Source organism: Heloderma suspectum, chromosome 1 (genome assembly GCF_057233095.1).
Source record: "Heloderma suspectum isolate Gila_16-S chromosome 1, 16-S_ref, whole genome shotgun sequence".
In the NCBI taxonomy this organism is placed as follows: domain Eukaryota; kingdom Metazoa; phylum Chordata; class Lepidosauria; order Squamata; family Helodermatidae; genus Heloderma; species Heloderma suspectum.
In genome coordinates, this window is record NC_139458.1 from 117,474,686 (window position 1) to 118,051,401 (window position 576,716).

At 44.2% G+C, this 576,716-nt stretch overlaps 3 protein-coding genes and 1 pseudogene across 4 annotated transcripts; 2 read left to right on the plus strand and 2 right to left on the minus strand.

The window, feature by feature from the left end:
- Window positions 1-18,837: 18,837 nt before the first annotated feature.
- CYP2R1 (cytochrome P450 family 2 subfamily R member 1) lies at window positions 18,838-35,754 on the minus strand. Of its 2 annotated transcripts, none has more exons than XM_084828448.1 (5): window positions 35,535-35,754; window positions 32,254-32,395; window positions 24,657-25,289; window positions 21,998-22,327; window positions 18,838-20,597 (listed from the first exon to the last, which is right to left on the minus strand). In XM_084828448.1, exons 1-5 carry the CDS (start codon window positions 35,733-35,735, stop codon window positions 20,419-20,421), a joined length of 1,485 nt encoding a protein of 494 aa, XP_084684574.1. In that variant the 5' UTR covers window positions 35,736-35,754; the 3' UTR covers window positions 18,838-20,418. The 2 variants fall into 2 exon arrangements, with proteins under 2 accessions (XP_084684574.1, XP_084684565.1); XM_084828439.1 differs by having other exon boundaries at window positions 32,236-32,395.
- A 19,909-nt stretch (window positions 35,755-55,663) lies between these two features.
- Window positions 55,664-58,407, plus strand: LOC146357745 (calcitonin-like). The gene is made up of 3 exons (XM_084828461.1): window positions 55,664-55,755; window positions 56,628-56,759; window positions 57,713-58,407. Exons 1-3 carry the CDS (start codon window positions 55,670-55,672, stop codon window positions 57,909-57,911), a joined length of 417 nt encoding a protein of 138 aa, XP_084684587.1. The 5' UTR covers window positions 55,664-55,669; the 3' UTR covers window positions 57,912-58,407.
- Window positions 58,408-86,050: 27,643 nt separating this feature from the next.
- INSC (INSC spindle orientation adaptor protein) lies at window positions 86,051-341,574 on the plus strand. Its single transcript, XM_084828484.1, has 13 exons — window positions 86,051-86,139; window positions 169,420-169,490; window positions 221,404-221,749; window positions 223,891-223,943; window positions 224,476-224,599; window positions 224,862-224,975; window positions 239,845-239,970; window positions 297,930-298,101; window positions 309,542-309,720; window positions 333,243-333,309; window positions 336,056-336,211; window positions 336,605-336,681; window positions 341,446-341,574. The coding sequence occupies exons 2-13, from the start codon at window positions 169,462-169,464 to the stop codon at window positions 341,572-341,574; spliced, it is 1,572 nt and encodes a 523-aa protein (XP_084684610.1). The 5' UTR covers window positions 86,051-86,139; window positions 169,420-169,461.
- LOC146357747 (rho GDP-dissociation inhibitor 1 pseudogene) lies at window positions 290,172-290,690 on the minus strand (annotated as a pseudogene).
- Window positions 341,575-576,716: the final 235,142 nt, after the last annotated feature.

Genomic DNA, 576,716 nt, shown 5'->3' on the forward strand with positions numbered 1-576,716 from the left:
AAACATGCATAGGATTGTGCCCATAGTTTATCTCATCTGCGGACCAAAAGTAGATAGGACACCATTTATTCAATTAGCTAGTTTTTTTTGGTATTGCATTTATTGAATTTTATTGTTCTGTATTTTTTTTTAATCTTGTATTTCTTAAAATCTTGTACACCATTTTTTTCCAGCTATGGTCCCAATCCAAATTGGGGGGCCCATATCTGCTATTTCCATTTGAAGGAAAGCTCCTATTGAGATGAATGATAGTTTCCTTTCCAGTGTAAATAGCAAGTGTGGGGCTTTTGACAGATCCTACAGGAGGATAGAATGTGTCTGAGTTCTTAATGCACATAGAATACAATGCATATCTGAAGTGTTAACCCTTTTTATAGCTGAGGGGTTGGATCTACTCTAGCTATGACGGAGAGAGCAATCCTATGTCCGCTAGACAGCAGCTAGATGGCCATAGGATACCGTTTTTCCAGGAACCGACCTCCCCCTACTTCCACGCGGAACAGCCCCATCCTCCACGCTCACAAGAGGAGCACAGAGCAGCCAAAAGGGGGCATGTCTAGGGGCGGGGAGGGCGGAAATGCCTGTACAACACATCCTGTGTGTCGTACAGCAGCCTCCTTCCCCGCTCAGCCATCCCGTGGCTAGACAGCCTCAATCAGCTGTCTAGCCAAAAATGCAGGGCAGGAGAAACGCGGAGGGAATTATCTACTCTGTGCTTCTCCTGCCCTTCATTGGATAGGCGGTCACCTCTGAGTTCGGAGGCTGCCGCCTATCGGGATAGGATTGCGCCCTAAGTTGACTACACTTCTAATTTGAAAGTTTGTGTAAGGTAGTGCTATTTTTAATGCTAGAATTGATATGGAAGCTACTTATGGGCACAATGTAAAGAAGAAAATAAAGCATTTATCTTTGTTTTCTCTGTGCCAAGCAAATCACCTGGAAAGATAGAGTGCAGCAAACAACAGCTCTGTCATAACTTTTGATGTTGTGTTGATATTATGAGCCTAGCCAATATACTGCATCAATTCAGCCACCACACAACTTTAGAACTCAAATCCCAGAAATTAGGGCTGCACTGTTTTTGCCAATTAGTCATTTAGATTAATCAACTAAATCACTGCTGATTGATTAAAAAGTGCCTTCAATTAAAAAGGTAGCAGGGGGTTTTTTTAATCAAACATTTTGTAGACAAGAATTAAGAGATGCTCCCAATATTCATAATTCCCAAGTTTAGATTACAAAATGTGGTTCACAATGCTGGCCTCAAGTACAAGATAAGCATTATACATGCAAACTTCTCAAGCTTGGATTTTAATCTGAGCTGGAGAAAGTTTCAGTTTCTTCCTTCCATCTAGCCGCTTGCCTCTAACGCCTGTCACTGTTTCTGCTAATTTTGCTACTGCTGCTCTACCTGGTATGCTGCTGTAACAGTGCCAGGCATTGCAAAGAAAAGAGGCAGAAAAAGAAGTTTTCCTATTACCACCGCAGGAACAGGAGCAGCAAGGTAAGCAGAAGGTTAAGGGTTGGAAAACTCGTAAGAAGGAGGTTCAATGTTGAGTGGGGTAGAGGGATGGAGTTTAGGGACTCATGAGGGATTGCCTCTTGTTGTGCTCCACTTGAAGGCAAGACAGAGTCTGCTTTAACTGGAATTAGCTTAGAATAAGCTGAGCTGTTTCCTAATTTTGGAGGGAATTGCTCAGTTTATGCTGAACCACTTTGTGCTAAACCAGGGGGTGATGGAAACATCACTAATCACCACCGAAGAAGGCACCATCTTGGAAGAGGCATTCTCCATTCTCTTTTATACAGGAGGAAATTCCTCTTCTAAAATGATGGGAAGGGGTCATACCTCAGTTGTAAAGCACATGCTTTGTATACAGAAGGACCCAGATTCAATCCTTGGCATCTCAACGTAGAAAGAATCAGGTAGGTGATGGGAAAGACCCATCTGAAAAGCCACTACTAGTCAGAGTAGATAATACTGGGCTAGATAGTCTGATATGGTAGAAGGCAGCTTCCTAAGTTCCTATGCCTGCTATGAAACAAATGTGTGTCCCCTAGAAACAAAGGACATACAGTATCTACCTCAAAATGATTGGTTTTACTCATATGCAAATGTATGCAGATTTAGTTGAATAAACAACTGTTCAGCTACAACTTATGTGATTAATTAACTACACTTGCTTTTAATTGGGGATAGCCCTATCAGATATCTTACATTTCTTATCCACATGTATAAAAGTCTGCTTCTACTGAAGTCATTAGCAAACCCTCTCTGATTTTAGCAGCCCTGGATTTCCTGACTTTATTTTTTTTTAGATGTTTATATCTAAGGGGCTAGCCCCATTACATTATTTTCAAAAGGGTAAATAGGTTGGATTCAGATTTAGACATGTGCAACTGGGCTGGCGAAAGCAGATTTCCATGCCTCCTCCCCACAGCAGCCCCTCCAGCCCCCTGAAAATATTGTACAGAGGATCAGGGGATTCTGCTGAATGGAGTGAGCTGTGCTAGAAGGGGGATCCTTGAATGGTGGCACCTTCCGTGAATGGAGCCCTTCTGTCCATGGAAGGTGAATCCTGGATCCAACCCAATATGTTTCTCTAATGGTAATTTTGGTGGCGCATGTCCAATCATGCAAGACTGTAATGCAAACATAACTATTGATATTTGAAGTAAAAAAATAGCCAGAACACTTACATTACATGGTTTCCAGTCATGTCAACTACTAAGACTCATGCAGCCCTACTTTGGCGAAAGGGTCTACACAAGTGTAAGTGGTTACTGAATTGCTCTCTCTTGACAGAAATGCCATCATGTAGGTTTTGTTCAGTCTTTCCAAATTACTAAAACATATTGCCAGTTCACTTCTAATACCATTCAATGTGGCTCAAGCTACATCTATAATCATATCTGTATTTCAGAGCTGAACTCAGCCAGAATGAAAGCCATGTTTTAAAGAGTGCACTCTATTATGGGATGAATTCCTAGAGCACTGGGTTGGAAATGAACAGATTTAAAAACACCATGAAAGATCTGAGAAAACCAATGTTCAAAAAGTGACAGCTAGGCCTCTGCTATGAAGTGGGGTGGGGAGAGTCATGAGAGCCATTTGGGTCTTCATCTTTTTCTTCTTTTTTAAAGAAGCAAATCAGCACTGTCAGTATTTTGAAAAGTATGGAAGCAGAGGCATTCGTTAGTTACCCTTGGACCTGCACATGGATTACAGAGTGAATTCCAGATATAAGTACCAAAAGCTCTAAGTACAAAACTAAGATAATAAATGGATTATGGAATGGAGATACAGTTACAGGAGGTACAGTTAAGTGAAGTTTCACCATCAGTGTTCAGCTAGTAAAAGGGAAAAGAATGCAGGAGCAGCCTTTAAGAAAAAATCTTTAAGCTGAAGAACATTGAATGCAGTGGGAAAAAGGAGGGTAAGGGGAGACATGTTAGAGGTGTCCAAATTTTGCATGGTGTGGAGAATGTGGATAGAGAAACATTTTTCTCCCTCTCTCAAAATACTAGAACCTGGGGTCATCCCATGAAGCTGATTGGTGGGAGATTCAGGACAGATGAAAGGAAGCACTTGTTTATACAGCGCTTAGTTAAACTATGGAATTTGCTACTCCAGGATTTAGTGATGGCCACCAATTTGGATGTCTTTAAAAGGAGGTTAGAGAGATTCCTGGAGGAAAAGGCTATCAGTGGCTACTAGTCCTGATGGCTATGTGCTACCTCCAGTACCAGAGGCAGTAAGCCTATGTACACCAGTTGCTGGGGAACATGGGTGGGAGGGTGCTGTTGTGCATATGCCCTGCTTGTGGGTTCCTGGTTGACAGCTGGTTCACGCAGTTCACACTGTGTGAACATAATGCTGGACTAGATGGACCCTTGGTCTGATCCAGCATGACTGCTCTTATGTTCACTGGGACTTATTTCTGAGTAAATATACATAGGATCATACTTTTAATTCACTAAGCCAGGGCTTTTGGACCCATGGCCACATTTGGGAATTTGAGAAACGTCTGTGGGGACCACCTCAAAATGGCTCCCATGAAGAATGTGGCCAGTCACATAATGGCTGTCGTGGGGGGCTTGCTAGTCAAAAGTGAGCTAATGAGGTGTGGGGGAGAGAATAGTGAGGCTAGAGGCTGGAAGGGAGGGGGAAACAGCAAGACAAAGGGATAGAGGGGAAAGAAAGCAAGGCTAGAAGCTGGGAGCAGGGGAGAAACAGTGAGCTAAAGAGGAGGGAATAGGGAGGCTAGAAGCTGGGAGAGAGAAATAGAGGGAGAAGGGGTAGAGGGGGGAAAAGGAACAAGGCTAGAGGCTACAAAGGCAGAGAAAGAAGACTGCCCTAACATTTCCCCAGATTTTTCTTAAAACAATTTTTTTTGAACAGGTCAGAGAGGAGAGAGCTTTGTTGGTGCTGTTGCAAATCCCTGCACTAAGTAGTTGCAGTGATTACTTGACAAATTGTTGGCTGAATAAATGCGAACTATGTGCTAACATTGGAAATTTGTAATAGTTTGGGAGTCAAGGGCATTAATGTTGGGTCCCATGCAATGTCACATGAGTGGACAAACAGGCCTCTGTAAGCAGAGGTATCCTCAAAAGGGCCTCTCCTACAGATCTTAATAACCGGACAGCTTCATAAGATTCATAAGATAAGTTTAAAATTCTTAACAGGATTGTGTCATTTTCAAGGAATCATTCTTTAGGAATCAGTGTACCAGTGTAATACCTAGTGGGTTCATAGTACTTTATTTCATCAAGAAATTTTAGGACAGGGTTAAGCATTCTCACAGGAATTGTGCAATATTTATACTACAATTAAATCCATACGTTATATACAGATTTCCACAGTTCCGCTCATCATGTTGAGTGTGGGACCACCCTTTGATGAGTGTGATGAACCACACCTTTCCTTGGAAGAGAGAAGAGGACCCCAGCCAGGAACAACTGCAAGGTGGAAAGAGAGGGAATCTGCTGCTTGCTGCTACCTCTGCTTCTGCCTCTGGGACTCCTGATCCACCACATCACTGTCAGTGCTGCCTCTTCACAGGATTAAGGCCCTGACTCAGCAGCTTCTCCCAGGACTGCCACCCCCTCCCAGCCCAATTGTGTCATCTTCCTGGGCTGGGGGCATAAAAGCTAGGCTCCTGCGGGGGCAGGATGGCCACCGAAGGGGCAGCACCAAAAGGGTTCGACCCTTTCGGGGAGCCTCTTCGGGGGAACACGAGGGCAAAGGCCTGCCCCTTGTCAACGGAGGGGTGGGGGGAGGTGTTGGGAGGGATGTGCTTAGGACACAGGGAACAGCCATCACAACTATACAGGGCAGAGAGAGATATGGTGGGTGGAGACAGTTGCGTGTTCAGGGGAGTGGGGACCATAACAGGGTCCTGATTGTCCCCAAGCAGTCCCCCAATACAAATAACCTGGATAGTCTTGGCAGCAGCCCCCCTGGGTTGAAGATACTGTTGGTGAACGCCAGGTCAGTGAACGGTAAGACAGCTGCCATCCAGGACTTGATCCTGGAGGAGCATGCCGACCTGGCATGTATTACAGAGACCTGGTTGGATGAAGCTGGGGTTATTAATCTATCTCAGCTTTGTCCCCCAGGGTTTTCTGTAGTACAGCAGGCTAGACCTGGGGGGGGGGGGCAGAGTTGCAGTGGTCTATCGTGATACTGTCCCCCTCACCAGGTGCCCTGGCCCAGTCTACTGGGTTTGAGTGTGTATACTTAAAAGTGGGTGCTCAGGACAGAATAGGGATTTTGTTGCCCACCCTGCTGCTCAACAGTCTCCCTTCCTGAACTAGCTGGGGTGATCTCGGTGGCAGTGATGGAGTCCCCTTGGCATGTTCTGCTGGGAGACTTCAACATCCATGCTGAGGCTGCCCTGTTGGGAGTAGCTCAGGACTTCATGCCCTCCATGATGACCATGGGTCTGTCCCAAGTGGTTTCTGGCCCACTTCATACAGCAGGTCACACTCTAGACCTAGTTTTCTATTCTGAGCAGAATGATGGTGATCTGGGTGTGGAGGAACTTTCTGTTGTTCCATTGTCATGGTCAGATCACTACCTGGTGGGGTTTAGACTCACTGGAACTCAGTGCCTCTGCAGGGGTGGGGGACTGATTAAGCTGGTCCGCCCCAGGAGGTTGATGGATCCAGATGGTTTCCTGATGGCTCTTGGGGATTTTCCTGCTGCCTCGGCAGGCGATTCTGTCGAAGCCCTGGCTGATCTCTGGAATAGGGAAATGGCTAGGGCGGTGGACACAATCGCTCCTGAGCGTCCCCTCTCACAGAGTGGAGCCAAAGCAGCACCCTGGTTCTCTAGGGAACTGGTGGCGATGAAGCGAATGAGACGGAGACTATAGTGACATTGGTGGAAAACTCGGAACGAGTCCGATCGAACACGGGCTAGAGCTTATTTGAAAGCCTACTCCATGGCAGTGAGGGCAGCAAAGAAGTCTTTCTTTTCTGCCACCATTGTATCTGCAGGGAGCCAGCCAGCGGAGCTGTTCGAGTGGCTAGGGGCCTTCTACATCCTGGCCCATGTGATAAAGATTCTGACCACTCGACAGCCCACTGTAAACAATTTGCTCAGCACTTTGCTGATAAAATCGCTCAGATCCATTCTGACTTGGATGCTGTAGTTGATGCAGATCCTGTGGATGCCACTTTGGTTCCTTCTTGTTCAGTGTTGATGGATTCTTTTCAATTTGTGCAGCCTGAGGATGTGGACAGGATCCTTGGAGTGATGAGAGCCACCACATGTATGCTGGATCTTTGCCCCTCCTGGCTTATTAAAGAGGCCAGAGGAGGACTGGCTGAGTGGATAAGGGAAGTGGTTAATGCCTCTTTGGAACAAGGTATTGTTCCATTATGCTTAAAAGAGGCAGTTGTGAGACCTCTGTTGAAGAAGCCTTCCCTGAATTCCACCATACTAGATAACTATCATCCAGTCTCTAACGTACCATTTTGGGGCAAAGTATTAGAGCACGTGGTGACTTCCCAGCTCCAGGGGTTCCTGGATGAAATGGATTATCTTGATCCATTTCAATCTGGTTTCAGGCCTGGGTGTGGGACGGAGACCGCTTTGGTCGCCTTAGTGGATGACCTATGCCAGGAACTGGACAGGGGGAGTGTGTCCCTGTTAGTTCTGCTGGACCTCTCAGCAGCATTCGATACCATGGACCATCGTATTCTTCTGGGACGCCCTGCTGGGATGGGACTTGGGGGTACTGTTTTACAGTGGCCCCATTCCTTCCTAGCGGGGTGAACTCAGAAGGTGGTGTTGGGGGATGCCTGTTCGACTCTGTGGCCGTTAGTTTGCGGGGTCCCTCAGGGTTCCGTTCTGTCCCCCATGCTATTTAATATCTACATGAAACCAGTGGGAGAGGTTGTCTGGAGTTTTGGAGTTCGGTGCCACCAATATGCTGATGACACCCAGCTCTATTACTCCTTTCCACCAGATTCCAAGGAAGCGGTTTCTGTCCTTAACCAGTGTTTGGCATCAGTAATGGACTGGATGAGGGAAAACAAATTGAAACTTAATCCGGACAAGACAGAGGTGCTCCTGGTCAGTCAAAAGGAAGATCAGGGAATAGGGATTCAGCCTGTGTTGGATGGGGTTACACTCTGCTTGAAGACTCAGGTTTGCAGTTTGGGGGTACTCCTGGATTCAGCCCTAAGCCTGGATGCTTAGGTTTCAGCGGTGGCTAGGAGTGCTTTTGCACAGTTAAAACTAGTGCACCAACTGCACCCATTCCTGGAGATGTCCAATCTGGCCATGGTGACACATGCCTTAGTTACATCCCGTTTGGATTACTGCAACGTGCTGTACGTGGGGCTGCCTGTGAAGAGTGTTCGAAAACTGCAGTTGGTTCAAAGAGCTGCTGCCAGACTGTTGACTGGGGCTGGTTACAGGGAGCATACAACTCCCTTGTTAAAACAGCTTCACTGGCTTCCAGTCTGTTTCTGGGCACAATTCAAAGTGCTGGCTATGACCTATAATGCCCTATACGGTTCCAGTCCAGGTTATCTGAAAGACTGTATCCTCCCTTATGAACCTGCCCATGTCCTGAGATCTTCTGGGGAGGCCCTTCTCTCAGTCCCACCACTGTCACTGGCACATCTGGTAGGAACCCAGGAGAAGGGCTTCTCAGTGGCTGCCCCAAATCTGTGGAACACCCTTCCCATGGAGGCTAGGATGGCTCCCTCCTTGATGTGTTTCCAGAGGCAGATGAAAACATTCTTGTTCCAGCAAGCCTTTAGGACATAGTTAGCACCTGGGTGTAAGCTGCTAAAATGTGGTTTTTAAAAGGTGTTTCAATGTTTTAATATAATTTTAATTGTATGGTTGTTTAATTTCTATTTTAACTTTTGTATATTTTCATATGTTTTAATTGTATATGTTTTAATTTTTGTAAGCTGCCTTGTGCCCCAGTACTGGGAAAAAGGCGGGGTATAAATGTAGTAGTAGTAGTAGTAGTAGTAATGAGTGGCCAGCTTCCTCCCAAGTTTGAAACTGCAGAGGCAGGCAGAGATGTTGATAATCGTGACTAATGGTTGTTTGGCAGCTGCATGGTCAAGGTGCCTGGACCACAAAGTACACAAAGCATGTGTATGCATGCACACATGTGCACACACATGCAGTTGCTCTGGAACAGGAAAGGCCAGACACCCAGCTGTCTACTCTCTCTGCCACTCCTTCCCTTGGGAAGCCTCCCAGCAGCAGCCCAACCTGGTATGCTCCCCAGTGGCCCAACCCCTGTGAAGGGCCAGTGGGAGTGGGTGCTGGATGCCAGTGCTGGAAGGCACATGTGATGTGAACCTTCAACGAGCAGCACCCAACTGGCCACTCTGCCCCATTCCCTTCCCTCCAGACAGGCTAATGGGGAAGCTTGTGACTACAATTTTTGTAGAGGTGGGCCTGGTCACTACAGTTTTTGTCTTGGCTAGCCAGACCAGCCAAACATTGTAAATCCCTAAATTTGGAATTCATACTAATTGTGATATTTTTTTAGAGATTCTTATAGTGTAATTAGTTGTAATAAGATAAAATTAGTGATTCCATTCATTAACCAATTGATTATTTCCAGAGAAATCAAGATGAAGATGGATTAGATACAAAGACTGCAAGATACAGAAAAAGAAAAACACCAATGAGAATGACAAATGCAATACTTACATTGGAAAGCATGAGGGAAGTGTTTCTGGCAGAATGTACAGTGTCCGTGGCAGTATGGACTTGATGGACCCTTCCTTTGATCCAGCATGGCTCTTCTTATGTTCTTAGGAGAGGGGTTTTGATATTCCTCAGTAGTGAAAAAGCTTTTGACCATCTTGAATGGGAATTTTTATTTACCTTTTTTAAAAAAATGTAGTACTAGTCATCATGGCTAGTTATCATGGCTACATGCTACCTCCAGTATCAATGGCAACGTGCTTCTGAATACCATTTTCTGAAGTAAAATAGCAGGAGAGGGTCATTGCCTTCATCTCCTGCTTGTGGGCTTCCCAGAGGCATATAGTTGTCCACAGGAAGGGGACAACTAGAACAGTGTCAGTTCAAGAGAGTCTTAAGAGTAAGGCAGCATTTGGGAGCGAGTCTGGGCACAATGTACTGAAGACTTATTTGATTTTGTTTACCTTGAATTAATAGAATCTTAGTGATTTGAAGAATGACATCATCCTTACAAAATTCTTCAGTAGATAGTTTCAAAGATGAATGTCTTGCCCAGAATTCTGTTTATACTGGAAAACATGTTAATTGCTCTTCTCATAGTATAAGAGAGAACAAGTAGGTGTTAGAGAAATCTTGATTTCTTGATGACTTAGATGTTTGGATACAATTGTTATGTAAAAACTGGTGCGCTAGAGGAAAAGTTTATAAGTTTAGGTTGCTTATGCATCTCAATTATTTCCTTTTTAAAGGCTGCAATCCTATGGTCCCTGGAAGAGTGTCTCAGGAGCCATAGCATTTTTCAGATCTCCCTCTCCAAGGGCAGAGAGAAGGGTCTTCCTACAGAAAAAGATATCCAACCTCATGAGCCACAGGCAATGCTGCTCTGTCTGAACAATGATACAAGGGGGCACAAAAAGCAGATGTTCTGGGAGAGGCTGTGGATCCACAGGATCCCAAACCTTCTGGTGTCCCTGACTCACACTGATAATGGGGGAAGAATGACCCCAGCTGTGGAGCTGGCATAGTTCATTCCCTCCCATTGGAATCAATGGGAGGGGGAAGGAAGAGAGGGAGGGAGGGAGGGAGGAAGGAGCCACATAAAAAAGGAAAAAAGCTGCACCACCAACAAGTTCCACCCTGCAGGGCATTGGAAAGGCATCCACCTTGGTTCCTCCTTCTCCCTCCCAAATAGGATTGCTTGGTAAAGGATATTAGAATTTACATTTTAGTGAATATCAAATTTTAGTATTTCATGGACTTTTCCCAAACTTTCAGTTCAACTCTTAACTGTGGACATGTCAGCAAGATACCTACAAAATGTTGGGGCTGTATATGGAACTGTGGCATAGGGAATGATGAGTCCTTCCACGATCAGCAGTGTTCGTTTTTGTCCCCAATGGTCAAAAATGTGTCCCAGCCTCCCTAAGTATAACTCTGCCACTCAGTTGTGCTTCTAGTAGTGTTGATTGCTGTCCACATTCATTCTTGAGCATTTGCTTCCAGACCTGTTAAATATGACAGTCTTATTGTGAGGTCCCTTGTTGTACAAATACATCCAATTCTATGTTAGCAAATGAAATGTTTTTACTTGACTCTTTTCATTATCAGTAAGAACACACACACACACACACACACACTTGAATGAATAAGAGGAATATTCCCATGTATTTTGAAAAAAATCTTTACGAAATTCAAGCATGCAGTGTGCTTTGTTAACAGGATAAATCAGAAATCACACTTCTGATTCAAATATTCGAAAGGCAAAGTCTGCCTCTGCCTAATCTTTCTCATAGAAACCCACTAGGGGGAAGAATGTTAGCACTTATAAAAGAGTAAATGTAAGAGCCATCTAGACTGATAGGTTTCCAAAAAACAGTGTCGTGGCACAGTGTATAATATTCTAGAAAGCCCCCCTACCACTCACCTTATGATTTCCCTGTGTTCCAGGGATTCTGCCAAAAGACAAAATGACTCAGACTCTTGACTCATCCCCTCTGATCAGTATTATCCTCAAAATCATTCACTATGCTAGATGAGATCAGGAAGTACATTTACTCTGCTTCATTATCATCAGAAATGAGGTGGAGTCCAAGGTTTGCTTTGAAATAGATAAATCAACATGGATTGTACAATGATGTCAGGCTGGAATCACCAGGTTGCTTCACCTTTTACTTTGAGGACTGGGGAAACAAGTGTTTCAGTTTGAAGAAAACACAACTTCATTTGTCTACTGATCAACCAAGATTTTGCCATCTTCTGATCGTCTTAATATAAAATGATGATGGGCACACTATATCTTGGTTGATTAACTGGCTGAGGAAGTAAATAGAAATGGAATTCAATAGTAGTCATGGGATTTTGCTGAAAGGATTTTTTATGCATACATGTGCACACACACACCATTCAGAGAAAAGCCCTTTTTCAGACACCATTTTTAACTAATTCTAGTAGTGTCCATAAACATAATGGATGGTCACAGACAACTAAGAGTAGCTGGATCCTTTACAGGGTGGATTTTTTAAGTTCTTTATGGGGTTGAGACTTAAATCTTACTATTATTCAGTTGTTGCTTGACTATTCTCAAATTTTGACATTGACTTCCTATCCATTTGCTTTCCTGATTGACATCACCTCTGTGAAATGCTTGGTCACTCTACAACTTCTGGTGCCCATTCTACAACTCTACTTATTTTGATAATAATTTTATCAAAAATTATTTTTTTATCAAAAATTGCAACTCTACTTATTTTGATAATGGCCTTTAATTTGTTTGTAAATGGTAAATTTACTTTTCTCCAGGTTGAACATTTTGCAGATATGGAATGCTGACTTCAAAATAAGTTTGTTTCTCTCACGCTGGTCATGACTCATTCTTAGGTACAGGGTAGATAAATTACTAATATGACTCAGTCTCATCACCAAAATGCTGCCGGGGCATAATCAGTCTTGCTGAAGTGAATAAGGCTTGCCCAGGAAAAGTACCTGGAGGATAAGCAGTTTACAGCACATTCCTGTGCGTCTGTTCCATTCAGTGCAATACGGGTTACTCCCAGGTAAGTGTGCATAAGATTGCAGCCTCAGCGTGAGTACTTGTCCCTTTTGGTGCTGGAACTGCTGTGTTCTTTGTGATAGTTCTTTGTTATAGTTCTTTGGGGAAACTTCCACAAAGTATGATGACAATACTTTTGCTAAACCAGTGATGTATTGTAATAATTAGCATTATTTCTCAGTTAATTAAATACCCATGGTGTGTGTGTAAACTGAGAAGTCCTGTGTATTGCAATGTGTAATGCAATGACACCTAGAGGGATGCAACATGGCACCACACATTATGTACACAGACATACGCTGCGTGTCCCATCCCGAACCCTGCCAAGAAATCCATCTCACTGGGGACCGGGCTACTCATTGTGAAGTGAAAGACAAGTTTTCCCTTCAAGGCAGCAATGTCCCCAAATGCAGTGCTTTATTTTTTCCCATAGGTGTCAACAGTAGCCATTCACTTATATGGAACTAAATATAAATACTTGGAGTCCCACTGGGGTAGGTGCTAAATCTGAGCCTTGACCCTGGTGACACCCAAGTCTACAGTGAGGGGCAGGCTTTTCCCTGGTCAACTATGTCCCAGATTGTAGCCTGTTAATTTTGTCCGTTCAGAATCACAGAGAACAGGGTCAGACGCAATCTACATAGCTCTGCCTCAGGTTCTATTTCTTGGTCACACGCAAGTGTGATGGCGCCCCGGGGCTGCCTTTCATACATATAGCACAATGGCTGGTGATATAAAAGCAAGATCTGTTCTTGTGAATATATGTTCTTCTGTAAACCTCTCGGAGAGCTTCGGCTTTTGGGCTGTATAGAAATGTAATAAATAAATAAATACATAAGAACAAACAAATAATATGAATAATTTTATTCAGTCTAATGCAGTTTTTGAGTTTTTGCTTTGGTGTGTGGATTCACATATAGCAACACAGAAATGCAAGCTTGTGTTTGGATCCAGTGGTGCCATTATGCCAGAGGAAAGGAAACCACTGGTGGAATGGATTTTTCCTCCTTACTGCAGCTCTTGTGCAACCCCAGGTTTGCTCCAGAGGGTTGAGGGACCCTGTAGAGCAGATTGGGGGGGGGGTACAGGGTCCCTCAACCCTCTGCACAAAGAGCTGTTCTCTGCACAAAGAGCTGTTCCTTTCCTGCTTTTCCACTACATAACCTCTAGGTGGTGCTATGGTATAGTGGAGTAGCACAATTACACAAGTAGGAAAATACCCTTTCTTTCGCTTTCAGAAATAATACTCAATTTTCCCCACTCTAAAAAAAAAAATACAAAGATGGGGAAATGCTCTGGAAAAACAGAAGCAAAACTGGAAGAGCACAATGTCATCTAAAGAACCCGTAAACAACCATTAGTAAGGAATGACGAATGCACAATACATGTCTCATGTAGAAAAGCTCTAAGAGAGGAGCTTTTCCCTTTGTCTAGGCAGGGATGGTGGAAGTGGGGGAGAGAATGAACCAATCCCAGTACAGTCTACAACCTGAGATTTGGGCACTTATAACTATAACTCCAGTTCTGCCCCCACACTCTGCTTTCCTAATTTTACAGGTAGCATTCTACAAAAAATGGCAGCATTCTACTGAGGGACATAAAAGACCAGGGCTTCCCTTCAAGAGAGTTCCTTCAAGAACTGTTCTCCCCATTTGCAGTGACTCTGATAAAAATACAAATGGGGACAAAATTATGAAGCATTATGCCCCATCTTGAGACTCTCTTTAGTCAGAGAGGGAAGCTACAAAATGACATATAGAAACATGAATGATAGGCATCCCCAGTTTTGGCACAATACTGGACATTTGATGGTTCATGGGACAGACATGGTGTCTGGCTGCTGCAGGATCATAATTTAAGAAGATCCTGATTTTCATGTCAAGGTGATATACAGGCTTTATTACCCACAATTACTATAATACTTGGCATAGGGGAGGGGTGAGGGGAAATGGTTTGTCATAGATGCAAAGCACAGTGAATTGGGTAAGATATGTATGGTCAGATCCTTACCCCTTGTATTTTAAGGAGAGACCAATATTTCTTCCCTGGCACAAATCTAGTAGCCAGCTAATTATGTGTTACCCTTCTTGGTCCATGGGGCAATAAATGAGCTTTATTTATATCAGCATGTGAAACTGACTGTGAACATAGCAACTTTTATTTCTATTATCTTTTATAAACTATCCTACAGCCAGGGCGTGGAGTGGGAGAAAATCATAGCTAGAGATGCTTCACATTGTTTCTGGAAATAGTTATCTATGCATTCATGTTTGTTCTATTAATGTGATCCATTATTTTAATGGGTCCAGCTTGCTCAGGGAAAATTGTTGGCACAGTGATATTATAGCCTGGCTGTTAGCCAAAAGGTTTCTTCTCTCTCATCACAAGAACTGCCATTTTTTTAATGTTATCATGAGAGAGGGCAAGCCTTTTAAAAGCTGAATGTGTATTACAGAACTCCAGGAAGCTGGTACTTCTGAAATTCTGCTTGCAATATAACAGAGATATAATTCCAAGTATAGGTTATTATAACAAGTAAAATCTCCATTAACCTACACTGACCAGTCTTGAATTTTCCCCAAGATTCCTCATAAAGCTCATGAAACTATATTTATTTCCTCCCATAGAGCTTGTGTAGTTGAAGTGCTGTGGAATTTCATTTCTATCCATTCTAGTTCCCCAGATGTTCTGTTTTACCTTCAATTCTATGTCTCTTTTTGTAAAGGCTACTTCTTGGATCCACCATAGTGCCGTGGCCCGTTTCAGATCTGTACTATCACAATGAACATAATGCCTTTGCTTTTGTACTTGTGAGGAAACAGTGTAGCAACAGTGTGAACCACCCAGAGAGTTTCGGCTAATGGGCGGTAGAGAAATGAAACAAACGTTTGTGTCTCTGCCAGGGCTACATTTCCCCCCGCCCCCAACCCCCGTTAAGTGGGACATATGGAATCCTTCAGATATATTTAATAGTTATTGGTCTGAAAGAACTAAACCTGGAGGCTTTCTTGGAAGCAAGGACATTTTACTGATTAATAGAGGCATGCACATAAAAATGTCTGTTCCTTCTGTTCTTTCTCAGTCTCCCCCCCCCTTTTTTTTTTTTTGAGTGCAAGATGATGATTGTGAGGGAATGGAGTAAGAACAAACATGCACACGGGGCATATGGAAGTTTTCTCCCTACCTCTGTCCTTGGATCACCTCCAGGCAGGTTACAAGTGACACTCTTAAAAAGAAAAGAGAAAAGCAGTGTGTGTGTGTGTGTGGGGGGGGGGACCTATCTACACTACCCAGCTGCTTGAAATAACTTAAAATTTAATAGACAAAGCAAAAGCTACCATAGTCAGAAAGCAAGCCTATCTTCAATATTTTTTTTTGCTTATTACATTAGCACTCCAAAACATAATTTCTGTGTGTGTGTGTGTGTGTGCGCGCGTGCACACACAGCTCATTCTCATCCCACTAATTACATTTTATCCTCATTTATTAACAATAAGTCATACCAATCAACTAAAGCTTTAGTGGATTAATCCACCAATCCAATTACAGTTTGCAGCCTTAATTAGAAGGGAAGCTTGGTCACAAGTGTACCATCATCTGCTTATTATGTATCCATCAGTCATGCAGTTTACTTTATTTTTTGCCTATGCAGGTTGATTTGCAATGGCTTTCTGCCTGAAAGCTATCCAAAGAGATATACAATTTAAAGGAATTCATCAAACAAAACTGTGCAACAAAGCCACTTGGTTGGGGAGGGGCATGGTTGAGTGTTAAAGCAGATGCTTTGATGCAGATGGTCCCAGGTTCAATGCCTTGCATCTTGTGGTAGGGCTGGCAGAGTCCTAGCAAACTACTTCCACTCAATGAGTTAGGTCCAGACTTTCAAAAAGTAGCATTGTACTTGCACTGGAGGAAGGGAGCAGAGGAGGTGATTTTCTCCCATTTCTCCTTTACCCTCCTGGGAGGGCATTCTACAGATAGGGCCTTTCCATTGGTGGTGTCCTCTTTTTAGCCACCTGCCTTGCGTCATTTAACAGGGACACTAGGGGAAGAGCCTCACACAGTCTCAGCAGTCTCAGAAGAACTGGTTTTTTGGCACAAAACTCCAGAGTGGCTGTGAGATGGCCACAACGTCATGTGCCCCGAACAACCTCCACATGCAGCCCAAACTCCATTGTTACCAATTTATAGTAGGAAGCATGTCTGTTCTGAAGCAAGCATGAGCAGCATGTCTACTCTGAAGTAAATAGGACAAGGCTCAGAAGGGAGCAGGAAAGAATCACTCATCAGCTTCCTCCACTGGCCCCACCATCCCCACTCTGCCCTATCAGCTGCTGATTGGAAATAAGAACTTTTTCCTCCAGGGTTGAGGGGGTGGGCAGGGGAAGAAGCTGCTGGGCAGGATGGGAACCCCCACAGGCTTTATTAGGCCTGTAGGCTGGAGGTTTCCCACCCCTACTTTAGGGAGAGGGCAAGTCCTCCTTCCAGAACAGAGTCACCATTTCATCGGACACAAACTACCCACCAGTAGTTACCTTCATCTGGTATGGATTGAGTCTCGGTTTATTGGCTCTTCCAGTCCGTTACCTTACCCAAACACTGGTTCAGATCAATTCCTTCACCTCTGTTAGATGAAAAGGAGAGAGAGATGGGTGTCACTGCATATTAGTGACACCACAGTGCCCATCCCCAGATAATCTCTCCTGCTAGTTTCATGTTGATGTCAAAAGAGCATGGAAGATTAAAAAAAAAAAAAAAAGCCCCAAGGAACTGTGTAGTACAACTGCCAGGGGACAGAGTAATAATCCCAACTCTACCACCTGGAATGGCCATCCAAGTAGGAATGGAGCTCCTGAAGCACAGTGAGCCTGGATAGCCCAACTTAGCCTATCCAGAAAGATACCATGGTTGATGCAATGGTATTGAAAGCTGCTGAGAGGACCAACAGAGTTAGCACTTCCCCATCCCTCTCCTGGCACAGGTTATCTCGTAGGGTGACCAAGGCAGTTTGTTGTAAAACCACGCCTGAAGCTGGTCCTTAAAATGGCACTGTGCCTGAACGTGCCCATAAAAGAGATACTGGCAACCAGCCTATAGTTTTTATCTTCTGAGCTCAGGTTGGGTTTCTTCAGGAAGGTCCTTTTAACGTACTGACTTCTCTCTCAAAGAGCAATGTATAACTTAGACCTAGCCAAATATCCCTATTATATGTAATATTCCAGGAGGAGCAAGGACACAAGCAGTTGGCCAAAATCATTCAACGCAAATGGACCTGGACACTCCCATTACTGGAACTGAACTAATTGGGGTTGAAGCTGATACAACTTCTATCACTCCCTACCTTCACAGTGTCTTGCTAAGCTATCACAGTGTGCCACTAACAATATAACCCACATTCTCTCTCTGGGCTTGACTGCAACAAGCCTCTCAATCCACCTCTGCAGAACAGCTCTTCTGGACAGCACTGTAATGATGCAATGGTGTTGGAAAAGAAATCTTTGTCATCTTTACTCCTGCAGAATAGGCTCAATAATGGGCTCTGAGCTGTGTTTGATCAAATATGGCACAAATTTTCATCCACCTGCATTCTAGCTGTCATCCTACTTGCTTCATAGCTATCAGGTGTATACCAAAGAGCCTCATAGCTCTGCAAAGAGAGAGAACATGCAGGTGCTTCTGTACAATTGTGTCAAATGCCTGAGACATCTCTGTGTTCCAGTGTGACTAGGGCATCTGCAGGAGTACCAGCCATACCAACAGAAAACCCCCCGGGAGCCCTCTGGAATCGATTCGTCCCTGGGGGAGACCATTTTAATGCAGCCTAAGTTTTGCAGAGGGGAAAAGCCTTAGCAGGAAGCAATCTGACCATGACAAGGGAATAGATGTTAAATCCCCCCCCTTCAGATCACCATCCTCTTCCCTGAGAAAATCACAGCCAGAGGAGCATGTCTTACCACATATGTTCTGCTGATATGTTGGATTAGCTTCATGATTGTCATGGCAGCCATGAAGACCTGAGTGAATGGCCTCAGCATATATATCGAGGTCTTCCAAAATAATTATCCTGAGGCTCCTCAACACCAAATCCAAGCCTGTATCCATCAGTTCAGGCAAGGAGACTGATGAGTCTGCTAATCAAAGCTATGGTTTTCCCAGTAGTAATGTATGGCTGTGAGAGCTGGACTATAAGGAAGGCTGAGCACCGAAGAATTGATGCTTTCGAACTGTGGTGCTGGAGAAGACTCTTACGAGTCCCCTGGACTGCAAGGAGGTCAAATCAGTCAATCCTAAAGGAAATCAACCCTGAGTGCTCATTGGAAGGACAGATACTGAAGCTGAAGCTCCAATATTTTGGCCACCTAATGCGAAGAGAAAACTCCCTGGAAAAGACCCTGATGCTGGGAAAGACTGAAGGCAAAAGGAGAAGGGGACGGCAGAGGATGAGATGGCTAGATAGCATCACCAATGCAATGAATATGAACTTGAGCATGCTCTGGGAGAGAGCGCAGGACAGGAAGGCCTGGCGTGCTATGGTCCATGGGGTCATGAAGAGTCGGACACGACTGAACGACTGAACAACAACGAACAACATATTAAATGAAACCTCAAATACTGTTTTTTTTTAATGGATAACAGACACCTCCTGAACCACTTTACGAACAAATATAAACCTTTGCGGGGATCTTACCAAAGGGCATATCTATATTTTCTGTGAGTTCTGTGCAGTTCTGGGGTTCTAAAACGCATAGGTGGCGGGGAAGAAAAAATGTTTTAAAAATACTCTAATTTTAAGAAGGGGCCCAACACAAAAGCCTCTGGACCTATTTGTCTGATATTTGGCAAGTTTCATCCCCTCCAAAGGCACTACCAGCCTGGCAAATTTCATCAAATTGTGTTAAATTTTAGAAGTTATAGGTTCATTGTAATTTTCCTGTTTAAATCAGCGGTCAATACAAGCAATGCTTTGGGCAGTATCCAATGAGGTGCATATGGCCGCACTGATTCTCTTGCACCCCACCAATTCCTGTCCGCAAGTGGCACCTATGCTTAAATACCTTATACCCATTAGTTTCACCCATGTGGGATCTTTATTATTTATTATTAACATTTATATATAACCTTAACTGCTAAAAAGAATAGTTTAAAAATAATAAAACTATAAAACAATAGTTTTATATTATTTTAACAAGATTAAAAACAGTTAACATCAAAACAACACATTTTAAAAGACTACATTGAAAAGATGCACCCTTTATAAAAGTGAAGAAGGTGGAGACCATTCCATAGTTTGAGGGCAACACAGGAGAAAGTTCTTTCACATGGGCCCCTCAAATGGACCCCTGTGGGTAATGGTACCCTCAAGAAGTCCTCTCCTGCAGATCTTAATATTTGGGCAGGTTCATAGCAGGATGGGTGGTCCCTTAGATAGCCAGGTCTTAAGCCGTTTAGGGCTTTAAAGTTTAAAAACAACACCCTAAATTGCACCCAGAAAGCAAATGGCGACCAGTGGAGGTCTTTTAGGACAGGTGTAATATGGTCTCGATACTGTTATCAGTCACTCAGTTCAGGTCCTTAACCAAAGGTAGTTCCAGACATATCAGTGGAGAAGTGTACAGACACCCAGATATTGTAAATGTATGTCTGAGATGCCTGAAGCATCGCAATGTTTTCCGGTGAGTACCTTGAAAACTGCCTATCCAAACTGGTATAGCTTGAATTGGCTGAAAGAGGGAGGAGTCACTCTGATACGTGATAAGACAGATGGTCCTTGACTAGGAGGCAGCAACAGAACAAATGCTAGAGCAGTTTTATCAGCTTCTTGATAGCCGTTTGGAGCTTTTCTAGGAGGATGAGCTTGAGAAATGCAGAAGCTTCTTGCCTGGCCATAACTGGCCCCCATATCCCAGTAGCTCCATGCAACTCAAGTGTAGTATCTGTTAGGTCACTCTCCATTCCCTGCCCTCAGAAATCAACTCCTTCCCTTCCCCTGTGCAACTTGGAAATCCTTCTATGGTATACAATGTATTTTGGCCCTTTTTTTCTTTTTCTTCTACCTGGGACAGGATTTAGTCCATTTGATCAAGGAAGCAATGCTTATATGTATCATCTCACCATTATTCCCATGTCCCTGGTCCCTAGAGCCTCACACTTTGAACTATTGCCACCATATTTGTGTTCAGTATCGTCTCGCTGCACAGATAAGGTATGGATGAGGTTGCAGTGTCATGCCTAACTTTGGCTTAAGATTTGGAGTCAAAGCACTTGGAAAATGCAGATGAAATCGCTGAAGCAATGAAGTAAAAAATAAAAACATTTCCATTCTGGCCAGTTGTTCTCCTAAGCAGTGTCTTCGTCCTGAAGAGAGGGGGAAATGAAGAAATTGTATTTCAACAATTTTTTTCTATTATTAAAGAGTGCATGTGACATATCTATAATAAAAGCAGAATAGCTCCACATTTTAAAAATCAAAGCATCGTTTCATAAGCCATCATTTGATCTATGCCAAACCCAGTATGTTTTTCTGTTTAAGTTCATACATTTCATTTGATAATGTACTGTAAATACTGTAAAAGGGCCATTTTGGAAAAACATGTTTTTCTATTTTATTGCCAATTTGTTAAATAAACAAACAAACCAACCAACCCCTGTACATGTCACAAAAGAATCCAAGTTTTTGAATATAACAGACTAGTTTTGGAAAAGCTTTTCATTTACAAGAGTGAGAAAACTAATGAACTTATCAAGATATTTGACACTCAAATTGGGCTTTTTCAGAGAAGGGTTTTCTCCTGTTAGGAACATACAACGGATAAATCTAAAATTGTGCTAGCGGATGTTGGCTAGAGCAACGAGAGTCTCTCCCTCTCTCCTTCCCCCCCCCCACAGACCTCCACCCTAAAATCTGCTCTGCTCTGGAGGGTTTCCCAGCCCTCCAGAGCAGATTCTGAAGATGGGGGTGGGGAGAAGGAATTACCCCCCTCCCAGTTCTGGTGATATACCTGCTTCGATCAGCTGAATGGTAGCATTGGATCTAACCCTATGCTTACATAGTCAGTAGGATCCAGAGGTCATTTTCAAAATTAATGCATCTGTTTCAGGAAGATACAAGTGTTTTCCCCTAGGAAGAATAGTGAAGTCTACAAACAAAGCCAGCAAAGGCTGCAGTTGCCAAGACTGTGCTGTTTCTCAAGGGGTAAAAGCAGCCCCTGGCAAGCAGTGAAACAGGGCTGAGGAGGAAAGTGAACTGCTCTCAGGGGGGAACAGACTAATTCTCCTAATCCACTGTCCCTTTGATCAATACGTGTGCACTCCAGTCCTGGAGAAGCAGAACACACAAACATTACCTCACCATTTTCAAGCAGTGAAGATAGTATTTTGATATGATGCACGAGAACGGTAAGGAGAGATAAGAAACAGATGAGTAAGCAGATGAGTTTTGAGAAAACCCACTAACTGGGGGCCAATTTTTCTGTCTTTATAAATTAGTTTGTGTCATATTACTATGATACTCAGATAAGTAGGTTACTAAGTTTACTGCAGAAAGTCACTGAGTAGTTCAGTCTTGTTTCACAATACCTTTGTATTGAACTGGTGTTTTGTTTATGATAAACAACTAAAATTGTCCACAATTTTAAATGAAGTAGTTGAGGAAAACAAGATATTTAGAATATTTGGTTAAAACATTACATCATGCTGATCACTATTGCTTTATTCACAGATTTGTCACTTCTAGTTTTATGGGTATGTACTCTTACCTAGTGAAAAAGGAATAAATGCTTCCTTCTTGACAAACTGTCCAGAACTGTCCAAAAACCTCTCAGGACAAAACATTTCTGGGTTAGTCCAGTACTTTTCATCAAAATGTACGGAATAGAGATTTGTAATTACTGTAGTGCCTTGAGGGATAGAATAACCTCGCACAACTGCATCCTTAGAAGTTGCATGGAAAATACCTAGTGGAGCTATATTACAGAATCTTAAAATTTCATGTAGTACTGCCTCTGTGTATGGCATTTTACATTTATCTTCTAGGCAGGGTGTTTTGTTGGGCCCAATGATTAAATCAATTTCTTTATGAACTTGCCCTGTCAAGAAAAAAGAGGGTTTCAGTTTATTAAGCATTGATCAATGGTTTGGTTAAAAGATGTAGATATAATATTTATTCTTAACAACTTAAATTAGTACACTATTTGCAGAGCTGCTCTCCAATTTCATCTCAACATTTGTGGTCTGCATAGAACAGCAACATGTCTACTGCTGTCTCTAGCACTTGTGAATCCCCCACCCCCACCCCAGATCTAGGTATATATACACACCATTAACTTAAGAGATCACAGTTCATGCATCTGGGAAAAGGAGCTCAAACTCACAGAAGCATATTGTAGCATGGTGTCAGGGAACGCTATGCTACTGACTCACACAACTACCCCTCTGGAATTAGACTGATGAATCAATGAAGGCATCCAACACCAAGCCACTTAGCGTGGGAGAAATAACTTATGGACAATAAATCTAAGCAGACCTCCTGTTATTTTGACAAGCTCCTACTTCCTGTCTGTATCTTGGTCCATAGAGATGTGGTTTTTCTGATCCTGAGAAGAACTCAGTCATTTTACATTCAACACAGTTACTTTATAAATAGATGCTCATAGACTATATTTTAAAAATTTATTAAAACAAGCAAGTGTACTTAAGACAATTATAGGAAGAAATTGATATTATGGTATTTGTTGAAAAAGGTTACACCAGGAAAAGAAAACAAGACAAAGCACAGTGCATACATTGCCAATACAGATTTCTGCTAGCAGAGATTACTCCCTGCCAGGAGCCCCCCACCCAGTATCTTCCCTTTACTTTTATAGTTTACGCTTGAACATAATATGTGATGTGATTGGCTACTGTATTCTTTTAATCACACTTCTTCATATTTATTCATATTTGATATTTTGCTTATTTCTACAATTCAATAGAAAATTCCTAACTTGTTCTTTGTGGTTTTGATCTGCCTGGGGCAAGAACCTTATTCCCCAGGTCAAGCTTCCTGCCAGTGACAGGTCAAAAACAAACTTTGTTCAGACAGCCATTTTAGCTAGGCCGCCTTGATAAGCCTGATATGACTATTGCCGTAAAATCGGCTACACTAGAAGTTATTCCTGGGTCTTTCTTGCATGTCAGTCACATCCGCTGCTCGCTTCCTTTGGCCCAACCCTGATATTAGGTGACCATGCCACCACATCTGCTGTTGGAGCTGTCCCTGCAACCACAGTGTCCCGCCTGTGTTTCTTTGCTATTGTTCTTGAGGAAAAATAAAAGCTGCAATATTTGGCACAACATTTTCTTGGTATTCTGCAAATGTGAGCCTGTTTTGTCTATCGCCTTGACTTGACTTGTTCTTTTTTTTGTAAACCTGCTGCTTCAAGCATCACCTACAGCAGGGATGGGCAACACATGGCCCACAGTCCAAGTGCAGCCCCCCAATGCCAAAATTCTCCCAATGCAGCCCCACCCCCAAACTGCAGTTTGCTTCTGAATTTCAGCAGCAAACTGACACAGAGGATTAGAAGTGACAAATGGAGCTTAAAAGCAGCTACATTTGTCACTTCTAACCCTCCAGAGTTGATTGCTGCTGAAATATGACAGTAAATTGCTGAATGTTGACACTGCAGTGGCAGAAGTGTGGCCCATGGCGAGTGACTGGAGGGAAGTGGCCTAGATCCCCCCTCAAGTTGCCCAACCTGGACCTACAGTCTTCTTGTCCGTAGATCCGATTATGGTGCCTAGTAATACAAAAATTTTACATAGTCTTCAGCATAGATGGCATCTTCAGATACATCCCCCACCACTAACCCCAAAGAAGCCTGGTACCTACACTTCCAAAATAGATTTCCAGTTCTTCCAGCAGTGCCTAACAGTGTACAGAGTAACCACACCCATGTAACAGACATCACAATTAAGCTGTGATTTGAATGTATATATGTAGATAGATTTTTTAACCAAATTAGGTGCAAGTAGGGCAAGAAATACACTAATAAGCTATATTCAGACATTTCAAACAAGTCCAGTCCCACATACAAGACCAAAAAAGGCTCACTATCAAGTAATTATGATGTGAATTATAATTCCTTCATTGATAGTTTCTTGAGCATAAAAGCCCAACCCTCAGTATGCCCTCCCTGCCAAATATACCACTACTACCACATAACAGACGCTTTAGAAGAAAGAAAACATCCAAGATCTTTAAAGAGTAACTAGAATTTGGATATAGTATGGGTATAAATTGTACCCACTGATGCAACAGAAAAATCATTTCATCAGTATTGATCAAGTTTAGAATGGATACCATAGAGTCCCTGCTTAGAAAACACATCCTTAATCGTAAAGGCAAACATTTCACAGCAATGGCATAACACCTACCTTGGATATTAGGATAAAGAGCCATGAACAACACGGCCCATCTTAGAACATTTGTTGTAGTTTCTGTTCCAGCGATTATGAGTTCTCCAACGGAGAAAATTAAGTTTTCCATTGAAAATGTAGATTCTGGTTCATTTTTATTTCTGTCCATCTCATCTAAGTATGCATCTATGAAATGTCGTGGTGACTGAGGCTTCCTATTCTGGGAGAAACGCTGAATAAGGCACAGCAGAAAAGTATAGACTTCAGCTGCATTTTTAAAGAGTTGTTGATGTTTTCCAAAGGGCAAGACACCAATCCATGGAAAAGCATTATACAAAAATGCAGAACCACTAGCAGCCAATTCAATGTTTTCACTAAATATTTCAATCATATGCTGAAATTCAGTATCTTCATATGTAAATCGGTCTCCAAAAATAATCAAGTTAGTAATATTTGAAACTGCATTTGTTATCAAATATTTCAGATCAAAAGGCTTGCCTTTATAGGTATCAATAGCCTCAAGGAAAATCATTGATTCTTCTGATATTTTGCTTTCAAAGGACTTTTGACCAGATCCAAAAATCCGAAAGCTGGTTACAGCTAATTTACGATGCTCTGTCCAACCTCTGCCATACCTTGAGTTCAATAAACCTGAAATACACAAATATCAACATGTTTAACCCAGGATTTTACTGTCTTTGTTTCATTTTCTCTTTCATCTATGTGATTTATCTATGCTTAGCAGGTATATACACACATATAAAGACATGGGGTTGGATCCGATACTGGTCAACCCTTAGTGGAATGGATCTCCCCTCTCCCCTGTAGCACCCCCATACACTCCCCAAATCAGCTCCAGAAAGTTGGGTGACCCTCTGTAGCAGATTTGGGGCACACACAGGAGGCTGCAGGGAGGATGGGGAAGTCCTGTTGCATGAGCAAAAGTCCATCCACGTGATGTTGGATCCAACCCATAGCTCAGCAAACTGTTAGTAAAATTCTAGAGATAATAACTTCAAAATTATGTCCTAGGTTTTTAAATGCATATGCACTATTCCTGTTTAAAATATAATTCAGATACTGTGTTTGCAGCACTTTGAGAACTGCATGTGTATAAATGTTACTTTTACTAGTACTATTTTGCCTTCTCTACTTCTCTGAAGTTTCAGGGCAGCTTTTCACTGGGTCAGTTTCCTCATAAAGAGAGACAATACTTAAAATTTACAGTATTTTTGTAGTTTGTTTATTTACAGATATAGAAAGTCAAGTAGAGGGGAAAGGCAGGCAGTGCTAGGCTATCATACCAAGAACACCACGACTAGTTCTGCAAATCCAAGGTGTGGTTGGTTTTGTTTGCTTGTTTGTTTTTGCTTGTGTTTGTTGTACTGGAACCCATCCCAACCTGGAGCCTACCCGCCACAAGACAAGCTGCTTTTAAAACAGAGTGGACTTGCAAACGCGGCTTATGATAGGCACGGGAGTCTGCTATTCAAAGAAAAAAAGTCGAAGCCCCAATAGGCATGCCTAAAGTACCTCTTTGGATCTTTGCCCTTGCCTTTAAAGCAGCATCAACCCCCAAGGGAAACAGCAAACTCTTGCAGCTCCCCCAACAAGCTGGCTTCTTGTCACCTAGTGCCAAAAGCTGTTTCTCTTGTTGGGCAAGATTAAAACTTGTTTCATTAAGCTCCAACTCACTGAAATGGGATGTGACAAAATCTAGTAACTCCAAGTAACCGCCAACCTCAAAAGTCATTATCCAGGATTTTATTGTCCATTAAGAAGTACCACGCTATACAAATTCTTAGACAAGGCCATTTTGCAACAAAGTACATACCTATAATAGTACTGCAGCTGTTAAGCAGAAAAAGACAAAAGTTACGAAAATAGTGGAATAAAGCAAAAAAAGAAAAATAATAATTCTTCAAGTATTATTTATTAATTAAACTTATATGCCACCTTTTTTCTTCCTTAAGGAACCCAAGATGGTGTACATAATCCTCCTCTCCATTTTATCCTCACAACAACAACCCTGTGAGGTAGGCTGAACTGAGAGTCTGTGACTGGCCCAAAGTCACCCAGTGAGCTTCCATGGCCAAGTGGGGACTAGAAGCCGGCTCTCCTGGCTCCCAGTCCGTCACTCTAGCCACTACAGAAATTAGTATTCGGTGTGGAGGATTATATTTAAGTGTATCCATGTGCCAGCAGAATGGATCCCTCTTCCCCCCTGCAGCCCTCCCCCCAAATCTGCTCCTGAGGGCTAGTGGACCCTCCGGACCAGATTTGGGAGAGCATGGGGATGTAGGGAGGAAAGAAAGAAGTCCCATTGTGTAAGTGGAAGGCGAGCAAAGGGCTGGATGCGCCTGATCTCAGAAGCTAATCAGGGTCAGCCCTGGTTAGTACTTGGATGGGAGACCACCTGGGAATCAGGCGTCCTGCACTGACCAAGGGGATGGACTTGATGGTCTTGTAGGCCCCTTCCAACCCTATGATTCTATGTCATCTATGTCCATATTGCACTGTTTGATGCAACTCAGGAAATGGGTATGGAGATATGCTGCTCGGGGAGGAATTTAAGAGAGGCTTTAGTCATATGTATTAGAAATGCAAAAGAGCGTAGACTTTTTAGAAGATGGTCATTAAACAGTTTAGGTAATCTGACTCACTTGTCTATCTTCAAAAGTTTATATAGGTTGATGTACAAAGACATGCCAGAGAAATATGGAGTCCAGTTAGATATATTGCAGTTGGAAGTTCTGTTGAGCAGCCTCTCCCAACCTGGTGCCCTCCAGATGATTTGGACTACAACTCCCCAGCAGTGCCGGCCAACATGACCAATGGTCAGGAAGGATGGGAACTGTAGTCCAACACATCTGGAGGGCATCGAGTTGGGGAAAGCTGCTGTTGAAGATAAGATGTCTTGGATTGATGTTGTTAAATTCTCTTGTTAAATTCTAAATTAATTGTTTTGAGTATCTTCATGCTCTTTTATTTATATTGATATCTGCTGTTGTATAGTCTATTGGTAAAATTGTCTGAAGCTGGTTAAAACAAATGCACCCCCAGGGTGGACTTGCTATCTGAAAGCATGATGCGGGACTAGTGGCTATACAATATAAGGAGCATGCTTACTCCCAATATGCTGCTATTATTTATAAATAAGAAAAAACAAGGATACCACAAGTCTCCAGTACTTTTGCCCAAAGGCCTGCACAATTCTATATATGTTTACTCATAAGTAAGTCCCACCAAGTTTAATGGTGTTTACTCCATAGTAAGTGCGTTTAGGATTTCAGCCTAAATCATGAAGTGCCATCTCGGCACTTTTTGCCAACCGCTGATTTGACAAGCACTTAGCAATATGGGCTCTGTTCTATTCTGATGACCAAGACACATTTCAGAATTCTAGGAAGTCCTTTATTTTAAAGGGTATATTTTCAGCTCTTAACATTGTGCTAAAAGGAGTACGACAAGGCTGCATATTGTCACCCTGCTTATTTAACTTATATGCAGAGTACATCATGAGAAATGCCGGGTTGGATGAATCAGAGATCGGAATTAAGATTGCCGGGAGAATTATCAACAACCTCCGATATGCAGACGATACCACCCTAATGGCAGAAAGCGAAGAGGATCTCAAGAGCCTCTTGTTGAGGGTGAAAGCGGAGAGTGCAAAAGCTGGTTTGAAACTCAACATTAAAAAAACGAAGATCATGGCATCTGGCCCTATCACTTCCTGGCATATAGAAAGGGAAGAAATGGAAGCAGTGACAGATTTTACTTTCTTGGGCTCCAAGATCACCGCAGACGGTGACTGTAGCCATGAAATTAAAAGACGCTTGCTCCTTGGGACGAAAGCTATGGCAAACCTAGACAGCATAGTAAGAAGCAGAGACATCACCTTGCCGACAAAGGTCTGTCTAATCAAAGCTATGGTTTTCCCAGTAGTAATGTATGGCTGTGAGAGCTGGACTATAAGGAAGGCTGAGCGCCGAAGAACTGATGCTTTCGAACTGTGGTGCTGGAGAAGACTCTTACGAGTCCCCTGGACTGCAAGGAGGTCAAATCAGTCCATCCTAAAGGAAATCAACCCTGACTGCTCTTTGGAAGGACAGATAATGAAGCTGAAGCTCCAATATTTTGGCCACCTAATGCGAAGAGAAAACTCCCTGGAAAAGACCCTGATGCTGGGAAAGACTGAAGGCAAAAGGAGAAGGGGACGGCAGAGGATGAGATGGCTAGATAGCATCACGGATGCAATGAATATGAACTTGAGCACGCTCCGGGAGAGAGCGCAGGACAGGAAGGCCTGGCGTGCTATGGTCCATGGGGTCACGAAGAGTCGGACACGACTGAACGACTGAACAACAACAACATGTTGATAATGTACAACTAAGTCATGATTTTCAAACACAACTGCCATAGCTGCATATTACCACCAGAAGGCGCTCCTCTGGCACAAGAGCATTCTTTAGCTGCTTCTGGTCAACCAGCTTAGGCTGCAAGGCAAACTGCACATATGCATTTGTGTCTAATAACTAAATCCCAATCAGCTGGGGGTTTGCTTTTTAAATTGATAAGCCATCCATAGGCTGCATTTTGTTAGGCAGAAAACAGAACAAGTGGTTTAATTATTTCCTTCCCAATTGTTTCTGTTTAATGTCCCCTCCATTTCCCACATGGGGTTCCAGATGCCTATTTACAAGGGTGCCACACAAACTTGATAACACCAGTTTTGATAGGACAAGCTTGTCAACTGCAATAACTACTAAGTAAAGATTTATAAAATAGATTCATTTTTAAGCTGAATTATGAAAGTTAAAGGCTGGATGATGAGCAAACGGCTGGATACGTCTGATCTCGTAAGCTAAGCAGGGTCAGCCCTGGTTAGTACTTGGATGGGAGACCAGACCACCTGGGAATCAGGCTTCCTGCATTGAGCAGGGGGTTGGACTCGGTGGTCTTGTAGGCCCCTTCCCACCCTACTATTCTATGATTCTAAATGGAATTCCTCTACAATCTAAAGAAATGTAAAATGAACATGAGGTATCAGTGTGCCACAGGTTCTACACCCCAAACTTCGAGAAAAGAAGTCTCAGGCACTTTAAATTCCAATCAACTGGAGAGTTTAGTGCACCCTTACATTTCTTCTATTGAAAAGAATGAGACTAAAAGTATTTAAGTTCTGTTTAATCATAGCCCACTTAGTCTTCAGCTATTGTGAGCAAATGACAATGAAACTGCTGGTGAACTATTGAAGTGAGGATTTCTAAGCAATGACAATCTTCTCATTCTTAGCTGATTCTTTTGCAACAATTAATAACAATGAAGGTAGCAAGGAGCAGTTACCTAGAAGAGTAGAATGTAAAGCAGGAGTCCCCAGCACAACACCCATGGGCATAAAATAATTTTCCCCCATTGTTTAAATATACATACATGGATTTGTATGAAATGCATACAACTCTCTAGCAATTCAACAAAAGCAGACCAAATATCCAAATAAGTACCCATTTGAAGGTGGCATCTGTGTGCCACCCATTCAAATAGTGAAAGCATTATAAGGTCCTCAATCCATTGCATTATATGAGGTGGGTGTTTATCCTTCCAGTTGTAATATCAGCCTTTTAGCTGTCAAAAGGGTGCAGAGAATCCATTTACACTGACCATTTGTTAATTTCCATAAAGCAGGTAAACAATTTAAAAGACTATGTACATCAGTGAATATTAAAGACTGTCCCAGTACAAAATTCATCTGTATAAAAATCTCCCCACAAAAAGAAGCAATGACTGGGCATTGCCAAAACATATGTTTAAAATAAGCATTCACTGTATTGCACTTCCAGCAATTAGCTGAATTAGACAATGCCTTATTAAAGAGACACACAGCTATGTACAAGAAACAAAGCTTTTTGCCGAATAAGATACAGCCTAAAATCCATAAGTGCAACAGGTAGATGCCAAAGCGGTGATTCACTGATTAGGCGTTTTGTGGTGGTGTCCACAGCAGTTTCTCAAATTCCCAAAGGTCCAAAAAGGTTGGGGACCCCTGGTGTAAAGCATTATCTACTTGGAATACAAGAATATACAAATGGTGACCTGCAACACATAGAGTCCTGCAACAAAGTGTTGCAGTACTTCCTTGTATGTTGCCTTTGCTTGTGGATGAGTGGAGTGCTACTTGAGTGTATCAGGCCACTCTGATCGCTCCTTGGTCCTCAGGTCCAGCCCCAGGTCCAGCTGTTCCTCCTAACACCTAGTTGGCAGGCAGCTGTAGAGGAGAACGGGACTGGGGCAGGGGTGTTGCTGCCCTTCTCCACACTGTTTGCTGCAGGACCCTATGAAGTGGGTAGTGCTTGAGGGGTCTACAAGGCAAGGAAGAGACAATGGCTGTGGCACCAAAGTCAAGAAGATGGGAGAGGGACATCCTGTGGGTGCCCTTGCCGAGCCTGCCTGGTTAGAAAACACAACGACTGTGACGGTCAGCAATTTGGATAGCTTTAAAAGGGACTAGACAATTTCATGGAGGGTAAGGCTGTCAGTGGCTACTAGTCCTGATGGCTATATGCTACCTCCAGTATCAGAGACAGTATGCCTAAGTACACCAGCTGCTGGGGAACATGGGCAGGAGGGTGTTGTTGCACTCATGTCCTGCTTGTGGGTTTCCCGTTGGCAGTTGGTTGGCCGCTGTGTGAACAGAATGCTGGACTAGATGGACCTTTGGTCTGATCCAGCAGGGCTCTTATGTTCTTACTTTCTCTTTGTCTCTCCCCCACCACTAGACTCCTTAGCAGCAGAATGGGGCTGTTGAAAGAAAAAAAGAAGGGAAGCAAGAGATTAACCCAATAGTGAGAGGGAGATCTGGGAAGGGGATAGACCCAAGAAGTAATGCACCCCTTGTTCTTATCTCCCTTACCCAAGTCCATACTAGAGTGACGGGTTGTTGAAAACTGGTTCTGTTCTCCATTTAGGAAGGAGAAGAAGGAGGAGAGAAGGATGCATTGAGTGTCAATTCCTGAGCCACATTTCCTCCATTGTGAGAAACCATTAAAAGCCTTTGTAGGCTTTGTGCAAGAACCCCCCCCCCCCAGGTTTAATTTTAGTCTTCTTTCTATTTTTGCCTCCTTTTACATTTTTTCTGCTTGTGCATACTTCAGGGTTTCCCTGAAACTGCAGATACTTCCCCCTGCTGTGGGTGGTGCCACTTCTGCTACATAAGCAATGGCACTCTACCCTCAAGATCAGAAATTTGGGGGGGGTGTGTGTGTGATCAGAAATATGTAATACACATGAACAGCATAGCAGTTTAAAAGTGGCAGCTGAGGAAGTTCAAATTCAGTATGAAGCTCTTACTGTCCTTGGCCAATAAGAAGGTTTCGGAAGATGATGTTTCCAATAATACACATCAAGGGCAGGTTCAGGTTTGAATTTGCCACCCCTGCCCTTTGTAACAGGGCATGAGGAATTTTGCAGAGCACATCCAAAAATACAGACCATGAATGAAAATAGTTTCAATATTATTGCTTTAAGAAATAAGTCAGATGAGTTACAGGCATAGTTAAAGCAAATATCAAATGCAATAAGCTGCAGTGTAAAACAAAACATCCATAACAGCACATACCTCCCATTTTTGTCAGCTTCTTGAACAAAGGAAGAGATGGCCTGTCTGAAAAAATGTCACTTTGCTGAACAAGGCATTCTTTCACAGCATCATAGCCATTCAGTACAATGGTGGATATACCTCCAAGATCAAGACTAAATATCTTTTAAAACAAGAAAAAAGATATTGCATGTCACTTTCAAGAATTCTAAAATAAAGGAAATATGATTCCAAGTTGTGGGTATATAGTACAATATAATATACATGCTAATTCTCCAGTTGCTAGGTAAGCAGCACACATTATAATTATGTAGATTGAGTTACTATTCTATAACAGTTACAGTTTGCCTTCATTCATAGTTCACAAGAATATGTATAAACATGTAGCACTATCATGGAGCTATATATCCATCCCAGTCCTGTGTGTTGGCCAGGTTTACTGCCACCATACATGGTGAGTTTCCTACTTGTCACTTCCCAGTAGGAACTGTGTATACTTGGAAATGTGACAGAAGATGCACAAATGTAATTGGCAGTACAGTTGTGGCCGGTGGGAAATTTATCCTGCATTCAGTATACCTGAGTAGAAGATGAAAGAAGCCTGGCAGTGGAAGGTATCTTTCCTACTATAAGGTTTCTTATCAGCAACCTGTCACTTTGGCAGATTGGTTTGAAAAACACTGCTATGAAGCCATGAGCAGCTACAACACAAAAACTATGTATTTGTTATGATTGGGAAACTATTAGAAAGCATTGTACTTACACTGAGGCTCAGTTCAGATGTAGCGGGGACGGGACCCTCAGGATCATGTGATGACCTCTCCTCCTCTTTCATGCGTCACACAACAGGACACTGAAAGCTTCTGCTTTCAAGTTGTAGTTAACCACAGTTCCCCAGCGTGTCTGAATGTGATTAGTTTAAACCATACTTAGCAGGAACAAGACAGGATCTAAAATCACAGTTTTATCCTAGCTTGCTCTCACTAACTAGGGTTTAAAACAAACCATAGTTCCCAGGGTTTGGACATTATGGGGAAGTGTGGTTAGTTTAAACCTGAAGGCAGAAGCTTTCAATCTCCTCCTGTGGTGCACAGAAGAGGAAGAGAAGAAAGCCTTGGGCTCATTCATGTAGAGGAAAATCATGGTTTATTGTACTTTATACAATGAGTATTTTATTTTATCTAAACTGAAAAAATAGAAATATGGCATTTCACTTACATTTCTACAATATCAAAATTTCACATTCAGAATATGAAGCTTTATGTGATTACCAGATTCTTCCAACAAGTGCCCCTACCCCACCCTTTTGTTCTTTATATGTTTATAATATGCAGGAGTACCAGAACAATCTGATGTTTCTAACACCTACAAAGTAAGATTCTACAGTAAAACTCAATCCTTCTACAACATACAGAAATTCTACAGTTTCAAACCTGTATGCCTTAACACAAACCTGGCACACATTTCCCAAAATTTACACAAGTTTATAACAAAGATATCCATAAGTAAAGACACATATTGTTACAAGAGTCCTTACATAAAATAAATGGGCTAAAAAAATTCAGTTTATCTTAAAAATGAGAAAGGAAGTAGACTTCTATCATACATATTACACCAACCTTCCCTAACTCAGTGCCCTCCTGATATACAACTCTCATAATCCCCAGCCGGCACTGGCCATGCTGCCTGGAGATGGAACTATAGTCCAACATATCTGTAGAGCACCAGGCTGGCGAAGGCTGGTGTAGGCACTGGCCCAAATGCATGAAGATTCATGTTCAACTACTTCTTGGTCAGATCTAGATCTAGCTCAGATGCAGTTTTCCAGGGCCAAGAGTTAAAGTACTTTCATAAGTGAAGGGACAAGGTTGTGATTTTTTTAAAGTTAGTTTATATGATTGAAGTGGTACCTAACAAAGAAAAACAGACAATTTTACTTCAAATGACAGTCCATGTAAGTGTGGCTACTAAAGTGGAATGGCCTATGAACACATTTTCCTGTTCCTACGAAGAGATACTATTTTAGAGATGTGCATTATGAATCATCAGTTGTTGCCTTTATTCCAAAGAAGACCACAGCAGCCTGACCATACTCCGTAATGTGGCTTCCCCTGCATTAGAAAACAGCCAAGATTCCTAGGCGAGCAAAATATTACACAGATACACAGCTTTTCTATAGAGCATTTAACAGGGGGCTTGTAGGATAATAGACATTTATCATCTCTTGATGTATTTTGATTTGTTTTACTGTTTTTAGTCAATGTTTGCTGGCTGCCTTGGGGGTCATTTTTGAAGACAAAAAGGTAGAATTCTAATGTTGAACTATCTAAGGTGCCAGGTTGGGAAAGATTCATCTAACAGAACTGTAAAATAACTTATTCTGAGTTAAGTCCCATTCATTTCAGTTGAATTTACTCCAAAGTAGGTATACTCAGGATTACATCCTAAGCCCACCTGCTTGTGGAAAAAGTTAGGGAAAAGGTAACAAGGATACTTCGTGGTCAGAATGTCTTGCTCTTTATCACCTACAGTGCAAATCTTACATGACACTTTTATCTGGAAAAAGTACTTCATCATTCATATCAAGTTTGCCCTCACATCAGCTCTGAGGCTTACAGTGCAATCCTATGCATATCTATTCAGAAGTAAGTCCTACTGAATCAATGGAGCTTACTTCCAGGCAAGTGGGCAAAGGTTTACACTAATTTATGGGACTTCTGAGATATGTATAGAATCGCTGAGAAGGACACACGGAACCTTGGACAGAAGCCATAGAAGTTGACCCCAGATCCGAGTACAAAATGAAGATGGTAAAGAATTAATTTCAAGCCTAAAGTTAACAACAGCCTTGCGATTTTATATCTGCAAAACCGTAAGGGCTGGCTGGCTGGCTGAAGGAGCCTCTTTTCCCCTGGGGTCTGGCAAGTATAGCCCGAACAGACTACATAGACCAGCTTCCCCCAACATGGTGCCCTCCATATGTGGTGGACTACAACGCCGCAACATTGGCCAGACTTTCTGAGCCCGATGGGAGTTGAAGTCCAACATATCTGTAGGGCACTAGCCTGGGGAAGGCTGGAGTACGCAGAGCAGCCTCCCCCAACCTGGCTCCGAGCAGATGTTCTAGACTCCAACTCCCAGCATCCCGCAGCCAGCGTGGCTGGCTGAGGGATGCTGGGAGTTGAAATCCAGCGCATCTGGAGAGCACCAGGTTGGGGAAGGCGGCCACGCAGCTGCGCTCCACCTCCGGCCCGGCCCGGCCCGGCCCTCCCCCGCCTCAGCGCCGCCCAGGCGCGCAATACCTGTCCGTAGAGCTGGCTCTGCCGCATCATGTAGACGTGAGGCTGCCCCGAGGCGAGGGAGTGAATGTTGCCGACGAGAGGCAGCCCCGCTGGGCCCGGCGGGAAACCGGCCGGCCGCCTCTGCTTCAGCAACTGCCTCACCACCAGCGACAGCAGCAGCAGCACGGCCGCCACGGCCGCCAGCTGGCCCTCCGCCCGCATCCCTCCGCCCGGCTCCGGCGGCCGATTCGCAGCCGCAACGACCCTTTCACAACAGCGCCCTATGCGTCGCTGCGGCTCCTTATAGGGCGCCGGCGGCGCTTGTCAAGCGGCGGCGAGCCTGATTGGACGATTCTCCGCTCCCGCTCTTGGCCTGCCTCCTCCTCCTCCGCCTCCGCCTCCCCCTCCCGCGCCGGAGTTCCAAGCTGTGCTGTGGGGCGCCCGGGAGCTGGGCGCAGTCGCCGGGCGTTCTAGGGATACTTCGGAGTGAGGCCTCGTCCGCGCCCAGGGACAGTTCTTGCCCTCGCTTCGCCCCGGGCCGTGTTTACTTCCCGACAAAGTTGCTCAATAAGCGATGAAGCTGCTTGCATAACAGAGGCAGTATTGCTGCACTACGCTAATTTGAATAGTGTAGTTTCGGCGCGGAAGGCTGACCAGAAAGCAGTGCCAAGTCAGAAGCAGAGATGCTGTTTGAAACTCTCAAGGGATTTGCTTACAATTATTTGTAGGCCGCCTTTAAGGGTAAAGCCCCCTCAAGGCTGCGTACAGGATAAAAAAAACCCTGTAAAAGTATTTTTTGTTGTTCAGTCGTTAAGTCGTGTCCGACTCTTCGCAACCCCATGGACCATAGCACGCCAGGCCTTCCTGTCTCCCGGAGTGTGCTCAAGTTCATATCCATTGCATCAGTGATGCTATCTAGCCATCTCATCCTCTGCTGTCCCCTTCTCCTTTTGCCTTCAATCTTTCCCAGCATCAGGGTCTTTTCCAGGGAGTTTTCTCTTCGCATTAGGTGGCCAAAATATTTGAGCTTCAGCTTCTGTATCTGTCCTTCCAATGAGCAGTCAGGCTTGATTTCCTTTAGGATGGGCTGATTTGACCTCCTTGCAGTCCAGGGGACTCGTAAGAGTCTTCTCCAGCACCACAGTTCGAAAGCATCAATTCTTCGGCACTCAGCCTTCCTTATAGTCCAGCTCTCACAGCCATACGTTACTACTGGGAAAACCATAGCTTTGATTATACGGACCTTTGTCAGCAAGGTGATGTCTCTGCTTCTTACTATGCTGTCTAGGTTTGCCATAGCTTTCCTCCCAAGGAGCAAGCGTCTTTTAATTTCATGGCTACAGTCACCATCTGCAGTGATCTTGGAGCCCAAGAAAATAAAGTCTGTCACTGCTTCCATTTCTTCCCCTTCTATATGCTAGGAAGTGATGAGGCCAGATGCCATGATCTTAGTTTTTTTAATGTTGAGTTTCAAACCAGCTTTTGCACTCTCCACTTTCACCCTCAAATAGACAATAAATATATAATAAAATACTATAAAAACAGATTGCACCAATAAAACCTGCAGCCCACAGATTATGGGAAGGCCACCAGGTTGCTGAAGTCTTGAAAGTTCCTTTCAAATGTCAATAATCTCATCTCAACTTTTGGTGTATCCCTAAGCTCTTTCAATTGTAGAAGAAAACTTAAAACACATTACTGTCCCATCTTTAAAGTAAGGCTTAAAGTACAATGGACTTAAAAAAAAATTGTTCCTTTAAAAAAAATAATGGGGCCAGCTCATGGTTTTGTAGTATTTCTTTTTGTCAAAGCTTCTTGTGCTTCCATTTCATTTTGTATGTGTTTTATTTATGTGTGTTTGTATGGTCATATAAAGAACTGAGGCCACAGGAATGTATGCCTTAAGAAAGCACTGGTATGCATTATGGCTATCACATGGGGACCATTTTAAACTACAGCATGTTGCTGTTGCAAATAGGTGGTAGACATTTGCCTGTAATGGCTCACCGCATGGATCATGGTTGCTGCTTCCCTGTGGCTGAGTCCACACCAATAACATGGCTTTGTCCAGAGCCTGGGACACTTGGAAATAAGAATCTGAATTCATACAAAGTGTAGAAGCTATAGAGCAGCCTTCCCCAACCTGATGCATTCCAGATGTTTTTGACTTCAACTCCAGTCAGCCCCAGCCAGCATGGTCAGGAATGCTGGGAGTTGTAATGCAAAACAGCTGGAGGGCACCAGGTTGGGGAAGGCTGATATAGAGCTTATTTCCACAACATTACAAACCTTTGACACAGGAATCCAAGGGCTAGTTCACACATGTATATGTCTCATTTATGTCTCACTTGTTTACCAGTATGTGCTTGGTCACTGGTAGCAGAAGGTATGAATGGACTCTACAGAAAAGCATTGCCTTGGATCCTAAGATAAGTGAAGGTGCCTGTGTCTGACTTTGGGTGATTGCCCCATTCACCAACATCACACACCCTATGTTGTTCAGGAGCCCCCTCCCCACCTCCTGGAGAGACTTTTCAGGGGGTTTAGGGGACTGGAGGGAGCAGGACACTTTCTTTCCATTAAGTTCCTTTCAAGCCATTGTGCTTGAGGAAATGTGAAAGTTCTGCCTATAGAGTTCTATCTGTGACGACCCACTCACATATGATGGTCATCACTTGATATTGTAGTCATCAAATGGCAAATGCGCATATGTGAGTCAACCACCCAGAGAGCTTCAGCTATTGGGAGGTATAGAACTGAAATAAATAAATAAATAAATAGCTATCTATCTATCTATTTCAGCTAGCTAGCTTCAAAGGTGGGCAAGTGGATGATGTGATTTCTTCCCATGCCAACAGTGCATCTCCTTGGGGCCCTGCAATGCTTGGGTAGCTCCTACTGTGTCCTCTTCACATTTCAAATGTTGCCAACATGGTGATGGTCTTGACCATGCAGAAGCAGCAATCACACCGCAACTAACATAAGAATTGGACCCTTTTGAGAAGTTGCAGTCTCATGTAGAAAATCATCCAATTCACACAAAACAGCTCACCCACTCTTTCTCCAAATGTGAAGTTTAGCTTTCATTTTGTAGGACATTATCTCCACAGTCTTGAGATATCTTGTGCTCAGCAGCCTTTCCCAACCTGGTGCCTTCCAGATGTGGGATGAAGTGTTATCAATATGCAAATGACACCCAGCTCTATCTCTCTTTTTCATCAAATTCAGGTGAGGCAGTGGCTCTTCTGAATCAGTGCCTGGGCACAGTAATGGACTGGATGAAGGCCAATAAACTGAGACTCAATCCAGACAAGATGGAGGTACTGTTAGTGGATGGTTCGTCTGCTCAGTAAAGTGATATGCAAGCTGTTCATACTTTGGGGTGCTCTTGGATCCAGAACAAGGCACAGGTGGACACAGAGCAGCTTTTATCAGCTTAGGATGATATACCAACTACGTACACCCTTATCTGGATGGAGATAGTCTAGCTACAGTTATCCATGCTCTGATAACCTTTCATCTGGATAATGGTAATGTGTTATATGTGTGGCTGCCTTTGAAAATGGTCCAGAAACTTTGGCTGGTCCAAAAGAGGGCAGCAAGATTGTTAACAGGGACTGGCCAATGCAATTATATTATATTTCCATCTGCACTGGTTGCCAGTCAATGTCTGGGAATGATTCAAAGTGCTGGTATTAACATTCAAAGCCCTAAATGGCTGAAGGATTGTCTCCTCCCATATGTACCTGCCCGGACCCTGGTTGTGTAGGGGCTCCCAGAGAAGGTGGGTGGGGAGCACCCTGGTTGTGGAATGAGCTTCCCAGAGAAGCTTGCCTGGTGCCTATATAGTGCTCTTTCCGGTGCCAGGTGAAGACCTTTTTATTTTCCCAGCTACTTTCATCTTTTAGTTCTGTTATTTGAATCTATTATTGTATTTTACATCTCTGCATGGCTACTAAGTTTTATTTTAGTTTGGTTTTTATTTTTATTTTATACTGTAGTTTTAAACTTTTAAAATGTATTATATGCTGTATTTTGTGGTTGTAATTGTTGTGAACTGCCCAGACAGCTTTGGCTATTGGGTGGTATAGAAATGTAATATATGAATGAATGAATGAATGTTTTAGATTAAACTCCCATTAGCCCCAGCCAACATGGCCAATGGTCAGGGATGATGGGAGTTGTAGTCCAAAACTTCTCACGGAGAGCAGGCTGGGGAAGGCTGGTGTACATGTATGGACTACAGGGATATTTTCACAAAATGTATTTTAGTGCATTAGTTCAGTGCAGTCATACAAATATGTTACATAAATCTACAAATGAAAAATGAATGTTACCTATTCAAATGGGTAAAGAGAAAGATATCATCTCCTTTTCCCCTTTAAGGGAAAAGCATGTTAAATAAGTATGCTAATTTTTCATTTAAAGTATGAGAAACTATTTCATAAGAGTTTCGGCAAATGAGGTTCCAAGTAGATTTTATCTGGAAGATTAAATAAGTCACGCGGATACTATCAGAAATATCTTAATTAAAAGTTCTTGGTAGCTATTACTGCCAAAACATCTGAAGTGTAGTTGCCAGAATCTTGGTATCATCTTTCTTTTTCATATACTTTGTTTTTATTACCTTTTGGCTTTGAGATGTTGTGATAAAATCAATTTAAACAGTATAAAACAATGAATAATTTAAACAGCTAAAACATATGAAATCATTAAACAAGCTAATACCAATTAAAATTGAAAACAATAAAATAGTTAAAACAGTGTGCTACTTTAGGGAATACATTTAGCCATGTTTTTACTTGGCACCAAAATGAAACCAATGTGCACGTCAATGGGGCCTCCAAGGGGAGGGCATTCCACGACTGGGGTGCTACAGCAGAGAAAGCCCTCTCCCACATCCCATCATAGTGTATGTCTCGCACTGGTGGGACGCAGGGGAGGGCTCCTCCAACAGATCTCAGTCCTCGGGCAGGCATATATAGAGAGAGGCGCTCCCTCCAATATCGAGGTCCAAAGCTGCTTAAGGCTTTAAATGTCATCACCAGAACCTTGAATTCCGACCGGAAGCATATTGGCAGCCAGTGCAATTCCTTTAAAACTGGTGTTATATGATCTTTACGAGATGTTCCAGTCAGCAGTCTAGCTGCTGCATTTTGCACTGGCTACAATTTCCGAGTCGTCTTCAAGGGTAGCCCCACAAAAAGTGCATTGCAGTCATCTAATTGGGAAGTTACCAGCACATGTAGGTTATCCCTGTCCAGGAAAAGCCATAGCTGGCGGATCAGCTGAAGCTGGCACCAAGTACTCCGAGCCACAGAGTCCACCTGGGGGCTCCAGTGACAGGGATGGATCTAGGAGTACTCCCAAGCTACGCACCTGCTCCTTCAGGGGGAGTGCAACCCTGTCCAGGACAGGTCGCTTACCCAATTCCCGGACTTGGGAACCACCAGTCCACTGAGCTTCTGTCTTGTCAGGATTCAGGTTCAGTTTATTGGCCCTCATCCAGCTCATTATAGCCTCCAGGCACTGCTCCAGCACCTTCACTACCTCAGCTGACTCGAATGACAAGGAGAAATAGAGCTGAGAATCATCAGCGTACTGGTGACACCCCACCCCAAAACTCCTAATGACCTCACCCAACGGCTTCATATAGATGTTGAACAGCATGGGGTATAGAATAGAACCCTGTGGCACCCTGCAGCTTAATAGCCATGGGGTAGAACACGAATCCCCCAATACCATTCTCTGGAATCGGTCCTGCAGGTAGGAGCGGAACCACTGTAGCACAGTGCCCCCAACTCCCATCCTGCAGAGCCAATCCAGTAAGACACCATGATCAATGATATCAAAAGCCACTGAGAGATCCAGGATGATCAACAGGGTAGCATTCCCCCTGTCTTTCACTTAGAGTAGATTGTCAGTCAGAGCAACCAAGGCTGTTTCAGTGCAGTACCTGGCCAGAAACCAGACTGAACTGGGTCCAGATAATCAGTTTCCTCCAAAAATGTCTGAAGCTGCCTAGCCACCACACACTCAAACACCTTGCCCCCAAAGGGGATCTTAGCAATGGGGCGATACATGCTTCATTCCAGGATGTAACTCACGGAAAACCAGTATTTGGGACAGAAGCTGCCTCTATGCAATGCACTCAGGGCTGGTCCTACTATTAGGCAGAGTGAGGCAGTGACCTCAGTTGGCAGATTCTGGGATGAGGAGCAACAGCAAGGTGTTCAAGGGCAGAGCTGTATGTGTAGCACACAGCCTTTCTTTGGCTCCCTAAGCTGCCTTCAGGTATAGAAGTAAGTTTCATTTGCCAATATACAGTGGTGGGAGGGGTGGCAGGGAAGATGCCATCTTGTCATTCATCTCAGGCAGCAAAATGTCTTTGGACAGGTCTGAATGCACTGCTTTGCTAGAATCTTGTGATGTCATGAGCTCCCTCCTACATCTGACTCCTAAAGCAGGGGTCAGGCCAAATTGGGCCATCCATCCATAAGTTTAAGGTCTGTGTGTGGGAGACAAATCAGGCCGTCCCAACTAAGTGTGGTGAATAAAAGACTAGCCAGAGGTACATTATGCAGTTTGGGGTGGATTATATGGTGCCCACTGTACAAAATGCTAGAGAAGTTCTTTTTATAATCTGGGCATGATATTTCACCTAGCTGATTTCAGGATGGTTCATGAGAGGCAGAGAGAATACAACTTCATTATGTAGAAATATTTACTGTTGTGATATATACACAAACTATGGCTATATGACAGTTGAGGGAGGAAGGGGAAGAGGATTCAGTAAATATTGCTCATCTGAATTGCTCAGCTTAAATTTCATCACTGGGAAAGGGGGACCCTTTTTCATGCGAAACTAAAACAAAGGAAGGAAAATGATGCTATGAGCTGACTCAGTTCACCCAAACACATTGCTTAGTTTACTATTACTGTTTCATAACAGATAATTACTACATTTTAGTTAGTTTTTCCAGCCTGATGAAGATTTTGGGGAGCCCGAAAACTTGTTCATTCATTGTTGGTTCTAATTCAAGTTATGGCAATATTGTTACTTTTAAATTTATTCTAAGGGGCCAATGTGGCTATCTTCAATTTTTGTACATTTATATATAGTTAGGGAGCAATCCTATCTGGGTCGACAGTTGCCTCCAAGACCAGGGGTGACGGCTTATCTAGTTCAGGGTAGGAGGAGAGGTGAGGAGCAGATCTCCTCCTTGCTCCCCCCGCCTGGCTTTCACAGCTAGACGGCAGATTTCGGCTGTCTAGCTGTGGGACTTGGGAGCGTGGGAAGTGGCAGCCAGATGACTCATAGGCATTTCCGACTTCCCTGCCCAAGCACGCCTCCAGGAATGCCCTGTTTTTGCCGCTCCAGGCTCCTCTTCCGAGCGCGGGGCCATTCCGTGCTGCCTATGAGGTGGCGCGGGAGGGGGTGGAGGTTAGTTCTCAGGGAACCGACCTCGGAGCATGGGCTCTGAGGTCAGTTCCCAGAAACCAACCTATCCTATGGCCGTCTGACTGCTGACTAGTGGCCATAGGATTGCGCCCTTAATGTGTTAAGAGAGAGCTTCAGCTAATGGGAGGTATAGAAATGAATGAAAGAAAGAATCCATTGCTTAACAGATACCATCATAGTTGACCTATTTTGCCAGAAAAACATTTTTGTATTCTTGTGAACCACAGGTTCCTAACATTAGAAAATGAATGTCACTAAGTACCCAGGGGCATTTGGGTCAGACCAGGGATGTACTGTCTGAGACATGTTTTGGGATGTAGACTATAAGGAATATTTTATTTCATTTTAATTAATTAATTAAAATAATTTTGGGGCACTTTTTAGGTCAGGAGCCTACTCAAGATAGTGTACAGAAATAAAACTCACATAATTAAAACTGATATGGTAATAAAAACAGCTCAACAATAAAACTCGCTTAAAAATCAATATGGTAATAAAAACACTAAAAACAGCAACACCAGCATCCTAAAGAATAACAAACACCAGCATAAAAAGAAAGCCTACCACATACAACTGCAGATACAACCCAGTTCGATAAAATACAATTAGGGGAAGGCCAGAGTAAATTAGTAGGTTTTCAGGGCCTTCCTAAAAGCCTGCAATGATGGGAGCTGATGGACCCCCAATGGCAAGTCATTCCAGAGCTGTGGGGCCACTGTGAAAAAGGCCCTCTCTTATGTAGGCCCTCTCACCTCACAAGTGGGCATATGAGAAGGGCCTCTCTTGCTGATCTTAAAGTGTAGGCAGGCTGATATGGGTGAAGGCAGTATTTCAAGTAATTTGGTCCCGAACCATTTGAGGCTTTCAAGGTCAAAACCAGCACTTTAAACTGGGGTCGGAAACACACTGGTAACCAGGGCAGCTGGTGCAGTATAGGTGTTCTATGACTGGATCACCTCACCACCACCCCAACACTCAGTGACCACATTCTGCACCAGCTGAAGTTTCTGGACCATCTTCAAAGGCAGCCCCATGCACAACGCGTTACAATAGTCCTGGTGCATGGATAACTGAGGCAACATCTGTCCTCTCCAGATATGGCTGCAGCTAGCGTACCAGCCTAAGCTGGTAAAATGCATGCCTGGAAACTGTAGCAGAGTTTAGGAGGACTTCCAGACTACATACTTAGTCTTTTAGGGGGAGTGCAACCCCATCTAAGACCATTTATAAACCCACATCCAGAGTAATTTGTTTCCCAACCCACAGTACCTCCATCTTGTCTGGATTAAGTTTCAGCTTGTTCACACTTATCCACCCCAAAACAGACTCCAGGCACTGGCTCAGGAGTTCAACTCCTTCCCTGGGATGTGCAGATGGAAATGAGAGGCAGAGCTGAGTATCATCCACATAATGATGACACTTCACCCCAAGCCTCATGATGACTTCCCCCAGTGGTTTCATATGGATGTTAAAAAGCATGGGGGATAGGATGGAAGCTTGTGGCACCCCACAAACTAGTGGCTAATGGCTATGGGGTGGAACAAATTCCCCCAGCACCACTCTCTGAAACTGCTTCTCCAGAAAGGACTGGAACCATTTTAAAACCATGTCTCTCAAGCCCAATCCAGACAAACGATCCAGAAGGATACTATGGTTGATGGTATTGAAAGCTGCTGACAGATCCAGAAGAACCAGCAGGGTTGCACTCCCCCCATCCATTCCCTGGTGGAAATCATCAACCAGGGGAACCAAGGCTGTTTACGACCCATAGCCAAGTTTGAAACCTGATTGGAATGGATCTAAGTAATCAGGATCATCCAACACTGCTTGGAGTTGTGAGGCCACCACATGCTTCAGCAGCTTGCCCATGGCAATTCTGGCAACTTTGACACAGGGCAGCAGTTATCCAAAACACATAGGATCTAGATTTGGTTTCTTCAATAAGGGCCTCATCACTGCTTCTTTCAAAGCTGCAGGAACCTCACCATCCCTCAAGGAGGCATTAATCACCACAGAGATCCAGGTACCCAGCCCAACTCTGCCTGATTTCACAAGCCAGATGGACAAGGATCTAGAGCAACTTATCAGTTGTTCGCCCAAAGGTTTTTCAAACTACAATAAGAGAAATTTACCACTATAGATGCAAAATAAACAAAAGATGATGATAACTGCATATGGAGTAGAGTTTTCAGTTAACAAAATGGTGGTTCACAGTATTGAGCAATCTGATAAACAAGGAAACATGCTTTCTTTAATTAATAAATAAATAAATAAAAAGTGACCAAACTTTTGCATTTAGAAAACATCAGTCTACATCCATCTTATAATGGTTGGGCTAGGCCAAGGAAAAAGATACTCTACACACACACACGCACACACACACACACAGACGAGGTGGGGAATATGTGGCTCTCCAGATTCTGGTGGACTGCAACTCCCATCAGCTCTAGACAGTATACCAGTGGTGAAGGATGGTGGGAGTTGCAGTCCAACAACATCAGGAAGGCCACACATTACCCATCCCCTGGTCTACAAGTATGCTGAAGCCTTTCTTGCAATATTTCTATGGTCTCCCTCCAGTGGTTCATAGAATCAGGACTACTTCACATAGTACATTTGTACTGTTTTAAGTGTACATCTAAAAACATAATGTATGAATGTGTCAAGCATATGTGTATCAACCAGGTGTACTCATCAAAAATTTGTCATTGGCTAAAGATTGTAGATGAGTCGAGTGTACTCTGGGTGACAAGTCTGAGAGCTGGCCTTGGTGTAAGATGTCAAACAGCTCTTGCACAGTCAAATCCTATTAGTTTCCTCAGAAGCAAGCTCTACTAGATGTAAGCTCTTACTTAGAGCAAGTCCCTTGACTTACTCTCAAGTAAGCATGCTTAGGTTGCAATCTTGTATACACACTTAACTTTGAGTGAGTCCCACTGAACTCATTAAAGGTTACTTCTCAGTAGACACATATAGGATTGCAGTTAGAGTTGCGAGAGACCAATTGATTGTTTTATTTATTTATTATGATGATGACGATGAGGAAGGACCAATATCCTAAAACAAGATATACCTAAAGTCCAGACTTAAAACAAAATGTTCATTGAAGAAGGAGCTGCAGTTTCCCCAGATATCTTGCCAATATTAGTGATGCTGCTTCTGATCTTTGCATAAGAGAGATGAAGAAAGACATGGAAGACATCACCTTGAAAACAGAAAGCCAGAGAAATATTTTGTTCTCATTCGTTCAGACTCTCTCGGAAAGGACCCTACAGAGTATATCTTTTAAGAAGGGGTTGTTATTCCTTGCTGCTATTAATCTGGTAAGAGGAACAAAACATCTCCCCAAAGATGATGCCTCACTCTCTTCCAGTTAGAATTGTTAAGCAGCAGTCATTTCTAGGAGCTCTGGTTATGCCTCAATTGCATCGTGCTTTGATGAGTGTTCCGCGGATCCTTTCACAACATTATTTCAACAACAAGCAGAAAAGTTATTCTAATCTATTCCCTCGACCACGCCTTCTTAAACTATTAATATAAAAAGCACAGACAACTTTTCCTGGGAGATTGCTTGCTTCACCTTTCTGTAAAATTCAACCATTCCATTTTTGACATGATCTTTTTGCTTTTTGACTTGATCTCACTTAAGAGATTCAGGCGGAAATCTTATACATACTTACCTGAGAGTAAGTCCCACTGAATTCAGTGGAATTTACTTCTGAGTAGACATATATAGGAGTGCATTGCCACTGGGGTCTTTGCCTTACATTCTGATCGCTCTGTTAGATTGGCTTAGTATACCCGATATTGAAGTTGGCATTTATTTGCAAGCCTTAATCGGGATTTCAGTGGCGGAAATTCCACATTTCGGCTGCAGTCCTAAATCCACCTACCTGGGAGTAAGTCCCATATCGTCTGAGCAGATATGCAAAGGATTGGGCTGCTAGATGCTGGACACTTTGGGGAATATTGCAAAAATAATAATAAAAAAATAGCAGGTATCTTGAGCGACATCAAACTACTGCACAGGAGGAACATGAAAAATCCAATATTTGAGAGGTAGAAGCCGCAATGGGTCATCATCCAACTAGATGTGTCTGGTGGAGGGAGTTTATTGGTTGCTCCAATAAGGTCGGTGGACATTTTGCCACGATTTTTAAAGGGCTAGGAATTTTAACCTGAGTCCTTGAACAGAAGACGTTTGTTGATCCAGACGAGGTAAATGTTGGAGAGGAAAAATTTCCTGGGATTTTACAATGGCTGTACGCCCTCGAACTATCAGTGCACTCGAAACTTTGAAAGCAGGGTGGCCAACTTTGGTGGTTGTTTTTCCTCACAGGGTTCCTGTGTCTTTAACAGCTGCGTGACCCCAAGAAACTTCGCAGATAAAACAGTGGAAAACCTCAATGTGCGGAATGTCTGTCACACAGGTGTTAAAGGCACTCTCCAGCTTCTCCAGGAAAAAAAAAAAGCTGTCAACCCTAACACTGAGCTTTGAAAGTATCGTCTGATCGGTTTGGAACTACGAAGTTACATAGTTCTTCCAACCCTATCACACAAATAGCAAATAGATTTGGGTGAGTGGGTGGGTGGCTTGGAGAAAAAACACACACAACAAAAACAGTCGGTCTCCAAAGGCAACAATGGTTGGGATTATAAACCTTAGGTTCTTTACTGTACAGATGCAGCCCAATCCTATGGATGTTTACTTAGAAGTAAATCTCTGTTTAATAACACTGTCAAGGAAAGTGTGCATAGGATTGTAGCGTTACGTAGTCATCTTAATGAGGTCCGATGGGGGTCCTATGACACTTATGCAGATATAACTAAAACAGAATTCAATAGGATTTACTCTCAAATAAGTGTATTTACTGTTGCAGCCCTAGACGATCAGAAGCACAATGCCAGAGAATTCCGGTTGCATCTGATGGGGCTCCTCCAGAGTAAATACAGGTTGTGAATTGGACCCTTACAATCCGATCCTACACATGACTACTCAAAAGTTACTCCACTGACTTCAACATGGCTTACTCCTAGGAAAGTGGGCACAAATTGCAGCCTTATTCTTCAAATAAGGAACATGAAGCGGTTCCTCTAGAAGCATGAAACCACTTAGGGCGCAATCCTATGCACGTTTACACAAAAATAAGTCTTAAAACTCCCCGCATTCGTCCAGGGAGCGTGGCTGGCTGGGGCACGCTGGGAGTTGTAGGACTTATTTCTGTCCAAACATGGATACGCTTGAGCCGTTAGTTAATTATTTCGGCTGACCTTAGTCTCACTTTAGGCTCCCATGAAGACGACTGGGTGCTCACTCCATTCGACACACTCCAGAGAAGGACATATTCAGAATCGTGCCAGGGTAGACGTAAGGAAAGTTTTATTTTCCAATACTCGTTCTAAACCAGCCTTCCCCAACCGGGTGGCCTCCAGATGTGTTGGACTCTAACGCCCACCATGTCAGGGAAGGATGGGACTTGCAGCAGGCCAACACATCTGGAGGGCACCAGGTTGAGGAAGGCTATTCTAAACATTAAAAGAACCATTTAAAATCCCATTCGAATTTTCGCCTGCTTTTTAACTGGTGACTTCAACCTGTGAGAGAATAAATAAATGAGAGGAGAATGAGAACCTCCCTAATCCTACAGTTTCACATATTTATTTATTATTGCATTTTATTACTTCGGAATAATTCTGGACAGACTATATAGGCGCATGTGCCCAGCCCTTTAGTTTACCTAGCTAGGCAGCATTTCAACGCAGTTCACTGACATTCTCTCCGGAAAGCTGCAGAGCTGGTGGCTGACTACACGTCGTGACCCCAGCAGCCGCAGCATTAACCGTCTCCTTTCGTCTTCTCCATCCGTTTATTGGCTCGGCTTCGTCAACCTCTGGGGACGAGCGGGGGCAAAAGGAGCTCCTTCGGCATTGCGCGGCTGGGTCTCGTCAACCTGCTCGGGTTTAGGAAGAGCAGGAGAAAGAGAGTGAATGTTCCCCCACTGTAATGATACCCCGGGACGATCCTTTCGCACCGCTATCATTCGCTGCCAGTCTATCTGCCTGCCAGCTTTTTCAGTGTGGAGGCTGGCGGCTCGGATTTCGGTGGAGCTGTGCATCCATTCTGGGCTTCAGTCGGAACCAGCCCGAATTCTAAAGGAGCTGCCCAAGGTGCCGGCCCTATTCTGAGAGATAAGGTTCAGCACCTTGGATAGCTTCTTTCGAGTTCTGGCTTCTAGAGTTCTGGCTTTTTCAGTGTGGAGGCTGGCGGCTCGGATTTCGGTGGAGCTGTGCATCCATTCTGGGCTTCAGTCGGAACCAGCCCGAATTCTAAAGGAGCTGCCCAAGGTGCCGACCCTATTCTGAGAGATAAGGTTCAGCACCTTGGATAGCTTCTTTAGAGTTCTGGCTTTTTCAGTGTGGAGGCTGGCGGCTCGGATTTCGGTGGAGCTGTGCATCCATTCTGGGCTTCAGTCGGAACCAGCCCGAATTCTAAAGGAGCTGCCCAAGGTGCCGGCCCTATTCTGAGAGATAAGGTTCAGCACCTTGGATAGCTCCTTTAGAGTTCTGGCTTTTTCAGTGTGGAGGCTGGCGGCTCGGATTTCGGTGGAGCTGTGCATCCATTCTGGGCTTCAGTCGGAACCAGCCCGAATTCTAAAGGAGCTGCCCAAGGTGCCGACCCTATTCTGAGAGATAAGGTTCAGCACCTTGGATAGCTCCTTTAGAGTTCCAACTGAAGCCCAGAATGGTTTTACAGCCCCACCGAAATCCGAGCCACCAGCCTCCGCTGGGCTGTCTTCCGCCAAACAAGTAGGAATGTTTATGGGAGGGCAGTGAAAGCTTTTCCGGAGAGATCAGGAGCCTCTCTGGGGAGTAATCGATACCGGCTCTTTCAGCTTCAGCAGAGGCAATCAACCTGATGCATATTCATTCTTGGCCCGCCGAGAGGGCATTTTCTCTAAGGCCACCTGCCCCCTCCCCATGCCCTCCCCTCCCCATTTCCTGCATATCGCCAGACGCACGCGGACAGAACGAGCTCAAAACCGACCACAGGGATAATGGGGAACCCTCTGCAAGACTTCCTCCAGCTTTTGTCTTCAAAGATGGGAGAATCTCTCTCTCTCTCTCTCTCTCTCTCTCTCTCTCTCTCTCTCTCTCAGTAGTAAAAAGCCGGGCTCTTGGAGAGGCAGCGACGAGCTGCTAGCCAGTTATCCTCTGGGCTTGTAACAGCAGCGCCATCATCTCCCCGTCGTCCCCATCACCGCCACGTGTCGCTAGCAACGTCAGTAGGAAGCCCAGCCTTCTCTTCCTGCCAGAGGAAGAAGGACAATCCAGGAATCCTCCTTATAGTGCAACAGAAGAGGGGACGAAGTTGGGGGTGGGGGTGAGGGTGGGGGCTTGGAAGCCCCGCGCTTAATTCGAGAGCGAAGATACATCATGAAACGTTTATTGGGATGGTGCAAATGGAAAATGACGGGTGCGTGTGACTGTGTGCGTGTGTACAGTGGCAGAACCTGTTGATAGCCCGTAACTGAGAGGTTCCCTAAATACCCCCCCCCCGAGAAATTGCACACCTTAACGAGGCTTGCCCAGCCCTTTCCCGCCTCGCTGTAGTCCCCCCCCCCCCCCGGCGAAGAGTCTGTGCGTGGCAGGTTATGCCTCGTCCAGCCAACAAATCCAAACATCCTGGATGGAGCAGGTGTCCGAGCGCCAGACACGACGCGGCAGCTGCGAGACAATGACTAAGGGTCCCTTGAAGAGTGATGGATTGGCCGCGTGTGCCGCTCTCCTCCGCCGCCGCCGGCTTCTCCACCTCCGCTGCGGACGCTGCTCTTTTCGCTCCAAGTGCCCGCCGGCCCGGCCAGCCAGCCAGCCGGGGGCTCAGCGAAGCAGCTGGAGATCTGCCGCGCGAACGTGACCACTTCAGCCCAGGAACAGAAGGGGGTGGCGGGCCGGGGAGGCGCGGGCGGGCGCAAGCCTGTGCGGAGCTCCTGCCGCGGGGGAGGCTGAGCGAGAGGGGGGGTTCCAGCGGGGCCCTCGCCGAGGCAATTTCCCATCAAGGCAATCGATCACGGCCGCTGGGGCTTGGCCTCGGGGGACTGAATCAGCCTGGAGAGCCGCCGCCAGCAGCCAGCAGCCAGCAGCCAGCGCCCCTCTCCAGTCCTCCTCGGGCCTGGCACTCGCGGCCCGGGGACCCCCCCCCCCCGTCCTGCGGGTAGTGGGACGACAGACACGCTGCCCTCGTGTGACTTCCCAGGCTGCACGGGCGGTTACCTCTCCGCTTCGCATCGCCTCTCTACGTCGGAGCTGCATTAAGCAAATCCGGCCGGGGAATGTGGTTGGCGGGGAATGAATAAGTGATTACAGTTATATCCCGCCTTTCTCTTCTTGCAAGGAACCCAAGGCGGCATATATGATCCTCCGCCTCCTCTACATTTTATCCTTACAACAACCCCGTGAAGTAGGTTAGGCTGAGGGTCAGTGACTGGCCCCCAAAGTCACCCAGTGGCTGAACTGGCTGGACCCGGGTCTTCCGCGTCCCTGCCGAGCGCTCTGACCACATGGGCGCTAACGCAGCTTGGACGATGATGTTGATGAAATGCCATTCAAAACGTCGGAGGATGATCGACATCTCCCCGCTAGAAACAAGTCACGCGTCGACGACAACGCATAGGCCAGAGCAAGAGCCCTTGTGGTGGAAGAAGCGCTCCCCCGGCATCCTTGCTGCGGGGGCCCCGTCGGAGCAAACGGATGAACGGGATGTGTCGCGAAACGCAGCACAGGCAGGCGGCTCCTATGTCAGTGGGGCAGTGCATCCGCGCTCTGGATCTTAGTGAGAACCATTTTGGGGATGGGGTTCAGCGCCGGATGGTTCCCTTAGAGTTCTAACTGGTTCTGATTGAAACCCAAAGCGAATTTACTGCCTCCACTGGAAACATGTCTGCAAGAAGGGACGGAAAACTCTTCTTGATACATCAGGTCTTATTGGGGGAAGGCAGGCGCTTAAGACCAGCCTTCCCGCCTCTGGTACCCTTCAGGTGTGTGGGACTACAGCCCCCATAAATCCCCAGCCAGCATATAGGGGGAAGTTGCGGCCCACACATCTGGAGTGCGCCAGGTTGGGGAAGGCAGGTCTTGAGCGCGAGTCGCCCGCTTTCCACCCTACCGGGCTGGCACCCTTCCTCGGAGGGCTTCAGGTCCGAGCCCCGCCTCGTGTCGCTTGCTTGCTTCCCTGTCTCTAGACAAGCAGGCGCACGGGCAGAAAATAAGGCGCGCACTCCTCCTTGCTCTCATTGCACGCGCTGGGGCATTCCATTCGCGACTTCCCTAGCGTCCCTCTCCCAGATTTTGCCAGGTGCAACAGGGGCGTCTTTTGCAGCTTGAGACATAACCCCTTGGGGCGAAGAAGTATCGGGCTTTGAACCCATCTCTCCCCATGGATTGAATCCCCATTGATCGAACTGATCGAATAGACGTATGTGGATCAGTCTCTCTCTCTCTCTCTCTCTCTCTCTCTCTGGTTTTCTGGGATTTGGACGCAAATAGGTTTGGTGAAGAGCCATCGGATGCTTTTTGGAACAGCTGAACAGCAGGGGGAAAGGCGTTGCGGTCTTTCCATGCCCATGCAAGGGTTAACCGTGACGCGGACTGAAGGCAACACAAGCAATCCCATGCACTGACCTGGAGTTGGTGTTTGGCTGGATTTCAGTTGATCCCTCCCTCTTACACGCCTGATTCACCAACAGCCCCCTCGATCTAACACCGAAGTCCACACTAAAGTTACCACACTTTTGCCCTGGAAAGGAAAACAAACAAGCCCAACGCCCCAAAACCACATCTTGCAAATGTGGTCGTGTCCGAGGAAAATGTACACGGGCAACACGGGCCAATAGATGCTTACTCGGAAGTAAGCACTTGCTGAGGTCTTACTCCCAAGTAAATGTGCATAGGATGGCGGCAGCCTTTCAAAAGGATTTGCGGGCTCTTGCCGGTGTTACGTGAAGCACCTTTAAGGATGGGGCAGACTACAGGTACAAGCTGCTGTAACCCTAAATACACATTCCCCAGTGAGTCTCATTGAGCCCCGAGAGTAAGAGATTGCACGATGAGGCTGCGGTCCTATGCACACTTAACTGGGAGTAAGCCCCATTGAATATAGCGGCGCTTACTTCCGAGTAAACACGCCTAGGGCTGGGCTGTGCGTCGAATTCAACGTACTGAATAATAAGGGACGTGGATTGTAATGTGCTCCCCCACCACAGAGAAACGCTAGGCTGGGTTGGGGGAAGGAAGGGGGCAACCCTCATCGCACTCATAGAAGCCAACTTCGTAATAAATGTAAAGAGCAGAATTCTGTACACATCCACTAACATCGTCTTGGCCATTGCTATATGCAAAGTTGAAAGAGGAACTCTGCCAACCGACGTCCCTTTTCTGCAATGCAGCATTTTTTGCAGTAGATGTCGCCTCTAATAAGTAAATAACCTGGCCTTTGAGTTTGTTCATTAAAAAAAGATACGGTGGATTTTGGAGGGGGTGAGGGGGTATGGGGTGGCCTAGATATTATTAATGACTCGGGACATTTCCCTTACATTTCATTAATCGTCTAATATGCCCTCCCCTCCCTTCTGGTTTTCTTCTCTCCCCCTCCCCCCATCCCGGCCAATGACCTCAATGCAAATAAGCTTATCAGATGAGCCTAAATGACTGGCAATTTTTTTGTGAATGGAATACTCAGTGACTGGAGGGTGACGTAATTCGGGAGTCGGGGTTTCGTGGTCAATCGTGGATTGGTTTTATAGTGATAAGCGACGTGCTGATTGGCTGGCCAGTGTTCATCGAACGCCTACACATTTTTATCCTGGCGGTAGATATAAAAGGGGGTCGTTGGGCACTGAAGACCATCACGATTTAGAAACGCACACTGAGGAAACCTCTACTACGTTTTACTCTTCCTTACGGAGCCTTACATTCGAAGGTAAGTGCTTTCGCCTTTTCTCAATTTATCAGACCGATCTAGCGAGTGTTGACCACCCTTCAGAGAAGGGTCGGAGAACTTGCGAGCCTGGCGGTGCAATCCTATGGAGATCTACTCTGAAGCAAGCCCTACTCTGAGTTTAATGGGACTTAGTCCCAGGTAAGCGTGTATAGGATGGTAGCCTTAAAACTGTGGGGCTCCTGAATCCTCCGGCTACAATTTAAGGATGTCGGGTTGATGCGGGTTCTTGTGGTATCTTTATCTTGACTTCTCTTCTCTTCTCTGGATTTTGTGTGTGTGAATGAATATTTCCGGATACTGGGGAAGAATACAATTTGACAGGGATCTGTCACGTACTTTGGGAAAAGGCATAAGTGACACAAGGATAGTGGAGATGCCGGAAGAATAGTTTAGCAAGCTTTGGCACACCTGCATCTTCTATTTTAGACAGGACACCTCCCTCCTCCATTCCCACAGACGAGAGGGTGATCGTCTAATTTTGATACACGCCTGATTTTCTGATCACGTCCATTAAACCAGAGTAACGCCAAATTTATGTACGGGTAGTTGTAATCGGGAAACGTATTTTCGTGTAATTGGAAATGCTTCTTAAAGCCAACAGTGTTTTTTTCCCCCCTAGAGACACAAGTTCTCTTGCAGAAAACAAGAGAGAGAAAAATCCTGTGACATTTTAAATAATAATTTATTGCAGCATGAGCTTCCATAGGAGTTACTTCGTCAGGAGCATGAGCTGAAGGGGTTGGACACACACACACACACACACACACAGAGGTTGGGGATGGGGAGGAAGTATTTTACAAACAGCCAGTCTTAGGGACAGTTCCTGATAGTAGAGAGGGAAGATTATGGTATATAATAAATTAGTTTTCTTGAAGACACTGCAGGGCTCTTTTTAAAGAAATGTCATGTATATGGAAATGCTTGGTCTGAAAAATCTGGTAAATCTGTGTGCGTGTGAAGGACAAAGTTTATTGTTTTATGTTTCTGGATTTTATTTTCCAGAAACAACATTTTATTTCTGTGTCCATAATAGACTATTTAAATGAAGGGGGGGCAATTATACATGTTTGCCTAACAACTTCACAGGTCATCATTTGTTTCAGCCTAATGTTCTAAATGATTGACCTTTTCAATTCAAAACGAAATGTACAGATTTTCTACCCATTGATCTTCAATTTTGCGGGAAAATAAATATCTAGCATTTTCGTTTTCCTTGGGACCTAACACGCTCGACGTGATACAGTTTGAAGTATTACTTGAATATTGTGATTTGATGATTCCGTTGGTCTCTATCTGTTGATTCAATTGATCTGAATGTCTCCAGTCCTACAGTTATACATGAACTCGGCAAAAGCCCTCAAGATTCCTATTTGGACATCGGAACGTCTTCCTAAGCATCTCTAAAGCAAGACCCACGAGCCTAACCAAATGAAAAGCGTTCCCTTTTTACACCCAGGAAATGGTAACATCCTGTGCAGCCTGATCCAATGCATCCTAATTCAGAAACCTATCCCGCTGCGTGCCAAGGGGCTTCTGTACAAGTAATACTCAGAAGTCCTAATTGAGTTCAGTGGGGCTTACTCTAGGGTAACTGTGCACAGGATCGCAGCGTCCGTAGTGGATCACGAACAGCCGCAGGTTCAATCATTAGGGAAATGGCCACTCTAACGGGAGCCTTTCTTGCAGAGCGAGTATACCATGGCCATGCTGAAGATCTCCTCTTTTCTTGCTGTCTATGCCTTGGTGATATGCCAGATGGAAAGCTACCAGGCAGTCCCCCTAAGGTAAGAGACAGAGAACCGCGGACGAGTCTGCAACAGTGTGGAGACATTCGGCTGTTCCTTGCCTGGCGAAGTGAATCAGGGCGCAATCTTATGGCTGTTTAGACAGAACAAGAGTCCTATAACTCCCAGTATTCCCCAGGCAGCATGGCTGGCTGGGGAATGCTGGGAGTTGTAGGACTCTCTTTTTTCTGTCTTAAACAGGCATAGGATTGCGCCCCTAATAAATAATTTATTAATGTGTTATCTGTTTTTGAAGAGAGGGACTATTTGAATGTTTTAGATAGCGAGTGCTTGGCGAGGATGGGACGATCAAGTTTGCCTATTTAGGCAAGATTACTTAACACAGATTAACTAACAATTCCGAGGGTGATTAAAAAATGGATTTTCTCTCTCCTCGCCTCCACGGCGTGGTGAAACAGGGATTCTAATCCGAGTTAGTGAGGGTGAATGCCGAAAGTGGGGTAGTAATTCTGCCAGCAGCATGTGTGCGTGAGAGAGCGAGAGAGAGCGAGAGAGCGAGCGAGAGAAGGGGCGGGGGGAAACATAGGAGCAAATCCCACGTGTGCAACGCCGTGACCTCTCCCAAATCCCCAGCAGATGAACTCCGTGGAGCTGATGGCTTCAGTGTCAGTGGGGTTGTGAATCCGCTCTGTGTTTCAGTCAGAACTCTAAAATAGTTCCAGCACCTTGGATAGCTCCTTCAGAGTCCTGCCGGAAACCCAGGGAAGATCCGTAGCCCCACCTACATCGGAGCCACCAGCCTCCTCTGGATGAACGAGGGCTTGACACTCTCCGCCCTTGCGCCTTCTACTGCCCCATCCTTCCCTGCCCTATAAGTGACGCTTTTCTTGCACGCCGCTGTCTCCGAACAGACCTGGCTTAGAGCCCGGCACAGATCGAGGGACCCTCAGCGACTATGAAGCTCGAAGGTTATTAAAGGCGCTAGTAAACGGGTACGCCCAGATGGCGGCGGAAGAGCTGGACCAGGCGAGCGAAGGGAACAGGTAAGCAGCCGTACAGGCCGAGAGGCGCAGACAGGAGGAAGAAGACGAGCCAGGCGCCGAGTTGGGCAGGGGGGCTCTCCTCTGTGTGCGGGCGCTTTCCCAGCAGAGCAGCAGCCCCGTGGGCGGGCGGGCATCTCTTTCCTCCCTCGGATGGCCTTGGCCAGCTTGGCCGATATATACACGGCGCCACCCGGTCCTGCGTTCTGACCGCTCTGCCTGATGGCCATCGAGGGCTGCTTCCGATTGTCTGGGGGCCTTTTTGTTTGTTTTGCTTCTGTTAACTTACTACTGAGTTACTTTTCTTTAAAAAAAAGAAAAAAGGCTTTGAAGTTGAGAGAGAGGGGGTTAGAGTGGGACTGCAAGAGGTACGTCCAGCTTTTATTCCCTTCCCGCCCTGAACATAGACCAACGTGCAGGGCCGTCGTTCAGGCCCCTCTTCTGTCGCGATACTGCATGACGATGCTGGGAGGAGGCGGCGGCGGCATGACGGAGGAGGCGCTGGGCCGAGCCGGCCCGCGCTCCCAGCTGCACGCAGCGCCCCCTTCCCTCCCAGGCCGAGGCTTGCGCCTGCACTTCCGCAGCGAGCGCCCTCTTCCGAAAGCATGGCGACGAATGCCGGGCTCAGCGGCGCTGCATGCCGGGCGAGGTCGCGCTGCCGCTCCCCGCCCGCCGGGCGGCTCCTGACCCGCATCCCCCAAACAACCCGACCCGCAACAACAACACACCCCCCCCGCCCAGTCCGTTTGCTTGGTCAGGCAGCTCCTCACTTGCGCCCCGTCCAGCCCGGCCCTCCCGATTGCCTTGCATGGATGACTTCCCTTCCGTCGAGGTTGTCTTGCTGCCCCGTTTGAATAACAGGCGCCGGGGCCGGGGCGGGGGCTCGGGTGGGAGAAGGCATGCGGGCGCATGGTTCGCTGTTACTTTCTGCGGCATGTTTTTTCCCCCCGCTGCAGCTTGGACAGACCCATTTCCAAACGCTGCGCCAACCTGAGCACTTGTGTGCTGGGCAAACTGTCTCAAGAATTGCACAAATTGCAAACTTACCCTCGTACTGACGTCGGGGCTGGAACGCCTGGCAAGAAAAGGAATGCGCTGAGTGACCTGGGAAATGAACGCTATGCAAACTACGAGGAAGCCCTCGGAAACAACTAGATTGGCCCAGATTTCCTATTCCCACTCTTATCCCCCCCCTTTTCTTTGCATGTTGATCTAACCTTGATTGCTAACTTTGCTATGTTCTGTTGAATCTATTTTTGAGCGAGAAGGTTTAACTGGATCAAGTTAGGAAATTAAGGGTGCAATCCTATGCATGTTTAGACGGAAAAAAGTCCTACAGCCCCCAGCATTCCCTAGCCAGCCATGTGTGTGTGTGTGGGGGGGGTTGTAGGACTCCCCCCCACATGCATAGGATCGCACCTTAAGGAACATAACACATATGGCGTTGCGGGGGTGGAAAATGGGAAAAGCATATACCAAATTAAAATAAGAATAAGTAGTATTGCCTTGAAAATTTAACTGATTTTCTTAGAAGTTTATTTTACAAATAATAATATTTTGATTTCTGGCAACTCATTGTAAAAATAAATAAATAAATGTTTCTTTCATGCCTGACCATGCAACTGTTCAATAAACCTATTTTTCTACAAGGATCAGGTCTATTTTCTAATTATGAATGACTTTAATCAGTTGTTTTAATATGGGTTTTCTAGGCATGGTTTCTCATCACAGAATAGAAGTAGTACATGTGAATTTGGAATTGTACTTAAATACAAGTTTTTGAAAACACCAAGTATCTGTTCAGTACAGATGAATATATAGGACAGCAAGTTTACTCTAATGAAGTCAGTGGGAAAGTTCACATTAACTTTAATAGTATAAACTTTCCAAGTCTATTCAATCACCCATCTTTGTAGAAAAACAGTATATAGTTTGCAAGTATTAGAAATGTTATCCAGTTGCAAAAGCAATATTCTGATTGAATTCATCCAGGTAAGAAATTAAATACTTTATATCCTTGTTCTTTGATTTTGCATGATGTGAAGGAGTAGTTTATAGCGGTTGAATTAATTACCCTGAATAGACTGGGGTCATCTTATATATCCATTGTGGCAACATTTTACCGACAATCTGGATGCGCAAGGTGTGTCTGTTTTGTAATTTAAATGCCCACTGAAGTATTTTTTTCTCTCATATTGGGTGCAATCCATATGAAGATAAGCATTGGGAGTTCTCTGTCACCCACTGACATCAATGGGACTAAAGTGCTTGATTTTTGTCAGATAAGAACATAAGAAAAGTCTTGCTGGATCAGATAATCTTGTCCAGCATCCTGTTTCCCATAGTGGCCAACCAGCTGCCTCTGGGAAGCCCAGAAGTAGGACATGAGGGCAATAGCCCCCTATCACTAGTAGCTGATATTCAGTGGCATGCTGCCTCTGATACGGAACGTAATATATAGCCATCATGACTATCCATCCAGTGATTAGTCTTTTGCCCACACTGCAGGGCATAGCTGGAACACTCCAGGCTAGTAGCCTTACTGTACTTGCTTCCTAGTAAACATAATTGAAATAATGGTTATACAGATTATCCTACTGTTTAAATGCACTTATCTGCTCATGGGACTGCCACCATTGCATTACCCTAGAACAACATCTTTTGGAACAGGACTACTGAATTTCAAAGCAAGTAGGTTGAGGATGACATACTCTGTTTATTTCTTAGAAATATGGGGGAAAGCCTAGAGCAAATTTCTTGAATTTCATTTTGCCATTAAAACAATAGAACTCCATTATTTGAAGCCCGAGCAAACAGAACATGGAAACCCTTTAATTACAGATATAAGCCAAGGTGCCACAATATTATTATCTTAGCCATTTTTCAGGGTTCTCTTGTAAATAATGTGGTGAAATCAGAACTCTCGATCTTAAGTATTCTTTTCTTTTTTGGGAAAAGCAGTGTATCAGCACAGAAGAGGTCATGTAACACAGCAACCTGTGTGACCCAACGTTTGGCAGATTTCCTGAGTCGGTCAGGAGGAGTGGGCAAGGATGACTTTGTACCAACTGACGTTGGATCAAAAGGTTTTGGCAGGCGAAGAAGAAATATTCAGATGTAATCTGCTGAATGACCCCTGGAATATGGTAAATGAACCATAGGTCTTCATTGGCAATATCAGTGTTACTAATGTATATACATTTCAGTCATTGGTTGGATGACACATGAATTCTGGACTTCACTGAAAGTGAAATACAAAATCTCCAATCCACTGAGTAGAATCAGGATTTTACCTGGTTCCTTTACGGAACTACCCTCTCCTATATATATATTGCATGTATTTTTTTAATTTTATTTTTACAAATTCAGGTGCTTTTTTAATGTTGCAACTTGAAGAAGGAACAGGGATAGTTATACTGAAACATTAATATTTACTGGCAGTGGCATAGCAGAACTAGATTCTTGCTGCACTTGATGTGTATACACAGGCTAACAGTGCAATCCTATGTATTCTTATTCAGAAGTAAGTTCCACCGTGTTCAATTGTGCTTACTCCCTATTAAGGGTTTTTAGAACTGGGAGTAAAAAATGGTCCACATACAAGAACTGAAATTCACTGGAAAAATAATGAATACTGCATTGAAACCTAACATACCAATCCTAAACCAGAATGAATTCTGTGTTGGTTTATGAATTTGTAACTTATACATCTTAACACGTAATGTAGGCATTCTGTGGTTTTCTTTATAATCCATGTGTTACTTGAAATAAGCTTGATCTATTCTCATCTTGATCTTTGTTGCCATTTCATAATTTGCAAATGGCTCGTAAGATTTCATGGGTAGGGTAAGGGTTTTGGAGAGGCCATAGGTGGTAGTACGCCATGCCCTTGTCTCATTTCCCTTTTTCTCCTACTTTCGTAGCCCAGGAGGAGGGGCTACAGGCTCACTTTCCATTCACCATATATTCTCCCACTGCCTCCTTGGGCCATCACCACGGTTTCTACCTGGCCTATGGTGCACTGGGGGGAAAATAAGATTGGAGATGGCACTGCTTCACAGAAGGGTGGCTTTGTTTTTACTAGGATGCTTCCAGCTTCTTCAATATGATGCCACCCAGGAGGAAATAAAGTGGCCATTCTAGACCCTAGGTGTCATCCTGAATACCCTTCTAGGCCAGAGTTCTTATCTCCACCAAAAAGCCATTTGAATCAAGTGGGCCTTGACTAGTTTTCCAGGCCTGACAGAGAACTCAGATGTGACAAACGTGAATCATCTTGCTTTCATATATGTATATCTAGGTTGTTTCTACTTTCCTCCCATTCTGAACATTTGAATTACAAGATAGAAAAATGCATTAGAATTTTTACCCATTTAAATGCTGAAAACTGAATCTAGCCATGCTTATCATAACTGCCCAATTACATTAATGACCTCGAGTAAAGGCTACTTAAAATGAATTGATTGTATGCAATAAAGTCAAACATCCATTATCTGAAGTGGGGGTTGGGGGGAGGCAGAAGGCAGATCTTCTGCCTCCCCCCGACTTCAACTCCCAGAAGCCCTTGCAACCATGGCCAGTGGTCAGGAATGCTAGGAGGTGAAGTCCCAAATCTGGAGATCTACTTTCTGCCCACTCCTGTTTTAGCCCCCATAAAGCCTGTGTCATCATTACCTAGTGGAAATAGCAATCTCACATATCCAGTGTCTTGATTTACCCAGCGGATTATCTCTGGGCCATATGGTTAAGTTGGTGAGTTTATCCTATTGATACTGATTTCAATCTAATGCCCAGGTAATTACAAATAAAACAAAGTTTTCATTGGCAAAGGGTTTATAACCACTGATTTGGTTTCTTTCAGATTGCCATGAAACGAAGCAGCAAACACCTTTTAATTTCTCTCAAAAGCAACTTTCTTCCATAAATCAAGATGGCTGAATAAAAGACTCATGTTTGCATCCTTCCAATATTGAAGATTTTTTCTTTTAAAAATAAAGCACTTCTGTTATATAATATATATATATATATCTCAAGATAATTATTCAAATGAAATTATTGTATATTCTTTTTATATGCAGTTCTATTTCAAATAAAATATAAAGCATCTATTTATTTATTTACTTATTTATCTTCTAGCATATCTGTGAAATATGACCCATGCTATTTATCTTGGCAATACTGCCAAATCTCGGGGATTACACTAAACTGCTGCCTGTCAAGGTATATGTATAAGATATGGTGTGCTGTGCCTTGATGTAAAACATTTAACTGACATGATTGTACAGTATGTTTAAAAACACTTACAATATTGTATCATTTGTGAATTTCTGCAAGATTAAAAAAAGTATTTTAGATACACATGGATTGAGAAATGGATCTTTCATTTAAACTTTTTTTTTTAACGGTTAGATTTATTATGAAGCTTTTTTTGAAACACTTGGCAGAAAGCCACTGCTGGATACTAATTTCAAGAGAGGTTTGACAAATTCCTATATGGAACTTTAATATTCTATGCAACTACTGGTGCTATAAAACAATAACTAATAACATTTTGAATGCACAAAACCAATTATCTATCTATCTGTTTTGCAGAGCATAAAGCCAGATTCTAATTACATATCTATTCCCAGCACAATGGACTCATAATCATGACAATGGCCATTATGTATTACAGCAAGACAAACTGTACATTGTGATAATATGGAGAAATCTGGAATCCACAATGCTTCCCTTTGGGTCCTGGCAGCAGCATAATATGTAGATGGAGAAAATGCAGACTTATCAAGGATTGCAGAGAAAATGCATTCTTCTGTAGTTTCAGGCTGCATTTATATACACACTTACTGAGGTGTACGTACCATTGAACTCAGTGGGGCTTATTTCTGTGCAGAAATATTTAGGACTGCACTGTGTGAGTGTGCTTGGGACTGAAGTCTGACAAGGGAGTTCCACTGAACTCCATAAAGCATATTTGTGAATAAACATGCTGCATCACAGGGAAAGCCAAAACAAGACTTTCATCTGAAGTGATAGGTGCATAAAACAACAACAACACACAGATTCAGAGTAACTATTTCAGATTGTAGGGCTCACCTCTTCAGGTAGCTCTGAAATTCTGTCTCCTTTGAAATCAGTTTGATCAGGATCTCACCCCGAGCCTTTTCTAGGAGCCTGGTTTCGATAACGCACGTGTGTGTGTGTGTGTGTGTGAGTGAGTGAGAGAGAGAGAGAGAATATATTACCTGCCTTTTAAATACCTACCTTCACATTTATGCCCACTCTAGTTCTGTAGTTTACAGCAAGTACATCCTGACTCTAAGATGAGTTCGATCACTCATTACATATCAGTCATTTTATAGTGAATGTGAAAAGATGGTTTAACAGCTTGATTGATTAGTCAGTTCTCCACTGGGTCACTTAGGATTGATTGGATTTAGGGGAAGGATCTGATGCTGCGCTCCTGCTACTGTTATTAGTGTTGTGCTGGCGGGAACCAGCACTTGTGCAATGGAAACCTGCCACGCTAGCAAGCACTATCAGTGTTATGAACATAGGAAGCTGCCTTATACTGAGTCAGGCCATTGTTGACACTGACTGACAAGAGGCTCTACGGAGCATGTGCTCTATCACTGAGCCACACTTTCCACTAGTACAATATTAATAGTGGTAGAAGCTGGACACCGTTGGATCCTTCCCATAGCCATGGGCTGTACAACATCAACCAGCTCTATTCATTCTAGACATTTTCAGTATGCACCATCCTAATCATTTATTTTAGCTTTTATGGATTCATAGAAAGAGGCCAGGTGGGAGCATTTCTCTGGTCAGGAGGTACAGCGTAATGACTCAGCCTTTCTTAGGCTGCAATACTAGACATACTAACCTGGGAGTAAGTCTCACTGAACCCAATGGCGCTTACTTTTGAAGTGACATATCCAGGGTTGCACTGTTAAGCATCTTAGGATGCTATTAAAGCTGGAGGGCAATTTGGCTAGGATTGAATTCAAAAGAACACAAAAAAGAACATTGTGGGATTCGACCAAAAGGTCCATCTTGTCCAGCATTCTGTTTTCCACAATGGCCAACCAGATGACTTTGGGAAGCCTACATGGAGGCAAGAGTCCTCCTCTCCTGCTGTTTTTCTAGCCACTAGAACTTGGAGGCCTACTGCCTCTGAAGCTGGAGATTACATATAGTCATCATGACTAGTAGTAGCCAGTGCCTCTTTTCCTAGGCATCTGGCAGAACATGATGAGGTTTAATCGGTCCTGGATGTGTCTTTAGTTATGACTGACTGTTCAATGTTGTTTTTAGTTATATGTTGTTTGTATATATTGTCTGTGTGCCTTTATGTAAGTGGCTTTTAAACGTTGTATGTTGTATTTTAATGTTTTAACTTCTGTAAACCACCCAGAGAGCTTCGGCTATGGGGCGGTATACTCATGTGATGATGATGACGATGACGACGACGACGATGATCGACTTTCCCTCTGTCAACTCTCCAGTCACCATCTACGCTCATGGCCATCACTGCATCTTGTGGCAGCAAGTTCTGTACATTAATTGTGCATTGTGGGAAGAAGCACTTTCTTTTCCTCTTCTGATTTTACTGACCGTTTCCCCAGAACAGTAGCACTACAGTCATCCAGACCGGCTAGTCAGCTTGCACTACTGTTCTCTTCTTTTCCCCAAAGTTGTGATTTCTGACGTCTGAGAAAAGATGGAAAAAACACTGTGGAAACACAGAAGGACAATAAGTTGGTGACTTCATACAGATCTCCCACATAAAGTGAGTGAATAAAGTGTGACTGTTCCACAGTAAATGCCTAGTGTGGAAACACTCTGAAAGAAAAAAACTCACTGTTTACCAGTTCCTTACTACATATGTAAACCATTCCTTACTGGCAAGTGTGTAGCCAGTATGGTGTAATGGCTAGAATGCTACGCAGTAACTGGGGAGCCCTGAGTTTAAATCTCTGCTCAGCCATGAAACAGGTTTCATCTGTTGAAATTATGTCAAGTCCTCTCAAGTCCTTAAAAAGACAAGAAACTACATTGTATATTGGAATAAACAGGCTACTGCCATTAGGTTTCATCTTTTGTCTACATTCCTTCTCCTTTATGTTGGAGTATTGATTGAACTTTCTCCCAGCCTTGTGATTTCAGTCAATAAACAAAAAGAGCAAGGTCAGCAAGGAGGAATAAAGAAATATAATAATTTAAAAAGAGCATTTTAGTAGAAATGACTGAAGAACTCCTTTTTTATTTGTTTTTCTAGCCAAATGGCATAGCTGAACAGTGAACATGAGAAGAGCCCTACTGGATCAGACCAAAGACCAGTTTAGCACCCAATCCTGTGCATGTGTAGACAGAAAAAGGCCTACAATTCTCAGCATGCTGGGAATTGTAGGCCTTTTTTTCTGTCTAAACATGCACAGGATCAGGCCCTTAGTCCTGTGTCTTGATGAAAGTTGTAGTCAAACACATCTGGAGGGCACCAGGTTGGCGAAGGCTAGCAGAGACGATAGATGGTCTCTTGACTTGGTATAAGACAATTTCATGTGTTCCTTAGTAGTGAAGGATGAAAGATGGTTGGTACCTCTTCCTGAAGGCACCTTGACCTCCACTTCTAGTTTAGTGCCCTAATCAACTTTAGGGGAAGTAGCATCTCTTATGCATCATGATGCTATTTACATAATAAACTGTAGGGCTCACCTTCATCTATTTTGTCCAATAATTTGCATTATTTCTCTCTCTTTGCCTGTCTCTTAGAAGAAGAATTGAAGTATCTTTGTGAAAGCTTCTGTAGCCTTCTGTGTAAGAACTGAGCAGGGCTAATGCTATCACTTCTGTCACAGAACCTTGCCAAAAGCAGAATTCAGCAGACAGCAGTACATTTTAGTATTAGTTACTGCATTCAGCCCTGTCATGTATAATTAACAGATGAAATGTCTGCATAAAGTGGATAATTTTGAAAACTAGTTAGATAATGTAAGGCTATGTATACTTTTATTCTTGCCTGCATGAGTATAGATAATTACCATGTTCATAAAGTGAAAAGTGCAGCCCACTGAAATGAATGGAAATGTTGCCTTAATGGGGTCAGGAATTCACTCATAGCATGGCAGGTTTTTGTTGAGGATACATCTAGTGGCCTGGATTTCAGTAGTAGCATTTCTGAAAACATGTCTTTTTCGACTTGTGCAGACGTTCACTGAACACATGCAGGGAAGAGGGACTGTGGCAGTGGTGGGCAACATGTGGCTGTCCAGATATTTTGGCCTACAACTCCCATCTTCCTTCACCATCGGCTAGGGCTGGTGGCAGTTGTAGGCAAAAACATCTAGAGGGCCACAAGTTGCCCACCTGTGATGTATGGGATGATGTGTCTCCTTTGAGGCTCATGGAACTAGACTCCAGTGCTGGTAGCCTTCAATCACACTGTCTATATGCCACAAAATGGTGGTGTGCAGATTGTACTACCCATGCCTATTCATGCTGAGTCTGTATGTCGGTCCCCCTGCATAGATGTTGGCCAGCGCTTGGATTGGGGATGCACAGAAGACTACCTGCTGTTGTCACAGTTCCTTCCTCCATACCTCTATGCAGATAATGTCTTTGTTTTGCAAGGTGCGTATAGTTATATTAGAAACCCACAACCAAAGAATTGGCTAGTTAGTTCAAATCAATATCCTCTTCCCTTCCCCTTGTTCACTACCCTTGGGTTCCTATTTCTCAATCTGTTGTCTACTTTTTACCTTTCTTTCAGGCACCTCCACATCCATCCTCTTCCTCCTCAGACTATTTTTCTCGTCCTCAGCTGCACCACAAAACTTTACCTGTCTCTAGGCCTGTGTGAGGTTTTAACCCCAAACTGATCATTTTTCCTTTCCTCACAAAAGTGAATAGCTTTCTTCCCTGACAGCTTAGAATGTTCATAAATCTTCTGTGCTATCCCATTTACTCAGCCTCTTGGTGTCGTAGGGTTCACTGCCACAAGCTCTTTATTTTAGGGATATTCAAAAGTTTCCTTCTTTTCATGCCTACATGCAACATGTGGAGGGGTTAGTGGACCTGTGCCTTCCAGCTCAGCCCCTGATGTGCAAGTGCTTCCTTGCTAGGCTTTGTTTCAAATGCCACATTGAGCATGATTTCTGAAAAGAGGAACCTGATGTCAGGGTGGACACTGAGCCCATAGAATCCCAGAGTAGTTCTGATTCTGAGGAAGAGCAGCCGCTCCTGGGAGAGGAGTGTGCTCCGCTTTCCCACGGCCCACAGCTGACGGAGATTCCTCCCACCAGCATTCCTAGTTTAGTTAGCAGTCCATGGAGTGACCAGGCACAGATAGCAGACTTGGTGGATGCGTGACGCAGATGCAGAGAGCGGCGCCAGATGGAGGGCGCAGAAAGGAGGCGAAGTGCCAGGTTGGCGCGCAAACAACGGCTGCGCCCAGAGGCTCCAAGGGAAAAGGGGAGGGACTCTCCCTAGTCCTTAAGTTCAGGGGTCTGCCAGTAATTCCCTTTCAAACGGGGACCAACTGTTTCAACTTAGGGCATAGGTACTCTGCTGCTCAGATCTAGTTGCTACCTGTAGAGTTGTTAAGTTATAAAAGAAGAATAAAGCTTTGAAAGGAATCCCTTTGTCTGTGTCTGGACTTGGCTACTGGATTAGACTGAGAGAGGCCTCCAAGGAGCCCTTGACACCTACAGAAATACAGTCATACGTGCCATATAGACTCTCCATGCAATCCCGAACCTTGATTGCCTTGTAATCATAAGAACACAAGAGAAGCCATGCTGGATCAGACCAAGGGTCCAGTCCAGCATTCTGTTCACACAGTGGCTGCCCATGGGAAACCCACAAGCAGGACATGAGTGCAACAGCATCTTCCTGCCCATTTTCCTCAGCAACTGGTGTACATAGGCATACTGCCTCTGATACTGGAAGTAGCATAGAATCCTCAGGACTAGTAGCCATTGATAGGCTTCTCTAATCCCCTTTCAAAGCCATCCAAATTGGTGGCCATCACTACGTCTTGTAGTAGCGCATTCCATAGTTTGACTACGTGCTGTGTGAAGAAGTCCTTCCTTTTATCTGTCCTGAATCTCCCACCAATCTGACTCATAGGATGATCCCAGATTCTATATTATGAGAGAGGGAGAGAAATGTCTCCCTATCCACATTCTCCACACCATGCATAGTTCTCCACACCTCCATCATGTCTCCCCTTACTCTCTCTTTTTCCAAGCTAAGCTATCCCAGCCGTTGTAACCTTCCCTCAGCGGGGAGATGCTCCAGCCCCTTGATCATTTTAGTTGCCCCTTTCTGCACTTTTTCCAGCTCTACAATACCTTTTTTATGGTATGGTGATGAGAACTGTACACAGCATTCTAAGTATGGTCACACCACAGATTTGTATAAGGGCAGTATGATATTGGCAGTTTTATTCTCAGTTCACCAAATCATGTGAGGGGTCAGGCACATACAGCTGTACATGCATAGGGTCCCCTTTTCAGATGAATATGTGGATGTCAGGATGGGGCCTGGAGGTGTGAGGATGTCAGAGGTTGGAGGTGTGGGGGAATGTGGGACTATGGCACATATCCCACTTCTCCCACCTGGCGTTGGATTTATGCATGGAGGGGGAAACTTCTGAAAATTATTACAGATATTCTGAACGCTTCTATGTGTTTTTTCTTTTCAATATTTCTATTAAATGATGGTCCAAGAAGCAAATTTATTCTGCTATGACCTTCCATTCATAGCATATTTGGATTCCTACTATATGATCAAAGAGAAACTGTTTTCACCAGTCAACGTATTGTTTGTAACCATTAAGCATTTTGAATCAAGGGCACTCCTAATAATGCTACACTCATTTAATCTTTTGTGCTTGGTTCATCCTTTGTGAAGATAATTCTGTGCTTATCTTTATCTTTTTAACCAAATCTACAAGCAAATTTTGTTGTTTATATCCCTTTCCAGATTGATTGTAACTGACATTTAATTGTTATCTCATCCTTTTAATGTCAAAGAGACGTTTGGTTCTTATCAGCCTTGAAACTTTTTGGAGCCGTTTGGATCCTAATAAAATTGGACAGAGTATTCTGATGTCATTATCGCTTCCCAAATGTTACAAAATGCAAATCCTTTTTAAATATATATGGACACATTCACTTTAAAAGAAGTGCAGCAATATTACTGTTCTTACTGTGGCTTACTGTTGATAGTGCAGGTATGATTAAAAACCAATGCTTACTTATATAAACTAGCATGGAAAAATTCCCCAGGGCTGGGAAGTGAGCATCGTTGTTCCTGTTCACAAGACAGAGAGGCTCTAAAGCAGACCCAAATCATTTTAGACCCATCAGTCTGCTTAATGTTGTTTCAAAATTATATATGAAATATCTTTTACGCAAATTAGCATCATCGGCAGCTGAAAACTTGATTTTAGCTGAAGAACCGGCTGGGTTTGCAAAGGGGAAATCTACAGTAGACCAGTGTTTTGTTCTCCATCACGTAATACAGAAACATTCTCAGCACGACAGAAAAGAGTTATTTGTTACTGTTGTGGATTTTCGTTCAGCCTTTGACCTTGTAGACAGAAATTGTGGCAAAAGCTATCTGTCACAAACATTGATAGAAGGCTGTTTCTTTTGGTCCAAATGCTCCACTCAGACACTACTCTTAGAGTTAGGCTTGGGGTGAATGGACTGTTATCAGAAAGCATCCCAACTGATAAAGGGATGTCTATTGGCCCCTTTTCTTTTTAACTTTTATATTAATAGCATTGTACAAGAACTGAGTGATTTGGAATGCTTCCCAGCTTCTATTCAGGATGTTAAACTCTCAGTCCTCCTATATGCGGATGACATTGCAAGGATCTCCACTACATTAATTGGAATGTGAAGGCTCTTGAGAAAGTTGAGTGCGTTTTGCACAAGAGAGCATTTGTCTATTAATTATGCTCAGACTAAAATGATAGTATTTGGGAAGAACAGGAAAACGCATATGTGGAAGTTGGACAAATTGAACAAATGAACAACTTTAGATACTTGGGCCTTAACTTCAACGCCCAACTTCCGTGGAGACAACATCTAGATGTAATTAAGCTGAAATCATCCCAGTCTACTCAATCTCTCCTTCAGTTCTCTAGATCACAAGGGGGAAGCTTGGTTGCCCCTGCAGTTGAGATATTTCAGAAGAAGGTAGTTTCACAACTGACGTATGGGGCAGAGGTATGGGGATAATGAATGCCTCTATTTTTGAGGTGGTTCAGAACTCTTTTATGAGATCCCTCTTAACTGTCCCCCGGAGTACACCTGGGGCACTTCTAAAAGTAGAAGTGGGATTGATTTAAGTTAAAACATCTATTCAGGCTGTTCTTGCTTTGTATTGGCTAAAATTGACCCATAGGAGTGATTTCCGCCTTCCAAAAAAATGCTTTCAAGAGCAACTTCAGGCCCCATCCCAAAAGTCTTGGGTAAACCTGACCAGACCTATATTGCAAGCTTATGGAATTGATACTGAGCCCTTTCCTTCTTTTGCTTCTGAAAGAGTAAAGGAGATGCTTAAAGAAAAAAAATTATCTTTATAATAATTGTATAATAATATTATAATAATTATATAATAATCTTTATAATAATTTATAATAATTAATCTTTATAATTTAATAATTATTATTATTATAATAAAGTGGATGGATTTGGTTACAATCTCACAAATGACTTATTCTTGCTGGTACCAATTATATAAGACGTCATTTGGTCTGGAGAGTTACTTTACAACTCTGACTGTGCCCCACTTATGGGAATTATTTACAGCATTGCGTCTACAATGCATGCCCTCTGCCTTCCTGGAGGGAAGATTTGACAATAACCCAGTCCATCAGAGACTGTGGGTCTGGGGAGGTTGAGGATGTCTCTCATTACTTACTAAGATGTCCTCTCTATGGCCATCCTAGGCATACATTTCTTGCCATCATTTTCCAGTGCCTCTCAAATAGAACGCCTTTAGAACAGATGTGTTCTTCTTTCTGGCACTGATGCTTTTACCACTACCCAGGTAGCAAAATTTGCCTTGGCAGCAAGGAGAATACGTGCCAAAGCCCAAACAGTCTAGAAGGGATGATTCTGCTGTATGTGTGAATTTATGTATATACAAATATGTGACTGTACTGTACTGTCCCCCCCCCTTCCCCCCTTTTTTATGTACATTGTGGTGGCCTATGGCTTTAAGCAATAAAGTGTCTGTCTGTCTGTCTGTCTATCTAAAAACCAATGCAGATCCAGTGAAGGCTTATTCATTAATTGGAAAAGAGGAGAAAAATGCCATATAGAGCCAAATATGTGTAAAACAACAACACACCATTTATTAAACCTTAGTAAGTGAAAAGACTGGAGATAGATACTTTAAATTAAATATATAAATCGATGAATAATATAAAAGTATAAAAGTATAAAAGTGTCATTCTGTTTGGGCATAGTATGCATCTGTAAAGTGTCTTCAATTTATGAAACACTCATTAAACAAATCACATGTAATCAGAAAGCCAATGTATCAAATGTTTGGTTATCATAGCATCCAAAAAGATAATTGTTTACATATGTATCACATACTTCTTTTCCTCCCATGTCACAATTTTAGTTTGTGGAAAGCTGGTCCATTCAGCTATGTCAGAATTATACCTTAATGGAGACAATCTATTCACTCAAACAGAAGCGAACCATTGCTCATTGATGATTTCAATGGTTTCAAAAAGATTCAAAGGACTACAATCCTATGCACATTTAACTGGGAGTAAACCCCACTGAACACAATGGGAGTTGTCCTGTGAATCAGTCTTCCTCTGACACTAGAAATATTAGCTTCATCTATTTTTCTTGGTCTAAATGAACTCGAGTTTTCTGCAAGACAGACAGTCAATGGTATTTCCCTGAAGAACACACTTGCACTGTAGTGCATTGGGTGCATGATATACTACTTGTGTATTTGGTGTATTTTACAGGTATCTTGCTATGTTTTACAGGTATATATTAGGGTTGTGCACCGCTTCAGTCCGAATCCCAAATAATGAAGTGAAGCGGGCTGCTTTGGAAGTGCCTTGGCATGATCCGAACAGCACTGAGGTGCCCAGGAGTGAAGCGGCTTATTGCTGAGGCACCTCAGTCTGCCTTGGAGCTTCGGAGCTACTGAAGCCATTCCCAGACAGCCTGTCTCTTGATGTATCAACTTGTGAAAGATCAGGGAGGGGGCAAGGAGGAGAACAGAGGGGGGAAGGGGATAGGAGGGGGAGGAGGGAGGGGGAAAATGGTGAGCCTTTGTAAATGGCAACTCTAGTTGCCAAATTAGGGCTGAACTTAACCCAGCAGTCTCCAATCAGTGACAGTGGTGGAGGAGGGTGGTGAGTGAGATACTGGATATATTGGAGAGATCAGTCTGTTTTTGTTTCATTGTGTGAGAGAGTGTGCTGGTTAGAGTTGGCCATTTACTTGTTGTTAGACAGAGTTGGCTATACCTGGGGTGGGGGTGGGGGTGCATGTGTGTCTTTCTACTGCAGCTTTGCCTTTCTTCTTCCTTCCCAATTCAAATATTCCTTTTCTTTCTTTTGTAGATGCTTTATTAAATTTTTTTTTAAAAAGTACTTAGTTTGAGTTTCCTCCTTTCTTTGCCTGGTTTTTGTCTACCTGACCCAACTCTACTCTAATAGGTTTTACCTTACATTCTTTTCTTGATTGTTTATTTTAGAAAACTTTTTTTTAAAGTACTTTAGTTTTCCTTGCCCTCCCTTGTTCTTTAGGTCCCCCTCCTTCTTAATTTTCGACCCTTAGTTTTCCCTTACTTTCTGTCTAGATTTTTTCACTTTCCTCATTCTTGGCTCCCCTCCCCCACCTGCCCATCTCAGTTCCGGTATTCCTTCCCTTCCCATTTTTGATCTCTTTTCCCTAAAAAAACCAAAACAAAAAAACCCCGTTTTCTCTTCTGTTAGGATTATAGATAGTCCCCCCTCCCCTTTGCTTGTAAGTAGTTCAGTATTTGCTTTTCTTTTGCTCTTGTGTGCATGTGTGCGCACATGCATGCATGAGTGCTTGTGTCGTGGACAAGTAAACAGGGTGTGGCAAAGCACTACACAGTCCAGAGTAAAAAAACCCCAAAACCAATGGGCAAAGCGCTACACACATTAGCATATATTATTTAAATTTTATGCTACACTGTGTGGCAAAGCAAGCCCAATATGAGGTGTCTTTGGGACCTTGGCAGGGGTAAAGGTTGGTGAGGTTCTGGTGGGACCAGCAGCACTTGTAGCCAAGCTGGGTCACCCCCAGTGTGGATAGGGCATCCTGGTGTAGGGCAGCAGAGTGCCGAGGCCAGTCGCAGTGCCCGGAGGTCACTGAGGAGGCTGGTGCAGGCAGCAGCAGCAGCAGCACTCTTACAAAAGTGTGGTGTAGTGGCTAGTGTGCTGGACTGGGAATCGGGAGATCCGGGTTCTAGTCCCCACTCGGCCATGGAAGCTCACTGGGTGACTTTGGGCCAGTCACAGACTCTCAGCCCAACCCACCTCACAGGGTTGTTGTTGTGAGGATAAAATGGAGGAAGGAGGAGGATCATGTACGCTGCCTTGAGTTCCTTGGAGGAAAAAAGGCGGGATATAAATGCAATAAATAATAAATAAATAAATAAATAAATAAAAGGAGCAGCATCTCCTTTTGTAGCGGAAGAGGGGAGCTCACCGTTGCTCTCAGTTCAAGTCACTGTGCCTGCCTGGCAGGGTTGCTGTGTCTTCCTGCCTCTGTCAGACAAGACAACTGTCACTGTTTTTAGTTCAAGTCAATGTGCCCGCCTGGCAGGGTTGCTGTGTTTGCTTCCTGCTTCTGTTTAGACAAGACAACTGAGAGCTGCAGTCATGGACTGTGATTCTGAATAGGAAAGTACTAGGGGAAAAGGGTTATTTGCACTTCAAAGAAACCTATAGCAGAGATTAGGGATAGTGACTTCCTCCTAATCACCGCTTAAACACCAAACTTATCTGATTATCCCTTTATGCCCTTTGGTTTGAATTTCTGAGAAAAGCACATTTTATCTGTGCCTAGCACAAACCCTGGGCCAAACTGTCTGAAATTTGGTAGGTGGGATCCCCTCTATGGGGGCTGAGAGGTGTACAAATTTCATGCACTTCTGTGGAAACAGTGAAAAGTCATAGCTCTTTGCTTTGAGAGTTTTTGTTGAAAAGGTCAAATTTTACCTGCACCTAGCACAACAACTACTGGGCCAAACTGCCTGAAATTTGGCAGATGGGGTCCCCGCCGTGTGGGCTGACAGGTTCCCCCATTTCATGTGTTTATCATGAAAACTGAAAATGTTATGGCCATTTCTGTTTTCCAATGCAAGTCAATGAGAAAATGTCAAATTCAAATGATTCAGATATCCGAATCTCACTTCAGATCCGAATCTGAAATAAAGCAGATGGGATCCGAATCAGTCTGATGGGAAGCAGGGGGTCCATGTTCAGCCCTAGTATATATATCATCCCTTAAAAGAATTATGCTTTTACTGGTCCCTTTAGCAGTACTCTCTATTGGTTTTTCAGTTTGCAGTATCCTCCTTTTCAGTTTTATTTATGATTAAAGCCAATATCAAAACTTCTTAAGACCTGTAAGCTATAAGAAAATATTGCAAATGTGAGATAGAGCTAATGATTTTTATTAGCTGACATGATCCAATCTGACATTGTTAGCTGCCTTGACTCTCTCTCCCCCACCCCTGTGTGTATGTGCGTGCGTGCGTGCACGTATGTGTATAGGAAGGTGGAGTATCTGTTTTTTAATCAATCAATATTTTTGCTCAGAGTGCTTACATATTACAGAAAAAGATTTCTCCCTAATGTAAGCATTCCCTATGGAGGAAGATCTTGAGAATGGGGCATATCCCAACAGATCATCCTCCATACACATTGTGAGGTGGTAACAATTTCCTGAATGGAAATTAATCAATTAATGTGTTTGAATTTTACTCCCATCCATCCATCCATCCACCCATCCTATTTTATTTATTACATTTATAGACTGCCTTTCCTCCGAGGAGCTCAAAGTGGCATACATTGCGCCCCCCTCACAGCAATCCTGTACGCTAGGAAAGGCTGAGAGATAGTGAGTGACCCAAGGTTGTTCAGTGAGTTTTGGGGCCCTTTGAAAGCAGGTATCCAAGGGGATCTGCCCTGGCAAAGAACTCTTCAATGGTAGGTAATCCACAGTGGGATATCTTGAGGGGGTCATTGGGGGCCACACTGGGAGAGGCTGGGGTCCATACGCAGCTGATGGGACGCAGATTGCCCACCTCTACTCTAACCATTACACTGCACGGACTCTCTCTTACATTACATGGAGGAAGAGTGAGGATATTGCCTTGCTCTGTATCTCTATAGACAATAATTACTTGGAACTGAAAAATATTTAGCAGCAGAGTGGATACTTTCATATTAAGGATGAGAAATGCAGCTTCTTGAAGCTAGAGGGCATAGGAGACATAGAATGTCTGAGTGCAGCATTTGGTTAAAAAAGGGATGGCTGTTTACAGTCATCTTTGGATCTTATACAACATGTCGTTCATGGTATAACAGAATAGTTCAGACTGCTTATATCCTTTTCCAGAAAAGAATGTGCTGAAATACTTTCCAAAATGCTTGTTTGGTTTTTACAGGCACAACATTTAACAACAGCAGCAGTTTCAGCAATAATGTTTTGATGCATTTGAATGCACTGGAGATTCTGAAATACAACTGGAAGCCAATAGTAGTTCATAATTTGGCGATTGAATGGGGACAAATGGAGGAAGGAGAGACAAATCCCTCCTTGTGCCTCTCTGCAGCCCCAACATTGACCCACCGGAGCTGAACGCACACCTGCAAAGCCCCTCCCGCTCTGCATGTATTGCTTCAGTGGGAGGAATTGGCATAGGGACCCAGTCTGGTCACCCTTGGTACCAACCTGTTCAGTCTGTTCTTTGTTGGGGTTGTTTCAGTAACAGAAGGACAAAAGTGGGGCTTGCAAGCCAGTGGACAGCAGCCAACAGTCCATCTACTTTATCATATAAAAGTTAGGAATTGTCAAATTTAAACTCATCTAAAATTTCAGGCTAGTCGTCTATTGCTAACAAATGTTGCTCCAGAAGTAACATGCACAGGACAGAGAGATACATTAGTTGAGCCAGGATGGATGTTATGATGTTGCTGGAGGAGCGCCTCCATGTTATGATGTTGCTGGAGGAGCGCCTCCAGCAACACCAGACAGGCCGCTTAATAAGATCAGCCTCGGATGGCCTTCTCTCTGTCCCATCAGCCAGGACAGCTAGACTGGTGGGGACAAGGGAGAGGGGCTTTTCTGTGGTGGCCCCCACTCTGTGGAACTCCCTTCCTGGGGAACTCCGCCATGCCCCCTCTTTAATGAGCTTCCACCGTGCATTAAAAACGTGGTTGTTCAGGCAGGCATTTGGGGTGGGTTAGGGTATTTTAGAAAATGTTTTTATTGTAGAATTTTCTTGTCTTAAACTGTTTTATTATATGCTGTACATCGCCCAGAGTGGCTGGGTGACCAGCCAGATGGGCGATTAATAACTTTAATAAATAAAATAAAAATAAAATAAAATAAATGATGACAGTACTTCAAATTTGTTATTTTGGTATCACACATACATGCTCACATGTTTTTCTCCTGTGGAGTTGACCGGGGGTTCATTTCCCTATATATCTTCCTTTCCCATATAAGATAGGGGTCTACTTCACATACATACTAACCTCGTGACATTTCATTTCATTTATTATATTTCTATACCACCCCGTAGCTGAAGCTCTCTGGGTGGTTCACAAAAATTAAAAACCATTAAAATACATTATATAAAATGTAAAAACCATTCGCATAATGACATAAAACAAATAACATATAAAACAACAACATATATCTAAAACAATTTAAAACAATCAGCCAGAGACAATCAGAGACTCATTATACGCTGCCAAATGCCTGAGTCAAGAGGGCAGTTTTAACCTGCTGCTGTAAAGATGACAATGTTGGCTCCAGGTGAGCCTTGTCAGAGAGATTATTCCATAAATGGGGAGTTTACCAGAGCATAGACTACTAAGGCTAGGTTATACCTGTCCAGATAGGGGCATAGCTGGGCCACCAACTGAAGCTGGTAGAAGGCACTCCATGCCACTGAGGCTACTTGAGCCTCAAGTTACCAAGATGGCTCCAGGAGGACCCCCAAGCTACAACCTGCTCCTTTAGGGGGAGTGCAACCCCATCCAGAACAGGATGAGCACCCTATATCCAGTCAGGAGAACCTCCCACTAACAGCATCTCAGTCTTGTCTGGATTGAGTTTCAGTTTATTAGCTCTCATCCAGCGCATTGTCGCAGCTAGGCACTGATTTAGCACATCCACAGCCTCACCTGAAGAAGATGAAAAGGAGAAATAGAGCTTTGTGTCATCAGCATACTGATGACAATGCACTCCAAAAGTCCGGATGACTGCATTCAACCCTTTCATGTAGATGTTGAACAGCATGCGGGACAAAACTGACCCCTGCGGAACCCCGTACTGGAGAACCCATGGGGCTGAGCAATGTTCCCCAAGCACCATCTTCTGGAGCTGACCCTCCAAGTAGGAGCAAAATCACTGCAATACAGTTTCTCCCACTCCCAACTCAGAGTCGTCCCAGAAGGATACCATGGTCAATGGTATCGAAAGCCACTGAGAGATCAAGGAGAATCTACAGGGTCACACTACCTCAGTCTCTCTCCAGACCTAGTTTATTAAACAGGGCGACCAAGACTGTTTCCATGCCAAAACCCAGCCTGAAGTCCGACTGAAATGGATCTGGATAATCAGTCTTATCCAAAAGTGCGTCGAGCTGGTTGGCAACCACCCGCTTAAGAACCTTGCCCAGGAAAGGAACATTTCCCACTGGCCTAAACTTATTAAGATTTTCCGGGTCCAAGGAGGGTTTATTTAGGAGTCGTCTCACTACTGCCTCTTCGAGGTGGCCCGGGCCGCTCCCTCTTGCAAGGAGGCATTTATCACCTCCCAGGCCCAGCCAGCTGTTCCTTCTCTGCCAGTTTTTATAAACCAAGAGGGGCAAGAATCCAATATGGAAGTGGCTGCATAAACCAGTCCAAGCACCAAGTGACAAATAAGATCCATTAAAATATTTCAAACATTAGATTGGATTGTTGTTGTTCAGTCGTTAAGTCATGTCCGACTCTTCGAGACCCTATGGACCATAGCACGCCAGGCCTTTCTGTCCTCCGCTCTCTCCCGGAGTGTGCTCAAGTTCATATTCATTGCATCGGTGATGCTATCTAGCCATCTCATCCTCTGCCGTCCCCTTCTCCTTTTGCCTACAATCCTTCCCAGCATCAGGATCTTTTCCAGGGAGTTTTCTCTTTGCATTAGGTGGCCAAAATATTTGAGCTTCAGCTTCTGTATCTGTCCTTCCAATGAGCAGTCAGGGTTATTTCCTTTAGGATGGGCTGATTTGACCGCTTTGCAGTCCAGGGGACTTATAAGAGTCTTCTCCAGCACTACAGTTCGAAAGCATCAATTCTTCGGCGCTAAGCCTTCCTTATAGTCCAGCTGTCACAGCCATACATTACTACTGGGAAAACCATAGCTTTGATTATATGGACCTTTGTTGGCAAGGTGATGTCACTGCTTCTTACTATGCTGTCTAGGTTTGCCATAGCTTTCCTCCCAACGAGCAAGCATTTTTTAATTTCATGGCTACAGTCAGCGTCTGCGGTGATCTTGGAGCCCAAGAAAGTAAAATCTTTCCCTGCTTCTATTTCTTCCCCTTCTATATGCCAGGAAGTGATGGGGCCAGATGCCATGATCTTCGTTTTCTTAATGTTGAGTTTCAAACCAGCTTTTGCACTCTCCACTTTCACCCTCAACAAGAGGCTCTTGAGATCCTCTTCGCTTTCTGCCATTAGGATGGTATTGTCTGCATATCTGAGGTTGTTGATAATTCTCCCGGCAATCGTATTTCCGACCTGTGATTCATCCAACCCACCATTCCTCATGATGTACTCTGCATATAAGTTAAATAAGCAGGGCGACAATATGCAGCCTTGTCGTACTCCTTTCCCAATTTTGAACCAATCGGTTGTTCCATGTCCGGTTCTTACCGTTGCTTCTTGGCCCTCGTACAGGTTTCTCAGGAGACAGGTAAGGTGGTCTGGTACTCCCATCTGTTTAAGAATTTGCCACAGTTTGTTGTGATCCACACAAACAAAGGCTTTAGCGTAGTCAATGAAGCAGAAATAGACGTTTTTCTTGAATTCTCTTGCTTTCTCCATGATCCGGTGAAAGTTGGCGATTTGATCTCTAGTTCCTCTGCCTCTTCGAAACCCAGCTTGTACTTCTGGTAGTTCTCGGTTCGCATACTGCTGAAGCCTAGCTTGTAGGATTTTGAGCATCACCTTGCTGGCATGTGAAATGAGCGCAATTGTGTGGTAGTTTGAACACTCTTTGCCATTGCCCTTCTTTGGAAATGGAATGTAAACTGACCTTTTCCAGTCTTGTGGCCACTGTTGAGTGTTCCAAATTTGTTGGCATATTGAGTGCAGCACTTTAACAGCATCATCTTTTAGGATTTTAAATAGCTCAGCTGGAATACTGTCATCTTCGCTAGCTTTGTTGTTAGTAATGCTTCCTAAGGCCCACTTGACTTCACTCTCTAGGATGTTCGGCTCAAGTTCGGTGACCGCACTATCATGGCTATCAGGGACATTCAGATCTTTCCTGTATAGTTCTTTCCACCTCTTCTGAATCTCATCTGCTTCTGTTAGGTCCTGCCTTCTTTGTCCTTTATCATGCCCGTCTTTGCACAAAACGTTCCCTTGAGATCTCCGATTTTCTTGAAGAGATCTCTAGTCTTTCCCATTCTGTTGTTTTCCTTGATTTCTTTGCATTGTTCATTTAAGAAGGCCTTCTTGTCTCTCCTTGCTATTCTCTGGAACTCTGCATTCAGTTGGATATATCTTCCCCTTTCTCCCTTGCTCAGCTACTTGTAAAGCCTCCTCAGACAGCTACTTTGCTTTCTTGCATTACTTTTTGTTTGGGATGGATTGATTTGCTGCCTCCTGAACAATGTTACGGACCTCCGTCCATAGTTCCTCAGGCACTCTGTCTATCAGGTCTAATCCCTTAAATCTATTCCTCACGTCCACTGTATATTCATAAGGCATATGATTTAGGTCATACCTGAACGGTTTAGTGGTTTTCCCGACGTTCTTCAATTTAAGCCGAAATTTTGCAAGAAGCAGCTCATGATCTGAGCCACAGTCAGCTCCAGGTCTTGTTTTTACTGACTGTATGGAGCTTCTCCATCTTTGGCTGCAAAGGACATAATCAATCTGATTTCGATATTGACCATCTGGTGACGTCCATGTGTAGAGTCGCCTCTTGTGCTGTTGGAAAAGAGTGTTTGCTATGATCAGCGTGTTCTCTTGGCAAAACTCTATTAGCTTTTGCCCTGCTTCATTTTGTACACCAAGGCCATGCCTGCCTGTTATCCCGGTGATTTCTTGACTTCCTACTTTAGCATTCCAATCCCCTATGATGAAGAGGACATCTTTTTTTGGTGTTAGTTCTAGAAGGTGTTGTAGGTCTTCATAGAACCGATCAACCTCAGCTTCTTCGGCCTCAGTGGTTGGGGCATAGACTTGAATTACTGTGATGTTGACTGGTTTGCCTTGGATTCGTAATGAGATCATTCTATCATTTTTAAGATTGTACCCCAGTACTGCTTTTCCCACCCTTTTGTTGACTATGAGTGCTACTCCATTTCTTCTAAGGGATTCTTGCCCACAATAGTAGATATGATGGTCACCTGAATTAAATTCGCCCATGCCTGTCCATTTTAGTTCGCTGATTCCCAAGATGTCGATGTTCAATCTTGCCATCTCATGTTTGACCACCTCCAGCTTACCTTGATTCATCGATCTTACATTCCAGGTTCCTAAACAATATTCTTTACAGCATCGGATTTTCTTTTCACCACCAGACACATCCACAGCTGAGTGTCCTTTCGGGTTTGGCCCAGCCGCTTCACTCTTTCTGGCGCTACTTGGAAATACCCTCTGCTCTTCCACAGTAGCGTATTGGACACCTTCCGACCTGAGGGGCTCATCTTCCAGTGTCATCTCTTTTAGCCTTGTGATACGTTCCATGGGGTTTTCTTGGCAAGAATACTGGAGTGGGTTGCCATTTCCTTCTCCAGTGGACCACATTTTCTCAGAACTCTCTGCCATGACCTGTCCGTCTTGGGTGGCCCTGCACGGCATAGCTTATGGCTTCACTGAGTTACGCAAGCCCCTTCACCACAACAAGGCAGTGATCCATGAAGGGGTTGATTGGATTATAAAATTATAATAACTTACATTTGAAATAAACCACGCAATATTGAATCCCATGTTATCCATAGATTTTTTCTGTTGGAAAGCTCTTGCATGGGTTTTGTTTTTTGGTCTGGTAGGGTTCCTGTGCCATCAAAACCTGAATGACTGGCAGAAATTCAACAGGTTAGTTTCTTCCTGGCATGGAGATACTGTGAGGAGGGGAGTGTCACCTGCTGAATTTCTATCTAGCCCACAGCTGTTAAAGGCACAGAACCTTGGATCTAATCTTACAAGCACTTGCTCATTTAACATTCCTTAGTTGCAGCAAAGAGAGAGATTTCAAATAGGGCTGTGCAGGGACCTCCCCCTCGATCTGACTTGGAAGCCGCTTTGCGGCTTCCAAGGCAGGCCCCATCTAGTTCGGGCAGATTTAGGCCCTGCCTGACCTGCCTCAGCCCCAAACCTGAAGCGGGCTTCGGTGGCAAACCCCAATTCGGGTCCCCCCCAATGCCCTCGCACAACCCCCCAGTTCCTTACCTGGGCCTCCCGCTCCTCTGCTGCTTCCACAGCCATCGCCTTCTCTGCTGCTGCGCCACTGCCTTCTCTGCCCCCGCTGTCTTTGGCGCCGCTACCACTGCTGCTGTCTTTGCTGCTGCCATCTCCCGAAGCCTGGATGCATGGCAACTTGTCTTCTTGCAGGGAGACACCATTTTTAAAATGGCGACTCCCTGAAAGAAGTTGAGTCGCCGTGCGTCCAGCCCTCGGGAGATGGTGGCAGTGGCGAAGACAGCAGCAGTGGCGACGGCATGGTGGCAGCGATAGATAAGGTGGCGGCGTGGCAGCGGAAAAGGTGGAGAAGGCAGCGGTGTGGTGGTGCAGAGGAGGAGGCAGCTGGAGGGGGGCTGGGCCAGGGGGGCTGGGCCAGGGGACAAACCTCTGAAGCACACCATGTGCTTCGGTGAGCCCCTGACCCACTCTGGGTTACTTTGTGCCCCCTCTGCTTTGCCTCAGAAGGGGCACAAAGTGACCCGAAGTGGCCCACTTCGCCTCGGGGTTTGGGCCTTGGGCAGAAGCAGTGCGCAGCCCGAATTTCAAAGCACTTGTTTATGTGAGAAAATGGATGAAGACTGAGGCTATCAGGTGAATTTAATGTGTGATGTTGACAGTAAATAATACCAGACTAAATAATGTATCATTTTAGTGAATAATTCATTTGTTTCTAAATGATGCAGTAGTGGCTATGAAATAAGTTCTGGTGAATGCACTTGAAGGCTATAGTAATACAACACAAAATATGCTGATTGCATTATGTAATCTGTACCTTTTCCCAAGCGCACTTACATACAGCAATTATTAGATTTATGCTGGCAGGGCTTGTCTTCCATTATATTTATTGGACAGTGCTTTGTTTGAAAATCACTGCAGAAATAATATATTATTATCAATACATAAATAGTAGGGCTGTCACTGATTAAAAGATACCATAGTTGACCAAACATATTGCTTTTAATTGATTGGCCAATTAATTAATCTATCAGTTCTACATACTTCCACAGGGAAAACGCACACATTTCCCTTGTTTGTAGATGAGGCACAAACTTATAAATGAAGGCACCATCTTAAAAGAGGCATTCCTCCTATGTGTGAGGGAAGGAGAAATGCCTCTTCTAAAATGATGCTGGCTACCTATGGTCTTTGCAAGTTCTTGAATTAAAAATAAGTATTTTTTTTTAAACCGGCACCTGATTAATTGGGGCACCTCTTTAGTCAATTAAAATTTTAACTGATTAGTTGATTACTTGGTTAAATGACACGTGCCTAATAAAAAGTCATGATGCAGTTTTAAGGGCAAGCCAGAAATGTAATAAGGTACAAAACACAATGGCTATATTTGGATACCATGGTTTATTGTGGACAGAAACAGCCTAGCCCTTACCTCGGCTTATGTGTTTCCCTTTCCTTCTGCTCCTCTAGCACAGCCTTAAGGAGGAGTCTGGAGACTTTGTTGTGAATTTCAGTTATCCACAATTTAGTGTTGTGTCTGAACCCTACACTGTAGTTAGTCTGAACTACATAGTTAACCATGGTTTGAGGTTGCCTTTTTTCCTCAAACAAATCATAATTAAGATTACCCATAGTTTGTCAGTTTTGGATGACATGACATGCTGCCTTTAATAAAAATGGAAGTAAAAGCTTATGAGTTCCTCTCTGTGGCTGAACTGAGGAAGAGGAGGTGTGTATGTCTGAAGGGAGGCTTCACTCATTCCCATAATATTTTATTTTGACAGGAATGAGCCACAGCAAGCCTCAGGCTTGCATGTTCCTCCTTCTCACTCCTCTTCTGGAGATTGGAAGTGGTTCCTTCAATTTTTGATACACTGCAGTTTAGTGTTATGTCTGAACCCTAAACTGTGGCTGACCATAACTATGGCTTGTTAAAACAAGCCAGGTTCATAAACCATGATTTGAAGTTGGCTTGTTTCAAATAAACCATAGTTAAGATTATCTTAAAACCCAGTTTTATTGGGTTCAGATGACATAATAATCTGTGGTTAATCCAAAATGGAAGTGAAGGCTTCTGAACTCTTCCTTGTGATGGACCAGAAGAGGGGTGGGGGAGCATGTGAGCTTGTAAGGAGGCTAGGCTTATTCCTGTTACGCTAAACAATATTTTATCATGGTGTCCAATCCATGCAATGGGTTCCCAGCTCGCCAAGGGTAGTAGCAGATTATGGACTTTGGTGGGGTTTGACATCCTCACATGTGTCAAAAGAGTGCTTTTGACACCCGAGTGCTCCCCCAAAAAAATTGGTTTGGTGATGGAGACTGACGCTTTGCAATAATTCTGAAAGGACTTTCATCCATTTGGTGAAACGTATGGCCTTGTAACCACTGATGTGAAAGTTGCCTAGCAGGCATTTGAAGCTATTTAAATTTTTCTCATGGGACAGGATTAAAAAAAAAGTGAAACTAGTTCTGTGAGTTCAATTTTATTGCAATATTTTTGCTGTTTTTGACTGATCGTAATTTCTATTGCAAAATATTGTATATTTTATCTTTTTCTTTGTATGCTGATTTCAGGGCCTTTTGGCATAGCACAGAAATAAACATTAACATAACATAACTGGTATTCCATACTTCTTGTCTGAATCTAAATAGCTCATTGAATCCCTGCAATTTGAATATATAATATTATATATGTTAGGGCTCGCCTCGCCGACCTTTTTTGAATTGGTGGGCACATTTGGAATTTTGAAAGAATGTCATGGGTACCCTCACAAAATGGCTGCCTTGGGGCTGGCTCAGTCACAAAACACTCATTTCCCAGATGGCAAAGTGATGACACTAAAAGAAAAGTAACTTGCCAAAGAACCTAAGTACAAAGCAGAGGTGGGGTCCAAGCTGTAAAACACAAAACCACTCCTTTGAACCCAAATAAAGATGGTGCTCGAAGGAAGCCCTTCACTTTGCAGCATGCCAACCTCCCAGTTAAAACATAAAATAAAATACTGCTAAAAATAAGAAATCAGAAGGGGCAGGGATCTTGGCAGGTGCCAAGAGAGTATGTATTCCAACCTATTCCTTCATAGACCCTTGGGTCTATGAACAATAGGAAACTGTTCCCCAGTGGATGCTCTTAAAATGAACCTGTTCACAGACTAAGGAGATAATCAAACCTTTTCTCACCAAGATGTATGACTGATGCCCTCAGAGTTATCCTGAGAATAATTACAGGGTCTGAGAAATGAAGAATTCATTCTTCCTTTGAGCAGGATGGATGGACCCCGGAACCTTAATATTCTATACAACATTTATACTGAGGCACATGTCTAGACTTATGAAAAGGCCTTGGAGGCATCATCAGTGTCTCAGACAAGTAAATATGAACAGGATCACTAGCAACATTGTCTTCTTTTTACATGTTGAAGGGAGAGACTGAAAGGATGTTCAGTTATGGTTTAGCTACTTTCAGTTCCTCTCCAATTATTGCAGTATAATACTTCAAACTGTACAATAGACATTGTACTAGCTGGAGGAAAAACTGAACAGTAGAATCGCTGTTAGTAGGATTCATCTTGGGGCGTGAAATGTCTCTATAGTGCTCATGAAACAGAGGGTGGCATAAAGCATATAAGTACAGAAGCACCTTTGGCAAGTATGGTAGAAGGATCCTGATAGGAGGCATAGGTACACAGGACAAGAGTCTAGTGCACAAACAAGCCATAACTTTAAAGCAGATTAGTTGCTTCTCATGGAGAGAAAGAAAGTCCGTGTGAATGCATGCAAAAAATTGGAAAAAAGAATCCTGCCTATTCAATGTTATTGAGAACAAGCTCAGAGAATGCCTGAGTGGTGGTCAAAGCATAGTCCAATCCTGTGCATGTTTACTCAGGAGTATGTCCTGAGATCAATGGGTGTACCCCCAAGTAAGTGAATCAGGACTGGAACCTTAATCTAATGATGTTCCTGACCTGCAATTCTCATTGTGGGGAGTATATATAGTATGACCAGCTGCAAAGGAAGAGTGAGCTCTTATATGTTTAGGCTGCAGTCCTACACCATGGATGAGGAAACTGTTGTGGCCTCCCCTCCCACACAGCAGTTGGGCTTTAAACTCCAGTAGAAGCTTTTAAAAATTAATTTCAGCATGGAAGGGCACATTTTCGGTCCGTTTGCACATTGAAAAAGACCCGGAGAAATCCCTGAAATATACCCTCCCATGCTGTTGCAATGAATCTGAGGAGTGCTAAATAGAAGTCCTTTATTTTCCATCTAGAGTTAGTGCTTCTTTAAATGAACTTCTGGGAAATGTTTTGATCCAGGAAAAGAACAGAAGTTTGCAGGAAAGCCAAGAAAGGGGAGGAGGAAGAGAATAATAATAAATCCAAGTGGTTGCAAAAGGGATTGCAATGGTGTTTTATTCAGCCAGGGTACTTGGAGAAAACATACCTGGACAGTTTGTTCTTCAGAAATATAACTAACTGCAAAACTGTAAGTACTGAGAGGTGTTTTTTTTTTTAAACAATGAAACTTTAAGCTGAGTAATATTTTCTGTTTTCGCTGAGTTCTTGTACTGAATTCTTGTGCTTCTGCAAAATAAAGTGACTTAAGCCAAAACCTGTAATTTACTAGACTAACATCCTGTAGAGAGATAGTTTAGTTTTTAAGGGATGATTACTAAGCCAAGAAAAGAAAATGCTGTTCAATGCATTTATATTGGCATGTCTAATTATATATAGCATTCGATTTTCCCCCTGAGACTGGGCTTTGTACTTCAAAAAAAATTACCATTGGGTGTGCCCCTGTCTGCATTTAATGTTGGAAGCAGAGAACTTTCACATGTGGTATCATTTACTTGTTTCAAAAGTAGCACAAACAAATGTATTTTGGAATGTGCTTGAAAAGAAATCGTGTTCCAGATAAAGAAACAGAGATATACCTTTGCACTGCTGAGTGCCTTTATTTGTTTTGAAGAGCTTCTTTGCATAAATATTTTTGGTGGTATTTTCTATGTGGTTTCCCATTATCTTATATCCTTGAACGTCAGGCAAAATATGGGCAGAGAAATAAGAGGGCAAAAAGAACGGGTTGAGTGTGTGAAAAACTGTTGATGAAAAAAGCTAGATATGATATAGCATTTTGTTAATGAGGATCCCCCCCCCCCCGCCACAAGCATCCATCCCTTCCAGAATGTTTTGCCCTCTGATACCCGTACCAAATTCTAATGTCTTTTGTCACTAGTCCTTGCCTAGTGAGATATATATGATGCAAACTATGGGATTATTCCAGCAAAAGTCTGCCTTTTCGTGTGGTGCATAATGAGGTTGTAGTAATGTGAGCAATGGGGACTAAGCTATGAGGATATGTACTAGTGGGGGACAAAGGAGCAGTGCAAGTACTTGCTGCATATAGCTTGCTGTGACAAGTGCTTTGGGCTGGTTGGCAGTGTAACCAAAGCATTTAATGAATATGGGGCAACGATGGTGTGTAGATTTGTGTTTAGAGAGTTCTCTCCTGGTCACCTCAGAGTACATTGGAACTGATCTGAGTTCTTCTGCCAAGAATCTGGAGGAGCTAGAATAATTTTCCAAGGCTCAGAAAAATGACCCCGTTCCCTTGCTGAAAATGACCCTCCTCTGCTTAGGGCAATCCATGTATCCCCTGTTTTTCAAGGGACAGCCCCATCCTGACCCCAGGCAAAGCAATGGCGATCTTCCCACATTGCTTTGCGTAAGCAGCTGATTTGAATAACTTCCCCCAGGAAAGCAGGTGCTGAGGTGGGGGTGGGGAGCCTATCCTCCTCCCTGCCCCCCGCAGCAGCAATTTTCCTGGAAGAAGGCAGCCGCCGGCGAGATCACATCACTCCAGTGCTGAAGGAGTTGCACTGGTTACCAGTTGTTTTCCGGGCCAAATTCAAGGTGTTGGTTTTGACCTTTAAAACCCTATATGGTTCCGGCCCAGCGTATCTTAAGGAGCGCCTCCAGCAACACCAGACAGGCCGCTTAACAAGATCAGCCTCAGATGGCCTTCTCTCTGTCCCATCAGCCAGGACAGCTAGACTGGTGGGGACGAGGGAGAGGGCCTTCTCTGTGGTGGCCCCCACTCTGTGGAACTTCCTCCCTAGGAACTCCGTCATGCCCCCTCTTTAATGAGCTTCCGTTGTGCATTAAAAACGTGGTTGTTCAGGCAGGCATTTGGGGTGGGTTAGGGTATTTTTTTTAAAAAAAAATTATGGTAAAATTTTATTGTTTTAAATTGTTTTATGGTGGGTTGTACATCGCCCAGAGTGGCTGGGTGACCAGTCAGATGGGCGATTAATAAATTTAATAAATAAATAAAATAAATAAAAAACACTTCAAAGCTAGGTTTAAGCTGGGAAATCGTCACCAGCCTTGAATCTGAGTTGGAGAAGATTTCAGGACATCTAATGCTCACCTCTCATTTGGGGTGAGGAAGGATTACGAAGCCCCAGAAGTTCACTTTGGGGCCTGAGCCCAGCACACTTTAGTGACATCTCTATTTGTCTTGGTTTGGAAACCGACACTGAGGCTAGATATAAACATTTCCTAAACATATTGCGTTTATTTGGTTTTCAGAAGTTCGTTCTCTTCCTCTGACACCACAAACATGAATCCATTAACATTGTATCAATAACTATCCATTTGGTTACTTGAACATATATTAGCAAGAAGGAAGAAAAAGAGTGTAAAGATGAGGATAAGCAGAAGAGACTGTAATATTTGTGGGTAGAGAGGCACGGTGATGAACACCCCATGACTTTTTGGTCTCTTCTAGTGTTAAGACTTGGGCTGGTTCACATTTTAGCCTCATAACGAGGCAATGGATGTACTCAGTCTTTTAGCAACTTCCAGAAGAACGGGGTCAGGCAGTCTAGGCTTAAGCATGCTTAGTACTCTCACCCGTGACCCGCTTTTTATGCCTGTGCTCCTGCAAAAAGGGAATTGCTACCACCCAACATGATGAGGGAAGTTTTGGCTGCTCCTCTGTTGGGGTGCTGCTGGAGAAAAGGGAGGGGGCATCTGATTCACACAAGGCTTTTGCCCTCAAAAAGTAGCGGGGGAGAGATCATGCAAACTGAACATCCTTGCATGCTATCTGCATCGCAGAGGACATCTACATGGATGGTGGACGGAGAGAGGATGCAGGAACTCCCCCGCCATGTGAAGGATCTCGCTGCCTAGTGGATGTTTGAATGGAACTTTCCATAGACAGTTTACACCAGGACTGAATTGGCCCCAGGCTGGGATGTTGGGGGCCACATGGCAGCAGTGGACAGGGCCAATGAGGGACAGGCCACTGCCCAATGTTGGTGGAGCCGCTGCTGCCATCCCGCCTCACATTTTCATAGACACACATTCATATAAACAGACACATACCCCGTTCATACACAGACAAACATATGCCATCCACACCCCATTCATTTTCTCTCTCTCTCTCTCTCTCTCACACACACACACACACACACACACACTTCCCAGCACCCTTCCATGCAGATCACCTGGGGGGGGGGAGATTTTCCCTGCCCAGCACTGATAGAGGCTCCCCTTCTCAGCACTGAGCAGGGAAAAGGGCTTATGTCCGATCTGCTGCTGGTCAAATTAAGCCTTTTCCCCTGCCCCGGAGCTGAGAGAGGAGCCAGGTGGAGACTCTTACTGGCCCATTTAATGTTTGAACTGAACTATTAATAGATAGGGTACATCAGGGATGGACATCCCAGTGCCCTCCAAATGTTTTGGGCTACAACTCCCACCATTTCGGACGATTGGCCATGCTGACTGTGACTTATGGGAATTGTAGTCCAAAGTTCCTGGAGGGCATCAGGTTGCCTACTCCTTGTGTACCTGCTCCTCCATCACTAACAGCTGAAGCGTGAGCTGGCCCAGTCAAACATTTCTCCGTTCCAGAAGGGTATATGATAAGACACCTGAGTACCTCTTAAGTCTCTGAACTGTATAATATCTTCCATGTCTCTCTGTTTTTACATAATGAATGAGTAAATAAGCACAACAGTAATGCTCTGACATTCTCCTTGTGTTAGAAATCTCTTCAAAGCTGGACTTTGGATTCTACTTTTAAAGTCTAGTGAAAGGACAGCTGTGTGCTAGACATGCTAAATAAGATTTGAGTTTCTTGCCTTGTTGACCTAAAGTTTGAATCTGGAAGGTATTGGTTCTTTTCACACATAGGTTAGGGGGACTATCTGGGGATGAGGGGGCATTCAATCCTGTGGAGACAATACTGCCCCTGTGCCAGAATGCCCTGGATCGGGCCATACTGCTGGCAGAAACAGTCCTGGTGGGTACTCCTACCTACACCCTTGGTCTCCACATTTCTCAAGTCCAAAAACAAAGTGCAAAAGTTGAATAGTGATGGCCAAACTACCTTGAGGCTGAGATTCTATGGCCCATTAGTTCTATTCAGAATGACCCCAAAGTCCTCCTCCTCCAAAAAGACAAGATATATAGGGAAAATATAGAAGGTTAAATCCAATGTCGTGCTTGTGGAAGTGATGGGATTATTTGGTAATGATGCCTCCTGTTAGAAAGGCAATTAGCAGAGAAAAAACTAAAAAGGCAAAACAGAATGAGTGTTTACCAGTCCCATGTGCACACTGGCTATCTTAGGGCAATAAAAGGAGACCACACCCTTCTTCAGTAGAAGAAAGAAAACAGCATTAGTCACAAATCTCCTTGCATATACAATGCAGGGACAGCATAGAGTTTCAAAAAGAAGTTGTTCAGTCTATTTTCCACTACAGAAGCAGGAGTGAGAGAGCAAGTGCACACAAGTGCTCCCAGCAATGGAGGAAGTAACAGAGAGGGGTTGGGGAGGAAGGGGAGGGGCAAAAGGAAGAAATCACAGGAAACCACACTGTAGGCTATAGAGATCCTAAGGCTAGCTGTGATCAAAATGCCCATGAACTAACTAACTGCAACACCGCCTCCTTCCAGTAACTTGCAGACAAGGTTGCAATATTCCCAATTGGAAGTCCATCAACATGGTGGGATTTTCTCCCTCTTACCTGCCCCTGCAGCCTCTCTGCTGCCCAAAAACCTGTCCCAGGCAGGTGGTGGGCTGGTGGTGGTGGGAGTCACCCCCTCTTCATTCTGTGGAGAAACTGCTTCCATCAGTGGAATGACAACACTGGGCACAAGCCACACTTTCTTTATTGAAGGAAAATACACAACTTTCTGATGGTTTCTAATTTTCTAAAGACAGAGATCATAAGAGATAAAGCAAAATGAGAAATCATTGTAGAAAACATACCTGTAGCAAGCAGGTGTGTACATGTGTGTGTACATACTTGCTCAAACATCATTTCAAAGTAATTGAACCCCACAGGTATGCTAAACAGTATTTCAACATTTGCTATTAAATTGCATTTACAGATTTTTCTAGTATATCACATCTGGGATTTTAACTTGGGTGTGAGCGTCTTCAGTTCTATCAGCCCTTGGAAATAAATGCGTCCTTAGTTATCTTGCTCTTTAAATGTGCTCAGCTCCTTCTCTCTGGGCTGGTTTAACCTTACCAGAGCCTTTAATTACATTTCTCCTCCTCTAACTGACCACCATAAAAATTCAAACCCATGCCACAAATCTGTAAAAATGTTTCCACTGCAATGGGAGACAAAAATAGAATAATTCCATGTCTTTTTTGGATGAATGCCTAGCTGAAACTATGCAGTGTTTGACTGACAGGAAGATGTAGTCTTTGCTGAAAGCAATTTTATTTAAATACACTGCATTCAGTCTTTAAGAATATTCATGCAAGTGGGCAAAGAAAGGATTTACACTGGTTAGCCTCTGTTTTTGCCTGTTGCTTCTGTCTGACACTGAGCGACTTATCATTTGATCACCATATCTTTTTGGCTTCCCCATATTCATGAAGCACACCATCATATAAACGGGTGAGTATTTACTTGCTTGGTTTTGAGTGGAGTGGCTACTTTGGCTCCTTAAAAGTTTTTTGTTTAATGGATAGCATTTTAAAACTTCACTAGCAGTCTTGGCAGTAAAACCACAATTTTAGAATATAATAGTTGCTTTAAAACTGTGTCTTTCTGTTGATTTTGGGCTATTTCAGCAACAACACTTCTTTGTATACAGCTTAGCAGCAGAAATCAGTAGAATGAGTTGTTATGAAAAGTTGTGAGCGTTTGTTCCCTACAGTCGTCCACTTTGCAGTTACTCTGTGTACTCTCAGCATCTGCCTAGGCTCTGGTGACAGCAGAAGATGTATCCATAAGAAGCCTAACAAAGCTAACTGGTAAACTGAGAGAATGAATTTGAGCACACTCCGGGAGAGAGCGGAGGACAGGAAGGCCTGGCGTGCTATGGTCCATGGGGTCATGAAGGGTCGGGCACGACTTAAGGACTGAACAACAACAAAACTGAGAGATCAAAGCAAACATAAAAACAAACACCTGTATTTGCTGGTGAGCTTTAAAATGAAAAGCCAAATAATATTACAGGAGCGCATCATCAAGAGTCATAGTTTTCTAACTTGTCTGTGAGACTACATTAATGTTCCCTAGGATTTAATATCAATATCTGGTAAATGTACTTAATTTTAATGAATAGGTTTAGTTAATTTTAACAATCTTTTCAAAATGATGTTGAGCACCATGTCCCTGCGTGTGTATGTGTGTGTGTATCTATATCTTAGTACTGGCATAGGAACTATACCAGTACTGATATATATACACATGCATATACATACTGTAACATGGTGTTTAATATACTATAGACTGTCAGAAGATTTCTTAAAGCTTTTGTAGTATGATTTCTCTATATTGTGCTTCTGATTGCCCAAATATTCAAAATCTGCTTATCTCTACATTTATTTCAGTGTAACTTTATCGGCAGGGGAAAAAAACCCCTTAAGGGCTCAATCCTATGCAGATAGGCGGCCACCTCCAAACTCGGACGTGACTGCCTATCCAGTGCAGGGCAGGAGAAGCACTGACAGGATCTTTCCCTCTGCACTCCTCCTGCCCTGCATTTGTGGCTAGACAGCTGCTGGACAGCGGAGCGGGGGAGGAGGCTGCCGGACGACACACTGGATGTGTTGTACCAGATTTCTGCCCTCCTCGCCCTGGAACATGCCCCACAACACCCTGTTTCGGCTGCTCCACACTCCCTCTTGTGAGCACAGAGCACAGGGCTTTTCCGTGCTGCCTTTGAGGCAGCGCAGAAGGGGAGGGGGAAGGTCAGTTCTCCAGGAACTGACCTTGGAGCGCGGGCTCCGAGGTTGGTTTTGGAAAACAAGATATCCTGTGCCATCTAGCCGCTGACTAGTGGCCATAGGATTGCTCCCTCCATTGTATATGTGGCATATTCTACATGTTGCCAACTAACATTTTATGACTTTTAAAGAAAAGATGGGGGCAATCTTCAAATGAACCAAAAGAATAGTATTGATTATTCTTGTGAAAATAGGAGGGAAAAAGTAGCAACAATAAGTGCAATCATATCCACATTAAAAGAGATTGCACCCCTTCTTTGCAGTATCGCTATTGCAAAACATGAGCATTAAGAAAATATAAACTATTGAGCTTTTCTACATGAGGCTGTTAATCACCATTATCTACTTTCAGTTTCATCACAGAATTGAGATCCGAGCTCTATGCAAAGAGCTTTTCCTTTTCTGCTTTTCCACTAGATAACATCTAGGTGGTGCTATAGTGGAATAGTGCAAATATACAAGCTACCTTTACTTTCACTTGCAGAAATAATACCCCATTTTCTCCGCTCTAAACCCCCCGAGAAAGTGCTTTTAAAAAACAGAAGTGAAACTGGAGGATCACAACATCATCTAAAGAACCTATAAACAACTGTGAGTAAGGAATCACGAGTGCACAATAAATGCTTCATGTAGAAAAGCTCAAGGTTTACCAATGCCCATAGCCCAAGCATCTCATAGACAACGCAGGTGGATCCAGTAGTGACAGCGCCAGACAACTGTGGCTGTACAGCACATTGAGATGACTTAACAGACTCCCCACTCCCCCCCCACCCCATGTCCCTGGAGTACAAAGAGGAGGGAACAGAAAAAAGAAAGCAAGCAGACAATAGGGCATGGCGTAGGGGTGCATAAGGCAGGCACCTTGCTGGAGTTAAGTAGGTCTGAGTCTGGTCAGTGTCTGAATGGGAGACTACCACTGAGCTTCATGTACACTCCCTAGAGTTCCATGATAGAAGAAAGCTGGGCTATAAATGTACTAAATAAATAAAGGATGCTGAACTGGGGCCCACACATCAAATACTATGCTAGTAGTACAGGATATCACTTTTAATTTTTTTAAAATAAAAACCAAACAACTGTCCAGGGCTGGCTCTAGAAAATGCCCCTGCCCCCAGCTGACAAGATCTTTGGTGCCCCCACTGCCGATTCAGCACACGATTTCAATGTTTCATTTTTTTAAATGGCATTTGTTGTCTATTTCATAGCTTTGATGCACTATTTGCATGTATGATTTGTCCTAGTCATATAAAATCTTAAATTTGCAGACACGGATCAGATTTCGGTCACTAACACGTGCCCCATTTGTTGAGTGGGCATTGATGTTGTAACTTTCCCCATAAATAAATGGTACTAACAACCCTGAATATTAATGGATCGCAGGCCACCCAGGTTTGTGTTGCCAGTTTTAAAAGTGAAGATGAGCTGTATATGCTGTCTGTTTCAGCTGTTGAATGGATAGCTGAGTAGTGAGCTACCACATGACAGGTGTCCATGGAAGGCCGGTGGTGGCTCCTGGGCCTGAAGCACTGCTCCCTCAGACTAGAGGCTGGTGAGGGCAGGACAATGTACTCCCCCTCTGCCAGTCATTGTAATAACCACGGACCCCTCTCTTCTTCTAAAGACGTAAAGGAGGAAACAAGGCAGGTGTCTGGATGGGATGTGTAGAGGTATGAATACAAGTATGTGAGAGTAGGGAATGTGACAAGTATGTGAATGGGAGGGGTGAGCAGTTTCTGTGTGTGTGTGTGTGAGAGAGAGAGAGAGAGAGAGAGAGAGAGAGAGAAAGGAAGGAAGGAAGGGGGGATGGTTGAATGGGTATGTGTGAAGAAAATGAGGAACGGGCATGGAGAAAAAACATATTCACCCACATCTGTAATTTTTTTTGTGGCGCTCTTTGTAATATCTACAGTGGTGCAGTATCTTTCCAATTCTTTATCCTTTAGCCAAGTTTAGCTGCAAACCAGATGGCCAGAGAAGCACGAGGAGTCATCTGAGTCTACATGTGGACCACATCTAACTACATTTCCCTAAGAATTCCTAGCAGAGAAGATGCTGGCTGGATAGTGACTTCAGCCGGCTTGCTAAATGAGTATCACCCTTTAAAAAAGCCTTTATCTCTCCCTTATCACAATTTATTACTGTAATAAATTGGGGGAGATTTTTGGCTGCTGGCAATTAGGTTTAGGGGGAAAGGTCTCATTCATGTGAATGGGACCTTTGTAAGCCGAAGTGCTGTATAGGGTCCGGGCCAAGGAGGGCAGGCTGTGGGCTGGACCACCCCAATCTGCACTCACTCAGTTCTCCACCCCTCCCCACTACCAGCAGCTACAGGTACCATGGCAACACAGAGAGGCCTCTCCAAGTCTCATGAGACTTGGGAGAAGTTTCGCCATGCCTGTGATGAGTTTTTCACAAGATGTTCCCTAAGACTCGTGACACTGAGACATCTCATGAGACTTGTGATAGGCCTGTATGACCCTCTCCCCAGGTGACATGGCCTTAGTCTGTGGTCAGCAGCTGCCCAGTCAGGTCCTCCAGCTGCCATGGAGGACCTGGCCAGGCAGCTGCCGCCACTTGCTTTCTCTTTTGTTTTAAGTCTGGTAGTGGCTGCACTTCAAACAAAAGAGAAAGCGAGTGAGCGGTGGCAGTCCAAGGCCTGGCCGGGCAGAGTGGCAGTGGCAGGAAGCTCCAGAGGTGTGGCAGCCTAGCCCTGGAGCACCTGGCCAGGTGGCTGCCAGAGGCAGGGGATGGGCAGAAGTGCCTGGGGGAAAGGGTTGTGCAGCAGCAGGGGCTTGGACAGGCAACGGTGTGTGCGCGCATGCTAGTTCCACCCTCCCAATCTGCCACCTAAGACAAGAGATTCAGTGTGCCTCATGCCGGAGCTGGCCTTCGGACTCCTGAGCTGCTTTGAGATGTGCCCCACTGACAAACTTCCATATGTGTACAACTTCCACCTGCAATGTGCAGCTAGCAGCCAGAAATGAGACATTTTGCCCATACCAGTGTGGTATAGTGGTCAGGGTGTTGGACTGGGACTTGGGACTCTCTGCCTAACCTACCTCACAGGGTTGTTGTGAAGGTAAAATGGAGAGCAGGGGGACCATGTAAGCCACCTTGGATCCATTTCAAGAGGGAAAAAGGTGGGATATACGTCAATCCATCCATCCATCAATCAATCAATCAAATAAATATTTTTAGTAAACCTTTAGACAGCCACCAACCTAGAGTCTTACAAAATGACTCATTGCAATGTAGAAATTAATTTTTTAAAACTAGAACTTTCTACCGTTCCTAACTCACAGCTGTGAAACATATCTCACTCATTTGTTATCTTGGCAAATCATAACAACAAAGAGAATTTGGGCTGTAGCTTTTTAGGGCTGGTGTATGGCTGTGGCTATTGTGGATATAATTTGAGAGCTAAACAAACAAACAAACAAACAAACAAAGCAAACAAACAGACAAAACAAACTCTAGAAGCTGTTCTCTTTAATGCACTTTTTAAAATACTACATTTTTAAAAATTATGCCAAAGGAGTGTGTGGCATTAATCTTGCCATTTTGGTTTATGTCTTTCCGCTTTTTACCAATCAATTAGGAATGAGTGGTACTAACCCACCCACTTAACTATAAAATTCAGATGCTGAAATAGATCCACATCGACTGTACTTGCCGTGTTTTGTGAACCATCATAGCTGTTGTTTGCATCTACCATGAGTGCTTAATTTGATTTGTTACTAGACAGCTCAAATTTTAGCGAGAAACAATTACTATATTGTTTTGGAGTATCTAGAAAATAGGTTGTTAATAGAAATGAATCATTATATAAAATCTTAATATGGCAGCCATACAATTTTTTTTAAACCCCCCACAATAGAGCCTTTTGGTGTTGAATTGTGCAGAAGGTTGGGGGCTGGGGGGTGGTAACAAAAGTGGGATTGTGATTTGAGCATATCTGAGATTGTATGAAAACATTCCATTGTATATTTCCATGGTTTCATATGGTAACCTGTACAATAACAGGCTATGTGCATGGATACAGTCTGTCCTCTGTTCAGAGAAACCCTTTTCCTCATAATTACAGGAAGAAACAAAGCGAAACACATAAATGAGAGAGGTCTCTGAGATCCTGACCCTACTTTCTGGCTTAGCAAAGAATTACTTAGACCATGGGTGAGGAATGTGTGCCCCCCCAAGGTGTTGTTGGACTCCAGTTCCCATCAGCCACCACCACCAATGTAAATGGTCAGGCATGATGGGAGTTAGAGTCCATCAATATCCAACACAATCCTATACATGCCTACTCAGAAGCAAGTCCCATTGACTTCAGTGGGGCTTACTCCCAGGTAAGTGGGTATAGGGCTGGGATTTGTGTGATGGAACAGCATCAATAATCCTCTTGTCCAGCACACCGATGATGTCATGTATGAGATGGGGCCTCCTGAATGGCCAGTCACATAGACACTCAATAAACCATTTCTTCCTTATCTCTAAGGGAAAGAAATCACACAAACTGGGCCTCTGCACCACCAGGCACTTGCATGAGGTGTCATATCACCTGTGTGGTGCAGGAGCTGAGTGGGATGCGCTGTTCCTCACCATGTGAAGGAGTCAGGTGACCTATGAACTGGGGCTAAGGTTTCTCTGCAGGTTGGTGCCACTGAACAGAGATCCTTGCCTGAGCCATTTTGGAGGTGGGTGGGCAGGAGGGTGTCCGACAAACAAAATGAAATAGAGGTGACAAACGATGAAGTTCTAGGGCAGCCTTCCTGAACCTGGTGCCCTCCAGATTTTTTGGACTACAACTTCCAGGATTCTTGAGCATTGGCCATGGAGGCTGGGGCTGCTGGTGCCCTCCAAAAGTCCAAAACATTTGGAGGGCACCAGGTTGGAGAAGGCTGTTCTGGCACTGACAAATTAACAGTTAACAAGTCAATAGACCCAGATGGCATATGCTAGAGCAGTGGTGGGCAGAAGGTAGATTGGGATCTACTAGTAGATCTCTGAGTGATTCGCGATAGATCAGCAAGGGTTTTTGATTCATAGCATCAAGTAAAAGGCTTGCCCCCTAAATTAGGTTGTGGAAAATGAACTCTTGGTGTGTGTGTGTGTGTGTGTGTGTGTGCGTGCGTGCGTGTGGGGGGGGGGACCAGAAGTGGATTTTTCTGTGAAAGAACTTGTTGGCTTGGTTCTAATCCTGATAACAAATTCCTGTTCTAAGAATATGTTCAGAGGCACCCTTGTGCTTTAATTCTTAGAGGATGTTGTTCCACCCCCCCCAACCCCAGGCCAATATTTTCACTTGATTGGTGAAACTTGGGGGTTCTAGTAAAAAACAATGTAGATCCCACAAGACTAAAGTCTGCCCATTCCTGCATTAGATAGTTCTTAAAACATTAAGGGTAAAATCCTGTGCATGTTTAGACAGCAAAAAATCCTACAGCTGCATGACTGGCTAGGGAATGCTTGGGGTTGTAGGACTTTTTTTTAATGTCTAAACAAGCATAGCATTGCACCCTAAGATGTGGACAGGGGTGTAGTGGTGGTGGGTCTCGCAGGGATGAAGACCTGGGACTTTTTTAAGAGCCAAGTCTCAGCCACATCCCTCCCACTCCCAGCCTACTGCTGTGGGCCAGGCTCTTCCAGCTGTCTCCTCCTCTTCCCTGCCACTGAGTGAGGGTGAAGTTTCCATAGAGTATCATATTTTGAAAACCTGAAATGTTTGCGTTTGAGTGAGTGAGTGAAAAAGATTAACACCCCTGCATTTTTTCCTTAGACATCCAATGGAAATGCCACTGCCTTTCCATTGCACTGTTTTTGGATCAGCTGCACTGTTTTTGGATCCCAGTTGAAGGCTGCATATCTTGCAAGGTTGTGTAATCTTAGAAGGGGGCGTGGCTGTGAGGGGGCGTGGCTGTGACTGTCATGAAGGGACCCTGTGCTTCTGGATTTGCCACTATGCTACTGGATGTGGAATATTTATTTACAGGGTGCATTGCAGTGGTCCAGATGGGATGTAACTAAGGCATGTGTGACCGTGGCCAGATCAGATGTCTCAAGGCATGGGCACAGTTGGTGCGCTAGCCTCAGTTGTACAAAATGCACTCTTGCCCACCGCTGAGGCCTTTTTTCAGGGCTTCACCCAGGGCTACAAGAGTACACCTGACCTGTGAGCCTGAGTCTTCAGGGGGAGTGTAACCCCATCCAGCGCAGGTTGAATCCCTATTCCCTGATCTGCCTTTCAGCTGACCAGGAGCACCTCTGTCTTTGTTTAGATTAAGCTTCTATTTGTTTGCCCTCATCCAACCCATTACTAACATCAGGCACCACTTTAGAACCAGAACAGCTTCCTTGGATTTGGATGGAAAGGAGAGACAGAGTTTGGAGTCATCAGCATACTAGTGGCACCGAATCCCAAAACTCTGGACAATCTGTCCCAGTGGTTTAATGTATCAGTTAAATAGCACAGAGGATCAGAAGGAAGCCTGCGGGAGGCTACAAGCAATGGCTACGGTGTTGAACAGGCATCCCTCAGCACCATCTTGTGAGCTCACCCTTCCAAGAAGCACCAACTGTATAACAGGGCCTCCCAGTCCCATGTCAGACAGACGCCTCAGAAGGAAGGATACCATGGTAGATGGTATCCAAAGCCACTGAAAGGTCCAGCAGAACCAACAGGGACACACTTCCCCTGTCCAAATAGCTGGTTGCCTAACAAAATAGCTGATTGCCTTGCCACTAAAGTAATCCTTACCAGAGAACTGGAAAGAAGCCGACATAATTTAGCATTTTAGCCTTCTAAATTTTTATCTTTGCTGTTTTAAATCTGTATTTTAAACTTCTGCACTGTTGCTAAGTTTTATTGTGGTTGTATTGTTATATTGTGGTTTTAATGTTCTATATATTTTAAATTGTTTTATTGTGTGTTGTTTGGATTTAATTTTTGTGAACCGCCCAGAGAGCTTCGGCTATTGGGTGGTATAGAAATGAAACAAACAAACAAACAAACAAATAAATAAATAATGCTAATTTACAAACAAACAAACAAGATCTAGAGCGAGCCAGGAAATCACATGGCAGTTTAACTTAATGACTTTTCCAGGTTAACTGGTGGAAAGCATTGTTAAAGGTCATCCTTACTGAGGAAGAGATAGCATGGCTTCTGCAAACAGTAGTCTCATCACACCAAACTTTTGTTATTTCTTTATTTGTTTTAGAAATACTGCCCCTCCATAGCAATTCCCGGAGTGGTTCACATAAAAATAAAATACAGATACTAGGGGTGATCTGGTGGACATTATATGCTTGGACTTCCAAAATGCTTTGGACAAAGTCCATTGCCTATGACTCCTGAGCCAATGTAGCTCTTTTGGATCACTAACTGGTCACAGAATAGGAATCAGAAAAGGCATAAACACATAGTTCTTGAAATGGAGAGAGTGAAGCAGTGACCCCCCACCCCAAAGATATGTATTGGGAGTGGTCTTGATTAGGAAAATGAAATAAATAAATAAATTCTGCAAATTTGTGGACTGATTAATTTACTTCCAGGAATTTTATGAAAATTTAGTCATAGAAAAATATGTAAAATTAAAAAAAACCTGGCCAAAAATGTGCATTTCCTTGATAGGCTAAAGTGTGAAAAAGTGCATGGGGGGATTTGTGCATTTTGAGGAGGATTTGTGCAAGTGTAAATGTGCACAACTTCAGGAAACTGGAAAAAATCCGATTCTGTCCATGAATGGATGATGGAATGAAAGGCACCTGACAATCTAGGAAATGCAGAAGGAACAGATTTTACAGACTCCGTACATCTCTAGTTGCAATCCTGTACCTGTTTACCTGAAAGCCCATAGGATGTACATGTATAGCTGTAAAGCATCTAAACTTTGCTGTTTTTGCACATGTCCTCATATTGGCTGGTTTAGCTCTTTACTTCCTGAAGGAAATGTAAACATCCCATCTGCAATGCTCATGCTTGTGGAATGATTTCATGTAAGCCTTTACAAACCAATTCTAAATCCTTCAACAAACCAACCATGTTTGAAGAAGCAGCCGTGCAGGTTACTATCCACCCCTTGCTCAATGTTCCTTTTCCACTTGTGGCTTCTTTTCCATTCTGTATACATCTACTCAACCAAGGGCGCAAGCCTATGCATGTTTAGAAAGGAAAAGGTCCTACAATTCCCAGCATGCCCCCGCCAACCATGCTGGTGGGGGCATTTTGGGATTTGTCTGACTTTTTTTTCTGTCTAAGCATGCATAAAATTGTGCCCTAAGGCCATTTGTCTCTAGTATCAGATTCTCCCTCCTCCTTGTTTGGTAAGTAAAAGTTTACTTTAGAACTGAGTGCTGGTGGGTGGCCCTGTGAGGTCTACTGGAAGAGGAATCCAAGGAGGAGGAGGTTGGGAAGGGAGCAATCCGGCCTGGGGTGGCTGGTGGGCAAGGCATAGATCTGGGTTGCAGCAGATGAAAGTACCTCTTCCACAGCTCCTACTCATACTGCTCATGCCAGAGCCACTCACGCTGGCTCCAGCAGCCCCCTACCAACTGTAGGGTAAACAGTGAATCATGTGAAAATGGGCAATCAGAGGGGTGAATACAACATAGTGATACATGATATCATGATGCATAGCAGGATGCCATACTACACTTTCCAAGATGCACTTTATTGACAGGCATGCACAACTGTCCATATATACACAAGATCTCAGAATAATGAAGAACTTTTGTCCGAGAAACTTATGTAACTCGACAAGCAAATCATAGTTTCCGTTGAGGTACGTTCACCCATCACTACTTAGTTAAACATGTTACTACTAAATCACCTTCAGAAATTAGGGAATGGCAAATCCACGATGTGTGATCTTACAGGAGCTATTTCTGGGGTCTCTAATGTGATGCCCATTAGTGACCCCAGTTACACCACCTCTCTTACTGCCCCCAGGCTCCCTTCCCCTCCTTATTTTTATTTTGTCTCTTAAGATTTTTGTAATGAATTGTTTTTTAAATTGGTAGGTTGGCATGCTGCAAAATGAAGGGCTTCCCTCCAGCCCTTCCCTTTGGGTTTGAAAGAGCAGTTTTGTGTTTTGGAACTCAGGCTCCACCTCTGTCTTGCACTTAAATTCTTGGGCAAGTTACTTTTCTTTTAGTCTCACCAGTTTGTGTTATGAGATATGAGTATTTTGTGGCTGGTCATGTCGACCATGGCAGCCATTTTATGAATGGGCAAGCCACACCCCCATGATAGCCATTTTGTGGAAGTGCACTGACACGGTCAAAATTTCAAAGGTGCCCACCAACCCAAAGGTGCCCACCAACCCTGACCTATACAGTTGGTGTTGAATGCATTCTGAAGAGCACATAATGAATCTGCACAAGCTTTAAACAGCTAAAGCACTGGGAAAATAATCAATACGAAATAACAGTATTTTCCTTGGCAAGGCTAGCAAACAAGAAGACTTTAAAAAGCACTATTTCTCTCTCTCTCTTTCCTGTCTGTCTTCATTTAATTCCTTAGTTTCTCTGACCTGCACCTTTTGTGACTTGCTTACTCGAATTCTCCAGGGAGGATCAGTATCAGGGTCTAATAAGCTTGCTGTTACTTTACACCAAGCAGAAAGTAAATGTTTCATCTGTTAAATTGACAAATACAAAATGTTTTTCTATCGTCCTCGTTATTCTTCTAGAGGAAAAATGTGTTTTTATATTTGCTTTGATGTGACCAAGAGCAGATAAAATGGATTCAAAGCCATGAACGTAAGTGTCTTGAATGAAGACTGTCTTTTTGTAACCCTTTCCCATTCTTTATTTAGCCATTTGTACTGAAATGTGATCAGATGAACACTGCATGGTCTAGCTGCAGTGTAGGTTGTAGGCTGTGGAATTCTTAAAGCTATAAAACCTTGGCTATAGCACGTAAGATGCTTGCTGTGAACTGGACTCCAGGGGGGAAAACAGAAGGTTGTGAACTGTGCAAGAAGATGTAACTACAGATAGTTTGTTAGGCTGGAGATCAATTCTTCTCTTAATGCTTTGTTTTTAATTGACTTCAGTGCCGGCGGACTTGTATCTAATGTTTAGTGGTTTCTGTTTTTTTCTTCATTTTTATTAACTTTCTCTTTCCACTGGAGAAATTTCATGAAATCGTCCCACCATTTTCTCTGCCCGTGAACAGGGTGGAAAATTTTGACAGGCCATTTGCACACAGATCTAACAAAAATGACTTTATGAGATGTACAAAATTTGAAAAATACCGCTCTGGTAATACCATCTATTAACTGCCCTAGGGGCATAATAGACACCAGAGAATGTACAGAATCGATGCAAAGCATTATGTTTGAGGTTCAGTCTTTCCAGCAGAGAAATCTCCAGTGTTCTTGAATGGTGGGTTATCTATTTGAACATCAACAATCATCTGGTTCTCTTCAGTTTTCCCCCTCTTACAAATATGTATTAAATAAAAATGGTCTCGAAGTCCTTACAGTATTTTTGTAACAGCCAGTCCCTCCTGAATGCTTTCGTTCTTCAACATGGCCAGTTTAAGAATCCTCTAGCCCAGGGGTGGGGAATTAAATTGTTGTGGTGGCCAGATGACCCCCACCAATCCCTCTGTGTGCTGAATGATGTCAGGAGGTGGGGCCATATCCTCTGATGTCATTTGGTTCTTGACCAATGTGCTGGATGGCACCTTCTCCCATTGGGGGAGGACACGGGGCAGACAAGGTGAACTGACCATGTGTCTCATTCTCAGTGGCCCAAGCCTCCGGAAGCTAGATGGGAGAGTTCCATGGGTGAGATTAAGTCCGCAGATGGAGGTTCCCCCCCCCGATCGAGTCCAACCCCCAAAAGTGCGCTATCCAGGATCCAGACCTCTTCTCTAATAATCTTTGCATCCCATATATTTGTATATAAATCCCACTGAATTTGATGGATTTATTTATGTATTGTTGTTGTTGTTGTTCAGTTGTTAAGTCATGTGCGACTCTTCGTGACCCCATCGACCATAGCACGCCAGGCCTTCCTGTCCTCCACTCTCTCCTGGAGCGTGCTCAAGTTCATATTCATTGCATCAGTGATGCTATCTAGCCATCTCATCCTTTGCTGTCCCCTTCTCCTTTTGCCTTCAATCCTTCCAGCATCAGGGTCTTTTCCAGGGAGTTTTCTCTTCGCATTAGGTGGCCAAAACATTGGAGCTTCAGCTTCAGTATCTGTCCTTCCAATGAGCAGTCAGGGTTGATTTCCTTTAGGACTGACTGATTTGACCTCCTTGCAGTCCAGGGGACTCGTAAGAGTCTTCTCCAGCACCACAGTTTGAAAGCAGCAATTCTTTGGCACTCAGCCTTCCTTATAGTCCAGCTCTCACAGCCATACATTACTACTGGGAAAACCATAGCTTTGATTAGACGAACCTTTGTCGTCAAGGTGATGTCACTGCTTCTTACTATGCTGTCTAGGTTTGCCATAGCTTTCCACCCAAGGAGCAAGCGTCTTTTAATTTCATGGCTACAGTCACCGTCTGTGGTGATCTTGGAGCCCAAGAAAGTAAAATCTTTCCCTGCTTCTATTTCTTCCCCTTCTATATGCCAGGAAGTGATGGGGCCAGATGCCATGATCTTCGTTTTTTTAATGTTGAGTTTCAAATCAGCTTTTACAGTCTCCACTTTCACCCTCAGCAAGATGCTGTTTAGATCCTCTTCACTTTCTGCCATTAGGGTGGTATCGTCTGCGTATCTGAGGTTGTTGATAATTCTCCCGGCAATCTTAATTCTGACCTGTGATTCATCCAACCCGCCGTTTCTCATGATGTCCTCTGCATATAAATTAAATAAGCAGGGCGACAATATGCAGCCTTGTCGTACTCCTTTCCCAATTTTGAACCAATCGGTTGTTCCATGTCCGGTTCTTACTGTTGCTTCTTGGCCCTCGTACAGGTTTCTCAGGAGACAGGTAAGGTGGTCTGGTACTCCCATCTCTTACAGAATTTGCCACAGTTTGTTGTGATCCACACAATCAAAGGCTTTAGCATAGTCAATGAAGCAGAAATAGACGTTTTTCTGGAATTCCCTTGCTTTCTCCATGATGCAGCGAATGTTGGCGATTTGATCTCTAGTTCCTCTGCCTCTTTGAAGCCCAGCTTGTACTTCCGGTAGTTCTCGGTTCACATGCTGCTGAAGCCTAGCTTGTAGGATTTTGAGCATCACCTTGCTGGCATGTGAAATGAGCGCAATTGTGCGGTAGTTTGAACACTCTTTGGCATTGCCCTTCTTTGGAATTGGACTGTAAACTGACCTTTTCCAGTCTTGTGGCCACTGTTGAGTGTTCCAAATTTGTTGGCATATTGAGTGCAGCGCTTTAACAGCATCATCTTTTAGGATTTTAAATAGCTCAGCTGGAATACTGTCATCTCCGCTAGCTCTGTTGTTACTAATACTTCCTAAGGCCCACTTGACTTCACTCTCTAGGATGTCTGGCTCAAGTTCAGTGACCGCACTATCATGGCTATCAGGGACATTAAGATCTTTCCTGTAGAGTTCTTCTGTGTATTCTTTCCACCTCTTCTTAATCTCATCTGCATCTGTTAGGTCCCTGCCTTCTTTGTCCTTTATCATGCCCGTCTTTGCACAAAAATTTCCCTTGAGATCTCCGATTTTCTTGAAAAGATCTCTAGTCTTTCCCATTCTGTTGTTTTCCTCGATTTCTTTGCATTGTTCATTTAAGAAGGCCTTCTTGTCTCTCCTTGCTATTCTCTGGAACTCTGCATTCAGTTGGATATATCTTCCCCTTTCTCCCTTGCTCAGCTACTTGTAAAGCCTCCTCAGACAGCCACTTTGCTTTCTTGCATTTTTTTTTCTTTGGGATGGATAGAGTTGCTGCCTCGTGTCCTGAACAATGTTACGGACCTCCATCCATAGTTCCTCAGGCACTCTGTCTATCAGGTCTAATCCCTTAAATCTATTCCTCACCTCCACTGTCAATTCATAAGGGATATGATTTAGGTCATACCTGAATGGTTTAGTGGTTTTCCCTGCGTTCTTCAATTTAAGCCAAACTTTTGCAACAAGAAGCTCATGATCTGAGCCACAGTCAGCTCCCGGTCTTGTTTTTACTGACTGTATGGAGCTTCTCCATCTTTGGCTGCAAAGGACATAATCAGTCTGACTTCGATATTGACCATCTGGTGATGTCCATGTGTAGAGTTGCCTCTTGTGCTGTTGGAAAAGAGTGTTTGCTATGATCAGCGTGTTCTCTTGGCAAAACTCTATTAGCCTTTGTCCTGCTTCATTTTGTACACCAAGGCCATGCTTGCCTGTTATCCTGGTTATTTCTTGACTTCCTACTTTAGCATTCCAATCCCCTATGATGAAGAGGACATCTTTTTTTGGTGTTAGTTCTAGAAGGTGTTGTGGGTCTTCATAGAACCAATCAACCCCAGCTTCTTCGGCCTCAGTGGTTGGGGCATAGACTTGCATTACTGTGATGTTGAATGGTTTGCCTTGGATTCGTACTGAGATCATTCTATCGTTTTTGAGATTGTACCCCAGTACTGCTTTTCCCACCCTTTTGTTGACTATGAGTGCTACTGCATTTCTTCTAAGGGATTCTTGCCCACAGTAGTAGATATAATGGTCACCTGCATTAAATTCACCCATGCTTGTCCATTTTAGTTCGCTGATTCCCAAGATGTCGATGTTCAATCTTGCCATCTCATGTTTGACCACCTCCAGCTTACCTTGATTCATCGATCTTACATTCCAGGTTCCTAAACAATATTGTTCTTTACAGCATCGGATTTTCTTTTCACCACCAGACACATCCACAGCTGAGTGTCCTTTCGGCTTTGGCCCAGCCGCTTCACTCTTTCTGGCGCTACTTGGAAATACCCTCTGCTCTTCCCCAGTAGCATATTGGACACCTTCCGACCTGAGGGGCTCATCTTCCGGCGTCATATCTTTTAGCCTTGTGATATGTTCCATGGGGTTTTCTTGGCAAGAATACTGGAGTGGGTTGCCATTTCCTTCTCCAGTGGACCACATTTTGTCAGAACTCTCCGCCATGACCTGTCCATCTTGGGTGGCCCTGCACAGCATAGCTTATGGCTTCACTGAGTTACGCAAGCCCCTTTGCCACAACAAGGCAGTGATCCATGAAGGGGTTATTTATGTATGTTGTTGTTCAGTCGTTCAGTCGTGTCCGACTCTTCGTGACCCCATGGACCATAGCACGCCAGGCCTTCCTGTCCTGCGCTCTCTCCCGGAGCGTGCTCAAGTTCATATTCATTGCATCGGTGATGCTATCTAGCCATCTCATCCTCTGCCGTCCCCTTCTCCTTTGGCCTTCAGTCTTTCCCAGCATCAGGGTCTTTTCCAGGGAGTTTTCTCTTCGCATTAGGTGGCCAAAATATTGGAGCTTCAGCTTCAGTATCTGTCCTTCCAATGAGCACTCAGGGTTGATTTCCTTTAGGATGGACTGATTTGACCTCCTTGCAGTCCACGGGACTCGTAAGAGTCTTCTCCAGCACCACAGTTCGAAAGCATCAATTCTTCGGCGCTCAGCCTTCCTTAGAGTCCAGCTCTCACAGCCATACATTACTACTGGGAAAACCATAGCTTTGATTAGACAGACCTTTGTCGGCCAGGTGATGTCTCTGCTTCTTACTATGCTGTCTAGGTTGGCCATAGCTTTCCTCCCAAGGAGCAAGCGTCTTTTAATTTCATGGCTACAGTCACCGTCTGCGGTGATCTTGGAGCCCAAGAAAGTAAAATCTGTCACTGCTTCCATTTCTTCCCCTTCTATATGCCAGGAAGTGATGGGGCCAGATGCCATGATCTTCGTTTTTTTAATGTTGAGTTTCAAACCAGCTTTTGCACTCTCCTCTTTCACCCTCAACAAGAGGCTCTTGAGATCCTCTTCGCTTTCTGCCATTAGGGTGGTATCGTCTGCATATCGGAGGTTGTTGATAATTCTCCCAGCAATCTTAATTCCGACCTCTGATTCATCCAACCCGGCATTTCTCATGATGTACTCTGCATATAAGTTAAATAAGCAGGGTGACAATATGCAGCCTTGTCGTACTCCTTTCCCAATTTTGAACCAATCGGTTGTTCCATGTCTGGTTCTTACTGTTGCTTCTTGACCCTCGTACAGGTTTCTCAGGAGACAGGTAAGGTGGTCTGGTACTCCCATCTGTTTAAGAATTTGCCACAGTTTGTTGTGATCCACACAATCAAAGGCTTTAGCATAGTCAATGAAGCAGAAATAGACATTTTTCTGGAATTCTCTTGCTTTCTCCATGATGCAGCGAATGTTGGCGATTTGATCTCTAGTTCCTCTGCCTCTTCGAAGCCCAGCTTGTACTTCCGGTAGTTCTCGGTTCGCATACTGCTGAAGCCTAGCTTGTAGGATTTTGAGCATCACCTTGCTGGCATGTGAAATGAGCGCAATTGTGCGGTAGTTTGAACACTCTTTGGCGTTGCCCTTCTTTGGAATTGGAATGTAAACTGACCTTTTCCAGTCTTGTGGCCACTGTTGAGTGTTCCAGATTTGTTGGCATATTGAATGCAGCACTTTAACAGCATCATCTTTTAGGATTTTAAATAGCTCGGCTGGAATACTGTCATCTCCGCTAGCTTTATTGTTACTAATGCTTCCTAAGGCCCACTTGACTTCACTCTCTAGGATGTCCGGCTCAAGTTCAGTGACCGCACTATCATGGCTATCAGGGACATTCAGATCTTTCCTGTATAGTTCTTCTGTGTATTCTTGCCACCTCTTCTTAATCTCATCTGCTTCTGTGAGGTCCCTGCTTTCCTATTAATATTATTATGATATCAATTCAGATACCACTTACCATATCAAAATATATTTTTTTAAGCAGTTTAGAGATAATTAACCATGTCCTCTGGGCAGTTAACAACAAATAAAAATATATGAAAATAAACAGAATAAAATAAGTCACAACACAAACAAACTAAATAAATAAAGCCAGCAATTGCAAAACATTAGTACAGCAAAGTTAAAACACTTAGAATCATAACATGTGTTTAAAACGATTTTAAAATGTCTGGGAAAATTAAAAAAAAATCTTTTCCTGTAACATATTTATGCATACTGAGAGACAGTGTTTGCATACCAAACTATGCAAATAGGTCTGATTTGGGACTCATTGTAGAGGTAGTAGGAGTATAGTCTAGCCCAGAGATGGGACATTTTTCCATTTATAAATGGAGTTGGGTGATTCTCTGAAGGCAGGAAATAGAAAGTTGCCTTGTATCAAGTCAGACCAATGCTGCATCTAGTACAGGATCATCTATACCAGTGGTGGGGAAACGTTTTTGACCTGAAGGCCACATTGCTTTTGTGGCAATGTTTCAGGAGGTACATGTATTCACAATGGATGAAGCCACTCAACTCTCTCTCTCTCTCTCTCTCTCTCTCACACACACGTATGCACGCACGTACACTGTACACACATATATCCACACACTCTCACACATAACACCCCCACACCCACCCACACACTGAATGGATTCAAATAAGTTTGGATTGTTATGAATCCTTGGCTGTGACTCTCCTCCTTGCCCCATCCCTGCAGCTATTAGAGGCATGGAGAAAGCATTGCATTAGCTTCATTAATGCCAAGGGAGGCTTTTAAAAGGCTTAATTGTAGTGTGGGAGGGGGCAACACAGTGGAGTAAGTGGACCAGATACAAAGGCCTTGTGGGCTGCATTTGGCCCATGGGTCGGAGGTTCCCCAACCCGGGTCTCCACTGACTGGCAGAAGATCTCCAGGGTTTGACAGGAGTCTTTCCCAGACCTTCTTGGAGATGCCAGGAATTGAACCTGGGATGTTTTGCCAGACAACAAAGCAGGTGATTCTATCACTGAGCTACGATCTCTGTTGAAATGAGTCCTTGGGATGCAAACTAGCTATCCTGTGTTTAGACAACCAGATATTGTGACTTGAGAATTAATGAATAAATGAATGAATGCATGAATGCATGAAAGCATTCCAGTGTTATGGGTTGAAATAATGTGGCATTTTCTGTACCCTTTGTTTCAACAATAACACCTTTTTTGGTTAAATATGTCATAATGTAAGGCAGTGCTGTACTGGATAAAGGCTAAATTTAGTTCTAACCAGAGGAATCCAAATTAATCTTGGCTACTTAGGAAGTCAAGATATCTGTGGAACACTTTAGTAAATTTGATTCAGTTATATTCTGTTGATTTGGCAATTAACTGTATCTAGATGGAAGGCTGTATGCAATGACTTCATTTCAGACAAAATGAGTCAGCATAATTCTAGTCCTCATGGATTCTGGAATAATTGCCAGTTAAGAAAGTGGACCATTTCATAACATGTATGTGAGCCTCTGCAAGATAATGAATGTAATAAATTCCATACTCTTCCAGTTCTTCCAGAAAATGTTTGCTTTTTGGCCATCTTTTAAGTGTAAAGAGCTACATTTCAGAAGCTTCCTCAAAAGGATACACATAATGTTTTCCATCATCATGTTTGCCCTTCGTGACACTGTGGCATCCTGCCAATAACTGCATGTTAGCTATTATCTTGCCTACCTGTTCAAGGAGCATAGGAAGATGTCTTATACAGAGTCAGTCCGTTGTTCCGTCTAGTCCAGTATTGTTGATACTGACTGGCAGCAGCTCGCCAGCGTTTTAGGCAGGATTCTTTCCTAGCCCTACCTGGAAATCCCAGGGATAAAACTGGGACCTCCTGCATGCAAAGCAGGTGCTCTACCGCTGAGCTACAGTCTGTTCTCATCACACTTGGGCAGCTTTTTCCAACCTGCCCCCCCCCATGGCTTTGGACTACAATGCTGGATGGGGAGTGCAACACATTTGGATGGCACAAGGCTGGAGAAGGCCATACTGGGAGCTAGAATCTGGAATGATTGCTGAGTCAAGAAACTGGCCATCATCATCATCATCATCATCATCATCATCATCACCTCTATACCGCCCAATAGCTGCATGCAACAAAGCTAAAAAACCCAGCTTAAGGGTGGCTTTGGCAGTTGCACAGAAGCACCAACAGAAGATTCATCGGTGACAGAGGTACATGCATTTCACATACGTATTTCTGCTTCCTATGTTATGACTGAAAGTGAAGGAATATGTGCATATTATCCCCTGTGGGGAGAGAGCCTCAAAATTCTTTCATGGTACTTGTTACAATGCTAAATCAAGGGTGCCATGTTATATTACATGTTTTTCATAAAAAGAAATTCCACAGCTACATCCCTGCTTACCACATGGTGAAGCGGGGTAAGGATCCAGAGCCATGGAAGACCTACATGGATTTTGTTACAGTCTGGTGAGATTTCCATACCTCCACTCAGCCATTTTTGGTCCATGAAAGAGACTGTAGACACCATGCAATCCAATGTATCCTTAGAATTTGGAAAAACCATTCAGCAATCCAGACAAGTGGCACGCAGTGCAGTTTGTAATGTATAGTGTTACATTTTAACATGGAGGCTTTACGGGAACAATAGTATATTTAGTAGGGCTGTGCACTGCTTCGGCCCAAGGCCCGAACCCCGAGTTGAAGTGGGCTGCTTCGGGTCACTTTGTGCCTCTTCTGAGGCGAAGCAGAGGGGGCACGAAATGACCCGGAGTGGGTCGGGGGCTCCCAGAAGCACTCGGTGCGCTTCAGAGCTTTGGCATCTCTGGCCCAGCTGCGCCAGGTCCTTACCCGAGCCGCATCTGCCACCATCGCTGCCCTCGCTGCCGGTGCCCTCTCTGTTACCTCTGCCGCCGTTGCCGCTGCCATTCTCACCTTCGCCGCAGCTGTCCTTGCCGCCGCCAACTCCTGAGGCCTGGACGCATGGTGACTCTTATTGCAGGGAGTTGCCATTTTTAAAATGGCAACTTCCAGGAACTTCCAGGAGGTTGCCTTTTTAAAAATGGCGACTCCTTGCAAGAAGAGTCGGCACGCGTCCAGGCCTCAGGAGTTGGCGACGGTGAGGATGGCGGTGGCAGTGGCAGCAGTAGAGGAGAAGGGGGCGGCAAGGTGAGGGGTTTTGTGTGGGGGCGTCAGGGGGGACCCAAAGTGGGGTTCGACATCCAAATCCCGCTTTGAGTTCAGGGCCGAGTCGGGTTGGGGGTGAAACTAGCATTTTGTGCAACAGGGGGCCTCCTGAATCTGCCTGAGCTGAATCGGGCCTACCTCTGAAGCCACACAGTGGCTTCCGAGTCGGATTGGGGGGACCCTGCAGAGCCCTTGTGTTTATCTGACAACTGAAGTGCACATAATACGTGGTCTTGAATAAGTATGAGTATACCTTATGTCTTTTTGTAGTCTGGGGGTAGAGCAAAATATCAGGAAGTGCCATCCATCCAATGTATTTTGTTGATTTCTTTATATATTTGTGTGTGCTTTTCAAACATGAACGATGACACTGTGGATTCATTGATCAATTTTTAAGAAAAAAGGCATATAGAAAGGCATATAGAAAGGCATATAGAAAGTCCTGCATTATATTTTATCTTTTTTCGTACCTCCTTATTCAGTCCCCCTGTAAGTACATGCTTGAAACCTGTATGTGTGTGTTTCTATGTCTATCTATATATCTCTATCTGCAGTGGTGTAGTGGTACATTCTGAAGTGCAGATGCTCATCATGACAGTCCCCATAGCCACACCCCCAAGGAGAATCCAAAAATGCGGCAGCTCTGTTGATCTATATCAACAAACCAATTTTACCAGTTTTCATCCCCACCAGGAGCAGATCTTTTGTGAAGCTAATGGGTTGTAATTAGGGCTGTGCATGCCCCCCCCCAATCCAACTCGAAGCTGCTTTGGGGCTTCCGAGGCAGGCCCGATTTGGCTCAGGCAGATTTGGGGGCCCGCCGACCCGCCTCGGCCTATGAAGCCAAAGCGGGATTCAAACATCTGAATCCCGCTTCACCCCCCCAACATGCCCCCCAACCCCCAGCTCCTTTTCTGGGCCCTTGTTCCAGGGGAGGGGGGTGCCACCACCAGGGGAGCCACCATTGCCACTGCTGCTGGTGCCACCGGGGAAGGCGCTGCTGGGAAAACGCTGCCCATCGCAGCCTACCAATGACTGACAGGCACAAGGGCAGGAGTTGCCCTCCAACTGCACTCTCTCCCTTTCTTGGAAGGAGGGGAGGGTGCCTGATTGAAGGCTGACTCCTGCTAATGAGGGCGGGCAGCCACCACCGCCGCCACCAGCTCCTAGGCCCTCTGGATGCATACCGGCAGCTCTCTTGTTCCAGGGAATGGGGGGAGCCATTTTTCCCTGTTTCTTGCACTGTGGCTGTGCCCATGAGTGGCAGATCCATGATTTTTCTGGTTCAGTCTGTGGAGGCAGATGAGCTCTGTGATATGTTGGTGGTTTAGGGGATTTGTTCTGCAAAAGCCATATGAAATCAAGAGGATCCCTACCAAGGATCCATGCTTTTGTGCCATGGCTGCACCATGAGTGGTGGATCCATTATTTTTCTGGTTCAGTCCATGGAGGCAGATGTGCTGTGTGACTGGATGGTGGTTTTCTGGGTCTCATGAGGATCCCTTTTTGATTTTATGGATCCTCGTTTTACTCAGTCCCCCATAGCACACACTTTCTTCTTGGCTTCATTCTTCCAAACGAGAGTGGGAAGGGTTAAGGCTTCCTCTGCCATGCCTAGCAGAGACTGGGGCAGTTGCTCCCAGTGGCTAGGACTGGAGCAGAGAGAGAAATGCCATGGAGCTTCCCTCTCAGCTCCCTCCCCATCCTGCTGCTGCCACAGCCGCCGCTGCTGCTACCACCATCATTGTACACAGTGGCAGCTTGTTAGGGCAGTGGGAGGCTGCTCAGTTATCAGGCGGCTTGTGCACCCCAATGGGTGCGTGCCCAGCCTTGGGTGCGTACACCCCACTTTGGAGACCACTGCTCTAGCCAAGTAACGTTCAGACACTCATCTCATCTTCAGTTATACCACCTTTCTCACAATGACAAAACAGGCTGACTCACAGCAAAGTTCGCTCTCTCCTCCTCCTCCTCCCTCTCCTCTCCCCTTTCCCAGTGGCTGGATCTCTCTCAGATTGATACATTTGGCACATCCATGTCCTCTCGCCTTTACCCCTCCCTCCCTCCCTCCCTCCTCCTACCCCTCCACATGATCTTTTAGAAGCTGATACATTTTGGAGACAGCCTGAAGAAGGCATAAGAAGAGCTCCGAATGCACGAGGTGGACGAAGCGGTTTGTGGAGGAGCCACTTCACTTCAGGGCGCCTCGGTGCTGGTCTGATCTGCTTCGTATCATGATGAGGCGCCTCCGAATCAGCCCGCTTTGCCTCGTTATTCGGGCTTTGTACCGAGGGGGTGCACCGCCCTAGTTGTACTCGCCCATTCAAGACCAAACCCCCACAGAATACTTCACTTTGCAAAAGGGAATGTGTTATTGTTGCTGGGAAAATTCATTTCCCCCCAGCTGCTGTGGGGATTGCAGCTTAGCTCAGAGGGGAATTCTGAGGGGGTTAGCAGATGACTTCAATGTCCCTGCTAATAGAAAGAGTGCTGGCACTATGTCCTGTGAGCCCTGGCTCCACCACTCCACCACCCCATCACAAATGGGGTAGATTGAGAGAATTAGCAAACAGGGAAAGGGTTTAGCACTCCTCCCTCACTATGGCTTCTCTCCAGATTACCTCTCTCTAGAAGATGCTTTTGACTTGGAGTTTCTCCTCCATGTGTGTAACATGTTTTTAGGCCCTTTAGGACCTAGTCCTTTAAATTGTTCATAACCTTGCATGGCTTTATGTCATGTATTCCTTGAACATGACTGGACCTGTCATTAGGCAGAGTGAGGCCATCACTTCAGGCAGCACATTTTGGGTGTCATGACATTGCTTCTTCTTGTTGTTGTTGTATTTTACTGCCAGGAGGAGAAGGTGTACTTGTGGGATTTTCTGCCTAAATTGCCAGAATAACTTAGACCAGCCTGGTCTATACAACAATGATTTGGGGAAGGAGGCATCATTTGCTGCTTTGTCTCAGGCAGCAAAATGACTTGGTCCAGCCCTATCCTTGAATGTTTAGAGAAGAACCAATTGGTAGTTGATTTTATCTGAAACCCATTCAGCTTGCACAAGGGTATTGTGCCCATGAGAGTACTTCTAGATCTTGTTTCTTCTAATCCAAAATTATTTCCCTTTAAACTTAAATCTCTTGTTAGCGATAGAGGTAGTGATAATAGTTTTGTTATTACCTTTGGGTACAATTTGAACTGGCCCTTAAAAGCCATGCTCATAAACCGTGTAGCAAAGTAATTGCATACAGAGTGAAAACAATGTAACTATTAGCCCGTTAATTGATGTAATATTTAGCAAAGGTAGATTTCAGCCAAGAGTGTGTTTGAAAATAGAAACGTTGGGTTCATTTTAATCTGTTTTGATGGGAAACAAATGAAGCTATTATTATGGTATGAATAAAATGATTTCCTTTGGAAATTGTTTTGCACCATGGTGGATCTGCACCCATTTATGTAATTGCATAATGAAAAAAGGCTCTGTGAGCAGCACCCAACACTCCCTAGTTTTAAATGCCTTGAAACTGGAGATACTATTGGCGTTTTTTCTCAGATCCATTTTATATTCATCTAGCACTAAAGGAGAATTGAAATAAGAGAGAAGAAGACATCCCACTCCTTTATTAAAAGCTAATATGATATTTGGGAAAGCGAATGTGATTTAGAAGTGTGTTCAGGGCTTAAAACAACCCACTATTCTTAACAATGCAAAATATGAATAGTGAAATCCTCAATCTAGAAAATTCTGTTAAAAAGTGACTTTACCCTGTCTCAACCTTTCCTGGTTAGATATACACCTACCCAGATAATCTGGTACATTTTTTTTCTTTCTCCCACTCTCCATCTCCACAAGTAGGGATTCTCCAAATGGAACTCAGAATCTCATTAACTGACTCCCATGTGGTAAGTGATCCTGCCCGTTGTCACCTGGACCAGGACGTGCAGGAGCAGAGCTGCATGCCCTGCCCACCCCCACCCCTGTCACAGCCTTTGGTAAGGGCTATTCCAAAGTGTGTGGGTGGAGGAAATGTCCCCCACCCCTTGGTGAGAATTCCCAAATCACTGGACTGGGCTGTGTAGCAGGGGCTGTGATCCTAAAAAAGGCCTGATGATCTCGGATACATAAAGACTGACAAGTCCCTATGCGTTGTATGTCAATAGCTGCTTGCTTACTGCTCTCCCACAGCCTCTGGCATGCAACTGGGACTCCTTACTGCCATTGAGGGCTATGGGACACCCTACCCTCAACAAGCATTTCTTCCCTCTGTCAGCTCCTCATACAATCATAGCCTTACCCTGGCAATGCCTTCACACAGATACACCCTTAAAGGCAGCCTAGAAATAATTTTATATAGATTGAGACAGATCACAAAATGGCTGCCATAGGGGGTGGAGGTTGCCCACGGTCCAAGTAGAAACTACCTGCATATAATGACCCTGGCTACTGGATGCCCAGATTTTTAGGAGCAGGGAGGCAGGTGGCCCACACTTATGCTAGGCCATGGATGCCATGGTATAGTCCTGGCCTGGTGGAGATACTCTGCATATCCACTGCCCTTGGAGACTGGATTGGAATGGATCAGGGTTTCCCAACCATTTGGAGTTGGTCAGCACATTTGGAATTTTGAGAGTGTCATGGGCACTCCCACAAAATGGCTGCCATGGGCAGTTGGATTGTCCATTCATAAAATGGCTGCCATGGTGAGCATGGCTGTCACAAAACACTCATTTCCCAGAAGGCAGACTGGGGAGACTAAAAGAAAAGTAACTTGCTGAAGATCCTAATACAAAGGGGAGATGCGGGCTGAACTTCAAAACACAAAGCCACTCTTTTGAACCCCAATAAAGATGGTGCTAGAGGGCAGCATGTTGGTATGCAGCTTGTTAGGTTCCCAGTTTTAAATATATACCTATATCTATATAAAGAAATAAAATAAAAATCAGGAGGGCAGGGAGCCTGACAGGTGCTAAGAGAAGTGGCTGTAGGCACATTGATTCCCACAGCCACCTCGTTGGAGATCCAGGGACAGATACAAATAGCTGCTTCTCCCAGTTCCTGGCAAGATCTGATGCATGCAAAGCCTGCACCACTCTCTCCAGGTCTGGATCGTGGCCATGTTTTTTACATGAGTCTGAAAGAAGACTGTATTCAAGTTCAACATATTTAAAATATTTTTAAAAACTGTTTCAAAGTTCACAAGTTTTGCCTCTCATGATTTGATTTCATCGCAAATTTAACTATTCTTGTGGGTTTTAAGATCAGAAGCCTCGGTTTAGAGCTGCTTGGAACATTAAGCAGGGCAAACCAGGTTTTTAGCTGCTGCTGTCTTTTTTTTAAATAACACACCTGGAAGCTAGACAAGAACATAAGAAAATAAAGTTGCAGCTGGCTGGGGAATGCGGAGTTGTTGGACTTTTTTCTGTCTAAACATGCATAGGATTGAGCCTTAAGAAGAGACCTGCTGGCTCAGACCAAGGGTCCATCTAGTCCAGCATTCACACAGTGGCCAACCAATTGAACTTAGAATAGAATGTGGGGCATGTTCACATGGCTGCTTGCAACATGATCCATTCAGTGCCCCAGGTGGAAATTTGAATGTGCGGGGTGGGTGGGTGGGTTCTGGAACAAGTAAAATGAGAATAAAAATAACATTTCCTTCACCACTGTTCAACCTTAAACATCTGGAGTTAGAGCAGGGTTGCAGCACCTCTGGCCCATGGGCAAATCCAGCCCTCTGGGAGATCCCGATTAGGCCCTCCGGAACTTCCTCAGAAAGCCACGCCCCTTCCCCTGGCTTCACCCCTTCCCACCAACCACCAATTATTTGATGTTTTCCCAGCTTTTGTGCAGTCCTTGCCCCCCCCCCCATGCCCGATGGAAAAGCTTCTCCTAAGGCTTTGTTGCTGGCAGGAAGAGCTGTATGGCCCAGTATCTGGAAGGAAAGTGACTTGCAGGAAAAGGGTTATTTATTTAATTGATATCCTGATATTAATTGATATTAATTGACACTAAAATCCAGTTTAAAACCAAAATCTTAATTAAAACATAACATATGCAATAAATTAAAAGCACAGTTAAAAAACAGCACTAAATAAATAAACAGGACCAACCAATAAACACCCCCTTCAGCAACAGACCAGCCTCTATGCCAAAGGACTGCCTGAATAAAAACGTTTTTCCTGCACGTGGATGGACGACAAAGAAGGGGCCAATCTAGCCTCCCTCAGCAGGTCATGCAGTAGAGGGATTATATTTTTCCACTGCCAATCCCTCCCTTCTTGCCCCCACTCCTGCCACCCCAAGGTTGTAATGCAGGAATAGCAGCTGCTGGACTAAGCGTTGGATGTGGGTGAAGCACAACATTTATGTGGCCCTCAAGAACCCAGTGCTCACTATGAGATACCAGCTAAGGAGGCTGCACCTGATACGCTGGTGCCTGTCAGCTATATAGACTACTGGTGATCCTCTGAATAAACGTCGTCTTCTGCCTCGTCTTTTGTCTCTAATCCCTCTTAAATTACTTGGACTGTGCTTTGGTCAATCTGGGCTTGCCTAGCATGTAGGGTGGTCACTAATGCATTGCTGAAAAAAGTGGAAATGTATCACCCCAAAAGGGGGCATAGATTTGCATAAAATGTGCATATGCTAATTTATCTGATAGATGCAAATTTAGAGATAATTTCAATAATTTCAATAGAAATGCAATACATCTAACCATAGCGTGAACGATTGTGGCTGGGTGTCTTCTATGGCTGCTTTGCCTACTGTCCAGGTGCTAAATCTTGGGGGGCAACTCCAGGGCCCCTCCTTAGTTTTTTGTATATTTAAACCAGACTTGGACTCCAAAGCATGCCTTCAAATAGAGGACTGTCCTCTGTAAAGTAGGACACATGGCCAATCCTAAAATGGAGGCTTATTTGAGGGAGAAAATCTTTGCCTCCCCTGTTTTAATTGTTGTTGTTGTTCAGTCGTTCAGTCGTGTCCGACTCTTCGTGACCCCATGGACCACAGCACGCCAGGCCTTCCTGTCCTCCGCTCTCTCCCGGAGTGTGCTCAAGTTCATATTCATTGCATCGGTGATGCTACAATACATTAAATTTCTGTGTATTTGTAGTAAGTTAATTTGTTATGGTTTTGGCAAGAGTACCTTTATATAAGATTGTGGTGTTCTACTCTTTTATGACTGCCCTTTCAATCTACAGTGTGACTTCATAGCATTTGTAAAGAATAAACTTTCAAACAGCTGGCACCTGAAAGCAGAAGGAGAATCAACCTTGCCTTTCCATTAGGTCATGAGTTTGCTCTTTAATTTCATAAGCTGTAAGAAAACTGCATGCGGTGCTTAGAATACCAAACAAGGTATTTCACCATCCTTTCGTTTTCGACATGCTATTTTCCGACTAATTTATGTACAGTGGAAAACTCGGAACATTTACAGATGGATTTGGATGTGGGAAACCTGGAACAAAAATGAAAAAGCACCGGGGGTTGCAAATGTTTGTGCCGTTTGCCAACACATCCAGAAAGGGATGTACAAAAGTCGCATCAATCTTTCTGAGAAGTGGCCTGGGAAAACCTATAATAGATTTATACATTTTCTTTATATGTAGGGATTTTAAGACAAATAGATTTTATAAGAGATAACAGAAAATGTCAGGTTGATTTTTCAGGCTGTGCAGAGTGTGTGTGTATGTGAATGTTGTGAAGGGTCTTTGACATCCTAACATCCGAGGGGTTCTCTGGATGGTAACTTCCCTCAAAGCTGGGTTTATGAAAAGACGTACTGTGGAGGGGAGAGGTACCAGGTGTTGTGGGATTTTGCAATGCCAGTCATAGTGAAAAGAGGCCACTGTAAAACAACACCACCACACACAAGACCAAATGGCATGAGACTATATAAGGGATAGGCAACTTTTTTAGATCATGGGCACATATGGCAAATTGAGAAACTGTCCTGGGCACTGCCACAAAATGGCTGCAATGGAAGGTGTGGCAAAGGACAAATAACCTGCCCCAAAGACTGAGTACAAGGCAGAGGTAGGATCTGCACCCAAACACACTAAACAACTCCTTTGAACACACATTCTGAAGAGGTTGTTGTTGTTCAGTCGTTAAGTCGTGTCTGACTCTTCGTGACCCCATGGACCATAGCATGCCAGGCCTTCCTGTCCTCCGCTGTCTCCCGGAGTGTGCTCAAGTTCATATTCATTGCATCGGTGATGCCATCTAGCCATCTCATCCTCTGCCGTCCCCTTCTCCTTTTTCCTTCAATCTTTTCCAGGGAGTTTTCTCTTCGCATTAGGTGGCCAAAATATTTGAGCTTCAGCTTCAGTATCTGTCCTTCCAATGAGCACTCAGGGTTGATTTCCTTTAGGACTGACTGATTTGACCTCCTTGCAGTCCAGGGGACTCGTAAGAGTCTTCTCCAGCACCACAGTTCGAAAGCATCAATTCTTCGGCACTCAGCCTTCCTTATAGTCCAGCTCTCACAGCCATACGTTACTACTGGGAAAACCATAGCTTTGATTATGCGGACCTTTGTTGGCAAGGTGATGTCTCTGCTTCTTACTATGCTGCCTAGGTTTGCCATAGCTTTCCTCCCAAGGAGCAAGCGTCTTTTAATTTCATGGCTACAGTCACCGTCTGCCGTGATCTTGGAGCCCAAGAAAGTAAAATCTGTCACTGCTTCCATTTCTTCCTCTTCTATGCACCTCTTTTATCTGTGGAGGCGTTGCATGTGATCCAGAATGCTGGAAAATCAGGGTTCTTAATAAATTTGTGAATTGCCTCCACAAATACAGGAGGCACTCTTCTGCAGACTGTCACCCTACATGAGTGCAAGGCGATGGAAACACATGAGGAGGGGCACAGGGCTAGCGTGCTCCCTGTCCTCATGTGTTTATTCTACACAGATTCTGAACACCTGAATAGGGCTAGTATTCAGCACCAACAGAAGCCCATTTCACAGCAATCCCAGCTCCAGGAAATGTGTCAAATATTTTACAAATTGGGAGGGGTAGGGCACCGTGGTGGGCACACCAAGGGGCACACTGGTGCTCATGGGGGCCACATTGCCCACACCTGGAGTATATTATGGATAGCAATACAAAAACAGCAGTTTGTATCTGGCACCACCAGGACTCTTTCTCAGCCACAGCTAAGGCCTGTTCTGCTCCCCCTTAATATTTTCCTGGCCCATCATGTCAAGCAGTGCCAGGCAGCTGGATGAAGCTGCCATTTTGATTTCCCACAATGCCCCGGATGTAGCACCACACCAAGGAAGTCACAATGATGGCTAAACCCAGCCACCCAGTGCTGCTCAGAGCGCTGCCACTGTTGCCTGCCATCGCCAGGTATGCAGGCCAGGGCCCCTAACAGAAAGGCGGGGACACATAAGAGAGCACTTTCCCAGGGGCCCCTCAAACTGGAGCAGGCCCTGCTTTTATTTTCTAGTATGAGAATCCAAAGTTATAATGTATGGACCTTTCCCCCAAATGTTCACTAGTCCTTCATAGGTTGGTACAATGCTTCAAGGGTCTGATCCAGCTCCATATGTGGAGCTGTACCAGCCCCACTTTTGTCATCCACGTGAGGGCAGTCAGTCCAGCCCTATGTGGACAGGCTAATATTATGTGGTCACTTCCTGGTTTGTACCTGGGGAATCAATCGCATAGTTTTAGCCTACGAGTGTTGGATTTGGCATACAAATGTGGGCTGTCCCCATATGGATGTTAGGGGCAGGAGCTGGCTCCATATGCAGGGCTGAGCTTAAGATCTGCATCCTATGTGCTCCAGCAGGATGCAGCTCTGTCATCCATTTCACCTTATACCTCATTCCTGAAGTCTGAGTAGGAATGAGAAATATGTGCAGACTAGGACCTGGAGTATGTAAGCCATGCCCAAAGCCTTGAACATGCACAGTGGGATATCTCATTCATTCATTCATTCATTCATTCATTCATTTCTATACCATCCAACAGCCAAAGCTCTCTTTTTGAGTTATTGCAGGCTTTTAAAAGTAACTAGGGAGGGGGATCTCTTTGGGAAACACAGGGCCAAAGTCCCCTTGAGTGCGCTGTACTAGCTGCACAGTTCTTTGGATCCTGACCACTCTCTCTATAGACCCATTATTATCATTATCTGTTTAAAAAAAATCCTCTTAGGTTCCTTTCTGGGTTGTGAACACTGGGCCTTCTGAATGAGTGCAACCCACATCTCAAACCCTCTTCATCTGGAAGGGCACTTAGATCCATGTTATACCTGCAAACACCAAAATATGGACTGATATACTCAAAAATTAATTAGGTATGCTTTCTATGGTCCATTTTATTGGTTGGTTGGGGGCTTATTTTTATAACCATGGCATGTTGCCTCTTTTGTAAAGATGGTGTTGAAGACAAGCCCTCCCTACCAAGTTCATATGAATCCGCTCGATGTGCAGAACCTAAGAGCCATGCTGGATCAGACCAAGGTTCCATCACATTCAGCGTTCTTTCGCACACTAGCCTGTGGGAAACCCCCAAATAGTGCAATAGCATGCTCCCTGTTGTGTTCCCCAGCAACTGGCATATATAGGGATATTGCCTCTGATACTGGTGGTAGCATGTAGCCATCAGGACTAGTAGCTGTTGACAGCTTTATCCTTCATGAATTTGTCCAATCCTATTTTAAAGCCATCCAAATTGGTGGCTGTGACATTCCTGCCTGGGGTCCACCTTTTCCCCAGCCTCCACTTCTGAAACTGAGAAACACACCCCTCAGGAAACACCTGCTTTCACCTGGGTCAGTTGTTCCCACTGACACCCAAGCTTCAGCCCTTTTACTTTCTCCGGGTTCCAGAGAAATTTAATATGCTCAGTTGGTTCTCTCAACCCATTAGGGGAGAAGTAACCATGAAATAGATACAATAAAGGTAGTGTAACAATTCAATCAACACATGGGAGTCTGTATTTAAAAACAAACAAATAAAACTTTATTTAACACAAGAAGACTTATATGTTATTATTATTCATTAATGCTTGCCCCTAACTTCCCTATTTACTCTGCCTCTTCTAAAATCCTATTTACACCCCCTTACTAACTAGATGTTCCTTCCACAATCCCTAAGGCCATCTGTCTGTCTGTCTGTCTGTCCGTCCGTCCGTCCGTCCATCCGTCCATCCATCCACCTACCCACCCACCCACCCACCCACCTATCATCTAATTAACTGTCAGTTCATTCCTTATATAACCTCAGAATCCTCACATATACACAAGCCCCTCCCACCTTTAACTCACTCGCTCACTACCAAACAGTTAACCCTCCCTTACCTGGGTTGCATAAAACGACATAAGCACATACATTACAGTAACACGCAGTGCACACAAGGGGACCTTGGCCCTGATTTAAATTATAGTCAAATTTTAATCTATACATATAGAACAGCAAATGCAGATTTTATACAAGTCTACATCCTCTTCTGTCCTCTTTTTGGGTGATGCATTTCCATTTGTTTGGCAATGTATATGTGGCCACCATGATGGGCAGTGCTTTGAAGTAGATCTGTCTTCCATTCTTGAATATAAAGTAAAACTTGGCTAAAACGTGGCCTGTTATACTCAATCTTTACTAGGAGTCAGTTTCCTAATTCTTACAGTCAGCGGCTGACATAGTATTTGTCTGTCAGCTCTTCTATCTGCATTTGTATTCTTGTTGGTTCCAGAGTCACAGAGCACAATCCTATGCACATTTAGACAGAAAAAAGTCCTACAACTCCCAGCATTCCCCAGCCAGCCATGTGAATACTGAGAGTTGTAGGATTTTTTCTGTCTACACATAAGAACATAAGAAGAGCCATGCTAGATGAGACCAAAGGTCCATCTAGTCTAGCATTCTGTTCACACAGTGGCCAACCAGCTGCTGACCAGAGGAACTCACAAGCAGGGCATAAGCGCAACAGCACCCTACATTCAGAGGATTGTGCCTTAAGTCCCTTAAAATCAGGAGATGTGCTTTTCAAACAACTGTGTTCTAATCTCAGTAACTGGAAGGCAAAAGCATTTGGTGGTATGCTGAAATATTTTTAGGCAGAAGTAGGTTGTTTTAAGATACCAAACATCAACTTCACCAGTCACTTTCCTTCTTAATGTTTACCATGGCTTTCTAGTAAATATGGCTTGTTTAAAAAGTGTTGATTAAAGAGATTTTCCAGCCTTGAACCAAGTGAGATTTATACTGATGTTTTGGAACTAGCATTTATAATATGGAAATAAATATTTCACAGGAAATTGGCGTTTGTGTAATTAAATATGTGGAACTCTGCCTTCCTTAATTTTGCTCGTTGTGGTGCAAAGGAATACATTCCAATTTTCAAATTGACCAAACTATGCTACAATACAAATTCATATATCTAACCTACGTATAGTGTTCTCAGCTGCTCTGTGCTATAATGTTTTGAGTCTTTAGCCCTGACCTCTTGTATACTCTGATTTAATATTCCAGCTTTTGATTTTTACCCTGCCTGATGAAGTGTGTACTATCAGTCTGTGTGGCAGAATAATTGCTTAGTTTTGTCTGGCTGGCTCCTTCCTTGAACTATGGACCTTGTTTAGACTGGACCTTGGTCTGGGACATAACTGGCTGTTTTCTGACACACACATGTTTTGTATTAGCACTACAGATTGTTTAAAATGGACAACTTAAAATGATTTCATGTCAATAGCTCAGCTATTTTTATATTAGATTCAATTATTACTGACTGCATGTGCATCTCATAATTAACATTGTGTTCCTGGTGTAGTAAGTCATAAAAATTCTACTTATGCTTGCACATTTATGATAACTTACCCATTATATAACAAGGGACCAGATTTTCATTTAATGCATGTCAGAGGGGTGGAGAAATGTTGATGTGTTCACTGGCCGATGAGCTTGACTATATGTGTTAGTCCTAATGAGGAAGATAAAGTGCATTATTTCCCACAGCTATTTTGTATAAATGTGGATTCTCATTGCAGAGTGGCGGGGGCAGGGGGGGGCAGGATTCTGTTCACTGGAAATGTAGTGCACTTTTAGGCTGGGATGCAGTGCTTCAACAATAGCGGCATGAGCTAATCTGCTGTTTGCACTGAATTTGATGTGCCACATCTGGATACTTCAATAGTTTCCAAATCCAAATTTTTCCTAATGATACACATTAAATAATGTTTTTATATTCATGATATACTAGTTGCTTAGGGGATTTTTTGTGCATGCACATACACTCACACTTAGAAGTCACCCATCTATTGATTCATCTGCTATGGCTTTCCCATCATCCATCCTTTGCCAGTGGAGACTGGTGGCTCTTATTTCAGTGGGACAGTGAATCTGCTCTAGGTTTCAGTCAGAATTCTAAAGGACCTAACCAAAGTGCTGTTCCTGATCCCCAGCATGGATTCAGAACCTTGGACAGCTCCTTTAGAGTCCTGACTGGTTCTGACTGACACCCACCGTGGATTCTCCACCCCACTGAAATAGGAGCCACCAGCCTCTACTGGCCTTTGCAGCCTGGCCACTCATTCACAAGACCTTATATTGCTCCTAGCCTCCCATGACTATGTCAGTGGCAGCTTTAACCCATCTTGGGACTCTACCATGTGGGCTGTCAGATTACAAGAGGATAGGCCTTTAAAATGTAACAGGCAGAGGTAAGCTTTGGAGTGATTTCTCTGTGCTTTCGCCAGCCGTCCCCAACTTGTGCTCTCCAGATGCTTTGGACAACAACTCCCACCAGCATGGCCAGTGGTCAGAGGTGGTCAGAACTGTGGCCGAAAACATTGGTTGGGGAAGACTGGCTTAAGCCATTTAGTCTCTCAGAGTCGTGAGATTTGTCAGTATTATTTTAAAGGCTAGTCTGGATGGTGGAATAACAAAGGCCCCAAAAAACAGGATAGATTGTAGAGACCTGTCAGCATCCTTGGGTTTATGGGACCCAGAGGGTTTATGCGACCTGGGCAAGATGTGATGTTGGAGACCCTACCATTGCCCCTTCAAGGACCCATGCATGTGTGGGGCTTGGGTGAGCTATGTGGCAGGACCTGGGCCAATGGTATGCATTAGGAACTAAGGCAAGGGGCTTGCTTTGTGGGTCCCCAAGGCAAATTGCCTTAGTTGCCTCCCCTCTGGATAGCCTTGCCTTTATATGTGCTAAATTGTTTTGTTTTTTGAGAGTGGCAAGGGTTAGGGAAACTATGTATGCAATGTGGTCTAACATCATGGATTTCAAAAAATAACTGTCCACTACCTTCATGGTCAGTGCCAGTGTCAAGCGTAGGCATGGTTGGGCCCACTGGGGCCCACTGACAAGAGCCCCCTGGAGGTGCTGCTCCGCATCCCATGGCAACCTGCTTGTTCACCTGCCTCTTGCCCTGGCCCAGACAGTGTGCTGCTGAGAAGGAAGAGGAGCAGCTGTCACTGCTGCTGGCTCCCTGGAACTGTCTGCCTGTCAAGCAAGCAAGCAGTAGCAATGATGAGAATGATGGCTAAACCCAGCCACCCAGTGCTGCTCAGAGCGCTGCCACTGTTGCCTGCCATCACCAGGTATGCAGGCCAGGTCCCCTAACAGAAGGGCGGGGACACATAAGAGAGCACTTTCCCAGGGGCCCCTCAAACTGGAGCAGGCCCTGCTTTTATTTTCTAGTATGAGAATCCAAAGTTATAACGTATGGACCTTTCCCCCAAATGTTCACTAAATGTTCACCCCAAATGTTCACTAAATGATGAGAATGGGGATGAGGAGCGAGAGCAGCTGGTGATAATGGCAGTGAGAAGGTCAACTCACTGAGGGAGGGGGCCCATTGAAGGCATCTTGCTCAAGGGCCCTCAACTCCTGAGCTGGCATTATTCACAGCTACTGCTTATTGTGGAGTAATCTAGAGACCTCTTCACCCTTAATAGTCTTCTTGATTTCACTGGGCCCTACACCTGAGTAAACAGGTCCAAAATGGTAACTTATCATCAGGATCCTAAGTGGCATTTGGGAAGGACTTGTAAGTTCTGTAGGAGTTTGGCAGAAGGCCGGCCCTACAATTAGGCAGAGTGACGTGGCTGCCCCAAGCAGCTGATGATGGAGGCCAGAGCTGAGTGTGCCACAGGTCCTGCTCTGCTAGGCTGCTGCCCTCAGGTGCAGTGGAAGACGCTGACGCATTGCCAGTGCTGAAGCAGGATTCAGCTGCTGGTCTGGTCCGTCTCTGTATATATCTTCTCTGTACATAGCTGACATATCTTCCTTTGCCTCAGACAAGCAGAAGGCAGCCCTCTGGCAGTCCTTCAAATAGGCCACATGGCCACTCTTGATGTGGAAGGAGTGCTTGAGTAAATTCACTGGATACCTGAGAACCTGGCCTGCACCTCTCAAAGTTCAGCCTTTCTTTACCAATGAGAATCCAAAAAATGAGCATGTAGCATTCAAACGGTTCCCCAATCCAAGGGACTTCTCAAACCTCAGTTGAGAGAGATGTTCTCAACAACTTAAAGGGAAATACACAGAGCAAAGCAAAACATCTAGTAAATTATTCATTGCTAATTGTTTTTGTCTTCTGTCCTAACACCACCAAAGCCTAATGTGAAAGATGGAATTAGCTCTGGTCAACTTTAAAAAAGAAAGTGCTAACATTCACAGCAGGGTGTCATTTTAAAAGGTTTCCTGTCTTGCTCAGTGGAGGGAGGAAGCAGCAAGCATCTCATTTAAAATGGACCCTTTTGGGTTCACAAAGAGCAAGAGGCTTTGTGGGAGCAGGGAAATTTTGGGGCTTTTCTATTTGTCCATGTGGCAGTGCTGTTGTTGTTCTAAACACTTCCCTCCTGGTTAGGTGGCATCTAGAATGTATGTGAAACTACTGGTTCCTTTCAGGTGTTTCTAGGGCCTATTGGCAAAACCATCTCAGTGCTTGGTTAGACTAAGCAAGGCCTGTACACATTTCCATCAGCATCTGCCCACTCTCATGTCAGACTGTAGGAAGCAATAAAGAGCAACTGGCATCTGAGGCAGGAGGAGGTAGGACGCGTGAGACAGACATGTCGGAACAGTCCATGGGTCAAGCCATGACTGAGTAGCATAGCCAAGCAGGAGCGTAGGTCAGAGTTGGTCCAAGGATAAAGCCAGGATCAGAGCGGGAGGGCAAATCTGCATTCCAGAAGGAATGAAGGAGAACTGCCAATGACCTGCCGATGTTCTCAGGTGTCTTGGGGCCTCTTAAGCAGAGTTTTGTAACAGCTGACCAAAGGGTTCGAGGTCTGGAGCCAGGGCTTGTAGGGTCCCATTTGTGAATCGCCAAAAAAGAGGACAGGCATAACCTAAAACAGGCCAAAGAGGCCTCTTATGCTAATTGATATATATAGACACAAATTTAGAAATAATTTTATAATTTAAATAGAATTACAGTACATCAAACCAAAGTGTGGAACAGGTGACCTGTGTTCCTTGCTCAGTCTGCTCTCCATATGCAACTTCAAGGCCCAGCTCTTCCTTCCTTAGCTTTAGACTTGGACTGGACAGGCCTTCAGGTAGTGGATGCCTTCAGAATAGAGGATGGTGCTCTGGCAGCCTTTCAAATACAGGACTGTCCTCTGCAAAAGAAGACACAAGCCTTTCCCTAAGGTTTGCTTGGAAAAGAAAAACCCAAAATGCTGTGTTTCAGGACTTTCCTGTGGCTCTCAAGCAGAGGGCCAGCATTCTAAGACCATATGGGTGGTCTGAAATCCTAAGGCCAGCAGTCCAAGACCACATGGGTGGCCATGTGTCCTACTTTGAAGAGGGCAGCTCTTATTGGAAGGCATCCTCTATTTAAGAGCTGTCTGTTCCAAATCTGGTTTAACAATAAAAAGCCGTAAGAAGAGAAAGCAGAGGCCTTGAAGTTGCCCATCAACAGTTGGTACCTAGTCAGCAGACTGAGCTGGCAGGCACACAGGTCACCTGGGCAGAGTCACCCCTACTATGGTAAGATGTATTTCATTTCAGTATAAATAATCATAATTATTTTAAAATTTAAATCTAAACATAGAAATTGGCATATGCAAAATTTATGCAAATTTATATCCTCTTGTGCTCTCTTTTGGTGATGCATTTCCATGTGGGTGATACATAAGTGGCCACAATATCTGACCCCCATTCCTAGTGTAGCTTATTCCTGAGGTACCTGTGTATTTTACAATGTAAGTGGTGCATGTCCTGCTGTGCGGGAACAGCAGTGCTGGGGTTTGAGACGGTGATCAGGAAACCAGCTTACTGGGAAAGGGTTACACTGGCCTCTGTGCTGTGCCTCTGTTAAAACTTTGAACCATCCTCATGGCTTCAGTAATGGTAAAAGCATTCACACAAGCACTGTAGTGTGGGAGGGAGGAACACTCCACGTGCATTTCTGCCATGTCTACTTTGGCCTTTGTTCCCAGGGCCAAGGTCCCTGGGAACATCGTCTGAAGGTCCCAGGGCATCGTCTGAAGGCACATGAGGCAGCCACCTTGCTGAAGCTAAGCAGGTCTGGGTCTGGTCAGTGCTTGGAGGGGAGACCACCTGGGAACCACATGTAGCCACCTTGAGTTCCAAGATGGAAGAAAGGTGGGATATAAATGAAATAAATAAATAAATAAATAAATATGAGGCCTTGGAGAAAGAGTTATTTTTGGCAGTAGCTCATTTTGCAAAACTACACTGCACTCAAAAAGTGTTTAGGCTCATTAACTGCTAGGATGGCCACTTATGCATTACAGAAAGAAAGAAAGAAAGAGAAAGAAAGAAAGAAAGAAAGAAAATGCATTACCAAGAAAGAGAACAAAAAGGAGCACAAAATTGGCATAACATTTACATATGCTAATGCATATGTGTAAATGCAAATTTAGAAGGAATTACTATAATTTAAATAGAAATCCAATACATCTCACGATAGTGGGGAAAATGTGACCAGGTGGGTCAGTATGCTGTCCAGGTGATAGCTGTTGATGAGCAACTTCAAGGCCCAGGAATTCCTTCTGATGGTTCTTTATCTTCAAACTAGACTTGGACTGGGCAGCCCTTCATATAAGCAGGGGTGGGCAACTTGTCCTCCAGATGTTTTGGCACAGAATTCCCATCAACTCCAGATGTTTTAACCTAGAACTCCCATTACCTCTATGGAAAAGGATGGTGGGAGTTGTAGGGTAAAACATCTGGAGGGCCACAAATTGCCCATACTAAAGCACACACTATTGGTAATGAATGGAAGTTTCCTTGCAGATATGCCATTCATGGAATTTTCTATTCCATCTCTTCCCAAAGTTCAAGAAAAAAGGAAATTGTATAATAAACAAATAAACAAATACAATTATAAATAATATTACATTATATCTTTATGTATGATTAAGAACATAAGAACATAAGAACATAAGAAAAGCCCTCCTGGATCAGATCAAAGTTCCATCCAGTCCAGCATTCTGTTCACACAGTGGCCAACCAGCTGTCAATGGGAGACCCACAAGCAAGACATTTCCCACCCATGTTCCCCAGCGACTGATGTACATAGGCATACTGCCTCTGATACTGGAGGTAGCATATAGCCATCAGGACTAGTTGCCACTGATAGCCTTCTCCTCCAAATTTGTCTAACCCCCTTTAAAGCCTTCCAAATTGGTGGCCATCACTGTGTCTTGTGGTAGTGAATTCCTTAGTTTAACTATGCTCTCTGTGAAGAAGTACTTCCTTTTATCTGTCCTCACTCTCCTACCAATCAGCTTCATGGGATGATGCCAGGTTCTAGTATTATGAGAGAGGAGGAATAAAGTCTCCCTACCACTTCCTCGATACCTTGCATAATTTTGTATTCCTCTATCATGTCTCCCAGTACTCATCTTTTTTCTAAGCAAAATAGTCCCAGATGTTTGCTTTGTTCTTGAGTTGTTGTTTTTACAGCGGCCACACACTGGGTTGACATCTTCATTGAGCTGTCCACCACAACCCAAGAACTCTTTCTTGGTTGGTCACTGCTAGCTCAGAACCCATCAGGTTATACTTGATGTTGGGATTTTTTGCCCCAACATGAATCACTTTACACTTGCTTACACTGAACCTCATTTACCACCTAGATGCCCATTCTCCCAGTTTGGAGAGATCCTTTTAGAACTGCTCACAATTTTATCATTTATTTATTTAAATAATTTATTGGCCGCCTTTCAGGGCAGACGCTCTCCCAAAGCAGCTCACAGCAATAAAATACATAAAACAGTTAGAATATTAAAAATGATAAAAACACAAACACAATAAAATAGCAATAAAAGCAATAATGAAAACCGACAATAAAACCACCAGCAACAACAACAGCAATAACAGCAACAACAGCAGTAAAACAATCCCTTTTTGTTTTAAATACCCTAAATAATTTGGTGTCATAGCCAAACTTGGCCACTTCACTGCACACTCCTAACTCCAGATCATTTATGAACAAGTTGAAAAGCATTGGTCTGAATACAGACTAATAAGTCCAGCAGTCATAACTATCACTCTCCCTGTTTCCCAAACTGCCTGTACATGGCAAGAAACTTTTTCAAAGAGAAGTCCAGCTCTTTGTTAAACTGAGCTGCAGTGTATATATCGGAAAGTGTCAATTGTGGTGTCACTTCCCCTTTTTCATACCATTGTGACACTTTCTTACATGTATTCTAGCATTTTCTCCTACAGTTAAACCCACTGCAGAAGCACTTCTTTGCTCTCATCTGTTTCCTGTTAGTAAGAAGTCCAAGGAATCTGTGGGTATCTTTATGCACCATGAGAAAATGACAGAAGTAGCAAAATAGAGCACACCCAAAGGAGTTGCAATTTCTTGTTCCAGGATTTTCTCTTCTCTGTGGGCTGGTCCTGTTGAGGCACTGAAAACTTCTTATGAGATACCAGATACACTCAATCCCCAATTATTTGACTGTCGTGGGAACTGCTTATCTCCTTCCACCTGAGTGTTGTCAGAGTTTTGTTTGGAGGTTTGTTCTTTGCCCTTTTTCTCCACAATATTTCTCTCTTTATTTCAGCAGTATCATTGTAAATTACCCCATGCATTGACTCCATGCAGATTGTTTGGCTTAAATGGCTTGTATAGAAAATGCATGTGTTATGCTTTCATGATTTTTTAAAAAGATTTTAAGTTTATGGACAATTTGAATGGGGAAAAAAAGCCAAAGTTTTACCATGGCTGTAAAACCCATTCTTCACTCTTTAGGAGTCCAAGGAAAGCGCAGTTAGCATTGCTAGGTAGTTTTTGATTCTCTCTCTCTTTTTTAAACAATAGGTGCTCAAATAGAGTTTTGTAACAGGCAACAGACCTTGATAAATGATGTATAATTGTGCCGGGAAAACTATGTGGCTGTGCTCTACCCTGTCAGTGTTTGTCTGTTATATTTGTCTAATCTATTTCCCCCCACCTTATTTCTATTGTAAACTTTTCTCACAGCATATATTATTGAAGAAGGAATCTACAGGTTGGATGCCAGATACCACATGAAATGAATTTTTCAAAAGGCCTTTGTTTTCAAAGCTTAAGCTGTGAGGATTAAATGTTAAAAACAGCTTCTGCGTGACTCTGGAATATAACCGAACATATGTTTGGCTTTGCGATGCTGGGAAGGAAAAGATACCGACATAAATGAACAGTGCAAGCTAGAGAGGAGTAGCAAATGATCTCTGTTCATGTGATTTGCTGCTTTCATTATAGTCTTTCAATTCAGCCCCCACCCCCATTATGTATCATGCAAAATGAACCGGAGCAATTTTTCAGAAAAGTGAGATACACAGGGCTTCTTCAGACATCACAGTTTTTTTTCCTACACAGCTGTGTACTTCAGTACAGGAAAAAGCATGCAGACAACATGTATGCAATTATTTTAGATGGCACTATAGAAGGATTGCATACGGCAGTCACCTACGTGTCTGTTTGCAACAAACAATAGGTTTGTATGCAATTGTCACATGATGAGCTACACTGAAGTACTGGTAGTGTAGAGAAATCACCGTGTTTGAGGCAGCCCACAGTAAATCCCTAATAACAGAGAGAAGGTATTGGATGTAAAGTTTTGGCACTGTGTAGATAACAAGCATCAGACCGAAGCTGGATGAACTTGCACAAATCATTCCCAGTTCAGATGGTTGCTTGGTGCCAAATGGGAAGAGATGTCAAATGCATCTTTGCATTTAACAGGCAGCAAAAACCCCACTTCTGAAGCGGCTATTTGCTTGGTGGTAGTGGTAGTGGTCAGGATCCCCATTGGTGCTAAAGGGAGGTTTCCTCACATTTCAGGTTGCTGCTTCACAGGAGTTTCCTCAGGACTACAGCAGGGGAGGAAAGGGTTAAAGTTCCTCTCCATGCCCGCTGCCATTCTGATAATTAACACCCCCCCTGAAGCACTGCTATTTACCTTTCCAAAACCTGCCCTTTAAAAGAGGCATTTAATGTCATGTGTAGTTTGGCCCAGTGAAGACTGCAAAGAAAAGGGCTCTGTGTGTGAAACAAGCATCAGTACTGCCCAGCTAGGGTGGCCACTTACGAATTGCCAAAAAAGAGGACATAGGTCACAAAAAAGAGGACAAAAGACACTAATTTGCATACAATTTGCCTATAGTAATTTATACGGATAGAATAGGGGACCTATCTGTTCAGTCTGCTGTTCAGGTGTTAACTGTTGATGGGCAACAGCTCTTACTGTTCTTTAACCTGGAATTATTTAGGGCAGCCTTTCAAATAAAGGACACCTTCAGAGGACACTTCTCTGGCAGCCCTTCCAATGGAGGACTGTCCTCTGTAAAAGCACATGGCAACCCTAGGCCAGGTGTACGTTCACAATATTTTACCTTACACAACAAATCAAAGTTCTGAATCAGTTTTTACTTACTTTAATCAGAAGTGGATTATTATGGGCATCTGACCTGAAAGCTGCTCTAAAAATAAAAGCCAAATGGTGATTTGAAAGGACACTTCCAAGTGGCGCGGTGGCTCTGAGTGCTAGCTAATAATTTGAGGACTAGGTGGCTCTATGCCTCTGCGGCGATTGTCTGCCTCCATTAAATGCTTGTTGGTTTTGCTTATTATTTCTCTAGCAAAACCTGTCACTTGGACGAATGCAACCAATTTGGTTGGATTTCCCTAGAGGTGGTATTAGGTATTTTTGCTGGATGTACATTCAGCCTTTGTTGCATCTTCAGCAGAACAATGCTTATCAGCAAGGCCAATTTATATTTTGGTCCTTTTGGTTTTGTATTGTGGCAGAGTGGAAACAAACAATGCTTAAGAATCTAACTCTTAATCCTATACCATTGAACTCAGTGGAATCACTTCTGTATGACTAGGATTGTGTGGTTAATAGATTGACAGTCCAATCCTATATGTGCCTACTCAGAAGTAAACCTTGAGTTCAATGGGGCTTACTCCCAGGTAAGTGAGTATAGGATTGCTGCCTAAGAAATTCCAAAACTGATTTGTGTGATCAAAGTAATGAGTCAAGCAGTATAAGCTCAAAGGAATGTTCATGCCACGTAGAGTTTTGCTTTGAAGGATAGCTCCCCTCTACCCTAGAATGAAAGCAGTTTTGCTCAGACAAGACTCTTGACGCTTGACCTCAGAATGCAGCGTGCAGGTCTGTCCTCATTTGTTGACTGTCTCTAGTGGCCACTTGTGCATCAACCAAAAAGAAAAAAACGCATCACCAAAACAGAGGACAAACAGGAGACATATCTGAATAACATCTGCTTATGCTAATCTAGATTGATAGCAATTACTATTACTTAAATCAGAGGTGGGGAACGCTTGCCCCTCCAGATATTGTTGGACTGCAACTGCCATCAGCTATAGCCAGTAGCAAGAGGTGATGGTATTGTAATCCAACAACATCTGGAAGGCCATACATCCCCCATCTCTGGTTTAAAAAGAAATTCAGTACACCCCACTGTAGTGGGGAAGACTATGGCCAGGTGACCTGTCTGCCTGCTTAGGCTGTTGTCCAGATGCTGTTGATGGGCAACTTCAGGGCCCCTGCTCTCTGTCCTAATGGTGCTTCATCTTTAAACCAGACCGGACTGGACAGGCCTTCACATAGAGGTCATCTTCAAATAGAGGACTGTCTGCTGTAAAGTAAGACACATGGCCACCCTAGTAGACAGTATTTCTCAGCTGTGCTCCTGCATTAATAAACTTTGTTTGGGGTATCCTTTACTCCCAATAGCCAAACCTATTGACTCATGATTATGGCCTAATACTCTTTTGGGATTATCGCATCCCATTTAATCATTTCCTGTTTGGTAACTCTTATTTGGAGAATTCCTGTTTTCATGACTGGCTTTCAAATGTTAAGTAACAACTGTGGTTAAGAAGTGTGTGCGTGTGTGCATATATGCACACACACGAACACATATCTTAAATGCTTTTCTTCTTAACTTTTTCTCCCCCCCCCCCCAAATTTTATGTCACATCAAAAGTTCTCCATTTTACCAGAAAATGTAATTGCTGTCAAAAACCTCCCTATACACACAAACTTGCTTTCCTCTTTTCTGGAGCGGACAGGATGTTCCTACTTTAATGGTTTCTTAAGGTCTGGAACAGCCTTGCCCAATCCATTATGGCGAACAAATGCTTCCCATCATGAAAAATTACATTAGTAAGAACTTTACTCATTCTGAATAAATTGATCAGTAGAATTATATCCTTTGGCTGTGAAGACTCCTTTTCAACAGCTGTCCTGGTGTGCTAGTGCGGTGCTAAGATCTTGTGCCAAAAATGCTTACATGCACAATTCTTTCCAGTAATAGCCTCTTAGCAGCTGGCTATGTGCTCTTTTACCCACTGGCTTTATTTCTTGCTACATATCAGCCAGGCATGCAAAAAATAAAAAAGGAAGCCTCTTAATTATAATATATTAGAATACATTATCCATTATATCAATAATTTATATTACATTGTATATTTTATATTAATATATTATAACTATAATATATTAATATAATAATATACATCTCAGGCTGGACCTTCCAGTGGCACTGGGAACCTTTTCCCTGTGACTCTAAACAGCAGCATAAGACATTTAGCAGGTAAAGGTTTTCCTAATAAGGATCTGAAGGAGCAGCAAGAGCATCACCTGCTAAATTTCTTCATAACGCATGTGTTAACAGACAAAGGAATAAATTGGCAACCCCCTTTTAGGCCTGAAATGAGAGATTTAAAATGTTACAAACAAACAACCCCCAAAAGTGAATATGAAAGTTTTGCTCCTGATCTGATATAATTTCCTTTCTGCCCAATAACCATTTCCTAAGCCTGATGCAAAATTAGACAAATACATGGAACACTTTAGTATAAGGAAGTGGTTTCCTTGGAAATGGTAACCACACGAAAGCTTTCATAACTTCCTTCCTTACTTCGTAATGATTGTTTGGACAATAACCACTGATACCAAAAAATTGTACTTGAATTCATGGATGTGGACACAAGATGGAGAGAGGATGTATTCTCCAGTGAAAGTGGGGAGGGAGCAAGTGGTTTCTAGGGTGTTGCCTGAAAAGTCTGAATCACTAAGATTGTGTCATGAGAGCTAAATCCCTTTGTATGTTTAAAAGGGAGTAACCAGCCTTCATGAAACTTAGTACAGAATTAGTTCCTAGGACTCTTTAATTTTTGCATTACTGGCTTTCAAATGTTAAGTAATGTTGGGTTAAAATATTTTTTAAACCCCTTTGTTTTACTCACTGTTTTTCTGGTGCACTGGTGACCAAAAACACTCAGGCTTGGTTCAGATCTAGTGCCAAATTATGGTTTATCCCAGGTGAACATGCCTGGAATGAACCACGGACTTGCATGCTTGCTTGCTACAGAACTACTTAGCAACTTAGAAAAGGAAGCTGGGAGAAACAGTTTATGCAACTCACAATCCCTCTTGCTAAGCACAGTGATTGGAAAGCCCCTGGTAAATGTGCTTTCAGATTAGAAGATGGACGCATCAGTCATTCAGCCTCACTCCATCCTTCCCACCTCTCCCACACACTCTGGCTGGGTTCACATAACATGCTACCCCACCCAGTGTGGGTTGTTGTTGAACTGTGCATTATTGTGTTGGCTGAAAGCAGAGTGCATTCCGTAGGGTGGGTTATCGTATTGTCTGAATGCAGAGCTTTTTCCTCAGGGTTGCTCATTAACCATGCAGTGTGGCTTGTTAACCACCCTGAACAACCCAACAACAAACCATAGGTGCTCAAGATGGCTTGTTAGAGAAAACTAAACCACACTGCATGGTTAAGAAATCACCTTGCGGAAAACGCACTGCAGTCAGACAACACAATAACCCACCCTGAGGAAAATGCGCTGTGTTCAGACAACACAATAGACCATTGTGGGTTAGCATGCTGGGTGAACAAAACCTAAGGATGCTCTTTTAAAAAATATATTTTTGCAAACAGACGAACAGACTGTTGGCCTTTCTGAAGCCTGGAGCACAGATGAAGCCTAATGCAGGGTCCAACCTTGGCTCTGGTCACTTTGGAGGGAAGCCTGCTTCACCTTCACCAGAAGCAGTCCAAAGGGACCTGATTTGGCTTCAGCCAAATCTGCTGCACATCCCTAATCTACAGCATCTTCCTAATTCATTTGATATACTTGATCAGCATTTTTTCCAACCTCCCCCAAATCCCTCCCTCCTTTAGACTTTTCCTGCTTCTTCACCCATCACCTTTGCATGTTCAGCTGAAGTGTAGGACAAAGGCTCCTCCTATCCTTCCTCATTTCATTTCATAGATTCACTCATTTATCAGCCCTTCCCTGACTGAAAGTTTTTTTGTAACCCCCTCCCCCCCTAAAAAAACCCCTGGCCAGTGCCCACTCTGAATATTCTGGTAAAAAAGTCTGTACAGAAACTGTTGGCAGCCTCCAGGTTGGGAGGTGATGTCTTTGAGTAGGTGACTGATGCTTTATGTTTTATGTATCAAGGAAGGGTCTTTGTCAGACACTCTGCAAGAAGAATAAAATGAGAAACAAAATGTGCCTAGTTGTACTAGGCAGTAGCTGCCTATGAAGAAGCCTCTGCTGGCATTTTGTAGGCTGAGCTCCAGTCTCGATATGTAGCTGAGGTACACGTGCAGAGGACAGTCAGCCTCTCTGAAGTACAATTTCTTCAGTAAGGAAGTGTGACTTTATTCTTCTGACTGTTTTTTATTGACTTCCCTGCTAAGGAACAATTTACTAAGATCTTATGAAAACCAAACTTTAAATGAAGCTCCTGCGGAGGTGAAAAAAGTGGTCAATATGGAGTTCCATTATTTTTTCTTTTCTGTCTCTTCATTTTCATTGTTATGCAAAGATGTGTCCTCTTCTGTCTTTTTTGGGGGGTGATGCACAAGTGCCACCTGACAGGGAAGTGGTGATTTTCAGCAGGAAACCCTGCTCCAGATCAGGAACACAATCTGGATCAAGCCCCTATGGCTCATTTTTCTTTAAAATAAAAATGGCCAGTTTAAAGACACTTTTTACCATATAGTTTGGCCCATGCACTTGGTTGTCCTGTGTAGTTGCAGTGCTACCGTATCCCAACTTGCAGTGTTATTGTGATGCAGCAGTTAATGTGTCTGACTGCACACCTATGTGCTTACTTACTGATTCTGAATTGTAGGCTATTTTAAAGATATTGGGTAGTAGCCAATGTTAGTCCTATGTAGAATAAACCCATTGAAATGAATGAGAATTGACTTATGTCTCGACTAATGTAAGTCCCATTCATTTCAGTAGGTGTACTCTATGTAGGACTAACATTGGATGCTACCCATTAAGTGATGAAGCAGGGCACCATTTTAGACAGAAAGATGCTGCTTTTTTGTTTTTGGAAAATGAACTGTAGAAAAGATAAATGACTGGAATAGGGCAGCAAATCCTGTCAGTGGCAAAGATGGGAGAGATTATAACATATATGACAACCAGAGAAAGGCAAAACAGCACATATAAAACATGACCAAGCAAAAGAGGCAACCACATGAATGGTAGCCTTTGGAGGATATTAAATTAACTCTGGTTAATTAAAAAAAAAATACATTGCACTAGCTAGACTTCTTGGGGATTCTTTACACAGTACGTTTGTACAGATACATGCAAAGGATTTTACATAGCCCTGTAAAATTGTACAAGACCAGGAAGTTTACACTTTCATTGTTGAAAATATTAGCAAACTCAATGGGGGCCTACACAGAATGCTACATGCATTCACAACTCTAATGCAACTGTCTGGGAATTGGCTTTCCATCCTTTTCTCATAATTCCACTTGATTTCTCTTAAAGGGGCAGTAACAATCAATAAAGGCACTACTTAAGGCAGACTTAAGACAGTATAAATTTTTCGCAGTGTCTGGGTTCACACAACACCCTAACTCACACTCAGTAGTTGAGTGTGGGTTGTTGTTGAACTGTGGGTTATCATGTTGTCTGAACACAGCGTGTTTTCCTTAGGGTGGCTTGTTAATCATTCAGTATGGCTTATTTTTCTTGAACAAGCCACCTTAAGAACCCATGGTTTGTTGTTGGGTTGTTGAGGGTGGTTAACAAGCCGCACTGCATGGTTAACAGGCCACCCCGAGGAAAACACACTGCGTTCAGACAACATGATAACCCACGGTTCAACAACAACCCATACTCAACCACTGACTGTGGGTTAGCATGTTGTGTGAACCCAGCCACATTTTATTTATTTATTTATTTATTTATTACATTTATATCCCACCTTTCTTCTGTCATGGAACTCAAGGCGGCTACATGTGGTTCCCAGGTGGTCTCCCCTCCAAGCACTGACCAGACCCAAACCTGACCAAGCAAATAAGGCAATTTTTATTCTGTTGTCCTCAGCCTCGCTCTCTTTTTACTAATATAAGCTAAATAAGCTGATAACTATTAAGAATTTTAAACTAATGAGATATGTGCTGGTCTGAATTTTATTTAGTCTCCCCACCACCTCCTCCCAGTTAGTTTTCCTTATACAGCACTCCAAACACAGTCATTGATGTGAAAATGCTACTAGACGAAGAGTGGTTTTCTAATTTGGTGCAAAGCCAATATCATTTTTCTGGCGGGTAGCTTGATGTAAAAATGTACACTGAAGGAAGTTTTAGAAGATCATCAAATATCAGAAAGCTAACAGTGAGCCACTTCCTATGGAACTAAAGAAAGGTCAGCAGATATTGGATATGTTTAGTCTGATGATGGTAAAGAGAACAAGGAAGATATTGTATGAGGAAGCTGAGAAGAAAATATATGTTAAAGTGGCTGGAGAAAAATAGTCCATTCCACAAAAGTCTAGTAAAGCAGCTCTTGAAACAAAAAAGTTTACTACTTAAACTTCTTTAAAAAGTGGTGTGTGTGTGTAGATCCCTAGCAAATGTAAATGGTAGATTTGCTTACATCAGCAAAGCAGGGGTGCCCTGTGCCCTTCAGATGTTTTGGACTACAAGCCCCACAAACCCCAGCCAGATGGCCAAGGATTATGGGAGTTGTAGTCCAAAACATCTGGAGGGCACCAGGTTGTTTACTCCTGGAGTGGAGCATCAAAATGGCTGCACCATTGAGAATGTGCTCCAAGACTGGAGGCTGAGCATGAAGGGGGGAAGGGATTTGCCCTAGCTCTCAGCAGAGTAGGCAGGGACAAACAATTACTGAGGTAGGCTGCCACCAACCCTTATGTCCACCTCAGCCTGACTAAGGAGACTCTCAGATCTTGTAGGACACCCTTGAAGCTTAGGGAGTAGGGTTTCAGTCCACCACACCCTATCCCTAAGCCACAAGCCTGAAATGTTAAACAGTATCAATTAATGAAGCAGAAAACTCTGGATTTAGTCCCAAGGCTAACTTGGAAGGAAGCACTCTTAAGGTAGGTGTTAAGTTTATTTACAAGTGAAAAGGAATAAAAAGGCATACAAGAACCAGAGTAACCTTTGGAACAATAGTTCAGGCAGGAAATACAAAAGTTAGCTACTCCTGTCAGTACATACCTAGATATAGGTCTTCACATCGAACAGGGACCCAAAGGGTGATGCTCAAAGTCACAAGCCAAAAGCAAGACACGGACAAAAGATGGCTTCAGCCCCCTTCTTTTTATGCTCAAGCCCCTGAGAGTTCCAGGAAGATCTCTGTTAGCCAATCACAGGCTGGCTGGAATAGCATTCCCAAGCCCTTGCGGGGCAACGTTTCCCACAGGAAGGCAGCTGAGACCTTTCAGTCCAGTTAACTAAATCTTGCTTTGACCTTGGAGCTAGAGACATCTTGAGATAACTAATGTGCAGGTGGGGGTATCTCTACAAGCAAATGTAACCCAGCCAAATGGAGTCTTACAGGCAGCTAGAGCCTAAAAAGAAAGTAGGGTTTCTTGATACTGAGCACTGGCTTTTTCAGAGTCATGTGGATGCTGCAGACTTGTGGACCATTTTTTCACTGGGGGGGGGGATTTGTACAAATTCACACTTGTGCTAATGTGCTTTAGGGCTAATGTGCATTAGCACAAGTAGAACGAAATTCTGGTAAAAAACAATCCAATTCTGTCAATGAGCGGATGATGGAATGAAAGTTGCCAGACAAAACACAGACAGAACAGAATTAACAAAATTTGTACATCCCTAGTGATCTCTAGTAGAATTCTCAGTGCCCTCTCCAAATCTACAAATTCCCAGGATTCTTTTTTTTTGGGGGGGAACCATGATCATTAAACTAATATAAAACAAATATAAATTGGCCTAAGAGTGACAATAGTAACATTGGTATTTATAATATCAGTTTATACTATAGATATACTCTGTAGGACTGGGTTGGCTCCAGACTTGTCATAGTAGACCTATTGAAATCAATGGGACTTTAGTAATAATAAACTTAGGTTCCATTGATTTCAGTGGATTAACTCTAAATATGACTAACTCTGGAGCCAACCCTATGTGTTGAATTATGAACTTTTATTTAAGCCAGTGGGATATTACCCACCAAGAAGGGTTGTAGGGTGCTCCATTGTGTCATCATTTCCCCCTGCTATCTTGATGTGTACTCTTGCAGACCTCCTGAAAGCATACTGTGACCCACTGGTCATCTGCAGGCCACAGTTTAAAGAACTGCTGTCCTAAATGAATGATGACCACATGCTCAATGCCTTCCCTATCTTGATCCAATGGCTTTGAAAGAACCATCTTTGATCTCTAATTCATGAGTCAAAGGAAACTGGTCATTTTCTCCAGGATACCTTGTTTTTTCATTTGACTTGCATTACACTGTTTTAAAATGTGTTTATGGTGAAATAATCACTGTAGTGAAAGTCTTTCTATTTTGCAAGCCATGTTGCGGAGTGGGTGGACACTGTGTGGTTAGAATTAAATTGCAAATAAACTGAACCTCTCACACTTCAGCATCTTGCACACTATTTGCTATGGTAATTGGATGCTGACAACCACATGTGGTAGCGTATTTATTTACTCTCTGGCTGTAGATTAAACAATTGATTCTGTAAGATTAAAATGCCCCACCTGCATACTTGCACACTTCTATTTTTTGCTATGTCAAACAATATAAAATGAACACAGCACTTCTCTCTCTATCTAATTGAATAATTTACTGTAAATAGCTGTCATTTACTTTCAGAGGAGTAGGGTATCATTAGCCAAATGGATGTGAGTAAGTCATGGCTTTAATGCGTTTGAGGGTCTAAAATGGAATCATCTTAATGGGACCATCAATACAGCAAGCTGAATAAAGCCCATAAGCACTTAAGGCTTCAAGTCCCCTTTCTTGTAAATTACATATTCAGTCTGCAGGGGGGGGAAAAGAATCAAGAATTCGCATAAAATATGGCATTTTCCCCCTCCCCAAGCTTTGTTTTTAATGAATATAATAATACAATTTATAGGTGTAGCTGTGTTTCGGATCCCCCTCATTTAATTATCTACCCCTCCCTGGAGTGCCTGCAAGCAATGCTTGTGCTGACTAATATTGGCTGAATTCTCTGGGGGAAAAGTAGAGATGAGCAGGTAATAAAATAGCCTGGACATCTGGCCTTGCTAATTGACCAATTTCAGCCTGCATTTGTATATGGCAGAGAGGCTGCCTTGTATTAGCTAAGCACTAGACAATTTACTTACCTTTCAAAACTGTAAGCTCCATTAGGGACCAATAAAACTTCTGCTTGAAAGTTTGCCTCAAGTTTTTTTTTTAAAAAGAAGCTTTCTATTTAGTTCCTTTAGAGGTACATGGGAGACATTTAAAGGGAAATGCAGTGTGAACTGGTCTCCAGTTGGGGACATACTATCCAAAGGCTTCCTTTTAGTCTTCGTAGAGCTGTGATGCTGCAGGGGAAACTCTTTATGAAGAAAGCTTTTGGACCTGCTTGAATTCAATGGACATGTCCCAGCAATCATAGCAACAACTAGGAACACAGAAAGCTGCCTTACACTGGGTCAGACCATTAGTATTGTCGGCAGTGGCTGGCAGTGGCCCTCCAGGGTTTCAGGCAGGGGTTTTCCCAGTGCTACCTGCCTGGAGATGCTGGGAATTGAACCTGTGACCTTCTGCATGCGAAACATGTGCTCTGTCTCACTGAGCTATGGACCTTCCAAACATGTCTGTGTTTCATGGATTGTCAGACATCTTTCGTTCCATCATCCACTCGTTGATGGAATCCGATTTTACGTACGAGAATTTTGTTTGTTTGCAAATATGCACTTGCACGAGTCTGCATTAGCGCAAAAAAAAAAAAGGTCTGGAAGTTTGCGCAACTCAGAAAAAGCTGGTCTGCTGAAGAATCTGCAGGTTGGATTCACAGTAATCCAATCTCATTTGAATCCATTGCAGATTTCTTGACATCCCTACCTCCAGGTGTGTCAGACTACAACTCGCATCATCCACACCCAGCACGACCATTTGAAGAAGGGCAAGTTTATACCTTCCACTTCATACAAGATGTGTTAATGCCCATGTGTCAGTTATAAGAGTAGTACTCCATATCAGCCTTACAAATAAAGTTTACAAATATTTTTATTACCCTGCCTGGCTGCCCATATGTACCTGTGCTAGTAATTTGTGGCTACCTCCACATCCTCATAGAAGTAACATGCATTCCTCTTCCAGTTTACGAAAACTTCCCTTTCCAGTCACCCAGAGATGATTCTTACTCACCAAGGTTCATCAGGTGAATGGCTGTTTAGAAGCCTGCACTGCACCATTCTTGATTCATCCCCATTTTTTAAAAAAAATATTTTGTCAAATTAATTACCATTGTCCATTTAATTCAATGACATTGAGAGGTAGAAATGTATCCTAAATATTTGAGTCACTGGACAAATAGCAGCTGAGTAACACACTGTTAGATACATGCTTATTTTTTAAAAATGAGTTAATGAGTAAATGGACCATATTCAAATAAGTCAATTTGAATCTAAGGTGAACCTTAATATCTGTCGGTGGATATTTGGAGTAGGATTGTGAGTCCACAGAAGTGAAATGAAATATGAGAATAATGCTGTTTGAGATATACCCAGAACATGACAATATTTATTTATTTATTTATTTCATTTCTATACCGCCCAATAGCCGAAGCTCTCTGGCCATCTCCTATCACCCAAGTTGCCAGGGCTGGCCCAAGTTATTTTGCTGCCTGAGGCAAAGGCAAGATGGTGCCCCCTTCCATTCCCGGTACAGAAACCAACTGGTCTGGCACTTGAAACTTACTTCAACACTGGCTACAGGATATGGTCCTGTTGTTGTTGTTGTTCAATCGTTAAGTCGTGTCCGACTCTTCGTGACCCCATGGACCATAGCACGCCAGGCCTTCCTGTCCTCTGCTCTCTCCCGGAGTGTGCTCAAGTTATATGGTCCTACATCACACCTAAGGGAAGCAGATTCGTTTAGGTGGTGCAGGACAGACACACACAACTTTGGGCATACTCCAAGAGAGTAGAATAGCTGGGGGACTGCCATTGCTGCCCCCTAGCATCTGCTGCCTGAGATGGTTGCCTCACTCTACCTAACAATAGGGCTGGCCCTGCAAGTTGCCATTGGACCAATGCTTCATAGATTTGTTTAAACCTTTTACAAATTCCCTTTTCTGCACATTGTCCAGAACAGTGCTGCAAGTTTACTAGCTGGTGGAACAGAAAATATGCTCTGTCTGTATTTTGTCATTTTGTTTTTAGAATGTATAAAACTGATTTGCTCTTGCAGGAGCAGAAGATTGCTACCCAGTAAGCACCATTTCAGTGGTGCTTGCCCAGGATAGCTTCCTGGCAGTTAGCATCTCTATGGCAGAATGGTAAAACGGATAGGAGTTGCAGGCTAAATATGACCATATTGTTAATAAAAATGTTACACAAGTGTTCGTTTATTATTTGGGATGGTGGTTAGAGGACTATGTCTAATACATCTAGGGTACTGGATAGTTTTGAAGGAAAGAAGGCTGTGTCTATTAATGTGTGCAGAACAGAGGAACATAATGGTATCCTTCCGGGCAGTCTTCCTGGGACAGGGGTAGGTGGCAACCATTTTGCAGTGGCTCCAGCCCTTCCTTGCAAATTGGTCTCAGATGTTGGAGCTAGGAGGCTCCTGCTCAATCTCTTAGCCTTTGGCAGAAATCTGATGCTAAAATCTTGACTGAGTTCACAGTGCTGGGATCATGTGAATCCTCTTCCTGTTTTTCTTTAATTTAAGTGGCTGTTTTGATATTTTATTAGTAGCTCTGAGCGACTCCTTTTTGGAAGGGAAAAGCAGGATACACACTTCCATATAAATAAATAATATGTGGTGGGACATCACGATGAAGTGAGTGATAGTTGTGGGAATGAGTTGCAGCAAGACTTGGACTTGAGCACTTGGTCCAGCTCAGCTGTGAGGAGGAGACTGGAAGTTTTCGCCTCCATTTTTTATTAACTGTAGCTTGTTTGTTTTGTCTGAACCCAACCCATGGCTAGTCTTAACAATGGTTGGTTTGAAAGAAGCCAGCCTCAAATCATGGGCTATAAAGCTAGCTTGGTTCAAGAAATCATAGCTAAGATTAACCATAGTTTAGGATTCAGATGTAATGCTAAACTGTAGTAAATAGAAAATGGAAGCAAAAGTTTCGGACCTCCTTGCATTGTTATGAGTGAGATTAGTTTCTCTAAAAGGGTTCCTTGCATACAGGAACGTTTGGCATGGTGTATCTTGGATTGTCTTGGCCTCTGTTTTTGTGAAGACTACCCCATACATCTCTGCATCCATGTGCTTTAGGATCTCTCCCAATGTTGCAGAAGATGCTTGGTCATCTAAGGTCACACAGGTGATTTGAGACATGCCCCCCAAACTCTGCATCACTGCAAGGAATTCTGGAGTGCACCTTCCATAAATGCATTGTTGCCCTAGAGTCTGCTTGTGGTGTTTGTGCTGTCAGGCTGGACCCATATATAGTTTAGTCTGTTGTTCTTGTTATTGACTTCATTTCTATGCTGCTCAATAGCTGAAGCCCTCTGGGCGGTTCACAACAATTCACAAACATTACAAACCACAACATTATACAACATTACATGATACAACATCCGCATAGTTAAAGCAATGGTATTCCCCGTAGTAACCTATGGCTGCGAGAGCTGGACCATAAGGAAAGCTGAGCGAAGGAAGATAGATGCTTTTGAACTGTGGTGCTGGAGGAAAATTCTGAGAGTGCCTTGGACTGCAAGAAGATCAAACCAGTCCATATGCCAGGAAATAAAGCCAGACTGCTCACTTGAGGGAAGGATATTAAAGGCAAAACTGAAGTACTTTGGCCACATAATGAGAAGACAGGATACCCTGGAGAAGGTGCTGATGCTAGGGAAAGTGGAAGGCAAAAGGAAGAGGGGCCGACCAAGGGCAAGGTGGATGGATGATATTCTGGAGGTGACGGACTCGACCTTGGGGGAGCTGGGGGTGGCAACGGCCGACAGGAAGCTCTGGCGTGGGCTGGTCCATGAAGTCACGAAGAGTCGGAAGCGACTGAACGAATAAACAACAACAATGTTTTTAATGCACAAAATTTAAAACAATTTAAACAACTGAAAACAATTCATGAAACAATTTCAGTCATAGAGCTGTTAAAGACATAAATGTCCCATCATATGCCCTTAAATGGCTAGGAGTACAGGGCAGTTAGACAAGAGTGGGAGATCTTCTCCATGTGTGGGAGACTAGACTGTGATCTCTAGGCCTTCCCAGCAATATGACTGAATGTCACAAAGTATCCAGGTACTCTTTGTTTACTGACTTTGGCCAATTTCCATGGTACCATCACATCAGGAACATGTAAACAAGTCCATTGTACAGTTGTCTGGATAATGCTGTTATTAACCACACCAGTGTTGCATTGCATGGGAGCTATTCATGCATCTATGAGCCAAATGAAAAGTTACTGTAATTGCCCAGCGTGTTGCTGAGTGTTTGCTTTTTCTTTACGCTAGTGTAAGCATGTGCAGACCTGATTTGAATTTGGTCTGCCATGCACCAGCAAGGAAGGATTAAACCTTCCCCTATATGCTGTCTGAAATCCCCCCCCCCACACACACACACAGACATACACAGGGTGGGTGGTATTAAAAGAAAGAAAGAGAGAGAGAGAGAAAGAAAGAAAAAGAAAGCCTTCATTGACAACAATGAAATCTTTTTTTCTTATGTTCATCCTTCCATTGCGGGGCGGGGGTGATTCCTCCTCTGCTGGTGCATGATAGTCCCAATCCAGATTGGGGCCACACATGCTTGCAGTAGAGCAAAGAAAAAGCTAACCCTTGGCTACACACAATGCGATTAGCATAAGGTGTAGTTTGGCTCTTAGTCATCCAGATGAACTCTACAATTTGCACTTTTAGATGGTATGCATACCACCTACAACCACAGCCCTAAGGGAGTGTTTAGTGGCAGTGACCAGTCCACTGAAGTAACATGTAAGTTTGAAAGTACGTTTTAAAACTTCCAGTCTTCCACTGTGTCACGTGAAGACATATTTTATAGCTGTATCATACATGGATAAATCAAAATTCCATGGTCCTGATGCCAATGTGCAGAAGCAGCTACATGTGAGGATCCCTTCCCAGAAGCACTGCATGTATCCCCCAATATTAAATTTCCCTTCCGCACAGTATGTCTTTGCACACACCCAGAAGGGTGATCTGTATGAATGCTACTCTTGGGTAGGGATGTATGAAAATCACTTACTTGTTTGCGGATTATGTTTATGGTGGGGGGGGAGGCATTCCGTCCCTCCCCCCGGAATCCTGGATGGGGGGAAGGCGCTCCGTTCCTCCCCCCCGGAATCCTCCGTGGCCGGCTGTGCTCCGCGGCAGCTCCGCAGAGCAGCCACCCAGGCCGGGCCAGCCCAGAGCTGCCCGCAGCTGGATTTCTGGCCGCGGAGGGCTCTGGGGAAAAAACAACCACCGCGTATGCAAATGGCAGTGGCTATGGTGGCCGCCGCCATTTGCGTTCCTTATTTTTGATGTCTTAATCTACGTAAATATTTACGTAGACTAAGACGGCGAAAATAATGGGAACGCAAGTAGCGTAGCAGATGCTATTTGCGTTCCCCTTATTTTCGCCGTCTTAGTCTACGTAATTATTTACGTAGACTAAGATGGCCCAAAATAAGGAACGCAAATGGGGGCAGCTGTAGCTGCCGCCATTTGCGTACGCCTTTTTTTTTTTTTTTACCCAGACATTTTAGGCTACGTAAAAACTTACGTAGCCTATCACGTGTGTGTAAAAAAACCCCAAAAAACTGCAAATGGCAGTGGTGGCAGCCGGTCGGAAGACCAGCCGCCACCGCCGCCGCTGGAGCTGCCACCGCCCGGAAGATCCGCCCCAGGTAAGTCTCGTCCCGGGGGGATCCGCGGGGGAGTGGCGGGGGGTGGCAGGCTGTTCCGCCACAGATTTCGAGATTCCTCCCCAAGATCCATGGCAGAATTCTCTGCCATCCCTACTCTTGGGTTAAGTATGGCTCTTGTTGAGTGTGGGGTAAGAGGCTAAGTAAGGCACTGAAGAGTGCTAAACAGAGGCTTTAGCTTCCGGGATTAACTCTAAGAACTGGGCAATGTGTCCTGTAGCGTACTGTCACCCGTTGCTTAAGGACTTGTCATTTAAATTCAACTCTCCAGCTGAATTTAATTTGTCCTTTAAAACTCTTGAGATTCTGCCTACGGACTCTTCCTGCGTTGATTGGATGAGTCATGAAACAAAACCTCCTGCCTTGAAGTTCTACCATGAGTAATGCTTACTATTTTCTTATGTTCTCTGGACATTTTAATTAAGGGAAGAATCCTTTGCATTTCTGCTCTCTTAATGGACAGTTAGGTGGCTGAGTATTTCAACTGATTTATATTTATCACTGCAATACAGACGCAATCTGCTTTCCTAGCAAGCCCTCATTTCCCCTCCCCCTGCACCTTGGAATCAATAAAATACTATGCAATTTCATTGCCCAGAGAACACCAGCAATTTGGGTTCCATTGATCTAATATTAAAACACAAAAGAATTAAACGCTAAATGTTAGTCATCCTTCTTCAGGCCAGGGGAAGAAAATGTCTGGTGATTGCTTTGATGTGACCAAGACATCAAACTGGAGCAGTTATTTCAGCTACCTGGAACAAAATGACGATTGCCATGGGATGGGTAACATGGCATGCAGTAACTAAGCAGGTACTTTAGATCAGGATTGTCCTTGTGAAACTGAGATGGCCCAAGTTCCTAAAGCTGCAATCTTGTCCACACTTACTTTGGATTAAGCCCTGCTGAACGCAGCAAAACTTGCTTCTGTGGAAATGCAAAGATTGAGCTGTTAAGGCAATAACCCTGAGCCGGCTGGACTGGAAGCAAGTTTTACTGAAATCGAAGGGAATTTCACATAGGCAAAAGTGTTTAGGAATTGGGTGTGATCTGGAGGGCACAATCCGAGAAGGACTTGGCTTTTGAGGACTGTAGCTGCTCCAGCAACTGTTCTGAGAAGGAAATGGGGCCAAACAAGTCTCTGATCTGGTATTCAAAGGGCTCTTGTTTGGTGTGCTTCTCACTCACTGTCCATTTTCTGCATCCTTTCATTTGTGGGCCAGAAAAAGATGAGGGAGTTGATGGACTAGGCTACGCCACATGCTGTTATGCTGCAGGGTCTATGTGGCTTAGCACTGCCATTTGTAAAAAGCCTTCTGTGAGTGCTGTTTTGTCATTGGTATGGATTTTTTTCAGTTATTAGCCAGGTTCTGGGGTTGCAATATTGCCCTAGTCTAGTGCATATGGAGTCTAGTCCTGCCAATCTGGGTGGGTTCACAGGGTCATCCTCTGTAGAAGACAATTTGGTGTACAATTAGGTGCATATGGGGTGGGATGGGGGAATTGCACTCTCTGCACTAGCCAACTGAGCTGTACATAGATCATGGAGAGAGACCCTGTGTATGTGCAACTTGTACGCATTTAAGTTATCTGCAGAAGAACCACTTGCTTGTGTCCTTTCCATTAGTTTCTCTAGCAGCTGCTTCACTCCTTAATACAGGCCCTTGCCAACCCTGTGGTAGCTAACTGCCTACAGTATTTATAAATATGGTGCTATCACTGGGTGCCTCACAGAGATGCTTTTCCTATCACAAGGGTGAATGACTCCTAAGATGGCAAAGGATCACCCATGCAAATGAAATTCTGAACGTCTTTAGGCAAGATCTTTTTCACATTAGATGTGTGGCGTTAGGATACATCAAGGCGAGTGTGGTACCATGATCTAGCTCTATTTCTTGACTTATGAACAGCAGGCAATCTTCCTAAGCAAGTGGTCTCATGAAACAATTATAAAGAAAATGGTCAAGATTATTTATTATTATTATTTATTAAATTTATTAATCGCCCATCTGACTGGTCACCCAGCCACTCTGGGCGATGTACAGCATAGAATAAAACAGTTTAAAACAATATAATTCTACAATAAAAACATTTTCTAAAATACCCTAACCCACCCCAAATGCCTGCCTGAACAACCACATTTTTAATGCACAGCGGAAGCTCATTAAAGAGGGGACATGGTGGAGTTCCCTAGGGAGGGAGTTCCACAGTGTGGGGGCCACCACAGAAAAGGCCCTCTCCCTCGTCCCCACCAGTCTAGCTGTCCTGGCTGATGGGACAGAGAGAAGGATATCCGAGGCTGATCTTATTAAGCGGCCTGTCTGGTGTTGCTGGAGGCGCTCCTTAAGATAGGCTGGGCCAGAACCATATAGGGTTTTAAAGGTCAAAACCAACACCTTGAATTTGGCCCACAAAACAACTGGTAACCAGTGCAACTCCTTCAGCACTGGAGTGATGTGATGTTGCCGGTGGCTGCCTTTAATCAGGCGAGCCGCCGCGTTCTGTACCAGCTGAAGCTTCCGAACTGTGTTCAAGGGTAACCCCACGTAGAGCGCATTACAGTAGTCTAAACGAGAGGAGACCAGGGCATGTACTACTGATGGGAGCAGATGGTCAGGAAGGAAGGGGTGCAGCCACCGTATCAGATGGAGTTGGTACAAGCGCTGTCCGGCTCACAGCTGACACCTGAGCCTCCATGGACAGCTGGGAGTCCAAAATGACCCCCAGGCTGCGGACCTGGTCTTTCAAGGGTAGCCATACCCCATTCAACACCAGGTCTACATCCCCCAGCCTCCCCTTGTCTCTCACCAAAAGTACCTCGGTCTTGTCAGGGTTCAGCTTCAGCTTATTCCTCCCCATCCAGCCACTCACCGTCTCCAGACATTTGGACAGGGATTCTATGGCCAACCTTGGTGAAGATTTGAACGAGAGGTAGAGCTGTGTGTCATCCACATATTGATGACACCGCACCCCAAACCTCCTGATGTTAGCCCCCAGCAGCTTCACATAGATGTTAAATAGCACTGGGGAGAGGATGGAACCCTGTGGCACCCCACAAGTGAGTGGCTACGGGTCCAAAACCTCCTCTCCCAGTGCTACCCTCTGGTACTTGCTGGAGAGGAAGGACCGGAACCACCGCAATACGGTGTCTCCAATGCCCAACCCCTCCTGGCGGTCAAGGAGGATACCGTTGTCAATGGTATCAAAAGCTGCTGAGAGGTTGAGGAGAACAAAGAAGGAGCATTCACCCCTCTCCAGAGCCCTCCTCATATCATCCACCAAGGCGACCAAGGCTGTTTCTGTCCCATGCCCAAGCCCGAAGCCCGACTGAAATGGGTCTAGATAATCAGTTTCTTCCAAGTGTGTCTTCAACTGCATCGCCACCACCTGCTCAATCACCTTGCCCAAAAATGTGGGGATGTACAAATCCCTTACCTTGCTCTGCTGAGGGGCATCCGCAGTGGGGGGGGGAGGCACTCCGTCCCTCCCCCCGGAATCCTTGACAGGGTGGGAGGCGCTCCGTCCCTCCCCCCGGAATCCTGCCCGGCCGGCTCCGCTCCACGGCCAAGCTGCGGAACTGCCGGCCGGCTCCAGCTGCCCGCAGCCGGACATCCAGCCGCTGGGCAGCCCTGCAGGGACGCAAATGGCGGATGTCGTAGCCACCGCCATTTGCATCCCTGTATTGAGCCGTGATAGGCTATGTAAATATTTACGTAGGCTATCACGGCAGGGGGGGGAACCCCAGTGTACGCAAATGGCAGTAACCGTTGCCATTTGCGTACGCTGGGTTCCCCCCCCCCCCCCGCCGTGATAGGCTACGTAAATACTTACATAGTCTATCACGGCCTCCGCAGGGACGCAAATGGCGTCCCTGCATTAGCCGTGATAGGCTACGTAAGTATTTACATAGCCTATCATGACTTGAAGAGGAGGAAGCGAATGGCGGCTGCAAGACGGCCGCCATTTGCAAACAAGTGCGGACGGGAGCAGGTAAGTGCTCCGTTTTGCACACCTTTCGTGGGGTGGGGGCAGCGGGGACTTCATCCCGCGTGCCTTTCGTGGGTTGGGGGGCAGGGGCTTCGTTCCGTGACAGATTTCAGGGGGCCGAATGCACTGGCATTTGGCCTCACTGAGATCAATTGCGGAATTCTCTGACATCCCTACAAAAATGGCAGATTCGAAACTGGGTGAAAGTTGTTCAGAACTTGGAGATCCAAGGAGGGCTTCTTTAAGAGTGGTCTTATCACTGCCTCCTTGAGGGTTGATGGCATCACTCCCTCCTCAAGGGAAGCATTCACCACCGCCCTGATCCCCTCACCCAGTCTCTCTCTGCAGCCCATAATGAGCCAAGATGGGCAAGGATCAAGTAAGCAGATGGTCGGCCTTACAGATGAAAGCACCTTGTCCACTTCATCAGAAGGAAAAAGCCGGAACCGATCCCACAAAACCGGTGTGCCACAGGCCGCCTCTTGCTCACTAACTGTATCCACAGCGCATGGAGTAACACTCCTAATCTGATCAATTTTATCTGCAAAGTGCCTTGCCAAGACCTCACAGGAGGCCTTAGAATGCTCCAGTGGTTCCAGAGCCACAGGACTGACCAGGCTCCGGACCACTTGGAACAGCCTCCTGGGACAGCACTCTGCAGACGTGATAGAGGCAGCATAATATTCCTTTTTTGCTGCCTTCACCGTCGCATGATAGGCTAAAGATACAGTTCTAGCCTGTGTCTGATGGTCTTTGGAGCGAGACTTCCGCCACCAGCGCTCTAGCCATCTCATCTCCTGTTTCAGAGCTCATAACTGCGGATTGAACCATGGTGCAGTCCGAGCCCTGTTCAGGGGGAGAGGGCGTTTCGGAGCCACCTGATCTAATGCCCCAGTGATTGCGGCATTCCAGCCACCCACCAGGGTCTCAACCGAGTGGCCATTGGCGTGCTCCAAAGAATCCCAAGCGCGTTCAGGAATCCATTCGGATCCATAAGACGCCTGGGGCGGACCATTTTAATGGGTCCTCCACCCCTGCAGAGGGGTTGTGAAACCGAGAAGTCTAACGTCACCAGATAGTGATCTGACCATGACAAGGGGGTGGTGGATATACCCCCGACTTCCAGATCATTCCCCGCTTCTCTAAGGATGGACGAAAGTCCCTTACCTGGTCTCGCAGCTGTTTTCGGTGTGGGGGGGAGGCGCTCCATTTCTCCCCCCGAAATTCTTGGTGGGAGGGAGGCGCCCCGCTCCTCCTGGCCGAAATTTAGGCTGGGGGGAGGTGCCCCATCCCTTGCCGCCGAAATTCAGGCCAGGGGGGAGCACCCCGTCTCCCCGGCCGCGAAATAAAAAAGTAAATTGAGGAAAAAAAAAGTGATAGGCTACTTAACGATTTACGTAGCCTATCACGGCTAGATTTTCAGTCAGCCGTGATAGGCTACGTAAATCTTTACGTAGCCTATCACGGCTGACTTTGAAAAAAAAAAACCACGCTATTTGCGTTGCCCTTATTTTCGCCGTAGTCTACGTAAATCTTTATGTAGACTACCCGTGTCCAAATAAAGAACACAAATGGTGGCGCCCATGGGCGCCGCCATTTGCGTACGTGCTTCCCCCCCCCCAAAGTCAGCCGTGATAGGCTACGTAAAGATTTACGTAGCCTATCACGGCTGACTTTGAAAATCTAGCCGTGATAGGCTATGTAAATCGTTAAGTAGCCTATCACGTTTTTTTTTTTTTACTTTACGGGGAAATGGTGGCGGTGGCAGCCGGTCGGAAGACTGGCCGCTGCCCCCGCCACTGTTGAAACGCCGCCGGGACCCGCCGCCGAGAGGGACATTCGACAGAGGTAAGTCCCATCTGGGGGGGGGTGGTGGAGAATTTCCCCACCAATTTCAGGGGGCCGAATGCGTTGGCATTCGGCCTCCCGGAGATTCGTGGAGAAATTCTCCGCCATCCCTACGCTTCTCCAGAAACAAACACAAGGTCTAGTGCATGACCGGCTACATGGGTGGGCCCAGGTAGAGTATGGTGCAGCTCCCAGGAAGCCATGGTCTCCATGAAGTCCTGAGGTGCTCCTGTGAGGATGGCCTCTGAATATACGCTGAAGTTCCCCAACACCAATAAGTTAGGGGACTGTACACGCACATCAGAGACCACCTCAAGCACCTCGGCCAGGGAGTCAGTTGTGCAGTGGGGTGGACGATACACGAGCAGAATCCCCAGACTGCCCTTCGGGCCCAACCTCCAGTACATGCACTCAGCAACCTTGGTCTCCCGGGGAGGGGGTCTGGTGAAGACCAAGGACTCTCTGTAGATAACAGCCACTCCCTCTCCCCGATCCCCAGCCCTCGGCTGCTGTGCATACGAAAATCCGGCTGGACACATGGCTGCAAGGGTTGGAGCAGCAGCCTCGGCCAGCCAGGTCTCCGTACTACATGCCAGGTCTGCACCCTCATCCAGGATCATGTCATGGATGAGGGAAGTTTTATGGGTAACAGACCTGGCATTGCAGAGCAGCAAACGAAGGCCAGAAGATGGAGTCCCGCCTCCCCCAGCCATCCTTTGGCTCTGGACAGGCCCGGAGCAGGGAACAGATACTACACATCTCTCCCTTGTTCCCCTTACCTGGCATGGCCTGCCCCTAGTGCTCTGCCAGCGCCTGCCGCCCAGCCTCGGTATGTTCTGGCCCCCAACACTCCCCCCACTGCCTCCATCAGGTGGACACATGCCCCCTCGCTCCCACCTATCAGGTAGGCTACCCACCCCTAAAAACACAACAGAATCCCCCAGAAATTAAAAACAACAACAAGAACGTCTAAAAAATCCCCTTTAAAATACTGCCAGGCAGGAGTCCACAGTAGTGGTGGTGGTGGTGGTGGTGGTAGTGGTGGCGATGATGATGATGATGGTGGTGGTGGTGGTGGTGGTGGTGGCGGCGGCGGCGGCAGCGGCAGCGGCAGCAGCAGCAGCAGGCACTCCTCTTCCCCAGTGGTGGCAGCTTCCCCTGCAGGCCTTGGCTCTCCCAGGCCACCTCAGCCAGCCAGATTTGTAGCCCCTCCAGGAAGGGGCAGGTGGAAGCAGCACAGCTGGCTCGGTACCTGGGGGCCTGGTCCTGCAGGGACTGGCGGTCTGCAGGCAGAAGTCCGCAGGGAAGGCCTGGTGTTGATGGCGGCAGCGGCTACAGCAGGCCCAGCAGCAGCAGGCACGCCTCTTCCCCGGTGGTGGCAGCTTCTCCTGCAGGCCCTGGCTATAAAACCATAATGCTATAGTCATAAGATATAAAACCATAATACTTTAGGATTTATCCCAATTCAGTAGTTCTGCTTTTTGTGCTCTGTCTGCTGCTGTGAATAACAAATGCGTTTTTCCCTAGAAGATTTTGCAGTCCAAAAGTAAGAACAGATGGACTAGTACAGGGGGGCAGAACCTCCTGCTTGGGGGCCAAATCTGTTCCTCCTGGAGTCCCAGACCAGTACTCTGGGTTCCCTAGACAGCCACACCTCCTTCGCTTTCCCCCACCCACTGATGGTTTGGTGATTTCCCAGCTTTGGTGGAGTTTTTCCTCCATTCTAAATGGTTGAAATGCCTCTCCTAAGGCTTAGTTACTGGCAGTAAGGGCTTTAGCCTACAATATGTTGGCATCTAAAAAAAAAAATTTGGCCTCTTCCCTTTGCCTTTGGCCCCACCTGTCCCTGGAATGTGGCCAGGGGAGGCTGGTGGATCCAATTCCAGTGGGGCAGAGATTCCATTCTGGGTTTTAGTTCAACCAGCCATAAGTCTAAAGAAGCTATCCAAGGTGCTTGACCCTATGCCCAAAATGGGCCCAGCAACTTGGATAGCTCCTTAAACTTCTGCCTGGTTGTAATTAAAACCTAGAATGGAATCTCCACCCCACTGAAATCAGATCCACCGGCCTCCCCTGAACGTGGCCCCCGAGAGCTTCTCCAAAATGGAATTCAGCCCTCGGACTGAAAGGGGTTCTGTACCCCTGGGCTAGTGTGGTATCATGGAGCCTTCCCCAACCTGGTGTCCTCCAGATATGTTCGACTACAGCTCCCAGCATCCTGCAGTGAGCATGGACCTTGGCCATGCTGGCTAGAGATGATGGGAGTTGAAGTCCAACATATCTGGAAGGTGCCAGGTTGAGGAAAGCTGGTGTAATAGATAGAGCATCAGGCTGGATGTGAAAAGAGTCATGTTGTTGAAATGACTCTCCAGCCATGAAGCTCCACTCAGCAGCCACTCCCTCAGCCTCGGCTGGTCACTGAGGCTGCAGTCCTGTATCTACTTACCTGGAAGCAAGCCCCATTGAATTCAGTGGGGTTTATTTTTGAGTAGATGGGTATAGGATTTTTGCTGTAAAACAAAAACCTAACAACAAAACCAAACCTAACAACAACAGAATGAAAGGAAATTTAATTTTATACTCTTTTCTCCAAATGGGGACTAGTGATAAATGCCAGTTTCAGGCAACTTTGCCATTCAGGCCAAAATATGGTATGCAGAGAAGTCTGTTACAACAAGAAGAAGAGAGAATGGGATGACTGGTTGTTTTTCACTGGTTCTGCTTTGTTTGTTTTTTCTCCTATACCCATCCATTTTCTGTTCTGGTACTTTATTACTGGAAATTCCTCCTGCCAATATCTGCACTGTTTCATCCCTGAAGATCTTCAAAACAGACTTAAAACTTACTTTTCCTCTCATGCTTTTTCTCCCTGGCTTCTTTCCCCACCCCTTTTGTCTCCATGCTTAAACATAGGGCCTCAGACTTTAATTGGGAGCTTAAAGCAGCCTTATCCAATGTGGTATTCTTCAGACGTTTTGGACTACAACCCCCATTATCCCCCTCACTGGCTATGCTGGCTGGGGATGATGGGAGCTGGTCCAAAACATCTAGAGGGCACTACATTGGGAAAGGCTGGGCTAAAACTTTATCCTGTAACCCTGTATGGAATCATGCACTTTTTTTTTCATCATCCGAGTTCATTTATATCTCTGACAATTATGAGGTATATATAAAAAATAGCCACATGTTCTTTAAATGGCAAAAAAAGCCCAGAGCGTTTCATCTTGAATATATCTTGCTTTGAATCTTGTGCCTCCTTTTCTCTCCTTCCTCCTTTTGAAACCTGAAATGACATTCTTGCCTTTGTGTGTGAGGTGGCATCTTATTTGCTTGATTGTTAATTTGGGGTGATTTTAGTTCAGATGGTTACTGTAATAGGGAATGAAAAAAAGGAAACATGAACGTTGGCCTTTCCTTCTAACAATGAATGGCAGCTTTCATTATCTCTGGTATCACAAGATGGCACTTATATCAAGATTTTTTGATAATGTGCAAATTTAAAAATGTAATTGGTTAAAAGGCAGATAGTTAATCAACTAAAAGTTTTTCAATCTGTTTGACAGCCTCCCTTGAAAGTGACAAAAGTATAGGCAGCTCCTAGGAGTACATATGTAAGAATAGGTGGGGAATCATTATCAAGAGATCAGAGGCTATACAGCACTGACTGCTTCCCATATGATATTTCAGATAAAACTAAAGGATGCAGAAAAGAGATTTCTTAATCATATGTAACCACAATTTCTTTTTTGTATCTCCTAAATATGTTTTGGATTAGGGAAACATGAGGCAGGTTTTATGAGGAAAACACACACACACTCCTCTATTGGTGAAGAGATTATGTCATTTTCACTTTCTAGTGGAACTGGAATAAGCTTTGAAACTGGGAGGCTCTCGGGGCTATCACCTCAGCTCCTCATTGAAGCCGCCCTGAACTTGTCATTAAATCTGGTTCCTTGCATGTAGCTCTTTTGTATTCAGCTCAGACGCTTCAACAGCTAGCGGAGGTCTGTGACATTTCACACCTATTGTATATGTCTTTTCCTTATTAATGTACGATGACTGTCATTTGGTTATGTTTTACTTTTTTCTTTCCTCCTTCACACTCAGGGGAAGAGCATGTGAAAATAAAAACAAAGACCCCTGGAAGATTATTAAGGAATATAAACATCCTGTTGATTCTCTTGTGAGAGATAATTGCTCTGAGACTTTTCCATGTGTCTGTCTTGCTTTGCTACGGTTTTCTAGGGCTTGGATGCCTTCCTGTCTGTCCAAAGCTGGCTCTGAAATGTTCAAGCTAATGTCAAAACAGTAATCCGGTTTAATCAACTGTGAGATGAGAAATACTAGTGACAGCTTGCAAATAATGTGAAATGCCACCATTGTTTACCAGGCTATACTTTGAGATGCTTCCAATACATGCAAGCTGTGCATTGAATTAAAGTAATATTTCTCACCTCTTTAGAAAAAGCCCTGAGTAAAATACCCTAAACATGAGATTTTTAGAGGATGCTGACTATGATATAGCTGTGATGGGTTTTTTTTTAGACTGTGTGTTTGTATCACTTCTAGATCTATCTCAGATGATGTCACCAATCACTGCAAACCTCATTTTAGTAAGAGGAGCAAGTGGACGAAAGGTTATTGCACATTTTCTCACCCATTGCTTTATACCAGATTTTGAATGGTAAGGCCTTACTGAAAATCTGCCAGTGCAAACATTACACCTCCATGTGGAGGTACTGAAAAACACTGATTAAAAATGGCACTTTGTTGGGTGGCCAGGGATGTGGGGAACAGGATACTTTCCACTTATCACACATGTGGTAAGTATCAATACTTATCACATTTATGGCCTTCAGTTATGTGGCCATCCTGCATATTAGTACCTATCCTGATTACATGGTAACTCCATGTCATCTTCAACCGTCACCAAGAACGTGTGGCATATTAGTACCACACGTTCTTGGTGACGGTTGAGGATGACATGGAATTACCATGTAATCAGGACAGTCCATGTGGCACATCAATTTCAAGTATTATGGCTGCCATGCAAAAGTGTTTTCAGCTTCTGGCATGTGGAAAACGTAATGATGCATTAGAAGAGTGATCTTTTCAAGGCATTCATAAAACGTAAGTTTCACTTTTTACTCAGTCATAATTTTTTGTTTACCTAATCTGAAATACTTAGTATAACTTTGCTCGCTTATTTATTTATTTATTACATTTATATCCCATCTTTTTTCCTCTTGCAAAGAACCCAAGGCAGCTTACCTTTTCCTTTTCCTCTCCATTTTATCCTCACAACATTTTTATCCTCCTGTGAAGTAGGTTAGGCTAAGTCACCCAGTGAGCTTCATGGTCGAGTGGGGACTGGAACTCGGATCTACTGAGTCCCACTCCAACGCTCTGACCACTATACCGCAACTTTACTGTAACTGAGGCTGCAGTCCTATACACACTTATCTGAAAGTAGATCTCATTGAACTCAATAGGACTTACTTCCAAATAGAAATGCATAAGATTGCTCTATAAGTCTGTAAATTTGGCAGAGAAGCATCAGTCAAGGTGAGGAGGAGAGTTGGGAGACAGGCACCCTCCCAGCTGTTACAAACTTTGTGCTTACAGGGACACCGAAAGAGTGGGTGTCCCTGTAAGCACAGGCCTGGCACCCAAAGAAAGAGACAGAGACAGAGAGAGAGAGAGGGAGAGGGAGAGAGAGAATAAATAAATAAATAAATAAATAAATAAATCTCTTTCCCAATTTAGGGAGCAACCCTATGGCCACTAGACATAGGGACATTGCATTGTTGAAATGGGGGCATGATCTAGGAAGCAAACACTTGAATGAAGCCTTCTGGTTTTCCCTCCCTGTGTCACAGTGCTACTCAAGCTCCCTATTTATTTATTTTTAAAATATTTTTATTCCTCCTGTCATGTAAAAACTTATCCAGGTGGTATGCAACAATAAAAACTATAATATACAAATCTACAATATAAATATACAAAAATAACTAAAATATAACTAATGGGCCATCCCTGTCCAGGAATGGCTGTAGCTGGCACACTTGCTGAAGCTGGCAAAATATGCTCCTAGTTATTATAGCCACTTGGGCTTCCAGAGACAGTGACTGTTCTATAAGCACCCCCAAACTATGTACCTGCTCCTTCAGAGGGAGTACAGCCCCATCCAAAACAGGCAAACAGTCTAATTCCCAGCCTGGGTACCACAGAGTAGGGCTGTGCACCGCTTTGGTTCTGGATCCAAATTCCAAACCGAAGCAGGGTGATTCAGACCGAATCCAAAGTGAATCGCTTTAGACCAATTTGGATGATTCTGAAGCCCAGACAGCCTGTCTAGGAGATGTAACAATTTGCTGAAGATTAGGGAGGGGGAGAGGAGGAGTTGGGGAAGGAGAACTGAGCCTTGGCAAGTGACATCTCTCTAGGGCTGAACTGTTAACCCCGCAGTCTGCAATCACATATAACTGGAGAATCTGCTTTCATTTCCCAATATGAGAGAGAGTTGGTAGGAGGAGAACGAGGAGAGTTCTTTATTATGGGATTGTGTTAGTGCAGCTTCTTCCCAGTATGTATGTGTAATGTGTGTGTGTGTCATCATCATCTATCATCTATCTCACCTTTCATCTATCTATCTATCTATCTATCTATCTATCTATCTATCTATCTATCTATCTCACCTTTCACCTTTCTTTTATCTCACCTTTCTTCTCACCTTTCTGTTCTAGTTGTTAGGCTCCTTGCTTTTCTGCTTGTTCTTTGGCTCCCCCCACCCCACTTCTCAATTACCATTCCTTCCCTTCCCATTTTCAACTCTTCATCCATATTCTTCTTTAAAAAATACCCCCCTTCTGTTAGGCTTTAGACAGATAGTATTAGTGTTATTTTCCTTCCCGCCATCCCTTAGCTTGTGTTGGTAGTTTTTTTCTTTCTGTGTCTGCTTTACTTTTGGTCTTGTGTGTGCGCGTGTGCATGCTGTGTGAATGCAGCATACACATTAATGTGCACAAGGAAAGAGTATGCAGCCAAAGCAGTACATACACAGTCCAATATATACTATGGGGCAAAGCACTACACACAATACACAAATGAAGCATCTTACTTACTCCCAGGTAATGTGTATCGCAGCCAAAGAGAGGATTAATTTTTTTATTCCCTTAATGAGAAGCCGCAGGTCATCCAGGAAGCTGAATAGTAGCAGATTCAGGACAGACAAAAGGAAAGTACTAGGGGAGAGGGAAAACAATAGAATGGGAAAGACTAGAGATCTTTTCAAGAAAATCGGAGATCTCAAGGGAACGTTTTGTGCAAGGATGAGCATGATAAAGGACAAAGAAGGCAGAGACCTAACAGAAGCAGATGAGATTAAGAAGAGGTGGAAAGAATACACAGAAGAACTATACAGGAAAGATCTGAATGTCCCTGATAGCCATGATAGTGCGGTCACTGAACTTGAGCCGGACATCCTAGAGAGTGAAATCAAGTGGGCTTTAGGAAGCATTACTAACAACAAAGCTAGCGGAGATGACAGTATTCCAGCTGAGCTATTTAAAATCCTAAATAATGCAAAGAGATCCTAAAGGAAATCAATCCTGACTGCTCATTGGAAGGACAGATACTGAAGCTGAAGCTCAAATATTTTGGCCACCTAATGCGAAGAGAAAGCTCTCTGGAAAAGACCCTGATGCTGGGAAAGACTGAAGGCAAAAGGAGAAGGGGACGGCAGAGGATGAGATGGCTAGATAGCATCACCGATGCAATGAATATGAACTTGAGCACGCTCGAGGAGAGAGCGCAGGACAGGAAGGCCTGGCGTGCTATGGTCCATGGGGTCACGAAGAGTCGGACACGACTGAACGACTGAACAACAACAACAAAAATGCGAAGAGAAAACTACCTGGAAAAGACCCTGATGCTGGGAAAAATTGAAGGCAAACGGAGAAGGGGACGGCAGAAGATGAGATGGCTAGATAGCATCACCGATGCATTGAATATGAATTTGAGCACACTCCGGGAGAGAGCGGAGGACAGGAAGGCCTGGCGTGCTATTGTCCATGGGGTCACGAAGAGCCGGACACAACTTAACGACTGAACAACAACAAGGGGAGAGGGGTTATTATGCACTTCAAAAAGACCTACACAAGAGATTAGGGACAGTGACCTCCTAATTGTCACCTTAAACACCTTCTGATTATGATCTCTAATCCCCTGTGTGGGGCTTGACAGGTTTTTTTTTTTTTTTTTTACCTTTTTAGTTTTTGAGAAAAGGAAAATTTATGCATGGCTAGCACAACAGTCACTGGATCTAACTGTCTGAAATTTGGCAAATTCAGTCACCTCCATAGGGGCTGCAAGGTCTCCAAATTTAATGTATTTATCTTAAAAACTAGAATGGTTATGGCTGTTTCTGTTTTCCAATGCAAGTCAATGGGAATATGTAAAATCCAAATAATTTGGATTTCTGAATCTTGCTTCAGATACGGAGTCCGAAGAGGGTCAGATTAGGTCCAAATCGGTCCGAAGCAGGTCAAGGCCAAATCCAAAACTCCAAATCTGCCTCTGAAGTGGGTTGAGGAGTCTATGCACAGCCCTACTGCATTCCCACAGATAACATCTTTATTATGCCAACTTAAAGGTCATCAAAATGTGCAAGCTTTCAAGCTCTCCAGGTCTCTTCATCAGGCAAGGTGTTACCAAAAAGTGTGTGTGTGCGTGTGTGTGTGTGTGACTTGATGTCAAAGTTATTGAACTCTGCTTGGTCAGAGTCTTAAGATAAAATGTAGGCGGTTGCAGACCTTCAGCTTAGGCACCCTGCTGTGGGATGTCAAATCATCATGATTAACAATTCTAACACTACATTAAAAAAAAGGGGTGGGGTTGACAACTTGTGCTGCAATGGATGAAGATACCATTAAAATGGTAAATAGACTGTTTGCAAATGTCAGAAGCAAAGATAAACATGCACTCATTGAAGAGCAGAAACATCTTTAAAGATAAGAAATTGTTATTTAGAAAAAAGTGCCCGTAATCTGAGGCATCATATTATTGAGTGAGTGCATGTGAAGCTTGAAAAGTCATTAGGCGGTTGAAGAATGAAGGCCTAGGCAGAAAAAAGTGTCATACTCCAGCATTTCCATATGACTGATTACATTAGCAGTTTATAGTAATTACTGAATATCCAATAAAAGGATGAAAAGCACCTTTAAAATGCAAGAGGGTTTCTTTCTGGGTTCCTGTACTTGAAAAGCAAGCTGTGTGTTGTGCATGCAATTTGCCACTCAGTGGATAATTACTAGAAAAACACCCAATGATATGTGTCTACTTCTGCTAGTAATTTAATGACATTTCTCTAGTGATTAAGCTTAGAAACCCAAACAGGATGTCAAGAGAAGATGGAGTCTTTGAAGCATTTAATTTAGAATGTGTAGGATTTCATGGGAAGTTTATTTTATGTACAAAATCCAGTTCTTCTGAACGACTGTTTATTTATTTATTTATTTATTTATTATTACATTTCTATACTGCCCCATAGCTGAAGCTCTCCGAGCGGTTTACAGAAGTTAAAACATTAAAATACAATATACGAAGTTTAAAAGCCATTTAGATAAAAACACACAGACAATATACACAAACAACATATAACTAAAAACATCTTTGAATAGTCATAATAGTTATAATAGTCATAATAGTTATAACCAAAGACACATCCAGGACTGATTAAAACTCATCACAAGCTGCCAAATGCCTGGGAAAAGAGATAGGTCTTAACCTGGTGGCGAAAAGATAACAATGTTGGCACCAGGCAGACCTCATTGGGGTGCTCGTTCTACAGATGGGGGGCCACCACTGAGAAGTCCCCTTCCTTTGGGGGACCCGGTGGAGGACCTTAGATGCTGAATGTAGAGTACAGGTAGGTTTATTTTGGGAGAGGTGCGCTGTCAGGTATTGCAGTCCCAAGCCATGTAGGGCTTCATAAGTTAAAACCTGCACCTTGAAATGAGCTCGGAAGGATATAGGCAGCTGGTGCAAGCGGGCTAGAGTCGGTCTTATATGTGCAGATGTTCTAGTCCCAGTTATCAATCTGGATGCTGCAACTAGGCCACCAACCAGTTGGTAGAAGGCACTCTGTGCCACTGAGGTTGCTGAGGGTGCTGTGTGTGACTTTTTTCCTATTATACATCTCTCCATTGCTCTGAGGCTTCTGAGGCTGCGTGTGCTTCCTGATCTGAAATAGTCCTATGGGAGGAATTACCTCATGATGTCTTCCCTTGGGCTAACTGAAGTGCAAGAAGCTGAGAAGGCAACAGGCTGCTGGAGAAATGATTATACAATAAAAAACAGGACACCTGCACACACTCCTCGACAACCTCCTAAGGAAGGTAAGGGCAAGAAACCCAACCCCAACCCCTGAGAATTTCTCTGAAATTTCTTCACCATTGAATTTCTTTTCGAAAGCAGTTTCTTTTCTATCAGATTGAATGAGAACAGTCAAAAGAAAATGTGGGAGAAAATTTCGGCACAGCACTACGATTAACAGTTGGCTACATGTATAACAGATTACCTTAACGTGTTTGTCTTGACCTGCCTTCTTAAAGAAAGCAGGGAGTGAGTTATCCTGGCCATGATAAGCCAAGCCATCCTCTCTCTCAACAGGCACCATAATGAGGGGAACCCTGGCCCTTTCAGTCAGCTAGCAAACCTCTGAAGGTGACAGAACATGGAGCCAGGGCCACAGAGAAGTAACCCGGGGAAAAACACAATACTGGGTCTCTCCTCTTGTATCCTCCCAAACGTTGTCAACAGATCGCATAGCATAGTTAACTTAGCTCATCTAAGTACACAGGATGTTGAATGTTCACACAATAAATGTGTTATATCATTTATTATGTAGAATTGCTGTGGGTGTTTGGGCCTAGTCCCCCTCCCCACCACACAGGGCTATTACCTGTCCCAGCTTGCAATCCTCCGCCAAAGAAGCACTGCAGCACTCCTGACTTGCAGGGAAGTCTGGGAATAGCCACTACCCAGTTGGCCAAAGCTGTGAAAGACCAGATGGGCATAAGGTGTCAAAGGTAGGCAGTCAGGCAGCTGCTGAGGGCCTACAGCCCAGCAAGGGCCCACGGACCAAAGTGCCATGAAGTTGCTCCACCTCTTCACCATTCCAACCTGCTTGTGTGCTTTGCTCTCTGATGCTTTCCCAGTTTATGCAACCCCACATCCCTCCGTCTCTTCCATACTGGATGATTTCTGGTTTGCCTTTTTGGAAGGTAATATCTTGGAGATATTACCAAGTATCTGTAGAGACTGCTTCCTAGTTCTTACTAAACTGACTGCAATTCTAAAAAAAAAAATTGTATTGAAAGATAATGGTTTCAAAAGGTTTTGCCAATATGTTTAGGTCTATTGTAAATACGTCTATTCTGGTGGTATCCTTTAAAAAGTTTTTTTTTTTTTTTACTGTGGATTGCTTTATTTTTAATATGTAATGCTGCATTTTAAAATCATCTCTTGTTTTAGCTGCTCATTTTTTTTAAAATGCTGAATTTTTGTTGCTTTTAAAATAATACTTTTCCATGTGTTTTATTATTGGTTTTATCATTGGTTTAATTGTTTTTGTTTTTAATATGTACATCACCCTGACAGCTTTGGCTATAGGGCAATCATGAATTGAATAAATAAACACATTGATGGAAGACAAGTTTTTATTTTTTACATCGGTTTATTAATATGTGGAAAGTTGACCTCGGAGGCTAAGATCTGAAAGGATTAAAAATAAATGTTCAATCCTTTTTGTTTTTGTTTTAATGTAAGAGCAATCCTTAGCTCCATGACAGAGTACATGCTTTGCATTCAAAAGGTCCTCAAATCATCCAGTGGAGGCTGGTGGCTCTAATGTCAGTGGGGCGGTGAATCCACTCTAGGTTTCAGTCAGAACCAGTCAGAGCTCTTAAGCAACTATCCAAAGTTGCTAAAGGATAGTTCCTTTAGAATTCTGATTGGTTCTGACTGAAACATGGAGTGGATTCACCGCCCCACTGACATCGGAGCCATCAGCTTCCACTGGATCAATCCCAGGCACCTCCAGGTAGAAAAGACTCCTGTCTGAAACCCTGGAGAGCTGCTGCTAGCCCTATTCCCTGGTCCAGAGATTCTGGACCAAATGTACATGCATGCAGCAGCTGCATCAGTATAGCCCCAGAATATTTACAATCTTACTGATCAGATCTTTGGCAAGGAGAAAGGAAGGGGGCGGGGGAAAGTAGATTAAGCCCCTCCTTCCCCTCCCAAGCAGTTGATTGATTACTGATTTTCTGAGCCCAGTTACACATGCACAGTCCCAGCATCTAGTCTGAGGAGGAAATGCATATGCATCTCCCATCTGTACGTAGGTTTCCTTATTCAGGAAGGGTTTTCTGTCTGATCTGCTTCTATGTATGAGTGGCCCTTAGCTGGAGGTGTGTGTGTTTCAGGTTACCTGGATCTTTTATACACTTGGGCAATAATTTCAAAGAAGGACTGGATCTCCAAGAACAGTGTGTGTGTGTGTGTGTGAGAGAGAGACCTTGTTTGAGAAGTGTTCTCTGCATGTGAGATACACGGTTTCTTGTTCTCAAAAAAAACAAAACCAAAGTATTAAGTTTTTTCTTTTTATGGTGGAAGGGGGGAAGCAAAGTTATCAATGTGAAAAATATTAGATATTTCTGTTTTCCAATTCAAAATATAACTCCAGAGAAATGATTTCAGAGAAAGGTAGCTGGAAGAACCAGGAACACACTTCACGAAATGTCAAGCCTTCTTATGAAATGGGAGACTTTCTCTGAGTGGCAAAATGTTCACTGTTAATTTAAACCACAAGAGCTGTTCAGATTGCACCATTACATTCAATTTTCAGTATTATTTCTTTGTTAGAGATGCATCTTTTATAAGTAAGCACATTTCTTCCAGGAAAAAAGAGAAAATTTCCAAACAAACCATGTTATTATACGAATTATTGGCTAAATGAGTAAGAATATTGGACACCATTTAGTATATTTTAGACAACATTTGTGGGTTCTCATATGTAGCTCTTGGAGTAAAGCAAGGAAAAAATTAGCAACAAAAGCACTTTTTGTAGGTCCACATTTGCGGCAACTTTACATACCAACTTTATCTAATATAAATCAGTCTAAACTAGTGACCAGTAACATGATGTCCAGGTAGTTGATATTTCACAGTGCCGGCTGCAGGTTTTTGAGGGCCCTTGGGCAAGGCCCCTTCAATGGCCGCCTCCCTCAGTGAGTTACCTTCTCACTAGTTGTCACCAGTTACTGTTGCTCCTCCTCCTCCTCTTTCTCATCATCACTACCATTTGCTTGCCTAACAGGCAGAGAGCAGGTAGGTGGTGGGATCTGCTGCTCCTCCTTCTCGCTACCACCGTGTCTGGGCCAGAGTGGGAGGCAGGTGAACAAGCAGGTTGCCATGGGGATGAGCAAGTCCAGGGAGCTCTTGTCAGTAGACCCCTCTTAGGGTGTGGGCTCCCTGCAGGCACACAACCATACCAACTCTTGATGCTGGCCCTGATGTTTCACATAGAAGTTCATGAGACATTTCTCTGGTAAAATAACTATGTTCCCTACTTGAAATTCCCCATTTCTACTCAACATTGCAAAATGTATCAGCCAGCCGTTGGGCTGGTTCTCATGTCGTGGCAGCTCATCAAAAGTTGATTTACCCTCGAGGAGCCACTGCATTTGCCAGCATCCATTTTGAATATTCAGCCCCAGGTTAGCATTGTTGTGACATCTGAACACAACCAGGGGCAGTTATTCCAGGGTTAAACAACCCTCACATAATCCAACAACAGACCATGGGTTATCAAATCTGTTCTAGCAACTGTCTTTTTTCATTTTCTACTCTACAGTAGATGCAGGGGCCCCAGTTTGGATAGGGACTCTAGTATGGGGGTGCAGTGGGTGCTTTTAAGATCTGGATTGGGCCCCCTGCACCTACTTTAGAGTAAAAGTGAGGGCCTGGGAAGATGTAGCTGCTAGATACAGGTTTAAAGTAATGTCTGTTTTGGCCCTTAGAATGCAACTAGATGTGACGGTGGTTGAACAAACTTGGGTTGTACTAATTTAATTTAAGATGGATGTATTTGTATGGTGAGAGATTTAAAATATAGGTCTGTCAGGTAGAATAGGAAGCTTAACCCTCCCTCCACCTTCACTTTTACCCCTGAGACAACTTATCCCCAACTGTTTACTTTCTGCCAGGAGGAACATCTGGGCTCAGAATCCTACTGGAAGAAAAACAGCTGGGGCAAAAAGATCAGGAGCTGAAGGCTCAGCTCCCCCATCAACCTGCTCATCCTGTGCTTTAAATCTCCATCCACCAACTCTTGCATTATATCAAATCAGCATCAACCTAGTTTATGGTGGTGTCTACAGACTCGATTTCCTATAGCACTGGAACTCTTTGGGGGACAGCATGCTGACTCTTGTGTAGCACGAGGAAATGCCCTTGGGAACGTCTTCCAACTTGTAACATTACACTGGAGCTCATGACTGTATCTTAAGATGTGTGGAAAATCTCCACAGTTTTAATTTGTTTTATTGTCATTTTAACTTTTTGTAAGCTGCCTTGGGGACTTGTTGAGGGGTGAGCTATACATCCTTAAAATAATAAATAAAATAAAGGCACCAGCAGTTTCTTGTGGAGAAAAGCAGCCTGCATTCTGAGCTCCTTAAAGTGTAATTTTAATTGTTTTCCTTCTCTTTTAGATTTTGGTCTGTGGAAAAGCATGCAAATGAGCTGAGATAGTCATGGCTTTCCTTGCTTTACCAGTTCAGCGGTAAGTGCTGCAGTTTTTTTAAAAAACAACTACTTATATAAAAATAGGCACAGACTATTAGTGCCAGTGAGATTACCAGGATTCATCCCAAATCGAAGATGCGGAAGGGGAAAAATCACTCCATGAAGCAGGGTTTCATCATTCAGTTCAATCGAGGGAGCTGATCTACAGGTACACATCATGTTCATCAGAACATATGGTATTGAATCCTTCTTGGGAATTGATGACATCTTCCATAGTTGCAGGAGTTCGTGTGTGCATCAAGAGTGTCTGCTGATCTCCATATAGGAGTATCAGTCCATAATTATATATACGTATTATATATGACAATATGATGGTAAAATCAGTGATAAATGGCACAGAATCATAGTCCCAGAGACAAAAGGAGGGCTCCTAGCATTACCAGTCAAAAAAACTTTGTGCAGCTATTCCATCCTTCCCTCTTGAATGTTTTTTTTTTTTTTTTGTAAGAAACAAGATGGAGGAAGTGGTGGAAAAACATGGGAGGGTTACAAATGAAGACATTATAATCTAGATCCCCTGTAAAATTCTGGGAAAGAGGAAAGGAGATTGCATGATGAAAACCTTGTCTGGAAGTACCCTGAGTCTGCAGTTGTAAACACAATTACCAGGAAGTTAGTGCCATCGTGCATGTGACTGCAGTGTAAACTAGCCACAAAATTTGTCTGCCAATGAACAAGATTCCAGAATTGATCTGATATTCCATGTTTCTAATATCTGTGAAAATGACACCTGCATGTTGTATGTCCTGATGCTTCCAGGTCTATGATTCTATGAAACACATGGCTTCTATAAATGCTTGCCATAGTCACTTCATATGGTGAGCTGATGGTATGCAGTTGTACTGAGACAGGGGTGTTGAAGCCAGTGGAGGTTGGTGGCTATAATGTCCGTGGGGCAATGAATCAGCTCTGGGTTTCAGTCAGAACCAGTCAAAATTCTAAAGGAAGCACCTTGAATAGCTCCTTTAGAGTTCTGTCTGGTTCTGACTGAAACCTGGAACAGATGCATCACCCCACTGACATCAGAGCCACCAGCCTCCACTGGTTGAAGCCAAGTCCATCCCACCTGGAGTCTCAGTCCAGTCCTCCAGGCTTCCCAGGTGGCTATGCCCCTCCCCCCCATTGTTTGGTCATTTCCCAGCTTTTGTGCAGTATTTCCCCCTTTCTAAAATGTTGAAACACCTCTCCTAAAGCTTAATGACTGGCCGGAAGAGCTTTAAACTACAATATGCTGGTATTTCTGAAAGTTCTGGCCCCATTCCTTTTTGCCTTTGGCTCCACCCATCACTGGGAATACAGAGCCTGAAGGCTTCTCCGAAATAGAATTTGGCCCTTGGGTTGAAATAGGTTCAGCACCTTGAAGGCATTCTGAAGTAGTAGTAAAATATGGTATCATAAAAGGTTGGGTTTGCAAGGTAGAACATGCATTTAATGCTCTGATGGCTGGCTGTTTTTCAGGAAGCCTCATTTGTTTTTCTGCTGTACTCTGCAATTTGTCATAGAGATCCTCAAAAAGGAGCAGGAGTTGGGGAGAGATAGGCCCCATTCATCTTTCTGCTTCAAATAGGTCAGATTCTTGTTATTTAGCATGTGATAGTCACAGCACACTACATGCTGTGAGTAGAAACAAACATGTGTTTTCAGCTTTTGCTTTTCGATAGCTGGTGACTCAGAGGTCACCAGTCTGTCAAACTGGCTTCAACAAAATTACCACCTTCTCTTCCCGACCATTTGAGGCTCACACAATCAGCACGTTATTTAGATCTCATGCAGGGACCAGTAGCAGAGAGGGTGTGTCTGGTCACCATTATGTCTCCAGTACAGTAAACCAGTAAAATAAGGCATGATTATTGCATTTAGCTCCCGCCCCACTCAGCATATTGACACCTTGCATAAAAAGAATGCCCAGATCAGTCTAGAACAAGACAGTGCCAAGTGCAGATTTCTGAGGTCCCTTGGGCAAGACACACTCCACAGGCCCCTTCCCTCAGTGAGTCTACCTTCTTACCACCATTGTTGCCAGCTGCTCCTCATCCTCTTTCTCATAATTGCTACCACTTGTTTGCTTGACAGACAGCCAGCCAGTGAGTAAGTAGGCAGTGGCATCTGCTGCTCATCCTTCTCACCACCACCATTGTCCTGGCCAGAGCAAGAGGCAGGTGAATGAGCAGGCTGTAATAGTGAAGAGGAGGTGCAACTCCAGGGGACTTTTGTCAGTGGGCCCCTGCCGGGGTGTGGGCCCTTGGCAGGTGCCTTTTCCAGCCCTTCTAAGAAATGCCAAGGATTGAACCTGTGACCTTTTACGTACAAAACTGGTCCTCGACCACTGTAATGGTCCTTCCCCCATGTATGATGGCCCTTTGTTGCAACTTAGCTGTAGTTTAGGGATATAGAAGAATGCTCAGTCGTTTTTATTAGCATGTATCCTGCTACTGTTTCCCCCTCCCTTTTATGCTTTTTTGCAGAGAGTGTAGATTTCAAAGTCCCTTGGGTATTACTGTGTCTAGTGGCTTTGTACTGTACTGCTAGACCTATGAACTGTAATTGACATCTGGCTAAAAGAACAAATAGAAAGAAGAAAACAAACTCATTATGGTAAAACCTCACTTAGCATTTTTGACCTGTAACAATGTAATAGTGATAAATTTGACAGGGCAATAAAGCATTTGGAGATGAAAGTGCACATGAATCCCTTCTTTCTTTTCTTTCTCCCCCTTTGTTTCTTCCTTTACTTTTTTTTTTAACACTAGATTAATTTGCAATATGGCTTCTGTCTAGTATGGAGAATCTATGAAATTTCCAGAAGGGGGAAAAATGCTGTGATGGGGTGTAGAGTAGTTGATGTTGTGCTGATATTGATCAGTATAGAAGAGACTTGCACAAGACTTCTTTGTAACAGCATAATTAGGAAATACATACTGTATATGAACACTACTTAAATTGTACTACATAATTAAGAACATAAGGAATTCTGAAATTTTGGGATTCTTAAATATGAATGTTTGAAAACAGGAGTTCCATTATGTATGCTGTTCAATTTACTGTATTTGTACCCATATAATTGTGTTATATTTGTAGTGTCTTGCTGTACAACCTGATCATATGGAAATCACAGAGCCCTCTTTTAAACTGATTCAATCTTGAAATACTTTTATGTGAACAAAGAAAAATGGATGGATGCCATTTTCAGCCCGATTATCTCTAGACTATGATGCAGTAATGTTAACGTGCAGTATAGACAAATGTTGTTTAGTTTGCTTTGGTTAATGCTCACTTTGTACACTAAAACTGAGTTCACATGACATGACAAGCTGTCGTGGGTTAGAGTGTTGTCTGAACCCAGTCAGCTTCCCGTGGGGTCGTTTAATTTTTTTTGAACAAGCCACAGCAACAACCCATGGCTTGTTCTTGGGGTTGTTCTACCTGCGATGGGTTGGCATGTTGACTGAACTTGGGACACCCAATCTATCATAGGTTGAGGGAAGGAGCCAGTGAGTTGCTGGGCAAGAGCGGCAAAAAGCCCTGCCACTCTTCCCTATCGTGGCCGCGATCGCTATTTTGTGATTGTGGCCAAGCTGCCTCAAGCCTCCCTCATCAGCCTCTCTAACAGTGCCCAAACTCTACTTGAAATAGTCTGGTAAGTTATCTACATAAGGAAGTGGTTTAAATGTATTGTCCCCAAAATTAACATCTAGTTGACCTCTGATGCTACACAAGCCATACATAAGATAGCTTTCATCTCTCTGGATTAATACTGCAAATTTCATGTTTGAAATTTGTTTGAAATAATTTTTTTTAATGGCAGGTACTTTTTCTTGTTCATCTGGGTTTTTATTGTTACCTCATATTTATATTGTAAACATGAGCAATGGTAAATCTAAGTGCATAAATGATTAGTGGCATGTTGTACTAGGGGAATGGGGTTCAATTTGACCAGATCTTTTGGAATAAAACATTTTGGAAGTTTGTGAGGAAACTTAGTATCAATAAGAAAAATATTACAAAATACATATTAATAGGTAGCATACTAATAGTGCAGCACCAGCAGGTGCTGCTGTGCATACGAGGCCCTGCTGAAGTGCTCGCCAAGCTCTTGAGGCTGCCTGAGTTTTTTTGCCTGTGCAAATGAATGGAACAATTTATGCACTGACTTGCAGGGGGACGAGGCGGGAGAAGCCGCACTGCTGGAAAAAAGGGGGAACCTTGGGGGCAACAGGGTTCTTGGGGGAGGAGTCTCCCCCCCATCTGTGTTTTTGGCAGTGCAGCTTTTTTCCCTATGCGAGTGAATGGATATGCTAATTATATGTTTAGATGCCAAATTGGAAATAATTGCTATAATTTAAACAGAAATACAGTGCATCTCACCGCTGTGGGGAAGACTGTGACCAGGTGCCTTGTGTGTCTGCTCAGTCTGTTGTCCTGGTGTTAATTGTTGATGGGCAACCTCAAGGCCCCAGGCCTCCCTTCTGATGAGTCTTTATCTTTAAACTGGACTTGGATCAGGCAGACCTTCAACCAGAGGATGCCTTCAAATAGAGGGCTGACCTCTGCAAAGTAGAATACATAGCCACCCTAGGCTGAGGAAAAAAAGTGGCTTGCCTAAAGGCCATCCAGCAAATTGCTCTGGCTACCAATGACATTTAAAGCCCTAGCAGCTTAGGCCCTCGATATTTGAGGGAGCGCCTCTCCCTATATATGCCTACCCGAGAACTGATAGCTGTTGGAGGGGCCCTCCTCTGCGTCCCATCAGTACGAGACATACACTATGGTGGGATGTGGGAGAGGGCCTTCTCTGTTGCGGCACCCCGGTTGTGGAATGCCCTCCCCTTGGAGGCCCGATTGGTGCAGACATTGGTCTCATTTCAGCACCAAGTAAAAACATGGCTCTCTTTTGAGGGCTAAATGCCTTGCCTAGCACATAGTTTTAACTGTTTTATTGTTTTAGATTTTAACTGGTATTACTTTGTTTAATAGTTTAATATGTTTTTAGGTGTTTAAATTATTTATTGTTTTATACTTTTTAAACTGATTTTATCTGTATGCCGCTCTGAGATCTTAATGATATAGGGTGGGTTAGAAATGTTTTAAATAAATAAATGAATGAATGAATGAATGAATGAATGGCTGAGGTGAGATTTCATTCCCTGATGATAGCTCACATGCTTAGCACTATATTACACCAACGTACCCACTGCAGTTCACCAGCTCAGACTTTAGCAGGACTTCTTAGTGAAACAAGTGGGGGGAAATAAACCTTTGATTTTCCTGAAAAGCCATCATGTTTCTATTGATTTAAACATAATGTACAGTCAGGGCCAGAAATATTGGAACAAGGATAACTGTTTTGGCAGTTGGCCTCTGTACACCACCACATTGAAGTTGAAAGGAAACACACCCAGATGGGAGTGAAGTCAGGACTTTCAGCTGTAATTCAAAGGGTTTGACAAAAGCGGGGCACTAACCAGTCAGGACTTCAGCAAAGGAGATCGTTACCTTGTCGTGGTGCTGGAGCTTGAGCACCTCAATGACGTCATGAGCTAAACTGTGAAGGGACACCCAAGACGGGAAGGTCATGGCAGAGAGGTCAGACTAAATACGATTCCTGGGGAAGGAAACAGCAACCCACCTCAGTATTCTTGCCATGAAAACTAAATGGATCAGTACAACCAGAGATATGTCAGTATACCATTGGGAGATGGGACTCCCAGGTCGGAAGACGGTCAAAATGCTACTGGGGAGGAACAGAGGATAAGTTCAACTAGCCCCAGATGTGATGACACAGCTAGCTCAAAGCCAAAAGGATGGCTAGCAGCCGACGGTGCTGGTGGTGAACGACGAATCTGATGTTCTAAAGATCAGCACACCATAGGAACCTGGAATGTACAATCTATGAGCCAGGGCAAATTGGATGTGGTTATTGGGGAGATGTCAAGATTAAATATAGACATTTTGGGTGTCAGTGAACTGAAATGGACTGGAATGGGCCACTTCACATCAAATGACCACCAGATCTACTACTGTGGACAAGAGGACCACAGAAGAAATGGAGTAGCCTTCATAATTAATAATAAAGTGGCTAAAGCAATGCTTAGATACAATCCAAAAAATGACAGAATGATCTCAATTCGAATTCAGGGTAAGCCATTTAACATCACAGTGATCCAAATATATGCCCCAACCACAGATGCTGAAGAAGCAGAAGTAGATCAGTTCTATGAGGATCTGCAGCACCTACTGGATAGTACGCCAAACAAAGATGTTATTTTCATTACAGGAGACTGGAATGCTAAGGTGGGTAGTCAAACGACACCTGGAATTACAGGCAAGCATGGTCTGGGAGAACAAAATGAGCAGGACATAGGCTGATAGAATTTTGTCAAGACAACTCACTGTGCATAACAAACACTCTCTTCCACAACCTAAGAGACGACTTTATACATGGACTTCACCAGACGGTCGACACCGAAATCAGATTGACTACATCCTTTGTAGCCAAAGGTGGCGGACATCTATGCAGTCGGTAAAAACAAGACCTGGAGCTGATAGTACTTCAGATCACGAACATCTTATTGCACAATTTAGAATCAGACGAAAGAGAATAGGGAAGACCCACAGATCAGTTAGATATGAGCTCACTAATATTCCTCATGAATATGCAGTGGAGGTGAAGAATAGATTTAAGGGACTAGATTTAGTAGATAGGGTCCTGGAAGAACTATGGACAGAAGTTCGCAACATTGTTCAGGAGGTGGCAACAAAAAACGTCCCAAAGAAAAAGAAAAGCAAGAAGGCAAGATGGCTGTCTGCTGAGACACTGGAAGCAGCCCAAGAAAGAAGGAAAGCAAAAGGCAACAGTGATAGGGGGAGATATGCCCAATTAAATGCCAAATTCCAGAGGTTAGCCAGGAGAGATAAGGAATTATTTTTAAACAAGCAATGCACGGAAGGAGAAGAAGATAACAGAATAGGAAGGACAAGAGACCTCTTCCAGAAAATTAGAAACTTCGGAGGTAAATTCCGGGCAAAAATGGGTATGATCAAAAACAAAGATGGCAAGGACCTAACAGAAGCAGAAGAGATGAAGAAAAGGTGTCAAGAATATACGGAAGATCTGTATAGGAAGGATAATAATATAGGAGATAGGTTTGACGGTGTGGTCAGTGAGCTAGAGCCAGACATCCTGAAGAGTGAGGTTGAATGGGCCTTAAGAAGCATTGCTAATAACAAGGCAGCAGGAGATGATGGTATCCCAGCTGAACTGTTTAAACTCTTGCAAGATGATGCTGTCAAGGTGATGCATGCCATATGCCAGCAAATTTGGAAAACACAAGAATGGCCAACAGATTGGAAAAATCAACCTATATCCCCATACCAAAAAAGGGAAGCACCAAAGAATGTTCAAACTATTGAACAGTGGCACTTATTTCACATGCCAGTAAGGTAATGCTCAAGATCTTGCAAGGTAGACTCCAGCAATTCATGGAACGAGAATTGGCAGATGTACAAGCTGGGTTTCGAAAAGGCAGAGGAACTAGAGACCAAATTTCCAATATCCGCTGGATAATGGAGAAAGCCAGGGAGTTTCAGAAAAACATCTATTTCTGTTTTATTGACTATTCTAAAGCCTTTGACTGTGTGGATCATAACAAATTGTGGCAAGTTCTTGGTGGTATGGGGATACCAAGTCATCTTGTCTGCCTCCTGAGGAATCTGTATAACGACCAAGTAGCAATGGTAAGAACAGCCCACGGAACAACAGACTGGTTTAAGATTGGGAAAGGAGTACAGCAGGGTTGTATACTCTCACCCTACCTATTCAAGCTGTACGCAGAACACATCATGCGATGTGCTGGGCTTGATGAAGCCAAGGCTGGAGTTAAAATCGCTGGAAGAAACATTAACAATCTCCGATATGCAGATGATACTACTTTGATAGCTGAAAGCGAGGAGGAGCTGAGGAACCTCATGACGAAGGTGAAAGAAGAAAGTGCAAAAGCTGGGTTGCAGTTAAACCTCAAAAAAACCAAGATTATGGCAACCAGCTTGATTGATAACTGGCAAATAGAGGGAGAAAACGTGGAGGCAGTGACAGACTTTGTCTTTCTAGGCGCAAAGATGACTGTAGACGCTGACTGCAGCCAGGAAATCAGAAGACGTTTACTTCTTGGAAGGACAGCAATGACAAATCTTGATAAAATAGTGAAGAGCAGAGACATCACACTGACAACAAAGGTCCGCATAGTTAAAGCAATGGTATTCCCTGTAGTAACCTATGGCTGTGAGAGCTGGACCATAAGGAAGGCTGAGCGAAGGAAGATAGATGCTTTTGAACTGTGGTGCTGGAGGAAAATTCTGAGAGTGCCTTGGACTGCAAGAAGATCAAACCAGTCCATACTCCAGGAAATAAAGCCAGACTGCTCACTTGAGGGAAGGATATTAAAGGCAAAACTGAAGTACTTTGGCCACATCATGAGAAGACAGGATACCCTGGAGAAGATGCTGATGCTAGAGAAAGTTGAAGGCAAAAGGAAGAGGGGCCAACCAAGGGCAAGGTGGATGGATGATATTCTGGAGGTGACGGACTCGACCTTGGGGGAGCTGGGGGTGGCGACAGCCGACAGGAAGCTCTGGCGTGGGCTGGTCCATGAAGTCACGAAGAGTTGGAAGTGACTGATCGAATAAACAACAAAGCCAGTCAGGAAGTACAGCCAGTGGCATACCCCCTCCATTGTTGGTGGCTCATAAGTAATGGAATGAATGGCTGACAAGCAGCTGCATGGACAGGTGTGACCTGTTTCCTGGGTACCCCATGACCAATCAAGCAGATAAAAGGCCTGGAGGTGGTTCTGAGTGTTACATTTGCACGTGGTAGCTGTTCATTGGAACTCCCAACATGAGGTCCAAAGAGGTGTCCATGTGAGTGAAGGAGGCCTTCATTAGGCTAAGGAAACAACATATACCCATCAGAGAGATAGCAAAAACAGTGGGAGTGGCCAATACAACAGTCTGGAACATCCTGAAAAAGAAGGAATTAACTGGCAAGCTCAGCAACAGCAAAAGGCCTTGAAGATCACGGAAGACAACTAAAGTGGATGACCGCAGAATTCTGCTCATGGTGAAGAGGAACCCTTTCACAACAGCTAGTCAGGTCAAGAACGCTCTTGCAGAGGTAGCCATGTCATTGTCAACATCTACAGTCAAGAGACGGCTTTATGAATGTAAATACAGAGGCTTTACAACAAGGTGCAAACCACTGGTAACGTTCAAGAACTGAAAGGCCAGATTGGCCTTTGCCAGCAAACACCTAAAAAAGCCTGCCCAGTTCTGGAATAAGATTCTTTGGACTGATGAAACCAATATTACCTTGTACCAGAATGATGGGAAGAGAAAAGTATGGAGAAGGAAAGGAACAGCTCATGATCCAAAGCATACCACATCATCTGTCAAACATGGTGGAGGCAGCGTTATGGCATGGGCATGTATGGCTGCCAATGGAACTGGGTCACTGGTGTTTATTGATGACCTGACTGCTGATAAAAGCAGCAGGAGGAATTCTGAAGTGTGTAGGCTTGTACTTTCTGCTCAGATTCAGCCGAATGCTGCCCAACTGATAGGACGCCGCTTCATATTGCAGATGGATAATGACCCAAAACATATAGCAAAAGCTACCCAAGAGTTTCTGAAGGCAAAGAAGTGGGATGTTCTTCACTGGCCAAGTCAGTCACCTGATCTCAACCCAACAGAGCATGCTTTTCACTTACTGAAGACAAGACTGAAGGCAGAAAGACCCACAAGCAAGCAGCAGCTGAAGGCAGGTGCAGTAAAGGCCTTGCAAAGCATCTCGAGGGAGGAAACTCAGCATTGGGTCTTGTCCGTGGCTTTCAGACTTCAGGCAGCCATTGACTGCAAAGGATTTTCATCCAGGTATTAAAGGCGATCCTTAAGTTTGAAATGATGTTGGTTTGTTCCATTACTTATGAGCCACCAACGATGGGTGTGTGTGTGTATGCCACTGGCTGTCCTTCCTGAATGGTTAGTGCCCCACTTTTGTCAAACCCCTTGACTTACAGTTGAACGTCCTGACTTCGCTCCTATCTGGGTGTGTTTCCTTTCAACTTCAATGTGGTGATGTACAGAGGCCAACTGCCAAAACAGTTATCCTTGTTCCAATATTTCTGGCCCTGACTGTATGTGGTTGGTGCTTGTAGGACAAATGCATCACCAGTGGTGTGTGTGTGTGTGTGTTGCGGGGGGACGGGAGACACTGTTTGGAACAATACCTCACTACAATGAAATAATTCACTGGTAACATAATTGTTTTAAATAAATGATTTTCGCTACAGAGCAGTGGGTCTGGATTTGTATCCTATTTTGTATATTCGTATTGTATTTGATTTTAAAGGCCCGTGAACTACGGACTTGAGTCTGATCTAAAGCCAGAAGAAGTTTCTAATCTTATTTGCTGGAAGACTTGCAAGATGCCATTGGTCATGCTGGCTGGGAATTATGGGAATTGTACTCCAACACATCTAGAAGCAGGTGCCCATGGCAGGTGTAACAAAAGGCAAGGTGAAAACTAACTTTGAACTTCTGCCTCTCTGGGTAATCTAATTTGGGCCAGTGGAGCTGCTGCTTTGTAATATGCTGTGTCTGCCTCTACTGTGCATGTATATATTTGCAAACAAACCCCAGTATTACAAAATGCCTTACATCTCCAGTGGCCTGTCGTTCAAAGGAAACGAAACCCGGGAAACTGCTGCCCCTGTAATTTCTCATCACGTGGGAAATGGTGAGTCCATAGCGGGAACTTTTAATATGTAACCAGAAAGCTGGCTTACGTACTCCAAACCAAGATATAAGTTCATGCAAAAATCACGGGAAAATTTGTGTTGTATTTCTCTGCAGTGTGACCTCTGAATAAGGGATCCAAGTGTTTGTTTCCTCCAAAGGGACTGTATGCATAGATGCCTGCCTGCCTTCCATAAGAAGGAAAAACTGTGCTGCGCTGTGAGTTGGGTAGCCTTAGGGAACAAAGGATTGTACTCCTATCATTTTCAGACTAGAGTTATGGTAGCCTTCATGAGATCTATCCTCCCCCCGCCCCCGCTCCCCTTTGGAAATTTGCAAAGCTCCTGCATAATCTGTTACAGGTATTTACAAACCATTAAGTGAACCTTCCCCAACCCGGTGCCCTTCAGATATGTCCGACTACAACATATCCACAGCCAATGTGGCCATCCACAGCCAATGGCCATAGTGACTGGGGATGATGGAAGTGGTACTCTGATGGATCTGGAGGGCACCAGACTGGGTAAGGCAACATTATGCTATGGTCACTGAATGAGATTGCACATCGAATCTGAGTTCTTTGCCCACCATACAGAAGTATGGAGCACTGCTTTTGACATATATCTGAAACTAGTGGGGATAGCCAATGTATAAAAAGAGTAAGGGATGTTGTTTTCCTGTAACCAAAGCTCTTCAGAAGGAACTCTTTCGATTTCCCACTCCTTGCACTGCTTCCTTTCATTCTTCAGAGTTCCCAATATAATTGGACCTTTTGAAAGAGAAAGGAACCAAGGCCATTGAATAGCTTTTCCCCACCCCCATATCACTCCCCTGCTGATGCAATGGCAATGCAGTTTTCTCTAATGAAATACTGCTACAAAGAAGGTTCTCAAAGCCTGGGCCACGGCTGTATTCAGTCTCATTAGTAAATGGACAGAACTTCTCATAAAAAACACAGACGTTTCTTGCAGGTAAGAAACCTTCTCTTGCAATTCTGTGCCTCCTCCTCATGTTGGCACATGCACATTTTTAGTGTTCAGTGGGGAAGATGGATGTTTTTTTTAACAGCATCTGTGCAGCTTCATGAACTAATAATTTACGTAATGCTCATTATTTAAAGGAAGCTATTTGCTTTGTAGCTGGGGCTGCCTCTCCCTCAAGAGTAATGTGTTCTGCACATGCCAGGCACTGGAGACAATCTATACTCCTTTGAAGACTTTTGAAGTTGATAGTATTGCCTAAATGTGCAAGATGTGAAAGCTGCACATTTGCAAATGTGAATGTTTGGCTTGTTGAAATCTGATTGATTGATTGATTGATTGCATTTATACCCCGCCTTTTTTCCTCTTGCAAGGAACTCAAGGCGGCTTACGTTATCCTCCTCCTCTCCATTTTATCCTCACAACAACCCTGTGAGGTGGGTTGGGCTGAGAGTCTGTGACTGGCCCAAAGTCACAAAATCTGTTGCTTCTACATGAGTGGATGCAGACTACGGATGGACAAATAGACACAAAGAGCAGACAGAACCAGAGGAGGGATGCACCTTGACCCAAACAACAGGTTATGTTGAAGACATACCTACATCTTTCTTTTTTACCCTAAAGCAGCCTTCCCCACTTGGATTCCCAAGATTCCTGACCATTGGCCATGCTGGCTGGGGCTGATGGACACTGAAGCGCAAAACATCTGGAGGGTGCCAGGTTGGGGAAGGGTGCTCTAAAGTAAATTCAGGGGATCTGATCCAAATTGGAACCCCAGCATGGGGGTTGGGGAGGGTTGGGGAGCTTTAACCCTTTTCTCCCCACTGTGGTCCTGATCCACATTGCCCCCTCCCATACCTTGCCACCTAAATGATCCATTAAAACAAATGGAAGTTGTTTGAATGGATCATTAAACAGAGCAACAGAGACAGAGTATGCAGACTGACACATGACGAACTGTTACAATGAACAGGCAGACAGACACAATGAGCAGACAGAGAGATTAACATATGCAGTAAGCAGGACAGACACAGGAGAGAGAGGCAGACAGATGGGCAGAGGCAGAGTGCCTTGACCTCGGTCAGAGAGATGCAGAACAGGCAGGCAGGCCCAGGAGAGGCCAGCAATCCAGAGCAGGACTCCAGCATGGGTGGTGGCGGTAGGGGGAACATTTTCGATCTGGATTGGCCCCCTGCACCCACCCTAGAGTAAAAATGGCAGGTGGGGCGGGGTGGGGGAGAGATATAGCTCTTGACGCAGATTCGAAGTAACGTATGTTTTGGCCCACAGTTAGCAGATAGGCAACTAGTATAGGCACAGTGAGCAGGCATGGAGGCAGGTGGAGCCAATCAGCCAGCAGGCAGCCCCACGAGGTGGACTGACAGGCAGAAGACGGAGCTAACAGAACTGAGGGAGCTTGGACGGATGGACAGACGGACAGACAGACAAAGGCGACGCATGCGACGCATGCAGGACAGGCACTGGCCAGACAGACAGACCTGCACAAAGCAAGTGAGCACGTATGGCAGGAGAGAGACAGGCACAGTGCAGGTGGACTGTGCAGAGTAGCAGAGGAGGATGCTACTCTGCGAACCCAGAGAACAGGCACATTTCCCCAGTGCAGCAAATAACAGCTTCTGGGAGGGTGGGATGGGGATAATATTTATAATGTAAATTGCATCGGGAGAAGGATTAGCCCCCATGCCACGGTCCCAGGCCAGATCCCCTCTTCTCTGGCTGCTTTTTACATAAGAAAAAGACATTGGGAGTTCCAGTTCCAGGACTCAGATGTCATTTATTTATTTTTATTATTTATTATTGCATTTATATCCCGCCTTTTTTCCTCTTGCAAGGAACCCAAGGTGGCTTACATTATCCTCCTCCTCTCCATTGTATCCTCACAACAACAACCCTGTGAGGTAGGTTGGGCTGAGAGTCTGTGACTGGCCCAAAGTCACCCAGTGAGCTTCCATGGCCAAGCAGGGACTAGAACCCGGATCTCCCGGCTCCCAGTCCGTCACTCTCGCCACTACACTACACTGGCTCTAGTCTAGTTTGACTCTCAGATACCATTAGGGACAAACAGACAGAGTGAGCTGACAGGCGTATGCTGAACAGGCGAACAGAATGTGCCGACAGATGTACTGGTGCAGGTAGACTGCGTAGGCAGGCAGGCAGAAGAGACCCAATGAGCAGGTGTTTAGACAGAAAGAATGAGGGGGTGGACAGGCAAACAGGATGCATGGACAACTGGAAAGAAGGCAGGCACAGGACACAATGAGTGGATGGATAGATCTGTGCAAAGAACTGACAGACACAGGCCAAAGAGATGCAAGACAGACACCCACATGCAGGGCGGGCAGGCAGGTGAACGCGATGGGCAAATAGACAAAAGAGCAGACAGAAAAGCACAAGCATGTTTATAGAACAGCCCAGAGAGTGAGCAGACAGGCAGATAGACACAACGAGAGGCTGGATAGGCAGATATCCACTTAATATGGATAGACACAGTGAGCAAGAAAGTAGAGGCAACATGAAGGCAGACATAGGACAGCCTGGGCGAAACAATGAAGACAGCGAGCAGACACAGAACAGACACACAGAGCAGGCAGATAGATAGACAGACAGACACAGAACAGACAGTCAGAGAGATTCACAGCAGGTGCCCCCAGCATATCTTATACCCCAAAGATGATGGAACACTTTTGTAGGATTTACTGTGTTTTTTTTAAAAATACAGCTTCATGAAGTTTGTAAGCAGTTCCATATTTCCTTCCTTCAGTTCTTCAAAGATGTGTTTTTGTTCCAAGTGCTCATCTTTCTTCAGAGAGTAATAAAATATACTGCAGCTGAGTCAAGAACTAAGTTACCCCCATATGTTTATTTCATTGCATTTCCAGCCACCCAGGGAATTTTACTGAAAGGCTGGCACATACATCCTAAAATTAATGAGCAAGTTGCATACTGATATGCCAGACAGCTAAACAGAATGTTTTAAAGGCAAACATTTGTGTAATAATATTGTTCTTTGGGAAAACTGCTTATTAGCTCTAAATGGCCCAGTGGCATATATGAAGGACTGTCTCCACTCATATAAAATTGCCTGTGCCTTAGATGTCCTGTCCAGGATTCACTCTACCATCTGAGGTGCAGCTGATTGGCACCAGAGATGGGACCTTTTCAGTTAATGACAGCACCTAAACTATGGAATTTGGGTTAGATCCAGATTTAGTCATGCTTAGAGTAGACCCATTGAAAGCAATAGGATGAACGAATTGCTATGCTAAATGAATGATAACCCCTTGTTCAGTGCCTTGATTCAGTCATGATGACTACTTTGAATCCCATTCAATTCAGTGGGTCTACTCAAAATATGATTGAGGTTGTAATCCCGTAGACACTTGGGAGTAAGTCCCGTTGACTCGACTGGGCTTACTCTTGAGTAGACATGACTAGGATCAGACTGTTTGGATCCAAACCATTGCCCTGGAAGAGGCACTCCTGGCCTCATCTATCCTTGCCTTCTGGTGAGCAGTGAAGAACAATCTGTTTTAATAGACATTTTGACTGTAATCTGAGGGATGATCATTTTATTGTGAGCCACTGGATAGAAATGTTTTGAAAGATGACAAGTATCTGAGTGAACAGGGCTCAACTTCCCACATCATTTTTATTTCTGAAATGCTTTTGCACTTTTTTTTTTTTTTTTAAATGGCTGATGGGGAATATTCTGCAAGTGACTGGAAAAGCAACAGGGGAAAAACTTCTTCTGTCTGATGTAAATTGCTCTTTGAGGGTCAGCTTTGTGGTGGAGACGTTAGAGTGTCAGACTAGGACCAGGGAGACTCGGGTTCAATTCCTCAGTAAGCCATGAAGCTCATTCGTTCATTGGCTGACCTTGGGCCAGTCACTATCTCCCAGCCTCACTTACCTCACAAGGTTGTTGTGAGGATAAAATGGAGGGAGGGAGAGAGAGAGAGAATCTCTATGTGCACTGCTTGCCCTCCTTGCAGGAAAGGTGGGATATAAATGTAGTAAAAATAAATACATAAATAAATAAATGCATTTGTTCTGCTCCAGTGTTCCCTAACCTGGTGCCCTCCTGATGTGTTAGGCAGTTGGACTACAATTCCTGCCTGGCTGGGGGATGTTGGGAATTGTAGTCCAACACATCTGTAGGGCAATAAGTTGGGGAAGGCTGCTCTACGTGTTTTACTGTTGACTGATATTACTGAGAGACAATGGGACATACCATTGTATTTTTATGGTCTTTGTGTTCTCCTGGTTCATTCCTTCATGGACCTTAGAGTAGCTCACTCAGGGCTTCTCCACATGGGGTTTTTATCCTGCAATTGAGATTGGTTACTCACAGAAGTTTCCGGGTCCTTTACATGATGTTGTCAACCTCCAGAGCCTCTCCTGTGGTTTCCAACTATTTCCGCGGCTTAATTTGAAACAGAAATAATGAGCTAACAAAAAGAAGGGCTTTGAATCAGGTTGAATTTGTCTGTGTAAAGAGGAAGTGGCGCTATAACAACAGTGCCATCTAGTGGCTGTATATTGAAACATATAGAACTTGCAGATAAAGGGGGGAAAAGGGCCGAACTTAATCCCGCAAAGAACCCAGGAGCAGAAGCCCCAGTAAAATTGCCGGATAAAAAGCCTCTGTATGGAGAAGCCCTCATTGTCTTGCCTTATTTATTTTAGCCTACATAACTCCCAATTTGAAATGAAAGTGAACACCTTTCCACTGTTCCCTGGTAGCTATTCATCTTGCCTGTAAAGGCTTTTTTGTTGTTGTTCAGTCGTTAAGTCATGTCCGACTCTTCGTGACCCCATGGACCATAGCACGCCAGGCCTTCCTGTCCTCCGCTCTCTCCCGGAGCATGCTCAAGTTCATATTCATTGCATCGGTGATGCTATCTAGCCATCTCATCCTCTGCCATCCCTTTCTCCTTTTGCCTTCAGTCTTTCCCAGCATCAGGGTCTTTTCCAGGGAGTTTTCTCTTCGCATTAGTTGGCCAAAATATTTGAGCTTCAGCTTCAGTATCTGTCCTTCCAATGAGCAGTCAGGTTTGATTTCCTTTAGGATGGACCGATCTGACCTCCTTGCAGTCCGGGGCACTCGTAAGAGTCTTCTCCAGCACCACAGTTCGAAAGCATCACTTCTTTGGCGCTCAGCCTTCCTTATAGTCGAGCTCTCGCAGCCATACATTACTACTGGGAAAACCATAGCTTTGATTATAAGTAAAGGCTTTACAATTAGTTAATTCTTTCTCTCCCCTCCCCCCGCCCATGAAGAATGTGTCCATTTATTTATTTATTTTTACTAAGCCTTTCCCAGTGGCCCAAGGGAGTTTTCAAATACAATAACAAAACAAAATAAATCACCCCAATGCACACAAGACAAGAATTCACTACTGAGAGACAGTACTCACCTAAAGAATCTCACAATATGTTTCAGATTGATCTTGGTCATTATTGTTTATAATACTTTATACTGCGTATGATTTTTGTGTGCTTCAGATTTCTTTTGGATTTGCTTTTGGCTGGCAGCATCTTTCCGGAAGCCTTTTGTTTGGGTGCCTAAACCTTATTGGTTTTCCTCCCCTCCATGCTATTTTTAGGACATTGTTTTTAACCATCAAGTTATTAACCTGTGTGCATGGGGTTATACCATGAGTGGGATTTCTCATTATTTGTTTTGTAGCTAATATTGACAATGACGCACTATCTGATACAGTGTGTTTCTGGTTTTGTTGTCTGTTAAATGTTTTCTTCTTTTTTTAAAGGATTTGGTTATTCGTGTGAAGTCTAGTAAAAAACAAAACAAAACTAGCAGCGAGCAAAGAGTGATCAGGATCAGGATTTCTGGGATGTGTGTGTGTGTGTCTATATCTATCTATCTATATCTATCTATCTATCTATCTATCTATCTATCTAATCTGTGTGTGTGTGTGTGTGTGTGTGTGTATGTGCATGGCCCCCAACCCCCGAGCCAGCATCACATGTGGCCTGGGGCCAAAAAGGTTGTGCACCCCACTGCTACAGGTAGCCTGCATGTAATTTTTGCTTGCCTATGAGTGCTGAGTACAAAAAACGGTTAGAGAGGTTTGGCAGAGCAAAGCCTAGATGCAAAAGAGCAACTTCTTGGCTGCACCCTGCTGGTCATCTACAGACTTCTGCATGGATGATATAGAATTTTGATGACTTTCATTTGGGATTTGAAATAATAGTGGTTTTGCGCCTGGATGGTTTTAGACAAGCCATCATCCCTCGCCACAGCATTGTCTATATGTCACTTTGAACAAGTTTCTGGATGTGATGTATTATCTATGTATTACATTATACTGAAATATTGTTAATATCCTGGAAGTACTTTTTTTTTTTTTTTTTAAATCAGAATTGGGAATGATGAATCCAACCAGAACTTGAGATGACTAAGTGTGAAAAATGTAATGAGCGGATCCTTTTTGTCCATCCGTGCTTTATTATTGGCTACATTTTTCTCTCCTATCAAGCTGAGCTTCTTTTCATCAGTGAATCTGACAGACTTGTGAACAGCTATTCAGATCGTAATTGTTCAATGTGTCCACTTTGTCTTTCTTTGTAAAAATAACTTCATCCCAGAAGATTATTCATTTTAAAGCTGCTTGTCATATCCCTCCCTCCCTCCCTCCCTCTTTCTCTGTCTCTGTCTCTGACTCTCTCACACACAAGTTTCTTATTTGTTGCCCTTGATTCCTGTTCATCACTTAGGACGCAATCCTATGCATGTTTAAGTAGAAAAAAGTTCAACAACACCTAGCATTCCCCAGCCAGCCATGCTGGCTGGGGAATGCTGGGAGTTGTAGGACATTTTTTATGTCTAAATATGCATAGGATTGTGCCCTTAGCTGCCTTACCATACAATCATATACATGTCTACTCAGAAGTCAGCCCCACTGAGTTAAATGGGACTTGTTCCATGTAAGGTAATACAGATTTGTAGCCTTAATTTGGTTGTCTGCTGTCTAGGGATGAAGGAGAAGGTTTTAAACCCAGTTGTGCAGTCACATCTAACAAGCAAGATAAAAAGAAAATTGGCAAAACAGCTTCAGAACGTTGGTCAGTGGTTTTGCTTTTAGCTTTTGACAAATAGGCTGGTGGCCTTGTGCTTTTTCTGACCCAGTTTCTCCTCCCAGTTTTTATCTGTTGTCTAGTGGGTAGTTTGTTTTCCTAGTTCATATTGGCCTATAGGAAAAGGAGTGATGCATTGAGAAACACTTAGGACCTTGTTATGTCAAAGAAATGTGATAACAAAATCAGGACATTGTCATTGATCTCATCCTATTTTTGTATAGCCTTGGAACATAACACACCTATAATCTGTGAAATGTTCAGTGGCGTACTTTTATTTACAAAATATATAATGAAGATACTGTTCTCCTAATGTAGAACTGATGGCCTCAGATGTCTATGGGTCGTTTCACACGTGCCAGTGATTTGCATGCTAGTTGAGAATGTGTGGGAGTACCCATTCTCAAAATGCACCTTCTGAGGCAGCTTTCCAGTGTTTTAAAAAACACTGCACAACACTTGTTATGTATATTTGAATATAATATTTAGTATGCCCCCAAAGTAAACATTAAGAAAGTACTGAAGAATAATAGAATCATAGCATAGTAGGGTTGGAAGGGGCCTATAAGTCCATCGAGTCCAACCCCCTGCTCAGTGCAGGAATCCAAGTCAAAGCATCCCTGACAGATGGCTGTCCAGCTTCGTCTTGAATGCCTCCAGTGTGGGAGAGCCCACCACCTCCCTAGGTAATTGGTTCCATTGTCGTATTGCTCTAACAGTCAGGAAGTTTTTCCTGATGTTCAGCTGGAATCTGGCTTCCTGTAACGTGAGCCCATTATTCCATATCCTGTACTCTGGGATGATCGAGATGAGATCCTGGCCTTCCTCTCTATGACAACCTTTCAAGTACTTGAAGAGCACTATCATATCTCCCCTCAGTCTTCTCTTCTCAAGGCTAAACATGCCCAGTTATTTCAGTTTCTCCTCATAGGGCTTTGTTTCCGGTCCCCTGATCATCTTTGTTGCCTTCCTCTGAACCCTCTCCAGTTTGTCTGCATCCTTCTTAAAGTGTAGAGCCCAGCACTGGACATGGTACTCCAGATAAGGCCTAACCAGTGCTGAGTAGAGGGGAACTAGTACTTCACATGATTTGGAAGCTATACTTCTATTAATGCAGCCCAAAATAGCATTTGCCTGTTTTGCAGCCACAGCACATGGTTGGCTCATATTCAGCTTGTGATCGACAACAATTCCAAGATCCTTCTCGCTTGTAGTGTTGTTGAGCCACGTATCTCCATCTTGTAACTGTGTATTTGGTTTCTTTTTCCTAGGTGCAGAACTTGGCATTTATCCCTATTAAATGTCATTCTGTTGTTTTCTGCCCAGCACTCCAGCCTATCAAGATCACTTTGAATTCTGTTTCTGTCTTCCAGGGTATTAGCTATCCCGCTCAATTTTGTGTCATTTGCAAATTTGATCAGCATTCCCTGCACCTCCTCCTCCAAGTCATTAATAAAAAAGTTGAAGAGCACTGGGCCCAGGACTGAGCCCTGCGGTACCCCACTCGTTACCTCTCCCCAGTTGGAGAAGATCCCATTGATAAGCACTCTTTGAGTCTGATCCTGTAGCCAACTGTGGATCCACCTGAGAGCTGTTCCATCTAGCCTACTTTTAGCTAGTTTGCTAATCTGGATATCAGAGACATAGGAGCCCAAGGTTTCAATCCTATACATAGTTACCTAGGATTAAGTGTCATGGAAAACAATGTACAGGCAGTCTCCAGGGCGACCTCACCCACAATCCCTCACTTTGAGGAAGGACCTCTCAAAGTGCAGCATTCAGGCTTGGGTGGCACTCTGGAGAGGCTGCCTGCCTGATCTTTTGTCCTGGGGTGGCTGGGCTGGGGGGTGAACAGCGAAGGTGATGACAATTGGGTGTGTGAACTGCAGTGGGACATCTTCTGACACCGCTGCTAGTATCCAATATTGTTGTTGTTGTTGTTCAGTCGTTCAGTCGTGTCCGACTCTTCGTGACCCCATGGACCATAGCACGCAAGGCCTTCCTGTCCTGCGCTCTCTCCCGGAGTGTGCTCAAGTTCATATTCATTGCATCGGTGATGCTACCTAGCCATCTCATCCTCTGCTGTCCCCTTCTCCTTTTGCCTTCAATCTTTCCCAGCATCAGGGTCTTTTCCAGGGAGTTTTCTCTTCGCATTAGGTGGCCAAAATATTTGAGCTTCAGCTTCAGTATCTGTCCTTCCAATGAGCACTCAGGGTGATTTCCTTTAGGATGGACTGATTTGACCTCCTTGCAGTCCACGGGACTCGTAAGAGTCTTCTCCAGCACCACAGTTCGAAAGCATCAATTCTTCGACGCTCAGCCTTCCTTAGAGTCCAGCTCTCACAGCCATACGTTGCCACTGGGAAAACCATAGCTTTGATTAGATGGACCTTTGTCGGCAAGGTGATGTCTCTGCTTCTTACTATGCTGTCTAGGTTTGCCATAGCTTTCCTCCCAAGGAGCAAGCGTCTTTTAATTTCATGGCTACAGTATTCTTACTTAAATACCATTTATTTCAAGGTGTCTACTTTAAGTAATACTAACACTGGATTCAACCCCTAATTTGCAAAACAAAATCCGCGGGGAGAGTCCCATCACAGATCTCCTGTCTAGTTTGGTTCTGAGAGGCCCATTTCAATTCTAAAGTGTCCCCCTTGGCAAGTAGTTTCACTGCTACTGACAGTAAAACTACTTTGTGAATTAAGGATGCCAAAGAGTGACAGATACTTGAAATCTTGTTTTTATTGGATTCTAGGTATTGTATTCCTCCGAAGTCTGCTTACATTTCAATAGGAGCTTCCCACGTTTGTTAAAAACAACAAAACTCCCCTTGCATGTCAGAAGTCTCTCAGGGGCACTGAAATCCAAGCAAAACCCAGTTATGTGTGTGTGGATAGCCTGTGTATTATATCCTGACATCAGGATGTGGTGAATGAATGGATATGTACTTCCGTTTCCCACCCACCCATTTTGGGTATTAACATTTGACCACACAATCATTTTCAACTAAGGTATAAGATAAATTGGAAGCAAATTTTGTTCCATGTGTCACTCAGTCAGGGGAAGCTGATTCGTCTAACAAGCTAGAGAACAGACATAATGACAGTTCAGGGATTTTCTTATCTAGAAGGTGGCTGGGTTAGTTCATTTTTCATTTTTTCAATTCAGTTTGTTAGCTTTGAAAAACAACTCTTCCAAGTTCTTTAAATAGCTAGATCCTTTTGTGTGTGTGTGTGAGTTTAACTTATAGGGCTCAGCACAGGAAGTGATATTTTAAAACTACTTCAAGTGGGGATGGATGACTCTATCAACGTTGATTTTTCTCAGTTGCTGATTTTTCCAATCTTAAATTCACCTTAAATGCTGAGAATGTTTTGTTAAAAAGCCTTTGCATGAAAATTCATAAGTATGTTTGTGCACATTTCTTCTAATACATGCATTTTTAATGCATTTTTGCCTAATATACACAGTTTTGGCCTGGAAGTTTTCTAATACAATGCATGTTTTGAATATCATTTCCCCTAAGATATCCATTTTTATATACATTTTTTCATTGGAGAACTCCACTGGAAAATTTGGAGAAGTGCAAATTTTGAAGGATAACTGAGTTTCAGTTCACATAGTGGTTTGAAAGCATGAAAGCGGGTAAATTTACACTAAAATGTGAACTGAATGAATTTCTCCCCATCCATAAAGCCAAGAGCATGCAGAGTTAAAGCCATTGGCTTGAGTCTAGAGACAGGAAGCTTTTTCCCAACACTTCCAAAAGCTGTGGGTCTCCAGAGGAATGGAAGCCCATAATTATGAGACAGCCACTGAGAAGACATCCCTATGGGTCGTTACAGATGACCATTTAATGTGTGAAAGAAATGTGGCTGGGAGGAGAAGAGTATAGCATCTCCTTCCATCTGTACTGCCAAGGGTGCAGAGAGGGTGCTGTCAGATTATCATTAGATGTGGCTTCTGCAGAGCCAGCCCTACCATTAGGCAGAGCAAGACAGCTGTCTCAAGCAACTGGTTTGGGGTGTCATGAAAGGGAAGCAAATTGTTGGTCATTTAATTTATTATTATTGGTGTTTGTTTTTACTGCCAGTGAAAGGCAGAGAGGTACTTATGGGACTTTCTGCCTCAGGTACCAAAATAACTTGACTGGCCTATGTATCTTGACTTGGGAAGGGGGGGTTGTGCATTTCCTGCTCTGCCTCAGGCAGCAAAATACCTTGGGCCAGCCCTGGGCTTCATTGTGATGTGTAGTTTGCCTCTAAATGAAGGGGAGCTCAGACATTGAGGAAACAGACTCAGGAAACTAATACAAGAGGAGAGAGGGAATTCTGAAGGAACTTTACAGGGACCATAGCAAGGGCATCATAATAGAAGGCCTACCTGGGCATGGGCCCCGGATCTTTGTTGAGCTGTGCACAAAAAATCTTTTTTTTAAAAAAAAAAATCTTTTGAGCTGTCCTAATTGCCATTTTTTTCATTTTCCTATTGACTTGCATTGGAAAACATAAACGGCCATAACTTTTTAATTTTGGATGATATTTACATGAATTTTGGAGGCTTGGTAGCCCCCATGGAGCTGATTGAATATGCAAAATTTCAAGCAGTTGGGTCCAGTGGCTTTTGTGCTAGTCATAGGTAAAGTTTGCAAGAAAATCTGCAAAGCAAAGAGCTATAATTTTTTTGTGCTTCCACATACTTGCATGGAATTTGGGGACCTGGCAGCCCCCATAGAGATGACTGACCCTGCCAAATTTCAGACAGTTAGGCCTAGTGGCTTTTGTGCTAGCCACAGGTGAAATTTGCTTTTTCCAAGAAAATCTGTCAAAGTAAAGAGCTATAATTTCTTTGTGCTTCCACATAAATTCATGGAATTTGGGGACCTAGCAGGACCTATGGAGCTGACTGAACCTACCAAATTTCAGACAGTTAGGTCCAGTGGCTTTTGCGTTAGCCATGCATAAAGTTTCCTTTTCTAAAAGTCTAAAACCAAAAGTAAAAACTGTCAAGTCACCCAGTGTCAGGAGTGCCCTAGCTGCCTCTTGCAGTCCCCACCAATAGCCAACTCAGGACACAGATGACGAGGAATTCTTTCTTAGACTTTATTCCTTTATGACTCTTTCAGATACTAATCACTAGCGACTAAGCAAGGAACAGCACTGGGGAAAGATAGCAGAGTAGCCTAAGCTCCGGATAAGGCAGTTGGTCCCTGTTTGAAGGAGAACCACGGGAAGACCCTGAACTTATGGGCTAGGGAGAGATCCTCCCTCTTTCACTTGGGTCCTCGGGATGCGACCGTTGCTTGCACGCCAAACGAGTGCTGCGCCTCCTTTCCACGCCCTCAAGCTGTCGTCGCTCCCGGCATCGGCGTCGAGCGTCCAGCAAGCCCCCCTCCAGCGCTCTCTCACCGCCAGGGTCACTATCTATCCCAGAAATGCTGGCAGGAGGAATCTCTGCTGGCTGCTGTGCTTGTGAGAGATGAGCGAGCTCCTCTCCCACGGATTGCTGTTCCTCCTCAGAAGGTGTTTAAGGTGACCATTATTTATTATTTATTTATTTATTACATTTATATCCTGCCTTTTTTCCTCCAAGGAACTCAAGGTGGCGTACATAATCCTCCTCCTCCTCCATTTTATCCTCACAACAACAACCCTGTGAGGTAGGTTGGGCTGAGAGTATGTGACTGGCCCAAAGTCACCCAGTGAGCTTCCATGGCCGAGTGGGGACTAGAACCCGGATCTCCCAACTCCCAGTCCAGCACTCTAGCCACTACACCATGCTGGCTCTCATTAGGAGGTCAGTATCCCTAATCTCTGGTGTAGGGTTTTTTTTTGGGGGGGGGGGGTTGAGGTGCAAAAAATCTCTCTTCCCCTACTTTTCTTTTCTGCTCTTACATGCCCACTGTTGGGAGCTTGCCTGCAATGAAATTTTGAAGAGTGAGAAGGAAGGGAAGAAAGAGCTCCATGTGAAATACTGGTATTTCACACAGCACCTGATCTTACTTCCCCAAAGTGGAACCTTTGGTTTCTGCAGAAGTTTAGTAGCTTCAGTACAGCAACAGATCCAATCAGCCTCCACAAACTTCTTTCTCCTCCTCCACTTTAATTTCTCCTAAATAACTGTAGAACTCAAATTATTTCAAAAGGAGGGTTAGGACTATGTGGCATCATGATCAAGGAACTGCTAAGGCTTTTAAACAGGTTCTACAGTTTTTAAAAAGCTAGTAAAAGCCCTCAGCCACCTCACCTCATAAAGTTAATTTAAGTACATGCAATCCTTGCAAACCCTGCACAGCCTCCTAAATTCCTCTGAAGTACTACCTCTCTGAAAGGAGCCACTTGGCTTAGGGAATTCTCTCTACCTAGGGGTGGACGAAAGTCACTTACCTGTCCTCGAAGGACGTTCACGGTGGGGGGGAGGGGCTTCGCTGGTCCCCCCGCGAAGTTCAGGCCGGGGGGGGAGGCTTCCCGCCTCGCCCGGCCGAAATTCAGGCCGGGAGGGAGGCTTCCCGCCTCGCCCGGCCGAAATTCAGGCCGGGGAGGAGGTGCCTCGCCCGGCCGCGAACGCGAAAGTAAAAAAAAATAAAAAAAAATGCCCCCTGATAGGCTACGTGACAATTCACGTAGCCTATCACGTCTAGATCTGCAAAGTCAGCCGTGATAGGCTACGTGAATCGTCATGTAGCCTATCACGGGTGACTTTAAAAAAAAAAAAAAAAGCACGTACGCGAATGGCGGCCCCCATAGGGAGCCGCCATTCGCGTTCCTTATTTAGTCGCTGTAGTCTACGTAAATGTTTACGTAGACTACGGCGAAAATAAGGGCAACGCAAATAGCCAGTCTAAAACAATAAAATTCTACAATAAAAACATTTTCTAAAATACTCTAACCCACCCCAAATGCCTGCCTGAACAACCACATTTTTAATGCATGGCGGAAGCTCATTAAAGAGGGGGCATGGCAGAGTTCCCTAGGGAGGGAGTTCCACAGAGTGGGGGCCACCACAGAAAAGGCCCTCTCCCTCGTCCCCACCAGTCTAGCTGTCCTGGCTGATGGGACAGAGAGAAGGCCATCCGAGGCTGATCTTGTTAAGCGGCCTGTCTGGTGTTGCTGGAGGCGCTCCTTAAGATAGGCTGGGCCGGAACCATATAGGGTTTTAAAGGTCAAAACTAACACCTTGAATTTGGCCCAGAAAACAACTGGTAACCAGTGCAACTCCTTCAGCACTGGAATGATGCGATCTCGCCGGTGGCTGCCTTTGATCAGGCGAGCCGCCACATTCTGTACCAGCTGCAGCATCTGAACTGTCTTCAGGGGTAACTCCACGTAGATCACATTACAGTAGTCTAAACGAGAGGAGACCAGGGCATGTACTACCGATGGGAGCAGATGGTCGGGTAGGAAGGGGCGCAGCCGCTGTATCAGATGGAGTTCATACAGTGCTGTCCGGCTCATAGCTGACACCTGAGCCTCCATGGACAGCTGGGAGTCCAAAATGACCCCCAGGCTGCAGACCTGGCCTTTCAAGGGTAGCCGTACCCCATTCAACACCAGGTCAACATCCCCCAGCCTCCTCTTGTCTCCCACCAAAAGTACCTCGTTCTTGTCAGGGTTCAGCTTCAGCTTATTCCTCCCCATCCAGCCACTCACCGTCTCCAGACATTTGGACAGGGATTCTACGGCCAACCTTGGTGAAGATTTGAATGAGAGGTAGAGCTGCGTGTCTTCCGCATATTGATGACACCGCACCCCAAACCTCCTGATGTTAGCCCCCAGCGGCTTCACATAGATGTTAAATAGCATCAGGGAGAGAATGGAACCCTGTGGCACCCCACAAGTGAGTGGCCACGGGTCCAAAACCTCCTCTCCCAGTGCTACCCTCTGGTACCTGCTGGAGAGGAAGGACCAGAACCATCGCAATACGGTATCTCCAATGCCCAACTCCTCCAGGCGGTCCAGGAGGATACCGTAGTCAACGGTATCAAAAGCCACTGAGATGTCGAGGAGAACAAGGAAGGAGCATTCACCCCTATCAAGAGCCCTCCTCATATCATCTACCAAGGCGACCAAGGCCGTTTCTGTCCCATGCCCAAGCCTGAAGCCCAACTGAAATGGGTCTAGATAATCAGTTTCTTCCAAGTGTGCCTTCAACTGCATCGCCACCACCCGCTCAGTCACCTTGCCCCAAAATGGCAGATTTGAGACTGGGCGAAAGTTGTTCAGAACTTGGGGATCCAAGGAGGGCTTCTTTAAGAGCGGTCTTATCACTGCCTCCTTGAGGGCTGATGGCATCACGCCCTCCTCAAGGGAGGCGTTCACCACCGCCCTTATCCCCTCACCCAGTCTCTCTCTGCAGCCCATAATGAGCCAAGATGAGCAAGGATCAAGTAAGCAGGTGGTCGGCCTTACAGATGAAAGCATTGGCTGAATCCTGGTGAAGTCTTGGCACTAATGACGTTATGGGGAGGAAGATACAATGAGAGCTTCTGCATAACAAGGAGGAGGTAGACAGCAGTTGCACAAAACATCTGTTTTTATGAAGAGTTGCTGGAGGATGGTAGGATGAGGAGGGATGGTTGCATGGAGGGGAATAGAATTGGTAGGGGGAGAATGCAAGTGCTCAGTGGTGAAAGAGAAGCATTCTGCACATGCTCAGAGGTACTCTCTATTTAAGAACATAAGAAGAGCTGTGCTGCATCAGACCAAGGTCCATCTAGTCCAGCATTCTGTTCACACAGTGGCCAACCAGATGCCCATAGGAAAACCACAAACAGGACATGAGTGCAATAGCATGTTCCCACCCATGTTCTCCTGGTGCTAATATTGGTGAAATAAATTCTAGTAATTCTAAATTAGAATGCATATATATTCTCCAGAAACTTTGCAGGTTTCTTGCCTGGGGGACACCTCTAATGACCTGTGCATTTTCATACAAATTTACCCAAAAACTATTGGGGAAGGAGTGAATGGAAGGGAAAGCAAGTCACTCCCTCCCCCAAATTGGAGAACTCCCGTTTCACATGAACTGCTGCACCTATCCTTCTGAAACTTTGCTGGTTTCTTACTTAGGGACAACTGTAGGCTGACTGTAATTTTCAGAACAATGGTCCACAAGGGACATAGGGAGATAAGTATGTCCTCTTTTGGAGACCTCAAAATGTCAAGGCCACCCTTGCACAAAAACCCTTGTGGCTATCATTCTGAAATTTGGCAGACATGATCTCCTCTGATGGGACAACGAATCCTGAAATTTTTATCTATTCTTCCAAGGAATTAAAACATTATTGGCAGTTCCCTTTAAAAGAAAATCAAAATGTAAACCCTGCACCTATTTTTCTGGCATTGGGCAGGTGTAATCCCCATCTAGGGGGCTGCTATGCCTGAAATGATCATCCAGTTCTGACCAAGAGAAAAAAGTTACATTTTTTTTTCTAATTTCCTATTGTAGTCAACAGGGAGCATAAAGACTCGTTTTTCCAAACAACATTGACTCAGGTTTGGTGCTGAGCTGAAGTGGTCCGACTACAAATTGGCCAGAGCAGAAGCGGGATGTTTTCCAAAATGCTGAATTGGGGTCTGAGTTGAAGTGGGGTGGGGGGTCAGTGCACACTTCTTATGTATGTATGTAATCTATGCACACATGCAAGCAGAATGCATGCACACACCACACACACACACACACACACACTAGACATGTGCTTATGCATACGTATACATATATGCAAATTTGTGTTATGGGCCTGTGCCCCGGATCTTTTAAGAACCTAGCAATGCCCCTGGACTGTAGTAAAACAATGCGGGGTGATGATGGGGTGGAAATATTCCAGAGAAGCCAAGGAGGAAGTAGGACCAGGGCAAAACATTACACTATAAGCAGGAAGAAAGTGTTTGGGCAGGGGAGAAGGTGGATTTGTCATAGGGTTGATAAGTGCAGAGTCTAGATCAGGGGTGTAGAACCTCCAGCCCAGGAGCCGAATCCAGCCCGCCTGCGGTTCCCTAGATGGCCACACCCCTTTTCACCTGACCCTTGATTGTTTGGTAGTTTCCTGACTTTGTGCAGTTTTTCCCCACTGTAAATGGTTGAAATGCTTCTCCTAATGCTTAGTTGCTGGCAGTAGGAGCTTGAAGTTAAAATATGCTGATATTTTTGATATTTTCAGACCTCCCTTTTGCCTTTCACCCTGCTGCTTTTGCCTTCAGCCTCACCCATCCCTGGAACAGCCTTCTAAGAGCTTCTCCATTTGGCCCTCAAGCTGAAAGAGGTTCAACACCCCTGGTCTAGAACCTGGTATGCATACTGGATACATTAGATTCTTTATTATTTTATTTATTTAATATAATTCTTAGCTGCTTTTCAGGACAGTGGTAAAATTCTGTATCAAATGATAAAAATACCTTAAATTTAAACAATTAAAAAATAAGTCAGTTGAAATACAATGGTCTTTCAAATATCTCACAGCAGCAAATACCTTGAAATGTTTATCAGCTAAAAGCCAGATAGTGGTTTATATGGAACCATCAAAGGCAGTGAAGTGATCGTTGCTGTCTGTTCATGTCCAGTCTTATGATGACAATGCCAACTGGGTTGAAATGGAGTATTCTTAGCAGTATGGGTTAAGTGGCCACATGGATAGATTTGGAACATGAATAGAGTGGGAGGGAGGATTGAGACAAGGATGCATAGGTTTTCCTGCTCTTGAATAGTACCGTTAAGGGTGCAATCCTATGGGGATAGTCAGCCGCCTCCAAACTCGGAGGCAGCCGACTATCCAATGCAGGATGGGCAGAGCATGGAGGGGATCCTGTCCTTCACACTCCAGTTACCCTGCATTTGCGGCTAGACAGCCAATTTCCGCTTTCTAGCTGGGCACATTGGGGGGTGGGGGGAGGCTGGAGAGCACATAGGAAGCATCATAACAGCACTTCCGTGGTCCCCTCCCCTCCCCCAGGAATGCCCCCTTTTCGCCCACTCTGCATTGCTCTTATGCGTGCAGAGCCAGGGACATACTGCACTGCCTACAAGGTCTAGACGCTGTCTAGTGGCTATAGAACTGCACCCTTAGTTGCATAGCGGGGGTGGGGTGGGGGTTTCTGTCAGTTGTGGCTTCTTCTGTCACTGCACGATTGTCATCTGTCAACCTGAAGGGGGCAAGGAGGTCCAAGGAGTTAGAGGGAAGTGTGTGTGGAGTTAGAGGGAATTGTGTGTCTTCCAATAAAACCATATGTTGATTTCTACCCAGCCAGTTTTTTGATTTACTACTTTACTAGGATAAAGAAGTCGCTTTCTTCATTTGCTTGTTTATGTCAAAAACAAATGTCTCAGGACAAGACAGAAAGTCGTATACTTTAAAAAAGAAAGAAAGAGGCATTTGTAATGTACATGTTTGCTGAGGGTAAAACCCTCAGTTAGAAATTGGAGCAATGTTTTATTTCTAATAATTTTGTTCTACTGAAAAATGGCTCCCTCAGAGAAAATACCAGTCTATTAATATTTAGTGTCAGAGGTTACATCCTTCAGCCTGAGAGTGTATTGTGGCAAAGACAATGGTGTCCACAGCTACTCCTGTTCTCCGATTTCAAATGTTCTTTTCATGTGCAATAATACAGACTTTTATTTTAGCTCACAGCACTAATTATCACAGGATAATTGGCTTATTTTTGTGTGGGTTATTGTTTTTCCGGAAAACATTGCTTTCTTTTCAGAATGCTACACAGTATTGAGTCTGCATATACTTATGAATAATGGAAGCTTGGTCCCTTATTGGTATTTAAAGTTCACTGGGAAGTGAATTAACTCTGGTCTCATTCAGTGAAGAGAAATGGATAAGTTGGCTTCAGCCTACCAACAACAACAACAACAAATTCTTTGGTGCCATTTTGAAATAACTTGTAATATATCCTTGAATCAATGAAAAATCTATCTGGTGCTGCTTGTTTTGGCATCTCCTCTCTTTCTCTATTGGCATGACAGCAGAACTTTCTTATTTCAGTTTTTAATGGATTTCTTTTGTTCAATTATTAACTTTCACTGTTGTTTTTTAAACTTCATTTTAAGGATGTTGTTTTGTTTTGTACCATTGGTTTCACTTTTGTTACACGCCTTGAACCTTGGGAGGAAGCATTCTACTAAATAATAAATAGATAGTCCTACGTGGCATCTAACAAAAACTATGAGATCTTGGGGTAAGCTTTGCTTCACCAAACTGGCTGGAAACTACAGATGACTGGATTCCTCATGTGATCACCCTCTGTGATGAGTTTACAACTGGTCACAGTCATCACTACCACCCATCCTAGGATATAAGACAGGAGAAAAGTCAGTTCTCGTCAGGCAGGGCATGCAGGAGCTTCGGGCCAGTAAATGCCTTGCTCCTAGCTGCTACCATATGTCACAAAGGCACTCAGATGTGGTAGCTCTCTGGACACATGTATTGTGTGCTATGTATTTAATTGGCACTGCCCTGACATCAAGGATCCATTGTGGTACTGGACGCTGCCAGGAGCATTGTTAAGGCTTTGGAAGGCCACAGAGGGGCAGGAGCTCCAGCGTGTATGTGCTTCCGCCATTGATTAGATTAAAGGGCATTGTTCCCAGTAACCACGGAAACATGCAAATGCCTGCATGATCGCTGTGCCACCACCCAGTTGACAAACTCATGAGGGAACTTTTGAATTGGACAGACCAGAGCACTGGCAGGAAATTTGGCCCAGTCCTGAAGTGTTTCCTCCCTTAGACAAGTCAACAGGTTCAGATACCACCTGGAAAACCATAACTGTACCTTTTGTTTTGAATATTGGTAGCTAATGTCTTCTTCTGTACTGCAGTGGCCCTGCAGAGCTAGCCAGATGTCAATCAATCAAGGAGTAAGGAGCTTCCCTGAGTTTTCTTTTCATTCCCCAGGGTCAAACTATTGTTCTCGTTGTTCTGACTGATCCTGGTTCCAGCCTCTAAGCCAGAATTCTTTGTACTCTTTGTTTTGAACCTTATAACTGCCCCAGAGTTTGGGCAACAGTTGTTCATTCTTTCTGCTTGGGCATCCCTCATGTTTGTGGGTCTCAGTTCTAAGCATAACCCAGGGTCCGATTGGCTTCTAATATCATTCCTTGTGACTCTTTCCTAGCACGATTCTCTCCTGTAGCCTGGCACTTACCTACATTTCCAAGGCCAGAATTCTTCTTGAACCACCTTGTTGCAGTGTTTGCCTTGCATATCCAGAGAGAAAGCCTTACACCCTGGCAAAGCACCCCATTGAGTCTAGAGCCAGGTTCCATAAGTTGCAAAAACAAGTTCAACTTGCAAGGCCACACAGGAAGCCTGCATTCTCTATGAGGTGCTGTCTTTGAGCCGAAGGGAGGTAGTCAAGCAGAGAGCCTAGAACAACCTTTCCCAACCTGGTGCACTCTGGGCATTTTGGACTTCAACTGTCATCAGCCCCAGCCAGCATCTTCTAAACATCTGAGGGTACCAGGTTAGGGAAAAAGTGACCTAGAGCACTGGAAAGCAGCTACTAAAAGTCTCAGACTGAGTGCAATCATTTTAAATCTTAATGTTTAAGGCTCTCTCTCTGAATTCTATTCTTACCAAATTGTGGTAGCTGTGAGGCCCTAATAATAGCTAAAACTGCATTTGATCTCAACATCACCTGTCTAAAAGGCCTTTGTCTCAAATGTTTATAGATAACATGGTGCAGCCTGTTATCTATAACTTGACTTGGAGTGTTCACCCTATTTTTGAATCCATAATTACAAGTTGAAGAAACCCAGGGGTGATCTCTGCCCACAGCATTTTTCTAACTATTTGTAACCAACCAGCAAATGGAGTCCTTTGGGTTTCCCTATTCTGAAGTGAAGTAGTTATAACCAATGATGGATGGGAGTTGTAGTCTGACACATCTGGAGGACACCAAGTTGAGGAAAGCTGGTATAAACAGTAGATCTAGTTGTTGTCATCTATGATTACTGGGACCTGCCCACTGAATTCAAGCAAGTCCAAAAACATTCTTAGTAGCATCACGGTTATATGAAGACCAAAAGGAAGTCTTTAGATATTATGCTCCCAATGGGAGACCATTTCACATTGTAGTTCAGCAACAGCTGGAGGGCCCTAGATTGTTCACTCCTGAGGGACATATGAGCCAGTGAAATTACTTCTTAATCTGGTATTAGTGAGTGCTGGGAAGGAATTGTTCGTCCTTGAATCTCTGGAGCATAATGGCATGGGGAGGGATGACATGAAAGAAGCCCTTAGGGCGAAATGTACCATCATAAGGTGGAAGACCAGGGTTCCCTTGGCAGAACTATGCAGACAAGCTGACCTACAGCATCAGTATCTCAGATATATTAGGACAAAGAAGCTTCTCAGGAAATCAGAAGGGTAATTGGGCCACCAGACTATAAGTGGCAAACTCTCAGATCAGGGTAATAGCGTAGAAAAGGTTAATAAGTTCTCCACATCTCTCTCTCTCTCCTCTTCGCAGAGAATACTGGAGAAATAGCCACCTTGAAATTATGCTTTGGTGGTAATATATCTGAAAAACTGTCAAACATTATCATTTCCATAGAAGAAAATTTTCAAAGTAGCTAATAGATTAAACAGCAATAAGTCACCAGGACTGCATGGCATTGATCCAAGAGTGCTGAAAGAATTCAAATGCGAACCTGCTGAACTGCTGACTCTGACTTGTAGCTTCTCTTTGACGTAAGCTTCTGCACAACAGGTCTGTAATATTGTTAATATACTGGCACTCGTTTAGAAAGAGGCATGGTGTGGGGGGAAGGGAATTCCTGCAAACTATGCTTCGGGGCTGAGCAAATTGGTAGAAATAATAGTTTGAAGAACAGATTGCTAAGCACAAGCAAACAGTGGTACCTGTAAATAAATAAAGAAGGACATTGATATAGTCCAGCAGTGGGAAACTGATTTTGGGGGCAAAGGACAAACTGCCCTACATGGCAACCCCACTGATGTCATTGGCATCATCTGACCTCACCCATCTTGCCTTTCTCCATGCTCCCTCAGCATGGAGAAAGGGACCCAGCTGGAACTTGGAGGAGCTGCTCCCAGTGCCAGCCAAGTCCCCAGCTTCACATGATGCTGGCCATCTCCTTGACATTCCTCCTGGCAGCAGCTACGAAGGCCCCTAGGGGTGCCTGGAAGTGTGGCAAGGCAGGTGGAAACAGCCAAGCCCTGATGGCAAACACAGTCTCTCTACCCTTCAATCAATTGAATAAGTGTTCTGCCAACAATGCACTAGAGCCCTATTCAGGTTTTATCAACCTGAGTAGGCTAATCATATGAGGGAAGGGAACTCCACTCCCTCCTCATGAGTTTCCATCACCTTGTACTCATGGAGGGCAACATTCTGAAGAGGAGAAACTCCTGTATCCATGGAGGCTCTCAATGTGATTCAGAATGCAAAAAGCAGAGTTCTGAATTGTGTGGAGAGGCTCTACTCTTCAGAATGTCGCCCTCCATGTGTACACGACAATGGAAATGTGTGAGGAGGGGGCAGGGCTAGTGCGCTTCCTCTCCTCCCATGTTTAGCCTACTCAGATTGATAATGCCTGAATAGGGCTTATGTGTTCTTGTAAATTATCAGGTACTTACAAGATTTGGTGCAACATTTCATTAACCTTGTAGGGATTCGGGTTTCATAACGTTAAGTGGACATTCAATACTGTTATACATCTGTCACTGCTGGCCGCAATGAAGATGATGTATTTAAGAAAAATGTAATCTGTACAGCCGCAACTAATTTGCATCCATACAAATGTAATGAGCAATGGGTTAACATCAATAGAGTGAAGTAAAGCACCAGTTCTATGAAAAACTTGCTCAATCACTTGCTATGCCAGATATAGGATGTTACATGGAGAGAGATCATTTTTGCTTATAACATTTGCAGACTTAACAATGTGGTTTGGGTGCAAATAAAGCTTTGCTTTGCAATTCCTTAGAAAGCACTGTGTCATCATGGTAGGAAGCATGATAGGAAAATCTGGATGTGAAGAATAATTGAATATTTGTGGAGGTTTCTCAAATAAATGAATGATAGCATATAAAGGACAACGTCATTTCTCTCTAATAGAAATTCCTGAAATAATTCATTGACACATTTAACCTATTGAAGAAAATCTTCAGTCATACATACTAGCAGTATACTTGGAAATAGAGGTGAGTTGCTAGGATCAAATATTACGTTTTTGATAAAACCATTTTTACCTGCCACAGAGCCATTTGTTACTCCAACCCCTAAACTGAAGACAAGAGACAATGAGTACATTAAGCTTTGAGCTACACATCTGTTAATTCACATGTCTATCTGCAATATTTTGAACTAGTTAAAACCAACCTCCCCAAACTCATTGCAGGTATGCTTGCCAGAAAGGTAAAAACTATGAGATGCCATCTCCTGCTGCTTGCCTGGTATTAGGGGTGGGCAGAACCCCTACCTTTTGTTCCAGGGGAGGGTGTCTGTGGGGGGGGGAGGCCATCCGTCCCTTCCCCCAGAATCCTGTTTGGCCTGCACCACTCCGCGGCAATTCCGCGGAGCCGACTGCCAGCTCTGTATCACCAGTGATATGGGTGGCCACCATTGCCGTGCTGTATCGGGCTGACTATGGACGCAAATGGCGGCCACTACACCATTTGTGGCCGTAAAGCCCTTAGTTTAGGCTAAATGCAGCCATTTATGGCTGCATTTAGCTTAATCTAAGAGCTTTACGGCTGCAAATGGTGTAGTGGATGCCATTTGCGTCCAGAGTCAGCCTCAGCCAGCGATATGGCATGGCAATGGAGGCTGTATCGCTGGTGCTCTGGAGCCGCTGGTGGGGAGGATACAACCAGGGAGGATTCCACAGGGAGGCGGAGGTAAGAGATCCTTTCTGCCATGGGCTCCAGAGGCCGGATTCTTTTGAATCCAGCCTCATTGGGGCCTGTGGTGGAATTCTCCAACATCCGTACCAGGTACGGGTGAGCCCACCTTGGCTCTGAGTTTGGCTGCTGCTTTGCATTGGCAGTCAGGGCTGAGTATGGCATGGCTGCCTTAAACGGCAGAGCTTGATTGGTCAAGCTGCCAAATTGGTCTTTGCTTTTCACTGGCCACATACAAGGAAGGTGTGCCAAGGAAGCTCTATCAGCATCATCAGCCCCTGAGATAGAAAGCTGTACCATCAATAAGTCTGTCAGAGATCCCTAGTCCAGCCTTCCCTAACCTGGTGCACTCCAGACAGAGTGGCCATGTGTCCTCCTTTGAAGAGGGCAGCCCTCTATTTGAAGGGTTGTCAGAGGACAGACCTTTATTTGAAGGCATCCTCTATTTGAATGGCTGCCCAGTCTAAGTCTGGTTTAAAGATACAGAACCACAAGAATGGACAGCAGGGCCTTAAGAACATAAGAACATAAGAAGAGCCCTGCTGGACCACACCCCAAGGGTCCATCTAGTCCAGCATTCTGGTCACACAGTGTCCAAGCAGCTGTCAACCAGGAACCTGCAAGCAGGGTATGAGTGCAAGAGCACCCTCCCGCCCATGTTCTCCAGCGACTGGTGTAAATAGGCATACTGCCTCTGGTACTGGAGGTAGCACATAGCCATCAAGCCTAGGAGCCACTGTTAGACATCTCCTCCAGGAATTTGTCTAACCCCCTTTTAAAGCCATCCAGGTTGGTGGCCATCACTACATCTTGTGGTAGCAAATTCCATAGTTTAACTGTGTACTGTGTGAAGAAGTATTTCCTCTCATCTGTCCTGAATCTCCCACCAATCAGCTTCATAGGATGACCCCGGGTTCTAGTATTTTGGGAGAGGGAGAAAAATGTCTCCCTATCCATATTCTCCACACCATGCATAATTTTGTACACTTCTATCATATCTCCCTTTACCCTCCTTTTTGTCCAACCTAAACAATCCCAGCTGTTGTAACCTTCCCTCATCGGGGAGATGCTCCAGGCCTTTGATCATTTTAGTTTCCCTTCTCTGCACTTTTTCCAGCTCTACAATATCTTTTTTTTAGGTGCGGTAACGAGAACTGTACACAGTATTCTAAGTGTGGTCACACCATAGATTTGTATAAAGGCAGTATGATATTGGCAGATTTATTCTCAGTTCCTTTCCTAATTATGCCTAACATGGAGTTCGTCTTTTTTACAGCAGCTGCACACTGGATTGACATTTTCATCGAACTGTCCACCACAACCCCAAGATCTCTTTCTTCGTCAGTTATTGCTAGCTCAGATCCCATCAGGTTATACTTGAAGTTAGATTTTTTTGCCCCAATGTGCATCACTTTACACTTGCTTACATTGAACTGCATTTGCCATTTAGATGCCCATTCTCCCAGTTTGGAGAGATCCTTTTGGAACTCCTCACAATCCCTTTTTGTTTAACCACTCTAAATTGGTGTCATCGGCAAACTTGGCCACATAACTGCCCACTCCTAATTCCAGTTCAATTATGAACAAGCTGAAAAGCATTGGTCCCAATGCAGATCCCTGTGTGGGACACCACTGTTTACATCCCCCCATTGGGATAATTTACCATTTATTCCTATTCTCTGCTTTCTGTTCTTTAACCAGTTACTGATCCTAAGAGGACCTTTCCTCTTATTCCATGACTGGTAAGTTTGCTCAGGAGTCTTTGGTGAAGGATTTTGTCAAAAGCCTTTTGGAAGTAGTTTCTGAGCAGGTGAAAAGGTAACCTGGGATGGATCTACACTTAACGCCTTTTTTCGCTTCCAATGAGGTTTCATTGCCTGCCTTTCACACTACGCAGTAGCTGCCTCGAATTGGAACCAGAATTTCCCACTTCCGTGCTCTGGCTTTCAATACCCTAATATCCCAGTATTTCCCCTTAATGTGCTCTGATTTTCTGCCTTCGCTACCATATCCGGTCGTAGTCCCCTCCGCCGCCTGTCCATATGTGGCAGTGTTTGTATTTCCCTCCTGTCCAATCACAGCTCTCGACGGCCCCATGTCTTCTTCCAGCTACTGATCTCATAGGTTCCTCAGCAGCCATCGTTTCCTCAGCAATAAGCAAAGGGCTGGGTGTGCGCGCGCTTGTCTGGTCTCAGAAGCTAAGCAGGGTTGGCCCCGGTCAGTAGTTGGATGGGTGACCGCCTGGGAATCAGGCTTTCTGTACTGAGCAGGGGGTTATTCTATCCCTTCAAAGGAGATTAAGTTTTACCCCCTCCTATCCCCCGCTCCGGATGTTTTTTTAAAAATTAAGGTGTTATACTCTCAGAATCGGGGCTTCTCTGTGATGTTTTTTTCTAATTCAGGCATGATCTTCGAAGCTGTGAAGCTTCACAACTTTGAAGCTTCAAAGATCATGCCTGAATTAGAAAAAAAAAAATCGCGGAGAAGCCCCAATTCTGCGAGGATAATACCTTAATTTAAAAAAAAGCATCTGGAGCGGGGGATAGGAGGGGGTAAAACTTAGTCTCATTAGAAGGGATAGAACAACCCCCTGCTCAGTACAGAAAGCCTGATTCCCAGGCAGTCACCCATCCAACTACTGACTGGGGCCGACCCCGCTTAGCATCCGAGATCAGACAAGCGCACGCAGGAAAACAGCAGGAAAACAGCACAGTGCTAGAGTGTGAACCGAGCTCGCGCATTCGATGAAGCACCGCAGCAGAGAAAGTGGATGTGAATAATCACGTTTTAATGTGAGAGCATTTACCCCAATGGGACACCGAATTCATTGCGATGGCAGGTGCAATGTAGATCGGCCCCTGATCACTGTTTTTCCCGCTATGGTGAAATGTATTGGATTTCTATTTAAATTATAGTCGTTATTTCTAAATGTGAATCTATGCAGATAAATTAACATGTGCAAATTTATGCAGACGTGTGTCTTCTTTTGTCCTCTTTTTGGATGATGCATTTCCTCTTTTTTGAAGATGTGTAAGTGTCCATTGGGTATTTTGGACTACAACTCCCAGCAGTCACTGACCACTGACCATCCTGACTGGGCCTATGAGAGTTGAAGTCCAAGTATCTGAAGGGCACCAGGTTGGGGAAGGCTGCCCTAGTCCACTCCCTTCAGGCCAGTAAGGTGTGAGAAGGTTAGTTTGGGTAATTCTCCCTTCACCATTCCAGTGCCTCAAGAAGCTCACTAATGTTCTTTAGAGCTGTTCTTCTCTGAACCTGCCATTTGTGACCTATTTATATTGGGAAAGGGAAGACCCTCAGGTTACATGAAGCCAATCTTGAAGTCATCTCATGCAACAGTTCAGAAGAGGTGAAAAAAAAGAAATAAACCCAGCCATTCTTTGGCCCACTTAGTAAAGGGAACCAAAAATTCCTACTTGTCTCCATTGGCAACAAGCTAATCCTACATTATCCCAAACTGGGTGGACGGGGGAGCATGGGCCAGGTGCCCCAGTGGTCATATACATCAAGTAGACATGGCTGTCTTAAATGGGAACAGCCATACCTGCCCAGTTGGCAGAATTACTGAAACGGTGCAATCAATGTAGTTTAAAAAAATTAAATTATTGTTAGCATTAATCCAAGGACATTATTTGGTGCTCCTAATATTTACTTGTAATTTTAATAGCAGGATTTCAGCAGACAAGCACACAGAACAAGGCAGACCTATTCTGCTTGCTATATGCAGTTGTGGCTACATCAGTGTGAATTATTCTCTGTGTGGTCCCAGCTATTCCGATGTAAGGAAGAGATGTTTTTATTGCCTAGGTTGAAATAAAATTATGCCTTTGGGAGGGGCAAGGGAAAGAACATGCATTTCTTTTAAGTTTTTATTTTCTACTGAATTATTTTTACTGTTGCTTTCATATGTAGTTACTTTTCCCCATTGTTAAGTCTGGATAAATTGGCCTTTTGTCGGTCTGACAGACTGTTGTATATTCTGAAATTCTAAGAGTAGTAACTTTAATACATTATGCTTTCAACTGAATTAAGCACAAATGGATGTAGCTCTGAGGTTATGGGAGCTATCACTTATTTTCCTCATCACTCAAACCACATGACAACCTTCCTTAAATCCTTACATTGGCTTCCTGTTCCTGTTGGATTCTGAATCAAGCACATACTCCTTGTCCTTACCTTTCGAGCCCCCCATGGCCTTGCTGTCCTCATCCTTTTTGTCCCCAGAAATCCCTGCCTATTATGTTTGCTCCTCCAACTCGACCACCCACAGCCATCTGAAGGTCTCCAGCTCCATTAACAGAGCAATCCAATGGGAGTGGGGCAGAGAGAGTCCATGGCAGAACTGCCACTTCCTACGTCCTCCTCGACCAGTGCCAGCAGCGCAAAAGGGTGGAGGATAGCAGTTTTCCTTTCCCCTGTTTGCTTTCTTTTTTTCTTTTTCTTTTTTTTAAAATCCCTCCCATTGGTCCCAGTGGGAGGGAAAATTCTTATTATTGTTTATTATTATTTATTACATTTCTATACCACCCAATAGCCGGAGCTCTTTGGGCAGTTTACAAAGATTAAAAACATGAAAAATACAACATACAGAGATTAAAAACCATTTACATAAAAAACGCATGAACAGACAATATACACAAAAGAAACATATATCTAAAACAACTTCAAACAATCTCAAAAACAAACAACTATAACCATAAGACATTCCAGGATCGATTAAACACTTATCATATACTGCCGAATGCCTGGGAGAAGAGAAAGGTCTAAACCTGGTGCCGAAAAGATAACAACGTTGGCGCCACGTGGCCCTCGTTGGGAGCCACCACCGAAAAGACCCTTTCCCTTGTCGCCGTCTTCCCAGCTTCCCTTGGTGTAGGCAGCCAGAGGAGGGCCATAGATGTTGAGCGCAGTATACGGGTAGGTTTGTGTTGGGAGAGGCGCTCTGTCAGGTATTGTGGTCCCAAGCTGTGTGCCAGCTCCACAAATCTCCCCACTGCAGGGGCATGTCAAGGAAAGGGAGAGCTTTGGATCTGGTGTTCCCCCTCCCCTGACCCCTTGGAATGTCTCCTTTTTGTCCTCTCTGTCTTTGAACCTTCAATCCTTTGAATCTCCTTTTCTATGAAGTATTTGGTACAATCCCTTTGCTGTCATCCTCATCCTCTACTGAAATGATGCCTGTATGTATGTGTAACTGAATTGAATAAATATACTTCCTCTGTTTATACTTGCACAATGTACAAGTATAAACAGGGGAAACACCAAGAGCCAAACTAGATGGTATGAAGCAAACACAAGGTTTACCCATGATGCCCTTGGAGCACTCATACTGGACCTGAGGGCCATTTGCAGTAGAGATTTGGAGGTGGGAGCACCTAACCTGTCCTTGGCCAATGGTTCTCCCTGGAAAATGCCCCTTCACTTCATTTCTAAATGGCGCCCCCTCCTCAGCCGCGCTGGGGAAAAATGGCTTGGGGAGTACACATGTGAGGGGAAGATTTGGTAGGTGTGGGAGGTGTCATGCCATCTCTTGAGAAATGCTCTTCAGAGGATGACCTGGATCTCCCCAAGCCAAGCGTTGCAGAGGTGCAGTCTGTGTCAAGGGACCTTGAGACAGATCAGGCAGATCCTGGGTCTTTGAGGGAGATAGGGACTATGTGTTTGCTGACAGTGTTTAGTCCCTGCCTCCATTTTGAAAAGATGCCTAGTTACTTTAACCATTCCTCTGCTGCAGCTGCACATCTCTACAGTGCATATGAATATCCATTCGTTTACAGGAAGACCCACTTCTCAACTGCATGCGTTGGTAAGGTGGCCAAACTTGTCTCTCAGTTTCTTACATTGCACGTTATTCTTTTAGGTATGTTAATAATAAATAATGCCACTTTCAAGTTACAGGGTGTGAGAAGACTACTTGAAGGACACACTGCATGAGCAGGAGGGGAAGGGAGAGAGATTCGCACAAGTATACTTATGTTTTCTGTGTGAAGTTGCATTGATATGTTACTATCTGTTGGGCCTGCAAGTGGGAACCTTCTGTTTCTGTGTAGCTGCCCCACGTGGTGAGAATTGCAACTTGAAACACCTTACCGGGCTGGCTATTGCCCCACTCCCCGCCAACAGGAAGGGCTATTAACAGCTTCCTGTTTGGACTGGAGGGACTGGGTCTTTCTTGCTCTGTATGTCCATTGGCTCTTACTCTTAGGTCTTGGCTCCCAGCTCACCTCTGACAGCTGCCTATGGCCCGATCCTGATAAAATCCCCCCAGCTCACCTTGCCTATGTTACCCTACAATGACTTGCAGCTGTGCTTTCTGGCAGAGGCCTCATTCTATCCATCCCCCTTTAATGTCCTTGATCCCTTCAGAAATTAAAAGAAGGCTGTTCAGTTTGACCATGCTGCTATCCAGAACTTCCCACACAGCGGGTTGACTCTCTGGGCTTAGAGGAATACTATAAAGGTGGACAAGCTTTGAGTAGGAGGGCTTCAAATAATTAGGGTCTATTGAGGAACGTGCAACCTTCCCAGCCTCTTCTGCAGATATCACTTCACTCTCCTACAAATGTCTACCCTTATACAATTTAGATACTTCCAAAATGGCATATAGAGTTCCATACACCACTCTCCTCTTCCTCAGCCTTCAGTGTGATCTGTCAAACATCCGCTACTTTTCCCTCTTTGGGATTGCCCAACGCACCTTTTCCCTGTGCCGCATTTCCTTCTCCTTCTGAAGGCCTCACATCTTTATCTGAAAATAATATGATAGAAAAAGCAAATGTGAGTTGCTATTTCAGTAATACTCCATTCTGGCTCTAGCAAGCACATTAAAAGGGCACAGCAGTTCCCCTTTAGTTAAGGCGAGTCGCAAAAAAAAAGTTTCTGCCATTATAAGCCTCAAAGTTCTACTGGTTATAGAAATGGCATCTGTTGAATTAATAACGCAAGGCATGGTATCCATAATCTGCCTGATGAGTTCTGCAGTTGTGCACAATTTTAAACTGATCCAATACAAATTATCACCGATACAACAAGAAACAGTGCTGAGAACTGACACATTTGTACCTCGCATGCGGGGCGGGGTGTGTGTGTGAGCGGGGGAGGTGGCTCAGAAGCAATTGATGGGCACACGCTAAATTCTGATGGCTGCTTATCCCCCAAGTCACCAGCAAAACATTGCACTGGCAAAATACTGTAGTACAAGGTATTTAGGGATTGTGGAAAGCAAGCGACCAATTTATGTGTGACATAAAGTGGTCCTCAACTGAAATGAAGATAGGAGTAGATGTACCAGAAGGGATTGGGATGTACCAGAAGGGACTGGTTTTTGTTTTGTATAAATTCTCTTCCTCTTATCTGACCCCCTTCTATAACTTCTGTTTCTTAAATTTCTTTGATAGTTGCCTGGTCTCCAAATAATTCTTAATGTGTGTACATAATTGAAACACATATATAAAACTAGAAACAAATTTTTGAGTGTAGATTTTGTAAATTAATGTGGGTTTGAGCTGTTTATTATCCACGCCAGATTCTGGAGACTTTTCCATTGGCTTTTGTTGTGCTCTGTAAGCACTTTGAGGCTGTTGAGAAAGCATGTAATTTTGGTCAGAGCATATAGTCAGTTGTTATTAAAACACGTAGATATTTGTGGGTTTTAAAAAATGTCAAAAATATAGTCTGAATGAAGAAAGTAGAACTAATACTTTTAGTTTTCAAGTATGTACATCTGTACTTATTGTAGGTCAGAGTATATAAATATTGCTTTGAGTTTTTTAAAGATAAAGTTTTCATTCTCCCCCTGCCCCTGTGAACTCATCAGCAATGCTATGGTTCCCCCAACAGAATTTTATGGTTGGAGAAAAATGAACACTCCCGCTAAATGACTCTGGGTTTCCCTTAAACAGTACCAAATGTGTGGCTAGGACATTTACAGATCCATTAAAAATAGTGAGTTAAGAGAGCCTTGGTGTTGCACCAAGGACAAAGATGTTAATAATGGGTTATGCAGGGGTCCCCAACATGGCGCCTGCGGTCCCCCACAAAACCTTTTTATTATTATTCCCCCCCCTTTTTAAATATGTGTAGATGGATGAAATATGTGTAGGTAGATGAAAATATGTTTCAATGGATACATATGAAATGCATAGAGCTTCCTAGCAATTATGCATAGGCTTCAACAAAAGTGGACCAAATATCCAAATGTATCCATTTGAAGGTGGCGTCTATACGCCACCCATTCAAATACTGAAAGTGTTGTGAGGTCCTCAATCCATTACATTATAGGAGGTGAGTGTTTATCCTTCCAGTGTTGTTAGATCAGTTTTTCAGCTGTCAAAAGGGAGTGGAGAATTTAAATCATGAAATGGCGTAAATCATGAAATGGCGGAGGCATGGCTGAACGTAAAAATGCACGAGATTCCTGTTACATCCCCATGAACTGGAATCTTTAAACAAGCTTTGTTAACTGTTTGTGTTTAGTCTACATGATCCAGGCTAGGTCAGAAGATAAATTATATATATATATATATATATATATATATATATATTCGTTTATTCTCTTTCATCTTTTGTTTTTTCTTGCTTTTCTTTATATTTTTATTTCAAAATAGATATGGTATGCTGTATTTAAATTAATTGTTTGAGGGCACAATGTGTACTTATATATTTAGTATAAAATATAAAATATATTACTGACTGTTGAAGGTTTATTTTAAGTTTTATTATTATATAACACTATATTCCCTTTTTAAAACTATTATTATTATTATTATTATTAATAATAATAATCTAGGCTACTGGGAATGAACTGTAGACCTGTTTCTTGGATATAAGATTGATGATATGATATTGAAATGGAAGGTTGTTTATTAAACTGTAAGATTGTTAAGGTTATAGATATAGTTTGTAAAATAGAATGGCATCAGAGGCTGGGGGGTATTGGAGTTTAAATTTAATTCTTTAAGGGGGAGGGAGAGGGAGGGGGAAGGGGAAAATCTTCCTTTTTCTTCACTTCCTTTCCTCCTCCCTTTGCCTTTTTTCCTTTTCCCCCCTTTCTTTTTCCTTCTCTTTTTGTTATTATGGTGTCCTCATCAGAATATTGTATTGTTGGGAAATTCTAGTATTGATCAGGTTGTTGGTATGTTTGGTATTGTATATTTCAGTTATAAAGATAAAATAAAAAAATATATTAAAAAAAGGGAGTGGAGAATCCATTTATGCTGACCATTTGTTAATTTCCACGAAGCAGGTAAATAATTTAAAAGAGCATGTACATCAGTGAATATTAAAGATTGTTCCAGTACAACATTTATCTGGGTAATAACCTCCTCCCCCAAAGAAGCAACTACTGGACATTGCCAAAACATAAGTTTAAAAGAAGCATTAACTGTATTGCACCACCAGCAATTAGCAGAAATAGACAATCCCTCATTAAAGAGACATTGTGATCTCCAATCGACATGAAACAAAAGTTTTTTGCTGATTGAGATGCAGCCTAAGATCCATAGATACAACAGGTAGTTGCCAAAGCAGTGATCCACTGATTAGGCATTTTGTGGTGGTGCCCACAGCAGTTTCTCAAATTCTCAAAGTGCCCACAGGTCCAAAAAGTTTGGGAACCTCTGGTGTTATGACCACGTGCATATATCCTGACACTGCAATCCTATACTCTTCTACTCAGAAGTTCAATGGGGCTTACTCCCAGTAAGTGGGTGCAGGACTGCAGCCTAACAGCACAATCCTATACATGTTTACACAGAAATAAGTCCCACTGAGCTCAATGGAGTTTTCTCCCAGGTAAGAGGGTATAGGATAGCCGCCTAAGTGATTTATGGCACAAGCTTCACACCAATTAAACCTAAACTATTATCGATTAGCAAGTTTAGACCTGCCATCTTTAATGGAAAGGTTCTGGCTTAATTAGAAGCAGGTTGGTTTATCTATCATGTCTTCAGGAGTCCAAGACTGCAGTTATTTATCTAACTGCATATGCTTAGGCTCACCGACTTTGATGTGACTGTGCACCTAACTGGATTCATGGTTGAAACTAAGACTGCGTTGTAAGAGACACGTGTCTTTTGTCTGGCTTTTGATCAAGAAATTGGCTTTCTGTGCTTACTTTAATTCTTTAGAGCTGTTAATGATGTTGTGATTGTGTTTTTGTTGTTTTTAATTTTTTTCTTAATTTGAAATAAATCACCTGGAATTGCTCAAGTCATATAGAAGTATTTTAATGAACAGAGAAGTTGTCACTTGGATTAGTCCTATTAACGTCATTTGAACTTATATATACAGTAAAGTCCCGAAGTCCATGAGTAATGTGAATTCAGAGCTGCAGCCTAAATTATTCTAAAAAATGACAATGCTTAAGAGCTCATCACATTGAAAACCAACAGTACTTCAGTTCATTTGAAAACGTGGCTGCCTTTGTTTAGCTGTATAGTTTTACTTTATTATCTCAAGTGTTTTCAACTGGATTGCTTGGTAAACGTTGTAAAGTCTTCCTTGATGGACTATTTTACAAGACAATCCATCTGGATCCAGCAAGGAAGAAGCATGCATGGTTGGACCAGGAACTGCACACGCTAAAAATTGTATCTCTGCATCTGTCAGTGGAGGCTGAGTACATTGTTTCTGACACTGGGTTGGAAACCACAAGCTGAACTGCCGTCAGCACTGATATATCTGCTTTGATGGTACCAACCATCTTCTGGAGATGAAGGTGAAAGACTGAATCAAGGATCCCCATCCCTCCAAACAGGTGATGGATCTTGTCAAAGCTGACATTGCCAACCATCGGTTAGGTAACTAGATCTGTGTAGTACTGGACACATATGTACAGCTGACTGCACATCTCTAAATTGTGGCAAAAATGCACACAATAATACTACACACACACATACACATACAACTATTTATTATTCTCTGATAATTGTCCCCTGTCAATCCAGTTCTTGACATCATTTCTATCACACACAAACATTGTAGCATCCAGTGGCCTTTTTCTTCAAAGATTTAATCATCTGTTTGAAACCCGAGGATGATATTTGCTGCGAGATATATGCCCAACAAATCTTCAGGCTAAAGACAAATGGTCTACTGCTCTAAGTTTTGTTCAAGTCATAGTGCTATAAAAATGTATCAGATATATTCAGCATGGATATTCATGGTTCAGATCTTATTCCATTTTTTCAAGAATCCCATTATTTTTTTTTTTCAGTCCTTCCATCATTGATTAATGAAATCTAATCGGAGTCTGAACCAAGAGCAACATGAAGGGGAAGAATAAGGGTAGTGCTCTTTTGATAGTGGTTAGTTTGGGCTCAGAATGATTCCCTTTCTAATACCTGTAGTAATCCCAGGAAAATCAGCCTAGCATTCTGCCCCTGTAAAGCTTTCTGTCTGCTGTCTCACTTATTGACTTTAATTTTAACTGGAATTAAGGAAGTAATATAAAATACAGTGATGCTCAGAGCTATATGCAGTTGCAGATTTTTTTTGGGAGGGGGAGAGATGTTGTGTGCTCTGAATGGCAAAATAGCAGCTGTGCTTAAAATTTATTTATTGTGTATTTATTTAAAAGATTTATAAGGGCGCAATCCTAGGCATGTTTAGACAGAAAAAAGCTCAACAACTTCCAGCATTCCCCAGCCAGTCTGAATGCTGGGTGTTGTAGGACTTTTTTTTCTGTCTAAACATGCCTAGGATCGCGCCCTTAGCCATCTTTTAGGATAGACCCTCCCAAGGTGGCGTACAACAAAATTTACTGTGAGTCACAATAAAACAATGGTAAGAACAATAATAAAGAACAATAAAAGCTGGATGCGCCTGATCTCGTCCAATCTCAGAAGCTAAGCAGGGTCAGCCCTGGTTAGTACTTGGATGGGAGACTGCCTGAGAATCCAGCTTCCTGCATTGATCAGGGGGTAGGACTCAATGGTCTTGTAGGCCCCTTCTAGCCCCCTATGATTCTATGATTCTAATAAATGATATAATCAAAAGTAACAATAAATCAAATAGCATCATAGACACCACAGTATCCCATAGTCTTGACAATTATTGTTGTTGTTGTTCAGTCGTTAAGTCATGTCTGACTCTTCGTGACCCCGTGGACCATAGCACGCCAGGCCTTCCTGTCCTGCGCTCTCTCCCGGAGTGTGCTCAAGTTCATATTCATTGCATCGGTGATGCTACCTAGCCATCTCATCCTCTGCCGTCCCCTTCTCCTTTTGCCTTCAATCTTTCCCAGCATCAGGGTCTTTTCCAGGGAGTTTTCTCTTCGCATTAGGTGGTCAAAATATTTGAGCTTCAGCTTCAGTATCTGTCCTTCCAATGAGCAGTCAGGGTTGATTTCCTTTAGGATGGACTGATTTGAGCTCCTTGCAGTCCAGGGGACTCGTAAGAGTCTTCTCCAGCACCACAGTTCGAAAGCATCAATTCTTCTGCGCTCAGCCTTCCTTATAGTCCAGCTCTCACAGCCATACATTACTACTGGTTAAAACCATAGCTTTGATTAGACGGACCTTTGTCAGCGAGGTGATGTCTCTGCTTCTTACTATGCTGTCTAGGTTTGCCATACCTTTCCTCCCAAGGAGCAAGCGTCTTTTAATTTCATGGCTACAGTCACTGTCTGCGGTGATCTTGGAGCCCAAGAAAATAAAATCTGTCACTGCTTCCATTTCTTCCCCTTCCATATGCCAGGATGTGATGGGGCCAGATGCCATGATCTTCATTTTTTTAATGTTGAGTTTCAAACCAGCTTTTGCACTCTCCTCTTTCACCCTCAACAAGAGGCTCTTTAGATCCTCTTCGCTTTCCGCCATTAGGGTGGTATCGTCTGCGTATCTTGGCAGATAACAATAGGGACAGAGTTTTGCAAGTGGTGGGGGGCACTAGCGAGAAAACCCCATCCCGCATAGCCACCAGCCTGATTGCTTTGACAGATGGGCACACAAACAGGGGCTCTGACCTTGATCTCAGGTTGTCATGGGTAAAAGTCTGCAACTTATGCAATTTTTGTATATTTTCTGTTCATATAATTATAGACATATGTGTATATTGTCTGTTCATGTGTTTTTATGTAAATGGTTTTTAATCTCTGTATATTGTATTTTTATTTTTTTTAATTTTTGTAAACTGCTCAGAGAGCTTCAGCTATTGGGCAGTATAGAAATGTAAATAATAATAATAATAATAAGTGTAGAATAATTTCAGGATTTTTGTGGATGTTTTGTATCACATTAGCACATTTGATTCAGCCAAATGTCTGATACTGCAGCAACGGAAATAATTTCATAGTTTACCCATGCAGGCAAATTATATGCTGTATGTAGCTGTGGTTCAGCAAAAGGATTACAGTGTGTTTGGTTTTAAATGGACACCGTTGCCTTTTCGTTGGAACAGAAAAAAACTTCCCCTTTAAACTCATTTCTAGCTTTTTCATATATCCTTGCATCTGTGTTTAATTGGCACTTTAGTTTAAGTAAACAATTAGCAGCTCTCTGGGGACGCACAATGCACCTCCTTTCACCAGCTGGTTCTTCTAGCAGCTGAGGAAACTGCCTTGCAGTATTAACCGCAAATACCATGACTGACTGAGTCATGTTATAAGTAAACACTGCAGAATTGCAAAATGGTTTTTAAAATCATGTGAGATAAAAAAAGAAAAAAATGCAGGTTTGGGCCTGCGTGCTTCTGTCCCTGAGTCCTCACAGTCAACAAACAGCTAAACATTAAATACACAAATTATTAACTGCCAGAAAAAAACAGTTACAAGAACTTTGTAACGAAGAATAAGTGTCTGCATTAGGATTTTTCCTCCTCCCTCCCAATCCCTTTTCCTTTTGTGTCTTGTCTTTTAGACTGCAAGCCTGAGGGCAGGCAGGGACTGTCTCATCACTGATCTTTGTAAACTGCTACGGGGCCGCTGGGAGCCTTGTTCTGCTGAAGAGCAAGGTAAAAATGCTCTGATTGATACATACATATGTACAACTGAGTATATGAAGAGAAAGGTGGGAGGGAAATAATGTATAAGTATTATTTATTTATTTCAAACTTTTCTATGCAACTATAAGAAATAGATTTTTTTTCTCTTAATGTAGATTCACAGGATTTCAAAAGCCAGTTCCCCCAATTCCTATCAAGCTGGGATGGGGAGAGGTGAGGCTAAGGCTGAGGCAAGGCTGAAATAAAGCTGAAGGCGGCTTATCACTAGGAACACGTCACCAGAGTTTGCATATTGACAGGCCTGATGCTGTAGAAGCTTTTATTAGGGTTATGACCTGCCCTGCTCTGCTGTATTTCTGTTCCGAGATTTCTTGGTTGGTTGAACTGCACCACTCTGTGCTGTTGGCCAGAGCTTGGTGGGGCAGCACTGGCTGAATCCTCCCCCGAAATCCCTCTCGTCTCAGCTCATGGTGCACTGCAAGCCCAAGAGCACAAGAATTGCTCCAGAGTGTGTGAATGTGTAAACTGAGTGAATGTGTGAATGAGCATATCTGGGGCAAATACGATGTAGTGTAAGTAAGTGCAAAGTCGTGTTCACTGGAACAAAAAAAAAGAGAGAGTAATTTCATATATATGCCAGTGGGGTCTAACAGAGCAATCCTAACCTCCAGATCTAGTTTGCTGGGGATGGGGGATTAACAGCCCCAGTGCAAGCTCTCCTACTGCCTCAGGCAGCTGGGAACGTGCACCGCTGCATCATGCCTCTTCCTGCTGCATCATGCCTCCTTCCCCTTCCCCCACTGCATGCCCCCCTCCCTTTACTGCCCCTGTGTTGGCTCCGTGGAGAGCCACGCAGCGAGAAGAAGCTTCTGCGGGGCTGTCATGGGAGCCCCGCAATCGCTGCTTCCAGCTGCGTGGCTCTCCACAGAGCCGATGCAGCAGCAGCAGCAAGACTTAAGAGGAGGGTTGACAATGAGGGAAACAGGTGGGTAGCTGCTCCAGATTGCCCTGCCGACCGCTCTCTCACCGTGGTAAACGCCATGGCAGGAGAGTGGCTGGCGGAGATCTCCAGAACACCTGCTGGAAGCGGTAGGGCAGCACAGCGGGCCCTCCTGGTGGGGCAGGGGGCAGAGCGGTGCAATTTAGTGCTCCTCCTGATGCAGGCACCTCCCCCTGCTCCATGGGAGGGCTGGCCCTGGGAACTGGGATTAGGCAGGGGTGCCCCCCCCCATTGGCTTCTGCTAGTGGAGAGGAACTCTGTGGAGAGGAACTGTGGAGAGGAACTCTGCTAGTGGAGAGGAACTCTGTGGAGAGGAACTGTGGAGAGGAACTCTGCTAGTGGAGAGGAACTCTGTGGAGAGGAACTGTGGAGAGGAACTCTGCTAGTGGAGAGGAACTCCAACTGTCAGTGGAGGCAGGCGGGGAGATCAGTCAGTGTACTCCTGGTGCTGTTCCTGTGGCCAATAATCAACAGAAGGTCCAGAAATGGGGCAGGTTAGCGTCTGGCAGAGGTAGGCTTGTATCTGCCACATCCAGAGCCAATCTGTTCCCCTTGCGGGGAGGGATGAGGATCAGACCCTTCATCTATGCCGGCCTGGGGCTGGTGTAGGTAGTAGTGATGGCTACCAATGGCTATGAGCTTTCAGTGGATGATCACTTGCTATTAGCCATGACAATGAAAGATGCAACCTCCACACAGAGGCAGTATACTCAATTCGGAGGACAAATAACAGGGAAGGGCTATCTTAATCACATCCTGTTTGTGAACTACTCAAGACAACTGGCTGCCTACTCCTGGGAGAAGCTGTATAACTGGGTGGATATTTGGCGTGATCTCGTAAGTCAGTGCTTATGAAATCACCCTCACGATGTCTTGCGTTGAGCTGATTTAGGGCTAATTTTCCTATTCCTGGATCCAAAGCTCTGTGGAACTTGAACATTCATGTGGAGCTCCATGTAAGCAAGTGGTTTCCTATCCTCATGCTTGGGGAGATCAATGAGCATCCAGTCACCATTGTGCACGTATCCTAACTTTGAAGGGAATAGAGAAGATCCTATATAGGGCCCTGTATCTGAAACTGAGCCACTGTGCACCAGAGCCACCGAATAGGAGCCAATATGTGTGACAATGTATTAACTTGTTGTACTTACGTGTTTTTTTCTTTTACTTTTTAGTATGCATTTAATCCAGATGGACTCTGTCCAGCGTTGGATGGAAGACCTGAAGCTCATGACTGACTGTGAATGCATGTGCATTCTTCAGTCTAAGCCCATCAGCTTAGAAGAAGATACACATAGCGAATTTTCCCTTTCATCACAACATAGTGCCTGTGACAACTTGCAGTTGTTGCTGAAAAGAGCTTGGATTATAAGCACTGAGCTGACCAGGATTGTTCAAAAACTGGAGAAGAATAGATGGCAGAGGGTTCACAGCATGACTGTAAGAGTCAATTGCCATGTCCGTTCAATGATCAGTGAATACAATACTTTCACAAGGAATTCTTGGGAAGAAATGCGTCAGGTAGGAGGAGTACAGTTGAAGCTAGAATCACTGCAAAATATGGTTTGCCTCCAGGATGCTAATATAAATTAGTGCACAATTCTATGCATGTTTAGACAGAAAAAAGGGCTACAATTCCCAGGTTCACTTTTGGAGAGGAGGATCTGACCTTGCAAACCTCTTCTATAGGCTATGGAAAGGTCTACTGGTAGTGCTTTTCAGGAATTCGGACTTCTAAAAATCTAGCACCTGTATAGGACTCCACATCCCTTCCGTGCCCCTGACATGTTCCCAGAACAGGCGTGGGGGAGAACTAGGAGGAGGCCCTGGAGCTCACTTCCACTGGCATCAGTGGGAGGGAAACAATTTAAGAAAGGGGGGGAAAAGGAAAAAAAATGATGCTGCTCCTTCCCTTCCACCCTACTGGCATGAGCCCGGCAGGGCTTTGGATTTTTCGGAGCTTCCAACTTCAGAGCTGCCCCATCCCGTAGGTAAGATTGTTCTACTCTAGCAGAAAAGGTGGGAGTAGTGCTGTAGTGGTATGTTTTGAAGAGCAGGTGTTCATCATGACAGCCCCTCTAGCCTCTCCCCGCAAGGGGAGTCCAATGATGCAGGCTGCTGCTCTGTCAATCCATATCTAGGGGTGTACGAACCCCACTCACTGTTATGCCTGGGGGACTGCGGGGGGGGGAGTGATCCGTCCCTCCCCCTGGAATCCTCCCCGGCCAGCTCCGCTCTGTGGCGAGTCTGCGGAGCCGCAGGCCGGGCCCGTCCGCAGCGGGACTTCCATCCGCTGCTGGTCTGCATCCGCAAATGGCGTCTGGTGTAGCGGATGCCATTTGCCTTCCTGCTCTGTTTGTGATAGGCTATGTAAATATTTATGTAGCCTATCATGGCAAAGAGCAGGGATGCAAATGGCATAGCAGACGCCATTTGCAGACGCAGACCAGCAGCAGACGTGGCTGCGGACTCAGCGGATGGACCCGGACCCGGCTGACAGCAGGTAGGGTCCATCCGTGGCGAACTTCGCGGGGTGGCGGAGGTTAGGGGTCCGTTCCACCACAGACTCCGGGGGGGGGGGCGGATTCTAAAGAATCTGGCCTCATTGGAGTCCGTGGTGGAATTCTACGCCATCCTTATCCATATTAACAGACCAGTTCTAAGAGTTTTCATTTTCACCAGGGACAGGTCTCTTGTAAAGCTAATGGGTCTTAAGTGCCTACTCAGGACCAAACCCCCCCAAAATACTTTGTATTAGGGAACAAAATAATTGTTGCTGGAAAGATCAATTTCCTTCCAGCTATTGTGAGAATTGCAGCTAACCTCAGAGGGAATACGGAAGGCCAAGGGGTAGGCAGATGACATCACTGTCCCTGCTAATCAAAAAGTCTTGGCACTTCAACCCTTCAAGCCCTGGGCAGTATCCAACCATGTCATTCCGTCAATGCAGTTGATGTCGTGCTGGTGGAAACTAGGTTCTGAACTATATGCAAGAGAAGAATCCACCTAAAGGTACGTTTGCACGAGTGGTTTTGCGTAACTCTTGTGCAATGTGTTGCGCAATGTGTTGTGCATTCCTGTGGTGCAACCGGTTACACAGCTGCTTGCACCCATTGCGCAACCAGTTGCTCATTCTGCTTGTGTAACCGGTTATTCGAATGCTTGCTCCCATTGTGCAATGCGTTGTGCAAGTGGTTGTGCAACTGCTCGCACAACCAGTTGGGCAACTGCTTGCTCAACGGAGAGATTCAGTGGAGCTCCACTAGTGCTATTTCAGTTTGCAGAATGTCACTGTTGGATATTGCCCCCTACCTCCACTACTTCGCTGGGTGTGGGGTAGGGATACTCTCTTTGCCCATTGATTTCCTGCTCTCAGTTGCCCCCCTAAAGGCATGTTTCCCCATGTAGGCTTCCAAACACTCACTTACCTTGTGCTTATCCATGCTGATTGAGTCAACTTGGAATGAGTTAATATTAGCTATATATATATATATTTTTGCTGTAGCCACAAGATCAATTAAAATGATTTTAAAGATTTTAAAATAAAACTCATACTTTGATTCTATAGCAATTTCATTATTCCTCATTATGCAAAAAGAAAATATAATTGATATTCAAAAAACAAACAAACCCCAACATGTTTATTTTTCTTTCCTCTGCAGTATGAAAGAATACTTGTGGAGAAATGTTCAGAACTTACAACAGTTACTGAAAGGTAATATGAAATGTGGTCAGTTATTATATTTTTACCTTAGCCTGCAATCCTATACACATGTATCTGAGAGTAAGTGCCATTGAACTCAGTGAGATTTACTTCAGATTTACTACAGGCATAGGATTGTGCTGCCAGCAAATCTGTCTTAAACACTGTAGACTTGTTTAATTAAAACTTGGAGAACCACGATATCATAATGGATTTGAAACAAATGGTTCCCTTACCACTCTCAAAAGGGCTTGAGATTTACTGACTGATGAACGCAATAAACTCTTTGCTGATAGTAGGGGAATACTGGGCATGCACAGTGGAGAATCTCCATGTGCTTCGCGGAATGTTTCCCCTCCCAGGAGAGAACAGGAAGCCCCTGTGCATATGGAGCTATGGGTCATTGTGCCCTATCTGTGCATGTTAATTAGTTTTAATATCTGTGCTTGAGAGCAGCTATTTGGTCCCATGTCTTGATTAAGTCTCAGTTCATATGTTAAAACAGTAGAGGGATGAATGCAATTTTTCTGACATTTCCTTTCAGGTGTATACAGATTGAAGATGAACAGATATTGAAGTCTATGAAATCTTGTATTAATGACACACTAACCACAGTTGCGCAGTATTTTGGCCAATTGATTGAACTAGCTTTAACCCATGAAATAAAGGTTAGTACTTTTTTTTAACCTTAGGGAAAATATTTTGGAATTGTTTAAATTTATGGTCTGGGTTTTTATACCCTTAAGATATCCTGAAGCATCTGCCATAGTCTCCTGGGACTCATAACCAATATTTTCATTTTGGGGAAACAAATCAGCTTCTATTTAATCAGCTTTAAAATGAATTAAATAGAAGCAAAACCCTAGACATTACTCCTTTTGTGTACGCATGTGGAGGTAAATGACATTTATTTTGGTCTGTGTCACACAGGACCTGGTGAGGGAAATAGATTCATCAGATAATCTGTATTCTGTGGAATCAGCTACAAGCAACTTGTTCAGTCTTACCCAGGAAGGCTCACACTTGTGTCGCATCATTGCTAAGGTAAGCCATGCTTGGACTTGATCAAACGGAAAACATTTTAGGTTTATTGTTAGCATGTTCATGCCTTTACAGATGGTAGCTCTCAAAGAAATTCCAGAAGAACTTTTGGATCATGAGGTGTGTCCAGGACAGCTATTCTTCATTATGAGAGGAAAGCCAGCATTCTGAAGATCTCTCTGTCTCTGTCTCTGTGTCAGGGTGGACACTGAGCCCATAGAATCCCAGAGTAGTTCTGATTCGGAGGAAGAACAGTCGCTCCTGGGAGAGGAGCACGCCCCTTTTTCCCAGGGCCTGCAGCTGACAGAGATTCCTCCCACCAACATTCCTAGATTAGAAAGCAGTCCAGGGAGTGACCCAGCACAGATAGCAGACTGGGTGGATGCGTGGCGCAGACGCAGAGAGCGGCGCAAAATGGAGGGCGCGGAAACGAGGCGTAGCGCCCGGTTCGCGCTCAAAGAACGGTTGCGCCCAGAGGATCCAAGGGAAAAGGGGAGGGATTCTCCCTAGTCCTTATATTCAGGGGTCTGCCAGTAATTGCCTTTCAAACGGGGACCAACTGTTCCAACTTAGGGCATAGGGATGCTGCTGCTCAGATCTAGTTGCTACCTGTAGAGTTGTTAAGTTGTAAAAGAAGAATAAAGCTTTGAAAATAATCCCTTTGTCTGTGTCTGGACTTGGCTACTGGATTAGACTGAGAGAGCCCTCCAAGGAGCCCTTGACACTCTGTCTCTCTCTCATCTGTCTGTCTGTCTGTCCGTCTGTCTATCTTCATTCATTATAAAAAATAATAATAACCCAGCCCGTAATGGTTGTCATTGTGGCTAAGAATGAATTAAAAAAAATGTAACATGCAGTAAAACAATTACTGTATTAACGCTTTTCCATTCCATCCCATTCCATCCAAAGACTTCATTTACAGTGCGTCCTATGCACATATACCGGGAAGTACATCCCAAGGAGTTGAACAGGACTTACTCCCAAGCAAGTGTGTATAGGGACTGCAGTGTCAATGAAATAAAAATTGGAGAGTTAATTCAAATTCCCAGCGTCCAGGTTAGATTACTGCAATGTGCTCTATGTGGGGCTGCCTTTGAAGACGGTCCGGAAGCTGTAGCTTGTATAAAATGCGGCTGCCAGATCAATAGTGGGGATCAGAAGGTCTGAACATTTAACACCAATTCTGGCCCACTTGCACTGGCTGCCTGTATATTTCTGAGCCCAGTTCAAGGTGCTGGTTTTGATCTCCAAATTACATAGCAGTCCCAAGCCTTACATATTGCATAATCCCAAGCCTTATGTAGCTTGGGACCGCAATATCTGATGGGACCCTTCTCCAAGTATGAACCTACTTATACACTATGATCATCATCTGAGGCTCTTCTCCAAGTTCCTTCTCCAAGAGAGGTTGAGAGGATGGCAAGAAAGGAGAGGCTCTTTTCAGTGTTGCCCCCCCAATTATGGAACACTCTCCCCAGTGAGGTCTGCCTGCCAACATTGTCACCTTTTAGGTTGCCATGTTAAATCCCTGGAGCCATAAAACCTTATCATATGCTGTCAAATGCTACTCCCAGGCATTTGACAGCATATGATTTTATGGGTCCTGGGGTTTTTATTGCTGTTTGTGTAAAATTGTTCTATATTTTTGTATGTAAATGTTTTTTAATGTTATTGTATTGTATTTTTAGGGTTTTAATATTTGTAAACTGGCCAGAGAGCTTTGGCTATTGGGCAGTATAGAAATGTAGTAAATGAAATGAAAAAATGAAACTCTAGTTGTATAACTAGTAAATTACATGATCATTTGTCACAAAAAGGTGATATCTTAATTCTGAATGGACACCGGGTTCTTTTGGAACCTTTAAAAATTATTTGAATTCAAGGAACTTTATATTAGTTTAATTGATTGCCTCTTCATATCTTTTCATTTCAAAAGGTCAGTTGACAAGCAATGTTTCAGAAGTCATTTTGGCTGTCAGTCACCTTGATGGAATGATCTCAGTGAAAAAATTCACGCTTCGATATTGTGTTGGCATCCTTCATAATTATGTATGATTCCAAGGAGTGGTAATAAGGAGAAGAAAAGAGCAGCTTTCAGACAGATAGATAGATAGATAGATAGATAATACACTGACTTGGCATAGTCACTTTATGATGCCTCATTTAGAGGAGCCTGAAATCTCTTGGAATCTCTTGGACACTTATTTGGAAATAAGCCCCACTGAACACAGTGAGACCTCCCTCTGAGTAAACCTGCATGGGATTGTACAGTGAGTTCCTTGAATCATTGGCTGTATAATAACTTTGCCGTCCAGGAGTCTGTTTGAGGCATACATACACACAAGAACGGAGCAGGCCAGTATTCTATTTAGTCCAGCAATGTGTCTCTAGAAGCTTACAACCATAATGCTGATAGCCATGACTTCTTGTTTGACGTCATCACCTGATACACTGAAATATATTGCACTGAACATGGTTTAACTTTGCTATCATGACTAAGAGCCACTGGCAGATCCTCCATGAATGTATCTAATCCTTTTCTTGAAGCTATCTATGGCCCAGATTTCAGATTACACTGGAACTATGACTGCCAACATATTCCCAAAACATGGGTGGGTACATCTCTATGTTGTTAAGTACATGTATGAATAGAGGCCGTATGGTTCCAGTGAATTATAACCACACCAGAAAAGCATTTGTTAATGAAGTGTATCCCAGGCATGGGGATAATCTGCTCAAACCACTTGGGCTCCTGTTCATACAAGCAGCTAAACACACCAAGAGGCATCCAGGTGGGTAAGCTAGGGCTGTAGCTCAATGGTAGAGCACATGTTTCATATGCAGAAGGTCCCACATTCAATCCCTGGCATCCTGCCTGAATCCTGCCTGAAACCTTGGAAAGCCGCTGCCAGTCAGGGTCAATATACAGATGGACCAGTGGTCTGGCAGCTTCTTATGTTCTTGTTATATCCTATGATGATTGAGTGAATTGTGTGTTGTGTGAAGAAGTACTTCCATTTATTTATTTATTCATTCATTCATTCATTCATTCATTTCTTCATTCATTCATTCATTTCATTTATTTATTTATTCATTCATTCATTTCATTTATTCATTCATTTCATTTCATTCCATTTCATTTCTATCCCACCTTTTTTCCCTCCTTAAGGAACCCAAGGCAGCGTACATAATCCCCCTCCTCTCCATTTTATCCTCACAGCAACAACCCCACAACAAAAACCTACCAAACTCTGTATAAAATTCATATTTTAGGATAACATATATTTCAAAACGCATGTTTGTGAAAAAAAAAACTTACAAAATCACATACTTAGTAAGTATTTAAATATGAATGTTTGTGTGCATTAAAAAAAGAATTCAAAGACAGATGTGGAAATGGGACGGAACAGGTTTATGAACGAACACATGAGAAACTGACATGGATAGAAAATGCACTGATTTGTCTCTCCCTAACAGCAGGAGAGGAAAGAAGAGCTTGACCCATTCTGTTGGCCTGCTTTGACCCATTTATATTTTATATTTCTTTTGAAATATAAAGGCCTTGAGTTTAAAAGGAAAGCAGGACATACATATATAGTCTGACTCTAGAATGTATCTTCTAGTGAATACATATGGTTTAATTTACTTAGATATTATATGTGTTTATCAGATTCTGCCTCTTGGACTGTTGGTTTCCAGACTCATAAATCTTAGTCTATTTCAGGCTATGAGATCACAACTGGACCTCAGTAAACTGGGGATATAAATCTTAAGGATGGTTTCTTGCATCTGTAGAAAATGGGCTTTATTAAACCAAATTATACCTATATTTGTTTTGCTTTTGTCACAGTTAAAAACAAAGTTAGTCCACAGCTGCAACAAATATATTATTCTCGTCAGGGATAGCTTTTTCCAAAGGGACCTACTGAACAACAAAGTAGAGTGACATGATTTACAGCCTGATCTCCAAAGCAGTGAAGTTGGAATGAAGCAATATCAATAACTGGGCACCTATAGTTTCGGGTGTTTTTTGTTTTTTTTTAAAATCAGCATCACTTTAAACATGGCTGGCAGGATACAGTAGGGGGACCGGATTGAATCTCTCTCTCTCTCTCTCTCTCTCTCCAGAGAGGGGGGACGGGCGGGGGAGATGTAGGTTTATCTTTCTATTATTATAGACAGCAACACTGTGAAAATCAATGCTGTTGTAATAAAGGAAGTTGAGTAGATCACCATTATAATCATTCTTAGCCCAGTGTCTCTGATATTTAGAAGCCCTTTATATCACTCCACCTTTTTCATCCTGTGCCATTGGGGATTGTGCTCGGCAAGACCATTTAATGCTGAAGGACAAGAATGTTTAAACACTTCCAGCAACCTACTTCCCTTTCCTCATGTTACCTTTGCTGAGTAGCTCTGGCCTTGAGCACAGGGTGCTTTATCACCTACAATGTACCAGCACTGGATGGGGGGGGGGGGGGCAGGAGGCTCAATCCAGATTGGGACCCTAGTGTGCAGGATAGGGGGCTTTAAACTTTGGCTCCTGCTGCAGTCCCAATTCAGATAGGGGGCCCACCCCTGCAATTTGCATTGCCTACGGAAGTATCCATTGAAATGAATGGATCCTTTTCTTTTGCACATTGTTCATTCATTTATGTATTTATTACATTTATATCCCACCTTTTTTCCTCTTTAAGGATCCCAAGGTGGTGTACATAATCCTCCTCCTCTCTGTTTTAGCCTCACAACAACAACCTTGTGAGGTAGGTTGGGCTGAGAGTCTGTAACTGGCCCAAAGTCACCCAGTGAGCTTCCATGGCCGAGTGGGGACTAGAACCCAGATTTCCCAGCTTCCAGTCCAGCACTCCAGCCACTACACCATACTGGCTCCCAAATTGCAGGTTCTGGGGAGCCTGTCCAGATTAACACTCCACCCCACCCACACATTAGTCTTGATCCAGATCAGGGCCCCTGTGCTGGCAATTTGTAAAAAAACCCAACAACTTTGCACTGAAGTCCAGAATTGCACAGCTAAGCTAATGTAGCGTGTAGTTTGGCCCTGAGTTTCACAGCACATCAACTCACAGCTTTTCCTCCACACATTCACCGGTCCTTTCATTGCACTCAAATCCAGTTTGGCCTGGAGGACAGTATGTTGGACTTGAGAAAACAGGGTTTGAATATTTGGTTAGTTCTGAGGAATCTTAGGTGACTTTGACTCAGCCACTCTCAGCCTAACCCACATCAGATGGTTATTGTGAGCATCAAAAAGGAAATCCATATGCATGCCACCTTGAGTTTTTTGAATAAAGAGTGCAATATGCCAGTAATAAAATAAAAATTATGTGCTTTTGTCTTGGGCTGCTTTGAGAATAAAGTAGTCTTCCTCCTGCCATGGGGCATATCTGTTTCCCATGCAGACTAAGGGAAGATGGAGGACCATTTGGTACCAAACATGGAGACTCCTCTTCCAGTAGATTTGCTATGTTGCAAATGTCTCATTGCAATTCATACACTGTGCTCCTTGCTGACAGTATGTGAATAGTTCACTTTTTATCAGTGGTTGACAAGAATGCGGGCCCATTTCATAACTCAGTTGTTTGCAGCTAATGCACTAATGTCAGTGGGGATCTCGTGGTGCCATCCATTTAAAGCTCCAGCTTAATAAAGCTGCTGAGAAGAAAGATGGCCCTTCACTAAAGCATGGATGGTCTTAGTGTAAATGGATGATGATGATGATCATTAATTCAATGTATATCCCTTCTTTCCACCAAGAACATGTCACTCAAGAAGCTAACAATCAGATAAACATTTTTTAAAAATCATAGTTAAAAACAATAATAAAACAAATACATTAAAAACACATACAAAACCCACCTAAAGCTGTTTAGGTTTTGGCTATTAGGTGGTATAGAAATGCAACACATAAATAAACACACATTGACTAACACTACACAGTACATAATAACCTGTTTTTCATGACATGGCAACCCACGGTGGGTTGTCAGCCTTGTTTGCTTCAGAATGGCTTGTCTTGATGGTCAAACCCAGAGTGATGGCTTCAATGTGGTTTGTTAACCATGCACAAACCACCCTGAGAACGCATGGCTTGTAGTTGGGTTGTTTGGGGTGGCTTGTTTTCAGAGTTGCTTGTCATGACATGCAAACCTGGCACGATGGCTTGTGTGTGAGTTATGCCAAAAGGCTACAGAGTCACTTAGTAAGAGCAGCAAAAAACCTGACTGGTCAGCTTGCTGCCTTGTGATCTCACTAGCTGTGTGTCAGGCTGGCAACACCTGCATGCCCAATTCCCCTTCATGATCGCTGCTCACTCCACATGAACGGGAGAATTGTGGAGTGATTGACTGTGACATTTGCGCAGATTTCCCCAGGGCATGGTCTGAAGGCACATGAGGCAACCACCCTGGTGAAGCTAAGCATTTCTGGATCTGGTCAGGGCCTGGAGGCACCTGGGAATCACATGTAGCTACCTTGAGTTCCACAACAGAGAAAGGTGGGATATAAATGAAATAAACACATAAATAAATAGAATTTGCACAAATTTCCTAACTTGTGGAGTGTATATTTTACTTTCTAGAATTGTATGCAAATTTAGTCTGGGAAAAACTCACAGAGACCAAAAATACACACTTTCCTCCTATTGGCTAAAGCATGAAAATGTGGATTTGGGGGTGGATTTATGTTTTTTTACCTTTTCTTCCTACTTTGGGGGAGATTTGTGCATATTCACATAAACTAATTAGTTAATGCACACTTGTATAAATACACATTAGTTAATGTGATTGTGCGCAAATCTCCACAAAAGTGAAAAAAAAGTTTAAAAAGCACAAATCCCCCCCAAACCCGCATTTTCATGCTGAAGCTTACGGGAGTGGGGGGATGCATATTTTTGGCTTCTGTTTTCCCCCCCAGACTAAATTTACATATAATTCCAGAAAGATTAAAGAAAAGATGCCTGACAATCTATGAAACACAGATGGAATTGATTTAATAACGTTTTACTCAAAAAAACCCAGAAAAAGTTGTGCTGCAAAGGATGCTGGGATACATGCCGGGAGCGGGTGGGAGGACCAAGGGGGAAACCATGTGAAAACAGCTTTTTAATTTTCAATGGAAAGCAAACCACATAGTCCTTGTATCACTATTCTGCATTAGTCCCCAACCAGCTTTATAGGACTATTCAAGAATAAGTAGCTTGAGGATGTCAGCTTTTACATTAAGTTTTCATTCCAGAAATCAATCAAATTTCATTTACTTTTCCTTTGGCTGTTCCCATGTCAGTACAGCTTTCTGAATGGGGTTATTGCTGTGTAATGCAAATGAAAGAGGGAAAAGGAGTAATTTCATGGAACTGCAAAACCACTAAAGTTGAGATTACAAATCCACCTACCTGCAGATAATCAGTACTAAAATGATGAATGACCAGAATTTCTGCAAGTCTAAGCAGAATTAGGTTAATTTTATTTTTGTATTTAAAACATTTTTACCCCACTCTTTGGCTGAAAAATGATCCCAGAACAACAATGAATAAAAAGACAGCCCCTCAGGCTTACAACCTAAAAGCCACAATACAAAAGGAAAAAGGGTTGGGAGGGAGGAGGGGAAAAAAAAAGGAAACTCATTATTATTATTATTGTTGTTGTTGTTGTTGTTGCATTTATATCCCACCTTTATTCCTCTTGCAAGGAACCCAAGGCGTCTTACATTATCCTCCTCCTCCTCTCCATTTTATCCTCACAACAACAACCCTGTGAGGTAGCTTGGGCTGAGAGTCTGTGACTGGCCCAAAGTCACCCAGTGAGCTTCCATGGCCAAGTGGGGACTAGAACCCAGATCTCCCAGCTCCCAGTCCAACACTCTTGCCACTACACCATGTTAGCTCTTTGCTCCCAAGTTCTTACAGGTGTTCTTTCTGTCAGGGAAAGGTGGAGCAAGCTCCCTGTGGCTGCTCCTTCTCTGGCCTATGGACGGGGCCAGGCTGGTCTCCCTCTTGCTGTGATATTCTTCCTGTGGGGCAGGGGGTGCATCCCCTGAGGGACCCTTGGTTCTCTGGCCAATGGATTTGCCCAGAGTCTGCAGTCCTAGGGCAATACGTCACACATCGTCTGCGCCGCCAGTTATTTCTGCACCCATCAGTTCTTGTATTGCTCCCCTCCTCATCATTGCTGCTACTGGCTGCCAGTGTTAGTCTGGGCCCTGGTTCGCTTACAACTCAGCTGGTGGCTGGCTCCAGCCACGAAGCTCCCCAGCAGCTCTTCCTGGTCAGTGGGACACGCAGACCCTGTTGCAGGTTTACTTGGCAGCACTGGCTGGGTCTGAGAAGCTGTCTGACAATGAAATCTCCTACCAGGCTCCAGAAGACGCTCTCTTGGGCGCTCCAAACGGTGGGGGCTGCAGCCACCAGATAAGCCTGCAGCTGGGGGAGTGGGAGGGCCAGTGCAAGCATTGGTGCTGGTGGGGCCAAGGCAGTGTCAGTGTGACCTGCCCCACTGTGTTGGGCTCCAGATGTTGGGTGCTGATGCCAGCCATGGTTCTTCTCCCCGCGCCCTTTTGTGTGTGTGTGTGTGTGTATGTGTGTCTGTAAACTGAAACAGTGGTTTCTCACCAAATTGGTTGCAACCGTATAGCCACCTTCCCCAACCAGGTGCCAAGCTGAGGAGTAATGGGAGATCTGGTCCAACACATCCAGAGGGTGCCAGGTCGGGGGAAGGCTGCCGTATAGTTTGCCTTTATAGCCAGGTGCCATTGAACACAACCAAGACATCTTGAATGTGAGCAGATTTGTTGTGGAGTAAGCTTTCATAGACTAGAGTCCACACTGTCAGATGCACGATATGTACACACACAGGACTACAGTGAGCAAAAAGGGCAGGGGTTCTAAACAGGCAAAAGGCAGCCAAAGGGCTGTGACATTTCTATGCAGATCCCAACTGTATGCAAGATCAGAACACAGTGTTTCATTCTGAACAGTGGTTACTGTAATGGAAATGAATTTGCTGATAAATTCTAACTCAAGTTATTTCATGCTGTTGTCTCCTTTTGAAATTGGTTTATTTGTTTGTTTGGAATGCAGTGAATTTGATGAATTTTGGATATTTGAAAAGCCCTCCCACTAGTTTCTGAATATTTCCCTTCAGATTTGCATCCTCTTGTATAGAGACTTACCAATTTGTCCTAGGTAGACAGTAGAAAGGAATTGCTGGCAAGCGGTACCACATATCACATTGGAGGATGTCAAGGGATGAGCTCTTGGTGATATGGCTGACATTAGGTTCTGTAATAGTACTGCATTAAGCTAGTGCACAACACAGCAGCTCAGCTGTTGTCAGGAGCTGCCCCTTTTCAGCATATAACTCCTTTGCTGAGGGAACTGGGATGAGACTTGGAGGCACTGTTTTACAGTGGCTCCATTCCTTCTTGGAGGGGCGGACCCAGAAGATGGTGCTGGGGGACTTCTCTTCGACTCCCTGGCCACTGGCTTGTGGAGTTCCTCAGGGTTCCGTTTTGTCCCTCATGCTATTTAACATATACATGAAACCATTGGGAGAGGTTGTCCGGAGTTTTGGGGTTTGGTGTCACCACTATGCTGATTACACCCAGCTCTACTTTTCCTTTCCATCTAATTCCAAGGAAGCTGTTGGGGTGCTGAACCGGGGTCTGTCAGCAGTAATGGACTGGATGAGGGCAAACAAATTGAAGCTTAATCCAGAAAGACAGAGGTGCTCCTCGTCAGTCGAAAGGTAGATCAGGGAATAGGGATTCAGCTTGTGCTGCATGGGGTTACGCTCCCCCTGAAGACACAAGTTTGCCGCTTATTTATTTATTTATTTATTTTATTTATTTCATTTCTATACCGCCCAATAGCCGAAGCTCTCTGGGCGGTTCACAAAAATTAAAACCAAACAACACACAATAAAACAATTTAAAATATACAGAACATTAAAACCACAATATAACAATACAACCACAATAAAACTTAGCAGCAGTGCAAGAGTTTAAAATACAGATTTAAAACAGCAAAGATAAAAATTTAGAAAGCTAAAATGCTAAAATGCCTGGGAAAATAAAAAGGTCTTCACCTGGCGCCGAAAGGAATACAATGTAGGCGCCAGGCGAACCTCACTAGGGAACTCATTCCAGAGCCCGGGTGCCACAACAGAAAAAGCCCTCCTCCTAGTAGCCACCCGTCTCACTTCCTTTGGCAGGGGCTCATGGAGAAGGGCCGCTGATGATGATCTTAAGGTCCGGGCAGGCACATAGGGGAGGAGGCGATCCTTCAGGTAACCTGGCCCCAAGCCGTTCAGGGCTTTGAATGTTAACACCAGCACTTTGAATCGGGCCCGGAAATGGACTGGCAGCCAGTGCAGCTGGAAAAGTACTGGCGTAATATGAGCTCGCAGGCCAGTCCCTGTTAACAATCTTGCTGCCCTGTTTTGGACCAGCTGAAGTTTCTGGACAGTTTTCAAAGGCAGCCCCATGTATAACGCATTGCAGTAATCCAGACGAGAAGTTATCAGAGCATGGATAACTGTAGCTAGGCTATCTCTGTCCAGATAAGGACGTAGTTGGTATACCAGCCTAAGCTGATAAAAAGTGCTCTGTGCCACTGAGTTCACCTGTGCCTCAAGTGACAGTTCTGGATCCAAGAGCACCCCCAAACTACGAACCTGATCCTTTAGGGGGAGTGCAACCCCCTCCAGAACAGGTTGAATATCACCTAGCCGGGCAGACGAACCACCTACTAACAGTACCTCCGTCTTGTCTGGATTGAATTTCAGTTTATTGGCCCTCATCCAGTCCATTACCGTGCCCAGGCACTTTTTCAGAACAGCCACTGCCTCACCTGGTTTTGATGAGAAAGAGAGGTAGAGCTGGCTGTCATCCGCTTGGGTGTACTTCTGTATTCAGCCCTGAGCCTGGATGCCCAGGTTTTAGCAGTGGCCAGGAGTGCATTTGCACAGTTAAAGCTAGTGCACCAGCTGCGCCTGTTCCTTGAGATGCCTGACTTGGCCACAGTAACACATGCCTTAGTTACGTCCCGTTTGGATTACTGTAACGTGCTCTACACGGGCTGCCTCTGAAGAGTGCTCAAAAACTTCAGCTGGTTCAAAGAGCTGCTGCCAGACTGCTGACTGGGGCTGGCTACAGGGAGCATACCATTCCCCTGTTAAAACAGCTTCACCGGCTCTCAGTCTGTTTCTGGGCACATTTCAAAGTGCTGGTCATGTCCTATAAATCTCTATACATTATCTGAAAGACTATATTCTCCCCTGTGAGCCTACTCGTGCCCTGAGATCCTCAGGGGAGGCCCTTCTCATCATCCTGCCACCATCACAGGCATGTCTCGTGGGAACGCGGGAGAGGGCCTTCTCAGTGGCTGCCCCAAGGCTCTGGAACTCCCTTCCCAGGGAGGCGAGAGTGGCACCATCCTTGATATGCTGACGCAGGCATATAAAAACTTTTTTGTTCTGGCAGGCCTTTGGGGATAGCTAGTCTGGACCTGTGAGAATATGACGGATGGATACTATATTTCTTGTTGTCTTTTAACGTTTTGACATTTTACACAATTTTAATATTATTGTACGGATGTACGAAAGTCACTTACCTTTCGCGGATTATGTTGATGGTGAGGGGGGGACGCACTCCGTCCCTCCCCCCGGAATCCTGGACAGGGGGGGAGGCGCTCCGTTCCTCCCCCCCCCCGGAATCCTGGCCGGCTGGCTGTGCTCCGCAGGGATTCTGCGGAGCCGCCGGCCGGCTCCGCCAGCAGGGACGCAAATGGCAGTGGCCGTAGCTGCCGCTGTTTGCGTCCCTGCAGTCAGCTGTGATAGGCTACGTAAATGTTTATGTAGCCTATCATGTCTGACTTAAAAAACAACAACAACGTGCGTATGCAAATGGCGGCGGCCATGGCCGCCGCCATTTGCGTTCCTTATTTTGGCACGTCTTAGTCTACGTCAAGATTTACGTAGACTAAGACGGAGAAAATAAGGGGAACACAAATAGCGTAGCGGACGCAAATAGCGTAGCGTAGCGTTGTTGTTTTTTAAAAAAACATCAGACAGGGTTTTTTTTAAACCTAGCTGTGATAGGCTACGTAAATCTTTACGTAGCCTATCACGTCTTTTTTTTTTTTAAACTGGAAATGGTGGTGGCGGCAGCCGGTCGGAAGACTGGCCGCCGCCAAACTGCCGCCGGAGCTGCCGCCACTGCCGCCAGGAAGATCCACCCCAGATAAGTCTTGTCCCGGGGGGGGTGGGGGGGTGGCAGACCGTTCCGCCACCGATTCCGGGGGGCCGAATGCTCTGGCATTCGGCCTCCCCAAGATCCGTGGCGGAATTCTCTGACATCCCTATATTATTGATGATTTAATTATATTTTTAACTTCTGTATACTTCTATTTATACTTCTATTTACAGGTTTTAATTGTACAAGTTTTAATGTTGTAAAGCCTGCTTGAGTCCCAGTATTGGGAAAAAGGCAGGACATAAATAAATATAACAACAGCAACAACAGCAACAACAACAACTGCACTGGCTGCCTATCTGCTACCAGGCCAGGTTTAAGGCATTAGTACTAGTGTACAAAGCTCTAAACAACTTGGGACCAGGGCTGAATCTACACATAGCAGTTGTACCGTTCTCATAACTATTGATGCCCATTGGAGTCATGTATACCAATAGTTATGATAACGGTATAAGTGCTATATGTAGATTCAGCCCAGGATACTTGAGAGAGCACCTGCTCCCTTACCAATCTGCCTGGTCACTGAGGTCATCAGAGGGCTTGCTCCTGGTGGTTCCACATGGACCTATGGCCTGGTTGGAGCTCACCAGGAAAAGAGTCTTCAGTGTGGTGGCTTTTTCCTGTGGAATTCCCTGCCTTTGGCGGTCAGGCAGGCACCAGCATTATGTTGCTTTTGACTCTTCCTAAAGATATTGTTATTTTGAGAGGCCTTCCCTGAGTGACCAGCTGCAGTTTAAGTTCAGAATCTGTGCTTTTTTTAGTTTAAATTGTTTTAATTATGGGGTTTTATTCTTTTATCTTGTTGTTCACTGCTCTGAAATCTTTGATGTGGAGTGGTATATATATATAAATAAATAAATAAATAATGAGACAAGAGTTGGCATCTGTGTTTGTTGCAGGGCCCAGCCCCTGGGTTTGTGTCTATGCTAGATACTGTTGTTGCTGGAGGTTTTAGGTAATAATGGGGCTGTCTATGACTGAGGACAGGCCCACCACCTAAGGCCTGTGAGAGAGAAGCATCTTTGTCCAGAAAGGGCTGTGATGACACACTGCAGTGGTTTTAGCTTGGATAAGCTGCATGTGTTGAATTCCTAACTTCAGGTGGTAGGCATGTAGATTCCATTAGGGAAAAGAGGTAGAGAGACAGGGTTTGTCCTCCAAGTACATACAGCAGTGATGGAATTCGGGATGAAATCCAAGCATATCAAGTTCCAGCAGGGATCCTTGAGGATTTCATTTGGACTGCCTTTCAAAGCAAAGTCACCTGATCCACAGACTAAGACAATTGTGCAGATTGGAGCACAGTTATTCCTTGGATTTTGCATTTCTCTGAATATTGTGATGCAGCTGTTTGCTCAAATAATGTACCAAAATGTGTATTTTAGTATAAAATACATTCATGTACATGTACTTGGAGAGAAAATAAATTTAGAAATGCATATATTGTGACAAAAATATGTTCCAAAATACGTATTAAAAAATGATTTTATGCAGATTTTCTTTTTTCTTTTAACTCACATATTGATGTGGAAACAGGATGGAATGAGCTTATAATGAACACTTGTGAAACTGATATGGACTGGAAATAGATGGATCCGTCCATCCCTAAATTTGAGTGGAGTTCTTGATAACAGATAAAGTTTTCCTCATCAAAGATGCTCTAGGCACGGCCATCATGACTGACTATTCTATAGGAAAGAGAATAGGAAATATCTGAAAATATTTCAAAGAATATTTATGAAAAAGAAAGGAGTCATTATGGGGAGAAAAACAACAACACCCTGGGTTGATCACATCAGTGCATGGGAAATATCACTTCTGTAATAGCTGCTTGAAATAGTTGTAAAAGCTGAGCACTGAAGGCTAGCCCTGTCTCCTTCCAATGTTATTTGGCTGAAGAAAGATGAATTAGTTAAGAGACAAATATGCTGTGTTAGAAAAAAATTAGCGACAGGTACACTTGGGTTCCTTTTCTTCCAGAGTAGTGAAAGGGGAGAAGATAATTTCATTTGAATTTTAATGTGAACTTACCTAATTTTGCACTTTTGAATCAATATGTGAACTGAAACTTGGTTATCATGAGAAATTTGAAATTCTCTGAATGGAGTTCTGCAATAAAAAATATCTTTAAAATGTATATATTGAGGGAGAATGCACACAAAAATGCTAATGCATGAAAACCATGTTAAAATGCATTGTATAAGGAAAATTATAAGGAAAAGTTCATAACAAATAGAACTTAAGATTTGAAACATGTGAAACTGAGGGAAACTGAAATTGACAGATTTGGCCATCCCTATTACAGAGGTCTTGAAATAGTACTCTTCTGACTTATCCAAGAGGTAGTTGGTTTATGATCAGCTTCCATTTTAATATTGCCAAAGCATGTTGTAATCTTGCAACTGGAAAAGTTAATGGCAACTCACCACCGTATTATTCTTTCATTGTCACTTTGTAAATGCTTAGCTCTCAACATGTCTTTGTGGCGATTGATACTTAGAAGAAATTACTAAAGGAACAATAATCAATTTAGAAATAAGATGTAATGAACTATACTGGACGGCAGAGTAATTTCTTTAACTTGTTTACTGAAACTTCCCCACAGGAAGGAGGCATTGTTGCCCTCTTTAAGATCTGCCGCCAGGATTGCTTCAGGTGCCTATATCCACAGACGCTTCGGACTCTGGCGTCTGTATGTTGTGTGGAAGAAGGAATCCAACAGCTGGAAAAGGTATGATTACCTCCACACTCTGATTCTGCAAAAACGATGCATTCTCCTTAGTTGTTTGCCACTGTATGCATGATCCAACATCAGAGATGGGAGCCAATGGGAAGCATTCTCGCTTTCCATGAAGGGCTGTGTCCCAAGAGGCTTTTCCACAAATACTCAGCTTTTGGTGTTGAATTGCTCATGATACCATCCTTGTATACCTGAACAGCAAGTATAGGTTAAATTTGCAAATGGTATCCCTTTTAAGTCATTTAACCTCCCATTTATTTTCATGGTTGGGGACAGTACTTTTATTAAGCTGCCAAACTGTGCCTGTAGATCCTAAGCAGCTCACAAAGAGCTCATTCATCTGCTGGGTGTTTCTGAATCCTCCCTTCAAAATACATATATGGTAGAAGAATACTGTAGCATCACATTAGAAAGAGACTAAGCTGAAGAATTAGGAAGTTCCTGGTTCCAGTTGTGCCTTAGCTATGAATTCACTATGAAGCCTTGGGCAAATTTGTGGCTTTTAGCCTCACCTCATGGCCCCATCGTGCCCGCCCCACATATGTGGATACTAATAACACCTACCTTACAGAGTAGTTGTAAGGATTCCTGAGATGACTGTCTGTCTGTCTGTCTGTCTGTCGGTCTATCTATCTATCAATCTATCCATCCATCCATCCATCCATCCATCCATCCATCCATCATCACATTTTATCCTAGCTTTCCTCCAAGGAGTTCAGGATGGTATACATGGGTCTAACCCCCCACACCCCATTTTATCCTCACAACAACCCTGTGAAGCAGTTTAGTCTGAGAGAGAATGACTTGCCCAACCTCACCCAGTGAGTTTAATGGCCGAGTGGGGATTTCATCTGGCAGCCTAGTCTAACTAACCACTACACCATAATGTGTTCTAACTAACCACTACACCATAATGACCATCATAATGTATACACAGTGATGTGGTTACTGAGGAGCTCAGCCTTGTTGCCATGTTAAGTATCTCTCCTAGCATATTGATGCCAGCATCTTCCTTTTGTCTGGAAAGGTGTGCAAAGCAAACGCTTAGGCATACAGGGCAAGAATGTTGCAATATCTATTAGCTATCCCCCTTGGTGTGCACTCATTATGCAAAGAGGCGTGAGAATATGCAAGTCCCTTCCTCCTTGCCTGGTTCCTAATGCAGTCAAGTCATTGCAGTCAGCCCATTTGATTGGCCATCCTAGAGCCCTGGCGATGAAGCTCATGTCTGAAGCACTGTGCCAGCCACTACTAAACACATCCGCACACATTAGCATCCATCACGGTTAGGAATCTACACTCAAAATACTCACATAACCCTCCTTTCCCACTCCGGGGAAAAGTTAGTTCCTACTTGTGACTTAGAACTCCGTTCCTCCTTTGATCCAGGAAAGCTGCTTCCTCACATGTAGGATGGCCATTTGTCCTATTTTACATAGGACAGTCCTCTACATGAATGTGTCCTCTGTTTAAAAGTGCTGTCTAGTCCAAGTCTGGTTTAAAGATGAAAAGCCTTAAGAAGGGAGAGCAGCAGGGCCTTAAAGTTGCCCATCAGTGTTAGCACTTGGAGACCAGACTGAGAAGGCACTCAGCTTACCAGGTCACAGCCTTCCCCACTAGGATAAATAGTATATCTATTTAAATTCTAGTAAGTATTTTAAATTGTGCATCTCCACATACATATTAGCATATGCGAATTGTATAGAAATCGGTGTCCTCTTTCATTCTCTTTTTTAGCGATGCATAAGTGGCCACCTTACTCATATGAGCAAGTCTTTTTAAAAATCCCCAAATGAGAACTCTGGTTTAGTTTGATTTGGGCTGTATTCAGCTCTGCGTCACCGATCTTTTCCCTCAAGTTCCCGTCCCCTAACTCCATGTTTATTATTTGGTACTCAGTTTTACTTAGGGTTCCAAGGGAACACACAGTGTTGTATTCTTCCTCCAAACTTCACCTCAAAAACCTCATAAAGCATAAGGTTAAAGGGATCTTCCAGGGCTTCATTTACCTCACTTCCCTTACAACCTTGGTGGCGTGGCATTAAATGAGAACTGCTGGTCCATAACACCCCTTAAAGATTAGCTTCTTTTGCCTTATGCCTTGGGATAGATAATATCCACATTCTGATTTCCTTTCCTCCTCTAATTCTTTTTTCTTTCTCCCCTTATGGAACTCTCAAGCAAGCTGCCTAATCCTAGTAACCCAGATGGCTTTCCCACAGATCTATCTGGCATCTGTCTCTTTCCATTTCCTCCTGTATCACTTGCACACTATCCTGTCCCTCTCAGCCTTTCCATCCCCTTCCTTCCCTCTGCTTGCTTACATTTAATCATATAATTGCTGGCCCAAATTGAACATTACCTGTGTATATACTTTTGCTATTTCTGTAATACTTGATTACCCTAAACACTGGCTTCTTGTCTAGTTGCTAATTCCCCCTACTAAAAAGCCCAGTTTCCCCATCATTCTTGGTTGAAGACCTAAGCACATGTTCTTTATCTATACGTGTGTGGAGACAAGAACCCTTGGTAACAATATGAACACTCCAATGCAGTTGTTGTTATTTTATTAGCTTGGCAGACTTTAGGAAACCTTCCAACTCCCTACACATACATACACACACTGCCACAAAGCTGACAAATTGTTATCCAATGGTATATGAACAAGAATTGACAGGTCCCCCGCATATGGAGGCATCCCAAAGCTCCTTCTGTCCAGTGATGTACCTGGGTGTTGGTGTATCTGCCCACCAAAGTCTATCAACTCTCTGAATTGCCATCAAGCTCTAAATAATATATTACCAGCATTTGCTTTCCCCCCTTTTTTTGTTTTCAATGATTATAATCAATTCCATTTTCTGATACCAAGCACACTTTCATTCTTTAGACTGTTCCATTAGAATGATAACCTGTTCAGCTGTCTGCAATAATAATATCTCTAAGTAGTTACCATTTACATGGGAAGAAGTAAATATAGAGTCATCTGACAAGAAGCATATGAAGTGATTATCTCTGAATTTGTTAGATGACTTTGTGCAGAAATTTGTGCACTCAAAAAAAAAAAAATTCACTGAAATGTGGGAAGTTTTAAATAGACTAAGACCTCCACCAATCATCTCTGCAAAATGTCATATTTAGAGGTTGGTAAGTGACACATAATGGATAGATTTGCACCAGTTCTGAGACAAATATAACAACTAAACATCAGGAAGAGGTTTTCAGCAATGTGTTACGCAAGCTAATTTTAACTCTCATAGATAGATATTTGACAAACTCTTTGACTGAACATGGAAATACTATCACTTATGATTTGGATAGCTCACAGGTCCCCTTTCTTCCTTCAGAAGTACATTTTTAAACTTAGGAAAATGAGCACATTTACCAGTCACTAAATCATGACCTCATCCTTCGTATTTCATAGAACACATCTTCTATGTTTGAACAATGTGCCTCTTCAACTTAATGATAAATGATTTCATTTCTACTTTACGATGACATGCCTTGTAATTTAGTGTCTAGAACAGATGCAAGGAATGATAGAACATCCACAGGAAAAATGAAAACTGTAAGCCAGCTGTCAAGGAAGATTTTTCCATATTAGTTGGGTTAGGTGTTAATGTCAAAAGAAAATTCCAGTCTTTCTTTCTCCAATATATTTGCAGTAAACTTACAACTGTTTAGAAGATCTTTATTTATAAGATTCCCTTAGGGATGGGAGAACCAGGGATATTCAAGCTCACTGAAATTCTCCAGACGTCACTGTGAAGCTCAGTTTGGCTTGCTCCTGGTTTTGTTTGAAACCTGCTTTTTGTTTTGTTTGAATGGGGAAAGTGTGCATTTTGAATGGAAAAAGTGCACATTTCAGGGCACATTTTTCAATGCACTTTCCACATTGACTAAAGCTTGAAAATGTGTATTTTTTGAAAAAAAAAAAAACATTTTGAATGAGATTGCAGGTTTGAGAATGTGTGGATTCGGGGGGGGGGGGAGAAATGCTCTCTTGCAGTGGCGGCTGGTGGCTCCGAAGTCAGTGGGATGGTAAATCCGCTCCAGGTTTCAGTCAGAACTCTAAAGGAGCTATCCAAGGTGCAGACCACCTTATATAGCTCTTTTTGAGTTCTGAGTGGTTCTGATTGAAACCTGGAGTGGATTCACTGCCCTATTGACATTGGAGCCACCAGCCTCTACTGTTCTCTTGTTTTCATTTGAGGTTGTGCATGGAGCAAGTTTAGATGATTTGTGAACTGAAACCAAATTCTCATAGTTCCCTAGTTTTTCTTGATAACAATTTCCATGGAAAAGCAATGTATTAAAACCAGAATTTCTGGAGGAGTCTTTGTGGCATGAATGTTAAAGAAATACGACGTGTAAGTCTGTATGTGATGACTACCACAGCTCTTTGGCTGTCTTTGGCTGTCATGTGTGCAGTCCTTCATACAATGGGTGTTGCTTGAGGTAAACCGATGAGAATCCAAGCACAAGATCATGGCATGGACAGTTGTGCTAGCCGGCTCCCTCTCTGCTGGGGCAATGGCAGAATGGACCTTCTCCACTTTGTGTCCTGTTTTCTTTGTGAAGAAGAAAAGGGGAAAGAAGGGTGCAGCACTATTTGTACTTACGTTTGCTTCAGAATTTCATCTAGGTATTACGATACGTAGGTGAAGAAATATTAAAGCACACCACAGTGAAAAGAGGCATTAGTACTTATGCTGCCATAAAGAATGCCACTGACCACAGGAGAGGGGCTTATCAGAAGAGCACATGGTTTGCACGCAAAAATGTCCAGGATATATCCATAGTATCTCCAGTTTAAAGGCTAGATACTAAATGCACAAAATGAAAGAGCTCCCCATCCCCCGCCATGTTCCTCTATCCTATGTTCTCTCTGCTCGTTTCCTTTGAGCATGGGAAAAGTAGTTTTGCCACATACATATCCATGTAAAATTATCAGCCACAACAGAGTGTTATGCATTGTAACTATAGAATTAAAAATCAATGAGCTGGAATTCTAGCTCTGAAATATTGTTGTAACTCTGTGTGTTTCTAATAAGAATCACAATGTGATGCCAATCAAAAGTGTCAGGGCTGTGTGTGTTTTTTTCTTTCTCCTGCAGCATGTGGAGGAACCATACAGTAGCCTCATGTGGGCATTCACAGTGGTGTAGTGGAGCCAGGGCTCACGGGGATGCAGCACCAGCACCTTTTTATTAGCAGGGATGCTGATGTCACCTGCCATCCGCTTCAGAATTCCCTGTTCCTTCTGAGCTCAGCTGCAATCTTCACATTAGCTGCGGTAGCGGGGAGGTGGATTTTCCCAGCAACAATATATTGATGGGAGCTATCCCTGTTGTAATGCAAAGTATTTGTGGTGGTTTGATCTTGACTGGGCAGTTAAGATCACTTAGCCTTACAAAAGTTCTGCTCATGATGGAGATGAAAACTGCTAGAACTGGTTTTTCGCTATAGATCAACAGAGCAGTCTGCATTTTTGGACTCTGCTTGGGGCGTGGCTATGGGCATGGTCCTGATGAGTGCCTGAGCTTCAGATTTACCACTGCTCAGTTGGGCATTCGGTCTGCTCATGTCTGCTGGGGCAAGATCATGCATGGAAGCTTCACCCCCAATGTCTCCAAATGTCCAACTCCTCTTTAGTAAACATGCCACGGTCGGGGGGGGGGGGCGGCAGCGGTTGTGATCATGTCTAGCTCAATGTGCTTACAAACCTCCATGTGATCAGGAAACCAGGAACCCCCCTTCAGACCTTTGGGCTAAATGTGCAAAGGTCTAAAGAGGAACTTGGTGTATGTGACATTGGAGGTGGGGCTTGTGTACCTGCCCCCAACCCCACCACACTTTTAGCCCTGGCATGAGCAGGCTGAACACCTGCATATGGCTATTAGCTTGGGTAATGAGGAATCTAGTTGTTGAGAGAATTACTTCTTGATGTAATGGATTTATAGTCATAATAAGATTCCAGTTCAGCAGGCAGTTGGCTGCTATAAGAAGCCATTACAACTTTCTGGATTCCAATCACCAAGAATGCCTAGACATTTCAGTCATGAGAAGTGAAAGAACAGTGAACCCTGCAGTTCTATATGCCAGCCTTTCCTAAGCATGTGTCCCCAGAAGTTATTTGACTACAGCTCCAAGCACCCCTGACAATTGTCTGGGGATGGTGGGAACTGTAAATCAGTAAGATCTGGGCACCCAAGTTTGGGAAAGGCTGATATATACACTTACTTGGGAGTAAGTCCCATGGAATTCATGGGACTTATCTTCAAACAGACCCACTGTAGGATTGCACTGTGAATTGCAGAAGCTCTGTGTACCAGTTCCATTCTAACATGAATATTTTCTTGCAAAATCATTGTGATACAAAATTGCATTCACTTTTTTTCCCCTTCAAAGACAACTGGGAAGCTTTGAATACTGAAAATGTAGAACAGCCTTGTGAAATTCTCAGAAACATAAACTGGAGACAACTAATCTGCTTTCAGGAAGAGATTTGCAGCCACCTCCCTTTCTACTTTTAAAAATGTCACCCCAGGCAGCCGCTGCACCTTCCCGACGTATAATTATGTGGTGGTCATGTTAATTTATTCCACAGTACATTGTGATCACGTCACACAATAACCTAAGAGTGCATTAGACTTCAGAACATCACTGTAAGTGGCAAACGGATCTATGAAACTAGAAGTTGTTTGGGGACAAAGCAACAAAATTTAGACAGTATGTTAAAATGACTTTCTAAGCCACTAATGCTTACACAAGACCATTTAAAATGATAAAACAGGCTGCATCACCTAATGGGATATTTAGTGCTGTGTTGTGGTGACTGGGAGTGACACACTCACTGAACAGATTGTGATGGTTGTTACAGACGGTAATAGAAACATTCTGTATGAGTTGCTCAGGAGGTAGAATCCAGGGTCAGAATCCAATGGGGCACTTACGCCTCTAACCATTCTCTTGACCCTGCTAATTCCCATCTGCAAGCGGCCTCCACTGCTTGGGGAACAAAGATTTAGTGCTTCCGGGCCAATGAGAAACGAGCAAAAAACTCATTTCTGGAATGGGGCAGATCAGTGAAGCTTGCATAAGAGAGATCTGCCGACCTGTCCTGATTGAGAAACGAGCATTTCCAAGAGTGTCAGGGCTTCCTCAGGGAAGCGCTAAATCTCTGTTGCCCAAGCGGTGGGTCTGGCTCATGCAGTGGAATTGGCGGGACCCACTGCTTGAGCAACAGAATCAGCAGCATGCAGGAGAATCAGTTGAGGTGTAAACGCCCCTTTGGATTCTGGTCCAGGTGCTTTTGAGCCAACAGAAATGCTGCCACAATTGAAAATATTGTGGGTTTTTTTGAGTTGTAAGTGCAGTGATCTTTAACTACACGCATATGGAAAGAAATGGAAAGGTTATCGGTAGGAATGTAACACACACTCCCTTGAGAAATGTCACAGATCTCATCAGCACTCCTTTTTTTTTTTCTTTTCTTCCTTTGATATTCCTTAGACGTTCTGCCTGAAGAGGAACCTTCTTAAGAAATATGCTAATTATATGCACAAAAGTAATGGACACAGATTTTAGTCTGTGGGCAATAGTCCAGATGGCATTTTCCTACAGTACAAGCTGGGCACTCTAGAATGCTAGTGGGAGTGTGGGATGTGTCCTGAAAAAACACATTTCTTGGGACAGCCCTGACCTGATCATTGAATGCTGGCTGTGCAGAATCATGGTGTTTCTGGATTAGTTATTGCATATATTAGCCCAGGGACCCCAACCTTTCCGGGTTGGTAGGCAAACGTGGAATTTGGAGAGAGTGCTGCGTGAGAAACAGTGACTTGTCCCCGATCACCTAGTCTAAGCTTCATGGCTGAGCAGGAACTTGAACTCAAGGCTCACTGGTCCAAGTCCAACATTCCATCCACTGTACCTCACTAGCATTCTCACTGTTTTCATGCCTGTGCCATACTGGCACATATAAAGATAGTGTATGGTCCAGAAACTTGATTCCAGTGCTCTGAAATACTATTTTTGGACTGGTTTGAGTGTGCTCATTCAGTAGCCTCAAGACCTTCAAACCATGTGCACTGCCCACATGGATCTGCCACCTGTTAGCCTGGGCTGTGTATGAATAAAGCAGTCTCTGCTCTGCTGCTGGGCAATGTACTGTTCCTAGTTTTGTTATAAAGTGCTGAACTCTGGAGCACCAGGTTCACAAAAGCGGAAACAAACTTTTGCAATGTGGTGAAATTTGGTGCATTTTTGAATTTTGCAATATAAACTTCTGCAATTTGGGTGGGCGCATTGGTTTCAGCTCCGGGACATGACCATGTAGAAAGGCTCTAAGAGTCATATCTCCAAGGGTGAGCATGTAAGAAGGGCTCACACCATGGCAAGGTGTGGACAGGAAAGCAGAACTGAATGCAGGCACAAGCAGTCAGTAACCTAACCCTAGACGGATTATAAACCGGGGTAGGCAGTGTCGTGCCCATGGGCACCAGTGTGCCCCCAGACACCTTTCTTGTGCTCCATCAAGGTGCTCTACCCTTCCTGTTTTACTCAATAAAATTAATTTTTAAAAATCTTACTGGCAGCAGGGATTACTGTGAAATAGGTTTCTGTTGGTGCTGAAAACTGGGTTCAAAGGGGTCATTTAGTGTGTTGGGGCTCAGACCCCACTGCTGCCTTGCACTCAGTCTTTTGGGCAGGTTACTTGTCTTTTGCCATGCCTCCAATGGCAGCCATTTTGTGGTGGTGCCCAGGACAGTTTCTCAATTGGCCAGATTTGCCCACAGCCCAAAAGGTTGCTCTGCCCCAATACAGACAAATGAGTACGAAATAGAATCCTGTTCGGTGCCTTTTTCATATTCTGAGAAAGCAGATATATTTGAGGTTAGTGAAAGAGGAATGAAGGATGTGGTCTTCTGAGAACACTTTCTGACAGGTGGGATGCAGATAAGCAATAGCTCTATTACTAAAATTAGGGCATCTGTCCAGCATATTATAGACCCACAGCAGAACTTGGATGATGCCAGTAGGGCTTAACTGACCATTTCTTAGGGATAATGTCTAATTAGAGTAAGAGGAATGTGGTACCATGCCAGTAATGAATACCAGTTACTGCAATATAAATTAGCACCTATGCATTGGGGGCTAGCAGACAATGCATTCAATAACCCAATCTCCTCTGACATCTATAATCAAGGAAGCTCTCATGTATTACCATTGCAAATGTTAATTCAAACCCAAATACTATCATTGAACAATTCATGTTTGTTTAAAATGTCATGAGGAGCCCAAATCTTGGCACCTACAAACTCAAATAGAAAAAGACAGGCGAAAGAGAGAGCTGTGTATGTTTGCTATGGAAGGGTAATAATGGCATTTGCTGTTCCAGTGTTCATTAGGATATAGGTTACTTACTAAAGGAAGTGACTAGAGAAGGTGAACAGCAAATGTTTAAATGCTCTGGATCTTGGTAAGTTATTCAGCTGTATTTGACAGTTATGGTAGGGCATGGGTTGTTAGACCCAAATATAGGAGGTGACTGGTCAAAAGAGGGTTTAAATGGGTTAAGAACAGGAATTGTCCCTGAAGAGATTATGCAATATGGTGGGTGGGTTGGGGGAGGACATTTTGGATAGAAAGGCTGGGGTAAGGTACAAATCCAGGAGAGGTTAGCAACAAGTTGGAAGAGCTGTGGATGGGCTGACCTTGTAGAGACAGGGATGAATGAATTGTAAGAGAAATGAAGTGGTCTTGTGCTAGATCCAAAGAAGACCCAAAGAGGTGTTGTTTTTGTAATTTGCAGTGTAGTCCTATATATGTCTACTCAGAAGTAAGTCCCATTGAGTTCAATTGGGCTTATAGGATAGCAGACTAAGTGTCTACTGGACACAGAAGGCTTTTCATGTTTGATTGGATCCAGGATCTGCCTTCCATAAGAGGATGGGGCCTTCTGTGAGGGAAAAGGTTCTGCTCATGGAAGGTCCCTCCACATGATTTTTGGGGATCTTCCTCCCCCCACACCATAGCTCACCCCATTCAGCAGGGTCTCCTGACTCTCTGTGGAACATTTTCAGAGGGTTGGAGGGGCTGCTGTGTTAAGAAGGGAGTGGAGAAGTCCAGTTGATTCAGTTTAAATCTGAATACAACCCGTTGTGTAGTTAACCTTCCTTGAATACTCAAGATCAGTAAAATACACATTTAAATAATAAAATAGTTTAAATGGCTAAATACTCTTCATTTTTCTTGTATAAAGAAAATACAGACCCAAACGGAAGCTTTCAATAGATGCTCCTTACAGCCCAACAATATGTTTGGTGAAATGTCACCTGTTAGGGTTAAATTAAAAGATGTAGCATGCAGCTGTGTATCTGTTTTTATTTTACTCTGAAGTAAGTGCACAGGGATCCAATCCAGATCAGGACCAGCATGCATGGGAAGGGGAGGTTTAATCCTTCCTTCCCCAGCTGTTTCCCCCCCTAAATCCAATCCCCGCCACCACCGCATGGCCATTAAAGAAAGCCTCCATTGCTGCACAGTGGAATGTAATGTACAATTTGGCTTTTACTGCACATTTCAAGGTTCAATGTAAAGTGCTGGCTTTCCTTTAAAGCCCTTTCTTTTAAAGCCCTTCAAGCCCTTAAAGGTTTGGGACCAGGGATGACTGAATCTGCCCATTTCGCTTTCTTCTGCATTCAAAATGTTAAAATACCAAGTTCTTTCTCTCTCAAACATGAAGAACTTTAACAATTTTGAGAAGTTCTTATAAAAAATTGACTGAAACAAAATCCATCGCACCCATCCCTATTTGGGACCAGTTTACCTGAAAGATTGCCTTTTTCCATGCATACTTACCCTTACCTGAAGATCTTCAGAGATCCTGCTCCGTGTGCCCCCACCAAGTGAAATAAGGTGTGTGGCAGCCAAGAAGAGGGCCTTCTCAGCAGTCTTCATAGAATCATAGAATAGTAGGGTTGGAAGGGGCCTATAAGACCATCGAGTCCAATCCCCTGCTCAGTAGTGCATGAATCCAAGTCAAGCAGGGGGTTGGACTCAATGGTCTTATAGGCCCCTTCCAACCCAACTATTCTATGATTCTATGAAAACTGCTGAGAAGGCCCACTCCTTGGCCGCCACACACCATACTTCACCTGGTGGGGGCACACGGAGCAGGATCTCTGAAGAGGATCTTCAGGCAGAGATCCTGCTCCATGTGCCCCTGTTCCATCTTACCCCAGTTATGGAATAACTTCCCCAGAGAGGCTCGCCCTGGCACCTTCATCATCTTTCTGGGGCCCAGTGAAGACTTAAAAATTCACTCAGGCCTTTTGAACAACTTGTGTTCTGTGCATAAAGATTTTATGGACTGACCTGCTAATTGGACATATTTCTCTACTGATAAAAAATTAAAAGGAAAGCTTTTTAGGCTGCGTTTTACTTGTTGTTGTTGTTGTTGTTGTATTTTGAATATTGTATTGTTTCTTAATATTGCATTTTACTCTCTTCTCAGTTCTTTAAGCTGCCTAGAGAACATATATGGATGAGCAGCCACATAAATATGGCAGACAAACAAACAAACAAACAAACAAACAAACATCATAGCCTTAGCTTGACAAGTTGGGACTGCTGATCTTGAGTCATTACACATGTAGAATGATCAAAGAACATCGTTTCCAATTTTCCAAGCTAAGAATATTACCGACAATGGGAAGAGGTGACAGAATAGCCATTCATGTTATCTCACAAGAAAGGCTTTATGTTCTTCTTCCATGATGCTACTCACCAAGCCTGGAGGATCATCATACTGTGATTACCATCTACAGCTGGTGAGTGAGTCTCACTGCCTCTTTTGTTCCATATTGCATAGGTCATAACTGCAAATGAAGACTCAGAGTGACAGACCCAATGACAAAAACGTATGAGGCGTTTAATGTGGGAGGATGTTTCCTAAAGTTCTTGTCCCTTCTGAAACAAGTCTATTTAGGGTGTAGTCCTATGCATGTTTAGATAGGAAAATGGCCCTACAATTGCCAGCAATGCCCAGCATCTCCCAACCAGCATAGCCGGCTGGGGCACCCTGGAAGTTGTAGGACTTTTTTTTCTGTCTAAATATGAATAGGATTGTGCCTTTAAGAACTGACTCTTAACGGTGTGAGAAGGATTAAAGAGCCAGCCTCACGGCTATCATTTACTGGATGCTGCCTCCCTAAAGGCTTCTTCAATTAATTAGCAGTGAAAAATGTGCTGTATTTGGCAGATAGTTGTGTGATTTATTTTAGTTTATGGCCTGGATGTTCATATATGCATTTTCACTCCAGGGTGCCCTTTGTCATGGGCTTTGTAGCATTCAAATTTCTGTTCCTCTGACTTGGATTGGAGCCAAAATAAATTGGGGAATTAATGTTCAAAATTTTTAATAGGTTTTTCTATTGCAAAAAGGTGATCTTGTGGAGTTGGATGAATTTACTGGAGGTGGTTTGGTGCAAAGGGGTTTAAATATCACCAAAGTCATTGCTGGATATTGCAAAAAACACACACTCTGAAAACATCTGGGATGAACATTCAGCAGAGCTGATAACAGTACTGCAGATTTTTAAGGTTGCACAAATGAATAATATCCAAACTGACAGAACGAAAGATTGTGATTCATATGTTGTTACTGGTAACTTTTGGTTAAAATGCTACTAATAAAAACTAATGCACTGGTCCATGAGAAAGCATCCAAAATCCACAGTTGCTCAAGGAGTTAACTGGTAAGCAAAGTGGCCTGTAGGATTCCTAATACGATGGACATGTGTTCTCTTTAGAAGGGCTGTGAGAGGACCGTCCTCTGTTAAAAGATGTCCTCTATGTGAAGGGCTGCCCTCCCCTATTCTGGTTTAAAGCTAAAGAACCAGAAGAACTGTCGCCCATCCCCAAGCACCTGAACAGCAGACTGAACAGGCAGGCACACATACCGGTCACCTGGTCACAGGCTTCTACACTATGGTGAGATATACTTCATCTCTACTTAAATTATAATACTTCTTTCTAAATTTTCAACTATACTTATAAGTTAGCATATGCAAATTTTATGCATATGGGTGTCCTCTTTTGGGAAATTTTCCTCTTTTTTGGCAAAAAAACAAGAAAGTGTCTTTTATTTTATTATTTTATTTATTGCATTTATATCCCACCTTTTTTCTTCTTGCAAGGAACCCAAGGCAGCTTACATTATCCTCCGCCTCCTCTCCATTTTATCTTCACAACAACAACCCTGGGAGGTAGGTTGGGCTGAGAGTCTGTGACTGGTCCAAAGTCACCCAGTGAGCTTCCATGGCCGAATGGGGACTAGAACCCAGATCTCCCAGCTCCCAGTCCAACACTCTAGCCACTACACTGACTAACAAATTTATTCTGGCATAAGCTTTTCGTTTCTTTATTTATAAATGTATTTATAAAAGTCGACTACAGTCTACTTCATCAGATGCGTGGAGTGGTATGGAGGGTTTCAGGTGTTTTATACAGTACATATGGTGATGGGGGGCAGAGGAAATAATTGTAAATGGTGAGATCAGAAGGAAATTCAATGCAGAAACTACTGGCTGTGGCAATCCCATTATTGACAGTAAAGATGTTGCTGTTTTTGTGGTGATTCATCAGTGGCTACCCTAATCTATTTCAGTCTTCCAGCAACTAGAACATTCATTCATATTCCATTTCAGATCTCCAGTACCGGAGGTTGCAATTCTACACATACCTGGTAAGCCCAACCAGTGTGGTTTACTTTTGAGTATACGTGTATACAGGGGCACAGTCATTTGTGTAGGCTTTAAAGTATATTTACTGATCTCTTATCCCACCTACTCCTACTATTGTCTGTCTTTTTGGGGATCTCCCTCTAAACACTTGCCCAAACTTCCTGGCCCTATATTACAGCACGACCATGACCATTCCCCTTTCTTCTGCTCCTGAAACCATCCAGAATACTACTGCAGTAAATAATTAGAAGACCCTCCCACTATTACCCCTCCCAAACCCATTTACAGTAGCGAAAGACACCCTAAATAACAAATATCATAGCTGTGGGTCTCTTCACACTGAGTGACCTTAAACTCCTTTCTCCTTCATTCTTTCTATCATAATCCTTTGGCTATTTTCTCTTTCAATCAATATTTGAGGTTTTAAAAAGAAGCCCACCTCCAAATCCAGTATATTCAGCCCACTAACAAAAGAATGAGCAAGAATGGAGTGTACTATTTAATTTAACATTGGCTTTAAACCAAACATTTTCTTAACAGTCCCCAAATTGTAGCACTTTTGGGCTACATCCATGGAGTTATGGCCTGTTAAGACAGGACAAAAGTCTGCTGTAGATTGAAAGATGGCCCCTAATCTGAATTGGAAATCTGCTGGAAGGGAAGTTAATAAATCAGAGCTCAATCCTATCAGAATAGGCGGCTGCCTCTGAACTTGGAGGTGACTGCCTATCCAATGCAGGGCAGGAGCAGTGCTGAGCGGATCTTCCCCTTTGTGCTTCAGCCGCCTTGCATTTGCGGCTAGACAGCGGATTTCAGCTGACTAGTCATGGGAATTTGGAGGGGGGGGGGAGGATGTCAGATGACATAGGAAGTGTTGGAAAGGCACTTCCGCCCTCCCCGCTCTGGTCTGCCCAGAGGAACGCCCCATTTTCGCTGCTCCACACTGCTCTTCTGAGTGTGGAGCATGGGGCCGATCTGCGCTGCCTACAAGGCAGCACAGGAAGGGGTGGAGGTCGGTTCTTAGGGAACTGACCTCGGAGTGCGGGCTCCGAGGTCGGTTCCCAGGAACTGACCTATCCTATGGCCATCTAGCCGCTATCTAGCGGCCATAGGATTGCACCCTTAGTTGAAAATATGGTTGAAGGACAGGATATTAATTAAGCAATTACACTTTCCTGGGCTGGATTCTCCTGTTTTTGCCCACTTCCTGGAAAACAGGAAGTTCTTGTAGTTCTAGGAATGAGGGGGAGGGGCCAAACACATAGAATGGAAACAAGCAGGTAAGAAGTGCTCTTTTGTAGAAATCTATTTTCCCTAAATTCTACTTTGGGAAACTGTGTCTCAGGCATGTGGGGAAAGAACCCAGCATTCGTTTGTACTGTATGGCAATTCTTTGCTGTTTATGCCATGGATTAATTTTTGTCCAGTGCTTAATATTTTATTTTGAAGAATTGGAACTAGTACCAGATTTATAGCTGAAGCGCCATCATTATGGGAGGATGTTAACAGACTGCTGTGAATGAGAAATAGCCTGCAGTCATCTGATGGCGTTTTGGATTTTATTTAGGGATTTATAACAATGGATAAAGTGGAGGCAATAATCAGGTTTGACAAATGATTCACAATCAGCATCTGAGAAATCAACTCCAACGTGACTAATGATAACTTTGTTTTATTATAGCCCAGGGAAACCCACCTGGCAAGCGGGCTGACTTTTCTGAAGTGAAAGGAATCACTTGCTCAGCTTTTAAACTCAGGGCAGTGTTTAATGAAAATCAATGAAGAGATTTACAGCACCATCGCCTAAACATTTCCCTTCCCCCTTCAGAAGACAGTGATGGAAACTGAGAGAGATCTATAGCACACAATTAACAGAATATATCAGGTTTTAGAAATGCTTTGTATTAGTCTTTTACTCACAGATAGACGGAAAATACAACAGGCCACCTCTCCATTGGGATCATTTATTTATATTTATTAATTAAAATACTTATAATCCTAATTAAGAAAAAAACAAAAGAAAACACAAAAACAAAAGAAATATACACAATTAAATACAGGAACAGAATTAAACCACACAACAGCAAATGCCAGTATAACAATATAACTATGGATGGACAAAGCTGTTAATTTTGTTTATCTCAGTTTCTCATTTTTCCAATCTTAGGTTCAGTTTATCTCAAACTTTGAGAATTTCTCCAGTCTGAAGTTCAATCCTTCCCAAATTTTGAAAATTAAAAAGGAAAAAGGTCTGCATGAAAATTCATAAACATTTTTGTGCACATTTCTCCTTATACGTGCATTTTTGTATGCAGTTTTGCCTAAAATACACATTTTTGCAAGTAATTTTCCTAATACAATGCATTTCTGAATGCCATTTTTCCTAATATAGGCATTCTTGCATGCATTTTTTGGAAAAGTGCAAATTTTAAAGTATAACTGAGCCTTGGTTTGCATAGTGGTCCTCCAATGTGAAATTGAGTAAGTGCGTATTAAAATGCGAAGTGAACAAATCCTGCCCCCTCCCCCCCGCTCCATCCCTAATCATAACCATTATGACATTACAATGCATTCACCTTCAAAAACCTCCTGGAAGTTATTGGGAATATGAATACTGGGCTCCCCCCAGCAAAAAAAGTTTAATTCAATTATCATCAAAGTTTTAAAAAGACAAAACAAAAACACACACATCATATCTGTGACTTAAAGGTAAAAATCTCCCCAAAAGAAGTATTCACACCCACATTCCAAACAAAACAGACACCTCCCACAGACTCTGGTTGAAGCCTTCTTCATTGGCAGTATCCCACGGTGTTACACTTACACCACTAATGCAAATTATGTTGCACTAGCGTGACCTCTATCTCAGCACCAATAGTGTTAGCTTGTGTGATGGGGTTCCCTGGAAAATACGTTGTACCAGCTAATACTAATGGTGCTGCACTAGAGGTCCCTTACGCTAGTCTAACATAATTTGTGTAAGCAAAATGACATTGTAAGATACTCCCCATTACTCTCATCGGCATTGGGGCGGGGGTGCCTACGGCAGGCTCTACCCCTTGCTGTACACACCTTCCACTGCATGTTTGCAGCATGCCTATTTGCACAGCACACCTCTCTATATGGGGACTCTGCAAAAGTGGAGCTCCTTGATGTGTGAGGAGGTGCCTACACATGTAGAACCGAATCCATGTTTCAGACATGAGACAGATCACTTGTGTGGTGGCTGGGGAGAGATGCTGCCCCCACCATGTGTGCATTCATTCGACATGTGGATAAGCCCAATAATGTGTCAAGAGGGCTGTATTGGACACACATCCAAAGCTCCCCTATTTAAGCAGCAGTGGAATGCACATGCACAGAGGGTTAACGTAGCAGATTGAAGTGCAGAGCTGGCGTTGACCTGTGAATCTGGGTCCTGCACATTAGCAGCATTAGCCAGTAGCAGTTGGTGTGTTTCAGGACTGATTGAAATAGTTCATAAAGAAAAAAGCAGGATCAGTTGGCACAAAACCTCCTTGCCAAAACATATTTTGTACTGGAGCCAAACACACTACTATAATGAAGTAGGCTTGCTGACATGCTGGCTTTGTCTCTCACTACAAACCAAACTGCTGACGTTGTGATTTATCAGAAAAATCTTGAGAAATGAGCCTGAAAGTCAGCTCAAACACAATCCCCTTCCTTGATTCTGGCCATGTACAAAAGCCCCTGCCTATGCTGCTCAGTGCATATTCTACATGTTTTCATGTGAATGGACACAGCCACTGGTGCATCTGAACAGGCGGCTGTAGAGCTCTTGCTGGTGGTCTCTGGTTCCCCGCGGAGTGCCCCTGGAATGACACTACATTGTGACGTAGCATCATTTTGAAGGGGCCTCTGGAGGAAAAATGGCAGGGGGAGGGTGGTGTTTTGTTTTTTGTTTTAAAAAAGGAGCTGCCTCTGCCAATATAAGGAAAGGCCTGAATTCTTGAGGGAATTTTAGCTCCCCATTTCTTTTCTAAATTCTCACCTGCACTTTCAAAATGGAAATTTCCTTCAAAAGAACGGTCAACTCGGCCCAGTCCAAGACGGTGGCAGGATTCACATGAACTGAACAGCCACTAGCTCTCTTTTCCAGTGCTAATAGGCAATTTGTTTGGATCTTAGCTCACAAGAAAACCCATCTTATAAAACCAGGAGAACCCACCTCAGTAGACTAAGAGAATGCCACTTTTAGGCAGAGTTTAGTCAGCCTCGCTCTTTCTAGAATTCTAGTACAATAGTTGAAAATACAAGATGAGGCTCCTGTCACTATCAGAAGCCCACTTATCCTCATTTATCAGTGACATCCAGGCTGGACTAGTGTAATGCCGTCTATGCTGCTTTTAAAGATGGTTTGGAAACATCAGCTGGTGCAGAATGTAGCATGTGTGTACTGGTGGGGCCTGGTTGGTTCATGTGACACCTATATTTCACCAGCTGCACTGGTTGCCAGTGCTTTTCTAAGATGAATATAAAGTGCTTTTTTTAAAAAAATCTTTGAAGCAGGGGTTCCCAACCTTTTTTTGGTCAGTGGGCCAAATTTGGAATTTTGAGAGGGTTGTGGGCACTCTCACAAAATGGCTGCCATGGGGAAATTTGTCCATTCATAAAATAGTTCAGTGGTGGGTATGGCTAGTCAGAAAAGGTAAACTGATGAGCATAAAAGAAAAGTAACTTGCCAAGAACCTAAATTACAAGACAGAGGTGGGATCTCAGCTCCAAAACACTAAACCAAGGTTAAAGTCTTAAATGGTTTGGGTCCATGTGACTTGAGTGACTGCCTTCATGCATATCAGCTTGCCCACACCAAGATCAGCAATGGACACTCTACCCACTTGCCCACCTTTGGGGGTAGTCTGGTGGGTACAAGGGAAAAGGCCTTTTTTCAATGCCTCATGCCTTTGGAATGCATTACAATCTGGGGTTCATCAGGCCCTATCCGTGCAGACCTTTAGCAAAACCCTGGAAACCTATTTGTTTTCTTTGGCATTCGCTTGAGTTGTATTTTATTTGGACTGTTGATCATTCTTACTGCTATTACGTACTGGATTTTATTGTGTAAGCCACCTTGAGACGGTTTTACTCTTAAAGGCAGGCTAAAAAAAATACATTTAAATAAATGAATAAATGGCTATTTCAAATCAAAAGGGGGAGCCAAAGTGGTATTTCCTTAAGGACACAATATCTCTAAGGACTCTGTGCTGAGCCCTTCCCAGTTCACTGAGGTCAGCGTCCTTTCAATACATTTATTTGCTTTGTGGCCAAATCTAGCAGGTTCTACTCTACTACTCAACAGGAGAGGAGAGAGAAAAAAAAATACTCTTAATAACACAGGATATGGGACAGGCTAATAGGAGGGAAACTCTTGGTGAAACTTTATATCATCAGCCTTCTTCAACCTGGTGCCTTTCAGATGTTTTGGATTTCAACTCCAATCAGCCCAAGATACCAAGGCTAATGGTCAGGAATTCTGGGATCTGAGATCCAAAATACTGGATGGCACCAAGTTGGGAAAGGCTACTCTATATCTTATTTCATTGTCACCTTTGTTCATTCACCTAATGCACTCTTTGCCACTTCTAACTGAAATAAAGATGAACAGGGAAGGCTAAATCTTCATAATACATTTCAGAATGCCATTCTAGGTGGAATAGTGTCTGTTCAAAGAATTCTTGATAATACATGGGGATAGGAGTGGAGGCTCTCAGAACAGTGACTGAGGCTCCAGCAGGGAGGAAAAGCTCCTCAGCTTGAAATTCAGCCCGTTGTCTCTGTCAATTATTTTTTGTAGCATTCAAAAGTACAGGGCTGTGTAACAGTGACATCCAGTGGATATGAGGACTGCAACAGTTCTTCTCCATACCTAGAATGGTACGCTGCCTAGAGTTGTGCTAACAATACAAGCTGTGCTGTGCAGGTGGCAGAGCACAGAGTCTCAAACGCTTCCTATGTCACTAAAGTGGGATGTCCACATGTGATTACTGGGACCTCCAAAGGAAAGGGAATATGGACAGTTGCCTGTATCAGCTCAGATGATTTCTCCATCTAGCCAAGTTTGTCTTCTCTATCAGCAGCAATCCAGGATACTGGGCAGAGCAGTTTCTTTCTCATCACCTGATACCTGACTTTTTTTTTTTTTTTAAGTCCAGATGAAAGGGAGTGGACTTGGGGCCCTCTGCATGCATTTTAGCACTGAGCTAAGGTCCCTCCTATCGCTCCCTATTTTGCAGAAAAATACTGAGAAGTCACTGGCAGTGGGACAGCGCTGTTTCCCCCCTCACAGGAACAAAAATGAGGACAATGGAGCTTCTCACCACAGACAGCGAGTTCTTTAACAGATGTAGGGTCATTCCAGGACATTCTTGGGGGAAAATGGCAACTACCCCTCCCCCCAAGTGTCTTCTGTTGGTGGCCACCATTTTCCCTCAGAATTTTCCAGATATACGCTGTCTGACGCATTCTGAGGGGGAAATGGTGACTTCTAGCTGGTGGCTGCCATGAGAAACTCCTTTATTGTTATGGTGGCAATGAAGACAGAAAACACCCAGTGAGGATAAGCCCCTCATGTTATGAAACCTTCGGAAATTTCCCATCCCATTACCTGAAATCACCCCTAGTTTTAGGGGCTTTTTGCCTCATCTCCAAAATCTGAGCTGAAAGTTCTCAGCTCAGCCTTATTAAAAACTGCTGCTGGAGGAATGGAATGTCTGTGTCTTTGTTTTTGCCCATTTCTCTCCCAGTAAAACACATAACATTATAACGTTGTCATTTTGGAGGTTGAAATTCTTTCAACAAATTAAAATATGCTGCTGAGGTGTCCTTTTCATGGGTTTGGTGATAATCCGTCATGTAGTTTTAAAGTTAGAAGAATAAAAAGTTTTAATTTTACTCAGTGGTGAATAATGTATGGACAACTTATATTATGCAAGTATTTTGTGGAGGCAGAATGGGGGCAGGAGGTGGCAAGTAGCTGTGCACAAGTCCAGTTAAAGATGGTACCAGCACTGCTGTCTATGAGGAGAAGGTGGCAGCAGCAGAGCAAGTAAACGGTTAAAACAGGATTACTGATGACAAACGGCACAGCAGGATTGAGCTGAAACTACTCAGGGTTTGTTTGCATGGAGATTATCAAAAGTGTTTGAAATTAAGAACATAAGAAGAGCCATGCTGGATCAGACCAAGGTCCATCTAGTGTCCAGCATTCTGTTCATATAGTGGCCAACCAGCTGCCCACAGGAAACCCACAAGGAGGACATGGGTGCAACAGCGGCCTCCTACCCATGTTCCCCAGCAACTGGTGTACATTGGCATACTGCCTCTGTTACTAGCACATAGCCATTGGGACTAGTAGTTATTGATAGTAGTTATTGATCTTGATTGGAACTTGTCATATCTCCTTTTAAAGCCATCCAAATTGGTGGCCATCACTACATCTTATGGTAGTGAATTTTATAGTTTAACTAAGTGCTGTGTGAAGAAGTCCTTCCTTTTATCTGTCCTGAATCTCCCACCAGTCAGCTTCATGGGATGACCTTGGGTTCTAGTATTATAAGAGAGGGAGAAAAATGTCTCCCTATCCACATTCTCCACAGCTCTGTCACGTCTCCCCTGACTCACCTTTTTTCTAAGCTAAACATTCCCAGATATTGTAAGCTTTCCTCAGAGGCCTGCATTTTTTTCAGTGATTTTTAAACACTCCTTGAAAAATGCTCATTTATTCACCTAACTTACTTTCACTCTCAGGCTGGAGACAAATATAAAGAGAAGATGCACAGCATATTCCCAGTGCTGCAAGCCAGCTTTAGGACGAATCAGTATCATATCGGTAAACTGAATGCTGGTTGAAGCCCATCAGTCCGCCTTTCCCTGCTTGGTCCTGTCTCCTTCCTTCTCTGCTGCCTGGAAAAAGCTAGCCCAGTGCCTTACAGCTGGGAAACTGAGATGGGACTGCAGGGTGCTTTGTTAACTTTCCTTAGACTGAGGCAAGGAGGAGAAAGTAGGAGGGCTCCAGCAGGCACTGGAAAGGCTGACAGGGTTCAACAGCCTTTAGTTGGCTAGTATGCTTCTCAGTTTAGATGTGAAAGCATAGTTGCAGTGCAAGTGAAGAACATGCTGTGCACCGTTTTTGTATTCTGTAAGTGGGACCTGCAACAAAATGTTGCAGTTTGGAGTGTTCATCCTGTTCTGGGTTCCCGCGAGCCATTCCCTTTTCCATGCCAACCCCCCTGCCCTCCCAGTTTTCCACCCCCCCACACCAATATTAAGTAGGCATTCCATGCCTACTGAGCATGCTCAGTCCTCTCATGGAGCTGCTTTTGGCTTTTTTCCCTTAAAGATTTTCTCTCCAAATATTTTTTGGCACTTCTGCAAACCTTGGGCTTCTCCAAGGCCTGCTGAGACCTCTCTCTTGTGTGCGGATGGTGCCATTTTGGCTCCACAAGGAACCACGCTCAGAGACTGCATTTGCTATTAGTATATTGGATCTGTCTCTAGCCTCAAGAGATTTCACTTGCCCTAAGTGACATCGTATTATATCCAATATGGATTCACATTGTGATGTCTTCCAGTTTACTATGTGATCTTTGGCAGGGATCATGTAAAAAGAGCCCTGCTAATTCAGACCTGAGGTTCTTTCAGTCTATCATCTTGCTTCCCTCAGTAGCTAAACAGATGTGTTTGGAAGCCCACAAGCAGGGATTGAAGGTGGTAGACCACTCCCATGAGTTGTACCCCCAGCAACTGGTATTCAGTGGTACACTGCTGCTGAACATGGAGGTTCAATATAGCCATCATGTCTAATAGCCATTGATCTGTGCCCATGAAATTGTCTGATCTCCTTTAAAGCCATTTAAACTAGTGACAATCACTGCACCTTGTGATGTTTTTTCCAAAAAGGAGATAGAAGCACTGAACAGGATCCAAAAAAGATCAGTCCAAAATATTTCAGGAGAGGTAGTTCTATCCCTCCAAAATTGTAATATTTTTACCTAAACATCAAAACTGCAGAATGAAAAGCACAGCTCTAGCTACACCAGTGTAAGGCATTGTGTGCATTGTTGTACCCACATATTTTCGTAAGATTTGAGTGTGAAGAACTTCAGGGTGCTGCAGTGAGAAAATCACATAAGTTGGTTTACACTGCAGCCCTAAGCATGTTGACTCAGAAGTGAGCCCTTCATAGTTCAATGGGATTTACTCTGTCATAAATGTGTTTAGGGTTACAGCTTTACAGCACAATCCTATGCTTGTTCAGTCAGAAGTAAGTCCCACTGATCTCAATGGGGCTTACATATAGGTAAGAGCATATAGGATTGTAGCCTAATCTTCCTGACTTCACTGGAATGAAAGTGATGCAAGTATGCAAGCAGTGTTGTTCAGTTGTTCAGTCGTGTCCGACTCTTCGTGACCCCATGGACCATAGCACGCCAGGCCTTCCTATCCTGCACTCTCTCCCGGAGCGTGCTCAAGTTCATATTCATCGCATCGGTGATGCTATCTAGCCATCTCATCCTCTGCCGTCCCCTTCTCCTTTTGCCTTCAGTCTTTCCCAGCATCAGGGTCTTTTCCAAAGAGTTTTCTCTTCGCATTAGGTGGCCAAAATATTTGAGCTTCAGCTTCAGTATCTGTCCTTCCAATGAGCACTCAGGGTTGATTTCCTTTAGGATGGACTGATTTGAGCTCCTTGCAGTCCAGGGGACTCGTAAGAGTCTTCTCCAGCACCACAGTTCGAAAGCATCAATTCTTCGGCGCTCAGCCTTCCTTATAGTCCAGCTCTCACAGCCATACATTACTACTGGGAAAACCATAGCTTTGATTAGACGGACCTTTGTTGGTAAGGTGATGTCTCTGCTTCTTACTATGCTGCCTAGGTTTGCCATAGCTTTCCTCCCAAGGAGCAAGCGTCTTTTAATTTCATGGCTACAGTCACCGTCTGCGGTGATCTTGGAGCCCAAGAAAGTAAAATCTGTCACTGCTTCCATTTCTTCCCCTTCTATATGCCAGGAAGTGATAGGGCCAGATGCAATGATCTGAGTTTTTTTAATGTTGAGTTTCAAACCAGCTTTTGCACTCTCCTCTTTCACCCTCAACAAGAGGCTCTTTAGATCCTCTTCGCTTTCTGCCATTAGGGTGGTATCGTCTGCATATCGGAGGTTGTTGATAATTCTCCCAGCAATCTTAATTCCGACCTCTGATTCATCCAACCCGGCGTTTCTCATGATGTACTCTGCATATAAGTTAAATAAGAAGGGTGACAATATGCAGTCTTGTCGTACTCCTTTCCCAATTTTGAACCACTCGGTTGTTCCATGTCTGGTTCTTACTGTTGCTTCTTGACCCTTGTACAGGTTTCTCAGGAGACAGGTAAGGTGGTCTGGTACTCCCATCTCTTTCAGAATTTGCCACAGTTTGTTGTGATCCACACAATCAAAAGCTTTAGCGTAGTCAATGAAGCAGAAGTAGACGTTTTTCTGGAATTCTCTTGCTTTCTCCATGATCCAGCGAATGTTGGCGATTTGATCTCTAGTTCCTCTGCCTCTTCGAAACCCAGCTTGTACTTCCGGTAGTTCTCGGTTCGCATACTGCTGAAGCCTAGCTTGTAGGATTTTGAGCATCACCTTGCTGGCATGTGAAATGAGCGCAATTGTGCGGTAGTTGTGGAACACTCTTTGGCGTTGCCCTTCTTTGGAATTGGAATGTAAACTGACCTTTTCCAGTCTTGCGGCCATTGTTGAGTGTTCCAAATTTGTTGGCATATTGAATGCAGCACTTTAACAGCATCATCTTTTAGGATTTTAAATAGCTCAGCTGGAATACTGTCATCTCCACTAGCTTTGTTGTTAGTAATGCTTCCTAAGGCCCACTTGACTTCACTCTCTAGGATGTCCGGCTCAAGTTCAGTGACCACACTATCATGGCTATCAGGGACATTAAGATCTTTCCTGTATAGTTCTTCTGTGTATTCTTTCCACCTCTTCTTAATCTCATCTGCATCTGTTAGGTCCCTGCCTTCTTTGTCCTTTATCATGCCCGTCTTTGCACAAAACGTTCCCTTGAGATCTCCAATTTTCTTGAAGAGATCTCTAATCTTTCCCATTCTGTTGTTTTCCTCGATTTCTTTGCATTGTTCATTTAAGAAGGCCTTCTTGTCTCTCCTTGCTATTCTCTGGAACTCTGCATTCAGTTGGATATATCTTCCCCTTTCTCCCTTGCTTTTCGCTTCCCTTCTTTCCTCAGCTACTTGTAAAGCCTCATCAGACAGCCACTTGGCTTTCTTGCATTTCTTTTTCTTTGGGATGGATTCACTTGCTGCCTCCTGAACAATGTTACGGACCTCCGTCCATAGTTCCTCAGGCACTCTGTCTATCAGGTCTAATCCCTGAATCTATTCCTCACCTCCACTGTATATTCATAAGGGATATGATTTAGGTCATACCTGAATGGTTTAGTGGTTTTCCCTATGTTCTTCAATTTAAGCCGAAATTTTGCAATAAGAAGCTCATGATCTGAGCCACAGTCAGGTCCAGGTCTTGTTTTAACTGACTGTATGGAGCTTCTCCATCTTTGGCTGCAAAGGACATAATCAATCTGATTTCGATATTGACCATCTGGTGACGTCCATGTGTAGAGTCGTCTCTTGTGCTGTTGGAAAAGAGTGTTTGCTATGATCAGCGTGTTCTCTTGGCAAAACTCTATTAGCTTTTGTCCTGCTTCATTTTGTACACCAAGGCCATGCCTGCCTGTTATCCCAGTGATTTCTTGACTTCCTACTTTAGCATTCCAATCCCCTTTGATGAAGAGGACATCTTATTTTGGTGTTAGTTCTAGAAGGTGTTGTTGGTCTTCATAGAACCGATCAACCTCAGTTTCTTCGGCATCAGTGGTTGGGGCATAGACTTGTATTACTGTGATGTTGAATGGTTTGCCTTGGATTCGTACTGAGATCATTCTATCATTTTTAAGATTGTACCCCAGTACTGCTTTTCCCACCCTTTTGTTGACTATGAGTGCTACTCCATTTCTTCTAAGGGATTCTTGCCCACAATAGTAGATATGATGGTCACCTGAATTAAATTCGCCCATGCCTGTCCATTTGAGTTCACTGATTCCCAAGATGTCGACGTTCAATCTTGCCATCTCATGTTTGACCACCTCCAGCTTACCTTGATTCATTGATCTGATATTCCAGGTTCCTAAACAATATTGTTCTTTACAGCATCGGATTTTCTTTTCACCACCAGACACATCCACAGCTGAGTGTCCTTTCGGCTTTGGCCCAGCCGCTTCACTCTTTCTGGCGCTACTTGGAAATTCCCTCTGCTCTTCCCCAGTAGTATATTGGACACCTTCCGACCTGAGGGGCTCATCTTCCAGCGTCATATCTTTTAGCCTTGTGATATGTTCCATGGGGTTTTCTTGGCCAGAATACTGGAGTGGGTTGCCATTTCCTTCTCCAGTGGACCACATTTTGTCAGAACTCTCTGCCATGACCTGTCCATCTTGGGTGGCCCTGCACGGCATAGCTTATGGCTTCACTGAGTTACGCAAGCCCCTTCGCCACAACAAGGCAGTGATCCATAACTGGTAGTAAACAGATTCTTCCTATGCTGTCTGTTTTAGCTCCATCTGCTGGTTGATTAAATGGCAAGGCAACAAGAATTCATAAACAGTTGCAATGCTGCAAAATTGTACTGCATTCAGACATTTACCATTAAAATGGTTCAGTGCAAAGTTTCAGACCCCCCCCCCCCCAGGCTTTCTGTTTACTTGTCAAGTAAGATTAACTGAAGGATGTTTTCGGGTCGGCTGGCATGTTTATCCTCTGTATTTTTTGTCATTTTTGTCCGTCATAAACATCGCTTCTGTGTAATGATAATATGGTCTTTGTAGATTCCCCCCCCCTTTTAAACACAGTAGAGTTAAATGAGAACATTACAGTTTACACTTAGGGTTCTGTACAGAATTAACTTAAGCATGTTTCTTCAGAGGTAAGTCCCACTGAATTCAATGGGATTTACTCCCCACTGTGTGTTTAGGCTTGCATCCTGCACCTTTTTAATAATGTTGTAGGAATACATTCTAGTAAACCAGCTTTCCCCAACCTGGTGCCCTCCGGATGTCTTGGACTTCAACTCCCATCATCCCCAGAAAGCAATGTTGGGGAAGGCAGTAGTATATTGTTTTAACTGTTTTCCTAAGCTGGTTCACCTATGTTTTATTCTGCAATCGATTTTAACTAATCAAATACATTGTTACCTTGCATAATTGATGTGGGGATTTTGGATTTCTTTAACTACACTGAGAATTGTTGAGGCCAGACGCTGGGATACCTACCCAGAGATGCTAGACTAATTAGCAGTAAAATGACAAGGAGATGCAGCCAATAACTGTAAAATGGATTGGGTGAAAGGGAAATAAACAACAGCTGATTTATCTTTGACCATTATAAGCTGTGGTAAACAACAGAATGTTCGAATGGGATGGGTTCTTAGAGGTCATCTTGTCCAACCCCTGCTCAATGCAGTCTCTGCACTGCAGGGTGCAGCTAAAGCATCCCTGATAGATTGCCATCCAGCATCTGCTTAAATACCTCCAGCAAAGGAGAGCCCACCATCTCCCGAGACAGTCTCTTTCACTGTTGAACAGCTCTTACTGTTAGGAAGTTTCTCCTAAAGTTTAGCTGAAATCCCCTGCAGTTTCCATTCATTATTTCCAGTTCTCCTCTCTGGAGCAATAGAAAACAAGTCTGCTTTATCTTCTGCATGACAGCCCTTCTGATATTTGAAGACCACTTTCATGCCTCCCCTTAAACTTTTCTTCTCAAGGCTAAACATACACAGCTCTTTCAACTGTTCCTCATAGGTTTCCAGACCCCTCACCATCCTGGTTGTCCTCCGAACATGCTTCAAATTCCTTACATCTTTCTTACAATGTGGCACCCAGAACTGGACACAGTACTCCAGGTGTGACCTGATCAGTGTGGTATAGAGTGGAACAATGACTTCTCGTGATCCGGATGCTTCTATGCTTCTGTGACTATGCTTCTGTCAATGCAGCCTAAGATAGTATTTAGTGTGGGAAAAGATCTATATTAGCTAGAGTTTTCATCAAGTGCTGCTAAATTCCATAACAGGAATTCCATAATGGGTGCCAGGACTGTCCAGTTTAAATGTAGAATTGCCTTAGCTGCCATTGCCCCTCCCTCTAGAGCAGAGGTGGGCATCCCGTGGCCTGCTTGTGGCCCTCCTTTTCTGTATAGCCTCCAACCTTCATGCTGCTGTTGCCATTGTCGCTGTAAGAATGAGGAAAAAACAGATGGAACGACTTTTTCAAAGAGACCCTGAGGAAGTGTGGGGAGGAGAAGCTTTAGTGCCACTGCTGGAGAAAGAGAAGAGCCAGCAGGAAGTCAGACACATGCACAACCCAGCTATGGAATGGGTGTCATTCCACAGGGAGCTATGTGTCATTCCAGAGGGAGCTATGGCTGGGTCACACATGCACCTGACTTCCTGTCTGCCTGCTGGCTCTTTTCTTTTTTAGGTAGCAGTACCAAAGTTCCTCTTCCCGCCTCCTGCCCACTTCTTTAGGCTCTCTTTGAAAAAATTGTTCTCATTGAAAAGTGTCCTTACATTAAAAATAATCTTAAAGAAAATCCTGGTGAGTCAAGGGGCACTTACAGTGAAGCAAATCAATTTGTCAACCAGGAATTTTGGAAAATCTCACTAATTCTGGGTATCTCACTGGGGAAAGGCCACCTGTTGCAAAACTTGGTTTAGCAGCCCTGTAATGATGTGTAAAAGTGTTTGGAGTGTGTGTGTGTGAGCATGTCAAAGAGATACAGAATGGATAATTGATTAATGTGCTTGTGTATATATAATAATTTATATATAATTGTGTATATATAATAATATATAATAATTTAATATAATAATTTAATTATATTTTTTAACTATTATACAGTTGTATTTATATTTCTATTTATAGGTTTTAATTGTAGCAGTTTTAACGTTGTAAGGCCGCCTTGAGTCCCAGTATTGGGAAAAAGGTGGGATATAAATAAATATAATAATAATAAATAAATAAATTGTGTATGTGTGTGTTTGTGTAAATGGATGGTGCTCTGTGTGTGTGTGTGTGAGAGAGAGAGAGAGAGAGAGAGAGAGAGAGAGAGGTGGTGGTGGTGGTGATGATGATGATGGAGAAAAAGAGGGGGAGAGAAAATGGGTGGTCCTGCCCAACTTTAGCTCTGATCTTGCCCAGTTTGGGGTTTTGCCCCCACCCATTTTCTTCTTTGGCTCCACCCACCACCAGATCTAGCCCTGCCCACAAAAGGTACGTGTTCCACAACCATTATTTCCTGAGAGAATGTGGACCCCCACCTCAAAAAGTTCTCCGACCTCTTTGTCAGATTTTCGGGCTTAGAAATAACAGTCTTGGGGACCGATAATATTCACCTCAACATGTGAATATGTTCACATACATGGGGGGACTTCAATTTCCCCGATATTTGTTGGGAGACAAATTCTGCAAAACATGGCCCCTCCAGGAAATTCCTGACTTATGTGGCGGATAACTTCCTCTTACAGAAAGTAGAGGAAGGAACTAGAGGATCGGGTATCCTTGACTTGATCCTAACCAACAGAGATGACTTAGTGGATAAAGTAGCAGTTACAGGAACTCTGGGGGAAAGCGACCATGTTGCACTTGAGTTCTTGGTTCTAAGGGAAGTAAAAGCCGAGTGTAGTCAAATGCGTATCCTGGATTTTAGGAAAGCTGATTTTAATAAACTCAGAACAATGATCAGTAAGGTCCCATGGCAAGCGACGCTAACAAGAAAAGTAGTCCAAGATGGGTGGGAGCTTTTAAAAAAGGAAATTCTCAAGACACAATCACAAACAATTCCAACAAGAAGAAAAGGAGGAAGACAACAGAAGAAGCCAATGTGGCTTCACAAAAAGCTTAGGGATGACCTGAAAACAAAAAAGGACACATATAGGAAGTGGAAAGAAGGCCAAGTAACAAGGAAGAGTACAGGCAGGTAGCACAGAATTGCAGGGATGGCGTCAGGAAGGCTAAAGCTGAGAACGAGCTGAGGTTAGTGAGGGATGCTAAAAAGAACAAAAAGGCTTTCTTCAGCTACGTGCATAGTAAAGGGCAGAGGAAAGAAATGGTGGTTCAGCTATTAAATAAGGATGGCAAAACGATAACAGATGACAAAGAAAAGGCAGAGGTGCTCAATTCCTACTTTGGCTCAGTCTTCTCCCAAAAGAGGGTCTATGACCCCCCCTGGCAAAGGCAAAGTGCAGACTGAAGGGGCAGGATTGCAGCTTGAGATCAATAGGCATATGGTCAAGGAACACCTAATTACTTTGAATGAGTTCAAATCTCCAGGGCCAGATGAACTGCATCCTAGAGTAATAAAGGAACTGGCAGAAGAACTCTCAGAACCGCTGTCTATTCTCTTTGAGAAATCATGGAGGACGGGGGAAGTGCCAGATGACTGGAGGAGGGCTAATGTTGTCTCTATCTTCAAAAAGGGTAAAAAGGAGGAACCTGGGAACTACAGACCAGTCAGTCTGACATCAATCCCTGGGAAAATTCTGGAGCAGATGATAAAGCAATCCATCTGTAAGCACCTTGAAAACAATGCCGTGATTACTTGAAGCCAACATGGATTTGTCAAAAACAAGTCCTGCCAGACAAATCTGATCTCATTTTTTGATCGAGTAACCTCCCTTGTAGACCATGGGAATGGTGTAGACATCATATACCTTGACTTCAGCAAAGCTTTCGACAAAGTGCCCTATGATATCCTGATGAGCAAACTAGCTCAAAGTGGGCTAGGTGAAACAACGATCTGGTGGATCCACAGTTGGCTACAGAATCAGACTCAAAGAGTGCTTATCAATGGGACCTTCTCAAACTGGGGAGAGGTAACAAGTGGGGTACCGCAGGGCTCAGTCCTGGGCCCAGTGCTCTTCAACATTTTTATTAATGACTTGGAGGAGGAGGTACAGGGAATGCTGATCAAATTTGCAGATGACACAAAATTGCGCGGGATAGTTAATACTTTGGAAGACAGAAACAAAATTCAAAGTGATCTGGATAGACTGGAGCGCTGGGCAGAAAACAACAACAGAATGAAATTTAATAGGGATAAATGCCAAGTTCTGCACCTAGGAAAAAGAAACCAAATGCACAGTTACAAGATGGGGGATACGTGGCTCAACAACACTACAAGCAAGAAAGATCTTGGAATTGTTGTCAATCAGAAGCTGAATATGAGCCAACAATGTGATGTGGCTGCAAAAAAGGCAAATGCTCTTTTGGGCTGCATTAATAGAAGCATAGTTTCCAAATCTCGGGAAGTATTAGTTCCCCTCTACTCAGCACTGGTTAGGCCTCATCTGGAGTACTGTGTCCAGTTCTGGGCACCACACTTTAAGAAGGATGCAGACAAACTGGAGAGGGTTCAGAGGAGGGCAACAAAGATGATCAGAGGACTGGAAACAAAGCCCTATGAAGAGAGACTGAAAGAACTGGGCATGTTTAGTCTTGAGAAGAGAAGACTGAGGGGAGATATGATAGCACTCTTCAAGTACTTGAAAGGTTGTCACAGAGAAGAAGGCCAGGATCTCTTCTTGATCATCCCAGAGTGCAGGACATGGAATAATGGGCTCAAGTTACAGGAAGCCAGATTCCGTCTGAACATCCGGAGAAACTTCCTGACTGTTAGAGCAATACGACAATGGAACCAATTACCTAGGGAGGTGGTGGGCTCTCCCACACTGGAGGCATTCAAGATGAGGCTGGACTGCCATCTGTCAGGGATGCTCTGACTTGGATTCCTGCACTGAGCAGGGGGTTGGACTCGATGGCCTTGTAGGCCCCTTCCAACTCTACTATTCTATGATTCTATGTGGCAAATATAATCCCTTTTTTCTCTTCCTACTCAGCCAGCCCCAAACCCACACCTACTCACAGTCCTTCAGCTCGCTTTCTCCTTCCATTCTTCCCAGTTATTTGAATATATGGAACATAAGAAGAGCCTGGCTGGATCAGACCAAGGGTTCATCTAGTCCAGCATTCTGTTCACACAGGGGCCAACCAGCTGTCAACCAGGAACCTGCAAGCAGGGCATGAGTGCAATGGCACTTTCCCACCCATGTTCCCCAGCAACTGGTGCACATAGGCATACTGCCTCTGATAATGGAGATAGCATATAGCCATCAGGAATAATAGCCATTGATAGCCTTTCCTCCATGGATTTGTTGAGCCCCCTTTTAAAGCCATCCAAATTGGTGGCCTTCACTACGTCTTGCGGTAGTGAATTCCATAGTTTTACTATGTGCTGTGTGAAGAAGTCCTTCCTTTTATCTGTCCTGAATGTCCCACCAATCAGCTTCACAGTATGACCCCAGGTTCTATTATTATGAGAGACGGAGAAACATGTCTCCCTTCCTCATTCTCCACACCATGCATAATTTTGTACATCTCTATCATGTCCCCCCTTACTTGCCTCTTTTCCAGCCTAAACAATCCCAAATGTTGTTACCTTTCCTCATAAGGATGTTGCTCCAGGCCCTTGATCACTGTAGTTGCCCTTTTCTGCCCTTTTTCCAATTTGGCTGGTGCTCCTCTGGTGCTGGAGCCAAGCAGGAGGCAGGAAAGAAGGAAGAGACATTCAAAGTCGCTCTCGGCGAGGCTATACTTCCCAGGTCTACTTGCGCCTGACATGCTGCATAGCAGCACACCGGGCGCTGGAAGGGAGAAAGACAGGAAGCCCTCAATCCCTTCTTTCCTCTGCCTTCTTTCTGCCGCTGGGGCAACAGCAGCTGCCAGGTAAGAAGGAAGGAGGGATGAGATTTGGAAGATTGTGGGTGAGTGGATGGAAGGAGGCTTTGGGGGATGGCAAAGATGAGAGAGGCATGTAGGGGTGGAGTGGGGGGTCAGAGCCCTTCATGCTTTGGATCAGGCTCAGGGGCATGGCAGGGGCTGAACAAATCAATTTGGACTGCCCGCCTATTTCCCAACATCTTTCGGAAACAGCTTGGCACGCTCCAAACCAATTGATTTGAACCTGGGGGAGTTTGCCCATCACTACCTTTCCCCAACAGAGCCCGATCATGTATCCCATTTAATCAGGGGTTTTCTCACTCTGCAACACAGACCTGCACAACTGTATCCCCAAAAGCTGAAGATAGCCCATAAACCATATGTTTTGGTTTGATAATCCCTCTGTTCTTACAGTCCTGGTAACAGGAGTTTCTTGAAGCCCCTGCTGGAGGACAAGCTGGTATGGCTGGGCTACAGTGAGCTTGGTGGATCACAAGATGCGAATGCTTGGTCTCCAACGAAGCAAAGGTCTTAGGCTCATTTGTGGCAAACCACATGGGCCTACTTTGGGCTGGGACAGGCATATGATTGATTCATTTTTCCCAGTGTACAGAAGGGTACATTGGGAAGGACAAGCCATACATGTTCCACTTAAGATGGCTACCATAAAGCAATGAATGGGCTGGTTCTATTATGGACACCCATTTGGCCCAATATATGTCAAAGCTGGGCATGGCAGTGGAACTCTGTAGGTTCAAATTATCAGAGACTGTTAAACAGTCAGTACACCTTGACTCACCAGGCAGGGCTGGTTTAAATCAGCAGTGGTGGCTGGTTTGAACCAGCTGTTTATAATATGTGCCTGTGTCTTTCAGAGTAGATTGCAAGAGTTCACTTCCTGTTCCTAATTAAACATCTGTGTTCCTGGGTTCATTTGTACATTATGCAGGGATGTACGGTTTGTATAAAATCCATTCTATCTGTGATTTGCGGATTGTCAGGCGCCCATCAACAGAATTGGAATTTGTTTTTAGTTTCTGAATTTGTGCAAATGCACACGTGCAAAAATGTGAAAATTTTTCCCAGATGTGCATTTTCACGCTTTAGCCTATGGGGAAATACGCATTTTAGGCTGATGGGGTTTTTTTGCATATTTTTCTACAATGAAATTTGCCTAAAATCAGGAAAGTTAGAAAAACAGTCTGCAAGTCTGCAGAATCCACCTGATGGGAGAAAAGCTGGTCCTCTGTGGAATCCACCAGTCAGATTCATCAAAATCCAAACTCATCTGGTTCCATTGTGGATTTCTCTGACATCCCTATGTAAGCAGCGCAGTTGCCACTGAAAACTGTCTTCAGCCAGTTCACGTAAGGGCTAAAATTATGGAGGGGATGGGACCCCATGCACAACATCCCCATCCTTGCTCACTCAGTTCCCGACCTTCCCGTGTTGAGGAGGAAGGTCTGAAGGGAGCTTCTCACGTTTGTTTGAACATGAGTAGAAGCCCCCATGTGCTGAGAACCTGGCTTTAGGAGGGTTCCAAATTGACAGAGGCTTCTGCTTGCCCCCCTTCAGACCACCCCAGTCAATACAGGATGTTCAGGGCCTGAGGGGACAGAAATACTGGGGATGGGGTTTGCCCAGATCCCCTCTCCACTTTAGCCTTCATGTGAACAGGCTGAACGACTGCAGAGGGCTATTGTCCATACACCACTGTGTGCCTGTCTCGTTCTTGACTGTGAGGACAGCCTGCTGGCAGGCTAAATCACATGTAGGCCTCCTGAACCTACAGGTAAGTGTGTGCATAAAGATTGTAAAGGGCCCTGGAGAAGGGAGGAAGGAAATACAGAGAGCTTCGGCTATGGGGCAGTATGGAAATATAATGAATGAATGAATGAGTATAATACATTTTACCATAGTGCAGAAGACAGTGACGAGGTGATCTGTGTGCCTGGTTGTTCAACCTGCTGCCCAGGTGTTAATTCTGGATGGGCAACTGTGCTTATGGTTCTTTACCTTTAATTGGACAGGGCAGATAGCAGACTGTTCTCTGTAAAAGAGGAGACATGACCACCCTAGGCGGTTCCTTTCAGTATCAAGTTAATGAAAACAATTCACACAGGTCTAATTAATATTACAGATCAAAAAATAATTTTGAAAAGCTGTACTATCAAAGTCTAGAACTTGTGTATATTTGGTTTCTGAAGTTCAAGGTGCATTGGATTCTGATTTTTCTTCAGGTGCCAAATGGAACACTTTATTCTTCCTTTCTGATTGTGACCGTGTTTCCTTCTTCAATTGTGCCCACACCATAGCTTGTTTCTTCCCCATCCCCATTACTGAAATTTGCCAAGAGAGCCCTCTAGCAGTATGCGTATTTCCCTCCCTTCTTGACAAGGAACACACTGATACACATTTCTTCTTTTTTGCATGAAATGTGGTGCGTCACTCAAAATGTTTAAAAATAAAAATCTCATAAAATAATCAGCTGTTGTTATAGTATTCTTCTTTCTAAATACTAAGTGCCAGATGTTGGATAATATATCCTCATGAAACTGAGTGTTCGTAACATTATTTATTTAAAACTATAAGATCATAATATGTATTTCAACGAGCACATCTCATTCTTAAGGGTGCCATGCTATGCATACACTTAAACCTTCCTGTATATATGACTATTCTTTGCTTCCAACTGTCATCCCTCAGGGTAAATAAAAATGAGGGCTATGTGGGAAGTGCTAATGCTTGGCCTTTGTTCAGCCTCAGGTTTCAGGTCTATCATTATTATGGGTTACTTGACAGTTTGTCTCATTGTGCCTTCCTCTGTCGATATTGATATGTATGCTTGTGAATTCAGCCAAGGAACATACAGCAAAGCTTTATTTATTATTTAAAAAGAATCACCCCCTCTAACCTGTATGATCTTGGATATGGTACTCACATATGTTGTCATATTAAGTCGAAGGATACAGGACATGCAGCATACATGATCAAGTACCCTTGAGTATTGTCTGGAGACAGACCATAGTTTTTAAGAAGGTTGGAAGTGGCTTGAGAGAAGCATGGCCATGATGTACATACATATTTCTTTAGTCCATCTGTTTCCTTTGGTCAAACAAGTTTTGTAGGATTTCAAAACAATACAAAACATTGCAAAACCTGTTTACCAGAGGTAAAGGTATATGTACACTATTTAAGCAATCTTTTTCCAAACTGCATTCAACTCTCTGGAAAAAAAATACTGTAATAACCAAAGAAGATCAAAGGTTTAGCATCCTGAGTCCCATGGCAAGCAGTCAGATGCTTCCGGAAAACCCATCAGCAATGCATGAAAACAAAAACCCATCTCCACTGTTGCCTCCCAGCAACTGCTATTGAACCTGACATATGCCTCTGAACCTGAATATTTTATTAGCAATCATGGCTACAAGCCTTTGATGGACATATCTGCCAAGTGTCTAAGCCCCTTTTAAAGTCATTCTGGCTGTCTCTTCCCTTACTATCTGAGAACATACATTCATGTTTACCTTGATTTTGGACTTTGTATTGCTAGAAATAAGACTGGTATATCCAAAGAGCATGGCCTTCCTTTGTAGGCTTTGTGTTGTCTGGACTTGCTCATTTAGTTTTTGAATGACCATAACTAGGCACCATATAATAACCTATGTACTAAATGGTAGACTGTTGGGTAATTTGCAGCCTTCTGTGTATGCTTCAGCATCAGGGGAGGGGGCATTATACATAAATGACGTAGTAATAGTAGTAGTAAAAAGGTATGTGGTAATGGCAGGGACATTGTTGTTAGAAAGTTTGGCAGAGGGTCAGAGAGAGCAAATGCTCCCAGCTTCTGAGGGGATTGTACAGACGTGATGTGGGATGGTTTGTGTTCCAAACCTTAACTGCTGTGATGGATACATTTACTGGAGAAGGCCCTCTTATCTGGAAATTCTTGATACTTTTTAATCCACAATGTGACTAATGCCACAATCAAGCTTTCCCCACACAATATTCCTCAAATGCGGAGTCTCTGTAGCATCCTGTTGCATTCATAGAATTCTTTTGTTTGTATTAGCCAGCTGACCCATTCTCTTGTATTGCCAAGGCATTGAATGCATTTGACATTTTAGCTGATTACTTCCCCAGAATTAAGCAGAAAGCAGGGCAGCAGTCCAAAGTTCCTTTCAGTGTGAAAGCTAATTATATAAATGCTTTGAACAGCAATTTCTTTTTAGATGTTAAAGTGCTTTTATTAGATTGTTCTTCTGTTCTCTTTAAATTTATTATTGGACACTTATAAATGGTGTGGCTTGGTGAAGCTTTATTCCCCCCCACTCCCAGTTCTAGATCAGGCCAATATAGTATAAAATACACTTTACTGCATGTAATAAGGAGGGGGCAAAGTATCCTTATGGTAGTTGTTACAGACCCAAAACACTGTTTTCTTGCTGGGGAAGCTGTATAGGACCATTCTTATAGAGCCATTCTCATTATTAAATCAAGCCTTCATTTACAAATGCAGCATGTCAGCAAATCTGTCACCTCAAAGGAGATGTCCCTGAATGATTGAAAGGGACCAGTTTGTTCTTTTACTTCCAATCTCTTTCTGATACATAAACAGCAACCGTTGAACAAGAGATCCAATCTCATAATAAACTAGACTCCTGACTTGCTTTGCGAAACAGCAGGACTCTTAAGTAGCATGTGCTGAAATTCTGGCACAGCCTGCTGGAGGGGTCACGGTCTCTCCTTGTAAGAGCTTTTTCGATCCAGAGGCACAGAACTGTTTGTGGTAAACAAATCCATGTCATTTCACCTCGAATCACAAAATGTGCTAAAGCTAGGCAATTAGGATTCCCAGGTCCCTGGGACCAAATCTCTGGGCTGCAAAAGGGCTGGCATCAGTGCCCTACCCCATCCTGGCCTGGCTTATCTTCTATCCTCCTTCCATTTTGCAGCTGAGCTGCTGCTGCACAGCTCTGCCTCTTCATTGTCTTCTTCTTAGGCTCTTCTAAGGTGGCCATGTTTTTCTACATTACAGAGGATAGTCCTCAATTTGAAGGGATGTCAGAGGACAGTATTTATTTATATTACATTTATATCCTGCTTTTTTCTGCCTTACGGAACCCAAGGCAGCGTACATAATCCTCCTCCTCCATTTTATCCTCACAACAACAACCCTGTGAGGTGGATAGGGCTGAGAGTCTGTGAGTGGCCCAAAGTCACCCAGTGAGCTTCCATGTCCGAGTGGGGACTAGAACCCGGATCTCCCAACTCCTGGTCCAACACTCTAGCCACTACACCACACTGTCTCTCAGTATTTGAAAGGCTGTCCAGTCCAAGTCCAGTTTAAAGACTAAGAACCATAAAAAGGGACTGCAGAGGCCTTGAGGTTGCCCATCAACGGTTAGCACCTGACAGCAGGCTGAGCAGGCTACATCCTACATGTAACACAGTTCATTTGTCTATATTTGAGAGAGCTATGTATGACAACTGTTCTGAAAACCTGGCCTAACTTTGGGTGTCTCCTTTCCTGGCCAGCAGAATTCTGGGGGGCAGACTGTAATATTTCTGAGTCCAATACAGGCTAGAGGTAGGGATGGCCCAGTTGCCCGGCTGGGTCTGGGAGTCCCCCTGACTCGTGCCTCTGGGCCGCACCCACTGTGCTGTTTCCCCCACTTGCATGCCCCTGGACCCATTAAACAAGGCCCACCCGCACTCGCTGAGCTGCCCATCTGTGAGTGCCTGCAAGCGCCTGTTTTTAATGTTGTGTAGATGGGGCCTTTATGGCTGCTATGTGCACAATATTAAATTTACGGAAGTTCCCAAGTCACCATTATTTTCCGCAAAATGGCGAGCATAGGAATGATGGGTGCTCGCAGACGGCTTGAGGTAAGTGTGGGCAGCTTGTGAGCATGGAGGGGGGGTTCACAAGGGTCAGGGTGCGCACAAGCAGGGGCAGCAGCTCGGTGGGTGCCAGGAGGACCTGGATTGGGGGGGGGGATCCGTCTATCCCTAACTGGAGGAATGAGGAATAATTTAAAATATAACCTTATTTTAAGGAACATAAGAACTTAAGAAGAGCCATACCATCTAGTCCAGCATTCTGTTCACACAGTGGCCAAAGACATCTAAGAATCTCTTGTACAACAACCTATAGGCCTCTGGAACTGCCCAGGTCATGTGACTTTAAGGCAAGTCCACAAATTACCGACTCCTTAATACTAAGGGAGTGTCACTAAAGTATAAACTCTATAATTACATTTCCCCTCTTAATTATTAAATGATAGGGATATCCATTGCCAGGAAATCTGCCCCTTTTGGGGATCGCCGGATGTCCATAGCGTGCTCAACTTGGATTACTTTTGCAAGCCAAACTGTGCATTTCCCCCAAGTTCCAGAGACTTTTTACACATTTTTTTTTTGCAAATAGAGATTCGCACAAATTATGGCCACAGTTTTGTGCAAATTTGCATAATTTGCACAAATTATGCCTGTAAATTGTGCAAAGTATGCGATTTACAGCTGTAATTTGTGCACGTGTCTTTTAAAGCAAAAAAAGAAGGAAATTCCGCCAGCTAGCCTGACTCATTGTGCACTGAATCAGGCTAGCTGGTGGAAGATGGAATGGAGTCCAGAGGGGTGAGCTGACAAAAGCTCACTGAGCTCCACCCCCCCAACTGGATTCATCTGTCATCCGTATTAAATAATAACCAAAATAAAATAAAATAATTACTGTAATACATACAGGTTGAAATTACTGTATATACTGTGTTAACCATGGAAAAGAAGTAACTTTACCATTTAATTACACTGTCATATTAATATGTCTGTATAAGTCCTTCTGGAACTTTTATCTTCCTGGTAGAAGATGGGAATATGCTGGGCAGAGGGCCCTGCTGTTGAATATCAGATTCCTTGACAGAAGTTATTTGTGGACTGATTGCAGCTGGAATCAGTGCCTCCTGACACATCTGAGGAACATCCTGGGATGGCTCTTAGATCACAATGGTTATGGCACAATAAGTTCTCATTGTCCACTTGTATAACATAAGACCTTGGATATGGCTGTTCTATGACTATACCCCTTTCCCCCCAAGTATTAGTAGAATAATTTCTCAGGCAAACCTTGTCTCCTGGTATAAGTTCTGGAAGGGGACAGACAAGTTCTGTCTTGTCAAAATAATATTTTTGTTTCGGCTCCTGAATTTCCTTCATCCTCTTGGGACTGTCATTGGTGTTAGATTGTAGAAAACTATCAGTTATAGGCAAATTAGCTATAATGGGCCTTCCCATTAAAAGATGATAAGGAGACCAACCATTCTTCAATGGAGTGTTCCTGTAAATCAACAGGGACTTGTACAAATCACCACCACTATCAAAGGCTTTCTTCATCAGATTTTTGACTATCTAGACAGACCTTTCTACAAGTCCATTTGATTGAGGACTAGCTAGATGTAGTGTGCTGAAAATCCCAGTCTTTGGCAAACTGCTTGAATTCAGCACATTAGGACTGTGGGGCATTGTCACTGAAGACTTCATCTGGAACACCATGCCTGGCAAAGATCCCTTTCAGGCTGGCACTCACTGATTTACTGTTGGTACTTTGCAATTTGCATATTTCTGGATTGAGAAATAGTCTGTGACTATTAAGTAATCCTTGGAATGCCACATGAATAAGTCAGTTCCTGCCTTCTGGTGGGCCCTTGGAGAACAGAATGTAGATTCAATGGCTCCAGTTGTTGACATGACTTGTATTTTAAACAAGTGAAACAACCTTTTACCATACCTGCTATATCCTCATTAATCGTAGGCCAATACATAACGTCCCGTGCTAATTTTTTGCATTTCTCAATGCCTAGATGTGTTTTTCCGCCAGTACCAATGAGCTTACCCAGTCAGTTGGTTCCTCTATTTTTTAATTACTTGTAAGTCCACCATTCTGTCTAGCTCAGTTTGTAGTTTATCCCAAATTGCAAATGGCACTTTTCTGCATGGGTGAATAATTGGAGGCACTGCCTTACTAATCTGGATGGAGTGTTCACCTGGCAAACAGCCCAGCCCTACAAACAAATCCTTGTATTCTTCTGCAAGCGATGGATACCCTTGGTCAGTATGCTCCTGAATTGCAAATACACATTTTACCAGATTAAATTTTTCACAAGCTGCTAGACCCAGGATGGGTGCCACATTCTTGGGTACAAGAAGGAACAGAAGCTGGTATGTTGCATTTTTGTACCTGACACTAGCAGTACATCTCCCCAATACTGGGATATTTGTTCCATAATAACAAGTCACTTTGATATTCGTTGGTCCCAGTTTTGGCCTTATAAGCAGGTTTTTATAATCCTTTTCGGATAAAACATTAACCCAATGTCCAATTTAAATGGGATAAATTTATTTATTACATTTATATCCCGCCTTTTTTCCTCTTCAAGGAACCCAAGGCAGTGTACATAATCCTCCTTCTCTCCATTTTATCCTCACAACAACAACCCTGTGAAGTAGGTTGGGCTGAGAGGCAGTGACTGGCCCAAAGTGACCCAGTGAGCTTCCATGGCCAAGTGAGGACTAGAACCCGGATCTCCCGACTTTCCAGTCCTCTCAGTCTCGCCACTATACCACATTGGCTCTCATTCACCTGCACTGAGGTGAATGACACTACCTCTGATACCACAGATAATTCTATCCCTGATCAGAGGCTCTTTCAAGTCACTAAAACCACAATTCTTACTCAGCCTTCTTAATTCTGTTATGTCGTTGTTGTTGTTGTTATTGTTATTGTTATTATTATTATTTTATATAACACAATCAATGCACATGGCACTGTACATAATAAGAATAAAACAGCAGGTCCCTGCCACAAAGGCATACATTCTAATAGAATCACAAAATAAAACCAAAAGGAGGGGAAGGGAATGCACGAAACGGGCACAGGAAAACACTACAATACTAATAATCGTATTGATCCATAGTTTGATCTGCTTTTTGCATCCATATAAACCACTTGTTTCTTTTAAAAGTTTCATTATTTTCAGGCATACAATATTCTGCAAACTTAGCAAGTATTACTTTCAGTTTCATATTTTCTCCTTCCGCAAGCCCAAAGTTATTATGAATGTCCAGAGCCTCCTGTCCTACCACATGAAGAAAAATAGAGGATTTGACCTTCTCAGTTTTTTCTTCTACTCCTGTCGCTGCTAGGTAGAGTTCAAATCTTTGTCTAATCTTAAATCTTTCCCATTTATCTGCAAAATCCCCTGACAACTGCGGGCTTGATGGGGTTGTAAAAGATCCATATTTACAAAGATCCCTCCGGTTTAATAAGTGCTCACACACAGGCCTTATCTCTTTCTTTCTCTGGGTGTGGCTCCCGAAGCTGCTTCTCTTCTCTTTGTAGCTTTACAGCTAGAAAACTGCTGCCAATTAATCCAGTGTACTCCTCATATTCTACTTCTGACACCATGTAATATTTCTGGGTCCAAAACAGGCTAGAGGAATGAGGAATAACTTACAATATAACTTTATTTTAAGGCCCATCTAAGATTCTCTTGTACAAGAACCTACAGGCTGCTGGAACTAGGGATGGCGGAGAAATCCGCCACAGACTCCAATGAGGCTGGATTCTTCAGAATCCAGGCCCCCGGAGTCCGTGGTGGAACAGACTACCCCCTCGCCACCCCGCAGAATCCACCTGGGACCGACCCTATCTGGTTGTCAGCAGGTCCGGTCCGTCCAGCTGCCGTCCGCCGTCCGCTGCTGCTTCTCTTCAGACGCAAATGGCGTCTGGTGTAGCGGACGCCATTTATGTCCCCTCCCTTTTGCTGAGATAGGCTATGTAAATCTTTATGTAGCCTATCACAGCAAAAGGCAGGGACGCAAATGGCGTCCGCTACTCCATTTGCGCCCCTGCTCTTTGCTGTAATAGGCTACGTAAAGATTTATGTAGCCTATCATGACAAGAGGCAGGGGACGCAAATGGCGTCCGCTATGCTGGACGCCATTTGCGTCGGAAGACCTGCCGCGGCCAGAAGTCAGGCAGCGGATGGCCCCGGCTGGCAGCTCCGCAGACTCGCCGCAGAGCAGAGCTGGCCGGGGAGGATTCCAGGGGGAGGGACGGATTGCCTCCCCCCCACTGTGGATGCCCCCACCCGGAACAAGGTAAGGGATTTGTACATCCCTAGCTGGAACTGCCCAGGCCATGTGACTTTAGGGCAAGTCCTCAAATTACCAACTCCTTAATACTAAGGGATTGCAAACTTAATGCTTTGTTTTGTAAGTTCTTTTGGGGTTCCTTTCCACCAAGAATATCTTTGAAAAGGATGCAACTTCAAATTAAAGAAGGTAGGTTTGGTTTTGCTATCTATCATCGGGCTAATTTCCTGACCTATACTAAATTTTGGTATTTTCCACTCACATTTGATTTTCTACCTTGGTCAGTTTTGGAATCCTCCTGTCTGGAGCCTCCCTCCAAATGGTTCTTGGCATATTAAGGCAGATACACCTCCTCCCACAATCTTGGTAATTAGAGATGCATGGCGTATAATGTCATGCCAATAGTGATGGCGGAGAATTCCGCATGGATTCCGGGGGGCCGGATTCTAAGAATCCGCCCCCCCAGAGTCCATGGCAGAACAGACCATCCCACCCTGCGAACTCCGACCGGGCTGGATCCTACCTGGCAGGCTGGCACCGGTGGCTCCGGATCCAGCCAGGTCCATCCATGGCTGGTCTTTGGACGCAAATGGCATCCGGCCTAGCGGACGCCATTTGCATCCCTTCTCCTTCTGTGATAGGCTATGTTTTTACATAGCCTATGATGGTAAGGGGAAGGGACGCAAATAGCATGCGCTATGCCATTTGCGTCCCTTCCCCTTACCATGATAGGCTATGTAAGCTTTATGTAGCCTATCACGGAAGGTGAAAGGACGCAAATGGCGTGCGGTATGCCATTTGCGTCCCTTCCAGTGATAGGCTACGTAAAGCTTTACATAGCTTATCACGGAAGGGGAAGGGATGCAAATGGCATCCGCTAGGCTGGACGCCATTCGAGTCCGGAGACCGGCCGTGGCCGGAAGTCCCAGCAGCAGCTGGCCCTGGCCAGAGGCTCTGAGGACTGGCCGCGGAGCGGAGCTGGCCAGGGAGGATTCGGGTGGGGGGACTGGATTGCCTCCCCCCCAACCCCCCCCAGCAGATGCAAGGTAAGGGGGTTTTGTACACCCCTCCATGTCACAGTTGGACTAATTTTCCCATGCCAAATTGACTTTATGGGGAAATCGAGATGTTAAAATAGGAAAGAAAATGTTTCTGTGGCAGTCCTGGACATATAAAATGATCTTTACTCTGGATCAATTATTAAGTGTTGATTATGAGTTTTTGCCATTTCCATCTTTGTGAGATAAATTTGATTTTCCTGCTACAGCTGAGCTGAATGGCAGTATTTGCAATAGGGATGTCAGAGAATTTCACCACGAATCTCGGGGAGGCCAAATGCCAGCGCATTCGGCCCCCCAAAATCGGTGGCGGAACGGTCTGTCCCCCCGCCCCCCCAGGACGGGACTTACCTTGGGCGGATCTTCCTGGCGGTGGCAGCTCCGGCGGCGGTTCGGTGGCGGTTTGGTGGTGGTTTGGCGGCGGCGGCCAGTTTTCCGACCGGCTGCCGCCGCCGGCATTTCCAGTTAAACAAACAAACAAACAAACAAACGTGATAGGCTACGTAAAGATTTACGTAGCCTATCACGGCTAGATTTTTAAAAAACACCGTGATAGGCTACGTAAATGTTTACGTAGCCTATCACGGCTGATTTAAAAGAAAAAAAAATGCACGTACGCAAATGGCAGTGCCCATGGCCGCCATTTGCGTCCCTGCTAGCCAGCGGCCGGATGTCCGGCTGCTGGCGGAGCCGGCCACCCAGAATTTCGAGGGGGAGGGACGGAGCGCCTCCCCCCCGGCCAGAATTTGGGGGGGGGAGGGATGGAGTGCCTCCCCCCCACCACGAATGTCACCCTTCGAAAAGGTAAGTGACTTTCGTACATCCCTAATTTGCAATCAAAACATTTGTTGGTATCTACATTCCGTCCTGCTGCTTTTACTGCCTCAGAGTCTTCTTTGCTACTGAAACACTTACTGAAGCTGATCAGGTATATTTACCCACAATTCATGTTTATAAATACTTATTATAAGTGAATAAATATGATACATGGGGTCTACAGCAGGAATGGAACAGGGAATTGGAATGGCCTATTTTGTCTAATCAATGGACCACCATTTTGGCATTTGTACCTGATATCTCTATGGACCTCCAGTTACATTTTATTCAGAAAAAACGTTTGTTTCGGGTCTATTGGATGCCACAACATCTCTTTAACAAAGGTTTGTCAAACTCAGCTAATTGTTGGAGGTGTAATGGAGTTAACACTTATTTTATTCATATGTTTGGAAATGCCCAATAGTTGCCTCCTTTTGGGAGGAAGTTATCATACGAATAAACTTTATTATTAAATATTAAAAGCTCTTTAATATTTACTGATGTACATGTTCTCTTAAACTATTTACCTGCTTTTTGGAATGTAACACATGGTTAGTGTAAATGGATTTTTTATGCCCTCTGGGCTGCTAAAGACTGACATTACAATACTGGAAGGATAAAAGCTCACCACTTATAATGCAATGGACTGAAGACTTAACAACACTAGCAACACTTGAAAGAGTGGTATATAGGTGTAACTTGCAAATGGACTTATATTTGTATATATGGTCTGCTTTTACTGAAGTTTATGTGTAATCTATTCTTTTTTCACACCCTCCCCACCACTGAATGTTGTAATATTTGAAACTGAGGACTTTAGAATATGTTGTTACATTTCCAAAATGTTTGGTTTTGTTATGTTTATGTTTGTTTTTGTTTTGTTGAAACTCACAATAAAAAAATGATTTAAAAAATACTAAGGGGGTGCCACTAAAGTATAAACTCAATCACTGCAAGTTCAAAGCCCACCATCACTGACATCAACAGTGACTGATGTCTCTTGGAGTCTATGGCCAGCATGAGTGGCAATGGAGTGATGTGTGCAATACTGGGCAATACGGCACAGCCAGAAACAGTATGTGATAAGAAACAGACCAGGCCCAAATGTAGCCCAGTTTGCTGGAGGGATGAATCTTCTGCAAGTGTTAGGTAGAAAGTTTATTTATTTATTTATATACCGCCCAATAGCCAAAGCAATCTGGGCAGTTCACAAAAATTAAAGCCACAAAGTACAGTATAAAACAATATAAAATATGAAAGCTTAAAACTACAATATAAAAGTACAACCAGAATAAAACTTAGCAGCAACGCAGAGAATTAAAATACAGATTTAAATGCTGGGAATATAAAAAAGGACTTCACCTGGCACCGAAAGGAGTCCAACGTAGGTGCCAGGCAAACCTCTCTAGGGGTGCCGGGGTGCCACAGCAGAAAAGGCTCTCTTCCTGGTAGTTATTCTTCATTGCCTGTTTGGAGGGGGGAACCAGGCTGCCTTCTGCAGTTGTAATGTTCTTTTAGTGACCCAACTGTTCTCAGTGGCCCTTTTATCTAGTTTAAAGCTGATAAAACAACCTATCTGCTGATAGAGTGTTGTAGGTTCTTTTGGCATCTGGGAAACAGAATCTACATAGGTGAAAAATGCTGTCTCGAGATGTGTGCTGCATTATTGTAGTCATGCTCTGCTAGTAACATCCTGCTTGTAGGAGCAACAGCATCAGAAGGACTGCTCCAGTGTGTGGTTGTTTTGCCCCAAAGATAGATAGACCAAAGGTAGATGGACCTGTATGTGGTAGATATATAATACCCACTACCACGTGTGGATGGTGGGAATGTACAGCAGGGTGCTTTGACAGAGCCAGCCTTGAAACAACTTAATGCTTTGGTGTAGTTCCCCTCTTCAAATTCCCGGAGGCTTACAAGGATGATACTTGTGGTGCTGGCAGTTTCTGGGTTCTAAGAGGTCCAGCTCTTGTGTGCTTGCACTGAAGTGCTCCAGTTGCAGGCCGGCTAAGATGGACCCTGCTGAGGGTGCTGTAAATATTCCTGTGTCTGTGATAGCGCATCAGCCTCCCAGTTTTGTGAGCTTGGTACAAATATTCAGATGTTGCAACAACCCTGTTGTTGTTTTTTTATAAAAAGCCCCTCCTACTTCCAGTGCGAGCAGTAGAGTAGCAGGAGGCAGCACTAGGGGTGGACGAAAGTCACTTACCTGTCCTCGAAGGACGTTCGCGGTGGGGGGGAGGCGCTTCGCTGGTCCCCCCGCGAAGTTCAGGCCGGGGGGGGAGGCTTCCTGCCTCGCCCCGGCCGAAATTCAGGCCGGGGGGGAGGCTTCCCGCCTCGCCCCGGCCGAAATTCAGGCCGCGGAGGAGGCTTCCCGCCTCGCCCGGCCGCGAACGCGAAAGTTAAAAAAAAACAAAACACGCCCCCTGATAGGCTACGTGACGATTCACGTAGCCTATCACGGCTAGATCTGCAAAGTCAGCCGTGATAGGCTACGTGAATCGTCACGTCGCCTATCACGGGTGACTTAAAAAAAAAAAAAGCGCATACGCTAATGGCGGCCCCCATAGGGAGCCGTCATTCGCGTTCCTTATTTAGTCGTTGTAGTCTACGTAAATGTTTACGTAGACTGCGGCGAAAATAAGGGCAACGCAAATAGCGTTGCCCTTATTTTCACCGTAGTCTACGTAAATCTTTACGTAGACTACAGCGACCAAATAAGGAAGGGGAATGGCGGCTCCCTATGGGGGCCGCCATTATCCGTACACACTTTTTTTTTTTTTTTAAAGTCACCCGTGATAGGCTACGTGACGATTCACGTAGCCTATCACGGCTGACTTTGCAAATCTAGCCATGATAGGCTACGTGAATCGTCACGTAGCCTATCAGGGGGCGTTTTTCTTTGTTTTTCTTTCATTGCAATGGCGGCGGCGGCAGCCGGTCGAAAGACCGGCTGCCGCTCCTGCCTCGCTCGAACACCCGCCGAACCGCCGGCCGGACCAGCCACTGGGAGGGACATTCGGTGAAGGTAAGTCCCGTCCTGGGGGGGGGGGGTTTGGGGGGCGGGGGGGGGTTCGGAGGATTTCTCCCCGAAACTTGTTCGGGGGGCCGAACACGTTGGCGCTCGGCCCCCCGACGTTTCGGGGAGAAATTCTCCGCCAACCCTAGGCAGCACGCTTGCCTACTTACTCCGGCTTTATTCACAACAATCCAGGGTTTTTTTAAAAAGTATGGGTTATTCTGACATGTGAACCAGGTCAGTATATCTGGAAGTTGAAACTAGAGCTGTGTGCAAATGGCCTCTCAAAATCAGTCCTGGCTCCGGGATTTGGAGGGCCCTTGGGCAAGATACCCTCCATGGGCCCCCTCCCTGAGTGAGTCCACTTTCTCCCTGAGATCGTCACCAGCTGCTGTTGCTCCTCCTCCTCTTTTTCATCACTGCTACCACTTGCTTGCTCCTTCTTCTCACTGTCACCATTGTCTGGGCCAAAGCGAGCAGCAGGTGAGGAAGCCGGTTGCAGTGGTGAAGAAAAGCAATTCAAGAAGGCTTTTGCCAGTGGGCCCCTGGCAGGTGCCCAACCATGCCTAACCTTGACGCCACCCCTGTTCAAAATTCTCCACTCTATTTGTGGGCAGAGAAATTGGTGATGAAATTCTCCAACAGTTCCCTGGGTGTGATCAGCTCCCCTGCACAAAGATGCAGAGTCTTGTCTTCCCTTTTAATGGGACAGAGAACACATGGCCATTTCTCTTAAAGGATGACTTCCCCGAGTACCTGTGAGCTAGAATACCTTGCACTATCCCCTGGGAATCCAGGATAATCCCATTTGTGCAGAGGCTAATTTGCTGCTTGGCAGCCTTTGCCGTCCTTCACCTCTCCATCCATGATTCCAAAAAGCCACGGATCCATTTGGCTCCAAGGGCCTCCGTCATGCTCCTCCTGCCAGCCTTTCTTCTCATTGCCAGGGCCAGCCCTGCCATGCAGGATGCAGCAGGATGAAGCGACCTGCTGGTGTGTGTATGTGGATAGATAAAAGTAGGAACTGGTGTCTGAATGGTTCAACAAGACTTTTTCAAGTGTTGTCCCTAGCAGAGTGAGGTGACTGCCATTTGGCCTCCCCTGCGCACAGCAAAATGTCTTGGGATTGCACCATCATGGTTCCTCCTCTGCCTACCTCTGCACTCCCTTTTGGTTCACATCTAGCTTTTTATGACTGCATACAGTCCACAACGGGGCTGCCTCCCCTCCTCTGCAGGAGCAACCTCTGCATGGCTAGCCCAGGTGAAATGGGACTACCTAAAAGCTGCCATCTCCCTCAGCCAGCATTTGGGAGAAACAGGGTATAGTTACGGAGATTCCAATGTAGCTCCGGAGGCTTGACACTCCACGTTGAATGCAGATTCCAGGCCCGTCCCTGGGGTGCTTGAGGAATTCAGGCTTTGCGCATTCTGAAGTGGACTGACCTGAGCCACACCTTCCAGACTACTGGGAAGAACAAAACTTCTACACCAGCTTTGCACTTCCCAAATGTTCCAAGATGGTTCTTGGCTCAAAATAGTATTAAAATATGTTCTAAATTCATATTTTAGAACATATGCACATCATATTTTAGTGAGAGCCAGTGTGGTGTAGTTGTTAGAGTGTTGGACTGGGACAGGGGAGACCTGGATTCAAGTCCCCCCTCAGCCATGAAGCCCCTTGGGTGATTTTGGGCCCATCACTGGCTCTCAGCCTAACCTACCTCACAGGGCGGTTGTGAGGATAAAATGGAGAGGAGGAGGGTCAGTACCCCATTTTGGGCTCCTTGGTGGAAAAGGCAGGATATCAATGTAACAAATAAACAAATCTGGGAGAAAATACATGTAGGAATGCATACTTTGTGAGAAAATACATATTTAAATATTATTGAAATGCATTTTTTGTGCTGCTTATAAAAACACAGGCAATGCAGAAAGGGATGGAATGGACTTATGTGTAAGCTCATACAAAAGTGTGAGTGCTACATGTCCAGCCATCGCTCCAAAATGGTGGCCTGAGCGATGATGGTCCTCCCCAAGACCCCCCCTGGCCATTGGGTACTGAGTCCAAAAGCAATCGTTGCGAAGATACAAGGCCGCAAAAATGTGCGAACGTGTGATTAGATAGATGAAAATGCCCCTCTGTGCCTCTGTAACTGCACAGCTGCAAAGGGATGGGGGCAGTGAAGGGTCATCACAGAGTGACGCAAGCACTATGCATGCCTACAATACACCCACTGCAAAATGCAAAGTTGTTTTGGAGAAGGGACAGACGGCTCACAACCACGGGGAAACCCACAGCAAAACAACTCCTTGGAACTCTGCATTTTCCGGGCGAAAACTATGGATGGCTGCGAAGTTGCGACTGTGTCATCTATCACAAGGGACCTTGACTTGCACCCGCCCTGGAGTAAAAGCTGGGTGTAGATGAGGCCCTGGTGAGCTAAAAATGAGAAGGGAGAAGGGAAGGATGTCAATGCCAGCACTTTGGTACAGGGTGGGGTTTTGTCTGAGCACTCTTGGGTTTTGACTATGGAAGGGGCTAATCCTGCCATTCCTTCTTGATGTTCAAGTTCCACTCCCAGGAAAGATGATCTGTCTTATCATCATCTGTAAATTTGGATCGGATGTTGTAACTGCCTCAGGCCAGCATACCCTTGGGGGTCAGGAACTTGTACTCTTCAGCTCACGGCTGTAGCTCCCGTCCATGTAGTAGGTCTTATCAGTTTTTACTCCTTTCCTGAGGGTGTGCTGAATGTACTTCAGCCCTGAAACAATCTCCTTATTCACCTAAAAGGAGATTTTTAGGAGCCAGAAGCAGTGGCACAAACCAGAGCCCATTCTGTTACTACCACATTTGGAGTGGTGGGATCAGCAGCAATGGTGACATTTCCCAGCAGGGCCCTTTTGTACTTGTGCAGCTCTCATCATCCTTGTCTAGCTCCTGGATCTCCTGGATGCTCTGTTGGGCAGGGGGCGTGTAGTTGACTGAGTGCTCATCCTCCTTGTTCTCAGCGGCAATCTGGGACAACTGTTCAGGGGTGGGTTCTTGTTCGGCCATCTCTGCAACTGTGACCTGTGCCTTGTGTGGCTGTCCCCGCTGGTTGCTGCTGCTACTGCTGCCGCTGGTGACAAACACCGCCCACCACTGCCCAGATCCAGCCCGCCCAAGTGTGCGTGCCCCCACCTATGGCCCACTGCTAAATAAATGGAATGGCTTCTTCTCTTCCACTAATCGTAAGAACATAAGAACATGAGAAGCACCATGCTGGATCAGACCAAGGGTCCATCTAGTCTAGCATTCTGTTCACACAGTGGCCAACCAGCTGTCAACCAGGAACCCACAAGCAGGGCATGAGTGTAACAGCAACTGGTGTACGTAGGCTCACTGCCTCTGGTACTGGAGGTTGCACATAGCCATCAAGACTAGAAGCCATTGACAGCCTTCTCTTCCAGGAATTTGTCCAACCCCCTTTTAAAAGCCATCCAAATTGGTCGCCATCACTATGTCTTTCTAAATGTACTTAGGCACAGCTAGGCCAGTCAAACTGTGGAAGCCTGACTTAGTTCTATTACTCCATTTTCAGCTACACTACTCTCCATTACCTTTTATACCAGCCTTCCCCAATCTGGTCTCCTCCAGATATTTTGGACTACAACTCGCAGCATGGGATCTGGTGCTGATTGGTACTGATTGGAATTGATGTCCAGAACATCTGCAGGGCACCAGATTGGGGAAGGCTGTTTTATACTGTCTCCACTCGTCCATATCAGTGCATTTATTGGATTCTACCGTCTCAGGAAAAATACAAATGATACAACATGATATCTCAAGACAAGTGAAACAAATTAACAAAGGAACCTGGCTCCCCCAGAGTTTAGTCAAGGTGCCCTGCTCCCACCCAGCATGCATGCCTGATGCCTTCCACATTGCAGTTAGTGTAGTAGTCTCCACAGCAGTCTGTTATAGGCTGTTATAGGCAATGTTAATGGCTTACCCTTGAGCAAATGTTTAGGGTCCAGACTCAGTTTTGATGCAACTAGATCTCAAGGTGACAAAACTGGGCCTTTTACTCTTATAGTGGCTAGTGAACGTATTTGATGACAAATAAATCAGCCTACATAATATTTTGTAAACCTCATATACCTTGGAACAAGGTGAATTATGCAGATGGCTGGCTTTGACCTCCAGTATCGCCATGACTAGAGAACCACCTCTCGCAGTAACTAGATGGATGCTAAAATGTTGTCAAGAAAATTGTACACTGGAAACATAATTTGATATCTAGCAATGGGCTGGATGCACCTGATCTCGGCTGATCTTGGAAGCTAAGCAGGGTCAGCCCTGGTTAGTATTTGGATGGGAGACCACCTGGGAATCAGGCTTCCTGCACTGAGCAGGGGGTTGGACTCGATGGTCTTGTAGGCCCCTTCCAATCTTATAATTCTGTGTACTCTAAATTCGGTGACAGGCCCAAAGTCACGCAGTGAGCTTCACTGGCGCTTGGCCCCTCTTCTTTTTCATTTCTGAATACCATATGCTGAACATTATTTGTATTCTGGAAAATAAATGTCCTGGTGATATATTTATCCTTGGTGTAATCGTAACAATCTCTAAGATAACAGTGCTTCTTTTTGTAAGCTTGATAGTGTTCCTCATAAAATGCTCTTATTGACAGCAGAAACCAAATACTTTAATTTATGTCCAGCTAGGGACATTTAATTATGGTAACTTGGCATTGTCTATTAATAAATAACTGAAATGAGAGCAACAAAAGCTTTAAATAAACAGTTTAAGGGATGAATGGCAGAACATTAAATATTGACAAGGACTGAAGACACTTTGAACATACGCATTGAGTATTGCGTGATGAACAGCTCCTTGCATACTGAAATGCTGTGGCAAAGGAAGATTTGGGGGGCGGGGGAGGAAGGTGGTAAGAATCAAAATGCCAATGATGTTCCCCTGCACCCTGGCTCAGAAAAGCACTTCGGGGGCTGCATTAAAGCCCACCTCAAAGGAGAAGCAAGAAAGGACTCAAAATTCTTCTGATTAAAATCCGAGCTGGATAATTGCTGGTGTCTCCCCTGCAAGCTTCCCCTTACCTTCATATATGCTAATGGAGTGGCTTCCTTCCATTGGCCTGCATTGGGGGAGGGGACCCTACAGGGGCAAAATCTTAGGGTGGGGGATTAGACCAGCCTCCTGCTGAGCACCCAACCCTCGGACTTTGCCCCTGCAAGGTTCCCCTCCCTCATGGAAGCAGCTTTGTTAGCTTGCATAAGGGGGAAGGCTACAAGGGTAAAATCCAAGGGTAGGGGAGAGGGCACAATCCTGTTGAAGACCAATGGGGAGTGGTGCCCCTCCTAACCCCTTCATGGATCACTGCCTTGTTGTGGCAAAGGGGCTTGCGTAACTCAGTGAAGCCATAAGCTATGCCGTTCAGGGCCACCCAAGACGGACAGGTCATGGTGGAGAGTTCTGACAAAATGTGGTCCACTGGAGAAGGAAATGGCAACCCATTCCAGTATTCTTGCCAAGAATACCCCATGGAACGTATCACAAAGCTAAAAGATATGACACCGGAAGATGAGCCCCTCAGGCCGGAAGGTGTCCAATATACTACTGGGGAAGAGCAGAGGGAATTTCCAAGTAGCGCCAGAAAGAATGAAGCAGCTGGGCCAAAGCCGAAAGGACACTCAGCTGTGGATGTGTCTGGCGGTGAAAAGAAAATCCGATGCTGTAAAGAACAATATTGTTTAGGAACCTGGAATGTAAGATCAATGAATCAAGGTAAGCTGGAGGTGGTCAAACATGAGATGGCAAGACTGAACATCGACATCATGGGAATCAGCGAACTAAAATGGACAGGCATGGGCAAATTTAATTCAGGTGACCATCATATCTACTACTGTGGGCAAGAATCCCTTAGAAGAAATGGAGTAGCACTCATAGTCAACAAAAGGGTGGGAAAAGCAGTACTGGGGTACAATAAAAAATGACAGAATGATCTCAGTACGAATCCAAGGCAAACCATTCAACATCACAGTAATTCAAGTCTATTCTCCAACCACTGAGGCCGAAGAAGCTGAGGTTGATCGGTTCTATGAAGACCTACAACACCTTCTAGAACTAACACCAAAAAAAGTTGTCCTCTTCATCTTAGGGGATTGGAATGCTAAAGTCAGAAGTCAAGAAATCACCGGGATAACAGGCAAGCATGGCTTTGGTGTACAAAATGAAGCAGGACAAAGGCTAATAGATTTTTGCCAAGAGGCTGATTACACGCTGATCATAGCAAACACTCTTTTCCAACAGCAGGCGACTCTACACTAGGGATGGGGGAGAATTTCTCCCCGAAACTTCGGGGGGCCGAGTGCCAACGTATTTGGCCCCCCAAAGTAGTTTCGGGGAGAAATTCTCCTCCCCCCTGCCACCCCCGGGATGGGACTTACCTTTCCCAAATGTCCCTCCCGGCGGCGGGTCCCAGCGGCGGTTCGGCAGGTCTTCGTCAGGGGCGGGGGCGGCAGCCAGTCTTTCGACCGGCTGCTGCCGCCGCCATTCCAAGAAAAGTATAAAAAAACAAATGCCCCCGTGATAGGCTACGTGACGATTAACGTAGCCTATCACGGCTAGATTTGCAAAGTCAGCCGTGATAGGCTACGTAAATTGTCACGTAGCCTATCACGGGTGACTTAAAAAAAAAAAGCGCGTACGGCTAATGGCGGCCCCCATAGGGAGCCCCCATTCGCGTTCCTTATTTGGTCGCTGTAGTCTACGTAAAGATTACTATGGGGGCCGCCATTTGCGTATGCGCTTTTTTTTTTTTTTTTAAGTCACCCGTGATAGGCTACATGATGATTAACGTAGCCTATCATGGCTGACTTTGCAGATCTAGCCGTGATAGGCTATGTAAATCATCACGTAGCCTATCACGGGGGCGTTTTTTTTAAAACTTTTTATTTCGCGGCTGGGCGAGGCGAGGCGCCTCCTCCCTGGCCTGAACTTCGGGGGGAGCAGCGAAGCGCCTCCCCCCCACCGCTAAGCAAGCTGCGAGACCAGGTAAGTGACTTTCGTGCACCCCTACTCTACACATGGACATCACCAGATGGTCAATATCGAAATCAGATTGATTATGTACTTTTCAGCCAAAGATGGAGAAGCTCCATACAGTCAGTAAAAACAAGACCTGGAGCTGACTGTGGCTCAGTTCATGAATTTTCATGAAATAATAAAATTTCAGCTTAAATTGAAGAACGCAGGGAAAACCACTAAACCATTCAGGTATGACCTAAATCATATCCCTTATGAATATACAGTGGAGGTGAGGAATAGATTTAAGGGATTAGACCTGATGGACAGAGTGCCTGAGGAACTATGGACAAGGTCCGTAACATTGTTCAGGACACGAGGCAGCAACTCAATCCATCCCAAAGAAAAAGAAATGCAAGAAAGCAAAGTGGCTGTCTGAGGAGGCTTTACAAGTAGCTGAGGAAAGAAGGGAAGCGAAAAGCAAGGGAGAAAGGGGAAGATATATCCAACTGAATGCAGAGTTCCAGAGAATAGCAAGGAGAGAGAAGAAGGCCTTCTTAAATGAACAATGCAAAAAAATCGAGGAAAACAACAGAACGGGAAAGAGTAGAGATCTTTTCAAGAAAATCGGAGATCTCAAGGGAACGTTTTGTGCAAAGATGGGCAAGATAAAGGACAAAGAAGGCAGGGACCTAATAGAAGCAGATGAGATTAAGAAGAGGTGGAAAGAATACACAGAAGAACTCTACAGGAAAGATCTGAATGTCCCTGATAGCCATGATAATGTGGTCACTGAACTTGAGCCGGACATCCTAGAGAGTGAAATCAAGTGGGCCTTAGGAAGCATTACTAACAACAAAGCTAGCAGAGATGACAGTATTCCAGCTGAGCTATTTAAAAGATAATGCTGTTAAAGTGCTGCACTCAATATGCCAACACATTTGGAACACTCAACAGTGGCCACAAGACTGGAAAAGGTCAGTTTACATTCCAGTTCCAAAGAAGGGCAATGCCAAAGAGTGTTCAAACTACCGTACAATTGCACCCATTTCACATGCCAGCAAGGTTATGCTCAAAATCCTACAAGCTAGGCTTCAGCAGTATGCGAACCGAGAACTACCAGAAGTACAAGCTGGGTTTCGAAGAGGCAGAGGAACTAGAGATCAAATCGCCAACATTTGCTGGATCATGGAGAAAGCAAGAGAATTCCAGAAAAATATCTATTTCGGCTTCATCGACTATGCTAAAGCCTTTGATTGTGTGGATCACAACAAACTGTGGCAAATTCTTAAACAGATGGGAGTACCAGACCACCTTACCTGTCTCCTGAGAAACCTGTACGAGGGTCAAGAAGCAACAGTAAGAACCAGACATGGAACAACCGATTGGTTCAAAATTGGGAAAGGAGTATGACAAGTCTGCATATTGTCGCCCTGCTTATTTAACTTATATGCAGAGTACATCATGAGAAATGCCGGGTTGGATGAATCACAGGTCAGAACTAAGATTGCCGGGAGAATTATGAACAACCTCAGATACACAGACAATACCACCCTAATGGCAGAAAGCGAAGAGGATCTCAAGAGCCTCTTGTTGAGGGTGAAAGAGGAGAGTGCAAAAGCTGGTTTGAAACTCAACACTAAAAAAACTCAGATCATGGCATCTGGCCCCATCACTTCCTGGCATATAGAAGGGGAAGAAATGGAAGCAGTGACAGATTTTATTTTCTTGGGCTCCAAGATCACCGCAGACGCTGACTGTAGCCATGAAATTAAAAGACGCTTGCTCCTTGGGAGGAAAGCTATGGCAAACCTAGTCAGCATAGTAAGAAGCAGAGACATCACCTTGCCGACAAAGATCCGTCTAATCAAAGCTATGGTTTTCCCAGTAGCAACGTATGGCTGTGAGAGCTGGACTATAAGGAAGGCTGAGTGCCGAAGAATTGATGCCTTCGAACTGTGGTGCTGGAGAAGACTCTTACGAGTCCCCTGGACTGCAAGGAGCTCAAATCAGTCCATCCTAAAGGAAATCAACCCTGACTGCTCATTGGAAGGAAAGATACTGAAGCTGAAGCTCAAATATTTTGGCCACCTAATGCGAAGAGAAAACTCCCTGGAAAAGACCCTGATGCTGGGAAAGATTGAAGGCAAAAGGAGAAGGGGACGGCATAAGATGGCTAGATAGCATCACCAATGCAATGAATATGAACTTGAACACACTCCGGGAGAGAGCGGAGGACAGGAAGGCCTGGCATGCTATGGTCCATAGGGTCACGAAGAATTGGACATGACTTAACGACTGAACAACAACAACCCCTCCTATACCCTCATATTTCACCCTAGAGGGTTTTCCCCTTATGCAAGCCAGTGGTTTGGTAGCTTGCAGAGGATGGGGATTTAAACCCTAGAAGGGTGAAATGTAAGGAGGGGGGCTACCACCAGCAGGTAATTTTTCTCCACCCTTAGATTGATTCAGATATTACTTGGGATCTCACACACACACATATGTACACACACACTGTCAGAAGATCTCAGATAATTTCCCAGTTAATCCAAGATGTGCTTTGCAGAGGGAGCCATGTCTAGTTAAGAATACAACAGAAAATATTCCTTATCACTCCTGATTCCTCCTGCTCTGCAACCTTGCTGCTGGTGAACAATAAATCAGTCAAATAAGGCTGTTTATCGAGCCCTTGGGTATCACTAAGATATCATATCATTGTCATATTATTGGAATTGTGATTTTATGATGTTCTGTATGCTCTTTTGAGAGGATTCTGTCCTGAAAGACATCTCTGGAATCTGTTACTTTGTAGGTCTTCAGGAAATCTCTGAAGACCCACCCTTTTTTACTGACCTTTCCATAAGTTCTTTGGCTGCAGGCTGTTTTGGTGTAATCTCTTTTTATAGTGTATTATAGTATTTTATTGTATATTTATTGCCTATTTGTATGCTTCTATATGTTTTTTTAAAATCCTGTATGCTGTCTTGAGATGGTTTTATCCTTAAAGGTGGCCTAAAAATAACAATCAATCAATCAATCAATCAATCAATGCAGCCTAAAAAGTTTAAACAAATCAAGGTGGCCTAAAAATAATTTTAAATAAATAAATACAAGTGGATTAAAATATCAAAAATAAATACAAATAAAGGTTGAAAAGACATTGTTGACATTCTTTGTGTTCTGGAAGCTGTTTCCAAAGAAATTTGACATTTAGTTCCTTACCCAGAAATGCCCTTAATAGCTTTGTTTCCCCTTTCCTCCTAGGTTGATGGAATATTATGCTTAGTTGATATCCTTACGGATAACACCCACTCCCAAGCTACCCATGCAGAAGCAGCAGCAGTAATAGCTCAGATCACATCTCCTCAGCTCACCTTCACACAGCATCTCAACAGCTTCCTTGAGAACATGGAGGAAATTGTCACAGCACTTCTCAGTATGTATATTTGAATGTTTCCTGTTGTTCTGTACAGACTGGCAAACAAGGAAAGAGGACACTGCTTCTGTAAACATAATTCTACATTTTACCATTCACTGCAGTAATTTCAATCGTAGCTTGAGTCAGAGGTTGAATGTAATTACCTTTTAGAAAACAACAAGCTTCTTGGATGGAAATATTGAGCCTGATGATCAGAATTTCATTCAGAGAGCTGGGGAGGTAGGGGTTAAAATGGCAGAAAATGCATACAAATATGTACGTTTGACCTTTTTGTTACCCCCAAACCTCAATGTTTCCTGAGTGCATCTTTGTTGCATCTCACCTGAATATCCTGAATTAATAATAATAATAACAACAACAACAACAACAACAACAATGCTATTTCTATTCTGCCCAGTAGCCAAAGCTCTTTGGGTGGTTTACAAAAGATTAAAACCTTCAAACTACAATATAAAACATAACATAATCCCATTTCTATACAAAACAATTTAAATACTCAACAATAAATATCCCGGAACTGGTTAAAAAACCTTATCACACACTGTAAAATGCCGGGGAGTAGAGGAAAGTCTTAACCTGGTTTCAAAAGGATGATAATGTTGGTGCCAGGAGACCTCACTGGGGAGAACGCTCCACAATTAGAGGGTCACTGCCACCAAGAAGGCCCTCTCCGTTGTTGCCACCCTCTGAATATCATTTGGAGAAGGCACCTGGAGGACCTCAGATAATGAATATAATGAAGTAGGATATTCAAGCAGGCCTTTGGCATCTAAGCTGGTCTGTTGGTTAGGGTGATATGTTATTCTTTTATAGTTGTGTTTTTTAATTGTTTTTGTTTTATCATTGTTATAACTACATTCTTATTTTAAAATGTTATTATTGTATCTGCCTTGAGTGCTGTTTCAGTGGCGGAAAGGCAAAGTATATGTCAAATAATAAATAAATACACAAGTAAATAAATAAATAAATGAGTAAGGCATGCTATTGGATCAGTTTCACTGGCAGGTTCCTAGCCTTCCCCAATGTGGTACCCTCCAGATGTGTTGGACTACAAATTCCATCAACCACAGCCAACCTGCCCATGGGATGATGGGGATTGTAGTCCAACATATCTGGAGGGCACCACTTTGGGGGAAAACTGGTGTAGGAGTTTGTCTAAAGAGCTAGCTATCCATGTCTTCAGTCCACAGTTGAAGCTAGCTATCCATGCTCTGTGAAGTTCATGCTGTTCCTCTGCCTAGAAGACAGAGATGATTTAACTCAATGGTTGTTTCCGAGAGTGGATCTTCTGCAGTTTTTTAACAATAAAGTACCTGCCTATTCTACCAGCTTGGTTTTATTTGTTTGTTTAATGGGCTGTGATATTTTGTTGTGTGCATTCTTGTTAATTTGCTTCTTTGGTCCTGATCTGGGTAGATTCTGAATGAATCTTTCTTTCCCCATGAAGTTGTGGGCTTCTCTTTTTTATTTATTTTATCTTTATAAATGAAATATACAATACCAAACATACCAACAACCTGATCAATACTAGAATTTCCCAACAATACAATATTCTGATGAGGACACTATAATAACAAAAAGAGAAGGGAAAAGAAAGAAAGAAAAAAAAAAGAAAAGGAAAGGAAAGGAAAAAAGGCAAAGGGAGGAGGAAAGGAGGTGAAGAAAAAGGAAGAAGATTCCTTTTTAACTTTAACTTTTTAAATTTAACTCCCCCTTAAAGAGTTAAATTTAAACTCCAATACCCCCCAGCCTCCGATGCCATTCTATTTTATAGACTATATCTATAACCTTAACAATCTTACAGTTTAATAAACAACCTTACATTTCAATATCATATCATCCATCTTATATCCAAGAAACAGGTCTACAGTTCATTCCCAGTAGTCTAGATGATGATGATGATGATTAATAATAATAATAATAATAGGAATATAAAAGGTAAAGGTGTCCCCAACCGGTCGTGTCTGACTCTAGGGTGTGGTGCTCATCTCCATTTCTAAGCCGAAGAGCCAGCGCTGTCTGAAGACGCTTCCATGGTCATGTGGCCGGCATGACTGAACACCGAGGTGCACGGAATGCTGTTACCTTTCCCGCCGAAGTGGTACCTATTTATCTACTTGCAATTTCTTGCTTTCGAACTGCTAGGTTGTCAGGAGCTGGGACTGAAGACGGGAGCTCACTCCGTCACACGGCACTCGGGTCTCAAACTGCTGTCCTGCCGACCTTCCGGTCTGCAGTTCAGCGTCTTAACCGCTAAGCCACTGCGGCCCTAAAAAAAAAAAAAAGGAATATAGTGTTATATAATAATAAAACTTAAAATAAACCTTCAACAGCCAGTAATATATTTTATATTTTATACTAAATATATAAGTACACATTGTACCCACAAACAATTAATTTAAATACAGCATACCATATCTATTTTGAAATAAAAAATATAAAGAAAAGCAAGAAAAAACAAAAGATGAAAGAGAATAAATGAATATATATATTCATTCTGACCTAGCCTGGATCATGTAGACTAAACACAAACAGTTAACAAAGCTTGTTTAAAGATTCCAGTTCATGGGGTTGTAAAAGGAATCTTGAGCATTTTTACGTTCAGCCATGCCTCCGCCATTTCATGATTTATAAACTTCTTCATCTGGCCTTCAGACACGATACAAAGTGTAGCAGGATATTTTAAGTAATATTGTAAGTTAATTTGTTTTGCCATATTTTTTGCTTTGATGAATTGCCTTCTTTTATTTACCACCTCTTTGAAGTAATCTGGAAATAATATAACTTTATCTTGTTTCCAGGAAAGGCTTCCACCCTCTCTTGCCAAACGCAGGATATAATTCTTTGTGGAGACTTTTGCAAACTGGACTATGATGGTATAGTCAGTCCCTTTCACATTTGGCACATGAAATGCCTGCTCAATATCAAGTAAATAATCAGATGGGATAGGGAGTATCTCATGCAAAAGTTTATCCACAAAAATAGGCAATTTTACATCATTAGACAAGTTTTTAATCCCAAAAATACATACATTGGATCTTCTTGTGAAGGCCTCCAGTTGAGAAATTCTGTCAGAGGTATTTCTAAAACAAATTTGTGTCGAAGTTTCATTCCCTGCCACTTGGTCTTCTAGCTCGTTAATTCTCATCTCCATTTTTTGCCATGACGCATTAATTAAATCGACGGCTCCTTGCAAGGTGGTGATGGAATTTTGGATTAAATCCAACCTTCTGGCTTGCTCCATAAATTGCGAAGATAAAGTCTTTATCAGAGAAACGAATTCCCCTGTATCTTCTGTTTTCGAAACTTTTGATACAGGAGGTACAGAGGGAGTTGGTGGTGAAACCATCCCCTTTCATCTCCTCGGTGCATTCATGTTTCTCTCAAACAGATCTTACAGGTCCTCAGATGTTCTCAGATGTTAATATTTCTTAAATCATCCCACAGGAGTTGTTATTTCTTGAAGCATATATTATTATGGAACATGTGACGGCAGCCCTGTTTTCTCCTATGAAATAGGAGTCTCATCACAGCTTTTTGCATTGGTAAAGCGCTGGGGAGATAATCCTGGAATCCAGCCCCCCCCATCTCGAGGGGGATACTTTTCTCCAAGATGTTGTCCAGATGCCGCCTTGCCCCCCCTTTAATTCCAGGGGGGAGATGAAAAGGTTTTTCAACCTTTTAAAAAGCTGTTTGAGAAAGCTCCCATGGGAGAACCTGTGGGAAGCTGCCAGAGCGACATCGGTTCCAACTGGACGAAGTTGTGGGCTTCTCAACCAAGCTACTGAACATGTATATGTTAATTCTTTGGAGCAACGCTCCCCAAATTTCTTGGGCCTGTTGGCATATTTGGGAATTTGAGAAACTGCTCTGGGTACCACAGCACTGTGGTGGTGCTGTGGGCACCACCACAAAATGGCTCCCATGGAGGATGTGGCTAGTTACATAATGGTTGCTGTGCAGGCCTGGATAGTAAAAAGATGGGGCAGGGAGGTAAATAGCAAGGCTAGAGGCTCAGAGGGAGGGGGAAATAGCAAGGAAAAGGAGTAGAAAGGAGAGAGAAAGTGAGGCTAGAGGCTAGAAGGGGAGAAACAGTGTGGTAAAGAGGTTGTGGGGGTGGGGAGAGAGCACAGTCCAACAGAGGTTAGGCACACATAAGGCCACTGAAATCACTTAGTCAATTTAAGTGTGATTAACTCTGTGTTGGAGTCTGATAATAAAATAGAAGTATTTCTGTGTATAGTAATTTGAAAACCTGATTAACCTCTGAGTGGAGATACAGTTACTTACCTTGAAAAAATATATTGCCATTTGGATAATCTCTTTTCTTCTAATGTTCCAATTTCATATTTTTAATCCAATATATTCTATTCTGTAGTACTATATGTTGCTGTTGTTGTTTGTATTTTGTTTATGCGTGTGCTTACACCTTGAGATATGCATGGCAATCTAGCACAATTCAGCACTTAAGCTGGAATCCTGTACCCACATATCTGGGAGGAAGCCCCATTTAACTCAGTGGGACTTACTTCTGAGTAGCTATGTGTAGGATTGCACTATTAATCTCAAGGATTTCAATGACATTTTAAAATATTAAAAGCTTGGATCCTGGTCATAGTGCTTCTGCAAAAATAAAACCGAATTGGACAAACTTCACCAGTGCATAGTTGGGAGACTCCTTGCTGCATGGGATCGAAACCCAAGTATGTTGTGAAGACCCATGGACTCGCTGGGTATGCTGTCTCCTGGGAGGACGGATTAGAGATGTGACTGAAGGGTTGCCTACACTTCTACAGCCCACTGACAGGTATCCCTTTCTACTCATCCATGTGGGAACAAATGATACCGCCAAGCAGAGCTACGAAGAAATCATGCCCTTCCAGTTGTCAGAAGAGGGATAGAAAGGGAAAGAAAAATACTCCAGGTGAATGACTGGCTACGAAAGTGGTGCTGGTGTGAGAGATTTGGATTCTGGGACCATGGGCTATACTTCCTGGAACCCATCCCTGTTGGCAAGGGATGGGTTGCACCTCACAAAGGCTGGGAGGAATGTGTTTGGCCACAGCATGAAGATCTTCATCAGGAGGGCTTTAAACTGAATCCTACAGGGGAGGGAGACGTAAAGATGGGGGTAACAATGGATGAAGGCTCATGCACCACAACAGAGAGAACAGGTCTAATAATGCCCAATAATACTCTTCACAAACATGTAGGAAGAAAGCCAGACTATAAAGCACATGGTCTTCGATGTCTATACACTAATGCCCAGAGTATGGGAAACAAACAGAACTAACTTGAACTCTTAATACAGGAGGGAAATTATGACTCGATTGGTGTAATGGAAACTTGGTGGGATGACTTCCATGACTGGAATAGTGGAATACAGCAACTGAAGGATATGACTTGTTCAAAAAGAACAGGAGGAACAGAAAAGGAGGTAGAGTTGCACTATCTGTTAAAAATACATATCTCTGCACAGAAATACAGGAGGATGAGCTTGGTAACACCGAGAGCATCTGGGTTAAAATAAATGGAGCAAAGAATAAAAGGAACCTGGTGGTTGGAGTCTGCTACCGGCCACCCAATCAAGGAGAAGACGAGGATGAAACCTTTGAAAAGCAAATTGCCAATGTTTCCAGGAAGCAAGGTAGTAGTGGGGGACTTCAATTTCCCCGATATTTGTTGGGAGACAAATTCTGCAAAACATGGCCCCTCCAAGAGATTCCTGACTTGTATTGCTGATAATTTCCTCCTACAGAAAGTGGAGGAAGGAACCAGAGGATTGGCTATCCTTGACTTGATCCTAACCAACACAGATGACATAGTGGATAAAGTAGCAGTTACGGGAACTCTGGGGGAAAGTGACCATGTTATACTTGAGTTCTTGGTTCTGAAGGAAGCAAAAGCCGAGTGTAGCCAAATGCGTACCTTGGATTGTAGGAAAGCCAATTTTAATAAATTCAGAACAATGATAAGTAATGTCCCATGGCAAGTGACTCTAATGAGAAAACGAGTCCAAAATGGGTGGGCATTTTTAAAAAGGAAATTCTAAAGGCACAATTACAAACAATTCCAACAAGAAAAAAAGGTGGAAGACAACAGAAGAAGCCAATGTGGCTTCACAAAAAGCTTAGAGATGACCTGAAAACAAAAAAGGACACATATAGAAAGTGGAAGGAAGGCAAAGCTACAAAGGAAGCATACAGGCAGGTAGCAGAGAATTGCAGGGATGGCATCAGGGATGGCATCAGGAAGGCTAAAGCTGAGAACAAGCTGAGGTTCACGAGGGATGCTAAAAGCAACAAAAAGGCTTTCTTCAGCTACGTGCATAGTAAAAGGCAGAGGAAAGAAATGGTGGTTCAGCTATTAAATAAGGATGGCAAAATGATAACAGATGACAAGGAAAAGACAGAGGTGTTCAATTCCTACTTTGGCTCAGTCTTCTCCCGAAAGAGGGTCTATGACCCCCCTGGCAAAGGCAAACTACAGGCTGAAGGGGCAGGATTGCAGCTTGAGATCGATAGGCATATGGTCAAGGAACACCTAATTACTTTGAATGAGTTCCAGTCTCCAGGGCCAGATGAACTGCATCCTAGAGTATTGAAGAAACTGGCAGAAGAGCTCTCAGAACTGCTGTCTATTATCTTTGAGAAATCATGGAGGATGGGTGAAGTGCCAGATGACTGGAGGAGGACTAATGTTGTCCCTATCTTCCAAAAGGGCAAAAAGGAGGAACCTGGGAACTACAGACCAGTCAGTCTGACATCAATCCCTAGAAAAATTCTGGAGCAGATGATAAAGCAATCTATCTGTAAGCACCTTGAAAACAATGCAATGATTACTCGAAACCAACATGTATTTGTCAAGAACAAATCCTGCCAGACAAATCTGATCTCATTGTTTTTAACCAGGTAACCTCCCTTGTGGACTGTGGGAATGCTGTGGACATCATATACCTCGACTTCAGCAAAACTTTCGACAAAGTGCCCCATGATATCCTGATGAGCAAACTAGCTCGAAGTGGGCTAGATGAAACAATTCTCAGGTGGATCCACAGTTGGCTATAGAATCGGATTCAAAGAGTGCTTATCAATGGGATCTTCTCAAAGTGGGGAGAGGTAACAAGCGGGGTACCGCAGGGCTCAGTCCTGGGCCCAGTGCTCTTCAACATTTTTATTAATGACTTGGAGGAGGTGGTGCAGGGAATGCTGATCAAATTTGCTGATGATACAAAATTAGGCGGGATAGCTCATACCCTGGAAGACAGAAACAAAATTCAATGTGATCTTGATAGACTGGAGTGCTGGGCAGAAAACAACAGAATGAAATTTAATAGGGATAAATGCCAAGTTCTGCACCTAGGAAAAAGAAACCAAATGCACAGATACAAGATGGGGGATACGTGGCTCAACAATACTACAAGCAAGAAGGATCTTGGAATTGTTGTCGATCACAAGCTGAATATGAGCCAACAATGTGATGTGGCTGCAAACAAGGCAAATGCTCTTTGGGGCTGCATTAATAGAAGTATAGCTTCCAAATCCCGGGAAGTACTAGTTCCCCTCTACTCAGCACTGGTTAGGCCTCATCTGGAGTACTGCATCCAGTTCTCAGCACCACACTTTAAGAAGGATGCAGACAAACTGGAGAGGGTTCAGAGGAGGGCAACAAAGATGATCAGGGGACTGGAAACAAAGCCCTATGAGGAGAAACTGAAAGAACTGGGCATGTTTAGCCTTGAGAAGACTGAGGGGAGATAGGATAGCGCTCTTCAAGTACTTGAAAGGTTGTCACAGAGAGGAAGGCCAGGATCTCTTCTCGGTCATCCTGGAGTGCAGGACACGGAATAATGGGCTCAAGTTACAGGAGGCCAGATTCCGGCTGAACATCAGGAGAAACTTCCTGACTGTTAGAGCAATATGACAGTGGAACCAATTACCTAGGGAGGTAGTGGACTCTCCCACACTGGAGGCATTCAAGACGAAGCTGGACAGCCATCTGTCAGGGATGCTTTGACTTAGATTCCTGCTTTGAGCAGGGGGTTGGACTCAGTGGCTTTGTACTTCCCTTCCAAACCTACTATTCTATGATTCTATGATAGTTTAAAGTCTTACAGTAAAATCCTATGCATGTCCACTCTGAAGTAAGTCTCACTGAGTTCAGTGGAACATGCCTCTAGGTAACTGTTGATAAATCTCATGAATTTCATGTTTTCTTGGTAATGGACAAGCTGGGTTATTGTTGCACTAGTTAAAATATTTTTAGGATGTTATGCACTCTATAAATTGGCCCTCAGAGTCTAGGTCAAAATTCTATACTTATTTCTAGGCCACCTTTAAGGGTGGAAGGCAAAATATAAGGCAGAAGCTTACTTGAATGCATATAATTTTGTGTCTGAGGATTTGTTAACACAACAGTACAACATGGGTGTGATCTATTGGTGCCATTCTGCTCATGGAAAGGCATTTGATCTGGTTCTTAATCCACTCACAGAGGAGGACAAAGGCAATTTTTGCTGATACTCCCTCCTTGCTGCAGCCCACTCTGTCCCCTGAAAATCTGTTGGAGAGGGTTGGGGGACTCTCCAGAACAGTGTAGTTTGGTGATGCAGAACAAGGTAGAAATTGGGGACCTCTTCCATTAGAGGAGGTATCTCTGGATCAAAAGCCATTCCACACTTTTGGATTCCACCCCATGTCTCTATTTCTCTTTGTATTTCAAACCAAGGATGCAGCTGGCTATCAGTCAGACATGGTTTAAATAAATCAGTGATGGCCATGCTGGAGCATGAGGTACTGCAGTCAAAATCATGATCATCAAGACATAGGCTTGGCTGTGTGCATACCTTGGGAAAGATTTAGATATGTTTCTATTGTTACCACCACATCACCTCATATAGACAGGTCTAGTTGTGCCTGAGTATATTTAGAAAGAAAAGACTGCAACTTTGAGCACGGGGAATCTTTCCACTAATCAATCACCAATTTCTCTATAATATTTATAGCTGAGTAATTGAATTACTTTTCTCATATATTTAATCTTTAAACCACAGTGAAATCAAATTGCTGGCTGAGTCAGACCTTAGTTAAAATAAATGTGTACAGGAATTAAAAGGCACTTAGAAGGTTATGATAATAATAGCTGTGTCTGCAGCATTTTAAAGATGGTTTCAGCAGAAAAAAATTATACAGGATATTCTTAGGTCCCAAAGACATAGTGTAGTGATAGCAAGATAAATGGCAGAATTATACTCCCACAGAACAATTAGTTTTAACCATCTGCCCATACTATCTCATTTTATTTAGTCATATAACATCATCTTGAACAACATCCAATGCAGACTGGTAAGTGTACAAGCCCAGGCCACTAATGAAGTTAATACTCGCTGACAGTTTTGTTCTTAATTTATCTTCTTATTGGTATGATCAGTGGCAATACCTGATCTCTATAATAAATACTAATAAGCAATTCAGGAAATGGAAATACAATATGTTTGTTAAGTGGTAGAATGCTTTCTGGATGGATGTTGTAATTTTTAGTGATAAGTGCATGTTAAACAAAAGTAAATTTGCAAGGGACTTTTAGAGTGCAAAGCTTTCAATGCTGGAAAAGGAAGTGATTTATTTTAATCAAAATCCAAAAGAGTAGCCATGTTAATGTTTAGGTGGTGGAGGAGAGACAATATACCGGGGGAGGCTGGTGGATCCTATTTCGGTGGGGCAGCAATTCCATTCTAGGTTTTAGTTACAACCAGCCAGAAGTCTGAAGGAGCTATCTACGGTGCTGGACCCATTTTGGGGATAGGGTCCAGCACCTTGGATAGCTCCTTTAGACTTTTGGATGGTTGTAACTAAATCCCAGAAAGGAATTTTCACCCCACTGAAATTGGATCCACCAGCTTGCCTTGCAATATACTGTGCCATGACTGGGAGTTCCATGTATGCTCTAATAACAAGCATGGAGCTCCAGGGTACTCAGGCTTTCTCATTTGTTTTAACTGGGAGACTCCATCAGCTTCCAAATTGTGTAAGCATGGATTTGGTCTCTCCACTGAAAAACATTCTTGTAGTATGGCAACTCTGTGCCTGCACTGGAGCACACATGGCCATAAATAATCACTGGATTGAGTATAAGGCTGAAACCCAGGGGTTCAGGTAAGTCCCTTGGAAACTGGTGCTTCAAGGCATATTTAGGCTGTTATCCTATGGTCACTGTGACGGTGTCCCAGAGGCCATAGAATTTGATGGATTTCCCCTCTGAGGGCAGAGAAAGAGGTCTTCCCTCTGAGTGGAAGATCTAATGGTGGATTTCTCCCCCATGCCACTGCAGAAATGTCTGTGGCAGTTCTTCTCCAATGTCAGAACTCCAATGCCAGAAAAAGGGTAAAGGAAGTATGCCGGGGCTGAGCCAGGGGGCATGCTGGCAGCTTTCCTGGCCCCCAACTGGATGCTGATCTGTTCCCAGCATGAAGCTGGCATAGATCAGTTCCTTCTTCCCCCAATTGGTTTCAATGGGAGAGAATTCAGCTAGTAAAAGAAAAAAATAGCCCTGGGGAGGGAGAGAAGAGTGGAAATGTTTGTGGCTTTGAATTTGTTGGCGGCTCTGATGTCGGGGCTCTCATGAACAGCAGGTAGGTTTATTTATTACATTTATATCCCACCTTTCTTCCATCATGGAACTCAAGGTGGCTACATGTGGTCCCCAGGTAGTCTCCCCTCCAAGCGCTGACCAGACCCAGACCTGCTTAGCTTCAGCAAGGTGGCTGCCTCGTGTGCCTTCAGACTATGCCCTGGGACCATGTTAACTATGGTCTGCCATGTTAAGCATATAAATACAGTTTGATTTAACATTCTCTGTGTTCTTACTGGTATATTTACATGAACATTCAGCAGCAACATGAACCCAGGTGTCAGGCATCACCACATGCATGAAGCAGACTGAACAAAGGGATTAGCCATACATATACACATAGTTTGAGCTGCTTTGAAGGTAAAGTTAAGTTAACCAGGTGATACATTAATAGAATATATATATTTTTTGTAACTAGAACTGGTGCCAGGGCATCGTCTGAAGGCACATGAGGCAGCCACCTTGCTGAAGCTAAGCATGTCTGTGTCTGGTCAGTGCTTGGAAGGGAGACCACCTGGAAACCACATGTAGCCACCTTGAGTGCTATGATGGAAGAAAAGTGGGATATAAATCTAATAAATTAAATAAGTGTGCTTTTTTCCTCCTCCCTTTTTCCTTCTGTGTCATGTCCTGCAAGCCTGAGGGCAGGGACTATCTTGTTTTTTATTGATCTGTAAGCCACGCTTTGAGGGTTTTTTGGTAAAATATTTTACATGAAATAAATAAATAGAAAATAATCTCAGTTTGTGTTTGGATGATCTAGTGGTTTTAATTTAATATTTTTATGATACTGTTTTTACTTATCTAGAACTGTGCCAAAAGGCCACCACTGGAGAGGTTTTCCTACTGGCTTCAGCTGCACTTGCCAACATTACATTTTTTGATACAATGGCATGTGAGATGTTGCTCCAGATGGATGCGATGAACATTCTTATAGCAGCTTGTTGTGACAAACAGAAAGTGGATAGCCCCTATTCCCGAGATCAGGTAAGTGAATACACATTTATACATTGATATACTGTAGATGCCGATGTTATATACTGTAGATGCCGATGTAATGGCTGTCATAGATCAAGGCCTTGGGGCTGATTCACATATGCACCATCAGGTGTTGACTTGCATCTGAGAATGCAGTACTAAAGACAGGAATTCCACATATACTCTTCCTTCTCCAGAGTGAATTCTTTAAAAAAAACACCACTTACTTAATGACAAACAATAAAAACATGCAGACCTAGCAATGACATATGAAAGCAGTATATAAATGGAAAAGTAGATACATGTAATAATTGCCTACGGGGGTGGAAACTGTGAAAATGTAAATACAGAAATAGTAAAGCAATGTAAAGGACCAGAAATGCAGATATAAAGATAGCAGCAACATGCACAAAAATAACCAGACAGCTAGCATGTATATTACTAAGCCCTAAATTACATCCACCTAAAACATCTACCAATCCAGACTAGTTCAAGGTTACTACATTCCCAACTATATAGTAGTTTAACCTGAAGATTAAGGAAGGAAGACTTATAGCTACTTCTCACAAGCAGAGAAGACAGGCTCATGTGAGCTTAGTTGAAAGTTGAAGAAGATTGCTCCAGGATCCATTGTACAGGATTTGGGAAAATCCAGATGAGAGAATTAGTTCAGATTTTTTTAAAATGGGCAGAATCTAATGGGGTGCTTAAACCTCCCCCGATTCTCTTGCGCCCCACTGATTCTGTTGCGTGAGCGGGGCCCACCACTTGCGCAACAGCAATTTAGCACTTCCCAGAGGAAGCTCTGGAACGAACAGAAACGCTTGTTTCTTGACTGAGGCAGGTTGGTGGACAAAAAAAATTGAACTAAAATAGTGATTTTTCAGCCTCACAAAGGAATAAACCAAAACGAAAAGTTATATTTAAGAAAATCCTAGAAAAGCTGTATCTATTCAAAATTGTTCATGAATCAAGCAACCAGCTCCAAAGGCTGGCTCAGAAAAACTGCCCAGGAAAAAGTGAAAGGGGGCATGTTCAGAGCAAGAAATCCCTTCTCTCAAAGAGAAGGCAAAAACACAACATGGGATTCCAAAGGCCTCAGGACAAGCAAAAATCTGCTAATAAAATTGGAGTTAGGCAATACAATGAAATTAAGCGAAGTAATGAAGGAGCTCTGGTACTGAGGTGCAGTCTCTTTTTGGTCCACTGTGAGCCCCAAATTTTCCTGCTTTCTGATTGGCCTTTTTTCTTCCTCCCCAGTTGACTCAACTAGAAATTTGGTTTGTGATTGGTGAATGACATGCTGGGTACAGAAACCTGGAAATACATTTTCCCATTATTTTAGGTGGTTGATGTGTTTTCAACTCTTATTGGAGTAGCAAGAAACATGTGAGGCCCATGAAGGTAATCTAGAGCAGCTGGAGAGATGGAGTACCTCACTTTGAATCTTCTTCCATACTGGTCCATTGCCTTAGCTTGGCTTTATCAGCATTTGGGTTTTCTGTCTTTCTCACATCCCAGAATCCTGCCCTCAAGAAAGATAGGCCTGCTTTGTAAATTAAACCACGAGCCACTTTTCTCTTGACCAAACTTTTTCCTCCATTCCACTCCATAGCTCCTACAGGCCTCTGTCTCCAGTACACCTGACCCCCCCCCCCCAAGTAACCTGAGCTACATTTATGACTACAGGAATCTGGTGAATGAGTCTAGAACAAAAGTCATAAATATGAGTTGAAACTTGAAAGAAAGGGGAAACAAACAACCCATTTACCCTGCTTAATCATCGTAACTATGCAGACAAACTAGTTACTATAAAATGGCTTCTGAAGAAGGTATATATTTGCTGAATCTATTATGATCCTCTTCCACCGTGAAAAAAATTCCCAAATTCCAATATGAAACTTTCCTGGGGCACATTTTCTATTGAGTATTTTGAATAAACATGAAGATAAATGTTTGGTGATCACAACAATTTGGAGCAACCTTTACTATACCTTGCCATACATTTAGAGAACACACTAGGCTGTGAGGTGACCTGGAAAAAAATGCTTAGAAATAGAATTTTATGGCAACCACTTGGGAACGACATAATCTCTACATTTTTAAGGCAATGACACCTTGGACATGGATTAAACATTCCCTGCAAATATATGTCATAGGACACATTTAAAGGAATGGCCTTAACATTGAATGTTATACCTCATCAGTTTGTGCTGCAACGAATAGATGCAGGTTTTAGAGAGTTATGAAAAATCATATATAAGATAGATAGAGATTTCTGCTCAGTTTGCACCACAGTCACAGGCAGTATGAAGCTGAGTAGGATGGATATGGGCAGGAGGCAGAAGCAGGATTCATGTGTCAAGCATTCCAAACAAGCATGTGTGCTGTTACCCCCCCCCCCGCCCGCCCAGCAAGACATGATGATCTCTTATCGTATCTACAAAAATACTTGTAGGGAGCAATCCTATGGCCACTAGTCAGCGTCTAGATGGTCATAGGATATCTAGTTTTCTGACCTTCTGAAGAACTGACCTTCCCCCCCTTCCATGCTGCCTCGGAACAGCACCGAGCTCCGTGCTCGCAAGAGGAGTGTGGAGTGGCCAAAACAGGGCGTGCCGGGGGGGGGGGCATTCCGGGGCAGGTGGAAATGCTGGTATGACACATCCTATGTGTTGTCCGGCAGCCTCCTTCCTTGCTCCGCCCTCCCACAGCTAGACAGCCGAAATTGGCTGTCTAGCCGAAAATGCAGGGCAGGAGAAGTGTAGAGGAAATGATCCCCTCCGTGCTTCTCCTGCCCTGCATTGGATAGGTGGTCGCCTCTGAGTCTGGAGGCAGCCGCCTATCTGCATAGGATTGCACCCTAAATGGCTTACAAAGAGAGATTAAAATGTATCATAATGCACCTCCTGAATCCCAGGGGGGAGGGCATTCCATAAGGTGGGTGACAGCATGCGAAGGCTCAGTTCTGGGTCGCCGCAAGGCGGCATTTTGCAAGTCATGGTACAACCAGCAAGGCTTCCTCCAATGATCTTAATTTGCACAGGTCTATATTGGCATATTAAATTTCTTTAATCCTGCCAAATAAGGAAAATATGATTATTTCCCCATGAAAACATATTCAGTTGTTATCATTCTTGAAAAACCTATTCTGAAACGTCCATGCACCGACTCTTGAAATACTGTACATGGAGGGAAATGGAGCATACAGTACATATGGCAGTAAGATACTGTGAATTTTGCCACTGGTAGAAAAGGAGGGGGGATTGGTGATTTTCTGTCCTAGTAATTATACCCCAATAGTGTATTGTCTATTGTTGAATCATTTCTGATAGCAGGCTGAATGGAGAAAGGTTTGGTGTAGAATGTGAAATTAAAAGAGCAGGTTTTGGGTCTCTATGAGCTATTCTTTCCTTAAGTGAAATCTGAAAAAGATTTATTCTATGCATGTTATACACATTTTGAACCATATGTTCTGTGCCTTTTCCATGATGCTCTCTCTACATTGCAGATCTCTTCCAGCCATTTTAAACCCTCTGAGGCATATATTGGGCAAAAAGTGTGGAAGTTATAGTCCCAAACTCTTACACTGACAGGTGTAAAATTTGCTTTTAGGGCTGTTGCTTTAAATGTGTCCTATCACAAAAACTGCAGGAAGACTTGTGGAGTACTTTTAATGCAAGGTCTGAGGGCCTATTGCCTACACACAAAAATGCAGCGATTGAGAGCTGCCACGAAAGCTGCCTGAGAGCTGCCACGAAATCACACAATAATCGTCCTCACCTCACAGCTGACATGTGACACTCTGGTGTAACTCTGAGGTGATTTCAGACATCATGTAAAAATAGCCCTTAAAAGAAACAGCCTTTGTAAGATAACAAAAAGGCATGGGTTTTCTATAGCTTTAAGCTTCTGTTACAGCTTCTACATTTAAGCTGTATAAAATTCTTTTTCTTTGAGCTATTAAATGTTCTCTGCAAGGCTCTGCACTCATATACAAGTTTCAAAATGTAAATTGTTCCAGCAATTCATCTGTCTGTCTTTTTGGGCATATAAATATGGTTTTGCAGGATACTAAAGTAGACATCTGTGAGTTTCACGAAAGCCCCACAAGTATGAATAAAAACTGGTTCAAACCCCCACTGAAGCTTAATGGATGACTATAATTGACGTCAATGGGCTCCAGCTCAAGAAGCCAGCAGACTACAATCTCTGCTGGCAACCATCAAGCAAATAGCTTTTAATTAATTCTCTTCCTTATAGCTCTCCCCTTTAAAAAGAAATGAAACACTGCAAATGAAATGAGAAAAATGTTAATATGTCATTATGGTTGAAAAGCTGAATCAAAATTAAAAACAAAATCTTTCATGTTCCTTTTGAGCGGTGGGTCTACTCTATACTGCAATTGTTGCTATAAAGGACCATGAAACTGTGGGATATGACACCCCAGTAATGTGAACTGTCATCTAGAGCAGGCTTCTCCAACCTCCAGATGTGGGCCTGCTAGCTGTGGATGATGGGTGTTGTAATCCAGGTTGGAGAAAGCTGATCTAGTGATACTCTGTTAGGATATGTAGTTCATCGGGATAATACTGGGTTGAATTGCCCCCTCCCTATTTTGCAGCCTCATTCACAGGCTACACATTTTTTCCCCTGTAATTTAGAGGGGTGGGGGTCCAAATCCTTGGTGCTCACCATGACATAGCATTGTCCTGAGGCATTGTGAAGGTAAAAAATGGCGGCAACCAGCTGCAAGGAGCCAAGATGAGTGAAGGTGAGTTTTGTACAAATGGTGGCCATAAAGAGCTCATTTACACAAAATTACAGGTGTAAATGGTCTGTTTACCAGGCACAGTGAGCAGGGTTGGGCAGCCAGCAGGGGTTCAGTGAGTGGCGTGTGAGGCGGGAAGAGGCGGGTTTGCCCATCCCTATGTACATGGAGTTGAGGAGGGTGCCACTTTGTCCTTCACCTTCAACCCCTCCCCTGACGGTACAAAAGAGGCAAGGGTTTTTTGCCCCCTCTTTCACCCACAAACCCTTCATCCTCAACATTTAGCTTGTTGGGAAATGTTTGACCTAGTCCCATGGTTAACATTTGTCAGCATTTACCCAGTTATACAGCCAAGAAAGATAATACTAAATGAATTTCAGAGGGCTAGCTGTGTTAGAGTGTTGTAGCAAACTAACCAAGCATCTTGCAGCATATTATAATTTCTTGTGGAACAAGCTTTCATGAAGTATCACTTTTGGCTGGTAGATTGATATACACTTGGGTACACAGAAACACTTGAACAACCTTATTTGGATATTCAGTTCCACTGCACAATTAAAATTACCCGAGGGGAGAGTGGCATTGCACTTGCTGGCCCCACCACCATATACACATTGACCCTTTCTACATGAGCCTTTTATTATGTGCTTGTAATTGCTCACTGATGGTAGTTTACAGGTCATTCACATGACATTGTCATTCTCCAGGGCCTCTCCAGTGTTTGCAGTCATTCTGAAGTCTGTTATTTTTCTCAACTGCATTTTAGAAGCCTCATGTAATTGCGCTATACCACAGCACCACCTAGTGGTTGTGTGTTGGAACATATAGAAAGGCAGTGAAAGAAAACCCCCTGAATTTTTTTTTGTAAAGGAGCTGATCTTAATCCCGCAAAGAATCAGGAAGCAGAACCTTTGTTAAAGGTGTAGGTTAAAAGCCTCATGTAGAAAAGCCCATTTGTCTGAAGTGGGAAGCCTGCTGTAGGCATCTAGGCTTCCCACACAATTTAGAACTCAGCATGCTCCCCAGTTCAGATCTTCCCTCTCCAATACATGGACAACAGAGGCCCCAGGCACAGGGATGTAATGGAGAAGGTAGGACCAGCAAATTTGCCCCGCTCACCCCTCACACAATTCTTATTGCGTGGGAAAACCGAATGCCTAAATAGAGCTTCAGTCGGTCACTTTTTTTATGTGGCGCCAAATGTATACAAGATGAAGACAGAGTGGCTCATACACAAAAGCAGTCTCAGATGATACTTTCATGCTACGCTAATTTAAAACACAAAGAGGGACATTTCTGTGTTGGGAAAACTACCCTTATCTCAACTGTCTCTAAATTCATTAGAATCAAAGGGTAGAATCCAGCATAAGTCTTACTTAGAGTAAACCCATTGAAATGAATGAGACTGAAGTTAGTCATGACTAACGTGCCCCATTCATTTTAATGGGTCTACTCTAAGTAGGATTTATGCTAGCTTTAACCCAAATATGCTAATAGATTCTGGTTTAATTCAGCAGATTTGTGCTAGAGTACTTTATCAGAGAGTGCATGTAACCATGTGCTAAGTGAGGGGTCTGGGTAGATAGAGATAACCACATATTCTACCACGCATCTATAGCTCATGTAAGGGGTTCTACCCCATAGGCTTTGGCTTATGGTTTACCACAGGGTTCCATCCTATCCCCAATCCTAAGAACATAAGAGTCATGCTGGATCAGGCCAAGGGTCCATCTAGTCCAGCTTTCTGTTCGCAAAGGGGCCAACCAGCTGTCAACCACGAATCCTCTTCAACATCTATATGAAGCTGCTGGGAAAAGTCATCCAGAAGTTTGGGCTTTGCTGTCATCAGTATGCTGATGACATGCAGCTCTACCTCTCTTTTCCACCAAAGGATCTCAGAGAAGCTGTGGACCTCAGGGACAAGTGTCATTTTTCAGATGAATGAGGGAGAAACTTAATCCTGGAAAGACAAAGATTCTGTGGATTGGGAAGCCAGTTGTTCTAGACAGGGTGTACAACTGGTCCTGTCACTGTCTGGAGAAGCACAGGTGGTGGCAGGGGCCAGGAGTGCTTTTTACAAGCTGTAGTTTGCACATCAGTTGTGATCCTATCTACAGCAGTCAGACCTGGCCACAATTACTCATGCTCTGATCACCTCCAAACTAGACTATTGCAGTGTACTTTATGTGGGACTGCCTCTGAACATAGTCCAAAAGTTAGCAGAGTTGGTGAAAATATGACTGCTCAAATGTTGGTAGAGGTAAAAAAATCTGAGCATGTAACTCCAATCTTGTGTTTAGTTGCACTGACTACCAGTATGTTTTCAGGCCCAGTTCAAAGTAGTGGTCTTAACCTTTAAAGCCCTGAATGGTTTGGGACCAGGTTATCTGAAGGACCTCATTCAGAAATAGAACTCTGCCTGTATGCTAAGATATACCTTGGGAGTCCTCAAATGTCCGCTGTTAAGATCAGTGAGGTTGGCGTGCCCTGGAGTCGGGGCTTTCTTAGTGGTTGTTGTTGTTGTTCAGTCATTAAGTTGTGTCCAACTCTTTGTGACCCCATGGACCACAGCACGCCAGACCCTCCTGTCCTCCACTCTCTCCCGGAGTGTGCTCAGGGTCATATTCATTACATCGGTGATACTATCTAGCCATCTCATCCTCTGCCGTCCACTTCTCCTTTTGCCTTCAATCTTTCCTAGCATCAGGGTCTTTTCCAGTGAGTTTTCTCTTTGCATTAGGTGGCCAAAATATTTGAGCTTCAGCTTCAGTACCTGTCCTTCCAATGAGCAGTCAGGGTTGATTTCCTTTAGGATGGACTGATTTGAGCTCCTTGCAGTCCAGGGGACTCGTAAGAGTCTTCTCACAGTTCAAAAGCATCAATTCTTCGGCGCTCAGCCTTGCTTATAGTCCAGCTCTCACAGCCATACATTGCTACTGGGAAAATCAGAGCTTTGATTATATGAGCCTTTGTCAGCAAGGTGATGTCTCTGCTTCTTACTATGCTGTCTAGGTTTGCCATAGCTTTCCTCCCCAGGAGCAAGCGTCTTTTAATTTCATGGCTGCAGTCACCGTCTGCGGTGATCTTGGAGCCCAAGAAAATAAAATCTGTCACTGCTTCCATTTCTTCCCCTTCTATATGCCAGGAAGTGATGGGGCCAGATGCCATGATCTTCGTTTTTTTAATGTTGAGTTTCAAACCAGCTTTTGCACTCTCCACTTTCACTCTCAACAAGAGGCTCTTTAGATCTTCTTCACTTTCTGCCATTAGGGTGGTATTGTCTGTGTATCTGAGGTTGTTGATAATTCTCCCGGCAATCTTAATTCCAGCCTATGATTCATCCAACCTGGCGTTTCTCATGATGTACTCTGCATATAAGTTAAATAAGCAGGGTGACAATATGCAGCCTTGTCGTACTCCTTTCCCAATTTTGAACCAATTGGTTGTTCCATCTCTTACTGTTCCTTCTTGGCCCTCGTACAGGTTTCTCAGGAGACAGGTAAGGTGGTCTGGTACTCCCATCTCTTTCAGAATTTGCCACAGTTTGTTGTGATCCACACAATCAAAAGCTTTAGCATAGTCAATGAAGCAGAAATAGACGGTTTTCTGGAATTCTCTTGCTTTCTCCACGATCCAGCGAATGTTGGCGATTTGATCTCTAGTTCCTCTGCCTCTTTGAAACCCAGCTTGTACTTCTGGTAGTTCTCGGTTCGCATACTGCTGAAGCCTAGCTTGTAGGATTTTGAGCATCACCTTGCTGGCATGTGAAATGAGCGCAATTGTGCGGTAGTTTGGACACTCTTTGGCATTGCCCTTCTTTGGGATTGGAATGTAAACTGACCTTTTCCAGTCTTGTGGCCACTGTTGAGTGTTCCAAATTTGTTGGTATATTGAGTGCAGCACTTTAACAGCATCATCTTTTAGGATTTTAAATAGCTCAGCTGGAATAGTGTCATCTCTGCTAGCTTTGTTGTTAGTAATGCTTCCTAAGGCCCACTTGATTTCACTCTCTAGGATGTCCGGCTCAACTTCAGTGACCACACTATCATGGCTATCGAGGACATTCAGATCTTTCCTGTATAGTTCTTCTGTGTATTCTTTCTAGGGATGGATGGGGGAGAATTTCTCCCCGAAACTTCAGGGGGCCGAGTGCCAATGTATTCAGTCCTCCGAAGGTTGTTCGGGGAGAAATTCTCCGCCCACCCCCCGCCACCCCCCCGGGATGGGACTTACCTTTCACGAATGTCCCTCCCAGTGGCGGGTCCCGGCGGCGGTTCGGCAGGTCTTCGTCAGGGGCGGGGGCGGCAGCCGGTCTTTTGACCGGCTGCCGCCGCCGCCATTACAAGCAAAGTAAAAAACAAACAAACGCCCCTGTGATAGGCTATGTAACGATTAACGTAGCCTATCACGGCTAGATTTGCAAAGTCACCCGTGATAGGCTACGTGACGATTAACGTAGCCTATCACGGCTGACTTTGCAGATCTAGCCGTGATAGGCTACGTTAATCGTTATGTAGCCTATCACAGGGGCGTTTTTTTTTTCTTTTGAAGTTCGCGGCCGGGGAGATGGGGCGCTTCTCCCCGGCCTGAATTTCGGCCTGGCGAGGGGGGAAGCCTCCCCCCTGGCCTGAATTTCGGCCGGGCGAGGCTGGAAGCCTCCCCCCCCGGCCTGAACTTCGGGGGAGCAGCGAAGCGCCTCCCCCCCACCATGAAGCAAGCTGACTTTCGTACATCCCTAATTCTTTCCACCTCTTCTTAATCTCATCTGCTTCTGTTAGGTCCCTGCCTTCTTTGTCCTTTATCATGCCCATCTCTGGACAAAACGTTCCCTTGATATCTCCAGTTTTCGTGAAGAGATCTCTAGTCTTTCCCATTTTGTTGTTTTCCTCGATTTCTTTGTATTGTTCATTTAAGAAGGCCTTCTTGTCTCTCCTTGCTATTCTCTGGAACTCTGCATACAGTTGGATATATCTTCCCCTTTCTCCCTTGCTTTTCACTTCCTTTCTTTCCTCAGCTACTTGTAAACCCTCATCAGACAGCCACTTTGCTTTCTTGCATTTCTTTTTCTTTGGGATCGTCGATTTAGTTACTGCCTCGTGTCCTGAACAATGTTTCGGACCTCCGTCCATAGTTCCTCAGGCACTCTGTCTATCAGGTCTAATCCCTTAAATCTATTCCTCACATCCACCATATATTCATAAGGGATATGAATTAGGTCATACCTGACTGGTTTAGTGGTTTCCCCTACGTTCTTTAATTTAAGCCGAAATTTTGCAATAAGAAGCTCATGATCTGAGCCACAGTCAGCTCCAGGTCTCGTTTTTACTGACTGTATAGAGCTTTTCCATCTTTCGCTGCAAAGGACATAATCAATCTGATTTTGATATTGACCATCTGGTGATGTCCATGTGTAGAGTCGCCTCTTGTGCCGTTGGAAAAGTGTGTTTGCTATGATCAGCGTGTTCTCTTGGCAAAACTCTATTAGCCTTTGTCCTGCTTCATTTTGTACACCACACCAAGGCCATGCTTGCCTGTTATCCTGGTGATTTCTTGACTTTCTACTTCAGCATTCCAATCCCCTATGATGAAGAGGACATCTTTTGTTGGTGTTAGTTCTAGAAAGTGTTGTAGGTCTTCATAGAACCGATCAACCTCAGCTTCTTCGGCCTCAGTGGTTGGGGCATAGACTTGAATTACTGTGATGTTGAATGGTTTGTCTTGGATTCATACTGAGATCATTCTATCGTTTTTGAGATTGTATCCCACTACTGCTTTTCCCACACTTTTATTGACTATGAGTGCTACTCCATTTCTTCTAAGGGATTCTTGCCCACAGTAGTAGATATGATGGTCACCTGAATTAAATTCACCCATGCCTGTCCATTTGAGTTCGCTGATTCCCAAGATGTCAATGTTGATTCCCAAGATGCCATCTCATGTTTGACCACCTCCAGCTTACCTTGATTCATTGATCTTACATTCCAGGTTCCTAAACAATATTGTTCTTTACAGCATCGGATTTTCTTTTACTGTTCTTTACCAGACACATCCACAGCTGAGTGTCCTTTCGGCTTTGGCCCAGCTGCTTCACTCTTTCTGGCGCTACTTGGAAATTCCCTCTGCTCTTCCCCAGTAGTATATTGGACACCTTCCGACCTGAGGGGCTCATCTTCGGGTGTCATCTCTTTTAGCCTTGTGATATGTTCCATGGGGTTTTCTTGGCAAGAATACTGGAGTGGGTTGCCATTTCCTTCTCCAGTGGACCACATTTTGTCAGAACTCTCTGCCATGACCTGTCCGTCTTGGGTGGCCCTGCACGGCATAGCTTATGGCTTCACTGAGTTACGCAAGCCCCTTTGCCACAACAAGGCAGTGATCCATGAAGGGGTTCTTAGTGGTAGCCTCACGTTTTTGGAACTCCCTACCAATAGACCCTTCTAAAGTTGCCCGATTGATACCATAGCTTATGTCAGCAGAGCTGCTTCACAAAGTAATTCTGGACATCTATTTGGATGTGATCACCTTCAAAGCATGCCCCGTGTCTCATTTCTTTTTGTATGTCATTTTGGAACGTCGTAACTCTAAAAAGCATGTTAAAAGTAATTGAAATAAAGCAAAATAAATCCTCTTTGCTGATATAGGGCCAAACTAGACAAGATGCTATTCATATAATTAGCAATTGTGTGAATAGCATGGTGCTCCCAATCCATTTTAGGACCTAGAGGGTAGGAGAGGCTTACACTCTGATCCCTGTTGCAATCCTTTTCTGGATCAGAGGTCCTGCAACTGCCATTTGCATTATGAGAAAAGTTTACACTGATATAACTGGGGGCTTTTCTTCCAATGCCATAGCGGGCATGGGGAAGGAGAGGGATAATCTGAACTAAAACCTGAGTGGGGGTCAAGAGTTAGAGCACCCCCCACTGCTATTGACTTTGCCCATTCACACAATTGCTAATTGCATGAATGTTGTCTTGTCTTGTTTGCCCTTTGGACAACCAAGCTAGCTGTTGGTGAGAACTTGTCCTGAAGTAATTTGGTCATCTGTCTGGGCTCTCTGTAAAGCCCTTCAACATCAGGGGGAGAACTTGATCATTTCCATATTTTCCCAGGTTTCTGATCAGGTGTTGAAATTACCTGTTTGGCAGGATGTTGCAGGTGATGAGTGTAACAAGTGCTTACATGAAAACTGTGGTATAGATAATCTATATTGCCCTCCATTTGATATGAATATGATTATTTTTATCTACCAATATTTTTAAATGGATAACTGTTCTCTTTGATAGACCAAATTGCTCCATTCAGTAAAATAGATGGAGTAGCCATGCCAGGCTCCAAATATATTGTAAGTTAGAAATGATTAAAAGAGCAAGTGGACAGAAATGATGTTTTTATCCAATGAGTCATCTTGCCAAAACTAGAAGAGAAATAATTTAATTGAGATCAAAGGTTATCCAGTATTTCCTGAAACACAGCAATGATAGCTTCTACAAAGATGATACATTTAAATAAAGCAATTTTCTTAATAGAAAATGTACCACGATTTCTGTTTTGTTTCTTTTTGTGGCATCATTGCTGGCTTTTGGAAAATAATTTTCTCTAACAAATTCAAGTTGTTTGTTTCAGACAACATGCAGATGATGGCATACTAGGTAGATGGTCTAGTACTTCACAGCCTGATCCACAAATAGGAGTACTTGGATTTGTCCTTGTTATTTATATTTTATTCCTCTTCCTCCTCCTTCTCCTCTTTTACATACTCATTCTACAATCCCCTTTCCCTCTCATGCACCTCTTTACTGTGCACTTCTAAATATTAAAACCATAGCATCACTCCCTATGGGGAGGCAGTTTTCAGTGGCTATCCTGTGAAGTTTGTGATAGCCCTAAAAGCCAGCTGAAAAGGAAGGACTTGCCATGCTTCTAAATATTTGCCAATTTTTGCAAGTTTTAGCAGAAATTCCACACTAGTGGAAAAGCCACTGGGAGTCTCTCTCTCTCTCTCATATATAATAATAAAAGAGGGTGTGTGGCTACCTGCCTGCCTGTCACTGCCATAGCGTGAAGACTGTGAAACCTAGACACCTCTAACTTGGCATGCATACTAAGGGGACCTTGGGGTTATTTTGTATTAAAAACGTGTTGATTAATCTTAATTAATTTTAATGTGTCTGTGTGGTTGAAGTCTGCAATAATATCTTCAGCCACTAGGGGTAGACTTCCCTACTAGCACATAGCTTTGCTGTCCATACAGTCTGAAGCCAGGGGAGGTTAACAGGCTGAGGGACAGAATTCTATGCCTACCCTCTCCCCACTGCTGTGGGGCAGCCCCCACCCCTGAAGGAGTTGGAGTAGATAACATTTTCAGTCACCCTCCCAACATTTTCAGTCATTAGGGGGAGACTTCTTAAACCAGTGTATAGTTTTGCAGTCAATACAGTTTGAAACCAGGGGAGATTAGTAGGCTGAGGAACACAGTCATATGCCTGACCTAACCCCTGCCATGGGGCAGCCCTCAGGGGAATGGAATGGGAAGACCTCTCCCTCAGGGGGCTATAGGAGTACATCAAGGCAGGGACCAGGCCTAGGGGTGCCAGTGGGTGCTAGTGTGTGTGCGTGCGCGGTATATATACTGATAGTATAGTATATATACTATAATGCAGAATGCAATCTCAGTACATTTTGGAGACTGAGAAATCCACCTTTTCCCCCTGCTGTTATAGAACAAATCTCCACACAAAGGACATGCCCGTTCATGGCAGACATCTGTAAGTCCCCTCCCCAGCATGAGTAAACCTTATATTAAATAGGTACATGCAGGAATCACCTGAAGGATGTATGGTCAAGATCACTTCAGGCTGATTGGTCAGTCTGAATTTCCAACCTCCCTATGAGGATTCCTGCCTCCCCAAACCTTTGATAGTGAAATTTTGCTTTGCCTTCAAGTGGCTAGCGGAGAATCCAGACTAGATGCCTAAAGCAAATAACAGCACAATCCTATGCATGTTTACTCAGATGAAAGTCCCATTGAGTTCATGGGACTTACTCCCAGGTGAATTGGTATAGGATTGCAGTCTAACCCATTTTGCCAAGTTAGGATTTAGAGAAGTCTTATAAGTAAAGTCTTAGTTAATTCTATGTTTCAATTTCTTTTTAAAGCAACTGGCCATTTTGGAGCTTCTCTCTGCTTTGTTCTTGGATAAATATAGGCAATTGGAAAATGGAGTTGATTTCATTCTTTTGCCTAGCCTGAGGTTGGTCTTCCTCATGTGCTAGACCACTTGGTGCATTCTATCATGGTTTCAAGGAGACTGAAGTAGGCATTGGAAAAGGGCCCTATCCTTCTCCATAGGCACTAACCTGGATTCTCATGTGTTCAGGCTAAGAGTTATTATTAATAATGTGAGAGGTGGTAGCTCTGCCTCTGAAAGATACAACAAAGGGTCTCTTACAGCCTAATCCTTCCTTGCAGGGTTGGAAGTGTAGAGTCCCATTTGTCACCGAGACTGATCTCTCCTATCCTATCCCCTATATCCAATCACTTTGAGTCAGTTGACACATGATGGGTGAACCCATGTAGGAGTGTATAGGGTCACTTTTGTTGAGCTCATGGTGGGGTAATGATTGTGAGAGCTGGCCTCATAGAAGTACAAAGTTACTCTTCCCATTCATATGGGAGTCAGCATCCGTGTGAACATACTCATATTTATTTAGGGCTCAATCAGCTGATGGTTTTCTGGGACAATACACCAACAGCTAGAAGGGTGCCCAGAAGCAGTACTTTTTTGCAAACATAACAGCATGTCTATTGGCTAAAGCTTGCTTTGTGTAACTTGAACATTTTACATAATACATCCTGGCATGTGCGCCACAGTCACTGATGAAGTGACTGGACTCACATTTAGAAAAAAACTTCAAAAGCATTGATTCCATAGTAAGCAGGTGAGGTAATCATTTTGTCTAAGTTAACAAAGCTGAAGATGACAAATTACCTAATTAATTTTTCTAAAATACTTAGGAAATTAAACAAGTGGTACAAATGCCAGTAATGGAGATAAAAATAAGAGCAGGACAGTGTTTGGGAGCCTGGCTTTTAGGAACTCTAGCAATTTAGTTGTAACGTTGCTATCCTGAATAGTTTTGTGCATGAAACCATAAGTAATTTGTACCTGTAAAAGTGCTCATCTATACTATTTAGATACTTGGTTTGTTTACAGAAACGTAAGGGATTCCAGCACACTGGAATTGTGTCAAGGCAAATCACAGGCACCTCCTTCAGAAGTTGTCCCCCGTGTTCCAGCAACAGGTGGACTAGGGAGCAGAGCAGCAAGCACTGGCCTTGTCCCTGTTGACTCCACTCCCAGACTTTTGCATGTTTGGCAGAAGGACTGGGGGGGGGGGCTATGTGCAGCTCAATGCATGGAAGCTCCTCCATGTGACAAGTTCCAAGCTGCTTGGAGGAGCCTACACTACATCCATTCAGCCAAACATACAGAGGTTTCCCCCTTCAGACAAGTGGAGCCTGCGATTCAGTGAATTTGGGGCAGGGCCAGTATGGAGGGTAACTTCTGAAGCGGGTTTAGGCAGGGATGTGTGAACCAGCAAAGGGTCTTTGTGGTTCTCCGAATCGTTCTGACTTGTACCTGTTCCAGATTGCAAGCTTAATTGTTTCCTTTTTGCATGAAAAATTGTGCATAATTTTGCACATTTTTCCAAATGTGTGTATCAACTGTGCAAATTTTAAAAATGTACACATTTTTTCCTGTTGATTCAAGTGTGCTAGTTCACATTTTTCAGAAGTGCGCCTTTTTTTCATAGACATTTTTTAAATGAGTACATTTTTGAATATTTGGGGGGGGTCCCATGAATCGGATTGCAAGCTCAGAAATGTACTGACTTCAACCAGTTTGCGTTTGGAGCTGTATTCAGTTCCAGGAGGTGCAAACTGGGCCAGTTCTGATCAAGAACAAACTGAAATGAATTTCTCATACATCCCAAGGTTTAGATAGCTATAATCTTTCTGTCAAAGCCAATATAGTGGAATCATCATTATGCAGACCTCAGAGTATCCAGTACCTTGCTCAGGACTGAGTCCATACGGGCTATGTAGTATTTAAAATCTGAGATATATGAAGTATTATGACTCACAGTTCTGGGTGCTTAACTCTTGGTGGGAACCTACAGCTCTGATGTCTTTAGCTGGTAAAAGGTTCATCTGAAGGGTGTGTGTGTGTGTGTGTGTGTGTGTGATGGGGAGAAGACGGCATTTCAAGATGAACCTACCTCAGTTTAATTTAGTATTTATAAATAATCTCTCCACATAGACACATCCCTAAAAGGATATCAAACTATATGAAATACTATATTCCTTTAAAACCTGCAACAAAAACTCAAAACATAGTAAAAAAAACAACAACACCTCACCACCACCACCATCATCATTATTTTAAAGAAAAAACCTACAGCAGGATGCTGCATGCTAAGCTTCCCCAGGAAGAGTACTGTATTCCAGAAGGGCAGCACCACCAAAAAAAGGTCCTACTCTGAGAAAACTCCATTAGAAAACATAGGATCCCTATTTTTTCTCCCTTCCTACTCTAACTGATTTTCAGGTAGTTTTGCAGAAGGTGCTTTACTTTACACTACAGGTGTGCCCTCTTTAAAGGCTATTGCAGAGCATCATGAACCTGTAGAGAAAGCCCAGTAAGATTTCTGTATTTCTTTCCATCAAAGCCATTTAATCAAACTTGGATGCTTCTTACCAGAGGGATACAAAAAGAATGCATGGAGAAATAAGAAAGAAGGATTTATTTACCTTAGAAAAGAGGTGACATTTCCCTATATTCACAGACAGACACACACATGACTGCAGATTGGCCTTGCAAAAGGGAACCCCCTAACTGATTTTGTAGTGGCTAAAAGTAGCTGACTTGATCAAGTTGCCACTTGAAATCAAAGATTTCTTAGCAGATAAAGACTTTTTACTGCCTACAAATAGGGAATGTCTTTCTGGGCAAAATTCAATGTCTCATGCGCAGATTTCTGCTCACGCAGCACATATTTCCCTCCCCCTTTGCTGTACCCCCCCAATCTGCTCCAGAGGATTGCCTCCCTCCCTGTCCCACTGACAGTAGCCATTCTGTTGGTGAGAGGGATTAATTGGATATCACCCTCTAAAATTTACACATAGAAAAACAGTTCACTTAATGCTTTTTCAGAGTCCAAAGACCCTCAGATCTGTGACAGGCTGGCCAAAGCACTGCAAGTCCTTCTTTTAACAGGTCTGAATGCAATTAACTGAACAGAAATAAAGTGTATCAGAAGGTAATTTTTCTTAGTTATGTATCTAAACGATAATTAACTAATATCAGTACTTCCATATTTATGTCATTTGTCACCTAATGAAATGATGCAGTAACTTTTGTTTTGAGATGGATGTTTTCTACTCATGTTAGTGATAGTAATAAAAGCATATGAAAAGCTGTTTTCTTATGACCAATAAAGATTTAATTGGCAGAATGACACCCAGCATTGCAGAATGAAATCTACCAGAAAAGGAGGACAGTAACTTTTGAAATGGTGAGATCATAGTTGGCGGGGGGTGGTGGTGTTCCATTATTTGCCATTCTCAAATGCCTACCATATTTCTTTATTTTCTTTCTCTTTCAAAATCCCCACCCCCCGCCCCAAACTATCTTAGTAAAGCATATCTTCATTTTTAGGGTCATTTTGTTGGCATGTATATTTTACATACGTGCAGCACAACACTGAAATGAGCCTTAGTTTTGTTTGTGCCCAGCCACCGCATGCAAAATAAGAACCAAGGCCCATTTCTGCTCCTTCCTGCATGACTAGTTCCCTTCCATCCATATAATCTTCCCTCTCCCTTGGAGGGGTTCAGACAGATTGTGAGTGCAACCTATTCATGTACACTACAAATATATGTGCCTTGGTTCTCATTAGAAGATATATCCAAAGTGTGTTGGGGGGGGGGCATAAGCCCAAGGCCAAGTGCACCGTAGCATTTACTTCATGCTGCGATTGTAAGTATGGTAACTGGCCACTAGGCTGTATTATATTACAGTTTAGTTTTGCCACTGGTATATACCATTTTATTGTTGGGTTTTCACATGGGACACCCAGGTTCGAATTCCTGCTCAGTCTTGGCATTCAGTGAAGGGAACTTGAACAAGACACTCATAGAGCACATTCCTAAAGATGAAGGAGTCCAGAGGACAGAGCACCCCAATATTAGGGATGTCAGAGAATTCCGCGACGGATCTTGGTGAGGCCGAATGCAAGTGCATTCGGCCCCCCGAAATCCATCACGGAATGAAGCCCCCGCCTCCCCCAACCCACAAAAGTTGGGCGGGACGAAGCCCCCGCCCCACCCCACCCCACGAAAATCACGCGAAACGGAGCACTTACCTGCTTCCCTCGGCACCGACTTGTGAATGGCGGCCGCCCTGCGGCCGCCATTCGCTTCTTCTTTCATGCTGTGATAGGCTACATAAATACATACGTAGCCTATCACAGCTAACGCAGGGATGCCTTTTGCGTCCCTGCGGAGGCTATGATAGGCTACGTAAGTATTTACATAGCCTATCATGGCAAGCTAAAAACAACAACAACCGCGTACGCAAATGGTGGCGGCTACGGCCGCCGCCATTTGCGTTCCTTATTTTTGGCCATCTTAGTCTACGTAAATATTTACGTAGACTATTATGGCGAAAATAAAGCGGAACGCAAATAGCGTAGCGGGCGCTATTTGCATTCCTCTTTATTTTCACCGTTATAGTCTATGTAAATATTTACGTAGACTAAGACAGCCAAAAATAAGGAACGCAAATGGCGGTGGCCGTAGCCGCCGCCATTTCTGTACGCGGTTTTTTTTGTTTTTTGTTTTACCCAGAGCCCTCCGCGGCCGGAAATCCGGCTGCGGACGGCTCTGGCCTGGGCCTGGCCAGCTGCTCTGCGGAGCTACCGCGGAGCACAGCCAGCCATCGAGGATTCCGGGGGGGAGGAACGGAGCGCATCCCCCCCCGTCGAGGATTCCAGGGGGAGGGACGGAATGCCTCCCCCCCCCACCATAAACATAATCCGCGGAAAGGTAAGTGACTTTCGTACATCCCTAACGATATCAGAGACTCTGAACTTTTCCGACCCCTAAGCTGGTTTATTTGTCAATAAGAATTATAAACCTGTTTCATATATTAGTTGGGAGGGTAAATACAATACAGGAGAAAACACCTTGCAAAGAGGTGTGTGTGTGTGTGTGTGTGTGTAATATTTCCACACCAATCTCCAAAATAATCATAGTTCTTCTTACAGCTTCTTCCTTCATTGTTGTTTCCATGATCTCTTATTCCTAATTTCTTTCTCCTCTTTTCCTTCTCTTTCTGTTTCCCCAAGGGAGTTCAAACATCAGTGTAGCTACTAGAAAGGGTAGAATAGAATGATGGTAGTTCGTTCCTTCCCTCTTTACAAACACTGACTAGAGGAGTCCTGAATGTGTACAGTGCCACCTACAAGCAAAGCTGATCCCTGCAGATCGGTTATTTGATTTGTGCTGTTCCTTCTTGCTGTAGCATGGCAGGGAGGACGTGGTGTGCTTTTCTGTAGGCTGGGCCCCAGGCCTAATAATATGGTTGCCCTGGAGATCAGGCTATCATTGCAATTGTGTATTTCTGTTTATCATAATGTACAATTATTGTTGCGCAACTATTTTGTTGTACAGTTATTAGTCATTCATTTCTCAAAAGAATTCAACCTGAAATTCAGAGGTACGTTGCAGAGCGCATAATGAAGGTTAATCAAAGTTCTCTGTATGTACTGTGACTGCCTGTCACTGACAAAAGTACTAATGGCTGTTAAGCACAATAAATGCAGTTCAAATGCTCTGACTAGATAAGCAATTCTAAAGAACTAATAGAGTGTAAAGTTGGATCCTGTATGAAGGTCAGTGATTTCTAGACATTTGAATATCAGGCAAGTCTAGGATTGCCTGAGCCTAGTAACTCATTACTCCAATGTTTAGACACAGGATTCTGGGTGTTATGGACCATTGGTCTGGCCGGATATTGCGAAGTCTCATGTTTGTAGTTTTAATTACATGAAGATTTGAACTGAATAATTTTTGTGCACATTTGTCCAATCCTGTACATTATTATTATTATTATTATGTATTTTAAAGATTCATATGAAATCTGTTATTGAATAAACTCCTGGGCTAAAGGGTTAACTACTAGCATCATCTATGATCACTGAATGAATGTGTCACAAATGGAAAGTTTTGGATAATTAGGGAAATGGGGATTGAGCTGATTGAACCAATATAAACCCATTACTCAAATAATTTGCAACACTGAAAGACACAGAATATAAATATATCTCTTAATTTTCAGAATGTTTATTAGATAAAATAACTTGAAGGAATGGAATAATTGGCATGTATTCAAATTGTCCTTAATTGAATTCTTCATTTTTTGCTTAGAAAGCCAAGCTCTGCATGGAGTAAGTAATTTTCATTAACATGATATAATTTGGAATGAAGGAATACATACATACACTGTGCCTGGAACTCTGTTAATAATTAACATTGAATAAATACATAGATGTGTCTTGAGTTCCCATTTTTCTACCTGTCAGTGTTGGCATTTCATCAAGTCATTTGCATCCCAAGTGGGTCTGTTTATTCAGAGCGATGACACCATGACACTTTCTGAGGAAGTAGTTGACCTTCATGCCACATAACCAAAGGCAAATCCCCTTTGTTACTATAATGACCTAGCAAGAACCAAATTGGTGGCAACTTGGCATACTTATATCTATCAGTGAGGTTTGTTTGTTTGAATACACAGGCTACAGCCTAAAGCTATGTTATCCAAATGTTTGTTTCCCTTATGCATTTTCTCTACAATAGCATACCATGAATTCAAACAAACATTATCTGTATGTGCATCTCATTATTTACAATTTCTCACACTTGTTAATTTGCAAGGCACCTCCTTAGTAAAACTATTTATCATTTATTTAGTGCATCAGTATGGTGGGTGCTGAACAGAACACAGAAGAGCCACATTTGCCGCTTACTGGGCTTTTGGGTTGTTTCCATCCAACAATGTTCTTCCATTCTGGGAGGCTCTTTGAACCAGTGGTGGCTTCTGTGAATGCAATGGGGAGGGAGGGAAATTCCCCCTTTCTCTTGCAGTTCCTCACACTACCTCCTATGTTGTTCTGGAGGGTCCCCCAACCCTCTAGGGCAGATTTTGGGAGGGTGCAGGGGGCTCCAGAGGGAAGGAGGAATCAGCAAAAAGTGCCACTCTCCCCTTTCCATTCATGGAAGCCTCTGCTGGATCAAAGAGCCTTCCACGAATGGAAGGACAGCGCTGTGTGTTTGAGTTCTGCCTGTGGTTTTATATCTGTGGTAGCTCATTCACATGGGCAAGTCATCACTGAGTATGCATATATGAACCACGCCTGAATATCATGGACAGGAGGGTGGAGAGGGCAGCATATCAAAAAGGAATTCTGGTTGACAGGAAGTAGGGACAGGCTGGTAGCAGAAACTACAAAACACGCTAGGCTCTCCAGAAAAGGTAGGTTTTAGAGGGATTAAAGGAGGAAACAACATTGACTCTTCATGAAAAGTGGAGACTCTTATAGACATAAGAGCATTGCCAGCTTCAGATTGTGAGGGCCCTTGGAGAAGATGCCCTCATTAACTGAAAGGGTTTTTTAAAAATTATTATATATGCTGATTTGGTTGATTAGTTAAGTTTTGGATTTTGGCTTGTTTAAAATTGTATTTTCTTGTCATTTTAAAATTTGTTTAATATATATTTATGAACTTGCTGTACTGATATTGAATTGTGGGTCTTATACTGTAAGTTGCCTGGGGAAGACTGCAGTCTTGGAAGGTGGCTAAGAAATGCATCAAACAAACAAATCGTCCCCATCTCTCAGTGGGTCAACCCAGTCAACACTGCTCACCTTGCACTCTCCCTCTGGACTCATTCCACACCAGCATTGAGAGAGAGAGAATGGGCAAAGGGAGAGGAACTGCTCCCTCTACTTGCTGTTGTCACTGCTGACATCATGAGTGGACAACTTGTGACCCTCTAGATGTTTTCACCTACAATTCCCATCAGCTCTATCCAGCATAGCCAATGGTGAGGGGTGAGGGGAGTTGTGGTCCTTCAGATATTTTGGCCTATTCCTGCTTTACATGCTTGGAGAGGGCAGGTGAACACCCGGTGGCACTAAGGAAGAGGAGCAGCAAAGCCAGAGGCCTCTGGGGGCTGGCAGTGGGTGTCCTGCTAGGGAGTAGGCCTTGACAATTGAGTGGCCCTGTGTCATCTTTTACAAAGGACCATCCTCTGTTTGAAAAGCTGCCCGGTCAAATTCCAGTTTTAAGATAAAAAACCATCAGAACTGTTGCCCATCAACACTTCGTACCTGGCTGAACAAGCAGGCACACAGGTCACCTGGCCATAGTCTTCTACATTATGATGAGATCTACTGTGTTTCTATTTAAAGTATAAAAATGATCCATAAATTTACCTCTATACATATAAATTACCATATACATACGTTATGCAAATGCTTTCCTCTTTTGTCCATTTTTTTGGTGATGCATTTCCTCTTTTTTGGCAGATCTTAAGTGGCCACTATACTAACCACGCTGACCCCTGATACCCACCGTAGAAGGCAATGTGAAGTCTCATTCCCATATAGTAGTTGGGGTGGGTTTCTTGATGCAGGGGAAGACCAGTTAGCCTTGCTGTTGGTAGATGGCCAGATCTGCATTTGCAAATTGTGGGTTTTTTTCCTTTAAAAAATGTAGCAGCACTGGAAAGAGGAGGCAAATGGCATTAAAATACCACCACGATAGTTTTTTAAAAAATGCTAATTTCTTCAGGAGGGTAGATTTATTGGTATTTGTGAGTAGGGATGTTGTGGGAGTCCGAGAGGTGTGTGGAGTCTGGCAGATTCCCCCCTTCTTGGCCTCCTGGACCCTGCTCAGCAAGCCACTGTTCAGTCTGTGAACGCCTGGCAGCTTCCTTATCCCTCAGCAAGCCGCCATTTTGCAAAAAAATGGCGGCTTGGTTTTTTTGGTAAGAGTAATGTTATGTAAATGGTGGCCGTAAAGGGGCTATTCATGCAACATTACAGGCGTAAATGGCCCATTTATGCTTGTAATGTTGCGTAAATGGCCCCTTTCCAGCCATTATTTACATAACATTACTTTTATGGAAAACCCTGAGCCACCATTTTTTCATAAAATGGCAGCTCATCGGGGGAGTGGGTGGCCACTCGCTGCTTATCCATGGACCACCGTGTGGCTTGTACCCCCGTGCAAGCAGGGTCAAGCAGCCAGTGAGAGACTGGTGAGCGGTGCACGGGGCAGACAGAGGTAAGTCCATCCTTATTTGTGAGTTGTTTATACTCACTTGATTGTGACAAAGAAACATTCAGTCTCTGCTACATTAAAATTAAATATTACAGAACTTCACAAATGTTTAGGGCTTGGGAGGCAGTTGTGCCACTTGCCACCACACCAGTGATTTCCTGGGTAATGTCTAATAGGGGTCCATCATACTTCACAGGCACAGTTCATGTAGTAATAAGAGAGGAGAAATAAGAGATACCCCAGAAAGTGGAGGAAGCTGATATAATTGGAAGCATAGGTTTTACACAACCAGTTATGGTAAGAGTTGTGAAAAGTAATGTTTTAAGCAGTTGACTCTTTTTAATTTAGGTTGTGACGATATTAGCAAACATGTCTGTCCTGGACCAATGTGCCTCAGAAATAATCCAAGGAAATGGTACGTATTTCAACAATGAAATGGTAGGTTTATAGGTGTGGAATACAAAGCAAGCAACCCTTAGGCTTCTTTTAACTGCAGGGCAATTTTTTATGTAATGGAGTACACCAATACAAGTTAACCATGTCTGAAAGCCTTTATTCTTGGGTAGCTTTTCTTCACTTGTCCGTACAGGGGTTAGTTTCTGAACTCCTTAATTGTAAGTATCTACAATTGGTGTCTGGTGTAGTGGTTAGAGTGTTGGACTGGGAGTCAGCAAAGCTGGGTTCTAGTCTCCACTCGGCCATGGAAGCTCACTGGGTGACTTTGGGCCAGTCAAACTCACCTCACAGGGTTGTTGTTGTGAGGATAAAATGGAGGAGGATTATTTACACCGCCTTGGGTTCCTTAAGGAGAAAAAAAGGTGAGATATAAAAGTAATAACTAACTAAGTAACTAACTAACTCAGGCTGGGGCTATACTTGCGACAAATGAACTGATAGAGCATAAACATGGTGGAATAGATGGAACAATTCAGGCTGCAGATGGGGGAATATCATTTATGAATGCTCCTCCACATAAAATGTCCTGCAGATAGAAAACTATCACACTAGGGAGAAAAGTTCTGGCATGCCTTTCCCTGCTCTGCTGATTTTGTATTTGCAAAGGATTTTTTTTTAATGTAGGGGGAGTGGGGGACATTAAAAACATTCAGTCCTCCACCCACAGCCTGATGTGGCGCAGTCCATTCTACCATTGCAACATTCTACCACCACATATTGCTGCATGTCGCCTCGTGGTCAGACTAGACAATATGCTAAATTCATGACTCGCTGCTGCATCCTTTGCCCCCCAGCATAGAAGTACAGGGTTTGTGTGATTTTCAATGGGCCTGTGTTCTGCAGGGAGGAGGGGGGGCCCTCCCCCACTGTATCCCTGACAAAAATTGCCCATCCTCCTGCAGGTACTCTTAGCCCTGGGAGGAAAGCTCTCTTTAGTGCCAACGGAAGCCTCCCTATAAGGGAAATACCAGCTACAGTGGGGAGGGTATTTTTGTTGGGAGCATGCCAGGGGAAGAAAGGGCCTCTCTCCACACACCTCTCCTGCTGTTGTGTCTTTATTTAAAGATACAGCAGCAAGTGTCACATCTTTGTCACATCCCCCTGAAATTTGACCAAAACCTTGAAGCAAAATGTAGATTCAGAACACGACTGGAATATTAAGCTGCAGTCACTTCCTGGCATGTATGTGGTGGGATTATTGTATGCTTTCTAAAGATAGCTGTTCTAATTTTCTTGATTGATTTTGTTTTTAAGATTTAAGATTGTGTGTGGGGGGGTAACCACCTTTTGTTTTGTTGTGAGTTGTTTTCTGTAATGTTATTTCTCACTATTTGGTGGGTATAAAAGTAATTTGCCACAGCTACAGAGCAAGTTGAGCAAACAGATATGTAAACAGACAGGGGAGGAATTTGGAATGAAGATGTACATTTTGGTTACAAATTGCCAAATTTTGGTTGCAAAATTTTGGTTGCAAACCTTTTGCTCGCCTATGGCGTGGCGCTTCAGAGAGGGAGAGAAGGAGGCTGGAAGAGGCTCAGGATAGCTCATATCCTGGCCTGGCCTGTCTCCTCCCCACCACACCCACTGAAATGCCTCCCTTGTCGCCTCTCCGAGGTTGCTTTTCTGAGCTTGGAAGGCAGCCGGTATGGTTCTTTCCTATCTCCAACCTCAGAGGAGGGAATCCCCAGTATCCTATGGCCTCCTCAGACAATGGCTAGGGGCTACAGGATTGCTCCATCCAAGGGTTTTGATTATTTCATCACATTAGCCCTATTCAGACATTCTTGTTCTGAGTTTAGCAAACATCTGAAAAGTGGGAGCATGCTAGCCTCTTCCCTTTCGTCATCACATTGAGGGTAACTTTATGAAGAGGATAGGCTTTTGTATCCAGAACACTGATTTCCAGCATTTTGAAGCATGCGGGGAACCTTGACAGAGACAGGAGGCTCTCCTCTTCAGCAAGTCACACTCCACAAGTACAGGGTGATGAAAATGCTGGAGGCTCCACCTCCTCGTGTATTTGCTGTACCCAAAATGGGAATGCCTGAATAGGGCTATTGTCATTCATATTTGGATGGATCATTTTGGTTGTCTGTCATGGTAATGTAGAAGCCTGATACTTTGAGAGTCACTGATGTGTATTTTTAATTTTAAGGAAAGAAAGAGGCCATTTACATGCAAATGTCTGGATGGATATTTTGAATTTGGATATCTGTACCCAAGTAGAAAACACAACAGCTTATTAATGTTTTTTCGCTTGTTTTTGTTTTTTTGTTTTGCTGGAGCTTATCCTCCCACCTTCATGAGTTTTTTTGGGGGGTGGAAGGGTTGTGGGTTTTGGTGGACTGATGCCATCGTCAGTGCAAACAGAACATTCTTTTTTAGGGACTAATGTGGAACGTTGCAGAGGACGTGGCTTAGGCAGGGCCCAACTGCAGCAATTAGAAATAACTATGCAAGAGAAGTGACAGAATGTTACCATTTCTCCTTGTTCTCATCAAAATTGGCTTCTGCATTGTTAACTACATGGAGATTGTACCTAAATTCAGCGTTTGAAGGTATAATGCAGAAGACATTTTGGGGGCCACAATGCTACCGCTAGGTTTTTTTGGTCAATGCCTCACACGTTGCTTCATTTTTCTTTTGTGCTGAAGAGCCTTCCTATGGTCTGGGACAATTATCAACTATTTTTCACTCCTTTGTAGGTGTTCAGGTTTTAATGGAGATGCTGTTTGAGAAGTCATCATCTGGGAATTCACCAGAAGTAGCTGCTTGCGAACGTGTTCAGCAAAAAGCTGCAGTTACGCTCGCCCGGCTGAGCCGTGATCCTGAAGTGGCACACGCAGCCATAAGCCTCAGCTGTAAGACTTCTAATGCTTAACATGCTGGCCTGGCACAGTGTCAAATATGCAAAGTGCTGCATCCTACTAAGCGAGGAAGCGGCAGTTTGGGTTGCCTTCATTGAAGGGGATTTGCTGGCCCTGAAAACGGAACTATGACTGGCCTTTGAGCTACACAGCTGTAATTTGTTGTCAAAAATGCATCACACTTCACAGGTCTTCCTAATGTACGCAAAGGAAGTTTCTTTCCTGTTTTCTAGCATCACATTTTATTGCATTAATCAGCATTTTCACTGAAATGGATGAATCTAGACAATACACCACACTGAATCAATGCAGATGATTGTAACATAATTTGATTGTAATGGTTTGAAAATACCCTTTTCTTTCTACATGCTTTTAAAAAATTTATAGGTATTCCACGCCTCATAGAGCTTTGCAGGTCTCCAACTGAAAGAAATAACAGTGATTCTGTTCTTGTTGCATGTCTGGTAAGTGTATCTAATGATTCCCTCTTTACCATACTTTTCCTAGGGGCTCTTTATACCTTTGGGTTGGATCCAGCATTTTATTCCACTGGCAGGAATGTCCCCAATGGGAGTTCCGCCCAGAAAGCTCCTGTTGGTGGAAAGTCGCGGGTGAGGAGGTGCTTTTCACCAAGTTCTCCCTCCTCTTGAGGCCCTAGCACCACTTCCCCCATGGTTCCGGATGGTTAACCCTGCTTATCCGGAGCAGGTTTTGGCAGGACGATATGGGACTACAAGGCAAGGTGGGAATTGCCAGAGGTTTCCTCCTCCCTCTTTCAGCCAGCAGAAAACCTCTGCTGGATCTAAAGCCTTCAGATGACAAAAGAAGCCACTATGTCCATGGGAGCCTTTTGCTGGATCCATCCCCTTGGAATTATATTCAGCACAGTAGGTTCAGTTTCATAGCATATTGGATCCTTCTTTTGTTGTTGTTGTTTTATAGATTTCTAGAGAAATACTGCTTCTCAAAAATCAGTGCAAACTTCTCATTCCAAGCCATAACTGACCATGCATTGAAGCAGCAGCCCCAAACACACTTTCCTTTGCATGGGTTACCATCGAAGTCAATGGAGACACTTCTGTTGGTGGGAGAGCTCTGTCTGTGCCTCAGAGCCCCTCTTCCCTCAAGGGATCATCCGGTTATGGGGCCTGGATATTTTTTAAAATAAAATGGTGCCACCACTGAATAATGTTCTGTAACTATTGCAGTGGATGCAAGTATTAAAGGTTTATTAAGGCTGTGATGCACTTACTAGAGCATAAGTGGCTTAAAAATAGTTTGAAATAAATAAAATTAATTAAGTCCTACTAAACTGAGTGGGACGTACTTCCCAGTAGCTATGCCTAGGATTGCACTACTCAAAGCATATTTTCCCTTGTAAAGTAGGTGCTTAAACAGTGAGCATAACTAATGCTACTTTTATAGTGGCTGCTTATGTTTTCAGGGGAGTGGCGAGATCATATAACACAGACTTATTTATCTGAGTTATCAAGATGTCTGTCTATTTAAAAGCAAGCCCTACTATTCTCTCATTTGCTTGTGCCATATCAGAAAATGGAGCCCCAGGTAGGGGTGTGCAGATGAGGGGGTGCAGATAGGAATTGGCTAAGCTCTCTGTGGCTGCCACTGAGTCATTTGGGACAAAATTAGCTGGAGAAGCTGGGGACTGAACCTGGAACCTTCTGTAATCAAAGTATATACTCTACTAATGAGCTACATTATGTTCCCTCACTTGGGAGAGAAAGTATGTTTAGCTTTCATCCCAGTGGTGCCTGCAAATCAACCACTTTCCTGTCAGCAGTATTAATGCCCTACCTCCACATAATACCCCACCTGTCACAATGATAGGTAAGAACACAAGAAGAGCCCTGCTGGATCAGACCAAGGGTCCATCTAGTCCAGCATTCTGTTCACATAGTGGCCAACCAGCTGTTGAACAGGAACCCACAAGCAGGGCATGAGCTTAACAGCACCCTCCCACCCATGTTCCCCAGCAACTGGTGCACATAGGCATACTGTCTCTGGTACTGCAGGTAGCATTCAGCCATCAGGACTAGTAGCCATTGATAGCCTCCTCCTCCAGTAATTTATCTAGCCCCCTTTTAAAGCCATCCAAATTGTGGCCATCACTACATGTTGTGGTAGCAAATTTCGTAGTTTGACTATGTGCTGTGTAAAGAAGTATTTCCTTTTATCTGTCCTGAATTTCCCACCAATCAGCTTTGTGAGATGACCCTGGGTTAGTACTGTGAGGGAGAAAAATGTCTCCCTACCCACATTCTCCACACCATGCATAATTTTGTACACCTCTATCGTGTCTCCCCTCACTTGCCTTTTTTCCAAGCTAAGCAATCCTAGCTGTTCTAACTTCTCCTCTTAGGGGAATTTCTGCAGTCCCTTGATCATTTTAGTTGCCTTCCTCTGCACTTTGCTAGCTTATCTGTAACAGGCACATTTGACATTCTGTTTGCGAACAAGCAATGTCTCCAAGCTTTATTATGATCTGGCACTCTCCTATTTCCAACACTACTGAACAAATATCCCCCCCCCCCCCGGATGTTACCAGAAATGGAGATATTACAGTTGGAAGGTAATAAGGCTTCCTAGTCAGGAATCGTTTTCTCTCTCTGAAAAGTCAGTTAGCCTTTTTAATTTTAAAATTTATTATCAGATTGCCATAAGCAATACCCAGTACTTTGTGACTTCCCCTCTCATGACATGATAAAATAATTTCCATGATAGCTACATTATTTTTAATGAAGACAAGTGGACAATATTTCTTTGCGCAATGGAGTTTTGTACTCACATTTTTGTCCCTGAATGGTTGGAAATCATGTGATTTATTATTTGTAATATGGTAATGCTTACAGACAGCAATCCAAATGGAAGCAGTCGTATGCTAAGTACTGTGCAAAGAGAATTCCGATGTCAATTTTAAGTCTTAACGGTTTTAAGTAGAGAGATGAAGTGGCTTGCCTGAGGTCACACTATAAATCTGTGCAGGACTCAGTCAAGAGCAGAATGAAGACTGACCCTCAAAGTGCTTCATTGGCACAAGCTCCATAGATGCAAACGTGCCTTATGCCAGCAAAGGGATTTTAGGGTCTCAGGCTAGGAATACTTTCGAATGGCATCGTTTTAAGCAGTCCTTTTGAAGTGGGATTTTTGTTTTTCTTCCTTGCATGAATTCTGTTTAGTTTGTTCAATTGGAACATGTGGCTTTCCATTCCAGAATTAAGCTGAAACAGTTGAAGCATAAAATTGTTGTTTCTAAACAATGCTGCTGCATAACAAACAAATATGATAGTTATCGTTTGACACCTAGTGGGAAGCAGTCCAGGAGACAGGTAGACTGAGCCGAATCTAAAATGTTCCTCCACTGGGATTGAGGAAAAGATGAAGAGTTTGCGGGAAAGGATATGAGAGTTTGGGGACTGGGGAAAGAATAGGAGAGTTTTACTCCAGAGGGAAACGGGGGAAGCTTCTAGGTGTTTGGTTTACTCAGCTTGGCCTCCTTGATGAAGCTGAAACATGCCCTTTATGAGTTGCCTTTATGTGACATAGCCAAAAAAAGGGAAGGAAGGGGATTGTTCTGTGATGTAGAAGCCTATCGGGGAGCAGGCTGGCTGGTTCTCAGGATGATTGGCTATCCATCTGCAGAAATGTCAAAACTTCTTAATTCAAGAGTGTTTTGACAAAGGCATGCTATGAAAATACCATTAGTCAAGTGGTTGGAAACAAAAGACAAGAAATTCTTGGCCTGCAAAACTGGGATGATTCGGAAGGTTCTTTTCAGAGAAAAAGCAACACAAATGATGGTTTTAGCAATATTTTTGCTACAAATGTGACCCACTGAATCATAGGGCCAAAACAGACATTACTTTAAATGTGTGTCTAGCAGCTGGTGTTTTTTTTCTCCCATTTTTCTCTAGAGTAGGCACAGAACCCCCAATCTGATCTTAAAAGCCCCCCTGCCCCTTACAATAGGGTCTGGACTGGAGACTCTGCACCTACTGGAATGAAAAAAAGGACAATGTGTGTAAGACACACACTTAAAGTGATGTGCATTTTGGTCATCAGAGTGCTCATAATTGTAATTATCACAAACTTATTTAGGCTGTGTGTCTGCCCAACGTTCATGTATTTGTTCCAGAGCAGTTTTTCCCTATTGCCTAATGTGTAGAAATTGAGCAACAGGTTTTCTGATAGAATAAGCATGTCTGTGTATTAAAATTTAAGCACCACATGGACACTTCACTTTGTGCTCACTGAAGGTACCTCACTGCCTCATATTTCTGTGGCAGTTCCTTGCTCTTTTTTCAGCAACTTGTTAATGTTTCCAGACTTAGTCTAATACCATATGTGAAGCACCAAAAGCAATTTGTTAGTGAGGTCAGCAGCTAAAAGAAGGAATATGGCAGAGATGTGGGGATACCCTCAGGATGGCACCATCCAGGAGGCATCAACATAAGCGGGCACACACAGGCTAACATGGCATTATTGATTATGTAACCTTTTGGGCATGGATCCTATCATTTAATAATGGACAACTGCTGTTACCTATCCTAACGCCTATAAGTCTAAATACATTTATTCATTATAGAATGATGATTTATTGTTTGCGGTTTTTTATCCACTGTGTGAGCCCAAACTGATCTTTAAGTAGAGAAATAAGTAACTATTTTATACTCACATCAATTATACATCACTATGAGAGTGATAATGATCAAGGCCAAACCACATGTTACACTTAATGCGTAATGTGCAGCTAGGTCTTTTGTTTTGCTGTAATTAATTACAGCTGCAGGAAGGCTTGATAGTTCTTGGGATTACAGCATATAGGGAGGGGAATGTTATCCTTCCCCTCCCCAGGTGTGACCTGCACATAAATCACCCGTAGGAACCTTCTTTAAAAAAATTAAGCCCCATAGTTGGCGGTGTGTGTGTGTGGGGGGGTCACGACTGAGGAGGAAACAGATGAGCCTCCCTTCCCCCACATGCGGCCATCCCCCTTCTGGCCAGCTGCAATTAATTAAAGCAAAACAACAGAGGTTGTTACATGCTATGCATTAAGCATAATGTGCCGTTTGGCCCCCAGCTGGATATAAATGATCCAGGGGACGTCTGCTGAATCTCAGCCTATGAGTCATGCTGAACAAGGATGTTTATCGAGCTTTGCATAAAGCTGGGTTTTTATCCAAACGCGTTACTGTCACATTTTCTTTCAGGCTGCGTTACGGCGGCTAGCTGTGATGAGCCCTGATGGCCTTCAGGAGTCGGATTTCCAGCAGTTGGTAAAGCCCCGGCTCGTGGATTCCTTTTTGCTCTGTACCAATATGGAAGAGAGCTTTGTATGAACAAAGAGAATTCTACCAACTGAAGCCATTAGTGCTACGCAGGATCGTGTAGCCAGAATATTATTTAAGGTTAATTTATTTTAAGACCGTAAGGATTATCAAGAGAAAAAATGGCGCCATTCATTTCTGATCCCTGTTGGTACTGCATTGGGATCCATAGCACCCTACTCTCCCCCTCCTCTGGGTTTGTGCAGCAGTGCGCTGACTGCTACACAGAATGGGAGGCCTGTGCATACCTCCCAAATGCAGCTGTCCCCTCCTCCCCAGGATCGTGGCCGACAAGATATTGAGGATCCGAACTTTGGGTAGAAGAGGATAGCGGGATGTGGGAGGCATGCCCATAGCTAGCTAGTGCTCAGAATCGTGACTGTGTAGTATGTCTTGTTTATAAACTGCTATATTTCTCTAAGGGTCAAAATACTCATTACACGCCAACATGTGAGGCACCCCGGGCAGACTTTTTTCCCCAGTTCTAAAATCAAAAGCAACTTTGAGAGGTTGCTTAAGAATATATGGAAAGCCCTGCTGGATCAGATCAAAGGCTTATCTAGTGGTTGGCCGCTGTTTTCCACAGTAGCCAATCACTTTTGAGTGGAAGAGGAGGAAGTGATGACCTTTTTCACCATTACCACCCAGCTGCTTTCTCTTTCACAGGGTTCAAGATGTGAACCCTTTCAGTCTGCATCTGGAACCTAATGCAGGATTTAAGCAGGAAAAAGCAGCATGTGTATGTGCGTGTGGGATCCGGAGTTGAAAAAACATCAGGAGAAAAGGTTACCCCTCCACACATCTCCTCCACTTAAAATGGACTCCCTCCTAAAGTTGATCTGCTTTTTAAAAAATGGCACTTGAGGTTTCCATATAAGAGTAACACATAGCTTTATAGTTTCACTGGAGAGAATGACATATTCGTCAGGATGTTTTAATATTCAGACTGAAGCAACTTCTCTGATTAATATGTCTGGGAAGAATATCTGTGATTTCAGGGTAAAATGTTTTACTATAATTTTTTATACCAACTTTATATAATCACAGAATTGGTTGTTTTATCAAAATAGATTACACTAATAATTAAAATAGTCAGAAACAAAGAACAATATATGGTATACTAAATCTAGCTCTTATTTAAGTCAGTGGCAACGTTTAATAGTGAAAATTTAACAGCTGTGTATCCAAAGCTGGATTTGATGTTAACAAATGCAACCCTTGATATAAATTGTCTTGAGGAGGAGAGTCTAAATGCTGGTGAAAGTTATCACCATTAGTGAGAATAGAACTAGTTTCTTCTGATGTCTCCTATAGCCACACTGACTTCAGTGGAATTGTGGGTCTACTTCAATTCAGAGAGCAATCCTACGGGGAAGGGAATTATTTATATTTATTTTATTAGTGATACTTCTATACTTGCCCCAAATCTCCTAATGACCACTCGCTATGGTTTCATGTGTGTGTGTGTGTATATATATATATATATATATATATATGGGGACAAGAGTTTGTCCCCATATATATATGGTGCCCTATGGCACCCCACAGTTCAACTGCCACAGGGCCGAGGCACAGCCACCCAATGTTATTCTCTGGAATCAATCCCCAGATTACAAGCCACGCCACTGTAGAACAGTGCCTCCAACTCCCAACTGATGGAGGCAGTCCAGGAGGATAATGTGGTTGATGGTATCAAAAGCCCCTGAGAGATCAAGAAGAAGTAACAGGGTCACACTCCCTGGCCCCTCTTCTGAAGAAGGTCATATAGGGATAGATAGACTCACCCCAGTCCACCGCATGCGCTGCTTGCTGGACCCCTGCTGGCTGCCCACCCATTGGCTATGCCGGGCGAGCTGCTGGATGGTCTGTGAATGCTCAGTAAGCAGTGCATGGCTGCCCGTTTCTTCAGTGAGCTGCCATTTTGCGTAAAAATGGCAGCTCGTTCTTTTATGTAAAGGGCCTTTTATGCAAATGGCGACCATAAAGCAGCCAGTTATGCCGGACTCCAAACCCCTCTTGGATTCCCGCCACATCTCTAAGGTCATCCATCAGGGAAACCAAGGCTGATCCCATCCCCAAACTGGACCTGAACCCAGACTGGAATGGATCCAGACAATCATTTCATTCAAGAGTGGCTGCAGCTAAGACACCCTCTCGAGCACTTTACTCAAGAGGGGAATACTTGTGACCGGACAACAGTTGGCATTGATCTCTGGATCCAGGGAGGGATTTTTTCAGGAGTGGTCACACCACTGCCTCCTTCAAGGCAGTAGGGACCACATCATCATCCAATGATGCATTCACCACCACCCTGATCCATCTGGTTAGTCCCCCATGGCTAGCTCAAATAAGCCACGAAGGGCAAGGGTTGGGAGAGCATGTGGTGAGTCATACAGATGCAAGCAACTTGTTCACATCCTCAGGCTCCAAAACCCAAAACAGATCCCCCCAAACAGGATAAAATGATGCACTGGACACCTCAACGGACACATTTTCAACAGCGTGCTCAAATCAGCATGAAGGTGGGCGATTTTATCCTTGAAATGTCTTGCAAACTCACCAGAGTGGGCCAGCTAGGGTTCCAATATTGGGTTCTCTGGGATGGATGAAAGCAAACCCTGAACCACTCAGAAAAGCTCAGCTAGATGGCTACTCAAGGACGCAATGGAGGTGTCAAAGTAAGCCTTCCTTGCCGCCTTCACTGCCATGCAGTAGGAGTAATTATACCCTCTTACAGATGCTCGAGCACCTTCATGCCACTTATGCTTCAGCCATCTTCTGATCTGTTTCATTGTCCAGAGCTACCCAGTAAACCAGGGAGCCTTCCGAGCTCCACAGCGTTGAAGAGGGTGTTCCGGAGCAATCATGCCCATTGCACCTCACCATTCCATTGTGTGACAAGAGCACTGACAGAATCACTGGCTCTGGCTACTGAAAAATCTTTCAGAGCATTCAACAATCCCTTGGATTCCATAAGTCCCTGGGGGCAGACCATCTTAATGGATCCCCCTGCCCTGCAGGAAGGGACTGGCACCATGAAACAAAATTTCACAAGGAAATGGGCTGATAAAATGTTCTCATCTCTGTCCAAAGCCCTCCTGGGCTCCTGCCAGTAGGGTGGAAAGAACACTGTTGCCTCTTTTCCCCCTCCTCCATAAAGCTCCCTCCATCCTAAAGACAAAAGTCAGGTAGACCAGCCTCAGAGCTGGTCTAACTTTCCATCTGTGTTAGGGGCATAGTTGGGGTCTAAGAGGACTCTGGATCCTTTCGATCCACACCTACTCCTTCCCTGCTCACTGCCGCACCCCAACATGCCCGTTTCACTCCCCACTTCATGAGGTCAGAATTCTGACCTTGTAGAAGGAGCCACTGTAGAAATCTCTATGGTGGCTGGGAGGAGCCAGGAGAGGGATTCTGACACTTTATAACTGCCTCCAAGGATGGAGTTTTGACTAACACCTCAGACAGGGTTTTCCGTGAAGAATTCTGTGGCCCTTTGGACACTGTCAAGGGACCATAGGATTGCACTCGAAGATGGCTATCCTGCATCCAGTGAATTCAGTACTACTGAGGTTGGTGGGATTTAAGCATACATAAGTGGGAACACTCTTACAGCCTAAGCGTTTAGAAGGATTGGTGGCAAAGTGCCAGTCATTTAGTTAAGCTCTTGTTTTCTGAATGGCATTCTTGTCAGAAACATTCTCATATCAGTGATTTTCTGTCAGTTTATTTGAAATGTTTTAAATATATATTTAATCATTGGACAAACCTGGCCTGAACAGCAAGCATGACAGAGAGCCTTCTTTTGCACACCATATGATATTGGCATATGTGCTGAAAATGTGAATTCTAAAAATCACATTTAATTTGAACTGTTTAAAACTGTTTAAAAATATTTTTTGTCCCAGCATTTATTTGCATTACCAGCATTCCTATTTATATTTGTTTTTGTCTCTAGTACTATTAAAGGTTATTTGCATTGAAAATTCCTGGTCTAATATTTATTTGGCGTAAATATTTTAACCTTCAAAATGGAAACAAGATCTTTGTCACTCTGTGGTCCAGTTCTATCTTCTGACAAGTGAAGTCACTGCAAAAAACACGTGGAGGAGCTCTGTGCAGGTATATCAGTATGCACATTGAGCCTTTTCCCACACCAACCAAACACGCAGATGGCAGGCAAATATTCATGCATCAGTGTTCTTGCAACATCAGGTGGTGGGAGGTCATGTGAACCTCCCTTATGTCTCTTGGATATATTAATGTATAAATATGTTTAATGTTGTAGCTTTTATGTAGAACTGGCGATTACATGCAAACTGTCCATTTCATGACATGAAGCCACTTAGCGTAATGACATTTCTTGTTCAGCAACTGGACCAAATTTCAGTCCATTTCATGAAAAGGAGATGATGTCTCTCTGCAGTGCAACTCCCAGAAATTGCAACCAGTGGATGGGGTGATTATCCGTCTAAGGTGGATAATCGCATGCTTCCATTTCATGAAACAGATGATTCGTACTTCCCTGATTTGAAACAAACAGACATGAGTTTTTAGCAACTAAAAACATTTTCTTATTCATTTGGCATGACAAACAAATGTTTCTACTGACCTGAGTGTGAACACTTTCTTATGTACTTACACAGCAACTAGAAACATTTTATTGGTTATTAGTCATAGCAGATGTACATTTCACTTAGCACCTCCTTGCCCTCCTAGAATGCAGGAGACTGCATCATGCAAAGAAACACATTTATCTCTCTTAACCTGTACATTTTTTTTAAAATTCTGATGATGATTTCTTAAACTGTCTGCAATTAACCACCCTTTAATAATACTGTACTCAGTTCCAACTTAATTCATGTCATTTTTTCTGATTCACAATTATGCAAAGTATATTAGGGTGTCAGCTGGTGGCAGAGAATTCATCATATTGTTGAGTTATTTGGCAATCAACATACAGGACTTTATTTGGTGACCTACAAATTGGCCTTACAACTTCAAATATTCCTCATTGAGTGTTACAATGACTGTTAACTGAAGCAGTACAGGAACAATTGGAGAAATATAGCCATCAAAATGATGGACAACCAAGCCTCATATTAGAAATAGGTGGGGTTGGTCCTGGGCAAATAAAGAATTCAATACCTTGATTCCTGGAGTGAATAGAAAACTTCCTCAGTCTCCTGGTTCTAGGATTACATTTGAGCTGACCAATTAGGCATAACACATCCATGTTTCTGATGACAATTAGGCAATGCTTTAACCTAATCATAGAATAGTAGGGTTGGAAGGGGCCTATAAGACTGTCAAGTCCAACCCCCTGCTCAATGCAGGAATCTAAGTCAAAGCATCCCTGACAGATGGCTGTCCAGCTTCATCTTGAATGCCTCCAGTGTGGGAGAGCCCACCACCTCCCTAGGTAATTGGTTCTGCTGTCATATTGGTCTAACAGTCAGGAGGTTTTTCCTGATGTTCATCCAGAATCTGGCTTCCTGTAACTTGAGCCCATTATTCCGTGTCTTTCACTCAGGGATAATCGAAAAGAGATCCTGGCCTTCCTGTCTGTGACAGCCTTTCAAGTATTTGAAGTATACTGTCCTGTCTCCCCTCGGTCTTCTCAAGGCTAACTATGCCCAGTTCTTTCAGTCTCTCCTCATAGGGCTTTGTTTCCAGTCCCCTGGTCATCTTTTGTTGCCCTCCTCTGAACCCTCTCCAGTTTGTCTGCATCCTCCTTAAAGTGTGGTGCCCAGCACTGGACACAGTACTCCAGATGAGGCCTAACCAGTGCTGAGCAGAGGGGAACTAGTACTTCCCGGGATTTGGAAGCTATGCTTCTATTAATGCAGCCCAAATTAGCATTTGCCTGTTTTGCAGCCGCATCACACTGTTGGCTCATATTCAGCTTGTGATCTACAATTCCAAGATCCTTCTCGCTTGTAGTATTTTTGAGCCAAGTATCCCCCATCTTGTAACTGTGCATTTGGTTTCTTTTTCCTAGGTGCAGAACTTGGCATTTATCCCTATTAAATGTCATTCTGTTGCCTTCTGCCCAGCACTCCAGCCTATCAAGATCACTTTGAATTTTGTTTCTGTCTTCCAAGGTATTAGCTATCCCACCCAATTTTGTGTCATCTGCAAACTTGATCAGCATTCCCTGCACCTTCTCCTACAAGTCACTAATAAAAATGTTGAAGAGCACTGGGCCCAGGACTGAGTAGGGATGTACGAAACTCACTTACCTTTGCTCCATCACTCCGCACAGAATCCTCGATGGGGGGGGGGAGGTGATCCGGTCCTCCCCCCCGGAATCCTTGACAGCTGGCTCCGCTCCTCCTATTAACCACTATCATGTTAATAGTTGAACCACCATTTCTTTCCTCTGTCTTTTACTATGCATGTATCTGAAGAAAGCCTTTTTGTTGCTTTTAGCATCCCTCACTGACCTCAGCTCATTCTAAGCTTTAGCTTTCCTGACGCCATCCCTGCAATTCTGTGCTACCTGCCTGTACTCTGGTACAGGTCTGGTTTACAAAGATATTCCCCTCTCCCCCATTCCAGGGCTTTAGACTGGCCAATTCAAAAGTCAGCCTTTGAGTGGGGTCACTATGTTAGTTAGGAAGGCATCTTCATATATCTGAAGTTCCCATGCTTTGCAAACTTGCATGAGGACAACTGCTAATCCAAGAAGAGTAAACGACACATGGGTTACCAAGCTTGATGATTAGATGCTCATAGTTCACATACTACCATCAGGAACCTTTTGTTCTTAGGTGTTATGAGTCTCCTACTCCACCAGCCTCTAGTTTAGGGGGCTGTGAATGTATAAAGGTTATAACATATCAGGCGAACATATCAGGGCTGCCAAAGAGAAACGCTGCTTAAACTGCATGCTGAGTCAAAGATTGCTTATGGCCTAGTCTAGGGATGTCAGAGAATTTTGCCATGAATCTCGGGGAGGCCGAATGCCAGCGCATTCGGCCCCCCGAAATTGGTGGCAAAACGGTCTGCCCCCCGCCCCCCCCCCGGGACGGGACTTACCTTGGGCGAATCTCCCTGGCGGCGGTGGCTCTGGCGGTGGTTCGGTGGTGGCTCAGCGTCAGCAGCTGCGGCGGCCGGTCTTCTGACCGGCTGCCGCCGCCGCCATTTCCAGTAAACCCCCCCCCCCCAAACAAAAAAAGGTGATAGGCTACGTAAAGATTTACATAGCCTATCATGGCTAGATTTTTAAAAAATACCGTGATAGACTATATAAATGTTTATGTAGCCTATCACGGCTGAGTAAAAAAACAAACAAAAAACCGTGCGTACGCAAATGGCGGCGCCCATGGGCGCCGCCATTTGTGTTCCTTATTTTTGCACATCTAGTCTACGTAAACATTTACGTAGACTACGGCGAAAATAAGGGGAACGCAAATAGTGTAGCATCTACGCTATTTGCGTTCCCCTTATTTTCGCCGTAGTCTACGTAAATGTTTATGTAGACTAGACATGCCAAAATAAGGAACGCAAATGGCGGCGCCCATGGGCGCCGCCATTTGCGTACACGTGGTGTTTTTTGTTTTTGTTTTACTCAGCTGTGATAGGCTATGTAAACATTTACATAGCCTATCACGGCTGATTGCAGGGATGCAAACGGCGGTGGCTATGGCCGCCGCCATTTGCAGACCCGGCCGGCCAGGATTTGCGGCGGGAGGGACGGGACACCTCCCGCCCCGGCCAGAATTTGGGGGGGGAGGGACGGGGCGCCTCCCCTCCAGCCAGATTTTTTGGGGGGAGGGATGGGGCGCCTCTCCCCCAGCCAGAATTTCGGGGGGAGGGACGGGGCGCCTCCCCCCCATCTCGAATCACATTTCGTCAAAAGGTAAGTGACTTTCGTACATCCCTAGCCTAGTCTGCCAGTGTGTAAGGACACCTTAAGGTGGAAAAAGGAGATCAAACACCTAGACAGAAGTGACCACAAGGAACAAATGGAGAAACTTATGGGTTTCTGTGGAATCAAGTAATAAACAAATTGTGACAGTAGACATGTAGGCAAGAAGGCGGCATCCTGGTTTTGAGGAGGGGTCTCTAGGGAAGCTAGGCCACTCCATTATGACCAATCAGCAAGCTTGAAGCATTAGAATTTCCATTTATGGTGATGTGCTAGGGGATAAAAATAATGCTACCTGAAATACTGGGTTCTGCTTTTACACGGGGTGCCAAGCGTATTCTTTGGCTCCATTTGGGAGATCCTTGGTTGGAAGCACAGCCTTTGCCAGCAAGTATTGTAAGTTTAACTTTATATTTCTTCTATTTCTGTACTGAGGTGGAGTGGTGTGTGTGTGTGTGTGTTTGAAATTGTCTTTTTGATCAATAAAGCACTCTCTCTTTCTAAATCATTGTTTGTGTGACTTAGTGTCACAAGCATCAAGACAAACCACATCTCTAAGACCAAGCCAAAGGTTAATAGGTAGTAAGGGCTTCTCACCAATGAGCCAGCTGGGCAAATTAATTGGACAAACAATCCCCACCCCCTTACACTAGGGTGAGGACCAAAAATAACATGTAAAAGCCATCATGGTTGAGCTTCTCAGCAGCATTATACAGTATATCACCTCCAATTCTATTTTTGTCATTTGATAATGAAAAGCGCACCCCATTTCAGTGGCCTGTATGGGTTGGATCCAGAATCAGCATACCAGAGATGGAAGGGCTCCTTCTATCTGTGGAAAGCTTCTGATGCAACAGAGCATTTCCACTGGTGGAACAGGGGAAGAGGCAATTTTTGCTCATTTCCCCATCTACCTGCAGTCCCCTGTGCCCCACCAATCTGCTCCAGAGGGTTGGAACAGCATGGGAGGTGGCCCCACGGGCTGCAGGAGAGATCAGCAAAAAATTCCCATCAACTCGAGCATCCTGAACAGAACTCCAGACAGGTAGTTGTCCTGTATATACACTAGAGTAAATTTAGTGGAACCAACCCTATGAAAAGACAGGTTAGAAGAATGCATAGCATTTGACCTCCAATAAGAAATGCCTAGTTAGTACTATCACAACCCATTCTGTAGTCCCAATCATAATTTTGTATTAATTGAACAAGACACATATTTAATGGAAAGTTCCACGCAAATGTAATGAAAGCACACACACGGGTTAATTTCACTTGAAGATTTACAAGTGCAGAACAACAATAATATGTTTGCTATTTCCAGTACATTTTTTAAGGAATAACACATTTTGCAGCATTCTTCTGTAGCGTAACAGGAATCTGCAATTTTATGGAACACAGGATGACTTAGAACAGAGCTGCTGCCTCATTTTGTGTATCTAAGCCTGAAAGTAGAAGTATTCTACAGTGGTGTGAAACTGAAACAAAATGGAGTTCGTTCATTGGCTTGTGCATTACAATGATATCATTGAGAAATACATTTGGCACTATCATTGATTTCATTGATACCTACCGTGGTGCTTGGTACCTGTCAGTCCCAATGGCTACAGTGGGTGCATGTGAAATAATACCTTATAAAGCAGATACCTATTCACAAGAAAGGATCCTATACTGTACATTTTGCTGATGTACAGTTTGCCAACTGCACTCACATACACAAATTCACATGAGCAGGAGAGACAAGTGCAGACTGTATAAGATCATGGGGCCAGATTTGTCCTGGAGCGCCACTGATGTGGATCCAGCTTTCAGATTAGCATCAGTGCAAACATGCCCTTTAGCTGCATCATTTAACAAGAACTTGTTGGGGACAGTTCTTGTGGGAATGTTAGTAAGGTACACCCATTACGTTTACTTATTAACACAAGCAAACAAGAGAGCCACTTTGACTAGAAGCGTAATGCATGTTAGAAGTCCCACTGGCTTTGAACCCAGTGTGAAGCAGATCACATCTCAAACAGAATGCAGCCGGGATGTGTATTTTTTAAACTAGGCTTATGTGAGAATGAGAGAGAATGGATTTCACCATGGAGACACCATGAAGACAGTAGAAAGGCAATGAGGCGTATAAATGAGAACTGAGCAAGCAAAGCTCCTATTTCAGAAATATGTTTTTGTGCATTACTTTGAAATTTCTTTTAATGTCAGTGATTCATAAATATTGCTAAATGAATGAATAAATAAATAAATATAGACACGTAAAAACAACTGTAGAAAGACAATGTGGTGCAGTGAGCCTTGGACCAGCCCCACTTTCTAATCCTCATATAACAATAAAGCTTACTGGGTGACCTGGCCTAGCCACCGTCTGTCACCCTAACCTATCCCCTGTTCCAGGGCCAGTCCTATTAGGCAGAGTGAGGCTAGTAGTGAAAGTGGGTACCTCCCATCAAACTCTAAACCTCGCCTCTTTTCAAAAGTGAAAGGAAGGAAGGAAGGAAGGAAGGGGTGCTGCTAAGCAAGACTAACACAAAACTCTCTAACAAACGTGTATGTGTGTGTGGGGTAAGTTGTTGGATCCTAACAGTTCTGTGTAGTCCCTGACTTGATCTGCATCTTTTCCATCTCAAAAGTCACTTTACGGGGGGAGCATAGTTTTGGGAGGAAACCTTAACAACTTTCTAAATATGTCCAGGGTGATGGGGCAGATTGCAGGTAAGCTTGTAGTAAGTTTTAAACATAAAAACAAGTGTTCTGCAGGAAGAAAGAAAAAAAAGGGTGAGGTGCTGCTAGACTGCTTAATATAAAATACTTTTTTGACTGGGAAACCTCCTTTTCTGTCTCCATAAGGATTGCCCCCTAATTGCTCTGTGAAAACTGCAATTATAACTTTTGTGGCAGTAGGTACATCTACAGTCAGGGCCAGAAATATTGGAGCAAGGATAACTGTTTTGACAGTTGGCCTCTGTACACCACCACATTGAAGTTGAAAGGAAACACACCCAGATGGGAGCGAAGTCAGGACTTTCAGCTGTAATTCAAGGGGTTTGTCAAAAGTGGGGCACAACCATTCAGGAAGTACAGCCAGTGGCATACACGCACACCCATCATTGGTGGCTCATAAGTAATGGAACAAACAACATCATTTCAAACTTAAGGATCGCCTTTAATACCTGGATGAAAATCCTTTGCAGTCAATGGCTGCCTGAAGTTAGGGATGGACGAAAGTCTCTTACCTGTTCTCGAAGCTTGCTTCGCGGTGGGGGGGAGGCGCTTCGGTTCTCTCCCCGAAGTTCAGGTGAGGGGGGGGAGGAGCCCTGCCTCGCCCGGCCGAAATTCAGGCCGGGGGAAAGGTGCCCCATCCCTCGCCAGAGAAATTCAGGCCGGGTAGAAGCGCCCCGTCTACCCGGCCGCGAAAAAAAAAGTAAAAAAAACCCCCAAACACACACACACCCGTGATAGGCTACGTAACGATTTACGTAGCCTATCACGGCTAGATTTCCAAAGTCAGCTGTGATAGGCTACGTAAATCGTCATGTAGCCTATCACAGGTGACTTTGAAAAAAAAAAAGCGCATACGCAAATGGCGACGGCCAATGGGCGCCGCCATTTGCGTTCCTTATTTTGGCATGTCTAGTCTACGTAAAGATTTACGTAGACTACGGCGAAAATAAGGGAACGCTATTTGTGTTGCCCTTATTTTCACCGTAGTCTACGTAAATATTTACGTAGACTAGACGTGCCAAAATAAGGAACGCAAATGGCGGCGCCCATGGGCCGCCGCCATTTGCGTACGCGCTTTTTTTCCCCCCAAAGTCACCCGTGATAGGCTATGTGACGATTTACATAGCCTATCACGGCTGACTTTGGAAATCTAGCCGTGATAGGCAACGTAATCGTTATGGAGCCTATCACGGGTGTGTGTGTGTGTTTTTACTTTACTTTACTTTTTTTTTTGCAATGGTGGTGGCGGCAGCCGGTCAGGAGACCGGCTGCTGCCCCCGCCCCCGACGAACTGCCCTCGAACCGCCGCCGGGACCCGCCACCGGGAGGGACATTCGCAGGAGGTAAGTCCCATCCCGGGGGGGCGGGGGCTGGCGGAGAATTTCCCCACCAATTTCGGGGAGCCGAATGCATTGGCATTCGGCCTCCCGAAGATTCGGGGAGAAATTCTCCGCCATCCCTACCTGAAGTCTGAAACCCATGGACATGACCAAATGGTGAGTTTCCTCCCTCGAGATGCTTTGCCAGGCCTTCACTGCACCTGCCTTCAGCTGCTGCTTGTTTGTGGGTCTTTCTGCCTTCAGTCTTGTCTTCAGTAAGTGAAAAGCATGCTCTGTTGGGTTGAGATCAGGTGACTGACCTGGCCATTGATGAACATCCCACTTCTTTGCCTTCAGAAACTCTTGGGTAGCTTTTGCTATATGTTTTGGGTCATTATCCATCTGCAATATGAAGCGGCATCCTATCAGTTGGGCAGCATTCGGCTGAATCTGAGTAGAAAGTATAGCCCTATACACTTCAGAATTCGTCCTGCTGCTTTTATCAGCAGTCAGGTCATCAATAAACACCAGTGACGCGGTTCCATTGGCAGCCATACATGCCCATGCCATAACACTGCCTCCACCATGTTTGACAGATGATGTGGTATGCTTTGGATCATGAACTGTTCCTTTCCTTCTCCATACTTTTCTCTTCCTATCATTCTGGTACAAGGTAATCTTGGTTTCATTAGTCCAAAGAATCTTATTCCAGAACTGGGCAGGCTTTTTTAGGTGTTTGCTGGCAAAGTCTAATCTGGCCTTTCAGTTCTTGAGCATTACCAGTGGTTTGCACCTTGTTGTGAAGCCTCTGTATTTACATTCCTAAAGCCGTCTCTTAACTGTAGATGTTGACAATGACATGCCTACCTCCGCAAGAGCATTCTTGACCTGGCTAGATGTTGTGAAAGGGTTCCTCTTCACCATGAGTAGAATTCTGCGGTCATCCACTTTAGTTGTCTTCCGTGATCTTCAAGGCCTTTTGCTGATGCTGAGCTTGCCAGTTAATTCCTTCTTTTTCAGGATGTTCCAAACTGTTGTGTTGGCCACTCCCAATGGTTTTGCTATCTTTCTGATGGGCTTATTTTGTTTCATCAGCCTAATGATGGCCTCCTTCGCTCGCATGGACACCTCTTTGGATCTCATGTTGGGAGTTCCAGTGAACAGCTACCAAATGCAAATGTAACACTCAGAACCACCTCCAGGCCTTTTATCTGCTTGATTGGTCATGGGGTACCCAGGAAACAGGCCACACCTGGCCATGCCACTGCTTGTCAGCCATTCGTTCCATTACTTATGAGCCACCAGTGATGGGTGTGTGTGTATGCCACTGGCTGTCCTTCCAGAATGGTTAGTGCCCCACTTTTGTCACACCCCTTGACTTACAGCTGAAAGTCCTGACTTCGCTCCCATCTGGGTTTGTTTCCTTTCAACTTCAGTGTGGTGGTGTGCAGAGGCCAACTGCCAAAACAGTTATCCTTGTTCCAATTTCTGGCCCCGACTGTATATAGATGTGAAGTTCCTTTCTTCCATAAAATTTTATTGAACTGCTTATTGCAGATGGTCTTCATTGTTTTAACAGGCTGCTTGCTTACAGCCTCAAATTTTCCAGGAATTCTGTAAAAATGTCTACAGGTATATTCTCTGCCATGGCTGCATCTTTTCTTCTCACATTTGCAGGAGCTATAGCAGGCTCTCCCTTTCTAGTTCTTTTTAAAAGCGTGCTATGGTCCATGGGGTCACGAAGAGTCGGACACGACTGAACGACTGAACAACAACAACAGATATTACTTGGCTTACAGCCTTTCTGGGGTTCAATCTTCAAGGGTGCCTGGCGTCTCCATGTTCTCTATGTAGGGATGGACGAAAGTCACTTACCTGATCCTGAAGCTTGCTTTGCGGTGGGAGGGAGGTGCTCCATCCCTCCCTGCCGAAATTCTGGCTGGGGGGGAGCGCCCTGCCTCTCCGGCCGCGAAAGTTCTTCTCCTGCCGGGACACAAATGGCGGTGGCCGTAGCCGCCGCCGTTTGCGTCCCTGGCCTGCAGTCAGCCGTGATAGGCTACGTAAATCTTTATGTAGCCTATCACGGCTGACTTTGAAAAAAAAAAAGTGCGTACACAAATGGCGGTGCCCATGGGCACCGCCATTTGCGTTCCTTATTTTGGCACGGGTAGTCTACGTAAATATTTACGTAGAGTACGGCGAAAATAAGGGCAACGCTATTTGCGTTGCCCTTATTTTCGCCGTAGTCTACGTAAATATTTACGTAGACTACCCGTGCCAAAATAATGAAAGCAAATGGCAGCGCCCATGGGCGCCGCCATTTGCATACACACTTCCCCCCCCCAAAGTCAGCCGTGATAGGCTACGTAAAGATTTACGTAGCCTATCATGGTGTTTTTTGAAAATCTAGCCGTTATAGGCTACGTAAATCTTTACGTAGCCTATCATGTTTGTTGTTGTTGTTGTTTTTTTATTTGGAAATGGCAGCAGTGGCAGCCGGTTGGAAGACCGGCCGCCTCCGCAGCCGCACCGCCGCCGGGAGCCACCACCAGCAGGGACATTCGCTGAAGGTAAGTCCCATCCCGGGGGGGTGGCGGACCATTTCGCCACCAATTTCGGGGGGCCGAATGTGTTGGCATTCGGCCTCCCGGAGATTCGTGGAGAAATTCTCCGACATCCCTATCTCTATGCAGGAAACATGTCTGGACAAGCTAAATGGCTACATTGATCGAATCTGGCTGCACCTCTTCTGACTAGCTGATGAGGTAGGATGTTTCTGGGCCTAAAATTGTCCCTGTTGGCCTGTTGGGGGGTGGGGATGTGACCGTATATGGTTCCAGGGTCGCTGCACATGTCAGGGGGCTAAAACCTCTTCCTTTTGGTTCATTGTGATGGGGTGAGTTCTAAGAGGGGTCACATGACCCCTCTGGGCCAATCCAGGGAGTGTTTGGGCCCTTTAGGCCATTTCCACACCCATACCTGTTAGGGCTCTAAAACCTCATCCTATTGGTCCATGGTGGCATGATGAGTTCATAGAGGGGTTACATGACCCCCGTCAGGTGACCCTGAAGGTCATATGACCCGACCAACTGATCGCTCCTCCTGGGGCAGGACTTCCGGGTGTGGGACTTCTGGCTAGGGTGGGACTTCCTGTCTCCAAAGGGGGTGGGGCACCTGTCACTTATGAAAAGGGGCGTAGTTTAGAGTTTGCTACAAGGTACCCACTTTCACTACTAGCCTCACTCTGCCTAATGATAGGGCTGGCTGTTCCTGGAACAGGGGATAGGTTAGGGTGACAGATGGTGGCTAGGTCAGGTCACCCAGTAAGCTTTATTGTTGTGTGAGGATTAGAAAGTGGGACTAGTCCAAGGCTCACTGCACCATATTGTCTTTCTACATTTGTTTTTATGTGTCTATATTTATTTATTTATTTATTCATTCATTCATTCATTCATTTAGCAATATCTCACTACTGAGGCTATCACCTCAGGTAGTAGATGCCAGAGGGCAGCAATGGCAGCCTCCAAGCTGTCCCCCTCTGTTGGAGGACAGGACTGTGTATGCCACATGGCCTGTCCTGTGCCCCCTAAACTAGCCTGTTGCTTCAGATGTAGTGGAGGACATGAACCCATCACCAGCATGGAAGTAAGATTCAACAGTCAGGCCAGTTGGCTTCTTTAGACAGCATGGGGAGGGGCTGCCTTCACCTCAGACAGTGAAATGTCTTACTGGGCTGGCCCTGTTGTGGCTTGTGGGGATACAATGTGATGGAGGAAATCCTATGTATGTTTGTTAGAGACATTTGGCAATTTGAGAAACTGTCTGGCACCACCACCATAAAATGGCTGCCAAATGAAATGTAACCTGCCTGAAAGGCTGAGTACAATGCAGAGGTGGAGCTTGAGCCCCAACACCCTAAATGGCTTCTTTGAACCCACAGTTTTCAGCACCAACAGAAACTTATTTCACAGCAATTCCAGCTGCTGCTAAGAAAATGTGTTTGTTTTTAAGTGGAAGGGTAAGGGCACCTTGGTGGGTGCCAAGAAAGGTGACGGGGTGCACTGGTGCCCACAGGCACCGTGTTGCCTATCCCGATGTAAGGAGATTGCTATGATAGATACCCCTTATTTGTCATGAAAATATTTCCTTAGTTCACATATTCTTATTAAAAGAAACTTCCAAATTGAAAAGCAAAGATAGAAATGCAGAACTTAAGAAACTGATTCATAAATATATCAGTAATAAGTGATATTAGAAGCCAGAAAATATTATAAGCTAGAAAATAATCATCTTGTACTTGATGGTAAAGCAGTTGTTCTCATCATTGACTTGAACTAAATACAATCTTCCAAATGTATTTCACAGAAGTTGAAGGCTAATAGATGAAATTCTGAAAGCAAAAGATGATCTTTCATGCAGTGCTCAAATAAGTGGGAATTGCTTTATATGAAAAGAAAGAATGCCTCACTGATATGAGAACTTTTTATTAAAGTTGTATTGACTTTTACTGTTTCTAATACAAAAAAGCAAATTAAAAAGAAAAGGATTTAATCATTAAAGAACAACAACTTGCCACCTGTGGCATCCAATGTAATACTAAAATTCATGACGTTGCTTTTTGTGTTGTCTAAAGTTATGTGAAAAGGTAACGTGAAAGGACAAATTAGGACCAATAGCCACACATATGTCAAGACTCCATCACCAGGAACTCCTCAGGGTTTTATGGGAGCTTTTGTAGATTATACTTAATATTCTTGTAACAAATGAAAATAAGAAATGACTCATCCTTAAATGCTATGAGATAAGCATAAGTCCAAAACATCATTATGGGATTATCTTCAACTTGTAAATGGATTTGAAATACCTCTTGCCACAGTAGTTGAGGATGCTGAGGGGTTTATTCATTCATTTCATTTCAGGCACAATCCTATGCAGGTTTAGACAGAAAAAGGTCCTACAACTCTCAGTATTCCCCAGGCAGCATGGCTGGGGAATGCTGGGAGTTGTAGGACTTCTTTCTGTCTAAACCTGCATAGGATTGCACACTTATTATATTTCTATACCATCCCATAGCTGAAGCTCTCTGGGCGGTTCACAAAAAATAAAAAAACATTAAAATACATTATATAAAATGTAAAACCATCCACATAATGACATAGAGCAAATAGCAAATACAACAACAACATGTATCTATAACAATGCAGTTACTGCCATTTTTTGTGTTCCTTTCTGCTCCTTTTCCTTATGTGAAAGTGTATCAGATTCCCAGACATATGCCAAAATGTACATGGGTTCATAGCCCACTTAAAAATTAATGGATGTTACCACTCCCTTGCTCACACACAAATGGGGGTTATCATTTCCACAAGTGAGCTGGGCAGTGGGGAGCAGGGAAAAGCGTGTGTTCATCACAGCCCCATATCTGCAACAGACCCACTGATCCCGGAAAACCGACCGCCCCCCTGTCTGCACTGCCTTGGAGGCAGCGCGGAGAAGCCCCATGCTCTGTGCTCAGAAGAGGAGTGTAGCGCGACTGAAAAGGCGTGTAGCAGGGTGGGAAGAGCGGAGCTGTATGTACAACACATGCTATGTGTCGTACATGCAGCCTCCTCTCCCAGCCGGCCCCCAAGGCTAGACAGCTGAAAATGGCTGTCTAGCGGAAAATAGCAAGGCAGGAGAAGCGCAGAGGGAACGATCCCCCCGGGCCTCTCCTGCCTTGCTTTGGATAGGTGGTCGCCTCTGAGGTCAGAGGCGGCCGCCTATCTAGTTAGGATTGCGCCCTTAGAAGACTGGGCTGTAGCTGACTGATAAGGAGAGTATAAATTAGAAATGTTGAGCACAATCCTGACCCCCCTGGTGTTGGTGGTTGCATATTAGTGCTTCTCCACGTGTGTGTGTGTGTGTGTGTGTGTGTGGAGGGGGAGCTCTGCCACAGTGGATGCCCCACTGCACCCAGGCAGGTGGAAAGCTGCCATTGCTGGTTCTTCCACTGACAGTAGCTGGCAGAAAACCTCCAAATGGGGTATTCCATGGGCAGTGAGGAGCTGATGATGCTGTATCTGCTGGACGCAAAGCTACTCTGTTCCCCCTGATGAATCTGACCCATTGTAAATGCATGGATCTGACAGGCTGAACAGCCTGGAGAAATTGCACTCCCCCTTCAGTTTCTGCCCTGGCCAGGGTGGGCTAGCAGAACTGGGGATGAGGAGGTAGATCCACTTGGTTACTCCCCACTGGCCCCACTCAGGATTGCCATGTTAGTTTTTAATTCCACATTTAGCTGCGATCTTTTCTTGTAGCTTCGTAACACGTTGCTCTGAACTGGTTGACTGAGCGTGAGTCTATGCACGTCCAGTCAGAAATGTCGTAATAATGGTCCTCGGTCCCTAGTAAGGGACCAAAGGATAGCAGTGGGAGAAGGTGGCAAGCCGGACAGTGAGAGATGTCTGTTGCTTTTCTTCATTCAACTTGTTCCTGGCCATCATCCACATGCCCACAGTTCTGATAACATTTCTGCTGAAGTTTGGTGACTGCAAGCAGGCAACTTCCTTGCTTCCGGTACTGGTTGTCTTGTTTGGAGGAAAGAATGACAATGCTGCTGCTGTTTTTGCTCTTCTTTCTTCTTTCCCTTGAAGTATTGTTTGGAACCTGAATTGAATGAAGTTCCAAAAGCTTTTAGGGATGGACACAGGAAACTGAGATAATCCACCAGCTTTATAGAGATGACACATTTCAGACAAATCTTTAAAATGCAGTTAATGATTAGCCTTGTCCAGGATGTTCCATGGTTATTCAAATTAAATTACTCAGATTGGAGTTAGTTTCCAAGGCAAAACTCATCACCACAATGAGACCATATACAGAAGTCCATATTCTTAAAGTAATTCAGTCTTGCTTTTCTACATGCCAAAGATCTAGTTTAAACTCCTCCAGGCACCAGAGAAGTTGCATGGTGGTTATTAATTTCAGCTGAAGCAATGTTACACACTGGAAACTGAGTTATTGGATGGAAAGGTTATTTTGTGTGTGTGCTCCTGAATGGGCATTTCATAGGGGAGGGTCCTTACTTAGTTGCCCTGAAGACATCTGTACTTTCTCCAGAAACTTGAGAAGCACTGCTTTTTCTCGGTCCACTTCATAGCAGCTGAGGGACACCGCTTTTTGGAGGATTTTGACCTTTTCAGCACACCTTTTCTCCTCCCCACGATTTACTGTCCTTGCCCATTTCAGAGCCATCGTGTCTTCAACCTTCGTAAGAGGCATCTTCTTTACTTTTTGTTTATTCATACTACAGGCTTCTCTTAATCACACAACACAACAGCCAAGGTCGACAAAGAATCAATGTTTTGCCTCTTCCGGTTAGATGGAGTTATTAGCTTCTTTCTCTTTTCTTTCTTTTATTAAAAAAAAAACCCTTATTGCATGCAAGTTTCTGGAAGGCTTACGGTTAATAATTAACCAATTTTCTCAGGGCTGGCTGCTCACATTGTTTCCCTACTGTGCCATCCTTTTAGCTGATTTAATAAACTGCCTGGAGAGTTCAAGGGAGAAACAACCTTTAATTTTGTACCTGCGTTTGAAAATAAATTTTAATTTAAAGGCACTGAGATGGGAGCTCACTTCTTGAAGAGGTTTTTTGAGGTTGGGGAAGGGGTTGGGGTGGAATCTGTCAGCAAGGTGATCCTGATAAGAAACATTTTTGTTTTCCTCTATTTTATTTTATTTTATTTATTACTACCTTTTATCATAACCTTCATCAAAGGAGCATACGTGGTGCTTGCCTGCATTTTACCCTCATGATAACTCTAAGACAGGTTAGGGCTTTGTGGGGGCTTGGTCTTGAATGGGCAATTAAGACCCATTAGTTTTACAACAGACCTAGTCCTGGTAGAGGTGAAAACTGCCAGAATTGCTTTATTGATACCAGTCAGCACACCTGGCTGCATCTTTGGCCTCTCCTCAGTGGCATAGCTATGGGGACTGTCGTGAAGTGGCTGCAGTTCAAAATGTACCACTTCACCACTGGGTTTATAGGTGGCTATTGTCTCAGTTGGGGTGTGACACTAGGTTGGCAGTAGGAATCACATTGCAAGTCCCATTTAGAATTAGGCTGCAATCCTGTATCAAATTTCTTGGAGTAAGCGCCATTGAACTCAAGGGGAGTTATTTTTAAGTAGACATACATAGGATTGTGCTGTCAGACAGTTTAACCCCTTCCCCCTGACCCTGAAGTTTCTACATGTCTCAACCACCATTTTACTTATAATGAAAGGGCAAAAACACGACAGACATATGAATATGTGCATTCATTCAGTGGATATTGCTGATGTGTGCTAAAAGTAATTAATAAAATGCCAGAATCGTAGTGCTTATAGGCAGAAACTGTAGAGCTCCCAGTTGTTAAAGACTGGAGGGGAAAGAATAAATTACCAGCAAATGTATTAAACTAAAAAAAAATACTTTAAAGAAGCAATCCTGCAAAGGGGGAGGGGGGAGGAACTGTATTAATTAATTACTTTTGATGGATTATTTTTTTACCTACTGATCTACTTATGTAACACAATAGTGTGCACACCAAATCACTTGTAGACGTCTTTCTTCAGCATCCTATTTTTTGAACGTTGGTTGACAAACTACACTAACAGGGCAATCCTAAGCCCTTATCTCAGACAGCTCTGATGTCAGAGCCTCCAAGTTATCCAAAGCTCTACCAAGCTCATGCCAGCACGGCAGAAGCAAGGAACAGGGAATTAATCTACCCCAGCTCCTGGGCTGGCATCAAGTACTGGCTGGTTTGGGGGCATGGCCAGGAAGTGGGGGTGCTGTGGATCCTTTGGATTGACAGCCTCTCCCACCCCCACCCCCACACTACTGGCATGTCTTTCCCTCATCTCTGATGCTAGAGTTCCAATGCTGGAGAAGTGAGGGGCACGGATGTTTCCATACGGTCTGGGAGTGTGTGTGTGGGGAATCAGAGGTTAGATGGCCTTTCACAGGCAGACCTTTTTATCCTACGGTTTGAGTCCCAGGGACCATAGTATTGCAGCATGACAGTGCAATCCTGTACAAAAGTAAGCTTTATTGAGTTCAATGGGCCTTACTCCCAGGAAAGTGAGTGAAAGATTGCAGCCTGAGGCTGAGGAGGTCCTGCAGGTCCACCCCAGTTTCTCTGTTGGAGAACTTCAGTGAGGTCAGACAAGAAGAGCAAAAACACTCACCTCACTTGTTCCTCTGCATCAGTAATCAGCTCATTGAGGTCTGGTTTGCATCAATAACCAAGAAACTTTGCTATGTAAGAATGATGGCTATAAATGACTTCAGTTTCATAAAGAGAAAAGCCTTGGTTCACAACACTTTAATCTTTTCTTTTAAAACAAATGCTGCTCAAATTAAAATCCTCACGAACAAACTGGGAAAAGTCTCCCTGCCTGCCAGCTTCTGTCCTTAGTTTTTCTCAGCTGCATCCTGAGAGAGAGAGGTGCTGACACCTACTGGAAATGGAAAACTTTTCACTTGGCATTTACAAGTCAGCTCACTAGATGACTTTGGGCTGACATCTGCAGTTTGATGACAAATTAACACACTTTCAAGAAATCGTTATTATTTAAAATAAATTTCCTCCATTTTCTTTGTGCCACAGTCTTGCCACATTTTTATTAGGGTGACCACTTAACCTACCTCAAAGAGGAAATGCATCACCAAAACAAGAGGACAAAGGAAGGTATGGATTTGCATAAAACTAGCATATTCTAATTATATGTATACATGCAAATTTGGAAATAATGACTATAATTTAAAGAAGACTGTGACCTGTGTACCTGCCTGCTCACTCTGCTGTCCAGATGCCAACTGTTCCTGGGCAACTTCAAGGCCCCTGTTGTTCTCCCTTCTTGTGGTTCTTAACAGGATTTCAAATTGAGAACCCCTTCAAATAGAGTTGTTTTTGTTGTTCAGTCATTCAGTTGTGTCCGACTCTTCGTGACCCCATGGACCATAGCATGCCAGGCCTTCCTGTCCTGCGCTGTCTCCCGGAGCATGCTCAAGTCCATATTCATTGCATCGGTGATGCTAACAAATAGAGTACTGTCCTCAAATTAGGACATTTGGCCACTGTACAGTTTATATGCATAAAATGGTGGCCATAATGGTAGCAAACTACCTAAATGGAAGGATGAAAGTGAATAGGAGGAAGACATCGTGATAGTCGGTAGGGAATATATTTATACTGTGGAGGTTGTAAATATTGGACATAGAGACATAAGAACACAAGAAGGGATCCCACAAGCAGGGCATGAGCACAACAGCACCCTCTCACCCATGTTCCCCAGCAACTGGTGTACATAGGTGCACTGCCTCTGGTACTGGAAATAGCACATAGCCATTAGGACTAGTAGCCACCGATAGCCTTTTCCTCCAGGAATTCATCCAACGCCCCTTTAAAGCCATCCAAATAAGTGGCCTGTGGTAGCTAATTTTGGGATGTACGAAAGTCACTTACCTGTTTGCGGATTATGTTGATGGTAGAACCCCCCAAGCCGCCGGGAGGGACATCGGGAAAGGTAAGTCCCATCCCAGGGGGGGTGCGGGGGGCGGGTGTGTGTGGAGAATTTCTCCCCGAAACTTCTTCAGGGGGCCGAACACGTTGGCGCTCGGCTCCCCGAAGTTTCGGGGAGAAATTCTCCTCCAACCCTACTTTTTTGTTGTCATTTGTAAAGAGTCGCAAAATTTACATAAATAAAAATGCAGTATAATTTGTAAATTGGAAGGATAGTAAAGTAATATTACAATAATAAATCTGTAAGTTATTTTTAATGAATTGTGCTTACTGCCTTGTGTGTGTTCTTTTTAAATTGAAATCCTCCTCTGTTGGGGAGTTTACTTTCAACCAAAATACCTCCTTTTCCTTGTACAGGCTTCCCAAAAGAAGGCTGTCTTAGGTGTTGTCGCGAGATAAACTATTTATTTAAAGCAACGCTGTTTTAAAGAAAGAAAAAAACCTTTTAAAATGATCGTGCTGGTCCTGGAGCCCTGCACTATGTATTATCCTCCCTGCTAAGCTTTATATTTCCACATCCGGTGTTGTTGATGTTGTGAGGCTAAAATGGAGAGGAGAACCAACTCTGTGCATGTCTACTCAGAAGTAAGTCTTATTGAGTTCAGTTGGACTTACTCCTACACATGTCAGCACCCCACTTTGCCCCCAGCTCAGCTTTGTATTTCCACATCCAGCTCATTATCTAACCCCACGTCCACTTCATAGTGGAAAAAATACGTAAACTTTTACGAAAAATAGTGATTCTTACGGAAGTTATGCAGACTCACTGAGACGGCTGGGTACAGGAATTACGTTTGTTGGTATGTATTTATCTACGTCATTCTTGGAGCGGAAAAAAAAGAGAATTCCGGGGGCTTGTGAACACACAGCAGAACGGAGCGTTGCACGCAAACTGCGGAAGTCAAGAGGAACGGAAGGAGCACAGTTTGTACATACCTAAGAGGCACCTGGACGGTGAAGGGTTACTTACCAAGCTGGATCTCATTTCTAGCCAGCCTGAGGGATGGGGGAAGTGAGCAGCCCTTGGCTTCTGGATTCTTTAGCTTGGGGGTGGGCAACATGTGACCCTCCCGATATCATTGGATCGCAACTCCCTTCATCCCTAGCCAGCATAGCCAAGGGTGATGGTGGATGGGAACTGCAGAGCAACAACATGACAGGGCCACAAGTTGTACTGCACAGCCTCAAGGAATTGGCCATGATATTGAGATGAGACCTCCCAAACTACTGATCCTGCTGCTGAAGTGTCATGCAACGTTTATGGACATTCAAACAACCCAGACGTTTAAAACCTGACATCGCTAGGGATGAACGAATATGTCAGTTTCGGTTTCTCTCACATTCGCTCACAGTTTTTTTTACATCTCAAGTTTTTTCCATCCTGTTTATGAAGAAATGTGTGAATTTTGGGAACACGAACCAAATAAAATTCTCATCCATCTGCACCAGCCAAATTCAATAGGTACTGTTATTCCAAGCATGGAGAGGAATACCTTGTACCTGCCTGCCATGTAGCTGTTATAGATGAAGCGTCTGTCAGAAAAAAGAGGCAGCAACCCTAACCCAGCACCATAAACATGATTGAATACATAGGGATTCAAACCTAGATTTTAAGAACAAAGCACTCAAAGCCCTGGGCCTGTATGGACGAATCTGTCAGTTTTGCTTTCTCTTACATTTGATTTTTTAAAAATCTCAAATTCTTTCCATCCCATTTAGGAAGAAATTTGTGAATTTGGGTAAGTTGTTATAAACCAACCAACCAACCAACCAGAAGAAATTCTCACTCATCCCTAGTCACTGCACCAGGCCTAGAAAGAAATGATGGGGCTCTGTGTTTTGGGGAAGGAAGAGGTTCAGCAGAGAAGGGAGCAGGAAGTACTTCAGAAATTTCAGCTCTCCTCCTGTGCCACTTTGTGTGTGTTCATTATTACATTTATATCCTGCCTTTTTTTCTTTTACAAGAGACCCAAGGTGGCTTACATGGTCCGCTTCCTCTCCATTTTATCCTCACAACAACAACCCTGTGAGGTAGGTTTGGCTGAGAGTCAGTGACTGGCCCAAAGTCACCCAGTGGACTTCATGGCCAAGTGGGGACTAGAACCTGGATCTCCCAAGTCCCAGTCCAACACTCTAACCACTGCACCACACTGGCTCACTTCTCTTCCCTTGCATGTTTGGACCACTGTAATAGCCATTTCAAGCTCTAGCCATAGGATGCTGATTGGAACCTCTTAGAAAATAATCCCGTAATATGTATTTAATAACTTGTGCTAGCCTTATCCTGTGCATCCTATAGTTAAAAATAAACATATTCAAAGCTAGTGTGACATATTCTAAAGGGAGGACTCCAGCATGGCATAATGTGATGTGAAACAGATTGCAAGCACGATGTGCTACATTATGTTCGGAACTGGAACTGTTTGGCTGTCGTTCAGCATTAGAGTGAGAAGCTCTGACATGACAGTTTTCTGAGTTAAATTAATATGTTTTAATCTTGCAAACTAATTTCACTCCTCCAGCCAGGCATTCTAGCATTGTGTTTCAAATTTGCAAGGCTAACTGGTTTCTATCCACCCATCAATCTTGTTTAACTTGTTTGCGGCTGTCACCAGTTGTTCCCAGCCCAGAAAAAGTTCACCAAGACTGACATATTCTCAGACAAATCAAGGTCCGTATACCTGCTGTCTGCTGACTATGTTCAGATCCTTAACCAACATAGATCCTGCCTTGAACTGAATTCAGCTGGAATTTCAGGGAATTATTTCTAAATGAATGAATGAATGAATGAAAGAAAAAATAAATAAATAAATCTGCCCCTCCCTATAAGATTATAAAGTGCAAGTTACTAGTGAGATGACTATCAAGCGATGGGAATGGGTATGGAAAGACAGCCATCTGTTTCCAGTAGGTTTTGCTTTACCTTGACCTCTACCATTATCATTATCCTGTGGCTTGAACAGGGACAAAACTTGGATTTTTCTCCCTTCATCACACTGTATGTGTTAATTAGCTCACCAATACAAGGAGGCCTGTGTGATCACCCAGCAACTGCTTTGTGAATGGCCATTGTTAATAAGGTCATTAATGATAACTGTTTATGCTTTCTGCATTTCATTTCCCTCTGATTTCCCTGTTTACAATCCCCCCTCCCAAACATGTGAAAATATACCTGTAGCTCAGGATAACACAACATCATGCATCTCATGAAGTGGACTCCACTCCACAGAAGCATGTGACAAAATAATGTGTTAGTCTTTAAGGTGCTACAAGACTCTTTGTTGATTTTACTGCAATAAATCAGTAAAATGGGACATGGCTGTCCCTCTGGAAATTATACCAATATCATGTCTTTCCCTTTTAGAACTGCTGCTACTCAGTGCCTTCTTCCCATAGTCCCTTTGCCAGGTCTAGCATCAGCACACAGCATGGTGGGGCAAATGCTGGGGGCCTACTGGCATTGCCCCCCCATTGTTTTTGTTTTAATGTTGTTCAAATGTCTTAACTTTAAAGGTGGCCTAAAAATAATTCTAAGTACATAAGGTCACAATCCTATGGTCGCTAGTCAGGCCATAGGACAGGTTGGCTCACTGAGAACCAACCTCCACCCCCTCCCGCGTGCCTCGTAAGCAGCGCGGAATGGCCCCACGCTCTGTGTTGGGAAGAGGAGTGCGGAGCAGCGAAAATGGGGTGTTTCTGGGGGCGTGCCGGAGCGGGGAGGGCGGAAGTGCCTTTTTGACACTTCCTATGTGTCATCCATCATCCCCCCCCATGCCGACTTTCCGCGGCTAGTCAGCCGATTTTGGCTGTCTAGCCACGAATGCAGGGTGGCTGAAGTGTGGAGGGGACGATCCCCTCTGTGCTTCTCCTGCCCTGCATTTGATAGGCGGTCACCTCCAAGTTTGGAGGCGGCTGCCGATCCCGATAGGGTTGTGCCCTAAATAATTCTTAGGGCCAGCACTCTGAGGAGAAGTGCTGCTGGGTGAGGTGGCTGGGGTTGCCCCACCGCCATCTTAATTTCCTCAGTGGCTGCTGCAGCTGCTTCCTTTTCCTTTCCTAGCCCCATAATTGCCCCTGTCCCAGCATTCCTTCTCTTGGCACAATGCTTAGCTACTTTCTCTGATTCAGCACTCTGTTTGCAGTATTGATTTATTTAAAATATTTATATCTCACTCTTCTTCATGAAATTAGGGCACCTCTCAGAACTAAAGCACTGAGCACAATATATACAGCCAAAGCTAAGCACTTAAAAGTCCCACGGATTTCAATAGGAGCCTAACAGCACAATGCTATACATGTCTACTTAGAAGTAAGTCCCATTAATTTCAGTGGAACTTACTTGTGAATAACTCCCCTTGAACTCAGTGAGATGTAATGCCAAGAAAACATGCATAGAATTAGATTGGACCAAGCACTTAACTTTTGTTGGATTGTGCCCATAACCTATAGACCATCATTGAGCAATATTATATTTCAGAAATAAGCAGAGAGAGAGAGAGAGAGAGAGAGCAACATATCAGATGTTTTATGATACCAGTAAATGGGTATATAATACTAAAAGCTTTCCAGATATTAGTTTAGGGCATCGTATCTACTTCCTGTCCTATCAGAAGTTAGTGTAAAGACATTTCACACTTTTGTGGCTATATGGGTAAGATATTTTTTTTAAAGAACAGCCTTCAAGTTCATCTACATGTTTCTATATGTTCAGTGAAAAGTAGTAAGGTGGTGAACACTCAGGTTGGAAACATAATGCACAGAGTGTCAACCAATGTGGATGCTATTATAATTGCATTGTATCCAGATGCATAAAAGCTCTGGAGCCCTATTCAGGCATGATGAACTTTTAACCACGGAGGGGACACAGGGATGTGTGCCGCCTTGGCCCCTCCACCTGCAACCTTCCTGCGTTGACAGGGAAGGTCTGACAAGGGGCAGTAACTACATTCAGCTGATGATGGTTACAGTCCTCTGTGCAACTGAACCCCACACCATCAATTAGGGATGTACGGATTTTGTAAAATCTGTTCTGTCTGCATTTCGTGGATTGTTAGGTAACTTTCATTCTGCCATCTTCTCATTGACAGAATTGGATTTTTTTTTTCAAATTTGCGCAAATTAGCATTTGTGAAAATGCACAAATCACCCCCCCCCCATGTGCATTTTCATGCTTTAGCCTATGGGGAAAATCTGTATTTTCAGCCAGTTTTTTAAAATGTATTTTTCTATGACTAAATTTGCATAAAATTCCAGACATTAAAAAAAAAAAAAAACTAGTCTGCAAGTCTGCAGAATCCATGCGACTTGGGAAAAGCTGGTCCACTGTGGAATCTGTGGGTCAGATTCATAGAAGTCTGAACTTATTTGATTCTGTTGCTGATTTCTCAAACATCCCTATTGTCTGTCTGTCTGTCTGTCTGTCTATCTATCTATCTATCTATCTATCTATCTATCATCTATCTATCTATCTATCTATCTATCTATCTATCTATCTATCATCTATCTCTTGCCTGGAATCTGACTTCCTGCCTGACTCTGTGCTAATTTCCTGCCCCTAGTTCTTCTAATGAATGATCCACTGTCTGACCGCCTACATCTATTGCCTTCTGCTCCTTGTCTGCCTTGCCCAAACTGAATGACACTTGCATCTTCTCAGAGCTAGACCAAGGCCTGACATGTATCCATATGACAGACATATCTGCAAATACATATTGATCAAATCCACATTACATTTTTAGGTGTACATTTAAATAATCTCAGGGTCAAACTACAATATGTTAAATGTGTGATCTCATTTATCTTATCATTAAAAAAACCCCTGTGTGTATCTGTGTGTCTGTGTCGGGGGCACTCAGGATTGAGGACATAGCATGTATGATGTACGACCAAGAACATGTCTCCCACACCATGGACAGTATCCAATGGGTACTGCCTGTGAGTGGCCAGCCCCACCAGTTCTGTTGCACAAGTGGCACCTACTGCTTGTGCAATGGAAATTTAGTGCTTCTGGGGGCCACCCACAGTGAGTGAAAACACTCGTTTCTGAAATGGGACAGGTTGTTGGAGCTCATATAAGGGAGCTCCACCAACTGCTCCATTCCAGAGATGAGTAGGGATGGATGGACACCCCCCCCATCCAGGTTCTGCAGGTGCTTGCCCAGCTGCTATTTCTGCTTGTGCACCCCTGGACCTGCTGGTATGCCCCCCGTGCTCGCCAAGCCACCCCCAACCTACCCTGAGCCGTTTGTGAGTGTCTGTCATTCCCATGGTCATCATTTTGAAAAAAAAAGGCAACTCGGGAACTTTCGTAAATTTAGTATTGTGCACATGGTGGCCATAAAGGCCCCATCTATGCAATATTACAGCCATAAATGGGCCATTTATGCCTGTAATATTGCATAGATGGGGCCTTTATGGCTACTACGTGTGAAATATTAAATTTACAGAAGTTCCCTAATTGCCAGTCCCCTCTCCCCCCGCAAATGGCAAGTGTGGGAAAAATGGGCACTTGCAAATGGCTCAGGGTAGGTGCAGCCAGCTCAGCAAGTGCAGTGTGTGTGTGTGTGTGTGTGTGTGTGTGTGAACAGGGGCAGCGGCTTGGTGGGTGCAGCCTGGAGGCATGAGCAGGGGCGGGGAGTCCGTTGGAGGCCCGGATTCAGCCAAGTACCCATGCCATCCCTAGAAATGAGTGTTTCTGTTCATGTGGGGGCTTGCCCCTGGAAGCGCTACATTTCCGTTGCACTAGAGGCGGGTGCTGGTTGTGCAACAGAATCGGCGGGGCTGGCCACTCATGGAACAGGAGCAGCGGTGGGCCCTGCTCAGAGACAGGTAGCATTGGAGACTTCCTCATGGTCTTGATGACAATGGCCTCTTGAAGATGCTCTTGGCCATACGAAGGAAAATGCTATTCGGTGCCAATACACCTTTCCTCTTGCAGCTTTGGGTGTGTGTGTGATTTTTGTTGGGGTCACAGTGTGGGAAAATGGGTTAACACCACCTCCCAGAACTCCGTGGTCCCAATCCTGAACAGCCTTTCTCTGCGGCCACTGTTTTTCTTAAAAAACACACAGAAATGTTAAATGTGATCACATACACAAGAGGGACCATAGTTCAGTGGCAGAGTACAAGGGTCTGAGTTGCCAGCCCCAAGTTCAGAGTCCAGCAAGTATTCATCCTCTACCTGGAGTTGTGAATGTGGGGTTTCTCTCCACCCCACACGTTTATTTTGGCCAAATCAGGACTGTGAACAGTGGTGTAGGGGTAATTTGGAAGTGCAAGCACTCATCACGACAGTCTCCACAGTACTTTAATAAATAGTTCATTTCACAACATTCTCCTTTCTGTCTGCTTTTCTGCTCAAGTGCCCATGAGAAAACCCTTCAAGAGTTCTCCGCCTCTCTATTTCTGAGTGTATATCCTACCTCTGCTCTTCTTTTCACTTCTTCTCTGCACCTTTTCTCCTTCTCCTCCTTCAGTCTCTCAAGACAGAAACAACATTCAAAATGATCTCGATAGGTTATAGGACTGGGCAGGAAACCACAGAATGAATTTTAACAGAGACAAGCGCAAAGTTCTTCCTGGCAATAGTATGTGTGAAAAGGAACTGGCAGTTGTAGTCTATCACAAGCTGAATATGAGTCAACAGTGTGAGGCTGTCATCCAAGGCTGTCTTCATAGAGTAAAAACATGGGTGCCATGTCATCCACAGCTGGATCCGCAGAAGGAGCCCTTTTGTTTGCAGAGAGGCAAGTCTGGATCCAGCCCATTGGTGGTAGAGCACTTGCTTTGTATGTAGAAGGTTCCAGGTTCAATTCCTGGCATTTCCAAGTAGGGCTAGGGAGGAATCCTGACTGAAACCCTAGATTGCCGCTGCCAGTCAGTGTTGACAGTACTGGGGTAGATGGACCAATGTTCTCATTCTGTATAAAGCAGCTTCCTATGTTCCTGCGTTGTGCTATGTACTTTGTTCTATGTACTTTGGAGCTCAGATGTAGGCCTAAAACATGTGAGTTGCAAAGTAGTTCTAGCTTGGGCTTTTAAAAAACCATCATCATTATCATCATTATTATTATTACATATGACATTTCAATTTTTCCTGCCTTTAGAAAACTTAAAACATTCTTCTTTTTTCTTATTTCAGTTATGTTTCATTGACTTGATCCTGCACACATTCTAAAATTAAGAGAAACCACCATTTCCCCCTCCCCCGGACTGTGGGGTATTGGCAGCATAACTGGGGTAGCAGCCCTGGCATCTGGCTTCTTGGACTGGCGAAGGAAGGGGAGGAGTGTGTTCCACAGACAATGAGGCTGAGCTCAGTTTTGCAGGTGGAGTGCTCAGCTGCGTTGATCTGACAGCCCTGAGCTTATTATGGCATTTGTAGAAATATTGGCTCTGATCTGAAAGGAAATTGTTCTGTTTTTCTAATAGTTCAACTTGCAAACTTTAATAACATTAACAAAATGAAATGTTAAATCAGGAGGCAACAGACTCTATTAGGCACACTGTAATTTCCTAGAAATGGCAAATACAATCAGCAAAATACTGAACCCTTTTATTATGTAATTGTGTTTTCAGGGAGTCAGCCAGTCTCGCTGGCTGCGCTGATGTCAGTTCTAAAATATGTGTGTAATGGACTTTATGCATCTGTTCAACATAAATTTCATGGGCAATGTAGGTGCCAAAGTAAACTCATTGGCTAACACGTTGTGTGTCTGTATATTGATATTGCATGGATGGAAATAAGCTCAATGTGATTATTTTAGAGCAAGTAGTTGGAGGGCTGCAAATTGTGCGACTCCTTGCAGTGTAATGCATGCCCCTTCAATCACGTGCAATAGTTTGCTCTTGGCACAAGTCTAGTAAACATTTATATCTGTGGTTTAGGGACTAGGATTATCCTGAACATTGTAACATACATATTCTCAATACGACTGTCCCACATCTCTCTAGGTAGCAACTTGGGTGCTGCTGTTCTATGTTTTCACAGTCCATCGGAACCGTACTCCTGCTGCTGATGTGAGCAGTTTTTTACTTACAGAAAAGCTGCTTGTATGAGTGGAAGTGTGACAGAAGCAGCAGGAGAAGCAGCCAAGGAATCAAGGCATCATAGGGACCGCTGAAGTGTTCCATGTCGCACCCACACCTTTAGCTCCACTATCTTGTATGCCTGTATATCTCATTGGATATAGATCCTTCTTCACACAGCACAGAGTTAAACTATGGCATTCACTACCACAAGACGTAGTGATGGCCACCTACTTGGATGGCTTTAAAAGGATATTAGGCAAATTCATTGGGTTGGATCCAGATTTATGCTGGATCAACTGCACTGATGGAAGTGGAATTCCCTATTCCCACCTGCCCATGGCAGCCCCTCCAACCCCCTGAAAATGCTAGAGAGAGTTAGGAGACCCTGCTGAATGGGGTGAGCTGGGATGTGGGGAGGAGAGGTTAGACCCCCCCAAAACTGGGCAGAGGGATCTTTTGCGAGTAGAGCCCTTCTTCTTGCAGAGGGTCTTTACCTCTTAAAAAGGTCCTTGCCTCTTGCAGAAGGCAGATCCTGGATCCAACCCATGGCGGATAATGCTATCAATAGATACTTGTCATGATGGCTATATATTACCTCCAGCATCATTAGGCAGTTTGCCTCTCAATACTAGTTGCTAGGGAACACAAGCAGGAGGGTGGAATTGCGCTTATGTCCTGTTAGTGGGTTCCCCACTGGGGCATTTGTATGGCTACTGTGAGAACAGTATGCTGGACTAGATAGGCCTTTGGTCTGATCCAGCATGGCTCTTCTTATGTTCTTTTGCCATAGTGTGGACTCTCTAGGGAACAACTTGAATGGTCTACAGCAGTAGTGCCATTCCCAACATGGTTTGAAAGGAGTGCCAAATATTTCTCTGTAATGGGGGACATTTTTCAATCTAAGCCAAAGGTAATCATAAAAATATTGGGTAATTATAGTTTATCCCATAACCTGTATCTATTTCCTCTCTTATGTTCAGACTATCCCATTTTCTAGGACATTGGTGACAGATGATAGTCATAGGCAGGACCGGTCCTGCTATTAGGCAGAGTAAGGAAGCAGCCGCAGCCGCAGGCGAAGGATATCGGGGAGTGGTGGTGAGGTGTTGGATTTGTGTGAGCCACGTGGCCTATCATAATATGTACGATACCCAGTAATACATGATCAGAATTTTATGTTAGGAGGTGTTCTGTAAACCAAGTTGTCCAGATATCTCTTTGTAAGCAAGCTACCTGGGACCAAATTTTAATCCTGTGAGGTTGGGAAAGTGTCCAGACATAAGTTCTCTGGACCTAGTACAAACATTTAGCATCTCTTTCCCCCCCCCCCCACACACAAATACCTTGTCCGTTTTGAAAAAAATGGAGGATTGATTGGGGTGTCATTAGCTTCCTTAAGTCTGTTGTTGTTGTTTTTAAAAAAATCCATACATTTCTGGCTGCCTGATTTGTATTTATAGTTAGACATGGCAACTGGGAATGTGTGCATGTTAATTATACACAAGTTACAAAAGCCCTTTAGAAACTTCTTTCTGTCCTTGGGATCTAGTGTTCAAGGCCTAATTCATTTGCCCACATATATTCTGGGCTTGTAGATCCTAATACCAAGTATTAGGTGGTGTAGTAATTGGAAACAGAAAAGGTGAAGAATTTATAAAAGTGTATTTTTATGTTCCCATAGAACCACTGGAGGCTGGTGGCTCCAATGTCAGTTGGGTGGTGAATCTGTTCTGGGTTTTAGTTAGAACCAGTCAGAACTCTAAAGGAGCTCTCCAACATGTGCTCTGATGCAGCTCTTTTTGAGGAATTGAACTGCCTGTTATGCGGAATTATTTTCAGAAACACATTTTTAAAGAGTATTTTCTGAAGAAATCATCACAAAATGATCTAGAACATGCTGTGTAGTCAGAGCTTAAAGAACCACTTTCTATCGCCAGGTCATGCAGAACTGCTGACAAAAGAATTCCCCACTGGAGTTGTCTGCCTCAGAACAAATCAATTATTTACTTTACACCATGCCAATGGATAAATACCCTTGTTGTTGGTAACAAGCTTATGAGCCTTGGCAGATGTCTTTTGTAATTCCTTGATTTTATAAATACCTGCTATTAGATGCAGACACTGAAGGGTAGATATAGAACACCCTACTGTTGTTGAGGGTGGGTTTTTTTACCCTCATAACAAGGACATACGTACTGTGTGTAAATTTAATTTTGTCTTTTTTTTTTTTAAGAAAAAATTGTTTACTGCGGAAAGAAGGGCAGATCAAGTCCTATCGCTCTACAGATGCTAGTTTATTAAACTCTAATGTCAGAAACTGTCGGCATGGAATGGAATGCTCACTTTTATGAATTTATCTTATGTCATTGTTAAAGAAAAATGCACACCAGTGTAAATATTCATTGTATAGTTTAATTGGCTTGATATACTGTAGCAGCATGCATGTTGTCAGATGCTTGTTATGTAGGTATTCGTGTTGTTTCAAAGTCTTTATTATTATGACAGCAAAGTCTTGTTCATTAAAGTTTCACAATCCATTTTCATTAGGATGAAACTGATGCTGTAAATGAACAGTTGCTCTGAAAAATCAAACCCTTGCAGCTATCACAGGGGAGGTACAAAGTCTGTATTAATTATCAGGAATATGGTGTCGATCGAAGATGTTAATTGCCCTGATGGTTAGTTATTTGGGGAATTGCCATGCATTTCATGCAGGGATAATAAAAATGAATTTTTAAACAAAGAGATCTTAAAATAATATCTAATCTGTGGAGAATACTGACATCAAAGGCTTATCTCAAAGCTTTGAATTTTATCTTTGTGGTCCAAAATGTTAAAGATGAACTGAGTGGTATTTCAGTTGGTTCAAGTTTTTTGAGACAAAAACAAAACAAGAGTTAATTAACTGTTATTACAAACCTTTTCAACTTTAATTTGACTTTCAAATATTAGCATTTATCTCTGAACTATGCTTCTGGGTTTGACAAATTAACTTTCACAGAACAAGTCTAATTAGGCTTCATTGTGCTTTTATGTCACTTTGCAGAGCTCCAGACAATGAATGGATTAACTTATTAAAAGTCAGATGCTTAAAAGATTTTGTTGCATACTAAAAAGGTTGATAATGTAAAAAAAAATCCCAGCTTTTTGCTAGCCAGATGTGAGTGAAATGCATCTTGTTTCGAATCACAGTGTGCATCCTTTGGCAAAGAACAACTGGCACCAACATACAAACTTAGTTGTAAGTTCCCATGGGCAATTCCACCCACCCGACACGCTACAAAGTGTGGGATGTATGTTTACCAGCGAAGCCTAATAGGCTAAAATCAAGGAACTAAAGCAACAGCTACTGGTGCACACCACTTGGGCAGTTGATGTGTAACTGGAAAAGGTGGGGCATTTCAGTAATTATGATCTTGCAACTATAACTGTATTTTTTATTTTTGGTCAACTTGCCATGCTTAGTAGTTGTACATTTAGGTGGCAATTCTGAATACACTTATTTGGAAGTATGTCCCACTGAAAACAATGGAACTTACTTCCAAGTGAATACTTAGACTATTCTATAGGATCACACTGTTATCTTTTTATCTAGGGAGTCATAAGAACATTTTAAAATAGCATAGAAATAAAAACCTATGAGTAAAATGCCAAGTTGGGCCATAAGCTGGCATAAAAGTTAACTGAGGTTGGTTTTCCTTAACCAGGGTTCAGCATTTCATCTGAAGTGAACACTTAATTCAAAAAGGATTGGCCTTTAGGATCTGAAATCTGAGTTGAAGTAGGTTTGCAAATCATGGTTTGTTTTAACCATCTTTAAGCATTATGTCTGCATTAACCAAGCCATGGTTTAGGTAGCTTCTCCACTTCTCCAGCCTCTCTGCTAACAAGGTGACAAGGCAGCCTCTGGATTTTCACCAGGGTTAAGGCATAAATCCACAACTAGCACTAATCATGGCTAAAAGTTATTTCTGCACCAGGTCTCGCGTAGCATGAGTGAGCCATTTATAGTTGGGATCCTCCTGTACTTGTTTTCATCAGTTCAGAGTTTCCCACTTTCTCTCAGTGTCTTCACCCTTCATGGAAAGGGAGGTAAAAAGCCAACTCCATCCTACATTTCAGCCTGATTTGGCACAAGAAGATTCAGGCCACATGTTTATTTAGTCCAGGCCTCCTCCTCTTAGCTATTGTGCTCCTGTCCTGCTTGCGGGGTTCCCAGGGGCATCTGGTTCGCAACTCTGGGAAACAGGATACTAGACGAGATAGGGCTTTGTTCTGATCCAGCAGAGCTCTTCTTAACTTCCCGGTTTAAAAGAAGAGGAGAACCCATTTTGGCCAAGGTGCAACACTGTAATGGATCTAGAGCTTTATTCAGGCAGCATTAAAAGAGTAGCCCTGCCCCCTGACATTACATGACCATGTAACTCCACCCCAGGCATCCACGTGTACAGCACTTACCCTTGCAGCGCGGGGGGGCGGGGGGGCTTGGCTTACACAGCTGTATGTATGAAGGCCTTACTGGTGTAGGTGTTTGAGCTGTATGTGTGGATGCCTGGGGGCAGAGCTAGGTGATGCACAGAAGGGTAGGGTTTAATTCTGTCATGAATGTAGTGTAATTGTAGGGGATGCTATTAGGGATGGCTGGAACCTCTGTTCCCCAACTCTAGCAATGTTGCACTTTAATAAAATGTCATCATTGTCAGGGTTCCGATTCCCATCAGTTTTTTGTGTGCAAAACCCAAGTATAACAAAGCACGTGGTTCGAAACCGAAATATTTAGCAAATGGGCACGTCGTAATGGTTTCATAGTTTGCAGGTAGCATGGCATCGTATCACATGCTACACTTTTTGTGAGGTCATTAAATCATAACAGAATATCTAGTTGCAGGGTTCAGCAAAGCAGCTATAATGTGCTTTCACGATAAAAGTGTATTCAAAATATAAAGTGCATTAGGAAAGAATTGTACGATGCTAACCCCTCAAATTATAGTAAAGACAATGTTGGCCATATGTGTGAATGCAATTTATATAACCAGCATATTGCAAATAAATGCCAGAGCTGTAACACTTGTTGTTCATTTCTGTAAATGTTAACATATCAGGGTTTATTTTGACACACCACTAAGGTGAGTGCTAGAACTGACAGTACTAATGTGGCTTATGGCCTTCATTCTGGGTTAACATCAGTGCACTTACATTATAACATAAATTACCTTAATGACTCCAGTGTTTGGTATTGATGCATTTGTTCTATATCGTTTGCTGCTTTCTATTGATGATTGCCAGTCCAAATCACAAAGCATTATTATACAGTACTGTTATTTGATGAGACATAGAATTTGTCAAGTCATTTCCATGTCCTGAAACTTTAAAATAGTATTCAAATAAACAATCCTTTCAATACAGCACTTTGTATGCATGTGTATGTTGTGAGAGTGGAAGGATGTTGCTGAGAGCACATCTATTTTAAGTATCATTTGCACTGGGATGAAAAATTATGGATTGATTTTATGTAACCCAGTTAGCCCAATGAAATATGGATTATTTGATGAGTGATAAATGTTGAATCTTTGCACAAGATAGATGTACTAAGACCACAGATCAGGGTCCCAACAAGAACTGCTGTTCTCTGGGTGATGAGATACACTTGCAAGGGCTCAATTCTAGACATTCATGTTTATACCAAAGTCCTAACTTTCTCTCTAAGAGGTTACATGGGGTTGGACCCAGAGCTGCTCAGGAGAGTTCCCCTGACCCTTAAGGAAGGGGTTGGGCAGCAATTTTAGGTGATTCTTCCTTTCCCTACAGCCCTCTGTGCCCACTAAAAAGCTGCTCAAGAGGGCTGGAGGATCCTCTAGAACAGCGTGGGAGATGGAGCAGGAAGGAGGAATCCGTAAAAATGGCTACCCTACCATCTTCCTTGGGGGTCGTTGGGACTCTGCTGAATGCAACTCTGGATCCAACTGAAGTAAATTCTAGAACTGACAGTACTAGCGTATGGTTTATGGCCTTCATACTTGCTCAACATCAGTATGCTTATAATGTAAACTACTTGACTTACTCCAGAGTATTTAGGCATTTCTCCTATATCCATTCCTTCTTTCTATCAGTGATTGCCAAATCACAAAGCATTATCATACCATACAGTTTCTTTTACGATACAGGTGGTTTCAGTGGTTTGAAAGGCTTCAGAGAGCATTCACATAAGCAATCCAGTGAGGAGCCTCCTGAGAATAGGAGCCCTTTCGTTAGCGGAGAGGCACGTCCGGATCCATCCAGCCCATTGGTAGCGGGAAGAGCCATAGCTCAGTGGTAGAGCACCTGTTTTGCATGCAGAAGGTCCCAGGTTCAATCCCCGGCATCCCCAGATAGGGCTAGGAAAGAATCCTGCTGAAACCCTGGAGAGCTGCTTCTGGTCAGTGTCGACAATACTGGGCTAGATGGACCAGTGGTTTGACTCAGTATAAGGCAGCTTCCTATGTTTGTATGACTGGAGTAAGTGCATACCGCAGCTGATGATGGCCTAATCATGGCAGTTCTTTACCATGCAGAGATAACTGGAATGCCTGAATTACCTAGGGATGTACAAAAGTCACTTACCTTTTCGCAGATTCTGTTCGTGGGGGGGGGGAGGTGCGCCGTCCCTCCCCCCAGAATCCTCAATGGGGGGGAGGCGACCCGGTCCTCCCCCCTGGAATCCTCGACAGCCAGCTCTGCTCCGCAGCAGCTCTGCGGAGCAGCCGGCCAGGCCAGGGTCATCTGCAGCTGGATTTCTGGCTGCAGACTGGCTGGTGCAGATGCAAATGGCGGCCGCCGTAGCGGCCGTCATTTGCGTCCAGCCAGGGAGCCATGATAGGCTACGTAAGTCTTTACGTAGCCTATCACATCTGGGTAACCCCCCCCAAAAAAAAACCCCGGCGTACGCAAATGGCGGTGGCTATGGCGGCCGCCATTTACATTCCTTATTTTTCGCCGTTTTAGTCTACGTAAATATTTACGTAGACTATTACGGCGAAAAAAAGGGGGAATGCAAATAGCGTAGTGGGCGCTATTTGCGTTCCTTTTTTATTCGCTGTTTTAGCCTATGTAAATATTTACGTAGGCTAAAACGGCGAATAAAAAAGGAATGTAAATAGTGCCCACTACGCTATTTGTGTTCCCCTTTTTTTTGCCGTAATAGTCTATGTAAATATTTACGTAGACTAAAACGGCGAAAAATAAGGAATGCAAATGGCGGCCGCCGTAGCTGCCGCCATTTGCGTACACCGTTTTTTGTTTTTTGTTTTACCCAGACGTGATAGGCTATGTAAGTCTTTACATAGCCTATCACGTCTGGGTAAAAAAAAAAAAGACCAGACTGCAAATGGCGGCCATGGCAGCCAGTCGAAAGACCAGCCACCGCTGCTGCCGCCGAAGCCGGTGCCGTCCGGAACATCCGCCCCAGGTAAGTCTCGTCCCAGGGGGGATCTGTGGGGGGGGGTGTGGCAGGCCATTCCGCCATGGATTTGGGGGGGCCGAATGCCAGTGCATTCGGCCTCACTGAAATCCGTGGTGGAATTCTCCGCCATCCTTAGAATTACCTTCACGTGGGAAATCCTTCTAGGATACAGGACGGAGATCAGGGTCTCAGTGCTACCGCTTCCTACCAGAGAAGGATTCAGGCTGCAAATTGTTCATCGAAGTTGCTGGCAATTTCAGGAAATAATCTAAGGATTAACTGGGCATAAATATTGAACCATCCTTTGATTCCCACTGGTGCTCTCCTGCTGATGAAGCTGACACATTAGTAGGAGAGCGTAAGGAGCCTTGCACTGCAGCTACAGTTTTCTGTATTTATGTACAATTAAATAATGCATTTATGTACAAGATGTCCAAATTTATATGCAATAAAATGGTTAAACCATAAAACTGGAAATTCCAAAATCCACAGTCAGGCAATACCTTTATGGCTGGTTCCAAAAAAAGATAATGCCTGACTGGATTAATTTTTCTTATGGACCAACATGGCTTACTTTGTTTTTTAAAATAGAAAGTGACCATAGATTGACCTAGGACAATCGGAAAAGCTGAGAAAAATCTTTATTTATTTATTTACAATATTTGTATACCACTCCATATCTAAAACAGATTTTAGACTGGTGAACACAAAAGATAAGACAGTAAAAGAATAAAAAGATTAAAACACCAGATTAAAATTATGCTATTTTAAAAAAACAGAATGCCAATAGAAACTGTGAGTGGTCAATTACGGAATGACTCCTGGAACCGTGCTGTTTTCAGGAGGCAATGGAAACAGCACAGTGTTGGTTTCTGCCTGACCTCCAGGGGTAGGGAATTCCAAAGAAAGGGGGCTGCCACACTGACGGCTCTTCTCCTAGTGGACTCCAGTCAGGTCATAGGTCCATGTGGAACCACCAGGAGCAAGTCTTCCGATGACCTCAGTGACCACGCAGGTTGGTAAAGGAGAAGGCGCTCTCTCAGGTATCCTGGTCCCTAGTTGTTTAGGGCTTGTACACTAGTACTAAGAGAGCTTCGGCTATTGGGCAGTATAGAAATGAAATGAATAAATAAATAAATAGTACTAAAACCTTAAACCTGGCCTGGTAGCGGATAGGCAGCCGGTGCAGTTTTGTCAGCAAAGGAGTTACGTGCTGAAAAGCGGCAGCTCCTGACAACAGCTGAGCTGCTGCATTAGTAAACGCAGCTATGGGGCAGTATAAAAAATGTAATAAATGAATGAAATTAATGAAATTAACCAAAAAAACCCCCACCCCTGACATAAAATCCTCACAACCATATTGCACAGCAGCAAAGACATAGCCAAAACACAGGATTCTCCAGAGAACTAACCACAGGCCTGACCAAAAAAAGAGAAAAAAATCTTTAGAAGGTGCCTCAATCTGTGCAGGGAGGCAGTTTGCCAAGCTTTGAGGGGCAGCTTTGAGGGGAGAGAATGCCATGGTTTTGGTGCTGTAACTGAGAAGGCCAAATTCCTGATGCTCATCAAGTGAGCCTCCAGACGCCAAAGGCAACCTTAACCAGGCATCCTACGACAAGCTGAAAAGCTGAGGAGGCGCATAAGGGAGAAGGCCTTGATATCAACCTAAAAAGTGAACAGTATGAAATCTTATACAGGCATGATGATGCAAACACTTCTAAATTAATTTCATTGGTATTTTAAATTCCTGATGTAAGCTGCCACAGGCATTTTTAAAGGAAATGGAAAGGCAGGCTGTACACACTGGAATAAATAAAGAAAAGTCAAACTTCCAGTAACTCTCGACTACTCAGGAAGGAATCGACAATGTATGAGTGCTAAGTGCAATATACACGTTCTCATAACTGGATCAAAGGAAAGGAGGGGGCCAATCTGCAGTTACTATTTCTCATTCCTTACATACAATAGCATTGTGTCTAAATGCTGCTATTAATCGTGTTGCTTATCTAACAGGGTGCCCACTCACACATTGCAAAAAGAAAAAGAGGAAATGCATCACAAAAAAAGATGGCACAGATTTACATAGAATTGGCATATTCTAATTTATCTGTATAGATGCAAATTTGGAAAGAATTACTAAAGTGTGAATGGAAATGCCCTCACCCCGGCGCCAGCTTGTCTGGCTGAGAGGGGGGGGGCATTGCGGGTGGGTGGGGTGACAAGACGTAGGGGCCTCTGATTGGTGCACCCCAGTTGCACTACCATGCAAGGAGGGGCAGGCTGAGTTGCCTTAAACTCAGCCCTCCTCCCAATCTCCGCTCTCTGGCTCGACGCAGCTTCCTCCTACCCTCCCCTAGCAGTGTGGGTTTATTACCGGTTGCCCTTTGGGAACCATGTAGGAATTTTTTGGCTCACAGTTAGATTGGCCTATTACTGTGCGTCTTTTTTGCCTACGTCACACTGTTTTGCGGGTCGAATGTGTCCTGTAAGGGAATACTGTCTTTATCATCGGTCACATTCCAGTTGGCGGCTAGGACGGGCAAAAACAGGAAAGTAGGGATGGTGTGCATGCAGAGGCACCTTATGGTGACAGGTGATGCCTGAGGCCCCCCAAACGGGTTGTGCGGCTCGGTGGGGGGATAAGGGTTGCCTGGGAGACCAACCCTACTCACTCACCCAGGTGTTGTGCGGCACTGGGTTCGGGGTGACACCGGAAGGTCTACTTCCCCCAGAAGGGGCAGTCCAGAGGGATGGCGAGATCACCGCCACCCCTCAGGCTGGGTATGTTTTTGCCCAAGAAGTGCCAGCTAGCCGCTGACACAGTTAGATGCCCGTCCTAGTTACCCCTTTGCAGGTATTTCAGTAAATGTGGCCCAATTTTCAACCCAAGATTGTTGTCTGCGTCTTCTTTAACCCATCTCTGGTCGCAAATACAATACAACTTACCTTACTGGGGACATCCTACTGACCAGGAGAGCTGTCTGCTTGCTCAGTCTGCTATCTAACTGCTAACTGGCAACTTCAAGGCCCTGCCCTGCTCTTCCTCCTGATGGTTCTTTATCTTTAAACCTGACCTGGACTAGGCAGCCCTTCCAACATAGGACTGTCCTCTGTAAATTAGGACATGTGGCCACCCTACATACACTCCTGCCATGTATGATAGACCTTGAATCTTTTAATTAGCTCTCCCAAACTCTTGACTAAGTAATAATGAAGTGCTTTCCTGGGGCGTAACATTACTCCAACCAGGGCCTCTGCTGTGTGGAAACTAAAAAAGAACAGAACGTTCTGAATTCTTCTAATGAAGTGGATTTGGAAGGCAATTGCATTCTGTGGTATCTAAATATAAAAGTAGTATTCAGCAACAATACCAGTATAGTTACGGTGGGAGCAATTCTCTTTGATTTCTTGCATGGCAGTACTAAATGTTTTCTGCAGAGAAAAGCCACAAAGAAGGGGAGAAAACCCCCTCCAGTTAAACCAGCATTGGAGAGAAAATTGAAAAATGATAGTTAAGAAAGTAACCACAAAGAAACAAAGTGAAAACCCGAGAGAACGTGCCAGGCAAATTAGGGCTTACAAATGAAATGCTTGGTAAGAAAGGCTATGATACAGCCCTGGGTGTTCTCCTTGGAATGCTTATGTTTTTAGGCCATCCTTGAAGATTAGGGATATCCCTAAAAGTAAGGGACATATGGCATCTCCCACATGTTCCCATCAAAGAGAATCTTCAGTAACTTACCAAAAATGCCAGGCCATGAGATTTCTTCAGGAAGCAAATGCTAAGGCCTTATCTACCCAGGTTTTGTACTGACTGAATTAGCAAAAAGATTTCTGTTTCACAGATCATGGTCCACTTGTACCTATATGATGGAAATATGTCCAGTAAACAGGAACACCTGACCTCATGATAATGTTGTTGACATTATTTCGCTCCCGAATTTGATAATTCTGAATTAAATAGCTACAAAAACAAATCACCAAAGTTCCTTGACTTATTTACTAGGTCCAAGGCAACCATTAGCCATGTTATCATTCTAAACATGCAAGAAGCATGCTATATCTACCAAATAGGGGGTTGGATCCAGCAAAAGCCTCCCATGGATGGAAGGGCTGCTTCCGTCAGTAGGAAGCTTTTGAATCAGCAGAGTTCTTCTGCTGGCTGAACCAAGAAGGAGGCAATATCCATGGATTCCTCCCTCTTCTTGCAGTTCCCTATCCCCCCCCCCAATATCTGCTCTGGAGGGTTGGATGACCCTCTGGAACAGTGGGAGAAGTGGCGCTGGGGATGGTGGTGGGGAGAATCAGCAAATATCCCCTCCCTTTCTTTCCACCAGCAGGACAATTCTGAACAGAATACCATTTGGGGATGGTCCTGCCAGTGGCATAACATTCTGGATCCAACCTAGGATAGTCAGATGCAAAAGAGGCCAGGGCTTCTGCATCTTTAACAGCTGTGTAGAAGGGGAAATTTCAGCAGGCATAGCTTGTCATGCAAACTATACCTACTGAAATTTTATCTTCTGCACAACTATTAAAGGTGCAAGAGCCTGGTCCTCTTTTGCATCTGGCCACCCTAGCTCCTCCCAAGTGCTTCTATTCTTTTCACTCCCACCCACTCCCATTTATTGCCCATTGGCATCCTAATTTTCCCCTGCACTGTTCAAAGCAGTTTACACAAATGTCTGAATAAAAAACAAAATAGGAAGCAACATATAAGCCTCAATAAGATACCATATCTTTATTAGTGTCTCAGCTGGCAAATTCTAGGGGTTCCATTCAGGCCCATACCTGGAGGGGCCTGTCATATCTGAGGCATATAGGCCTGCTGATAGTGGTGTAGGTATGAATCCATTTGTTCTTTCGTTCCCACATCAGAATGATTAGTTAGTTCTTTTCAGGCCCAAGATAGTGTGAGGGACCCAATGGTTGGCCGCAGAACTGGGTCTGCCTCCTCTTGTGTTTCTTCAGCAGTACCCATATGTATTATGCCACAAAGGAAGTAGAATCTTTGGAGTTGACTTACACTGGGGATATAGCACAGGGAAACTGTATAAGCCCACTTCCAAGTACTGTGGCCCAGATCCAATTTGGATGCCCTGCTGCCGCTTTTAACTTTAAACAAACAAACAAACAAAAATAGAAGATCCAATCAACCTCTTGCATCTCATCTAGTTCTGCCCTTCAAAGAAAAGTTAGAGTTGCTTTTCATACCTCATTTTAGTACTATTTGTTTCCAGATTTTTCTTCATCTAGTTAGCAAACAGAGAGACTCTTGTGAATTAAGCACATATATTGTATATAGCTAGCTTGCAAGTTTGTTGGAAAGAAGTTGTGTGAGAGTCGTTGATTCAAGTAAGCTTGAGCCTCTTTTAATGAAAATTCTGCATCTGGCTCACAGAGAAAGATGGAGAAAGACCTTGAAGCGACTGCATAATTTATAATATTAATGGTGTACATTTTCTCAAGCCTCTAGCCATACACCAGGCTTAATTTTTGTCTAATTTACCAAATGTACTACATTATGCATCTTAATGAAAAAGTTCTGCTTTTTTGCCACTTTAAAAAACTATAGTATACTTACTACTTTATCCTTGATTTCATTCCCTGTCACTTTTCAGCATTCAAATGTATGGCATTTCAATATATACCTGTAGGACCGTACAGATTGAATGGACAAAGGATATCAAACCCAGTGCCTTGTTGTGAAGTACGACCATCCATCTACTATCACCTACATCCATCCATATGCATACACACACACACACTTATTAATTTATACCAGGGGTGAGCAACTTGTGGTCCTCCAGGTATTTTGGCCTACAACTCCCATCCGTCCTAGCCAACTGTGAGGGGTCATCAGAATTATGGGCCAAAACCTCTGGAGGGCCACAAGTTGTCAACCCCTGATCTATACAATCCAGACCCAAATGTTTCACAAAATGAGAGAAGGCTCATTGGAAAAAAATATAGACAGAGCAAAAAGTCTAGATGATTCAAGCAAGCTAAATGGTATGTTCTATAGGCTCATACAACATGAACATGAATCCGACTGTGCAGAGCTCAATACAAAGATTGCCTATTGCATCAAAATGCAACTTATGGGCTTTGATGGCACACTGACCCAATACCCCAACCTCAAGAATTATTGGGGTTTCCCTCACTTATACATTAATCCACTAAATGGTACACTGAGTACTTTCAAGAGAACAATTGGCAAAACATTCTGGCAGTGTAAGTCCTTTGACTTTCAAAAAGTGTCAGTGATGAAATGACTTGAAGACCAGGCTGGCAGCATCTTAGGGTAAATTTCACATGATCAAAATCCCATGTTACTTTCCTATTGCCCATGATCTTTGGCCTTATTTGACATTACTTTTCAGGGTGTAATCAGTACATGGTGACTGTTTCGGGGTTGGACATGGTTCCCCCCATTCTACTCCCTTACCTTACAGATAAGGTCACAAATGAACTGTGCAATACCAGCATTAGAACTTTCAGATCCTACAATCCATCCTTGTTCAGTGGGGCTTAATCCCAGGTACTGTGCATAGGATTGCATCCCAAGTCAGTAGCCATTTGTTTTTCTTTCTAAAGCCATCTTGGGCGCTTTTCTAAAGTGGAAAGGCAGGATGATTTTAATAAATAAAATAAATATGTTCTGATATTAGTAGTATATGCCTATTGTCATTTTTTTTTTCTTAAGAAAGCTAGTGCTATGTTCTGCCACTAAATGGCTCTGTTTGCTATTGTTTCTGTTGCCTATAGGGGATAATGTTGCACTATGTAATGTTGAGTCCTAACAAAAATAAACCAGGATCAGATGTTCCTGTGTGGAGAGAGGATGCATATCTAAAAATGGAACCCACAGAAGTCTGCTCCCAAATCCAGCTAAGCATCGATGCAGTGAAAACCACACACATTGGTTGTAGAAACTTCCCCCTAAACTCTGATCATCAAACCATGCTCTCAGAAATATTTCCTTTCCTTTCATTCATCTTCGACTTAGTGATCTCATTTTCTGGCCCAGGCTTACTCCACTAGTTTGACTTCTCATTTTGGGACCTCCATTTCTCTAGCAATTCCTGCAGGATGAGTGTCTTATTATAGCAATGTGTTCTAATGCTGCATGTTCTGTTAAATTTCCATTATTCAGCCTTTCAGTCCCTAAATGGCGTAGGGCCTGGCTATCTAAAGGACAGCCTGTCTCGTTATGAACCTGCCTGGTTATTAAGATCTGCAGGAGAGGCCTCTTAAGGACACTGTTACCTGCAGAGGCCCATTTGTCAGGCACATGTGAAAGGGCTTCTCCTATGTTGCCCCCAAACTATTGAATGTGCTCCCTCAAGAGCTACGATTGGCCCCCAACCCACTCTGCAGCTTTTAGAAAGGGTGAGAAGACTTTTTAATCTAACTGTTTAAGGGAGCAATCCTACAGCCACTAGTCAGCGGCTAGACGGCCATAGGATATAGGGTTTTCCAGGAACCGACCTCGGAACCCGCGCTCCAAGGTCAGTTCCCAAAGAACTGACCTTCCCCCCTTCTGTGCTGCCTCGCAGGCAATGTGGAGTGGTCCCATGCTCCGCGCTCAGAAGAGGAGCGCGGAGTGGCCAAAATGGGGCATTCTGGGGGGCGTTCCGGGGCGGGGAAGGTGGAAATGCCAGTACGACACATCCTATGTGTCGTACCGGCAACCTCCTTCCCCGCTCTGCGTTCCTGCTGCTGGACAGCCGAAATTGGCTGTCTAGCTGCAAATGCAGGGCAGGAGAAGTGTGGAGCGGAATCCCCTCCATGCTTCTCCTGCCCCGCATTGGATAGGCGGTTGCCTCTGAGTTCGGATGCGGCCACCTATCCCCATAGGACTGTGCCCTAAATTATGTAGTTTTAATTTAATGTCTAATGTTTTACTAATTTCAGTGTTCTTATTTTTATTGTTTTAGGGTTTTATCATCTTCAACTGTTGTACACCGCCTTGATGGCATTTTACCAAATAGGGTGGCATCTACATGTGAATAACAAATAAATAAAAATGAAGTATTTTTGTTTGTTTATTTTAAAGACTTGGATGCCTCTTTTCAAGACTAAAAGTCTTCCCAAAGCAGCTCATGCTAAAAGTCCTTGACACAAAATAATGCAACATGACATCAATATCTAACATTAAAATCAACAAATATTTAAAATATTTAAAACCTAAACTGATAGAGCACCTCTCCAAATCCAAACAAAAGTATGATAGCATCCTCTCTGCTGCCACGTTTCCCCCCCTCAGCTTGGCAGAGACTCATTTCCATAATAATTCATGTTTTATGGTTTCTGGTCTTCTTTTAAACCTGTGTTTTAATTGTGTCACTGGCCTTTAATTTTCTTATTGTTTTATAGTTTATATGTCTTTGTTTTGTGACTTGCTCAGAGAACCTGCTATTATGGGGCAGCTGTACAAATTTAGGAAATATAATACATTAGTAATCTTTTGGAACTTGAGCAGCTTGTTCTGATTCCTCTTGAAGAGATAGCTCAGGCCAAACTAAATTGCAATACTGAGCACCTGGTTGGCTCGCATGATTGCTTTTTTGGCAGCCTAAATAACAGCTGTGGAAAGGAGGATCTATGGTGGTGGGAGAGATAATTGAATGCCTCATGCCTGCTATGGTCCCAACCTGCCCTTTTTCTCTCACACACTACCACACACACACACATACACACACACTTGCTATTTTTCCTAGTTGGAATGCTGCTATTGATGCTAATGGCAGTTCTTTTACCAGAGTAAATAGAAGCCCCAATGGGGGAGGGAGTGATTTGCATCAGAGCAGCCAAAGGGTTAAATGCCCTCTCTCCCAAGGCCAGTCTGAACGCAGTTTCCCCTGTGGCTATTTCTTAAAGAAAAATAAGCATGGAAGGACCAATAACATTTAACATCATGTCTACTTTCACATTTGCCTTGTTTGTATAATGTCATAGTGCCACCATGTATTATCAATTGAATTTTCCTTTCAACCTTTTATCATTAGCATTCACTTTAGTGTGATCAGCCAAATCCAGGACTCTGTATAAACTGTCGGCAATATCTTGAATCTGATCTAATAGGTTGCTCTGTAATATACCTTTGGGTCTCAAGCTGGGTCTAAAACAGCCATTTCTGTGTGTGCACATGTATGATTTGCTTTAGAAAAATGGTAATCCTGAGGCAATGGAATTTTGTTAAACTCATTCTGCTCCACATGACCTGATTGGACACTATTTGCACTCTGCCTCCCATTATTTTATCTTATACCTTGTTAAAGAGAAATGATTTTGCAAGTCTTATGTTGCCCTTCTTTCTGGCCATCAGCAGAACTAGTCACTGAAACCTTTTCGTCTTTTTTCAGTTAGTTTGCATGATTGCATCTGTGCAAACATTCACCATAGCCATAGATACCTGGCAGCTAATGTTTTCTACTAATTTCATCTTGCAGAAGTCGCTGCTGCACAATCTCAGAGTCTGGCTATTTCACAGTTACATCATGCTGACTACCTTTTCTCTAAACGGCATACATTTTGTCATGATGTATATGGATGACCTGGTGTGATTGTGTAAGTCTTTCTCAAGGCAAAAGTTAAAACTCATGCCCACAGTTCTGAAAAGAGGATGCACATATGGCCAGAAAATGCACCAAGGTTACTACTGAAATTACACTGAATACAGCAAAATTTCTAATCTAGGCACATCCTTATATTACTTTAGCAATAGCATCAAGCTTAGAAACTGTAGTTTCTGGCCCTTTCTGGCAAATCCACACAGATCACAGATGGGATAACAAACTCTTTATTGCAGTAGATCAGGTTACACAGATCAGCTTTCTAGAGCTTGTGGCAGAGCAACACATTTCCCCAATAAATCAAATAACCTATACGGAGGCTATTGGCTCATTGCTTTGTTCAAGAGACAGTCCGAAGGCTAGAATTCATACAGAGTCAGAGTCCCAGCAAGATAATGGAAATCACAGTCTTACCAATACAAGATTCAAGGCAGACAAGAGTCCAAGATTCACAATAAGCCTTTCCAACTTGTGCAGTGACTTAAATACAGGTGAAGGGATGCTAAAGCTCCCCTTCTGACAATCTCTCCTGACAGTGGAATCTGGCCTGTAAATGTTCACTACATCTGAGGGGCATCTCTGTTCCACCCTCTTCAGTTGGGGTCACAACATGGGTGACACCCCTGAGCCACCTTCCCCTGCAGAGTCTTCTACCTGCTTGGTTCTCACATTCCAAGGCTGTAAATCAGAGGCCTCCTTCAAGGCTGCATCTTGCAGCTGTGACTGATAGGGAGTATCATCCTCCTTCAACTTGCAATCAGGTGGGAAACCAGGCTCCCAGGCCCCAAGCTTCCTATGACTGGATTGGGTTCCAATTATCCTGCTCTAAGTTTGAATCAGATTCTGGCTCTAAAGCCATAGGGCCCGTAGTGGCACTGGGGCTAGGCCCAACAGGTAGTGGTACAAGTATTTTTTATTTTCTGGGAAAATGTTGAGCCCTGGTTAAAACAACTTCAAGCTGATCTTAAAATTCTTTGAACTGGTTCACAGTAGCTTAGTCCCTTGTCTTGGATCTAGGGGTGTACGGAACATACCAGTCCGCTGGGGGAGTCCACAGAGGGGAGGTGATCCGTCCCTCCCCACGGAATCCTCCCTGGCTGGCTCCGCTCTGTGGTGAGTCTGCAGAGCCACCAGCTGGGGCCACCTGCAGCTGGACTTCCATCCGCTGCTGGGCTGCGGCCGCAAATGGCGTCCGGTGTAGGGGATGCCATTTGCATCCCTACCCTTTGCTGTGATTGGCTACGTAAATATTTACGTAGCCTATCATGACAAAGAGCAGGGATGCAAATGGCGTAGCGGGCGCCATTTGCATCCCTGCCTTTTGCTGTGATTGGCTACGTAAATATTTACATAGCCAATCACGGCCAAGGGCAGGGACGCATATGGCGTCTGCTATGCCGGATGCCATTTTGTTCCGCAGCCCGGCAGCGGATGGCTGCGGAATGAAGACAACAACCCGGACCAGCCGCCGCCAGGTAGGATCCATCCCGGGGGGATTTTGGGGGGTGGCGGGGGGGTAGTCCATTCTGCCACGGACTCCAGGGGCGTGTCTGTGTGGAGTCTACGGACTGGAGTCCATGGTGGATTTCTCCGCCATCCCTACTTGGATCTGACAGATAAGGTGTAGAAAGTTATAGTCACAACAAGCCCCCTGCACCCCATGTAACCTGTAGAAAAATTTGAGTATGAATATTAAAGTTGCTCCACAATTATTGATTCATTATTGTGAAACATTCTGTTCCTTCTAGAAAAAGAGAAGAATAGTGCAAAGTGAGATTTCACTTTCCAAGTCCATATTCTTCTTGCTCTGTGCTGAAAAATCATGTAACTACCTAAGAATGACCAAGTTAGATCAGATAGTAAGATAAATACCTATGTATTGTTTATATTATATTCAGCAGTTAGAAAGAGGGATTTCTGGTTAATTCAATCTCTGAATAATTTAAAATGGTCACCAAGTCTTTCTCATTCAAAGTTACATTGTTTTAGAGCAGGGGTGGAGAATGTGTGCTCCTCCCCTGATGTTGTTGGACTGCAAATTCCACCATCCCTCACCTTGACACTATGCTGTCAAGGGTTGATAGGCATTGTAGTCCACCAACATCTGAATGGCCGTATGTTCCGTACCCCTGTTTTAGAGGATGTGGAAATCTGTACATCTCAACAGATGATGAAGAGACACTACTATTGTGTCCTGTGCTGTAAGTTCATGTTAGTTAAACCACACTGGTGAAGACTTCAGATATAGATTTCTTATGTGAAAAAGCCATTCAGGCACACAGATCTGCAATGTCTAAGAAGACTTATTACCCAAAATAATGATCCATAGACCCAAGGTGTTGTGGATAGTAAATCAAATTTGCTCCCATAAAAATGAACCATAATACACGTGTTGAAACCTGACTCTCTTTGGCAATTCATATCTTAATACTATCTTCCCTAATCAGCTAGATTTTCCCCATACTTTTAGAAGCCTGCAGGCTAAGTGGAATTGAATGCCATGGGCATTATGTTCCTGATTACATGGTATATCCATTTTATCGAGGATGTCTGACCATAGCCTCTGGGCATCAGCACTATAGGAGGAGGCTAACTTGTACATTTGTGACTGCTGTCTATTGCCATATTTTATAAACTCTGGAGCATTTCTGCCATTAAAAATGCTAGGTGACAGTTAAGAAGTATTACAATAAACTCTAATGTAAAAGTTTATTTTTCTGGGCAAAAGCGGCAATTTTGAGTTCTAGATTAGCTGTTAAGGATTCTCCCCTAATTTTCTCCCCACCCAGGAAACTTTGTCAAAACCTTCCTTTTGAAAGAGGTGAACTCCTGATTGGCACCAAACCTTCTGAATAAACTGTGCAGTTCCATTAGATGAATTCCTATTGGGATCACTGCACTTTTTAATTTTAAAAAAATTATTATAGTGGTATTTAAAAAATAAAGCCATTAGAGTATATTAGGTGATACAATGACATCTCAACTCTATATCAATGAAAGAAACCTTATCATACACACTAATACTCATTTAGAGAAAGTCACTTCTCAAGAATCATTCCATACATGACAACAAAGGGGAAAATATCTGATACAGCAAATAATAATCACACATTTTGAACAAGCACGCATGCACACCGCCCCCACGTAAATATTTACGTAGCCTATCATGGCCTCTGCGGGGACACAAATGGCATCCCTGCGTTAGCCGTGATAGGCTACGTAAGTATTTACGTAGCCTATCACGGCTATAATGAAGAAGTGAATGGCAGCCACAGATGCGGCTGCCATTCGCAAAGCAGTGCAAACAGCAGCAGGTAGGTGCTCCATTTCGCGCACCTTTCACGGGGCGGGGGGGGGGCTTTGTTCCACCACAGATTTCGGGGGGCCGAATGCACTGGCATTCGGCCTCACCGAGATCCATGGCGGAATTCTCTGACATCCCTAGCTTCACATTCTCCCCCTCTTTGCCCATTCCCACACTCTGCTCTGTTTCGGGGGCGGGGTGGGTGGGTTAAATGCTTCTGGCTCCGCAGCTAGCCACACTCCCTCACCTCTCTGCTCTGCTCCAGAGGCCTCAGCTGACTTCTCCTCCTCTTAACATTACTTATGGGTGCCAGGGCCAGTGGCCAGCCTGGGACAGCCCCAGCAGCAGTGGTGAGGTGGGGGTGGTGACTCTGTTGCAAATGTGGGTTTAAGGACACATAATGTGTCGAATGACTTTTATCCTCATCATTATGCTGGCAGCTACTGATGGTGATGGGATTTAGTCACGTGCACAATGCATCCTGTGCATTGTACTTTATAAGATAGTTTAAAACAGACAAGGGCGAAGACAACAGAAGAAAGGGAGGGAGAGACATATATTGAGAAATACAGTCTGAGAGCGCCCCATGATATCCTGATGAGCAAACGAGCTCAAAGTGGGCTAGATGAAACAACTCTCAGGTGGATCCACAGTTGGCTACAGAACCAGACTCAAAGAGTGCTTATCAATGGGATCTTCTCAAACTGGGGAGAGGGAACGAGCAGGGTACCTCAGGGCTCAGTCCTGGGCCCAGTGCTCTTTAACATTTCTATTAATGACTTGGAGGAGGAAGTGCAGGGAATGCTGATCCAATTTGCAGATGACACAAAATTGGGTAGGATAGCTAATACCTTGGAAGACAGAAACAAAATTCAAAGTGATCTTGATAGACTGGAGCTCTGGGCGGAAAACAACAGAATGACATTTAATAGGGATAAATGCCAAGTTCTGTACCAAGGAAAAAGAAGCCAAATGCACAGTTACAAGATGGGGGATACATGGCTCAACAACACTACAAGCAAGAAGGTTCTTGGAATTGTTGTCGATCACAAGCTGAATATGAGCCAACCATGTGGTGGCTGCAAAAAAAGCCAATGCTTTGTTGGGCTGCATTAATAGAAGCAGAGCTTCCAAATCCTGGGAAGTACTAGTTCCCCTCCACTCAGCACTGGTTAGGCCTCATCTGGAGTACTGTGTCCAGTTCTGGGCACTGTACTTTGGGAAGGATGCAGACAAGCTGGAGAGGATTCAGAGGAAGGCAACAAAGATGATCAGGGGACTGAAAACAAAGCTCTATGAAGACTGAAGAGAGATTGAAAGAACTGGGCATAGTTAGCCTTGAGAAGAGAAGACTGAGGGGAGATATGATAGTGCTCTTCAAGTACTTGAAAGGTTGTCACAGAGAGGAAGGCCAGGATCTCTTCTTGATCATCCCAGAATGCAGGACATGGAATAATGGGCTCAAGTTACAGGAAGCCAGATTCCGGCTGAACATCAGGAAACACTTCCTGACTGTTAGAGCAATGCAACAATGGAACCCATTACCTAGGGAGATAGTGGGCTCTCCCACACTGGAGGCATTCAAGATAAGGCTGGTGGACAGCCAGCTGTCAGGGATGCTCTGACATGGATTCCTGCACTGAGCAGGGGGTTGGATTCGATGGTCTTGTAGGCCCCTTCCAACCCTGCTATTCTATGATTCTATGATTCTATGAATGTGAGCGATCACAGGTTACAAGTACTTACACATTGTTACATTTCGGATGAGGGTTAAGAGGTTAAGCCAAAGGCCTCACAAAAAAGTGGGTTTTGGTGATGGAGCACATGGCAATGATGATATCACAGAGCATCTGCCAAGCATCCTGCTGGATGTAATTGGAGTTCCATCATTCTGATGGACATGCTATGGTGACCTCCTATGGCTTGGTCAAGCTCAGCACTGGTGCAAGTGACAGGACAAATCTGTATGGCAAGATCAAAAGGCAGGCAGAGATCTGAAGCACAGTGTTACTAGTCAAGAAGCAGGGCGGTCCAGAAGCAGGGTCTGAGGCAAAGACAAGTGCTGGCAAGCAGTCCAAAAAAGCACTGTCCAAGGAACAGGGTCTTAGCAGGAGACCTCTCTCTCTGACTCCACTGGGGACCCCTTCTACAGCTCTGTCTAGGTCCTCCTCTGCAGACAGGCCTGGTGTGTCCTCTTCAGAGGTGCTGGCATTGGCCAGAGTAATGCTGGAGTTGGAGGTGGGGGCTCTCATGCAACAGAGGGATTTGGGGCTCTGTGGCATCCTCTTCGGAGGAGGTCTCAAGGACCGTATCAGGCATGACATACTGACACATCGCACAGTAAAATGGAAACATGGGATGGTATCCAACGGAGCCACTCTGCTTGTTGTGTTGCACTCACAGGAACAGCCACTTGTGCAATGGGGCTTCTGCACTTCTAAAAATAACCCTGGAAATGAGTGGAAATGCTCATTTCCAGATCAGGACAGGTCAGTGACGCTCCCTCCTGAGAGCTCCGCTGACTTGCCGTATTCCAGAAATCAGGTTTCTGCTCATTTCAGGTTAGGGTTAAAAATGCGAAAGCTCTGTTGCATGAGCAGTCACTCCCGCAAGTGCACAGGCACAATTGGATACTGCCCACTGTGGCGCTGGGGAAATCTGTGAAATGTACAACTTCTGTTGATCAGTTTGCAAGGTTTCTGTGCGTATATGTGTGAGTGCAAGTGTATGTTTTGTGTGACTGTCTGGCCCATGGTCGAAGGAGTTCACAATAATACATAATAATCCTTTTTATGTAGATTATAGGGGTTACTGATTGTTATCCAATAAGTATAGTTCTCCTCATGCTCTTCTTGTGTTGAACCAAAGTCCTACAAGTGTGCAATGGCTGGGAGGCAGCCATGTTTTATGCTGCAGCATGATCAGTATCAAGACTATGGGGAAGATGAAGAAAAACAGTATCTGGTGATGGCAGCATAGTCAAAGGAGCTTCAAGAAGACAGTTGGAAAAACAGAACACAGGGACTGAATCTGAAGCAAGGTAGATGGCAAACAGGAGAGACAATGGAAGAACAGCTTGGTCTTCACTGGAGAGGCACATTGCTCATGCTAAAGAGCACGAAGAGGTTCTCAGACTTTAATGTGCAGGGTGAGGGGTTGCTGGTTCACTGGTCACTTGGCAAATTGATGTGCTGCTGAGTTAGCAAGGTTCAGCTTAGGTGTGGCAGATGACACTACGGGTCGGATTTGGAGCAGACAGAGGCGCTCCCTCCATTTGAGTGCCTTCCTCTAATGGAAGAAGAAGATTCTTCAGAAGAGGAAGCCACTCTGGATCAACCCTATGTGAATATTACCTCCATCAGGCCATTGGCTTTGGTGGTGCCACACTGGTGCCAGGGTGTGGGTCTGCAGTTGCCATTGCCACAGGTAATGGGAAAAACTCAAAGAAGGGCAGCAACAAAAAAAGAAGGACCACACAAAAACAAATGTAAATAACAAAAGTGATGTGGGACTTATAAACGAATGATGAAAACTGATTTTAATGAATGAAGAACAAAACAAAAGCATATGTTTAATTAATGAAAACTAATGGAATAATGAAATGAATTTATTTTTGTATTTATGTATTTATTTTGCACATCCCTGTCTAGCTGCACTGGGAATGCTGAAAAATAGTCCTAAGCAGAGCAAATGCCAAATTGTTATTGGCAAGCAAAGTCACGGCTGGAGAATTTACTCAAGAATCCCCACCCCCACCCCCTGGGCCATATAATTTCATCTTGATCAGAGAGTGAACACGCACTACATGTACAAATCTTTTACATCATGTTATAAGATGAGTTGTCTTTCTCTAAACTAAATGCAGCCAGCACTATTGGCCATCTCAATTTAGGTTAGAACCCATAGGTTAAAATTGGCACTTGGGGAAATAAAAATATTGGAAAAGGGAAACAAGTTGAAAAAAAGAATACAGCGGAATCCTAAGCAGGCTTCCTCAGAAATCAGTCCTATTGAGCTCGGTTGGGATTACTCCTTAATTGAGAATATTGAGAAATACAGTCTGAAAACATGTGATGGCATCATGGTCTGCACATACATTATGGCTTTCCTGACGCCCCCCCCCTTCCGATTGTATCCTCTCACATAGCCCCCAAAGCTGTTCCTTAAGGTTAGGGGACTCTCTGTAGCAGCATTCAATATTGGGTGAGTGAATGCAGCTGGAAGAGAAAATTGGCATCCTTTCTCCCCCCCCCTCCACCCTGTGCATGTATGTAAGTGCTTTACACTTGCGCATGGGCTCTTTGGATCTCGGCCATGAAATACATACAGAGACAGTACAGTATCTCAACAATACAGTTGCTGTTATTAGCAGTAAAAATGGGCTCAATTAGATATTGTCAATGCTTTGTTTCTATGCAGCTGCCTACTGAATTATGACAATTTTTGAATGCCATAGAAGTTCTAACAAAATGCACTGAATTTATTAACACTTTGTTACCGTAAAAGTTGTTGTAGGAGGAAAAAATACAGTGAAAGCATCTGATATCTTTTGTTCTTTTCATTTTGGTGACATATTTGGAATTGCATCCCAGCTAGAGTGCTGTAATCTAATTTTAATCATACTTACAGGGACTTATAAAGTATTGTTCATATATATATATATATATATATATATATATATATATATTCATTCATATTCCAAGGAGAAGAACACAACACATAAAATGTGAAACTCATTTCCACAAAAATATTAATTCATACTTTTATTCTTGTAACAAAAAGCCTTTTTTATTTCATATTCCCGCAGGAAAGGGGCAACATTGTAGAGATTTCTTGGTTCTGCTTTCCAACACTATAATTAGCTACAATCTGAGAATTTGCATACAGGGTATATAGTGTATGAATCTCTTTCTCATTGCACACTTTAATGTATGCACTTTGTATTTGTTTGTGCTCCAGCTCATGCAAGAGGGACCAAATCCATGTTTGGGGATCCTGGGGGTATAATAATTAATACTAATTTTTGCATGCAACATCAGCATGTAACATGATGAGACAGTAGATTGCATCTGAGAACAAGCTATTGGGGATTAGTTAAAATAAAAGTGGGATTTTCCACTTCATCTTTCTGGTTCTGGGGGTGAGCACATAGCATATCTATATCATGGGGGCCTTTGAATTCAGATAACTAGGGGTCCCAAATTACCCAGATTGCTTACATGGCACAGTGGATGGAATATGCTATGTGATCTTATGTTTCGTATGTCTACAAATATGTCATGTCCAGGCCAATAACCAAGCAAAATGAGTCAAGATAATTTGAGTCTAGGAAAGATGAGGATCATGTGGTGAGGATGACTGGTAGTGGAAAAACTCAGAGGGAACTCTTCAGAAAAGGGCCATAGCTTAGTGGTAGAGCAAAGGCTTTGTATACAAAAGGTCCCATGTTCAATGCTTGGCATTTCTAGGTAGGGCTGAGAAATACTCCTGTCTGAAACATGGAAGAGCCATGACTAGTCCGTGTAGACCAGGGGTGCACAGAAGGTAGATCTCTAGATGCTTGAGACTTCAACTCCCAGAAGACCCTGAGAGCATGGCCTATGGTCAGGAATGCTGGGAGTTGAAGTCCAAAACATCTGGTCTCTATTTTCTGGCCAACCCTGGTGTAGACCAGCCTTCCCCAACCTGGTTCTCTCCAGATGTGTTGGATTACAACTGCCAGCATTCCCCAGCCAACATGGCTGGCTGCAGGATGATGAGAGTTGTAGTCCAACACATCTGGAGGGTGGCAGGCTGGGGAAGGCTGGTATAGACAAGATTGGGTTAGAGAGACCAATGGTCTAACTTGGTATAACGAAGTTTCTATGTTACAGATGGCAAGAAAAAGATGTACACCAGGCTAGGATTAAATAGACGACTGCTTTATTAACTTTAAACATATCAAACATTTTAATGACAATAGACCAGGGATGAGGAAGGTGAGATGAAAGACCTTTATGTCCTGATGATTTGGCTTGTCTGTCCCACTGCAAATGTCCCACCGGACTTGTCAGTTGAGTCCTGACATGAATATCTTGGGCAAGACTGACCTTGCCCAAAATTTTGGCCCAATTATTCTAGTTATTTATTTGGCTGATTTGTTTGCTATTTCATTATCACAGCTGGGGCAAGTGGTCCAGTGATGGAGGAATGCAAAGCAGAGGGCAGGCAATGGGCAATCCAATTTAATAGGGCAGATTAGAAATCAAGCCAGGAGGTTTTACCCTGCAAGGTGAGACAGGGTGGCATCTGAGTGGCACTGACTGTGGCGGCTGCTTGGTGACACCTTTACAGAGTGGTCGGTCTCTTTCCATTGAAAAATCACACCAGGAGATTCCCCCAGTTCTCTTCCCCCAATTTGATGGCATTTTCTGCCTCTATTTTCAGCATTGCCTTGTCCTGAATCATGAGATAAAATAGAAATAACAATGACAGATGCCCACTGTAGATGATGAAGGATATGCCAGAGTACCAATGAGTATTTAAGATTTTTTTAAATTAAATTTTCAGGCTAAAAGGGGGGAACTGTTCCCTGGTTAAAAAAATATTGAAAAGGAAAAATGAATATTGAAATGTATTGGCTTGGGACTTTCAGCACAGTTTAAATAACTAATTAAGAAGAAAATTTGCAGGGAGGAAAATGTTAAAATGTGCAGTAATTTATTTTTAATAAGTATAAAAGAGATTATTTTAATTAACACATTTTTAAAAAACATAGAGGGTAAATAAAAAGGTTTTAAATAATCATTCGGAGACATGCAGAGTTGAAAGGATTTTCTTCTTCTTCCAGTAGTTGGAAACAGAATATGTAAATAAGAAATTAGTTAAATTAATGGAACCCTTCTTGTAAATGATCTTCCTCATATATCTGTGGCTTCCAAATGTTGGGTAGGTCTCAGCCAAGGGCTATAGATAGGGATGCTGGAGAAATTCAAAATGGGCTAAAATTCGGATTTCTAAGAATCCAACCTTTGGAATCCGCTGCAGACTGACCTCCTCAGGCTGTGTGGAGTCTGTGGATTTCTGGATCTTTTTTTTTGTTTTTCATAGAATCATAGAATCATAGAATCATAGAATAGTGGGGTTGGAAGGGGCCTACAGGGCCATCGAGTCCAACCCCCTGCTCAATGCAGGAATCCAAGTCAGTTTTTTTTTTTTTTAACTTTCCTGAAATTTATACATATTTATTTGTAAGAGAATACACACGTTTCTTTTGAGACTGGTAAATATAAACGAGGAAAAGTTTAGTGGAATGGGGGACAATACGCTAAATGTTATATACTAAGGTAAATTATGTAAATTGTTGCGAACCTTGTTACGGAATAATTTGCGTATTTTTTGACACAACTAAAAAATAAATAAATTCAAATCTGTCTGTGAACAGGAGATGGAACAGAAGTCACCTGACAATCCACAAAACACAGACAGACTGGATTTTACACAATCCATACATCCCTATTTGTAAGTAGCTTGCATTGCTTTCAGGAATGGCTAAACTGGGAGCAATTGGGTACAAGAAGATAAAGGTTGCATGACCTCTGGTTAGGTGATGGAACTGAAAGCTGCAGTCCACCAGTAGCACATTAGAATCTGATGTTGGCTTCCTGCAGTACAAAATTGGAAAATTACTGGGGTGTCCCATTGTGAGCTGACTAGGGATGTCTACCAATGGGAAATCCATTTTGTTTTTGGCTTGATGGAGTTCCCCAGCATGTCTGATTCAGCTCCCATTTGTTGGCTGAGTCATGGGTTTTTCCCCAAACCTGGGAATTTTTTGTGTACTTTTTAAATTTGGGAAATAGAAATTTGTGCAAATATCAGCCACAATTTGCACATTTTGCACAACTCACTATTTGTGCTTTTTTAAAAAAGAGGAAAAATCAGTGAATGGGCCCAACTCAATGCCGATCAAGTTGGGCTAATTCATGGAAAACGACTGTAGTCCTGGGGGCTGAACCAAGGGAAACTTCTGAAGCTCCACCACCGAAACAGATTCCTCTGACATCACTAGAGTGGACTAGAGAGAAGTAAGTAGGGATCCTCTCATAAATGGAAGGAAGAAGGTGCTTAAATTTTAGAAAAAGATACCAGGTTTAAGCATGTTGGGAAAGAACAACTTCTGGTTTGCCTGATGTGTGGGAACTCAGCGATGATACTCAGTGGTGGGGGCAAATGCACTCTGCACCTGTTCAGGGACATTTTCATCTACATAAGCAGTTTACAAAACTGCTAAAGACAAACTATAACAATAAAAAACCACAGTAAAATAATCACTAGTCAACTATAACCATACTGGCTGGGACACCCTTCAAGGAAAGCCTGCATGAAAGGGTGGGTCTTGGAGAGATGCCTAAAGATCAAGACTGAAGACACCGGCCTAATGTTAACGGAGAGAGTGTTCCAGAGGGTGGGTGCTGCAACACTCTATTGCAGGTATGAACCTCATGAGCATGCGGCACTGTCAGAAGTACTCCTCCTGAGGAGCAGGCAAGGACATATGTTGTACATTTTCAGATTACAGTCTAAGTTTTAAGATTGGGCTCTGTAGAGGAGGCCTGGAAAATGGCCAATATAACACCAATTTTTTAAAAAGGGATCCAGTGCATGTGTATGCGATATGGTCAGTTAACTTAATGTCTCTTCTGTGCAAATTGGTGGAAAGCATTATTATAGATAACATGAGCAAGCATACAGAAGATTAGTCTTCCTGAAGAAGAATCAATGTGACTTCTGCAAAGGTAAGACCTGTCTTACTAACATTTTAGACAGAGTCAGCAAGCATTTAGATGATGACCCAGTAGACACCGTTTATTCTGATTTTCAAAAAGCTTTTGACAAAGTTTGTCGCCAAAGGCTCCTGAACAAATGTAGCAGTCATGGGATAATAGAAAGGAGTCTCTTATGGATGGGTAACTGTTTAAAGAGAGTAGGAATAAATGGACAGTTCTCATAATGAAGGGATGTATATGAAGCAGAAGAAGAGACCAGTGCTCTTTAACTTGTTCATAAAGGATCTCGAGTTAGGGAACAGCAGCAAGGTGGCCAATTTGCTGACGCCACCAAATTATTCAGATTGGTAAAATGAAGAGTCACTTAGAAGAGCTTTTGGGGCAAGGTGTCACCAATATGCTGATGACACCCAGCTCTATTGCTCTGTGACATCTGAACCGGGAGAGGCCGTGCACATCCTGAACTGGTGCCTGGATGCAGTTATGGCTTGGATGAGGGCCCATAAACTGAAGCTGCATCCCAATAAGACAAAGACCCTATGGGTTGGCAGTTCCCAGGTCTGGGAATTGAGCTGTTTGCCTGCTCTGGATGAGTTTGCACTCCCTCTGAAGGGGTAGGTCTGTAGTTTGGGGGTGCTCCTGGATCCAACTTTGTCACTGGAGGCCCAGGTGGCCTTGGTGGCCCAGAGCACCCATTGCCATCTTCGGTTGGTACACCAACTACGCACGTTCCTGGATAGAGATAGCCCAGCCACAGTGATCAATGCACTGGCAACCTCACAATTAGACTACTGCAATGTGCTCTGTGTGGGGCTGCCCTTGTGCATGGTTCAGAAGCTGCAGCTAGTGCAGAATACAACAATTGGGTGCTCACGGGGACACCTAGCTATGCCCACATAACACCTGTGTTAAAAGAACTGCACTGGCTACGTATTAGCTACCGAGCCATGTTGTCTTATTGTCATACAAAGACCTAAACAACTTGGGACCAGGATACCTAGCAGACCGCCTTCCCTTATAGAAACCCAGGTGACTTTTAAGATCAGCAGAGGAGGCCTTGCTGGTCATACTAAAATGAACAGAATGTTGCCATGAAGTACCCAGATGGAGGGTACTTCTCTGAAAAAAAACACCCCTCATACAGTTTGGGAGCAGAAAATGTGCCATCTTTCAAACGCCTCCTGAAAACACACTTCTTCCCCCAGAGTTTCCCTGGGCTGTAAGTAAATTAATTATGCCAAACTATTTTACTGCTCCTTGATTTTTTTACTGTCATTGGAAGTGTTTTTAATGCTGTATTTTAATGCTGTGTTTTTGATAGTGAATTTTATCATTTATTTTGAATCGCTGAGAGATCGTTTCTATATCCAGTGATATACAAATGTCACAAGTAAATAAATAAATGAATAAAAATGAAAGGAACTCTCCAAACTGTGTGAATGGACAATAAAATGGCAAATGTGATTCAATGTAATTAAGTGTAAACTGATGCACATTGGGGCAAACCCACCCACTAACTTCACATATATGTGCTGATGGCGTCTGAGGTAGCAGTAGGGATGTTGGAGGAATCCATCTGAGCGGTGGAGCTCAATGAGCTTTCATTGGCTTGGCCCCCTGGACTTTGGTTCATCTTGGCCCCCCGGACTTTAGTTCATCTTGGCCCCCTGGACTTTGGTTCATCTTGGCCCCCTGGACTTTGGTTCATCTTGGCCCCCGGTCTTTGGTTCATCTTGGCCCCCTGGACTTTAGTTCATCTTGACCCATCTTCCACTAGCTGGCCCAGCTTGAACTGCAGTGAATCAGCCAGCTAGTGGATTTTTTTGTTTTTTTTTAAATTTGTGCAAATTACAAGTGTAATTTGTGCAGATTTACAGAAATTACAGCACACGTGCATGCGCGCGTGCACGCGCACACACACACACAAATGTTACAAGTCCCCAGAGTTCAGGGAAGACCTGTGGTTCAGCTTACAAAAGCAAGCCGAGTTGGGCGACGGACATCCTGAGCAGTGATTGACCAGGAAAGGGATCTTAGGGTTGCAGTGGGTAGCTCTAGGAAAGTGTCAAGCCACTGTACCGCTGCTGTGAAAAAAGCAAATTCCATCTTGGGGATCATTAGGAAAGGAATTGAAAATAAAATTTCCAGTAGCATAATGCCTTTACACAAATCTATGATGTGACCACACTGGGAATACTATGTACAGGTCTGGTTGCCACACCACAGAAAGAACATTGTAACACAGGAAAAGGTGCAGAAAAGGGCAACCAATATGAACAGGGTTGAAGCCCCTTCCCTACGAGGAAAGGGTAAGACATTTGGGTATTTTTAGATTAATAAAAGGGGGACATGATAGAGCTATATAAAATTATGCCTGGTGTGGAGAAAATGGATAAACAGAACCATGGTTTCAGGTTGTCTTGTTTCAATTAAGCACAGTTTGTTGGTTTGGATGATACAATAAGCTGTGGTTAAGCAGAAATGGAAATGTAAACCTCCAAAGTCCTCCTTGTGACTGCACCAAAGGGGCAGAGGGGGGGGGGGAGCATGTGAATCCATAGCTCACCTAGGCTTGTTCTCATCACACTAAAACATGGTTTAGCATGATGTTTGAATGTGGTCACTCTATGGGTCGCCTGCACAGGGAAAAAAGGGGTTGGCAGCAGTTACATATGGAAAAAAATATGAAAAAATTGGCCTTGAGTGAAGTGATGATTGGAATATGTGCCTAACTTTTTTTCTTTGCCTGGTCCAGATCCTAAGATAGATAATTTGCAGGGCCGGCATCAAGCACAGGCATGGTCAGACACCTGCTGAGGGCCTACACCCCAGCAGGGACTCATGGACAAGAACCTTTTGGAGCTGCTGCTCCTCTTCACCATTGCAATTTGCTTCTTCACTGGCCTCTAGCTCTGGCCAGACAATGGTGGTGAAAAAAAGGAGCAATAGATGCTACTGTCTGCGCACTGGCCATCTGCCTGGTAAGCAAGCAGGTGGTAGGAATGATGAAGAATAGGAGAAGGGGGAGGAGCAGCTGGCAACAATGCTGTGAGGATGGTAGGCTCACTGAGGGAGGGCCCCCCACTGAGGTGTCTTGCCCAAGGGCCCTCAAAAATCTGAGCTGGCAGTAATAATTTGGATCTAGATTTCACCTGTACCTGCTCCTCTTCTTCTCCTAATTTATCCACCATATATTTGTAGACCCAGTTCCTGTTCAATGTATTAAACTTGGTGATGGATTTATCTCTCTTAGCTGCTGCCCTTTTGGGAAATGAAAGAGCATTGCTCATGAATGCCTTCTGAGATGCCTGCTAAAAGGTATGGGAGATTTGCTTTGCTTGCAGTTCATTTAACAGTGTTACTGGTGGTTAGGAACCCAGCGCTCCACTTTGCTAAGTAGGTTAGATTACTCACCTATGGAAAGACTTGAATGGAAACAAACCTCTCACTTGTTGTGCACACCGCTAAGGGTGCAATCCTATGCATGTTTAGACAGAGAAAAGGCCTACAACTCTCAGCATTCCTCAGATAGCCATGCTGGCTGGGGAATGCTGGGAGTTGTAGGCCTTTTCTCTGTCTAAACATGCATAGGATTGCACCCTAAACGATGCAATGGATGGATGCAGTCCTTTAGCAGGAATTGGTGCATGCTGTTAAGGGGCTTCCTAGGAATTGGTTGTTAAAATTGCAGTGTTATGCCACCACTGATATTTGCCCATTTTTATTCATTTTTTTCCTGATTTCATTAACAATTTAAAAACCCAGATACATTTAGCACAACTCATTACTTTTACCCTGGGTTGTTGGCGTTGTTTTTACCCTTGGAAAACCATTTCTGTAAATATGACACAGGGCAAGGCCAGAGGGTCTCCTTTTCCTCTCTACCTTCTGTCTACTTCTAGGGCACACTAATGTGACCTGAAAAAGGAGTGAATTCACATTCATTTCTCATATTTCTAGCTTTGCCTCACATTCATTTCTCATATCTCTAGCCTTGCTAGCATAAGCTTCTAGTAACCTCTGATTTGGGTTCCTGCAATATGTTATATATGGGGTGGCCTTTGAAAACAGTCTGGAAACTTCAGTTGATTCAACCCAGACTGGCTAGACTGTTAACTAGGACTGGTTAACACAATCATATTACTCCATCTGCATAACTTTGCCATCTGCACTGGCTTCCAGTCCATTTCTGGGCCCACTTCAGAGTGCTGGTATTAACTTTCAAAGCCCTAAACAGCTTAGGGCCAGGATCTCTTCCTCCCACATATATTTCCCTAAACCTTAAGATCATCTTGAGAGACCCTTCTCTGGGAGCCCCCACCAAATGAGATGAGATGGGTGGCTATTATTTATTCTGTAATTGTTATGTTTTTATTGTTTTTTAGCTCATTTTGAACAGGAAAAAGTGTGCATTTCTGTGCGTATTTTTCAAACCTGTACACATCTCCCTATTGATTAAAGCATAAAATGTGTATATTTTTTAAAATGCACATTTCAAAGTGTGCATTTGTTAAAAAATATGAATTTTCCCCAAATTATCACAAATTTGGGAATTTGCAAATGTTTTTCAAAAAAAGTACTCATGCTTGTGTTCACATTCGAGACTGCTAACAGGACATGTTCGCATAATTTGCAAAGAGAAATAAAAGCCTCATACATCCCTCACTATAGTCTCTTGTCCGATCTCTGCAGTATATGCCAAAGTAACCTAAAAAAAGAAAAAGACCTCATTGTCTTGGCTGATATAGATTAGGGAGTATGTATGCAAATTCAAAGGTAATTACTTTCCACTTTGGAAAATTTCCTTTTGTTGTTGTTTTGCAACAACTTCTATCTGCATTTCTGATTGTTGCCATTGGGTGGTGCCAGGCAATCAGAGTATTCAGCATAAGACAACAGCTTCATTTTATGTATCGAAAGTGAAATAAGATTAAAAATGTGTTCCAAAATAATTTGCAGTGCAAATAGACTAAGCAACTAGTTCAAACAGTTGTGTGAGATATATATATATATATATATATATATATATATATATCTATCTCCGCTGCATTTTGGATATATGATTAGCCTGACCTAAAATGTTTTCATGCCCCTAGGATATGGCTGTCTGGTTTTTTTTGGTTTTTTTAATTGAGTTGTGCTACAGTTGCTTAATTGGACCACTTAATATTCTTGCTAAAGTTAAAGGGACTTTTGTTCTGTAGGTTTTTAATATATATATATGTGTTGAATGCCAAAGCTTACTGAAAATCCAATTCATCCACAGCTTTGAGTAATAAAATATTTAACTCAGAAATGTTTAAGAAAAAATAATGCATCCTTTTACATTCAGTTTCTCTTTCAATTGTCTACTGAGAAGCTGGAAAAACAGCATTTTAGAATTAATGTAAAACCATCTCTGGATCTTCTGTTTATATAGTATGTTGTGTTAATAGAACAAGTCCTTCAAAGTAATCTGACAGTTATTATGTTGTAAGCTTGAGTTATGAAAAATCCTGGCTTAGAAAAACCAGTTGTAGGTGATTTAAGGCACCCTAAGCCTCAGCGAAGCTTACCTCTGAGTAGACACATATATGATTGCACTGTCAGGTTTTTTTTGTTTTTTTTTTTAGGAGAGATGAATATGAATGCATATTACGTTTTGTGATCTGTTCAGGACACCTTCTGTATAAAACTCTATTAGATGGGGATTAAAATGTGTCATAACAGCTCTGATTGCGTATTGACAGCTTGGAATAATTTACTGGACTTTGATTTCAAGTATGGAACAGCACCAATATGCGTACTATTTTCTTTTAAGACAATTGTGTTATACAAGAAAATGAATATATCACATTATTTTAACTGCAGAGACCAAAGCAGCCACCAATTTTTCTTCTTCAGAAAAATAATTAACCTCATTGAAGTTTATTCTGAATGTCAATAGTTTCAGCACAAGTCTATGCACACTTACCTGGAAGCAAGCCGCACTGTACATAATGGGACTTACTTCTGAGTAAGTCTGCACAGGATTGCACTGTTAATATATAATACAAAGGCTTGCTATTTTGGTCTAGTTTGGGTTTGCTGTTTGTTTCCTTTTCTATCTCAATACAATAATTTAATGATCAAATAGTCTCTAGCTGTTTGGTCCTTCTACTTTGTAAATATATTAAAATTTAAAATAAAATGTGAACTGTTAAAAAAAACCCTCAAAACCCTTGTCAAAATTCTACCTGGATGCATGAATGGTCTAAATCCATAAGTTCATTCAAAAAATGAAATGGAGGGTAGAAAATGCAGGCATTTGCCATGCTGAAACTGTGTGAATTTACACTTCTTATCTTGTTGATTTCCACAGAATTAGGTCAGACTAGTTCTGTACAGCCAAAATGATCCACATTCATTAAGGATTAAAAACTTGCAAAATATTTATAACAGTATAAATAGTGATTGCTTCTTTTGCCTCTTAAAATCTTTGATTTTACGTGTGCTTTTTGCAGTATACAAATCACTCCAACATGCATACGTGTCTACAACATTTCATTCCAGAGATAATTTTCTAATGTACCCCAGAAGACTGAAATGTTGCAAGCACATGCAAATAAATCTTTAATTCAAATAAAGAACTTTTATTACAAGGACAGTTTGCAAGGTGAAAGTATTTCCTCATTATCCATCTTGCCTAGCTGTACTCTGATGTCACCAATGAACAAGTTATTAACTTCCAGGATCAATTAGGCTATCCTCTCTCTCTCTCTCCTCAACAAAGATAAATTTTATCACTGCATTGCCTTCCTTATGTATTTTGCCATCTGTTGGACTCTTTTAGTAACTTTCCCTTAAAACCATGTAATTATCTGAATTTTTCGTAAATGTACGTTATGTTGTCTTGGTTGTTACCGATGAAGTTGTAACCTTGTTATCACTGAACATTTATGTGTGGTGCATAAAGGCTTAAAAGTGATGTTGCATGCAGCACACTTTGGAGGAATTAGTTATGTATGGCAGTGGCTTCAAATAAAATTTAACAATTGCAGACTTGCTAGATGAGTGTTTTAAGACATTTGAAAAGACTGGCCCAATGTTCTTTTCCTGCTTTCTCCCCTCCCCTCCCACCTCAGTCCCAAGCAGTTATATCAAAGAGGTATGAGTAGCATGAATAAACCCTTTCATCCAATAGAAAAGTCACAGCAGAGAATTCTTTTGGAACTCATCATCCTGACTTGGATACCTGGAAATACTAATTTTCTAAACCAAATCTTGCCAAGCATGAAATAGATTTTTTTTACACTGGATACTAAAATCTGGTGTTATTAATTAACCAGTAAACATGCTGAATTTATTACTGACCTGATTATGTAGGGATGAAATGCCAATTCCATTAAGCAGGACCAGTCACGTTGCTTATTATTTATTTATTCAATTATAAAATCTCCTTTCTACAAGTAAGAACTGAAAGCAGAGCTTTAGTGGAGCCAGATCTGACCTAGAATAGTAAAAAAATGTTTGATACTGGTAGCTACTCTTTAACTAAAATATAGCTATATCCAAAATTATATCCTTCCTCTTGCAGGTAATGTTGGAAGATTAAGGCTACAACCCTATACAGATTTACTAGGGCATAGGTCCTATTGAACTGAATGGGGCTTGCTTCTTACTAGGCATGTATAGGACTGCACTGTAATCCAGGGGAGTGATGCATAGATGACATTCATTATTGGAGAAACAAACACTGATACACTGATAGAGCATAAAAAATAATTGTGGGAAGATTTGTTTTCTTGTTGAGCAATCCTGCACATATTGAACTGGGTTCAATGAGGTTTATTTTGCAGTAAATGAGCTTAGGACTGCAGTCTTAATGAAAATGGATACGATGTTATAGATGGGTAGGGATGTCGAAGAAATCTGCAATGGAACCAGATGTGTTTGGATTTTTGTGAATCTGACCCATGGATTCTGCAGCGGACTGGCTTTCTTCTGTCAGGCATTCCATGGACTTGCGGACCGGTTTTCTAACTTTCCCGAATGTTGTGCAAATTTCATTGTAGAAAAATACTCATTAAAAAAAAACACTGGCCAAAACTGCACATCCCCCCATAGGCTAAAACATGAAAATGCACATTTGGGAGAATGTATAAATGTGCATTTATGCACATGCAAATTTGCGCAAATGCGGATTTGTGCAAATTTGGAAACTAAAAACCATTTGATTCCATAGATGGGTGGATGATGGAATGAAAGGCTCCTGACAATCTGCGAAACACAGACAGAACAAATTTTTACGTAGTCTGTACATCCCTATCAATGGGTTAGCTAGAAATGTGTTTAGATTGTGGGGAAAAGTTTCAATTTACCACTTAGTGTGTTCCTTTCCACACATGGGTCATAAATGGGGTGCCTTTGAACCACTCTCATGCTGTTTATGTTAACATCTAGTACTGTAGAAGAGAAAACAAAGAAGAGAGGCATTTGTAATGCAAAGGAGCATTCTGGCCAATGTAGGTTTTAAAGTGGCATTGCCAAAGGGATTGAAACCAGAACTGCTTTAAGCCTCTTGTGTGAAAAATGCCCTGCATTTCATCCCTGATTGTAGTTTATGCAATAATAGTGACTCCATGAGCATTTCATACAAAAAAAGTCATTATTATTATTATTATTATTATTATTTACATTTCTATACCACCCAATAGCCAAAGCTCTCTGGATGGTTGACAAAGATTAAAAACATTAAAAGGACAGTATACAGAGATTAAAAACCATTTACATTAAAACTTTAATGTAATTAAAAATGTAAACTTTAATACTTTAACCCATACCTATTGCAGGGGAGATTTTTTTTTTTTAAAATAAATTCTGGGCCCAATCCTCAGTGGGGACAAATTGGTATAGCTTAATGTATGAGTATCAGACACCATACAGGTAGCTTTAAAATATTTTTTTAATTACACCCATTTGTGAATATGGAGCTCCGTGACTTGCATGAAACAGTAGCCTCTGAGTATCCTGTTCTGATATCACCCTCATCTTCCTAGCTCCTGACTTTCCCTTTTTATTCATATATCTGGTGTTTAGAGACTTGGGTTGTTTTAGCTGTAACTTGTTCCAACGTGGTTGCCACTTTCGTGAAAAGGTATTGTGTTTTAATCTCTCCTTTTTTTGTTCTAGAACAAGCATGCATGAAAGTCGGCATCGATAAACCAATCTTTATAAAAAGAGAAAATCATAGCTGACAAAGCCCAGTGCAAGAAACCTAGCACGTTGAATTGTTGCCTACATCAAACAGCGAGAAGGCCTGTCAAAGAATGGCAGGAATTATCAAGGCAGCTTGTTCCTTGTTGCAATAATTTTGCCTCCTGACCTTTTTCATTTTCCTACTGCCACTTTAGTTTAAGAGTGACAACACTTTATAGCACTCTGCAGGGTTTTGTGTTTGTGCATGTGCTTTTACACTCTGTAGTCCCCCCCCCCCGTGCCCTCTTTTTCCCCTAGCCCCAGATGCCTTTGTAAAGCAGTCTGGTGAAGCAGTGAACAAAACCTTGTGGGATAAGTCTGACACTGGAAGTTAATGATTATCAGTTGAAACAAAACACTTGTTTACATGTTGTAGTCATTAGAGGTTCTAGTCAGTCATACCTCGACTGGGATTCCTGCCAAATGTTTTGAGGGTTCTTTCACAAGCTGTGCAGTTTTGTAAATACAAAAGCACTCTTATTAAGCCTTTTTAGTATTAGACTGTGCAATTAAGATGACGGGTAATTAAATTCCTTTATTTGGAATAGGATTTGTCCAAGATGACACACTCATACACAACTTTCTCTGTTCCAGGATGCCAACAGATTCCTCTTCGGGTGGTGTTCTGTTCCAAATTGCTATCATAGAATGCATTTTTAGAAAGAAAGAAAGAAAGAAAGAAAGATTAAAATTGCATTCCAAAAGTGGCCTGTGTGGATTTTTTCCTCACCTTCTCACCCTTTTCCCCCTCCTTCTGCATAGCCATAAAACTTTCCTTTCCTGTTAATGTGTCTCCATTTTCTGGAAATGCTTTTGCTTGCTTAAAAAAATATTATACTGTAGGTTTTCATTTTAGGTGTGTTACGACTAGAATTGAAGCAGTTATTTGATTTTGAAGGAATTTAGGAACACTTCCAATTAGCTAAGGAGGCTTTTAAGGTAAGGCAATGTAACGGAATTTCCCAAGTATCACTGCGGGCTCCTTGTAGCACTTGTGTATTACTCTCGACTTGTACTAATAACTTAGATCCTACAAATTCTAAGGTAGTAGGGATGAGATACCACCATGGATGTGTCCGTATTTTGTAAAGGTCTTTAACCAGCCACGGATGCATTTTAATATAAATAGATGAGCTCAATTTTGCTTGCTCTTTTGCCATGACTAACTCTCCTATATTTATCGCAATAGTAAAGCATTTAAGATTCGAAAAGCCGTATTTTGTAACTGTGATATTGTGAGACAACTGAATTGTCCATCCATATTTTATCTCTGTGTTGTTGTTGTTTTAAATTTGCCAAAGAAGATATCAGTTTTAGCAGCTCCTATAGAGGACTGTTCGCTTTGACATTTCCCGGTTGTCTGTGGTGCTAGGCAATAATTAAATATCAGGTGCATAAGCTGCTCTTTAATTTGACATGTGTGCTTCAGGCAATAAACACATGGAGTGCAATGTGGGAGTGTAATTGCTAAGGAATAAAATCTTGTACCAAGTGAGATCATTGTATCAGGTACTGTGTGACAGCTCATTTGATCATTATGCCCAGGCTAAAGAGGTTGCCTAATTAGTTTCCATTAAAACTCACCCTTTAATCAGGAATTATTCTTGCATAAAGAATGTCACTTGGTCCAGATGAATGAACAATTGTTCCCCCTTGAGATTTAGCTATCTGTTACACTTGGGATGCCATATGTCTTTTCAAACAATTCAGCTATAACAGTACTTTGCAAGCCTGGATCTTACATCATGAAACAGTGCATACAATTTCTTAAACCTAGCTGGTATTCCAAGGTGGAACTTTTGAAAGCACCTCTTCCAAGAAGCCATAGCATGCTGCGAATAGCTACTCAAGGGGCAAATAGCACTTGAGGAGGGAGTGTTTTTTAGCAAGAGAATGGTGTGGAGGAAAGTATGAACCCTCCTGCTATGCCGTGGTCCTATTCTAGGTTGGGTTGTGGGGTGCAGCTCCTGTTACTTTTTTTTTTTTTAAAGAAGAGAATTGCAAGATGTGTTTAATGTTACATCTGCTTTGACCTAAGATGGCACCTATTAGTAGTGAGCGAGGACACACAATGAGGAACCAGCATTCTCCCCGCTTTGTTGTTGTCTTGAGGGCCAACTCCATGATTCTCCATTCCAGACCCTACAAAAAGAAACGCGAGGTAGTCCACTCTTTCATTTGATTCTCCTCTGCTACCCTTCACAAAAAGAGTCCTGCTGGATGAGACAAGGGTCCATCTGGTCCAACATCCTGTTTCTAAAACTCAGTCAGTTTAGTGCTATGCTGAAATATTTCCTCCAGTTTTCCAAAAGGCCTCCCCTGCACTAGAAGTTTCTGTTTCTCTGCCTCATTTCCAAGGTGCTTTAGAATTTCTTTTGGTGCTGTTTTTGTCCTTACCTTGGGTTGGATCTGATGGTGTCATTCTGCCGATTTCTGTCAGTGGAATCAGGAGAGGGCAATTTCCCCTCCCCCTGCAGCCCCTCATGCACCCTCAAAATCCTCCCAGAGTAGGTTTTTGTGTGGTTTAGAGAGAGGGAGAAAGCCTCATTACACTTGTGGACATCCACTAGCATGACATTGGATTTAACCTCTTATAATAGCACTTTTATACCTCCCTCCAATTGCTCTTCAGCCTCCCTGGCAGCCCACACTTCCTGATCTGTAAAAGCCCTATAGGAAGAGTTGTTTTCCCCTGGACTTTAATTGAAGCAAAAGAAGCATGAAGGAGGCTGTGAAAGACCACAGGAGTGAAGGAGGGTGCAGACTTGAAGCAAGGGAAGCTGCAGACTGCCAGAAAGATGACTGTACAAGGAAGGACAGGACATTCACACACATACCCTCAGCCACCTCATAACTAAGGTACAACAATACCACACCACACCCATGGGAATTTTACTAAGATTTTATTCCCCTTTAACATTTATATTGAAAGCATTTTGTTTTCTATCAAATTAAATGAGGATGGTAAAAAAAGAGTGGAATAAACTTTAGTCCAGACAGATGTTTTAGGAGTCCACAGGAGGGCATGAAGGCAACAGTACTTTCCCCAGCAACAGGCATTCAGAAGAAAACTGTCTCTGAATTTGGAGGTTCCACTTAGGTCTCATGGGTTCTGCCCATTCATAGATCCATCCTCCATCAATGTGAATAATCCATTTTAAAGCCATCTAAGAAGCCTATGGCCATCAACACATGTTGTGGCAATGAGTTCCATAAATTAATTGTTTCTGGCTGAAAGGTCCACTTTTTGTTCATTATGAGTGCTCCCTCCCATCAGAGAAGGGGAAGCACTCGAGGGAATGGATAGGAGGGTGTCTTTGGATGCACACTGCCAAGGAAACAAAGGGCAATGGTTCACCACAATATCCCTATCCCAAAGAATGTTGGCCTATGGAAATGTAAGCAAAATAGCTTTTTGAAAATTCTAGTTGCAGGATGACTCCTAGATATTGCAGCACCACGTTCTTTTTGTTTTAAAGATAATAATGGCTTGCTAATAATGGCTTGCAATAATGAAAGTAATGGCTTGTTTTAAATATAATAATGGCTTGGTAAAGGTCTAAAACAGGGGTGTTGAACCTCTTTCAGTGTGAAAAGTGCATTCCAGTGGTAGGGATGTACAAATCCCTTACCTGGTTCCAGTTGGGGCATCCGCTGGGGGGGGGGAGGCAATCTGTTCCTCCCCCCGGAATCCTTGATGGGGGGGGAGGCGATGCAGTCCTCCCCCCTGGAATCCTGCCTGGCTGGCTCCACTCCACGGCCATGCCTCCAGCCGCTGCCGGCCTGGTGCAGACCCAAATGGTGTCCTGCGTAGGGGACGCCATTTGTGTCCCTACGGTAGCCCATGATAGGCTATGTAAATACTTATGTAGTCTATCATGGCTAAAGCTACGCTACGCCATTTGCACCCCTGCTCTTTGCCATGATAGGCTATGTAAGTATTCACATAGCCTATCACGGTAAAGGCAGCCACACAAATGGCGGCCGCTATGCCATTTGCATGGCCGCCCTTACTGTGATAGGCTACGTAAATACTTACGTAGCCTATCACGGCAAAGAGCAGGGGAGCAAATGACATAGCAGCCGCCATTTGCATCCCTGCTCTTTGCTATAATAGGCTGCATAAATACTTACGTAGCCTATCACTGCTGCCTGCAAGCACGCAAATGGTGGCCGCTACGATGGCTGCCATTTGCGGCTGCAGCAGGCCGGCAGTGGCTGGCCAGGAGACCAGCCGGAGGCCCTGCTGGAGCTGTCGCCGGAGCCGCCGCCACTGGAGCCGCCACCACCGCCGCATCTGCCCTAGGTAAGCTCCATTCTGGGGGGATTCCCAGTTTCACCTTGGATTCCTGGGGGGCCGGATGCTAAAGAATCTGGCCTCACTGGAGTCCAGGGTGGAATTCTCTAGGGATGTACGAAACACCTACCTGGCTCTGCGCCAGGTAATCTGCGGTGGGGGGGAGGTGCTCCGTCCCTCCCCCCGGAATCTTTGACGGGGGGGAGGCGATCCGGTTCTCCCCCCCAGAATCCTGCCTGGCCCGCTCCGCGGCCAAGCCACGGAGCCACTGGTCGGCTCCGGCCACCCGCAGCCAGACATCCAGCCGCTAGCCAGACATCCAGTTCCAGGCACTGTTGAATGAAACAGATTATCTAGATCCATTTCAATCGGGCTTCAGGCCTGGTTTTGGAACGGAAACTGCCTCGGTCGCCCTGTGGGATGACCTCTGCCGGGAGAGGGACAGGGGGAGTGCGACCCTGTTGATTCTCCTGGACCTCTCAGCGGCTTTCGATATCATCGACCATGGTATCCATCTGGATAGGTTGTCTGGGTTAGGAGTTGGAGGCACTGCACTACAGTGGTTCCGCTCCTACTTGGATGGCCGATTCCAGAAGGTGGTGCTGGGGGATTATTGCTCTGTGCCATGGCAATTGTGCCATGGGGTTCCACAGGGCTCTATTTTATCCCCCATGCTGTTTAACATCTATATGAAACCACAGGGGGAGGTTATCCGGAGGTGTGGGCTGAGGTGCCATCAATATGCAGATGACACCCAGCTCTACCTCTCTTTCTCATCAAAACTAGGTGAGGCAGTGGCTGTTCTGAATCAGTGCCTGGGCACAGTAATGGACTGGATGAGGGCCAATAAACTGAAACTCAATCCAGACAAGATGGAGGTACTGTTAATGGGTGGTTCGTCTGCCCGGCTAGGTGATATTCAACCTGTTCTGGAGGGGGTTGCACTCCCCCTAACGGATCAGGTTCGTAGTTTGGGGGTGCTCTTGGATCCAGAACTGTCACTTGAGGCACAGGTGAACTCAGTGGCACGGAGCACTTTTTATCAGCTTAGGCTGGTATACCAACTATGCCCTTATCGGGACAGAGATAGCCTAGCTACAGTTATCCATGCTCTGATAACTTCTTGTCTGGATTACTGCAATGCGATATACGTGGGGCTGCCTTTGAAAATGGTCCGGAAACTTCAGCTGGTCCAAAATAGGGCAGCAAGATTGTTAACAGGGACTGGCCTGCGAGCTCATATTACTCCAGTACTTTTCCAGCTGCACTGGCTGCCAGTCCATTTCCAGGCCTGATTCAAAGTGCTGGTGTTAACATTCAAAGCCCTTAATGGCTTGGGGCCAGGTTACCTGAAGGATCGCCTCCTCCCCTATGTGCCTGCCTGGACCTTAAGATAATCGTCAGCGGCCCTTCTCTGTGAGCCCCTGCCAAAGGAAGTGAGGCGGGTGGCTACTAGGAGGAGGGCTTTTTCTGCTGTGGCACCCCGGCTCTGGAATGAGCTCCCTAGTGAGGTTCGCCTGGCATCTACATTGTATTCCTTTCGGCGCCAGGTGAAGACCTTTTTATTTTCCCAGGCATTTTAGCATTTTAGCTTTCTAAATTTTTATCTTTGCTGTTTTAAATCTGTATTTTAAACTCCTGCACTGCTGCTAGGTTTTATTGTGGTTGTATTGTTATATTGTGGTTTTAATGTTCTATATATTTTAAATTGTTTTATTGTGTGTTGTTTGGTTTTAATTTTTGTGAGCCGCCCAGAGAGCTTCAGCTATTGGGCGGTATAGAAATGAAATGAATGAATGAATAAATAAATAAATAAATAGGCAGCCCTTCAGGGACGCAAATGGTGGCTGTTGCAGCCGCTGCCATTTGTGTCCCTGTATTGAGCTGTGATAGGCTACGTAAATATTTACGTAGCCTATCACAGCAGGGGGAAAAACCCCAGTGTACGCAAATGGCGGTAGCCGCCATTTGCGTACGCTGGGTTCCCCCTCTTCGCCATGATAGGCTACGTAAATACTTACGTAGCCTATCATGGCCTCTGCAGGGATGCAAATGGCGTCCCTGCATTAGCCATGATAGGCTACATAAGTATTTACATAGCCTATCACGGCTATGAAGAGGAGGAAGCGAAATGGTGGCCGCAGGACGGCCGCCATTTGCAAAGCAGCGCGGATGGGAGCAGGTAAGTGCTCCGTTTTGCACGCCTTTCATGGGGTGGGGGCAGCGGGGGCTTTGTCCCGTGCACCTTTCGTGGGTAGGGGGGGCGGGGGCTTCATTCCGCGATGGATTTCGGGGGGCCGAATGCACTGGCATTCAGCCTCACCGAGATCTGCCGCGGAATTCTCTGACATCTCTAGAATTCTCTGACATCCCTATCCAGTGGTGGGCTGGGCTGAAGGCAAAATGGGCAGGGTTCAAATGCCACAAATGCCAGCATATTTTAGCTTAACGCTCTTACCACAGGAAAGTAGGCCTTAGGAGAAGCGTTTCAGCCTTTTAGAATGGGGGAAAACTGCAAAAAAGTTGGGAAACTATCAAATGATTGGTGGTTTGTGGGAAGGGGGTGGGGCCATTTGGGAACCCCGGGAGGCTGGATTGGGACCCCAGACAGGATAGATTTGGCTCTGGGTCTGACATTCTGCACCCCTGGTCTAAAGCCAAAGCATTGCTTTCATGTAAAAGTTTAGGGCGCAATCCCAGCATGGCTGGCTGGGGAATGCTGGGAGTTGTAGGCCTTTTCTGTGTCTAAACATGGCATAAGATTGTGTCCTAAATTAATTGATTAATATTTGTATGACTAATAGACTAAGATTTTAACTGGGCAACAGTCTCACATTTGTGGCTGATCACGTGGGGGTGCAGACTTCTGTTTAAAGATGCAACACTTTCATGTGGGTGTTCCCCCATCCCATACCCACCTGGTAAATATGCTGTAGTTACAGTGTACTATAATGCCTTCTTGGCACTAGGTAAAACTATAATGCTATTTGGCATGCTGCAGCATTAGCACATGAAAGACACAACCCATCGTTCACTTATTATCTAGTCAGGAGCCTTTAGGTAGAAGCTGAAATGCAAATACATCCACAAAATTTACTGCCTCACAATTTTAGCCTTCTGTCTTCCCGCATAAACTGATGTTAGTGACTTGTGGCGCACTGTGTCCTAAGAGAAAAGGGAAAAAAGAATACACTCTGTTCCAATTTACAAAAGCTTCCTCGTGTGGTTCCTTGGAAACAATTCTTACTCATCATGGGTTACCAGGCAAGTAGCTATTTTCAATCCCGCTGCACAATATTTATACAAACAAGAAACCATAGTGAAGAAAGCAACCTTGTGAGAGGAAAGAGGACTACACTGAAGTATTTCCCACCTCATGAGTTTCAGTTCAAAGAACCATATGGGATACAGATAAGGACTGCTTGTTGCTAACAGGAGAAAGAAAGAGGCAGGCATCAATAAATGGGATTAAATAGTCTACAACCTTGTTGAAGGAACATGGCATACATTTGTCAGCTAAGACCAGTGTCCCGACCCCTCCCTATGAGCTGCTGAGGGAAACTGTCATGAATTGTCAGCCACAATGTTCCCCTGAGGCCTCTAAGGTCAACCCCGAGCTATACCTGATCGCTCATTTTGGAGGCAGTTGTGAAGTGGCCACCCATCTCAGGTGCCGGCAGCTCTGCTGAGTGTGGCCTACTCCTATACCAACTTAGGCAATAGCCCCACTCCATCCTAGTGAGTATCCTGCCCCTTAAGGGCAGAAGAGCAGGAGACCTGTCCCCTTCGGGGACAGCTCTCTGGGATGTGCATCTGACCAGATTCAGGGCCTTTTGCCCAAGAAAACATACAGACTAACCAAGTGGGAAGAGAACTCAGTTCTTGTCAGTTTAAAAGAGCCAGACCTTTTTTTCCCTGTTCTTACATGGGCTGGGATAAGGAAGCGCTGCCTGATGTATAAGGCAGCCCCCTTGGGAGCAGGGCTGAACAGTTAGTCCACCCCTTACAGTGCTTAACTCTATTGTGGCCATCACATTATGAGGAACTTTTGGGAACGTGGGACACATTTTTGGTATATAAACATAGTGGTTTCAAGATACCCAAGAGGACTATATGAAGTAGGGCAGAAGCATTATAGTTTGATATATTCTACAGATACACAAGGTCTGTATGGATCTGCATCTTAAAATATATATCCCACAACTCTAGATTTGAACGCAACTCATCATTCAAATGGCCGTAGTTCATAGTAGACTGACGTTTTGAATAACCTCCATTCCTGGGAACGTGCATCTTCAGTTTAAGAAGCAGTACACCTTTACAGCTGACTTCATTTTGAAAGCTTTTCCAGTTCATTCTTTCATAGAATGTTGAACACATAATATTCACAGGGCCTCATGATAACATGCTCACTGGGACAAAGAAAGCCACTTCCTTGCTCTTTCCATTTGAGCTGATTCATCTGGCTGGAACTCCTGAGAAATCAGTTTGCGTGCTTCCCCCAAGCCTTGGATGAAACCTTGTCCTTTGTGCTCTCTCAGAAGTTCTTAGGACAAGATCCTTAAATGCCTCAAGAAACATTTTAAGGTACTTTAAACCAGCCTTCCCCAACTTGGTGCCCTCCAGGTGTGTTGGACTGCAATAGCCATGCTGACTGGGGATGATAGGAGTTGTAGTCCAACACATGTGGAGGGCACCAAATTGGAGAATGCTGCCTTAAGCTCACATTAAAATGGACTGAAGTATTGCATCGCATCCACATCTTTTCTGTACTATAGGCCTGTTCTTCACTAAAACAGACGTCAGCATCCTTGATCATGTGGAGAGCTTCTATGGGTACAGGAGGCTCTCCTCTTCACAAAGCCACCCTCCATGAGTAGGCAAATGCGATGAAGGAAGGGATGGGCCTAGCATTCCTCCTCCTTGTGTGTTTAGTCTTTTCAGATATAGAATACCTGAATAAGGTCTCAGAGGATTCTGAATCCAGAAATTTGTTTGAGTGGCAGAATTGAACAGTGCTCACAGCCCTTCCACACAACAGTCTACTCCTGATTCCACTTCCACCAAGCTTTCTTCATTTCAGCTGTATAATTTTATGGTTTAATCACTGGTAAAACAATTGGGAGTCAGAAATCGCTGGTGATTTACTGCTTATCACCCAGAGATCTATCAGTAGTAGGGGTGGACAAACTTCTTGACCACCCCTATTTTACATTGTTTCCAAGTGTAAAATATTGAAAATTAGTGTGTTTTTGAAAAAGCCCCCCCCCCCCGATTTTTTTTTTTTTTTAATGTAGCACTTTATAGTATCACTGCAGTTTTTGATTTCAGGGTTTAAATACCTTCTATGTAGCTAAACTAATCAGTTGTGGTTTCTTCATCAGCACTGGATCTGTATTACATTTACATTTTTCATTTACAGGCTCTCAATCTCACTTGGGGTTGGGGGAACCCCACTTCTTATCCCCACTTCTGTAACTTTCACTGTTTTCTTTTCTTCTTTTAGCAATGTTATGTATGTTAGGCCACCCCTGGTCTTTGAGTGAACCTTCATTGAAGGCGTTGTCATATTATATAATAGACTTGTAAATGTTATACAGTGTTATACAATACAATGTTATACAATACAATATTATTGTCAAATTCTATAACGGACTTGTAAATGTTATACGATTTTGTCAAAGTTCAGAGGATAAAAATGGTCAGCGGCCTGTCTTCAGGCTTCTTCACACAGAGTTTTTATCCTGCTATTGAGGTTACTCACGGAAGTTTGCGGGCCCTTTAGATGATGTCTTCAACGCCCAGGGTGTCTCCCACTGTCCCACACTAAGTGACCTTTATTCCATTTTTTTAAAAAAAATCGGAGATAATGAGTGATCCAATTACCACACTTGTGTTCTGCTTGAGTTCCCTCTGTGAAAAAGGAAAAGCCGCAAGAAGAGGAGCTAGACCAATGAAACACATGGAAGACTCAGATAAGGGGGAAAAAGAAGGGGAAAAGGAGGGAGGAAAGGGAGTGCATGTAAAGGCAGTCAGCTGTGATTCTGCATTTAAAATGGAAGCAGAAAGCCCCATTTTAAATGCAGGATTTTTTCGGCTGCTGTAGAGATGCTCTTCTTCACTGTTTTATTCCAGATAAAACTACAAAGATATGTCATTTGATTTATTTCCCTTTGAGGAGAGAATAACACACTATAAAGAATTTTTCACACTGGATATCTACATGATTTACATACTTTTATAGAGTGTGCTGTTTTCTTGAACTTACTCCCCCAGAGAAATATTCACTTCATTCACACAGGTACACACAATGGAACATGTACAGTAGCTACTTCTTGAGATAGGAGTTTTTCAATTTGTGTTCACTTTGAACCCGAATATCTTTCATTTAATTTTAATTCATTATTATTATTATTATTATTATTAAATTTATTAATCGCCCATCTGGCTGGTCACCCAGCCACTCTGGGCGATGTACAGCATATAATAAAACAGTTTAAAACAATAAAATTCTACAATAAAAATGTTTTCTAAAATACCCTAACCCACCCCAAATGCCTGCCTGAACAACCATGTTTTTAATGCACAGTGGAAGCTCATTAAAGAGGGGGCATGGCGGAGTTCCCTAGGGAGGGAGTTCCACAGAGTGGGGGCCACCACAGAAAAGGCCTTCTCCCTCGTCCCCACCAGTCTAGCTGTCCTGGCTGATGGGACAGAGAGAAGGCCATCCGAGGCTGATCTTGTTAAGTGGCCTGTCTGGTGCTGCTGGAGGCGCTCCTTAAGATAGGCTGGGCTGGAACCATATAGGGTTTTAAAGGTCAAAACCAACACCTTGAATTTGGCCCAGAAAAACAACTGGTAACCAGTGCAACTCCTTCAGCACTGGAGTGATGATGATCTCGCCGGCGGCTGCCTTAATCAGGTGAGCCGCCGCGTTCTGTACCAGCTGCAGCTTCCGAACTGTCTTCAAGGGTAACCCCACGTAGAGCGCATTACAGTAGTCTAAACGAGAGGAGACCAGGGCATGTACTACCGATGGGAGCAGATGGTCGGGAAGGAAAGGGCGCAGCTGCCGTATCAGGTGGAGTTGATACAGTGCTGTCCGGCTCACAGCTGACACCTGAGCCTCCATGGACAGCTGGGAGTCCAAAATGACCCCCAGGCTGCAGACCTGGCCTTTCAAGGGTAGCCGTACCCCATTCAACACCAGGTCAACATCCCCCAGCCTCCTCTTGTCTCCCACCAAAAGTACCTCGTTCTTGTCAGGGTTCAGCTTCAGCTTATTCCTCCCCATCCAGCCACTCACAGTCTCCAGACATTTGGACAGGGACTCTACGGCCATCCTTGGTGAAGATTTTAATGAGAGGTAGAGTTGCGTGTCATCCACATATTGATGACACCGCACCCCAAACCTCCTGATGATAGCCCCCAGCGTCTTCACATAGATGTTAAATAGCATCAGGGAGAGGATGGAACCCTGTGGCACCCCACAAGTGAGTGGCCACGGGTCCAAAACCTTCTCTCCCAGTGCTACCCTCTGGTACCTGCTGGAGAGGAAGGACCGGAACCACCGCAATACAGTGTCTCCAATGCCTAACCCCTCCAGGCGGTCAAGGAGGATACCGTGGTCAACAGTATCAAAAGCCACTGAGAGGTCAAGGAGAACAAGGAAGGAGAATTCACCCCTATCCAGAGCCCTCCTCATATCATCTACCAAGGTGACCAAGGCCGTTTCTGTCCCATGCCCAAGCCTGAAGCCCGACTGAAATGGGTCTAGATAATCAGTTTCTTCCAGGTGTGCCTTCAACTGCATTGCCACCACCCGCTCAATCACCTTGCCGGTCAGGGTGGACACTGAGCCCATAGAATCCCAGATTTCCCAGGGCCAACAGCTGACGGAGATTCCTCCCACCAACATTCCTAGCTTAGATAGCAGTCCAGGGAGTAACGGAGCGCAGATAGCAGACTTAGTGGATGCGCGATGCAGACTAGGGGTGCACGAAAGTCACTTACCTGGTCTCGCAGCTTTTCGCGGTGGGGGGGAGGCGCTTCGCTGCTCTCCCTGTGAAATTCAGGCCGGGGGGGAGGCTTCCTGCCTTGCCTGGCCGAAATTCAGGCCGGGGGGGAGGCACCTCGCCTCGCCCGGCCGCGAAATTAAAAGTAAAAAAAAAAAAAAACGCCCCCGTGATAGGCTACATGACGATTAACGTAGCCTATCACGGCTAGATCTGCAAAGTCAGCCATGATAGGCTACGTAAATCGTCACGTAGCCTATCACGGGTGACTTTAAAAAAAAAAAAGCGCGTACGCAAATGGCGGCCCCCATAGGGAGCCGCCATTCGCGTTCCTTATTTGGTCGCTGTAGTCTACGTAAAGATTTACGTAGACTACGGCGAAAATAAGGGCAATGCAAATAGCGTTGCCCTTATTTTCGCCGTAGTTTACGTAATCTTTACGTAGACTACAGCGACCAAATAAGGAACGTGAATGGCGGCTCCCTATGGGGGCCGCCATTATCCGTACGCGCTTTTTTTTTTAAAGTCACCCGTGATAGGCTACGTGACGATTTACGTAGCCTATCACGGCTGACTTTGCAAATCTAGCCATGATAGGCTACGTTAATCGTCATGTAGCCTATCACGGGGGCGTTTCTTTTTTATTTTATTGGAATGGCGGTGGCGGCAGCCGGTCGAAAGACCGGCTGCTGCTCCCGCCCCAGACGAAGACCTGACGAACCGCCGGCCGGACTCGCCGCCGGGAGGGACATTCGGGAAAGGTAAGTCCCGTCCCGGGGTGTGTGTGTGGGAGGCATACAGAGAAGTATGCAGCTTTTTGGGATGTGTTTGACAAGAAGGAGGCTGACCGGCTTCCCCCCCACCGCCCTTTTGACTGTGCCATTAACCTCATTCCGGGGGCGACCATCCCCGCTGGCCGGCTGTATCCGATGTCGGAGCTGGAACTTCGAGCTCTGCGCGAGTTTTTGGACACAAATCTCAAACGCGGTTTCATTTGCCCCTCCTCCTCCCCTGCCAGCGCTCCTACCTTCTTTGTGGCCAAGGGATCTGGAGAGCTCCACCCGGTGCACGATTTCAGAAATCTAAATTCCGTTTCCATCCCTGACAAGTACCCCCTCCCCCTCATACCTGAGATGCTGGAGCGCCTGGGGCGAGCCAAGATTTTCACAAAGTTGGACCTGCGTAACGCATACAATCTCATTCGCATCTGGGAGGGGGATGAGTGGAAGACCTGTTTTGGGACCCGGTACGGAGCGTACGAATACCTAGTAATGCCTTTTGGGCTCGCCTGCCCCCCCCCACTTTTTCGCGTTTTATGAATGCCATCTTCAGGGACTATTTGGACACTTTCCTCATTGTTTATCTCGATGATTTACTTATATTTTCTGAGGACTCCAATGCCCATCAGCACCATGTCTCTGCCATTCTCCAGCGCCTCTGCGAGAACCATCTTTATGCCAAGCTGGAGAAATGTGCGTTTGACCTAACCTCTTTGGACTTTCTTGGCTTCATTATTTCGCCTGACGGTATCAGGATGGATCCTGCGAAGGTCCAGGCTGTCCTCTCCTGGCAGGCTCCATCCACCAAGAAGGACTTGCAACGTTTTCTGGGTTTTGCTAATTTTTACAGAAAGTTCCTGCCCAGTTTTGCTCAGCTCACTTCTCCTCTCACGGACCTCCTTAAGGGCAAGAAATCTCCTTTTCATTGGACGGCATCTGCCCAACAGGCTTTCGAGGAACTTAAGAAGCTTTTCAGTTCTGAGCCAATCCTGTTACATCCCAACCCGAGGAAGCCTTTTGTAGTGCAAACTGATGCCTCTAACTTCACGGTGGGGGCGGTGCTCTTTCAGCCAGATCAGGTGGGCGGCGGGCTGCAACCTTGTGCCTACCACTCCAGGAAACTGACCATGTCTGAGAGGAATTATACCATCTGGGAGAAGGAACTGTTGGCCATCAAGTCCGCTTTGGAGACCTGGTGTCATCTCCTGGAGGGGGCGCAGCACCCAGTCGAAGTTAGAACTGACCATCGCAATCTCGAACATCTTCAGACAGCCCGTGCCTTAAACCAGTGGCAGATTAGGTGGTTGCTTTTTTTTTCTCGGTTCCACCTTAAGATTTGCCATGTGAAGGCCTCAGACAACCTACAAGTGGATACTCTTTCTCATAAGCCTGACCTCCAGCCAGGGAGTGAGGAAACTTCCCCCCCGTCTCTGATTCTTCCCCCTCAAGGCCTGGTGGCAGCTGCAGTGCCTCATTCTTGGAAGGAGCTCCTTCTCTCTGCACAGGCTCAGGATGCTTTTGTTCGCACAAAGGTGGAGGAATCGGGGCTAGCCTCTGCCCCCCCCCACTCTACCCCCTTCTCTTTGCGAGGTGGCCTGCTTTACCATTCCGGCTGGGTCTATGTGCCTTCTAGACTCCTCCGCGAGAAGGTCCTCCATCAGTGCCACGACTCCCCCACAGCTGGGCATTTTGGCGTCGCCAAGACCTTGCATGGAGTGATGAGAGATTTTTGGTGGCTCGTGTATGTCAGGACGTCAAGTCCTATGTCGCCTCCTGCCCAACCTGCCAGCGGGCGAAGGCCCCCTCAGGCAAGCCCACAGGCTTGCTTCACCCCCTGCCTATCCCCTCAGGACCTTGGAAACTGCTCTCCCTTGACTTCATCACTGACTTGCCTCCCTCACACGGTAAGACCACTATTCTGGTGGTGGTGGATTTGTTTTCTAAGATGGCCCATTTCATCCCCTGCTCTAGGTTGCCCACAGCCAGGGAGACGGCAGAGCTGTTTGTGGCACATGTTTTCCGCCTCCACGGATGGCCCGAGGGTCTCATTTCCGATAGGGGGGCCCAATTCACTGCCCATTTCTGGAGGGAGCTACTGGCATTGCTCCATGTGACGCTCCGTCTTTCCTCCGCCCACCATCCACAGATGGACGGTCAGACCGAGCGCACCAATGCGACTCTGGAGCAATATCTGCACTGTTATGTCAATTACCAGCAGGATGACTGGTTTTCCTTGCTGCCTCTCACAGAATTTGCTTATAACAATGCCTGCCATGCTTCCACCCGCCAAACTCCATTTTTTGCCAATTTTGGTTACCACCCCAAGGCCTTCCTGTCTACCCTAGCTCTCTCTGTGGTGCCAGCGGCCCAGGACTTTTTAGAGGAGTTGCGAGCGGTACACCACCTCTTACGGGACTCCCTCAAGCAAGCCAAGACAGCCTACAAGGCGTCTGCAGACCAGCAGCGCCAGCCGGGTCCGTCTCTGCAACCGGGGGACTGGGTTTGGTTGTCCACCCAATACCTCCCCTCTCACTCGCCCGCAAGGAAGCTCGCGCCTCGCCGCACGGGGCCTTTCCAGATTACGGCCCAGATTAACCCTGTTGCTTTTCGCCTGGCTCTCCCCCCCTCCATGAAGATCCATCCCGTTTTTCATCGGTCCTTGCTGTCCCCCCTGGTTTCTGGTGACCCTCATTGTTCAGTCGGCTCCCCCCCGCCGCCAGTGCTGGTGGAGGGGGAGGAGGAGTTTGAGGTCACGGAGATTCTGGACTCCCGCCTTTCTCGTGGCCGCTTGCAATACCTGGTGGACTGGAAGGGGTACGGGCCTGATGAGCAATCCTGGGAACCTGCGGAAAATGTGCATGCTCCATTGCTGCTGAGGCGCTTCCACCAGCTGTACCCCCACAAACCTGGGGCCCCAGGGGAGGAGCACGAGGGGGGGCCTCATGGGAGTGGGGATGATGTCAGGGTGGACACTGAGCACATAGAATCCCAGAGTAGTTCTGATTCTGAGGAAGAGCAGTCGCTCCTGGGAGGGGAGCACGCTCCTCTTTCCCAGGGCCAACAGCTGATGGAGATTCCTCCCACCAACATTCCTAGCTTAGATAGCAGTCCAGGGAGTAACGGAGCGCGGATAGCAGACTTGGTGGACACGTGACGCAGATGCAGAGAGCGGCGCCAGATGGAGGGCGCAGAAAGGAGACGTAGTGCCCGGTTGGCGCGCAAACAACGGCTGCGCCCAGAGGATCCAAGGGAAAAGGGGAGGGACTCTCCCTAGTCCTTAAGTTCAGGGGTCTGCCAGTAATTCCCTTTCAAACGGGGACCAACTGTTCCAACTTAGGGCATAGGTACTGTGCTGCTCAGATCTAGTTGCAAACGGTATAGTTGTTAAGTTGTAAAAGAAGAATAAAGCTTTGAAAGGAATCCCTTTGTCTGTGTCTGGACTTGGCTACTGGATTAGACTGAGAGAGAGGCCTCCAAGGAGCCCTTGACATTGCCCAAAATGGCAGATTTGAGACTGGGCGAAAGTTGTTCAGAACTTGAGGGCTTCTTTAAGAGCGGTCTTATCACTGCCTACTTGAGGGCTGATGGCATCACTCCCTCCTCATGGGAGGTGTTCACCAACGCCCTGATCCCCTCACCCAGTCTCTCTCTGCAGCCCATAGTGAGCCAAGATAGGCAAGGATCAAGTAAACAGGTGGTCGGCCTTACAGATGAAAGCACCTTGTCTACTTCATCAGGAGGAAGAAGCTGGAACCGATCCCACAAAACCAGTTTGCCACAGGCCACCTCTTGCTTACTAACTGTATCCACAGCATGCAGAGTAACACTCCTAATCTGATCAATTTTATCTGCAAAGTGCCTTGCCAAGGCCTCACAGGAGGCCTTAGAATGCTCCAGTGGTTCAGGAGCCACAGGACTGACCAGGCTCCGGACCACTTGGAACAGCCTCCTGGGACAGCACTCTGCAGACGCAATAGAGGCAGCATAATATTCCTTTTTTGCTGCCTTCACCGCCACGTGATAGGCTGAAGATACAGCTCTAGCCCGTGTCTGATCGTCTTTGGAGCGAGACGTCCGCCACCAGCGCTCTAGCAGTCTCACCTCCTGTTTATCCTGATGAAGTGATGCAATTCCTCCCCCTGCCTTCAGATCCTTGCATATCTCTGTGTGTATTAGTAGGGATGGCAGAGAATTCCGCCACAGAGCTTGGTGAGGCCGAATGCCAGTGCATTCGGCCCCCCAAAATCTGTGGCAGAATGGCCTGCCACCTCCCCGCCCCCCCGCAGATACCCCCGGGACGAGACTTACCTGGGGCGGATCTTCTGGGCGGCGGTGGCTCCGGCGGCGGCTCTGGTGGCGGCGGCTGCGGCAGCTGGTCTTCTGACTGGCTGCCGCCGCCGCCATTTGCAGTCTGGAGGTGTTTTCTTTTTTTTTTACAAGACGTGATAGGCTACGTAAAGACTTACGTAGCCTATCATGTCTGGCTTAAAAAAACCACACGCACGTACGCAAATGGCGGTGGCTATGGCCGCCGCCATTTGCGTTCCTTATTTTTGCCCGTCTTAGTCTACATAAATATTTATGTAGACTAAGATGGTGAAAATAAGGGGAACGCAAATAGCGTAGCGGACGCTACGGAACGCATTTGCGGATGCAATGCATTTGCGTACGCGCGTTGTTGTTGTTTTTTTTAAAGCCGGACGTGATAGGCTACGTAAGACTTTAAGTAGCTTATCATGGCTGACTACAGGGATGCAAATGGTGGCGGCTGCGGCCGCCGCCATTTGCGTCCCTGCTAGCCAGCGGCTGGATGTCCGGCTGCTGGCGGAGCTGGCCAGCGGCTCCGCGGAATCCCTGCGGAGCGGAGCCGGCTGGCCAGGATTCCGGGGGGAGGGACGGAGCGCCTCCCCCCCCCCAGCGGAACCTGGCGGAGCCAGGTAAGGGGAGTTTTGTACATCCCTATGTATTAGTATCCAAGACCAACTCGGTCCATGTGATGCAGTATGCTGTTGTGTAGAAAACCCACATTGCAATAAATCATGTTGCTTTAATGGATCAATATTTGGCACTATAAATTGCAGGTGTGAGCCCCCTGATCTGGATTGAGACCATAGTGGGCGAAAGGGTTAACCCCCACACTAGAGTTCCAATCCAGATCAGGGCCCCTGTGTTAAAACTAGAGTAAAAAAGAACAAAAGATGTAGCAAGGAGCTACATCTTTAACATAATGACTGCTTTGGCCCTTAAGGAGACACATAACTGATGTTGAGTGAAACATGAGGTGGTGTAGAGGATCCAAGGCTCACAGACTTGAAGTATGTGGAGTTCCAGTCTGGGACTTTTTGATTAGCAGGGATGACTCTAATCTTCCACCCTGCTCAGACTTCCCTGTTCCCTCTGAGCTTAGCTGCAATCCTCACAGTTTCCCCAGCAACAATATATTATTGTGATTCTTGTTGTAACACAATGTACTTTGGGGCGGCTTTGTCTTGAATGGACAATTAAGAACTATTCACTTTACAATGGTGGATATTGTTGTGAACTGCCCAGAGAGCTTTGGCTATTGAGCGGTATAGAAATGTAATAAATGAAATGAAGTGAGATGAAAAGTGCTAGAACTGGTGTGTTGAAATAGATTAACACAGCTGCCTGCATCTTTGGAATCTCCTTCGGGCTATAGGGATGTCAGGATGAGGTCCTTCATGTCAACCCCCCTATACCACTGGGTACATGTGCTTTATTAAAATGAAGCTGGTAGGTGCTGTGTCATTTAAATTTCCAAGATCACTTAAGAGCGACCTTCGCCTCCTTGGTAATGCTCTGGGGCTTATCCAGACTACATAAATTCAGAGTTCATGAGTGTGCAGCCACTGTATTTTAGCCTTTGTAGGTACTCCGGGAAGTCATGATTCAAAGGCATTGGTACACCATTGAGTCCATATGTAAAAGATGGGAGGGGGATAACCTTGCTGGTTGGGGAGGAAGGTGGCTGTGCCACTCCTGCAAATAGGAGGCTCTCAGGGGAGAGGAAACTGACTATATTCAAGGCAAAGAAGACTATTATCTATTTTTGCCTTGGTAGTGTGTCCAGCTAAAGTTCCAAAATGAAGACTGAATACTTGATGCTGGCAGTGATTCAGACAAAGGCCTTCTACAGTCTTTTGCCTTGAATCTATTTCCAGCTTTCATGTGTGACCTCTTGTGTAGGCTGAGAACTGGTATGATGCGCGTGGTTCATGACCTAGAATGGCACAAGTGCTGTCCGATTGGTCCTTGTGACATTTTTACAGTGGTCCAGATGGCATCTAGGACCAGATCTACACCTCGTGTCATGTCGATACAATCCCATCATGGTGATGCAATTTTGTGCATTTATACCTCGTAGGACCCACAATGATATCTGCTGTGATATTTTGGATAATATGGAGTAAAAAGCAGGAAATAACACTAGAACAGCAGTATATGGAATGTGTAATGTGCCCCAACAGTTATCAGTGCACTATGAAACCTATAAAAAGTATAGATCTAGCCTAGATTGCAAGGGTCCCACTAGATGGGAGAAGAATTGCTAGCCGCAAAACATTGTCATTTGAGTGTTGGGGGAAATGCAGTATCCTTAAGTTAAATGTAAGCACGTCCTTAAGGAATGATGTCTGGATTCTATGCAATAAACAATGTTTTGCTTATTTTAACAACATTAAATTTGCAACCAGCAGTAATAAAACCAGCAATAAAACCACGCTTTCTTGTTTTTCTTACCATTGATTTGTAAACTGCTTTGGTAACTTTATTGAAACGTGACATAGAAATCACTATCACTATCATCATCACCATTATCATCATCAATAACAACACCAATGTAGCAGCATTTTTGCTGTGAACTAATCTGGAAAAACCTTGGTGGGGAAATGAAGAAGTGTTGCAGGGAGATTGACATGATTTTAGAGTTTGTATGCTAGACATGTTCTATATATTTTATATTGTTTTATTGTGTACTGTTTGGTTTTAATTTTTGTGAACCGCCCAGAGAGCTTTGGCTATTGGGTGGTATAGAAATGAAATGAATGAATGAATGAATGAATGAATAAATAAGACATGTAAAACAAAACTTGGCTATGCAAGTCAGAGAGAATCTTGATTAAAAAACTGATTGTGGAGGGAAGGGGAGTGATGAGGTGCTTTTATTTTTATTTTTAATAAATATTTTGGGGGGTCTGAAGACACCTGATGCTGAAGTGGGGACAGATTATCAGAAGTGATTAGGTATGATAGTGAAATTAAGTCTCCATGTTCAGGGGCAGTTTACTTGTGAATATCAGATGCTGAGGACAGACAGCAGGAGAGAGCTGTCCTCATGCTTTGCTTCTGCATTTTCTGGAGTTACCCAGCTGGCCACTTTGGGGAACAGGAACGGAGGGGCCCTTGTTCTGATCTTCCAGAAGAGTTATGACAAATTCGCAAAGCCAATCAAGTCCCAGTTTGGCCAGCACTTGTAAGGGTCGCTGCCTGGGTGCACTATGTGAGCTTCACCAAGGTTCCCAAAGAAGAGTGGTGTATAAATGTAAGCAGATTGTAAATGCGTAAATCCTACATTTGTTGATTAAAACGCTGGTGGCACGGTGAAGAAGATGAATGATACCATTCTGGATGAAATTCCTTTTGTGTACCGAAGAGATTACTGAGTGGAGAGGAAGGGATGCAGTCACGTGTAGGCCAGTCCTGAAGTTTCTCCCTCAGTGAACTACAGTTGTGTGTCTCCACTTGTATAAAACTCTGAAAATTCATTCATAATAGTTTGCTTATTCCTCAAAATAACACCCTGTACTTGCCACTAGTGAGTAAAAATGGAAGGCTGCAAAGGACAGAAGAGGTGGAAAGTCTTCATGGAAGTCTGGCTGCAGCACCACTCAAAGAATGCCATTATGCTGTTGCCACCACCTGCTTTGGAGTGTAAACCCAGCCCATGCTATGTAAACCTGAGTCTGGGTTATAGCATTCAGACTATATTGGGGGCTCGCATGCCTCCATGTAAAAAAATAAAATGCAATTGGGGTCAAAGAGAATGATGATAGCCTGCTAATTTTATATATGGAGATAACTTTTTTTAAAAAATCCAATAATATTTCATCAGGTGAACCTCCTTCTTGCAGTCTGAAGCGGTACAGAGAGTGGTGTAGTGGAGGGTGAACGCAGCTCCAGGACTTTTCTTCAGAGCAGGAGTGATGCTATCATCTGCCAGAGTGCTAGGGTAATTGATGGATCCTCATTCATTATTGTTTTTCTTTCTTTCTTCAGATTAGCTGAAATTAAACAAGGCATGGAGATGGAGGTGGTCAGAGAATGAGGAACATAATTGAAGAATGATCTGGCAGAGGCTGGATACTTCTTTCCTTTGTTGGAGTTCCTACTTCACACTAGCAGTTTAAATGGTAACACACTTCTTTTTTGCAAGATTATTTGCATGTATCTAAAAGCTAAAGGCTGCATTTCAGCTGGTTGAAGATCCTTTGTTAACGCTCAGTGTGTTTTACAGGTTGAACCTATGCAGTCAGAAGTAAGCACCATTGAATTCAATGGAGCTTACTCCCAGGTCACTCTCTCTCTCTCTCTCCCTGTGTGTGTGTATAATAAAAAAGCTACCTGGGGACATGGCTATGGGGGCCTTAATGATGAGCTTTTGCAATTCGAAATGGACTACTACACCACTGGGTACAGCCCAGGGACCAGTTTATCACCCCAATGATAAACAATGATAAACAGAAGTTTTGGTTGCTTCTGGGGAGCATCTGCGGAGAATGAGGGATGCAATCCAAAAGATGCCCAGGGCGCAGCAGCCTGGAATGGCATTTGGTACATCACCAAAATGATGGGAGGTGTAATTTTTCTAATTGCCGTGTCATTCCCTAACAGCTGATCCAGGCTAAACCGTGTATGTGGCGTGGCTTTTTCATACCCATTTTGTTAAAGTCTGATGTAGCTGAAATTGAGCACAATCTAGGGATGGCAGAGAATTCCGCCACGGATTCCAGTGAGGCCTGCCGGAATCCGTGGCGGAATGGCCTCCTGCCCCCCCGCGGAATCCCCCCGGGATGGAACTTACCTGGGGCGGATGCGGCGGCGGTGGCTCCGGAGGCTGGTCTCCTGGCCGGCCGTGGCCGGGCTGCTGTGGCCACCACTGGCATCCTTGCAGCTGTGATAGGCTATGTAGTATTTACGTAGCCTATCACGGCTACCCCCCCCAAACCCCAGCATACGCAAATGGCGGCGGCTACGGAGGCCACCATTTGCGTTCCCTATTTTTCGCCATTCTAGCTTATGTAAATATTTACGTAGGCTATTACGGCGAAAAAAAGGGGAACGCAAATAGCGTAGTAGGCGCTATTTGCGTTCCTTTTTTTCCCCGCCGTTCTAGCCTATGTAAATGTTTACGTAGGTCATTACGGTGAAAAAAAAAGGAACGCAAATAGCGCCCACTACGCTATATGCATTCCCTTTTTTTTCGCCGTAATAGCCTACGTAAATATTTACATAGGCTAGAACGGTGAAAAATAGGGAATGCAAATGGCGGCCGCCGTAGCCACCGCCATTTGCGTACACCGTTTTTTTTTTTATTGGCTTGCCGTGATAGGTTATGTAAATACTTACGTAGCCTATCACGGCAGCCTGGCTGGATGCAAATGGAGGCCGCTATGGCAGCCGCCATTTGCGTCCACACCAGCCAGTCTGTGGCCAGAACTCCAGCTGCAGACAGCCCTGGCTGGCTGCTCCGCAGAGCCATTGCGGAGCGGAGCCAGCCAGGCAGGATTCTGGGGGGGAGGATCGGATCGCCTCCCCCCCGTCGAGGATTCCGGGGGGAGGGACAGAGCGCCTCCCCCCCATGAACACAATCCGTGAAAAGGTAAGCACAATCTGTTTCTCGCTGCTGCTATAGCTGACAAGGCCACGAGTAACAGCCCTGGGGTAGAAGAGTTTATCATGGTGATTCTGGTTTTAATCTTCTGCAGCTGATTATTCAGTTGGCAGAGAGACTTTCTAGCTCCTGTTGATGGCATCAAAGTGACTCTCAGGCACAACATGGTCTCAGAGCTCTAGGTGGTTAACAACGCATCATTTTAGAAAGATAAATACTCTGTTCGTTTCAGTAACATGTGCTAGGGAATAATAATAATTTCAGATACTTGAACCAAATTAATTACATTTTCCAGCTTTTCTTCAGTATGAAATTATTATAATTAAGAACATAAGAAGAACTGTGCTGGATCATACCAAGGATCCATCCATCTAGACCAGCTTTCTGTTTCCTACAGAGGCTGACTGGACATCTATATGAAGCCCACAAGCAGCACATGAGGGCAATTGTTCCCCATTGACTGATATTCAGAAGCACTCTGACTGATCCTGATGATTTAGCCATCATAACTCATAGCTATTGAAAGCCTTCTCCTCCATGCATTTGTCAAATCCCTTTTTAAAGCCATCTAAGTTGCTGGCCCTCACCACATCTTGTAAAGCCATAGTTTAACTGTGTGCTGTTTAACTTCCTTTTGTCTTTCTTGAATCTCCCATTATTCAGCTTCATGGATGAACCTGGGTTCTGGTATTATGAGAGAGGGTCAAAACATATCTCTATCCATTTTCTCTAGATCACGCATATTTTTTTATACACCTCCACCATATCCACCCTGCCTTACCCTTTTTCTGAACTAAAAAGCTACCAGTGTTGTAACCTGTCCTCAAAAGGAAGCAGTGGCAGCTGGTGACCATTGGGTCTGGTGGGCCAGAGGACAGGGCACCTAATGGTAAGCAGAGCCAAGGGGTCAAAGTAGGTGGAGCCAACTTGAGCATGAGTTCAAAGCAGAGGGATGGTGGGGATGTCTCTGACCCATAGAACTACACCAAAACACTCATTTGAGAACACGTTTCTCTGCTCCACCAGCAAGCCCATTGCACAGGAAGGGGAAACTGGGGCAAGCCGAACAAGTTAAGTTTAACATCAGGAGTGCAAAGCAGAGGATTGGGGGGCAGGGTATCTCTGACCCACAGAACTACATCAAAGAAATCCTCTGACCACACATTTCCCTGCACCACCTGCCATCAGCAAGCCATTGCACAGGAAGGGGAAGTTTAGGCAAGGAACGTGAAGATCAAAAGCAGATCTACAACATATCCATGTAGCAACAAAAAAGCACCCAATTGATTCCATCTTTCTCTGCTCCACCAGCAGCTCTCATTGCACAGAAAAGGCAAATGAGGCAAGGAAGGTAAAGGTCACAACTCCAAAGCAGCTCCACCACCCCCTCCTGAGATCCACACAGCAACAGAAAAGCACTTCATTTGACCCACATTTTTCTGCTCCACACCACCAGTAAACCTCTACTGCACATAAAAGGCAAACGTGGTGGGGGAAGCAATTGGTGAAAAATGGGGAAACATTTACCCCCCACACACACCTCCACATACACACACATTCCTACTTACTTACAGGCAGAACTAGGGATGTACGAAACCCCGCTTACCTGGCTCCGCCAGGTTCCACTGGGGTGGGGGGAGGCGCTCCGTCCCTCCCCCCGGAATCCTCCCCCCGGAATCCTGGCCAGCCGGCTCCGCTCCATGGGGATTCCGCAGAGCCGCCGGCCGGCTCCGCCAGCAGCTGGACATCCGTCCACTGGCTAGCAGGGATGCAAATGGTGGCGGCCGCCGCCGCCGCCGTTTGCGTCCCTGAATTCAGCCGTGATAGGCTACGTAAAGACTTATATAGCCTATCACGTCTGGGTTAAAAACAAAAACAAAAACGCATGCACAAATGGCGGTGGCTATGGCCGCTGCCATTTGCGTTCCTTATTTTTGGCCGTCTTAGTCTACGTAAATATTTACGTAGACTAAGACAAAGACAAGAAAGGGGAACGCAAATAGCGTAGCGGGTGCTATTTGCGTTCCCCTTTATTTTCACTGTCTTACTCTACATAAATATTTACGTAGACTAAGATGGCGAAAAATAAGGAATGCAAATGGAGGCGGCCGTAGCCGCTGCCATTTGCGTATGCATTTTTTTTTTTTAAACCCAGACGTGATAGGCTACGTAAGTCTTTACATAGCCTATCACGAATGGAAGGGGGGGAACAGACTGCAAATGGCGGCGGCGGTGGCAGCTGGTCGGAAGACCAGCTGCCGCCGCTGCCGAAGCCGCTGCTGGAGCCACTGCCATCAGGAACATCCGCCCCAGGTAAGTCTCATCCTGGGGGGGATCCGCAGGGGGGCGGGGGGGTGGCAGGCCATTTCGCCACGGAGTTTGGGGGGCCGAATGCACTGGCATTCGGCCTCACCAAGATCCGTGGCAGAATTCTCTGACATCCCTAGGCAGAGCAGCAGCGATTGGTCCTGGAAAATGTCCATTCAGCACAATATATGGCACGCAGACAGAGCATTTCTCTTAGAAACCCTGCCTGCTGCCCTGGCTCTCTGCCTGCTGGAGGAGGATGGATTGAGCATGGGCACATGAACGGCATATGTGCAAATACTGTAAACCCAGAGCCTACATCAGAGCTGGAGTGAGAAGGAGAGGTCCAAGTTGGAAAGGACTGTCTGCTGCACAGCAACATGGCAGCTGGGTTGGCACTAATGGCATGGTGTGGGATGGGGAGATAGGGAATCAGCAGGAGTGAGGGATCTTCACCGTCCTGCCCAAAGTGAGGACCCACCTCTGTAAAGGAATTGCTCCTGCCTCTTTTGGCTGCCCTTTTCTGCACCTTTTCCTGCTCTCCCTTTTGAGGTGTGGTGACTAGAAGTGTACACAGTATTCCAGGTCATAAGAAGAGCCATGCTGGATCAGACCAAGGGTCCATCCAGTCCAGCATTCTGTTCACACAGTGGCCAACCAACTGTCAACTGGGACTCCACAAGCAGGGCATGAACGCAACAGCACCCGCCCACCCATGTTCCCCAGCAACTGGTGTACATAGGCTCACTGCCTCTGGTACTGGAGGTAGCATATAGCCATCAGGACTACGGGCCATTGATAGCCTTCTCCTCCAGGAATTTGTTTAAGCCCCTTTTAAACCATCCAAATGGGTGGCCATCACTATGTGTTGTGGTAGTGAATTCCATAGTTTGACTATGCACTCTGTGAAGAAGTACTTCCTTTTATTTGTCCTGAATCTCCCAACCAATCGGGTTCATGGGATGAGCCTGGTTTCTAGTATGGTGAGAGAGGGAGGAAAATGTCTCCCTATCCACATTCTCCACACCATGCATCATTTTGTACACCTCTATCGTGTCTTGTCTTACCTGCTTTTTTTTCCAAAGCTAAACAATCCAAGCTATTCCCTCATAGGGGATTTGCTCTAGACTACTAGTAAAAAATTTATCCACCAAGGAATAGGCCCTTCTAAGGGATCATTTCTCTTTTCCTTGAAGTGATGAATTACTTCCATAAGACCCTCATTCTCAGTGACAGCAGAGGAGTGGTCACCCTGGGAGCAAGTTGCCACAAAGGCTTTGCCCATGGACCTCTCTGCCTCTCTCAGTTTCTCCAGGTCTGCTTCATTGGCCTCAGGGGACCAAGCTTGTTTCCAGAGAGCCAGGACTTGTTGCACTGAACACAAACCCATGACTTCTGCCCTTCAGGCTGATAGTCCTACATATGACACTTTGTATAATACACCAGATAGCCCCCACAATCTGGCTGGTTTTCTATCTTCACAACTGTTTTTTGATGCTGTTTTTTATTGGGGTTGTTCACTTAGAAAGCTGGGATTTGTAAGATCTTAAAGGAGGGAGGGTTAACTTCCCTGGCCTCCTTGCCCTGTTGTTCAACTCACACAGGTACTTAACTCACTTAACTGCTTAAGTCTTTACCTTGAATCTATGTCACTTGGGCTGAAAGACACTTCCCTCAGACAACTGATTTGAATGTTGAAATTGAAAGCAAATACTGTACATCTTCACACACACACACACACACACACACACACAGAATAAGAGAGTAAAAAGCAAACCTACCAACAGCAAAATACTCAGCAAACGCTCTATTTAAGAAATAGAAATTATGTTTTTACCCACCAAAACTGTGAAAGAATAAAATGGTTTTAACTTTGCATGTAAAAAGTCAAAGGTCTCTGTGCAGAGTATTCTATAATTGGGGAACCACCAGAGAATGACCTATGCTGGATAGCTACCCAACTAACTGCAATGATACATTTCACCTTAGCAGTATTATTTGAAGATTAGTTTTCAGTTGAGGACATCTTGGAGTCAACCCCAAAGTTCCCTTTCTCCAATGGAAGTGCTCCTTTCAGTGGAAGAGGGGAACCTTTGGATCCAACCCATTGGCTTGGATCCAGAGAAATCTTGTGTGAGTGAAAAAGCACTTCTCCTCGCACACAGCAGCCCTGATGAATTCTCCCAATTTCCCTTTTTTTCTGCTGCCACTCCCTGCCATTCCAGACAGTCCCTACACTTTCAGGGTGGCCTTTGGTGGGGGTGAAGGGGACTGTAGTGTGTGCGTGGGAATATGAGCCAGGAAATCCACATTGCACAAGTGGAATTCTCATCTAACTCTGGATCCAACCCAAGACATTAACACTTCAATCCCAGACATGTCTACTCAGAAGTAAGTCATGTTTAGTTCAATAGGGCACTATTGATAAGTGGTTATAGGATTGCAGCCGAAGTGTTTTCTTTAGTGATGCATGAACATACACCAACAGAACTGGGAATTTGTTCATCAAGTTAAGAATCCCTCCATCCAATCTCAGATTAAGGTCCTCTGTTATTCTGAGATCTCGTTGTGTAAATACAAATTTTTGCACATGCGCATCAACAAAGCGCTTCTTCAGAACTGTAGTGTAGCATCATGCTGTGCATCATGATGTCATGTCACTGTGGTATGTTCTTGCCTCTAAATGGCTGTTTTCATATGCTCTACTGTTTGCTCTACAGACGGCATGGAGCTGCTGGAGCCAGTGGGAATAGCTGCAGTATGAGCAGCAGTGCCACGAGTGTGAGTTGTGGAAGAGGCACTTCCATCTGCTGAAGGTCACTGCCCTGGGGTGCACTGCTCCCCTCTTGACCTCCTCCTCCTTGGATTCCCTTTCCAGCACCAGGAATCAGCACCAGGTCTAAAGTGAACTTTTACTTACCAAACAACAACAACAACAGAATCTGTCTGATACTGGAGAGAAATGGCCTTGGATACAGAAAGGAACGGAAGCCACAAGTGAAAAAGAAATGTCAAACAAGAGGTGGATACTAACCTACACTGCTGTTTCTTCAAATGTGATTGGTTTGTTGAAAGATTTCAAATCCAAAGTTTTACACGAATTGGTTTGGAAAACAGTAACAAAAGGGTTACATTACATTATTCCAAGAGCAGGAGCACTGCAAACCGGACATTTGTATTTCCAGTTAAACCAACCAACCTCAGGACCTACTAGGAGGAGGGCCTTTTCTGCTGTGGCACCCCAGCTGTGGAATGAGCTCCCTAGTGAGGTTCGCCTGGCACCTACATTGTATTCCTGGCACCTACATTGTATTCCTACATTGTATTCCTTCCGGTGCCAGGTGAAGACCTTTTTATTTTTCCAGGCATTTTAGCATTTTAGCTTTCTAGACTTTTAGCTTTGCTGTTTTAAATATGTATTTTAAATCTCTGCATTGCTGCTAGGTTTTATTCTGGTTGTATTGTTATATTGTGGTTTTACTGTTTTCATATTTTACTGTTTTTATATTTTATATTGTTTTACTGTGGACTTTTTGGTTTTAATTTTTGTGAACTGCCCAGAGAGCTTCGGCTATTGGGCGGTATAGAAATGAAATGAAATAAATAAATACACTGTGCAGAAATGAAGGAATTTAGGTGCTTTAGTCATGCATATTGTGTAGGCACTCGTAATAATTCTCAGTTTGAATAATGAAAATGCTGAATTTTGTTAGATAGCCATCTACATTTTGTATATGCACAGGCGTTCTGAACATAGTAGATTCTACCAATGAACTGCCTAATTTTGAGTTTTGGCATCATCCTTTGTTTTTTATTACATTAGCCTTTGAAGATGTGACCATTTTCTTTGGTGGCTTCTTCTAGCAATTTTTCATGTGTGTGTGTATGTGTGTGTATACACACACACACACACACACACACACTACTCATTCCAAAGCACTCATTCTTATATCGTTCTACATGTTTTCCTTTTTCCTTTTGGTATCGTCACACTGAAAAAGATCAGTTTTGCATGGAGAACACCATTAATAATGAAACGCAGTCTGTGTGCTTTTAAAAAGTCTATTTCTTCCTTATAAATAAATGGTAATTTGTTTTAAAGCGTCATTGCACATAGTGTTCAGCTAGATCTCATGCTTTCGATTATTTTAAATAAATGTACCATAAATGGAACAAGTTCTTTCTAATTTGCAAATGATATGCAACATTTTTCAAAAAAAAAGAAGAGGGGGGAGGTAAGGGAAAAAAGGAAAAGTGTAAAATTCCTTCTTAACTACTTCTCATTAATGGGAAACTGTTCAATGACCTGTAAAGATTAAAGAATTAGTGAATTGGTAAAATTATCAGAATGAAAAATCTGTATAATTTTGATTTCATTTAAAAATCTGCTAAACAGTCTAGAGGCTTTAGAAAAGGATATTACTTTTTAATTTCACACTCACAAATGTCCTGGTATCAGTGTTACAAATGGGCTGAAATAAAGGCAACAAATAGTATGTTTAAGTGTATGACATTAGAGGAGTCTGTTTAAACTCAGCTCTCCTCCCCCTCCCTTTTCATTAAAACAACTGAAGACATTTAATTAAGTGACCACTCTGCTAAGTGGAGCAAAAATTAATATACGTAAATGAATTTATGTATGGGTGAAGATGCATAATTAAAAATACGCTTCAGATGAGAGGCTGAGAAGAAAAAGAAAACATTTTAACAAGATTCTTAGTAACGGTTTCCTCATCCCGAATTTTAAACATGTCTGGCACACACAAACACACACTAATTGGTAGTAATTTCTCAAGCTAAAACCATGCCACAGTGGCCATGCAGTGCAATCTTTTACATGTCTACTCAAAATTAAGCCCCACTGAATCCAATTGGACTTACTCCCAGGTAAGTGTGTACAGAATTGCAGCCTTTGGTCACAGCAGTGCAGAAATGCCTGGTGCAATGGTTCAAGTCAAAGCTGAAAAGGATACACAAAGGCATAGTGCAACTTATTCACAAGCATGAATGGTGATAAGCAGAAGCCAGGGTGAGGGGTGGGGGGTGGGGGCAGGGGGCTTGACATAGCATAGCAAGAGTCCAAATTACTTCATAAAAAAACAAATATGGGCTTAAGGAATATACCTTTGACACATGAAGACTGTTTCATGCATGTGTAATCTTGCTTGCCACGTATATCCAGTGGGGGCACATACATTCAGCCAACCTCGAGTAAAATGAAGGAAGAAGGCAAATAATGGAGAATATAGCCAATTGCATCTAGCAAAACAAACTTAAGGGTATTGTACTCAGGAGCCTTTCGGATCTCTTGTAATCTATGCAGCTCTCCTTCTCTGTCCATCTCTTTTCATGTGCAGTCTTTATTGATATTTCTTTTACTTTTGCTTTTTTATTCTATTCATCACTCATAGTCCTCTGGGTGAAACCCCCGCCCCCTCTTTATCCTTATTATGGGCATATGCTCCCTTGGATGTATTGGGCTGGTTCTCCATTTGTTTGACTTTGCACAGGAGTATGTAAATAACTGTATGAGGCAATGAAGAATATATCTCGTATCTTTTTTTGAAGGTTCAGGGAGAAAAATACACAAGAAAACACACACACACAGACACACACTAACACAGCAGCAGTTTCTCCACTGGAAGTACAGAGAATTGCTGAAAGCAGGAGTTAGAAGCAGTAACTCTAAGAGTTACTGTCTGAGTTGCATTGCTCTTCAGCTACTTTTTAAAATAGTTTTATCATGATTCGTGTTTTACTTTTGTATGCTGCTTTGAGTACTTTCAGCAATGAAGTGCCTACTGAATAATTATTATGTAGTATGGCTAAAGACTTTGATTATGCTTTTTCATGCGATGTTGTCTTCTTGTCATTCTTTTGGTATGTAACTAATACTTTAGTACACGCACACTGTGCAAGATGTCTTCAGTTTCGGACTCCATTATGCCCTATTATAAAATAAGAGCTCTCCAATATTTTAGTGAATAATTTCATTGCATTAATTAGAGTTAGAGGAGCTTTGATCCTTAATCTTAAGGTCCTGGAACTGCTTACTTGAATTGTACGGCACACATCTCAGTTGCTCACATGCAATGTAAGTGGCCACCATAATGCCTTGCACTAGCTTAGGCTGCTGCAACAAGTACTGTCCCTCTTAGACTTCGACAGCTAAGTGACAGTGATTTATGTCCTAGTAGCCTCCGGATGGGATTGCTACAATGCATTTATTCAATATTTGTTCATTAGAAACATCCCTATCCTGCTTTTGCATACAAATGTTCAAGAGGGCTTACAACGTTAACGCTGCAGTCCTATGGTCCCTGGAAGGGCATCCCATGGGTCACAAGATAGAGAATATGTTGGATCTCTCCCTGTGAGGGAGGAAAAGAAGGTTTCTGCCTCCCTACCACTGTGCATCCCCTCCCCGAGTCTGGTTCTTCTCAGATGTCAGAACTCTGACTCAGAGAGGAGGGAAAGGAGCAGATGGAGTGTGTATGTGCTGGGAAGAGTATGCTGGGAGAGCAGAGCTAGGCAACCTTTTGGGGCCTGTGGAACTGTTTGGCAATTGGAGAAACTCTCCTGGGCATGCTGCAGCGGAAAACATCAGCCTGCAACCACCCACCATCTTCATTTCCTAAGAATGTCTCTGAGCCCCATGTGTGCCCGGAGGCATTCATGGGTAGAGATGTACAAGGATTTCGCTCCTCTTCACAAATAGCGTGAACATGTCCTGTTCACAATCCCAAATGCGGACGTGAGCATTTCCTGATTCCTGAGCAATTCTCAGGAAATGTTTGCAATTTCCCAAACTTGTGTTTGCGTTCAAAAGTGCGCACTTACAGAAATGTGCACCTCCAAAAAGGCACACTTGCACTTGTGCAAATGCACATTTGCACAAATCCCCCCAATATTCACATTTCCACACTTTAGCCTAGGGGGGAAATGCACATTTTTGGTTGGGAAACATTCTACATTTTTAAAAAATGCATATTTTTACAATTGGGAAAAATGTGCACTTTTAGAAATGCACATTTTTTTTCTGAATAGAAAAATACATAATTGAAAAAAAAAAAGTCGCTCACAGTCAGGAATACAAATGAGACAAAATGAGCTTTGAGGAAGAATTCGGAGAACTTCAACGAACTCAAACATTGCATGTTCGCCCATCCCTATATCATGGGGAAAGAAGGTGGGAATAGCTGGCGGTCCCCACTTTGCTTTGGAGTGATCCCAGCTGCCAGTAAGACATTTTGTTTTGTTTTTTAAAAAGTAGGAGGTGTAGGGCACTTTGCTGGGTGCCAAGAAAGGTGCCCAAGGGCACACTGTTGACCACAGGTGCCAAGCTGTCTGCCTCCTGGTCCCCAGACATGTGCCTGACTCAGCTGTAGGTCTATGCCAGCCTTGGAGCTGGAGTTGATTAATTCCTTCCCATTGAAGCCACTGGGAGGGAATTCGTTAAACAAATGGTCAGGAGGGATAACAAAAATGCCTCCCTCACTTCCACTGTGCTGGCATGAGCCTGGCAGGGAGTTGAATTCTCTGGAACTTCCAGCATTGGAGCTCCTCCTGCCACAGGTAGGATTGCTCTGTAAATGGTTTAGTTTTTTAACAACTTTTTAAAAATCTGTTCATAGAATAGTAGGGTTGGAAGGGACCATTGAGTCATCCCCACCTCTTTTGTTGGTTATTCAAGTTTTCTTAACTGATTATTTTAAGACAGGGAGATTAGAATTAACAATCCAATGGGCCAACTGCCTGCTGGAAAAGAACGTTCTTTACTCAACTAGGAAGGCCGTCAGAAAGAGGTGAGGTAGGCCTGCCTCGGCAAGCAGTTCCAGAGTTTTGCCTCAGGGAAGGTCATGCATCCCAGTGAAACCCTGCTCAGATTTTGGCGGGACTCACAAGTCCCTGTGAAAGAACTTCATGCATAGTCAAGCACATATGGGAGAATACAGTGCTTGAAGTAGCTCCCAGACAGTCCCAAGTTGCACAGGGCTTTACAGATCACAAGCCCAGAAGCAGATGAGCAACCAGCGAAGCCAGTGCTGCTGCTAGCCCACTGTAGACCCCGGATTCAATGGGCCATCAGCAGTACTTCACCTGTGAAGCATACAGCTGACATTTCTCTTCCCCCCCTTCAACTGCCACTCTGTGCTTTACAACTGCTTCCACATTCCAGAAACATGAGAACAACAACAAAACCGTTTGCCATCCCTGATTGGGAGCCAGTGTGATGTAGTGGCTGGAATGTTGGACTGGGAGCCAGGAGATCTGGGTTCTAGTCCCCACTCAGCCATGGCAGCTCACTGGGTGACTTTGGGCCAGTCACAGACTCTCAGCCCAACCTACCTCACAGGGTTGTTGTTGTGAGGTCAAAATAGAGAGGAGGATTATGTACGCCACCTTGGGTTCCTTAAGGAGGAAAAGAAAAGGTGGGATATAAGTGTAATAAATAATAATAATAATAATAATAATAATAATAATAATAATAATAGTCTGAGCATGGACACTTTAGTATTTGAAGCTCACTTAATTAAATCATAAGGACATAAGAACACAAGAAGAGCCCTGTTGGATCAGACCAAGGGTCCATCTAGTCCAGCATTCTGTTCACACAGTGGCTAATCAGCTGTCGACCAGGAACCCACAAGCAGGGCCCCATATCATAGTGCCATCATTACCACAGGAATAAAATGGAGTTTCTTCTGTGCGTGCTGCTCTCAGTGGGTGGGGGGGTCCTTTGTCGGCACCCTGGACTTTGGCCCCGACGTCCGGCCCTAGGTGCACCACTGAATGAAGCTGTTGCAATGAGGGAAGCGCATCATGTTCTGGCCACAGCACGCCAGGTACCCTGAAGATCTGCCTTGCATAGAGGGCAGTGCAGTACACCAGCTGTGATGTAACCAAGAGTTTGTTACCATGGTCAGATCTGCATTCCCTCTCAGCCCAAGGGCCAAATTCTGCTTCGGAGAAGCTCTCGGGTGCTGCATTCCAGGGGTGGGTGAGGCCGAAGTCAAAGGGAATGGGGCAGGGCCAAAACCTCTGAGCATGTTTTCGCTTCAAGCTCTTCCGGCCAGTAACTAAGCCTTAGGAGAGGCATTTCAACAGGAATGGGAAAAAAAAACTGCACCAAAGCTGGGAAAACACCAAATAACCCATGGTATGGGGAAATGGAGTGGGGCCACAGAGAGGGGGCAGTGCTATCTGGGGAACCCCGGAGGGCTGGATTTGACCCCCATTCCTGAGGTTCTGCATCCCTGCTCTAGGATCAGGCCCAGGTGATGCACCAACCTAAGCTCAAGGGAGGCACTCCTAGCCACAGGTGTCACGTGGGCATCCAGGTTCAAGACCAGATCCAGGGGCACCTCTTGGGAACTTGAGTTGCTTAGGGAGGTGCTACCCCCATCAACACAGGTTGAAATGGCTGAGTGTAGTGTAATGGTTGGAGGGCATAGAACTGTATGAAGATAAGACAAGGGCTGGACCAAGACAAGGGCTGGACTTCACATGCTGTCCTAGAAGTCTTCTTGCTGCCATAGAGCTAGCCAAATTGACACAAGATTTATGCCTAATTCACTGTAGTGAAATGGGATTGCAGCTGACATATGGCACAGCAAGATAGATTTGCACCCGTCGCAACCCCTGTACCCCTTGAATAGAAAGCTTCTGTGGCTATAGAGCAGGGTGTTGCAACTTTTGGGGTAAGAAGCGTGACCTTCCAGAAGAAGCTGTAGAAGACCACTGTGTTGAGAAGGATCTGGAGTCTGAAAGGTGACACTTGTTCTGGGACTGGGAGAGTATTTCGGGTGTGAGGGATTGCAATGAAGAACAAGTAAAACTGAGGATGAGGTAAGGCGATTTTAGCAATTACGTTTGGCAGAATGTTGTTGTTTATTTGGTCAGCCGCTTCCGACTCTTTGTGACTTCATGGACCAGCCCACGCCAGAGCTTCCTGTCGGGTCGGCCGTCGCCACCCCCAGCTCCCCAAAGGTCGCGTCTGTCACCTCCAGAATATCATCCATCCATCTTGCCCTTGGTCGGCCCCTCTTCCTTTTGCCTTCCACTTTCCCTAGCATCAGCATCTTCTCCAGGGTATCCTGTCTTCTCATGGTGTGGCCAAAGTAGTTCAGTTTTGCCTTCATTCCCTCAAGTGAGCAGTCTGGCTTTATTTCCTGGAGTATGGACTGGTTTGATCTTCTTGCAGTCCAAGGCACTCTCACAATTTTCCTCCAGCACCACAGTTCATTGGCAGAGTATTTAGAGCAAAATAGTCAGGCAGAAATGTGCTGACTAATAAAAGGACTAATAAGCCTAATAAGAGGATTATTATTAGGTGCACTGAAAAAAAACCCAACTAACTGTAATAATCACTGTGTATTATCTTTCCTCCACTTCCTCTGTAGCACGTCAAGGGAAGCAATTCTTCACTCACATTTCAGTTAGCTGAAAACTGCTGACATTTTTAGCCAATCAAATCAAATGTCTTTTCAAAGAAGAACATCCCCCATGTTAATTGGACAAAATAGATGACCAAGTGTATTGTGGGTGGAAATCCTTTATTAAGGATTTATAACCCCCTCTCCACCCCGACTTTATCTGTTGTGCTCACAGCATGGGGAGGGATGGAATGGGAAACAAGAATAACGCCAAGGCAAGAAATGGTTAAAAATGATAACAACTCTACTGCTTAGAGCTTACACAGAGAGTACAGCAGGGCATAGGGCAAGGATGCAGTTCTCTGCCAGCCCAACTGCTGGCAGTGCCCACCCTTCAGCCTACATGCTGGGAATCAGTAAGAGGCAGAAGGCAAGCTCAGGTCCACCACAGCATAGATTGATTCTGTTGGCCATCACTGCCAAACTTGGTGTGTGAAAGAAATGCCAGCCCCCGAGCTGGGGGTGGGTAAGAATTTCATTTTAGTTTGGTTTTGATAAGGATTTATCGAAATTCACAAATTTCTTCATATTCAGGACAAAAAGAACAGGCAGGGCAGCTGTCTGGATTGCGCCAAAGAGCCCCCAAAGCACTTCGGAGTGATCTAACCTGCTTTGGAGTGCTTTGGCCTGATCCTGACCCATTCCAGAACCACAGTGCTTCAGCCTAAAGCACCCGGATCTGCTTCGGGATTCGGGGTTCAGACTGAAGCAGTGCACAGTCCTACTATTTACTTCCTTCAATTGGAAGAATTTACCATTTATTCCTGCTCTCTGCTTTCTGTTCTTTAACCAGTTACTGATCCATAAGAAGATCTCTCCTCTTATTCTATGACTGCTAAGTTTGCTCAGGAGTCTTTGGTGAGGGACTTTGTCAAATGCCTTTTGGAAGTAAACAATGTCCATCAGATCACCCCTGTCCACATGTACGTATATTGGCACTCTTGAAGAACTCTAAAAGGTTAGTGAGACAGGACTTACCTTGTGGAAGCCATGCTGATTCTTTTTCAGCAGGGCTTGTCCTTCTATATGCTTACTAATTTTAATAAGGCTTTCAACCAATTTACCCAGAACAGATGTTAAGCTAACCAGCCTGTAATTTCCTCGGATCCCCCTGGATCCCTTTTTTAAAAATTGGTGTTATATTGGCCATTCTCCAGTCCTCTGGTACAGAGGCTGATCTCAGGGTAGGGATGTCAGAGAATTCCGCGACGGATCTCAGTGATGCTGAATGCCAGTGCATTCGGCCCCCCCAAAACCGTCGCGGAACGAAGCCCCCACCTCCCCAACCCACAAAAGGCGCGTGGGACGAAGTGCCCGCCGCCCCCACCCCACGAAAGGCGCGCGAAATGGAGCACTTACCTGCTCCCGTCCACTCTGCTGTGCGAATGGCAGCCATCCTGCAGCCGCCATTCGCTTCCTCCTTCAGCCATGATAGGCTAGGGACATGTTACGTATTTTTGTTAGAAGATCATCAATTTCATATTTGAGTTCTTTGAGAACTCTAGAATGGATACCATGCGGGCCTGGTGATTTCTTAATTTTCAGTTTGTCAATAAAGTTGAGAATGTCATCTTTTGTCACCAATATTTGCCTCAGTTCCTCAGACTCCTTCCCTGAAAAAAACAGTTCAGGCACAGGTCCTATATCTTCTGTGATGAAGACAGGTGAAAAGAATTCATTCAGCCTCTCTTCAGTCACCTTATCCTCCTTCAATACACCTTTTAATCCATTGTCATCCAACAGTCCAACTGCCTTCCAACCTGGCTTCCTGCTTTTGATATATTTAAAGAATTATTTATTGTTGGCCTTGATGTGGTAAGCAACATGCTCCTCAGAATGCTTTTTTTTTTTTTTTGGCATCTCTTATTGTCTGCTTGCATCTCCTTTGTGGAAACTTGTGCTCCCTTTTGTTTTCCTCATTTGGGCCAGACTTCCATTTCCTGAGGGAAGCCTTCTTTTCTCTAATAGCTTCCTTAGCATGAGTTCTAATTTGTGACTCACCCCCAGCATGAAGTATGTTTTTGCCACTATATGTGCCTAACTAGTATTCAGTGGCAGTCTTGCTTCTGAAACTAGAGGTTCTATTTAGCTCTCATGGTTAATAGCCATTAGCATCTATCTTCTTTTGTCACCAGGGTGCGGCTTTAGAATTCCACCATAGTTCAGCAGGGAACCTTCACCAAAGTCCCAGTTTCACTCAATAGATGCTCCCCATGATATAACATCCACACTTTTGCATGTTTGTATGTAATAGATTAGTCCGGGGTTTTGCAGAATTCCTTGTTGCTTCCAATCCCCCCCCCCCCCAATAACTTCCTCTTTCATAATGGCACTGTTAACACTGGGATTTGATGCAATTGAGCCCGCATTTTAATTGGCAAGCGTTTCTCTGCAAGAGACCATAGCAGACTTTCTTTGATAACTCCCCTGCTGAGGGGAACTACGACCATGTAACCCTGTAATACTTATTCCCCAGCACCCATTGATGAGGACTCTTTTGTCATTGTCACATCCTTTCCCCTCACTATATCCTTTCGCCCTCTGTCCACTTGGCTCTGCCCCCTGCTAACAGCCACTCATCTAAATTTCCCAGATGAATCCGATGTGCAAGGAACAACAGGCTTAACCTGAAAATGAAATGTACATAAAAGCGGAGGGGTTTAGAGTGGAAGAACTGTGTGTGTCTGTATGGGGTGGGGGTAGGGGGGAGAGAGAGAGATTGGGAGAGAGAGCAGAGACTTATAAACAGATACACTGTCTTGCCCATAGCCAGAGTAATCTGCAAAGCCTTTGAAATATTTCAGTTTCATGTCTGTGATAATTAAAGAGCAATGGCCTTCTCATTAGCACTAAGAGGCCTGGTGATTATTGTTACCCGTTTTCTTAATGAATGCAAGCGACGCACGTGAACTTGGAATATCAAAGCAATTCTCCAAGATATTTATTAGAGTCAAAATTATAAAAACACATAGCAAACCTTTAGTTTGAATTACAAGTGTTAATATATGCAGAAGCAAATGAATAGCTCATCTTTCTTCCCTTCTTGTATCTTAAATTTTTCATTACAAATTTCCAGGGCTTCAAAGTCGCATCTCAGTCGGCCTCCTTTTTTCTTTCTTGCATGACAAAGAGCTGTCAAAAATGGTTCCTGTGTTTGTTAGTATTCCCCCCCCCTCTTTTTCTCCCTCTCATCTAAATGTCAAACAACTTAGGTTAAATAAAGCCCAGCATTCTTCATCTGGTGCTCCTCAAAAGAAAAACAACGCCACAGAAGGCGTCTAAAAAGGCCCTAATTAATGTTTCTCATTGATTTTTGTTTTAGTGTGATGTATTTTATGAAAAAATATGAATCCAGAAGGCACTCTCATTAAAATCATTAGCAGCTCAATGTTAGCTGAAAACAGCTCATTCTTTGCACGGCAGTGTTTAAAAGCACATCCACACACAGTTCCTTATTAACATCACAAGCTTGTGTTAGCTGAAAACTAGCATTACATTTGTCAGGTACTATTGAGCTGTGATGAGCACAATGTACAAAAAGGCTCTATCAAGGTGAATAATAAGAACCTAGCAAACATAGCTGTATCGCGCCGATCTTTTCAGGCCTTCTTTCATGGATGCAAGCATAAACATGTAACATCTTGAAACATGATTTCTGCATTCCTCATTTGAATTATAGTAATGACTAAAGGGGGGAAGCATAATTTTTGCCTTGTGGGGCCTGCATCATTTGTGCAAACAGGGCCTAGAATATCTATCTGAGGAGAAAAACTGAAGTTGGATTAAGCAGCAATTTCTGTCTCCTGCTTCAGGAAAATGCATAGGTTTCTTTGGCCTCTTGAGAGTTGTCAAGCTACAGAGCAACAGCTGAGCATTTCTCTCAGCCCTTGTGTGGGGCCGTACTACATGGAAGTAGTGAGTGGCTGTTCTGGATGAAATATAGAGTCTTAACAGGGCAAAGGTTGATTTGGTTCCCTTCTTTGTGGGCTGTTGGGTGACTGGGTGTCTGACACTCTGAGGAGACACCATAGATAGGAATAGGTGACTTATGAGCCATTCCCTGTCAATCTGCCACAATTCAACACTTGCTAAGGCAAGAGAGATCTCAGTAAATCTCTTATGAACCTTGCAGAGATCCTTTTAGAGGTGATCTTCAGTAATTAGAGTAAGTCCTTAGAGCCTATCACCTGTGCTAGCCTAATTTAGGGATAGGAGTAGGTAAGGGAGAAAAATTAATTTAGTTATCTAATTTCTAGGGCTGTGCACGGACCCCCCCGCTTCACTTCGGATGGCAATTCAGACCTTCCAAAGCAGTCCCACTCCATTTCAGACTGATTTGGACCCAATCTGCTCCACTTTGGATTCAGATCTGAAGCGCGATTTGGATACCCGAATTATTTGGAGTTGATGTTTTCCCATTGACTTGCATTGGAAAACAGAAACGGCCATAACTTTTCCCATTTTCATGATAATTTCATGAAATTTGGGGAACTGGCAGCCCCCATGGAGATGATTCCACCTGCCACATTTCAGACAGTTTGGCCCAATAGTTTTTGTGCTACGCACAGGTAAAATGTGCTGTTCTCAGAAACTCAAACCAAAGGCCATAAAGGGATAATCAGAGAAGTTAGGTGTTTGAGTGGTGATTAGGAGGAGGTCACTATCCCTAATCTCTGATGTAGGTTTCTTTGAAGTGCAAAATAACTCCTCTCGCCTAGTACTACTTTCCTATTCAGCTTCACAGTGGATGACCTCAGGCTCTCTTTGGCTGAATGGAATACACATTACTTGGGAACACAGGCTGGCAGAGAAGGTTTTGGGCTAAAATGTGATTTTTTTCAACACAAACTCTTAAAGCAAAGAGCTATAACTTTTCACTGGTTGCACAGAAGTGCATGAAATCTGGGCAATGGGCAGCCCCTGGAGATGCCTCATATTGGGCTTGCTTTGCCACACAGTGTGGTATTGAATTTAAATAATATATGTTAATGTGTATAGTGTTTTGCCCACTGTATTTTGAAATGTGGACATGTGTGTAGGGCTTTGCCACACAATGTTTGCTTGGCCACAACAGAAGTGTGCACGCACACACACACACACGTAAAAGAAAAGCAAATGCAGAACTACCTACAAGCAAAGAAAAGGGTTTTTATTTTTTTATTTTATTTTTGTTAGAGAAAAGATATAGAGTTCAAAAATGGGAAGGGAAAGTATTCAGGAATTGAGAAAGGTGCCGGGCGGGGGGCGGGGGGAGCCAAGAACGAGGAAAGGAAAGTACTTTTTAAAATATATATTTATATATATATTGTTTTTTTTAAAAAATAAACATCTAGAAAGAAAGACAGGGAAAACTACTAAAAAACTGAGAAGGGTGGTGGGTGGGAGCAAAGAACAAGGCAAGGCAGGAACTAAAGTACTTAAAAAAAAAAGAACCTAGAGAAAGAAAGGGAAAATGAATAAGAATAGGGATGTATGAATCCCTTACCTGGCTCCGTGCAGGGGCATCCGCGGTGGGGGGGAGGCGCTCTGTCCCTCCCCCCGGAATCCTCCCTGGCCGGCTCTGCTCCGTGGCAGCTCCATGGAGCCGCTGGCCAGGGCCGTCTGCAGCCGGAGTTCCGGCTGTGGCTGGGCTGCTGCGCCTGCAAATGGCGGCCGTCGAAGCGGCCGCCATTTGTGTCCTGCCAGGCTGCCATGATAGGCTACGTAAGTATTTATGTAGCCTATCATGGCAAAGAGCAGGGACACAAACAGCGTAGCGGCCGCTGTTTGCGTCCCTGCTCTTTGCCTTGATAGGCTACATAAATACTTATGTAGCCTATCACGGCAGCCTGGCAGGTCGCAAATGGCAGCTGCTACAACGGCTGCCATTTGCAGCCACAGTAGCCGGCTGAGAGACAAGCTGCCGCCACCGCCAGAGCCGCCACTGGAGCCACCGCCTCTGCCTCCGCATCCGCCCCAGGTAAGCTTCGTCCCAGGGGGATTCCACGGGGTGGCGGGGGTGGGAGGCCGTTACGCCACAGGTTTTGGGGGGCCGAATGCCAGTGCATTTGGCCTCACTGAAATCCATGGCAGAATTGTCTGCCATCCCTAAATAAGAATGGTTGAATTGAGAAGGGGGTCGGAGGAGGCAAAGAACAGCACAAGGAAAGGAGGAAACTAAAGAACTTTTAAAATGTTTTTGGTTTCTAAAATAAAGAATCTAGAAAAAAAAGAAAGGGAATAGTTGAATTGAGAAGGGCTGGGTGGGAAAGAATAAGAACGACAAAGCTGCAGTACAACACACATACACGCACACCATAGATTTAGCCAACTAACCAACTCTAACCAGCTCTCTCTCTCTCTCACCAGCTCTAACCAGCTGTCTCTCACACAATGAAACAAACACAGGCTGATCTCCAATATATACAATACCCGCCCCCCGGTCACTGATTGGAGACTGCTGGGTTAAGTTCATCCCTTATTTGGCAACTAGAGTTGCCATTTGCCAAAGCTTACTCCCTCCTCCTCCTCTCCCAGTCCCCTTCCTTCCTCCTTCTTGACCCCTCCCTGATCTTTCACAAGTTGATACATTTAGAGACCGATTGTCTGGGTTTCAGAAGGCATCAGAATAGCTCCGAATCTCCGAGGCGGACTGAGGTGCTTCGACCATGACCCGCTTCACTTTGGACCACCTCGGTGCTGGTCTGATCTGCTTCGGATCTCGCCAAGGCACCCCTGAAGCAGCCCAGTTTCACTTCGGTATTCAGATTCTGCACCAAAGTGGTGCACAGCCCTACTAATTTCACACCTTTGACCACTATGCAAACTGAAACTCAGTTATCTTTTGAAAATCATAGTTCTCCAAATTTTGTAATGGAGTTCTCCAGTTTAAAAAATGCATACACAAATGTGTACATAAAGGGAAGTAACATTCAAAAATAAATTATATTAGAAAAATTGCTTCCAAAATGTGCATATTAAGTAAAATAAATGAATCAGGAGAAGTGTGGACAAAAATGCTTATGCATTTTCATGTGAACTTGGTAAAAAAACAAACAACAACCTTGGAGTTCAGGACAGATTGAACATAAGAGTGGAGAAATTCTTGAAATTCAAGGTGGACGAAACGTACAATTGGAAAAATGAGAAACCGAGAGTAATTGAAATGGAAAGGTTTGTCCATCCCTATATTGGATTACCTGTGCACTCCTGGGCAGGTTAGTCATCAGTCAAGAATGATAGTGATGGTTGTCAGCTTGTCCTCCTCTGTTCTTCCTTCTGGCTTAGTTGATGAGGAAGGGGCTTAGTCATAATGTTTTTTGCAGGACCATCTAGCAATTTCATGTGATAGAAAGAATGGTCACGGTTGGAAAAGTAAATCACCACCACTAATAATATCAATACACCCAACCTTAATTTTATTTATCGCTGTTTAAACATGATACCCCAAACACTCAAAACAGCCTACAGCCTGCATTTAGATCTTCCAATCTGAATACTTAAGAAAATGTTTAAAGTTTAAAAAGTGCAAATTTAGAATTAGTTTTACAATTTTAAAATCAATCCTTTGTCCTGTAGGTTTATATATTGCTGTCACCTATGTATGTGTGGCTAGTTGCATATTGATCATGATACAAGGCTGCTATCACCAGTAACTCCAACCTGGCCTACCTATGTCTGACACATTATAACCAGGCTTTAGGTTAATTTGTTCTTCTGTTTGTGCAATTGTACTTGGGCTAGATCAGGGAGATGAGCCAGATCTACCACTTCGTGAAGGCATTCTGTTTGAAGAGAATGGAAAACAAAACCTCATAAAATTCTGACATCATAATTTTAATATTATACCTAAAGTGCAACACTACTAATGACCAGCACGTATGCAGGCTAAGTTTAATATTTCCATTTAATAATAAAAAGGACCTTTGGGATTACAGGAAATTATTGTACAGTGCTTCTGTACAAGGATGTGCATTACTTTATTGCTTGGTTCCTGGAAATACTAAATTCACTGCAAAATTTCTGGTTGCAAACCTGGCAGGAGATGGATTTATATTTGCAAACAGCATGCCCAGCTGCAAAATTCACACTCTTGGCATTACATTTCATTGACATTTTGGGGGGTCTGATGTCTGCTAATGGTGTTGTCAACCAAATTATCATAGAAAAATAATTACACTGCAAGTAAAGAAATTTAGATCCAGATATGAACAGTAAATCTCCATTAATTTAAGGCTCAAAATATGTTATGGCTTTGTCATATTTTTTCTTTATAGGGGACACAATAGTGAGGTCATCTGTAATAAACTTGTTAATATTGAACCTTGGTAGTTTTACCTCTTAGATTGGTAAGACATTTATGGCTGAAATATGGGAGAGAGATCCTTAAAATGTTGTTTTATGGCAACCTCTATGCAGGACTATAAAACACTCCTGTGAATGATAAATATAAAGTAAAAAAGATCTATGCTTTACTAAAGGGCTCAACGCTTATACTTATGGCCGGTTTAACTTCACCAACATTTAACTTGCTTCCACTTCATCAGATCAGATTGAAACATCTTGTTACCTGCTCATTTTGATAGATTCACATGAGATTTGGGGTAGGGAATGCAACACTGTAAAAATGGTTAAGCTGTTCTTTTACTTGAAATGAAATGAAACATTTTATTAAAATAAAATGCTTTATTTAAAATTAATTAATTATTTAATTAATTTAATTACTTAATCGCCCATCTGGCTGGTCACCTGGCCATTCTGACAATGTGCATCAATACAAACAGTTTTAAAACAATAAAATTTCACATTGAAACATTGTATTTCTAAAAATATCCTAACCCACCGCAAATGCCTGCCTGAACAACCACATTTTTAATGCGTGGTGGAAGCTTGCATTAAAGACCTGTACGAGGGTCAAGAAGCAACAGTAAGAACCAGACATGGAACAACTGATTGGTTCAAAATTGAGAAAGGAGTACGACAAGGCTGCTATTGTCGCCCTGCTTATTTAACTTATATGCAGAGTACATCATGAGAAACGCCGGGTTGGATGAATCACAGGTCGGAATTAAGATTGCTGGGGGAATTATCAACAACCTCAGATACGCAGACGATACCACCCTAATGGCAGAAAGCAAAGAGGATCTAAAGAGCCTCTTGCTGAGGGTGAAAGAGGAGAGTGCAAAAGCTGGTTTGAAACTCAACATTAAAAAAACGAAGATCATGGCATCTGGCCCCATCACTTTCTGGCTTATAGAAGGGGAAGAAACGGAAGCAGTGACCGATTTTATTTTCTTGGGCTCCAAGATCACCACAGATGGTAACTGTAGCCATGAAATTAAAAGATGCTTGCTCCTTGGGAGGAAAGCTATGGCAAGCATAGTAAGAAGCAGAGAAATCACTTTGCCGACAAAGGTCTGTATAATCAAAGCTATGGTTTTCCCAGTAGTAATGTATGGCTGTGAGAGCTGGACTATAAGGAAGGCTGAGCGCCGTAGAATTGATGCTTTTGAACTGTGGTGCTGGAGAAGACTCTTACGAGTCCCCTGGACTGCAAGGAGGTCAAATCAGTCAATCCTAAAGGAAATCAACCCTGACTGCTCATTGGAAGGACAGATACTGAAGCTGAAGCTCAAATATTTTGGCCACCTAATGCGAAGAGAAACTCCTTGGAAAAGACCCTGATGCTGGGAAAGACTGAAGGCAAAAGGAGAAGGGGACAGCAGAGGATGAGATGGCTAGATAGCATCACCGATGCAATGAATATGAACTTGAGCATGCTCCGGGAGAGAGCGCAGGACAGGAAGGCCTGGCGTGCTATGGTCCATGGGGTCTTGAAGAGTTGGACATGACTTAATGACTGAACAACAACAACAACATGGCGTAGTTCCCTAGGGAGGGAGTTCCACAGAGTGGGGTCTACCACAGAGAAGGCCCTCTCCCTCATCCTCACCAGCCTAGCTGTCCTGGCTGATGGGACAGAGAGAAGGCCATCCGAGGCTGATCTTGTTGAGCAGCCTGTCTGGTGTTGATGGAGGTGCTCCTTGAGACAGGCTGGGTCAGAACCATATAGGGTTTTAAAGGTCAAAACCAACACCTTGAATTTGGCCCGGAAAACAACTAGTAGCCAGTGCAACTCCTTCAGCACTGGAGTGATGTGATCTCGCCGGCGGCTGCCTTTAATCAGGCGAGCCACCGCGTTCTGCACCAGCTGCAGCTTTCGAACTGTCTTCAAGGTTAACCCCACGTAGAGTGCATTATAGTAGTCTACACGAGAGGAGACCAGAGCATGTACTACCAATGGGAGCAGATGGTCGGGAAGGTAGGGGCGCAGCCGCCGTATCAGATGGCGTTGGTACAGCGCTGTCTGGCTCACAGCTGACACCTGAGCCTCCATGGACAGCTGGGAGTCCAAAATGACCCGCAGGCTGTGGACCCTACCCCATTCAACACCAGGTCCACATCCCCCAACCTCCTCTTGTCTCCCACCAAAAGTACCTCGGTCTTGTCAGGGTTCAGCTTCAGCTTATTCTGATTGTTTCCCCTGAAAATCTCTAAATTTTTAAAGATTGTTTATTTTGAAACTTCAATAGCACTGTGATCCTATACATCACATGTCTAGTCAGAAGTAAGCCCTGGTGCATTTAATGGGACTTACTCCTAGGTAAGTGGGTATAGGATTGCAGCATAAGCCTTCCAGTTTGGCTTATCCTCTTTTTTTCCTGATCATGCCCCTGGAAACGTGTGGAGCTATAGATCATATATCTCAAAAAGAGGCCAGTTCACACAATTGTGTTTGGCTTCCCCCACCCTGGTCACCCATGCACATCATTCCTGAGCACACCATCACATGAAGAACGGCGCCTTGTGAACTGCCCCACCTACCTACATACCTGTTTGAGATACAGGGGAGGGAAGCAGACAAAACCATGCACTGACGTCTGCTCCAGAAGTGCTAACATGGTTGCAGAATTCACTGCAAAGTTTATCCTTTGTGGAAAGTGTATTTTTTTCCACTGTGCAAAAACAAGCGTGTGAACTGGAAGTAGGGAACCTGTGGTTGCCTTTTAACTGTCATGTGATGAAATAGTGTTTTAATTTATGGTAGTAATGAAAGATTGCACACTCAACTTAATCTGGTTCTTAAGTATCTTAAATCACAGTTAATTGGACGTACTTCTATTGTTCTCCATAAATTGTCATCTGCTCTATATAGGCATATTATCAGAGTTTCAGAGAAGAAGGTAAGACTAATTATGCTGGAGTAATTCTGTTTTCTTCAAAGTAATTGTTCTGGATTAAATGGTTTTTGAATTGCAGGCTAGGTTTTTAATTCTATTGTTAGTGTCTGTCATTGTTTGAATATGTTGTCTAGGGTAGAACCAGAAATGATGATGGCCTGTGTCTTCAAATGATTAATTATTTTGTTCTTTAAAACAGAGGCATCCTTCCTTCCTTCCTTCCTTCCTTCCTTCCTTCCTTCCTTCCTTCCTTCCTTCCTTCCATCCTCTCTCTCTCTCTCTCTCTCTCTCTCTCTCTTTCTGACACCTTATAAAACAAATTCTGTAGGCATTCTACAAATTGTAAGATTGATTAAAACACCACAATAATACAATTAAAACCCAACATACAAATATTTTAAAACCCCAAGACACACCACAAACATATGAGTACCCATACAATGGACAATATGCAAATCACATGAGCAGAAAACCAGCCAATGTCAGGAATTCAGGAGCTTTGGTGCCACTGAAGAAAAGGCCCTATTGGCCGGATACTCTCTGACCATACTTGGGGTGGCAGAGGAACCTGGAGCATGGCCTCTGAGGATCTTAACAAACAGGTAGGTATGACTATGCGGCTGCACTCCGCCTGCACCAAAGGCCTGGTGCTGAATCCCTCTTTGTACATCACTCTCCCGCTGCAGCCCTTTTCCATATGGTGTTCTTCCACTACCCACCACCCACCCCCGCCCCAAACTCCTCGTTTCCAGCAACGATTCTGTCTGGGAGAATAGTAGCAAGGAAGACGAGCCACAGGGTAGCTTTCAGCGTCTCCTTTCTCCCTTTGTACTTGAAATCTTACCCCGACCCCACATTATGGGGGTTCAATGGTATGGATGGACAGATCAGTCTATTTCCAGTCCTTGTCAGTTTCACATGTGTTTATTCACATGCCTGTCCCATTTCTGCCTCAATCTGTGATTCCCCCCCTAAGAAAAAAACACATGAAAATCCACATTTTAACAATTTTGTTCACATAATACACAGATATATAGATATAATCCTAAAATACTCATTTTTGTATGTATCTTATCCTAAAATACACACTTTCCTGTGCATTTTAACCTAAACTGTGTACATTTACACATTTTATATGCATTTTGGTTCATGTGTGTGCATGTGTGTTTGAGCCCAGAACAGGTCACACAATTTTGAGAAGTGTGAAAACCTACAAATATTTGTGTGGGAAAGTAAATCAGGCCAGTTCGCTTAAAAATGTTGAATGAATGAAATCATCGAATGCCCTTATTTGGTGGCAAGGAACCCATTCATGAAGACAAGGGTCTGCTGCGCTGCCCTTTATAACAAGTGTCTGACCTGACAGTCCCAACCCCCTAAACACTCACAGCTGCATCTATAGCAGAAAAGAGGCAAAAGCTTGTAACAGATCCTTTTCAGTTAGTAGTAGTCTGAACCCTTCTGCATGTGGAGGAATCCTCTTCTACATGCCTCACTTTGCCTTGTGAATAAAGAGATGTTTCTGAACCACACAGTTAATTTTAAATTCCTTTTCAATGTGTCTGGCTAGATGTTTGTTTGTTTTTAAAGAAAGCAAGGTCCAAACATAATATTCATCCCTTTGTAGATGAAAAATCTTCTCAATATCATGCAATTGCAAAGCTAGTGCTTACTGCTGCTGCAATGGCAGCACAGGAGAAGAAAGAGAAGATTCAGCTTCATGTTTTTAATTATCAAGGGGCAGGATTTAGCAAGTCGGGGCTTTTATTTAAACACTTCTGACATAACTCTGCTTTGCAGCAGCAAAATCGAGACTTAAGGCCACGTTAGCAAAAACAGATGGATTTCAAAATCTCTCTCTCCCCCTTTAAGAGTGTTAATGTTGCTTTAGATGATACAGCAGAGTTGGAAAACTTTGGAAAATAATTGCCAGATGCAGGTCAAGCTGTGAGCTTCGGCACACAGCATCTGTACAAATGCATTATATTACTCTATACTATAGAACAAAGGTATAGGCTGGGATGGATCCAAGGATTTCTGTTGTTCCTGCTGGAGCTTCACTGTTTTGTATTTGATGTGTTATTGTTCTCCTCAAATAAATCTGTAGAGATTACATTTTTAGCAACATACGTAGTTGCATAAAGACAGAGCATGAGGCAGCAGTGCCAAACCCTGACATTTTGCTGCCTGGACCAGAGCCCAAATGGTGCTTCTACTGCGAGGGCCAACACTCTGACAGGTATCGCTACACTGCTCAGGCACCAGTTCCTGCCTTTGTCTAGCCCCACCCCCTTTATTGGTGCATGGCAGGGCCAGCCCTGTGATTCAGTCAAAGTTAAACACTTTTAGGGCGCAACCCTATGGGGATCCAATGCAGAGTGGGAAGAGCAGCGGAGGCGATCTTAGTTTGCACACTCCTCCTGCTCTGCATTTCAGCTAGGCAGGCTTTTTCGCCCATCTGGCTGAGGCATCAGGGAAGGGGAGGGAAAAAGGCTGGGAAGGCCAGAGGATTCCTCATGAGCCAGCCTTCCCGGTCCACTCCCCTCCCCACCCATCGGAACACCCCCTTTACCTTCCCTCCAAGGTTGCTTCTGTGACCTCAAAGAGCCAGCCAGTGCAGTTCTGTCTGCGCCAGCTGTGTGGGGCGGCAAGTTTGGACTCCTGGTTCCAAGGCCAGAATGCTGACTCTAACCTCGGATGCAGGAATCCAAACTATTCTCTGGCCCCCCAGATGCTGCCTAGGGGCCCTAGGATTGCTCTCCCTGTATTCTTTGATTTCAGCGGGAAAGGTGTATGCACAAGCTTAACTATCTCGCTAGAACAAAGAAACCTAAATGTGCTTAGCTTTGGCTGGACAGTGTCCAATGTCCATAGAATTCCCGTCATGCCAAATGAAACTGGACATGGAGTGTATTTTCAATAAAGTTTGCCTTGTGGTTATGGCTACTCTGGACAGGATATTTTTGAGAAGGGACTGACAGCAGTACAAGATGTTCCATGGAAAGCATAGGAGTTTCTGCTAAATCCTGATGTTACACAGGACTGTGGAGATATCGCCGTTGGCCAGTCTCTCTTACTTTCTTCTCATTCATTCAGACTATGAGGTTAGAAAAAGCATGCTGTGTGGTGGAAGGCTCAAGTCAAACTAGGTCCTGCTGCTCTGGGACTTGTTACATCTAAGGAAAGTTGAACTGTGCAACGTATTTGCTTAGCATGTATTAGCCTCTCCATTCTGAGTCCTAGAGAGCTGAGTACAGAGAGTTTGAAGCATGTCCCAAAAGGACAGGGGCCAAAGCCATATGGAGCTCTGGGGCAGATCCACAGGAAGGTCAACACAGAGGCCAAGGTACTTACAACTAGGGATGTACGAAAGTCACTTACCTTTTCCAAGGGTGACATTCGTGGTGGGGGGGAGGCGCTCCGTCCCTCCCCCCAAAATTCTCTCTGGCCGACTCTGCTCCGCGGAGATTCCGTGGAGCCACTGGCTGGGGCCACCTGCAGCCAGACATCCGGCCGCTGGGCAGCCTGCAGGGACGCAAATGGTGGCTGCTGTAGCTGCCGCCATTTGCATCCCTGTATTTTGCCATGATCATGGCACCCCCCCCCAAAAAACAGCGAACGCAAATGGCGGCGGCTATGGCGGCCGCCATTTGCATTCCCTTCCCCCCCCCGCTGTAATAGCCTACGTAAATATTTACGTAGGCTAAAACGGCGAAAAAAAGGGAACGCAAATGGCGGCCACCGTAGCTGCCGCCATTTGTATTCGCTGTTGTTTTTTTTTTGCCGTGATAGGCTACATAAATACTTACGTAAAATATGCAAATGGCATCCCTGCGTTAGCCATGATAGGCTACGTAATTATTTACGTAGCCTATCACGGCTATAAGGAAGAAGGAAATGGCGGCCGCAGAGGTAAGTGCTCCGTTTTGCGCGCCTTTCGTTGGGTGGGGGGATTCGTTTGGCCATGGATTTTGGGGGGCTGAATGCAGTGGCATTCGGCCTCACCGAGATCCGTGGTGGAATTCTCTGACATCCCTAACTTACAAACCAGGGTCTCGAACTGAGTAAGCAGCCTAGCAGAGAAACAAGTACTAGAGAGAATGAGAGCTGACATCAGGAGTAGCTGAGGTTGTAGTCAGGTTATATGCAAAAGAGAATCTCAGGGAGAACCAAAGCTACAGAGGCAAGGATAGGGATGGGTGAGAAATTTATTTGGTTTGCATATTTTATGGGAGATCACCCAGTTTGCACCTCCTGGAACTGAACATGGACCTGAACACAATTTGCAACCAGAAATCCATATATTTTTGAGCTTGGAATGCATTCTGCAAAACAAAAAAAATGCTTTCGACAACATGTGCACACTTGGAAAATGCACAAAACTTGTGTACATTTCTAAAATGTGTACAAACACACTTTCTTCAATTAGGTGTATGTGTATAAAATGCTTACATTTGAAAAATGCATACCAAAATGTGCACATTTTAATAAATGTGCACAAAAATGCATACATATTTCTGTGCAGTGGAAATGGGGGAAGCTCAAACAGAACCAAAGTAGAATGAGATCGGTAGTGGATAAACAAGCACCTCAACAAGATGGAGTTTGACAAATTCACCCATCCTTAAACCAGGAGACCTGAGATGAGGATCCAGGTAGTGGGAACTGAGAAGAAGAGACTGTAGGCTGGGAAACATAAAGCAGGAAATTGAGCCCATGGTCTGGTGAGCTTTCCTCAGACAAAGACCCAGGCCTGACTTGAAAGTGTTTATAGCCAGGTCAGGAGGAACCAATGATCAGCTTCAGGAGTGAAGCATGAGTACCGTAAAGCCATGGTGGAACCTAGGAGAGAAATATTGCCCGGTCTCTTTCCATCTTTACCAGAAGCAACTCACCATAAAAGGCAAGAGCAGGTTCAGGCAACATTTACTACCGGGCGTTAGGATGCAGGATTGCCCTGAAAGAACTGGGCATATTTAGCCTTGAGAAGACAAGACTGAAGGGAGATATGATAGCACTCTTCGAGTACTTGAAAGGTTGTCACAGAGAGGAAGGCCAGGATCTCTTCTTGATCATCCCAGAGTGCAGGACACAGAATAATGGGCTCAAGTTACAGGAAGCCAGATTCCGGCTGAACATCAGGAAAACCTTCCTGACTGTTAGAGCAATATGACAATGGAACCAATTCCCTAGGGAGGTGGTGGGCTCTCCCACACTGGAGGCATTCAAGGCTGGACAGCCAGCTGTCAGGGATGCTCTGACCTGAATTCCTGCGTTGAGCTCGATGACCTTGTAGGCCCCTTCCAATCCTACTATTCTGATTCTATGACATCTCTTCCTTTTATTCACCCTCGATTCGCTACCAGGCTGGGCTAAAACCAGATCTACCTTCTAACCTTCCACCACTAATATAGAACTCCAGTCTTCTTTACTCTTCCTTTCCTTTCCTTTCCTTTCCTTTCCTTTCCTTTCCTTTCCTTTCCTTTCCTTTCCTTTCCTTTCCTTTCCTTTTGCAAATATGTGTGTGGGCATTCAGAGAAATACAAAAATGCAACCCCCTCTAAAGGGTTCATGGGGAAAAGTAAAAACTACCCAATTTTAATATAAAGATGAGATTTGTACTTCGGCTTTGCAAAACAAACTAGATTAGCACTTATTGATTAAAGGGATGCACACACTGCAGCGATTTATAAATTCAGGGTGCAAAAGAAAATGTTTGTTTTTACTCTTTTTAATTATTTAACATGCAGTGACATTACTGTTTTGCCAACAGCAGCACAATAGGTCCCTAATGAACTGCACTGAGTTAGTAATAATTAAACCATCAGGCAGAAGTAAAGGGTGCAGCATGTTATTAAATTAACGTTCTTAAATAATCATTCTTTTGTTTTCTCACAGAAACTCTTTCTGTGATTCTTTTAAGTAAGTGCAAGAAAATGGAGGTTCTGCTAATTTAATAGAGATCACCAAATATGGAGAAGGGAGTGGAGAATGCACATCAGACTACTAGCAGAGCTCTGCTTGGGAGCTTTTAATTAGTATGGACCAAATGAAAGCCTATGTGCCAATTCCACTGGGGTGGGGGAAGCTGGGCCCTATGTGTTAAATTTAATATTCATTTAAGGGGTAAATTTCTTGGAGGCAAGAGTATCTAAAAAGAGCATATATTTGCATAGATGAGGGAGTCTGAAAATGGATTTCTGGACTGCTCGGTGAAAACCCCTGGTCAAAAATGATAATGTAGTTAAACAAACTAACCCAATTATTGTTGTTGTTGTTATACTCAAATTTATTTCTAGTGTGCCTAGATTAACAGATGGTGCTGTAAATAGAGCAAAGGGGGATACATAGAGCAAACCAGAGATACAGGTCCTGTCCCTTAGGCTCGTAATGTAAGAGGCCAGATATACCTGGGTAGGGGAGTGGAGTAAAAAATATAGAAAATGGAGATGAATTTGAGAATTTGAGATGAAGATGTAAGATTAAGCTGGCATTTAAATGGACAATAAAGTTTTTCACTGGGGAGGAAGGGAAAGTAAGCTCCCTGCAGCTGTTTTTCCTCTGGCTCACAGCTGGACACAGCTGATCAGATGATCCCCTTGCCGGCATTCTTGCTGGAAAGAAGAGTTTGAAACCCAGCAGCAACCAATAAGCTACAGCAGAGGGCTAGGGTGGTTACCTGCCAAAAAGAGGAAATGCATCCCCCTTCCCCCCAAAAAGACATAAAGAGGACAGATGTTTGCATATGTTAATTTATATGTTTAGATGCAATTTTAAAAATAATTATAAATTTAAATACAAATACAATACATCTCACCATAGTTAGGCAGACTGTGACCAGGTGACCCATGTACCTTGCTCAGTCCAGGTGCCAACTGCTGATAGGCAACTTCAAGGCCTGTGTCCTCCTTTCATGTGGGTCTTTTTCTTTAAATTGGCCTTGAACCAGACAGCCCTTCTAATAGAGAACTGTCCACTGTAAACTAGGACACATGGCCAGTCTACCAAGGGCAAAGAGCAATTATCTACTCAGGCACCACTGTGCACTGCAGGGGGAGGAGATGCTGGACTCTTTCCCCCACCTTTTCACCTTTTCCCTGATCCCAGTTGGTGCCTCCCAAAGGAGCTTTACAAGAAGGAATGGAGTTGTTTGGCTACCACAATGCACATGTGTGTGTAACACATAGTTTGGGTCTTAGTTCACTTGAACAGGAATTAAAGTGGTAAAACTGTTCCTGTAGTGAACCACGTCAGACGGCAATTGTGTAAAATAGTCCCACTATGCTCGACTGAGGTTTTTCCTAGGTAGGGCACATACATAGGACTGTAGCCTAAATCCTCCTACCCCAACCAAAATTCCACCCTCACATTAATTGTGAATGTGCAGTTCACTGAACATCATGCTGTACTCATATTATACAGACTTGTGGACTGGTTTTTTCCCCAACTTTTTGTTGGGGAAGATTTGCTTAAATTTGACCTTGTGCTTATGTGCATTTGTGCAAATGTGCATTTGTGCAAGTGAAACAAAATTCTCGTACATTCCTAAAAAATTCTGATTCTGGCAGTGAGCGGATGACAGAATGAAAGATTGCTGACAATCCATGAAACACAGATGGAATGGATTAAACAAAATCTGTACATCCCTACTGGTGAGCTCTGCCTCAGACTGAACCTTGCTAATACCCATTGTGAGGGCCAGCCCTGTCATTAGGCAGCTCTGGGAGAATCGGTGAAGTACTGGAGGATGGATCTAAGTGTGCCACTTGGGATGTCTTGTCTCCCCCCCCCCACTCCCCAAGTTAGCCTGCTGCCTAAGGTAGAGTAGAGGAGACTGTCCTGTTGCCAGTGTTGAACTAATAATCAACAGCCAGTTGGGTTGGCTTCTGTAAGTGGAATGGGGGAGAGTCACAGTTTGGTCATTCACCTTAGGTAGCAAAATGTCTTAGGCTGGCCCTGCACAGTGTGAGAATCTTTACTCTGGGGATATCCTATTTGGTATAGGGCTTTAATTTTTTTTTTTTTTAATCTATAAATACATTAAAGGGTGGCAGTTCCAAGTGATGGAGAATAATTAGCTTAGTCTATGGTGGGTTACCCACACACTCATTCTGTCTCTTAAATTCAAAATTGGAGGGAAAGGCTCTGTCACAAGATAGGCAATTCGAGCTGTGTACCCTTCTATGCACAGAACTGACCACCCGAGTCTGTTCACATTTTGGTTTCTTGTGCCTTGATGGGAAAGGCAAGCATCCGACTCTAGAGACAGCTGAATGTAATAGTTTGGAGCTTCAGTCCATCACCCCAAATGGTGGACAATTGGTCTCTCTCCCTTTCTTTTTTGCTCTCTCTGGAAATAAAAAAAAGTCACATTCTCTGTCTTTGTGTCACAGAGCAGAAGGTTCAGAATAAGTTCACATCTTTTTACCTTCAATCACTGTGATTAGCTCCCCACCCCCCAAAATGCTTTCAGAATCCACAAACATTGCATTTATTTGCCAACATCAGAATAAAGCTCTAGAGTTCCAGGAAAAAGTACTTTTTTGTCTACTAATGTAATGGGTGCTTATTTTCAGCATCTCCATGTTACTTGGAAAAGCATCAGGGTTTCATTGTAAATCCATTATGTCTTCCTGGGTCAGAAATTATAAATGACAACTAGTCCCAAGGTAAAGAAAAGAAAGTATTATTTTGTAGAGTAAAAAGGGGTTAAATCACTTTTTATCATGACTGTCCTCCTGGTTATGACACATTCAATGTATTATTTAGCTTAAGTGCATGATTAAGAAAGAAACTGGGGTACTTCTAGAGAGCATTTTCACAGACACTATACTTATAGTATCTCAATCTGTAGTACAGAAGAAAGAAAAATGACATGTCCCTTTGTGAACCTTTCCCTTTAAAATTAGGTGATAGAATATACAGTGGCATGGGCTCTTGAAAGAAATTCTGGGTCAGAGGTACTTTGTTGTCTGACTCTTTATACAGCAAAACCCATGTATCATGATTAAAAATGTATTTGCTGTCAATAATTAAATGCTTATTATTTGATCTTTAATGGGGTCAGGAGTCCCATACTCCCATATTAATGTAATATTGCAAAAGTAAGAAAAAGAAAAAAAAAGATGCCTTTCAGTTGGAAAAAGTACTTATTATACTTTCTTTGTTCTGAGAGTTTATCTTCAATTAAAATTTTTAAAAGGAATCTTCTTTAATCTTCAAATCAAATTAGTGCTAATTAGTTCTATTTTCTGTTACAATGTTCAAATGCTGAAATCCTAGTCATTTCTTCAGAGTATTAATGGTGCCCTTTGACTGCAATCAAGATTGTCTTCAATTAGAAGTAATATAGTTGACTCCATTATATTCAGATTTATTGTTCTCCAACCACAGGAGCACAAATCAGGAATGCTGTTAGAATGGAGAGGACTGCAAAGATGTATGATGAAGTCACAAGCAGAACCAAACCAAAACTTTGTATAACATAACATGCCACAGTAAGGGTGCAGTGCTATGCATGTTTAGACAGAAAAAATTCCTACAATTCCCAGCATCCCAGCATCCCTCCAGCCAGCTGTACTGGCTAGGGCATGCTGGGAGTTGTAATACTTTTTTTTCTGCCTAACATGCACCCTAGATATACTAGCAAACTCCTCGGAAGACTGTAATGCATTTACATATCTACTGAATATCTCAAAGGGGGTGATATGTGTGTGTGTTGCATATTTCACGTAGTTGTAAGCTAAAACCTTTTCTAGGCTATAAATCTAGGATTTAAACAATAAAACAATGTAAGTTATGTGGCATGATAGAATTTCAGCTTAATTCACATTTGAGAGTGAAAGGTTAAGGGACATTTGCCGTCCTACATTAAATCATTTTGTTTCACTAATGCATTTTCTTTTGGTATGGAAAAATTGGCCTATGAAGAAATAGATGCTGTAAGTTAAGCCAATTCAAGATTTCAACAGAACAGGGAGAAGATACTGGCTGTCATACATAGCCCCTTCATACACGCACTTACTTTGAACAGCCTCTGATACTTGGGAAAACACTGTTCCTAGTTACAAAGCTTTGTTCTGCATAAAGACAATATCTTTCATGGATCAGGTCTTACAGACAGTCTTGCAAATGGAACAAGACTAATCTGTGTTCAAATTAATAGTCTTGCAGAAAAAAATTCATGTCTCTATCCCAGGGGGAGGAATCTTTTTTTTTTTTTTGTAGGACTCTTTTCTGTCTAAACATGCATAGGATTGTGGCCTTACCCCCTTTCTCTCACTCCCTTCTTCTCTCTTGGTAAGCCCTCATATCCTTCTTTCTCTTCCACCACGTCCTGCTTGTGCTCAGAGTCAGGGTCTTGGCTGGACTGCTTCTCACATACATACCCTCCGTACTTGAGAACAAATGCTCCCAAGAGGTAGTTTCTCCTACAGCAAGGATGCCACCATCTTTTCCCATCTCTTGGAGATTGCGCCGCTGCCACCATATAGCCAACATTTACAAACATCACAGCTTGCAGGTGCTGCATGAATAACTGTCATCTTTTTGGCACCAGGTTAAGACTGTCCTCTACTCCCAGGCATTTAATGACATATGATGGGGTATCTGTGCCTGCTGTCTGAACATGTCCAGTATTCTGTTGAAATTGTTTTTAGCTGTTTAAGGGCGCAATCCAATCGGGATAGGTGGCCACCTCCAAACTCGGAGGCGACCGCCTATCCAATGCAGGGCACGAGCAGCGTGTAGGGGATCTTCCCCTCCGTGCTTCAGCCACCCTGCATTCGTGGCTAGATGGCCGATTTCAGGAAGTCTGAGTGCGGGAACTTGGAGCGGGGTGGGGAGATGCTGGATGATGCATAGGAAGTGATGGAAAGGCACACCTGCCCTCCTCACCCCGGCCTGCCCCTAGGAACGCCCTGTTTTCGCTGCTCTGTGCCCCTCTTATGAGCGCGGAGTGCAGGGCCAATCCGAGCTGCGTACGAGCCAGCACGGGACGGGGTGGAGGTTGGTTCACAGGGAACTGACCTATCATATGACCGTCTAGCCGCTGACTAGTGGCCCTAGGATTGTGCCCTAAATTGTTTTAAATTTCATATATTTTCATTATTTTATGCTGTTTTTATCTGTGTATTGTTGTAAACTGCCCAGACCAGTATTTTTGTTGTTCAGTCATTCAGTCGTGTCCGACTCGTCGTGACCCCATGGACCATAGCACGCCAGGCCTTCCTGTCCTGCGCTCTCTCCCAGAGTGTGCTCAAGTTCATATTCATTGCATCGGTGATGCTATCTAGCCATCTCATCCTCTGCCGTCCCCTTCTCCTTTTGCCTTCAGTCTTTCCCAGCATCAGGGTCTTTTCCAGGGAGTTTTCTCTTCGCATTAGGTGGCCAAAATATTTGAGCTTCAGCTTCAGTATCTGTCCTTCCAATGAGCACTCAGGGTTGATTTCCTTTAGTATGGACTGATTTGACCTCCTTGCAGTCCAGGGGACTCGTAAGAGTCTTCTCCAGCACCACAGTTCGAAAGCATCAATTCTTCGGCGCTCAGCCTTCCTTATAGTCCAGCTCTCACAGCCATACATTACTACTGGGAAAACCATAGCTTTGATTAGAGGGACCTTTGTCGGCAAGGTGATGTCTCTGCTTCTTACTATGCTGTCTAAGTTGGCCATAGCTTTCCACCCAAGGAGCAAGCGTCTTTTAATTTCATGGCTACAGCCACCGTCTGCGGTGATCTTGGAGCCCAAGAAAGTAAAATCTGTCACTGCTTCCATTTCTTCCCCTTCTATATGCCAGGAAGTAATGGGGCCAGATGCCATGATCTTAGTTTTTTTAATGTTGAGTTTCAAACCAGCTTTTGCACTCTCCTCTTTCACCCTCAACAAGAGGCTCTTGAGATCCTCTTCACTTTCTGCCATTAGGGTGGTATCGTCTGCATATCGGAGGTTGTTGATAATTCTCCCAGCAATCTTAATTCCGACCTCTGATTCATCCAACCCGGCATTTCTCATGATGTACTCTGCATATAAGTTAAATAAGCAGGGTGACAATATGCAGCCTTGTCGTACTCCTTTCCCAATTTTGAACCACTCGGTTGTTCCATGTCTGGTTCTTACTGTTGCTTCTTGACCCTCGTACAGGTTTCTCAGGAGACAGGTAAGGTGGTCTGATACTCCCATCACTTTAAGAATTTGCCACAGTTTGTTGTGATCCACACAATCAAAGGCTTTAGCATAGTCAATGAAGCAGAAATAGATGTTTTTCTGGAATTCTCTTGCTTTCTCCATGATGCAGCGAATGTTGGCGATTTGATCTCTAGTTCCTCTGCCTCTTCGAAACCCAGCTTGTACTTCCAGTAGTTCTCGGTTCGCATACTGCTGAAGCCTAGCTTGTAGGATTTTGAGCATCACCTTGCTGGCATGTGAAATGAGCTCAATTGTGCGGTAGTTTGAACACTCTTTGGTGTTGCCCTTCTTTGGAATTGGAATGTAAACTGACCTTTTCCAGTCTTGCGGCCATTGTTGAGTGTTCCAAATTTGTTGGCATATTGAATGCAGCACTTTAACAGCATCATCTTTTAGGATTTTAAATAGCTCAGCTGGAATACTGTCATCTCCACTAGCTTTGTTGTTAGTAATGCTTCCTAAGGCCCACTTGACTTCACTTTCTAGGATGTCCGGCTCAAGTTCAGTGACCGCACTCTCATGGCTATCAGGGACATTCAGATCTTTCCTGTATAGTTCTTCTGTGTATTCTTTCCACCTCTTCTTAATCTCATCTGCTTCTGTTAGGTCCCTGCCTTCTTTGTCCTTTATCATGCCAGTCTTTGCACAAAACGTTCCCTTGAGATCTCCGATTTTCTTGAAGAGATCTCCAGACCAGTATAGAAATGAAATTATTATTATTATTATTATTATTATTATTATTATTAGGCTACTGTGACCCCAGTCTCCCCTTCTTCTCCCTCTGCAGTTGCTAGATTCAGCTGTGGTTTGCCGTATGCTTGTTTGCCTCACAGTTCTTCCTCATGCACATGCACAGGGGGATCTAAACTGAAGCTTGACAACAAAGACCAGGCCTGCAGCATCCAGAGAGCCCAGGATGGGTTCAGGTGGACCTTTGGGCTGTATGGGATGAGGAGCTTGCTGACCCAGAGCCTGAAGGTCCCCCCCCCCCACACACACTGCTCTCTGCTATTGCCATATTGCCATAATAGCGATTGGTTGTGTTTTTTTTTAATGGACTGCATTATCACACATTTTCTGGTCAGGCCTATATTTGGAATCCCATTAATGCATTCCATTCTTGAAGAAGTGAGATGGTCCTGGAGGCAGTGTTGAAGATATTTGGACTACTTATGTTGATTCACCTCAGCTTGCCAATCCGTTCTGCAGGATCAGGTTGGGACTGAGGAATATAGGAATAGAATGTATACAATTCTTCTAGCTGGCACTAGCTCTCCAGGATGTCTGACAAGGGTCTTTCTGAGCCCTGACTTGAGGCACCAAGGATTGAATCTAAGACCTTCTGCATACAAAGCATGTGCTCTACAGCCTCTTCCAATACACCCTCTCTGCCATGATGATGAGGAACACAAAATGTGAAATATTCAAAATACAGAAAGAGAACTGGAGCCCTAACGAGATGGGGGAAAGTCTTCCAAAAGGTCCCATTGCACCCTATACCTGTGTCCACAGCACAATCCTCTTAAGTGATGAGGATAACTGAAGTGCTGTGTAGGCTGCTCAATAGCTCATACACAACTATTAGGGATTTCTAGAGGTTCAGGATGACTTGGCAAAAGCCAGTGTATTGTAGGCTCAGCATTTGGGTGCCATTGAATTATCTAACAATGGTTGAGGATTTCATTTTGGTCTGTATCTTGAAGCAAACCAACCTGCTCTGGATTAATGTGCATATCACATTGTACCAAAAATGCTTATAAAAATGAGTATTTTAGGATAACGTGCATTTTAGAAATGTATATTTTGAGAGAAAATAGACCTGGAAATACATATTGTCTGAGAAAATACATTCAAAATACATATTTAAATATGGACTTTCTTGTGGATTTTAACAAAAAGAAATTAACAGATTAATGCAGAAATGGGACAAAGCAGACTTATGAATGAACACATGAGAAACGTACACTGACTGGTAATAGACTGATCTGTCCATCCGTGCAACTAGCTGGCTAAATATTGTATTTTTTCTGTGGCCACTGTGGTCCCAGTGAGGCTACAATAGCAAGAGGGCTGGGGACAAGGTGTTTTAAGAATGTAAGAACATAAGAAGAGCCCTGCTGGATCAGACCAAGGGCCCATCTAGTCCAGCATTCTGTTCACATGGTGGCCAACCAGCTGTCGACCAGGAAACCACAGGCAGGACACGAGCACAACAGCACCCTCCCGCCCATGTTCCCCAGCAACTGGTGTACATAGGCATATTGCCTCAGGTCCTGGATAGCACATAGCTATCAAGCCTAATAGCCATTGACAGACTTCTCCCCCGGGAATTTATCTAGCCCCCTTTTAAAGCCATCCCAAGTGGGAGCAGCTGCACACTGGGTTGACATTTTCATGGAGCTGTCCACCACAACCCCAAGATCTCTTTCTTGGTTGGCAGCTCAGCTCAGCTAGCTCAGATCCCATCAGGTTATACTTGAAGTTGGGATGTTTTGGCCCAACGTGCATCACTTTATACTTGCTTACATTGAACCGCATTTGCCATTTGTATTCCCATTCTCCCAGTTTGGAGAGATCCTTTTGGAGCCCCTCTCAATCCCTTTTTCCTTTAACCACCCTAAATAATTTGGTGTAGAGTAGTTTAGAAACATTACCCAGTGCCTACATCAGCCTCCTTCAACACCAAGAATTCAGAGAACCAGGAACAGTTGATACCATCTGTCCAGGTGAGGAGAAGTCCCTGCCCTCTTCAGACAGGAACATCTAACACACTTCCAGGGTAGGGTGTGTGGGTGAGTACTTTTCTGTGGCTGTTGCCTGCTTGTTAAGGCAATAACATCAGCAACAAGGCTAGTGAGAGCATAAATTACATCACTCTTCTCAGGGCTGGCCCTACCATAAGGCAAAGTGAGGCAGTTGCCTCAGGCAGCAGATGCTGGATGGTGTGGAGGGGGCAGTGACCGCAGCCCCCTGGCTGTTCCCCTCTTCTGAAGGACAGGCCCAGGCAGTCTGTCCTGCATTCCTTAAACTAGCTTGTGGCCTCAAGTGCAGTGGAGGATGCTGTCCCATCACTAGGAATGTGTGAACAAGTGATATTTGAGATCAGTAGGAGTCTCCGGCCATCATCTCGCCGCTCGTTGCGTGGCCCATTCCTGTTTGGGTTTGCAATAGCTGCTTGCACTACATGAACAGGAAAATAGCACAAATCGAGCAGCAGCAAACAAATGTGACATTTGTGCAACTTTCCTAATTTGCGCAACTTTCCTCCATAGGCTAGAGCGAGGCTGATTGAATCTAAAGGGAAACTGGCACAAACTCGAACTGGGAAATTTGCACAAATCGAAAGTGAGCATACATCCAGGAATTTGTGAAAATTTTGGCAGACATATGCTCACACTTGCGATCGTGTTTGGGGCTTCGAACAGGGCATGCTTGTATGTTTTGTGAGCAAAAACAAAATTCTCATACATACCTACCCATCTCCCATGTTGAAGCAAGGTTCAACTGACAGACTGGTCTGCTTCTGTGGGTGGAGTGAAGATTGGGCATCATCTTACCCTTTGCCTGGGACAAAAAAATGTTTTGGGCCAGCCTTGACTGTTTGGGCCCCAGGATCTCCTGCTATAAAGGAGTGTATGATTAAACAATTTCACTCACAATATTTTGTGTGTATTCTCTTTTTAAATAGTGATGAAATCGAAAGTACTGCTTACATTGTGAGGAAAGATCCAGTCAATTCCCACAAGTAACTCCTCCTAAAACTTTGTTCCAGTAATTTTAAATGGCAGCTGGGGAGATATAGTAGCAAATCCCATTTTATAAGATTTTAATGTTTTTGGTATTTTAGGGTAGTTTCCAGCATGGAGTAAAACAATAATTTCCTCACTGTAGTTAAGTGATGTGCAAGGAATTATCACAAAAGGTTTTGGCAATTTGATTGATGAAATGAAAGATGGTCCTGCCATCAATTTACCAAGATTATTTTTTAATGAATGCTACTTTAAAAGCATATGCCAAATTGAGATCCATCACAAAAATGCATTTGGATATGGCATTTAAAGAATGATATACATAATGTATTGGTTGTAACATTTATAACCACTGATGTAAAATAATTCTTGTTCTACAGACTTTCAATTTATAAAAGCTTTGGTAGTGAAAATATTAATTACAAACAAGGGAACCCGAATTCTAATTTATTTTGAGATATTACTAGAGCAATTGCATTTCCAATAATGACCTCTTGGAATTAGGACTGGGGAAATGAACTCTGCTTAAAGGGCCATAACCTGTCTATCTAATCATGTATCACATTGCTACATGTGACCATAATGGAATGGGGTACATGTGAAGGGGTATTAGCTAGGGCTGTGCAGGGACACCCCCCCCAATCCAACTCAGAAGCCGTTTGGTGGCTTTGGAGGCGGGCCCGATTCAGCTCAGGCTGATTCAGGGACCCCCTGACCCGACTTGGCCCCGAACCTGATGTGAGATTTAGCAATCCGAATCCCACTTCGGGGGCCCCTCACACCCCCATGCAACCCCCCAGCTCCTTACCTGGGCTGCCACTGCCTCCATCACTATCACTGCTGCCACCGCCATCGGTGCGCGCCACCACCAGCTCCTGAGCCCTGGATGCACACCGTCTCTGTTGCAGGGAGGCACCATTTTAAAAATGGCAACTCTCGCCAAAAAGAGCTGACACGCATCCAGGGCTCAGGAGCTGGTGGCAACAGGCAGTGATGACGGTGGCGGTGAAAGTGGTGGTGGCAGTGGTGATGGTGGTGGGAATGGCGGTGGAGGCAGCGGTGATGGTGATGGCAGTGGGGAGGTGATGGCAGCGGCAGTGGCAACTCCTGTGAGTCACTTGAGGTAAGGTGATGGAGGCGCTGGCGTGCCTGGGCCAGGGTGCCGAAGCTCCGAAGTGCACTGAGTGCTCTGGAGAGTTCCTGACTCACTTCGGGTTGTGTTGTGCCTCCTCTGCTTCACCTTGGAAGGGGCCCAAAGTGGCCCACTTCGACTCAGGGTTCAGGCCTTGGGCCAAAGCAGTGCATAGCCCTAGTATTAGCCTACCCTTATAAACTGGGGTAGCTCTATATTTATTCACCCTATGTTATTTTAGCGATTGGCCTTACTAAAAAAAATTAGTGCTGTGCCGAATCCTGCCCCCTATTTTCAGAAACGTTTTCTCTCCTTGCAAAACAGGTATTGTTTTTTCAGCCTGTTTCTCAGAGAATTTTTTCCTTGTGGAGGGGGGACAGGGTTTCCACATACCTTTTAAAGTGTAGGTGATTCCTGAGGGGTCTTCTTTCTATTTTTTTATTTTTTTAAAACAACAACAACAACACCTGCGCTTGCAGGAGCCGAAGACTCTTCTCCAGCCAGGAGTTCTTCCTGAATGCCTACTGGAGAGGGAGAGACCACATGGTCTCCTGGGAGTTCAGAAAGAACTGCTGGGCTGGAGAAGAGTCCTGGGCCCCTGTAGGGATGTCAGAGAATTTCGCCATGAATCTCGGGGAGGCCGAATGCCAGCGCATTCAGCCCCCCGAAATCGGTGGCAAAATGGTCTGCCCCCCCGGGATGGGACTTACCTTGGGCGAATCTTCCTGGCGGCGGCGGCTCCGGCGGCGGTTCGGCGGTGGCAGCGGCTGCGGTGGCCGGTCTTCCGACCGGCTGCTGCCACCGCCATTTCCAGTAAAAAAACCCCAAACACAAAAAACGTGATAGGCTACGTAAAGATTTACGTAGCCTATCACGGGTAGATTTTGAAAAAATACCGTGATAGGCTACGTAAATGTTTACATAGCCTATCACGGCTGATTTAAAAGAAAAGAAAAAAAACGCGCATACGCAAATGGCGGCACCCATGGACTAAGACGGCGAAAATAAGGGGAACACAAATAGCGTAGATGCTACGCTATTTGCGTTCCCCTTATTTTCACCGTAGTCTACATAAATGTTTACGTAGACTAAAACATGTCAAAATAAGGAACGCAAATGGTGGTGCCCATGGGCACCGCCATTTGCATAGGCGCGTTTTTTTTTCTTTTAAATCAGCCGTGATAGGCTATGTGAACATTTACGTAGCCTATCACGGCTGACTGCAGGGACGCAAACGGCAGCGGCTATGGCCGCTGCCATTTGCGGACCCAGCCGGCCAGGATTCGGGGGGGGGGAGGGACGGGGCGCCTCCCCCCCAGCCAGAATTTCGGGGGGAGGGATGGAGTTCCTCCCCCCCCCCACGAATCAATTTCGTAAGCAGGTGAGTGACTTTCGTACATCCCTAGGCCCCTGCAAGTACAGGGGGTGATTTTTTTTAAAAATTAAAAAATAGAAAGACCCCTCAACAACCACCTACACTTAAAAAGGTATGTGGAAACCCTGTCCCCTTCCCCAAAGAGAAAATTATCCAAAACTCACACCTCTCCCAGCCTCTTTCACCAGAATTTTCACCCCCTCCAAATGCCGAAAATGGAAGAATTGATTTTTTTTTGGCACAGCACTAACAAAAACTAAGTGTAAAGGGTCTGACAGAGGTCAACAGGAACTTTACTGGGGTTTCAATATATTTTTTCCTCTTAATTCTTTCTGAAAATGGTTTTAAATATCTAAGTATTTGTAGGAAAAGCAAAAGTTTTGTGATATGGAAGAGGATTGATACACTTTTTTTTAATGAAATATCAGTTAACATTTATGAAAGAACATTATCAGGTACTGTAAACCTGTCTCCAAGAAGTGCCTCCTCTAAGGAAGCCAACTGAACTAATGCCCATTCATACATTACAGCAGGGGTGCACAGCCTCTTTCAGCCCAAAGGACAAACTCAGTTTCAGAGAAGCTCTTAGGGGCCACATTCTAGTGGTGGATGTTGTTGAAGGTAAAACAGGGTGGGGCAGAAGGCAAGGGAGGCAGGGCCATATACCCCAAATGCCAGCATATTGCAGCTTAAAACTCTTACTGCCAGCAAGTAAGCCTTAGGAGGAACATTTCAACTTCGTAGCATGAAGGGGAAAAAACCATGCAAAAGCTGGGAAACCACCAAATGATCAGTGGTTGGAGGGAAAGGGGTGGGGCCAAGGGAAGGGGGCAGGACCTTTTGGGGAACCCCAGAGGGTAAGATTGAGGCCCCAGAAGGGCCAGATTTGACCCCCAGGCCTGATGTTCTGCACTCATGCATTACAAGCTGCAGTCAGTGACTGTTGCAAGTTTCCTGCAGCACAATCCCATCTGCTGCTCGTAACATCCATAAAGAGTGATCCACAGGAATGTGGGAATGGCCTGGTACCTTTCTAAACATATTAGTGGAGTGGCATGGGATTTACCTGCAGAGAAGCAGCAGCCATACCATTCTCGTGAAGCTTGAATCAGCTCTTCAAGCTGATTCAAGCCGGCAATCTCCAATCAGTGACAGTGGTAGAGGTGTGGGGAAGACTGAATAACTGGGAAAAAATGGCTGTGTTTCAGAGACAGAGATCATTGTGGTAGTGTTACTTAGGGATGTGAGAACCCTAAAAGCACATGGCTCAACAACACTACAAGCGAGAAGGATCTAGGAATTCTTGTCGATCACAAGCTGAATATGAGCCAACAATGTGATGTGGCTGCAAAAAAGGCATATGCTAATTTGGGCTGCATTAATAGAAGCATAGCTTCCAAATCCCGGGAAGTCCTAGTTCCCCTCTACTCAGCACTGGTTAGGCCTCATCTGGAGTACTGTGTCCAGTTCTGGGCACCACATTTTAAGAAGGATGCAGACAAACTGGAGAGAAGGTTCAGAGGATGGCAATAAAGATGATCAAGGGACTGGAAACAAAGCCCTATGAAGAGAGACTGAAAGAACTAGGCATGTTTAGCCTTGAGAAGAGAAGACTGAGGGGAGATAGGATAGCACTCTTCAAGTACTTGAAAGGTTGTCACAGAGAGGAAGGCCAGGATTTCTTCTCGATCATCCCAGAGTGCAGGACATGGAATAATGGGCTCAAGTTACAGGAAGCCAGATTCTGGCTGAATATCAGGAAAAACTTCCTGACTGTTAGAGCAATACGACAATGGAACCAATTCCCTAGGGAGGTGGTGGGCTCTCCCACACTGGAGGCATTCAATCAAGACAAGGCTGGACAGCCATCTGTCAGGGATGCTCTGACCTGGATTCCTGCGTTGAGCAGGGGGTTGGACTCGATGGCCTTGTAGGCCCCTTCCAACCCTACTATTCAATGATTCTATGAACTCACCCCGTCTGGGTTCTCTGGATGCCCCCCCACTCCACTCGCTGTCCCCTCTGCCTCTGCTGAGATCGCCATGTTTTTAAAAATCATTGCAATTGGAAGTCTATGTGCACATAGACTTATATGCAAAAAGCATCATGAATCTTGAGTATGTGGACGATTCATAGCACTTTTTACGTATACGTCTATGTGTGCACATAGACTTACAGGCAAAAAGCACTGTGAATCACCCAGGCAGGAGGAGGAGGCGTGGCGTACACCCCTGCCACTAGCTAGCTGTCTCCTCCTCATGAGCAGGAGCCAGCTAGCAGTCCTTGGGGGTGTCTCCACCAGAGATTTACCCCCTCAGTTGACAAGGCACAGCACAATCTCGAGGCTCTGATTCTCCTTTGTTTGGTTTTTGCCTTAGGAAGAAACTTAGGACCTTTGTTATAGAGACAGTGTGGGCTAAAATGGGGTCCGGTTTCCATCTTTGTGTTTACTGCTCTCTTTCCCACAACAGACCCATTAGTGTCTCCTCAGAAGTAACTTCCATTGTGGTCAATGAAGCTTGCCCTCTTAATGCCCACAGAATTTACAGAGATCCCTCTCAATTGACATGGCACAGTTTAAAGCCTAAATTCCCTAAGTGTGGTAAAGTGTGATCTCAAGGCTCCAATTCTCCTTTGTTTGGTTTATTGCATTAGGAAGGAACTACATCCTCCCTTCATTATAGAGATCCTGCAGGTTAAAATGGTGGCTGGTTTCCGTCTTTGTGTTTACTGCTTTCTTTCCCAGCATAAGTGGTGAGAGCGTTGGACTGGGAGTCGGGAGATCCGGGTTCTAGTCCCTACTTGGCCATGGAAGCTCACTGAGTGAATTTGGGCCCGTCACAGACTCTCAGCCAAGCCTACCTCACAGAGTGGTTGTTCTGAGGATAAAATGGAGAGGAGGAGGAAGATAATGTAGCTGCCTTGGGTTCCTTGCAAAAGGAAAAAAGGCGGGATATAAATGCAACAAATAAATAAATGAATAAATAGTGCTCAGTAAGGCTTGCTCCTGAAATGCAAGTGCATCTGGAGCTTCATGGGAAAGCAGACCAGGGGGAAGGAGAGGGGGGAAGCCTCTCTTATTGGTTGAGCAGTCCCTGCCAGTCAGATGACATTTACTCCAACCCCCACCCCCTCCAGAAAGTACGTTCTGTGAAGTGATTTTTACTGCTCTGGAGAATCTGCTCGTGGAGCCCTGCAGGGACAACATCGCAGCAAAGCTGATTCCTTTAAAAAAATCTGGTACTCCTCCATTAGCTTCTCCTTCTGTTCTCATGGAAACATGGCCAGAGACAGCTGAGCAGGCAAGAGAAGGTGGCGGCAGTGTGGTGCTGAGAGGTAAAGCTCTTTGCTTTGAGAGGTTTTATGGGAAAAATAAAATTTCAGCTGCACCTAGCACAAAAAATACTGGGCCAAACTGTCTGAAATTTGGCAACTGGGATCCCCTCTATGTTGGCAGAGAGGATCCCAAGTTTCAATTATTTGTCAAAAAACCTGAAAAAGTTATGGCCATTTGTGTTTTCCCATGCAAGTCAATGTGAAAAAGCCCAAACAAGTGATCCGGATATCCGATTCTTGCTTTGGATCTGGAACTGAATTGAAGCAGAGGGCATCCAAATCAGTTCGAGTTGAAGTGGGTCTGATTTGGAGGGCCCAAAGTGGCATCAGAAGTGAAGCGGGGTATCCGTGCACAGCCCTACTTTTATACACAAAGATAGTTTTTGCAGTTATGACTGTACTTTCCCCAGCTACTGTGCTCACAAGAATGACTGACCCCATTCCCACTGATATTTTCCTCATGGGACTAGGGATGGCAGAGAATTCCGCCACGGATCTCGGTGAGGCCGAATGCCAGTGCATTCGGCCCCCCGAAATCTGTGGCGGAACGGCCTGCCCCCTGCCCCCCCGCGGATCCCCCCCGGGACGAGACTTACCTGGGGCAGATCTTCTGGGCGGCGGCGGCTGCGGCAGTGGCTGCGGTGGCAGCGGCTGCGGCGGCTGGTCTTCCGACTGGCTGCCGCCGCCGCCATTTACAGTTGTTTTTTTTTTTACAGAGATGTGATAGGCTATGTAAGTTTTTATGTAGCCTAAAACGACCGGGTAAAAAAAAAAACAAAGCATATGCAAATGGCGGCGGCTACTGCCGCCACCATTTGCGTTCCTTATTTTGGGCTGTCTTAGTCTACGTAAATATTTACGTAGACTAAGAAGGTGAAAATAAGGGGAACGCAAATAGCGTCCGCTACACTATTTGTGTTCCCCTTATTTTTGCCGTCTTAGTCTACGTAAATATTTACATAGATTAAGATGGCAAAAATAAGGAACACAAATGGCGGCGGCTGTAGCCGCCGCCATTTGCGTACGTGGTTTCCACCCCCCCCCAGAGCCCTCCACAACTGGAAATCCGGCTGCAGACGGCTCTGGCCTGGCTGGGCTGGAAAGCCGTCTGTGGAGGTTTCCGGGGGGAGGAATGGAGCGCCTCCCCCCCTCAAGGATTCCGGGGGGAGGGATGGAACGCCTCCCCCCCACCATCAACATAATCCGCGAAAGGTAAGTCACTTTCGTACATCCTTACATGGGACATGTATCTTCTTCGGAGAGGATTCAAATGACCTGTTAACAACATGTTCACAGGATGAGCAGGACAGTGAACTCCTTATGACCACTGGCGGGAATCCAACATTGCTCTTCCACTTCTACAGGACTCCCCCCCCCCGCAATCTCCTACAGCTTCCCAACACCCCAACATTTGCTCTGCAGGGTCTCCGAACCCCCTGGAGCAGATTTTGAGGGTGCAAGGGGACGGTGAATTGCCCCTCTCTGTTCTGCTGATGGAAGCCATCCTGTTAGTGGGCAGGGCTGACTGGATACAACATATTAGTTCTGGGATAAAACAGAAATGCTCCTGAAGAAAAAAAGCCATTGATTAAAGACAACTCAGTTGCTTCTACCAGGTGCTGAACTTCTTTGAGCCTGAGAGCTGAATTCAATTTCAGAGAAGCTTTGGGGCTGCATTGCAGTGGTGGGAAGGGTAAAAGGAGAAAGGGGTGGGGCCAAAGACAAAAAGGTCAGGGCCAAGATACAGAAAAAACGGTTAGGGCCAAGATACAGAAAAAAAGGGCAGGGCCAAGATACAGGCAAAAAGGGCAGGGCCAAGATGCAGGCATGGAAGTACAGAAAAAATACAGACACAGGCAAAAAGGGCAGGGCCAAGATACAGGGAAAAAGGCAGGGCCAAGATACAGGCAAGAAGGGCAGGAACAAGATACAAAAAAGAAGAAGAAAAGAAAAATGGGCAGGACCAAGATACAGGCAAAAAGGGTAAGGCCAAGACACAAAAAATACCCCAAGTACCAGCAGATGTAGCTTAAAAGCTCTTACTTCTTGAAACCAAGCCCTAGACTTGTTAGACTGGGAAAGAAACTTCACAAGAGCCAGAAACCCCCAAACTATTGGTGGTCAGTGCCAGGGCAAGGCAGTGTGGCCATCTGCCATTTGTCAAAATTGGGCCATAGTACAACCGCTCTCATCTTCAAATAGATTTGCTTAAATTATAATGGAAATCTATATTTTCAACCAATCATTTGTGCCTATTGTATAACCGTCTGCTGTAACCTCTTCTGTTTAAAGAGCTTCAGATTAATACATGCACAAGGCCTGGGAATATGATAACCTTTTAATAATCGGTGGAGCTGCTAAAAGCATTGTCTCACTGCAGTTCCTCTGATTTAACATGTTCTGTGGGATAAATACACTGCTAACAGTTTGATATAGTAACCTAGTAAGATGGTAGTATGCTGGCTGGGTGCCAACATACGACCTGTTCACCACTGCACAGTGGAGGCTGGTGGCTCCTATTTTGGTGGAACTGTGTTTGTATTCTGGATTTCAGTCAGAACCAGCCAGAACTCTAAAGGAGCTATCCAAGGGGCTGAACTCTATACTCCAAATAGGTCCAGAACCTTGGATAGCTCCTTTAGAGTTCTGGCTGGTTCTGACTGAACCCAGGAATGGATTCTCAGCCCCACCAAAATCAGAGCCACCAGCTTCCACTGCCACTGCACCCCTGAGAATCCTGCCCGGCTTAGTCACCATAGGTGGCACTTAAGAATGACATAATCTGGGAGAGCTGACCTGGACATGGGCAAAGAGGTCAGCAGGGCCTGGGATGGGGAGGCCCCCCACTGGATTGGGATGGATTGGAGCAAATGACCACAGCATTTTAGCTGCACCACAAATGATGGAGATATGTGACTGTATGATGACATCATAATTCATAGAAGAAAGGCTTTTTAAAACAAAAGAAACAAACAAAAATGGTCCTGGAGCTGCAGCCAGTTCCTTTTGCGGTGTTATTCCATTCATTTTCATGACGACAGACTGTGTGAACATTACCATCAAATCACATTGCTTTCATTATTCATTTGTTCAGCTCCCTGCCCCCTTGCCCCCTGTTTCAGTACTTACATCCATTTTGACCGTGTCCGTTTTTCTTGCTTGTACTTTTTGGCAGTGGCAAAATTTCAGTGGGTGCTCCTGGAAGCTGCAATTCATTTTCCGGATACCTAGACTTCACGGCACCTCACAGCATTTGGGATCGGGGTGTCGGGATGTATGGCTTCCACTGATGATTACCGTTTTCTTCCTGGGTGCTGTGAAACAATGGAACCTCTGGGACATTCTGGGAAAATGAAAAGACAGCTGCTGGCAGTTCCGCCATTGCCAGATGCAGGTAAGCCCCCACCCCAAGGGAGTGAGAAATGGGTATGAATGGCATACTGAAAATGGTTCCCATTTGTACTGATTCATTACTCACTGCATTCATTTCCGAACAAATTAAAACAGAACTGAATGGGCCCCACTTGATTCGTTTTTCATTTGTTCATAGAATCATAGAATAGTAGGGTTGGAAGGGGCCTACAAGGCCATCGAGTCCAACCCCCCGCTCAATGCAGGAACCCAAGTCAGAGCATCCCTGACAAATGGCTGTCCAGCCTCGTCTTGAAGGCCTCCAGTGTGGGAGAGCCCACCACCTCCCCAGGTAATTGGTTCCATTGCCGTATTGCTCTGACACTCAGGAAGTTTTTCCTGATGTTCAGTCGGAATCTGGCTTCCTGTAACTTGAGCCCATTATTCCGTGTCCTGCACTCTGGGATGATCGAGAAGAGATCCTGGCCTTCTTCTCTGTGACAACCTTTCAAGTACTTGAAGAGTGCTATCATATCTCCCCTCAGTCTTCTCTTCTCAAGGCTAAACATGCCCAGTTCTTTCAGTCTCTCTTCATAGGGCTTTGTTTCCAGTCCCCTGATCATCTTTGTTGCCCTCCTTTGAACCCTCTCCAGTTTGTCTGCATCCTTCTTAAAGTGTGGTGCCCAGAACTGGACACAGTACTCCAGATGAGGCCTAACCAGTGCTGAGTAGAGGGGAACTAGTACTTCCCGGGATTTGGAAGCGATGCTTCTATGAATGCAGCCCAAAATAGCATTTGCCTTTTTTGCAGCCACATCACATTGTTGGCTCATATTCAGCTTGTGATCGACGACAATTCCAAGATCCTTCTCGCTCGTGGTGTGGTTGAGCCACGTATCCCCCATCTTGTAACTGTGCATTTGGTTTCTTTTTCCTAGGTGCAGAACTTGGCATTTGTCCCTATTAAATGCCATTCTGTTGTTTTCTGCCCAGCACTCCAGTCTATCCAGATCACTTTGAATTTTGTTTCTGTCTTCCAAAGTATTAGCTATCCCACCCAATTTTGTGTCATCTGCAAATTTGATCAGCATTCCCTGCACCTCCTCCTCCAAGTCATTAATAAAAATATTGAAGAGCACTGGGCCCAGGACTGAGCCCTGCGGTACCCCACTCGTTACCTCTCCCCAGCTTGAGAATGTCCCATTGATAAGCACTCTTTGAGTCCGATTCTGTAGCCAACTGTGGATCCACCGGATCGTTGTTTCATCTAGCCCACTTCGAGCTAGTTTGCTCATCAGGATATCATGGGGCACTTTGTCGAAAGCTTTGCTGAAGTCGAGGTATATGATGTCTACAGCATTCCCACGGTCTACAAGGGAGGTGACTTGATCAAAAAATGAGATCAGATTTGTCTGGCAGGACTTGTTTTTGACAAATCCATGTTGGCTTCGAGTAATCACGGCATTGTTGTCAAGGTGCTTCCAGATGGATTGCTTTATGATCTGCTCCAGAATTTTCCCAGGGATTGATGTCAGACTGACTGGTCTGTAGTTCCCAGGTTCCTCCTTTTTACCCTTTTTGAAGATAGGGACAACGTTAGCCCTCCTCCAGTCATCTGGCACTTCCCCGGTCCTCCATGATTTCTCAAAGAGAATAGACAGCGGTTCTGAGAGTTCTTCTGCCAGTTCCTTTATGACTCTAGGATGCAGTTCATCTGGCCCTGGAGATTTGAACTCATTCAAAGTAATGAGGTGTTCCTTGACCATATGCCTGTCGATCTCAAGCTGCAATCCTGCCCCTTCAGCCTGTACTTCGCCTTTGCCAGGGGGGTCATAGACCCTCTTTTGGGAGAAGACTGAGCCAAAGTAGGAATTGAGCACCTCTGCCTTTTCTTTGTCCTCTGTTATCATTTTGCCATCCTTATTTAATAGCTGAACAACCATTTCTTTCCTCTGCCTTTTACTATGCACGTAGCTGAAGAAAGCCTTTTTGTTGTTTTTAGCATCCCTCGCTAACCTCACCTCGTTGTCCGCTTTAGCCTTCCTGACGCCATCCCTGCAATTCTGTGCTACCTGCCTGTACTCTTCCTTTGTTACTTGGCCTTCTTTCCACTTCCTATATGTGTCCTTTTTTGTTTTCAGGTCATCCCTAAGCTTTTTGTGAAGCCACATTGGCTTCTTCTGTTGTCTTCCACCTTTTCTTCTTGTTGGAATTGTTTGTGATTGTGCCTTGAGAATTTCCTTTTTTAAAAGTTCCCACCCATCTTGGACTCCTTTTCTCGCTAGCATTGCTTGCCATGGGACCTTACTGATCATTGTTCTGAGTTTATTAAAATCAGCTTTCCTAAAATCCAGGGTACGCGTTTGAGTACACTCGGCTTTTGCTTCCCTTAGAACCAAGAACTCAAGTACAACATGGTCGCTTTCCCCCAGAGTTCCTGTAACTGCTACTTTATCCACTAAGTCATCTCTGTTGGTTAGGATCAAGTCAAGGATAGCCGATCCTCTAGTTCCTTCCTCTACTTTCTGTAGGAGGAAGTTATCCGCCACACAAGTCAGGAATTTCCTGGAGGGGCCATGTTTTGCAGAATTTGTCTCCCAACAAATATCGGGGAAATTGAAGTCCCCCATTACTACTACATCATGCTTCCTTAAAACATTGGCTATTTGCTTTTCAAAAGTTTCATCCTTGTCTTCTCCTTGATTGGGTGGCCGGTAGTAGACTCCGACCACCAGGTTCCTTTTATTCTTTGCTCCATTTATTTCAACCCAGATGCTCTCGATGGGGCTACCAAGCTCCTCCTCCTGTATTTCTGTGCAGAGATATGTATTTTTCACATACAGTGCAACCCCGCCTCCCTTTCTGTTCCTCCTGTTCTTTTTGAACAAGTTATATCCTTCAATTGCTGTATTCCAGTCATGAGAGTCATCCCACCAAGTCTCAGTTATAGCTATCAAGTCATAATTTCCCTCCTGTATTAAGAGTTCAAGTTCGTTCTGTTTGTTTCCCATACTCTGGGCATTAGTATATAGACATCGAAGACCATGTGCTTCATAGTCTGGCTTTCTTCCTACCTGTGTCTGAAGACTATTATTGGACGCTATCAGAGCTGTTCTCTCCATTGCAGTGCATGCGCCTACGTCCATTGTTACCCCCAACATTACATCTCCCTTCCCCGTAGGATTCAGTTTAAAGCCCTCCTGATGAAGTTCTTCATGCTGTGGCCAAACACATTCTTCCCAGCCTTTGTGAGGTGCAACCCATCCCTAGCCAACAGCCCATCTTCCAGGAAGTATAGCCCGTGGTCCCAGAATCCAAATCTCTCTCGTCGGCACCACCTTCGTAGCCAGTCATTCACCCGGAGTATTTTTCGTTCCCTTTCTATCCCTCTTCTAACTACTGGAAGGATGGATGAGAAAACTATCTGGGCCCCAAAGTTCTTGAGTTTCCTTCCCAAAGCTTCAAAGTCTGACGTGATCTCTTCGTAGCTCCGCTTGGCGGTATCATTTGTTCCCACATGGATGAGAAGAAAGGGATACCTGTCAGTGGGCTTTATGAGTGCAGGCAACCTTTCAGTCACGTCTCTAATCTGTCCTCCCGGGAGACAACATACCTGGCGAGTCCACGGGTCTTCGCGACATACTTGGGTCTCGATCCCACGCAGCAAGGAGTCTCCCACTACTACCACTCTTCTCTTCTTCTTCTTGTAGGCCTGGGTTTCATCGCCTCTGTTTGACTGACCTTTAGCCTCTTGCTCACTCTCATGCAGGTTCCCCTGTGATTCTTCCTCTGCAGGCTGTCCTCCAGTCTCATCTGCAAGTACCTGGAATCGGTTCCACAGCTCCACCGCTTCCACTGGTGCAGAGTGGCGTCTAGTTCTTCTTCTCCTAACTGTCACCGTTTTCCAAGGAGTATCCTCTACTCCATTTTTTTTCACCTCAGCATTTCCCACTGCCTCATCTTGCTGTTGCTCTTCAAGCTTCTGGTCTGCCCTTTGCTGCTGTAGTTCTCCCATTCTGTCCAAGAACTCTTCGTGTTCTCTTATTCCCCGGAGGGTTGACAGTCGCCGCTCCAGTCCATTTACTTTCTCTTCCAGCAGCGTGATCAACTTGCACTTGTTGCAGGTGTAGGCCATGTTGTTCTCAGGCAAGAAAACAAACATTGCACACACCTTGCAGGTCACCACCACTGGAGAGTCTTGTCCTTCCATTGCCTCTTTTCCCTTTTTGTGTCTAGCTTTGTGATTGTTCTAGACTAGCCTGTGCCTGCTCCTCTACTCAGTAGAGGTTAAAAGCAGAGTCCCACTGGTGTGGAAGTGTGTGTTACAAGACAAATAAATGAAAAAAAGTTAGTAAAAAAATAAATAAAAAAAAATGTTAGGGGCCTCCCCCTTGACCTCCCCTGCCGAACTCCCCTGGCCAACTCCTGTTTGCTCCCCCTGTTCGCTCCCCCTGTTCGCTCGCTCTCTGGGAGCTTGCCTGCTTCTGTAGTCCCTGGACCAGCTGGAGCAGCTTGCTCTGCTCTGCTCTGCTCAGCTGGGAGGCGGGAAACAGACTGAAGCTTCCCGCCCAGTCAGCTGCTGGGAGTACTCAGGCCACACCCCTCCAATTCAGTTGGAGCTCTCAGAAGCTCCTGGTGAGCTCACAGCCAGTCAGAAGGATAAAGGGCAGCGCCCTGGGCTTCCTGCAACCCACTTACCTCTTAGCCTCTGTCTCCTTTGTCTCCTTTGTCTCTTCAACCACTGCAACTCCCCTGGCCAACTCCTGTTTGCTCCCCCTGTTCGCTCGCTCTGTTCGCTCGCTCTCTGGGAGCTTGCCTGCTTCTGTAGTCCCTGGACCAGCTGGAGCAGCTTGCTCTGCTCTGCTCTGCTCAGCTGGGAGGCGGGAAACAGACTGAAGCTTCCCGCCCAGTCAGCTGCTGGGAGTACTCAGGCCACACCCCTCCAATTCAGTTGGAGCTCTCAGAAGCTCCTGGTGAGCCTACAGCCAGTCAGAAGGATAAAGGGCAGCGCCCTGGGCTTCCTGCAACCCACTTACCTCTTAGCCTCTGTCTCCTTTGTCTCCTTTGTCTCTTCAACCACTGCAACTCCCCTGGCCAACTCCTGTTTGCTCCCCCTGTTCGCTCGCTCTGTTCGCTCGCTCTCTGGGAGCTTGCCTGCTTCTGTAGTCCCTGGACCAGCTGGAGCAGCTTGCTCTGCTCTGCTCTGCTCAGCTGGGAGGCGGGAAACAGACTGAAGCTTCCCGCCCAGTCAGCTGCTGGGAGTACTCAAGCCACACCCCTCCAATTCAGTTGGAGCTCTCAGAAGCTCCTGGTGAGCTCACAGCCAGTCAGAAGGATAAAGGGCAGCGTCCTGGGCTTCCTGCAACCCACTTACCTCTTAGCCTCTGTCTCCTTTGTCTCCTTTGTCTCTTCAACCACTGCAACTCCCCTGGCCAACTCCTGTTTGCTCCCCCTGTTTGCTCCCCCTGTTCGCTCGCTCTCTGGGAGCTTGCCTGCTTCTGTAGTCCCTGGACCAGCTGGAGCAGCTTGCTCTGCTCTGCTCTGCTCAGCTGGGAGGCGGGAAACAATTTCAGAAACAAATTTCAGAAACAAATGCACACTCTTACAGCCAGTTGTGGGAGTGAACAGCAGCAAACTGGTGAGGAAAAGAGTCAGACAAACGTTCGGGGGTATTTTGGGAAACATTTTGTCCCCATCTCCTTTTTGTGAAATGTTTACTGGAGAACACTCAGGTCAGCTCTATGCTGGCTGGCTTCAGATTCACTTTAGGAAAGGTAGCTTTAGAAGAGTCATGATTTTTTAGTTTCCAAACTTTGAAGTGAGAACCTTTTCTCTATTTTTGATTATTATTCTAAAGGTGGAAGTTATAAAGGAATGAAAACAATAACAAAAATTAACATTGATTCGTTTTGGATAGTACCTGGACAAACACATGGCTACCTTTTGCTATGCGTTTCATAATCCCGTTGGTTTTGCTTCTCATGATGTTAAGTAATATATTCTTCCATCTAAATAAAATATTCTTCAAGCCTGAAGATTTTTATGCCTTCAAAGCTCTCTGTTTCATTTTTAAATATTATAGATTTTGAAGCACAAGAGGCTTTAAAAGTTTGGTACCTCAAAGGATATCCATCCTTTTAGGTAACTACAGCATTGGCTTATATATTTTGCTTATTTCCCAGACTCTTTCATAAGATACTTAAACCTATTTTACAATTAAAGACTTTGATCATATTTACTATAGCCCTTTAAGATATTTCTGCATGAATGATATCTGAGTATGGTTTCCTCATCAGTTGCATAGTTCACATGATATTTAGAAAGTGCATGTGTCATTTTCTATAATAAATATAAATCAGGGCTTAATCAGTCTATTTTCCTGGTAGCTATTGCCAAGTCACTAGCATCCCTATATGCATCCTTAGAACATGATATGGGTTATTTAGCTGTAATGCTAATTTCCATTCCCTGCCCCCCATCCCATACACATAGCTTTGCATGGTGGGATACTTGTCTCTGAGCATTACATACACTGGCCTTAATATAGAACTTTTTTTTTATGTTGAGGGCCTCATTCCCTTGTGGGTAATTTTTCAGGGGCTGCATGTCTGTAGTGGACGGGGCCAAAGCCAGTGATGGGCAGAGCCAGAGCTGAAAGTGGGTGGGTCACCCCTTTTCTTTTTTTGCCACCTTCTTTTCTCAATCTCTCTGCCACCCCCTTTTCTCTCTCTCACCTTCTTCCCTCCCACCTACTGGGCTGCTGGGGAAGGGGAAGCAGAAGGCTGCATACAATCAGGCTGAACTCATGTGTCTCTTTCTAAAAAGAGCTGAGAGAAATCCCACTCATAAGCTGTTTGGTGGGGAGGAGAAGGAAGAACGGCAGGAACTGAACTGAAACAACAGAACATCCATGTCAGACAAATGGCTTCTGGTTGGGTGCATTAAATAGGGATCATCAGGAAGGTGAACAGCAGCTGTTTCTCAAGTAATGGACCAAGTGCCCTGGGAGCAGGAGAGGAAGAAGAAGCCAGCAAGGAGAACTGCCTTCTTTGCATCCCGCACCTGCCGCTGCTTTATCAAGCCAGGACTGGGGGATTTTTCCCTTCACAGGGGCCATTAGAAACAATTGAACATAAGAACATAAGAAGATCCATGCTGGATCAGACTAAGGGTCCATCTACTCCAGCACTCTGTTCTCACAGTGGCCAACCTCCTGCCCAATGAAACCCACAAGCAGAACACATGTGCAACAGCACGCCCCTGCCCATGCTCCCCAGCAATTGGTGTACAGAGTCATACTGCCTCTGATACTGGAGGTAGCATAGAGGACCAGTAGCCACTGATAGCCTTCTCTTCCAGGAATGTGTCTAATAGGGATATGCGAAAGTCACTTGCCTTTTCGAAGGGGTGACTTGCGGTGGGGGGGAGGCGCTCTGCACTTCCCCCGAAATCCTAACCTGGCTGGCTCCACTCCGCGGCAACTTCACAGAGCTGCCAGCCAGGTGCATTTGCAGGTGTGCGGAGCCTGCGGACACAAATGGAGTTCACGTTCCTTTTTTTTTGCTGTGATAGGCTACATAAATATTTACGTAGCTTATCACAGCAAAAAACCCAACAGGGGCGCAAATGGCGTAGCGGCCGCCATTTGCGCCCCTGTTTTTCTCCGTGATAGGCTACGTAAATATTTACGTAGCCTATCATGGCAAAAAAACAGGAACGCAAATGGCGGTGGCTACAGCAGCTGCCATTTGCATTCCCTTTTTTTGCATTGATAAGCTACGTAAATATTTACGTAGCCTATCACGGAGAAAGACAGGGGTACAAATGGTGGCCGCTACGCCATTTTTACGCCATCAATCTTTACGTAGCCTATCACGGCCTCCGCAGGGATGCAAATGGCATCCCTGTGTTAGCCATGATAGGCTACGTAAGTATTAACGTAGCCTATCACGGCAAAAATGGGGAAGCGAATGGCAGCCACAGCCACCATTCGCAAAGCAGCACGAACGGCACCAGGTAAGTGCTCCGTTTCACGCACCTTTTGCGGGGTGGTGGGGCGGGGGGCTTTGTTCCACCACAGATTTCAGGGGGCCTAATGCACTGGCATTCAGCCTTACTGAGATCCGTGGAGGAATCCTCTGACATCCCTAGTGTCTAACACCCTTTTAAAGCCATCCAAATGGTGGCCATCACTACATCTTGTGGTGGCAAATTCCATAGTTTGACTATGTGCTGGGTGAAGAAGTGCTTCCTTTTATCTGTCCTGAATCTCCCACCAATCAGATCCATGGGGTTCTAGTATTATGCTGCTTGTTCCTGTAAGCAGGTGAACCACCACCACCTCCACCATCTCCACCTCTTTAAATAGTCTACCATTTTCATGGCATATTATTATTCTTATTGTCCTTAGGTAAGGTGCTCTGGGAGCCCGCTGAAGAGAGGGCTAAAAATGTGATAAACAAATTATGTGTGTGTGTGTGTGTGTGTGTGTGTAATAAAAGGTCAGGCTCAGGGCCCTGGGCTGTATATGGCAAGCCAGTCCTTGAACTGTGTCCCACCAGACAGAATGTCATATGGCAAAATTAGAGGATACACGAAATGCATGATCACATTTGCATAAGTTCATTTTTTTTTTAAAAGAATGCTGCCACAGGTTGCATCCAATTTGGATTTTCCTGATGATTTTTTCTGCCAAAGCTGTTATTGGCCCAGGGTACAAATAGCAGGAAGATAGTGTGAGGGAGGAGGGCTAACCCCCCCTCCCTACACCATTGTCCTTATTCAAATCACCTTCCCCAGCTGATTTACTTAACCATTTAAAGCTGCACAAATTCCATAAAATATTTAATGCTTCGTTTAGCTTGGCCGAAAGTAATGTCACCTCAGGCCAAATCAGGCACTACTTTAGGAGTGCAATCCTATGCATGTTTAGACAGAAAAAATTCCTACAACTCCCAGCATGCCCCAGCCAGCCATTCTGGGAGTTGTCGCCTTCTCTAGGTATTTTGTCTTTCTTTGCAGTGCATCAAACGATACACACCCTCTTCTGCAAATGAACCTGAGAGCCCTACTTCCCAGGTGGTTTCCACTTGTTTCTATTGTGTGCGAAATAACATCAACCGAAGTGCCAGAGTCCAGCCCTCCTAAGATTCATGCAATCTTTCAGTTTGTTTGGAAACGATGCTGTAGAATACTTTTATAATTTGCTTTTTAAACTATGTTTACCTTCCCACAAAATGCCCCTGATCATCGTTACCCTTTGCCTTGTAATCAAATTCAATATTTCTGCTTGGAATCCTTCCAGAAACAGATGCTGTCACTGATCTATGTAGTACCATTCAAGCTTAGGCTACTGGTCATATTTCTACTAGGAAAACTCTTTTGATTAACTCTTCTCATTAGTCAACTCTGTAAACAAATTACCTTAGGGAGCTTTCAAGCTTTGGTTGAAGGCTTGAGCAGTAGCATACGATATCTTCTTTTCTGGCCCATCATTTCCCCTTGAAAATAGCATCCCCTCCTCTATCAGGTTGTCATTTCAGGTTGCTAAAAGTTTGTATTACTCAAGGTTAATTGCCTCTGGCACAATAACTCAGATTTCTCCTGAGGACTGTTGATAGCACACTCCATCTAAAACCATATTTAGAGTTTATCCTTCAAGCAAGGTACCACAATTTTTAAACATTTCTTTTAAAAGTAGGATTGATGGAATCCAGTGCCATGTTTCTCCTCCTAGCTGATTTGGCTTTTCACCTCTCTTCAGGGTATAATTTTTCTGTCACTAAGTGGACTTGTCCCACTTTGACATGTCAGCTAAAATGGTATATACATTAAATACTGGCCTTTCAAATGAAGCTATTAATTCCCAGTCTTAGGGATCTTGTTCTAATCCTTTGTGCATCTCAGCTTGTAGATCTACAGGAGTATAATTTCCAGATATACACATGGTGTGTGTGTGTGTGTGTGTGTGTATGTTTACTTAAAGCAGCTTTCCCCAACCTGGGTCTCTTCAGCTGTTTTGGACTGTAGTTCCCATTCAACCCCAGCCAGCATGGCCAGTGGTCAGGGTTGATGGCAGTTAAAGTCCCAAACATCCCTGATCCAGCTTTGGAAAAGCTGATTTCCATAAATCCACCCTTCAGTTCTGATAGTGTTGACACAAATCCCACCCTCTGTGCCTCAGTTTCTTTTCTAGTCCATATCAGACATGATTTGAAATGAAACTAGACATGACATTAAATGTGTCTTTTCATTTACCACGCTGTTGTTGTTGTTGTTTTAATGCAGATATCAGCAGGGAAAGGGTGGAGTTGATAATTACTGGGATTGCAGCAGGGGTGGAGGGGAAATTGAATTCTTCCCTCCCCTGCTGGGTTCCAGTGGAAAATCCCTCCTCTGAAGCTGATATTTGCTTTGGAGGGGTAGGGGGAGAAAATCCCCCATTGGTACCAAATACTGTAATTAATGTCTTGTCTAGTTTGACCCTCATCTGTCAGTCCTTACAGAGTTGGGCTTTCCTCAGAAAGATACTTTGGCAATACAAAATGAAGACTAGGGCTGTGCCCTAGTATTTTTTCTCTCCCTGTGAAAGAAGCATTGTTTTTTCTTCTACCTCTTTCACAAGGCGGGGAGAATCTTGAATAATGTTTTCCTGGGGGCAGGGTCTCCACATATCTTTTTAAGTTTAGGAGGTGGTTGGGGGATCTTCTTTTTTACTTTGAAAACACACCATGCATTTGCAGCAGCACAGGATGGGACTGTTTACGAAAGAGGTTTCTTGCTGAATGCCTATGAGAGAGGGTGACGTTGTGGTCTCATAGGAATTTAGGAAGAGCTGCAGGGCTGGAGAAGCCTCTGTGAAGATGCTTGTGATGCTGCAAGTGCACGGGGCATTGATTTTTGAAGTAAAAAAGAAAAGAAAAAAGGAAGAAGTTCCCTCATTCACCACCTGCACTTAAAAAGGTAAGCAGAAATTCTGTCCCCCTCCCCAAGGAAAAAAATAAATTCAAAACGCTCACCTCCCCAGCCTCTTTGCCAGATTTTTCATTGTGCCCCCATGAACTGCCAAAAATGGAAGAATCTAAATATTTGGTACAGCACTAAAAAGAGTCGAAGACACACATATTCTCTTCTTCTCCTCAGACTGAGCGCCTCAAGCCTGCCTTTCCTCACAAATACATCTTTGCAGGCTGGAAATGTCATGCATCTCCTTCCTGAACTCATGCCCTCCTTGAAGTCCAAATGCAGATTGCTATTCAGTGCCTACATATATTGCTCCAAAACCTGAAAGAAGCTTATACGATGCTCACTTTCATCTTGTATTTAACTTAATTAATTTATTTAATGCGATTTGTTAGCTGCTTTTTAGCCCTGGCTCCCAGAGCAGCTTGCAAATAAACCATAAGGAATAAAAGTCACAGCAGGCAGTAAAACTCCAGTGTAAAAGCACAAAACAAAAATAAAAGCCCTGGACAAATAAAGAGGTTTTCACCTGCATTGAAAAGCGAAAGAGGAGGAGATGCCAGGCAAACCTGGGGAGAGAGTTCCAACGTTCCAGAACATAACAGCCTTGTCTCTGGTCACCACCTGCCATAGCTCAGTGGTAGAGAACATGTTTTGCTTGCAAAAGGTCCCAGGTTCAATCCATGGCATCATCAGGTAGGGATGTACCTTACCTGATGTCCCCTATTGGTTAAATCCATTCCATCTGCTTGTCATGGATTGCCAGGCCCATTTAGTTCCATCATCCACTCATTGACAGAATCAGATTTTTTTAAACCAGAATTTCTTTCTATTTGTGCTAATTCACATCAACACTAATATGTACTAATGCAAAAGTGCAAAACCACATGATCACTAATGTGATTTAGCGCAAATCCTCCCCCTCTCCCCAAGTGCATGATTTGGAAAAAGTCAGTCTGCAACGGAATCTGCAGGTTGGATTCATAGAAATCCAAATTCATTTGAATCCATTGTAGATTTCTACAACATCTCTATCTTCAGCTTGGGCTGGGAAAGACCCCTACCTGGAACCCCGGAGAGCTGCAGCCAATCAAAGTAGACGTTACTGAGTAAGATGAACTAATGGTCTGATCTGGTATAAGGCAGCTTCCTTTGTTCCTATGATGGTGGGGCGGGGCACAGAGCACAGCCTCCGGGGCTAATGTCCAGGGCCAGATGCGCTCATGCAGGAGCAGGCAATCCATTTCCTGGTCTCAAGCCACTTAGGAAAAGGGATGTACAGGTTTTGGAAAATCCATTCTATTGGTGTTCCACAGATTGTCAAGTGCCTTTAATTCCATCATCCACTCATTGACGGGATTGGATTTTTTTCAATTTCCCAAACTTGTGCAAATTTGCATTTGCACAAATGTTCACTTGTGCAAACCTCCCCAAGTGTACAAATCACCCCCAAATGCATATTTTCATGCTTTAGCCTATGGGGGAAATGTGCATTTTTCAGTTGGTGTTTTTTTTAAAAATTTTATGTATTTTTCTGCGACTAAAATTGCATAAAATCCTGGAAAGTAAAAACAAAAAACCAACAGTCCGCAAGTCTGTAGAATCCATGTGACTCAGAAAAATCCAGTCGGCTGTGGAATCCGTGGGTCAGATTCATAAAAATCCAAACTCATTTGATTCCATTGTGAATTTCTCCAACATCCTTACTTAGAAAGCTGCCTTATACCAGTTCAGTCTTTTGCTCCATCTAGCTTAGTATTGTCTACTCTAGATAGTTCTTACTGTAATTTTCTTATTTATTTATTGCTTCAATCTATGCCTTCCCTTTCCACACAACGATGCTCAAGATTGTTAACAATGCATAAGACAGAATACAGCATAAAACAATCCTGTAAAATATATATCTATATAAAATGGCATATTAACCAAGCAGACAAAAACACACACACACAACAACCCCAGATTAATAAAACATTTAAAAACAAGAATATGAGAAAATAAAACACAATGGCTTGGATCCAGATTTAGACATACTCATAGCAGAGCCATTGAAATCAAGCCCAATTGATTTAATTGGGTCTACTCTAGGTAGGGCCGCGGTGGCTTAGTGGTTAAGATGCTGAACTGCAGACCGGAAGGTCGGCAGGACAGCAGTTCGAGACCCGAGTGCTGCGTGACGGAGTGAGCTCCCGTCTTCAGTCCCAGCTCCTGCCAACCTAGCAGTTCGAAAGCAAGAAATTGCAAGTAGATAAATAGGTACCGCCTCGGCGGGAAAGGTAACAGCGTTCCGTGCACCTCGGTGTTCAGTCATGCTGGCCACTTGACCACGGAAGCGTCTTCGGACAGCGCTGGCTCTTCGGCTTAGAAACGGGGATGAGCACCGCACCCTGGAGTCGGACACGACTGGTTGGGGACACCTTTATCTTTTTACTCTAGGTCAAATTAAATCTGGATCCCGCTCCACAGGCTAAAGGCCTGTCTAATTTTTTTAAAGTCTTCACCTGTCAATGGCAAGCCATCCTGGGAACTAAGTTATGTTAGGGCATTGTATAAATCCCTAACATGAAGTAATCCAATGTCGTGCAAGTGAGATTCTGCTCATGGAACAGGCTTTTCGTGTCATTGCCTCCCTCCTGCAGCCCCCATGCACCCCAAAATCTGCTTCAGGGATCCCTCAAATATCCAAAACATCTTTGGAAGGGCATGGGGGCTAATGAGGAGGAGGAAACAGCTGTGCTGGCTGATGCCACTCCATCAGTGGATGGACACAAGTGGTTTTCTCTCCTTGAGAGGAACTCTACTTAAAGGATATTCCCACTGTCAAGAATGGAGAGGCTGTTTTTGCCGATTTTCTCTGCAGCTCCCTGTGCTCCCTGAAAATCTTCTCTTGAGGGGTGTGTGTGTTTGTGCTCTGGATCAGCATGGGAGGTGGTGCTGGAGGCTGCAGAGGAAAGGGAGAATTTGAAAAAAGCCAGTCGTAGTGCTTTCTATGAATGGAAGGAGCTATTTCATTTCTGGAAACCAAGATCAATGTTATGGTCACTGGAGGAAGCGGAGCTCATTGGACAAGTCAGCATGGAACCCATACATTCTGATAGGAATTAAGATGTTCTTTTTTATTCCTCTTGCCCCTTCTAGAGCTGGGATGGTAAGGAAAACTTCTGTTGGTTCTCACTCTGCTTTCTAGTTAACATTTACTCAATGCCATGGATATGTCAAGCACAACACAAGACACAGGTAAAATGGACTTCTCTTATGTAGAAGACATTCAAGTTCCCACACTTGGTATAAAATGAATGTTATGGAACTTGGAGGCAATTCACACATGCCTGTTCATAACTTGTAGACTAAAAACGTGCTACATCCATCCCAGATTAATCCTCAGGAGAAGAACATTCATATCATTTGAGGACAACTCATAATTATGCTTTTCAATGGAGAGAGCTGAACATCTGGCTAAGAGTAATCAAATGTAGAAGCATAAAGTGATGGGAAGTGATGTCCTATGCATTTATGTATCAGCCCATCACTCTGACCCCTCTGCCACATAATCTTGATTCACCTATGTAGCTAATGTAGCATGTAATGTAGCATGTCAAGTTCATGTTGCCAAATGAACTAAATTCAGTAGGTAGTTTCAGACAGGGAAATCAAATAACCAGACTATAATTTTGTTTAGACAGATCTTAGACTTCTGTCAGATGAAATTGTTTACAAGCCTCCACTTCTGAGCTGTCCCAAAATGCTCTAGTGTCCTCTAAACAAATATTGGCATCACAATGAACATTCACAGGGTTGTTTTAATAATGAATGGGGAAAGGATTTCCCAGAAGAGGAACAGTATGGCTATTAACTCTGGAGCTATTGTTAAATAAGAGTCCCATGTCACCTAATGTTCTATAGGTGTCTCTGCCACTCTGAAGGGATGATCCTGCCATTTAAATAATGATTTGCTCCTGCTTTTATTAGAACAATTATTGGTTATTTCAGACTTGAAATGGGCAGATTAAGCTCTGTGAACCTCACAGCTGAAACCTCACAACACTGGCAATTTTCAGTGATTAAAGTAATTTACTTTATAAAGTGTAAAGATATTCCATAATAACCATACAGCAAGTACAAGGAGGTGTAGTTTTCCTGGAGATAATCAGACCTCTGGGGATAAAGGGTCCTGGTTGCACCTCATGCATCGCAAAACCCAAAGGGCTTTATTATCTGATGATTACCACACCCCCGTTTCCATGTCTTTTTGCTTAATTAATCACAGTAACATTATTGCCCAACTTCAGACAACAAAAATAATGAGAGGGGCTTTAAAAGATTCAAAGACCAGAGGAAAAACAAGCGATCCCAAAGGAAAGGACCCGTGGTGTAGCGGAGGTTTACAAATCGAAAAATGATGCTTCCATTTTGTAAAGTGCCCCCTTTAATATAAATATATTTATATTTTTTAATATTGTGTGTGTGTGTGTTTACACACACACAGGTAAAGATGGTATAAAACATAGACTTGTTTTAATGGGGAGAAATGATGTTATTTTGGGAGGTTGTGTACTTCTGATGCATCACCCCATTTGCAAATCGAGAACTCTTGGAAACAAACTAATTCTGCTGTTATTCTTTCACACTTCAGTTAGTATTTTCTAGACAAAATTCATTTAATAGGCCACAAATTATCCTTCTTTGGTTTGGGGTAGTTTCAGTTCTTTGCTCTCTTTCAAAACAATAAAACCCCCAGAAGAAATGGAGGGAAGAAATGAGAATATCACATAGAAATGGAATCTGCAGCAAAATGTCACTGCACTTCTGAATGGATTGGCCAAAGCTTGCATCCTCGCTCAAAAACTCAAGAACTCAGTACCTATATTCCCCTCCATGTATTTTATTTGTGAAGGGGGCTCTGTGTGTAGAAAGGTCAGTAGGGCTGAACTACTGGCCCTGCCACAACATCACATACCCACCCCTAGTCCTGCCCCTGCTCAGACATTTATTTGTATGTCTGAGCAGGGGAAGCATACATACACAGGAGTCTGCATGATCTGGAGCCCTTGCTGATCAAGGTTCTGGATTGTGTGGAAGCCTACTAGGAATGTTGGAGAATTCCGCCATGGACTCCAGTGGCCTCCCCCCCGCCGCCCCCCGAAATCCCCCCTGGAATGGACCTACCTGGCGGTGGATGTGGCGGCGGCAGATGTGGCGGGGAATGCGGTGCTGGCGGCTCTGGCTCGTCTTCCGGCCGCTGCCAGGCTGCTGTGGCCACAAATGGTGGCCGTTGTAGCGGCCGCCATTTGCGTGCCTGCATTAGGCCGTGATAGGCTACGTAATACTTATGTAGCCTGTCACGGCAAAGAGCAGGGGCGCAAATGGCGGCTGCTACACAAATGGTGGCCGTCGTAGTGGCCGCCATTTGCGTCCTTGCATTAAGCCGTGATAGGCTACGTAAGTATTTATGTAGCCTATCACGGCAAAAGGCAGGAAAGCAAATGGCGTAGCACAATGAAAAATATGAAATGGATGAAGTTCAAGAAGGGAGACAGAAGCACAATCTCTTCATATGACTTTGAGGGTATGGATGTAGAGTATGGAGAGAGAGATTGATCATATATTACTGATGAGGAACGCATTGGGTGGCACCTGTAATGATATATGGCTGTCAGGAGCATTGTCCGGAATAAAGGAATCTTGTTTCACATATCCTCCTAATTCATCATGGACCTCATGACTTGGCCCCACAAAGACCGAACTGAATTGACACTCAAGTTAATTGTATGCAATGGGCTTCAGCATGCTGAGCCCAGTATTGGATTGTGTGTCTTCAGTTTTTTATTTGATATTTTAATTTTAAAGACATGGTAGGACAGAGCTTGGGAATTTGCAGTCATTCACACCATCACAGTTGCTTCCTCAGTTTACAAACAAAAAGGCATGAAAGGCATGCAAATGTCCCATAATTATACTTTTAGATTGTTACTGAAATACCTGGCTCTTTTGCAGTACAGGCACAAACTGGGTGACTAAAATGATGTATACTTCAGATATGCTTAATTAAAATAAAGTCTATGTTTTCTGGCAATATATATATATATATATATATATATATGCCTCCTATACTTTGCTATATGTGAATATACATCTCTAAGGCACTGTCACAGAGCCTACTGAGACAAGCTTGGATAAAAACCATGACAGTGTAAAGATTAAGGCTATGTGGTATGCTTTGATTTTCATTTTAATATTCCCTGCATTTAAATTACTATATTACTAATTTTATCTTCTATTGGTATTTATGCCTGAATGAATTACACACAGGATGTAAAAGCCAACCTAAGTAAAATATTGAACAGGGCAATTTTTTTTAAAGAGTAAAAGATACAACAGGATTACTATACAGAGAATTTAGTTTAGAAAATATTAAACATAGAGAAATGGGCAGTCAAGCTGTCCTACTTTGTCTGCACAGTGAGTAAAAGCAGATACATTATCCAAGTCCAATGTCATTCTGATTACAATTCTAATTTAAGGTCAAATTTTTCCTCTCTCAGCTGTATCCATTACTGCATTTAAGGAGCAATGATTCAGCACAGGACCACAGAATCTCAGGCAGCAGATCTGGGAACAATCTCTGCCCAAGACCTCGGAGAGACACTGTTAGTTATTGTAGACAAAATGCGGGGCCCTGTAATAAAATGTTGCAGTGTGGAGTGCTTCAGTTCAGGGTTCCAGACACTCCATTTCATTCCCCCTCCCCCTGGTTTTCCAATTCCCTCCAATAGTCCATTAGTATTCTGGGCCCACTGAACATGTTCATTCTACATAGGACTGTTTTGTCCCCCTCCCCCCATTTTGGATTCCCCCCTCCATTTGGGTTGATGTGTGTGTGTGTGTGTGGTTGGACACAGTCTTGCCCAATCCCAGCTGCATTAAAGTCTTGGATTTCCTCTTTGAGGCAGTGCAGAAGGGGCGGGGGAAAGATCTGTTCTCCGGGCTCTGAGGTCGGTTCCTGGAAAACAAGATATCCTATGGCTGTTTAGCCACTGACTAGCGGCCATAGGATCGCTCCCTAAGAAGACTAACATTTTCCATATATTTTCAGGGTAGTATCATGCAACCACATGTTCGAAAGCCTTAATTCATTCTGGCATGCACCCAAAGAACTATGCAATGAGTTCCATATTCCAGTGGGAATGTTTGGACTCCTATTTCTTGAATGGCAGGTTCACTTCTTGTGCCACATGACAGTTATTTGATGAAACTGAGAGGTATTTCAAAAGCGATTTGTAATATGGTGTGGGGATTGGCCATTAAAGAAGGTGAAAAGTTCCACTTGGGACATGCAAGCCAAATGTGTTTCATGTAACTCTTTGGATCAAGGCCCTATGACATGAGAGGTGGTCTGGAACTTTGTTGGAAGAGCCTGTGTGTTGCCGTGACATGCTGACCAAGATCCCTTTAACTGGTGATGCTTGTGACAGAAGCTGGGAACTACAGCATACAAAACAGGTGTTCTGCCACTAAATGGTGGCCTCCAAAAATTTTGGTTCATAGTCAGAGGGATATGTCATTGTCTATAAACCCCTTTCTGGGTACAAATGATTCTCTCACAATTTCTCCAAATTCAACATTGAACCTGATCCAGCTTGTGTTCATTTCAGGTTGCAATCTTTGTGTGTGTTTTTCTTTTTGCATGAAATTGAAAATGTGTATTTTTGTGCATATTTTTTTCCAAATGTACGTATCAATTGTCCACATCTTTGAAATGTACTCATTCTCCTCCCATTGATGAAAACATATTTTTGTGCATTTTTCAAAAGTACACTTTTTAATGTGCATTTTCAAATGTATGCATGCTATTGAATGATTTGGGGTGGAGGGTCCTCAAATCACATCAAAAGCTCAGCAATGTACAGACTTTGACTGCAGATTGCATTCATGTCAGTGTTCAGTTCTGGAGGTGCAAACTGGGTAAACGCTGACCAAAAATGAACAGAAATGAATTTCTCATACATTTTTACTCTCAAATGAGAGACGCGTGAGGCCTATGAAGTTCAGGAGACACTTTGATTGATTTCATCAGGAACTTGCTCAAAAACAATGATTGTGATTTGCAGCATAAAATGCTTTGATAGATAGATGAGGAATCCTGTTTGGGATCACTTCTATCAGCACCTCTGCATTTCACTTTCTCTATAATTTTACCTTTTATACATTTACTTAATCAAGGCACTCATTTATTGTATTCACCTGTGTGTGTGTTCAGGATCACCACACTCCTCAAATAAATCATCAGTTAGGTGAAGTGTATGCATTAACCTGACCCTCCTTAGCATAATTATCTGATCACAAAACTTCCAGATCTCATAGGGGATGTCTGGTTTGTAGCTGTTCAACCTCTGGTTATAATACAGGATAATTCACATAGCCATCAAGCCTATCATTATACTTTTCAAGCAGTTTCAATCCCCTTTTCTGAAATTATTTAACTCCTTTGAAACTAGCTCCCATTCATTTGACATAAGGATTAGGGCTCTTCAAAAAGCCATAAAACATTTCAAGGTACAGCCTGAACAGTGACCAGAGGCAGAGATAGCTGAGGGTTCCAAGATAAGGAATAATAAAGTGTTTTCGGTGTACACCGATATTCAAATGGATAATTTACTTTACTCTTGTCATGATACAACTGCTGTGGGTTCACCGACTGTCAGGGGCGAGTCGTGACATCACTAGTGTTTGCATGATTAGAACTGAAGAGGTAATCCTTGGTAAGATCAGGAAAACCAGGGCAGACAGGCAGGAGACATTCAACAAACAAGATTGTGAATAGGAATTCAGGCAAAGCAGGAGGCTCAAGGGAAAGATCCAGAGAGGGCACAGGGCAAGAAAAACAAAGAATTCACAAATGGGCATGCAAAATAGATCCAGTGAGATATGGTTTAGGGCCAAAACAGACATGACTTTCAGTGTGTGTCTGGTAGCTCTTCTTTGCATTTTTTACTCTAGAGTAGATACGGGGGGAGGGAAGGCAAAACAGATCTTAAAAGCCCACCTACCCACTACACTATGGTCCCAATCTGGATCAGGGGCCCTGCACTTCCTCTAGAGTAGAAATGAGAAGGGGGGAAGTAATGTCTGTTTTGGCCCTTACTGTAAGCAGAGTGAGGGGAAGGACTTGAAAGCTGGGGCCAATGAGGCCTCGACTTTCAAATTAGATCTGGCTATGCCTCATTCTGGATCAGCAGAATAGGGAAATTTAGGATTCTGAGCACCCAGAACCAGAAACAGGTTTGGAGCAAACTTTAAGTAAGACCACAGGATCTATGTAGGTCAGCTGGTAATCACAGGACTTGAAAGATCACCTTCTGATGGGCTTTGCAAGGAGGGCCTTGGTCTTCACTTGCACCAGTCCTTTTGTGGTTGCAGAAGAGCATTGATGGTTCCTGTTTCAAATGCCAGTACTGTCAACATCCATTGTGAACTCAATAAAAGCGAAATGTAGTACTCTGGATGTTTAAAGTAAAAGTATCCACAAATTTGGCTCCTAACACACCCAAAATTCAAGGCCCAATGTAATGTAGATATTTTAATTATTCTTATAGTATTAGGGCAATTGCTATAGTAATAGATAGGTAGTCACATGCTACAAAACTGTGGGAGAGAGGGAGGGAGGGAGAGAGGGAGGGAGAGAAAGGTGCGGGGAGAGATGGAATTATGCTAATCCAGAGCACCACACGCACCTATATGAGAGGTATCTAACATACACGCCTGTGTATAGAATACAGCATGGAACTCATATGTGGCAGCGCATGCATAGCCAGATCATACCATAATACTGGATGCAGCTTCCTGCACAACTAGCCATTGAAATCACATGGTTCAACACATGAATTACATACACTGGATTGGAGAAATGCACTGTAATATTAGAAGTGTAAGAAATATTGAACTCGCCAGTAGAAGATAAACAAGACGAGCCCAGATTATTATTTTTTTCACCTAAAGATACAGTTTATTGGCCAGATTTATTTTAGTTCTACTATTGTAATTATGGTGAATAAGAATTATTCATATTTTTCCACATTTCTAGTTTGAAAGAATTAATTGTTGATGTTTACAATCTGTAATTAATAAAGTTTTATTGAAAGTGAGTAGAGAATCATCATAACTATAAAGAACAGACATTAAGAACATCAACAAAAATAGCATCCCAAATTCTTCTTGGTGAATAAACTATATAGTGAGATTTTATGGGCCATCTTATCTGGGTAATTTAGACAAAGACACGTGAGTACTCAGGGCAAATAGTAGCTTGAAAGTATTTCCACCTGAAGCTGAATCTATATATCTGGAGGGGTAGCTGTGTCCTGCCTGGGGCTTTCTGAGCTTATTGTAATGCCTCAGGCACAGCATTATATAGAAATATCCTATTTTGAAACAGGTTTGCTCATTGCTGCTGTGAAAACATTAGGGTAAACATACAGAAGGTAGGTAAGTCTAATAAACCAATTACCTGTGCCATGCTTCTTCATGAATTCGTTGTATGGGATGGGGGGCTGCTCAGCTAAATTGGCAACTCCCAGATCCTAGCAGATATATAAACCATCTAATCAAAATGTGGTTTCTGGATAAGTAAGTCATTACATTAAGCAAACGACACATTTGCTGTATTAAGATGGCACACCTTTACAACCCCTTGGAATCAAGAGCAACTGCCCTGATATCATTCTTGCTCCATGGGGTCAAGAGGTTTTTACTAATCAAATTATCATACTATAACAAACCTTTTGCAAGAATGACTGGATGTCAGGCTAAGCTATCAAGGGAAGCTGGAGACATTTTTTTTTTAAAAAGTAGAATATGAAAGTGTACTATGGCTTGAAAAGTGCAAATCAGCAAAACTTGAGCTTGCCAAAGTTCTCCAAATTCCATCTTGAAGCCTGTTCCAACTCATGTCCATATCAGATTGTGAACATTGTTTTTTTTCTTTTTGCATGAAAATCCATGCATATTTTTCTGCATATTTTCCTAATCTATGCATCAATTGTGTGCATCTTTTAAATGTATGCATTCTTCTCCCACTGATTAAAGCATATTTGTGTGCATTTTTCAAATGTACACATTTTTTTCATGTACCTTTTTCAAATGTACGCATGCTGTCAAATGCATTTTTGGGGGTCCTTGAATCACATTGCAAGTTTGGAAATGTACGGACTTTGACTGCAGCTTGGATCCCTATCTGTGTTCATTCGGGAAAGTGTGAACTGGATGAATCCAGGTCAAAACTGAACTGAAACACATTTCTCATACATCCCTAACTATGGCTGGAATAGTTTCAGACACTCCTAATTTGGGATGTGAGAACCCACCCCAGCTCAGGTTCTCTGGGTGCCCAGAGAAGCGCCCCTGCTTCCCTCACCCCCGAACCTGTACTCAGGCCGCCTACGAACTCATCGAGTTGCCTGGACTTACCGCGATCCCGTCCTGTGAGTACCTGCCATTTCCCCACCTTTGTTGTGTGTGCAAAAAGGAAGTTTAAAAAATGTGCATATGTAAATATACACAGGTTGGGGCCAGGAAAGCTTAATATGTGCAATATTAGAGCAATTATACCTCTAATATTGTGCACATTAAGCTTTCCTGGCTCCAAACTACGCAGACAATAACGGTGGGAAAATGGCGGGCACTCACTGGAAAGACTGAGGTGATTTTAGGAGGGCGTGAGTGGGGGGCAAGTGGGTGTGAGCAGGGGGCAAGCCAGGACAGGGTCTCAGTGGGCACAATCTGGAGGTTGCAGGTGTGTGGGGGTGATGGACTCCCACACTCAGTCGGTTGCCCATGACATCCCTACTCCACATCTATCTTTAGAAGTTGGAGCAAAAAAGGATCCTGCACTAAGCTGCCATCCTTATAAGTCTACTCTTACTTGCTAGGATACCCAGACAAACCAGAAAATGGATGAAAAATGGAGCTGATAGGCCAACAGCATCTTGGTTCTGCTTCTGAACTCAGGATGGTATTCTTCTGGACTCAGAGAGTTATTGCGTATATGTTGCATATATATATTTCATGGGAAGGCATAGGATTGAAAGGTAAGGAATTTGGTGCTGGTGGTAGGGATGTACGAAAGTCACTTACCTTTTCGAAGGGTGACATTCGTGGGGGGGGGAGGCGCTCCGTCCCTCCCCCCGAAATTCTGTCCGGCCGGCTCCGCTCCGTGGAGATTATGTGGAGCCGCTGGCCGGGGCTGCCCACAGCTGGACATCCAACCGCTGGACAGCCTGCAGCGATGCATATGGCGGCTGCTGTAGCCGCCGTCGTTTGCGTCCCTGTATTTTGCCATGATAGGCGTCGTAAATATTTACGTTGCCTATCATGGCAAGCAAACAAACAAACAAACAGTGGACGCAAATGGTGGCTATGGCTGCCACCATTTGCATTCCCTTTTTTTCGCTGTTTTAGCCTACATAAATATTTACGTAGGCTATTACAGTGGGAAAAAAGGAACGCAAATAGCGCCCACTACGCCATTTGCATTCCCCTTTTTTTTTCGCTGTAATAGCCTATGTAAATATTTATGTAGGCTAAAACAGCGAAAAAAAGGGAACGCAAATGGCAGCCGCCGTAGCCACCGCCATTTGCGTCCGCTGTTTTTTTTTTGCTTGCTTTCTGTGATAGGCTACGTAAATACTTATGTGGCCTATCATGGCCTCCGCAGGGACGCAAATGGCGTCCCTGCGTTAGCTGTGATAGGATATGTAATTATTTACATAGCCTATCACGGCTATGATGAGGAAGCAAATGGCGGCCACAGACGCGGCCGCCATTCGCAAGTCATTGCGGACGGCAGCAGGTAAATGCTCTGTTTCGCGCACCTTTCGTGGGGCAGGGTGGTGGGAGCATCGTTCCGCCATGGATTTCAGGTAGGGATGGCGGAGAATTTCTCCACGAATCTTCGGGAGGCCAAGAGCCAAGGCATTTGGCCCCCCGAAAGTGTTGGGGAAATTCTCTGCCGGCCCCCTGCCCCCCCCAGAATTGGACTTACCGTGGCTGAATGTCCCTCTCGGCGGCGGGTCCCGGCAGCAGTTCGGCGGCGTTTCGTCGGGGGTGGGGGAGGCGGCCGGTCTCCCGACTGGCTGCTGCCGCCACCATTACAAAATAAAAAAGTAAAAAAACCCAAAAAAACACACACCCGTGATAGGTGACGATTAACGTAACCTATCACGGCTAGATTTCCAAAGTCACCCGTGACAGGCTACGTAAATCGTCACGTAGCCTATCACGGGTGACTTTGGGGAAAAAAAAAAGCACGTACGCAAATGGCAGCGGCCCATGGGCGCCGCCATTTGCGTTCCTTATTTTGGCACATCTAGTCTACGTAAAGATTTACATAGACTACGGCGAAAATAAGGGCAACGCAAATAGCGTTCCCTTATTTTTGCCGTAGTCTATGTAAATCTTTACGTAGACTAGACGTGCCAAAATAAGGAACGCAAATGGCGGCGCCCATGGGCCGCTGCCATTTGCGTACGTGCTTTTTTTTTTTTTCCTAAGTCACCCGTGATAGGCTATGTGATGATTAACGTAGCCTATCATGGCTGACTTTGGAAATCTAGCCGTGATAGGCTACGTTAATCGTTATGTAGCCTATCACGTTTTTTTTTTTCTTTCGCGGCCAGGGAGACGGGGCGCTTCTCCCCGGCCTGAATTTCGGCTGGGTGAGGCGGGGTGCCTCCCCCCCTCACCTGAACTTCGGGGGGAGAAGCGAAGTGCCTCCCCCCCACCGCGAAGCAAGCTGCGGGACAAGGCCCAAATGCACAAATCTCCCCTTTCGTACATCCCTAATTTCAGGGGGCCGAATGCACTGGCATTCGGCCTCACCGAGATCCGTGGTGGAATTCTCTGACACCCCTAGCTGGTGGTGGGGTTAACAAAACTTGTTTGGCCCAGGTTGTCTTACCCATGGTTATATGAATGACACTTGGATGATATATGAATAATGCTGGACTAGGGATGTACAGCTTGTGTAAAATCTGTTCTGTCTGCATTTTGCAAATTGGCGGGCACCTTTCGTTCGACCATCATCGTTGGACTCAGATTTTTCTTTTTAGTTTATAAATTTGTGCAAATTTGCACTTGTGTAAATTTGAGTTTGTGAAAATGTGCAAATCCTCCCCAAATGCACAAATCTCCCCAAAATGCACAATTTCATTCTTTAGCCTATGGGAGAAATGCACATTTTGGGCCTTTAAAATTGTGTGTGTGTATATTTCTCTATTACTAAATTTGGCAAAATTCTGGAAATTTAGGAAATTGTCCACAAATCCATGCAATCTGCTTGACTGGGGAAAAGCCAGTCCGCTGAGGAATCCGCAGGTCAGATTCAGAAAAATCCAAACTCATTTGATTCCATTGTGGATTTCTTCAGCATCTGCATGCTGGGGTTCTTTTTCCTTTTCTCGGGGGGGGGGGGATTAGAACTTCCAAAAAACACAACATGATATTGGTCTGACATCTAATCCAATAGCATTTCCCTTGAAATGACTCAAAGGATGGGGTCTGTACATATTGAAGTCTGCACTATCACCATTTCAGGGATTGTGAAACAATTTCCCCAAAGTCCCATAATTAGTGGCCTTATTGGTGGGAAGGGTTATATATTTAATTTCAAAATTTTATAGACCCTATCTCCATCCAAAAGTCTCCCCCTACAGTGTGTGGTATGGTTTGTGGAGCTTTGTACCCTGCTGGAACCATTATGTAGTGCAAGCCTTCCTCATCCCGGCACATTCCAGATTTGCTGGACCACAGCTCCCATCATCCCCAGTCAGCCTGGTCAATAGGCTGATGCAGCACAACTTCTCTGTTTTGGTCCCTTCCAACTCTGTGATCCTGTGGTCCTGAAGTGCTGTAAACCAAGCATGCTAATAAAGCACAGGATGCAGTTCTCCTACTGAATGGGCCTTGCTGCTACCCAGATCAGAGAGTGCCCCGCCCAAAGCCATATGTAAGCTGCACTGACCAATTTGGAGAAAGGGCAAGGTGCAAATACCATAAACAGACATTATTCTGGAACTTACCCATCATTTGTATTATACCATAGGTTCTTTAAACCTGGACTAACAAGTACAGAGGAAATGAAACACTAAAATAGGAACAGTTCAAATTCTAGTAATACGTTCATGAACTTTACTTTACTTTTGAAGTCCCAGTCATGGAACAAACTACCACATTCTGTTATTTTATTGTAAGGCTTGCAATAATTGGAATAAGAAAAAAATAATAATTATAACCTCACTGTGGTCTATGTATTTTTAAAGAATTTATATACTGTGGCTTGGATCCAGCAATTTCGTTCTGCCAGCAGCAGCCCTGTGCCCTCCAAATCTGCTCTGGAGGCTTGGGGGACCCTGTGGAGGAAATTTTGAGGGTGCTTGGAGCAGGAGTTGCAGTGGAGGGTCCTATTCTTCTGCTGATAGAACCAAGATGCTGGATCCAACCCTGTATCTTCATTCAAAAAACCAGATTTCCATACGGTGTACATAAAAAATTGAAAATCAACAAATTTTATGACAACATAAAACATTCAACAACAATACAATAACAATGAGAGGGATAAAACTATGTAACCAGCTATGAGAATAAAATAATTTAAAAGGCCTGGACAAATAAAAAGGTTTTAAGCTGGTGCCAAAAGGAATGCAGTGCCAACACCTGGTGTACTTCCCTTGGGAGGGCATTGAAAATTGAGTATACTGCTGCTTTATACATGAGTGCCAGGATTGGGGCTTCTCTGCTTGGCTTGCACCCTCATGCCCCATCTGGGCCAGTTCATACCTACAAACTCTGTCCAGGAAATTGTGGGGCTGATCTTTGGCAACTAGAAGAAACATTTGATGAGCTCTTGTTCTGGGTGATGTGCTGGGAAAACATTATTAATCTGATCTGGATGAAGGGATATAGAACCCAGAGAAGTGAAACTCACCAAATGCTTCGTTTGCTTTCTGTAGATCAGCCCCTGCTGTTTACTCGGAAAGTGGTAGAATTGGCAGGTATGCCCTTATGAATACTTTGCACATGTCCAGTCTGTGAGAAATAGGGCAGGCAGGCTATAAAAACTTCCTTTCTTTCTTTTTTAAATTGCAGGTAACTTTCTGTAATAAGGAATGCATCTAAGAATGTATAGGGAAGGGATAGTGCAGAGACAGCAGGACGTGACTGTGTTTGTTTTATTTTGAATGCCTATATTTGAATACCACTTTTCTGCATTATTTCTAAAGTGCCTGAGTCAAAATGCAAGATGAAATCTGGAATGTGCTAATCCTAGGCACAATCCATAGGAAAAATAAATTTTAGGCACAGACCTGGTAAAGCAAGGACAGGTGACTCAATGCAGGGCACACACACTGGCTGTCAGGGTGGAAACTGAGCCCATAGAGCCCCAGAGCAGTTCTGATTCTGAGGAGGACCAGCAATCCATGGGAGAGGAGCTCGCTGGGGATGGCGGAGAATTCCACCACGGATTTCAGTGAGGCCAAATGCACTGGCATTCGGCCCCCCAAAATCCGTGGCGGAACGGCCTGCCCCCCTGCCCCCCCGTGGATCCCCCCCAGGGTGAGACTTACCTGGGGCAGATGTTCTGGATGGCGGAGGCTCCAATGGCGGTTTCAGTGGTGGCTGGTCTTTCGACTGGCTGCCGCGGCTGCCATTTGCAGTCAGGACTTTACCGTGATAGGCTACATAGGTCTTTACATAGCCTATCACGTCTGGGTAAAAAAAAAAAAAGGTGTACGCAAATGGCGGCGGCTATGGCCGCCACCATTTGCGTTCCTTATTTTTCGCCGTTTTAGTCTATGTAAATATTTATGTAGGCATCTGCCCCAGGTAAGCTTCATCCCAGGGGGATTCCGCGGGGTGGGTGTGGGAGGCCGTTCCGCCATCGGTTTCGGGGGGCCGAATGCCAGTGCATTCGGCTTCACTGAAATCCGTGGCGGAATTCTCCGACATCCCTAGATGAATCTGATCTCATGTTTTGATCAGGTCACCTCCCTTGTGGAGTGTGGGAATGCTGTGGACATAATATACCTTGACTTCAGCAAAGCTTTCGACAAAGTGCCCCATGATATATTGATGAGCAAACTAACTAAAAGTGAGCTAGATGAAACAACGATCCGGTGGATCCACAGTTGGCTACAGAACTGGACTCAAAGAAAGCTTATCAATGGGATCTCCTCAAACTGGGGAGAGGTAATGAGTGGAGTACCACAAGGCTCAGTCCTGGGCCCAGTGCTCTTCAACATTTTTATGAATGACTTGGAGGAGGAGGTGCAGGGAACGCTTATCCAATTTGCAGATGACACAAAATTGGGTGGGATAATTAATACCCTGGAAGACAGAGACAGAATTCAAAGTGATCTTGATAGGCTGGAGTGCTGGGCAGAAAACAACAGAATGACATTTATTAGGGATAAATGCCAAGTTCTGCACCTAGGAAAAAGAAACCAAATGCACAGTTACAAGATGGGTGATACTTGGCTCAACAATACTACAAGCAAGAAGGATCTTGAAATTGTTGTCGATCACAAGCTGAATATAAGCCAACCATGTGATGTGGCTGCAAAAATGGCAAATGCTCTTTTGGGCTGCATTCATAGAAGCATAGCTTCCAAATCCCATGAAGTACTAGTTCCCCTCTACTCAGCATTGGTTAGGCCTCATCTTGAGTACTGTGTCCAGTTGTGGGCGCCAGACTTTATGAAGGATGCAGACAAACTGGAGAGGGTTCAGAGGAGGGCAATGAAGATGATCAGGGGACTGGAAACAAAACCCTATGAGGAGAAACTGAAAGAACTGGGCATAGTTAGCCTTGAGAAGAGAAGACTGAGGGGAGATATGATAGCACTCTTCAAGTACGTGAAAGGTTGTCACAGACAGGAAGCCCAGAATCTCTTCTTGATCATCCCTGAGTGCAGGACATGGAATAATGGGCTCAAGTTACAGGAAGCAAGATTCTGGTTGAACATCAGGAAAAACTTCCAGACTCTTAGAGCAATATGACAATGGAACCAATTACCTAGGGAGGTCATGGGCTCTCCCACACTGGAGGCATTCAAGATGAACCTGGACAGCCATCTGTCAGGGATACTTTGACTTGGATTCCTGCATTGAATAGGGGTTTGGCCTCGATGGTCTTATAGGCCCCTTCCAACCCTACTATTCTATGATTCTATGATTCTGTGACCTCATCAATGCAGATATTCTGGAGGGAAGATGAATCATGTTCTTTTGTCAGCTCTGAGAGGAGCCCCTGGCAGGGTGGTCATTGGTGGGGCCTCCGGTTGACACCTCTTCCTTGGCCATGGGCTTATCTGCCCGCTATGTTTCTCACAATGCCCCAGAACAGTGGAGATTTGGGTCCTCCAAGGCACTGTGGGAATTCTCACATGGTGATCAGTTTTCTGGATCTAGACACCTATGCCAGATAAGCAGTGGAGGCTGGTGGCTCTGATGTCAGTGGGGTGGCGAATCTGCTCCGGGTTTCAGTCAGAACCAGTCAGGAATCTAAAGGAGCTATCCAAATGCTTCACAGTTCTGACTGGTTCAGAATAAGTTCTGTCTGGTTCTGACTGACACCTAGAGTGGATTCACCTCCCCACTGACATTGGAGTCACCAGCCCCCACTGCAGTTAAGCCTGTGGCTGGCTAGAAGGGTATGTGTGTGGAGGGTCAAACAGTCATCAAAGGCTAGCTATTGAAGTTAAAACAAATGATAAATAAGTAATTCTACTGCTTTTGAGTAGGCCAGATGTTATTATTTTATTTTGCATAATAATAATAATAATAATAGTAATAATAATAACAATAACTATAATAGTAATAATAATATTGCACTCACCCCATATATAGAGTGGGGGGAGGGATAAGAGAGAGTGTGTGAAAGAGTCACTGGGATTCACCCATTAGTTCCTTTTGACAAACTTTGGCCACACTCAGGCTAGGGAGCTCTATACAAAAGATATACAGGACTAGGGGAGGGGGAAAAATAACTGATTAAAATTTAACCAGCTGCTGGGCAGATAGTTTGCCTCAGGCACATTTGTCGGTTTCAAAGGGTGCTTTTATTAATTTTGCATTTTGTATTTTGTTAGTGGAAAGAGCTTACTCTGTTGGGACTGCCAAAAGCTATAGGCTGTGAATCTTACAGCAGCAAAGAGGAAGCCGTAGAGCATGCCAAGTAGATATAGCACATGGCGCAATCTTAAATTACATTTGTTTTATAATACACACACTCACACTATATATATATATATATATATATATATACACGTGCACAAACACATACATTTTCAGGTGTACCTTTTGTAATGTAGCTAGTACTTCAGGTTTTCTTTTGCTGATAAATTTCTTTCAGTCTGTCTGTGAAAATAAGTCGTCCTCACAAAACAAGCCCCCTCTGCTAAATATGCACCCTATACTATAATGTTTTGCTCTGCTCCTTCAATATTAATAGGTGCCTATTTGCTGGCTTGTTCCTTTCCTTACTGACTATATGCTGTGTGTGTATTTGTATAAACGCGTGAATAGAAGACCACCTAAAACAGTCATTAATTTCCACAAAAGTCAGCCATAGTTAAGTTTTCAGTTTTCTATATATGGTCAACAATAGTCATAGCAAAGGGTGACCTGCAACATACCCTGTATGTATCAATTGTGCAGTCACCTCCACAGTGTGTGGAAACTGTTACATGCAGCAGGACTCTCAGACAATTTGTGAACACAAGTTCGAACTCAGGGGTTAAGTGGAAAACACAAACCTCTCCTGTGATGCTGGGAATTTCACAAGTTTCACTCAGACAGCTTCAAACAGCATTAAATACAAAGAAAAAAAAAGGTATACCCCTAGGCTAGAATTTACAGAGAACTTACCTGCAGGAGAATGAAGCTAAATTTAAGCCTGAAGACAAAGCTTTGGGCTAATGCTGAGAAAAAATGAATGACAAAGAACATTTTCCCCCCAATGCAAATGATCCTCTCTCCCAAAGCACACACTTTTTTGCTAGCAAGAATTTTTATGCTCAATCAATATATGATGGGGATCATTCTGAATTATTTAGGTTCTTCAACGACCATGTTTGTCAGCAAGCCTGGAATGGCCAACTTCATTGTTGCCATTTATACATCCCCTTTTGCTGCTCTTGCTAAACACAATAACAAGAACAAAAGATCTATGATGTCAATGGAAGCAGGATTAGGCCTCAGTATTCTAGTAATTGAATCTAATGAAAATGTGTCACTCATTTTGCAGAATTTCAACAAAATAATATTGGATCTCTTGCCTGTTGCCTAGGACTATGTTTTTAATTTTAATTAATGTAGACAACAGAGGCACTATTAGGAAGCTGCCTTATACTAGGGATGTGTGAACCCACCCCCTGTCCTGGTTCTCCAGGTGCCCGCCCAGCCCCGCCCCCACTCGCCGGTCGCCGGACCGTGTTTGAGCTCCTCCCACACTCAGTAAGCAGTCCACACTCACTCCAGCAGCCTCATTGAGCTCTGCGGTTGCCATTTTTGAAAAATCAAATGGTGATCGCAAAAATGTGCATTTTCGCGAGGGGGATTTTATTTTTCAAAAAATGGTGACAGTGGAGCTCGATGAGGCTGCTGGGGTAAGTGCGGGCCACTCGCTGAGTGTGGGCAGGGGGCGATTGGGGGCAGTGGCTCAGTGAGCAAGGCTCAGGGGTGCGTGCGTGCGTGTGGGGGGTTCCGCCAGATTCCTGGATAAAATTGGGTGCCCGTGCCATCCCTACCTTATACCGAGTCAGACTGTTCATCCATCAGGCTCAGTATCATCTCTATCAGTGTAAGGATTGGGCCCAACATCTCTGCAGAAGCTCTCTAAGAAGGCAATGGGAACAGATTCAGAGTCAGATGAGGAAAAAGTGGGAAGGAGTGGTGGAGCCACCAAGGTTGCTGCAGGAAAGGCAGGGTAACAGTGGCAAAGAGGAGTCTTTCCAGATGCCAGCTAATCAGCTGGAACAAAGCCAGCCAAAGACCTCTTCATCTGTGGGAATGCAAGATCTTACAGCGGGGGAGGAGTTGGGAGTGACGGACCCAAGAATTGGACGTCGAGTGAGGAGCAAGTTAAGGATGTGAGGTGTTCCAAAAGGTTGGCTGCTGAAAAGCGGTCCCTAGGGGAAGACCCCCCCCGCCTTGAGGCAAGACCAGAAAAGCTACTCAGGTTTCATACTGCCAGCTGGCACAGGTTTTTGTTGCAATTTCCTAACCTACTGTATTCATCCAAAGCATTATGCAAAGCTGACTAGAGAACTTAACTCTGTGTTGCTGAATGCTGATTGCATCTGTACCTGAAGCACGGCTGATCCTGATCTGGCTCTGGCTTGCATAATAAAAGCTATTTACTAAGACAGCAGGAACAGCCAATGGTGGAGCAGCAGCCAGGTAAGTGGGTGGGGTGGCAGGACCATAACCAGTTTAAAAGTTTGGGGGGGCTGCCAAAAAAGTAGGGGGGCAGTTAATCTGGTGTGCAGGCCTTTTAAAGACAACATTGTAAACTGTTTTTTAATTACTTGTTTGCAAAAAAACCAAGGGGGCAAAGAAAATTGGGGGAGACGGCCCCCTCAGGCTCCCCCCAGCTACAGTTCTGTGGAGCAAGGAGCTCACTCTTTGGCTTTTAATTCACATCCAACCCAGAGAAGAACTTGAGAGTCATATTTCTCTTGCCTTGTATTTAAGGCAAGCGTTAGAAGTTGCTGACATTCATATTCCAGGCCAAGGAATTACAAAGCTCCATGACATCTCTCCTTTTCATGATTAATTCAGGATGGGGACAGTGATGATACCGTCACACTGTGGTTGTGTTTTTAGTAGAGTCCTTATTCTGGACCAGTTACCTGATTCTAATTCAGACAGTGATCATGTTCTTCTCCAGTACAAGAAAATATAAAGGTTCAGCCTGCTTTTCGGGGTTCCTGTTCAGCTTCAGTTTGACTTCTTGATGACTACGATTAACTGAAAAAGTATTTAATTTGTTTCACTTTATTTGGAACACATTTTTGCTTTTATTTCTTTCTTTTTAGAAAATGCAGATTCAAAGTTCAACTGAACAGGAACTCAAATCAAACAGCCTCACAGCGCCCACTGAAGGCTCAGTCCCTCCTGGGGTTGTTAGGGAAGATGACTTTAAATTAGAATTATAATAAAACAATCTGAAGCTATAGAAGTCTCTTCATTTGTACAATGGGGGGTTCAATTCCAGCTGGTGCATTTTCACCACTTGTCTAACTTCCTTGGGTTTATAGTAAGTTTTTCTTTAAATGGAAATGCTTACATAAAATTGAGACATGCAGATTTCCCCAGTAGGGCACTTCAAGCCTGTTGCCTGCATTAAACATGTGGCAGCCATGTCATATCCTTAGTTTAGGTCTTTAAAAGAGAGCTTTTATTAGAGCACTGAGGGAATAACAAACAACCCTGGAATGCTATCTTGCCATATGTTAGCTGGAAATCCGTCACACTCAAAACATGCAAAAAGAGCTTAACAAAGGTATTTGTAAAGAAATACTTCCTTGATGTTTCATTTCCAGAACTGCAGTAGATGTGAACTGAAATGCACCAGGGTCCACAACTTGGCCCATTAGCCAGCTGTTCTTTGTGGTCACCTGTGACCATCCCCCAAATCCTCTGCATGGACTCCTTAGACGCCATGGAGAGATGCAGTGAGGAGTCTCTCACATCACCATGAGCTGCAGAGCAGGCAGAAGCAGTGTAGGTCTCTCCATTTACTTCTGCCTGGTCCAAAGCTCCTTGCAAATGGGGAGACACCCTCTTGTCCGTCAAGTTCTTGATGCATTTGCTAGGGATGTGCATTGGATTCACCCAAAGCCTGAGCTGAATTGGCCCTCTGTGGACTGTTTCTGGTGCTTCCAAAGCTGGACCCTGCACGTGGCTTTGGAAAGGCATCGAGTTGGCCAGCTCACAGATTCTCTGTCTTTTCCCATAAATAGAAAGTTGCACAAATTCCAGCTGCAATTTGCATAATTTATGCAAATTCTGGCCACAATTTGTACAAATTATGCAAATTCTGGCCACAATTTGTGCAAATTATGCAAATTCTGGCCATAAATTGTGCGAATGAAGCAAATCATGGCTGGAATTTGCACAAATTATGCAAATTGCAGCCAGAAATTGCAGCAACTTTGTATTTACAACACACACACACACACACACAAGTTCCTGATTTCGTGAAACACTTGTGGCTTGGCTCATGAATGGAAGCCCAGCTGGGTGGGCAATGGGAATCCATCGGGCCCTAAAAGGGCCAGATTTGCAAACGACGGACATCCCTACTGATGACACCAAATTATTTTATGTGGTTAAAGCAAAAATGGACTGTGAAAAGCTCCAAAAGGATCTCTCCAAACGGGGAGAATGGGCATCAAAATGGCAAATGTGGTTCAATGTAAGTAAATGTAAAATGATGCATGTTGCTGGGAAAAAACCCAACTTCACATATATGCTGATGGGATCTGAGCTACCAGTGACTGACCAAGAAACAGATCTTGGGTTTGTGGTGGGACGCTCAATGAAAATGTCGACCCAGTGTGTGGCTGCTGTGAAAAGGGCAAAGTAAGGGGAGGCATGATAGAAGTGTACAGAATTATGCAAGATGTGGAGAAAGTGGATAGGGAGACATTTTTCTCCCTCTGTCGTAATACTAGAATCTGGCATCATCTAGGGATGAACAGACTTACCTCCATCTGGGGCACGGGGGAGCTCAACAAGCTGCCCCCCCCCGAGCAGCCTGGACCCGCTCGGCGAGCCTCCCTGCTCACCCAGCCCCCACCAGCAAGTCGCGTGAGCTGCCCCTCCTCTGTGCACCAAGGACTCCAGCAGTCAAACCTTTGTGCTTTATGTGCACAGGGGCTTGACCGCCAAAGTCCTTGGTGCCATGCACGCCCCAAATGCTCTATCCATCTCCTCCTTGTGAGGAGAAGATGCTAGAGCACTGGGGTGCCAAGGCCTCGGTCTGCCCCCATTAGGGGCCTGCTTGACAGCCGGCAGAGGCAGTGTGAGTCCTCAGTGCTGTGCGTGCCCTGACTGTTCTGCCCATCTCCTCCTCTCAAGGAGGAGATAGCGCAAGTGGTTGGGGTGCACGTGGCGATGACAACTCCAGAGCATTCACCAACTGGCTCCATCAGCGCCCCACGGCTCATCGGGCAGGGGCCAGGGAGCCAGGCATGGGGGAGTCCGCCAGCCTCCCGGACCAACCCAAACGCTTGCAACTTCCCTAGCATCATCCCATGAAGCTGATTGGTGGGAGCTTCAGGTCAGATAAAAGGAAGTATGTCTTCACAGAGCACATAATCGAACTATAGAATTTACTACCACACAATGTAGTGTGGCCACCAATTTGGATGGGTTTAAAAGGGGACTGGACACATTCCTGGAAGAGAAGGCTATCAATGGCTAGCAGTCCTGATGACATATGTTACCTCTAGTATCAGAGGCAGTATGCCTATGTGCACCAGTTGCTGGGGTGCTGTTGCACTTGTATCCTGCTTGTGGATTCCCTGTGGCCAGCCGGTTGGCCACTGTTTGAACAGAATGCTGGACTAGCTGGATGTTGGTCTGATTCAGCACAGCGACCCAGCTCACTTCAAAAAGAAAGAGGATCAAGATCATACTGCAAGGTATCTGAGGAGAGAAAAGACCAATTGAGCTGGAGGCTCTGGAAATACCACAAGTATGCAATGCCATGATAAAGATCCCAGGAGATGATCTACATGAAGAATTGGAAGAAGTCTCCAACATTCTAAGGTCACCATTCCCACAGAGAACCAAGGGCAAGAATTAACCGTTCTGATTGGAGGAGGTTATTATTGGAAGGTGGTATCAGGCCAAGTAGAGCATTTGGGAGGTGAACTGGTGGCACCTGAAGCTGTTTTTGGATGCACTTTACATGGTCCAACAACAACCTTTAGCTTAACAACCAGTGTTAGTGAAGCTGGATATATGAAAACCATAGCACATGAAGAACTGCTCATTTCAGAACAGTTGCAAGCCTTCTGGCAATTACAATCTATTGGAATAATGGGAGAAACAGGTAAAAACAAGGTGTGAGTAGGGATGGCGGAGAATTTCTCCCCGAAACTTCGGGGGGCCGAGCGCCAACGTGTTCGGCCCCCCGAACAAGTTTCGGGGAGAAATCCTCCGCCCCCCCCCCGGGACAGGACTTACCTTCCCTGAATGTCCCTCCCGGCGGCGGGTCCGGCTGGCGGTTCGTCCGGTGTTCGAGCGGGGCGGGAGCGGCAGCCGGTCTTTCGACCCCCGCCATTGCAATGAAAGAAAAAAAAAAGAAGTCCCCTGATAGGCTACGTGACGATTCACGTAGCTTATCATGGCAAGATTTGCAAAGTCAGCCGTGATAGGCTACGTGAATCGTCACGTAGCCTATCACGGGTGACTTAAAAAAAAAAAGTGTGTACGGATAATGGCGGCCCCCATAGGGAGCCGCCATTCGCGTTCCTTATTTGGTCGCTGTAGTCTACGTCAATGTTTACATAGAGTACGGCGAAAATAAGGGCAACGCTATTTGCTTTGCCCTTATTTTCGCCGTAGTCTACGTAAACATTGACGTAGACTACAGCAACTAAATAAGGAACGCGAATGGCGGCTCCCTATGGGGGCCGCCATTCGCATACGCGCTTTTTTTTTTTTTTAAAGTCACCCGTGATAGGCTACGTGACGATTCACGTAGCCTATCATGGCTGACTTTCCAGATCTAGCCGTGATAGGCTACGTGAATCGTCACGTAGCCTATCAGGGGATGTTTTTTTTTTTTTTCATGTTCGCGGCTGGGCGAGGCGGGAAGCCTCCTCCCCGGCCTGAATTTCGGCCGGGCGAGGCGGGAAGCCTCCCCCTCCGGCCTGAATTTCGGCCGGGCGAGGCGGGAAGCCTCCCCCCCCCGGCCTGAACTTCGCGGGGGGAGCAGCGAAGCGCTCCCCCCCACCGCGAAAAAGCTGCGAGAAAAGGTAAGTGACTTTCGTTCACCCCTAGGTGTGAGGAAAAAATGCTACAGCAAGAAAAAAAAAATCAAAATCAAAATTAAAATCCACCTGAGTTTCAATGAATTTCAGCCAGCAAGGAACTCTAATTCCTTCACAGTTGCAGATGGAGCTACTTAAAAGCCTTGTTGAGTGGGATTATTTGTTCATTCTTACATCCCATGGATTTATCAGACATTTAATTTGTTTTCCAATAAAATAATTTACCCACAGGTAGGTGGGTGGATCTACTTAAAAGCCACGCTGATGGGATTATTTGTTTGTTCTTAAATCCTATGTATGTCCATAAATTCTCCAGTGTGCCCACTTGCTAACAGCCGCAGAGAAAGCAAAGTAAGCGTTGTTCCACTTAATGCAAATCAGAAGTACCCAAGGGAGAAATTAATATAGTCTACCAGCCTGTGGAGGTTATGTCACCTATTCAGTTAGAAACAAAGAAGATAATAAGTCAAGACTCAGTGTGGTGGGCCAGAATAACTGATATAAAGGAACACATCTGTTTTTATTTAAATAAGGTTTATAAGACAGGGCAAAGATTGGAAAGATGCCTTTTTGGTATCCTTCAAATCCTGCTTCAGGGACAGAAGGAAATAATGTGTGATATTTTAAATTACAATCAAGATAGCTCTGCATCTGCAGTCAGGAAGATAACAATGCAAAGAGCTTTGGACAGTCTTCAATGATACTATATAAAGGCCAGGTATTTGTTATTATGTACCCCATCTGCCTCTCCATAAAGCTCAGTCCCAGATATTACATCCCTCTTTTCTAACATCCTGAGTAGGGCTGTGCAGGGACTAGGGATGTTGCAGGCGCCCAACTGGGTCTGAAAATTCTAGGCATGGCAGAGAATTCTGCCACGGATCTCGGTGAGGCCAAATACCAGCGCATTTGGCCCCCCAAAACCTGTGGCAGAATGAAGCCCCCCACCCCACCCCCCACAAAATGGGCCTGGAATGGATCCTACCTTTGTTAGCTGTTCCGGGGCTCCTCGAATGGTAGCCGTGTCTGCAGCCGCCATTCGCATCTTTCGAATGGCCATGATAGGCTACATAAATACTTATGCCATTTGCATTCCTTTTTTTTGCTGTGATAGGCTACATAAATACTTACGTAGCCTATCACGGCTAACACAGCGACGCCATTTGCATCCCTGCAGAGGCTGTGATAGGCTACGTAAATATTTACGTAGCCTATCATGGCAAAAAAAGGGAATGTAAATGGCGGCTACAGCAGCCGCCATTTGTGTTCCTTTTTTCACCTTGATAGGCTACATAAATATTTGCGTAGCCTATCACAGCTAAAAAAGGGAATGCAAATGGCGGCCACCATAGCCACCACCATTTGTGTTCCCTTTTTTTTTTTGCTGTGATGGGCTACGTAAATATTTACGTAGCCTATCACGGATAAGGGGAATGCAAATGGCGTAGGGGACGCCATTTGCATCCCTGCTTTAGCCGTGATAGGCTACGTAAATATTTACGTAGCCTATCACGGGCTGGAGTAGGGACGCAAATGGCGTCCCCTACACAGGATGCCATTTGCGTCAACAGCAGCCTAGCAGCAGCTGGAGGCCCTGCTGCAGGTTGGCCTGGCTGGCGGCTCTGCAGCCTGGCCGCAGAGCAGAGCCAGCTGGGAAGGATTCCGAGGGGAGGAATGGATTGCCTCCCCCCCCATTGAGGATTCCAGGGTGAGGAACGGATCGCCTTCCCCCACCGGCGGAGCCAGGTAAGCGTGGTTTCGTACACCCCTAGAAAATTTGTTGGGCTCCCCCTGCTTGCGACCTCCAGACTGCGCTTGCTGAGACGCTCCTTCACCCCTTGCTCGTGCCCGCTCACGCTTTCCAGGACTCACCGCGATCCCATTTGGTGAGCGCCTGCCATTTTTTGCGCCTTTGATTTCTACGTAAAACAGGAAGTTAAAAAAATGTGCATATTTAAAAATGCACAGTTTGGAGCTGGGAAAGCTAAATAAGTGCAATATTGGAGCTTATTTAGCTTTCCCAGCTCCAAACTGTGCACATTTAAATATGCACATTTTTTAACTTCCTTTTTTATGTAGAAATCAAAGGCATGAAAATGGCGGGTGCTCACCGAATGGGATTGTGGTGAGCCTGGGGAACTCGCCGAGCTTGTGGGCAGCCCAATCACGGGTCTGGGGGCATGCAAGCAGGGGCGCTGCTTCAGCAAGTGCCGGGAGAAACTGAGCTAGGGTGAGTTCTTACATCCCTAGCAGGGATGCCCTGATCTGACTTGGAAGCCACTTTGTGACTTCGGAGGCAGGCCCAATTTGGCTCAGGCAGATTCGCCCCCACGACCCGACTTGGCCCTGAACCCAAAGCGGGATTTGGATGTCGAACCCTGCTTTGGGTCCCTCCTGACACCCCCCCAACACCCCCACGCAACCCCCCTTACCTTGCCGCTGCTTTCTCCACTGCCGCCGCCCTCACAGTTGCCTTCTCTGCTGCCGCCCTTGCTACTGCCAATTGCTGAGGCCTGGATGCACATGGCAACTCTTACTGCAGGAAGTCACCATTTTTAAAATGGCAGCCTCCTGGAACTTCCTGGAGGCTGCCATTTAAAAAATGGTGACTCCCTGCAGTAAGAGTTGCTGCGCGTGTCCAAACCTCAGCAGCTGGTGGCGGCGAGGACGGTGGTGGAGAAGGCAGTCAGGACAGCGGCAGCAGTAGTGGTGAAGGTGGCGGTGGCACGGTGGCGGTGGAGAAGGAGGCAGAGAAGGCGGAGGCAGTGAGGAGAAGGCAGCAGTGGCAGCGCTGGAGAAGGCAGGTCAGGTAAGGTCCTGGAGGCACTGGGAGGCTGGGAAGGGGGGTTCCAAAGCATACCATGTGCTTCGGACAGCCCCCGACCTGCCCCGGGTCACTTCATGCCCCCTCTACTTCGCCTCAGAAAGGGCACAAAGTGACCTGAAGCAGCCCACTTTGACTCAGGGTTCAGGCGTCGGGCCGAAGCAGTGCACAGCCCTAATCCTGAGCTTTTCTATGCAAGGCATTTATTGTGTGCTCATCATGTCCTAGTAATGGTTGTTTACAGGTTCTTTATACAACATTGTGACCCTCCAGTTTTCCTTCTGTTTTTTTTAAATATATTTTTATTTATTTTATCTTTATAAATGAAATAAACAATACCAAAATTCCCAACAACCTGATCAATACTACAATTTCCCAACACTACAATATTCTTATGAGGACACCACAATAACAAAAAGAAGGGAAAAAAAAAGGGAGGAGAAAAGGAAGTGAAGAAAAAAGGAGATTCTTTCCCCTTCCCTCCCCCTCCCCCTCTCCTTCTCCCTCCCCTTTAACAAATTACGTTTAAACTCCAATACCCCCCAGCCTATGATGCCATTCTATTTTAAAAACTATATCTATAACTTTAACAATCTTACAATTTAATAAACAACTTTACGTTTCAATATCATATCATCAATCTTATATCAAAGAAACAGGTCTACAGTTCACTCCCAGTAGCCTATATTAATAATAATAATAATAATAATAATAATTAGAAGAAATATAGTGTTATATAATATTATTTATTTTATTAAATTTATTAAATTTTAAGTTTTAATAAAACCTAAAATAAACCTTCAACAATCAGTAATATATTTTATATATAAATGCATGTGCACGATTACCCTCAAACAATAAATTTAAATCAAAATAAATTTATTTTGAAATAAAAATATAAAGAAAAGCAAGGAAAAAAGAGAGATGAAAGAGAATAAATGAATATATGTATAATCATTTATCTTCTGACCTTAGGGATGGCAGAGAATTCCACCACGGATCTCGGTGAGGCCGAATGCCAGTGCATGCAGCCCCCTGAAATCTGTGGTGGAACGGCCTGCCACCCCCTGCCTCCTCATGCAACCCCCCCGGGATGAGACTTACCTGGGGCGGATCTTCCGGGCGGCGGTGGCTCCGGTGGCGGCTTTGGCTGCGGCGGCTGGTCTTCAGACCGGCTGCCGCCGCCGCCATTTGCAGTCTTGTCGGGGTTTTTTTTTACAAGACATGATAGGCTACGTAAAGACTTACGTAGCCTATCATGTCTGGCTTAAAAGGAAAAAAAAGCATACGCAAATGGCGGCGGCTACGGCCGCCGCCATTTGCATTCCCCTTATTTTTGGCCGTCTTAGTCTACGTAAATATTTTCGTAGACTAAGACGGCCAAAAATAAGGAATGCAAATGGCGGCGGCCATAGCCGCCGCCATTTGCGTACGCGCATTTTGTTTTTGTTTTAAAGCCAGACGTGATAGGCTATGTAAGTCTTTACGTAGCCTATCATGGCTCACTACAGGGACGCAAACGGCGGTAGCTACGGCTGCTGCCATTTGCGTCCCTGCTAGCCAGCGGCCAGATGTCCGGCTGCTGGTGGAGCCGGCCGGCGGCTCTGTGGAATCCCCGCAGAGCAGAGTCGGCCAGCCAAGATTCCGGGGGGGAGGCGCGGAGTGCCTCCCCCCCTGGCGAGGATTCTTGGGGGAGGGACAGAGTGCCTCCCCCCCCAGCAGAACCTGGTGGAGCCAGGTAAGGGGAGTTTCGTACATCCCTATATGACCTAGCCTGGGTCATGTAGACTAAACACAAACAGTTAACAAAGCTTGTTTAAAGATTCCAGTTCATGGGGTTGTAACAGAATTCTCATGCATTTTTACATTCAGCCATGCCTCCGCCATTTCATGATTTAGAAACTTATTCTGACCTTCAGACACGATACAAAGTGTAGCAGGATATTTTAAGTAATATTGTAAGTTCATTTGTTTTGCCATATTTTTTGCTTTGATAAACTGCCTTCTTTTATTCACCACGTCTTTGATGTAGTCTGGAAATAACATAACTTTATCTTGTTTCCAGGAAAGGCTTCCACCTAGGGAAGTTAGAGAATTCTGCCACGGATCCTAGGGGGGGTGAATTCTACTGAATTCACCCCCCTGGAATCCATGGTGGAACAGAGCCCCCCACCCCCCCACCCCTTGAAAGCCCCGTGAAATGGAGCCTACCTGGCTGCGGCTCTGGTGGTGGCAGTGGTGGTGGCGGCGGAAGCTCCAGCTGCTGCCGGGCTGCTGTGGCTGTAAATGTCAGCTGTCATAGCGGCCACCATTTGCGTCCCTACGCCGGCCCATGATAGCCTACGTATATATTTACGAAGCCTGTCATGGCTAAAGCAGGAATGCAAATGGTATCCCCTATGCCATTTGCGTTCCCGCTTTAGACGTGATAGGTAGAGATGTACGAAACCCCCCTTACCTGGCTCTGCCAGGTTCCACTGGGGGGGGAGGCACTCCATTCCTCCCCCCGGAATTCTCACCGCGGAGCCGCCGGCCGACTCCGCCAGCAGCCAGACATCCGGCTGCTGGCTAGCAGAGACACAAATGGTGGTGGCTGTAGCCGCTGCCGTTTGTGTCCCTATATTCAGCCGTGATAGGCTACATAAAGACTTATGTAGCCTATCATGTCTGGGTTAAAAACAAAACAAAACACATACACAAATTGCGGCGGCTACGGCCGCCGCCATTTGCGTTCCCTACTTTTGGTTGTCTTAGTCTACATAAATATTTATGTAGACTAAGACGGCGAAACTAAGGGGGAACGCAAATAGCGTAGCGGACGCTATTTGCGTTCCCCTTTATTTTTGCTGTCTTAGTCTACGTAAATATTTACGTAGACTAAGATGGCGAAAATAAAGGGGAACGCAAATAGCATCCGCTACGCTATTTGCGTTCCCCCTTAGTTTCGCCGTCTTAGTCTACATAAATATTTATGTAGACTAAGACAACCAAAAGTAGGGAACGCAAATGGTGGCTGCCGTAGCCACCGCCATTTGTGTACGCATTTTTTTTTTTAACCCAGACGTGATAGGCTATGTAAGTCTTTACGTAGCCTATCACGAATGGGGGAAGAAAAAAAAAAGATTGCAAATGGTGGCAGCAGCCGGTCAGAAGACCAGGCGCCACTGCTGCCGCCTCCGCTGAAGCTGCCTCCGCCGAAGCTGCCGCTGGAGCTGCCGCTGTCCGGAACATCTGCCCCAGGTAAGTCTCATCCCGGGGGGAGGATCTGCGGGGGGGGGGGTGGCAGGCCGTTCCGCCATGGAGTTCGGCCTCACTGAGATCCGTGGTGGAATTCTCTGACATCCCTAGTGATAGGCTACGTAAATATTTATGTAGCCTATCATGGCTAAAGCAGGAACGCAAATGGCATAGGGGACGCCATTTGTCTCCCTGCTTTAGCCATGATACGTTACGTAATTATTTACGTAGCCTATCATGGGCTTGCGTAGGGACGCAAATGGCGTCCCCTACGCAGGACGCCATTTGCGTCCATAGCAGCCCAGCAGCAGCTGGAGGCTGTGCTGTGGGTTGGTCCAGCCTGTGGCTCTGTGGCCTGGCCATGGAGCGGAGCCAGCCGGGTAGGATTCCGGGGGGGGGGAGGAATGGATAGCCTCCCCCCTGTTGAGGATTCTGGGGGGAGGAATGGATTGCCTCCCCCTACCTGCGGAACCCTGTGGAGCCAGGTGAGCGGGGTTTCATATACCCCTACTTCCACCCTCTCTTGCCAAACGCAGGATATCATTCTTCGTGGAGACTTTTGCAAATTGGACTATCATTGTGTAATCAGTCCCTTTAGCATTTGGCACACGAAATGCCTGCTCAATAACAAGTAACTAATCAGATGGGATAGGGAGTATCTCATACAAAAGTTTATCCACAAAAATAGGCAATTTTACATCATTAGGCAGATTTTTAATCCCAATAATATGTACATTGGATCTCCTTGTGAAGGCCTCCAGTTGAGAAATTCTATCAGAGGAATTTTTAAAACAAAATTCTATCATAGTTTCATTTCCTGCCACTCGGTCTTCTAGCTCGTTAATTTTCATCTCCGTTTTTTGCCATGATGCATTAATTAAATCTACAGCTCCTTGCAGGGCAGTGATGGAATTTTGGATTAAATCCAAATTTTGGCTTGCTCCATAAATTGCAAAGATCAAGTCTTTATCAGACTAAATAATTCCCCTGTGTCTTCTGTCTTCAAAACTTTTGACACAGAGGGTGTGCAGGGGAGTTGATGCTGGCTCCTTTCTTCTCCTCGGCGCAGACAAGTTTCTTTCAAACAGATCTTGCAGGTCCTCAGATGTAGGGATGGTGGAGAATTCCACCACGGATTTCAGTGAGGCCAAATGCACTGGCATTCCCACCCCTGTCACTCCACGGAATCCCCCCGGGATGAAGCTTACCTGGGGCAGATGTGGAGGCGGTGGCTGGTCTCTCAAATTTGTGCGGCTGCCTCTACCGTGATAGGCTATGTAAATACTTACATAGCCTATCACAGAAAGACCAGGGGCGCAAATGGCGTAGCAGCCGCCGTTTCTGTCCCTGCTCTTTGCCGTGATAGGCTACGTAAATACTTACATAACCTATCACGGCAGCCTGGAAGGACACAAATTTGCAGCTGCAGCAGCCCAGCCACGGCCGGAACTCCGGCTGTGGATGGCCCTGGCCGGCAGCTCCATGGAGCTGGACAGAGAGGATTCTGGGGGAAGGAACAGAGTGCCTCCCCCCCACTGTGGATGCCCCTGCGCGGAGCCAGGTAAGGGATTCGTACATCCCTACTAAAACAAGGTAAAGGTGTCCCCAACCAGTCGTGTCCGACTCTAGGGTGCAGTGCTCATCTCCATTTCTAAGCCGAAGAGCCAGCGCTGTCCAAAGACGCTTCCGTGGTCATGTGGCTGGCATGACTGAACACCGAGGTGCATGGAACGCTGTTACCTTTCTTGCCGAGGCGGTACCTATTTATCTACTTGCAATTTCTTGCTTTCGAACTGCTAGGTTGGCAGGAGCTGGGACTGAAGACGGGAACTCACTCCATCACGCAGCACTCGGGTCTCGAACTGCTGTCCTGCTGACCTTCCAGTCTGCAGTTCAGCGTCTTAACCACTAAGCCACCGCGGCCCATACATCCCTACTCCGATGTTCTCAAATATTGTTAACATTTCTTAAATCATCCCTCAGAAGTTGTAGACATTTATTAAAGCATATATTATTATGGAACACGTTAGCCCTGTTTTCTCCTATGAAATAAGAGTCTGAGTACAGCTCTTTGCATTAGTAAAGCTCTGGAGAGATAATCCTGGAATCCAGCCCCCCCACTATCTCGAGGGGGGTACTTTTCTCCAAGATATTATCCAGATGTTGCCTTGCTCCCCCTTTTAATTCCAGGGGGGAATGAAATGAAAAAGATTTTTTTCAACCTTTTAAAAAGCTGTTTGAGAAAGCTCCCATGGGAGCGCCTGCGGGATGCTACCAGAGTGACATTGTTTCCAACCCCAGTTTTCTTTCTGTTTTTAATGAGCACTTTCTGCGAGTTTTTTTTTGTGTGTGAATTACTTGAGTTATTATTTGTAGTATCATTATGTGGTATTTTTTGTGGGATTATTTGTGAAAGTGAAGGAAAACACTTTTTCCACTTGCACTAGTCCACTATACCACAGTGCCACCTAGAGGTTATGTAATGGAAAAGCAGGAAAGGAAGCAGTCAGCCCCGGATGCCAGACCGTGGATCTTTGCATTACCAGACTCAGTGTACGTCGAGATGGGCAAGCGTGGGGATCCCCGCTTGTCCATGTACTGCCATTTTGCATAAAAATTATGTAAATCATCATTTACTTAGAATGGTGGCTGTAAATTAGATCATTTGTGTAGTGCTTGGATCTCAAGTCTGCAACGAAAATAGAAGTAGATACAGCAGATTAACAGCCTTGTGTAGAAAAGTTGTGTAGAAAAGTCCTTGTGTAGAAAAGTTGTGTAGAAAAGCATGACCAAGTATCAGAATCCAGAATAGTGATATACAAATAGGAGCAGGTGTGATTCTCTTTGTATAAGGTCAGCAGGAACAGGGAGCAGGTTTAGCTCCTAACCTAATGGTGCGCTCTTTTATATTATGGCCACATTCATTCCTATGGGGTAATGTAAAGCATTGCAATTGGGACACTGCACTCTGGTTATTTAGCTCCCTTCCCATAATTCCCAGAGCTGGGAGAAGGACTTGAAGTAGGGTATTCTGGCCCTTCTTTTCCTTACCTGCCTTTTGTACTTTCTGTGCATAGAACCCATAAGACTTCTTTTAACTTCTCTTCCAATGGTTGAAGATTTATTTTGCTATTGTTATTCTAGCTTCCCTGCAGTGAAAACAAACTAATGTCTTCATTAGAAAATACACACAAATATGCACACACTTCTCTATATTATGTGACGATGCTAAAAGAGCTCACTGAAAGTGAGTCGCCAGACTTTGGACTCCCCAGTTCTATCTGCCATCCCTCCACGCACACATCTGTTGTCAATAACATTGGGGATTTTTCTATTTAAAAATAAAGGTCACCAAACAGGATAACAAAGTATGTATGTGAAAACTGCAAGAAGAAAGGTGGGCAGGCACCAAAGACTGGGAAGCGGGCAGATAAAATCTCAAAGGAAGAACGTTTTATAGACTCAAAGCCTTTCAAAAGATTCTTCCCCTGGGGCACTTGGAAGATCACCACTGTGTCCTCAACTATGCCTTGGTGTTCATTTGACAACAGGCATGGTTGAGGACACGCTGGCCTAGCTCAGCATTTCATGCAGAAACCTGCTCCACGTCCCACCCCTCTCTGAGAAGGAGATCATCTGTTTTCAACTAATGGCAGTTTCCAGCTAACTGCAGGTTATTGTTTTATCTCAACCATGAACTGCGGTTAGTTTTAACTATGGTTATCCAGACAATCCAGGATCATAAATCCATGGTTTGAACCTGGGTCATTCAGGCAAACCCATAGTTAAAACTAACCACAGTTTGCCCAGATTTGGGGGTGTACAATGACAACCTGTAGCTAGTTGAAATAGAAGCAAATGTTTCCAAATTTCTCTTTGAGGCTACACCAGAGTAGGACAGGTAGGAGTGGGTGGAATTGTACTGGTCAAGGGTTGTTCACCTAGTGTTGAGCCATAGCTTAGCATTATGGAATGTCCTCTGGGGAGGATACTGCACAACTGGGGTGCTACAATGGAAAGGGCCCTTCTCAGTGTTCTCCCGCCAAATTAAGTGAGATGGGTGGCTAGTAAAGAGAGGGTCTTTTCTGTTGTGGGACCCGAGTTGTGCAATTTCCTCCTCAGAGAGGCTTGCCTGGTACTTACATTGTGATCATTTAGTCTCCAGGTGAGGCCTTCTTGTGTTCCCAGGCAGTTTAGTCATTCTGTATCTGTTGTTTTTAAATCTGTTACTGTATTTTTAAATCTTTACAGTGCTGTTAGTTTTTGCTTTGGTTTTATACTGAAGTTTTAAACTTTGAAAAGTTTTTATTATGTTTTATGGTGCTATGTTTTATGGGTTTTAATTGTTGCGAACCACGCAGAGGCTTTGGCTATTGGGCAGCATAGAAATACAATAAAGAAATAAACATAAATCAATCAATATCTGAATGCACCCAGCATTGTGTATCAATGTACTTCTGAGGAAGAATCTTTTGAAATGTGTTGGGCCAAGAAACCTTACTTCCTGTGCACCTTTAGGATTATATATTTCATGTTTTCCTTAATTTAAACTTAACAGTTTTCAAGTAGGGATGTTGCAGGAGCCTGGTTGGGGATCGAGTTTGCCGATTTCTCACCAGCTTGGTCCCCCGGATGCCAGACCATGGATCTTTGCACTTACCAGTCTCAGTGTACGTTGAGATGGGCAATTGTGGGGATCCCCGCTTGTCCACGTACTGCTGTTTTGCATAAAAATTATGTAAATCATCATTTACTTAGAATGGTGGCTGTAAATTAGATCATTTACGCCCATAATTTTGCGTATATGGCGCTATTTATGGCTGCCATTTTACATGAATGATGATTTACATAAACAGCCAAGACTCCATTTTTACACAAAATGGCGGCTTGCAGGATGAGGGATGTGGCTTGCCACTCACCTGTGGACCATCTGGTAGCTTGCCCAGCACACTGAACAGGGGTGGCTAAGTGGTAGGGGTCCAGCAAGTGGTTTGTCTGTCCATAATTTCAAGCACTCCATCTTCCAAGACAAATAGGTCTTTGAAGACTGAAGTAGCCAGTCAAAAACCTGTAAAGATCTGTTCTTCCAAATTCTATATGATGTAGCATGGCGTCAGACAACAAATAAGGTGAGAGAGAAAAACAGACTTCTGATGCATTGTATCTTTCCATAGAGAGGATAAAATGGGTAGGAGGAGGACCATGTAAGCTGCCTTGGGTTCCTTGGAAGAGGAAGAAAAGTAGAATACAGATGTAATCACCAGTAAATAATATATAAAAATAAATAGGACATCAAGGTATATGTTAAAGGTGTTGTTTTTTATGTGGGGAAATTTTACAATTAAATGAAGTGGGTTGTCCAGCATAGTTTATCTCTGATTCTTATCCTGACTATTTTGGCATTCTCTTGCAGATGTTCTCTGGCTGTAAAAGACCCAAACAGAATATAGCTGCCTAACTGCAGTAGTTTCTAGGAAGTGTCATCCCATGGCTGCTTCCCTCTAGTGTGATGCACATAATACGTGTCGCCGCAGCATGCTCTCCATTAACTTCAGACATTTGTCCTGATGTCCTCTGGAAAGATATGGTGCATCAGAAAATTAATGTAGAAAGACGGTACCTGTTGCAAAGCTCTTTTTCTCCACTTAAAAGTCTTCATAGGTCAAAGGCAAATAGCTTTAAATGCTCCCCAGTCAACCACAGTACTTAGAGTACTACACAATAAAACCCTGTTGGGTGCCTTTTACACCCTCCTGAGTGCCTTTCTTAAATTGATCTAATATTGACCTCCCTTGAAAATTTTTCATGTCATTGTAGTCAGGAATTGCAAAGTGCATCTTCCATTAGTGGTGATTAGTGGTTAAAACCACAATTCCCCTTTTCAAACATATATATATATATATATATATATATATATATATATATATATATGTAAAGGTGTGTGTGTGTGTGTGTGTGTATGAGAGAGAGAGAGAACGAGAGAGAGAACGAGAGAGATACTGGTTCCTACTTGGAAATAGAAATGGGCTTTGCACAATCCTTGAAATTCATCAGGTGCATCTCTAAGATACTTGATAAGAATTAAATATTAAAAACAGATATTTAAAATTGTAAGAATTGTGTGAAAATGTAAAATATGAATGGAGATTCTTACCCAATTGGAATGGAAAGATGTTAAACAGACGAGAACGTATACAGTGAAAAGAACTAATTGGTCACAAATATTCGGACAGATGTTAATTTAAAGACTGAAATGTTCATGTTATTCAGAGCCTTTGTGGTGTGCAGATCCGTACGCAGTATGACCATCTTTTCTGATTCATTTCAGACTTGTAAGTTCATTTTCCCTTTGATGTGTAATCATTAGTCCCTCCTCCACATCCCTACCCTGTTTAAATGGAGTCACGTCTACAGGTCTTAGTGTGGGGGGATCTGGCCCCAGTGAGTGGGCGGTTGAACAAATGAAATAAAATATAAAACACTAGTGAAAGTCAAGCAAAGCAACCAGCACTGTTTATTTGGAATGAGTGACTGTATCAGACATTCAGGCTCTCTACATAACCTTGACTGACAACCAGTGAAGGACCATTGTATCATGCTAGGGAAAACGCACTGCTGAGCTTGGGTTGCTCCAGCCTGGGAAGCTGCCCTATACGTTTGGAAGGATACTGAGCTGACAGTAGGGATGGCGGAGAATTCCGCCACGGATTCCAGTGAGGCCGAATGCACTGGCATTTGGCCCCCTGGAATCCTTGGTGGAATGGTCTCCTGCCCCCCCGCCCCACAGAACGGTGGCGGAAGATGCAGCGGCGGCGGAAGGCGCCGTGGCAGCGGGGGCGGCAGGTGCGGCGGGGACAGCGGCAGGTGCAGCAGTGGCAGGTGCGGCAGGTGTGGCGGCAGTGGGTGCAGCAGCAGATGTGGCGGTGGGGGCGGCAGGTGCAGCGGCGGGCCGGCAGGCACGGCGGGAGCGGCGGCGGGGGCAGCAGCTGTGGCCACAGCGGGTGCGGGGGGGGGTGGGGGCGGCGGGGGCAGGGGCGGCTGGTCTCCTGGCCGGCTGTGGCTGGGCGCAGCATACACAAATGGCGGCGGCTATGGCAGCCGCCATTTGTGTTCACTATTTTTAGCCGTTCTAGCCTACGTTAATATTTATGAAGGCTAGAATGGTGAAAAATAGCGAACGCAAATAGCAGCTGCCATAGCCACCACCATTTGCGTACACTTTTTTTTTTTACTTTGCCGTAATAGGCTACATAAATATTTACGTAGCCTATCACGGGTAAGTACAGGGACGCAAACGGCGGCGGCTATGGCCGCCGCCGTTTGCATCCCTGCTAGGGATGTACGAAAGTCACTTACCTTTTCAAAGGGTGACATTCGTGGTGGTGGGGAGGTTCTCCGTCCCTCCCCCCGAAATTCTGGCTGGGGGGGAGGTGCTCTGTCCCTCCCCCCCGAATCCTGGCCAGCCAGCTCTGCTCCGCAGGGATTCTGTGGAGCCGCTGGCTGGCTCTGCCAGCGGCTGGACATCCAGCCGCTGGCTAGCAGGGACGCAAATGGAGGCGGCCATAGCCGCCGCCGTTTGCGTCCCTGCAGTCAGCCGTGATAGGCTACGTAAATGTTTACGTAGCTTATCACGGCTGATTTAAAAGAAAAAAAACCACAGGCGTACGCAAATGGCGGTGCCCATGGGCGCCGCCATTTGCGTTCCTTATTTTCGCCATCTTAGTCTACGTAAATGTTTACATAGACTAAGACATGCCAAAATAAGGAACGCAAATAGACGCGTGTGTTTTTTTCTTTCTTTTAAATCAGCTGTGATAGGCTACGTAAACATTTACGTAGCCTATCACGGTGTTTTTTAAAAATCTAGCCGTGATAGGCTACGTAAATCTTTATGTAGCCTATCACTTTTTTTGTTTTTGTTTTTGTTTAACTGGAAATGGCAGTGGCAGCAGCCGGTTGGAAGACCGGCCGCCGCAGCTGCGACTGCCGCACCGCCGCCACACCGCCGCCACACCGCCGCCACACTGCCGCCGGAGCCGCTGCCGGCAGGAAGATCCACCCAAGGTAAGTCCCATCCCGGGGTGGGTGGGGGGGCAGACCGTTCTGCCACCAATTTCAGGGGGCCAAATGCGCTGGCATTTGGCCTCCCCGAGATCCGTGGAGGAATTCTCTGACATCCCTAGTCCCTGCTGCCCAGCAGCCGGATGTCTAGCTGCTGGCGGAGCTGGCCAGTGGCTCCGCAGAATCCCTGCGGAGTGGAGCCGGCTGGGCAGGATTCCGGGTGGAGGGACGGAGCGCCTCCCCCCCCACCGTGAAGCAGATCCGCGAAACGGTAAGTGACTTTCGTACATAGCTGACAGTTCATAACTTTTGATTTTGGCAATGAAAGATGCCTTTCAAGAACCTTTCTCTGAAGCAGGAGGTCAGCGATATGGAACACTGATCTTCTCCAGGTGGTTTTGATGGGGCAGTATTCCAGCTTCAGCCCAACCAATTTCACATGTTGATGTAAAGCGGGGATGGGGCACCTCAGGTCCTGTGGGCAAATCCAGCCTGCCTTTGGTCCCAATCTGGCCTTCTGGCATTCCCCAAATGGTCATGCCCCCTTCCCCTGGCTCCACCCCTTTCCCCAACCACTGATCATTTGGTCGTTTCCTGGCTTTCATACAGTCCCCCCCCCCCCTTGCTAGAAGGTTGAACTGCCTCTCTTAAGGCTTCATGAATGGCAGAAAGAACTTTACGCTAAAATATGCAGGTAATGTTTGTGTTTCGGCCCTGCCCCTTTTACCATTGGGCCCACCCACCACTGGAATGCAGCCCCCACGAGCATCTCCAAAATGGGATTTGGCCTTCGGACTGAAAGAGGTTCAAAACCCCTGATGTAAAGTCATTGACCCATTCCTTACTACAGCCTTCTAGCCTGTATTATCTAGACAAGGATGTTTACGTTCTGGTTTGCCAGGCTCCACTTCTGAGGGAAGTGTCTTTTTCTGCACAACCCCACCCCTTCAGTGGCTCCATTGCAAAGGTGGCACCTCCTAAAGGGCATCATGCTTGTAGAGCACAGGTTCTCAGGTAAGGCTCGGCTATTGCATATAAAATCCAAGGAGAGAACTACCAGGGCCAGCAACATTCTCCGACAGTTGCCAAGTGCCCCAGCAGCAGGACACAGCAGTGCTGTTGCTTTGCCCACCAGCTGCCTGGTCCTTTGGTCGCAAGCTTATGAGGGCAGTGGCAGCTGCTGGAAAGCTGCCAGCCATTTTCATTCTCCCAAGAGCACATGATGTAGTACTGCTCCAGAGAACAGCAGGAAAATGAAAATGGCGGATGGCTTCCAACCAATCACTGCTGCCAGTCTCGGGGAGTGAGTGGGTGGTTATGCAAACCATCTCAGGGCACGTCTAGACATAGCTCAGTGGCAGAGCACAAGCTTTGAATGCAGAGAGCCCCAGGTTCAATCCCTGGCATCTGCAGATAGGGTAGGAAAAACCCCTGCCTGAAACCCTGGCAACCTGCAGCCTGTCAGTGTCGACAATACTGGGCTAGATGGACCAACGGCCTGACTCGGTATAAGGCCGCTTCCTATGTAACTGACTTGGTCATTCACAAGAAGTAGATAGTTGAGAAGTACAAATAATTCACACTTCTGAATCTTCACTTAGATGTCAAGACCTACAGATCTTTCTGCAGAACGATGCATATGCTTCAGAGGTCTTCTTTTGCTCATGAATCCCAGTACAGGCATGTTCCATGAATGTCAGTATTGCCTCCAAGGCACATAAACAGGACCACAGCTTTTTATTTAGAATTGGTTGGACCATTCTATGCTTACAATAATTAACAAAGAATTTTAAAAGAACCATCTTACCATTATTTAACCACCCTGACTGTACATATGAAAGAGTTGTCAACGAACATTAAGGTGTAACAAATCAACATATAAAGATCTAACCCAGAACTGCTCCTGGTGTGGAATCTCTCTCACACACATGCAATGTTTGGAATAATTTTCTTTTCATTATGAGAAATTACCCTGCCTGGGAAAAAGCCTAGGCTAGAATCTTTCTCATTGACATTCTAGCTGAAATGGAATGAGATAACCTTCATTTGGCTTTGTTGCACTGGATCTCAGGAGAAGTCACGGCTGCTCCAGTAACCACTTTTCACCATTTCAGAGCCTTGAAAATCCACCCCCCTCACCACACACTTATTCTTAAACGAGTCATCCTTCTAAATGCTCCATTCCCAGTCATGTAAACTGAGGAAGTCTGCCGTTAACACCATTAGTGTTTCATGGTATCTGACTCCCTTCTGCCATGAGCATCAATAGTATGGTGCAGCTTGTCTCAAAGTGGTTCTGCATCAGTGCTTCTGGATGGAACATCAGATACAGTAATGCTCTCCATGTAAATGACTCCTTACATAAATGCAACCTGCAAAATAACATGGAACATTCATTGCCCCATGACTGCAGCGACAACAACACAATTGCAACTCTCCTCATTGTCTGCGGTTAAAATGCCCAAGCATATCACAAGAGACAGCAAAGTTTCAGAATTTTAAAGGTAGCATTTATTAAAGCAATCCAGTGCTGTGAGAGACTCATGGGATTCTGGTGTGAGGAGGGAGCATACACGTTATTCTATGGGCAGAAAGGTACAATAACATAGATTCATTTTTAGGGTCGCGTGGAACTGAAACATAGCACAATAGGTCAATCTAGATTGGAATTCTATATATCCCAAGGCAAGCGATGATGTATCAGTGGTACCCTGCTGTAAAAAAGTAGAAGAGCCCTGTGGGGTTCAACAAAAAGCCCATCTAACCCACAGTAGCCAAACGATGCCCATGGAAGCCCACAAGCAGGACATGAGGGCAATCGCCATCTCCTGCTAGTCTTCCCCAGTGACTGATATTCAGAAGCATGCTGACTGTGATCCTGGAGGTAGCATTTAGCCATCTATTAATAGACGTTGATAGACATATCCTCCATGTATTTGTCAGATCCCCTTGTAAAACCATCTAAGGCACTGGCCATCACCACACCTTGTGGAAACTGAGACCGTAGTTTAACTATATGTTTGTTTAGCTTCCTTTTGTCTATACTGAATCTTCCACAATTCAGCTTCATGGATGACCCTGGATTCCAGCATTTTGAGAGTGGGAGAAAAAAGTTCTCTATCCATGTTGAAAATTATGTAGTATGATATCTGCATTCTCATGATATTTTAACCCTTTCATACCAAGCTACGTCCTGTAATTTCACCAAATCTTACCATACCACTTTTGACTAATGATGGGCTCATCTCAAAAGGATTTCCAGTTTCCAGAGCTATCTCAGAGAGTTCTCAGAAGACGGGGAAAAAACTTGGATCTTTCTGATCTCTTTCTAAGAAAGCTTACAAAAACAAGCCTTGGGCAGCTTGTTCTCAGTTCTACCAGCTAGTTTTCCCCATATTCCCAGATAAACTTACCCATGCAAAGAGGAGGACCCAGCAGTGGGGAGGGGTAAATGCAGACATGAGAGGCCATGTAGGCCTGATCCCTAAGGCACAGTCATAGAATCATAGAATCATAGACTCATAGAGTTGGAAGGGATCATCTAGTCCACCCCCTCCCGCTGGTCAATGCAGACCCTTCACAGTAGGGTACAGCTACAACATCCCTGATCATCCAGCCCCTCTTAAATACCTCTGGCAAAAGAGAACCCGCCATCTCCAAGGCAGCCCATCCACTGCTGAATAGCTCTCATTGTTAGGAAAGTATCTCCTAAAGTTAAGCTGAAATCTGCTTCCTGCACTTTCCACCCATTGGTTCTAGTCCTGCCATCAAGAACGACAGAGAACAAGTCTGCTCCATCTTCTGCATGACAGCCTTTCAGGTATATGAAGACCACTATCATGTCACTCCTTAATCATATCTTCTCCAGGCTAAACATGCCCATCTCTTTCAACTGTTCCTCATGGGACTTGGTCTCTAAAGCCCTCACCATCCTGGTTGCTCATTGACACCAACTTGTCAATGTCCTTCTTAAAATGGGGCACCCAGAATAAAACTGAAAGGGGAGGACTGGCAGGTCAAGGTATAGGAAGGTATAATCAGGAGGCATAGGAAACAACAACTTCCATGTAAACTGGCAGGAAATGATGCTCCTGAGTATAATTAGAAGCATCCAGGTCTTAGGTATGAGACCTTTCCTATTGTCAGTCAGCTCTCCCACTGCTTCACCGCTTCACAAATGTTTGGGAAGGGGAGGATCGGCTGGGCAGTTGTGAACTCAGCATGAGCTGCGCCTGAACTTTGGGGGTAGTGTGGGCTTGGCTTATGAGGGTGGGATTTTGGAACAGAACTCCTTCATGTCTGTTTCTGAAATACTACTATCGTAGTATCAAGCTACTTTGTGACTATATATATGGGCTACAATGACTTCGTAGTTCTTGACAGTGACATATACAAAACTCATGATTCAGAATATCTTGACAACAAAGGCACAATTCACTGATGCAGATGCACTGATTGCAGGTCTGATGCAGAACTGAAAAGTCTGGAGAGAATATAATTTTTAAAAATGTGGTTCTCATTTATCTTGTCATTTTTAGCAGCAGAGAATAATGTAACATGCATTAGCTGACCCTAAATATACCATAAATATCCACAACATTTCCTGGGGTTCTCCATTTATTTTTAAAAAATTATTAGCCATATGTGAATGAGTGGGTGTATTTCTTTAGAAAACGTACTGAGGTTGTGTAAAGAGACTGTGTACTCTTTTATTGTTATGTTATCTAATCTGGTTGAGTTACTGATTGAGCATGTCTCGAGTGTTCTTCAGGAGACCGGACTGGCAGTCTATGATTCTGCGATTCTATGGGATAAAGGGAAGTGTATCCATTCAGTCAAAAATTATTCCAGACAGGCCAGTCAGTATCTGCTATTAAATCATCAAAAAGTAAAGCAGGGCTTTTCTTTGGTACTGTTTGCAAATTGAAAGTCTAACAACTTTACCACTCAACTGCCTGATGATTAGTAGGCAGTAATTTAAACTATACACATTATGCTAAGTATCCTTATATTAATTCAGTTTGAGTGAGTTTTTATAACATGCTTTGTTCTGCTCAATAAAGTTAATTATATGTTCTATGTTTCATAACTGAAAGTCTTGATTTTTTTGAACATAATGGAAGCTTCAATTGCACTTTCCCTGTAAAGCTTGATCTGTAACAAAAAGCTAGCCATATAAGGAAGTAAAGCTGTACACCATATGCACAAAATAAGGAGCTGGAAGTCTTATTTGTTTCATGTATTTCATTCTCAATGTGTAACTGAGTCAGAGAAGAGAAATGCAATAGTCAACATCTTGCATTTGACTCATACTGAATGTTGTGATGTACTAGCTTTTCATTGCTGATGTCATTTTGACAGGGTGGCATAGGAATCTCAGTTAGACCACAGTTATCAAATATTTTGTCTTACAGCATCTCTACATGAAGCAAAAATCCACACCCTTAGCAAGGCTTCTTCTTCTGGTGTCTTCGCGGGATTACAATCGGCGCAATACAAGTGCTTGCCCCCCGTCTTTTTGGCCGTTTCATTTGTGGGAAAGTTCCATATGTTTCATTTATACAGCCAGTAGATGGCACTGCGATATTGCTCAATTCCAGAAATACACCACCTCTTTGATAGCAGTTTATATTTATTATGGCACTTTTGGTGATTTAAAAACAGGCGGAATAAAGCTTAAAATCAATGGGAGAGGTATTGGAGGTTGACGACGTTGTGAAAAGCACCCCTAAACTTATGTGAGTGACTGACCATGAGTGCATGATAAAAACTTCATATGAAGAGGGTCCTAAGGTCTATAGAGCAAGATCATCATTGCTGTTACAGTTCAAAACAACCAGTGTGGTATAGAGGTTGGAGTGCTGGCCTGGGACTCAAGAAATCCAGTTCTAGTCCCCACTCAGCCATGAAACTCATTAGGTGACTTTGGGCCAGTCACTGACTCTCAGCCAAACCTACCTCAAAGGATTGTTGTGTGGGTAACATGGAGAGGAGGATCGTCATATATGCCTTGTTGGGACGCTTGAGGAAAATGCGGGATATACATGTAACAAGCAAATAATAATGAATAAATATTTATTGCTGATCTGAAAAAGTCCCATGGGTGGAGTTATCTCATGACATCATTCCCTGGGCTTTAACTGAACCATGACAAGTCCAGGAGGCTGCATGTGTGGGAAAGGGAAAATGCAAGTGTGTGCTAACTGATTTCTCAATTTGTGTCCCCACATCCCCTCAAAGGATACCGTGGTTCAATGCACCCATACTATAGGAAATGTATGCACCAAATTGCTGCTGTTGTGTTTCTAGGAGGGAAAATTTCCATGGACATTTTATGCATTCCCCAGTTTCTTGGCTCCCCAAGGGTCCTATTTTTCTTTGGCAAGGTAAGCTAAGCTGAGGCTTGGCAGCATAGGGAAAATTTAAATGCACTCTTAACATTTCACACCCACACCTCTCTATAAACACTGACCAGGGAGTGGCCCCCACCTGCTATTCAGCTGGTGTGGGATCTCCGGAGAACATGAATGCCCAGCCTTCCTCCACACTTAATCTGGTCAAGCCTTATTGTGGTGTTTGTTGAGCTGGCTACTAAGAAGTAAAGAGTACTATACAAGAAGTACTGTAAATCCCACTACCACTGTGCATTCGTTAAAAAAGCTCAAGGCAATTTTCTTGCTTTTGTGCTTGGAAATTGCCTTTCCAGGACCACCCCATTCTTTTGTAACTTCTCTTACACTGGAATCCATCACTGGAGCAGGGAACGCCATAGCTCAGGGATAGAGCACCTGCAGGTCCCAGGTTCAATTCCTGGCATCTGCAGGTACGGCTGGAAAAAAACTCCTGTCTGGAAAACCCTGGAATGCTGCTGCCTGTCACTGTCAACAATACTGGGCTAGATGGACCAAGGGTCCGACTCAGTCTAAGGCAGCTTCCTATGTCCCTAACTGCCCTGGCACAATAGAATTCTCCCGAATTCCGGTATATATACCTTCCATCCCTCCAGAGAGGTTGTGCTTGCTTTCGGTAGGAGACAGACCCCTTTCTCCCTCAAATCTCTTCTTCCCCTTCCCTTTTCTAAAATCTGAGAGCTCCTAATTGGTGGCCACGGTGCATCCTTGAATCATTGCCTTGAATCATCACCGGGTTCTGGACAGAACTATAAGGAAGGACTGGTATTATTTCTTTCTCTCCCCTCTTTCTCTTGGGCTGCTGTCCACATCATACTGCAATTCTCTTTTGCTCCCTCTCCTCTTCCAAAGTCAAAAGTCGAGCTGCGCAGCCCTGCCACTCATTCAACATCCCACCTTCTTTCTCTCTCTCTCTCTCTCTCTGGAGAGCCTCCAAATTAAGCATTTAGGGCGCAATCCTATGCCTGTTTAGACAGAAAAAAGGCCTACAATTCCCAGTGTTTTCAGTAGGAACCAGCCCGAATTCTAAAGAAGCTATCCAAAGTGCTGATCCTAGTTGAGGGATAGGGTTCAACACTGTGGATAGTTCCTTTAAAGTTCTGGCTGGATTCATTGCCCCACCGAAACTGGAGCCACTGGCCTCCACTGGATGAGGCAATTGTGTCAGCTTGCAGAAGGATTCATGCATAAGGTGTTCTACTGTACTGTGTAGACAATCTGGTCTCTCTTCCCCCTTTCCTCTTGTCTCTCAAAACCATTGGCCTATTGCATCTCATTTCTGTATTGTACAATACTTTCCATTCCATCATAATAATGATGCATTCAAAAAAGCAGGATCAAGTCAACATCTTGATCTTGTCTGACAAAAAAGCATGAAATGCAGCCCACACCTGATCATGCAGTATTCTTCTCTCCCCCCCAGCCCCCAGCCCCCCCAAAACCCCCCCCAAGGAAAAGTGTCCTCCTTTGTTGCATTGCTTAAAATGTGTTACAACCCTGTTGTTCAGTTAACAATGTGTTTTGTAATGCAAAATAATACACCATTTTAACAGTGTATTTCAAGACATGCCTCACAAGTTCCAGGAGTGCTCACAGACAGTGTCACCATCTACAGAGAAGTGGGGGGGGGGTGTCGCTCTTTGATAGATGGAGCTGCACACTGCAAGTCAGAAGTTACTTTTGCTGGTTGCTTCTTTAATGAGATGTATCACACAGCTGGATAAATTATCTGCTATCCAAAGTGACTAATCATGCCAAAAATATACAGCATATATTGTCATGGGCTTTTCTTTTGCACTTTTTGTTTTGATTCTCCAGTATACTGATGAATTATTTGCAACATTTTCTTTTTTCACGGCTGCTAGAATAATCAAGTTATGTTCCTTGAACATCACATCAGTCTATCATTTTCACTGACTTCCTCTCTTGTCAAAGATACAGGGGGCGGGGAAAACACTGTTTAATTTCACAAGGCATTTTTGCATTTCCTCTGTGCTTCTTTTATCACAGCTTTTTTTCTTTTTCTTCTTTTTTAGTTCAGGAAAGATGTTTAACTTTTCCTGTTTCAGACCAAGCTAACAACATCTTGTTATTTATTTATTTTGATTGTTTCTATTAAACTATAACTACATTCTCACCATCACTGGTAGAGCAACTGCTTTGCAGGAGGAAGGTCACAGGTTCGATCACATGCATCTCCAGGTAGGGCTAGGAAAGAATCCTGCTTGAAAATCTGGAGAGCCATTGCTGCCTGTCAGTGTCGACAATACTTGGGCTAGATGGACCAAGAAGGGCCTGACTCAGTATAAGGTGGCTCCCTATGTTCTTATCCCCTGAGCTCTTTTCCTTTGGCATTAAGCTCGTGGTCAGCATTTGGGTAACACTGCTTTGCTTTCTTCATAAGACTTGGTTCCCACATGCCTCGCACCAGGGTGAAGCGGAAGGTGCTCCGTGCTTGAGGGAGCTGGTTGAGAGTGGTGGGCTTTGCCTTTGCCGCCCTTGGTATGTTCCATTTCCTCTGCCTTCAGCCAGTCAGGCTATGGCCTGGGGGAGTAGAAATGCTGGTCCTGCGCAGACCTGAGTGAGAACTTTTCCTCTCTAGCCAGCTTATAGCCTATAAAACTGGGGTCTCCAACGTAGTACCTGTGGGCACCAATATGCCCACAGACACCTCTCTTGGCACCCATCAGGATCCAGGCTCCTCCTGATTTTTATTTTATTTCTTAAGCTTTTAAAAAACTTATTATTGTATTATTATTATTATTAAACTGGGAGAGTGGCATACTATATTTTTGAACCTCCTTTCTGAAACCCTGTGGAGCTAAAGATGGTCAGTGTGAACATAGTCCATGGAACTCAGTAAAATGTGACTTCATGCGACGTGCTAGGCTTGATGAATCCAAGGCTGAAGTTAAAATCGCTGGAAGAAACATTAACAATCTCAGATATGCAGATGATACCACTTGGATGGCTGAAAGCGAGGAGGAGCTGAGGAACCTTATGATGAAGGTGAATGAAGAAAGTGCAAAAGCTGGGTTGCAGTTAAAGCTAAAAAAACAACAACGAGATTATGGCAACCAGCTTGATTGATAACTGGCAAATAAAGGGAGAAAACGTGGAGGCAGTGACAGACTTTGTCTTTCTAGGCGCAAAGATTACTGCAGACGTTGACTGCAGCCAGGAAATCAGAAGACGTTTACTTCTTGGGAGGAGAGCAATGACAAATCTTGATAAAATAGTTAAGACCAGAGATATCACACTGACAACAAAGGTCCATATAGTTAAAGCAGTGGTATTCCCCATAGTAACCTATGGCTGCGAGAGCTGGACCATAAGGAAGGCTGAGCAAAGGAAGATAGATGCTTTTGAACTGTGGTGTTGGAGGAAAATTCTGAGAGTGTCTTGGACTGCAAGAAGATCAAACCAGTCCATACTCCAGGAAATAAAGCCAGACTGCTCACTTGAGAGAATGATATTAAAGTAGGGATGTTAGAAAATTCTGCCACGGATCCCAGGGAGGCCGAATTCCAGTGAATTTGGCCCCCCGGAATCTGTGGCGGAACGGAGCAACCCACCCCACCACCCGGCGAAAGCCCCGCGAAACGGAACCTACCTGGCCATGGCTCTGGTGGTGGCGGCGGTGGCTCCGGTGGTGGCTCTGGCGGCTCCAGCCACTGCCGGGCTGTGGCCGCAAATGGCGGCTGCTATGCCGGCCACCATTTGCGTCCCTGACAAGCCAGGATAGGCTACGTAGATACTTACGTAGATATCACGGCAAAAGCAGGGATGCAAATGGCGGCTGCTACGCCATTTGCGTCCCTGCTCTGAGCCGTGATAGGCTATGTAGATACTTACGTAGCCTATCACGGCTCAGAGCAGGGACGCAAATGGCGTAGCAGCCGCCATTTGCATCCCTGCTTTTGCCGTGATAGGCTATGTATGGCTATAATAAATAATAAATATTTACATAGCCTATCATGGCAAAAATGGGGACACAAATGGCGGCCGCTACAGCATTTGCGTCCCTTCGCTGAGCTGTGATAGGCTATGTAAACATTTACATAGCCTATCATGGCAAAAGCAGGGACACAAATGGCATAGCAGCCACCATTTGTGTCCCTGCTTTTGCTGTGATAGGCTACATAAATATTTATGTAGCCTATCATGGCTCAGCGAAGGGACACAAATGGAGGCTGCTATGCTGGCTGCCATTTGTGTAGTGATGTACGAAAGTTCTGCCACGGATTCCCGAAATCGGTGGCGGAATGGCCCCCTGCCCCCTGCCCCCCCCCAGGATGGGACTTACCTTAGGCGGATCTTCCTGGCGGCGGCGGTTCGGCGGTGGCGGCTGCATCGGCCGGTCTTCCGATCAGCTGCCGCTGCCGCCATTTCCAGGTAAAAAAAAAAACGTGATAGGCTACGGAAATATTTACATAACCTATCATGGCTAGATTTTAAAAAAAACACCGTGATAGGCTACTTAAATGTTTACGTAGCCTATTATGGCTGATTTAAAAAACAAACAAAACAAACACGCGTACGCAAATGGCGGCGCCCATGGGCGCCACCATTTGTGTTCCTTATTTTCGCCATCTTAGTCTACGTAAACATTTACATAGACTAAGATGGAGAAAATTAGGGGAACGCAAATAGCGTAGCATCTACACTATTTGCGTTCCCCTTATTTTCACCGTCTTAGTCTACATAAACATTTACGTAGACTAAGACGGCGAAAATAAGGGGAACGCAAATAGCGTAGCATCTACGCTTTTTGAGTTCCCCTTATTTTCGCCGTCTTAGTCTACATAAATGTTTACTTAGACTAAGACGTGCCAAAATAAGGAACGCAAATGGCGGTGCCCATGGGCGCCGCCATTTGCGTACGCGCATTTTTTTTTTTAATCAGCCGTGATAGGCTACGTAAACATTTACGTAGCCTATCACGGCTGACTGTAGGGACGCAAATGGTGGCGGCTATGGCCGCTGCCATTTGCGTCCCTACTAGCCAGCGGCCAGATGTCAGCCAGGATTCTGGTGGGGGGGAGGAACAGAGCGCCTCCCCCCCCGGCCAGGATTCCGGGGGGAGGGATGGAATGCCTCCCCCCCAGCATCAGCATAATCTGCGGAAAGGAAAGTACCTTTCGTACATCCCTACATTTGCGTCCGGAGACCTGCCATGCGGATGCACCCGGCTGGCGGTTCCTCGGAGTCGCTGCGGAGCGGAGCTGGCAGGGGTAGGATTTCGGGGGGAGGTACAGAGCACCTCCCCCCCCACTGCCAATGTCACCCTTCAAAAAGGTAAGTGACTTCCGTACATCCCTATATTAAAGGCAAGACTGAAGTAATTTGGCCACATAATGAGAAGACAGGATACGCTGCCTGGAGAAGATGCTGATGCTAGGGAAAGTGGAAGGCAAAAGGAAGAGGGGCCGACCAAGGGCCAGATGGATGGATGATATTCTGGAGGTGACGGACTCGACCTTGAGGGAGCTGGGGGTGGCGACGGCCAACAGGAAGCTCTGGCGTGGGCTGGTCCATGAAGTCACAAGAGTCGGAAGCGACTGAATGAATAAACAACAAAAGACACACTTGCCTGGGAGAAAGCTCCACTGGAATCCACGAGGCTTACTTCTGAGTAGATATGCATAGGATTGCACTGTTGTAGTCATTTATCTTGATGGACTTGCTTCCAGCCAGTTCTTCTGTGTTTTGCTGATCTGTTGAATCTGAACAAAGTGCAGTGTTAGCAGTCCTACAAGTCACTCACTCTGGCTTACTTGTAGGAGTTTATTCTACGGCAAAGACAGTGGTCATCACCCCAACTTATCATCCTGAGTTCTTTACATTAATTGTGAATTCTCTGAAGCAGAATTTCCTTCTGCTAATCAGCTTCATTTTACCCTAGTATTATGAGTGAGACAGGAGAGAGAGAGAGAGAGAGAGAGAGAGAGAGGAAAATTCTCCCCCCACCACCTAGTCAACTGTTAAATATTTGAGTAAATGTTTAACCATAATAGCTGCTAGAGGTCTCTGACCAGTTTTAGGTTTGTGTGTTAAAATTGTTTATTTATAAACAGCCTAACTTCAGGAGCTCCATCTCAACCAGCACATTTTTACAGAGCTAAAGACTTTGATGCATATGCAAAGGCTTTGCATCTTAAATAAATAACAGCAAATTTCCTATTTAGAGACTTCAACCTGTGATATAACAGGTTTCATTACAGCCCAACATTTTATAACTATTTTTTTTATCTGTGATAACAAATCCTGCAAAGGTCTGATGGTATATTTCTTCCCAATGAAATTAAATCATGTTTCAAATGGCTTAATTTCCTGGCGCTACAGCTACAAAGTAGGCCTCTGCCTCATCATGCATATGGTATATCTCTGCAGAACATTTTTTTTTTAAGAAGAGATGGGTCCACCTTGTAAATACTATGTGAAAGTGCTAATAAACAGCACAAGGAACATGCCAAGGTCAGTCCTGACCTTTTGATGCTAAAACTTTTCAGAATACAGAGGATAGCTGTATAGAATTTAGCAGTAATGTATTTTATAATGGAGACTTAATAACATTCCTTGATGGTCCATTTAGTCTTTTAGTCCTCATTTCTCTTTTCCAGCCTGCACAATATGTCTAGTTCTGTAAAAGCCATTGTGCAGCCTAGTCCTATGGACATTTACTCAGAGTAAGTCCTCCTTCAGTTGTGAGAGAGTTTAGGATTGCAGCCCTGGGTGATAAGGCAATCCTATGCATACTTACCATTAACTGAGGCTGTTGGAGGAATCTGGCTGGGGGATGTTGGAGGAATCCGGCTGGGGGTTGGAGCTTGGTGAGCTTTAATCAGCTCCCCACCCCCTGGACACTGTTCCATCTTCTGCCAGCTGGCCTGAATCGGTGCACAACAAGTCAGGCCAGCTGGTGGAATTTCCGTAATTTTGTTTGCATGAAAAAAATTGCACAAATTTCAGATGTTATGCACAAATTTGCATAATCGGTGCAAATTATAGCTATAACTTGCACAAACCATGCAATTTTGCACAATTTACAGCTGAAATTTGTGCAAATTATGCAAATGTGTGCAATTTGCAGCTGTAATTTGCATAAACTATTATTTACTCAAATTATGGCCAAGATAAAAACCGCAGATGTCTGGCGAGCCCCCAAACTGGGCTGGATTTCCCAGGAACGGACGTCCCTCCTTCTGAGTAAGCATGCATGAGACTGGGTTATTGCCTTGGTTTGTTAATTTATCCCAGCTTGGATTTTCCAAATCATTGTATTTTAAAACCAGTTCCTTTTAAACTTTATGCAAATCTTGCTACCCAAGTGTCCTGCCCTGCTGACCCTTGATGCTGAACTTACCCGTAGGAATTAATTACAGGGTGGGCTCAGGCCTACCTATCACTTCTATTTATTTAGATTCATTCTTAGTATTTCTAACCACTTTTCTGTAAAAATTACCAAGGTGGTGTACAACACATCAAAGTGCTAAAACAACAACATTAAAAAGATGTTAAAACCAGCAATAATCCATCATTACAAACATTTTAAAAATCAACACTACTAAAATCAATTTAAAAGGCCAAGTGAAAAAGTTGTGTCTTGTTGATACATTTTCTAAAAGCAGTGCGGGGACTAGGGATAGGTGAGAAATTCATTTCAACTTGTTTTTGACCAGAATTTATACAATTCCCACCTCCCAGAACTGAAAATGGACCCAAATATTCTGAAGTCTGTATGTTTCCGAGCTTGAAATGCAATTCACACCACAAAAAATGTGTTCAAAAATGTGCATGAAAAATGTGCATTAAAAAATGTACATTTCAAAAAATGTGCATGGCCATGCTTTAGTTAATGGGAGAAAAACAGGAGAAAAATCCATGCATTTAGAAAACGCACAGAATTTATGCATACATTTTGGAAAATGTGCACACAAATATGCATGCATTTTTGTGCAAAAAAACAAACAAAAACAAAAGCCCCGAGGACCCCCCCCACCCCCAAGATTGCAATCCGATATGGAAAGAAGTTGGAACAAGCTTCTAGATGGAAATTGGACACCCTCTGTGAGCTCAGCTTTTGCTGATTTGTGCATAACTAGTGGGGACTCATCATAACTCTGAGGGGAGTGCATTCCACAGCTCTGAAGTGACACAGGAGAAAGCCCTGTCACTTGTGCCTGCCAAGGAGGCCTCTGCAAATGGCAATACACTCTGAATGGCCTGTCCTGCGCATCTTAATAACTGGACAGGTTCATAACAAGACAGGGATCCCTTAGACAGCCAGGCCCCAAGCCATCTGGGGCTTTGAAGATTCAAACCAGCACCTTGAATTGATCCAGAAAACAATCAGCCATTTTGTCAGTACTGTCCCTTCCCATTGGGAAATAAGATATAACTAGTATCGATAGACTCCTTCATGGATCACTGCCTTGTTGTGACGAAGGGGCCTGCGTAACTCAGTGAAGCCATAAGCTATGCCGTGCAGGGCCACCCAAGACGGACAGGTCATGGCAGAGAGTTCTGACAAAATGTGGTCCGCTGGAGAAGGAAATGGCAACCCACTCCAGTATTCTTGCCAAGAAAACCCCATGGATGTATCACAAGGCTAAAAGATATGACACCGGAAGATGAGCCCCTCAGGTCGGAAGGTGTCCAATATACTACTGGGGAAGAACAGGGGTATTTCCAAGTAGCGCCAGAAAGAGTGGAGCGGCTGGGCCAAAGCCGAAAGGACACTCAGCTGTGGATGTGTCTGGTGGTGAAAAGAAAATCCGATGCTGTAAAGAACAGTATTGTTTAGGAACCTGGAATGTCAGATCAATGAATCAAGGTAAGCTGGAGGTGGTCAAACATGAGATGGCAAGATTGAACATCGACATCTTGGGAATCAGCAAACTAAAACGGACAGGCATGGGCGAATTTAATTCAGGTGACCATCATATCTACTACTGTGGGCAAGAATCCTTTAGAAGAAATGGAGTAGCACTCATAGTCAACAAAAGGGTGGGAAAAGCAGTACTGGGGTACAATCTTAAAAACGATAGAATGATCTCAATACGAATCCAAGGCAAACCATTCAACATCACAGTAATTCAAGTCTATGCCCCAACCACTGATGCCGAAGAAGCTGAGGTTGGTCGGTTCTATGAAGACCTACAACACCTTCTAGAACTAACACCAAAAAAAGATGTCCTCTTCATCATAGGGGATTGGAATAGGAGTGTACGAAAGTCACTTACTTGGTCTCGCAGCTTGCTTCGCGGTGGGGGGGAGGCGCTTCGCTGCTTCCCCCAAAGTTCAGGCCGGGGGGGAGGCTTCCCGCCTCACCTGGTCGAAATTCAGGCCAGGGAGAAGCGCCCCGTCTCCCTGGCCGCGAACTTCAAAAAAAAAACAAAACCCTGTGATAGGCTACGTAACGATTAACGTAGCCTATCACGGCTAGATCTGCAAAGTCAGCCGTGATAGGCTACATTAATGGTCACGTAGCCCATCACGGGCACGAAAAAAAAAAGCCCGTACGCAAATGGCGGCCCGCATAGGGAGCCGCCATTCGCGTTCCTTATTTGGTCCCTGTAGTCTACGTAAAGATTTACGTAGACTACGGCGAAAATAAGGGCAATGCTATTTGCAACGCAAATATTTCTCCCCGAACAACCTTTGGAGGACCGAATGTGTTGGCACTCGGCCCCCCGAAGTTTCGGGGAGAAATTCTCCCCCATCCCTAGATTGGAATGCTGAAGTAGGAAGTCAAGAAATCACCGGGATAACAGGCAGGCTTGGCCTTGGTGTACAAAATGAAGCAGGACAAAAGCTAATAGAGTTTTGCCCAGAGAACACGCTGATCATAGCAAACACTCTTTTCCAACAGCACAAGAGACGACTTTACACATGGACATCACAGGATGGTCAATAGCGAAATCAGATTGATTATGTACTTTGCAGCCAAAGATGGAGAAGCTCCATACAGTCAGTAAAAACAAGACCTGGAGCTGACTGTGGCTCAGATCATGAGCTTCTTATTGCAAAATTTCAGCTTAAATTGAAGAACGTAGGGAAAACCACTAAACCATTCAGGTATGACCTCAATCATATCCCTTATGAATATACAGTGGAGGGAGGTGAGGAATAGATTTCAGGGATTAGACCTGATAGACAGAGTGCCTGAGGAACTATGGACGGAGGTCCGTAACATTGTTCAGGAGGCAGCAACGAAATCCATCCCAAAGAAAAAGAAGTGCAAGAAAGCCAAGTGGCTGTCTGATGAGGCTTTACAAGTAGCTGAGGAAAGAAGGGAAGCGAAAAGCAAGGGAGAAAGGGGAAGATATATCCAACTGAATGCAGAATTCCAGAGAATAGCAAGGAGAGACAAGAAGGCCTTCTTAAATGAACAATGCAAAGAAATTGAGGAAAACAACAGAATGGGAAAGACTAGAGATCTCTTCAAGAAAATTGGAGATCTCAAGGGAACGTTTTGTGCAAAGATGGGCATGATAAAGGACAAAGAAGGCAGGGACCTGACAGAAGCAGATGAGATTAAGAAGAGGTGGAAAGAATACACAGATGAACTATACAGGAAAGATCTGAATGTCCCTGATAGCCATGAGAGTGCGGTCACTGAACTTGAGCCAGACAACCTAGAGAGTGAAGTCAAGTGGACCTTAGGAAGCATTAGTAACAACAAAGCTAGTGGAGATGACAGTATTCCAGCTGAGCTATTTAAAATGCTAAAAGATGATGCTGTTAAAGTGCTGAACTCAATATGCCAACAAATTTGGAACACTCAACAATGGCCGCAAGCCTGGAAAAGGTCAGTTTACATTCCAATTCCAAAGAAGGGCAACGCCAAAGAGTGTTCAAACTACCGCACAATTGCGCTCATTTCACATGCCAGCAAGGTTATGCTCAAAATCCTACAAGCTAGGCTTCAGCAGTATGCGAACCGAGAACTACCGGAAGTACAAGCTGGGTTTTGAAGAGGCAGAGGAACTAGAGATCAAATCGCCAACTTTTTCTGGATCATGGAGAAAGCAAGAGAAGTCCAGAAAAAGTCTATTTCTACTTCATTGGCTACGCTAAAGCTTTTGATTGTGTGGATCACAACCAACTGTGGCAAATTCTTAAAGTGATGGGAATACCAGACCACCTTACCTGTCTCCTGAAAAACCTGTACGAGGGTCAAGAAGCAACAGTAAGAACCAGACATGGAACAACCGAGTAGTTCAAAATTGGGAAAGGAGTACGACAAGGCTGCATATTGTCACCCTGCTTATTTAACTTATATGCAGAGTACATCATGAGAAACGCTGGGTTGGATGAATCCCAGGTCGGAATTAAGATTGCTGGGAGAATTATCAACAACCTCCGATATACAGACGATACCACCCTAATGGCAGAAAGCGAAGAGGATCTCAAGAGCCTCTTGTTGAGGGTGAAAGAGGAGAGTGCAAAAGCTGGTTTGAAACTCAACATTAAAAAAACTAAGATCATGGCATCTGGCCCTATCACTTCCTGGCATATGGAAGGGGAAGAAATGGAAGCAGTGACAGATTTTACTTTCTTGGGCTCCAAGATCACTGCAGATGGTGACTGTAGCCATGAAATTAAAAGACACTTGCTCGTTGGGAGGAAAGCTATGGCAAACCTAGACAGCATAGTCAGAAGCAGAGACATCACCTTGCCGACAAAGGTCCATCTAATCAAAGCTATGGTTTTCCCAGTAGTAATGTATGGCTGTGAGAGCTGGACTATAAGGAAGGCTGAGCGATGAAGAATTGATGCTTTCGAACTGTGGTGCTGGAGAAGACTCTTACGAGTCCCCTGGACTGCAAGGAGGTCAAATCAGTCAATCTTAAAGGAAATTAACCCTGAGTGCTCATTGGAAGGACAGATACTGAAGCTGAAGCTCAAATATTTTGGCCACCTAATGCAAAGAGAAAATTCTCTGGAAAAGACCCTGATGCTGGGAAAGACTGAAGGCAAAAGGAGAAGGGGACGGCAGAGGATGAGATGGCTAGATAGCATCACCGATGCGATGCAATGAATATGAACTTGAACACACTCGGGGAGAGAGCGCAGGACAGGAAGGCCTGGCGTGCTATGGTCCATGGGGTCACGAAGAGTCAGACACGACTGAACGACTGAACAACAACAGTATCGATAGAAGAAGCAAACGTTCCCCTCCCCTTTTTACTGCCTCTGCGCTTTCTGTTTCTTCTTCTTCTTCTTGTGCTGTTGTATTTATTCATTTTACTGACAAAATGTCAAAGCTGCTCTATATTTAAAAAAGACTCCCAAGCTGTAAAAAATAAAGAAAAATATCAAAATTCAAAAGAATAAAAATATTTAAAAGCAAGTCATGACCAAATATTTAAAATCAAGCAGTCTTCCTCGTTGGTTCGGGTGGCTTCAGCCCCCAACCCACTGCCTTCCAGATTTGTCTCATTCTGTTGTGCTTCCCCACTGTATGAAACTAAGTGGAAAGATTCAGGATCTAGTAAGGCAACAGGAAGTACTGGGACAGGAAGTCTGGAGTGGGATTCTCCATCTTATGCACGTTTTCCTGCAACTAAGCCCCACGAAATGCAGTGGATAAATGTGTTCCAAGTAAATATTCATAGGTTTATCTATAAATGTATACTTTGAAAAAAGGAATATGAAGCTATTTGCAGTATGAAATCTCATTATACAAAGCTATTCCTGCTATATAAATATATTTTAAGATGGGCGGGGGGGTACTTCCACAAAGCTTAACAGTTCTAATGTGGTCTGTAAATATGTTTTAATGAGTGAATGGTATTTAATATAATCACTGTTTTATGGCCACCTTTTTGCAGAGAAATGATTTAAAGTTTACACATTTGAAATGCCACATCTAACATATTTTAACATTTTGACTCTAAGCATATTCTGAAGTCACCCAGCATTAAACTATGTAGGCCACAATTAAAATGTTCAGAACCCACTATATTAAGCGTGTGCATAATATATATTAAGAGTGTGCATAATATATATTCAAAATGATAAAATAATTGCTAAATTATGTAAATTTTTATGGTAGACCAAGAAGCAAGTAGATTTTTATTTAATTGCCACCTTTTGCTGATTCAAGTATGTTAATCAGAGGGAGTTCTAATAGTTCCACGCAGCTTCACTAATATATTCAAGTAAAATGAGCACAATTATTAAATGTCTAAATATTGATTTAAAGTGCTCAAAGTATTAATGAAGTTGTGCTCTCTGCTGCAAATGGGTTAAACTGGTTTGGATAACTCCATGCTTTGGATTGGTGTCTGACTGTAAACACTTACTAATAGAATCTGAAAAGGAAGGACTGGCGAATGATTCACACCTAAGGAGCAGGGGACATCGATACATTGCCCCTTGCCAGTATGCAGTAGTGTGAAAAATAATAGGGACAGTAGCAGGAATGATACATGTCAAAATATATCTTGAGCCATTCTTTCAGCTGGTTTGTTGTACATGACTATTTTCGTGGGCTGGTACCCCCATGAGAGAGACTAAGCTATTACTGATACTTGTGCTACTTCCCCCAAATTGGCCACATACATTATTTATATTTGAGGCTATGCCTAGGCTTAAAGGCAATCATTCCCTCTATCTCTGAAGTCCACAGGTGAGTGTAGAGCCCTATGTTGCCAAAACGGCACCATCCACACACAAAAGGGAAGTGCCCCACGTAGAGCGCATTGCAGTAATCTAACCTGGAAGTTATCAGAACATAGACAACTGAAGCCAGGTTATCCTTGTCAAGACTTCTACAAAGTTGGTAGAAGGCACTCCTCCCTCTATTTCTGAAGTCCAGAGGTGAGTGTAGAGCCCTAAGTAGCCAAAACGGCACCATCCACACACAAAAGAGATGGGATGGGTGAGAAACTTGTTGGGTTCGCATTTTAATATGAACATCCAAATTCACACTTCCCAGACTTAAACGCGAACAAGAATACCACTGAATTTCCAAAGTTTGTGATGCAGTTTGCAAAACAACTGTTTACATTTTTTAAAAAATGTGCATAAATTTCCCCCCAAATTCTTTATCTTTTTGAAAATTGTTTAAAAATATGCATATTTGCAAAACCACACACAAAAATGCACATTTTTTTAAAAAAATGCATACAAAACTGTGAACCACCACCCCCCCCCCGCCCTGCACACCAAAATTTGTAGACATCTTCACATGGACGAAGAAAATAGAAAATAAAAATCCGAGGCGGGAATGAGATAGAACAAATTTAAAAGTGGAAAAAATGAGAACCCAAGAGGAATTGAGCTTCACAGATTTGCCCATCCCTAGTGTCAACAGTAGGCTTGATTGAAGTGCAAGGTTTGCAGAGGTGCAAAAAATCTTTAGAAAAGAACACCTTACGGCACAATCCTTTGTACGTTTATACAGAAAAAAGTCCTGCAACTCTCAGCATGCCCCAGCCAACACTGCTGGCTGGGGTATACTGGGAGTTGTAGGACTTTTTTCTGTATAAACGTGCAAACGATTATGCTTTAAAAGGAGGCGGGGACTCCAGAACAGCCCAATAGGGACTGAGCATGCTCAGTGACCACAGAATGTTTGACTGTTGGTGGAAAAAATGGAAAATCAGATGGGGGAGGAAATGGACTGACTAGATGAAGGGAAGATGGTGTGACCAACTGACTAGAACAGTGAACAGGGGCACGCCACACTGCAACAGTTCCATTGGTCAGTCTATGGTTCTATTACATACATCTTGAATTCAATTTGGCAAAATGCATCCCAGTTCTGGGACTCCTTGCCGCAGAAGGGTGTATGTCCATTGCTGTTCTTTAAGCAAAAAGAAAGAAAAAAGCTTTTTACAAAATCCAACAACGACATGAAAACATGAAGCTCACAAAAGAAGAAAAAGAAAAACAGATGGACTTAAAGAACTTGGAAATGTGTTGTTTTGAAATGCAACAAACGACAGCCATTGAATCAATCAATATTTATGTCATTGTTATTCCTTAAGACGTATGTCAGCTTAGGCATGACAGCGATGTTTCATCTTTGAAAATACTGGTCGGAAAGTAGAGGAACGTCAGTCCTGCATGCTGAGTTCATACATCTCTTCAATACATGAGTTCATACATCTTCATACACTCAACGGTTTCATGTAGATGTTGAACAGCATGGGGGACAAAACTGACCCCTGCAGAACCCCATACTGGAGAATCCATGGGGCCGAGCAATATGCCCCAAGTACCTCCTGTAGCACACCATCCAAGTAGGAGGAAAACCACTGCAACGAAGTACCTCCCTCTACCAACTCAGACCATTAGCCACACATTGGCACAATGACCATAATGATGATAATCACACTGGCCCACCTTACTGGGCTGTTGTAAGGATTACTAAGACAATAAACGAATTGTTTTGAGAGCACCCAGAAAAAGCACTGCAAAAAAGTGACACATGATTAAAGAGTTAAGCCAGTATCTAATGGGGTGCTTATGTCAGCACCGATTCTCCTGCGCCCTGCTGATTCCATTGCAGAAGTGGGCCCCACTGTGAGGTTGTGAGGGAAACTTAAAATGAGTGGAGACACTCATTTCTGGAAGGAGGCAGGTTGGCAGAGCTCACATAACAGACTTTCACTGACCTGCCTGCTTCCAGAAATAAGCATTTCTGCTAGTTTGGGGGCTTCTTCTAGGAGGGATGTACGAAAGTCACTTACCTGGTCTTGCAGCTTGCTTCGCGGTGGGGGGGAGGCACTTCGCTTCTCCCCCCGAAGTTCAGGCCGGGGGGGAGAGGCTTCCTGCCTCGCCCGGCCGAAATTCAGGCCGGGGAGAAGTGCCCCGTCTCCCCGGCTGCGAACTTCAAAAGAAAAAAAAAGCCCAGTGATAGGCTACGTAACGATTTACGTAGCCTATCATGGCTAGATCTGCAAAGTCAGCCGTGATAGGCTACGTTAATCGTCATGTAGCCTATCACGGGTGACTTTAAAAAAAAAAGAAGCGCGTACGCAAATGGCGGCCCCCATAGGGAGCCGCCATTCGCGTTCCTTATTTGGTCCCTGTAGTCTACGTAAAGATTTACGTAGGCTACGGCGAAAATAAGGGCAATGCTATATGCGTTGCCCTTATTTTCGCCGTAGTCTAGGTAAATCTTTACGTAGACTACAGGGACCAAATAAGGAACGGGAATGGCGGCTCCCTATGGGGGCCGCCATTAGCGTACGTGCTTTTTTTTTTTAAGTCACCCGTGATAGGCTACGAGACGATTAACGTAGCCTATCATGGCTGACTTTGCAGATCTAGCCATGATAGGCTACGTTAATCGTTACGTAGCCTATCACAGGGGCGTTTTTTTGTTTTTTGTTTTACTTTTCTTGTAATGGCGGTGGTGGCAGCCGGTCGAAAGACCGGCTGCCGCCCCCGCCCCTGACGAAGACCTGCCAAACCGCCGCCGGGACCCGCCGCCGGGAGCGACATTCGTAAAAGGTAAGTCCCATCCCGGGGGGGTGGCGGGGGGTAGCGGGGGGGTGGCGGAGAATTTCTTCCCAAACCTTCGGAGGACCGAATGCGTTGGCACTAGGCCACCCGAAGTTTCGGGGAGAAATTCTCCCCCATCCCTAGGAAGCACAGAATCTCCCTTCTGTAAGCAGTGAGTCCTGCTTGCGCAACAGAATTGGTGGGACACATCACTTGCAGAACAGGATAGGTGGGGCAGAAGGGAATCAGTGGGGGCATTAGCGCCCTGTTGGATACTGCCCCAAGTAGCCCTATTCAGGCATTCTGAGCCTGAATAGGGCAACTGCATGAGAAGGAGCATTGTGTTTGCCACCCTCAACTCATGGAAGGTGACTGTCTGAAGAGGACAGCCTCCTCTACTTTCTCAGACATAAATCATTTATGATTCTCAGCTACAGTCGAGATACTTCTTCAGTGAGTGGTGAAACTCCTGTTTCTTTCAGGATGTCAGGTTCGTTTCCTAAATTTTGTACATTATTAGAATTATTAGAACAGAATTAGGTGGCCGTCATCTCAGCTTTAAAAATATAGAAGCAGCTGTTTCAAAATGTTGTATGTGCTGATTTACGTTACAAAATGCTCTTTTGTACTCCTTAGACAAAACAACTTCATGGAAATACCGTAACAGCACTGAGGGTAGAGAGAGAAGTGGGGGAGAGAGAGAAACAGAGAAAGAATCTCACCTGCATTGGTAGAAAAATACATTATGCACTGAAGCAGTGTTTCAGCTATTCATAATAGATTTTTTGAAATGAAAAATATTAAAAAATAATGCTGCTTTGCACTGCACCTACTTACTGTACATCAATGATATGTCTTTATTATTGGCACATGAAGGGTAGTTTCCATAGCAGCAGGATCTGTACAATTAAACAACACAAGCAATCATTTCCTTCCTTATCTGTAAAGACAATACAATGGCAGGAATGGTGAAATCTAGAGAAAGGACAAGTAAAAACTTGATATATGCAAAGGAAACCTATTGGGACTTTTATGACTATGTAGCAGATAGCTAAGTAGGTACATGAGTGGCAGAATTCAAAGGCTGCAATTCTATGCACAGATATGCTCAAGCCCATTGATTTCCAAGGGCTTGGATCCAGATTTGAGCTGGATCAGCTGTGCTGATGGAAGTGGACTGTTCCACCTTCCTTCCCACAGCAGCCCCTCCAGCCCCCTGAAAATGCTACACAGAGAATAGGGATGAATCATAGATGGACTCACCTGCTGCACCCAGCTTTGTCGGGTGCTTGCTGAGCCACTGCTGCCACCCGCCCCTGCTCTTGGCCCCGTGTGAACTAACTTCATTGAACTCCTCCCGAGCGAGCTGCCATTGTGCACAACAGTGGTGGCTCAGGCGCTTCTGGGTAGGTAATGTCGCATACTTGGTGGCCGTAAAGGGTCCCTCTACACAACGTTGCAGGAGTAAATGCTCCATTCTCTCCTGTAATGTTGCATAAATGGGCCCTGAACAGCCACCAAGTACACAACGTTACCTACCTGGAAGAGCCCAAGCTGCCATTGTTGTGCACAATGGTGGCTAGCTAGGGAGAACAGGCAGCTGCCAAGTGCTCACCAAGCCATGGGGTGCTCGCTGAGCAGGTCCACGAGTGCCCCACGGTTTGGCGAGCGGAGTCTGGAGAGCAGGTGAGGGGGAATCCATCGGACTCCAAACATCCCCACTGACTCTCGTAATATCCGTAACAGAGAGTCAGAAGGCCCTGCTAAATGGGGTGAGCTGTGGTCTGGGGGGCATCCCCAAAATTCAGGCAGAGGGACTTTCCACAAGCCAAGCCCTTCCTCTTGTGGAAGGCCCTTCCTTTCGTGGAAAGCAGATCCTGGATCTAACCCACTAGACTCTTCATATTTCTGGCTTCAGCAGAAGGAGAGATAGGAAGCAGGGGCCACTCCGGTGCCGGCCCTCTTGTGAGGTGGTGGAATGGGAGGGATGTTGAACTGCATGCTTCCCCTGTTGCCAGGAGGACCTACCGCCATGGGTCACCAGCCTACCCACCACTTTGCCATGGCCACCCCCCTCCCTACCCCATTGCCGTTGCCACCCACTCTGCAGATCCACTCAGAGGGAGCGGTGGGTGGGTGTCTTCTATGAACAGCTCCAACAGCCAGAAAAATGCCTGGTGTGCTCTTCAGAGAGCCAGCCAGGCCCAAATGCCTGGCTCTGAGGAGTCCCTCCTCAGGGCCAGGCGTTGTTGAAGGGGCATCTCTGGAGATCACCCATGGTACAGACAATTTTCAGGGACACCTATCCCACATTGCCTGGTCCCGAGAAAGAGCCCTTCAGAACCAAGCATTTGGGCCAGGCTGGCTCTCTGAAGTGTCACACCAGTCACTTTTCTGGCCAATAGAGCAATTCACTAGAGCTGTGCGCGGACTCTCTGCTTCACTAGGGCTGTGCATGGACCTTCCGAAGTGGCCCTGCTTTGCTTCAGACCAGTTTGGACCCCATCTGCTTTGACTCAGATCTGAATTCAAAGCAAGATTCGGACATCTGAATCGCTCATTTTTGGAGTTTTTCCATTGACTTGCATGGGAAAATACAAATAGCTATAACTTTTCAGTTTTCATGATATGTAGGGATGTATGAAAGTTCCGCCATGGATCTCGGGGAGGCCGAATGCCAGCACATTCGGCCCCCCGAAATCGGTGGTGGAACGGCCCGCCCCCCCGTGACAGGACTTACCTTGGGCGGATCTTCCTGGTGGCGGCGGCTGCGGCGGCTGCGGTGGCTGCGGCGGCCGGTCTTCTGACCGGCTGCCGCCGCTGCCATTTCCTGTTAAAACAAAAACAAAAACAAAAACAAAAAAACGTGATAGGCTATGTAAAGATTTACGTAGCCTATCATGGCTAGATTTTAAAAAAACACCATGACAGGCTATGTAAATGCTTACGTAGTCTATCACGGCTGACTTAAAAAAAAAACAACCCCCCCCGCGCGTACGCAAATGGCGGCGGCCATGGGCACCGCCATTTGCGTTCCTTATTTTGGCATGTCTTAGTCTACGTAAACATTTATGTAGACTAAGATGGTGAAAATAAGGGGAATGCAAAATGTTTACGTAGACTAAGACGTGCCAAAATAAAGATCGCAAATGGCGGCGACCATGGCCGCCGCCATTTGCATATGCACTTTTTTTTTTTTAAATCAGCCGTGATAGGCTACGTAAACATTTACGTAGCCTATCACGACTGACTGCAGGGATGCAAATGGCGGCGGCTATGGCCGCCGCCATTTGCGTCCCTGCTAGCCAGCAGCCAAATGTCCGGCTGCTGGCGGAGCCGGCCGGCGGCTCCTAGGGGTGCACAAAAGTCACTTACCTGGTCTCGCAGCTTTTCGCGGTGGGGGGGAGGCGCTTCGCTGCTCTCCCCCCGAAGTTCAGGCTGGGGGGGAGGCTTCCTGCCTCGCCCGGCTGAAATTCAGGCCGGGGAGGAGGCGCCTCGCCCGGCCACGAAATTAAAAGTTAAAAAAAAAAACGACCCCGTGATAGGCTACGTGACGATTAACGTAGCCTATCACAGCTAGATCTGCAAAGTCAGCCATGATAGGCTACGTAAATCGTCACGTAGCCTATCACGGGTGACTTTAAAAAAAAAAAAAAGCGCGTACGCAAATGGCGGCCCCCATAGGGAGCCGCCATTCGCGTTCCTTATTTGGTCGCTGTAGTCTACGTAAATCTTTACGTAGACTACGGTGAAAATAAGGGCAACGCAAATAGCGTTACCCTTATTTTCGCCGTAGTCTACGTAATCTTTACGTAGACTACAGCGACCAAATAAGGAATGGGAATGGCGGCTCCCTATGGGGGCCGCCATTAGCCGTACGCGCTTTTTTTTTTTTTTTTAAGTCACCCGTGATAGGCTACGTGATGATTTATGTAGCCTATCATGGCTGACTTTGCAAATCTAGCTGTGATAGGCTACGTTAATCATCACGTAGCCTATCACGGGGGCGTTTTTTTTTTTTTTAGTTTTATTGGAATGGCGGTGGCAGCAGCAGGTCGAAAGATTGGCTGCCGCCCCCGCCCCTGACGAAGACCCGATGAACCGCCTCCGGGACCCACCGCCAGGTGGGACATTCGGGAAAGGTAAGTCCCGTCCCGGGGGGGGGGTGCGGGGTGTGGGGGGGTGCAGAGAATTTCTCCCCGAAACTTTTTTGGGGGGCCGAACACGTTGGCACTCAGCCCCCCGAAGTTTCGGGGAGAAATTCTCCGCCAACCCTAGTGGCTCTGCAGAATCGCTGCGGAGTGGAGCCGAGCCGGCTGGCCAGGATTCCGGGGGTGGGGAGGAACGCAGCGCCTCCCCCCCGTCCAGGATTCCGGGGGGAGGGACGGAACGCCTCCCCCCAGCATCAGCATAATTCGCGGAAAGGTAAGTCACTTTCGTACATCCCTAAATTGATATGTACATGAAATTTGGGGAAGGCACAGCCCCCCTAAAGGGCACCAACCTGCCAAATAGGGATGGGGGAGAAATCTTCCATGGACCCCCAGTGAGGCTAGATTCAAAAGAATCCACCACCCCACGGAGTCCATGGAGGATCAGAAGACTTACCTCCACCTCCATGAGGAATCCTCGCTGGCCTGATCCTCCGTGCCGACCGGCTCCGAAGTGCCAGCGATACGGCCGCCATTGCCATATCGCTGGTGGGCCGGATTGACTGCGGCCACAAATAGCATCCGGTACACCATTTGTAGCCATGAAGGCCTTAGTTTAAGGAAAATGCAGCTGTAAATGGCTGCATTTGCCTTAAACTAAGGCTTTTACAGCTGCAAATGGTGTCCCGGACGCTATTTGAGGCTGCAGTCAATCCGGCCCACCAGTGATACGGCAATGGCGGCCGTATCGCTGGCACTTTGGAGCCGGCCAGCGGATCCATGGACTCGCTGCAGAGTGAAGCCAGCCTGCGAGGATTCCGGGGAGAGGGACGGATCACCTCCCCCCCCCGAGGACCCCCACGGAGTCCAGGTAAGGGAGTTTCGTACACCCCTACTGCCAAATCTCAGACAGTTTGGCCCACTAGTGTTTGTGTAAGGTGCAGATAAAATGTGCAGTTCTCAGAAAGGTTTCTTTGAAGTGCACATAGTACTACTTTCCTATTCACAGTCATTAACCTCAGGGTCTCTTTGGCTGAATTGCCTGGGAAAAACACTGGTTGGTAGTTAGGAAGCAAACAAAGACAGCAACCCTGCCAGGTGGACACATTGACTTGAACAAAGATCAACGAATGTTATCTGCTGGACTGACAGAGTCAGGAAGCAACACAGCAACCCTGCCAGGAGGGCACAGCAGCACCTCGCCCACCTCTGCCCATTCTAAGACTAGGGATGTGCGAAACCCCTTTACCTTGAGTCCGCGGGGGTTCCACGGGGGGGGGGGAGGCAATCAGTCCCTCCCCCCTGGAATCCATGCTGGCCAGCTCCACTCTGCAGCAATCCTGCTGAGCCAGCCGTCGGCTCCACTCTGCTGCTGATACGGCTGGCTGCCATTGCCATGCCATATCGCTGGGGCAGGGTAAGTGAGTCTCCAGATGCAAATTGTCTAGTGGGCACCATTTGCAGCCGTAAAGCTGGTAGATTAGCCTAAATGCAGCCGTAAATGGCTGCATTTAGGCTAATCTACCAGTTTTACAGCCGCAAATGGCATCCACTACGCCATTTGCGTCCTTGTTTTTCCCCACGATAGGCTACGCAAATATTTGCAAAGTCTATTGTGCGAACAGGGTTGCAAATGGTGTGGTTGTTTGTTCCTTTACAAATCCTTTACGGCTGCATTTAGGCTAATCTACCAGCTTTATGGCAGCAAATGGCACCCACTACGCCACTTGCATCCAGGGACCCACTTACCTACCCTACCCCAGCGATATGGCACTTACCTACCCCAGCGATACGGCCTCATATCAGGCTTCCTTACTTTGCAACACACAGTGTATTATTTAAATAATAGCTGTTAATGTGTGTCGTGCTTAGTCCACTATTTTTGGAAATGAAGACTGTGTGCAGTCGTTTAACACACACTGTTTGCTTGTCCACACAGCACAAGCACAAGCACAAGCACAAGCACACACACACACACACACACACAGAGAGAGAGAGAGTGAGAAAGAGAGAGAGAGAGAGAGAGAGAGAAGCAAAAGAAAAACAAACACTAAGCTACAAGCAAAGGGGTGGAAGGGAAGAATACAGGACTTGAGAAGGGGTGTGTGTGTAGGGGAGCCAAGAACAAGGAAAGGAAAGTTCTCTCTCTCTCTCTCTCTCTCATCTAGACAGAATCAAAGTAAGGACAAACTAATGGTTGAGAGAGAATTGAAAAGCAGGGAGAAGATAAGCAACTACAGTGAAATTTTCTGGATTTGTAAAGGAACAAATAACAAGTATGATCAGTAAGCCTAATACAGAAGGGTGGGGTGGGGAGACACTAACATAGCTGTCATAGCACACGCTTTCTTCTTGGCTTCGTTCTGCTAAAGGAGAGTGGGAAGGGTTAAGGCTTCCCCTGCCATGCCTGGCAGAGACTGGTGCAGTTGCTCTCAGTGGCCACAGCAGAGGCAGGACAGGACTGGAGCAGAGAGAGAAATGGCGTGCAGCTTCCCTCTCAGCTCCCATCCCATCCTGCTGCTGCCACTGCCAACATCACCGCCATTGCACACAACGGCAGCTCATAAGTACAGCCAGAGGCTGCTCAATTATCAGGCAGTTTGTGTACCACAATGGATCATCTTGCACACTCCCTGGAGTGCATGCACCCCACTTTGGAGACCCACTTTGGAGACTTTGCTTTGTAACAAGACCCACTTTGGAGACTTTGCACCACAATGGATCATCTTGCACACCCCCTGGAGTGCATGCACCACACTTTGGAGACCCCACTTTGGAGACACCCACTTTGGAGACTTTGCTTTGTAACAAGATGAGGCACTCTTCAAGTACTTGAAAGGTTGTCACAGAGAAGAAGGCCAGGATCTCTTCTTGATCATCCCAGAGTGCAGGACACGGAATAATGGGCTCAAGTTACAGGAAGCCAGATTCCGGCTGAACATCAGGAAAAACTTCCTGACTGTAAGAGCAATACGACAATGGAACCGATTACCTGGGGAGGTGGTGGGCTCTCCCACACTGGAGGCCTTCAAGACGAGGCTGGACAGCCATTTGTCAGGGATGCTCTGACTTGGATTCCTGCATTGAGCAGGGGGTTGGACTCGATGGCCTTGTAGGCCCCTTCCAACCCTACTATTCTATGATTCTATGATTCTATGACCTCTGGATCAGCCTGCTGCACCAATTTATCTGGGCTTCGGACTGAAGTGGTGCACAGCTCTACTCTTCACCTGCCCATCACTCACGCTGAGAGGATGAATAGAGCGAGCGGCGGTGGCAGCAGCAATGGCTGGGTGCATACAATGGGAGGTGGGTGTGTGGTTTGAGGGGTGAGTGCATGGGTGGGTGGGAGGGTGGTGGAAGGGATGGGGACAGATGTGGCAGCAATGGGGAGTGGGTAGCAGCAATGGTGGGTGTGCTCTCCCACCTCAGGCGGAGGGAGAGCTTGTGCCGGTGTCTGTCCATTCCACTGGCTTTTCTGAGAGGCCAGCTTTGTTTGGCTCCTCCTCTCCCTTAACTGTCATATTTAGTCACTGCAGCGGGGGGGGGGGGAGCCAGGCCTTTATCTCCATTGGCTTTGCTGAGAGATCAGCTTCATTTAACTCCTCTCCCTCAGATATTTCCATTCCAGATGGCCATGATAAGAACTTTGTAACTTTAATATTGTAGTAGACACAGTGGTATTATTCTCTGGCTTCCACTAAGAACTGGCACAGCTTCTTACAACTTAACTTAAACTGATTATTTTAGTATAAACCCCCATTCAGGCCTAGAGTCTCTGACTACAGTTAGCTGTTCTTATAGTCACAACAACAACAGGGGTACTTCTTCCCATGCTGCCTCTGTGAGGCAGATGGCACTTCCTACAAATGTCAACTCTTCAGTCAACACAATTGCATGAACTTTACCACATTAAATAGTGGGTGCCTAAGTTTGTTCGTTTTCTTTTCTTTCTCACCCCATCACTTTTTCCTTTTGTGTCATGTCTTTTTTATTGTAAGCCTGTGGGCATGGGCTGTTGTTACTGATTTTGTGAACGCTGCAAGCCTTCTTAGCTAAAAAGCAGGGTAAAAATGCACACACACACACTCCCATCATGAGAATTGTATTGCTGCAATTTATGTTTACCCATTATATTAGGGTGGATATTGAGTTGAGTAGTATTCCTTACTTCATGTTAGAAACAAACTGTTACAGGATTCTTTCATTGAACAGATGTGCTGGTCCTTTCTACCCCCTGTAAAAAACTGTGAGATTTAAACTCACTGCCATCATTATCATCACCACCACCACCTTACCTGCTAAAAAGCCATCAAGGCACTGCTAAGCAATTTAAAACAATAACAATAAAAATAAGAACATTTCAAACAGTAAACATTAGAGCATAAAACATCTTCAGGATTTAAAAGGCTTGGTTAAAGACATGTGTCTTCACACCCTTTCTAAAACCCAGGAGTGTGGCAGCCAAAGGGCTTTCTTCAAGGAGTGCATCCCACAGTTTGGGAGCAACACCAGAGAAAACCCTTTCACACATGCCCAACAAACAGGCCTCTGTGAGTCCTCAAGAGCGCCTTTCCTGCAGATATTAATACCCTGCAGGTAGTTCTCTAGATAGCAGACCCTACTCCATTTGGGCTTCGAAGGATAAACCAACATTTTGAGTTGACCCTGGAAAGCAATTGGCAACCAGTGCAGATCTTTCAAGACAGGTGTAATATGGACCCAAACGCAGTGGTCCAGGTAGCAGCCTAGCTCCTGCATGTTGCACCAGTTGTAGCTTCTGGATGCCCTTCTGGGGTAGCCCCACGTAGACCGCATTACAATAGTCTAAATGTGATGTAACCAAGGCATGGATAACTGTTGCCAAGTCGAGCCAATTCAGGAAGGGTCGCAGTTGGCGCACCGAGCGTAATTGTGTAAATTAACTCCTTGCCACCAAAAGTGATGTCGAAACTGTTTTTGCCCAGCCTGGCTTCATACAACAGAATTAAATAAGATGGTTGGGATTTGGCATTCTAAGATGTGGTTTGGTTGGGTTTTTGTAGTGCTGAGGTTGCTTTTGGAACTAATGCTGATTGTGCATTTGCTTCTGTGACCAAAGCACTGCCTTTTCATTTTCAATCTATGCTTTTAAATAAACTGATGCTTACAAAGCATGCAGAGAATTAGGGCTGTGCAGGGCCCCTCTGATCTGACTTGGAAGCTGCTTCATGACTTTGGAGGTGGGCCCAATTAGGCTTGGGCTGATTTGGGGGCCCGCCGACCCAACTTGGCCCCGAACCTGAAGCGGGTTCACTTCGCCCCCCCCGTTGCCCCTGTGAAAAACCCCAGCTCCTTACCTTGCCACCACCTCCTCCTCCTCCATTGCTGCCTCCTTCTCCAATTCCATGGCCGCCACCTTCTCCTCCTCCACTGCTGCCACCTCCACCCCCACCCCCACCTCCTCTCTGTTGCTACCGCTGCCGTCATTGCTGCCGCCAGCTCGTGAGGCCTGGACACATGCTGGCTCTTATTGTGGGGAGTCGCCATTTTAAAATGGCACAGCCCTACAGAAGATCCAATGATTTCTCCCCCAAAGAAAAATGCAACTGCAAAGGGTGCTCTGAGCTTCTGACCACTCACACAAGTAGGGAACAATGGTTTCTTGCTCCTGTGCCCTGAAGTATCTGTCATTCTGACTGGGTCATCATTGAAGACTGCCTCCACCATCAAGTCCTTCGAGCAGTGCTCACCAACAATTACTGATGCATTGTAGAACGTTGGTGTAATTGCATTGTTAACCTCCTCGATTAAGGCTTTTGGAGCACATTAATCAAGAACGTATACACATATACGTCATAATACAGAAAGCAACGTTTCTGTGCTTCCAGCAATTAATTATCATGATGAACGCACTTCCCGTTTCCCAAACACAATTCTGCCAGGCACAGCTTTTCCACTGTGGAGTTATAATGCATATCTAATTAAAGGTTACCTGATGAGTAGGATTCTTAGCCTTCCAAGTCAGGACCAAGACACTGTTAATCAGAAAGTGCTGGCTTCCCACACATGCCCCCTCCTCTCTTTCTCTCTCTCTTTTTTTTATTTTGTGTTAATTTCAAATCCTCTTCCTGCATCAGTGAGCAGATGAGATCTTCAGCCAGCTTTCATCTTTCAGAAAAATGAATAGTGCAGAAAGAACATTATCAAATGAGCTGTTGAAGAAGTCAGTGAATATGTCATTGAGTGTGACTGCTTCCAGAATGAATTTAGATTTATCTCTGTTATCTGCCTTCTCCCCGACTCACTCGCCACACTCTGTCCACATGTCAAGCAGGCTGGATCATAATGAATCATGAGGGACAGCTACTTGTAGTTGGGTGGCAGGTCCAATTGTGATACAGCTTGTTCCGGAATTAAGTTTGTTAGCATAATAAATTGTCTCATTTGACCAGAGATTTAAACACCTAGATACTTTTATGCATGCAATTTCTTAAAGTATTCAATTTCCATTAACTGGCTGCTGCTTTGCAGTATTCCGCATGCAAAGTTGCTTTATCACATCAGCGGTTGCACAAAACAATTGTGACAACAGAAAAGCTAGTTTTGTTTCTTCCCATCTTGGAAAAAGATACAATTTAAATCAGTAAACCTATTTAAATCAGTAAGCCATTGCATCATAACACCAAGCAAAAGGATCTCCAAATGTTTCTCAAAGGAAACAGAATCTTTGTTACAACCTGTATGTTTTCTACAATGTGCAATTATTTATAGGGATATGGAAAGAAGTATGTGTGGAGAGGTACATTTTCCCACTACCCAGAAGTTTCCCCCTGACCTCCTTCCTTGATGGTATGAGAAAGATACCCTAACTTTCTTTCAGCTGTTTGCAACCTAAGCGTAAATATTTAGGGAAAAATCTGACATCACACAAGTGGAACTCTGCTTGCGCAATGGCACTTTCCCATCTTCTTCTCACCCTTGCAGTCCCCTCCATCTGATTTTGAGGGTGCATGGGGGGCACTGCAGGGAGAGGGAAATCACCCCCTCCCTGTTCCATTAATGGAAGCCATACTGTCAGTGGGACTGGCTAACTGGATACAACCCTTAGTTGAGAGTCCAATGCTGAATCTATTTGATTCAATATGGTTTTGTTCCCATTAAATCTACACAGGATCAGAATTGGCTGCTATCCTTACTGGGAACTAATTGACGCCCCAAAGGATAGATAATGTTTACAGGGGAACAAGGTACAGGACCAATCATAAGATGAAGTAGTAGCTTTAGGCAGCAGTTTCTGGTGGAGGTGCCATTTTCCTTCCTCCAGTAATGATATGTATGTGTTATATATGAACATCAGCTCCAATATGTGATGGAAAGAGAAAAGAGAGAGGGAACACCATTTTAACTTCTCATTTAAGTTCAAACATGTCTAAGCCAATACTGGCCGGGCATTGACACATCATCTCCTGGAACTTGTTTTAGTAGTTTGGCCCTTGGATCATCCTTCTGAATTTATTTATTTATTTATTGGTATATATTTAAATAGAAACAACCCCACCCAAACTATAAAAAAACCAGACTGAAACAACAACAAAAACATCTTCACCGTCTGTTTAAAGGCCAATATAGAGGGGTCCATGCATATCTTCCTAGGGATAGAACTCTAAAGATGTGAGGACACAACTGAAAAAGTCTTGTCTCTCATGCCCATCAGTCTCATGGACCTTGATGACAGGACAGAGGTCAGGACTTCTGAAGCCAATGCTAGGGCCTGGGAAGGTCTGTATGGGTGCAGATGATCTAGAGTGGCCACTTCTGCTTCGCCAAAGAAGAGGACAGAAGTGGAGATGAATCTGTATAAAATTTGCCTATGCTAATTTATGTTTAGATGCAAATTTAGAAATAATTGCTATAATTTAAATAGAAATACAGTATGGGTGCTTCCAGATGAGACCTTAATTGTACCATTGTCCTGTCTCATTCATGGAATTTGATGGGGGGTCCAGATGTCATCATTTTCCACTTGTAGCCCTTGTGTGTTTTCCCACCTCTTCTTCCATCTTTTTTCTTATTGTAGAAAATTTGTGTTCAGTAAGAAAAGATGGAAAAGCTGCACAATGCCTTCCGATCATTAGCGCAAGGACCCCTTCAGCTGGAAGCACCCTATACCTTACCATAGTGGGGAAAGACCGATCAGGTTACCTGTCTGCCTGTCCAGGTGCCAGCTGTGGAGGGTAATTTCAAGGTCCTGCTGCTCTCCCTTCTTATGGTTCTTTTATCATTAAACCGGTTTTGGACTGGACAGCCCTTCATGTGGAGGACACTTTCAAACAGAGGACTGTCCTCTGTAAAGTAGGACACATGGCCTCCCTAAATCAGTCCTTCAGATAACCTGGCTCTGAACCATTCAGGTCTTTAAAGGTTCAGACCAAGACTTTAAATTGAGGTTGGAAACAAATAGTCCTCAAATGTTACTGGTACAGTTTCAGTCTAATATGCTCTGAGCACCTTGCCCCCATAAGCATCCTAGCAGCTGCATCCTGTACCAGCTGAAGTTTCTGAACTGTCTTTAAAGGCAGCTCCACACAGAGCGTGTTATAGTAGTCTAGTCTGGTTGTAACCAGAATTGAAGTTAGGTCTGTTTTCTCCAGTTAGGGCTTTAAATATTTAGCTCTATTTATCCTGAGAACTGTTTCTTCCATGAAATGAAGGCCGGACAGCATCAATTTGTACAATGTACCCACCTGAATCTACTTTTGTGATCCAACTCCATTCAAACTGACAGAACAGGTGAGTACGGTGCAGGATGTGGGCGAAGGCTTTAAAAGTGGGCCTGGGTCAACTAATATTTTAAAAGAAAAAGAAAGTGAGAGAAGGAAATCAGAGGTGTAGATTCTGCCTTTAATTATGTTCATGTAAATCCCAAATAATGCCAATTACTTCTATGGAGCTACTTCAGTTTTACTCCACTGTAACAGAAAATGAAAAATCTGGCCCATTGTCTTAGCGAAAATACACCCAGTCAATGTCAGTTTATTACGGAGAAAAAACAGAGAAAGGGAATGAGAAAGAAAACAAGGATTTCGTTAGCAATGCATTCTGGAGTATAAAAGATAAAAAGGAATATCTAATTAACACACCACTATAATTGCTTGCAGACATTCTTTTTTATTTAAAGATGAAATAGCTAAGAGTTCTCATCAAAACTAGGGTCACAGCCTACATATTAAATGAAAGAAATTGATTGGGCTTTATTACACCCTGACTACTGCAAATGTGCCTCAATCACTGATTGCTATAAATTTATTCTTATAAACTACTAATTGCCCAAGTCATAATGGTAACAATGGTATAATGAAATTATCTTGATCAAGCTGATGCACAAATTTTGCTTGACAACATGAGCAGTGTGAGAAAAAAGGAAAGAAGACATGCATACAAATACATAATCTTTCATTAAAATTAAAACCAATGTTAAAACAACTGTTCTCTGAAGCATACAAAGTTCTGTATTAGAAGGGTTTCCTTTAGAAAAAAATCATTTAAGAAGACAGGCATTTACATTTATAATAAAATGATCTTGCATATTTTATTTGTCTTGAAAATTAATGACTTACTTAATCACATTTGATCAAAGGAGATAAGTTGATGTAGTCATGTGTTTCTGATTGCATTAGGCCTGATCTGAAGTGGCATGATGGATATTTAATAGTCTCCCTGTCCCTCTATATATTGTCACCATTTTTTGATATGCATGGATACTGTAGAATAACATGAGCACTCAGAACTGTACTTTCTGTTTCAGAGAGCATTATAGTTTCCTCTAGACATTGGAGGGGAAAAATGAAGGAATTCACATAGCTTGCTCTATATATTTTATTTCCCAGTTAGCAGAAAACATAATACACAAAGCTCTAAATGGACATGTGGAAAAGAAACATGCTCATGCAAAGGTCAGGCTAAATGATGCTAGACAACTTGATGACCATGAACTCTCCTCTTCCTTCACTTCCCCCCTCAAAACCCTTCTTTTTCTTGTAAAGTCTTAGGCACATCCAGTGAAGGCTGGTGGCTCTGATTTCAGTGGGGCTGTAAATCCAGTCTGGGTTTCAGTCAGAACCAGCCAGGACTCTAGAGAAACTATCCAAAGTGCTGAACCCTATCCCCAAAATGATTTCTGTACCTTGGATAGCACCTTTAGAGTCCTGGCTGGTTCTCACAGCCCCACCAAAATCGGGGACACCAGCCTCCACTGGGTACACCTTCCTAGTTCCCATGCTGTACTGCAGCCTTTCTCCATTAGGTGCCTTCCAGATGTGCTGGACTACAACCCCATCATGATGGGGGTTGTAATCCCAAACATTTGTAGGGCACCTGATTGGGGAAGCTGCTGTACTATAAGCCTGTAATTAAGCCTAACTAAAGTACAGGTAGCTGGAATAATTGCCAATTTTTTCCTGTGTTTAATCCTTCCACTGCTCCCTTGCCCTTCCTTAGTTGTTTCCCCTGTGTTGAATAGCAGATTGTAAATTCCTCAGGTCAGGGATCTGATCTCTGGTACTCTCTTTGTAAAGCACCATGCCCATTGTTGGCACTAAAAAAATAAATAGAATTGGTAGGGCATAACAACATTTGAAAAGGCAGTGCAACTTTTCTAGAGTGAATGGCCACAACCATTGTTCTGTTTAAGCTCTGATCCACATATCTCCCTCTATAAATCAGCTTCCCCATGTACTTCAATGGAGGTACCATGGCATTGAATTGTCACCTCTATTGAGGTGAATGGGGAATCCCTTGTGGGCCGGAGTGCTTTGTGCTCATTGAATGAGGAGTGATATGTGCAAGTCTGGATAGACTGTTGGGGGGGGGGGGTGTTGCAGAGATGAAGACCCTTTGAGGGAATGCCTTTCAGTTGCCAGTGTGATCATTCAAGCCTAACCTGGGTTACTCAGATGTGTTCTTCCCCTCCCAAAATCTTTCTTCTTCAAAACTTGCTATCTCCTTTATAAGAAGAAGAATGTGGGGCGAGAGAACCTATTGTTTTATTATACACTTCAACTAATATGCCTCAGTTTTGTTCTGTGATACACTCTGCCCATTGATGCCCTAATGTGGCATCAAGCATGTGAAATATCTCAACATACATCTTCAAAAATTGAATGAGTGCAGCAAAAAAAACCCCACCCCTCCAGGGGCATAAGCACTAAAGTAAATTACATTATGCTAGCGTAAGGGACCTCTAGTGCAATGGGTTTCCTCCAGAAACCCATTGCATTAGCAAACACTATTAGTGTTCCATTAGAAATCCCATAATTAGTGTTATGGGATTTAGTGCTCATGGCACTAACATGAGTTAGTGCTCATGGCACATTGGATGCTGCCCATGGTGTCTCCCCATTCCCTAGTTTCTTAAACAGGCTTATACAACTGAGGGTAAAAGACAGTAATGTGTGGCTTGTATATGTACACTGTACAGAAAGATCTCACTGGTGGGGAAATGAGAATTTCATTTTAATTTGCTTTTGACCAAAACTTGCCCTGTTCACACCCCCAGCCATGAGCAAGCACATTTATTTGGTAAAGCTCATATATCCTTGAGCTTGTGCTTAGGGATCCATGGACTGCATAAAATCTATTCTGTCTGTGTTTCATGGATTGTTAGGCACTTTTTCTTCTGTCATCCGCCCATCAACGGAATCAGATGGTTTTGTTTCAAAATCTGTGCAAATGCACAGTTGCTCAAATTTGCATGTGTAAAAATGTGCAAATTCCCCCAAATTTTGCATTCTCACGCCTTAGCCTATGGGGGAAATGCACATGTTGGCCATTAAAAAAAACAACACATTTTTTTTCTATGACAAAATTTGCGCAAAATTCAAGACAGTTAGAAAACTAGTCTGCAAGTCCATGGAATCCACCCCAAAAGGGAAAAGCTGGTCCACTGCAGAACTTGCAGGTCAGATTCATGAAAACCCAAACTCCTTTGGTTCCATAGCTGATTTCTCGGACATCACTACTTCTGATTGTGTTCACAAAATGCGTTTGTTAGAAAAATGCACACTTTAGAAATGCACATTTCTTGGAGGGGGGACAAGCAATGCATTTTCATGCATTCATCAATGGGGGGGACTATGCATTTGAGTATGCACTTTTAAAAAATGTGCACCCAAATGCACATTTTCCCCATTCGAACAACAAGAAAAAAGAAGTTTGCTTTCAGGAATGGGAATAAGGTGGACCCAGCTTCAAGATGGAACTTGGAGAACTTCAGTGAACTCAAGCCTCACTGATTTTCCCATCCCTGCTCTCTGGAAATGTAGTATATTTGCAGCAATGCAGTTCCTTTCAAGAAAGCCATTCACCCATCTGCAGTTCACCTATCGTCCTGGATAGGATTAAACTCTTAGGTTGCAATCGAAAGCACTGTGGAATAAGCCCCATTGAACACAGTATGGCTTCCTTCTGAGTAAACATGCATAGGATTGCACTGCACATAAACTTCAGTGGACAAAGTCCACTGCATTGTTATCAGCCCACCATAAATCAATATAGCGAGTATTTCATAGGGTGCTGTCCTAACATTAATCAATTGGAACCTCTGGAGATTGGGACTGGCAGGGGCGATGTATTTGATTTCAAAAGAGGCTGTTCTTGCTACACTTACTTCTAATCCCCTCTACTATCCCTTTGACTTTCTGTCTGTCTCTTTCTTTCTTACAAAGTGACAATCCTAACTTACTTTAAACTCTCCAAAGGTATATTCTTAAATGTTAATGCTGGGAGAGCTTCATGATGACTAGTACTTTGGCTTAATGTATGATGGCTTTTGACAGCTGCCTCTGTAAGGAGAGTAAATGTTGACTGCATTAATGTCAGTTTCTGTCACACTCTGGTTGCCAAGTCTGCACAGGGATGATGACAGGGAACCAAACCAGAGTGACAAAAGGAGCCAAAGCTGTGATTTGGAATAAGGGAGAGAGGACAGTTTTGTTGCATTTTTCATGTGTCCTGCAGTTGCTCATTCTGTTCAACATGCAGACCACATTGTTTGGAGCAGTTCTGGCCCGGCTACCTGCTTCTGAAGTTCCCAGAAGCAATTCAGATTCTCTCAACACAAAAACGTTCAGATTGTTTTAATAGAGCAGCAGCCCTAACTACCGAAAGTGGCATGCATGGGGACATCATCATCTCTCAGGGCTCTTCTCAAGTGAACTGAAATCTTTTCTTAAAGCAACTTGGAACAGTTAACATAAGGAGAGGCCCAGCTGGAACAGGCCAAAGTCCTATCTAGCCAGCATCTTGTTTCCCACTGTGGCCGACCAGATGTCTCTTGGGAAGCCCAGAAGCAGGACATGAAGGCAATAGCATCCTCCCACTCAAGTTCCCCAGCAAGCAGCAACTGATATTCGGAGGCATGGAGAGTGTGATCCTAGAAGCAGCATAGAGGCATCATGACTCATACCAATCATGATTCGTAGCCATTGATAGCCTTATACTCCATCAATTTGTCTAACCCCTTTTTAAAGCAGTCTAAGTTGGTGGCCATCACTACATCTTGCAGAACTATTCTACCACTCATCTACACACTGTATGAAGAAGTACTTCTTTTTACCTGTCCTGAATCTCCCACCATTTTATAGACCTCTATCATATCCCCCCCCCACTTCTTTTCTAACCTAAATAGACGCTGTAGCCTTTCCTAGTAGGGGATTTGCTTCAGTCCCATGATCACTTAAATTGCCCTTCTCTGTACCTTTTCCAGCTCTAAAATATCCATTTTGAGGTGTGGCAACAAGAACTACACAGTATCCCAAGTGTGGTTGCACCATAGAATTGTATAAAGGCATTACAGTATTGGCAGCTTTATCTTCAGTCCCTTTCCTAATGAAGCCTAACATGGAATTTGCCTTTTCACAGCTGCTGCTCACTGATTAACCATTTCATTGTTCAGCATTTCTCCTTTGACCTATCCACCACAACCCCAAGATCCCTTCCTGGTCAGTGAGTGCCAGCTCAGACCCCACCAGTGTATATGTGAAGTTAGGTGTCCTCCCCACCCAATGTGCATAACTTTACATTGAACTGCATTTACTATTTTAATGCCCATTTGTGCAGGCTAGAGAGCCATGAAATCAACTTGTGCTGAATCTGAATGAATGAATGAATGAATGGGATACATTTTCAAAGTACCAGAGTAGTCCATGAACTGACCTTATTTCTTGGCCTTGGACAGCCTTCATGCAACCCAAGGAGTGTGTGTGAGCACATCTCCTTGCCACCTTAGCTTTGGATGAGATGATACTGTGCAAGGGTAGCTCCCCCAGATTCCCTCAGTCTGGCTGGGAGTGAGAGGTCAGGCTGGAATTGCCCATGTAAACTAGACATCAGGAAGCGTGTCACTCCCTTTAGGTTGTAGGGACCCACACTGTCTGGCTTGAGGATTTCAAGTTGCTGCTCATTGCAATTCCCTGTAATCAATAAAGATGTGGCCCTTTATTAATTCCACATCTATCTCCTGTCTTCATTCTGGAGTTCAGCTGAATGATACATTTAATACTGATATTAATACATTTAACACATTTATACTACTACTACTACTACTACTACTACGACTACTAGGAAATGGGGAAATTTATGTAGCCAAAATATAAATATTTCAACAGCTTCACAGTGCAAGCCTGCATATGTTTACTCTGAAGTAACTCTCACTGTCTTCAGTGGGGCTTACTCCTGAGTAAATGGGTTTAGCAGCCTGTGTGTTTTTACAGTTTCGTGTGCATTTTTTTTTTCTTTGTCAATAAGAGGTCACACAAGGATGCATTTGGTTACAACTCTAGCTTGCTACAAACTGCTTTGTACTGTGCTATAAGGCTGGTTAGGAGAGACGATACTTACCACAGCAAGGTTCTTGGAACATTTATTTATGATATTTTTACATCACCCATCAGCAAAGTCCACTGGGCAGTTTACAAAAATTCAGACTCAATAAAGTACGATATATAATCAAAACAACATCAATATATATATTAAGAACAGGATCTGTAGTACAACATGAGCAGCTGTCAAGTATATGTACCCCTAGTTGCATCCAGCTGACATGAATGCAGTTATAT

Excerpts from the sequence above, each read along its gene's own strand:
- CYP2R1 (XM_084828439.1), bottom strand. The coding sequence starts at position 35,735 with ATGCGGGCGGAGGGCCAGCTGGCGGCCGTGGCGGCCGTGCTGCTGCTG. Across the intron at positions 22,328-24,656 it reads TCTTTATCCTAATATCCAAG|GGCAAGTTCATAAAGAAATT; the intron begins GTAGGTGTTATG and ends TTTTCTTGACAG. Across the intron at positions 20,598-21,997 it reads ATTTATTCCTTTTTCACTAG|GACGAAGACACTGCTTAGGA; the intron begins GTAAGAGTACAT and ends CCCTCTCTTCAG.
- LOC146357745 (XM_084828461.1), top strand. The coding sequence starts at position 55,670 with ATGGCCATGCTGAAGATCTCCTCTTTTCTTGCTGTCTATGCCTTGGTG. Across the intron at positions 55,756-56,627 it reads TACCAGGCAGTCCCCCTAAG|ACCTGGCTTAGAGCCCGGCA; the intron begins GTAAGAGACAGA and ends GTCTCCGAACAG. Across the intron at positions 56,760-57,712 it reads CAGGCGAGCGAAGGGAACAG|CTTGGACAGACCCATTTCCA; the intron begins GTAAGCAGCCGT and ends CCCCCGCTGCAG.
- INSC (XM_084828484.1), top strand. The coding sequence starts at position 169,462 with ATGGCTTTCCTTGCTTTACCAGTTCAGCG. Across the intron at positions 223,944-224,475 it reads CTTACAACAGTTACTGAAAG|GTGTATACAGATTGAAGATG; the intron begins GTAATATGAAAT and ends ATTTCCTTTCAG. Across the intron at positions 309,721-333,242 it reads GCCCCTATTCCCGAGATCAG|GTTGTGACGATATTAGCAAA; the intron begins GTAAGTGAATAC and ends TTTTTAATTTAG.